Source organism: Pseudophryne corroboree, chromosome 6 (genome assembly GCF_028390025.1).
Source record: "Pseudophryne corroboree isolate aPseCor3 chromosome 6, aPseCor3.hap2, whole genome shotgun sequence".
In the NCBI taxonomy this organism is placed as follows: domain Eukaryota; kingdom Metazoa; phylum Chordata; class Amphibia; order Anura; family Myobatrachidae; genus Pseudophryne; species Pseudophryne corroboree.
In genome coordinates this window covers 279,905,769-280,361,347 of record NC_086449.1, presented here as the reverse complement: position 1 = coordinate 280,361,347, position 455,579 = coordinate 279,905,769, and the positions used below count along the sequence as shown (strand labels likewise).

The window sequence follows — 455,579 nt, the reverse complement described above, 5'->3', positions numbered from 1 at the left end:
CCAGATTCTGTAATAATGAGCTGCCGTAACCGGCTTCCTAGCTCGTACCATGGTTGGTATAACAGACTCAGGAATGCCCTCTCTTCTTAAGATGGCCTTTTCAACAGCCACCCCGTCAAACGCAACCGCGCTAAATCGGGGTAAAGGAACGGACCCTGTTGTAACAGGTCCGGACGTAGTGGGAGTGGCCAAGGATCGTCTGCGAGTAGTCCGAGGAGATCCGAGAACCAAGTTCTCCGAGGCCAATGAGGCGCTATTAGTATGACTGTGACGGACCCTCTCTTGATCCGTTTTAGTAACAGCGAGAGCAGCGGAAACGGTGGAAACAGGTACACGAGGCTGTACGGCCACGCGGCTGTGAGAGCATCCACCGCCACTGCCTTTGGATCTCTCGTTCTGGACACATATCGTGACACTTGATGATTGTGGCGGGATGCCATCAGATCCACCTGAGGGTAACCCCACCTCTGGACCAACATCTGAAACACTTCTGGATTTAATGCCCACTCTCCTGGATGAAAATCCCGACGACTGAGAAAATCTGCCTCCCAGTTGTCCACTCCCGGAATGAACACTGCCGACAATATCACCTGGTGATATTCGGCCCACCTGAGGATCCGAGCCACTTCCCGCATTGCCATGCGGCTTCTCGTTCCTCCTTGTTTGTTTATGTATGCGACCGCCGTCGCATTGTCTGACTGCCCCTGAACAGTCTGAAAATGAAACATGTGCACTGCTTGTCTTAGCGCATTGTAAATCGCCCGGAGTTCCAGGACATTTATAGATAGCAATCTTTCGTGATCTGCCCAGAGGCCCTGGAGCCGATAACTCTGAACTACAGCTCCCCAACCTCTGAGACTCGCGTCTGTTGTAAGAATTATCCAATTCCAGACGCCGAACCGTCTCCCTGCAGATAGATTGTGTATCTTTAGCCACCAGAGAAGAGACACCCTGACCTGTGGCGACAATCTCACCCTGTGGTGAATCTGCAGATGTGAGCCCGACCACTGTGCTAGCACCTCCAGTTGAAAAGGACGTGAGTGAAATCTTCCGAACTGAAGCGCTTCGAAAGCCGCCACCATTGTGCCTAAAAGGCGAATGCACAAATGTACTGAGACTGTGCGTGGCTTGAGCACTAATTGTACCAGATGACGAATGACCTGTACTTTCTGTTGTGGTAGGTACATTTTTTGATTTACTGTATCGAAAATCATCCCTAGGAATTGAAGTCGTTGAGACGGAATTAGATGTGATTTCTTGAAACTGACTATCCAACCGTGCTGAACTAGTACATTGTACGTTAGCAACGCATGCTGGAGAAGCATCTGTTGAGACGGAGCCTTGATGAGTAGATCGTCCAAATACGGAACAATTATTACTCCTAGGGATCTGAGATGAGCTATCATCACGGACATCACCTTGGTGAATACCCGAGGCGCTGATGAGAGGCCAAACGGCAGAGCCTGAAACTGGTAGTGGTCTCGTCTTATTGCAAACCTTAAGAAACTCTGATGAGGTGGCCAAATCGGAATGTGTAAGTACGCATCTTTGAGATCCAGCGCAATCATGAATTCCTGTGGCTCTAAACCTGCAATTACTGACCTGAGAGATTCCATCTTGAATCTGTAGTAAGTGACGTATTGATTGAGACCCTTTAGGTTCAATATTGGCCTGACTGAGCCATCTGGCTTTGGTACCACAAACAGACTGGAATAATAACCCTGCCCCTGTTCTTGCACAGGGACCGGAATCACAACTGCAGCATTCAGCAGAGACTGAATGGCAACCTGCAGAACTGCCTTCTTGTCGTCCGACACAGGCAGTCCTGTCTTGAAAAACCTCCTCGACGGAAGACAATCGAACTCTATTTTGTAACCCTCTAACACTAAATTGCGGATCCACCCATCTGTGGACGTCTGAAGCCACGCCCCCTGAAAGCTCTGAAGGCGTGCTCCCACAATTGGAGATCCGAGATGGGCTGGGAGCCCGTCATGCCACTGGCTTGTTAGTGGTCTTAGCGTCTTGACGACGTGCATTGGATTGTTGGGCACCACGTCCCCGACCTCTTCTACCAAGCGTGACCGCTCCTGTGCCCCGCCCACGAAAGGGCTGAGTTCTAAAGGATTTGAACGCCGGACCAGAATATTTCCGTTTAGGTACAGTTGTAGGCGATGGAAGAAACACAGACTTTCCTCCCGTAGCCTCAGAAATCCATCTGTCCAATTCAGGACCGAAAAGCTTCTCGCCACCGTAAGGTAATGCCTCTATACCTTTTTTAACCTCCGCCTCCGCTTGCCAAGAACGTAGCCAAAGTGCTCGTCGTGCTGTGACTAGCGATGAAGAAAGGCGAGAAGTAAGCTGACAGACGTCAGTAGAAGCTGTACATAGATATTCAGCAGCTTCCCAGATTTGATCCGCGAGAAGTATAAGATGATCATCCTGTAGAGCCGACTTGAGCTCTTTTATCCATACCATTAATGCTTTAGTAACCCAAATGCCAACCAACCCAGGTCTCAGCAGCACTCCTGCTGCTGTATACATGGACTTTAGCATAGATTCTATTTTACGATCTGCAGGGTCTTTAAGCGTAGTAGCAGTTGGTACTGGTATGGTTAACTTCCTTGTAAGTTTAGATACGGACGAATCCACCAAAGGTGGGTTCTCCCATGTAGCTGTCATGGACTCTGGAAACGGGTAACTCGATTTAAATCTACGAGGTATAGAAAACCGTTTATCCGGATTCTTCCGTGTTTCCAGTAACATTTTATTAAGAGATTCCGAAACAGGAAAACACATCGGAGATCTCTGTCGTTTAGTAAAGACTACTTCATCATTCGTCAGAGGCTCCTCAGTTTCCGTAAACTCCAGCGACTGACGCACTGCTCTGATGAGATTATCAATGCCTGGGCTGTCAAAATCGTCACTGTCTGACTGTTGGTCTATTTCGCCCTCCTCATACTCATGTTCAGTGAGGTCTAGCATCGCAGAAACTGGCAAATAATTAGGAAAAGGAAACTTATCCTTTCCACCCAAGGTGGACTTTTGACCAGATTGAGACTCCTCTGGTAACTCAAGCGGTCTCCTCTTAAACTCAGATCTTGCCGCCTCCCGCTCTTCACGAGAGGCGGCCAATTCTGATTGCAAACCAGCTAAGACATTTGCAAGCATAGCCCATGGAGGGTCCGGAGACGAACCTGGCTTTAATTCTGGAGTGGAAATCGTATTTGTATTAATAACACATACTGTACATGTGGTAGATCCATCAGGCAACACACTTTTACAGACATGACAAGAAAATTGTTTCTTAGATTTTGCTGGTGTCTTACTCATTATGAAGACAGACAATACAAACTACACACAGACAGTTTGCACGACTCAGTAATAACACTAAGGTTCTTTGTATATATCAGGCAAGTGCAGTGCACGCCAGCAATAAGAAAACTGATTCCCAAATTCCCCTAACACCCCTCTTAAGTAGAGATGTAATATAGGAACCCTGGAACAGACAGGAGAAACATGAAGTATGTTAAATACCAAGTTTTCCGTATAATACACAGTCAAAGCTTAATACTGCTAATACTGCTAATGTGTCTCCCCCCACCCCCACGAACTCCGTGTACAGCACCGGGTCGGAGGCACCGTGGAACACACAGCATAGGGCCGTGGAGCGGCCTATACCTGTGTAGCCAAGGCAGCGGGGAACTCATCGGCTGCTGCGGCGCTGGGAGCGGCGGTCAGCGGGAGCAGAGAGCGTACTGCATAGAGCCGTGGAGCGGCCTATGCACACGCGCTCCGAGTCGCGGGAGAACACACAGCATAGAGCCGTGGAGTGGCCTATACCTGTGTAGCCAGGCAGCGGGGAACTCATCGGCTGCTGCGGTGCTGGGAGCGGCGGTCAGCGGGAGCAGAGAGCGTCCTGCATAGAGCCGTGGAGCGGCCTATGCACACGCGCTCCGGGCCGCGGGAGAACACACAGCATAGAGCCGTGGAGCGGCCTATACCTGTGTAGCCAGGCAGCGGGGAACTCATCGGCGGCTGAGGTGCTGGGAGCGGCGGTCAGCGGGAGCAGAGAGCGCACTGCATAGAGCCGTGAAGCGGCCTATGCACACGTGCTCCGGGCAATGTATCTAGAATGCGGCGCTGGATAATGTGCTCAGGCTGTCCCCCAATACATTCCCTCAACAGTGGGGCGGCAGCGTAAGCTGACCGCCCCTACCCAACATACCTGGACAGTAACGAGGTCTATGACGGGGCTTCTTATTCAAGCTCCGTCCAGCTTCTAGCAGGCAGCCTGCACGTGGTGTGAGGGAGCTCTTTACAGAGAGGTCCGACACTCACAGCTGCTCTCAGCAGCTTCCACTATCCCTGACCCACGCCTCTCAGAAGGGGGGAAAGGATGTGGCAATTATTGAAAGAAAAAACAAAACTTAGAAAAAAATTCCAATACTTGTGGACAAACTCCACCAGCCTTCTAACTGTGTCGAGCACAGAAAAAACACTGAGGTGCTCGAGGATATGGAGGGGAGGAGTAGTCTCAAAATTAATTTATTCAGTGCCTTCTTCCGGTGGAAGCCGTCCATATCCCAAGAGTACTCCAGTGACCCCTAGTGGATGAAAAAGAAAAAGCTGCAGCATACAGCCAGTTCCCAGGAGCAAAAGTCCTCCCCCGCTTCCTCCAAGTCCACCGCATGACGCTGGGGCTCCACAGGTGGAGCCAGGTACGGTGGGGGCCCGTCTCAAGAACTTCAGCAATCAGTGGGCTCGCTCACGGGTGGATCCCTGGATCCTTCAAACAGTATCTCAGGGGTACAAGCTGGAATTCGAGACGTCTCCCCCCCGCCGTTTCCTCAAATCTGCTTTGCCAACAACTCCCTCAGGCAGGGAGGCAGTGCTAGAGGCAATTCACAAGCTGTATTCCCAGCAGGTGATAGTCAAGGTGCCCCTACTTCAACAAGGACAGGGTTACTATTCCACAATGTTTGTGGTACCGAAACCGGACGGTTCGGTGAGACCCATTTTAAATTTGAAATCCTTGAACACATATATAAAAAAATTCAAGTTCAAGATGGAATCGCTCAGAGCGGTTATTGCAAGCCTGGACGAGGGGGATTACATGGTATCACTGGACATCAAGGATGCTTACCTGCATGTCCCCATTTACCATCCTCACCAGGAGTACCTCAGATTTGTGGTACAGGATTGTCATTACCAATTCCAGACGTTGCCGTTCGGTCTATCCACGGCTCCGAGGGTATTTACCAAGGTAATGGCCGAAATGATGATACTCCTGCGAAAAAAGGGAGTTTTAATTATCCCGTACTTGGACGATCTCCTGATAAAGGCGAGGTCCAGGGAGCAGTTGTTGGTCGGGGTAGCACTATCTCGGGAGGTGCTACAACAGCACGGCTGGATTCTAAATATTCCAAAGTCACAGCTGGTCCCTACGACAAGTCTACTGTTCCTGGGGATGGTTCTGGACACAGAACAGAAAAAAGTGTTTCTCCCGGAGGAGAAGGCCAAGGAGCTGTCATCTCTAGTCAGAGGCCTCCTAAAACCAAAACGGGTGTCGGTGCATCACTGCACGCGAGTCCTGGGAAAAATGGTAGCTTCCTACGAAGCAATTCCATTCGGCAGGTTCCATGCAAGAACCTTTCAGTGGGACCTGTTGGACAAGTGGTCCGGATCGCATCTTCAGATGCATCGGCTGATAACCCTGTCTCCAAGGACCAGGGTGTCTCTGTTGTGGTGGCTGCAAAGTGCTCATCTTCTAGAGGGCCGCAGATTCGGCATACAGGACTGGGTCCTGGTGACCACGGACGCCAGCCTTCGAGGCTGGGGGGCAGTCACACAGGGAAGAAACTTCCAAGGACTATGGTCAAGTCAGGAGACTTCCCTACACATAAATATTCTGGAACTGAGGGCCATTTTCAATGCCCTAAGTCAGGCAAAACCCCTGCTTCAAAACCAGCCGGTACTGATCCAGTCAGACAACATCACGGCAGTCGCCCATGTAAACCGACAGGGCGGCACAAGAAGCAGGACGGCGATGGCAGAAGCCACAAGGATTCTCCGATGGGCGGAAAATCACGTGTTAGCACTGTCAGCAGTGTTCATTCCGGGAGTGGACAACTGGGAAGCAGACTTCCTCAGCAGGCACGACCTCCACCCGGGAGAGTGGGGACTTCATCCAGAAGTCTTCCAACTGATTGTAAACCTTTGGGAAAGGCCACAGGTGGACATGATGGCGTCCCGCCTAAACAAAAAGCTATAAAGATATTGCGCCAGGTCAAGAGACCCACAGGCGATAGCTGTGGACGCTCTAGTGACACCGTGGGTGTACCGGTCGGTTTATGTGTTCCCTCCTCTTCCTCTCATACCAAAGGTACTGAGGATAATATGGAGAAGAGGAGTAAGAACTATACTCATTGTTCCGGATTAGCCAAGAAGAGCTTGGTACCCGGAACTTCAAGAAATGATCTCAGAGGACCCATGGCCTCTGACGCTCAGACAGGACCTGCTGCAGCAGGGGCCCTGTCTGTTCCAAGACTTACCGCGGCTGCGTTTGACGGCATGGCGGTTGAACACCGGATCCTGAAGGAAAAGGGCATTCCGGAGGAAGTCATTCCTACGCTGATTAAAGCTAGGAAAGAAGTGACCGCGAACCATTATCACCGCATTTGGCGAAAATATGTTGCGTGGTGTGAGGCCAGGAAGGCCCCAACGGAGGAATTTCAGCTGGGCCGTTTCCTGCACTTCCTACAGTCAGGGGTGACTATGGGCCTAAAATTGGGTTCCATTAAGGTCCAGATTTCGGCTCTATCGATTTTCTTCCAGAGAGAACTGGCTTCACTGCCTGAAGTTCAGACTTTTGTTAAGGGAGTGCTGCATATTCAGCCCCCTTTTGTGCCTCCAGTGGCACCTTGGGATCTCAACGTGGTGTTGGATTTCCTAAAGTCACATTGGTTTGAGCCACTTAAAACCGTGGAATTGAAATATCTCACGTGGAAAGTGGTCATGTTGTTGGCCTTGGTTTCGGCCAGGCGTGTATCAGAATTGGCGGCTTTGTCATGTAAAAGCTCTTATCTGATTTTTCATATGGATAGGGTAGAATTGAGGACTCGTCCCCAGTTTCTCCCTAAGGTGGTATCAGCGTTTCATTTGAACCAACCTATCGTGGTGCCTGCGGCTGCTAAAGACTTGGAGGCTTCCAGGTTGTTGGACGTAGTCAGGGCCCTGAAAATGTATGTTTCCAGGACAGCTGGAGTCAGAAAGACTGACTCGCTATTTATCCTGCATGCGCCCAACAAGTTGGGTGCACCTGCTTCAAAGCAGACTATTGCTCGCTGGATCTGTAGTACGATTCAGCTTGCACATTCTGCGGCTGGACTGCCGCATCCTAAATCAATGAAAGCCCATTCCACGAGGAAGGTGGGCTCTTCTTGGGCGGCTGCCCGAGGGGTCTCGGCTCTACAACTTTGCCGAGCGGCTACTTGGTCGGGGTCAAACACATTTGCTAAATTCTACAAGTTTGACACCCTGGCTGAGGAGGACCTAGAGTTTGCCCATTCGGTGCTGCAGAGTCATCCGCACTCACCCGCCCGTTTGGGAGCTTTGGTATAATCCCCATGGTCCTTACGGAGTCCCAGCATCCACTTAGGACGTCAGAGAAAATAAGATTTTACTCACCGGTAAAATTATTTCTCGTAGTCCGTAGTGGATGCTGGGCGCCCATCCCACGTGCGGATTGTCTGCAATACTTGTATATAGTTATTGTTTAACTAAAGGGTTATTGTTGAGCCATCTGTTGAGAGGCTCAGTTTTTGTTCATACTGTTAACTGGGTATTGTATCACGAGTTATACGGTGTGATTGGTGTGGCTGGTATGAGTCTTACCCGGGATTCAAAATCCTTCCTTATTGTGTCAGCTCTTCCGGGCACAGTATCCTCACTGAGGTCTGGAGGAGGGTGCACACCAGTTAGACCAAAAGCTTTCTTTTAGTTGTGCCCAGTCTCCTGCGGAGCCGCTATTCCCCATGGTCCTTACGGAGTCCCAGCATCCACTATGGACTACGAGAAATAGATTTACCGGTGAGTAAAATCTTATTTATACTGGCCTGAGGTTAGTGTCTAGCAGCAGTTGAGACCCTGAAAGAGGTAGCGACGAGTGTAAGGGTATTACGCTGGCCCAGGGCGCCCCTCCGGAGCACAGCTTCAGTACTGCGCTCCCACCCTATAGCCGCCATTCACACCGGTTCCCCACTTGTCAGTATGCCGGTGACTAACTCACCACCACGATCTTCTGGCTCTGTTAGGGGGTGGCGGCATGCTGCGGGAGTGAGCGGTCACCTCGGGGGTTAACGATCATCACCCTCAGGAGCTTAATGTCCTGTCAGCGGAGATAGTGGCCATTAACCTCAAAGGGTTGGACACTACTGCCCCCCTAAGTCCCACGAAGCAGGGAGGCTGTTGCCAGCAGCCTCCCTGTGCATAACTCTAATTAAAAAATAATAAAACTACAAAAACTACTATGGAGCTCCCCTAGCTGTGACCGGCTCCTCCGGGCACATTTTCTAAACCGAGTCTGGTAGGAGGGGCATAGAGGGAGGAGCCAGCCCACAATATTAAACTCTTAAAGTGCCCATGGCTCCCAAGGGACCCGTCTATAACCCATGGTAGTAATGTGGACCCCAGCATCCTCTAGGACATAAGAGAAATGTATTCATTATATTTAGCTGAGCATGTCTGCAGTGCCTGAACGGAAGCATACAGTATGATAGGTTCTAGCTCTTCTTCCTCTCCGCATACTCCCTGAAATCCACTCCACTCAGTTGGGCGGCGGAGCACTCTGGGACACATGTATGTGGACAACATGTCATAACAGCCCACCCACTCTGCACCGTGCATTTGCAGTGTGTGACCCAGCATATGCTTCTCCACACACTGCAGACAAGCTCAGCTATTTTTCCCACCTCTTACTTTGCTGGTGCACCTGATTGGTCACAGTCTGAGAAGGGGACGGGGTGATGATGGAGGAGGCGGGGAGAAAGGAGTCTCCACTGCTCTTATCCCTTCAGCAGCCCCCATATGCCATCCTGAGATGGAAATTTTTTTTGGAGAAGCCAAACGGAAATCAGAGCCGTGAATCACTCTCCACATACTACTATATTGGGAAGCGATCCTGACACAGAACAGGGACACTGCTGGGGAAATCTGAGATTTCTCCACAGTAATCCTTTCTGTGAATTGCAGGAAGCAGTGAAAAGCCCTGCTAACACTGATAAAGGTTTTTTTTAATGCTACATGAATAGATTAAATGTGTTATTTTTCTCAATACATCTTAAAGGAGTATTTTTACGTGTTTCATGCTAGATTACGTAATTTGGTTTGATGATTATGATGATTATTAACCTAAAATGCCAGTGTGATCATAATATGCCATTTATTCTCCTTGATGCCCCACCTTTCTGACAGCTTCTTCCTGTTTCTTCCTGGTGGGGTATTACAAGACCCCGTCCTGTGCATCCTTCTCTTTTCCCCCTACACCTTCTCCTTGGTGACCTCATCAGCTCCTTGGGTCTCCATTTTTACCTGTTTCTACTCGCCTGACATTTCCTCCTCCGCCCTCTCCCACATCTCCAACTGCATACCATTTCTCCTTGGCTGTATTGAGCATTACAACTGCCAATACAGTAATGTTTATAAACCATGTCCTTGTCTGGTTGATTCTGTTTCTGCACTTTGAGAATCACTTGTGGTGCCATATAAATAATGGATTATAATAATGTCTCAGCACTACTTTACATATCTAAGACTGAGCTTATTGGTGGCAATTCAGTCGTTTAATGGGTGCCCATAATTGCGTATTGCCCATCACATTAGACAAGGTGGTACAGTACGCAATGGTTTGGGTGCCCATTGCTTTTGCGCAATAAACCCAATTAAAGTACTGGGTGCAATGTGAAAAGTACTGTGTGGGCACCCACACAGGATGCTTTCACTCATTTCTCGCCACCTCGGGAGGCTGCAAGCAACAATGATATTAGTGCGCCCGTCAGCAGAAACAATTGAATAGCTGCTAGCTGGTGCGGGGTGTGGCGAGAACAACTGAATCGCCACCACTGCCTCCCCCTCCCAGTTGGGTCCCTTCTCCATACATCTTTCTATTGCTAATATGATTGTCTCTCTATGGTCCTCAAGTCCACTGCCTAGATGTCATCCTTATCTCCTGTTCCTTCAACTCCTTCGTACATAATATCTTCCAATCCTGCCGCTTTCACCTCTGCAACAACTCCAGAATACGACCCTTCTTCATCATGGAGGCAACCAAATCTCTTATTCATGCCCATGTTATTTCATGCCTGGAGTAATGTAACTTATTACTCTCTGGTATTCCTCTATCCCGCCTCTCTCCTCTTAAATCTATACTCAATGCTGATGCTCTTATCATCTTCCTTTCTTATTGTTCTTTTGCATCTCCTACACTGACTCCCCCTTCCCCAACATAATCCAGTTAGCGCTAAATCATGTTTGACAAGCACTCAACCACTTCCAAGCTCATCTCAGTCCATGCTTCCTATTGTACTCTTTGCTATTCCTGACTGCATGGATAGGTGTGGTGCAGTCACATACAGTAGATAAATGCAACCCAGCATACAGGTGAATATTGGCACTTTGTCCCACACAATGCAGGATTAATTGCGACCAACTTGCATGCAACTCTGAATCGGCCACAAGTTGCTCAGTAATGGTAATATTTTGTCAGTGTTGTGTTTCAGATTAATTTGGATTCACGGACGTTTTTAATAATTAGGCTTAATAAAACACAGACAATGTTTTTCCATGAGATGACAGGGGTTTATTTAACTTATAAAGGTAAAACAATGACTCTTTCCTTCCTATCTACATACTTCATATCTTTAAATTGTCTTCAGAGAAGGCAAAGTTATATGAGAAAGGTGCACATAATGCCATTATAATTTACAATAAAACACACAAAACACTGCAAATAAAATAGGACAAGGATGACAGTTAAATATACAGACAGTAGTCTCGGGTAGCTTATTAACATGTGTTTGTTTACAACAAAGAAAGTACATCCAGAAAAGACAACACTGCCTAGTATTTTACAAGCCAACAATATTGAACTCTGCATAGTTATACAAACGCTGTGGAATAAGTTATCACTTTCAACTATTCACTATCTGGCCACAGGAAGCCTGACATTCATTTTAAAATGTGTTGCTGTGAAATCTATCGGAGCAGTGGTTACAAGATCCAGTTCAATGACGAATGCGCATCCAGCCGAGTATATTCATGTGTGTGCACAAAACCCAAAATGCATTTAAAAACCAAGCATGAATGCAGAGAATTATGCTCATGTTCACTACAGCCAACATATAGGTTTCTATGGAGGAAAAAAAGATGGAAAAGACGGATTTTCATTTGGACTAGTGGCAATGTGCAAAGTAGAGTGCAGTTAAATTATGTGCAAAGTACAATGTTGAACAACAAAAACATTTAAAAAAATAAAACCAATAATAAAAAAAAAAATTATATAAAAAGATACTTGCCAAGGAAAAAAATAATTGCTGCACTCCCACCCTGTAGAAAAATTAAATTAAAAATAAAGGAGTGGCGGCTATTCTGGCCTGGACAGCGAGATAACTTCTGAGTACATTTCATAACAAGTTTTCCTGGCTTTTGTATCGCAAAGTGACAGTACACACATATATTACCTTCACTTAGTATGGACATTTGAGAAAAACATAGACATGCTTTCTATGCTCTCTTAAAGTACAATTGTTAAACCTGGAAGCAAATGTGTAAACGGTTTTAAAATGCTAAACAAGAAAAATAATAATTAAAAAAGAAAAATAATTAAAAAAGAAAAAAAATCAAATCACCTCCCAAGTAACCACAGCAACACTGTGAAATCCTTCCAGTGTATAGTTTGTAAATATGTACTTGGCCCCAGTAATGCTCCTGCGCTGACTACTGCCAATAATCGTGAGCATTTAGAACTTATACCATATGAAAACTGTAAACTTTCAAGAGCACTGAATCCCTTTTTGTTTCTTCGTTCATGAGTCTTACATGTCAGTCTGCTATCTGCAAAGGTTACAACACTAAATGATGTTCTGATCTGCACAAAATAAAACTGTAGCATCTTAATAGGTCTGAATGATGCTAAAGGTTGCAGCGATTTCTGAACTCCTGCCAACAATACTTTCATTTTCTCAGTTTTACTGGACTTGATCTATACGGCAGACATGCATGGCCATTTCAGTCACCAGCACCGGGCTCAGCTAGAAGTAACCTTTATACCTGCTTTCTAAGCAGCTTCTAATTCCTCAGTAACTACATCATCCTACACATTTAGCAGCAGTGGATCACAACTTGGAAGTGGATAGGCCTAAAATTAAAGTGACTAGAGAATATCGAAAATGCCTGATTGGATCTTCAAGGCGGTGGGCAACATCCTCATTTTCAGAGTGCCATCTGCTCCACAGGAGAAAATACGCTTGTTTTCGCCTACTTCAATCTGCATCACACCGGCACCGATATTCCGAAATATGGACTGCTTGGCGTGCTCATTCTTAAAAGAATGAATTAGGCCATGGTCCATTAAGTTCCATACCTAGATCAAAAAATAAAATAAGTAATTCAGAAAAGTTTGTGTAATATTTGATCATACAACACTTTTTAAACAATAAAGCTTTGTATCTGTGTAGACAGTTTCCTATGCTTTGACATAAAGGGGAGCATTTGTTTACCATACCATACCTTCATATTCCCCTCTGCTGAGCCAGTGACAAAATACTCTTCGGAGACATCCAGGGCAAGAGCTTTCACTGCTGAATCATGGGCCTGGAATGTGTGAAGGGTTTGTCTTTGTCTAATGTCAAAGATACAGATGCAGCCTTTTCTGCCACCAGTAACCAAGAGCTGCTGTTTTGGTGCATACTGTAGAACTGTGGCGCCATTATCATGGCAAGTAAAAGCTAAAATAGGCAAAGAGAAAATGGAAAAACAGCTTTTATATCCGGTCCTTTGAAGATAAAAATGCCATACTTCTAAAATTGTACAAGAATTTTCCAGAAAAAGCAAATTCCTATAATAAGGTTATTTTTCATGAGGCTTAAAAATACTTATAGAATAGCGTTTTACTGTTAAACAGTGGAAAACAATAACAATTACCATACCCAACAGAGGAGGAAGAAACCAGTTTGTACATATAATTATAGAGGATATAAGACGTGTCTGTTTTCTAAAGAACTGTGACAAGAATTCTGACTCAATATCAACCTAGCATACAGATACAAACATAGCAAATAGCAGAAGTGTTGCTTACCATGAACTAGACTGTTATTGGGTGATATCAAAGTATCCCACAGGCAGACATTTCTAAAGAGAAGAACATATATAAAGAAGTGAACATGCTCTATAACAGTCATCACTACACAATAGCTTTGTACTTGTAGTTTTGTACAAATGAATAATGGAACAGAGTCTAACTTGAAAATTATTTCTCTTTATTTGTGATGGAAAAAGAAATAAAATATAATTCTGATACTTTTTTTGTAAAAAAAATTAAATATATATATATATGGATATATATATTTTTTTTTCTGTGGGAGGCAATCCTTATCCTTTCTGCTACTTTTACCCTTCCCCCTCATCCCCCCTTTTATCACAGTTAAGTAAGTAAAGTACTCCTATTTTCTGCATAGAATGGGAGTGGTGAACACAGGAGCAGGGAATGTTATACACAGATTTAGGAGGAGGTATTATCTGAAGATGCAGCCACCTTGAAGCACTATCACTGTTGTAGTTTAGAGAGAGAGCCTTTCAGCATGGGCAAATGTGTGTGTGCGTGTGTGTGTGTGTGTGTGGGGGGGGGGGATGTTTCCAGCTGCCCGGAAACCCCGCATCCAGAAAGCCTGCTGTACATGCAGAATAAAGGGCGGAATGAACATGCCCAGTGGCAGCATAATTTCCTACCAAGTGTGCTGTGTCTGTGTATTTCTGCAGATCTGAGTGCTCACTCATTGCACCAAGGAATTTGTTAAGTGGTTACCATATCACTGGGCCTGCATATGTCTGAGGTACTGTATAAACTGCACTTTGTTTGGGGCAGACTACAGCTTGTTACATGCTAATTATGCATCCCTCATGGGCTGGCGACAATCCCTCTAAAATCAAACATTTGGAAACCTCCCTCCAGAAATCCTGCGTTTGCCCTTGTTCTGTATAGATCCTTGTATACATTTCCAGCTGTCCTTTATGAAAAGGAGGTGTTGGACAGGGAGGCGGTCAAGATCCCGCTGAACGGGAACCCGGCGGTCGAAATACCGACGGCGGAATCCCGACCAGCACAATCCCGACATGTTTTCCCTCCGTGGGTGTCCACGACACCCATATAGGGAGAATATAATAGTGTGCCGAGCGTAGCGAGGCACCGTGCCCGCAAGGGGCCGCGTTCCGCTCGCCACCCGTCGGGATTGTGTGGTCGAGATTCCGGCGTCGGTATTTCGACCGCCGGGATCCCGTCCAGCGGGATTTAGTACTGATCCCGTTGGACAGGCTGCAGTGCTATTGATACATCAACCTTTAAGCTGCCACACAGAACAATTGTCTACATACAGTATTATGTGCGGCTCATAGCCATTCAGAATGAAGTCAACCAAACAGCAACTGGTAATGGTCAGTTTGCAATTTCAAATGACTTGTCCCAGTCAAAACTGCTTAGCTGGCAAGCAGAAAGGGTGCCCTGAAATTAGAGCCCTTCAAATGTATGTGCATCTTTAATGCTGATAAGTCATAGTTAGAATGTATCATCATTCAATCTGCATTCTTGGGAGTCTTGGCAAGTTCTTTATCTACTGGGTGCATCAACAAGCTGATAGCAGAAGGAACATCCCATCAGTCCCATATTCCTATCACACATACTCAAGATTGATTTTTTTGTGGTCTATAAACAGGAAATATTTGTCTCTTCCCTACAAGATCATAAGCTGCATTTCTAAAATTGAAATCATTAGAAAAATCTATTAAAACATTTATATATAGCATCATTGTTACTAATAACATCATAAACCATGTTAGTTCTCTGAATTTTACTAAATATTGAGGAGTGTTTGACACCATTGCATTCCCGGACTAGTCTGACAGGTGTTTCACATTAACTCTTGGGGTTGTTGGAGGACCCTACTCCTTCCAGCATATAACTCCCAGCCACTTCTTTGACTCACTCCACTTCTCACATAATGACACAGCCTCCCACAAGATCAGCGCATACTTTGTGAAATAACCACAGGAAAATAATGCAATGATATCAAAAGATACATTAATATAAATATTTGTGTTACATTCTATGCATTTTATATTTCTATATATTATATGCATCAGTCTAAAATTAGTCCCTGCCATAAACTCCTGCTGTTGGAACCGTACTGTAAAACACAAAGCAATAGTGCTTGGCTTTAATCTCAAATCAAACATTGCACTCTGCGACAAGAAATCTACATAATGGTGGTCATTCCGAGTTGATCGCTAGCTGCATTTGTTCGCAGCGATCAGGCTAAAAAAAACGGCAGTTCTGCGTATGCGTATGTGGCGCAATGCGCATGTGCGACGTACGGGCACAACGAACGATGCAGTTTTGCACAGGGTCTAGCGATGCATTTCAGTCGCACTGGTTGCTGCAGAGTGATTGACACGAAATGGGCGTTTCTTGGTGGCAACTGACCGTTTTCAGGGAGTGTTCGGAAAAACGCAGGCGTGTCAGGGAAAACGCAGGCATGGCTTGGCGAACGCTAGGCGGGTGTGTGACGTCAAATCCGGAACTGAATAGTGATCGCTAGCGCTGAGTAGGTTTGAGCTACTCTGAAACTACACAAACATTTTTTGCAGGCGCTCTGCGATAAAAACGTTTGCACTTCTGCTAAGCTAAAATACACTCCCAGTGGGTGGTAGCTGCATAGCAATTGCACGGTTGCTAAAAAGTGCTAGCGAGCTATCAACTCGGAATGACCCCCAATATGCTTTACTATTAGTTTTAATGTATATGATCTTAACACGTTATGGAGAAAAACAAGAAAGAAAAAAAATAATAATCAGGAATACTGTGACTGATCAGCTATTTCCTCACTGTAATGATTACAATACAGAAAAAAAACTAGCTTATTCTTCATAGGAAGCACCAAACAGAGGGAGGAACTAGTCTTGCATTTTCATTTAATCAGCTGTATCTCCAGTGATGCACTGTACTTCAATGCTCGATTAGCTGCACCTTACCGGCTATCACTGGATTGTCCTGATGTAGCAACCAAGCTCGATGAGGTAACAAATGCAAAGTCACTTGTGGTTTTGGTATGACACTGCCAGCTCTGAAAAGCCAAAAAGTAATGAAATTCACATTATGTCCTATTTAATTTTGCACAAACATCATCGACCATGGTGGAATATTTTACTATATGCTGACTAATCTCCATACAAAAGTAGATATATGCCCACATGAAAATCTAAAATGGCAAGCTGGATTTCCCTGCCATATTACCCACCCACTTGTATTTAGCGCAAAAAGACTTTTCAATTTCTTTGCGCACCCCACCTCCCTTTTTTTACTACACACCGAAACCAGTTATATCCGGAAAGAGCTGTCAAGACTCTTATGTACTACCATTTTTTTTTGATCAAGTAAGCTTTAATAAACTACTTTCAGGGAGCGCTCTAGGAGTCCTGATAGAGTAGGTCAGCATTATGGATTTGCCCACTTCCCCAAAGACCTGAGATGTCCTGGAGGTCCATTATGCTATATGCAGTGCTCTGCCCCCTGCTGCAAACTGTGTCATTCTACAATGGGTCCACAATGACACAATGCATGGCACCATACCCCCACACCTCCCCCTCTGACATCCTCTGGGGGACCCGGGTAAAAAAATAAATAAGATTTTATTTACCGGTAAATCTATTTCTCGTAGTCCGTAGTGGATGCTGGGGACTCCGTAAGGACCATGGGGAATAGACGGGCTCCGCAGGAGACATGGGCACTTTAAGAAAGAATTTAGATTCTGGTGTGCTCTGGCTCCTCCCTCTATGTCCCTCCTCCAGACCTCAGTTAGAGAAACTGTGCCCGGAAGAGCTGACAGTACAAGGAAAGGATTTTGGTAATCCAGGGCAAGATTCATACCAGCCACACCAATCACACCGTATAACATGAGTTTATAACAACCAGTCAACAGTATGACAACAACAGAGCATCAGGTCCAACCCTGATGCAACCATAACATAACCCTTATTGAAGCAATAACTATAAACAAGCATTGCAGAATAAGTCCGCACTTGGGACGGGCGCCCAGCATCCACTACGGACTACGAGAAATAGATTTACCGGTAAGTAAAATCTTATTTTCTCTAACGTCCTAGTGGATGCTGGGGACTCCGTAAGGACCATGGGGATTATACCAAAGCTCCCAAACGGGCGGCAGAGTGCGGATGACTCTGCAGCACCGACTGAGCAAACACAAGGTCCTCCTCAGCCAGGGTATCAAACTTGTATAACTTTGCAAAAGTGTTTGAACCTGACCAAGGTAGCCGCTCGGCAAAGCTGTAATGCAGAGACTCCTCGGGCAGCCGCCCAAGAAAAGCCCACACCTTCCTAGTGGAATGGGCCTTAACTGATTTTGGCAGCGGCAATCCAGCCGCAGAATGAGCCTGCTGAATCGTGTTACAGATCCAGCGGGCAATAGTCTGCTTTGAAGCAGGAGCACCAAGCTTGTTGGAAGCATACAGGATAAACAAAGACTCTGTTTTCCTGACCCTAGCCGTTCTGGCTACATAAACCTTCAAAGCCCTGACTACATCAAGCAACTCGGAATCCTCCAAGTCAGTAGTAGCCACAGGCACCACAATAGGTTGGTTTATATGAAAGGATGAAACCACTTTCGGCAGAAATTGTGGACGGGTCCGCAATTCTGCTCTATCCGCATGGAAAACCAGATAGGGGCTTTTATGTGACAAAGCCGCTAACTCTGACACACGCCTAGCCGAAGCCAAGGCTAATAACAAGACCACCTTCCACGTGAGATATTTCAACTCCACCGTTTTGAGTGGTCCAACCCAGTGGGATTTACCACGTTAAAGATCCCCAGGTGCCACTGGAGGCACAAAAGGGGGCTGAATATGCAGCACTCCCTTTACAACAGTCTGAACTTCAGGTAGAGAAGTCAACTCCTTTTGAAAGAAAATGGATAGGGCCAAAATCTGGACCTTAATGGAACCCAATTTTAGGCCCAAATTCACTCCTGACTGTAGGAAGTGAAGGAACGGCCCAGCTGGAATTCCTCCGTCCTTCCTAGTCTTTATCAGCGTAGGAATGACCTCATCCGGAATGCTTTTCTCCGCTAGGATCCGGCGTTCAACCGCCATGCCGTCAAACGCAGCCGCGTTAAGTCTTGGAACAGACAGGGCCCCTGTTGCAACAAGTCCTGTTTTAGAGGAAGAGGCCACGGGTCCTCTGTGAGCCTTTCTTGCAGATCTGGATACCAAGTCCTTCGTGGCCAATCTGGAACAATGAGTATCGTTCGCACTCCTCTTTTTCTTATTATTCTCAGCACCTTGGGTATAAGAGGAAAAGGAGGAAATACATAGACCGACTGGAACACCCACGGTGTCACCAGGGCGTCTACAGCTATCACCTGAGGGTCTCTTGACCTGGCGCAATACCTCTGTAGTTTTTTGTTGAGGCGGGATGCCATCATGTCCACCTGTGGCAGTACCCACCGACTTGCAGTCTGTGCGAAGACTTCTTGATGAAGTCCCCACTCTCCCGGGTGGAGGTCGTGTCTGCTGAGGAAGTCTGCTTCCCAGTTGTCCACTCCCGGGATGAACACTGTTGACAGTGCGCTTACGTGATTTTCCGCCCAGCCAAGAACTCTGGTGGCTTCCGCCATCGCTACCCTGCTCCTTGTGCCGCCTTGTCGGTTCACATGAGCCACTGCAGTGATGGTGTCTGACTGAATCAGAACCGGTTGGTCGCGAAGCAGGGTCTCCGCTTGACGTAGGGCGTTGTATACGGCCCTTAATTCCAGGATGTTGATGTGAAGGCAAGTCTCCTGACTTGACCACAGACCTTGGAAATATCTTCCCTGTGTGACTGCTCCCCACCCTCGGAGGCTTGCATCCATGGTCACCAGGACCCAGTCATGAATGCCGAATCTGCGGCCCTCGAGAAGGTGAGCACTCTGCAGCCACCACAGGAGAGACACCCTGGCCCTGGGGGATAGGGTGATTAACCGATGCATCTGAAGATGTGATCCGGACCACTTGTCCAGTAAGTCCCATTGAAAGGTCCTCGCATGGAACCTGCCGAAAGGAATGGCCTCGTATGATACCACCATCCTTCCCAGGACTCGAGTGCAGTGATGCACTGACACCTGTTTTGGTTTTAATAGGTTCCTGACCAGTGTCATGAGCTCCTGAGCTCTCTCCATCGGGAGAAAAACCCTTTTCTGGTCTGTGTCTAGAATCATGCCTAGGAAAGGCAGACGAGCCGTAGGAACCAACTGCGACTTTGGAATATTTAGAATCCAGCCGTGTTGCCGTTACACTTCCAGAGAAAGTGCTACGCTGATTAGCAACTGCTCTCTTGATCCCGCTTTTATGAGATTGTCCAAGTATGGGATAATTGCGACCCCTTGCTTCCGCAGGAGTACCATCATTTCCGCCATTACCTTGGTAAATATTCTCGGTGCCGTGGAGAGACCAAACGGCAACGTCTGAAATTGGTAATGACAATCCTGTACCACAAATCTGAGGTACGCCTGATGAGGTGGATAAATGGGGACATGAAGGTATGCATCCTTTATGTCCAGAGACACCATAAAATCCCCCCCTTCCAGGCTTGCGACGACCGCTCTTAGCGATTCCATCTTGAACTTGAACCTTTTCAGGTATATGTTCAGGGATTTTAAAATCAATATGGGTCTGACCGAACCGTCCGGTTTCGGGACTACAAGATGGTCGAATAATAACCCCCTCCTTGTTGAAGGAGGGGAACCTTGACCACCACCTGTTGAAGATACAATTTGTGAATTGCAGTTAACACTATTTCCCTCTCGTGGGGGGAAGCCGGCAGGGCCGTCGGTGAGGGGGCATCTCCTCGAAGTCCAGCTTGTATCCCTGAGACACAATATCTATTGCCCAGGGATCCAACAGGGAGTGAACCCACTTGTGGCTGAAATTTCGAAAACGTGCCCCCACCGGGCCTAGCTCCGCCTGTGGAGCCCCAGCGACATGCAGTGGATTTTGTAGAGGCCAGGGAGGACTTCTGTTCCTGGGAACTAGCTGTGTTGTGCAGCTTCTTTCCTCTGCCCCTGCCTCTGGCAAGAAAGGACGCAGCTCGGACTTTCTTATTTCTTTGTGATCGAAAGGACTGCATTTGATAATGTCGTGCTTTCCTAGGCTGTGCAGGAATATAAGGCAAAAGATCAGAATTACCAGCTATAGCTGTGGAGACCAGGTCCGAGATCCCTTCTCCACACAATCCTCAGCCTTGTAAGGTAAACCTTCCATATGCCTCTTAAGTCGGCATCACCTGTCCATTGCTAGTTCCACAGGACACGTCAAGCAGAAATCGACATAGCGTTGACTCTAGAACCCAGTAGACTAATGTCTCTTTGGGCATGTTTTATATATATATATATATATATATATATATATATATATATATGTGTCTAAGACAGCATCTTTTATATATATATCTATATATATATATACATACATATGTATATACATACTAGGGTCCCAATCTCTGTTGACAAGGTATCTGTCCACGCTGCTACAGCGCTATAAACCCATGCCGACACAATCGCCGGTCTGAGTAGATTACCAGAATGTGTGTAAATGGACTTCAAAGTACTTTTACTGCATGCTATCTGCAGGATCCCTGAGGATAGCTGTTAAGTCAGCGCTACCTTTTGGGCAAACGTGACACGCTAGGGGAAGATTCCCACCGCCCTAGTAGGGAAAGGATACTCCCCGAGAATTCTTTGTGGGAAACTGCAGTCTCTTGTCTGGAGATTCCCGCTCTTTTTCTTCATGAGAGGAGGGAAATTTATCTCAGCTTTCTTCCCCTTAAACATGTGTACCCTTGTGTCAGGGACAGATGAGTCATCAGTGATATGCAAAACATTTTTTATTACAATAATCATATATTGAATACTTTCCTGCCATTTTGGCTGTAACTTTGCATTATCGTAGTCGACACTGGAGTCAGACTCCGTGTCGATATCAGTGTCTATTATTTTGGATAGTGAGCATTGAGAGACTCTGAAGGTCTCTGCGACATAGGGACAGACATGGGTAGATTCCCTGTCTGTTCTCTAATCTTTTGTGCAATAAATTTTCCTTAGCACTTAATTTCACATATCCAAACAGGTGTCGGCATTGTCGACGGAGACACCACTCACTCACACATTTGCTCCATCACCTCCTTAGGGGAGCCTTTTACCTCAGACATGTCGACACACACGTACCGACACACCACACACTCAGGGAATGCTCATCTGAAGACAATTCCCCCACAAGGCCCTTTGGAGAGACAGAGAGAGAGTATGCCAGCACACACCCATGTGCTATAAACCCAGGAATAACACAGTAACTTAATGTTAACCCAGTAGCTGCTGTTTATATTGATTTTTGCGCCTAATTATGTGCCCCCCCCCCTCTCTTTTTACCCTTTTCTACCGTGTATCTGCAGGGGAGAGCCTGGGGAGCTTCCTCTCAGCGGAGCTGTGGAGAAAAAATGGCGCAGGTGAGTGCTGAGGAAGAAGCCCCGCCCCCTCGACGGCGGGCTTCTGTCCCGCTTAAATATACATTTTCTTGGCGGGGGCTCATACATATATACAGTGCCCAACTGTATGTGTGTGTACTTTTGCCAAAAGAGGTCCATATGCTGCCCAGGGCGCCCCCCCCCCCTGCGCCCTGCACCCTTACAGTGACCAGAGTATGTGAGGTGTGTGGGAGCAATGGCCCACAGCTGCAGTGCTGTGCGTTACCTCAGTGAAGAACGGAGTCTTCTGCCGCCGATTTCAAAGTCTTCTTGCTTCTCATACTCACCCGGCTTCTGTCTTCCGGCTCTGCGAGGGGGACGGCGGCGCGGCTCTGGGATCGGACGACGAGGGTGAGATCCTGTGTACGATCCCTCTGGAGCTAATGGTGTCCAGTAGCCTAAGAAGCAGGACCTAGCTTCAGAGAGTAGGGCTGCTTCTCTCCCCTCTGTCCCACGATGCAGGGAGTCTGTTGCCAGCAGAGCTCCCTGAAAATAAAAAAACTAACAAAATACTTTCTCACAGCAAGCTCAGGAGAGCTCACTGAACAGCACCCAGCTCGTCCGGGCACAGTCTCAAACTAACGGAGGTCTGGAGGAGGGCATAGAGGGAGGAGCCAGAGCACACCAGAATCTAAATTCTTTCTTAAAGTGCCCATGTCTCCTGCGGAGCCCGTCTATTCCCCATGGTCCTTACGGAGTCCCCAGCATCCACTAGGACGTTAGAGAAATACCAGCAAATATCACTAATTATTATCACCAGAGAGTGTGAATTTATTTATATGGCCTTTTTGTATTTCCCATGTTTTTTTGTTTTGTTTTAAAAGCTTTCATTTCTGATGGGTAGATATAGATTACAGTACAGTATAAACAGTACAACATATAGCTTAAGTGCTTCTCTGTATCAACAGATTAACAATATTATATAACATTTAGAACAAGCGGAAAAGAAAAACGGGGAAAATTAAAGTGTAGCGGATAAAAACACCAGTTCCTTTTCTGCTACTTACTGTAGAATGAGCTCCTGATAAACATATATTAACAATGAAACGCATGTGAGCACAGATGTTATTGCTTACAGAAGACTACTACTCTTTTCTTAAAACTGCCAGAATACACAGATAGCATTTAATTATTTCATTAATCGAGACATATTAGGATTTGTTACGACAGAGCAGTACTGGAAAAAAGCCTTCAGTCTCCAGGTAAGGCAACCCTACATAATATTAGTTGCTCAGGCAATCTTAGGTTGGTACTTTCCGAAATACAAAAGTACAATGCTACAGCTAGTGAAGGTGAAATAGTTTTGGTGTCTTATGTGAGATATCACTTATAATACAGATGATGGCTACAGTGATTTCAGAGCTGAAACAATTCTCAGGAGCAAGAAAAACATTTTCCCTTTTATTCTTCCATATTACTACAGCTGGAATGTGCAACTCTCAGAGTGCTTCAATAAAGCTATACCATTAATGTGCACAAGTAAGGAAGCATATACAACGTGTGGCTATTAACTAAAGGGACGAATATTATAACTAACGTTTAATAAAATTTAGTTCATTTTAACTACATTCCCCTTCTATGTACTCCACATCTGCATTCACACACCACTGCATTCTTATTCTCCATTGGTCAAAGCCATGCTGTATTATCTGTCAGCTGTCTCAACTGCTCCATTGTTTCATCCTTTACATAAGTAACTGATGCAGAATGGGTACAGTTGATTTTAGGTAAAAGAAAGAAACCACAGGGTGCTAGGTCTGGGGAGTAAGAAGAATGTTCTAGAACTGCAATCTGTTTCTCAGAACCAAAACTGCTTCACAGAGAGAGAGAGCTGTGTGGGCTGATGCATTGTCCTGATGGATGATTTTTTCCCCCCACAACTCTGGCCTCTTTTTTTTTCTGATTCTTTTACACAAAGTTTCCAGAACATTTTTGCAGAAATGCTGATTCACTGTTCTGCCTTCTGGTACCCAGTCTGCCAAAATAACACCCTGATATCAAAGAAAACAATTAACATGGCTTTGAATTTGGATTTGCTGTGACGTGCTTTCTTCATTCTTGGTGATGATGGTGTTTTCCAGTGCACAAACTGGTGTTTTGTCTCATACTGGATGGTCAATGTTTCATCACAAGTAATAACCATCTAAAAATGCCAATCTGCTTGAATTTGTTCTAAAATGTCTGTACAAACTTGCTTTTGATTTTCTTTCTGCTCTGCAGTGAGAAGCCTTGGAACCATCTTAGTACAAACGTTTGTCATATTAATATATTGGTGCAAAACTTGCCTACCAGATTCTTTTGTTGATGTTTACCATTTCTGTTATCATTTTAGTGGTCAATTTGACCAATCTTCTAAATATTTTCCACATTTTCGTTTGCTTTTGATGTGCACGGCCTTCCAGGTCATTCATCATTTTCGAAAATGTTACAACCGTTACTAAATATTTTGTGCCACTCAAACACACATTGTACATGACATACAATCTGCAGTGTAAGCCTCATTTAGCGTGTGGAAAGGGGTTGGGTTTGATTTGCCGGCGGTTAAACTATGCAGTTTCTCAGGGGGTACATTACAGTCTCTCCCATTTCTAGAGTCATATACAGTATATGTTATTTGTCAGAGTTATATAAAATGCTAGAAGTGCACTATTCTCTACACACTTTGTAGCCATTGTATTTCCACATTCACTGAATTTATAAGTAAATATAAAGATAGATGGTGCATATACCTTTAACAATCCTACCCTATGGCACATCATTAAAGCAGCACCTATCTTTACTCTCTTTAATTATGTACATATATTTTCACTGGAGTGCAAACCACAATGCTTAGAAAAATAAGAATTTACTTACCGATAATTCTATTTCTCATAGTCCGTAGTGGATGCTGGGACTCCGTAAGGACCATGGGGAATAGCGGCTCCGCAGGAGACTGGGCACAAAAGTAAAAGCTTGAACTAGCTGGTGTGCACTGGCTCCTCCCCCTATGACCCTCCTCCAAGCCTCAGTTAGGATACTGTGCCCGGACGAGCGTACATAATAAGGAAGGATCTTGAATCCCGCGTAAGACTCATACCAGCCACACCAATCACACCGTACAACCTGTGATCTGAACCCAGTTAACAGTATGATAAACGAAGGAGCCTCTGAAAAGATGGCTCACAACAATAATAACCCGAATTTTGTAACAATAACTATATACAAGTATTGCAGACAATCCGCACTTGGGATGGGCGCCCAGCATCCACTACGGACTATGAGAAATAGAATTATCGGTAAGTAAATTCTTATTTTCTCTAACGTCCTAAGTGGATGCTGGGACTCCGTAAGGACCATGGGGATTATACCAAAGCTCCCAAACGGGCGGGAGAGTGCGGATGACTCTGCAGCACCGAATGAGAGAACTCCAGGTCCTCCTCAGCCAGGGTATCAAATTTGTAGAATTTAGCAAACGTGTTTGCCCCTGACCAAGTAGCTGCTCGGCAAAGTTGTAAAGCCGAGACCCCTCGGGCAGCCGCCCAAGATGAGCCCACCTTCCTTGTGGAATGGGCTTTTACAGATTTTGGCTGTGGCAGGCCTGCCACAGAATGCGCAAGCTGAATTGTACTACAAATCCAACGAGCAATCGTCTGCTTAGAAGCAGGAGCACCCAGCTTGCTGGGTGCATACAGGATAAACAGCGAGTCAGATTTCCTGACTCCAGCCATCCTGGAAATATATATTTTGAGGGCCCTGACTACGTCCAGTAACTTGGAGTCCTCCAAGTCCCTAGTAGCCGCAGGCACCACAATAGGCTGGTTCACGTGAAACGCTGAAACCACCTTTGGGAGAAATTGAGGACGAGTCCTCAATTCTGCCCTATCCGTGTGAAAAATCAGGTAAGGGCTTTTATAAGATAAAGCCGCCAATTCTGAGACACGCCTGGCTGAAGCCAGGGCTAACAGCATTACCACCTTCCATGTGAGATATTTTAATTCCACAGTGGTGAGTGGTTCAAACCAATGTGATTTTAGGAACCCCAAAACCACATTGAGATCCCAAGGTGCCACCGGGGGCACAAAAGGAGGCTGTATATGCAGTACCCCTTTGACAAACGTCTGGACTTCAGGCACTGAAGCCAGTTCTTTTTGGAAGAAAATCGACAGGGCCGAAATTTGAACCTTAATGGACCCTAATTTTAGGCCCATAGACAGTCCTGTTTGCAGGAAATGTAGGAAGCGACCCAGTTGAAATTCCTCTGTAGGGGCCTCTTTGGCCTCACACCACGCAACATATTTTCGCCAAATGCGGTGATAATGTTTTGCGGTTACATCCTTCCTGGCCTTTATCAGGGTAGGGATGACTTCTTCTGGAATGCCTTTTTCCTTCAGGATTCCGGCGTTCAACCGCCATGCCGTCAAACGCAGCCGCGGTAAGTCTTGGAACAGACAAGGTCCCTGCTGGAGCAGGTCCTTTCTTAGAGGTAGAGGCCACGGGTCCTCCGTGAGCATCTCTTGAAGTTCCGGGTACCAAGTCCTTCTTGGCCAATCCGGAACCACGAGTATAGTTCTTACTCCTCTCCTTTTTATGATTCTCAGTACTTTTGGTATGAGAGGCAGAGGAGGGAACACATACACTGACTGGTACACCCATGGTGTTACCAGAGCGTCCACCGCTATTGCCTGAGGGTCCCTTGACCTGGCGCAATATCTGTCTAGTTTTTTGTTGAGACGGGACGCCATCATGTCCACCTTTGGTTTTTCCCAGCGGTTTACCATCTCTTGGAAGACTTCTGGATGAAGTCCCCACTCCCCCGGGTGAAGGTCGTGTCTGCTGAGGAAGTCCGCTTCCCAGTTGTCCACTCCCGGAATGAACACTGCTGACAGTGCTATCACATGATTCTCCGCCCAGGGAAGAATCCTTGCAGCTTCTGCCATCGCCCTCCTGCTTCTCGTGCCGCCCTGTCTGTTTACGTGGGCGACTGACGTGATGTTGTCCGATTGGATCAATACCGCCTGACCCTGAAGCAGAGGTTTTGCTTGACTTAGGGCATTGTAAATGGCCCTTAGTTCCAGAATGTTTATATGAAGAGATGTTTCCATGCTTGACCACAAGCCTTGGAAATTTTGTCCCTGTGTGACTGCTCCCCAGCCTCTCAGGCTGGCATCTGTGGTCACCAGGATCCAATCCTGAATGCCGAATCTGCGGCCCTCTAGTAGATGAGCACTCTGCAGCCACCACAGAAGAGACACCCTTGTCCTTGGCGACAGGGTTATCCGTTGATGCATCTGAAGATGCGATCCGGACCATTTGTCCAGAAGATCCCACTGAAACGTTCTTGCATGGAATCTTCCAAATGGAATCGCTTCGTAAGAAGCCACCATTTTTCCCAGGACCCTCGTGCACTGATGCACTGACACCTGGCCTGGTTTTAGGAGATTCCTGACTAGCTCGGATAACTCCCTGGCCTTCTCCTCTGGGAGAAACACCTTTTTCTGGATTGTGTCCAGAATCATTCCTAGGAACAGGAGACGTGTCGTTGGAATCAGCTGCGATTTTGGAATATTTAGGATCCACCCGTGCTGACGTAACACTAACTGAGATAGTGCTACTCCGACTTCTAACTGTTCCCTGGACCATGCCCTTATCAGGAGATCGTCCAAGTAAGGGATAATTAAAACGCCTTTTCTTCGAAGAAGAATCATCATTTCGGCCATTACCTTGGTAAAGACCCGAGGTGCCGTGGACAACCCAAACGGCAGCGTCTGAAACTGATAATGACAGTTTTGTACTACAAACCTGAGGTACCCTTGGTGAGAAGGGTAAATTGGGACGTGGAGATAAGCATCTTTGATGTCCAGAGACACCATATAGTCCCCTTCTTCCAGGTTTGCTATCACTGCTCTGAGTGACTCCATCTTGAATTTGAACCTCTTTATGTAAGTGTTCAAGGATTTTAGATTTAAAATTGGTCTCACCGAGCCGTCCGGCTTCGGTACCACAAACAGCGTGGAATAATACCCCTTTCCCTGTTGTAGGAGAGGTACCTTGATTATCACCTGCTGGGAATACAGCTTGTGAATGGCTTCCAAAACTGCCTCCCTGTCGGAGGGAGACTTTGGTAGAGCAGACTTCAGGAACCGGCGAGGGGGAGACGTCTCGAATTCCAGTTTGTACCCCTGTGATACTACCTGCAGAATCCAGGGGTCCACTTGCGAGTGAGCCCACTGCGCGTTGAAATTTTTGAGACGGGCCCCCACCGTGTCCGAGTCCGCTTGTAAAGCCCCAGCGTCATGCTGAAGACTTGGCAGAAGCAGAGGAGGGCTTCTGCTCCTGGGAAGAGGCTGCCTGGTGCAGTCTTTTTCCTCTTCCTCTGCCCCGGGGCAGAAATGAGTGGCCTTTTGCCCGCCTGTACTTATGGGAACGAAAGGACTGAGTTTGAAAAGACGGTGTCTTTTTCTGCTGAGAGGTGACCTGGGGTAAAAAGGTGGACTTTCCGGCCGTTGCCGTGGCCACCAGGTCCGATAGACCGGCCCCAAATAACTCCTCTCCTTTAAACGGCAATACTTCCATATGTCGTTTGGAATCCGCATCCCCTGACCACTGTCGCGTCCATAACGCTCTTCTGGCCGAAATGGACATAGCACTCACTCTTGATGCCAGGGTGCAAATATCCCTCTGTGCATCACGCATATATAGTAATGCATCCTTCAAATGCTCTATAGTCAGTAATATACTGTCCCTATCCAGGGTATCAATATTTTCAGTCAGGGAATCCGACCACGCCACTCCAGCACTGCACATCCAGGCTGATGCGATTGCTGGTCGCAGTATAACACCAGTATTTGTGTATATACCCTTCAGGATATTTTCCAGCCTTCTATCCGCTGGTTCTTTGAGGGCGGCCGTATCAGGAGACGGTAACGCTACTTGTTTAGATAAACGTGTGAGCGCTTTATCTACTTTAGGGGGTGTTTCCCAACGCGCCCTAACCTCTGGCGGGAAAGGGTATAGTGCCAATAATTTATTAGAAATTAGCACTTTTTTATCGGGGGAAACCCACGCTTTATCACACACCTCATTTAATTCATCTGACTCAGGAAAAGCTACTGGTAGTTTTTTCACTCCCCACATAATACCCTTCTTTGTGGTACTTGTAGTGTCAGAAATGTTCAATGCCTCCTTCATTGCCGTGATCATGTAATGTGTGGCCCTACTGGACATTACGTTTGTCTCCTCACCGTCGACACTGGACTCAGTATCCGTGTCTGGGTCGACCCACTGAGGTAACGGGCGTTTTATCGCCCCTGACGGTGTCTGAGACGCCTGGACAGGCACTAATTGATTTGTCGGCTGTCTCATGTCGTCAACAGTTTTTTGTAAAGTGCTGACATTGTCACATAGTTCTTTAAATACAACCATCCAGTCAGGTGTCGACTCCCTAGGGGGTGACATCACTAATACAGGCAATTGCTCTGCTTCCACATCATTTTCCTCCTCATACATGTCGACACAATCGTACCGACACCCAGCACACACACAGGGAATGCTCTGATAGAGGACAGGACCCCAACTAGCCCTTTGGGGAGATAGAGGGAGAGTTTGCCAGCACACACCAGAGCGCTATATATATATATATAGGGATAACCTTATATAAGTGTTACTCCCTTTTATAGCTGCTGTTTATAATTTAGCTGCCAATAGTGCCCCCCCTCTCTCGTTTTTACCCTGATTCTGTAGGGACTGCAGGGGAGAGTCAGGGAGCCGTCCTTCCAGCGGAACTGTGAGGGAAAATGGCGCTTGTGTGCTGAGGAGATAGGCTCCGCCCCTTCACGACGGCCTTATCTCCCGCTTTTTTCTGGAAAACTGGCAGGGGTTAAATACATCCATATAGCCCAGGAGCTATATGTGATGTATTTCTTTTGCCATCCTAAGGTATTTTTGTTTTTATTGCGTCTCAGGGCGCTCCCCCCCACCGCCCTGCACCCTCAGTGACCGGAGTGTGAAGTGTGCTGAGAGCAATGGCGCACAGCTGCAGTGCTGTGCGCTACCTTAGTTGAAGACAGGAACGTCTTCTGCCGCCGATTTCACCGGACCTCTTCGTTCTTCTGGCTCTGTAAGGGGGCCGGCGGCGCGGCTTCGGGACCCATCCAGGCTGAACCTGTGATCGTCCCTCTGGAGCTAATGTCCAGTAGCCTAAGAAACCCAATCCACTCTGCACGCAGGTGAGTTCGTTTCTTCTCCCCTTAGTCCCACGATGCAGTGAGCCTGTTGCCAGCAGGACTCACTGAAAATAAAAAACCTAAAATAAACTTTTACTCTAAGCAGCTCAGGAGAGCCACCTAGCATGCACCCTTCTCGTTCGGGCACAAAAATCTAACTGAGGCTTGGAGGAGGGTCATAGGGGGAGGAGCCAGTGCACACCAGCTAGTTCAAGCTTTTACTTTTGTGCCCAGTCTCCTGCGGAGCCGCTATTCCCCATGGTCCTTACGGAGTCCCAGCATCCACTTAGGACGTTAGAGAAATATAAATTTTATTTAGAATCCCATACTGCCCCACTCGATTACTGCGCTCTGTAGATGAAGGACTTTTAGCAGTACCTAGAATCTCCCGTAATTCATCTGGGGGTCGAGCTTTTAGTCATGCGGCTCCGACTCTATGGAACTCACTTCCCCGCACAGTGCGAGAGGCCCCAACAATAGAATACATCAAAAGTAGACTCAAGACTTTCCTGTTTACTCAAGCATTTCCATAATGTCCCTTTAGTATCTACATGCTTCTGTATTTTAGGAAAAGCTGTTCTGTACTTCATTGTTTCTGTACTATATTATGCTATGTATCTGTTAAGCACCTTGAGTCCTATTGAAGAAAGAGCGCTATATGAATAAAAATATTTATTATTATTATTATTAGAAGTATGGCTTTTGCAACCAAACAGAAACAGCTGCATAAACCAGTTCTAATTTAGGACTGTAGCTAAAGCGATAGGTCCTGCAATTATCTTTTTACATACACAGTTAATGTTCTGTTAACCTTACATGTGAAGAGCTGATTATCTGTATTTAAAATAAAGAACTTGTTTTATTAAAAAAATATTGAATTATATGCAATTCCATAGAAAATGAATCAACAACAAGGTATAAACAAATGCAACAAGCATAAACAATCCATATAATGATCATTATTCCAAGAGACTCTGCAACTATAAGAACAATGGGCCAATTCAGACTTGTACACTAACCCGATGGTTAGTGTACAAGTCTTCCTTGCGGCTGTGCAATAGCGTACCACTCTGAATCAGGCCCATCTCTTATATATTTGTCCAGATCTGTGACTCTATGACTCATTTGCCAACGCTGGGCATGGCTAGGAGCTCTGAGTCACAGATCTGGATGGGAGAGACTAGGTAAAACACACCCTAATAGTAAGAGCTACACCTAGCAGCAGCCAGCGCCCTGATGACAGCCCCACCCAGGGGTAATGGGGCAATTAGCAGTGACCCTGGGACGATTTACTGAGCTCCGCTATTGCCCAGGTGGGCGCCATGCTGCTGCGGAGGAACTTCTGTCAGTCTGGGATTGGGGAGGAAGAGGAGGGGGGGGAGCCCCGGACACCCGCGTTGGGCTCCCCGTCAGCTGTCAGGCCGTGTGCCGCTGCTGGAGGCGAGGAGGAGGGGGAGGAGGGTGGCGACGGCTGCCCTCCTTGCCCCACTCCACTGCGATCCCCCCGGCGACTTTCCGCCAATCACATCCCAGCCTCATCCGTCGCTGTCGGCTGGCTCCCGGTCGCCATGTTAACACTCAGCAGCCAACGCGCAGCTCTCATTCAGCGGAGAGGCTGCGGGGACTCTAGGAGTTGTAGTTCCTGACCCCGCCGACTGCGCCCCAGGGAGCGTGAGGGGGAGCGGCGGCTGCAGACTTCATCTCCCAGGGACAGGCCCACCTCCCCCTACACGGGGATAGACTTTGGAGAGTGCGCGTCACGGCAGTGCTGTGGGGAGACTACAACTCCCGGCATGCCTTGCGCACACAGGAAGGAACATGGTGGTTGCTATTTCTGGTGCGGGTGCAGAGTGAGAGTCTGTAGTGTGCAGTGTGCGGGGACAATGTAGCTGGTGAGAGAGTAATACCATATACTGTTGTTATGAGGGATAAGTCCCCAGCGCGCACACTGTGTATGTGATGTTATATAGGGAAAGGGGCTCTATAGTGACGACTGGAACCAGGTTGGTTGTCGTCTGTTATTTGCTTCTGAGTGCCACCAACATCGTTTATCTACATGCTCTATGGAGAGGTTGTGCACCAGACTGATACACTATACATAAGCGTGAGTGCCGGATATTTTTGTTTTCTTTATGCAGTAACACTATAGTGCTACTAGTCAGGGCACCTGCTATTCATATATTCCTTTTAATCTGATGTGACACACAAGAGGAAGAATCTGCACTGTACATAGGAGTTGATTGAGTTGATTGAGGATTGATTATGTCTGAACACGCTGAGATACCAGGATTTTTTACTCCAGTTTTACCGGAAGGTGAAACCCTGACTCATACTGATACTGAAGCAGAAGCCATATTGTTCGCCCCTGATTTGATTGCTGCTATAAGTGAAGAATCAGTGGAACACCTAATAGCACAACTTACAAAACTGAAAAAACGCGAAGTTGACTTCTTGTTACATGGGGTAACCTTATCGGACTATTTTAGGGACAAACGCATCCCAAGAGGTTTTAGAATTAGGAATACGCCGACAATAGGTCGGTATAATCCCGATTTCTGCTGGAAGTGGGCTGCAGTATTGAATAGGTGCTCATTTGACCTCATTTTATTAGTGATTGCCGAATCTAGAAGGGAGCTAGATATCACCAAAGAAAAGATAGCTGCCTTTGAAAACCTTCATTTGGTCAAAATACAAACAGAATCATCGCCAGACTGGTTGGAGAAATTAACAGCCCAGATTGATAAATATCAAACGGATCTTATTAATTTTAAGAAATCCAAAAGGGTGACAGTCAATAGAGACTATGATTTAAACCAGGTCTACAATTGGGTTCATAATAAAGGACCCGGGAACCAAAGGAAACCAAGGTTCCAGAGAAAGTCTAGGCGCTTTCAACTGGAGACAGACCAATCTAGCACGGCATTATCTTCAAGTGATACAGAAGGGGCCTCTACTTCGGTACAAAAAACACGGGCCACTGGTGTGAATACTCGGTCAAAAAACGAGGTTGTAAAAGAGCCCAAACCCGCCGCGGGGGCCAAAACAAAAGGGAAGCCACCAAAGCCGGCGCCAAAGAAAACGTAGTTTTCAATCTTTCTGCCCGCTCCCTCACTACAGATGAGATTTCTGTCCTCAACAGGGGTTTGTCATTTGTACCCACAAACAAGCCAGATATCTTCACTAATAAGATCGATTTATTCAAGTTGAATCGACGCATTAAACTGAAGGAACACTTTGCAGATAAACAGGATACCACGGACATAGTTCCGGTTACCAAGAAATCAACTTTTGTTCCAGTATCATATAATAAAAGTATCAAGACGTTTACAAACTGCATGGAATCCTACATTAACGAAAGCACTCCTGATGCTTTTAAAGGTACACACAACCTCTCCTTCAATGAGCGTTTAGCCTTAAAGAACCTTGGAAGTTACAAAGACATCACCATACGGCCTGCTGACAAGGGCGGCGGAGTGGTAGTTCAAGATCTTAGTGCATACAAAACAGAAGCATATCGACAATTGGACAATTCTGAAGTTTATGAATTATTACAAGATGATCCTACCAAGGCCTACAAGGCGGAACTAGATGACATTCTGCAACAAGCTGTTCTTGATAAACATATTACAGCATACATCAAAGAAGCATTAAGTACAGAATGGCCTGCTATTCCAGTATTCTACACTATACCCAAACTTCATAAGGACGCTGTGAACCCTCCCGGTCGTCCTATCATAGCAGCAAGGGACTCGTTATACTACAATCTCTCCCACTATCTGGATCATTATCTTCAACCACTTATTCAAAGATTACCGCTATGTTTAAAAGACACCACCTCATTGATTCTCACGTTACAAGCTCTGTCACCTTTACCATCAAGATATTTGCTTTGCACTATTGATGTCATTAACTTATATACTAGCATCCCACATCATCGGGGCCTACAGGCCATGGAAACTTTTCTCACGAAACATCCCGAGTACAAGGGCCCGGATGTCAAGTTTTTTCTGACTCTTTTGGGTCTTACCCTAAAGAGAAATTATTTTCTCTTTGATAAAAAAATCTACCGCCAGCGAACTGGATGTGCCATGGGATCGTGTGTGGCACCCAGTTTCGCTAACGTATTTATGAGTGAGTTAGAGCAAAATTAATTTTTTTAAACCAGGGATACAGTTAATAACATCAAATTGTTTCGTCGTTATATAGACGATATCCTGATGATTTGGGCCGGCACTCAACAGGAATTTATTTCCATGATGGAAGAAGTCAATTCGAAGGATCCAGCCATTAAATTCACATGTGAATGTAGTTTCGAAAGTATCCATTACTTAGACGTGGCCATCTCTGTGGATATGGCTAATAATATTAACACCAGCATCTATTATAAACCGACTGATCGAAACACGATATTAAGAGCAAATAGTCATCATCCTGAATCACTAAAGTGGAGTTTACCGTACTCACAGTTTCTCAGAATCATACGGATCTGTAATAATGAAGAGGATGCTAAGTTGCAGATCCTTAATATGTCTTTGAAATTTGAAGCACGAGGATACTCAGCAGAATCTTTGCAGAAAGCCAGATCTAAAGCACTGTCGACTTCACGACAGACAGCACTAATGCACAAGGAGGAAAAGTCCATTAAAGATGGGATGATTTGGACGCAGGACTTCACCACGGCAAGTAAACATCTTGTCACCAAAGCCAAAAATATTTGGCCGATTATCACTAGGGACAAAGACTTGCGAGTATTGAAGGATAGCTCGTTGATGGCCTCATATAGGAGGGGCAGGAATATCAAGGACATTGTAGTCCATAATGACATATCAGAAATGGGTCCAGAAAAACCGGCCCATTTCCTTACACGCAAACCCGGCAACTACAGATGCACAGGGTGAACGACCTGTAGTTGTCTGGAGATAGGAGATGAGTTCCAACATCCTAGATCGGGAAAATCCTTCAAGATCAGACATGCACTGACATGCACTAGCAAGTTTATAGTCTATTATATCAAATGTCCTTGTGGTTAGCTGTACGTAGGTAAAAGCATACGGCAATTTAAAGAGCGTATAGCTTTACATAGATCCAGCATTCGTGCAGCGTTAGAAGGTAAGGGTAGTGATTTACCTGTGGCCAGACACTTTAAGAACTTTGGCCATTCATTGGCCACTATACGCTACAGGATGATTGACCATGTTCCAGCCAACAGAAGAGGAGGTGATAGGGGAAAAATTCTTCTCCAGAAAGAGGCATGGTGGATCCATAAACTTCAAACAGTTCAGCCTTATGGATTGAATGAAGCCTTAAGCTTCAATTGCTTTTTATAAAACCTTTTACTTCTGTTTTGGTTTAAACTATCAATTTGTTTAAATTAGAAGGCTCTTGCTATATTATCTGCACTACCTGGACAGATGGAATGTATTTCTCTTTCTGATCTGGGTACTGCGGGTATTAAGCATTTCCGTCAGGATTTCGTTTTTGCTTACCATCAATTTTGAATTTTAAGATATGTCTTATTTTGTTAAATAGTATATATTTCCAGCAGTCAGTATAAGAACGGGACGGACTCAGAGCTTTGTGCTTCGTATGCTTTAAATGTACAATCAGCGGACTTTAGGTTCACTGATATTCTTATTATCTCAGTGTATCACTTGTATTATGTTTTGCTTTGGGGGTTTTTTCACTTGTGTATTTGTTATATCTAGCCATTTCCTCAGTGTCGTGGGGTTGCTAGGCAACTAATCCCTAAGGGTAAGCCGGAGCCTCCTCCCGCACACGACCATAGAGCGTCTGACGTCATGACGCCGGGCCGTGAGTGCGGAAGTGAGAGTCAGTCACGGCGCCAGGGGACCGTTGCCAGGCACCCGTGATACACTTCACTGCAGGGCCGCGCACCTCGTACAGCTGACGGGGATTGCACACACGGGATCGTGTGTGTGACGTCATCACCGGGCGTCCGGGGGGCGCGGACAATGGCGTGATTGGTGTTTGGTAAGTTATTGTATGTATTTATGTAGGTTGTTTTCAGTGGTACTGGTTGTGTCATGATAAAGGGGAGCAGTCCCCGAAACGTCGACTGGAACCAGGTTGGTTGTCGTCTGTTATTTGCTTCTGAGTGCCACCAACATCGTTTATCTATATATCTATATATATATATATATATATTTCTCTGACGTCCTAGTGGATGCTGGGAACTCCGTAAGGATCATGGGGAATAGACGGGCTCCGCAGGAGACTGGGCACTCTAAAAGAAAGATTAGGTACTATCTGGTGTGCACTGGCTCCTCCCACTATGACCCTCCTCCAGACCTCAGTTGGATTTCTGTGTCCGGCCGAGCTGGATGCATACTAGGGGCTCTCCTGAGCTCCTAGAAAGAAAGTTTATTTTAGGTTTTTTATTTTACAGTGAGACCTGCTGGCAACAGGCTCACTGCATCGAGGGACTAAGGGGAGAAGAAGCGAACCTACCTGCTTGCAGCTAGCTTGGGCTTCTTAGGCTACTGGACACCATTAGCTCCAGAGGGATCGACCGCATGGAACTGGCCTTGGTGTTCGTTCCCGGAGCCGCGCCGCCGTCCCCCTTACAGAGCAAGCAAGAAGAGGTCCGGAAAATCGGCGGCAGAAGACATCAGTCTTCACCAAGGTAGCGCACAGCACTGCAGCTGTGCGCCATTGCTCCTCATGCACACTTCACACTCCGGTCACTGAGGGTGCAGGGCGCTGGGGGGGTGCCCTGAGGGCAATATATGACACCTTGGCTGGCAAATCTACATCATATATAGTCCTAGAGGCTATATAGATGTAAAATTACCCCTGCCAGTATTCCAGAAAAAGCGGGAGAAAGTCAGTTGAAAAAGGGGCGGGGCTTCTCCCTCAGCACACTGGCGCCATTTTCTCTTCACAGTGCAGCTGGAAGACAGCTCCCCAGGCTCTTCCCTGTAGTTTTCAGGCTCAAAGGGTTAAAAAGAGAGGGGGGGGGGGGGGGGGGGCGCACAAAATTTAGGCGCAATATTGTATATACAAGCAGCTATTGGGAAAAATTCACTCAATATAGTGTTAATCCCAAAATTATATAGCGCTCTGGTGTGTGCTAGCATACTCTCTCTCTGTCTCCCCAAAGGGCTGTGTGAGCATTCCCTGTGTGTGTGTGCGGTGTGTCGGTACGGCTGTGTCGACACGTTTGATGAGGAGGCTTATGTGATGGCAGAGCAGATGCTGATAAATGTGATGTCGCCCCCTGTGGGGCCGACACCAGAGTGGATGGATAGGTGGAAGGTATAAACCGACAGTGTCAACTCCTTACATAAAAGGCTGGATGACGTAACAGCTATGGGACAGCCGGTTTCTCAGCCCGCGCCTGCCCAGGCATCTCAAAGGCCATCAGGGGCTCAAAAACGCCCGCTCCCTCAGATAGCAGACACAGATGTCGACATGGAGTCTGACTCCAGTGTCGACGAGGTTGAGACATATACACTATCCACTAGGAACATCCGTTACATGATCCCGGCAATAAAAAATGTGTTACACATTTCTGACATTAACCAAAGTACCACTAAAAAAGGGTTTTATGTTTGGGGAGAAAAAGCAGGCAGTGTTTTGTTCCCCCATCAAATGAGTGAATGAAGTGTGAAAAAGCGTGGGTTCCCCCGATAAGAAACTGGTAATTTCTAAAAAGTTACTGATGGCGTACCCTTTCCCGCCAGAGGATAAATTACGCTGGGAGATATCCCCTAGGGTGGATAAGGCGCTCACACGTTTGTCAAAAAAGGTGGCACTGCCGTCTTAGGATACGGCCACTTTGAAGGTACCTGCTGATAAAAAGCAGGAGGCTATCCTGAAGTCTGTATTTACACACTCAGGTACTAGACTGAGACCTGCAGATAGTGCTGCTGCAGCGTGGTCTGTAACCCTGTCAAACAGGGATACTATTTTGCGAACATAAGACATCGTCTTATATATGAGGGATGCACAGAGGGATATTTTGCCGGCTGGCATCCAGAATTAATGCAATGTCTATTCTGTCAGGAGGGTATTAGAGACCCGACACTGGACAGGTGATGCTGACTTTAAAAGGCACATAGAGCCTTATAAGGGTGAGGAATTGTTTGGGGATGGTCTCTGGGACCTCGTATCCACAGCAACAGCTGGGAAGAAATTTTTTTACCTCAGGTTTCCTCACAGCCTAAGAAAGCACTGTATTATCAGGTACAGTCCTTTCGGCTTCAGAAAAGCAAGCGGGTCAAAGGCGCTTCCTTTCTGCACAGAGACGAGGGAAGAGGGAAAAAGCTGCACCAGTCAGCCAGTTCCCAGAATCAAAATTCTTCCCCCGCTTCCTCTGAGTCCACCGCATGACGCGGGGGCTCCACAGGCGTAGCCAGGTACGGTGGGGGGCCGCCTCAAAAATTTCAGCGATCAGTGGGCTCGCTCACAGGTGGATCCCTGGATCCTTCAAGTATTATCTCAGGGGTACAAGCTGGAATTCGAGGCGTCTCCCCCCCGCCGTTTCCTCAAATCTGCCTTGCCGACAACTCCCTCAGGCAGGGAGGCTGTGCTAGAGGCAATTCACAAGCTGTATTCCCAGCAGGTGATAGTCAAGGTGCCCCTACTTCAACAAGGACGGGGTTACTATTCCACACTGTTTGTGGTACCGAAACCGGACGGTTCGGTGAGACCCATTTTAAATTTGAAATCCTTGAACACATACATAAAAAAATTAAAGTACAAGATGGAATCGCTCGGGGCGGTTATTGCAAGCCTGGAGGAGGGGGATTACATGGTATCCCTGGACATCAAGGATGCTTACCTACATGTCCCCATTTACCATCCTCACCAGGAGTACCTCAGATTTGTGGTACAGGATTGCCATTACCAATTCCAAACACTGCCGTTTGGACTGTCCACGGCACCGAGGGTCTTTACCAAGGTAATGGCAGAAATGATGATACTCCTTCGAAAAAAGGGAGTTTAAATTATCCCGTACTTGGACGATCTCCTTATAAAGGCGAGGTCCAAGGAGCAGTTGTTGGTCGGAGTAGCACTATCTCGGGAAGTGCTACAACAGCACGGATGGATTCTATACATTCCAAAGTCACAGCTTGTTCCTACCACACGCCTACTGTTCCTGGGGATGGTTCTGGACACAGAACAGAAAAAAGTGTTTCTCCCGCAGGAGAAAGCCAAGGAGCTGTCATCTCTAGTCAGAGACCTCCTGAAACCAAAACAGGTATCGGTGCATCACTGCACACGAGTCCTGGGAAAAATGGTAGCTTCTTACGAAGCAAAATTCCATTCGGCAGGTTCCATGCAAGAACCTTTCAGTGGGACCTCTTGGACAAGTGGTCGGGATCGCATCTTCAGATGCATCGGCTGATAACCCTGTCTCCAAGGACCCAGGGTATCTCTACTGTGGTGGCTGCAGAGTGCTCATCTTCAAGAGGGCCGCAGATTCGGCATACAGGACTGGGTCCTGGTAACCACGGATGCCAGCCTTCGAGGCTGGGGGGCAGTCACACAGGGAAGAAATTTCCAAGGACTTTGGTCAAGTCAGGAGTCGTCCCTACACATAAATATTCTGGAACTGAGGGCCATTTACAATGCCCTAAGTCTGGCAAGGCCTCTGCTTCAAAACCAGCCGGTACTGATCCAATCAGACAACATCACGGCAGTCGCCCATGTAAACCGACAGGGCGGCACAAGAAGCAGGATGGCGATGGCAGAAGCCACAAGTATTCTCCGATGGGCGGAAAATCACGTCTTAGCACTGTCAGCAGTGTTCATTCCGGGAGTGGACAACTGGGAAGCAGACTTCCTCAGCAGACACGACCTACACCCGGGAGAGTGGGGACTTCATCCAGAAGTCTTCCAACTGTTGGTAAACCGTTGGGAAAGGCCACAGGTGGACATGATGGCGTCCCGCCTAAACAAAAAACTAGATATTGCGCCAGGTCAAGGGACCCTCAGGCAATAGCTGTGGACGCTCTAGTGACACCGTGGGTGTACCAGTCGGTTTATGTATTCCCTCCTCTGCCTCTCATACCAAAGGTACTGAGAATAATAAGAAAACGAGGAGTAAGAACGATACTCGTGGTTCCGGATGGGCCAAGAAGAGCTTGGTACCCAGAACTTCAAGAAATGATATCAGAGGACCCATGGCCTCTACCGCTCAGACAGGATCTGCTACAGCAGGGGCCCTGTCTGTTCCAAGACTTACCGTGGCTGCGTTTGACGGCATGGCGGTTGAATTCCGGATCCTAAAGGAAAAGGGCATTCCGGAAGAAGTCATTCCTACGCTGATAAAAGCCAGGAAAGAAGTAACCGCAAACCATTATCACCGTATTTGGCGAAAATATGTTGCGTAGTGTGAGGCCAGGAAGACAGAGGAATTTCAGCTGGGTCGTTTTCTGCACTTCCTACAGTCAGGGGTGACTATGGGCCTAAAATTGGGTTCCATTAAGGTCCAGATTTCGGCTCTGTCGATTATCTTCCAGAAAGAACTGGCTTCACTGCCTGGAGTTCAGACATTTGTAAAGGGAGTGCTACATATTCAGCCCCCTTTTGTGCCTCCTGTGGCAGCTTGGGATCTCAACGTGGTGTTGAGTTTCTTAAAATCACATTGGTTTGAGCCACTTAAAACTGTGGATTTGAAATATCTCACGTGGAAAGTGGTCATGTTATTGGCCTTGGCTTCGGCCAGGCGTGTGTCAGAATTGGCGGCTTTGTCATGTAAAAGCCCTTATCTGATTTTCCATATGGATAGGGCAGAATTGAGGACTCGTCCCCAGTTTCTCCCTAAGGTGGTATCAGCTTTTCACTTGAACCAACCTATTGTAGTGCCTGCGGCTACTAGGGACTTGGAAGATTCCAAGTTACTGGACGTAGTCAGGGCCTTAAAAATTTATATTTCCAGGACGGCTGGAGTCAGGAAAACTGACTCGCTTTTTATCCTGTAGGCACCCAACAAAATAGGTGCTCCTGCTTCTAAGCAGACTATTGCTCGCTGAATTTGTAGCACAATTCAGCTGGAGCATTCTGCGGCTGGATTGCCGCATCCTAAATCAGTAAAAGCCCATTCCACGAGGAAAGTGGGCTCATCTTGGGCGGCTGCCCGAGGGGTCTCGGCTTTACAATTTTGCCGAGCTGCAACTTGGTCGGGTTCAAACACATTTGCTAAGTTCTACAAGTTTGATACCCTGGCTGAGGAGGACCTTGCCTTTGCTCATTCGGTGCTGCAGAGTCATCCGCACTCTCCCGCCCGTTTGGGAGCTTTGGTATAATCCCCATGGTCCTTACGGAGTTCCCAGCATCCACTAGGACGTCAGAGAAAATAAGATTTTACTCACCGGTAAATCTATTTCTCGTAGTTCGTAGTGGATGCTGGGCGCCCATCCCAAGTGCGGATTGTCTGCAATACTTGTATGTAGTTATTGCCTAACTAAGGGTTATTGTTGAGCCATCTGTTGAGAGGCTCAGTTATATTTCATACTGTTAACTGGGTGTAGTATCACGAGTTATACGGTGTGATTGGTGTGGCTGGTATGAGTCTTACCCGGGATTCAAAATCCTTCCTTATTGTGTCAGCTCTTCCGGGCACAGTATCCTAACTGAGGTCTGGAGGAGGGTCATAGTGGGAGGAGCCAGTGCACACCAGATAGTACCTAATCTTTCTTTTAGAGTGCCCAGTCTCCTGCGGAGCCCGTCTATTCCCCATGGTCCTTACGGAGTTCCCAGCATCCACTACGTACTACGAGAAATAGATTTACCGGTGAGTAAAATTTTATTATATATATATATATATATATATATATATATATATATATATATATAGATATATATATATATAGATATAAACACACACACTGTGTATGTGATATTTACCAAACATTGTCCTTAGACCTAAATTATGTACACATATTATTAACACACTAGGTCATTCATCGTGCTCTGCATCCGCTCTTCACGCCGTCGCAAGGGCCTACGTCCCCTTGACCATCGCACACCCTTTGGCCATAAAATATTTACCCACTAACAAAATTATGCTTGAAGGTAATACTCCATATAATACAAATATTGCCCGCCCAAAGGACGTGCAGGGTTTAAGGGGGCGTAGCCCCTTGCGAAGGTGTGAAGAGCGCAATGAATCACCTAGTTGTTTATATAGGGATCCTACTCATACGTTATTTTATAGACAGCACAATCAAATAAACAGGTTGGGTATGCGTGACCGGCGATCACCATACCGACACTGGGATACCGTCATCGAAATGGCCGATGCGGGGGGTGAGTGCAACAAGCCCCTTACGGGATCTGTTCTATTCTCACTCAGTTGGTGTTGTGGACATCCAGAAGTGGGAATAGTCCCTGCTCGTCGGCATGCCGACTGTCGGGATTCTAAGGGGGCGGGATGTAGGGGGAGGTATTGAGACTGACATAACTACATCCCAAATAAACAGCTATATATATATATATATATATATATATATATATATATATATATACAATAATAAATAATAATAATAAAAATGAATCTGATATTTTGGCTGAAACTAAATTTGCTACTTCAGTTTATAACATGGATGGTGCACAATTTGAACAAGTAACATCCACGTTTCAGGTCCTTCCAGAAGCTTCTAGATACATCCTAGTTAAAATTATCTAGTTAAGACTGCAATCAGGGTGCTTTGGGATGCGTAATGCTAGATTTACCTCGGAAATGGCTAATTGCTTCCAGTTTTAGTGAAGGAAGTAGCTTAATTCCACAGGATACACAAATGGAAACACAAAAATAGAAATTGAGCAATTTTAAGGTTTGCTGGAAACCACAGATTGTAAATGCATTCAGCGCTTCAATGTGAACATAGATTTCAACCAATTATAACGTAAAGGTTTAATCCGGTTATCAGTCTGCCTGCAGCTGTAAACACAAAATTACCCTTGAGGCAGAAATGTTCCTTATTCTGATCATACGGTAGCATTTTGTAGCTACAAGGCAGTGCAAGTACAGTAAATAGCACTGGCTTCTGGCTGAAGGCAGAGATGAAAGTTTACTTATTCACATTAAAAGTCTCAAAATGGAAAAACATGTTGGCTAGGTACTGCTGTAATATGGTAAAGAAAGTCTAAAGAAAATGTTAAGGTCAACTCTTTTCCCCAGCAGAAGTTTCATTGTGAAGTACAACCTTGAGATTAGATAGATAGTCGGATTAGACTGACGGATAGACACATCACTGTGTCACAGTCTGTTCTGCTTCTTTTGCAGGATACAAAGACAGTGGGGGCAATTCAGACCTGATCGCTGCTGTGCGTTTTAGCATAGCAGGGTGTCCAGGTGCTAACAAAAGGCATTGCTGGTCAGCGACGGGATGGTGCAAAAAATCTGACCGCACGGGCGTTTGCTAGGTGATTGCCAGGGGGAAGAGGTTTATGGGTGGTAACTGACCGTTTATTGTGAGTGTCCGGAAAAACGCAGGCGTGCCCAAGTGTTTTCAGGGAGGGTGTCTGACGTTAGTACCGGCACCGATCAGCCTCTTCTCATCACACTGTAGGAATAAGTCCTGGGATGCGTAGAGACTGCACACAGTGGATTTTTTCAGCTTAGCGTATGCATATGATTGCACACTTGCAAATTTCCACTCCCCTTGCAGGTGGCGACTATCTGAACGCAGGACAGCAAAGTTTGCAGCCCAGCGATCAGGTCTAAATCACCCCCAGAGCTCAGTCTCATGTATGATGCTACCTAAAGATTGCATACCTAATATGAACATACAGAAGCCTTTAAAGAACTGCCATCCATGAGCAAGCAACTGTCTTCTACATACCAATAAAATGCACATTAATTATAACAGTTCATATTGCCATTATACTATCCCTGTCCAAGAATTTCTTGTCACATCTTTCCTCAATGTCTGACATTTATGCACTTTCTTGATACTTGTCAAAGAATAAGTGTGAGATGCCTAATGGTCAGCCAATATGCTTAAGACACAGATCTTTTTTGGGGGGAGGGGGGGGGGTGTCAGATTTCAGATCACACCCATTGGGTAATGGGTAGAATCACCCTTTGCCATTGAAGGGAACAGCTGGAATTCTTTGAGGCATTGTTTCAACAATTGAAACAAACAAGGTGCTGGAAACAACCATGCTGACATGATACTGTATCTGCAGATTTCTGCTGCGAATCTCCCATTCCACTGTATCCCAAATGTACTCAATTGGATTGAGACCTGGTGACTGAGTACAACTGAACTAATTGTCAAGCTCGTAGAGCCAGTTTGAGATGATTTGTGACATGGTGTGTGTCCTCGCAGAAGTAACCGTTAGAAGATGGATAGAATGTGGCCACAAAGGCATGCACATGATACGGCATTTAAACAATGCTTAATTGGTATTAAGGCTGTGTGCCTTAATGTGTGCCAAGACAAAATTGCTAAAGCCATTATTATACCACCTACACCAGCCTTAACCATTGAGCCAGAGAGAATGGATCCATGGATACATGCTACGTTTGCTAAATTCTGACACCACACTGTGTGTGTCACAGCAGAAATTCACATTTATCAGATCATGCAACATTTTCCAGTCTTCAACTGTTAAGATTTGTCGAGCCTGTGTCCAATGTAGCCTCAGATTCCTGTTTAGTGCTTTCTGCTGCCGTTGCACACACACACACATATATATATATATATATATATATATATATATATATAGAGAGAGAGAGAGAGAGAGAGAGAGAGAGAGAGAGCGCGCGCGCGAGAGAGACATGACACACAGTTTCAACTTCAATATGCATGAACACAGACATTCAGCCCTCATTATGTTATAATCTCTTGATATCACCTTCAGCAACATATTAGTTTTCTTTTTCACATCTTACCAGGTAAGGTTTAGGATTGGAGACTGTCTGGTTTACTTGCCAAATGCTTAAAAATCCTTCTCCATCAGCTACGCCACACTGTAATTTATAAAGACAGAATACTAACAATCCTGAAATGACAGCACATAGTACTCATCATGAACACAATAAAATAAAGACACTTTAAGAGACCTGTTTGTGGACCAGCTGTTTTAAAATCTGATATTGTGTGTGTTTTAAATTTAAAAGAAAATCACTTATTCTAAAAGCCCAAATATACTGGGATATTTTGGTGAATAAAAGGTGGTTAATTTTCACAATTCCCTGTCTGAATTAAAATAAAATATGTTCTATTAAGCTGAACCAAATAAACTGTGCGATTGATTGGAGTGAAAACGAGATCATTAGAAGACTGAACATTTTCTGTCACAATTAGAAATAACATACTGTACTTTTTAGCCCTAAGACACACTTTCAAGACTTAGGCCGGTATCCAATTAAATCATTGCGGGTAATTGGATACAGGCTTCAATATGGCATAAAGACAACCATTGGGCCGGATATAATGGAGTCCGAGTTCGGCTGATGTGCGGGATGCCGGCCGAACTCGGGCGTTTTCTTAAAGGGTTAATCATTTACAAGTCATAACCATGCTTTGTAAATGATTGCCCCTTTTGAAAAACGTCCGTTTTCATCCGGCATCCCGCACGTTGGTGGAACTTAAACTCGATTGCATCGGCCCAATGGTTTTTTCTTTTTCCTGTCTCCTAAACAGTGATTAGCAGTGTTTTTGTCCAGTATTGCTGTTATAAATTCTGCAGGCAAAAAATTCAGTTTAATAAATAAACCTCAGCGTCTATAAAACCAATAGGCCCCGTCCCCGCCACTGAAAAGGTTCTAGCCAACTGAGCTGCATGAAGGGTGTACTGTCTACCCACAGTCAAGTCACCATAACTGATTTGAAATTAAACAATGGACATACAATTGAAGTGCAGACTTTCAAGGGGTTAAATAAAAATATCTTATGAAGCATTTATGAATTGTAACCATTTTTATATACAGCCCCCTGTTTTTAATACTTTGTCGAGAATCCTTTGCAGGCAAGGACTGCATGAAGTGTGCAAACCATGGATCAAATGCTGGGTTTCCTCCTTTGTTATGGTTTGACAGGCCTTTCATGCACATGTCGTCAACTGTTGTATGTTCATGGGTCTTTCTGCCTTTAGTATTGTCTTCAGGAAGTGAAATGCATGCTCGATCGGGTTGAGATCAGGTGACTGACTTGGCCTTTGCAGAATATACCACTTCTTTGCCTTGAAATTCTCCTGGGTTGCTTTCATAGTAAGCTTTGGGTTAATGTCTGTACTGGGAAGCACCGCTGAATCAACGTAGCAGATTTAGACTGAATCTAAGCAGACAGTATATATTTCTGTACTTCATAATTCAGCTGGCTGCTTCTGTCACATCATTAACACTAGTACCACCGGTAAGCCATACAGCAACATGCCATTGCTGCCTTCGCCGTGTTTTACAAAAGATGTGGTAAGCTTTGGATCATTAGCTAAAGGGGGGTACTCACGGAGCGATCGCTGCTTAAAATCTAAGCAATCTGACTAGATTGCTTAGATTTTAAGCACGATCGCTCCGTGTGTAGCCCCCTTAGCGATAGCGATGCGCAGCCCGCGCATCGCTATCGCTGCTGCTAGATTGGCCTGCATGCAGGCCAATCTAGCGGGTCGCTCACTTCACCCGCTGGGTGAAGTGAGCGGCCCCCCCGTCTCCCCCCGCCCGCTCAGCACAGATCGCGCTGTGCTGAGCGCCGGGAGAGATGTGTGCTGAGCGGTTCGCCTTACTGGGCGAGTGCTGGTGAGTACTGGCCTTAAGTCTTTTCCATACTTGTTTCTTCCCATTCCAAAGAATGTTGTTCCACAACTGGCTGGGGTTTTTGGATTTTTTTTTTCCTCGCAAAGTCTAATCTGGACTTTCTATTCTTGAGCTTTATGAATGGTTTGCACCTTGTGTGAACCCTCTCTATTTGGTTTTGTGTAGTCTTCTCTTTATAGTAGACTTGGATAACACTATTCCTACCTCTTGGATAGTGTTCTTCACTTGACTGGATGCTGTGAAGTGTTTTATTTTACAATGTCAAGGATCCTTTGATCATCCACCACTGTTGTTTTCAGTCGATGTCCTGGCCTTTTTGTGTTGCAGGGCCTACCAGTACGTTCTTTATTTCTCAGAAAGAACCAAACTGTTGATTTGCCCACTCCTAAGGTTCCTGCTATCTCTCTGATGGATTTTTTTTGTTTCTGCAGCCTTAGGATGGCCTTTTTCACTTGCATTGAGAGCTCATTTGACCGTATTTTGTGGTTCGTTATTATTATTACAATTTGTTTATAAGGTGCCACAAGTGTTTTACAGCGCCGTACATACAACACACATTAGGGTTCACAGCAACAGCTTCCAAAAGCAAGTGTAACACTTGGAATCAACTCCAGACTTTGTGCCTGCTTAATTCAGTGGTTCTCAAACTCGGTCCTCAGGACCCCACACGGTTCACGTTTTCCATGTCAGCCACCAGGTGCATTGTGTATCACCAACTGTCACATTTGAAAAAAACAAAAAACTACAGCTGACCTGGAAACATGAACCGTGTGGGTTCCTGAGGAGACAGAGTTTGAGAAACCATGGCTTAATTGATTAAGAAATAACAAAGGAATAGCCCAGCCCTGTCCATGAACTACCTTTTGAGCCAGTGTCTAATTACTCTTGAAAAAGAGGGAGCTACATATTAAATAGCTGTAATTCCTAAACCGTTCTTCCAATTTGAATGTGAATACCCTCACATTAAAGCGGATAGTATGCACTTTAAAACCAAATTCATTATATAACTGTAACTTCGATATGTTTTGGTAAACTGCTAAAATGACACAAATTGAGTCAGTGCCCAAATATATATAGAAATAAATGTAGCTTATTACCATATAGCAAGTATGAAGTAGCTGTTTGTATTTTGAATCTGCTGTCAGCCAGAGTGCTCAAGAATCGCGGAGTAGTGACATAATTTCTCTGCTTCTATCAAATACCTGATTTTAGCAGCTGTTGCCACATACTTGTATTACACTTATTGTGGCCTGACTGAAACAAATCTGGTGCCTGAACTTGTAGTTGTGGAGCAGAAGTCTCTTGCCAATAACATGTCATTAATTACTCAGCTGGTCCTATGCGGGATAACACCAGACAAAATATGTAATAATACACACAGCAGAATAATGTACAAAAAAGAAAATAAACCTTGTTGCCTTGGGAATTAAAGTACAATCTTGTAACCCGGGCATTTCCTGCCTGACGAAAGCAGATTATCTGCTGGGGACGACTCCACTCAAACATACGGACACTGCCATCCTGAGCGCCAGTAAGATCTAGAGTAAACACAGTCAAACGAATGTTGCTGCATTCCGCCCTCGTGTATTTTAAAGCGTATTTGGTTTCAAAGCTATTACTTACAATATTGGTGGACTGGGTGGGAGGCCATTCTCTTAACGTTATGCAGATTCCGTTTTATTAGCTTTCGGGAAAATGTCAAAAAGAAAAATGAATATGTGAGGGAACAATAGTTATTTTGACCAATCAGTAAACAGAGAGACATGTTTCATGCATATGGTGCAGTAACAAAGTTGTACAAAGCAGTGATTTCGGCTTTGCACAATACATTTACTGTAGCGTCATCACTTAAAAACAAATCTGTGTGTAATCCAGCTAAAGAGTATTTCCTGAATTTGTTTTCACTGATGCACGGTGATGCAAAAAACTACAAAAGTCATTGCACCATTTAGCTAATTACTGCAGGTTTCGAAGGAAATAAATGTTTATGGATTCACCAGTGTCCCACTATTATTATATAAAATGAAGGTAATAAAATATGCATACAATGCCAGCTCCAGTGCTGGTCTGCCCACTCCCCAGCCACGGCATGGAAGAAGAGGATTGCATCTGTCCTAGGTTAAAGGAAGCCACGTTTGGCTGATGAATAGCTGTGGTGGAGCCTTTAAAATCAAGTTCATCAGAACTAGGGAAAAGCAAAGTTGAGCACTTATAGATTACTTCTTGACCACAATGTAACATAGGTATTACAACTGGAGACGCAGAGAAACTAACCCCTTAGATTCTCGGTCATACTCTTCCCCAATCCATGTATAAGGTTGAGCAGCCAAGAGACAGGATACATCAAGTTCTTGCACATCATGTGTGGAAGCCAAGACAATTTCATTACCAGTTGCCTAGATATAAATAGTAAATTATCATTAATTTCTAAAGTAAAATAATATACTCATTTAGAAAATTAGTCACTTCTTCCTTTAAGTGGATTTACTGTTTTACTAAGTCTTTTTGTTTTGTTTTAAATCTCTACTATACCCAATATGTTTAGCTGAGGATCCCTCTATTACATAGGTCTGCAAACTCGGTCCTCAGGACCCCACAGTGCATGTTTTGCAGGTAACCCAGCAGGTGCACAGGTGTATTAATTACTCACAGACACATTTTAAAAGGTCCGCAGGTGGTGTTAAGTATTTAACTTGTGATTCTGTGAGGAGACCTGCAAAACATGCACTGTGTGGGGTAACGAGGACCGAGTTTGCAGACCTATGCTCTATTAGAACCACATACAGTTACTTGCTCAGTTCCAAAAAAAGATTGAGTACAGGGCTAGGAATGACTGCCAGTTCTTGACTGGATGGCTATTTCACTCTTACATCAGAAGCTAACTGTAACTTCTAGTCCTGCTAATGGTGCCTCCCTCCTGTGGCACGCACAGAGCTGGAAATCAGGCGAGAAGAACTTGCTGAAATAACAAACGGCATTGCTATTTCAAAATATATAGAAGTATATGTTAACCAGATGAGTGAGTGCACCTAGGGGTAAGATTATTAAGCAGCAGCTTTTATAAACCACCAGTTCTGGCCAGGATTAAGCTCAAAAAATAAAAATGGCTCCAATATTAAACGTGAAACACAGCATGTTTTACCTTAAAATCAGTGACATTTTACATTGCGGGATAAAAGCCACCACTTAATAATTTACCGGTAAATCCTTTTCTTGTAGTCCATAAAGGATATGGGCCCTCATTCCGAGTTGTTCGCTCGCTAGCTGCTTTTAGCAGCATTGCACAAGCTAGGCCGCCACCCTCTGGGAGTGTATCTTAGCTTAGCAGAATAGCGAACGAAAGAGTAGCAGAATTGCGAATAAATAATTCTTAGCAGTTTCTGAGTAGCTCGAGACTTACTCCTACACTGCGATCAGCTCAGGCCGTTTCGTTCCTGGTTTGACGTCACAAACACACCCTGCGTTCGGCCAGCCACTCCCCCGTTTCTCCAGACACTCCCGCGTTTTATCCTGGCACGCCTGCGTTTTTCCGCACACTCCCAGAAAACGGTCAGTTTCCGCCCAGAAACACCCACTTCCTGTCAATCACACTCCGATCACTTCAACGATGAAAATTCTTAGTTCGGACGTGAGTAAATCTACTAAGTTTTGTGCTAAAATATTTAGCGCTGCGTACCATGCGCATGCGCATTTTTGCCTTAATCGCTCCGTTGCGAAAATCAGCAACGAGCGAACAACTCGGAATGACCCCCATTGGGGGAACTTAGTTCGATGGGGTATAGACGGTGTCCAAAGGAGCCAGTGGACTTTAAATTTTCTTCACTGGATGTGCTGGCTCCTCCCCTCTATGTGCCCTCCCACAGGCAGTTATAGGTAAAAATGTGCCCGAAGGAGAAGGACATATATGAGAGAAGGAAATATGAGAACAAAGAGTGGTGAGATTTATACACCAGCACTCCACGAACATATAACAACCCTCAAGCAGCTGGTAACAACAGCTGAACAGGTAACCACATAAAAAAGAACCTGCAGAAAAGTCACCACACTGAGGCACGAGCCCAATATTCCTTATGGACTACGAGAAAAGGATTTACCGATAGGTATTTAAAATCCTATTTTCTCTAGCACCCATAAGGGATATTGGGGGAAACTTAGTACGAGGGGGACGTCCCAAACCATCCAGAACGGGCGGGAACGTGCGGAGACTGCTGCAGCACCGCCTGCCCAAACTGGGTATCCTCTTTAACTAGGGTATCAAACTTGTAAAACTTAACAAAAGTGTTCTTCCCTGACCAGGTAGCAGCTCGGCATAGTTGCAAGGCCAAGACTACACGGGCAGCCGCCCAGGAATACCCCACCGATCTAGCAGAGTGGGCCTTCAGAGACTTAGGAACAGGTAAGGCTGCGGACACATAGGCCTGCTGGATAGTAAGCCTAATCCAACGAGCAATAGACTGCTTTGAAGCAGGGCAACCCTTCTTCTGCGCATCGTAGTGCACGAACAAGGAATCTGTCTTTCTGATCCAAGCCGTCTGATTGACATAGATCTTCAAGGCTCGCACAGCATCCAATGTCTCCAGAGTAGCAGAAGAACCAGAACCAGACGGAACCACAATAGGTTGTGATAATGTCAAATATTACCTTAAAACATAAAGCTATACACTATTACCGTGGAGCCGCTATGTCCGCTAGACTTATTACACACACTACGGACTAAGTACGCTGTTGGCGTACTGAGTACCGTATGGGTACGCACTTAGCGTAGCAGACGCTAAGCCGTGGGCGCGACGCACGAGCGGCACGTACGCTCACGGATTCACGCTTCGTACCAAGCACGCTATTGGCGTACTGAGTACCGTACTGCTACGCTATTAGCGTAGCAGACGCTGCGCCGTCGACGTGAGACACGAGTGGCACGGACGCTCACAGAATGATATACAGTAAACCTTGTTAACAAAACAATGTGTGGATGTGCTTATACTCTAAACCTTAGTAGTCAAATACTGCAACGATGGAACGCCTAAAAACCTTAACAATGCTTATGCTGTTATAGCGATTAAGACGCTAAGAAAGTCCTTTGCAGGAAAGTGAAAACACAACACCAGGTTTTGCTAAAACCACAGGGCTCTAACACCGCAGTGGATTATTCAGAGAAAAGGGGGAAAACAGATACAAGTTATACACTACAAGCTAACAAGGAAATCTAACAGAATAACAGAGAATAATGATGGCTACAGAGAATATACATAAGTGGGAAATCGTTCGCAAGCGCGACCTGGATCCAGTCCTCAGCTATTCAGGTAGAAAGCCTTCAGAGTCTTGAGGCTAGCCAGGCAACAGTGGTCTTTATATACACAACATACATTCACAATACAATGGTCCCTGTAATCTCATTGTTCATTGGACACAGGGATGTGTCTCTACATTACAGCAAAGGTCATAGGTGGATTTGAACAGGTGGGCTGTGTCTTTCCCCAACTGCTCTGGTGGGAGGTATCCTCAGGATTCCCGCCGCATGTGTAATTTACAGCAAATACAGTTAATGTTCATAATCTACTTCTGTACATAACTATATGCAGGAGCGAGCGATCCTTTCCTAACTAACACCGGAATGTTACCCTTAAAATACCCTACAGCTGGATACTAGACACCACCTTTCAACCTTTATCTGACCCTTCCTATGCAAAGAGGAATCTCTCTGTCCAGGAACTGTTTAAACTAATCATACTCGCTGACATGGTCTAGGGGAATATTATCTACAAAATGCACTATTTGGGTTAAATATGCTACGTTCGAGTCGCACGCTACACGCTCACAAACTCCGCCGTAAATACACATCTCATGCGCAAGAGTCGCTGGAGCGTCTCTTACGCAACTTGCGGGTATGTGTACGCACGGGGGACCAGGTGCACGAGCAGCATGCATGTGGGGTTAGTACAAGGGATATGCATCATGATATTTTTCGACTTTGACAGTTGATTCAGGTGAAACGCGGAGACAACCTTCGGCAGGAACTGCTGTCTAGTCTGGAGCTCCGCTCTGTCCTCGTAGAAGACCAAGTAGGGACTTTTACATGATAAGGTCCCCAATTCTGAGACACGCCTAGCAGAAGCCAGGGCCAGTAACATCACCGCCTTCCACGTGAGGTACTTGTCTTCTACCGTCATCAGTTGTTCGAATCAGGAGGACTGTAGAAATTTCAACACGACATTCAAATCCCAGGGTGCCGGAAGCGGCACAAACGGAGGTTGTATGTGGAGTACGCCTTGCAAGGTCTGAACTTCTGGAGAAAGCTGAAATCTGGACCTTAATGGAACCCAGACGTAAGCCCGTATCCACACCAGCCTACAGGAAACAAAAGAAACGTCCCACGAGCAGTATGGATGGTGTAATGGTTAGCATTACTGCCTCACAGCACTGAGGTCATGGTTTCAATTCCCACCATGGCCCTAACTGTGTGGATTTCCTCTGGGTACTCCGGTTTCCTCCCACAATCCAAAAATATACTGGTAGGTTAATTGGCTCCCCAAAAAAATAAAAAAAATATTAACCCTAGCGTGAATGGGTGTGCGTGTATATGTGATAGAGAATATAGATTGTAAGCTCCACTGGGGCAGGGCCTGATGTGAATGGCCAAATATTCTGTGTGAAGCGCTGCGGTAATGTGTGCACTATATAAATAACTGGTAATAAGTGGAACTCTGCAGGCAGATATGTGCGTTCCTCTCACAATAGACAAATCTCCTCTAGATATGGTGATAGTGTTTTGAAGTCACAGGCTTCCGGGCCTGAACAATGGTAGCAATAACATTCTTGGAAAGGCCCTTGTGAGCTAAGATGTTCTGCTCAACCTCCATGCTGTCAAACAAAGACGCCGTAAGTCCGGGTAGATTAACGGTCCTTGTTGAAGAAGGTCGCTTCGTAGTGGCAGAGACCAAGGTTCTTCGACAGACATGTCCAGAAGATCCGCATACCACGCCCTCCGAGGCCAGTCCGGGGCAATTAGAATTGCCTGGACTCCCTGATGTCTGATGCGTTTGAGCACCCTTGGAAGCAATGGAATCGGAAGGAAACAGGCACACCAACCAGTAAGGCCAAGGCGAATCTACTGCCCTTGCCTGAGGGTCCCTGGTGCGTGAGCAATACTGTTGAGACGAGAAACCATCATGTCTATCTGTGGGCAGTCCCACTGGTGGATGATCTGGTGGAACACCTGCTGGTGTAGACCCCACTCCCCGGTGTAGATCGTGACGACTCAGGAAGTCCGCTTCCCAGTTGTCCACTTCCGGAATGAAGATTGCGGATATTGCTCTTGTATTTCTTTCTGCCCAGAGGGGAATTCTTGAGACCTCTCGCATGCAGGCTCTGCTTTTTGTCCCTCCTTGCAGATTGATGTACGCCACTGCAGTGGTGTTGTCCGACTGTACATGGATCGCATGATCCCTGAGTAGAGGAGAGGCTTGAAGCAGAGCATTGTATATCACTTGCAGTTCCAGAATGTTGATCGGAAGGAGGCTTTTGTGGGCTGACCTGGAACTGCGCCCCTTGGGTGACAGCTCCCCATCCTCGGAGACTTGCATCTGTCATGAGGAGGGTCCAATCCTGAATCCCGAAACTCTGGACCTCCCGGAGATTGGAGGACTGCAGCCACGACAGGAGGGAAATCCTGGCCTGAGGCGACAGTCGTATCATCCGGTGTATCAGAAGATATGAACCGGACCATTTGCTGAGGAGATCCAGCTGAAAAGTTCTGGCATTAAACCTGCCGTATTGGGTTGCCTAGTATGAGGCAACCATCTTGCCCAATAATCTTATGCAAAGATGGACGGACACTCGAGTAGGCCGGAGCACCATGCGGACCATCTCCTGAAGTGTTTTTGCCTTGTCCTCTGGTAGGAACACCTTCCGTGCCACTGTATCCAGCAACATCCCCAGGGACAGGAGCCATTGAGTCGGCTCCAGGTGGGACTTCTGTAACTTGGGGATCCACCCATGGTGTGAAAGAAGTTGGATAGTGCGGTCGATATGGAGCAACAAGAGCTCCTTGGATCTTGCTTTTATCAGAAGATCGTCCAGGTAAGGGACAATATTGACCCCTTGGACCCAGAGCTGGATCATCATCTCCACCATTACCTTTGTAAACACACTCGGAGCTGTGGACAGGCTGAAGGGCAGAGCCTGGAACTGGTAATGATTGTTCAGCAGGACAAACCTCAGGTACGCCTTATGAGGTGGCCAAATCGGAATATGGAGGTAGGCGTCCTTGATATCCAAGGATACCATGAATTCCTGTTCTTCCAGGCCCACAATCACAGCTCGCAAGGATTCCATTTTGAACTTGAACACCTTCAGGTAAGGATTCAAGGACTTGAGATTCAAAATTGGCCTTACCGAACCGTCCGGTTTCGACACCACAAACAGGTTGGAGTAATAACCCTTGCCTCGTTGTTGTATTGGTACTGGAACAATGACGTGGGACTGGACCAACTTTTGGATGGCCTGCTGCAATGTAACCCGCATATCCTCCAAAGCTGGTAAGCTTGATTTGAAAAATAGTAGGGGAGGAGCACTGTCGAACTCCAGCTTGTAGCCTTGAGAAACGAGATCCCTGACCCAGGTATCCTTGCAGGAAGCCTCCCAGACACGGCTGAAGTGATGCAGTTGAGCTCCCACCTCAAGATCCCCTCAGGGTGGGTGGGCACCATCATGCTGAGGCCCTAGAGAAAGCAGCACTGGTGGTCTGTTCCTGAGAGCTGGTGCTGGCAGGTTTTCTTGACTTACCTCTGGTGCCTCTTAGCTGCATTGGAGGCACCTCTGGCCTTAGCTCGAAATCTGTGAGAACGAAAGGACTGGACAGACAGCCCCGGGTAGGAATGTCTCGCCAACGGGGCCCCAGAGGGAAGAAACGTGGATTTCCCAGCCATAACTTTGGAAATCCAGGTATCCAATTCAACCCCATAGAGCCATTCCCCAGAAAAGGGGAGGGACTCCACACTTCGTTTGGATTCTGCGTCCGCAATCCACTGACGCAACCACATGGCCTCGTGCGCCGACACTGCCATGGCAGAAGTCCTAGCATTAATGTTCCCCATTCCTTGAGCGAATCACAAAGGACACATGTAGTGTCCTGAAAGTGTTTTAAGTGGGTTACCATAGTAACCAAAGGGATATCCCCCAAGAGGCCCCCCTGAATTTGAATGGCCCAGGAATGAATGGCATGGGTCATCCAGCAACCGCAATGACTGGCCTTTGTGATAGATCAGCTGCTGTGTATATAGACTTTAGTGTAGTCTCTATTTTTCTATCCCCAGGATCCTTCATAGTAAAGGAGCCCGGGGAAGGCAGCACCGCCTTCTTAGACAGGCAAGAGACCGATACATCCACCCCAGGGGGTTCTTCCCAAAATTTTCTACCTTCAGGAGCAAATGGGAAGGTGCGCAAAAACTTTTCGGACACTTGAAATTTTTTATCTGGATGTTTCCAGGCTTGCTTAAATAGGTCATCTAACTCTGCAGAGTCAGGGAAAGTGACATTAGGCTTGTTCTGTATAAAGAAAAATGACAGCTGTGGCGCAGCGTCCTCTAGAGGGAGCTTTAACACGTCCCGTATAGCTAAAATTAGGGGTTCAATACCCTGAGCAGAATCAGGATCCCCACTAACGGGATCCAGGTCATCCCCATCCTCCTGTATATCATCACCTGTATAGTAGAGCAGGTAACCCATGTTTTTGTGGACCTGCATGAGAGAGGGAGAGCGGTGCATCTGCCCTAGAAGCTAAATCTGAAACAGCTTGTTGTAGTAGGCGAGTCTTCTGCACATTAGCAGTGAGCTGGGATGACATATCTGACATCATAGTCTTAACCAGTGGGGCTCTGGATCCTCTCCCCCAGCCCCTTCACTAGCTTGTGAAGATTGACTGCATTTATCACAGGAAACAGAGTCAGTAGATGATAATGGAGAGAATCTGGTGTGACATACACTGCACAGTTTGTGTTTATCTATGTTTTACAGCAAGCACAAACAACATACACATGCACACGGACAGTGACATAGCAACCCTGCCCTACTGTATGTGAGAGGAGACACAGAGATAGAGAGGACACCAGCACACCCTGAGCTGCACAGCCCCAGTGAGGCTGTCAGCTTCCTATAACACTGTAATCACTAATAATTTCTGTCCTATAATGGGATCTAGATAGTGTACACAAGCGGCTCTCCCCCTTTGCTACAACCTGTACCAGATATACAGCTTGGCTGAGGATCAGGAAGCGCTGTGTGCGCTGTCTGTGGCTGCAGTAAGCAGAGGAAGTCGCCAAAAACGCCTAAGGTCCCGCTCTCATGTAGCTCCGCCCCCTCTAATTGCGCCGGAGTTACACCAGTATGTTTATGCTGGCAAAGGCTCCTAACATCACACAAAGTGCTACTCAAGCTGTTTTGTGCCAGTTACAGACGAGGGATCTTAGAGGGACCCCCCCCCGGGAGGGTCCCGTATGCCGCACCCGTGGTCGGCCGCACCTTGAACCAGGGGACCCTCCTAGCGGGGCCCCCGGTGTGTACTCCCTACCGATGTCACCATCAGGCAGCGTTAGGGGTGTGCGGCGTGCTGCAGCTGTGACACCCAAGGCGCAGTGGCCCGCTGAACAACAACCCCTCAGGACGGTGGTTCTGCAGCGGGGAAGCTGCTCTGCACCTCGTAAGGCCGGTGACCGCTCCACCCCTAACTCCACGGTGCAGGTATGCTGTAGCCCAAACAGCATACCGAAAATAACAATCATTTAAAAGAAATTGAAGAAAACTCTCTAGAGCTCAGAGATGTGTATCCTCTCCTGAGGGCAATTTTTTCTAAACTGCCTGTGGGAGAGGGCATAGCGGGGAGGAGCCAGCACACCCAGTGAAGAAAATTTAAAGTGCACTGGCTCCTTTGGATCCAGTCTATACCCCATCATACTAAGTTTCCCCCAATATCCCTTATGGATGCTAGAGAAAAATGAATTCCCTAGTCTCATTAAAAGATTCTTTAAAACAATACAAGGGTTCATAATATGAGGTTGCAAATAAAACAGTGCAGGTTAAGTGTAAAATTAAGACTATAGTTTTGCATTTAAATGTTTAAATTGTCTTACCTTGTTAATGGCAAAAGCCATTATAATATCAGACTCTTTGTGAATTATTTTTGCTTTTCCACCTGGATAACCAAGATCAGCTTCAACCTGCAACAAAATTCCAGGCATTACTACAGCAACTATTTGAAATAATTTTTTTTTTTTTAAAGCACATTTATAAGCAGTTTTAATACATGCAATCAAAGTTCACTTGCTCCAGCACTTTACTTATATTTCCAGATGATGTATTCAGATTGGTATAGCAGTAATAGCAATGTTCCCCAAACCAGCCACCAGAAAAATTATCCACAATTAGTATCAAACATAGAATGTTAATAAGGAATCCACAGAAGACCATAATGTCAGCCAGGCGCTAGGAGATCTTGCTGAAGGTAGGCATATTTAGATGGTGCATTGAATACAATCAGCAATGTAACATAAACATAGGTAGCAGAGAAGAAAACCAGGAAAAGCCAGTGAAGAGAATTAGTACATAAAATGCTGGTACCAGTGAACATGGAGGTGAGTGCTAGAGAAGGAGGAGCCTGTGTAAGCCATACTACCTGGTTTTTCTGAAGATCTGCTAGGGAGTCTACTCTGACACGCTCCACACTGTCTTCTACTGACTACATGACACCACACAATCACAAACACGAAAACACATGCACAAAGAAACACATACAAGAAAAAATAAATATGAGACATTCCAGATCACTATTAAGAAATTAATTTTAACACAACTAATAATATTGCAATGCTTTGCCATGCACAGTGAACATATATCTAAAACAGTCAATAAAAACAGATTATATAATATATATATACATACATATATACAGTAAAAACACTACAAGGCTGAAAAGGTGAACCAACAAGAGTAACAATAGAGTGGAAGGATCATACTTACATAGACCCTTTTCTCTATGTTCCACTACAGGTATTCACCATTCTCTGCATTATTCCCAAACACATCTTAAGGCCCTCAAACATCACTGACGGATTGTCCCAAACCCTCAACGGTCGGGACGAGGAATAGGGAATATTAAATAGGTTTAAAAATCTTGATCTTGACCACAAATGGTCGGTCGCTGAATTGGGGATATTGAACACGTTTTTCCCAACGGAACTCCATTCATCAATGGCCGCCGATTGACTGATCCGAACATCAGTCCAGGTCGGAATTGGGAATTGGCTTCCTGATGTATGGGGGCCATAAGGCAATGCTTTTGTGTTTCATGAAGTTGTTAGACTGAGAAATTTAACCAATTGAGCTGGGTGACCTTCCTCCAACATCACATAAAAACTTAAGCTACTACATTTGTTAACAAAAATAAGGCGGAAAGTAAAACAATGAAACAGACAAAAGCTACGTATTTTACCCAAAAATGTGGCATATGGGTTGCTATAAAACATGTTTGTGTCTCTAAATTTACCTCACTTTGTTTCCTTTTCTTTGTAAAGATGTATCGTATGAAGGTTTCCTGGAGGAGTTCTTGCTTGACTAGAAAATGCCAGATGCGTTTGGCAGGCAGTGCAGAGTAATCCTTGGACCTGTATTACAGTATTATTGTCATATCGTGAGGAAAATAAAACTTTATGATGTCGTCATTTGAGCAACTACTGTAGACATAACAAAGTTTTCTGGACTATGGCTGAAATACAATACCGATAACGGTCACACCGCTATAGATGAGAAAAGTCATACTAAACATTTGACTCTAAGGAGATAATTCACACGTGAACAGGTGAGTTTGCTGTGACCGTGCGCAATTAAAACAAATGTACAGCTAATGTGTGCACATCAAAAGTGTACATCCAAAAGACACTTACAAAAATAGATACATACTTTAGAAATAGCTGTGCACATACAAAAAGCGCTCATATGATAAAACATGCACTTTTAGGAGACAATAATAAAAGGTAATCACCATAAATAAATCCAAAAGATTTTAGGTCTTTGCACTGAATATCCTCTTAGCTTCCTTGGTATCCTTTAGAGCAGGGGTGGGGAACCTTTTTACTACCAAGGGCCATTTGAATATTTATAAAATCCTTCGGGGGCCATACAAAAATGATCAACTTAAAAATTAGCCTGCCCCCAGTCAGTAGTTATGCCCCCAGTCACTTGTTATGCCCAATTAGATTTGTCCCCAGTCAGTTGTTATGCCCCATTAGATATACCCACTGTCAGTTGTTTTGGCCCATTAGATATGCCCCGTCAGGTGTATTGCCCCATTAAATATGCCCCCTGTAGTTATGCCCCATTAAATATGCCCCCTAGCAGTGCCGCTTACACACACACATTAAAAGAAAGAAAAGAAAAAAAAAAACACAATGCTCACGAGCCCTGCTCCTGCTTCCGGACCGCTGCCCTCCCTCTCCTCGGAACTATGGGAGAGATGTCATGACGTCTCTCCCATAGCGCCACACAGCCACACATGTACACTGCCTGAGCCAGAAGCTGGAGCTCAGGAGTAAGCTCCTGCCTCCGGCTGCTGCTGAGGAGTCAGGCGCCCGCTGGTGGTAAAATCTCAGCGGGTGCTCGGCATCTCCTCTCATTTAGGTGAGCCTGGCCGGGCCGGATCAAGTGGCTTTGAGGGCTTTATACAGCCTTCTGATGAAGGACAAAGCTGTGAGAAATTCGTTAAGTGTTCCCCGCACAAGCTTGTTTCCTGAGATCGTACCTGGAGGGACCCCTGTATTCGGAACTGTGGTCTTAACGGTGTCCATTGCATCTTGGACTACCAGGAGGATCGTAAGCTGAGCAGTTTGCCACTGGGGATTAATTACATGCTTTCTTTCTTTTCTATGTTGTAAGTGCAATATGTAAATTAAATCGATTTAAAAAAAAAAAAAGAACTACTACACTATTGTCTGTCTGTCTGCCTCTATGCCCCGACTAACCTGTGCCCTGTAAAGTGCACTGTGGAGAGTGGGGTTATTTTGTTACAGATTCTATAAAGGATACCAAGGAAGCTAAGATGATATTCAATGCAAAGACCTAAAATCTTTTGGATTTATTTATGGTGATCACCTTTTATTATTGTCTCCTAAAAGTGCATGTTTTATCATATGAGCGCTATTTGTATACACACAGCTATTTCTAATGTATGAGATCATTCACTCTGCAGAGATGAGCAGGCACGATTTGTTACAGCACATCAAGACTGCTCATCGCTGCTAACTGAACAGAGATGGGGTACGAGGGAAGATCTGTAAAGCTGGAGAAGGCCAGATGGTGGGTAATTGGATCAGAATACTGGTGACTCGCAAGCATCGCTGCTAACTGAATACCCCAATAAGTGGGAGATCCATCAGTGAGCGATTCTGACCTTATCGCTTGGTTTTTAAGTGATTTACATGGTGATTTGCAAGTCACCTGATATATTAAAGGCAAAATTCTACTTTTTCAAGCCTCCAACGCAAATAAATAAAATATCAGAGTACTGTACATGTCACAATGACAGTAATCTCTGACTTCTGCACTGTGAAGTATACAGAAGGGAGGTAGTAGTAAAGGGCAAGTTGCAAACATTTGCCACAAAACTCCCCTATTACAATCTTACTAGTTTCTCGCATTCAAAATAGCCTGAAAAAATCAGAGATAAGCAAGATTTTCCATTAATTTCAATGGACTTAAAAAAACCATATAAATGTATTGCAATGAATGTGAAAACCTATTATTTTCTAAAATATATAAAGAAATAAAATACTATTGCAGAACTGCAAAGTAGCAGCATGAACAGTCCCATAACAGTATCATACTACTGTTCCACAGATACCATTGTTTTAAATGAGTTTGTCAACACTGCTATTGATTTTGCTTTGGAAAAGTGGTCGCCTACTCTTTGGTTCCACCTCCTGGGGCACATTAAAAATAAGAATTTACTCACCGGTAATTCTATTTCTCGTAGTCCGTAGTGGATGCTGGGGACTCCGTAAGGACCATGGGGATTAGCGGCTCCGCAGGAGACTGGGCACAACTATAAAGAAAGCTTTAGACTACTGGTGTGCACTGGCTCCTCCCACCAAGACCCGCCTCCAGACTTCAGTTAGGATACTGTGCCCGGAAGAGCTGACACAATAAGGAAGGATTTTGAATCCCTGGTAAGACTCATACCAGCCACACCAATCACACCGTATAACTCGTGATACAATACCCAGTTAACAGTATGATAACAACTGAGCCTCTCAACAGATGGCTCAACAATAACCCTTTAGTTAAGCAATAACTATATACAAGTATTGCAGACAATCCGCACTTGGGATGGGCGCCCAGCATCCACTACGGACTACGAGAAATAGAATTACCGGTGAGTAAATTCTTATTTTCTCTAACGTCCTAGTGGATGCTGGGGACTCCGTAAGGACCATGGGGATTATACCAAAGCTCCCAAACGGGCGGGAGAGTGCGGATGACTCTGCAGCACCGAATGGGCAAACTCTAGGTCCTCCTCAGCCAGGGTGTCAAACTTGTAGAATTTAGCAAACGTGTTTGACCCCGACCAAGTAGCTGCTCGGCAAAGTTGAAGAGCCGAGACCCCTCGGGCAGCCGCCCAAGAAGAGCCCACCTTCCTCGTGGAATGGGCTTTTACTGATTTAGGATGTGTCAGTCCAGCCGCAGAATGTGCAAGCTGAATCGTACTACAGATCCAGCGAGCAATAGTCTGCTTTGAAGCAGGTGCACCCAACTTGTTGGGCGCATACAGGATAAAGAGCGAGTCAGTCTTTCTGACTCCAGCTGTCCTGGAAACATAGATTTTCAGGGCCCTGACTACGTCCAACAACTTGGAAGCCTCCAAGTCATTTGTAGCCGCAGGCACCACGATAGGTTGGTTCATATGAAAAGCTGATACCACTTTGGGGAGAAACTGGGGACGAGTCCTCAATTCTGCCCTATCCATATGGAAAATCAGATAAGGGCTTTTACATGACAAAGCCGCCAATTCTGATACACGCCTGGCCAAAGCCAAGGCCAACAACATGACTACTTTCCACGTGAGATATTTCAAATCCACGGTTTTCAGTGGCTCAAACCAATGTGACTTTAGGAAATCCAACACCACGTTGAGATCCCAAGGTGCCACTGGAGGCACAAACGGGGGCTGAATATGCAGCACTCCCTTAACAAAAGTCTGAACTTCAGGTAGTGAAGCCAGTTCTCTCTGGAAGAAAATCGATAGAGCCGAAATCTGGACCTTAATGGAACCCAATTTAAGGCCCATAGTCACCCCTGACTGTAGGAAGTGCAGGAAACGGCCCAGCTGAAATTCCTCCGTTGGGGCCTTCCTGGCCTCACACCACGCAACATATTTTCGCCATATGCGGTGATAATGGTTTGCGGTTACTTCTTTCCTAGCTTTAATGAGCGTAGGAATTACTTCCTCCGGAATGCCCTTTTCCTTCAGGATCCGGTGTTCAACCGCCATGCCGTCAAACGCAGCCGCGGTAAGTCTTGGAACAGACAGGGCCCCTGCTACAGCAGGTCTTGTCTGAGCGGTAGAGGCCATGGGTCCTCTGACATCTATTCTTGAAGTTCCGGGTACCAAGCTCTTCTTGGCCAATCCGGAACAATGAGTATAGTTCTTACTCCTCTTCTCCTTATTATCCTCAGTACCTTTGGTATGAGAGGAAGAGGAGGGAACACATAAACCGATCGGTACACCCACGGTGTCACTAGAGCGTCCACAGCTATCACCTGCGGGTCTCTCGACCTGGCGCAATATTTTTCTAGCTTTTTGTTTAGGCGGGACGCCATCATGTCCACCTGTGGCCTTTTCCAACGGTTTACAATCATTTGAAAGACTTCTGGATGAAGTCCCCACTCTCCCGGGTGGAGGTCGTGCCTGCTGAGGAAGTCTGCTTCCCAGTTGTCCACTCCCGGAATGAACACTGCTGACAGTGCTAACACGTGATTTTCCGCCCATCGGAGAATCCTTGTGGCTTCTTCGATTGCCGTCCTGCTTCTCGTGCCGCCCTGTCGATTTACATGGGCGACCGCCGTGATGTTGTCTGACTGGATCAGTACCGGCTGGTTTTGAAGCAGGGGTTTTGCCTGACTTAGGGCATTGTAAATGGCCCTCAGTTCCAGAATATTTATGTGCAGGGAAGTCTCCTGACTTGACCATAGTCCTTGGAAGTTTCTTCCCTGTGTGACTGCTCCCCAGCCTCGAAGGCTGGCATCCGTGGTCACCAGGACCCAGTCCTGTATGCCGAATCTGCAGCCCTCTTGAAGATGAGCACTCTGCAGCCACCACAGCAGAGACACCCTTGTCCTCGGAGACAGGGTTATCAGACGATGCATCTGAAGATGCGATCCGGACCACTTTTCCAACAGGTCCCACTGAAAGGTTCTTGCATGAAACCTGCCGAATGGAATCGCTTCGTAGGAAGCTACCATTTTTCCCAGGATCCGCGTGCAGTGATGCACCGACACCTGTTTTGGTTTTAGGAGGCCTCTGACTAGAGATGACAGCTCCTTGGCCTTCTCCTCCGGGAGAAACACTTCTCTCTGTTCTGTGTCCAGAACCATCCCCAGGAACAGTAGACGTGTCGTAGGGACCAGCTGTGACTTTGGAATGTTTAGAATCCAGCCGTGCTGTTGTAGCACTTCCCGAGATAGTGCCACCCCGACCAACAACTGCTCTCTGGACCTCGCCTTTATCAGGAGATCGTCCAAGTACGGGATAATTAAAACTCCCTTCTTTCGAAGGAGTATCATCATTTCGGCCATTACCTTGGTAAAGACCCTCGGAGCCGTGGATAGACCGAACGGCAACGTCTGGAATTGGTAATGACAATCCTGTACCACAAATCTGAGGTACTCCTGGTGAGGATGGTAAATGGGGACATGCAGGTAAGCATCCTTGATGTCCAGTGATACCATGTAATCCCCCTCGTCCAGGCTTGCAATAACCGCCCTGAGCGATTCCATCTTGAACTTGAATTTTTTTATATATGTGTTCAAGGATTTCAAATTTAAAATGGGTCTCACCGAACCGTTCGGTTTCGGTACCACAAACATTGTGGAATAGTAACCCCTTCCTTGTTGAAGTAGAGGCACCTTTACTATCACTTGTTGTGAATACAGCTTGTGAATTGCCTGTAACACTGCCTCCCTGCCTGAGGGAGTGGTTGGCAAGGCAGATTTGAGGAAACGGCGGGGGGAGACGTCTCGAATTCCAGCTTGTACCCCTGAGATACTACTTAAAGGATCCAGGGATCCACCCGTGAGCGAGCCCACTGATTGCTGAAATATTTGAGACGGGCCCCCACCGTACCTGGATCCGCCTGTGAAGCCCCAGCGTCATGCTGTGGACTTAGAGGAAGCGGGGGAGGACTTTTGCTCCTGGGAACTGGCTGTATGCTGCAGCTTCTTTCCCCTACCTCTGCCTCTGGGCAGAAAGGACGCGCCTTTAACCCGCTTGCCCCTATTGGGCCGAAAGGACTGTACCTGATAATACGGTGCTTTCTTTGGTTGTGAGGGAACATGGGGTAAAAATGTAGACTTCCCAGCTGTTGCTGTGGAAACGAGGTCCGAGAGACCATCCCCGAACAACTCCTCACCCTTATAAGGCAGAACTTCCATGTGTCGTTTGGAATCTGTATCTCCTGTCCACTGCCGAGTCCATAACCCTCTCCTGGCAGAAATGGACATTGCACTAATTTTGGATGCCAGCCGGCAAATATTCCTCTGTGCATCCCTCATGTATAAAAGTGCGTCTTTTATATGCTCTACGTTTAGCAATATAGTGTCCCTGTCTAGGGTATCTATATTTTCTGACAGGGAATCTGACCACGCAGCAGCAGCACTGCACATCCAGGCTGAAGCAATAGCCGGTCTCAGTATAACACCTGTGTGTGTATATATAGATTTCAGGATAGCCTCCTGCTTTCTATCAGCAGATTCCTTCAGGGCGGCCGTATCCGGAGACGGTAGTGCCACCTTTTTTGACAAGCGTGTGAGCGCTTTATCCACCCTAGGGGATGTTTCCCAGCGTGACCTATCCTCTGGCGGGAAAGGGTACGCCATTAGTAACCTCTTAGAAATTACCAGCTTTTTATCAGGGGAAGCACACGCTTCTTCACACACTTCATTTAACTCTTCAGATGGAGGAAAAGCTACTGGTAGTTTTTTCTCTCCAAACATAATACCCTTTTTTGTGGTACCGGGGGTAACATCAGAAATGTGCAACACATTTTTCATTGCCTCAATCATGTAACGTGTGGCCCTACTGGAAGTTACATTAGTCTCATCGTCGTCGACACTGGAGTCAGTATCCGTGTCGACATCTGTGTCTGTCATCTGAGGTAGCGGGCGTTTTAGAGCACCTGATGACTTTTGAGACGCCTGGGCAGGCACAGGCTGAGAAGCCGGCTGTCCCACATTAGGTATGTCGTCAAACCTTTAATGCAAGGAGTCGACACTGTCGCGTAATTCCTTCCACAGCACCATCCACTCAGTTGTCGACCCCGCAGGGGGTGACATCACGTTTACAGGCATTTGCTCCGCCTCCACATAAGCCTCCTCATCAAACATGTCGACACAGCCGTACCGACACACCGCAAACACACAGGGAATGCTCTGACAGAGGACAGGACCCCAAAAAGCCCTTTGGGGAGACAGAGAGAGAGTATGCCAGCACACACCAGAGCGCTATATAACACAGGGATCCCACTATAAATGAGTGTTTTCCCTTATAGCTGCTTTTTTATATATCATATATATATATCTATACTGCGCCTAAATTTAGTGCTCCCCCTCTCTTCTTTACCCTTCTGTAGTGTTCAGACTGCAGGGGAGAGCCAGGGAGCTTCCTTCCAGCGGAACTGTGAGGGAAAAATGGCGCCAGTGTGCTGAGGGAGATGGCCCCGCCCCTTTTTCGGCGGACTTTCTCCCGCTTTTTCTGGAATACTGGCAGGGGTAATTTTACATCTATATAGCCTCTAGGACTATATATGATGTAGATTTGCCAGCCAAGGTGTCATATATTGCCCTCAGGGCGCCCCCCCCCCCAGCGCCCTGCACCCATCAGTGACCGGAGTGTGAGGTGTACATGAGGAGCAATGGCGCACAGCTGCAGTGCTGTGCGCTACCTTGGTGAAGACCGAAGTCTTCTGCCGCCGATTTTCCGGACCTCTTCGTTGCTTCTGGCTCTGTAAGGGGGACGGCGGCGCGGCTCCGGGAACGAACACCAAGGTCGGGTCCTGCGGTCGATCCCTCTGGAGCTAATGGTGTCCAGTAGCCTAAGAAGCCCAAACTACCACCTGTTAGGTAGGTTCGCTTCTTCTCCCCTTAGTCCCTCGCTGCAGTAAGTCTGTTGCCAGCAGATCTCACTGTAAAATAAAAAACCTAAATATACTTTCTTTCTAGGAGCTCAGGAGAGCCCCTAGTGTGCATCCAGCTCAGCCGGGTACAAGAATCTAACTGAAGTCTGGAGGGGGGTCTTGGTGGGAGGAGCCAGTGCACACCAGTAGTCTAAAGCTTTCTTTATAGTTGTGCCCAGTCTCCTGCGGAGCCGCTAATCCCCATGGTCCTTACGGAGTCCCCAGCATCCACTAGGACGTTAGAGAAAACAAGTTAATCCGCAGGTTAAAATATGTTATTACACACTGGTGACTTTCTTTGATTAAATGCATTATTTTAAGTCTTTACTGAGGTAATATGTCTCTTTTTTCAGTACAACAAAGAATAACAGATTGCCCATCAAGGGCAAGCGAGTAGAGAAACAGCAGACCTCCACTGATAAGAGATAACAAATGCATAAATTCAGGGAGAACATTTTTATTTAGCATCTTATTAATATTTGTTATACTGATCAAAAACATAACCCTAATCTGAAATATTTAGTTCTTAATGATGTCACTTAAATAAAAATGCATGTTTTATGACCGTTAATATACAAAATAAAGGTGACCACAGTTTCTTACTTGAATGGTGTATTTTCAGGGTCCAACATTGCTTTTTGACGTAGAATAGCAGGTCCCGCACCTGCGGCAAGTTCACTGGGATGTGTGTTAATATAATTGGGCGGTGGGCCGTCAAATTGGCCTAATCTTTCATGAAGAATTTGCTCCCAATTTTCTAGGTTTTTGACAACCGCAATGCCAAGTGGAGATGTTACAGGAAGATCTAAGAAAAGCATAATCATGTTTAAATGGATTACCTATACAGCAAAAATTGTTCTGTATTCAAAATATCTGTGCAGTGTCAATTATTTATAAAGGAATCAAAACTCAAAAGAAAGAAATATAGCCTTTAAAAATTATGCTTCCACTTAACTTGCCAGAGGATCTGACAAACATTTACACTTCAACCAATGCTGCAAAATGGATATTTAGAAAAATCCACAAAAGTACAACTATTTCTAACTGGACGTTTAGAAATGTTCAGAGGCTAAATTGAATGCTGTGTCCATCTTAAACAGAACCTAGGTGCTCAGATATTATAAAGTACAGCACCATAACCTTATCCAGGGGAAGGTTAGAGAAGAGGGAAAGAGTCCACTGTCAGATGAGGCAGCTGTAACACTTCAGCTTGCCAGAAAATAGATCTATTAGCAAATACTGTACCTAGTTACTAATAGATCAATTATGGACAGCATCTACTACTGATGGCAACAAGGGAGACCATCTCTCTGCCCTGTTAACTTCTTTATTCGTAAAGGTTTCTTACTTTATAGGTATGCAAAAATGCTAAGCAAACATTTGATATTTCTATGGGTGTAAATTAATTAACAGGACTTAATAAGGTAGAAGAAAACTGACACGATGGGCAATATAATATATAATGAAAAATATAATACATGTTGAACTGTTTAACATTTGGTTTTCTAAGATGAAATATAACCTTTAAATGATGTTGGACTTGTGATAATGCACATGAACAGGCTGGTTTGTGACTGATGTTGTTATGGGATTTGGTATTTAATTAGCTTCTCCATTGTAGATGCTTCCCACTAAAGCATTGGTCAACAACAATACACTGTTATAAGCAAGCTACTATTGTGGTCCTGTGAGTGCCTCTGGTTTGTCATTGCCATCCATATACACATAAATATACATGCATCTAGTAACCAACCTGTTAGTTCTAGTCCGGCAGTCGGAAAGAAATTCTTAAGATTATGGACTGCAAGTTTCACCATTGCCAACCGTATTAGCGTCCAACTGCAAACAGATCAACAGTTAACTCTTGTAACAAAAGAGTAGAGCTCAAATACAAAGTGCACTGAAAGCCCATACTGACCAGAGACTCCTCCACCAAAAAGAGGTGAGCCTAGGTTTATGTGGCGGAAGAATAATATAAAAGGGCAGACTTTGCAAAAGGTTAAATGACATTTCATAGTCCAAACTTGTACTCCAGTAATTCCACCGGTTTCATGAAACCCCCTTTTACGGAAACTCAACTTTTCCATTTGACTCCATTAATGCTGCTCTTTTTAGCCTCATTTATTACGCAAATCATTTCTGTGTGAGAGGGCACGTGATTATAATAAGGGCACCTAGACATATACTTTCCTGCAACCAGCCAAATGTGTCCCAGTAAAGTTATACAGTAAGACAACGCAATCCCTGCCATCTTTCATTAATAAAATACAACCATGCATGTGATTCCTGCTATATTAGCTACTGTGTGATAATCAATACACCATTATTTTACGTACAAGGCTGGTTTTAATGAATAAAGTAACAAGACGTCTCATGTAAGTAATGTTGTCTATTTCATTCTAATTTCCCACCAGGCCAGAGCAGGTAGACCACTGCTTGCCCTCACGGGCATTAGATCGCCTCATATCAGTCATACCGGTGGAACTCAGAAAATTAGAATATCATGCAAAAGTTCATTTATTAAAGTAATTCTACTTAAAAAGGTGAAACTAATATATTATATAGACTCATTACATGCAAAGTGAGATATTTCAAGCTTTTTTCTCATACGTCCTAGAGGATGCTGGGGTCCACTTCATGACCATGGGGTATAGGCGGTTCCGCAGGAGCCATGGGCACTCTTAAGACTTTTCAATGGGTGTGAACTGGCTCCTCCCTCTATGCCCCTCCTCCAGACCTCAGTTTTAGAAATGTGCCCAGGCAGACTGGATGCACTCTAGGGGAGCTCTACTGAGCGTCTCTGAAAAGACTTATGTTATGTTTTCTATTTTCAGGGAGAAGTGCTGGCAACAGTCTCCCTGCTTCGTGGGACTGAGGGGGCAGAAGTAGGAACCAACTTCCTGAATAGTTTCATGGCTCTGCTTCTGGCTGACAGGACACCATTAGCTCCTGAAAGGTACTGAATGCTAGCCGTGTCTAGATGCTCACTCCCACAGCACGCCGTCAACCCCCTCACAGATCCAGAAGTCAGAAGATCCGGTGAGTAGAAGAAGACAGATCTTCTATCAAGTAAAGTGACGGCTGAGGTACAGCGCGGCTGGCGGAGCGCAGCGCGCCATTGCTGGCCACACACACAGGCACAGCAGGGTGTGGGGCGTGGGGGGGCGCCCTGGGCAGCAAAAACACATCTATAAACTGGCAAAAAGGGGGCATAAGATGCCCAGGCACAGCCCTACCCCCGCCCGTATAAATATTATGAAAAGTTTCTGAGGTAAAAACGTGCCATTGTGGGGGCGGAGCTTCTTCCTCAGGCAGCCAGCACACTGCTCAGTGCCATTTTCTCTCTCCTCAGGCTGCAGAGACATCGCTGGTCCTCCTTCACTTCTGACTACAAGTATCAGGGTGCAAAATAGGTGGGCCACAAGCGAATTTGGTGCTTTACAAGTGTGTTTTACTGTGTAAAAAGCGCTGCATGTCAGTGGGCATTCTGTGTTCGCAGGCATTAGATACTGGCGCTGGGGTTATGAACTGGCTGCTCCTAAACTGTGTCCCTCTGACAGATTTTACTGTGGGTCTGTCCCCTATAAGTCCCAGTGTGTCTGTGTGTGTGTTGTACATGTGTGTAAGACATGTCAGAGGCAGGGAGTTCCTACCCGGAGGAACCCATTTTAGGGACACAGAAGTGTAATGTGGTGGCGCTGCCGGCACACCAAGAGCCTGCATGGGTGAAAGAAATACGTGATAGTATGCATCATATCAATAGGAGATTAGATAAATCTGAATCTCATGCTGAGTGCTGGAGAAAATCTGTGGAGGATGTGATTTTTCAGGGCTCTGTTTTTCCATCCGCAGGCAACCCCTCTGGGTCACATAAGAGACCATTTGCGAATATTGTGAATACTGATACCGACACGGACACTGATTCTTGTGTCGACGATAGTGACTCCAGAGAAATAGATCATAAATTGGCAAAAAATATACAATATATGATTGTAGCTATAAGGGAAGTTCTGGAAGTCACGGAAGCCACTCCTGTACCTCAGGAGAAGGCTTATTTCTATAAAGAGAAGAAATCCAAGGTCACTTTCCCTCCTTCCCACGAGCTTAATACTCTCTTTGAAGGGATTTGGGTGAATCCCGAAAATAAATTTCGTATTCCCAAGAGAATTCAGATAGCTTATCCTTTCCCGGTGGAGGACAGGAAAAAATGGGAGTCACCCCCTGTGTTAGACAGTGCACTGTCCAGGTTGACAAAGAAGGTAATTCTCCCTGCACCTGGCACGGCTTCACTAAAAAAGCCGGCAGACCGAAAGATGGAAACTACATTGAAATCCATTTATGTTGCCAATGGTACACTGCTCAGGCCCACAATTGCTTGCGCGTGGGTGAGTCACGCTATTGAAAAATGGTCAGAAAGCGTGTCATCAAAAATTGACACGATTGATAAAGATGAGATACTCCTTAAGTTAGGGAATATCAAAGATGCTGCCGCATACATGCTAGAAACGATGAAAGATATTGGACTCTTGAGTTCAAAGCCGCTACCATGGCAGTATCGGCTCGGCGGCCGTTGTGGATTCCCCAGTGGAACACGGATGCAGATTCCAAAAGAAATATGGAGGCTCTCCCATATGCGTTAGTCTCGGCGGCTACCGCAGGTAAGTCGACATTTTTGCCCTCTTCGCCTGCACCGGCAAAAAAGACATATCACCCGCACATGCAGTCCTTTCGGCCCAATAAATACAAAAAAGCGAGAGGTTCCCCCTTCTTTGCAGGTAGGGAAGGGGAAAGGGAAAGAAGTCCACAGCGGCTTCAGGTTCCCAGGAGCAGAACCTGAAGTCTACCCCTACTTCTGCCAAATCTTCAGCATGACGCTGGGGCTTCTTTGCGGGAGGCCGCTCGGGTGGGGGCACGTCTCAAACTGTTCAGCCAAGGTTGGATTCTGTCTGGCCTGGATCCCTGGGTCTTGCATTGTCCCAGGGATACAAGCTGGAGTTTCAAGACGTTTCCCCATGCCGATTTTTCAAATCGACCTTGCCAGCTTCTCTTCCGGAAAGGGAAGCAGTAACAGCGGCAATCCAAAAATTATGTCAGGATCAGGTCATGGGTGGTCATTCCGAGTTGTTCGCTCGCTAGCTGCTTTTAGCAGCATTGCACACGCTAGGCCGCTGCCCTCTGGGAGTGTATCTTAGCTTAGCAGAATAGCGAACGAAAGAGTAGCAGAATTGCGAATAAATAATTCTTAGCAATTTCTGAGTAGCTCGAGACTTACTCCTACACTGCGATCAGCTCAGCCCGTTTCGTTCCTGGTTTGACGTCACAAACATGCCCTGCGTTCGGCCAGCCACTCCCCCCGTTTCTCCAGACACTCCCGCGTTTTATCCTGGCACGCCTGCGCTTTTCCGCACACTCCCAGAAAACGGTCAGTTTCCGCCCAGAAACACCCACTTCCTGTAAATCACACTCCGATCACTTCAACAATGAAAATTCTTTGTTCGGACGTGAGTAAATCTACTAAGTTTTGTGCTAAAATACTTAGCGCATGCGCGCTGCGTACTATGCGCATTTTTGCCTTAATCACTCCGTTGCGAAAATCGGCAACGAGCGAACTCAGAATGACCCCCATAGTCCTGGTACCTTTGTCACAACAAGGGGAGGGGTTTTATTCAAGCCTTTTTGTAGTACCAAAGCCGGACGGCTCGGTCAGACCGATCCTAAATCTAAAAAATCTGAATATCTACTTGAAACGATTCAAGTTCAAAATGAAATCACTGAGGGCAGTGATTTCCAGTCTGGAGGAGGGGGACTACATGGTGTCTGTAGACATAAAGGATGCTTACCTGCATGGTTCCATTTATCCTCCTCACCAGGCTTATCTGAGATTCGTGGTTCAGGATTGCCATTGCCAATTCCAGACGTTACCTTTCGGTCTCTCCACGGCACCGAGGGTATTCACCAAGGTGATGATGGTTCTCCTGCGTCAAAAAGGAGTCAATACAATTCCTTATCTAGACGACCTCCTGATAAAGGCGAGATCCAGGGAGCAGTTGTTACAAAACATCACACTCTCCCTGTCAATACTCCAACAACACGGTTGGATCATAAATTATTCAAAGTCACAGTTGGAACCGACGACAAGATTGTCTTTTCTCGGGATGATTCTGGACACAGAAGTTCAGAGAGTATTTCTTCCGGTGGAAAAGGCTCTGGAAATCCAGAAAATGGAAAAACAGATATTGAAACCATCAAGTGTGTCGATCCATCAGTGCATTCGGTTGTTGGGGAAGATGGTGGCGGCCTACGAGGCCATACAGTTTGGCAGGTTCCATGCCAGAGTATTCCAGTGGGACCTGATGGACAAGTGGTCGGGATCCCACCTACACATGCACCGGACGATAATCCTATCGTCAAAAGCCAGGATTTCGCTCCTGTGGTGGCTACACAGTTCTCACCTACTAGAGGGACGCAGGTTTGGGATTCAGGACTGGGTCCTGGTAACCACGGATGCAAGTCTCCGAGGCTGGGGAGCTGTCACTCAGGGGGAAAGCTTCCAAGAAAAATGGTCAAGTCAGGAAGCCTGCCTTCACATAAACGTGCTGGAATTGAGAGCCATTTATAACGGCCTTCAACAAGCGGTACATCTTCCTCAAGATCATCCCGTGCAGATCCAGTCGGACAATGTAACAGCAGTCGCGTACATAAACAGGCAGGGCAGAACGAAAAGCAGAGCGGCAATGGCAGAGGTGACGAAGATCCTCCTCTGGGCAGAAAGACATGTAAAGGCTCTATCGGCAATTTTCATTCCGAGAGTAGACAACTGGGAAGCCGACTTCCTCAGCAGACACGATCTCCATCCAAGAGAGTGAGGCCTCCACCAAGAAGTCTTCGCAGAGGTGACAAGTCTTTGGGGAGTTCCTCAAGTAGACATGATGGCATCTCGTCTCAACAAGAAGCTTCAGATATATTGTTCCAGGTCGAGAGACCCTCAAGCAATAGCAGTGGATGCGCTAGTGGCCCAGTAGGTGTTCCGGTCGGTGTATGTCTTCCCTCCACTTACACTGATCCCAAAAGTGCTCAGGATCATAAAAAGAACAAGAGTTCGAGCAATCTTCATTGCCCCGGACTGGCCAAGGAGGGCTTGGTACCCAGATCTTCAGGAGTTGCTCATAAAAGATCCTCGGCCTCTTCCTCTTCGCGAGGACCTCCTGCAGCAGGGGCCGTGCGTGTATCAAGACTTACCGCGGCTACGTTTGACGGCATGGCTGTTGAGCGCCGGATCCTAGCCTGAAAGGGTATTCCCAAGGAAGTCATCCCCACCCTTATTCAGGCCAGGAAAGGAGTAACGTTGAAACATTACCACCGTATTTGGAGAAAATATGTGTCTTGGTGTGAATCCAAGAAGGCTCATACGGAAGAGTTTCAGCTGGGACGTTTTCTCCATTTTCTGAAGGCTGGTGTAAAGGCGGGCCTCCGATTGGGGTCAACCAAGGTCCAGATTTTGGCCTTGTCAGTGTTCTTCCAAAAACAATTGGCCTCTCTTCCAGAGGTTCAGACCTTCGTGAAAGGGGTTCTGCACATCCAGCCTCCATTTGTGCCTCCAGTGGCACCATGGGACCTTAATGTGGTATTGCAGTTCCTTCAATCGGATTGGTTTGAGCCTCTACAAGAGATAGAGTTGAAGTTTCTCACTTGGTAAGTGGTAATGCTTTTGGCATTGGTATCCGCACGGCGGGTGTCTGAATTGGGGGCCTTGTCTCACAAGAGCCCTTACCTGATCTTCCATGAAGATAGGGCAGAGTTGAGAACTCGTCAACATTTTCTTCCAAAGGTGGTTTCATCTTTCCACATAAACCAACCTATTGTGGTGTCAATAGTTACTGACACGTTCACCGAGTCAAAGTCTCTAGATGTGGTTAGGGCTTTGAAGATTTATGTCGCTAGAACAGCTCGAATACGGAAAAATAAGATTTTACTCACCGGTAAATCTATTTCTCGTAGTCCGTAGTGGATGCTGGGGACTCCGTAAGGACCATGGGGAATAGACGGGCTCCGCAGGAGACTGGGCACTCTAAAGAAAGATTTAGGACTATCTGGTGTGCACTGGCTCCTCCCCCTATGACCCTCCTCCAAGCCTCAGTTAGGAACTGTGCCCGGAAGAGCTGACACAATAAGGAAGGATTTTGAATCCCGGGTAAGACTCATACCAGCCACACCAATCACACCATATAACACGTGATAGGAACCCCGGTTAACAGTATGATAACAATTGGAGCCTCTGAAGAGATGGCTCACAACAAAACCCGATTTTTGTAACAATAACTATGTACAAGTATTGCAGACAATCCGCACTTGGGATGGGCGCCCAGCATCCACTACGGACTACGAGAAATAGATTTACCGGTGAGTAAAATCTTATTTTCTCTGACGTCTTAGTGGATGCTGGGGACTCCGTAAGGACCATGGGGATTATACCAAAGCTCCCAAACGGGCGGGAGAGTGCAGATGACTCTGCAGCACCGAATGAGAGAACTCCAGGTCCTCCTCAGCCAGGGAATCAAATTTGTAGAGTTTAGCAAACGTGTTTGCCCCTGACCAAGTAGCTGCTCGGCAAAGTTGTAAAGCCGAGACCCCTCGGGCAGCCGCCCAAGATGAGCCCACCTTCCTTGTGGAATGGGCTTTTATTGATTTAGGCTGCGGTAATCCTACCGCAGAATGCGCCAGCTGAATAGTGCTACAAATCCAGCGCGCAATAGACTGCTTAGAAGCAGGAGCACCCAGCTTGTTGGGTGCATACAGGATAAACAGCGAGTCAGTTTTTCTGACTCCAGCCGTCCTGGAAACATAAATTTTCAGGGCCCTGACTACGTCCAGCAACTTGGAATCCTCCAAGTCCCTAGTAGCCGCAGGCACCACAATAGGTTGGTTCAAGTGAAAAGCTGAGACCACCTTCAGGAGAAACTGAGGACGAGTCCTCAATTCTGCCCTATCCATCTGGAAAATCAGATAAGGGCTTTTTTCAAGACAAAGCCGCCAATTCTGAAACCCGCCTGGCCTAAGCCAGGGCCAACAGTACGACCACTTTCCACGTGAGATATTTTAATTCCACAGTCTTAAGTGGTTCGAACCAATGTGATTTCAGGAATGCCAAAACCACATTGAGATCCCAAGGTGCCACTGGGGGCACAAAAGGAGGCTGAATATGCAGAACTCCTTTGACAAAAGTCTGAACTTCAGGCAGTGAAGCCAGTTCTTTCTGGAAGAAAATCGACAGAGCCGAAATCTGGACCTTGATGGACCCCAATTTGAGGCCCAACGTCACCCCTGCTTGCAGGAAGTGTAGGAATCGACCCAGTTGAAATTCCTCCTTCGGGGCCTTCATAGCCTCACACCAAGCAACATATTTCCGCCAAATGCGGTAATAATGTTTTGCGGTGACATCCTTCCTGGCTTTGATCAGGGTAGGGATGACTTCCTCCGGAATACCCTTTTCCTTTAGGATCCGGTGTTCAACCGCCATGCCGTCAAACGCAGCCGCGGTAAGTCTTGGAACAGACAGGGTCCCTGCTGCAGCAGGTCTTGTCTGAGCGGCAGAGGCCAAGGGTCCTCTGCCAGCATCTCTTGAAGTTCCGGGTACCAAGCTCTTCTTGGCCAATCCGGAACCACGAGTATGGTTTTCACTCCTCGCATTCTTATTATTCTCAGTACCTTGGGTATGAGAGGTAGAGGAGGAAACACATAAACCGACTGGTACACCCACGGTGTCACTAGAGCGTCCACAGCGATCGCCTGAGGGTCCCTTGACCTGGCGCAATATCTTTTCAACTTTTTGTTGAGGCGGGACGCCATCATGTCCACCCGTGGTCATTCCCAACGGTTTACCCGCATTTGGAAAACTTCTGGAAGAAGTCCCCATTCTCCCGGGTGTAGGTCGCCCATCGGAGAATCCTTGTGGCTTCTGCCATCGCCATCCTGCTTCTTGTGCCGCCCTGTCTGTTTACATGGGCGACCGCCGTGATATTGTCTGATTGGATCAGTACCGGCTGGTTCTGAAGCAGGGGCCTTGCTTGGCATAGGGCATTGTAAATGGCCCTTAGCTCCAGAATATTTATGTGAAGCGAAATCTCCTTGGAAATTTCTTCCCTGTGTGACTGCACCCCAGCCCCGAAGGCTGGCCTCCGTGGTCACCAGGACCCAGTCCTGTATTTCGAATCTGCGGCCCTCTAGTAGATGAGCCCTCTGCAGCCACCACAGCAGCGACAACCTGTTTCTTGCCGACAGGGTTATCCGCTGTTGTATCTGTAGATGGGACCCGGACCATTTGTCCCACTGGAACGTCCTTACGTGGAACCTTCCGAATGGAATTATGCTTCGTACGAAGCTACCATTTTTTCCAGGACTCATGTGCTTCCACTGGAAGAAACACTCTTTTCTGGTCTGTGTCCAGAATCATTCCCAGGAACAGAAGACGTGTCGTCGGGACCAGCTGTGACTTTGGAATATTGATAATCCAGTCGTGCTGTTGTAGCACTTCCCGAGAGAGTGCTACCCCCACTACCAACTGTTCTTTGGACCTCGCCTTTATCAGGAGATCGTCCAAGTACGGGATAATAAAAACTTCCTTCTTGCGAAGGAGTATCATCATTTCGGCCATTACCTTGGTAAAGACCTTCGGTGCCGTGGACAACTCCAACGGCAGCGTCTGGAACGGATAGTGACAGTCCTGTACCACACATCTGAGGTACTCCTGGTGAGGAGGGTAAATGGGGACATGCAGGTACGCATCCTTGATGTCCAGGGAGACCCTGTAATCCCCCTCGTCCAGGCTCGTAATAACCGCCCTGAGCGATTCCATCTTGAACTTGAATCTTCTGATATAAAAGTTCAAGTATTTTAATTTTAAGATGGGTCTCACCGAACCGTTCTGTTTCGGTACCACAAGCATTGTGGAATAGTAACCCCTTCCTTGCTGAAGGAGGTTGCACCTTGACAATCACTTGTTGTGATTTTAGTGTTGAATAGCCACCAACACCGCCTCCCTGGCAGAGGGAGGTGCCGGTAAGGCAGATTTTAGGAAACGGCGGGGGGAAGAACGTCTCGAACTCCAGCCTGTACCCCTGAGATACTACTTGAAGGACCCAGGGATCCATGTGAGAGAGCACACTGGGCGCTGAAATTTCTGAGACGGGCCCCCACCGTACCCGGGTCCGCCTGAGCAGCCCCAGCGTCATGCTGTGGACTTACCGGACGCAGGGAGGACTTCTGCTCTTGGGAACTAGCTGTGTGCTGTAGCTTTTTCCTCTACCTTTGCCTCTCGGCAGAAAGGATGAGCCTCTAGCCCTCTTGCTTTTCTGGGGCCGAAAGGACTGTACCTGATGATACGGTGCTTTCTTTTGTTGTGGGGTAGCCTGTGGCAAAAAAGTCGATTTCCCAGCAGTAGCTGTGGAAACGAGGTCTGAAAGACCATCCCCAAACAGTTTTACCCCCTTATAGGGCAAAACTTCCATGTGCCGATTCGAGTCGGCATCGCCTGACCATTGCCGAGTCCATAACCCCCGTCTGGCGGCAATGGACCTAGCGCTTATTTTTGATGCCAGCCGGCAAATATCCCTCTGTGCATCACGCATGTATAAGACCACGTCTTTTATATGCTCTATTGTCAGCAAAATATTGTCCCTATCCATAGTAATTTTCCGACAGGGAATCTGACCACGCAGCGGGAGCACTGCACATCCATGCCGAAGCAATGGCTGGTCGCAATATAATGCCCGAGTGTGTGACTATATCTTTCAGGGTAACCCCCTGCTTTTTATCAGCAGGTTCCTTCAGGGCGGCCGTATCCGGAGACGGTAGTGCCACCTTTTCTGATAAGCGTGTAAGCGCTGTATCTACCCTATGGGGTGTTTCCCAACGTGACCTATCCTCTGGCGGGAAAGGGTACGCTGCCAATTACCGTTTAGAAATTATCAATTTCTTACCGGGGGAAGACCACGCTTCCTCACACACCTCATTTAATTTCTCAGATGCAGGAAAAACTACTGGTAGTTTTCTCTCACCAAACATAATACCCTTTTATGTGGTACCTGGGGTATTATCATAAATGTGTAATACATTTTTCATTGCCTCAATCATGTAACGGGTGGACCTATTTGGAGGGTACACTAGTCTCATCGTCGTCGACACTGGAGTCGGTATCCGTGTCGACATCTGTTTCTGCCATCTGAGGTAGCGGGCGTTTTTAGAGCCCCCCATGACATTTGAGACGCTGGAACAGGCACAAGCTGAGTAGCCGGCTGTTCTGTGTCGTCGACCTTTTGTGTAAGGAGTTGACACTTCCACGTAATCCTTCCATAAGTCCAACCACACCGGTGTCGATCCCGCAGGGGGTGACATCACATTTACAGGCATTCGCTCCGCCTCCACATCATTATCCTCCTAATACATGTCGACACAGCCGTACCGACACACAGCACACACACAGGGAATGCTCTGACAGAGGACAGGACCCCACAAAGCCCTTTGGGGAGACAGAGGGAGAGTATGCCAGCACACACCAGGGCGCTATATATCACATTATAAGAGTGTTTTCCCTTATAGCTGCCTATATATATTGTATACTGCGCCTAAATTGTGCCCCCCCTCTCTTTTTAACCCTTTCTGTAGTATTGACTGCAGGGGAGAGCCAGGGAGCTTCCCTCCAACGGAGCTGTGAGGGAAAAATGGCGCCAGTGTGCTGAAGGAGATAGCTCCGCCCCTTTTTCGCTGACTTTCTCCCGCATTTTTATGGATTCTGGCAGGGGTTAAAAAGCACCTATATAGCCTCTGGGGCTATATATGGTGCCAGTTTGCCAGCCAAGGTGTCAGTATTGCTGCTCAGGGCGCCCCCCCCCCCCCCCCAGCGCCCTGCACCCATCAGTGACCGAAGTGTGTGGTGTGCATGAGGAGCAATGGCGCACAGCTGCAGTGCTGTGCGCTACCTTGGAGAAGACAGAAGTCTTCAGCCGCCGATTTTCCGGACCACCTTCTTGCTTCTGGCTCTGTAAGGGGGACGGCGGCGCGGCTCCGGGAACGGACGACGAGGTCGGGTCCTGTGTTCGATCCCTCTGGAGCTAATGGTGTCCAGTAGCCTAGAAGCCCAAGCTACCACCACTTAGCTAGGTTCGCTTCTTCTCCCCTTAGTCCCTCGATGCAGTGAGCCTGTTGCCAGCAGGTCTCACTGAAAATAAAAAACCTAACAAACACTTTCTTCCTAGGAGCTCAGGAGAGCCCCTAGCGTGCATCCAGCTCAGCCGGGCACAGAAATCGAACTGAGGCTTGGAGGAGGGTCATAGGGGGAGGAGCCAGTGCACACCAGATAGTCCTAAATCTTTCTTTAGAGTGCCCAGTCTCCTGCGGAGCCCGTCTATTCCCCATGGTCCTTACGGAGTCCCCAGCATCCACTAGGACGTCAGAGAAACAGAGTCTTTGTTTGTATGCTCCCAACAAGATTGGGTGTCCTGCTTCGAAGCAGACTATTGCGCGTTGGATCAGAGGTACGACTCAGCACGCTCATACTACGGCTGGATTGCAGTTACCGACGTCGGTGAAGGCCCATTCCACTAGGAAGGTGGGCTTATCCTGGGTGGCTGCCCAGGGGGTCTCGGCATTGCAACTTTGCCGAGCAGCTACTTGGTCGGGGTCAAACACGTTTGCAAAATTCTACAAGTTTGACACCTTGGCCGATGTAGAACTCAAGTTCGGTCAATCGGTGCTGCAGGGTCATCCGCACTCTCCCGCCCGTACTGGAGCTTTGGTATAAACCCCATGGTCAGGAAGTGGACCCCAGCATCCTGTAGGACGTATGAGAAAACAGGATTTTAATACCTACCGGTAAATCCTTTTCTCCTAGTCCGTAGAGGATGCTGGGCGCCCGTCCCAGTGCGTACTTTACCTGCAGTTTTGTTATTAGAGTTACACAAGTTGTGTTATATTAGTTTCAGCATGTTGCTGTAATTGGTTCATGCCTGTTGGCGTGTGTTCTGTTGAATGCCATGTTGTGCGGCATGGTTGAGGTATGAACTGGTATGTATCTCACCACTAGTATTAAAGTAAATCCTTTCCTCGAAATGTCCGTCTCCCTGGGCAAAGTTCCTATATCTGAGGTCTGGAGGAGGGGCATGGAGGGAGGAGCCAGTTCACACACACTGAAAAGTCTTAAGAGTGCCCATGGCTCCAGCAGAACCGTCTATACCCCATGGTCATGAAGTGGACCCCAGCATCCTCTACGGACTAGGAGAAAATAATTTACTGGTAGGTATTAAAATCCTGTTATTTGTTATAATTTTGATGATTGTGGCTTACAGCTTAAGAAAACCCCAAATCCAAAATCTCAGAAAATTTGAATATTCCATAAAATAAAAAATAAAAAAAATAAAAAAAGATTTTACATACAGAAATGTCGGCCCTCTGAAAAGTATAATCATGCATATGTACTCAGTACTTGGTTTGGGCCCCTTTTGCATGAATTACTGCCTCAATGCAGCATGGCATGGATTCTATCAGACTGTGGCACTGTTGAGGTGTTATGGAAGACCAGGATAGAATCCATGCCACGAGGCAGTAATTCATGCAAAAGGTGCCCAAACCAAGTACCAAGTGCTGAGTATTAAAAAACCTTTTTTTTTTTTTTTTGTTATTGATTTTATGGAATATTCTAATTTTCTGAGATTTTGGTGTTATCTTAAGGTATAAGCCACAATCATCAAAATTATAACAAATAAAGGTTTGAAATATCTCACTTTGCATGTAATGATATAATATATTAGTTTCACCTTTTAAGTTGAATTACTGAAATAAAATAAGAATTTACTTACCGATAATTCTATTTCTCATAGTCCGTAGTGGATGCTGGGAACTCCGTAAGGACCATGGGGGATAGCGGCTCCGCAGGAGACTGGGCACAAAAGTAAAGCTTTAGGACTACCTGGTGTGCACTGGCTCCTCCCCCTATGACCCTCCTCCAAGCCTCAGTTAGGATACTGTGCCCGGACGAGCGTACACAATAAGGAAGGATTTATGAATCCCGGGTAAGACTCATACCAGCCACACCGATCACACCGTACAACCTGTGATCTGAATCCAGTTAACAGCATGATAACAGAGGAGCCTCTGGAAAGATGGCTCACAACCACAATAACCCGATTTTTGTAACAATAACTATGTACAAGTATTGCAGACAATCCGCACTTGGGATGGGCGCCCAGCATCCACTACGGACTATGAGAAATAGAATTATCGGTAAGTAAATTCTTATTTTCTCTGACGTCCTAGTGGATGCTGGGAACTCCGTAAGGACCATGGGGATTATACCAAAGCTCCCAAACGGGCGGGAGAGTGCGGATGACTCTGCAGCACCGAATGAGAGAACTCCAGGTCCTCCTCAGCTAGGGTATCAAATTTGTAGAATTTAGCAAACGTGTTTGCCCCTGACCAAGTAGCTGCTCGGCAAAGTTGTAAAGCCGAGACCCCTCGGGCAGTCGCCCAAGATGAGCCCACTTTCCGTGTGGAATGGGCTTTTACAGATTTTGGCTGTGGCAGGCCTGCCACAGAATGTGCAAGCTGAATTGTGCTACAAATCCAACGAGCAATAGTCTGCTTAGAAGCAGGAGCACCCAGCTTGTTGGGTGCATACAGGATAAACAGCGAGTCAGATTTTCTGACTCCAGCCGTCCTGGAAACATATATTTTCAGGGCCCTGACTACGTCCAGCAACTTGGAGTCCTCCAAGTCCCTAGTAGCCGCAGGTACCACAATAGGCTGGTTCACGTGAAACGCTGAAAACAGCTTAGGGAGAAATTGAGGATGAGTCCTCAATTCCGCCCTGTCTGGAAGATCAGATAAGGGCCTTTACAGGATAAAGCCCCCAATTCTGACACGCGCCTGGCCGAGGCCAGGGCCAACAACATGACCACTTTCCATGTGAGATATTTTAACTCCACAGATTCAAGTGGTTCAAAACAATGTGACTTTAGGAACCCCAAAACTACATTGAGATCCCAAGGTGCCACTGGAGACACAAAAGGAGGCTGTATATGCAGTACCCCTTTTACAAAACGTCTGAACTTCAGGAACTGACGTTAGTTCTTTCTGGAAGAAAATTGACAGGGACGAAATTTGAACCTTAATGGACCCCAATTTTAGGCACATAGAAACTCCTGTTTACAGGAAATGCAGGAATCGACCTAGTTGAAAATTCCTCCATCGGGGCCTTACTGGCCTCGCACCCCGCAACATATTTTCGCCAAATGCGGTGATAATGCTTTGCGGTTACATCCTTCCTGGCTTGATCAGGGTAGGGATGACTTCATCCGGAATGCCTTTTTCCTTCAGGATCCGGCGTTCAACCGCCCTGCCTTAAACGCAGCCGCGGTAAGTCTTGGAATAGACAGGGTCCTTGCTGGAGCAGGTCCCTTCTTAGAGGTAGAGGCCACGGGTACCACAACAGTGTGGAGTAATACCCCTTTCCCTGTTGCAGGAGGGGTACCTTAATTATCACCTGCTGGGAATACAGCTTGTGAATGGCTTCCAACACTGCCTCCCTGTCTGCTTGTAAAGCCCCAGCGTCATGCTGAGGGCTTGGCAGAGGCGGGGGAGGGCTTCTGTTCCTGGGAACTGGCTGATTTCTGCAGCCGTTTCCCTCTCTGTCACGGGGCAGAAATGAGGAACCTTTTGCCCACGTGCCCTTATGGGAACGAAAGGACTGCGCCTGATAATACGGCGTCTTCTTATGTTGAGAGGCGACCTGGGGTAAAAACGTGGATTTCCCAGCTGTTGCCGTGGCCACCAGGTCTGAAAGACCGACCCCAAATAACTCCTCCCCTTTATAAGGCAATACTTCCATATGCCATTTGGAATCCGCATCACCTGACCACTGTCGTGTCCATAACCCTCTTCTGGCAGAAATGGACAGCGCACTTACTCTTGATGCCAGTCGGCAAATATCCCGCTGTGCATCACACATATATAGAAATGCATCTTTTAAATGCTCTACAGGCAATAATATACTGTCCCTATCTAGGGTATCAATATTTTCAGTCAGGGAATCCGACCACGCCAACCCAACACTGCACATCCAGGCTGAGGCGATTGCTGGTCGCAGTATAACACCAGTATGTGTGTAAATACATTTTAGGATACCCTCCTGCTTTCTATCAGCAGGATCCTTAAGGGCGACCATCTCAGGAGAGGGTAGAGCCCTTGTTTTGACAAACGTGTGAGCGCTTTATCCCCCCTAGGGGGTGTTTCCCAACGCACCCTAACCTCTGGCGGGAAAGGATATATGCCAATAACTTTTTAGAAATTATCAGTTTTTTATCGGGGGAAACCCACGCTTCATCACACACCTCATTTAATTTCTCAGATTCAGGAAAACTACAGGTAGTTTTTTCTCACTGAACATAATACCCCTATTGGTGGTACTCGTATTATCAGAAATGTGTAAAACATTTTCCATTGCCTCTATCATGTAACGTGTGGCCCTACTGGAAGTCATATTTGTCTCTTCCCCGTCGACACTGGAGTCAGTATCCGTGTCGGCGTCTGTATTTGCCATCTGAGGTAACGGGCGCTTTAGAGCCCCTGACGGCCTATGAGACGTCTGGACAGGCACAAGCTGAGTAGCCGGCTGTCTCATGTCAATCACTGTCTTTTGTAAAGAGCTGACACTGTATGTAATTCCTTCCAGCAGTTTATCCACTCAGGTGTCGACCCCCTAGGGGGTGACATCCCTATTACAGGCAATTTGCTCCGCCTCCACATCATTTTCCTCCTCATACATGTCGACACAAACGTACCGACACACAGCACACACACAGGGAATGCTCTGATAGAGGACAGGACCCCACTAGCCCTTTGGGGAGACAGAGGGAGAGTTTGCCAGCACACACCAGAGCGCTATATATATATACAGGGATAACCTTATATAAGTGTTTTTCCCCTTATAGCTGCTGTATTGTTTATACTGTAGTGTAGTGACTGCAGGGGAGAGCCAGGGAGCTTCCCTCCAACGGAGCTGTGAGGGAAAATGGCGCCAGTGTGCTGAGGAGATAGGCTCCGCCCCTTTCTCGGCGGCCTTTTCTCCCGTTTTTCAGTGTAATCTGGCAGGGGTTAAAATTCATCCATATAGCCCTGGGGGCTATATGTGATGTATTTTCGCCAGCCAAGGTGTTTTTATTGCTGCTCAGGGCGCCCCCCCCTAGCGCCCTGCACCCTCAGTGACCGAAGTGTGAAGTGTGCTGAGGAGCAATGGCGCACAGCTGCAGTGCTGTGCGCTACCTTGGTGAAGACAGGATGTCTTCTGCCGCCGATTTTCCGGACCTCTTCTTGCTTCTGGCTCTGTAAGGGGGCCGGCGGCGCGGCTCTGGGACCGGACTCCATGGCTGGGCCTGTGTTCGATCCCTCTGGAGCTAATGGTGTCCAGTAGCCTAAGAAGCCCAATCCACTCTGCACGCAGGTGAGTTCGCTTCTTCTCCCCTTAGTCCCTCGATGCAGTGAGCCGGTTGCCAGCAGGTCTCACTGAAAATAAAAAACCTAAAACTAAACTTTTCACTAAGCAGCTCAGGAGAGCCCCTAGTGTGCACCCTTCTCGTTCGGGCACAAAAATCTAACTGAGGCTTGGAGGAGGGTCATAGGGGGAGGAGCCAGTGCACACCAGGTAGTCCTAAAGCTTTACTTTTGTGCCCAGTCTCCTGCGGAGCCGCTATCCCCCATGGTCCTTACGGAGTTCCCAGCATCCACTAGGACGTCAGAGAAATTAACTTTTGCATGGTATTCTAATTTTCTGAATTTCACCTGTACTGTCCCAATATCAGCTGTAAGCTGGCAGGGCTGGCGGAAACATGGTCAAACATTGAGGTACACAGTGTGATCGGATTTCTGTGTATAACAGGCAGCTGAAATTCATTGACAACTTGTTGAGGTGTATGGTGATAAGGGTTGGGTATGCGTGATCGGCGGTCAGGAGACCACCGGTCACCATACTGACTGCAGGATCCCGGCGTTGGTATGCTGTGGGAGAGGGGAGGGGGTTGAGCAAGCCGATTGCAGGGATGGTAAGTGGGCGGGATGTAGTGGGAGGTATTGTGACCGCCAGTCACATAACTGCAAACCAGTGATAATGTCATGTACAGTAACAGGTTTGGTGCACTGCCTGTCGTGGACCTGCTTTCCTGACTGGATCCCTGCCCATCTTGAATTTCTGTCTGACATGACGTTATCATCGTACACCTCGACAAGTTGCCGGTGAATTTCAGCTGCTGATGTGCCCGTTGATGGGGCAATTGCTGTGAGGTAAAGCAGCTCTGGCCTAATGGGAAATCAGAATGAAATAGAAAACATTACACATGTGAGAGGTCTTGTTACCTTGCTTACTGAACCACCCTCGTATAGTATTTCTGCCATTTAGTCACTGTTATACAGTATGCAATGAAATTTATATAACTTTTTTATTTCCCTTTACCTGTAAGAAGAAGAATTTGTGTGCTCTTGTATCTGTGTGTCAGAAAGAAATGCATCATCATCATCCTCATCATCATCGTCACTAGGAACACTCTCATCGGAGTCGTAGATAAGGCCACTGTCAGACAGAGGAAGGAATGGCTGCAATAAAAAGCATTGGGAGTGGTCACCAATTTACAAAGAGAAAATAATCAGGCAGAGAATAAAACAACAATGTTGTATGTTGAGCTCATAAATGTAGTAAGTCTCTGTTTTACAGTATGAATCAAACTTTCAATCTAATCAGGACTTTACTGGCAACCTGAATCTTCCTACAAACCCTTAGTATATGGCTGAATCCAGAAATGATATATACTGTACATACACTTTATACTTCCTTTTTGAATTATGCAAGTAGTGATGCCAACAGAATTATTCACAGCAGTATAGTATATAGCAGGTCCTCCTAAATGTTTCAAATAAATCAATAAATCACTTATGGGAGAAACCTGTATCCTTGAGCTATTTCATTAACCCTGAGCTAAGATTTCATGTAACATGTTCCATAAATGACTTATCGCATGTCAGTAGTAAACCCTGAACCATGGCTTTTCTAAGAGCTGGATATTGTGTCTGATGGATAAAAAAAATGAGTCAAAGGGAACAAAGATTCCTAACCTTCAGATATTTTGTCTGTTGAACGGGAGAGACAATGGGAATGGACCTCCGTCACTAAATGTATTAAAGTATGAACTGTCAGCTCTATTCAATTAGCAAGAGAGATTACAAATAACATGCAAGGAAAATCTGAGGGCAACAACCTTTCTTCAACCCTGCTGACTTCTATTCATGTAAGCACAATCCTATTAACTGTAGGTAACGTGCATAGTGCAACATTTACTACATGAAGCAACTGTAAATGATAAAGAAAAAAATATATTTTAAAATACAGGCTATGTGCAACTTTAAAGGAAATCAATATTTTATGGAGGGTTTAAACATACATTTTTTTCAGGTGGTAAATGAGCAAGATAAACCAAATTTTGGGGCTAATTCTGGTTGGATCGCATATCGCGATCCAACCAGAATTTTTATGATGGCCCCGCGGGCGCATGCGCCCATCCTACGCATGCGCCCTTACTTTCTGCGGGGGGAGGAGGGGCCGCAGAAAAAGCGATCGCCTCTGCCTGTCAATCAGGCAGAGGTGGTCGCGGGGCGGGGGCGCAGCAACGCTCAGTTTCCAGGGAGCAGATGGAGCATTGCGGGGCGGCGCGAACGGTGGGCGGATGAACGGGGTTGTGTCGTGGGCGCGATCGCGGCGGCTGTGTGACATCACACGCAGCTGTTGCAATCAGGAAACTGGAGGCGAGTCTCCTGCGGCTGCAGCTAAGCTGCCCCGGCAGGAGGCTCCCACAGTTCCTGCTAACAAGCAGAAATTTCGAACGCTTCGCAATTTCTGCCTGTTGAACTGGGGGAGGCTCCGGTCAGTATGATGGGTGGCCTTGCCCAGCGATGGGTGGCCCCCAGCATGCGATCCAAAGGATAGCAAATTCTGCTAATTATCAGAATTTGCTATCCTTACTGAATTAGCCCCATAACCTCCATCGTAGCTTTATTTCCTATTTGCAACTATAACACTCCAAGAATACTGCACTAACTATCGCGGTCACTAATTTGATCACTGCTAAATCTAAAGGACTTTCATCCCTATAATCTCTTCTGATGCTGTGGCTAGACTGATTTTGCTTTCGAAATGATCTTCGGATGCTGCTATTCTTGGTCAGTCCTTGCACTACTTTCCTGTAGATTACCAAAAACAATGTATGGTACCAGGGCCGTAACTACGTGTGTGCCAAGTGGGCTTGGCACACAGCGCAGTTGCCCTGAAGGCGCAACGGCCAGCAGTATGTAATGAGTCAAATTGACTCATTACATGCCGCCTCTGCTGTGTGCGCCGCGCTGGAGGGAGAAGAGACCAGCGCCGGGCAGCGTTCAAGGAGGAGGAGGGAGGGGGAGCAGGGAGCCGCAGCAGCGCTATTTGATTGGTATTAAGCGCCGCTGCAGCATCCCCCTCTCCAGTGCCGTAACTAGGCATTTTAGCGCTGTGTGCAAGAAACGACAGTGGCGCCCCCCCCCCCCCCAATGTAAGATGGGGGCAGTGCGCGCCGTAGGCGTGCGGAAAATTTATAGGGGCGTGGCTTCACGGGGAAGGGGCGTTGCCACAAAATAATAGCAATTCATACTACGGTGCACAGTAGTCTACATTATTAAAATTACGCTGCACAGTAGCGCCACTACACCAGGTAGAGCCCCTTTTATACATTACAGCAGACAGCGTCCCCCTTTTTACACATTACAGCAGACAGTCCCCCTTTTTACACATTGCGGCAGCCAGTCCCCCTTTTTACACATTGCGGCAGCCAGTCCCCCTCTTTACACATTGCGGCAGCCAGTCCCCCTTTTTACACATTGCGGCAGCCAGGCCCCCTTTTTACCCATTACGGCAGCCAGGCCCCCTCTTTACACATTGCGGCAGCCAGGCCCCCTCTTTACACATTGCGGCAGCCAGTCCCCCTCTTTACACATTGCGGCAGCCAGTCCCCCTCTTTACACATTGCGGCAGCCAGTCCCCCTTTTTACACATTACGGCAGACAGTCCCCCTTTTTACACATTGCGGCAGCCAGGACCCCTTTTTACACATTGCGGCAGCCAGTCCCCCTTTTTACACATTGCGGCAGCCTGGCCCCCTTTTTACACATTGCGGCAGCCAGGACCCCATTTTACACATTGCGGCAGCCAGGACCCCTTTTTACACATTGCGGCAGCCATGACCCCTTTTTACACATTGCGGCAGCCAGGACCCCTTTTTACACATTGCGGCAGACGGTGTCCCCCTGAGAGAGAGAGAGAGAGAGAGAAAGAGAGAAAGAGAGAGAGAGGGATATACTTACCTTCTCCCCGCTGACAGGCTCCTCGTGCTGGCATCTCCCTCTCGGTGCAGGCAGTGAGGTGAGAAGGAGGAGGAGGGAGGGGGATTGGAGCCGCAGCAGCGCTATTTGATTGGTAGTAAGCGCAGCTGCAGCATCCCCCTCTCCTTCCGTATTGGTTGCCTGGCGCTGCTGTGGATGCTGGGATGAAGGAACCGCATCCCAGCATCCACAGCAGCGCCGGGCAGCCAATACAGAAGGAGAGGGGCAGGGCCGTAACTACGTGTGTGCCAAGTGGGCTTGGCACACAGCGCAGTTGCCCTGAGGGCGCAACGGCCAGCGGCATGTAATGAGTCAAATTGACTCATTACATGCCGCCTCTGCTGTGTGCGCCGTGCTGGAGGGAGAAGAGACCAGCGCCGGGCAGCGTTCAAGGAGGAGGAGGGAGGGGGAGCAGGGAGCCGCAGCAGCGCTATTTGATTGGTATTAAGCGCCGCTGCAGCATCCCCCTCTCCTTCTGTATTGGCTGCCCGGCGCTGCTATGGATGCTGGGATGCGGTTCCTTCATCCCAGCATCCACAGCAGCGCCAGGCAACCAATACGGAAGGAGAGGGGGATGCTGCAGCTGCGCTTACTACCAATCAAATAGCGCTGCTGCGGCTCCAATCCCCCTCCCTCCTCCTCCTTCTCACCTCACTGCCTGCACCGAGAGGGAGATGCCAGCACGAGGAGCCTGTCAGCGGGGAGAAGGTAAGTATATCCCTCTCTCTCTTTCTCTCTCTCTCTCTCTCAGGGGGACACCGTCTGCCGCAATGTGTAAAAAGGGGGCCTGGCTGCCGCAATGTGTAAAAATGGGTCCTGGCTGCCGCAATGTATAAAAAGGGGGACTGGCTGCAGCAATGTGTAAAAAGGGGTCCTGGCTGCCGCAATGTGTAAAAAGGGGGCCAGGCTGCCGCAATGTGTAAAAAGGGGGACTGGCTGCCGCAATGTGTAAAAAGGGGGCCTGGCTGCCGCAATGTGTAAAAAGGGGGCCTGGCTGCCGCAATGTGTAAAAAGGGGTCCTGGCTGCCGCAATGTGTAAAAAGGGGGCCTGGCTGCCGCAATGTGTAAAATGGGGTCCTGGCTGCCGCAATGTGTAAAAAGGGGGCCAGGCTGCCGCAATGTGTAAAGAGGCGGCCTGGCTGCCGCAATGTGTAAAAAGGGGGCCTGGCTGCCGCAATGTGTAAAAAGGTGGACTGGCTGCCGCAATGTGTAAAAAGGTGGACTGGCTGCCGCAATGTGTAAAAAGGTGGACTGGCTGCCGCAATGTGTAAAAAGGGGGACTGGCTGCCGCAATGTGTAAAAAGGGGGACTGGCTGCCGCAATGTGTAAAAAGGGGGACTGGCTGCCGCAATGTGTAAAAAGGGGGACTGGCTGCCGCAATGTGTAAAAAGGGGGACTGGCTGCCGCAATGTGTAAAAAGGGGGACTGTCTGCTGTAATGTGTAAAAAGGGGGACGCTGTCTGCTGTAATGTATAAAAGGGGCTCTGCCTGGTGTAGTGGCGCTACTGTGCAGCGTAATTTTAATAATGTAGACTACTGTGCACCGTAGTATGAATTGCTATTATTTTGTGGCCACGCCCCTTCCCCGTGAAGCCACGCCCCTATAAAATGCTAAATGCGCTAAAATGCCTAGTTACGGCACTGGTGTAACAGCAATGCATTCCGTGTAATTTCATCTAGTGCTTGGGTTAAAAAAATATTGTAGAGCTCAGAGCCTAGTTGGCCATATATTGGAGCCAGAACATTATTTAAATGAGTCAGGGAAGATGTACATCCATTGGTATTAATAAAGCTAAATATTTATCTTATAACATTCACTATATGCGGGTAAGAGACTCAGTACGCAATTGGCGTATGGGGTACCGTAAGGGTACGCACTTAGTGTAGCAGACGCTTAGCCGTGGTCGAGACGCACATGCGGCACGCTCGCTCACAGCTTAACACTTGGTGTCGAGCACGCTATAGGCGGCCAACTACCGGACGCTCGTGACCACGAGGGGAACACGAGCGGCGCAGACGCTCACGGGATGACACTCAGTAAACCTTGTATGCAACACAATGAAAGGTTGAGCCTATACTGTAAACCTTGGTTTTGTAATGTGAGCACAATGCAATGCTAATTAACCTCTATTGTATGAAAGCCTCTTGAGCGATTGAGACGCTCTGAATACTCTCAGCAATGTAATAAACACACAATACCTTGCTAAGGTTCCAAAACCTTTACTAACAATATCTAGCTATGTAAAAAAGGGAAAACAGTTAACAGTTCATACACTACAGGCTAACATCAAATATCTAAACATAATAACTACACATATACAATATACAACAGTTTAACAATAACAGAGAGAGGGAGATAGTATGGCACATACAAACAGAGAATAAGTTGGTTACAGAGAATAACTTACACACTGGGGAGTGATCGCTGCGCAGTCCTGGTCACCAGCTCCATAGTTAGTCAGTGATGAAAACCTTTTGTGGAGAGTAGACTAAGCTGGCCCAAACTGGCTGTTCCTTATATACACTGCATACAGTATACTACAAAGGGACCTATATCTCATTGTTCATTGGACACAGGAACCTGTCTTCACATTACAACAAAAGGTCATAGGTTTGTTTGAACAGGTGGACTGTGACTATTCCAGACTGCTCAGGTGGGAGGGAATCTCAGGATTCCCACCACATGGACAATGAACCGCAAATATAGTAAATGTCCAGAAACTACTAATAGACATAACTATACGCAGGAGCGATTAATCTTTACCTAACCAGCACCGGATTGTTTCTAATAAAATGTTCTTTAGTTAGGTACCAAACACCACTGCTCAAACCCTGTCTGACCCTTCGTATCATGCAAAGAGGAATTCCCCTGTCCAGCGACCAGTTACAATAAACAAACTTACAGTTATTATCAAGGGGAACCAGTGATCGCAAAAACGCGCTATAGCGCGTATTTTACCCGATTTTGAGGGAAGGTGACTCACTTTTCTGAAATGGGCGAGTCCCCGGGGACGCGCTCTGCTGCAGCAGCCAATCACTTCCTGTTAAGTGAGTGATTGATGCCTGTGACTGTGGCGGGAGAAGGTAAGCACCGCGGAGGCGCCGATTCATCACATACTTGCTGTTGCCTGAACCCTCCGCTCCGGCGCCCGTGCTCACGGACTGAGCGCACCGCTTCTCTGCAGGTCAGTTTCCCCGCCGCTCCTGACAGCCGCTCTGAGCGCCGGCCAGCGTATGTGTGTGCGGTGTACATCTCCCGCCATCCCGGTCTCCGCGCTGCTGTAAACGGACTTCTGGCTGCCGGCTCTCGCCGTGCCTGCCATGTGGGCTCTGCCAGCGAGGAGGTGCTTGCACTGTTGCTGGGGGCCAGTTAGTGTGTGCGTGCCTGGGGTACAAGGGGAGATGGTCAATCACTGCTTGTGTGTCCGAGTTGTCTGGGAGGGGGGGGGGGGCAATTGCTGGGTGTATGCATGGGGTATAAGGAGAGAAGGTTAAATTACTGCTTGTGTGTCCTGGTTGTATGGGGGTTGGGGGGCAATTACTGGGTGTGTGCACGGGGTATAAAAGGGGGGTGGATTATGAGGTGGGCAGATGTGTGTGTGTGTGTGTGTGTGTGTGTGCGTGCGCCTGGAGTATGAGGTGGTCAGCTGCTGAGTGTGTGTGTGTGCCCGGGGTATGAGGTGGTCAGATGCTGTGTGTGCGCCCGGGGTATGAGGTGGTCAGATGCTGTGTGTGTGCCCGGGGTATGAGGTGGTCAGATGCTGTGTGTGTGCCCGGGGTATGAGGTGGTCAGATGCTGTGTGTGTGTGTGTGTGCCCGGGGTATGAGGTGGTCAGATGCTGTGTGTGTGTGTGCACGGGGTATAAGGTGGTCAGATACTGTGTGTGTGTGTGCGTCCGGGGTATAAGGTGGACAGATGCTGTGTGTGTGTGTGCACGGGGTATAAGGTGGTCAGATGCTGTGTGTGTGTGCGCGTCCGGGGTATAAGGTGGGCAGATGCTGTGTGTGCGTCCGGGGTATAAGGTGGGCAGATGCTGTGTGTGCGTCCGGGGTATAAGGTGGGCAGATGCTGTGTGTGCGTCCGGGGTATAAGGTGGACAGACGCTGTGTGTGTGTGTGCGTCCGAGGTATAAGGTGGTCAGATGCTGTGTGTGTGTGCGTCCGGGGTATAAGGTGGGCAGATGCTGTGTGTGCGTCCGGGGTATACGGTGGACAGACGCTGTGTGTGTGTGTGCGTCCGAGGTATAAGGTGGTCAGATGCTGTGTGTGTGTGTGCGTCCGGGGTATAAGGTGGACAGGTGCTGTGTGTGCGTCCGGGGTATAAGGTGGACAGATGCTGTGTGTGTGTGTGTGTGTGTGTGTGTGTGTGTGTGTGTGTGCGCGCGCGTCCGGAGTATAAGGTGGGCAGATGCTGTGTGTGTGTCCGGGGTATAAGGTGGGCAGATGCTGTGTGTGCGTCCGGGGTATAAGGTGGACAGATGCTGTGTGTGTGTGTGTGTGTGTGTGTGTGTGTGTGCGCGTCCGGAGTATAAGGTGGGCAGATGCTGTGTGTGTGTGTGTGTGTGTGTGTGTGTGGTGGGTAGCTGCTGTGTGTGTGCCCGGGGTATATGTGCTCTACCTGGTGCAATGTATATAACGTGCTCTACCTGGTGCAATGCATATAACGTGCTCTACTGGGTGCAATGTGTATAATAATGCGCTCTAACGTGCACAATGTGTATAAAGTGCTCTACCTGGCGTAATGTGTATAACGGGCTCTGCCTGGCGCAATGTGTATAAAGGGCTCTACCTGGTGCAATGTGTATAATGTGCTCTACTTGGAGCAAAGTGTATAGCGAGCTGTACCTGGTGCAATATGTATAACGTGCTCTACCTGGCGCAGTGTGTATAGGAGGTTCTACCTGGTGCAATCTGTATAAGCGGCACTACTGTGTGATGTAATGTGAATTGGCACTATTATGTGGTCACGCCCCTTCCCCATGAAGCCACGCCCCTCAAATTTCGCGACGCGCCTTCGGCGCGCACTGCCTGTACTTTACGTTCTAGTAAGGTGGAACACCAATTCACTTTCTGCCTAAGGGCACCAAAATGTCTAGATACAGCTCTGGTGCAGGGTGTCCTGCATGCTACACAGCCCAGCAGCACTATCACCCCATCCCTCCACCTTGCAACACTTTTGTAGTGTCCAAATAAGATTAAGATTAATAAGAACCTTCATTTCGATGGGACCCAGAAAAGGACCGGTAGGACCCCAATTTTTGAAAGTGAGGGGTCCCTGGGACCCACTTTTTTTGGGGATTAGCGCGATCACTGGGAACATTACCTATAAAACATACTATTTGGATTTACTATGTAACATTTGAGTCGCCCGCTAGACGCACACAAACTCTACCGTAAATGCACATACCACGCATCAATGCGCACGGCCGTAGAAGCTTCATTACGCAACTGCGAATATGCGCACGCACGGGAGAGAATGTGCACGTGCAGCGGGCAAGCGCATGGGGTGAATATATGGCAACGTGCAGCATGATATTTTTTCGACTTTGACAGTATCAATAGAAAATGCTCATAGACATTAGGCGACAGCAGTGGCTGCTGGAGGATAATTTGACGCTACTCTCCACTGGCTCCAGCTCTGTAATGCTGGTACTGTATGCCAAAACATATCAGATGCCCCCATTGGCATAAAGGAGGAGACACCCTCCCTTTTAACCACCATCTGGTGGTCGCGTCACCGCAGTGTATACCCGGCTGCTGCAGAGATGAGCAGCCACCCGGGAAAATGCAAAGCCGCAATGCTCCAATAATCTAAAGACCGTTTATCAGTTACCGATGTTCTAAAAAAAACTATCGATATTTTAAAAGTGTAAAAATTATTATTCATTTTTGTTTTTATATAAAATAATGCGCGATAAGTTTTAAATAGATGTTCTTAACCTAAGTCAATCATTAAATATTATCCAGTTAAGTGGTTAAGGTAAACCATATGGGCAAATGGTCTTTATATCGAAGCCATGGATCCCATTTCAGCCAGAGCCCTGTGTGGAGTTTGTATGTTCTTCCCTTGTTTGTGTGCATTTCCTCCATGTGCTTCAGAGTCCCCTCACACTCCAAAAATACACTGGTAGATTTAAGTTTGGGAGAGAATACAGATTGTAAGCTCTACTGGTGCAAGGACTGATGTGAATGACTAGATATTGTCTGTATGGTGCTGTGGAATGTGTCTAATATCTGTAATAAACAGTTATGCTGGCCATACATCAGACCAATTCTCCTCCAACCATCCAACTGACCAACTAAAATGCTACCCCACACACCTATCCAACTCTTTCATCAGACCAGTCGACCAGCCACCTTCTCTCCAGCGTGTGATGTCAGTAGTAGACGGACAGTTTCTGCTACTTCTGCATGTTTTGAATAAATATTTGTTTTTAAAGCAATAATGCTTGTCTATTTACACATGGCTCAATGTGGATTTGTGCACATGCATGGGTAAGTGCTGTGAAAGGAGCCTGTCCCTGCTACATGCTGTGCCGGCTGCCGGGGCTTCTGCGCATGCGTGGTCAGCTAAGACTGCACAAGCACAGAGGCCACTTCCGGAGAGGGTTCCAGGAGAACCCTCTGGCAGCTACAAATTTGGTGAGTAGCTCATAGGCTCAATGGGCTACCAGCATCTTCAGATGGCGGCAACTGCGCGGGCCAATATTGGGAATTCATCGCAGGACGATAGAGGTTCCTGCACCGGTAGTTTTGCACAAATATACCCAGAAAGTGTATTATAACATTATAACACTATACAGAGAAGCAACGGTATCTGGACTCCAAGTCGACACCCATTGGTCGACAGTGAATAGGTCAACACTAGAAATAGGTCGACATGCACAAAGGTCGACATGCACAAAGGTCGACATGAGTTTTTCACATTTTTCTTCTTTTTTCTTACTTTGTCATACTTTACGATCCACGTGGACTACAGTTGGGAACGGTAAGCAGCATGGCGAGCGAAGCGAGCCACGTGAGGGGACACGGTGCACTAATTGGGGTTCCTGGTCACTTTACGAAGAAAATGACACACAAAAAACCATGAAAAACTCATGTCGATCTTTTTTCATGTTGACCTTGCTCATGTCGAACTAATGGCCGTGTCGACCTATTTCTAGTGTCGACCAATAGTGGTCAACCCTGAGTCCCATACCCGAAGCAACATCTCCCTAACCAGATACCTGCAGGACAGGTGAGATGTCCACCTCTATATAAATAAAGAGGTTACGAGAGACTGTATTGACTTTGAGTTATTCAGTGACTCTTTTTGGAGATATATGGGAAAGCATTTTCAGTATTGTTGCTAAAATAAACCTCTTAATTTTTTTTTTTTTAATACAATACAGGTTGAGAATCCCATATCCAAATATTCCGAAATACGGAATAGTATATATGTAGTAGGAGCAAACAGTTGCAAGTATTATGGACATTTATTTATAAAAAATAAGAATTTACTTACCGATAATTCTATTTCTCGGAGTCCGTAGTGGATGCTGGGGTTCCTGAAAGGACCATGGGGAATAGCGGCTCCGCAGGAGACAGGGCACAAAAAGTAAAGCTTTAGGATCAGGTGGTGTGCACTGGCTCCTCCCCCTATGACCCTCCTCCAAGCCTCAGTTAGGTACTGTGCCCGGACGAGCGTACACAATAAGGAAGGATTTATGAATCCCGGGTAAGACTCATACCAGCCACACCAATCACACTGTACAACCTGTGATCTGAACCCAGTTAACAGTATGATAACAGCGGAGCCTCTGAAAAGATGGCTCACAACAATAATAACCCGATTTTTGTAACTATGTACAAGTAATGCAGATAATCCGCACTTGGGATGGGCGCCCAGCATCCACTACGGACTCCGAGAAATAGAATTATCGGTAAGTAAATTCTTATTTTCTCTATCGTCCTAGTGGATGCTGGGGTTCCTGAAAGGACCATGGGGATAATACCAAAGCTCCCAAACGGGCGGGAGAGTGCGGATGACTCTGCAGCACCGAATGAGAGAACTCCAGGTCCTCCTTAGCCAGGGTATCAAATTTGTAGGATTTTACAAACGTGTTTGCCCCTGACTAAATAGCCGCTCGGCAAAGTTGTAAAGCCGAGACCCCTCGGGCAGCCGCCCAAGATGAGCCCACCTTCCTTGTGGAATGGGCATTTACATATTTTGGCTGTGGCAGGCCTGCCACAGAATGTGCAAGCTGAATTGTATTACACATCCAACTAGCAAAAGTCTGCTTAAAAGCAAGAGCACCCAGTTTGTTGGGTGCATACAGGATAACAGCAAGTCAGTTTTCCTGACTCCAGCCGTCCTGGAACCTATATTTTCAGGGCCCTGACCACATCTAGCAACTTGGAGTCCTCCAAGTCCCTAGTAGGCGCAAGACACCACAATAAGCTGGTTCAGGTGAAACACTGACACCACCTTAGGGAGAGAACTGGGGACGAGTCCGCAGCTCTGCCCTGTCCGAATGGACAAACAGATATGGGCTTTTTTGAGAAAAAAACCACCAATTTGACACTCGCCTGGTCCAGGCCAGGTCCAAGAGCATGTTCACTTTTCATGTGAGATGCTTCAAATCCACAGATTTGACTGGTTTTAAACCAATGTGTTTTGAGGAATCCCAGAACTACGTTGAGATCCCACAGTGCCACTGGAGGCACAAAAGGGGGTTGTATATGCAATACTCCCTTGACAAACTTCTGGACTTCAGGAACTGAAGCCACTTCTTTCTGGAAGAAAAATCGACATGGCCGAAATTTGAACCTTAATGGACCCCAATTTGAGGTCCATAGACACTCCTGTTTGCAAGAAATGCAGGAATCGACCGAGTTGAAATTTCTTCGTGGGGCCTTCCTGGCCTCACACCACGCAACATATTTTCGCCACATGTGGTGATAATGTTGTGCGGTCACCTCCTTTCTGGCTTTGACCAGGGTAGGAATGACCTCTTCCTGAATGCCTTTTCCCTTAGGATCCGGCGTTCCACCGCCATGCCGTCAAACGCAGCTGCGGTAAGTCTTGGAACAGACATGGTACTTGCTGAAACAAGTCCCTTCTTAGCGGCAGAGGCCATAAGTCCTCTGTGAGCATCTCTTGAAGTTCCGGGTACCAAGTCCTTCTTGGCCAATCCGGAGCCATGAGTATAGTTCTTACTCCTCTACGTCTTATAATTCTCAGTACCTTAGGTATGAAAAGCAGAGGATGGAACACATACACCGACTGGTACACCCACGGTGTTACCAGAACGTCCACAGCTATTGCCTGAGGGTCTCTTAACCTGGCGCAATACCTGTCCCGTTTTTTGTTCAGACGGGACGCCATCATGTCCACCTTTGGTAATTCCCAACGGTTTACAATTATGTGGAAAACTTCCCCATGAAGTTCCCACTCTGCCGGGTGGAGGTCGTGCCTACTGAGGAAGTCTGCTTCCCAGTTTCCATTCCCGGAATGAAACACTGCTGACAGTGCTATCACATGATTTTCCGCCCAGCGAAAAGTCCTTGCAGTTTTTGCCACTGCCCTCCTGCTTCTTGTGCCGTCCTGTCTATTTACGTGGGCGACTGCCGTGATGTTTTATCCCACTGGATCAATACCGGCTGACCTTGAAGCAGAGGTCTTGCTAAGCTTAGAGCATTATAAATTTACCCTTAGCTATATTTATGTGGAGAAAAATCTCCAGACTTGATCACACTCCCTGGAAATTTTTTCCTTGTGTGACTGCTCCCCAGCCTCTCGGGCTGGCCTCCGTGGTCACCAACATCCAAAACTGAATGCCGAATCTGCGGCCCTCTAGAAGATGAGCACTCTGTAACCACCACAGGAGAGACACCCTTGTCCTTGGATATAGGGTTATCCGCTGATGCATCTGAAGATGCGATCCGGACCATTTGTCCAGCAGATCCCACTGAAAAGTTCTTGCATGAAATCTGCCGACTGGAATTGCTTCGAAGGAAGTCACCATTTTTTTACCATGGCCCTTGTGCAATGATGCACTGATTTTAGGAGGTTCCTGACTAGCTCGGATAACTCCCTGGCTTTCTCTTCCGGGAGAAACACCCTTTTTCTGGACTGTGTCCAGAATCATCCCTAAGCACAGGAGACTTGTTGTCGGGATCAGCTGCGATTTTGGAATCTTTAGAATCCACCCCTGCTGTTGTAACAGTATCCGAGATAGTGCTACTCCGACCTCCAACTGTTCCCTGGACTTTGCCCTTATCAGGAGATCGTCCAAGTAAGGGATAATTAAGACGCCTTTTCTTCGAAGAAGAACCATCATTTCGGCCATTACCTTGGTAAAGACCCGGGGTGCCGTAGACAATCCAAACGGCAGCGTCTGAAACTGATAGTGACAGTTCTGTACCACGAACCTGAGGTACCCTTAGTGATAAGGGCAAATTTGGGACATGGAGGTAAACATCCCTGATGTCTCGGGACACCAGATAATCCCCTTCTTCCCGGTTCGTTATCACTGCTCTGAGTGACTCCATCTTGATTTGAACCTTTGTAAGTGTTCAAATTTTTTTAGATTTAGAATAGGTCTCACCTAGCCTTCTGGCTTCAGTACTTTTTACAATATAGTGTGGAATAATACCCCTTTTCGTGTTGTAGGAGGGGTAATTTAATTATCACCTGCTGGGAATACAGCTCGTGAATTTTTTTCCCATACTGCCTCCTTGTCGGAGGGAGACCTTTGGTAAAGCAGCCTTCAGGAGCCTGCGCAGGGGAAACGTCTCGACATTCCAAACTGTACCCCTGGGATACTACTTGTAGGATCCAGGGGTCCTGTACGGTCTCAGCGTCATGCTGAGAGCTTGTCAGAAGGGTTGGAACGCTTCTGTTCCTGGGAATGGGCTGCCTGCTGCAGTCTTCTTCCCTTTCCTCTATCCCTGGGCAGATATGACTCTTATAGGGACGAAAGGACTGAAGCTGAAAAGACGGTGTCTTTTTCTGCAGAGATGTGACTCAGGGTAAAAACGGTGGATTTTCCAGCAGTTGCCGTGACCACCAGGTCCGATGGACCGACCCCAAATAACTCCTCTTCCTTTATACGGCAATACACCTTTGTGCCGTTTGGAATCTGCATCACCTGACCACTGTCGTGTCCATAAACATCTTCTGGCAGATATGGACATCGCACTTACTCTTGATGCCAGAGTGCAAATATCCCTCTGTGCATCTCCCATATATAGAAATACATCCTTTAAATGCTCTATAGTCAATAAAATACTGTCCCTGTCAAGGGTATCAATATTTTTAGTCAGGGAATCCGACCAAGCCACCCCAGCTCTGCACATCCAGGCTGAGGCGATCGCTGGTCGCAGTATAACACCAGTATGTGTGTATATACTTTTTATGATATTTTTCCAGCCTTCTGTCAGCTGGCTCCTTGAGGACGGCCCTATCTATAGACGGTACCGCCACTTGTTCTGATAAGCGTGTGAGCGCCTTATCCACCCTAAGGGGTGTTTTCCAACGCGCCCTAACTTCTGGCGGGAAAGGGTATACCGCCCATATTTTCTATCGGGGGGAACCCATGCATCATCACACACTTCATTTAATTTATCTGATTCAGGAAAAACTACGGTAGTTTTTTCACATCCCACATAATACCCTCTTTTGTGGTACTTGTAGTATCAGAAATATGTAACACCTCCTTCATTGCCCTTAACGTGTGGCCCTAATAAGGAATACGTTTGTTTATTCACCGTCGACACTGGATTCAGTGTCCCTGTCTGTGTCGACCGACTAAAGTAAACGGGCGTTTTAAAACCCCTGACGGTGTTTTTGAGACGTCTGGACCGGTACTAATTGTTTGTCGGCCGTCTCATGTCGTCAACCGACCTTGGCGCGTGTTGACATTATCACGTAATTCCCTAAATAAGCCATCCATTCCGGTGTCGACTCCCTAGAGAGTGACATCACCATTACAGGCAATTGCTCCGCCTCCTCACCAACATCGTCCTCATACATGTCGACACACACGTACCGACACACAGCACACACACAGGGAATGCTCTGATAGAGGACAGGACCTACTAGCCCTTTGGAGAGACAGAGGGAGAGTTTGCCAGCACACACCAAAAACGCTATAATTATATAGGGACAACCTTATATAAGTGTTTTCCCTTATAGCATCTTTTTTATATATTTCTAACGCCAAATTAGTGCCCCCCCTCTCTGTTTTAACCCTGTTTCTGTAGTGCAGTGCAGGGGAGAGCCTGGGAGCCTTCCCTCCAGCCTTTCTGTGAGGGAAAATGGCGCTGTGTGCTGAGGAGATAGGCCCCGCCCCTTTTTCGGCGGCCTCGTCTCCCGCTCTTAACGGATTCTGGCAGGGGTTAAATATCTCCATATAGCCCCCGGAGGCTATATGTGAGGTATTTTTAGCCAAAAAAGGTTTTCATTTGCCTCCCAGGGCGCCCCCCTCCCAGCGCCCTGCACCCTCAGTGACTGCCGTGTGAAGTGTGCTGAGAGGAAAATGGCGCACAGCTGCAGTGCTGTGCGCTACCTTAAGAAGACTGAGGAGTCTTCTGCCGCCGATTCTGGACCTCTTCTCGTTTCAGCATCTGCAAGGGGGCCGGCGGCGAGGCTCCGGTGACCATCCAGACTGTACCTGTGATCGTCCCTCTGGAGCTAATGTCCAGTAGCCAAGAAGCCAATCCATCCTGCACGCAGGTGAGTTCACTTCTTCTCCCCTAAGTCCCTCGTTGCAGTGATCCTGTTGCCAGCAGGACTCACTGTAAAATAAAAAACCTAAGCTAAACTTTTCTAAGCAGCTCTTTAGGAGAGCCATCTAGATTGCACCCTTCTCGGCCGGGCACAAAAATCTAACTGAGGCTTGGAGGAGGGTCATAGGGGGAGGAGCCAGTGCACACCACCTGATCCTAAAGCTTTACTTTTTGTGCCCTGTCTCCTGCGGAGCCGCTATTCCCCATGGTCCTTTCAGGAACCCCAGCATCCACTAGGACGATAGAGAAATATATAAAAAAATAAATAAAAAAAAATCTATATATATGTTTAGTATCACTAATTCATATATCGGACCTCTTGAGTAATAAGCGCAAATACTCAACATTTCTATATCTAGGTCTACACCAGTCTGAGACTGAGATATATACAATATGTGTATGTGCGTGTTAGGCTGAGTGGATTTCATTTAGAGATGTTAGCACCTGATTAGTTTGATCAACATAAAGATCCTGAAAGCCCTATATAAGGGAGAGCAGCCACAATACAAGAGGCTTCCGTTTGTCCAGACGTAATTGAATCCCCCCAAATTCAGATAAATACACAAAGTGTCACATAACTACTGAATTTTGTTAACTACAGAAGGTAGAATTTTTTTCAATTGATTTGTAAGCTTGCGAGCAGGGCCCTCCTACCTCTACGACTGTTTGTTTTTACCCAGTTTTGTCTTCTAATTGTGTCCAGTTGTAAAGCACAAAGGAATTTGCTGCGCTTTATAAGAAACTGTTAATAAATAATAAGAATTTACTTACCGATAATTCTATTTCTCATAGTCCGTAGTGGATGCTGGGACTCCGTAAGGACCATGGGGAATAGCGGCTCCGCAGGAGACTGGGCACAAAAGTAAAAGCTTGAACTAGCTGGTGTGCACTGGCTCCTCCCCCTATGATCCTCCTCCAAGCCTCAGTTAGGATACTGTGCCCGGACGAGCGTACATAATAAGGAAGGATATTGAATCCCGGGTAAGACTCATACCAGCCACACCAATCACACCGTACAACCTGTGATCTGAACCCAGTTAACAGTATGATAAACGAAGGAGCCTCTGAAAAGATGGCTCACAACAATAATAACCCGAATTTTGTAACAATAACTATATACAAGTATTGCAGACAATCCGCACTTGGGATGGGCGCCCAGCATCCACTACGGACTATGAGAAATAGAATTATCGGTAAGTAAATTCTTATTTTCTCTAACGTCCTAAGTGGATGCTGGGACTCCGTAAGGACCGTGGGGATTATACCAAAGCTCCCAAACGGGCGGGAGAGTGCGGATGACTCTGCAGCACCGAATGAGAGAACTCCAGGTCCTCCTCAGCCAGGGTATCAAATTTGTAGAATTTAGCAAACGTGTTTGCCCCTGACCAAGTAGCTGCTCGGCAAAGTTGTAAAGCCGAGACCCCTCGGGCAGCCGCCCAAGATGAGCCCACCTTCCTTGTGGAATGGGCTTTTACAGATTTTGGCTGTGGCAGGCCTGCCACAGAATGTGCAAGCTGAATTGTACTACAAATCCAACGAGCAATCGTCTGCTTAGAAGCAGGAGCACCCAGCTTGTTGGGTGCATACAGGATAAACAGCGAGTCAGATTTCCTGACTCCAGCCGTCCTGGAAATATATATTTTCAGGGCCCTGACTACGTCCAGTAACTTGGAGTCCTCCAAGTCCCTAGTAGCCGCAGGCACCACAATAGGCTGGTTCTCGTGAAACGCTGAAACCACCTTTGGGAGAAATTGAGGACGAGTCCTCAATTCTGCCCTATCCGTGTGAAAAATCAGGTAAGGGCTTTTATAAGATAAAGCCGCCAATTCTGAGACACGCCTGGCTGAAGCCAGGGCTAACAGCATTACCACCTTCCATGTGAGATATTTTAATTCCACAGTGGTGAGTGGTTCAAACCAATGTGATTTTAGGAACCCCAAAACCACATTGAGATCCCAAGGTGCCACCGGGGGCACAAAAGGAGGCTGTATATGCAGTACCCCTTTGACAAACGTCTGGACTTCAGGCACAGAAGCCAGTTCTTTTTGGAAGAAAATCGACAGGGCCGAAATTTGAACCTTAATGGACCCTAATTTTAGGCCCATAGACAGTCCTGTTTGCAGGAAATGTAGGAAGCGACCCAGTTGAAAATCCTCTGTAGGGGCCTCTTTGGCCTCACACCACGCAACATATTTTCGCCAAATGCGGTGATAATGTTTCGCGGTTACATCCTTCCTGGCCTTTATCAGGGTAGGGATGACTTCTTCTGGAATGCCTTTTTCCTTCAGGATCCGGCATTCAACCGCCATGCCGTCAAACGCAGCCGCGGTAAGTCTTGGAACAGACAAGATCCCTGCTGGAGCAGGTCCTTTCTTAGATGTAGAGGCCACGGGTCCTCCGTGAGCATCTCTTGAAGTTCCGGGTACCAAGTCCTTCTTGGCCAATCCGGAACCACGAGTATAGTTCTTACTCCTCTCCTTTTTATGATTCTCAGTACTTTTGGTATGAGAGGCAGAGGAGGGAACACATACACTGACTGGTACACCCATGGTGTTACCAGAGCGTCCACCGCTATTGCCTGAGGGTCCCTTGACCTGGCGCAATATCTGTCTAGTTTTTTGTTGAGACGGGACGCCATCATGTCCACCTTTGGTTTTTCCCAACGGTTTACCATCTCTTGGAAGACTTCTGGATGAAGTCCCCACTCCCCCGGGTGAAGGTCGTGTCTGCTGAGGAAGTCCGCTTCCCAGTTGTCCACTCCCGGAATGAACACTGCTGACAGTGCTATCACATGATTCTCCGCCCAGCGAAGAATCCTTGCAGCTTCTGCCATCGCCCTCCTGCGTCTCGTGCCGCCCTGTCTGTTTACGTGGGCGACTGACGTGATGTTGTCCGATTGGATCAATACCGCCTGACCCTGAAGCAGGGGTTTTGCTTGAGTTAGGGCATTGTAAATGGCCCTTAGTTCCAGAATGTTTATATGAAGAGATGTTTCCATGCTTGACCACAAGCCCTGGAAATTTTGTCCCTGTGTGACTGCTCCCCAGCCTCTCAGGCTGGCATCTGTGGTCACCAGGATCCAATCCTGAATGCCGAATCTGCGGCCCTCTAGTAGATGAGCACTCTGCAGCCACCACAGAAGAGACACCCTTGTCCTTGGCGACAGGGTTATCCGCTGATGCATCTGAAGATGCGATCCGGACCATTTGTCCAGAAGATCCCACTGAAACGTTATTGCATGGAATCTTCCGAATGGAATCGCTTCGTAAGAAGCCACCATTTTTCCCAGGACCCTCGTGCACTGATACCTGTCCTGGTTTTAGGAGATTCCTGACTAGCTCGGATAACTCCCTGGCCTTCTCCTCTGGGAGAAACACCTTTTTCTGGACTGTGTCCAGAATCATTCCTAGGAACAGGAGACGTGTCGTTGGAATCAGCTGCGATTTTGGAATATTTAGAATCCACCCGTGCTGACGTAACACTAACTGAGATAGTGCTACTCTGACTTCTAACTGTTCCCTGGACCTTGCCCTTATCAGGAGATCGTCCAAGTAAGGGATAATTAAAACGCCTTTTCTTCGAAGAAGAATCATAATTTCGGCCATTACCTTGGTAAAGACCCGAGGTGCCGTGGACAATCCGAACGGCAGCATCTGAAACTGATAATGACAGTTTTGTACTACAAACCTGAGGTACCCTTGGTGAGAAGGGTAGATTGGGACGTGGAGATAAGCATCTTTGATGTCCAGAGACACCATATAGTCCCCTTCTTCCAGGTTTGCTATCACTGCTCTGAGTGACTCCATCTTGAATTTGAACCTCTTTATGTAAGTGTTCAAGGATTTTAGATTTAAAATTGGTCTCACCGAGCCGTCCGGCTTCGGTACCACAAACAGCGTGTAATAATACCCCTTTCCCTGTTGTAGGAGAGGTACCTTGATTATCACCTGCTGGGAATACAGCTTGTGAATGGCTTCCAAAACTGCCTCCCTGTCGGAGGGAGACTTTGGTAGAGCAGACTTCAGGAACCGGCGAGGGGGAGACGTCTCGAATTCCAGTTTGTACCCCTGTGAAACTACCTGCAGAATCCAGGGGTCCACTTGCGAGTGAGCCCACTGCGCGTTGAAATTTTTGAGACGGGCCCCCACCGTGTCAGAGTCCGCTTGTAAAGCCCCAGCGTCATGCTGAAGACTTGGCAGAAGCAGAGGAGGGCTTCTGCTCCTGTGAAGAGGTTGCCTGGTGCAGTCTTTTTCCTCTTCCTCTGCCCCGGGGCAGAAATGAGTGGCCTTTTGCCCGCCTGTACTTATGGGGACGAAAGGACTGAGTTTGAAGAGACGGTGTCTTTTTCTGCTGAGAGGTGACCTGGGGTAAAGAGGTGGACTTTCCGGCCGTTGCCGTGGCCACCAGGTCCGATAGACCGGCCCCAAATAACTCCTCCCCTTTAAACGGCAATACTTCCATATGTCGTTTGGAATCCGCATCCCCTGACCACTGTCGCGTCCATAACGCTCTTCTGGCAGAAATGGACATAGCACTCACTCTTGATGCCAGGGTGCAAATATCCCTCTGTGCATCACGCATATATAGTAATGCATCCTTCAAATGCTCTATAGTTAGTAATATACTGTCCCTATCCAGGGTATCAATATTTTCAGTCAGGGAATCCGACCACGCAACTCCAGCACTGCACATCCAGGCTGATGCGATTGCTGGTCGCAGTATAACACCAGTATGTGTGTATATACCCTTCAGGATATTTTCCAGCCTTCTATCCGCTGGTTCTTTGAGGGCGGCCGTATCAGGAGACGGTAACGCTACTTGTTTAGATAAACGTGTGAGCGCTTTATCTACTCTAGGGGGTGTTTCCCAACGCGCCCTAACCTCTGGCGGGAAAGGGTATAGTGCCAATAATTTATTAGAAATTAGCACTTTTTTATCGGGGGAAACCCACGCTTTATCACACACCTCATTTAATTCATCTGACTCAGGAAAAGCTACTGGTAGTTTTTTCACTCCCCACATAATACCCTTCTTTGTGGTACTTGTAGTGTCAGAAATGTTCAATGCCTCCTTCATTGCCGTGATCATGTAACGTGTGGCCCTACTGGACATTACGTTTGTCTCCTCATCGTCGACACTGGACTCAGTATCCGTGTCTGGGTCTGTGTCGACTCACTGAGGTAACGGGCGTTTTATCGCCCCTGACGGTGTCTGAGACGCCTGGACAGGCACTAATTGATTTGTCGGCTGTCTCATGTCGTCAACAGTTTTTTGTAAAGTGCTGACATTGTCACGTAGTTCTTTAAATACAACCATCCAGTCAGGTGTCGACTCCCTAGGGGGTGACATCACTAATACAGGCAATTGCTCTGCTTCAACATCATTTTCCTCCTCATACATGTCGACACAATCGTACCGACACCCAGCACACACACAGGGAATGCTCTGATAGAGGACAGGACCCCACTAGCCCTTTGGGGAGACAGAGGGAGAGTTTGCCAGCACACACCAGAGCGCTATATATATATATATCAATAGGGATAACCTTATATAAGTGTTACTCCCTTTTATAGCTGCTGTTTATAATTTAGCTGCCAATAGTGCCCCCCCTCTCTCGTTTTTACCCTGTGTAGGGACTGCAGGGGAGAGTCAGGGAGCCGTCCTTCCAGCGGAACTGTGAGGGAAAATGGCGCTTGTGTGCTGAGGAGATAGGCTCCGCCCCTTCACGACGGCCTTATCTCCCGCTTTTTTCTGGAAAACTGGCAGGGGTAAAATACATCCATATAGCCCAGGAGCTATATGTGATGTATTTCTTTTGCCATCCTAAGGTATTTCTGTTTTTATTGCGTCTCAGGGCGCTCCCCCCCAGCGCCCTGCACCCTCAGTGACCGGAGTGTGAAGTGTGCTGAGAGCAATGGCGCACAGCTGCAGTGCTGTGCGCTACCTTAGTTGAAGACAGGAACGTCTTCTGCCGCCGATTTCACCGGACCTCTTCGTTCTTCTGGCTCTGTAAGGGGGCCGGCGGCGCGGCTCCGGGACCCATCCAGGCTGAACCTGTGATCGTCCCTCTGGAGCTAATGTCCAGTAGCCTAAGAAACCCAATCCACTCTGCACGCATGTGAGTTCGTTTCTTCTCCCCTTAGTCCCACGATGCAGTGAGCCTGTTGCCAGCAGGTCTCACTGAAAGTAAAAAACCTACTTTAAACTTTTACTCTAAGCAGCTCAGGAGAGCCACCTAGCATGCACCCTTCTCGTTCGGGCACAAAAATCTAACTGAGGCTTGGAGGAGGGTCATAGGGGGAGGAGCCAGTGCACACCAGCTAGTTCAAGCTTTTACTTTTGTGCCCAGTCTCCTGCGGAGCCGCTATTCCCCATGGTCCTTACGGAGTCCCAGCATCCACTTAGGACGTTAGAGAAAAATAAATAATTGATTTGTTTTCCCACTATAACACGGGCAGGTCCCCATTGTTCTGTGGTGGCGCCCCTGTCCCGATCCTCGGCTTCCAAATGCTGGGAGGGTTGCAGTTAGTATAGGGGGGTACACACGGAGCATCTGACTAGATTGCTTAGAAATTAAGAACACATCGCTCCGTGTGACGGGGTGCCAGCGACAGTGATGCACGACCATGCGCGTCGCTATCGCCGGCTCTAGATTTGGCATGCACGCGTACTCCCAAATTGGGGTCTAGTCTATAGAGGAGGGGGTGCGGCTTCATGGGAGTGCCGCGATCGCGAGCCACTCCCCCATTTTCGGCACTGAGGGGGCATGCCCAGCGCTGTGAGCTGCTGGCAGGCCCCAAGTTCTTCTCTGTTCCATGAATAGACTCTGTGCGCATGCGTACAGCGTCTATTCATTTGAGTGACAGTGAGCCTCCCAACTCCCCCCCCCCCCCCCCCACAACGCCACAGGATACTGTGACCCGCGGCTGGGACAGTCCCAAAAAAGTGGACTGTCCCGCGAAAATCGTGACAGTTGGGGGATATGCAAATATTCTCTTTAAAATGCTGCGGAATATGTGTGCGCTAAATAAATAACTGTTAATAAATGAATACAATTTTAAGGTGCTGGAGGTAACAAAAAAGGACAAAAAGGTGCGTTATCATATTTCTGTGTTTCCTGACTTTTGTCCTCAAGGCACATGTCCTGTTTTTAAGGAAATCAATGCTTGTGCACAGGTGACTAGCTCAAGTTCAGAATATGAAGCTCCCTGAGGTCAGCATAACTAAACTGCTTCAAAACATCACTAAACTTATTCTGAATATTAAGTAAACTGTTACATTAGAAGTTTAACGATCGTGGGGATCGAGCTTCATCCGTCGCAGCGCAGTGACACCTGCATTATCGCAAATGCGAATAGTGCAAGGTGAAGAGGAAGGAGAGGGATTCACCAGGACGGGGCTTTATCGCAAGACCTGTCCCTGCGTGCAGATTTTAATACATGCATGCGATAGTTAGAGTTATCGCATTGCGATTAAATGCGTTATTTTCACTGCAGAAACTCAATACAATTTTAGATTTTCATAAATTGGGCCCTAATTATTTAATTAATTTATTTCATGTTCAGAACAAGTTACTGGTGTTTTGAAGCAGTTTAACCTCAGGAGGCCAATGTTCTGAACTTGAACCCAGGTGACTTAATTAGTACCCGTTATTTTTATTTACCATCTGTGCTCAAGCATGCAGATTATTAAAACTGTTGGGTAACACTGTCACATTTAAACTACATGTGCAGATTTGCGGCCATTTTAAGACACGTATGAACCAGCAGCCTGGACAGGAAGCCGTAACATCCTCATCGTCTCTGTGCAGGGATATAACTGGTAGATTAGGAACTGTGAGTGTATTATATCAGCCCAGTACTGGATTTCCCTTATTTACTAATAAATGTAACCGTCCTCTACCTCTTCAGTCCTGTGTCCAGTATAACGAACCCTCGCCCCAAGCTGACATCCCAACACTACAATAACACAATTGTTTTCTCTATCAGAGACACAAGCCTGCAGTCGCACGTTTCAGTTTTATATACAACAAGATACAAACATGGCTATGGTTCTACATGTGCTTATATCCTTCCCTACGTCCATTAGGAGCAGGCAGAGACAACGCTGATACAATAAATTGCTTACAGTTCTTTTTCGTAGCCTCTCCCCAATGCTGCTCTGTCTCTTGTGGTGCAGGCAGGGTATAGCTGCAGACACATAGGAGGGGCTGAGAGAAAGAAATTAAACTTAGGAGGTGTGTTTAACCATCTCACTGCTGATGGTGTTGTTATTTCTTTAATTCACAAAGTCCTTATTTAGCAGTAACTTGCATGTAATGCATCATACAATAGGTAGGAATGATATAGGCAGAAGATAGTTCTCCTCCTGGTATATAGTCAAAATGTCAACATTCAGATTGTTGACACCAGAATATTGACATGATCTGAACATCAAAAGTCAAATGTTAGCATTGATATAATGTCAAAGGTGTGGGAGACATACCCCCTTTACGGTGGTGTCGAGAGAGGGGGGAGAGGGTACAAAGTACCCGGGCCCAGGTCTGATGGAGGGACCCAGTGAGGATCCAGTAGGGGTCCAGGCCACCACCCCCTTACCTGGCAGCAGCAGCTGCAGCTCTTCTCCTCAGCCCAGCACACACTGCTGTGTACTGGGCTGCAGTGTGGCCATGGAGGTGCTTAAATTACTATTTTTTTAAGTATTTTTTTGTAAGAGTACATGAGCACACCTCCTGCGATTAGGCAACGCCCCTTGAAAAGTACCTTTGCCCAGCCCGACTCTCGACTGCCCTGCCCCTTAACACCGAGCTTTTGACCTGGGTTAATCAAGGTTGCGGCTCAGTGTGAAAAGGTTTACCTGGGTCCAGGGACCCGGCTAGCTTGCAGGGTTGTTCCTGAGAAGGACCTGGGTCACAGTGCACTGTAAATGTATATATGCCTGGTTGATGCGACCCGGCACACGTTCACAGAATAGGAAGAGGCGGCGCTTGGAGATCATTTACTCTCCTCCACAAACGTCGGCGGTGACATCACCGACCTGGCATATTGCCGGGATGGGCTGCCTGTCTGAAAGGGGTCTCTGTCGAGTCGCAAATGAGAAGGAGCCACATACTAATCCCCGGTGTGACTCGGCATTTAGGTATAAAAATAGGATTTTAATACCTACCGGTAAATCCTTTTCTCCTAGTCCGTAGAGGATGCTGGGGTCCACTTCAGTACCATGGGGTATAGACGGTTCCGCAGTAGCCATGGGCACTTTAAGACTTTTTCAGAGTGTGAACTGGCTCCTCCCTCTATGCCCCTCCTCCAGACCTCAGTATAGGAACTGTGCCCAGGGAGACGGACAATTCGAGAAAGGATTTACTTAAAAGCTAGTGGTGAGATTCATACCAGCTCACAATACAACCATGTCGCACCACATGGCATTCAACATAACACATGCCAACGAGCATGACCATTTCAGCAACGTCGAAACCAAATTTAACACAACACTTGTGTAGACTATAACAATAACAACTGCAGGTAAAGTACGCACTGGGCTGGGTGCCCAGCATCCTCTACGGACTAGGAGAAAAGGATTTACCGGTAGGTATTAAAATCCTGTTTTCTCATACGTCCTAGAGGATGCTGGGGTCCACTTCAGTACCATGGGGTTATACCAAAGCCCCAGTACGGGCGGGAGAGTGCGAATGTTCCTGCAGAACTGATTGACCAAACGTTAGGTCATCAGCGGCCAAGGTGTCAAACTTGTAAAACTTTGCAAATGTGTTTGCCCCTGACCAAGTAGCAGCTCGGCAGAGCTGCAATGCCGAGACGCCCGGGCAGCCGCCCAAGAGGCGCCCACCATTCTAGTAGAATGGGCATTCACCGAATTCTGTACCGGCAATCCTGCCGTGGAATGAGCGTGCTGAATTGTACATCTGATCCAGCGAGCAATCGTATGCTTAGAAGCAGGACACCCAATCTTGTTGGGAACATACAGGCAGGGCCGTAACTACGTGTGTGCCAAGTGGGCTTGGCACACAGCGCAGTTGCCCTGGGGGCGCACGGCCAGCGGCATGTAATGAGTCAAATTGACTCATTACATGCCGCCTCTGAAGTCCGCGCCGTGCGCCGCAGCCGCGCTGGAGGAGAGAGAAGCGCCGGAGGCAGCTGAGGAGGAGGAGGAGGGAGGGGGACTGGAGCCGCAGCAGCGCTATTTCATTGGTAGTAAGCGCCGCTGCAGCATCCCCCTCTCCTTCCGTATAGGCTGCCCGGCGCTGCTGTGGATGCTGGGATGCGGTTCCTCCATCCCAGCATCCACAGCAGCGCCAGGTAACCAATACGGAAGGAGAGGGGGATGCTGCAGCGGCGCTTACTACCAATGACATAGCGCTGCTGCGGCTCCAGTCCCCCTCATTCCTCCTCCTTGTCCGATGCCTGCACACTGCACAGAGGGAGATGCCAGCACGAGGAGCCTGTCAGCGGGGAGAAGGTAAGTATATCCCTCTCTCTCTCTCTTTCTTTCTCTCTCTCTCTCTCTCTCTTTCTGGGGGACACCGTCTGCCATAATTTGTAAAAAGGGGTACTGGCTGCCGCAATGTGTAAAAAGGGGGCCTGGCTGCCGCAATGTGTAAAAAGGGGGCCTGGCTGCCGCAATGTGTAAAAAGGGGTACTGGCTGCCGCAATGTGTAAAAAGGGGGCCTGGCTGCCGCAATGTGTAAAAAGGAGGCCTGGCTGCCGCAATGGGGCCTGGTTGCCGCAATGTGTAAAAAGGGGGCCTGGCTGCCGCAATGTGTAAAAAGGGGGACTGTCTGCCGCAATGTGTAAAAAGGGGGACTGTCTGCCGCAATGTGTAAAAAGGGGGACTGTCTGCCGCAATGTGTAAAAAGGGGAACTGTCTGCCGCAATGTGTAAAAAGGGGGACTGTCTGCCGCAATGTGTAAAAAGGGGGACTGTCTGCCGCAATGTGTAAAAAGGGGGACTGTCTGCCGCAATGTGTAAAAAGGGGGACTGTCTGCTGTAATGTGTAAAAAGGGGGACGCTGTCTGCTGTAATGTATAAAAGGGGCTCTACCTGGTGTAGTGGCGCTACTGTGCAGCGTAATTTGAATAATGGAGACTACTGTGCACCGCAGTATGAATTGCTATTATTTTGTGGCCACGCCCCTTCCCCATGAAGCCACGCCCCTATATATTTTGCGCGCGCCTACGGCGCGCACTGCCCCTGGCTTGCATGGGGGGGCGCCAATGTCGTTTTTTGCACACAGCGCTAAAATACCTAGTTACGGCACTGTATGGTACTTTTACCAACACACAAAGTTATAAGCAAGGCAACATCAACATATATCTCTCATAATATCTCAAAATTGGAAAGCTCCGCTCAAGTTCTCCTTTTCTCATCCACAGCCACAATCTGCTCCCATTCAGGGGGTATCCGGTTGCGAGATAGACAGTGTCTAGTTAGACAGTCAATAGACAGATGGGATGCAGTCAGTTTACCTCCAATCAAAATCCCGACGTTCAAAATCCCGACACCAATTGACCGATGGTCAAAATCCCGACAAGGTCAAAATCCCGACATGGATAAAATACCGACATTTAAAATACCGACAAGGTCAAAATACTGACATGTAAAATGCCGACAGGTCAGAATACCGACATGAGTTTTTCATGATTTTTTTCATTAAAACCGACTTGTTCATACTTTACCATCCCAGTGGACCTGGAGGGGGAATATAATAGTGTGCCGAGCGAAGCGAGGCACCGTGCCATGCGAGGGGACGCGGTACACTTTATATGGTGTCCATGTTGACTTATGTCGACATTCACACAAAAAAATTGCATGTCGGTATTTTGACCTGTCGGCATTTTACATGTCGGTATTTTGACCTTGTCGGTATTTTAAATGTCGGTATTTTGTCCATGTCGGGATTTTGACCTTGTCGGGATTTTGACCATCGGTCAATTAGTGTCGGGATTTTGAACGTCGGGATTTTGATTGGAGGTATTTCATACCGATCCCAGACAGACACCATATGTTAGACAGACATTAGGTCGAAAGGGTCAAAAGGTCGACATGAAAAAGGTAGACAGTACAAAAGGTCGACAGAGTCAAAAGGTCGACATGAAAATGGTCGACATAAAAAAAGAGACAAATGTTTTTTTTAAATGTAACATGTTTTTGGACTATTTCATACCTTCTCTATCCATGTCGGCATAGAGTTGGTTATAAACATTGTGGCGAGCGCAGCGAGCCACCGATCCCGAAGCGTGGCGAGCAAAGCGAGCCCCGCGAGGGTATGCCTTTCTACAATTGGGGGTCCCAGATGACAAAACTATCCACACAAACTACAAAAAAAATAAGAATTTACTTACCGATAATTCTATTTCTCATAGTCCGTAGTGGATGCTGGGGACTCCGAAAGGACCATGGGGAATAGCGGCTCCGCAGGAGACTGGGCACAAAAGTAAAAGCTTTAGGACTACCTGGTGTGCACTGGCTCCTCCCCCTATGACCCTCCTCCAAGCCTCAGTTAGGATACTGTGCCCGGACGAGCGTACACAATAAGGAAGGATTTTGAATCCCGGGTAAGACTCATACCAGCCACACCAATCACACCGTACAACTTGTGATTTGAACCCAGTTAACAGCATGATAACAGAAGAGCCTCTGAAAAGATGGCTCACAACAATAATAACCCGATTTTTGTAACAATAACTATGTACAAGTATTGCAGACAATCCGCACTTGGGATGGGCACCCAGCATCCACTACGGACTATGAGAAATAGAATTATCGGTAAGTAAATTCTTATTTTCTCTAACGTCCTAGTGGATGCTGGGGACTCCGAAAGGACCATGGGGATTATACCAAAGCTCCCAAACGGGCGGGAGAGTGCGGACTCTGCAGCACCGAATGAGAGAACTCCAGGTCCTCCTCAGCCAGGGTATCAAATTTGTAGAATTTTGCAAACGTGTTTGCCCCTGACCAAGTAGCTGCTCGGCAAAGTTGTAAAGCCGAGACCCCTCGGGCAGCCGCCCAAGATGAGCCCACTTTCCGTGTGGAATGGGCTTTTACAGATTTTGGCTGTGGCAGGCCTGCCACAGAATGTGCAAGCTGAATTGTACTACAAATCCAACGAGCAATCGTCTGCTTAGAAGCAGGAGCACCCAGCTTGTTGGGTGCATACAGGATAAACAGCGAGTCAGATTTTCTGACTCCAGCCGTCCTGGAAACATATATTTTCAGGGCCCTGACTACGTCCAGCAACTTGGAATCCTCCAAGTCCCTAGTAGCCGCAGGCACCACAATAGGCTGGTTTAAGTGAAATGCTGAAACCACCTTCGGGAGAAATTGAGGACGAGTCCTCAATTCTGCCCTGTCCGTATGAAAAATTAGGTAAGGGCTTTTATAGGATAAAGCCGCCAATTCTGATACACGCCTGGCTGAAGCCAAGGCTAACAGCATTACCACTTTCCATGTGAGATATTTTAAGTCCACAGTGGTGAGTGGTTCAAACCAATGTGATTTTAGGAATCCCAAAACTACATTGAGATCCCAAGGTGCCACTGAAGGCACAAAAGGAGGCTGTATATGCAGTACCCCCTTGACAAACGTCTGAACTTCAGGAACTGAAGCTAGTTCTTTTTGGAAGAATATTGACAGGGCCGAAATTTGAACCTTAATGTACCCTAATTTGAGGCCCATAGACAGTCCTGTTTGCAGGAAATGCAGGAATCGACCCAGTTGAAATTCCTCTGTAGGGGCCTTCCTGGCCTCACACCACGCAACATATTTACGCCAAATACGGTGATAATGTTGCACAGTTACATCCTTCCTGGCTTTGATCAGGGTAGGGATGACTTCATCTGGAATGCCTTTTTCCTTCAGAATCCGGCGTTCAACCGCCATGCCGTCAAACGCAGCAGCGGTAAGTCTTGGAACAGACATGGTCCCTGCTGGAGCAGGTCCTATCTTAGAGGTAGAGGCCACAGGTCTTCCGTGAGCATCTCTTGAATTTCCGGGTACCAAGTCCTTCTTGGCCAATCCGGAGCCACGAGTATAGTCTTTACACCTCTCCTTCTTATGATTCTCAGTACCTTGGGTATGAGAGGCAGAGGAGGGAACACATATACTGACTGGTACACCCACGGTGTTACCAGAGCGTCCACAGCTATTGCCTGAGGGTCCCTTGACCTGGCGCAATATCTGTCCAGTTTTTTGTTGAGGCGGGACGCCATCATGTCCACCTTTGGTTTTTCCCAACGGTTCACAATCATGTGGAAGACTTCTGGGTGAAGTCCCCACTCCCCCGGGTGAAGATCGTGTCTGCTGAGGAAGTCTGCTTCCCAGTTGTCCACTCCCGGAATGAACACTGCTGACAGTGCTATCACATGATTTTCCGCCCAGCGAAGAATCCTTGCAACTTCCGTCATTGCCCTCCTGCTTCTTGTGCCGCCCTGTCTGTTTACGTGGGCGACTGCCGTGATGTTGTCCGACTGGATCAACACCGGCTGACCCTGAAGCAGAGGCCTTGCCTGACTTAGGGCATTGTAAATGGCCCTTAGTTCCAGGATATTTATGTGAAGTGACGTTTCCATGCTTGACCACAAGCCCTGGAAATTTTTTCCCTGTGTGACTGCTCTCCAGCCTCTCAGGCTGGCATCCGTGGTCACCAGGACCCAATCCTGAATGCCGAATCTGCGGCCCTCTAGGAGATGAGCACTCTGTAACCACCACAGGAGAGACACCCTTGTCCTTGGAGACAGGGTTATCCGCTGATGCATTTGAAGATGCGATCCGGACCATTTGTCCAGCAGATCCCACTGAAAAGTTCTTGCGTGGAATCTGCCGAATGGAATTGCTTCGTAAGAAGCCACCATCTTTCCCAGGACCCTTGTGCATTGATGCACTGACACTTGGCCTGGTCTTAGGAGGTTCCTGACTAGGTCGGATAACTCTCTGGCTTTCTCCTCCGGGAGAAACACCTTTTTCTGTACTGTGTCCAGAATCATCCCTAGGAACAGCAGACGTGTCGTCGGAATCAGCTGCGATTTTGGAATATTTAGAATCCATCCGTGCTGTCGTAGTACTACTTGAGATAGTGCTACTCCGACATCTAACTGTTCTCTGGACCTTGCCCTTATCAGGAGATCGTCCAAGTAAGGGATAATTAAGACGCCTTTTCTTCGAAGAAGAATCATCATTTCGGCCATTACCTTGGTAAAGACCCGGGGTGCCGTGGACAATCCAAACGGCAGCGTCTGAAACTGATAGTGACAGTTCTGTACCACAAACCTGAGGTACCCTTGGTGAGAAGGGCAAATTGGGACATGGAGGTAAGCATCCTTGATGTCCAGAGACACCATATAGTTCCCTTCTTCCAGGTTCGCTATCACTGCTCTGAGTGACTCCATCTTGAACTTGAACCTTTTTATGTAAGTGTTCAAGGATTTCAGATTTAAAATGGGTCTCACCGAGCCATCCGGCTTTGGTACCACAAACAGCGTGGAATAATACCCCTTTCCCTGTTGTAGGAGGGGTACTTTGATTATCACCTGCTCGGAATACAGCTTGTGAATGGCTTCCAATACCGCCTCCCTGTCGGGGGGAGACGTTGGTAAAGCAGACTTCATGAACCGGCGAGGGGGAGACGTCTCGAATTCCAATTTGTACCCCTGAGATACTACCTGCAGGATCCAGGGGTCCACTTGCGAGTGAGCCCACTGCGCGCTGAAATTCTTGAGACGGGCCCCCACCGTGCCTGAGTCCGCTTGTAAGGCCCCAGCGTCATGCTGAGGACTTGGCAGAAGCGGGGGAGGGCTTCTGTTCGTGGGAAGAGGCTGTCTGCTGCAGTGTTTTTCCCCTTCCTCTGCCCCGGGGCAGATATGAGTGGCCTTTTGCCCGCTTGCCCTTATGGGGACGAAAGGACTGAGCCTGAAAAGACGGTATCTTTTTCTGCTGAGAGGTGACCTGGGGTAAAAAGGTGGATTTCCCAGCCGTTGCCGTGGCCACCAGGTCCGATAGACCGACCCCAAATAACTCCTCCCCTTTATACGGCAATACTTCCATATGCCGTTTGGAATCCGCATCACCTGACCACTGTCGCGTCCATAACCCTCTTCTGGCAGAAATGGACATCGCACTTACTCTTGATGCCAGAGTGCAAATATCCCTCTGTGCATCACGCATATATAGAAATGCATCCTTTAAATGCTCTATAGTCAATAATATATTGTCCCTGTCCAGGGTATCAATATTTTCAGTCAGGTAATCCGACCAAGCCACCCCAGCACTGCACATCCAGGCTGAGGCGATTGCTGGTCGCAGTATAATACCAGTATGTGTGTATATACTTTTTAGGATATTTTCCAGCTTCCTATCAGCTGGTTCCTTGAGGGCGGCCGTATCAGGAGACGGTAACGCCACTTGTTTTGATAAACGTGTGAGCGCCTTATCTACCCTAGGGGGTGTTTCCCAACGTGCCCTAACCTCTGGCCGGAAAGGGTATAATGCCAATAATTTTTTAGAAATTAGCAGTTTTTTATCGGGGGAAACCCACGCTTCATCACACACCTCATTTAATTCATCTGATTCAGGAAAAACTACGGGTAGTTTTTTCACACCCCACATAATACCCTTTTTTGTGGTTCTTGTAGTATCAGAAATGTTCAAAACCTCCTTCATTGCCGTGATCATGTAACGTGTGGCCCTACTGGAAAATACGTTTGTTTCCTCACCGTCGACACTGGAGTCAGTGTCCGTGTCAGTGTCTGTATCGACCTGAGGTAACGGGCGTTTTATAGCCCCTGACGGTGTTTGAGACGCCTGTACAGGTATTAACTGATTTGCCGGCTGTCTCATGTCGTCAACAGTCTTTTGTAAAGTGCTGACACTATCACGTAATTCTTTCCATAAGATCATCCAGTCAGGTGTCGACTCCCTAGGGGGTGACATCACTAACACAGGCAATTGCTCCGCCTCCACACCATTTTCCTCCTCATACATGTCGACACAACGTACCGACACACAGCACACACACAGGGAATGCTCTGATAGAGGACAGGACCCCACTAGCCCTTTGGGGAGACAGAGGGAGAGTTTGCCAGCACACACCAGAGCGCTATATATATATATAGGGATAACCTTATATAAGTGTTTTTCCCTGATATAGCTGCTGTATATATTTATCTGCCAAATTAGTGCCCCCCCTCTCTTGTTTTACCCTGTTTCTGTAGTGCAGGACTGCAGGGGAGAGTCAGGGAGCCTTCCTCCAACGGAGCTGTGAGGAAAAAATGGCGCCAGTGTGCTGAGGAGATAGGCTCCGCCCCCTTCTCGGCGGCCTTTCTCCCGCTTTTTTATGGAAAAATTGGCAGGGGTTAAATGCATCCATATAGCCCAGGAGCTATATGTGATGTATTTTTTGCCAAAAAAGGTATTTTTATTGCGTCTCAGGGCGCCCCCCCCAGCGCCCTGCACCCTCAGTGACCGGAGTGTGAAGTGTGCTGAGAGCAATGGCGCACAGCTGCGGTGCTGTGCGCTACCTCATTGAAGACAGGACGTCTTCTGCCGCCGATTTTCCGGACCTCTTCAGTCTTCTGGCTCTGTAAGGGGGCCGGCGGCGCGGCTCTGGGACCCATCCATGGCTGGGCCTGTGATCGTCCCTCTGGAGCTAATGTCCAGTAGCCTAAGAAGCCCAATCCACTCTGCACGCAGGTGAGTTCGCTTCTTCTCCCCTTAGTCCCTCGGTGCAGTGAGCCTGTTGCCAGCAGGTCTCACTGAAAATAAAAAACCTACTTTAAACTTTTACTCTAAGCAGCTCAGGAGAGCCCCTTAGTATGCACCCTTCTCGTTCGGGCACAAAAATCTAACTGAGGCTTGGAGGAGGGTCATAGGGGGAGGAGCCAGTGCACACCAGGTAGTCCTAAAGCTTTTACTTTTGTGCCCAGTCTCCTGCGGAGCCGCTATTCCCCATGGTCCTTTCGGAGTCCCCAGCATCCACTAGGACGTTAGAGAAAAAAAAAAAACATGGCGTCTACCATTTCCATGTCGACCATTTTCATGTCGACCTTTTGACCCTGTCGACCTTTTGACCCTGTCGACCTAATATCTGTCTAACATATGGTGTCTAACTAGACACTGTCTATCTTTTATACCACACCCCATTCAGGGTTACAGGACATGTTTTCAGGATGTACTCACTCTATGCAATGTCTGCCCTCACACAAACAGCCTCAAATCCTTCACACGTTCCCTAACTTTAACAAGTTATATATATTATTTTTATACCAATTGTGCACTATCATGTTTTAATACTATTAAATTATGTTGATATTATGACTGATCTCTCTCATTAGCGACCTATAGGCGCTACATCTTTGTTTGTATATTTGGTCTAATGGGGTCTGACCAACCCCCTGTGTTTAGCTGCTGTGGTGAACCTCTCCATCTAGCGCCAGGAATAAATCACCCCGGTGGTTTATCTCTCTTTGCATAACACGTTCACTGAAAACCTGTCAAACTCCTGAATTTCACATGCAACCTCTGTAAGCTGTTCTGTCCAATAACCTTCCCACTACACAGCTCGCACAAAACTTACATGTATTCACTTTCTACAGTCACATAATCCTCTAACCCCATACCAATATTGTTGTGTGACTGGATCACATAGCTCACCAAGCACTTATTAACCCTGTAATTTGGCTAGACCAATTTGTAAGATGTGGCACTTAACCCTGTGCATTATATAGACTGTAAACTTGCAAACAGGATCATTCTCATCACTAAGTCTGTTAATATAGTTTTATAATCAATCTCGTTTTATTACGGTTTTATTCCCAACTGTAAAGTAACATGGTATATGATGGTGCTGATAACAATTATCCCTATCCTTTCTGTCTTCTATATATACAGCTCCTGCAGCTTTTGGTGAGCAGCCATACTTACTCACAATCCTCATCAGGTTTAAACTTAGCAGCACCAATGGAATTTTGCTCTTCTCTATTCAGATCTGAGAATGTTGGCAAGCACAGCAAAGGGGTCAGAACATAGACAGAAGACTCCTTAAGATAAGTGCTCTGAAGATGGCCTGAGCTTATCGATAGGTAAGGGCAACATACTGTATTTACATGAGGTGAATATTTTCTGTGTTGGGATGCAGGGCAATGTCTTACAAATTACACTGTTCTCTAACATAGGTTATACATAGGACTGCAGGGGTGGAAGTTCATTTCAGACGTCCGGAGACGAAAAAGGTTATGGTGCCCCCTACGTCCCAGCCCAGTTCACCATTGATCGCTTCTTCACCTCCCCCCTGATCACTACTTCCCACTCCCAACCTCTCAAAAGCTCTCCCAAACTCAGGAGTGAATGTATCATACAGGTACAGTGCTTCCTGCTTTGCCCCTTTACCAAATGCAGACCGTAACATGACAGTTAGAGCTGATTTGCTGGAATTTTTTCTCTCTACACTATATCACTCTACAAAGCTTAGTACATCTGCCCCTATATGAAAGGTAAAAGACAATGAGGGCGGGATGTACTAAACGGAAAATGCAGTAAAATCTCAGTTTTCAGGGACTTTACCGCATTTTCATATGCACTAAGCCCCGTCCACTTGCTTACCGATGCGGAGTGTAACGCCAGCTCTTGCTGGCGTTATCCTATAGAAGCCTATGGGCTTCTTTCCACATCCCGCCGCCGAGCCCCATCGCCTACCGGCTGCAGGAGAGTTGGAGGAGGAGCCCATACACAGAGCCCCCCCCCCCCCTCCGCCCCTGCCCCCCCAAGGCTGCACTGTCCGAGGGCCGGGAATATCTGCAGGGGTGCTGGCAGATGATCGCAAAGGACAGCTCTTATCGAGAGAGCTGTCCTTTGTGATACTAATTGCATATGTAAGTACTTATGCAATTAGTATGTAGGCGAAGCTTGGCAGAATATTCTGCCACACGTTAGTACATCCCGCCCTGAATCAGTGCATTCGCTAAGTATTAGTCCGACATTATTTCAGTAATTAGGTAAACGTCATTAAAATGCCATGAGAAATGTAATGCTGTTCTGCCAGTACGATCACTGCATATAAAAAATAAAAATAAAAAATTAAATAATAAGGACAAAATAAACATCCCCCATCTGTCACCAGTACTTAAGCTTGGGGTGATTATTGCTAAATAAACATGGGTATCTGTTGGGGTAGGAGCCGGGCAACTAAGGTAACAGCATGCGGTAGCCAGAGCAGAGAAGCTGCACTGTCAGGGGTCAAGGGCTAGGGCAGTTGGGGTGACAGCATGTGGTAGCCGGAGCCGGGGCAGCCGCGCGGTCGTGGGGGGGGGGGGGGTAGGGGGCAGGCAGCTGAGATGACAGCATGCGGTAGCCGGAGCCGGGCAGCCGCACTGTCAGGGGGGGCGGGAGCCGGGCAGCTGAGGAGACAGCATGCGGTAGCTGGAACCGGGCAGCCGCACTCAAGGGGGGCGGGAACCAGGCAGCTGAGGCGACAGCATGCAGTAGCCAGGCAGCCGCACTGTCAGGGGGCGGGAGACCGAGCTGGGTAGATACACTTCTTAGGGGGCAGGAGCCGGGCAGTCACCAGAGGCAATGGAGAAGGTGCCCCCCTTCACTGCTGGAGCCCGGCAGCAACCGACTCCATTGCCTCCCGGACTTCTGCCACTGATAAGACTGTACATTAGACAAATCATACTTTCCATAACATCATTCTTTAAGATGACTGCAATATACTAGAAATACAAAACGGTAAACTAATATGCCACCTACCTTGGCCACAAAATAGTCCCACATGCTCAGTTCTGGGGGAATGAATTTCTCTTTATACATTGGTCTCTCGGCAGGAACTGGAGGTGGAACAGCCACATCCTTTACTGACCTTCCAGGCACCAACATTCTCATATTAAATCGACGGCGATGCTTATCTATTTCTTCTGACAGGACAGGGATTGCTATAAAAAGAAAATCACACATATATACGTTATAATTCTTGTTTTTATCTTCCACATATGCATTCAGAAATAAAATGTAACTAAATGATCAGCGAATTACAAGTGATGTAAACAGAGCCTAGTCTTGGAATTCTGGTACTGTACCAGTGTGACGGCATTCATTTTCCCTCATTTTGCAATATGCAGTAATGTCAGTTGTTTATGTCATATTCTAAGCAATGTAATAATCACTGACTGACATGCCCTTGAAAAAGTCCCACTACGGGAGAAAAATGCGTTGAAACACGCCCCCATACACCCTTTTAGTTTATTGTATTTTGATGTGTATCTTGAATTGCACATACTGCACCTGTGCATTCAAGTAACTTGCAATGTATTGGTGTCCTCAGCAGTGATCTGCAACTGCCAGCAGGATTGACAAGCAACTTGTTTTTGATAGAAACTTGATTTAAACGTGTTTATGAAGACAAGGGGCTAGATGTAATAGCCTGCGAGTGGGACTTTGTGCGAGTCTGCCCATAAAGCTAAAGCAGAAATCATTTACAAGGCAAAACCAAGTTGGTTGTGCCTTGTGAATGATTGGCACTTTAAAAATACAGGCAGACTCGCACAAAGTCCTGCTTCTCGGGCAGCTGGTAGGCTATTACCTTTAGCCCAGAGTCTCTGCAATTCTTTCTTGTACCCTGCTCACGCGCATGCACCTGCCGGAAACAACAAATCAACAGAAACACCATAGAGCAATCCGGCAAGTAATGCACGTTACCATACTAGTCTGTATAATTGTGTCCAGTTTAGCCCTGATACCTGCACTTTGTAATATAACAAAGAAAAAAAAAAAGAAAAATGCAGGTACACACATGCTAACTTGCAGAGTTTATTACAATTGTTCTGATTGTCAGGGTTTAGTGTGTGCATCTGCATTTTCTCTGTGGCACTACAAATCAGCATGGTAGCACATCTTATGTTTAGAATTAGGGTGTGCAGTCTGTGCTGTTTATTTTGATATATAACACTTGTATATCTGTGTGTGATCGAGTCTCTGAATCTATACACAAAGTGCTACAATGTAGCAGTTTCCAATACAAGTTCTGCTCTATTCCGTATACAGACTGAGTTACACACAATATACAAGTGTCATATATTATCTTGCGCTGCATGGCATATTGCTGGTAGATGTACGAGGACACATCTGTATCCGCGCTTTGTATTACTATGAGGTGTTGTGACACTAGTGTCAGAAGTAAAGGGAATAATTTTTGATTGTACTGTACCCTACATCAAGGACTTCTACCAATCAGACTATCACATCACTCACATAAAGATCACTCATAAGAAACTCTGCCGGAACACATCCATTGGAATTCTTTTTACTTATTTTTGATTTCACGTACATAAAAGTACAGATTTAGAGATACTTCATGGTAACCTACCCTTAGGGATACAGTGGTTTCTTTGGTTTTATTGGTTATTCATTGACCACCTATTGATTAATTTGTACTATTGTTACACCCTGGCTTTCATATAATCTATCTCTTGGAACATTACCTCAATGTAGGGGTTGTTTGTATATACCTGTAGTCAGTCATTGCAACAATATCAATGCATAGCATGCTATTGGCCACTATCAAATTTTCCCATAAAAATATAACTGCAGCTTTCTAACATTCATTTAATCACTGACGTTTGCCCACATGCTTGAGACCTTTGCCCCATATCAATAGCCACAGCATCACCAATAGTGGTAGCAGCTTGCGTCTCATCTGGCAATGGGAAAGACTATTCTTGCATACTTAAGTTCTTTGGTCTACCAAGAGAAAGTTTTGTATAATTTTGTACATATGAACAACTCTATTAATTATCTATCTCCTATTGCCGGTAGTGCAACGTTCTCAGCACACCAATATCGTACAATTTGTAGAATATGAGAAAGACTAGAAAACACTATCAAACTTTGGGAGTAATTCAGATCTGATCGCTGGGCTGCGTTTTTGCTGCCCTGCGATCAGGTAGTTGCCGCCTACAGGGGGAGGGGAAAATGGCTGTGCAAGTGTGCGATTGCTTCTGTTGCAGAGATGCACAAAAATCAGTTTGTGCAGTCTCTGCGCAGCCCAGGACTTATTTATCCTTTGCGATAGAATGCTGCTGATCGGGGCCGCAGCTGACGTCAGACACCCTCCCTGAAAACACTTGAGCCCGCCTGGGTTTCTCCGATCACTCCCGGAGAAAGGTCAGATGCCACCCACAAATGGCCTCTTCCTGTCAATCTCCTTGCGAATGCCTGTGTGAATGGATCCTTCGCACAATCCCATTGCTGACCAGTGATCCCCGTTGCAGCCGCGCGGCGCGCCAGCGCAGTGAGGTGCATATGCACTTCGGATCTGATCGCCCGCTCTGTGAAAACGCACAGCAACGATCAGGTCTGAATTACCCCCTTGGCCAGCATGAATAGCTTGAGAATGACAGACACAATATAAGCCGATTAATATGTAGGGCAAAGTGTACCTGGAATACTTTCCGGTGGCTTTCTTGGTTTCACAACAAGCTTAACTCCTCCCCCAAACACTGCTGCCCACATTCGGTTGTTTAGCGGATGAGCAGCTAGACGAAACAGTTCTGTGCTGGAGTCAGTAGCAAGGGCGTGGATTAGAAGGCTGACATAGACAGCTACAACAGCTTCACACAGCAGGATATTAAGTTTGGGCTGGTCCTCATCCTGGGCGGTATTTAGCAGATTGATTAGAGAGCTTACACCTGCAAAATGAAAAAAAAAAAAAAAGAAGAAACACTAAGGGGGTTACACAATTCCTAGCAATGTGATGGGAGTCCATACAGAACTGTCAGACGGAGGAACTCCGCAACCAGCCTCTTTGTTCATTGTTTCTTCCACCTCATAGATGAGCACATGAAAAGGAGTGAAGATTGTCTACTGTATTAAATGCTAACATACGTATACTGTACAGACATTTTTACAGTAACATTTGCAACAGTAACAAAATAACAATTACGACTGACATAATAACATAATTAAGCAGCAACTACAGTTTGTAAACAGAGGAACATTGTAAAATATACCAGTGATCAGGACTTGTGTGCAATGGATTACTCCTTTAGAAGTTTAATAACTATAAAACTACTGTTGAACTTCAGTGTCTGAATGATACTATAACACTTGCCTAAAAGAAAATTGGCAAAGCATTCATTTACTATAATTACCATTTATCTTTATTAATTAGTTGTTGTTTTTTTAAGACAAACCCATTTTATCAGAGCCACTGGGAAGGGCAACTACAGTATTGTTTGGTAAGAAAATATATACAGATTTTTTTTAATACTTTTTTGTTTTGATTTTAATGTGACTAATATTGCGCAGTTAGTTCTTTTACAGAATATGTAAGGTTTTCAAGCTTGTCTTTCTGAAGTAATTAACATATTTATAAAAACTGCTAAGAAATATAGTTAAATACAAAATTAGCCATTACTCCCAATAAATTTAACACAAGTTATGTTTCTCCATATAGTGACCTTACCTGGCCACGAGGCAGGTGGTGAATTTGGAGTGGCATGTTCTTCAATGCTTTCTGTCCGAAGCCGCCTACGGTCACTCAGGAGGAGACCTTGGTAAGCCATTCCTGTAAACTGATTTGCTTCTGTTTGACTGCTGCATGAAAGAATTGAAGACAATTAACCAAACTCAGAGAACCACAAACTAATCTGCCCCTTTCATATGCTGTACTGTATGCTGCATAGTTTCTACAGTATTTGCTAGAACAAGCTATTGCTCACTTCCATATCTGTCTCCAGTAAAAGTACAACATGGGATACAGTCATTAGGTCGACAACACTTAGGTCGATAGTCATTAGGTCAACCACTACTGGTCGACATGCATTAGGTCGACATGGTCACTAGGTCGACATGAACTTTTCACATTTTGTTAATTTTGTTTTGAACTTTTTCATACTTTACGATCCATGTGGACTATGATTGGGAATGGTAACCTGTGCCGAGCGCAGCGGTAGGAGTATGAAGCACATGGCGAGCGAACACGGTGCACTAATTGGGGTTCCCCGCCACTTTACAAAGAAAAAGACACCAAAAAAACTCATGTCGACCTTTTTCCATGTCGACCTAGTATATCTCCACCTAATGTATGTCGACCAATAGTGGTCAACCTAATGACTGTCGACTTAAGTGTGGTCGACCAAATAACCCATTCCCTTACAACATTTGTGGCATGTGTGTTCAATGCATGGGTACAGCAAGCAAGCAAATGTTTATGAGGAGGTTTTTTCAAATTCACAAAAGCGCTAATATTACATATTGCAGAACACGCATTCGTTTTTTTAGTTAGCAAAACATGCAGTTATGTGAAGTTCTAGTTAATTTTTCTGAAGGTAAAAGCAACTAATTTTCTAAATTGTAAATCTTGTAATTCCATAGTCCTGTAAGAAAGCCTGTTTTATGCTTCAGCTTTACTTTGTATTTTAAGCTAATGGTTTTGACAAATATAACAAACTCTTTTCACTATGACATTGAAATAAATTTGCTATTTGTCTGATTACAGAAGATGCCAGACATTGAAATCTGTATGCAGCGCAGAGCTGTATTAATTAGCAGTCTTACAATGAGTTGAAAAACAATGACAATAATAAGTTACATTTGAAAGATAATTTTCATTTCATTTTATAGCTCCAACATACTGTCGCACAGTGCTTTACCTATTTCTTTAACAGGAAAAACAAACACACAGACACTGCCACTTTTACCAGAATCCAGTTAACCAACAGGTACAACTTTTGGCTGGTGGGATGAAACAGAAATGAAAGGAAAACCCACATGAAAGCGTGGAGAATATCCAAACTCCAGAAAGAACAGAAATAGCTTGAAACAAAGGCCCAGTGCTATGAGTCAGCAATGTTTGTCCACGCCAGCGTCGTGGTTCATCTCCTTAACCAGCGACCGGAACGCAATTTAATGGCGGGTCCTGCCTGCGGTACCCTCTTACCTCCTCTCTTAGTAGCAGCCACGCGATCCAGGAGAGCGTCTGCGGTGGTGTGCCTAGGAACCGGAGTGCCACCGCCGCAAGTACCCGGGAACAGAGCCAGCGGGAGTATGCGATGCCGCTGGGGAGGTGATGGAGCCGCAGCACAGTATGTCAAACTGACATATGAAGTGCTGCAGCCCTTGAAGTCTTCTAAACAGCTTTTTCAGGGCTGCCTAGCGCAGCCCCCCTGTTAAGTGACCTGCTTTATGCAGGCACCAACTCTAAAACTGAGCTCACAGTGCCTGGAGGCGGGGTTATAGAGGAGGCCCCACAATGCATTCTTGGACAGTCTAAAGCTTTAGCCTGTTGGTGCCTCTGGATCAAGAGCTATCTCTACACCCCAATGTATTCCCTGTGGAACACAGTGTATCCCGCTGCAGAAAGAACAGAAATAGCTTGAAAAAAAGGCCCAGTGCTATGAGTCAGCAATGCTAACCACTTGCCATCATGCCATCCACAATATACTAGTGTGATAAACCTTTTAATAAAACAAAAGTCTATGAAAAGGTTAAACAAAATTATTGATATTTTTATTTTTGGCATTCGATAATGGACACAGCATGTCCTCAAGATTAGTTCTGAAATCTCACACAGTGATGGTTTTCATGCTCTTCAAATATAGATGTGAGAAATGTTTTAAAAATATCATAAACACCAGTACTGTTACTCCATCCTGATGACTAGTTTAAGTAGCCAATGATTTCATAGGTGCATCTGCTGTGCACCTGTAGTATGATGATGAGCATCAACAGTAGCGTAACCAAAGTCTCCCACTCTTCTGTACACTACTATCATATTCTTAACCGTTAGAAGTCTTAAGGCCGGATTCACCTAGCCCTGCTGCTATTTACCGTGGGCTAATCGATCTGCCGGGCCGGCTGCAGTTAATGCCGATTTCTGATCATGTTTGAGAAGGCTTGAACAGAAATACAGAAATCCGCATTAGATGCCATGTTCGCAGATGCAGCGAACCTGTTAACCCATAGCTCTGGAACTTATACCAGATTCTATGGGTTAACACAATTTAGCAGGTAAATTACTGTGCAAAGAAAAGGGGCTGTAATTGAATAGCCCAGGTATTCTAGTCCAAGGCTACCAACATTTTCCCAGCATGTGATTGGATCCGGCCCTTAGAAGAGACAAAAAGGCAGTGATCAGCGGGATCTACCAGGAAAGCATATAACCATTGTTTAAAAATGTACTAAAGTGCATGCATAACCCCCCAAGTCTCATCAGGATGCATGCACACCGTGTGATGGGCTTTGCAGTGGCTCATGTCTTAAAGTAGAAGGGATGGTGGAGGGGTCGATCAATAGGGATGGAACAACCATATTTGTCACACAGAGGGCCTTATCCACATTAGAAAGATGAAAGGAGAGCAATATTGTATGTAACAATAATAGCAAAAGAAAAGCAAATATAACTTCCACTTAATAATAAGAGCATTAGAAAAGCAAATCCAAAATAAACCATTGGGTGATTGTGGGGAAATGCTTCCAAGCACATATACTGTATTCCACATCTATTTTAGCAGGGAGGCCTCATAACACTTCTGTTAATTACATGCAATTTACAAATATCTTTACTAAATGCTTATAAATAGGTTTAACAAAAGTAACCATTGTTTCACGTGCCACCATAGCTACTAACACTGTCACTAGAGTCTGCCAGTGCTGTGGAAGCATTCCAGTTTTCGGAACGCTTCTTGTTTTAGCAACATACCGTATATACTCGAGTATAAGTTGACCCGAATATAAGCCGAGGCACCTAATTTTACCACAAAAACCTTGGAAAACTTATTGACTTGAGTATAAGCCTAGGGTGGGAAATGCAGCAGCTACTGGTAAATTTCAAAAATAAAAATAGATACCAATAAAATTACATTAATTGAGGCATCAGTAGGTTAAATGTTTTTGAATATTTATTTCAAAGAAAAACCGTAAACTAGCTCTGTAAGTGGAAAAGAGGGTCACCAAAAACAATATAACTGTAAAGGCTACGTTATTGGTCACAGCCCTGGAGTAGAGCGGCCGCATCGACATTCATCTGACAAGGATGCGGTGCGCCCCAGGTACCAGCACACAGAAGCAGGCAGGTTCTTGCCCAGTACGGCACGGACAACACAGAGGCTGCAGGACCCGCGGAAGAGACCGGAGAACATACCCTCACTCGAGTATGAGCCGAGGGGGCTTTTTTAGCATAAAAAAAAATGTGCTGAAAAAGTCGGCTTATACTCGAGTATATACGGTACTTTTTAAACTGACACTCAAAGTACATTTGTCCCTTTAAAAAAAAAAAAGTGCATGGCAAAAGAAGCAGAATACAAATACAGAGTACGACCCTGTCTTACCTGTAGCTATGGCTGTCACAAAGGGCCTGATATATTGATGCAGAAAGTGAAGCAGCCAATAAGTGTAGTGTGTACACCTGTAAGAGAAAATAGACAGAACACTGAATCAGACACTGTAGGCAATGTATGAACCTGACCAAATGTGGCCACTTTGTAAAACATGCAGGGATCTAACATGAAAAATATGGCAGCATTTGTGTGCAGAAGCTGTGAGGAGATGGGCAGGTTACGGTGTCACATAACAAATGTGAGCTACATGTCTTATGGACCACATGCAAAAGCAAAATTTTATTTTGATGGACAAGAGTTTTTAAATTAGATACTAGGAATGAAAAAAGACTCATTAGGGGAAGACTAACCAAAGTAGCAGGGAAATGCAGGTCATTGTTTTCCCAGTGAATATTAGTGTAACACATGCTCTTACTGTGTAAACCAGGTCTTGGTCTGGTTTTCACAGGAAATAACAATTCTAGTTGCAGTGACACATATAAGACAGTCCCAATGTTCCTAACTTTTAGGACTCATTTAAAGCTGCGCTGGTCCCCTGGTGTTGCTTCCACCCACCTCAGTGAAGTTCACTTAGCTGCCAGCGGTCCCAGGCTGCTGCGGGGACTGCCGACATAACCAGCTGCCGGCGGCTCCCATAGGATTTTAAAGGGCCACGCATCACATTTTCAATTTTAAAGGGCCATGCAAATTCAAACTTCCTCTCTATTTAAGTTAGTATCTTGGCCCTATTCAGAGCCAGAATATTAGGCTCACTATCTGATCTCCAGCATCTGTTCCTGTTGAACTCCCTGCACACTTTCCGGTGTTCTGAACTAGTTTCCTTGCCTGCTCCCTTGGTACTGCTTCTAGTGACTTCCTGGTTCTAACTTTGGCTATTGTCTTGTCCTGTCTCTGCCTATCCCCTGGTACCTCATTCTGACCCATTCCTGCAGACCAGGCATGTCCAAACTGCAGCCCTCCAGCTGTTGAGAAACTACCCATCCCAGCATGCCCTGACATAGTTTTGCTGTCAGAGAATGCTAAAGCTGTGTCAGGGCATGCTGGGATGTGTAGTTTCTCAACAGCTGGAGGGCCGCAGTTTGGACATGCCTGCTGTAGACTATGCTTCAGTTCGTCTCCTAGCGACCAGTCTCTCAGTTTGCCTTTGTACCCACGAGTCCATACATAGGAACACAGTCATAGACCTGTGACCTGCGTGTTATCAGGAGCAGCGAAGCCCAAATTTTGTTTTTTTGTGACAAAAGAATTCGTATAAAGTCACAGAGCATAACGCAATGTATTATGCAGGCACACTTTTCTCAGTTTTGTGTCTCACGTGCTTACAGTGTGCTAGGCATTTAGGATTAGTATTTTTGGAGAAAAGGATTTAGTATAAAATTGCAGATTAGGCATAACGATGCATTGTGCAGGTCAGATGTATCAAACCTGTCTTTTGCTTTTTTACACTAAGTTGTATTTTTTCTCTTTAATTTAGCATCTTCGTTCACTTAGTGTACTAGATGCTTAGGATTTGCGTTTAGTCGTGGTTAAGCCGCAGATATTTGCAGATAGGTGTGTGTGAGCACATCTGTACACAGTATATATACAGGTACATAGAATTGGAACCAAAGTAAAAGAAATTCCTATATAGAGACACTGATAAGAACAATAGCAAAATGTAATCTTTATTAAGATTACTATATATCCCATAACAAAACACGTTAAAATCTAGAAGTCATAAGTAAACAAATATTAAAGATTAAAAAAAAGAAGAAGTACATTTAAAATCCATGTAATGTGGATCCCCTGCATCCAGCTAGGATTGTTGTTTAGGAAAGTTAGGCAAAAATAAGATTTTAAACCTACCGGTAAATCTTTTTCTCCTAGTCCGTAGAGGATGCTGGGGACTCTGTAAGGACCATGGGGTATAGACGGGCTCTGCAGGAGACATGGGCACTATAAATAACTTTAGAATGGGTGTGCACTGGCTCCTCCCTCTATGCCCCTCCTCCAAACCTCAGTTAGAGAAACTGTGCCCAGAGGAGACGGACAGTACGAGGAAGGATTTTTGTTAATCTAAGGGCAAGATTCATACCAGCCCACACCATCCACACCGTATAACCTGGAATATACGAACCAGTTAACAGTATGAAACAAAACAGCATCAGCCCGAGGCTGATCAAAACTGTAACATAACCCTTATGTAAGCAAAAACTATATACAAGTCTTGCAGAAGATAGTCCGCACTGGGACGGGCGCCCAGCATCCTCTACGGACTAGGAGAAAAAGATTTACCGGTAGGTTTAAAATCTTATTTTCTCTTATGTCCTAGAGGATGCTGGGGACTCAGTAAGGACCATGGGGTTTATACCAAAGCTCCAAACCAGGCGGGAGAGTGCGGATGACTCTGCAGCACCGATTGAGCAAACATGAGGTCCTCATCAGCCAGGGTATCAAACTTGTAGAATTTAGCAAAAGTGTCTGAACCCGACCAAGTCGCCGCTCGGCAAAGCTGTAATGCCGAGACGCCTCGGGCAGCCTCCCAAGAAGAGCCCAGCTTCCTAGTGGAATGGGCCTTAACCGAATTTGGTAACGGCAATCCAGCCGTAGAATGAGCCTGCTGAATCGTGTTACAGATCCAGCGAGCAATAATCTGCTTAGAAGCAGGAGCGCCAACCTTGTTGGCTGCATACAGGACAAACAGAGCCTCTGTTTTTCTAACCCGAGCCGTCCGGCCTACATAAATTTTCAATGCCCTGACTACGTCAAGGGACTTGGAATCCTCCAAGTCCCCCATAGCCACAGGCACCACAATAGGTTGATTCATATGAAACGATGAAACCACCTTAGGCAAAAATTGAGGACAAGTCCTCAATTCTGCTCTATCCACATGGAAAATCAGATAGGGGCTCTTGTGAGACAAGGCCGCCAATTCGGACACCCACCTTGCAGATGCCAAGGCCAACAACATGACCACCTTCCAAGTGAGAAATTTTAATTCTACCGTTTGAAGAGGTTCAAACCAGTGAGATTTTAAGAACTGTAACACCACGTTAAGGTCCCATGGTGCCAATGGAGGCACAAAAGGAGGCTGTATGTGCAGTACCCCCTTTACAAAAGTCTGGACTTCCGGGAGAGAAGCCAATTCTTTCTGAAAGAAAATTGATAGGGCCAAAATCTGTACCTTAATGGAGCCTAATTTCAGACCCATATCCACTCCTGTCTGCAGAAAGTGGAGAAAACGGCCCAGATGGAAATCTTCCGCAGGAGCATTCTTGGCCTCACACCAAGATACACACTTTCTCCAGATACGGTGATAATGCTTCGCCGTCACCTCCTTCCTAGCCCTTATCAGAGTAGGGATGACTTCTTCCGGAATGCCTTTTCCAGCTAGGATTCAGCGTTCAACCGCCATGCCGTCAAACGTAACCGCGGTAAGTCTTGGAACACGCAGGGCCTCTGTTGCAACAGGTCCTCTCTGAGATGAAGAGGTCACGGATCCTCTGTGAGCATTTCCTGAAGATCTGAATACCAGGCCCTTCGAGGCCAATCGGGAACAATGAGTATTGTCCGCACTCTTTTTCGTCTTATGATTCTCAATATCTTTGATATGAGTGAAAGAGGAGGAAACACATAAACCGACCGAAACACCCCCGGTGTCACTAGGGCGTCCACCGCTACTGCCTGAGGGTCCCTTGACCTGGCACAATACCTCCGAAGCTTCTTGTTGAGGCGTGACGCCATCATGTCTATTTGAGGAAGTCCCCAAAGACTTGTTATCTCTGCAAAAACTTCTTGATGAAGTCCCCACTCTCCTGGATGGAGATCGTGTCTGCTGAGGAAGTCTGCCTCCCAGTTGTCCACTCCCGGAATGAAGACTGCTGTCAAAGCGCTTACATGATTTTCCGCCCAGCGAAGAATCCTGGTGGCTTCCGCCATTGCCACCCTGCTCCTTGTTCCGCCTTGTCGGTTTACATGAGCCACGGCTGTGACGTTGTCTGACGGAATCAGAACCGGTAGGCCGCGAAAAAGAGTCTCTGCTTGGCGCAGGCCGTTGTATATGGCCCTCAATTCCAGTACGTTGATGTGTAGACAAGCCTCCTGGCTTGACCATAGTCCCTGACATTTTTTTCCTCGCGTGACTGCTCCCCATCCTCGGAGGCTCGCGTCCGTGGTCACCAGAACCCAGTCCTGAATGCCGAACCTGTGACCCTCTAAGAAGGTGAGCACTCTGCAGCCACCACAGGAGAGACACCCTGGCCCTTGGGGACAGGCTGATTTTCTGATGAATGTGAAGATGGGACCCTGACCATTTGTCCAGAAGATCCCACTGAAAAGTCCTCGCATGAAACCTGCCGAAGGGGATGGCCTCGTAGGACGCCACCATTTTCCCCATCACTCGAGTGCATTGATGAACTGACACCCTTTTCGGTTTCAACAGATTTCTGACCATGATCTGGAGTTCCTGGGCTTTTTCCATCGGGAGAAAAACCCTCTTTTGTTCTGTGTCCAGAATCATGCCCAAGAAAGATAGCCGAGTCGTTGGAAGCAACTGTGACTTCGGCAGATTGAGAATCCAGCCATGCTGATGCAGCACTCTCAAGGAGAGCGACGCGCTTTTCAGCAACTGTTCTCTTGATCTCGCTTTTATCAGGAGATCGTCCAAGTACGGGATAATTGTGACTCCCTGCCGGCGCAGGAGCACCATCATTTCCGCCATTACCTTGGTGAAAATCCTCGGGGCCGTGGGAGCCCAAACGGCAACGTCTGAAACTGGTAATGACATTCCTGTACAGCAAATCACAGGTACGCCTGATGATGGGGATATATGGGGACATGAAGGTATGCATCCTTTATGACTAGTGACACCATAAAATCCCCGCCTTCCAGGCTCGAGATAACTGCCCGAAGTGATTCCATCTTGAATTTGAACTTTTTCAAGTACAGGTTTAGGGATTTTAAATTTAAAATGAGTCTGACCGAGCCATCCGGTTTCGGGACCACAAACAGGGTTGAATAGTACCCCTGCCCCTGTTGAAGTAGGGGAACCTTGACAACCACTTGTTGTTGACACAGCTTTTGAATAGCAGTTAAAACTATCTCCCTTTCTGGGGAAGAAGCTGGTAAGGCCGATTTGAAAAACCGTCGAGGAGGCACGTCTTCGAATTCCAGTTTGTAACCCTGGGACACAATTTCTATTGCCCAAGGATCCACCTCTGACCGAACCCAGACGTGGCTGAAGAGTCGAAGTTGTGCCCCCACCGGCACAGACTCCCTCAGTGGAGCCCCAGCGTCATGCGGTGGATTTAGTAGAAGCCGGGGAGGACTTCTGCTCCTGGGAACTAGCCGTAGCAGGTTGCTTTTTCCCTTTTCCCTTACCTCTGGCGAGGAAGGAAGAGCCCCGACCTCTTCTGGACTTATGCGACAGAAAGGACTGCATCTGATATTGCGGCGTTTTCTTTTGCTGTGTGGAAACATAAGGTAAAAAAGTAGATTTGCCCGCGGTAGCTGTGGAAACCAGGTCCGCGAAACCTTCCCCAAATAAATCCTCACCTTTGTAAGGCAAAACTTCCATATGCTTCTTTGAGTCGACATCACCCAACCATTGGCGGGGCCACAGGGCTCGCCTAGCAGAAATCGCCATGGCGTTGGCTCTCGAACCTAGCAGACCAACGTCTCTGAGCGTCTCTCATATATAAGACTACGTCTTTAATGTGACCTAAGGTCAATAAAATGGTATCCCTATCCAGGGTATCGATGTCAGCTGACAAGGTATCCGTCCAAGCCGCAACAGCGCTACAAACCCAAGCCGACGCTATTGCCGGTCTGAGCAAGGCCCCCGTATGTGTATAAATTGACTTCAAGGTAGTTTCCTGCCTGCGATCAGCAGGATCCTTGAGGGCGGCCGTGTCTGGAGACGGCAGCGCCACCTTTTTGGACAAGCGCGTTAACACCTTGTCCACCCTGGGTGAGGATTCCCACCGTAACCTGTCCTGCGCAGGGAAATGATACGCCATAAGAATTCTTTTGGGAATCTGCAGTTTCTTGTCTGGAGTTTCCCAAGCCTTTTCAAATAACGCGTTCAGCTCATGAGATGGGGGAAAGGTTACCTCAGGTTTCTTTTCCTTAAACATGTGTACCCTCTTGTCAGGGACAGAGGGGTCATCAGTGATATGTAAAACATCCTTTATTGCAATAATCATATAATGAATACTCTTGGCCACCCTTGGGTGTAACCTCGCATCATCGTAGTCGACACTGGAATCAGAATCCGTGTCGGTATCAGTGTCTGCTATTTGGGACAGGGGACGTTTCTGAGACCCTGAAGGGCCCTGTGACACAGCCAAAGCCATGGATTGATTCCCTGTACCATCCCTGGACTCTGCTTTGTCCAACCTCTGATGTAATAAAATAAGATTTTACTCACCGGTAAATCTATTTCTCGTAGTCCGTAGTGGATGCTGGGAACTCCGTAAAGACCATGGGGAATAGACGGGCTCCGCAGGAGACTGGGCACTCTAAAAGAAAGATTAGGTACTATCTGGTGTGCACTGGCTCCTCCCTCTATGCCCCTCCTCCAGACCTCAGTTAGGACACTGTGCCCGGAAGAGCTGACACAATAAGGAAGGATTTTGAATCCCGGGTAAGACTCATACCAGCCACACCAATCAAACCGTATAACTCGTGATACTATACCCAGTTAACAGTATGAAATATAACTGAGCCTCTCAACAGATGGCTCAACAATAACCCTTTAGGTAGGCAATAACTATATACAAGTATTGCAGACAATCCGCACTTGGGATGGGCGCCCAGCATCCACTACGGACTACGAGAAATAGATTTACCGGTGAGTAAAATCTTATTTTCTCTGACGTCCTAGTGGATGCTGGGAACTCCGTAAGGACCATGGGGATTATACCAAAGCTCCCAAATGGGCGGGAGAGTGCGGATGACTCTGCAGCACCGAATGAGAGAACTCAAGGTCCTCCTCAGCCAGGGTATCAAATTTGTAAAATTTAGCAAACGTGTTTGCCCCTGACCAAGTTGCAGCTCGGCAAAGTTGTAAAGCCGAGACCCCTCGGGCAGCCGCCCAAGATGAGCCCACTTTCCTTGTGGAATGGGCTTTTATTGATTTAGGATGCGGCAATCCAGCCGCAGAATGCACCAGCTGAATTGTGCTACAAATCCAGCGAGCAATAGTCTGCTTAGAAGCAGGAGCACCTAGTTTGTTGGGTGCATACAGGATAAAAAGCGAGTCAGTTTTCCTGACTCCAGCCGTCCTGGAAACATAAATTTTCAAGGCCCTGACTACGTCCAGTAACTTGGAATCTTCCAAGTCCCTAGTAGCCGCAGGCACTACAATAGGTTGGTTCAAGTGAAAAGCTGATACCACCTTAGGGAGAAACTGGGGACGAGTCCTCAATTCTGCCCTATCCATATAGAAAATCAGATAAGGGCTTTTACATGACAAAGCAGCCAATTCTGACACACGCCTGGCCGAAGCCAAGGCCAATAACATGACCACTTTCCACGTGAGATATTTCAAATCCACAGTTTTAAGTGGCTCAAACCAATGTGATTTCAGGAAACTCAACACCACGTTGAGATCCCAAGGTGCCACAGGAGGCACAAAAGGGGGCTGAACATGTAGCACTCCCTTTACAAATGTCTGAACTTCAGGCAGTGAAGCCAGTTCTTTCTGGAAGAAAATCGACAGAGCCGAAATCTGGACCTTAATGGAACCCAATTTTAGGCCCATAGTCACTCCCGACTGTAGGAAGTGCAGAAAACGACCCAGCTGAAATTCCTCAGTAGGGGCCTTCCTGGCCTCACATCACGCAACATATTTTCGCCAAATACGGTGATAATGGTTTGCGGTTACTTCTTTCCTAGCTTTTATCAGCGTAGGAATGACTTCCTCCGGAATGCCCTTTTCCTTTAGGATCCGGAATTCAACCGCCATGCCGTCAAACGCAGCCGCGGTAAGTCTTGGAACAGACAGGGCCCCTGCTGTAGCAGATCCTGTCTGAGCGGTAGAGGCCATGGGTCCTCTGATATCATTTCTTGAAGTTCTGGGTACCAAGCTCTTCTTGGCCAATCCGGAACCACGAGTATCGTTCTTACTCCTCGCCTTCTTATTATTCTCAGTACCTTTGGTATGAGAGGCAGAGGAGGGAACACATAAACCGACTGGTACACCCATGGTGTCACTAGAGCGTCCACAGCTATCGCCTGAGGGTCCCTTGACCTGGCGCAATATCTCTTTAGCTTTTTGTTGAGGCGGGATGCCATCATGTCCACCTGTGGCCTTTCCCAACGGTTTACCAACAGTTGGAAGACTTCTGGATGAAGTCCCCACTCTCCCGGGTGTAGGTCGCATCTGCTGAGGAAGTCTGCTTCCCAGTTGTCCACTCCCGGAATGAACACTGCTGACAGTGCTAAGACGTGATTTTCCGCCCATCGGAGAATCCTTGTGGCTTCTGCCATCGCCATCCTGCTTCTTGTGCCGCCCTGTCGGTTTACATGGGCGACTGCCGTGATGTTGTCTGATTGGATCAGTACCGGCTGGTTTTGAAGCAGGGGCATTGCCTGACTTAGGGCATTGTAAATGGCCCTCAGTTCCAGAATATTTATGTGTAGCGACGACTCCTGACTTGACCAAAGTCCTTGGAAATTTCTTCCCTGTGTGACTGCCCCCCAGCCTCGAAGGCTGGCATCCGTGGTCACCAGGACCCAGTCCTGTATGCCGAATCTGCGGCCCTCTAGAAGAAGAGCACTCTGCAGCCACCACAGCAGAGACACCCTGGTCCTTGGAGACAGGGTTATCAGCCGATGCATCTGAAGATGCGATCCCGACCACTTGTCCAAGAGGTCCCACTGAAAGGTTCTTGCATGGAACCTGCCGAATGGAATTGCTTCGTATGAAGCTACCATTTTTCTGAGGATTCGTGTGCAGTGATGCACCGATACCTGTTTTGGTTTCAGGAGGTTTCTGACTAGAGATGACAGCTCCTTGGCTTTCTCCTGCGGGAGAAACACTTTTTTCTGTTCTGTGTCCAGAACCATCCCCAGGAACAGTAGGCGTGTGGAAGGAACCAGCTGTGGAATGTTTAGAATCCATCCGTGCTGTTGTAGCACTTCCCGAGATAGTGCTATTCCGACCAACAACTGCTCCTTGGACCTCGCCCTTATAAGGAGAACGTCCAAGTACGGGATAATTAAAACTCCCTTTTTTCGAAAGAGTATCATCATTTCTGCCATTACCTTGGTAAACACCCTCGGTGCCGTGGACAGTCCAAACGGCAGTGTCTGGAATTGGTAATGGCAATCCTGTACCACAAATCTGAGGTACTCCTGGTGAGGATGGTAAATGGGGACATGCAGGTAAGCATCCTTGATGTCCAGGGATACCATGTAATCCCCCTCGTCCAGGCTTGCAATAACCGCCCTGAGCGATTCCATCTTGAACTTGAATTTTTTTATGTATGTGTTCAAGGATTTCAAATTTAAAATGGGTCTCACCGAACCGTCCGGTTTCGGTACCACAAACAGTGTGGAATAGTAACCCCCTCCTTGTTGAAGTAGGGGCACCTTGACTATCACCTGCTGGGAATACAGCTTGTGAATTGCCTCTAGCACAGCCTCCCAGCCCGAGGGAGTTGTCGGCAAGGCAGATTTGAGGAAAACGGCGGGGGGGAGACATCTCGAATTCCAGCTTGTACCCCTGAGATACTACTTGAAGGATCCAGGGATCCTGTGAGCGAGCCCACTGATCGCTGAAATTTTTGAGGCGGCCCCCCACCGTACTTGGCTACGCCTGTGGAGCCCCCGCGTCATGCGGTGGGCTCAGAGGAAGCGGGGGAAAAATTTTGATTCTGGGAACTGGCTGACTGGAGCAGCTTTTTCCTTCTTCCCTTGTCTCTGTGCAGAAAGGAAGCGCCTTTGACCCGCTTGCTTTTCTGAAGCCGAAAGGACTGTACCTGATAATACAGTGCTTTCTTAGGCTGTGAGGAAACCTGAGGTAAAAAATTTTCTTCCCAGCTGTTGCTGTGGATACGAGGTCCCAGAGACCATCCCCCAAACAATTCCTCACCCTTATAAGGCAGATCTATGTGCCTTTTAAAGTCAGCATCACCTGTCCAGTGTCGGGTCTCTAATACCCTCCTGACAGAATGGATATTACATTAATTCTGGATGCCAGCCGGTAAAATATCCCTCTGTGCATCCTTCATATATAAGACGACGTCTTTAATATGCTCTTATGTTAGCAAACTAGTATCCCTGTTTGACAGGGTCACAGACCACGCTGCAGCAGCACTATCTGCAGATCTCAGTCTAGTACCTGAGTGTGTAAATACAGACTTCAGGATAGCCTCCTGCTTTTTATCAACAGGTACCTTCAAAGTGGCCGTATCCTAAGACAGCAGTGCCACCTTTTTTGACAAACGTGTGAGCGCCTTATCCACCCTATGGGATATCTCCCAGCGTAACTTATCCTCTGGCGGGAAAGGGTACGCCAACAGTAACTTTTTAGAAATTACCAGTTTCTTATCGGGGGAACCCACGCTTTTTCACACTTCATTCACTCATCTGATGGGGGAACAAAACACTGCCTGCTTTTTCTCCCCAAACATAAAACCCTTTTTTAGTGGTACTTGGGTTAATGTCAGAAATGTGTAACACATTTTTTATTGCCGGGATCAAGTCACGGATGTTCCTAGTGGATTGTGTATATGTCTCAACCTCGTCGACACTGGAGTCAGACTCCGTGTCGACATCTGTGTCTGCCATCTGAGGGAGCGGGCGTTTTTGAGCCCCTGATGGCCTTTGAGATGCCTGGGCAGGCGCGGGCTGAGAAGCCGGCTGTCCCATAGCTGTTACGTCATCCAGCCTTTTATGTAAGGAGTTGACACTGTCGGTTAATACCTTCCACCTACCCATCCACTCTGGTGTCAGCCCCACAGGGGGCGACATCACATTTATCGGCATCTGCTCCGTCACCACATAAGCCTCCTCATCAAAACATGTCGACACAGCCGTACCGACACACCGCACACACACAGGGAATGCTCTGACTGAGGACAGGACCCCACAAAGCCCTTTGGGGAGACAGAGAGAGAGTATGCCAGCACACACCAGAGCGCTATATAATGTGGGGATTAACACTATAACTGAGTGAATTTTCCCCAATAGCTGCTTGTATATACAATATTGCGCCTAAATTTAGTGCCCCCCCTCTCTTTTTAACCCTTTGAGCCTGAAAACTACAGGGGAGAGCCTGGGGAGCTGTCTTCCAGCTGCACTGTGAAGAGAAAATGGCGCCAGTGTGCTGAGGGAGATAGCTCCGCGGACTTCTCTCCCGCTTTTTTATGGATTCTGGCAGGGGTATTTATCACATATATAGCCTCTGGGGCTATATATTGTGATTATTTTGCCAGCCAAGGTGTTTATATTGCCCTCAGGGCGCCCCCCTCCACCAGCGCCCTGCACCCATCAGTGACCGGAGTGTGAGGTGTACATGAGGAGCAATGGCGCACAGCTGCAGTGCTGTGCGCTACCTTGGTGAAGACTGAAGTCTTCTGCCGCCGATTTTCTGGACCATCTTCATGCTTCTGGCTCTGTAAGGGGGACGGCAGCGCGGCTCCGGGAACGAACACCAAGGACGGGTCCTGCGGTCGATCCCTCTGGAGCTAATGGTGTCCAGTAGCCTAAGAAGCCCAAGCTAGCTGCAAGCAGGTAGGTTCGCTTCATCTCCCCTTAGTCCCTCGTTGCAGTGAGCCTGTTGCCAGCAGGTCTCACTGTAAAATAAAAAACCTAAAGTATACTTTCTTTCTAGGAGCTCAGGAGAGCCCCTAGTGTGCATCCAGCTCGGCCGAGCACAGAAATCTAACGGAGGTCTGGAGGAGGGGCATAGAGGGAGGAGCCAGTGCACACCAGATAGTACCTAATCTTTCTTTTAGAGTGCCCAGTCTCCTACGGAGCCCGTCTATTCCCCATGGTCCTTACGGAGTTCCCAGCATCCACTAGGACGTCAGAGAAAGACACATTTGCATTTAAAACATTCAGCATATCCATCCAATCATGTGTCGGCGTTGCCAACGGAGACACCACAATCATATGCTACACCTCCTCCTTAGATGAGCCTTCTGCTTCAGACATGCCGACACACGCGTACCGACACCCCCACTGACACTGGAAACAAGATTCCCAGATAAACAGTGCTTTTACATAAATATATGTCTATCTATACACTCACTGCGCCTTACAAGTGCCCCCCCCCCCCTCTTTTTTGCCCTGTGTCACCGTGTTCAGCAGGGGAGAGTCCGGGGAGCAGCTTCTCTGCAGTGTGCTGTGGAGAAAATGGCGCTGGTTAGTGCTGTGGGATTAAGCTCCGCCCCCTCAGCGGCGGGCTTCGGTCCCGCTCAATTTTTCAAAACTGGCGGGGGATTTTAATATCTATTGCCTCCGCAGCCTATATATGCCTGTTAGCCAGCCCTAGAGGTTTATTATTGCTGCCCAAGGCGCCTCCCCCTGCACCCTGTACCCATCAGTGCCTGCAGTGTGTGTTGTGTGTGGGAGCAATGGCGCGCAGCGTTACCTCAGAGAAAATCTGAAGTCTTCTGCCGCCTGTGAAGTCTTCTGTCTTCTTATACTCACCCGGCTTCTATCTTCCGGCTCTGTGAGGAGGACGGCGGCGCGGCTTCGGGACGAACGGCGAGGGTGAGACCTGCGTTCCGACCCTCTGGAGCTAATGGTGTCCAGTAGCCTAAGAATCAGAGCCTATCATTTAAGTAGGTCTGCTTCTCTCCCCTCAGTCCCACGATGCAGGGAGCCTGTTGCCAGCAGTGCTCCCTGAAAATAAAAAACCTATCAAAATTATTTTTTCAGAGAAACTCAGGAGAGCTCCCCTGTAATGCACCCAGTCTCCTCTGGGCACAGGATCTAACTGAGGTCTGGAGGAGGGGCAAAGAGGGAGGAGCCAGTGCACACCCATTCTAAAGTTCTTTATAGTGCCCATGTCTCCTGCGAAGCCCGTCTATACCCCATGGTCCTTACGGAGTCCCCAACATCTTCTAGGACGTAAGAGAAATTGGGGCTTTAATTTTGCTTTCCATTGACACTGCTAGGTTTGAATATGAGAAGAAACCTACATTCTGCAGAAAATAATAAATCTGATGTTAGAGTTGTCCTCTTTGCACTGCGAGCTACAAGTTGCGTTACACATAATGCGTGAGTGCCGTGTGACTTGGTAGCACAGTAATGTAATAGGACGCACATGCAGCTTCTGCTGATTAAAATGATATGCAGCATGCCTATATTCTGTGTGTGACTGCCACTGTATTTGCATACAAAATGCTAAGCTATAGTGTTTTCATGGAAATACTGTAACATGGCATTTTGGATGCAGATAGAGCTGCAATTACACAGACAATATAGGCATGCAGCATATCATTTTAAATTAGCAGAAGCTGCTTGTGCATTATAATACATTACTTTGTATCTAAGATGCATTTTTTGCGGGGAAGAAAGCAAAAAAAGACGCTCTGCGCTACAGAGTCCCACCACGGCATGGTACGACTTCAAGGGCTGTTTAGCAGGACTACAGAAAGGATGTAAAAGAATAATGTACATCTGTACTATGCACTTTTTCATGAGTCAAGATGGGATAATGTGATGGTTAGCATCACTGCCTCTCAGTACTGAGGTAATGGGTTTGATTCCCATTACAGCCCTAACTGTGTGGCGTTTGTATATTCTTCCTGTGATTGCATGGGCTTCCTCTGAGTACTACTGTGTCCTCCCACAATCCCCCAAAAAATATACAGTACTGGTAGGTTATCTGGCTCCAAAAATAAAAAATTAACTGTAGTGTAAATGTGTGTACAGGTACATGTGGTAGGGAATATAGATTGTAAGCTCCAATGAGGAAGGGATTAATGTGAATGGCCAAAAATTCTCTGTAAAGCACTGCAGAATATGTGTGCTCTATAAATAATTGTAATAATAATAATAATAATAATATTACAGACAACATATTAGTAGAGTTAATTATGGACTGTAAAATACATAGAGTTCCCTTTTAGATGGTATGGACTGCATTCATGGGGGTTTTAGAATTACCTTTGGATCCTTGTTGTCTTGGTGCGGGGGATCCTTCATCTGAACAATAGTGTACAGAATATCATGAATGTGATTGTTCAGGTACAGCACAGGGTTAGCGATCACAGTTTTTGTCACAGCAATGCTTGCTGATAATAACGGGAGGGTTGTAGGTAGTGGAAGTGGCGACTGAAGTTGCTTTACTGTTGTTTCCTGTGCGCGAAAATAAGTCAAACATCAATTCATGTATGGGGCATACAAAATAACTAAAAATAAAATCAAAAAATACATGGATCTTTAGTCTACATGAAACCAAACCTAAAGTATAATTTATGTTCTAAACACTGGTGAACACTAACATTTTACCTTTACTTGGGTATTACAATTAACTCTGATACACATGTATGTATTTCTAAGAGGACACTGCCATATTACTATGAAATGAGAATTCACAACTCCAGACTTAAATCGGTTAATAAATCTAACCAGTTAGCTGCAATGTATACAAAAACATTCTAAAAGTATCACCAGAATGAAATAATTATTTTTTTATTTTAGCATAACGTCAATATTGAGATTATGGGGTCTATTCATGAAGCAGTGAAAAGAGTGGAGAAGTGAGCCAGTGGAGAAGTTGTCCATGGCAACCAATCAGCTGCTCTGTATGATTTTGTAGTATGCAAATTATAGATGTTACTTCAGTGCTGATTGGTTCTTCTCAACTGGCTCACTTCTCCACAGTTTTCACTGCTTCATGAATAGACCCCATAGTATCTCATCATTGCAAAAATTTGTAAGTTGTGCTTAAGGTAGAGTCCCAGTGGCCCACACAGGACAGAACTAGCTAGCTACTGGTGTAGTGGGGAGAGAGGACGGGGTGCGCTGACCGACAGAACTCCTCCAGATTACTCCTGTCTCCTGTGAGACCTAAATGGACCAGGGACAGGGCGCGCTCTAGCCCTTTTAGGAGGGTGCCAGGTGGCAGCTCTATTTCGCCGGCTTTTACAGGGGCAGCTCTATCTCAGAAATTGCTTTGTACAAGCAACCCGTTTTGGGGCATACCAAGTGCTTTGGCTTTAGGTCGGTTGGTCTCCAGCTTAGTAATGTTTGTAGTACATCCACTAATTGATAAGATTCGGACGGCTGCTGCACCTGGTTTCTCAGTGCAGAGTCCCTTGGCGATACGGTTCTTCAAGATCTGTCTGATCTGCCTCGGCTTCTTTTTTGAAGATCCTAAGCTGCATGGGACTCTTAAGCGTCTTTCTCCTTCTAGTGCTCAATCAGAAGTTGTGGATACAGAGGTGGAGGAGGGTGCACTTGCGGAGACTGGTGTCATCATGGCGTGGAACACCTCAAAGCTGCTGTGTGCCACTCTCTGGACTGTTTAGATATAGATTCCCAATGAGAGGCTGTGGGTCCTATCAAGCATTGGTGCAAGAAGATTGTTGCTTTCCTTCTTCAAGTCACTCCATTCTAAAGGAGGCTTGGAAGGCGCCAGGTAATAATGTCTCCATTCCTGACAAATTTGCTTCACTTTATCCACTTCCAGAGGATCATGTACCATGTGGGAATTGTCTCCCAAGGTTGGCGCTGCGGTGGCGTATTTAGCTGAACACACAGCTCTTCCTGTTCAGGGCTCATGTTCTTTAGGGGTTCACTAGATAAAAATTGTAAAGTTGTCTCTAATCCATTTTTGTATGCTCCGGGGTCATTATCCAACCTATCATAGCCTCGGCATGGATGTCTCGAACTAGGGAACTTGGGCCGGCAGACTCATCGCAGGGTTTCACAGTGATTTATCCAGGGATTATCTACTGAACTTGAAGGAACAGCTTCGTGGTGCAGCTGATTTTGGGTATGAGGCCGTGCAAGTCAATGCTTAGGTGATTTCCAGGGTTTTCGGATATGGCCAGCTTGGCTCGGAAGGCCCTTTGACTCTGCGCTTGGAATTAGGGGCCACTTGAAATCCCTTCTGTTTGGTGAGGTGGCCTCTTGGGCCAGAACTGGATATGATTTTTGCCCAGTTTACCGATGGGAAAGGCACTTTTCTTCCAGTGGCTACTCCTAAACAGAAAGGTCCACACTTGAGTTTTTCCCTCCTCCTTTCTGGGTGCCGCATCCACTACAGGCCACTCTCCCAGAGGCCGCTTTTTCCTCCAGCACGGGTTTTGGCTTCTAATGGCAGATTTTTTTAGTGCCAACCAGTGCTCAGGGGCAATGATCTGGAAAAGTCTAGCGCCTGACAAGCTCTCTCCACTCGCAAGTTGCGGGTCGGTTGCTCCAGTTTGGAGACTGCTGGGTGGAGTCGTCTTCAGATGCCTGGGTGCTGGTCAGGGGCGATGTAATCGACCTCAGGAGTCTGCCACCAAAGCATTTTTTTGCTACCACTCTTTCCCAAGATGTGGAAAAAAGGGAGGCCAGTAGGCCACACTATCAAGTCTCTCCTCTCAAATGGTGTCTTTGCTCTACTTTCACCGCTGGAACAGAAACTTGGTTTTTACTCCAACTTGTTCCTGGTTCGGAAGCCGAACAGCTCATTCCAGCCGATTTTGAATCTTCGCACCTTGAACACCAGGTTGTGGGTGGATCAAATTCAAATGGGATCTCTCTGATCAGTAATACACAGCATGGTGTCCAACATTTTTTTTTTTTTTAATCATTCTCTTCTTAGTTTTGTATTTGCATCCAGATCACTATCAATTCCAGGCCCTATCAATTGGTATAACCATGGCTCTATGTGTTTCCACCAAGATACTGTCAGTGATTGTGAGTTTGCTACATAAGGACGGTTTATCATGATCATACCTTTTGTAGACTATCAACTACTGAAGGCCAACTCAGCTTTACAGCTATAAAAGCACCTAAATTGCAGGGTTCAAATACTTCAGGATTACGTCTGGATCCTGAATTTCAAGAAATCTCCCCTTATACCTTGTCAGCGCCTTCAGTTTCTAGGGGTGATCACAAACACTTCTCTTCAGCCGGAATCCAAAACACGGACCCTACAAAACTTGGTCACAACAGTACTGGCAGTGCCTCATCAGTCGATCCTGTTGTGCATGAAGTTATTGGACACAATGGTCTCCACCTCTCAGTATTCCAGGTTCCATTTGCAGGGATTTCCAGTGGGAAATTCTCCAAAATTGGATGGGACTGCTCAGCATCCTTCTCTTCTTAGTTTCTCATTCTTCCCGACAGCACTGAATCTCGCCAATGGTGGCTGGTTTCCGATCATCTCCTCCAGGGACGATCCTTGGTTACTCCGAAGTGGATCATTGTGACCACGGATGGATGTCTCCTAAGAAGAAGTGTAGTGACATTACATCTTAGGCTCCAAGGCCTTTGGTCACCGCCGAGCCATCTTTCTGCTCTCTTGGGGACTCAGTCCATCCTAGCCGGCCAATTCGTATTCAGCCAGACAACGGTACGGCGGTGGCAAAAGTAAATCCTCAGGGAGGCACAAAGAGCATGGCAGTGATGGCGGAGGCAGCCCAAATCTTTTCCTGGGCAGAGGCCTGTGTTCCGCCACTCTCAATGGAGTTTATACCAGGAGTAGAAAATTGGGACGCAGACTTCTTCAGCAGAACCAAGATTCTCCCGGGGGAATGGTCTCAATACAGAGGTCTTCCAACAGTTAGTTGGAAGTTAGTTGGAAGTGGGGCCTCCGCAGGTGGACCTCATGAACTTCAAGGTTCCATAGTTTTGTGATAGATCCAGGGACCCACAGTGGATGACAAGACTGTTCCATGGGATTTTCATCTAGTGTATATTTCCTGGCCCCAATGGTACCTTGGGTACTCAAGTACAACAAGGGTCAACAGGTGATGGTAATCCTAGTGGCTCCACACTTTCAGGTCCCAGGTGGCCTCTTCCACTATGACCAGACCTGCTGCAACAAGGTTCGTTTCTACAAGAGGACTTTCCTAGGTTGGCTTTAACGGCCTGGCTTTTAAAACTGAGCTTTTGAAAGCTAAAGGTTTTTCTCTTACCACGCTACAAGCCGAGAAACTCTACATTATGTGGTGTGAACAGAAAATGGGTTGATACCTCCAAGTTTCATCTCTCTCATTCCTTGACCTTCCTTCTGGGCACTTCGGAAGCCGGTTTAAATCTTAGTTTTTTAAAGTACACATTTTGTCCCTGTCAATTTATTTCCCGTGGCGTTTGGCGTTTTAATTTACTGTTGGTTGGGTATCAGATGTAGGCTCAATAGTGGGTATAACATGGGTTAGAAAATGGGTTTTATATGTAGTACAGTGGGCTCTCAACTTTGGCCCTTCTTAGTTCTGGGTAAAGACTTGATTAGGGTGGTCAACTATCATGGAGTACTGAAGCAAACATTTTCAAGATTGGGTATTGTGCCACTTTAAAGTCACTAAACTGTATACCCGAACTACATCATACTCACTATAAGCGCCTAAGCCACACCTCCAAGCACTCCCGCATTTAATTAGCATTAACAAAAAGAGCTTTTGGAGAAGATTCTGAAATAATGTAGAAACAAAAAAAACGCAGCCTGCTGAATGGCAAGCTCTGCAAGTCGACTAGGTTCTTCATCCAAAACGGTCAAAGGAATAGTTAAAAAAATAACAATTAAATGTGTTTAGAGACATTAAAAATAAATGAAGGCTGTAGGATTGAGTAAATTAATATTAAAATATGGGGAGATGGCAAGCCTGGAGCTTATTCGGAGTTGGGAGCAGAACAAAAAAGTAACTTTGGGCCTGATTGAGGTGGATGCAGTGTTGGTGTCGGATGCAGTTGAGCGTGGACTGCTGTGTCTTCTGAATCCATTGTTGACTCAGGCCCTTGGCACAAGCAGCAACTGTGCAAGCACTAACAAAATGGCTACACTAGTGAATTGTTCAAGGACAGCAATTGTTAAAGCGTATACTGAGTGGACCAGCAAGCAAAAACCTGTCTGACCACAAGGCCTGTTGTCATAAGTGGCTACTAGATGCTCCAGCAAAACGGTGAGTGGGCAGACTTGTTCAGTCCCAGATAGGCAATAGTGCATCAAATTACAGATAATCTAAATCAAAGATCAATTCACATGGTCTCCCAACGAACAGCACACCATAAGTTACGTTACATAAAGTTTACGCCTGTAAATCCACTCGTCTCGCTTTACAAATTGAGAAGACCAAGAACTTTATAGATGTACTTTCCTTGTACTGAAAAAAACTGTAATAAAAAAGTTACTCAAGGCTACACATTCAGTATAATCAATGTACTTGTGAGGTCAAACATAAAATAATCCATGGTCATGTAACACTTGACATTAAAACATCATTAAACTGTACAGGACAAACCTGTTCCTTGTCTTCTATGAAATCATTTCAAGAAAATGTAAGAGTGAAGTAAAGATAAAATATCAGCATAAAGAGAGAGAAATATAAAAGGAGCATATGGCTTATTAAGCTGCTCTCATTTTAAAGACACATTTTGGCCTTTGCTATTCATTAAAGAATTACAAGTGCCCTGCTGCAGATTCAAAGACTTCTTTTTATAAAATTGAAAGATCTAAAGTACAAGGCAGACATACAATGTTGCTAACTGGGTCATCCGTGGATTAAATGTAGTAATACATAACAGACAGACAAGATAATACAATGTTCTAGGACATCACAAGTTATTTTGTAAATAGGATGACTAAAGAATTAGGATATACAGACTAATGAGGGTACTATGGCAACCGACCAAAACATTTCTAGGCCTGTCAATTTTAAATGTATTATAAATGGAGATGTAAATTCAAATACCCAACTGAAGAACATTTGGAAACTAATGTTTTGATTAATAATTTATATGAACACTGATATCACTGATATTGTTGGGAGCTTTAAACCAAGTTAATAACAAAGAAGGGAATGTGTGATAATTCTAGCAAAACCCAGTACACACTGAAGGTCAAGAAGTGTAATAACCACTCATAGAAAGAGGACATTATTTAATGGAAATAAGTAGTGGAATATGAAATTACAATATGAGTGAAGGCAAAGGAAAGAAAGGCACTACATGTATATTTCATCACACTGCACAACAGGGATTTATTTTGCAGGAGTTAAGATGGTCATTTGTACCTGGATATCCCAATGCTACCATAAACACTTCAATGTAGATACGCCTATTTCTATCATCCTCATGGTTGACACCACCACACTCTCCTCTGTACCCCAAGCCAACCTCCACAAAGCCATCATTGACACCTCACTCAGTTTCTTTACATAAACCTAGCTTCTTTTCTGTCACCACCTCCTTCATGGTATAGTCAAAATTCTCCCATTTCTCAAGTAGTAACCAATATCATAAGGAAAAGATATATGCCAAATAGGGCAGGCACAGCAATTTATTTGGTATATTAGGTAATATACCAAACAAATTGCTGTGCTTGCCCTATTTTACACTCATTTATTTTTAAAAATTATTTTTTTTATCTGTTGCAACAACCTTTATGTAATAAAGTATAATTGGTTTTACATAACCAGTTTTAAAGCGCTGTATGTATGTATATATATATATATATATATATATCTTTTCCTTGTGTTACTTCTAGGGGCTAACTTCCCCTTTAAACAGCTGCTTAAAGACAAGTATCTCAATTTAACAGCGCCGGGCCTATTACCTTGGTAATATATTCTTTTCACAGTAACCAATATCATGTTGCATTCATTCATTATCCTGGTCAACTAAAATTTCCCTCTGGCCTTCTCATTTTAAGTAGTCCCTAATGCAGCGGGCAGGCAAATCTTCCCCTCCTCTTTGTAAATCTCTTCACTGGCTTCCCATTCCTTCCAGAGGTAACTATAAGCTACTTACTCTTACAAAGGCCTTACAAATGCTTTAGCTTCATATGTTTCTGTCCTTGCTAAGTTGTCACTCAGATTGGGTTGTCAAAACATTTGCCTTACTGTTAAACCTGTAGACATTAACCAAATTTTAAATACTTGCAAATCATCTTTATTTCTGCAGTTCCACTGCTCTTTCATTCAGCCACCACCTGGTGCCACCTTTGTCCTTCTCTCCCAGTCTCCTACACCTCATCCTCTCTCCTCTGTCTCCCATCCCCCCCTCTGCCTCCATTCCCATCCTCTTCTGTTTCCCCATTGCAATCTACTTCTGCCCCCTTCACAGGCTCTCTATCCCACTACTCAACCCTGCTCTCTCCCTCCTCTGCCTGTCCCCTCACCTGTCCTCCACCACTATCATTCTACACTCCCTCCATGCCTCTCTTCCTAGCCAAGGACACAGCACCATCATTACTCCCTCTATATCCCTTCCTTCCAAATTAATCTTAAATCAACACTCCGGCAACCCTGATTCTCTCATTCACATCTATCCCACAAACTCCTACCCCCTAATCTGTGCCCTCTGGAATGCCAGATCTGTTTGCAACAAACTGGCCCCCACTCATGAGGTTTTCATTTCCACTTCCCTGCACCTCCTGGCCACTACAGAAACCTGGACTACTCCCTATGACATCACTTCTCCTGCTGCTCTCTCTGCTGGGGGCCTCACATTCTCACACACATCCCGACCCGGGGGTCGCCATGGTGGTGGTGGTGTTGGGATCCTTTTATCCTCTACCTACACATACCAACTTATAACTCCAGAACCATCCCTTACATTCTCTACATTTGAGGTCCATGCTATATGCCTCTACCAACCTACTAATCTTCGAGTTGCTGTTATTTACCGTCCACATGGCATTTCCTGCAAATTCCTTGACAACTTTGCTTCCAGGCTTTCTCACTTCCCCTCTTCTGACAGTCCCTCCATTATCCTAGATGATTTCAACATCCCTATCGATAACCCCACAAAATCACCTGCCTCTAAACTCCTTAACCTCACCTCTTCACTTGGTCTCTCCCAATGGACCACCTCACCCTCCCATGTGAATGGGAGCTCACTGGATCTGGTTTTCACTCACCACTGCGATATTTAGGACTTCTCCAATTCCCTTTTTCCCCTCTCCACCACCCCACCACCTGATCTCTTTCAACATATCTATCTCTGCTTTCCCATCTCTCCCTCCTAAGGCTACTATCACTGATTGTAACATTGAGGCTATCCCTATCCTCCCTGTTCGACTCGCTTCTCTCTCCAATTGTCTCTCACACATGCCCTGAACAAGCCACATCCCTATACAATGCATCTCTTACTTCTGCTCTGGACTCTGTCGCTCCACCAACCACTATTCACAATCGCTGATCAACATCTCAACCCTGGCACACCAAATGCACCAGATATCTTCAAAAATGCTCAAATACTGCAGAGGCAATCGCGATCTAAGGCAGGCTTCCTCCATTTCATGCGCTCATCCTTCAGTGCTGCCCTTTCCCTCCCTAAACAATCATACTTCAAAATTGTCATCTCTACCCAGTCTTCCAACCCCCGGTGCCTCTTTGCCACTGTTAACTGCCTCCTCTGCCCACTACCACCTCCTCTCCCTTCCTCATTGTCTGCTCTTGACTTTGCCACTTATTTTACAACAAAGATTGACTCCACACGTCAAGACATCACATCCCACCAGACCAGCAACCAGCCACCAACCCTCCCCTTCCCTTCTCACCAACTCGGACATCTTTTTGCCATGTATCTGGTGAGGAACTCCTGGCCCTCATCCCACAAAACCTCCCCACTTGACCCTATCCCCTCCCAGCTCCTCTGCTACCTCTCTCCTTCTGCCTGTTCCCATGTTGCCCACCTTCTTAATCTCTCCCTCTCATCAGGCACTGTCCCCTCTGCCTTCAAGCAGGCACTCGTCTCCCCTATTCTTAAAAAGCCTACCCTTGATCCAAACTCCCTCTCCAACTATCGACCCATCTCTCTCCTCCCTTTTGCCTCCAAACTCCTTGAGAGTATTGTCTATAACTGCCTCACTGTCTTTCTTTCCTCCCACTCACTGCTTGACCCATTCCAGTCTGGTTTCCGTTCTCTCATCTCCACTGAAACTGCCCTCACAAAAGTGTGCAATGACCTCCATGCAGCCAAATCTAAGGGCCACTACTCTCTGCTTATTCTTCTTGACCTCTGCTGCTTTTGACACTGTGGACCACCCTCTACTTCTGCAAATCCTTTACTCTCTTGGTCTGCATGATACTGCCCTCTCCTGGCTGTCCTCCTACCTCTCTGATTGTTCCTTCTCTGTCTCCTCTAATGACACTACCTTCCCCCCACTTCCACTAACTGTTGGTGTCCCCCAAGGTTCTGTTCTTGGTCCTCTCCTCTTTACATCCTCTTTTGGTGAACTCATTAGTTCTTTTAACTTCCAATATCACTTCTATGCTGATGATACTCAAATCTACCTTTCCTACCATGATCTCCTCACTCGTACCTCCAACTGTCTCAGTTGGAGGTACGATGTCCCAGCGCTTTCTTAAACTCAACATGTCCAATACTGAGCTGATCATCTTAAACATAGAAACTTAGAATTTGACGGCAGATAAGAACCACTTGGCCCATCTAGTATGCCCATTTTTTTTATCCTTTAGGTAATCGCAACCCTTTTTGAACCTTAATTCTTTGTAAGGATATTCATATGCCTATCCCAAGCCTGTTTAAATTGCTCTACAGTCATAGCCTCTACCACCTCTGATGGGAGGCTATTCCACTTATCCACTACCCTTTCTGTGAAATAATTTTCCCTTAAATTTCCCCTGAACCTGCCTCCCTCCAGTTTCAGTGTATGTCCTCGAGTTCTAATACTTCTCTTCCTTTGAAGAATGTTTCCCTCCTGAACTTTGTTAAAACCTTTGGTATATTTGAAAGTTTCTATCATGTCTCCCCTTTCCCTTCTCTCCTCCATACTATACATGTTAAGATCTTTTAGCCATTCCGGGTAAGTTTTGTGATGTAGGCCATGCACCATTTTAGTTGCCCTTCTTTGTACACTCTCTAATGTATTTATATCCTTCTGGAGATATGGTCTCCAGAACTGGACACAGTATTCCAGATGAGGCCGCACCAATGACCTATACAGTGGCATTATTACTTCTCTTTTACTGCTACTGATTCCTCTCCCTATGCAACCAAGCATCTGACTTTAAGTCACTTGAAATAGTGACTCCTAAATTCCTTTCCTCCTCAGCAGTTTCCATTATAGTACCCTTGATACTATATTTAGCATTTGGGTTTTTGTTACCCAAGTGCATGATTTTGCATTTTTTAGCATTAAACTGTAGTTGCCATGTTCTTGACCATTTTTCAAGCCTAGCTAGGTCATCAATCATTTGTTTTACCCCTCCTGGTGTGTCTACCCTGTTGCAGATCTTTGTATAATCTGCAAAAAGGCATAATTTCCCTTCAATACCATTTGCAATGTCACCAACAAAGATATTAAAGAGAACTGGTCCGAGTAGAGATCCCTGGAGTACTCCACTGGTAACATTTCCCTCCATAGATTGCACTCCATTTACTACAACTGTCTGTTTCCTATCCTGCAACCAGGTTCTTATCCATTTAACTATTTTATAATCCACCCCCACACTTTCAAGTTTATTTAGCAGTCTGTGATGTGGGACAGTGTCAAATGCCTTACTAAAGTCTAGATATGCTACATCTACAGCTCCCCCTTGATCTATTATTTTCATCACAGAGTCAAAAAAGTCAATAAGATTTGTTTGGCATGATCTCCCACCAGTAAAGCCATGCTGTTTTGGATCCTGCAAGTTGTTTGATTTAAGATATTCCACAACTCTTTATTTTAGTAGTTTTTCCATTACCTTCCCTACTACTGATGTAAGGCTTTCTGGTCTGTAGTTACTTGCTTCTTCCTTGCTTCCACTTTTGGGGGTCATTCAGAGTTGTTCGCTCGTTATTTTTTTCTCGCAACGGAGCGATTAGTCGCTAATGCGCATGCGCAATGTCCGCAGTGCGACTGCGCCAAGTAAATTTGCTATGCAGTTAGGAATTTTACTCACGGCATTACGAGGTTTTTTTCTTCGTTCTGGTGATCGTAATGTGATTGACAGGAAGTGGGTGTTTCTGGGCGGAAACTGGCCGTTTTATGGGAGTGTGTGAAAAAACGCTACCGTTTCTGGGAAAAACGCGGGAGTGGCTGGAGAAACGGAGGAGTGTCTGGGCGAACGCTGGGTGTGTTTGTGACGTCAAACCAGGAACGACAAGCACTGAACTGATCGCACTGGAAGAGTAAGTCTCGAGCTACTCAGAAACTGCACAGAGAAGTCTTTTCGCAATATTGCAAATCTTTCGTTCGCAATTTTGATAAGCTAAGATTCACTCCCAGTAGGCGGCGGCTTAGCGTGTGCAAAGCTGCTAAAAGCAGCTTGCGAGCGAACAACTCGGAATGAGGGCCTTTGTACAGTGGGACTACATTTACTCTTTTCCAGTCCCCTGGAATGGCATCTGTATTCAGTGACTGGTTAAATAATTCTGTTAATGGTGCCACCAGCACATCTTTTAGCTCTTTTAGTATCCTCGGGTGTATCCCATCTGGCCCCATTGATTTATCCACTTTTAGTTTTGAAAGTTCAGTTAGGACCTTCTCCTCCGTAAATGTACTTTCATCTACCTTATTTTTATGAATGTCCTTGCAACATAACTGGGGCCCCTTCCCTTCTCATTCTGTAGTAAATACTGAGCAAAAATAATTATTTAGGTGATCTGCTATTGCCTTGTCTCCCTCCACCAAATGCTCACTCACTGTCTTAAGTCTTATTATTCCTCCATTTGATTTTCTCCTTTCATTTATATACTTAAAAAAAGTTTTGCCCCCTTTATCTACTGACTGGGCCATTTTCTCCTCAGCTTCTGCCTTTGCACGTCTGATCACTTTCTTAGCATCCTTCCGTCTGTCAAGATACACCTCTTCCCACCATCCCGCACAACCTCACCTCCCACAATCTCATTATCCATTGATGGCACGACTATCTCCTCTAGTCCCCAAGTACGCTGTCTTGGCGTAATCCTGGACTCCGCCCTCTCCTTCAAACCACACATTCAGCACCTCTCACAAACTTTTCATTTTCATCTCAAAAACATTTCCAGGATCAGACCCTTTCTCACCCTGGAAGCCACTCACTGATTATTTCCAGATTGGATTATTGTAATCTCCTCCTAACTGGCCTCCCTGACAATTACCTCTCTTCCCTCCAATCTATCCTCAATGCCTCAGCCCGGCTCATCTTCCTCACCAAATGCACTATGTCCACCTCCCCTCTCCTACAAGCCCTTCACTGGCTTCCCTTTCAGAATCCAATTCAAACTTATCACACTCACTTACAAAGCACTCACCCACTCCTCTCCAATCTACATCTCTGACCTTATCTCCCTTTACTCTCCCACCCGTCCTCTTCGCTCTGCTAATGCACGCCAACTCTCCTGTCTTCTGATTACTTCCTCCCACTTCTACCTCCAAGATTTTTCACGTGCTGCTCCCTTCCTCTGGATGGCTCTACCTCTCCCCCTCAGGCTCTCCACAGAACTTCAAACGGGCTCTCAAGACCCACTTCTTTACCAAACCCAGCCAAATCTCATACTAACCCTCTGTCCCACACTCTGTCTACCCCATCTGTGTCACCCCTGTCTGCCCCTCCCCTTTAGAATGTAAGCTCTCACGAGTAGGGCCCTCTTACCTCATGTAATTATCCTTATCTTACTTCAATAATCCTCAACTGCCCAAATCCTGCAGTTCTCGGCCACCCTAATACTTATCTCAGTGTCGTCTGCTGATGAAGTTATGCTTAGTTACCCTGTACTTGTCCGATATTGTCTTCAACTGTAAGTCACTGTTTTCCTGTTTTGATTATGTGCATATGTACTCTGTAATTGGGCGCCATATAAAATAAGATTTTACTCACCAGTAAATCTATTTCTCGTAGTCCGTAGTGGATGCTGGGGACTCCGTAAGGACCATGGGGGAATAGACGGGCTCCGCAGGAGACTGGGCACTCTAAGAAAGAGTTAGGACTACTGGTGTGCACTGGCTCCTCCCTCTAAGCCCCTCCTCCAGACCTCAGTTAAGGAAACTGTGCCCGGAAGAGCTGACATTACAAGGAAAGGATTTTGGAATCCAGGGTAAGACTCATACCAGCCACACCAATCACACCGTATAACTTGTGATAACATACCCAGTTAACAGTATGAACAACAACAGAGCATCAGCCAACCTGATGCCAACATAACATAACCCTTTATTAAGCAATAACCATATACAAGCATTGCAAAAGAAGTCCGCACTTGGGACGGGCGCCCAGCATCCACTACGGACTATGAGAAATAGATTTACCGGTGAGTAAAATCTTATTTTCTCTAACGTCCTAGTGGATGCTGGGGACTCCGTAAGGACCATGGGGATTATACCAAAGCTCCCAAACGGGCGGGAGAGTACGGATGACTCTGCAGCACCGAATGAGCAAACACAAGGTCCTCCTCAGCTAGGGTATCAAACTTGTAGAATTTTGCAAAAGTGTTTGAACCTGACCCAGTTGCTGCTCGGCAAAGCTGTAATGCCGAAACCCCTCGGGCAGCCGCCCAAGAAGAACCCACCTTCCTTGCGGAATGGGCTTTTACTGATTTTGGATGCGGCAATCCAGCCGCAGAATGAGCCTGCTGAATCGTGTTACAGATCCAGCGAGCAATAGTTTGCTTTGAAGCAGGAGCACCCAGCTTGTTGGATGCATACAGAATAAACAGCGAGTCAGTTTCCCTGACTCCAGCCATTCTGGCTACATAAATCTTCAAAGCCCTGACTACATCTAGTAACTTGGAATCCTCCAAGTCACGAGTAGCCGCAGGCACCACAATAGGTTGGTTCAAATGAAAAGATGACACCACCTTTGGCAGAAATTGCGGACGAGTCCGTAATTCTGCCCTGTCCATATGGAAAACCAGATAGGGGCTTTTACATGACAAAGCCGCCAATTCTGACACACGCCTAGCCGAAGCTAAGGCCAATAGCAAGACCACTTTCCACGTGAGATATTTTAACTCCACGGTCTTAAGTGGCTCAAACCAGTGAGATTTCAGGAAACTCAACACCACGTTAAGATCCCAAGGTGCAACTGGTGGCACAAAAGGGGGCTGAATATGCAGCACTCCCTTTACAAAGGTCTGAACTTCAGGAAGAGAAGCCAGTTACCTTTGAAAGAAAATGGATAGGGCCGAAATCTGGACCTTGATGGGCCCTAATTTTAAGCCCATAGTCACACCCGACTGTAGGAAGTGAAGGAAACGGCCCAGCTGGAATTCCTCTGTAGAGGCCTTCCTGGCCTCACACCAAGCAACATATTTTCGCCATATACGGTGATAATGTTTTGCTGTCACGTCTTTCCTAGCCTGTATCAGCGTAGGAATAACTTCATCCGGAATGCCTTTCTCCGCTAGGATCCGGCGTTCAACCGCCATGCCGTAAATCGCAGCCGCGGTAAGTCTTGGAACAGACAGGGCCCCTGTTGCAACAGATCCTGTCTGAGAGGCAGAGGCCATGGGTCCTCTGTGAGCATTTCTTGCAGTTCCGGGTACCAAGTCCTTCTTGGCCAATCTGGAACAATGAGTATTGTTCCCACTCCTCTTTTTCTTACGATTCTCAGCACCCTGGGTATGAGAGGAAGAGGAGGAAACACATAAACCGACTGGAACACCCACGGTGTCACTAGAGCGTCCACAGCTATCGCCTGAGGGTCTCTTGACCTGGCGCAATATTTGTAGCTTTTTGTTTAGGCGGGATGCCATCATGTCCGCCTGTGGCAGTTCCCATCAATTTGTAATCTGTGTGAAGACTTCTTGATGAAGTCCCCACTCTCCCGGGTGGAGGTCGTGCCTGCTGAGGAAGTCTGCTTCCCAGTTGTCCACTCCCGGAATGAACACTGCTGACAGTGCTCTCACGTGATTTTTCGCCAAGCGAAGAATTCTGGTGGCTTCCGCCATCGCCACCCTGCTCCCTGTGCCGCCTTGGCGGTTTACATGAGCCACTGCGGTGATGTTGTCTGATTGAATCAGCACCGATTTGTCGCAAAGCAGTTGTATATGGCCCTTAGTTCTAGGATATTGATGAGAAGGCAAGTCTCCTGACTTGACCACAGACCCTGGAAATTTCTTTCCTGTGTGAGTGCCCCCCACCCTCGGAGGCTTGCATCCGTGGCCACCAGGACCCAGTCCTGAATGCCGAATCTTCGGCCCTCGAGAAGGTGAGCACTCTGCAGCCACCACAGAAGAGACACCCTGGCCCTGGGGGATAGGGTGATCAGCCGATGCATCTGTAGATGTGATCCGGACCACTTGTCCAACAGATCCCATTGAAAGGTTCTCGCATGGAACCTGCTGAAGGGAATGGCCTCGTAAGATGCCACCATCTTTTCCAAGGACTCGCGTGCAGTGATGCACCGACACCCGTTTTGGTGTGAGAGGTCTCTGACCAGTGTCATGAGTTCCTGAGCCTTCTCCGTCGGGAGAAAAACCTTCTTCTGGTCTGTGTCCAGAATCATGCCCCGAAAGGGCAGACGCGCCGTAGGAATCAGCTGCGACTTTGGAATATTCAGAATCCAGCCGTGCTGTTGTAACACTTCCCGAGAGCGTGCTACGCTGATCAGCAACTGCTCTCTGGACCTCACCTTTATGAGGAGATCGTCCAAGTATGGGTTAATTGTGACTCCCTGCTTTCGCAGGAGCACCATCATTTCCGCCATTACCTTGGTAAATATTCTCGGTGCCGTGGAGAGACCAAACAGCAACGTCTGGAATTGGTAATGACAATCCTGTACCAGAAATCTGAGGTACTCCTGATGAGGTGGATAAATGGGGACATGCAGGTAAGCATCCTTTATGTCCAGAGACACCATAAAATCCCCCTCTTCCAGGCTTGCAATGACCGCTCTGAGCGATTCCATCTTGAACTTGAACCTTTTCAGGTAAATGTTCAGGGATTTTAAATTCAAATGGGTCTGACCGAACCGTCCGGTTTCGATACCACAAACATTGTGAAATAGTAACTCCTTCCCTGTTGAAGGAGGGTAACCTGCACCACCATCTGCTGGAGATATAATTTGTGAATTGCCTGTAACACTAATTCCCTCTCTAAGGGGGAAGCTGGCAGGGCCGTCGGTGAGGGGGCATCTCCTCAAAGTCCAGTTTGCATCCCTGAGACACAATATCTATTGCCCAGGGATCTAACAGGGAGTGAACCCACTTGTGGCTGAATTTACGCAGGCGTGCCCCCACCGGGCCTAGCTCCGCCTGTGGAGCCCCAGCGACAGTAGAGGCCGGGGAGTACTTCTGTTCCTGGGACCTAGCTGTGTTGTGCAGCTTCCTTCCTCTGCCCCCGCCCCTGGCAAGAAAGGACGCACCTCGGACTTTCTTGTTTCTTTGTTCGAAAGGCTGCATTCGATAATGTCGTGCTTTCCTAGGCTGTGCAGAAATATACGGCAAAATATCAGAATTACCAGCTATAGCTGTGGAGACCAGGTCCGAGAACCCTTCTCCACACAATCCTCAGCCTTACATATGCTTCTTTAAGTCGGCATCATCTGTCCATTGCATATTCTACAGGAAACGTCAAGCAGAAATCGACATAGCTTTGTCTCTAGGACCCAGTATACTCATGTCTCTTTGGGCATGTTATATATATATATATATATATATATATATATCTCTTAAGACAGCATCTTTAACATATATATATATATCTATATATACACATATATATATATATCTACATACTAGGGTCTCAATCTCTGTTGATAAGGTAACTGTCCACGCTGCCACAGCGCTATAAACCCATACCGACGCCATCGCCGGTCTGAGTAGTGTACCAGAATGTGCACGCTATCTGCAGGATCCCTGAGAATAGCTATTACGACAGGGCTACCTTTTGTGACACCCTAGGGGAAGATTCCCATCGTATCCTGGCCCTAGTGGGGAAAGGATACTGCCTGAGAATTCTTTGTGGGAAACTGCAGTCTCTTGTCTGGAGATTCCCGCTCTTTTTGATCATGAGAGGAGGGAAATTTACCTCAGCTTTCTTCCCCTTAAACATGTGTACCCTTGTGTCAGGGACAGATGAGTCATCAGTGATATGCAAATCATCTTTTATTACAATAATCATATATTGAATACTTTCCTGCCATTTTGGCTGTAACTTTGCATTATCGTAGTCGACACTGGAGTCAACCTCCGTGTCGATATCAGTGTTTATTATTTTGGATAGTGAGCATTGAGAGACTCTGAAGGTCTCTGCGACAGAGGGACAGACATGGCTAGATTTTTTGTCTGTTCTCTAATCTTTTGTGCCATAAATTCACCTTAGCACTTACACATATCCAAACCGGTGTCGGCGTTGTCGACGGAGACACCCTCTCACACACATATTAGCTCCATCTCCTCCTTAGGGGAGCCTTTTACCTCAGACATGTCGACACACACGTACCGACACACCACACACACAGGGGATGCTCTATTTGAAGACAGTTCCCCCACAAGGCCCTTTGGAGAGACAGAGAGAGAGAGTATGCCAGCACAAACCTCCAGCGCTATATGACCCAGGAATCACACAGTAACGTAGTGTTAACCCAGTAGCTGCTGTATATATTGTTTTTACGCCAAATTTATGTGCCCCCCCCCCCCCCCCCTCTCTTTTCACCCCCTTCTATCGTGCTTCTGCAGGGGAGAGCCTGGGGAGCTTCCTCTCAGCTGAGCTGTGGAGAGAAAATGGCGCTGGTGAGTGCTGAGAAAGAAGCCCCGCCCCCTCAGCGGCGGGCTTCTGTCCCGCGATTTTGTGTAAAAATAATGGCGGGGGCTCATGCATATTACAGGGGATCCGGTCTGAAGATCGACAGTGTCTAGGTCGACAATGTTTAGGTCGACCACTATAGGTCGACAGTCACTAGGTCGACATGGATGGAAGGTCGACAGGGTTTCTAGGTCGACATGTGCTAGGTCGACAGGTCTAAAGGTCGGCATGAGTTTTTCAAATTTTTTTTATTTTTTTCATACTTAACGATCCACGTGGACTACGATTGGAACGGTAAAGTGTGCCGAGCGAAGCGGTAGCGGAGCGAAGCCACCATGCGAGGGGGCGCGGTGCACTAATTTGGGATCCCGGTCACTCTACGAAGAAAACTACACCAAAAAAAAATAAAAATCCTCATGTCGACCTTTAGACATGTCGACCTGGCACGTCGACCTAGAAACCCTGTCGACCTAGTGACTGTCGACCTATAGTGGTCGACCTAAACATTGTCGACCTAGACACTGTCGATTTGATGAACCACACCCTATTACAGTGCCCAGCTGTATATATGCCCTATTTTGCCAGGAGGTACTCAATTGCTGCCCAGGGCGCCCCCCCCCCCCCTGCGCCCTGCACCCTACAGTGACCGGAGTGTGTGGGTGTAATGTGGGAGCAATGGCGCACAGCTGCAGTGCTGTGCGCTACCTCATATGAAGACAGGAGCCTCCTGCCGCCGATTTTGACGTCTTCTTGCTTCACCCGCCGGCTTCTGTCTTCTGGCTCTGCGAGAGGGACGGCGGCGCGGCTCCGGGAACGGACGACCAAGGTTAAGTTCCTGTGTTCGATCCCTCTGGAGCTAATGGTGTCCAGTAGCCTAAGAGGGGCAACCTAGCCGCAGTTAGTAGGTTTGCTTCTCTCCCCTCAGTCACACGTAGCAGAGAGTCTGTTGTCAGCAGAAGCTCTCTGAAAATAAAAAACCTAACAAAATACTTTCTTATTAGCAAGCTCAGGAGAGCTCACTAAAATGCACCCAGCTCCGTCCGGGCACAGATTCTAACTGAGGTCTGGAGGAGGGGCATAGAGGGAGGAGCCAGTGCACACCAGTAGTCCTAATTCTGTCTTAGAGTGCCCAGTCTCCTGCGGAGCCCGTCTATTCCCCCATGGTCCTTACGGAGTCCCCAGCATCCACTAGGACGTTAGAGAAATAAAGGATATTAATAATAATAATAATTGACTAATGCAAACTTCTCCTATTTGGTCTACATTTCATCTTAAATGGACTGATCTCTCTCACTGCTCCACATCTGTTGCACCCATTCCTATAGGGCAATACTCCGTGATGCGCTGGACAGCTACACAAATTCAAACGTCATACTTCTCGCAAATACCAAGATTTTGGTCAGTCTCAAGTTATAGGGTAAGGCATTGCTACTAAGCAATTACGTTTTCATATAACAACAATTTCTTAACAGACCAGTTTAAAAAAACAACAAAAAACACATTAAATGCGTGTGAAAGTCGTATTTAAGATTCACTTTCTGGAGAATCGCCCTATATCACATCAACCCAAATGAATTGATTTAGCCTATTGCAAAAGTCAGACATTCTGCAAGGTAAAATAAAAAATGACATTTTAATGATGAACATAAAATATATTTCCATGTTTGCTTACTCTACTTTTCAGACACAAAATTACAAAAGATAAGAAGTGCCAACTTATCGTCTGACATATTACCTGTTGAGACTCTTGTAATAAAAACTTGAGCTCCATTCTTACAGATGCCAAACCGCCACCTTGTGCACCATGTAAACTGCAGTAGCTTAGAAACACTCGCAGAAGTGCCTGATTCTTTTGTAACCACCACTTTCGTTTTTCAGCATGTTCCCGCTTAGCTTGTAATCGTTGGCGTTCTATTTGATGACGTTCGTATGAGTCAATATCTGTTTTCTCTGAAAATTCCTGATGGTCTAAAATATCCCCGGAAGAAGTGATTTCAATTGTGAAATCCTTACTGTCGGCTTCATGGTTAAATATTTTGTGCATCGCAGCAATCTCTTTTTCCAACCAGTTATACAGTTGGAACCTAAGTTTTCCACCATCTACTTCATGCCCTGTAGCCAACGTTCTCAGTTCAGTCATTAGAATCTTTAAGCAGGCTCTGAATTTAAGCTGCTCAGCAATGACATCAACTTTACTATCTGTCGGTTTAGTGTATTTTACAGTTGGTGTTTCAGAACTGGCATCTTGTAGGCTTTGATTTAAGTTCAAACTCTTTAATACTAAACCATCATCATCCTCTTGGTCACTCCCTTTATCATCTCCCCAGTCTAGCTGAAGTGGCTCATCCTCAATCTTCACAAGTGGAGAACCCCAGTCAAAATCAGTTACAGTTTCTTCGAATTGAGATGGTTTTGTTAATGTTGTTGCTGGGATGCTCCATCCCGACTCATTCCCCTCTTCTAAATTGTTTGGTTTGTCTATGGATTGTAAACTGTCTTGTCCAACAGAACCCAAGCTTAACAGATCTTCATCAATGCCCATGGATTTACTGAGCTTTGGAATCTTGGAAAGAACTTCTAAAGCAAGCACTGGACATCCTACTTTGAAGTGAGCATTTGCAGTGGTAAAAAATAATTTCCTTTCAATAAGATTGATTTCATCCACATAGTTTTTCTCAGTCTTTAAACCTACTGTAGCAAGAGTGGATTCTGGAGTGTTAAAATGTCGGCGGATTAGCAGCGGGTGAGTCCGGAGGTAGTTGTAAAAACTAAACACCACAGGATTGCACGACTTGATGAGAACTAAAGAAATAGAACACAGTTAAATCACAAAAAAGTACTGTATCAATGCATGTTTATTTCAGCTTACAGGAAACAATTATTTTCCTTTTTGCCTTTCACGGGACAGCTATTTGGCCTCTACTGTATTTTAGAAGTGGAAAAATACAATAGAAAACAATGGCCACCTTACACTGGGTAAAAACAAGCTCTAGTACAATATACTTTCTGCAGTGGCAAAGTTTGTAAGACTGTTTATGTAGTCAGTGGTTAATTAAAACTGTGCTATGTCAAATAATAGAGATTAAGTTGGTAAATACAGTACCCTATCCATTATATAAAGTGATTCACATGTTACCACAAAAGTCAGCATACATTTTTAGAACTGCTGAGTATATGACCACATTATCTAAATCTTTTTTTTAAAAGAAAATAGCAAATTAGAATAAAAAAAAACCCATATGACTGCCACAGTGACATGGAGAGAGCACTGAACAAGAAAATAATAAGAATTTACTTACCGATAATTCTATTTCTCGTAGTCCGTAGTGGATGCTGGGGACTCCGTCAGGACCATGGGGAATAGCGGCTCCGCAGGAGACAGGGCACAAAAGCAAGCTTTTAGGATCACATGGTGTGTACTGGCTCCTCCCCCTATGACCCTCCTCCAAGCCTCAGTTAGGTACTGTGCCCGGACGAGCGTACACAATAAGGAAGGATCTTGAATCCCGGGTAAGACTCATACCAGCCACACCAATCACACCGTACAACTTGTGATCTGAACCCAGTTAACAGTATGATAACAAAGAAGTAGCCTCTTAAAAAAGATGGCTCACAACAATAATAACCCGATTTTTGTAACAATAACTATGTACAAGTAATGCAGACAATCCGCACTTGGGATGGGCGCCCAGCATCCACTACGGACTACGAGAAATAGAATTATCGGTAAGTAAATTCTTATTTTCTCTAACGTCCTAGTGGATGCTGGGGACTCCGTCAGGACCATGGGGATTATACCAAAGCTCCCAAACGGGCGGGAGAGTGCGGATGACTCTGCAGCACCGAATGAGAGAACTCCAAGTCCTCTTTAGCCAGAGTATCAAATTTGTAAAATTTTACAAACGTGTTCTCCCCTGACCACGTAGCTGCTCGGCAAAGTTGTAATGCCGAGACCCCTCGGGCAGCCGCCCAAGATGAGCCCACCTTCCTTGTGGAGTGGGCTTTTACAGTTTTAGGCTGTGGCAGGCCTGCCACAGAATGTGCAAGTTGAATTGTGCTACAGATCCAACGAGCAATCGTCTGCTTAGACGCAGGAGCACCCATCTTGTTGGGTGCATACAAGATAAACAACGAGTCAGATTTTCTGACTCCAGCTGTCCTTGAAATATATATTTTCAATGCTCTGACAACGCCCAGTAACTTGGAGTCCTCCAAGTCGCTAGTAGCCGCAGGCACCACAATAGGCTGGTTCAAGTGAAAAGCCGAAACCACCTTAGGGAGAAAATGAGGACGTGTCCGCAGTTCTGCCCTGTCCGAATGGAAAATCAGATATGGGCTTTTGTACGATAAAGCCGCCAACTCTGAAACTCTCCTGGCTGAAGCCAGGGCCAATAGCATGGTTACTTTCCATGTAAGATACTTCAAATCTACCGATTTGAGAGGCTCAAACCAATGAGATTTGAGAAATTCCAAAACTACGTTTAGATCCCACGGTGCCACTGGAGGCACAATTGGGGGTTGTATATGTAGTACACCCTTGACAAAAGTTTGTACTTCAGGCACTGAAGCCAATTCTTTCTGAAAGAAGATTGATAAGGCCGAAATTTGAACTTTAATAGACCCCAATTTGAGGCCCATAGACAATCCTGCCTGCAGGAAATGTAGGAATCGACCCAATTGAAATTCTTCCGTTGGGGCCTTCTTGGCCTCACACCACGCAACATATTTTCTCCAAATGCGGTGATAATGTTGTGCGGTCACTTCCTTCCTAGCTTTAATCAAGGTAGGAATAACTTCCTCTGGAATGCCCTTTTCTTTTAGAATCCGGCGTTCAACCGCCATGCCGTCAAACGCAGTCGCGGTAAGTCTTGGAACATACAAGGTCCCTGCTGAAGCAGATCCCTTCTTAGAGGTAGAGGCCACGGATCTTCCGTGAGCATCTCTTGAAGTTCCGGATACCAAGTTCTTCTTGGCCAATCCGGAGCCACTAGTATTGTTCTTACTCCCCTTTTCCGTATAATTCTCAGTACCTTTGGTATGAGAGGCAGAGGAGGAAACACATACACTGACTGGTACACCCACGGTGTTACCAGAGCGTCCACAGCTATTGCCTGAGGGTCTCTTGACCTGGCGCAATATCTGTCCAGTTTTTTGTTGAGGCGAGACGCCATCATGTCCACCTTTGGTTTTTCCCAATGGTTCACAATCATGTGGAAAACTTCCGGATGAAGTCCCCACTCTCCCGGGTGAAGGTCGTGTCTGCTGAGGAAGTCTGCTTCCCAGTTGTCCACTCCCGGGATGAACACTGCTGACAGTGCTATGACATGATTTTCCGCCCAGCGAAGAATCCTTGCAGCTTCTGTCATTGCTCTTCTGCTTCTCGTGCCGCCTTGTCTGTTTACGTGGGCGACTGCCGTGATGTTGTCCGACTGGATCAACACCGGCTGACCCTGAAGCAGCGGTTTCGCCAAGCTTAGAGCATTGTAGATCGCTCTTAGCTCTAGTATATTTATGTGAAGAGATGTCTCCAGGTTTGACCATACACCCTGGAAGTTTCTTCCCTGTGTGACTGCTCCCCAGCCCCGTAGGCTGGCATCCGTAGTCACCAGGACCCAGTCCTGTATGCCGAACCTGCGGCCCTCTAACAGATGGGCACTCTGCAACCACCACAGGAGAGACAACCTTGTCCTTGGTGACAGTGTTATCCGCTGATGCATCTGCAGATGCGATCCGGACCATTTGTCCAGCAGATCCCACTGAAATATTCGTGCATGGAATCTGCCAAATGGAATTGCTTCGTAAGAAGCCACCATCTTTCCCAGGACTCTTGTGCATTGATGTACTGACACATTTCCTGGTTTTAGGAGGTTCCTGACAAGTTCGGATAACTCCCTTGCTTTCTCCTCCGGGAGAAACACCTTTTTCTGAACCGTGTCCAGAATCATTCCCAGGAACAGCAGACGTGTTGTCGGGGACAATTGAGATTTTGGAAGATTCAGAATCCACCCGTGTTGTTGAAGCACTACTTGGGTTAGTGCTACACCGACTTCCAGCTGTTCTCTGGACTTTGCCCTTATCAGGAGATCGTCCAAGTAAGGGATAATTAATACGCCTTTTCTTCGTAGAAGAACCATCATTTCGGTCATTACCTTGGTAAAGACCCGAGGTGCCGTGGACAAACCAAACGGCAGCGTTTGAAACTGATAATGACAGTCTTGTATCACGAACCTGAGATACCCTTGGTGTGAGGGGTAAATTGGGACATGCAGATAAGCATCTTTTATGTCCAGGGACACCATGAAGTCCCCTTCTTCCAGATTCGCTATCACTGCTCTTAGTGACTCCATCTTGAACTTGAATTTCTGTATGTACAGGTTCAAGGATTTCAGATTTAGAATAGGTCTTACCGAACCGTCCGGCTTCGGTACCACAAATAGTGTGGAATAATACCCCTTTCCCTGTTGTAGGAGGGGTACCTTGACTATCACCTGCTGAGAATACAGCTTGTGAATGGCTTCCAATACCGTCGCCCTTTCTGAGGGAGACGTTGGTAAAGCAGACTTTAGGAAACGGCGAGGGGGAGATCTTTCGAATTCCAACATGTAACCCTGAGATACTATCTGCAGGATCCACGGGTCCACCTGTGAGCGAGCCCACTGATTGCTGAAAATCTTTAGTCGACCCCCCACCGCTCCTGAGTCCGCTTGTAAAGCCCCAGCGTCATGCTGATGGCTTTGTAGAACCCGGGGCGGGCTTCTGGTCCTGGGCAGGGGCTGCTTGCTGCCCTCTCTTACCCTTTCCTCTGCCTCGTGGCAGATAAGACTGTCCTTTTGCCCGCTTGTTTTTATAGGAGCGAAAGGACTGCGGCTGAAAAGACGGTGTCTTTTTCTGTTGGGAGGGGGTCTGAGGTAAAAAAGTGGATTTGCCGGCAGTTGCCGTGGCCACCAGATCCGATAGACCAACCCCAAATAATTCCTCTCCTTTATATGGCAATACTTCCATATGCCTTTTGGAATCCGCATCACCTGACCACTGTCGCGTCCATAAACTTCTTCTGGCAGATATGGACATCGCACTTACTCTCGATGCCAGAGTGCAAACATCCCTCTGAGCATCTCGCATATAAAGAAACGCATCCTTTAATTGCTCTAGAGTCAATAAAATACTGTCCCTATCCAGGGTATCAATATTTTCAGTCAGGGAATCCAACCACACTACCCCAGCACTGCACATCCAGGCTGAGGCTATTGCTGGTCGGAGTATAACACCAGTATGCGTGTATATACTCTTCAGGGTAGTTTCCAGCCTCCTATCTGCTGGATCCTTGAGGGCGGCCGTATCTGGAGACGGCAACGCCACTTGTTTTGATAAACGTGTGAGCGCTTTATCCACCCTAGGGGGTGTTTCCCAGCGCACCCTAACCTCTGGTGGGAAAGGGTATAATGCCAATAACTTCTTAGAAATTAGCAGTTTTCTATCTGGGTTAACCCACGCTTCATCACACACGTCATTCAATTCCTCTGATTCTGGAAAAGCTACAGGTAGTTTTTTCACCCCCCACATAATACCCCTTTTTGAGGTACCTGCAGTATCAGAGATCTGCAAAGCCTCCTTCATTGCCGTGATCATATAACGTGTGGCCCTATTGGAAAATACGTTTGTTTCTTCACCGTCGACACTAGATTCATCTGTGTCGGTACCTGTGTCGACTGACTGAGGTAAGGGACGTTTTACAGCCCCTGACGGTGTCTGAGACGCCTGAGCAGGTACTAACTGGTTTTCCGGCCGTCTCATTTCGTCAACTGACTTTTGTAATGTACTAACATTATCACGTAATTCCATAATTAAAGCCATCCATTCCGGTGTCGACTCCCTAGGGGGTGACATCACCATTACCGGCAATTGCTCCGCCTCCACACCAACATCGTCCTCATACATGTCGACACACACGTACCGACACACAGCAGACACACAGGGAATGCTCTTATCGAAGACAGGACCCCACTAGCCCTTTGGGGAGACAGAGGGAGAGTTTGCCAGCACACACCAAAAGCGCTATAAAATGTATATAAACAACCCTAAAAGGTGTTGTTTTTGTTATATGCGCTTTAAATATATAAATATCGCCAAAATATGCCCCCCTTCTCTTTGTTACCCTGTTTCTGTAGTGCAGTGCAGGGGAGAGTCCTGGGAGCCTTCCTCACAGCGGAGCTGAGCAGGAAAATGGCGCTGTGTGCTGAGGAGAATAAGCCCCGCCCCCTTTTCGGCGGGCTTTTCTCCCGGGTTTTGAGATATCTGGCCTGGGTTAAATACATACATATAGCCTCAATGGCTATATGTGATGTATTCTTTGCCATCAAAGGTATTAAATATTGCTGCCCAGGGCGCCCCCAGCAGCGCCCTGCACCCTCCGTGACCGTTCAGTGTGAAGTGTGTAGCAACAATGGCGCACAGCTGCAGTGCTGTGCGCTACCTTCATGAAGGCTGAAGAGCCTTCTGCCGCCTGTTTCCGGACCCTCGATCTTCAGCATCTGTAAGGGGGATCGGCGGCGCGGCTCCGGGACGAACCCCAGGGTGACCTGTGTTCCGACTCCCTCTGAAGCTATGTCCAGTAGCCTAAGACTCCAATCCATCCTGCACGCAGGTGAGTTGAAAATCTCTCCCCTAAGTCCCTCGATGCAGTGAGCCTGTTGCCAGCAGGACTCACTGAAAATAATAAACCTAAAAACTTTTTCTAAGCAGCTCTTTAGGAGAGCCACCTAGATTGCACCCTGCTCGGACGGGCACAAAAACCTAACTGAGGCTTGGAGGAGGGTCATAGGGGGAGGAGCCAGTACACACCATGTGATCCTAAAAGCTTGCTTTTGTGCCCTGTCTCCTGCGGAGCCGCTATTCCCCATGGTCCTGACGGAGTCCCCAGCATCCACTAGGACGTTAGAGAAAACATCAATTTGAAGGTGCAGTTTATGAGGGACACTGATCAAAGCAAGGCTATTTAGCCCAATTATCATTGACAATGAATGGAAAAGTTATATACTTCCCTAGATCAATGTGACCATGGTTAGACAAATACAAAACATTTGATCATCCTAAAAAATTCAAACTATGTACCTAATTAAGACCTGATCGCAGTATCAAAACTGTTCTCTAATGGGCAAAACCATGTGCACTGCAGGTGGGGCAGATATAACGTGCAGAGAGAGAGATATAACAGAGATATAACATGAGTGGGGTGTGTTCAAACTGAAATGCAAATTGCAGTGTAAAAATAATGCAGCCAATATTTACTCTGCACAGAAACAAAATAACCCACCCAAATATAACTCTCTCTGCACATGTTATATCTGCACCACCTGCACTACACATGGTTCTACCCATTAGAAAATAATTTTGCTGCTGCAAGCAGGTCTAATTAGGCCCTCTGTTTTATTGCCTGCATTATGACTTATCACATCTTAAATTTGACACTAATTACTTTATACATTAAAAAACAGATTATCCATTTTCCCCTTCTACTGCAGTATTTATATTCATTTTGGTTTAAACATGTATGTCTCCTTAAGCCTGCACCAAATATACATGACAATGGTCGACACAAGGTTTTTCATACTTTACAATCCATGTGGACTACGATTGTGAATAGTAACCCCGAAGCGAGGGGATGTGGTACACTAATGGGGCTTTTGTCTGTGGCAGAAAAGTGACCAAACAACCTTTTTTTTTTTTTGTGTGTCGACCATTTCTATGTCGACCTAATGTATGTCTACCATTAGTGGTAGACCTATTACCTTTTTAGTGTAGATCTAATAATCCAAACCCGCGCTTACTCCGAGTCACTAACAATTTTTTTCAGTAACTGCTCAGATAAAAGCAACTGAATAATACCCCTTTTACACTCGCAAAAATATCCCGGGATATCACATGAACGCGCATCATCCCGGGATTTTGCTCAGCGTGAAAGGGTACAGGGACAATTTCCCGGGACAAGCATCCCGGGATTTCATCCCAGGTCTCGACCAGGGTTGAATCCGGGACCGTCCCGGGAAGCTGTGTAGTGTGAAAGGGCCCGTCCCGGGATTCACTACCCGGGACTGTGTTTAAGGCCTCGGATTGGAGCTTTCTTGGGCTCAGAAAAGATGATGTCATCTTTCAGATCCCAGGGGAGCGTCCTGGAAGCACGCACTTTACTAAATATACCCCATAGTCTCTGTCCTCCTACACTTCTCTGCAGAAGCTGCAAAGTAGAGAGGTCTGAGTACACGATATAGTATATGACACTGTACTTTTATCAGTACTTCTGTCTCTGCAGTGTTGTGGAACTGCAAATCACAGCATGTGCTGCCAAATTCCAATGTGGTCCTTCTAGTTCCAAAATAGCTGGCATGCCATAGGGTTAAATGGTATACAGTCAGTCACATAATAACTTAAAGTGAAACGGTCTTCTTATTCATAGTACTTAAAACCACCTTACGAAATTCCTAATGACATACATATGCATTTGCAGGGATATCCCGAGATCAGTGTAAATGGGGCTCTCCCGGGTCCATCCCAGGTCTTAGTGCAGTATGAAAGGGGTCAGTCCCGGGAATGCATCCCGGGAGTGACCCGGCTGTGTGAGTGTGAAAGGGGTATTACAGGTCACATTAGTAAATAATTTATATTATCCACATAAACCAGCAAGTGTTATGAATGTATGCTGAAATATACTGTATAGCTTTTTTAGATGAACAAGTACTTGGCATCAACTGTGAAGCTACAGAAAATACCTGAAATGTTATTTAGAAGGAAGATATACCTACCAGGGTTTTCATCATCATCTTTTGGTGTTTGCTCCAGTAAAGTGTCCAAAGCCTTAGTGTAGTCTTTCATTATCCAATAAGCAATGCTCCGCAAGAATGGATCAGGGTGCAGCCTTGAACAGCAGAAGCCAGTGCCATCTTTTAGACATCCCAAAACTCTTTCATAGAGTAGAGACTCGTATGTAGAGGATGTGTCAAATTCAGACTCGTATAAGCGAGCAATTACCATTGCCAGCTGGATGTCTTCCATTTTTTCTAGACATACCTAAAATGAGCAAATGGTTTACTTTTGTTTTCTACTTAAATTGTTGTATGGGTGCAAAATTGTTTAAACCACTGTTTAATAAAAAATAATGATATAACAGCAGTGCCACATCATACCTCAATTGCATCCTTTAGAGAGCCAGCCAGTAAAAAGAATGCTGCTGACTGTTCAAAGCGCTGTTTCCCAAGCAAGGAGAAGGCATTTTTTAGAGCTGCTTTCCTCCATCTATCCTCCTTAAAATTATGGCTAAAAAATTGGGTCATTTTCTCATCATGCTGCGACCTGCAAGAAAAGGAACAGTATCAAACTGGTAAAGTAAAAAAGCAGTTTGCACCAATAAAGATGGATGCCGAAAAAAACTAAAACTTCCAAGGAATTATCATTTTTGCTTAATCATAATAATTGGATTTTTCTACTCATTGTAAAATCCCTTCCTCATAATCCATCTGGGGGACACTGCGGTAACGGACTGTGGGTAGATTAAACGGCCAGGAGTATAGATGCGAAAAGGTTGAGTAAAAGCTCTGCCCCCTCTAACCCCTCCCACTACCATGAGACCTCCGTTTACATCTGACAAAACCACACATAAAACCTTATGCCTTTAAAATGTATAAAACCTATACAATTTGGTGAAGGTACTGTATGCACAGAGGACCAAGTTGCTGCTCTGTAGAGCTGCTCCACTAAAGCACTATAGTAACGCTTAGATGCCGGCCAACATCATTTTGGAGTATCGATCAGTACCACAAGTGAATCCGTACGATTAAGATGTATGGTTGATATAAATCCGTAAAGCAGAGTCCTAAGGATGAAGAGCCAGAGGAAGCAAAATATACTGATTCAAGTGGAACCGAGAAACCAACTCCAGGATAAAAGAAGCATTAGTCCTAAAAATCACTATAGAATGAAAAATGACGAAAGGAGGCAAGGCAACCAATTCAGAGATCCTTTAACAGAAACAATAACTAGAAGCAAAGTGACTTTTTAGGTAAGGAACAGCAAATCTATTGTCTCAAGAGGCTCATAGGAGTCCTGTGAAGGAGGAAGGCATAGGTGAAATGTACGGAGGTTGTATCCAAAGCAACCCCTGAAGAAAAGTCTGCATATCCGGAATGGTGGCTAAACACTTCTAAAAAAAGGACCGACAAAGCAGAAACCTGATCTTTCAGTGCAGAAAGTCTGAGGTCTTACGTCAGACCCCCTGGGAAAAAAAGGCAGCAGTCTAAGGATGGTTGCCACAACTTTCTGACTCTTGCACCATGAAATGTACAGCTACATCTTGGAAGTGACCAGTTTATGAGCCCAGAGCTTATTTTGGACCTTCAGTCCAGAACAATCGCAAGCCCTCAAGATTGGGTCTCAAGGACTACGCTGTCAAAGCCAGACAAGCTTAATCTGGGTGAAGACACGTGTCTTGATGGAGTAAGTCTTGTTGCAGAGGAAGATGGTAAGGAGCCGCCAGCAGCATTACTTGAAAGAGAGCGTTCCACTGCCGACGGGGCCAGCCTGGAGCCACAAGAATGACTGGGAGATCCTCCTATCATACCCGCTGAAGTACTTTGGCCAGCATAGACAATGGCAGGAACAGGTATGGTGTAGATGAAGACTATCTGTGGGTCCCTTGAGCAAGCCCGTACAAGGGAGGCTTTTTGTTTTGTTCAGGATGCAGTCATGTGACTCACGGTCGGGAGACCGCCGTTCACTATACAGATGCTGGAACCCCGTCCGGTGGAAAGCCCGACAGCCAGCATGTCGACTGACAAGGACTATTCCCACTCGTGGGTGTCCACGACATCCATATTGTGGGAATAGAACCGGTGGTGAGCGCAGCAAGCCCGCAAGGGCTTTGTTGCGCTTGCCCCCCCCCTGCCGGCACTCTGAACACCGGGATCTCGGCGTCTGTATGGTGACCGGCGGTATCCCAACCACCGGTCACCCATACCCAACCCTTTTGTTCAATTAAGAGGCCATGAAATCAATGCCCGGCACCTGCCACTAGTCTACAATTAGTTGAAACACCTCCGGGTGAAGTTCCCATTCCGGGATGGACGATGTGGCGACTGAGAAAGTACGCCTCTCAGTTTTCCCCCCCGGGAAGGTGTATGACTGAGATGGCAGGACCCAATCTTCGATACATAGGAGTACGTGAGTCACCTCCTTCATTGCTTGAAGACTCCATTTTCCGCCAGGTTTGTTAATCCAAGCCACTGTGATGCATTGTCCTACTGAGTAGGCTTGCCACATAGTTCCAGCTGAGCCAGAAGCACCGCTCTAGACCACCTTCTCCTCTAGAATGCTAATGGAGAGGGTGGATTCTTTGATGGACCAATGAACTTGAAGTTGGAGGCCCTGGGTGACAGCGCATGAGCCCGTCAGGCTGGCATCTTTTGTGAGTAGCACCCAACCTCAGATCAAGAAGGGGGACCACTCAGAGAGATTTGGAGTGTGGAGCCACCCCAGAAGAAACAGACTTATCTGAAAGGATAGATGGAAGAGTTGTCTGTCAAGACGGCATCCTGTTCTGGACCAACATTGTAAAATGTTACTCTGCAGAGACAGAGCATGAAACCTGGAGTATGGTACCGCTTTGAAAGAAGTTTTCATCTTTCCCAGAAGCTGCATACAGCGGAGAACCGAAACCTGAGGCAGCTGTAGAAGTTACCTCACCAAGGACTGCCAATCCTGAACCTTGTGAGGAGATAATCCTTCTGACATCAAATAAAAGGTCCAAGAAAATAATTCTCTGAAAGAATGAGGTCAGACTTGTGGTAATTCGGAATCCAGCCGTGGTTCACAAAGATGGAAACTGCTCACTGCAGATGTACTTCTGAATGGGCATTTTTCAGAAGGTCGTCCATACAACAAATTATGGTGATTATTTTGGAGCATTAAAGAGATCAGGTGAGCCATAACCAAAAAACCCTGGGGACTGTGGCTAGACCAAAGGGCAGGGCCTGAAACGGAAAATGTAGATGCTCCACTGCCAAGTGGAGAAATCGATGATGGTCTTTCCAAATAAGAAAATGAAGATAAGTATCCTTTATGCCTATGGGCGGTTGAATTCCCCATCATTCCATTGCACGGATGACCAAGCACATCGACTCCATCTTGAATTTTGGTAGAAACATATGGGAATTCAGCTGCTTGATGTTCATTGTCGGTTGGAAGATCCCGTCCGGCTTGCCTATCAAAAAGAGGTAAAACCCCAACCTGTTGTAAAAGAACCAGGACAACAACTCTGGAATCTTGAGAAGTCTGGTACTGACTGGAGCAAGACATCCCGGAAATTTGAATGAACAGGCCCCTGAATGTTATGTGGTCTGCTTCTCTGATGGTCTGGGAGTGGTACGGCGTGAAACTGTGGAACCACGGCTCGAAAATGTACCCTTACGGGAGAAACTGGGCATCCCCCCAATGGAGTGGGATATGCCCCAGCCAGTAAATCCAAAGAAACAAAGACAAGTGCAGAGATAGGAAGATAAGGGATTTTGACTCCCCCCCCCCCCCCCCCCCCGTCATCTGAGTTATACTCTTAGTGAGCTCTGGCCTAAAGAGAAAGCCCCCTACAAAAAGAACCACCTCTAGAGTTTGCTTAGACTATGGGTCAGCTACCCAAGATATGACGCTCCCGCAATAGCGAACACAGACTTGAGTAGGGCCTCACTCTTACTGTTTGTCTGATCCTTCAGAGTTACAAACTACACTGTAGGGATGACCATGGCCTTGGGCCAATCTGGCTATTGGAACATCAACCCAAGCCGAAACCTCCCAAGGAGTGTTGCCATCGTCCGCAAAGGGGTAAGAGAACCACAACTGCCTAGACATCTGAAACTTTTTATGACAACACTCATATCAGAAAAGTGTGACAAAGCTGGAAAAATAGCTAATTGTTTCTTCTTGTTTAAACAAGGAAGAAGAACTAGCCTCAGAATTTTCTTGAATATTAAGTGTTTGCAGATGCCGCTTACTTACAACCTGAAGCATACTCCCAATAAGGGTCAACAAGTTCCCCCTCTTCCTGGGGAAAACCAGCCAGAGCCTGTTGCAACCGTTTCTGTTAGATGTGGGCCTGGTGGATGCTGGTATTTTATCCATGGACGCAAATTCTTTGGAAAGGCACTTTCCAACGTTCTGGGCCCATAAAGGTTCAGTTAAGGAATCAGATGAGAGCTGGCCTCTGTCTTGTTGTGCAAGTTCGTCATTGGCATGAACCATGGACTTAGCCCAATTTAGAATCACAGGTTCGTCAGTTTCACTTCCATATAGTTGGCTCAGAGGATCTGTCACAGACTGCGCAGAGGGCCCCTGGCTCTGTGACCCTTTAATTATTTTGCAACACACTTAGTCACATGGTCACAGGAGACCGCAGGCACCGTGTGCTGGGGAAATTTGTTAGTGCAAGCTGCAGCTCAGTGCTCCAACGGGAGGCTGTGGCTACCATAATCTGATTCAGAAACTCTGGTTTTGCCTTTCTGCCAGTGTTGAGAGTCAAGGCATCGAACACTCTATTGGTAGTAAAGCAGTGACCCCTTCTGGAGCTAAGGCAGAGCAGGATGAGAGCTCACACGCAGCTCCCCAACTACAGATGTGTCCTCATACAGCTTGCCTCAATACACCATGTAGCGACTGATGCCTGGCGTGAGTGAGCTGACAGGTTCTGTGCAACTCCGTTATCTTCAGGCGTCTTTTTCTGTCATAAATGCATCTTATTCGCATCACAGACTCAGCTGATTAAAATTATATCCTGCATGCCTATATTCTCTCTGTGTCTGCGGCTGTACCTGCATACAAAATGGTACGTTACTGTGTTTTCTAGGAAGGGTTAGGGTCAGGATGTAGGAATGGAGGGTTAGGGATTAGGGGTACTATACTTACCAAGTAGGTGTCAGGATCCTAAGTGTTGGAATGCCGCTGTCGGTATTCTGACTGCTGGCATCCCAAGCGCAGGGATCTCAGTACCATCCCGAATGCAAGTATGCAGGTAAAACAAGCATTCTTTGCAGAATTGTCTATTTTACTAACCTTCAACTAGATGGAAAATATATGCTACCTAGAAATACAAAGATGATTTATTTTCTACAGTAATATAGCTATATAGGCACCGAAGTTGATATGCAGATCTTCGGCTTCTCAGGTAAACAACAAAACATGAAAAAAAACATGATTGCCCATCTAACAGCTATTAAAACTTCCAGAAACATAGTCCGACATTCATTTAAAGGATGTAACCATGAATTCTATTTTTAGACACTAACAAGGTTTTAGTATTTGTAGGTAATGGCATTCAAAGCTTAATTATATTAGATGCCACTTACCTGAATAAGCCCCAGAGAACAGCTTTCTTCTTCATTGCAAGGTAGAAAACTGCAGCATCTAATGGTTCATTGTTTCTTTGAAAAGCTGCCTTGGCAACCTGTCAAATATATAAAATATATCTAAATGCTATCCTGCTGATACGATGAAGCAATGTGTCAAGAGGGATGCCAACAACTTTTATCCCCTGCTACCACCCACTAGACATAAGAAAGTATTGTTCCAGAAAGACAAGATTCTCTTATTACAAGACTGATAATGTCTCAATTGGTTCTCAGAAGAATATCCGTGCAGAAGGTGTTAAGGAAGAAGGCCTCTATCTGTGACGTGTACAATATGCTACTTCAGTACAATTCAGAGCATGCTAAAATTTATATGGAACAACTTAGAACATCACTTGACCAGCCATTTCAGCAGACTCTCTCAAATGGCCAGTCTATAAAGGCTCAAGACAGATAACCTAGAGGTCATCCCTTTAGTACTGGATAATAGTGATGATAAATACCAGCCTTCAGGGCTGAAGTACTGTTGCTCTTCAGGTTAATTATCAGGGCCTTTGGTCTCAAGAGACAAAGCTCCCTCTATAAAGTTGCTACAACTGAGAGCATTGTTAAATGGTCTAGTATGACAATATCATCTATTGCATGGGGAGATTGCATGGAGATTCAGTCAGGCAATACCAATGGGGTGGCATACATTAACCATTATCATGGCGCCAAGACTACCCAGGTGATGCACTGTATGTAACAAAATGTTCAAGCAATCTTGGCTGTGTTCATAACATGGGTGGAGAATTCAGACTTTGTGTTTGGTCTTTGTTTTAGCAGGCATGCTCTACATCTTGAAGTGTTCCTAGCAGACTGAAAGTAAATAAGGTCAGGCGGATTTTGACATAATGGCATTAAACTAAAAGGTAGAGCTGGTCTAAATGACCTGTTGTACATGACAACAATGCTATCACAAGCTCTAAAGAATGTAAAGGAGGGTGTGCACATAATACTGTTGGTTCAGAACTGGCCAAAAAGGCCATGAGACAAAGACAGTACCCAAATAACATTTGTATTGCTGACTAATAACTACCTAAAATATAAAGAAAATGAAAAAATAAGATTTTACTTACCGGTAAATCTATTTCTCGTAGTCCGTAGAGGATGCTGGGACTCCGTAAGGACCATGGGGAATAGACGGGCTCCGCAGGAGATAGGGCACTTTAAGAAAGCTTTGGATTCTGGGTGTGCACTGGCTCCTCCCTCTATGACCCTCCTCCAGACCTCAGTTAGGGAAACTGCCCAGAGGAGATCTACAGTACGAGGAAGGATTTTTGTAAATCTAAGGGCGAGATTCATACCAGCCACACCAATCACACCGTATAACTTGTGATAACTTACCCAGTTAACAGTATGAACAACAACATAGCCACGGTATCACCGAAAACTATAACATAACCCTTATGTAAGCAATAACTATATACAAGTCTTGCAGAAGAAGTCCGCACTTGGGACGGGCGCCCAGCATCCTCTACGGACTACGAGAAATAGATTTACCGGTAAGTAAAATCTTATTTTCTCTAACGTCCTTGAGGATGCTGGGACTCCGTAAGGACCATGGGGATTATACCAAAGCTCCCAAACGGGCGGGAGAGTGCGGATGACTCTGCAGCACCGATTGAGCAAACAGAAGGTCCTCCTCAGCCAGGGTATCAAACTTATAGAACTTTGCAAAGGTGTTTGTCCCCGACCAAGTAGCTGCTTGGCACAACTGTAATGCAGAGACCCCTCGGCCAGCCGCCCAAGAAGAGCCCACTTTTCTAGTGGAGTGGGCCTTAACCGATTTCGGTAACGGCAATCCTGCCGTAGAATGCGCCTGCTGAATCGTGTTACAGATCCAGCGAGCAATAGTCTGCTTTGAAGCAGGGGCACCAACCTTGTTGGCCGCATACAGAACAAACAAAGCTTCAGTCTTCCTGATCCGAGCCGTTCTGGTCACATAAATCTTCAAAGCCCTGACTACATCCAGGGACTAAGAATCCTCCAAGTCCCTTGTAGCCACAGTCACGACAATAGGTTGGTTCACATGAAAAGATGAGACCACTTTTGGCAGAAAGTGAGGACGAGTCCTCAACTCTGCCCTATCCACGTGAAAAACCAAGTATGGGCTTTTATGCGTTAAAGCAGCCAATTCTGAAACACGTCTTGCCGAAGCTAACGCCAACAACATGACCACTTTCCATGTGAGGTATTTCAACTCCACAGTTTTAAGTGGTTCAAACCAAGGTGACTTGAGGAAACGTAACACCACGTTAAGATCCCAAGGCGCCACCGGAGGCACAAAGGGAGGCTGAATATGCAGCACCTCCTTCACAAAAGTCTGTACCTCAGGAAGAGAGGCTAATTCTCTTTGAAAGAAAATGGATAAGGCCGAAATCTGGACCTTTATGGACCCTAATTTTAGGCCCAAGGTCACTCCTGTTTGAAGGAAGTGAAGTAGACGGCCCAAATGGAACTCCTCCGTAGGAGCAGCTCTGGCCTCACACCAAGAAACATATTTCCGCCATATACGGTGATAATGTTTTAACGTCACGTCTTTTCTAGCCTTGATCAGGGTAGGAATGACTTCCTCTGGAATTCCTTTTTCCGCTAGGATCCGGCGTTCAACCGCCATGCCGTCAAACGCAGCCGCGGTAAGTAACATAGTATCTGAGGTCGAAAAAAGACAATTGTCCATCGAGTTCAACCTATTTGTGGTCTCCTATGCATGATGGAACAGACAGGGCCCCTGCTGCAGCAGGTCCTGCCTTAGAGGAAGAGGCCACGGATCTTCTGTGAGCAACTCTTGTAGTTCCGGATACCAAGTCCTCCGTGGCCAATCTGGAACAATGAGGATTGTTCTGACCTTGCTTATTCTTACAATTCTCAACACCTTGGGTATGAGAGGAAGAGAAGAAAACACATAGACCGATCTGAACACCCAAGGTGTCACCAGAGCGTCTACCGCTACCGCCTGAGGGTCCCTTGACCTGGCGCAATACCGCTTTAGCTTTTTGTTGAGACGGGACGCCATCATGTCTATTTGAGGCAAGCCCCACCGATCCGCGATCTGTGCAACGACTTCTTGATGAAGTTCCCACTCCCCCGGAGGCAGGTCGTGCCTGCTGAGGAAGTCCGCCTCCCAGTTGTCCACCCCTGGGATGAACACAGCGGACAGCGCGCTTACATGGCCTTCCGCCCAGCGTAGAATCCTGGTCGCTTCTGCCATGGCCACTCTGCTCCTTGTTCCGCCTTGGCGGTTTATATGAGCCACTGCCGTGACATTGTCTGACTGAATCAGAACCGGTCTTCTCTGAAGTAAGTTCTCCGCTTGGCGCAGGGCGTTGTATATGGCCCTCAACTCCAGGACGATGATGTGGAGACAAGTCTCCAGGCTTGACCAGAGACCTTGGAAATATCTTCCCAGTGCCACTGCTCCCCAGCCCCGGAGGCTTGCGTCCGTGGTTACCAGGACCCAGTCCTGAATGCCGAACCTGCGACCCTCTAGAAGGTGAGCACTGTTCAGTCAACACAGGAGAGATACCCTGGTCCTGGGAGACAGGGTGATCCTTTGATGCATTTGTAAATGGGACCTGGACCACTTGTCCAAAAGGTCCCATTGAAAAGTCCTCGCATGGAATCTGCCGAAAGGGATGGCCTCGTATGAAGCCACCATCTTCCCCAGGACCCGCGTGCACTGATGCACTGAAACCTTCTTTGGTTTCAATAGGTTCCTGACCATGGTCATGAGTTCCTGAACCTTTTCGATCGGAAGAAAAACTTTTTTCTGGTCTGTGTCTAGGATCAGGCCCAGAAAGGTCAGACGCGTTGTAGGAACTAGCTGGGACTTCGGTATATTGAGAATCCAGCCGTGTAGCTGCAACGTCTTCATGGACAGAGACACGCTGTCCAGCAACTTCTCCCGAGATCTCGCCTTTATTAGGAGATCGTCCAAGTATGGGATAATTGTGACCCCCTGCCTTCGCAGGAGCACCATCATTTCCGCCATTACCTTGGTGAAAATCCTCGGGGCCGTGGAAAGCCCAAACGGCAACATCTGAAATTGGTAGTGACAGTCCTGCACTGCAAATCTCAGGAATGCCTGATGAGGGGGGAATATTGGAACATGAAGGTATGCATCCTTTATGTCCAGGGACACCATCCAATCCCCCCCCTCCAGGCTGGCGATGACCGCCCGGAGTGATTCCATTTTGAACTTGAACCTTTTCAAGTACGAGTTCAGAGATTTCAGGTTTAAAATGGGCCTGACCGAACCGTCCGGTTTCGGGACCACAAACAGGGTTGAATAAAATCTCTCTCCCTGCTGGAGATGAGGAACTGTGACAATCACCTGTTGAACATACAATTTTTGGATTGCTGTCAACACTTACTCCCTCTCTGACGGGGAAGTCGGCAGAGCCGATTTGAAAAACCGGCGAGGAGGCAAGTCTTCGAATTCCAGCCTGTATCCCTGAGCAACAATCTCTATTGCCCAGGAATCCACCTGCGATTGAACCCAGACGTGGCTGAAAAACCGAAGACGAGCCCCCACCAGATCTGCCTCCCCCCGGGAAGCCCCAGCGTCATGCGGTGGATTTTGCAGACGCAGGGGAGGACTTCTGCTCTTGGGAACTAGCTGTGTGCAGCTTCTTTCCCCTGCCTTTTCCTCTGGTAACAAAGGACGATCCCCGCACCTTCTTGTTTTTATTGGAACGAAAGGACTGCATTTGATAATGAGGTGCCTTCTTAGTATGCTGCGGGGGGACATAAGGTAAGAAATTCGACTTACCAGCCGTAGCCGTAGAGACTAGGTCCGAGAGGCCGTCTCCAAACAACTCCTCCCCCTTGTACGGCAAGGACTCCATGTGCCGCTTAGAATCGGCATCTCCTACTGCCGGGTCCACAGGAGTCGCCTAGCAGAAATAGACATAGCATTTATTCTGGAGCTTAATAAACAAATGTCTCTCTGAGCATCTCTCATATACAAGGCAGCATCTCTGATATGCTCTATGGTCATTTGAATGGCATTCCTATCTAAGGTGTCAATCTCCGCAGATAAGGAATCTGCCCATGCCACAACTGCACTACAAACCCAGGCCGACGCCATAGCCGGTCTAGCAATAGTACCGGAGTGAGTGTAAATGTGCTTCAAGGTAATTTCCTGCCTGCGATCAGCCGGTTCCTTGAGGGAAGCCGTATCCTGAGAAGGCAGTGCCACCTTTTTGGACAAGCGTGTCAGCGCCTTGTCCACTTTTGGTGAAGATTCCCAGCGTATCCTATCAGTTTGTGGAAAGGGATACGCCATAAGAATCCTTTTGGGAACTTGTGGTCTCCTATCTGGAGAGTCCCAAGCCTTTTCGCACAATTCACTTAACTCAAATGATGATGGAAAAGTGACTTCAGGCTTTTTCTCTTTATACATGTGTACCCTCGTGTCAGGGACAGGGGGTTCCTCAGTAATATGCAAAACCTCTTTAATGGCCATAATCATGTACCGTATACCCTTAGCCACCTTCGGCTGTAATTTTGCATCTTCATAGTCGACACTAGAGTCAGAATCTGTGTCGGTATCTGTGTCATCGATCTGGGATATGGTGCGCTTCTGAGACCCCGACGGGCCTGGCGCTACAGGGACAGGCATGGACTGGGTACCTGACTGATCCCTAGCTTCTGCCTTGTCTAACCTTTTATGCAATAGATTTACATTTGCATTCAAGACATTCAGCATATCCACCCATTCCGGTGTCGGCGTTGCCGACGGCGACCTGATATTCAAACACTCCCCCTCCACAGTAAGCGAGCCTTCCTCGTCAAACATGTCGACACACGCGTACCGACACTTCACACACACAGGGAACCCCTTTTCTGAAGACAGTATCCCTGTCAAGGCCCTTTGAGAGAGACAGAGAGAGAGTATGCCAGCACACACCCCAGCGCAATAACCCTGGAGACCAACACAAAATGTTTTTCCCCAACAGCGCTGTGTAATATGTAAACCGCCAATTATGTGCCCCCCCTCTTTTAAGCACCCTTTCACCGTGTGTAAGCAGGGGAGAGTCCGGGGAGCTTTCTCTCAGCAGTGCTGTGGAGAGAAAATGGTGCTGGTGAGTGCTGAGGGAGAAGCCCCGCCCCCTCGGCGGCGGGCTTCTGTCCCGCTCAAACTTAGGAAAATATGTCGGGGGCTCTTTTATTATATACATGTACAGAGCCCACCTGTACATGTATATAGTCTTTTTGCCATGCAGAGGTTTATATTGCTGCCCAGGGCGCCCCCCCCTGCGCCCTGCACCCTTACAGTGACCGGAGTGTGTGAGGTGTATGGGGGCAATGACGCACAGCTGCAGTGCTGTGCGTTACCTCAGTGAAGCTGAAGGCTTCTGCCGCCTGAGACGTCTTCGGACTTCTGTACTTCTGGCTCTGAGGAGAACGGCGGCGCAGCTCCGGGGGTGGACGCCCAGTAAGAACCTGCGTTCACCCCCTCTGGAGCTAATGGTGTCCAGTAGCCGAGGAAGCAGAGCCTATCTTTGAGAAGAAGGTCTGCTCCTCTCTCCCGAGTCCCTCGATGCAGGGAGCCTGTTGCCAGCAGTGCTCCCTGTGAAAAAGTAGTAAAAAGTAGAAGAAAAATCCAAACAAAAATGCTTTCAAGCAGAGAACTCTAGAGAGCTCTCTACAGTGCACCCATCTTGCTCTGGGCACAGTGTAAAACTAAGGTCTGGAGGAGGGTCATAGAGGGAGGAGCCAGTGCACACCCAGAATCCAAAGCTTTCTTAAAGTGCCCTATCTCCTGCGGAGCCCGTCTATTCCCCATGGTCCTTACGGAGTCCCGGCATCCTCAAGGACGTTAAAGAAAAAGTGAAAATACAAAAGCTTATAGTTGTATGTAGGAAATAGGTTTCAGTTATGAGATATAATGGGAATTTACTACCATTTTTGCATAATTCAACACGTTGATTTCCAGTTGCATTGTCCTTTTTATTTTCTCATCAGGTAGGAAGAAACTAATAAACTGTGCATAACAATCAGTAATCAATAAGATGTCGTTATTTTGAGTACCTTACCTTTTCTATGCATCTGCGGAGTGTGTTTATATTCCTCACCCACCAGCCAATTCCCATTGCTCTAAGTTCAGACCACAGTGGATCACCTCTCTGAATAGCAGGGATCATGTTGATTAATTCTTCCTCAGCTTCCGAATGAAATGCCCATGCAAAATGGCACGTGGATAAGCCTAAAGCATTATAGAAAGTGGCTCAATACCTGTGCTGCTAGAAAACAATAGTGCAATGAATAAAATGCTGATACTAGCTGAGAACGTGTATTACCATAAGTCAAAGCTGCTTGGGGGCCCCACAATTCTAGGGGCCTTTCAGCATGGGCGGGACGGGCTGGGGGGCATCTGCCCCTGAGGCTTGTGCCTCTGGAGCTTCTTGGGAGGTAGGTTGAGAATGCTGCCCAGCCACTCCGATTGTGAATTACACACAATCAAAACAGCAAGGCAGCATTTTCTACCTTCCTCTCAGCCTGCAGGACAATGAAAGGCTGTCAAGCATGCTGATTGGCGGATGGATGGTACTATCCACCAAATCAAAGTGCTGACGGCTATTCACTGGATTGATGCATGTGGAGAGACAGTGCTGGACCGCAGGAGGGGTCATTTATGATCATTTGTTTTTCCATTTATTCCTGCGAATGGGTGGATAGGGGCACCAGTACATTGCTTTGCCCAGGGCCTTCAATGCTGTTAAGATGGTCCTACAGAGCAACCATCCTCAGCACATCCAACAATCCACAGGGATGAATGCTATAACACTTCCCAGAAGTCACTGCTACCAACTCCAGTAGTAGATCATGTTATTACTATTATTATTATTATAATAATAGTGTAATTTGAATTGTATTTACATACAGATGGATTATGAGATACATTAAAACCTTTAAAGAGCCCACCAACAACCAGGTTAAAATTGTTTTAAATTGTGTTTTCTAAAAAGTGCACCCATCTTCAACAGACTCTGAATAAAAATGTGTTTAGATGAGGGGGGAGCTCAGTATTAGACTTGCATATTAAAGGTCTCCCAAGATAATAGGGTAAGCTTGTACATCAATTAAGCATGGAAATTATCCCCATTAAGTACTTTCATTTTGTAATACAGCTTTAATATACAAGTTTGTATACAAGGCTCTTCCTTATTTTAACCAATTGTGTTCTATGTAATACCTCTGAACAGCAGTCTGATTACAACCTGGTCTGACTGTTGGTAGAGAACAATCTGGTAATTAGCCAAATGAACCAAATTATTAAATGAAATATAAGTAATTATTTTTGAACCCTTGTAATAAAAACACGTCCATAAAAAATCAGTTGCAATAAGAAACAAGTAAATAAATTAGGAGTGCAATGGATAAGCTTACTGTACTATTAAAAAATTCTCTAACAAAGGAGAAGAAAAACCTTTTACAAGATTCTAAAGCTGGGTGCAAATTAAAACGTCACGTTGGCGGACGCGAGGTCACACAGATGGAGCAGCTGATCCAGTAAGTATATATACTTCCCGATCGGCAGATCGATATGTCGTCCTGTCACAGCTTGATGGGCATTTGAATTTGCCTGCCCAGCTGTGTCGGCAGTCCCTGCAGCAAGTGTACAGGCAGTCAGCTGGCTGTCCGTACACACAGCCAGATGTGACAATATATTGGCCATCAGCTGTGCTGCAGAGCTGACGCGATAGGTCTGTGAACAACGTCGCTCACAAATGTAACGTCTACACACACCCGCCGGCGGGCTCCCAACATATCGTCTTGAACCGCCAATATATCGGCCAGTGTGTACCCAGTTTAACTCTAGCAGTGAAAATAGGATTTTAATATCTATCGGTAAATCCTTTTCTCGTAGTCCATAAGGTATATTGGGGAGAACTAGTACGATAGGGTATAGACGGGGTCCAAAGGAGCCAATGCACTTTAAATTTCTTCACTGGGTGTGCTGGCTCATCCCCTCTATGCCCCCTCCCACAGGCAGTTATAGGTAAAAACGTGCCCGAAGGAGAAAGGACATATATGAGAGAATGAACAAGATAACAAAAGGTGGTGAGATTAAACACCAGCACACCACAACCAGCAATGACTGGTAACAACAGCAGCAAACTGAACAGATAACTACAGAACAAGAACCTGCAGAAAAGTAAACGCACTGAGGCGGGCGCCCAATATCCCTTATGGACTATGAGAAAAGGATTTACCGGGAGGTATTAAAATCCTATTTTCTTTAGCATCCATAAGGGATATTGGGGAGAACTAGTACAATGGGGACGTCCCAAAGCTTCCAGAATGGGCGAGAACGTGCGGAGACTGCTGCAGCACCGCCTGCCCAAACTGTGTATCCTCTTTGGCCAGGGTATCAAATCTGTATAATTTCAAAAAAATGTTCGTCCCCGACCAGGTAGCAGCTCGGCATAGTTGCAGGGCCGAGACTCCACAGGCAGCCGCCCAGGAAAAGCCCACTGATCTTGTAGAATGGGCCTTTAGAGACTGTGGAACAGGTAAGGCTGCCGACACATAGGCCTGATGGATAGTAAGCCTAATCCAACGAGCAATAGACTGCTCTGAAGCAGGACAACCCTTTTTCTGCGCATCATAAAAAGCATGAATAAAGAATTCGTCTTTCTGACCCGAGCTGTGCACCTGACATCGATTTTCAAAGCACGCACAACATCCAAAGTCTCCGGAGGAGTAGAAGCGTCAGAACAGGATGGGACCACAATAGGTTGATTCAGGTGGAATGCGGAGACAACCTTCGGCAAGTACTGCTGTCTAGTCTGGAGCTCCGCTCTGTCCTCATAAAAGACCAAGCAGGGACTTTTACACGATAAGGCCCCCAATTCCGAGACACGGCGAGCAGAAGCCAGGGCCAGTAACATCATCGTTTTTCACGTGAGGTACTTGTCTTCTACTGTCACCAGAAGTTCAAACCAGGAGGACTGTAGAAATTTCAACACCACATCCAAATCCCAGGGTGCCGTGGGTGGCACAAACGGTGGTTGTATGTGATGTACTCCTTGCAAGAAGGTCTGAACTTCTGGCAATGCTGCCAATTTCTTCTGGAAGAAAATGGAGAGGGCTGAAATCTGGACCTTAATAGAACCCAGACTTAAGCCCTTATCCACACCAGCCTGCAGGAAACGTAGGAAACATCCCAAGAGAAACTCAGCAGGCGGATACATGCGTTCCTCGCACCAAGAGACATATCGCCTCCAGATATGATGATAAAGTTTTGACGTCACAGGTTTTCTGGCCTGCACCATGGTTGCAACAACCTTCTCGGAAAGGCCTTTGAGAGCTAGGATGTTCTGCTCAACCTACATGCCGTCAAACGAAGACACTGTAAGTCTGGGTAGACGAACTGTCCTTGTTGAAGAAGATCTCTTCTTAGTGATAAAAGCCAGGGGTCTTGGATGGACATGTCCAGAAGATCCGCAGACTACGCCCTCCGAGGACAATCTGGGGCAAGTAGAACTGCCTGGACACCTTGATTCCCGATTCACTTTAGCACTCATGGAAGCAATGGGATCGAAGGAAACAGGTAAACCAGCTGGTACGGCTAAGGCGACGACAGCGTGTCCCACCACTCGCCTGAGGGTCCCTGGTCCACGTGCAATACCAGGAAAGTTTCTTGTTGAGACGAGAAGACATCAGGTCTATTTGTGGGCAACCCCACCGGTTGATGATCTGCTGGAACACCAGACAGTGGAGCCCCCACTCCCCCGGGTAGAAATCGTGACGACTCAGGAAGTCCGCCTCCCAGTTGTCCACACCCAGAATGAAGATTGCTGACATGGTTCTTACATTTCTTTCCGCCCAGAGACATATCTTTGACACCTCTCGCATGCAGGCTCTGCTTCTTGTCACTACTTGCCGATTGATGTACGCCAGTGCTGTGGCGTTGTCCGACTGCACCTGGATTGCGAGATCTTTGAGCAGAAGAGAGGCTTGAAGTAGAGCATTGTAGATCGCCCGAAGTTCCATAATGTTGATTTCGTGGGCTGAACACCTCCCCTGGAACTGCGACCCTTGGGTGACAACTCCCCATCCTCTCAGACTCGCATCCGTCGTGAGGAGGGTCCAATCTTGAATTCCGAAACTCCTGCCCTCCAGGAGATTGGAGGACTGTAGCCACAACAGGAGGGAAATCCTGGCCTGAGGTGACAGCCGAATCATCCGGTGCATCTTCAGCTGTGATCCGGACCACTTGCTCAGGAGATCCAACTGAAACGTTCTGGTATGGAACCTCCCATATTGGATCGCCTCGTAGGAGGCGACTATCTTTCCCAACAATCTTATGCAAAGATGGATGGACACTCGAGAAGGTCGGAGCACCATGCAGACCATTTCCTGAAGTTTTTTCGCTTTTTCCACTGTTAGAAACACCTTCTGGGCCACAGTATCCAACAACATCCCCAGGAACAGGAGCCTCTGAGTGGGCTCCAGGTGGGCATTCTGTAAGTGGAGGATCCACCCGTGGTCCGACAGAAGATGGATGGTGTGGTCGATATGGAGCAACAAAAGTTCTCTGGATCTTGCCTTTATCAGAAGATCGTCCAGGTAAGGGACCACATTGACCCCCTGGACCCAGAGCTGTAACACCCAGTGGCGTGCGGTGAGGTCAGTGGCTGGTGAGGCACTGCAGCCATAATGTACGCTGAGGCCCACCGATGACCCCTACCACCGCTGAGCTGATGTCTGCTACCGCCCCACAAACCAATACCCACTGCTGCTGCTGCTAATGGCTGCTGCCAATGCCAATCTACTACAAAATCGCCGCCATCAACGGTCCTGGCCCCCCTGCCGCTAATTTGCATCTCAGTCCGATGCAGCCACTGCCAAACTTGTGATGAGCAGGCGGCTAATATATTGTAAATGTTGTAAAATAAAAAATAAATATTAAGGGGGGAGGGTGATGCCAGGGAGAGGGTGACAGCAGTGGGTGACAGAGAGAAGGTGACACTGACAGCATTGGGAGACAGGGAGAGGGTGATGCCAGGGAGAGGATGACGGCAGTGGGTGACAGAGAGAGGGTGACACTGACAGCATTGGGAGACAGGGAAAGGGTGATGCCAGGGAGAGGATGACGGCAGTGGGTGATAGAGTTAAGGTGACACTGACAGCATTGGGAGACAGGGAGAGGGTGACAGAAATGGGTGCCAGGGAGAGGGTGATGCTGTGGAGAGGATGACAGCAGTGGGTTACACGGAGAGGGTGACACTAGGTATAGCACAATATAAAATTCAACATAAACAGTACAGCCCGGGGTCCGTGTAACAGCGCAGGTGAGCTTACACAATGTCACACTGAAAATACACTTAGAAATAAGAAGGCTCTTTTTGGGGGGCACGCTTGAAAATGTCCACAGGGATGTAAATGCACACATTTTTTTCTGGTCCCGCTCTTATCAGCGATCGTGGAGGGCACACGGCAATGCTTTTTAGTATCAGGGTGACCCGTTCCCCCTAACGCAGACAGCAGAAGGGTCCCTCTATCACTATATACTACACTCTCGGTAATTTACCTCACATATTGGCTCAGTATTTTTTCCTATTTTTCAGCACTCTCTCATTGGCGAATTTGTTGTAGTCTCCCTGCACTGTCCTTTGGCATCAGGGTTACGATCAGCATCTAACACCAACAGCAGAAGTGTTCTTTCGGTCTTATTTTTTTTATTTACAGTACATTATACAGTGCAGGTACACAATTATGTATTCCTGTTTTAACTGGAAATACCTGTGCAAATAACTATGATACTGCACAATCTGCTGAATCAAATTGTATCAATCGCTTTCTTTAACAAAAAATTCTAACAATGTGGCAATTACAAAATAACAGTATTACTACCACTTACATTAGTTGGTGAATATAAACTTGTTTTATAGCAACAAAATATTCAGTTGCCGCTTTTGAACTTGTTCTAAAGCAACAAACGTTTTAGCAATTAGAACAAATCAGTGTTTCTGTTATCTTTATCACAAGCTTACAGTATATTGTTGCTCCTGGGACCCTCATGCTTGATCAATTGAGGTGAATACTGTTCTCTCTAATACAAGCCTATACTGTTATTCTTAAGGACCTCGATACTTTACTAATTGAGGTGACAATTGTGTCTTTTCCATATTGGGTTACTCTAACTTTACATTATTTTATATTTATGTGATCTTTTTCAAATATCACAATAATTGGCGGTTAGGGAGCAATATGATTAAGGATCATTAATGCCAATTAACTTGTTTTTTGTATTTATGTTTTTGACCGAGTGTTATGCAGATAATGAATGAGGTCCGCCGTTGGAATTGCTCCTATATTACATGTGCAATTTCAGTCATTTGTAAACATTTCATATCTTTTTGGTGTATAACATTAATTGGTATTGTCATTTATGACTAGAGTAGTGATTATAGGATTATGTGATCAACAAATTGTGTATACATTAAAGGTCACTTTTACGTTTGAATGAATTAAATGTTTGGTATGTCTAAGTATTTTGGGGAACTGTACTCTTTTTAAGATGGAATAATAAAAGTTATGTTTTAATTTTTTCTAAGTGTGCGTTTACAACCCTGCGGACATTTTCAAGTGTGCCCCCCAAAAAAGAGCCTTCTTTTTTCTAAGTGTATTTTCTCTGTTTATTTGGCTCTGGGGAGCACCGCCAACCCGTATTATACATTTGCTCTGTAGGGCTTATAAATTAGGTAGTTGGCTTTGTATCAGTACTTCATGATATTTCCCATCCATTTGCATCTGTTTGAGACATTATCAGATGCTCAGGGTGGGGATCCTGCTGCAGACATTCAATTTGTGTTTTTCTGTCCACAATGTCACACTGACAAGCACTCACACTGTACTGAGGCACACACACTCATACTGAGACATGCACACTGACACTCACACTGAGGCGCACACACTCATACTGAGACACGCACACTGTCACTCACACTGAGGCGCACACACTCATACTGAGACACACACACTGTCACTCACACTGAGGCACGCACACTCATACTGAGACACGCACACTGTCACTCACACTTAGGCACACACGCTCATACTGGGACACACACACTGACACTCACACTGAGGCGCACATACTCATACTGAGACACACACACTGACACTCACACTGAGGCGCACACACTCATACTGAGACACGCACACTGACACTCACACTGAGGCGCACACACTCATACTGAGACACGCACACTGACACTTACACTGAGGCACACACACTCATACTGAGACACACACACTGTCACACTCACACTTTTACTGAGACACACAGACACACTGAGACACACATTCATACCGAGGCACACACACATTACCACAGTAGCTACCTATAGGCTGGAGACTCCAGCTCACACTGCAGGAGCCAGTGTCAGCAAAGTAGGCAAAGCAGAAGTAAGATCAGGAAACTTGGCATAATCGGGGGCGTGGCTTAGTCACAGATATGTGACCACACCCCTTTTTATAAAAATAACCCCTCACCATCAAGCAGCAGACTCCGGAGCCAGCCCAACACTAGCTGGTGTACAGTGCTCCACCCCCTCCCCCCTTAACGCACCACTGCTGCTCCCTGCAGCCCTGTCACCCGGGGGAGTCTCTGGTGATCTGTGGGTGTGAGCTGCCCCCCTTCCCACGTTACTTTCATTCACTCACCCCCCCTCACCTGGGTCCTCGGCATATGTGCCTTCCGCAGAGGTGTCAGAGCTGCTCCCTGGGAGAGAGCAGTGGAGGAAGGGAGTTAGCGCCGCCCGCTGCATAAAGCACTCCCAGCTTCTCTGCACTTGGCTCTCGCGGTGCTGTCTTCCGCTCTCCCCCCCCCCCCCCCTCCTCCATGTACCGCTGCTGCTGCACTGTGTCTTCCGGCACTGCCTGTGTGTGACAGGCGCCGGACTGGCAGCGGCAGCAACAGCAAGGACAGTGCTGTGAGTAAGGAGGCAGGGAGGGGGGAGCCGCTCATAATGAAGTCAGCGCTGCATGCACTCGGTCTCCTGGGCATCCCGGCGCGCTGCCGCTGGAGCAGTGCATGACGTGTCCCGCCGCCGTTTCTCCCAGCCGCATCTATGTGATTGGACCAGCGGATCCAGCACTGGATCCGCTGTCCAATCACAGGTGCCTCGCTAGCAGGGGCGTTCTTTCCCTGCTAGCGAGGCACTTGTATAAGTGCCGCTTTCCACTCTTTTTGTGATGGGCTTTTACAGCCCAGCGCATGGCCCCGCCCCCCGCTTTGTCTCGTTCTCACTGGTTACGGGAGGCACTAGCTGTCAGTGCCGCCCAAACGTATTACAATGGACTACAATGATTATAATAATACACAGAGGGTACATATGACACAGAATATGTGTCTTATGTATCTTCTTTGTATTATTTTAATCATTAGTGACAGGGAGGCACTGCCTCCCCTGACTGCACGTCCCTGGTAACACCATATCCGCCATCACCTTTTTGAATACCCTCGGGTCTGTAGACAGACCGAAGGGTCGGGCCTGGAACTAGAAGTGATCGTTCAGCAGGGCAAATCATAGGTACGCCTGATGAGGCGGCCAAATCGGAATATGGAGGTAGGCGTTCTTGATATCCAAGGAGACCATAAATTCCCGGTCTTCCAGACCCGCAATCACTGCTCGCAGGGATTCCATCTTGAACTTGAACACCCTCAAATACGGATTCAAAGACTTCAGATTCAAAATGGGCCTTACCGAACCGTCCGGTTTTGCTACCACAACTAGGTTTGAGTAAAACCCCTTCAGTGCTGCGGCAGTGGTACTGGAATAATGACGTGAGACTGGACCAACTTTTGGATAGCCAGTTGCAACGCAATTTGCATATCCTCCAAAACTGGTAAGCTTGATTTGAAATATCGTTTGGGGGGGTGGGGTGGGGGGATGGGGGAATACTGTCAAACTCCAGCTTGTAGCCTTGAGAAATGAGCTCCGGGGTGGGCACCGTCATGCTGAGGCCTTAGTGGAGGCAGAAGCGGTGGACTATTCCTGAGAACTGGTGCTTGCAGGTTTTCTGAACTTGCCTCTGACCGCATTGGAGGCACCTCTGGCCTTCAAGTGAAATCTGTGCGACCGAAAGGACTGGACAGACGGCCCCGGATAAGAGCGTCTTGCCGGGTCCCAGAGGGGAGAGACATGGATTTTCAGGAATCCAACTCAACCCTAAACAGCCATTCCCCAGAAAAGGGAAGAGATTCCACACAACGTTTGGATTCTGCGTCCGCAATCCACTGAAGAAACCACAAGGCCCTGTGTACCGACATTGCCATGGCCGGCGTCCTAGCATTAATATTCCCCATCTCCTTGAGGGAATCACAGAGGACCCGCGTAGTGTCCTGAATGTGCTTCAATAGGGTGACCATAGTAACTAAGGGCATATCCCCCGAGAGACCCCCCTGAATTTGAATGGCCCAAGAATGAATAGCATGGGTCATCCAGCAACCCACAATAATCGGTCTTTGAAAAAGGCCGGCCGCAGTGTATATAGACTTTAGGGTAGTTTCTATCTTCTGATCCCCAGGGTTCTTCATGGAAAAGGAGCCCAGGGTAGGTAGCACCGCCTTCTTAGACAGGCGAGAGACTGAGACACCTACCCCAGGGGGTTCCTCCCAAAATTTTCTACCTTCAGGAGGAAATGGGAATGTGCACAAAAACTTTTTGGACACTTGGAATTTTTGGTCTGGATTTTTCCAGGCCTGTTTGAATAAGTCATCTACCTCTAGAGAATCAGGGAAAGTTACATTGGGCTTATTTTGCACAAAGAAAAACGACTGCTGTGATGCTATAAACCTCCTTTATAGCCAAAAATGAGGGGCTCAATTCCCTGGGCAGAATCAGGATTCGGGTCATCACATCATCCGGTATATCATCATCTGTATCAGACAGCAGCGCAGGTAAACCACGCTTCTGGGGACCTGTATGGGAGAGGGGCGGCTGTGCCTCAGCCCTAGCAGCTAAATCTGCCACAGCTTGTTGCAGTAGCTGAGTTTTCTGCACATTTGCAGTGAGCTGAGATGACATATCAGACATCATGGTTTTAAGAGACCCTAACCAGTGGGGCTCCGTACCCTCTCCCCCAACCTCTTCACTGAGTTGGGACGATTGACTACATTGCTCACAGGAGACAGAGTCATTAGATAATGGAGAGAATCTGGTGTGACAGATACTGCACAGTTTGTGCTTACCCTTATTTCACAGTAAACATAACAACATACACACAGACAGTAATAATGCAAGCCTGCCCTACTGTATTTGAGAGGAGACACACAGGAGAGAGGACCTCAGCACACCCTGAGCTGCACAGCCCCAGTGAGGCTGTCAGCTCTGCAATTCACAGTAAAGACTATCAAATACAGTCCTAATTAGACACAGGATAGTGTATACAAGCGACTCTCCCCCTTTTGCTACACCCTGTACCAGTTTCCAGCATGTCTGTGAGGCAGGAAGCGCTGAGTGTGTGCTGCTGATGGTTTCTGTAAGCAGAAGAAGGCGCCAAAAATGCCCTGGTCCCGCTCTGAGGAGGCTCCGCCCCCCAAATGGCGCCAGAGCTAAGCATATTATTTATACTGGCAAAGTCTCCAAACAGTCTAAAACCTCACACAAGTGCTCAGTTCTGCATTTTTGTGCCAGTTTACGCACGGGGGATCCTGTAGAAGGGTTGTTTAGCAAAGAGGCAAAAAAAGGGGGACTCTAGATAATGTCTCTCAGGGGCACACTTATTTCTATATATTAAAGAGATGGAGGGTTAGATCGGATATCATAATTGGTAGGTGAGGTATGATAAAACTTAACTTTTAATCACAGACGAAAAGATGATAAAATTACTGCTGTGCATCAGCAATAAATATTAAAACAAGTATTAAACAACAAAATGATGTTGACGATATAGTAATATGTAACTCACTTATATTAAGAGGGTGACAGAAAGTTTATCTGAAAACCCACTGATTTGTAAGCGAGTATTGATGTTTGACGTTTGTCAGAAGCGAAAATATATAAATGTTCCTATTATCTCTATGAAATTATGATGTTAAGTAGATTGATGTGTTCATAGAAGAGATAATGGAAAACCGGCTTGTGTAAGTATGGACTCCTAAAGAGTGGGTCAGCTGCAATAATGGATTGCAAGATTGAACTGAAATTAAATTTGCTGATCAGCGGAAGGTATATTTCTTGGTGCTACAGTACCCGGTATTCCCAGAGGGTCACCCTTTCTGGTACTGACCTGGCCCAATGCTGCTTGGCTTCCAAGATCAGGCGAGATCGGGCATGTCCAGCATGGTATGACTGTAGAAAGTCGAAAGAATACCTGTCAGCATAGGCAATGGCCACTGATGAGGCAAATTCAAAGAAAGTAATATAATGACTAATGTTGGTCTATAACATGCTGGTTGCCCCCAAAATGACGTAAATGGATGGGGGGATCTGAAAAGAACTGAAGAGATGAATTTATCTCCCCTCACAAGTTTTATTTATACACACTCAAAATGATGTGTTTAGTGGATGGATGGATGGATGGATCTGTAACACACGGGGAGGTTAATTGCTCTCCCCTAAGGGATGTCTCAAAAATGAGATAATAGTGAGAGCACGTGTGAATTGTATCACAAATAGTCCATAATGAGTTCTTTCCAAAAAATGAAATAAGGACTATAGTGAGAACACCTGCTCCAAAGCATCACAATTAATCCATAAATATGCAACCTGAAATGTTGGTGTGAAAATTACAGAGAGATATGGTGACAATAATACGCCTGTGCTGTATAATGCAGAGCGTATGGACTCACAAGTTTACAGCCCACAGGTTGCCTGGATGGTTAATGATAAATAAACGGTTAACCAAGAAATACTGACAGGCAAAAAAGATCCCAAACTTGACCTAGCATCCAGTACGAAAATTAATGAAAGTTCATAGAGGCTGCAGCACAAAAGTTGCAAGAGCAGCTATCCGTCTGTTCTGCAACTTCACACATAATACAATACAATAGTTGATAAGAATCACAGGTTGCCTGGATGGTTAAAGATAAATAAACGGTTAACCAAGAAATACTGACAGGCAATACATACACTAATTTGCAAGAACAGCTGTACATTTATACCAAGAAGACATATTGATATTGCACCAATAGTCTTATGACTAATTATTTGAAAAAACTTATGAAAAATCTGTGCTGACCCATGTGATGGTATTGAAAATGTTTAAATAAGTAAATATAGAATCCAGCAAAAAATGATTAAATTATTATATATGGCAGCTGTGACTATCTCATGTAAGAGAGAGAAAAAAACTGTCTGTGCAGGTAACAATAACAGTGGTGTTACTTTGCAAAGCTCCCCTGCAGTCAAGATACAAATAATAACATAATTACCACAGTAATTGTAGAGATAATATGCGGCTAGTGAGTACTTCCCTACATAGGTAAATATCATAAATAGATTTGGTATGTATATATGGAATTTTAGTGCAGTTCATGAGTGGTTTCCATGTACTAAGTAACTGCTGTGTGTGTATGCTGTTACCATGGAAACCTCTGACACTGCACCGTCGTTGCCGGGGAAACAATACCCTTCTTGTGCCGCTTAAATGAAACAGAAGGCTTCCTTCTGATCCCGTGCTGAGTGCACAGGAGGGTGATCTGAGCAGGGGGCTGAGTCCACCGCATAAAGCGGTGGTATACTTGCTGCGATGCTGGATTGAGGAGTCCGCCCGCCGGAGCCCCGTCGCGGAGGTCCCGGAAGTCGAGTGCCGGACCGGAAGTGACGCGCGTTTCGCTGGGAGGAGCTTGTTCACATGATCGTCTGATCTGTGAGCCCTCTGTGTGTGTCATTTAACAGAAGCTTTAGCCAATGCGCTTGTTAGATGGTTTGACAGACATAGTCAATGGCCAATGGGTAAATAGAAACTGGAGAACCTGGGACTAAAATGAATGAGTTTTGTGGCTTATGATATCATTAGAGAAAATGCAGAAAGGCTGTTGCATAGCAAGGTGATACATTTACTGAAGTTGTTATATTGCAATGGTTTAGACAAATTATAAGAGATATGAACCTAAACAGATACCTATGAATTAATTTAAGGATTGATATGTATAATAGAAATGAATATGTTATTTAAATAAAATAATGATAATAGAAATAATAATAATAAAAATAAAAATAAATATAGATATGAAACAAATGAAATAATAAAAATATTAATATTAAAAAAAAATATATATATATATAAATAAAAATAATAATAAATATAAATATAAATAATAATAAAAATAATAATAATAATAATAAAAATAATAATAATAAAAATAAAAATAAAGATAAAAATAAATAAAAATAATAAAAATAAAAATATAAAAATAATCTAAAAATAAAAATAAATAAAAGTAAAAATAAAAATAAAATAAAAAATAAATAATAAAAAATAATACAAAATAAATAATAAAAAATAAATAATAATAAATGTAAAAATAAACTTATAAGGGTTGGATTATAGACTGATGTGTGTGCAGAAGAATAAGGTGTAATAAAGTGAAAATGAGAAAGCAGCTGGACAGAAATTGTGTATAGAGTAAGTGTCAAGAAAAGGATGAATAATGTGTTATTTAATGCTGGTTGCTTTCTGTGATTTATTAGACAGCCGAATCAGGCTGTAAAGAGTGATAATTGTGATGATGATGTGAGAAAAATATAAATATTATTATACAAAAAGTTAAACAGTAATTAGAAAGTCGGAAGGATGTCGGAGGGATGTGTCGTCATTGTGAAGAAAAAATAAATTTTTATAGAAAAATGGGACTATTTTTGCAGAGTGGAGAAGCACACAAAACACACAAAAAACTAAAAACAACAAGAAACCAGAGTGAATGGGGACAATATGGATTGAGTGGTAAATGCTGTGTGAGTGAGGTGCCGTATGATAAGGATTAAGAGTTTGGAAGAAAGGGGTATGTGGGTGGGGGGAATGGGGGGGTTTGTAGGGGGGGTTTTGTGTGTGGTGGGGAGTAGTTATTAAGTGGGGAGAGGTTTGTATGTGTGAGGGAGGAAAAAGAATTTTGCTGTGTGAAGAGAAAGGAAAAGGGGAGGAATGAAGAGGAGATGGGGAAAAGGAAAAGGTGGAATAAGAAGGTTGGAAGAGGAAAAGCTAGGTGTTTGGGAGGAAATATTAAGTGAAAGGGAATGTTAAAGGTAAGTGAGGAAACAATGGGGGGAGTCGGGAGAATGTGAAGGAAGAAGTTGAGGAATACTGTGAGAAGGGATAATTGCTATACTATTTGGCTAATATCTAAATAAAAATAAAAATAAAAATGTTAGTATCATTTTTCTATGCTGGCTGATTTGACAACCTGGATACGAGAATTATTACATGTAAAAGCTTTGTGCAAGAGTTAAATTAATACAAGTTCTATACATTACTCCAGAAAGACACTGTAATTGATATGTTCATTAAGACCATTGGGGGCTATTGTTCCCAGTTTAAAAGTCCATTCACTTTCTTTTTTTAACAGTGCTCTTGTAATGTTGCCACCTCTGATACCTAATTTGATCTGTTGGAGACCAAATATTTTGAGTTCTTTAGGCGACCCCGCATGGTATTGGAGAAAATGTTTGGCCACTGTGGTTAGTTGTTTGAATTTTTGTTGGTCTGTTTTGGCGTTTCTGACTGATCCAATATGTTCAAGAGCCCTTTGCTTGAGCATGCGGGTTGTCATGCCTACATATTTTTTGTCACATGGGCAAGTGAGGCAGTAGACCACATTGGTACTCTTACAGTTAAAGAAATTTGTAATTTTTATTTTATTGCTGAATTTGTCCACTATTTCTGGGCTTCTAGAGATGTGAGAACAAGCCTTACATTCTCCACAGGGATAGGTCCCCTTAATGGTGGGATTCCTTGTAGGTTGTGATGTGTAATGGCTCTGAACTAAATGATCTGCCAGGTTAGGCGAGCGTTTCCAGCTCATATCGATTGTGCTCTTTAATCTCCTCGCTAAGTCATTGTCCGACAGTAGTACTGACCAGTGTTTTTGAAGGATTCCTTTGATATCTCTCCACTCTTCACAGAATGTGCCCACAAATCTGAGAACATTGTCCTCTTTATTAGGAAGTTTTTGATGAAACAGTAATGACTCTCTTGGGGTTTCTAGAAGAGATAATTTGGATTTCTTGATGAGTCTTGAGCTGTACCCTCGTTCCTTAAGTCTCTTGGTTAAATCTTTACATTTCTCCTGGTAGACTTCTTTGCTAGAGCAATTCCTTTTAAGTCGTAAAAATTCACCTTTAGGGATGTTTTGAATAGTGGGTGGAAAGTGGGAACTTTGTTGATGAAGGAGGGTGTTAGTGGCTGTTTTCTTTCTGTATAATTCTGTAGAGAGCATGTTATCTTTTCCTTTGTATATCTTTAGGTCGAGAAAAGAGATGCTTTCCGTACTCTGTTCATGTGTGAATCTAAGATTCAAGTTGTTGGAATTCAGAAAAATTAAAACCAGGGTGGGTCCCCGTACGCCGCACCCGTGGTCTAATGCACTTTGAAACCGGGGACCCCCTTAGCGGGGCCCCCTGAGTGTACTCACCACCGATGTCACCTTCAGGCAGTGTTAGGGGTGTGCGGCATGCTGCGACTGCGACAGCCAGTGTCCCGCTGAACAAACAGCCCCTCAGGACGGTGATCCTGCAGCGGGGAAGCGGCTCTGCACCTCGTAAGGCTGGTGTCCGTTCGTCCGCTCCCCTAACTCCCACGGCGCAGGTATGCTGTTGCGAGAAAACTAAAAGTTTTAAATGAAATTGAAGAAAACTCTCTGGAGCTGCAGAGATGTGCATCCTCTCCTGAGGGCACTTTTTTCTAAACTGCCTGTGGGAGGGGGCATAGAGGGGAGGAGCTAGAACTCCCAGTTGAAGAAATTTAAAGTGCACTGGCTCCTTTGGACCCCGTCTATACCCCATCGTACTAGTTCTCCCCAATATTCCTTATGGATGCTAGAGAAAATATATCTCAAGTAAGAACAATGACACAACATCAGAAATAAAACAGTACCTTGGTGAAGCAGCTGAATTCGATACAATGGAGGGAGGGATGTTAGAAGACACGTGTGCAAACGCATTGCCAACAAGTACCTCAATCCACATTCATCAAGATTGTCTCCCCCTGTAAATATATAAAAACTATATTAAGTTGCTAACTAAAGAAAACAACGTTATTAGAACCTACATACTGAAAAGCTAGCTTGTGCTCTGTACAATAAACAAAAAATGCCTTTCTTATGAGCTCAGAAGCACCTGACACTACTTTAATAACAATCCACATGAGGATCTGTATTTTAAAGCTAAGGTGTGGGTCATACTGCATTGCAAACCAACAAATTCTTGTAGTAGTGCATTACCTTGCATTACTCTGTCAGATAACATCACAGTTCAGGCTCTCATCAGTTCTATGTAGTGTAAACTTCTTTTACATACTGTACTTTTAAAGTTAATCAGGCAGTAACAATTGGTTACGTTCAGGGACAAGGTTAAAATCTACATTTATGATGTCCACTTACAGTATATTAATTTAATCAAAGAAACCTATTGGTGCTGTGATGCACTATCTACCCTGGAGTAGACTATCCCATTTTGTTTTACCGCTTTAATATCTATTTGTCTTGATCTTTTTGAACTGCTCAAAAAACAATCAGTACAGATGTGTCCTCATACATCTTGCCTCAATAAGCCATGCAGCAGGAGATGCCTGGCGTGAGTGGGCTGACAGGTCCCATGCACCTCTGTTAGTGTCTGGCGTCTTTTTTTTGCAGAAAATGCATCTTATTCACAATGTGAATAGGACACACAAGCAGCTTATGCTGAATAAAATGATATGAGGCATGCCTATATTCTGTGCCTGTCTGCGGCTGCATCTGCATACGAAATGGTAAGTTACAGTGTTTACTAGGAAAGCTCTGTAGCATAGCACTTTGTATGCAGATATAGCCACAGTTGCACACAGAATATAGGCATGCCGCAAATAATTTTAATCAGCATATGCCGCTTGTGCATCCTATTCACATAGCAATGCTAAAAAAGATGCATTATAATGGAAAAAGTTGCACGTAAAGACGCTCTGCACTACCAAGTCACACCACTTCATGGTGTCACTAGAAGGGCTGTTTTAACGTACCACCAGGAAGCTAGATGTAGGTGGACACATCTGTTGATTTTCCTCTATGTTATTTTAATAAACCCCAACACTATCATTCACATAATAAATTGTATTATCGCTATTACCTGAGTAGTTCTTATCTCTGCTTTCCCCAAGTTCCGTGCTGGTTGTGGCCACTGTGTCAGCCAGAGCCACCAGAAACATCTGTTCTAATCGTGTCAGGCCAGGTAAACTGGAATGCATGAGATGGCTTGAAAGTACGCTAGCATGTTCACGACCAAAGTAGGTAGGTCCATACTGGGACAGGTTGATCACTTTTGATCTCCGTTCTCTTTTCTCAGTTTCAAAACCAATAAAGTCATCAGTGGTCACACTTTGTACCTGAAACAAATCCGAATATGGATCATCTGCTGTAGTATCAAAACTTAGTTTAGAAGTCTGAGATATTTTCGTAGCCTCTTCTGGGGCAGAATATGGTGTATCTTGATCAGCAGAGAGTAGTGCATAAAGTGGTAGCGGTGGAATGGAGTCGATTTCTGTGTACTCTCGCGTTCCATCTTTTCCAGTGATAATCATGTCTTTAGCGGTGCTGCCGCTTACGCTTATAGTCCGTGAGAGGTGGCGTTTTGGAGCAGCTTCATCTCCAGCTTCTAAGTCTTTTACGACTGCGACCTCCCCTGCAATGCACTTTACTAAATGTGAAAGGATGGCTTTTGCTCTACTAACTTTTCCTAGGTCCATAAGTTCAAGTAACTGCGTTGGATGATATTGTGGAAGGGTTGGAGAAAGCACGTGGGCAGCCTCAAAAAGACCTCCATCCTGAATTACAGTTGGACTGCCAAATACATCATCAACAATAGCAGCACCATCAATCACACTGGTTTTCTTTGAGATCATCTGAGTTTGAACAGAATCCGACGGTGCGGATTTGTCTTCAAAGGCTGAAGATTCAGCATCACTGAACCTCAGATTGTGTTTCCACTGTGCATAGACATGCATTTCACAATCCATGCCAACAACTAAAATACCATCCCTAACCCAGGACAGAGATACTGGCAGTGAAGGTGTGCCATCCACTGACGACACCAAATCAATTGATCTGAGCAGGACCCATTTGGATTTGATGCCTTGCTTTATACTACCACCTAGTGGTAAAGTAATGACAGCAATTCCATCCTTGCTACTGGTCTGGTCAGTAACAATACCTGACAAACGTCCATACATAAAAATATTAGAACCGACTCCAACAGTAAGTATATGCGAGCCATCTTCTTTTGATACCCAATCTAAGTGTACTAAATGTTTGATATTGGGCATAAGATGTTTGTCTTTGTTTAGAAATACATCTGATTTAAAATACACAAATAAGTTGCTGTCAACGCTTACTTTAGCATCAAGGATGCTCCCAACTCTTATCAAGTCATCAAGGTGAATTGTTTGTTCAAGGACCCATTCTGATCCTCCAGTGGATTCACATTCAAAGAGACATACGTGCATAGAAAACTCTTTGGAGACAAAGCCGTTATGCTGAATGGGCTGCTTGTATGCTACAGCAAGTCTTCCTGTGTAAGAGCAGCTTACTGCAACTGGTTTTCCCGCAACGCTTACGGAACTGGTGCTCTCATCACGCCCTTCATTCATTAAGGACCATTCCTTCCAGCAATAGCTATGCTGCTCCTCACTGCCTTCATTATCTTGTAAGGTTTGCACACTGCATCTCCAGAACCGCACTCTGTTGTCGGAGCATGTAGTAACCACTAGATACGGTGCAAGGCACACGGGGTAAATTGATGAGGAACTAAGATGACCTGCAGGGACACACATACATGTCAAAACCTGGTCTTGTTTTATTCAATTCATTGTTAGAAATAATCCTACTATATGTGTATAACTCTAGTATTGGCAGAAACTATTTCTAAGTCAGTTTGACAGTTTTCTGCAGAGAATGATGAATTAACTGGTTTATACACAATATTTCCTGAATAAAAGGTTGTACAGTGCATATCACCCTAAATTAAGCTGACAAAAAGCAAAGCATTGGAAACATCACTTAGTATTTTATCCTAGGTTTTCAAAATGTACTTTTCTATGTGAACATTTGTGCTATAAGGCAAGTTGAGATAGTCTCACCTGCCGATGGTGTCGCTCTGATCACTTCTACGCCATTTGGGATATCCAGTGGATGGCTATACACTAGCTTGGAGCTCAGAATCAGTTTACTGGCAGTCTGCAGATTAGCAATTGATGCAGAGCGGGTCATTGGGCTTGGGCCAGGAGAGGTTTCCGGGGATGACTCAACATTGGCTTGCCCAGGTATGGTAAGAAAGTTTGTAGATGAGGCTGTGTCTGCGGGTTTTGCTTTAGGAAAAACAAAAAACACAATACTTTAGAAGTGCGGTACAAAATATATAAAGCATTTATATTTCTTTAGTAGAGATAGACGTATCAAACATGTTTTGCCCCTATACATACCCACACATGCTTGCACAGACTTCAGATGAAGATGCCACATGTTTAAGATTGAACGGTTTTGTGCATCTTTCTCTATTACAACAAGGAAAAACTTTTCTGAGAAGGGAGGTGGCCGATAACCTGTTGATTATGAACATATATTACTATAGATCCACAAAAGTACAACAAACCTTACTGATGTTATCAATAGAAAGTTGTAATCAATTAACCAGAGTATCTGCAAAAGTACCTGGTTAGACTGATAGAGCAGTATAGATCTCTTAGATAAAAACTAAAGAAAAACTCTTCAAATTACAATGAAAGTAGTATGAATGAGCTCCAACTCAATAATATACACAAACGTTTCTGCAGTATATATAAATTCAAATATCCAGAAAGGGGATGGAGGAGGAAGGGGGGGTGGGTTGATCCCACATCAGACTATAGGAGGTACGATTGTGCTTTGTAATGTCGTGTGTCCAGCTGTTGTATGTATTTTGGGTGGATTATCCAAATGTACTTGGTCCCACGACTCCCACCCATATAAATGTACTAGATATTGGTGGTTGTGCTCCCAGAGTTAAATAAAAATGTCAACTATCAAGACAGGAGTCCCACGAGTATGCAGAAAAAAAAATAGAATTAACCTCTTTTTGGGGGCACTATTGTTTTATAAAATGTAACTTTTATTTATTATACATTCAAATATTTGTATCTGTTCTCATAGATTTAGAACGCTATCCCCGGGAAAAGAAACACATCATTAACTAAAATACGGGTTAAATATCCGTGAAAATAATAGTTTAACACCATAATTGCTTTCTTAAAGTAAGAACACCATAATAGGTTGATGTGTTCATATAGAAATAATTTATGATACTCAATATGTTGATTCAATATCAATGTTAAAGACCACTGTTTGAATGGAGGGTTATTTCCCCCATTTTAAACTTTAAAGAGATATTTCCCTGGTTTTTACCTCTTTGCAGTGCAAGACAATGTTGGTATCAGGACACATAGACAGCATTTGCATATATACTGTTTACCAACAAATTACCCTTCGAATATTATGATTGCAGTCTTGCCAATTCAACATTAAGGACCTCATTCAGTAAGCATTGCAAAATTAGCATTACGCAATTTGGCTAATTATTGAACAACTGCGCATGCGCAGCGTTCGCATTGTGCCCGTGTGAGTAAAAATAGCGACAGAAACTGCATACACATCGTGATCGCAATGCATCCACTGTTAAACTGACAGGAAGCAGGCGTTTCTGGGCGGAAACCTGACATTTTCTGAGTGTGTCTGAAAAAAAGCAGGTGTGCCCAGGCGTTTTTAAGGAGGGCCTCTGAAGTCTGCAATGACCACTTACAGCCACTTGTGTCGCAAGAATTGCGGATGACCTTGCGTGGCGCAGATAGGAAAAATCTTTAATGTTCCGGGAATTGTGTTTGGTTTTGCGATCAGCCCGCATATTGTATATGGGTGTTTTTTCTCCATTTCTGGGTGGCAACTATTTGATCGCAGCGCAGAAATTGCAATCCTCACTGAATAAGGTCCTAAGTAGGCAAATAAGTATTTCAACCACATAGCATCCCTCAGCCGAGATAAACATAATGGGGCGGATGTAATGAAGCTGCAGTTCGGTGGCAATGCAGGATCTCAGCCGAACGCGAACATTTTTTTAAAAGGGCAATCACATACAAGGCATGGTTTTGCCTTGTAAGTGATTGTTCTTTTAATTAAACATCCAGAGTTCAGCTGGAATCCAGCACGGTCGCCGAACGTGGGCGTCATTACATCCAGCCCAATGTTTAAAAGTAAGGCATATTGTAAGGCTTCAGAACAGGCTCTGATGATGCGCACATGAGACCTGTTCACTAAAGGCATACCACTGAACTGACCATCGCAGAGATATAGGTATCAACCTCTTCTATCTACTAGGCACTCTCCCATTGTGCGGAGGAACATACCCTGCCGTGAAATTTCTTCTTATACCAGGACAGATGTAGCACAGAAAAGCAGAAGGGCCACTGTACTATTTCTGACTATACTCGTCACTCTATATACAAGAAGGGGCAGAAGAAACTCTCTTTATCTGGGGACACTCTTATAGTTATAAAATTTTACTTTTATTACTGTACTTTAAAAAATAAGATTTTACTCACCGGTAAATCTATTTCTCGTAGTCCGTAGTGGATGCTGGGAACTCTGAAAGGACCATGGGGAATAGCGGCTCCGCAGGAGTCTGGGCACAACTAAAAGAAAGCTTTTAGACTACCTGGTGTGCACTGGCTCCTCCCACTATGACCCTCCTCCAAGCCTCAGTTAGGATACTGTGCCCGGAAGAGCTGACACAATAAGGAAGGATTTTGAATCCCGGGTAAGACTCATACCAGCCACACCAATCACACCGTACAACACGTGATACCATATCCAGTTAACAGTATGAAACAAAACTGAGCCTCTCAACAGATGGCTCATAACAATAACCCGGTATTAAACAATAACTATGTACAATTATTGCAGACAATCCGCACTAGGGACGGGCGCCCAGCATCCACTACGGACTACGAGAAATAGATTTACCGGTGAGTAAAATCTTATTTTCTCTAACGTCCTAGTGGATGCTGGGAACTCCGAAAGGACCATGGGGATTATACCAAAGCTCCCAAATGGGCGGGAGAGTGCGGATGACTCTGCAGCACCGAATGAGAGAACTCAAGGTCCTCCTCAGCCAGGGTATCAAATTTGTAGAATTTTGCAAACGTGTTTGCCCCTGACCAAGTAGCAGCTCGGCAAAGTTGTAAAGCCGAGACCCCTCGGGCAGCCGCCCAAGATGAGCCCACCTTCCTTGTAGAATAGGCTTTAACTGATTTAGGACGCGGCAGTCCAACCGCAGAATGCGCCAGCTGAATTGTGCTACAAATCCAGCGAGCAATAGTCTGCTTAGAAGCAGGAGCACCCAGTTTGTTGGGTGCATACAGGATAAATAGCGAGTCAGTTTTCCTGACTCCAGCCGTCCTGGAAACATAAATTTTCAAGGCCCTGACTACGTCCAGCAACTTGGAATCCTCCACGTTACTAGTAGCCGCAGGCACTACAATAGGTTGGTTCAAGTAAAAAGCTGATACCACCTTAGGGAGAAACTGGGGACGAGTCCTCAATTCTGCCCTATCCATATGGAAAATCAGATAAGGGCTTTTGCATGACAAAGCCGCCAATTCTGAAACACGCCTGGCCGAAGCCAAGGCCAATAACATGACCACTTTCCACGTGAGATATTTAAGATCCACGGTCTTCAGTGGTTCAAACCAATGTGATTTTAGGAAATTCAACACCACGTTGAGATCCCAGGGTGCCACTGGAGGCACAAAAGGGGGCTGAATATGCAGCACTCCTTTTACAAATGTCTGAACTTCAGGTAGTGAAGCTAGTTCTTTTTGGAAGAAAATCGACAGAGCCGATATCTGCACCTTAATGGAGCCTAATTTTAGGCCCATAGACACTCCTGCCTGTAGGAAGTGCAGAAATCGACCCAGCTGAAATTCCTCTGTTAGGGCCTTATTGGCCTCACACCAAGCAACATATTTCCGCCATATGCGGTGATAATGTTTTACAGTTACATCTTTCCTGGCTTTAATCAGCGTAGGAATGACATCCTCCGGAATGCCTTTCTCCTTTAGGATCCGGTGTTCAACCGCCATGCCGTCAAACGCAGCCGCGGTAAGTCTTGGAACAGACAGGGCCCCTGCTGCAGCAGGTCCTGTCTGAGCGGCAGAGGCCATGGGTCCTCTGAGATCATCTCTTGAAGTTCCGGGTACCACGCTCTTCTTGGCCAATCCGGAACCACGAGTATTGTCCTTACTCCTCGTTTTCTTATTATTCTCAGTACCTTTGGTATGAGAGGCAGAGGAGGGAACACATAAACCGACTGGTACACCCACGGTGTCACTAGAGCGTCCACCGCTATCGCCTGAGGGTCCCTTGACCTGGCGCAATATCTCTCTAGTTTTTTGTTTAGGCGGGACGCCATCATGTCCACCTGTGGCCGTTACCAACGATTTACAATCAATGTGAAGGCTTCTGGATGAAGTTCCCACTCTCCCGGGTGGAGATCGTGTCTGCTGAGGAAGTCTGCTTCCCAGTTGTCCACTCCCGGAATGAACACTGCTGACAGTGCTAACACGTGATTTTCCGCCCATCGGAGAATCCTTGTGGCTTCTGTCATCGCCGTCCTGCTTCTTGTGCCGCCCTGTCGGTTTACATGGGCGACTGCCGTGATGTTGTCTGATTGGATCAGTACCGGCTGGTTTTGAAGCAGGGATTTTGCCTGACTTAGGGCATTGTAAATGGCCCTCAGTTCTAGAATATTTATGTGTAGGGAAGTCTCCTGACTCGACCATAGTCCTTGGAAGTTTCTTCCCTGTGTGACTGCCCCCCAGCCTCGAAGGCTGGCATCCGTGGTCACCAGGACCCAGTCCTGTATGCCGAATCTGCGGCCCTCTAGAAGATGAGCACTCTGCAGCCACCACAGTAGAGACACCCTGGTTCTTGGAGACAGGGTTATTAGCCGATGCATCTGAAGATGCGATCCGGACCATTGGTCCAACAGGTCCCACTGAAAGATTCTGGCATGGAACCTGCCGAAAGGAATTGCTTCGTAAGAAGCCACCATCTTTCCCAGGACTCGCGTGCAGTGATGCACCGACACCTGTTTTGGTTTCAGGAGGTTTCTGACTAGAGACGACAGCTCCATGGCTTTTTCCTCTGGGAGAAACACTTTTTTCTGGACTGTGTCCAGAATCATTCCCAGGAACAGTAGACGTGTCGTCGGAACCAGCTGTGACTTTGGAATATTTAGAATCCAACCGTGCTGGTGTAGCACCTCCTGACATAGTGCTACTCCTACCAACAACTGCTCCTTGGATCTCGCCTTTATTAGGAGATCGTCCAAGTATGGGATAATTAAAACTCCCTTTTTTCGAAGGAGTATCATCATTTCCGCCATTACCTTGGTAAACACCCTCGGTGCCGTGGACAGACCAAATGGCAGCGTCTGGAATTGGTAATGGCAATTCTGTACCGCAAATCTGAGGTACTCCTGGTGAGGATGGTAAATGGGGACATGCAGGTAAGCATCCTTGATGTCCAGGGATACCATGTAATCCCCCTCGTCTAGACTTGCAATAACCGCCCTGAGCGATTCCATCTTGAACTTGAATTTTTTTATGTATGTGTTCAAGGATTTCAAATTTAAAATGGGTCTCACCGAACCGTCCGGTTTCGGTACCACAAACAGTGTGGAATAGTAACCCCGTCCTTGTTGAAGTAGGGGCACCTTGACTATCACGCGCTGGGAATACAGCTTGTGAATTGCCTCTAGCACAGCCTCCCTGTCCGAGGGAGTTGCTGGCAAGGCTGATTTGAGGAAACGGCGGGGGGGAGACGCCTCGAATTCCAGCTTGTACCCCTGAGATACTACTTGAAAGATCCAGGGATCCACCTGTGAGCGAGCCCACTGATCGCTGAAATTTTTGAGGCGGCCCCCCACCGTACCTGGCTCCGCCTGTGGAGCCCCACCGTCATGCGGCGGACTTGGAAGAAGCGGGGGAGGACTTTTGCTCCTGGTAACTAGCTGTTTGTTGCAGCCTTTTTCCCCTACCTCTGCCTCTGGACAGAAAAGACCCGCCTTTTCCTCGCCTGTTTTTCTGGGTCCGAAAGGACTGTACCTGATAAAACTGCGCTTTTTTAGGCTGTGAGGGAACATGGGGTAAAAATGCTGACTTCCCAGCTGTCGCTGTGGAAACGAGGTCCGAGAGACCATCCCCGAATAACTCCTCACCCTTATAAGGCAAAACTTCCATGTGCCTTTTGGAATCTGCATCCCCTGTCCACTGCCGGGTCCATAAGCCTCTCCTAGCAGAAATGGACAATGCACTTATTTTAGATGCCAGCCGGCAGATCTCCCTCTGTGCATCTCTCATGTATAAGACTGAGTCTTTTATATGCTCTATGGTTAGCAGAATAGTGTCCCTGTCTAGGGTGTCAATATTTTCTGACAGGGAATCTGACCACGCAGCGGCAGCACTGCACATCCATGCTGACGCAATAGCTGGTCTAAGTATAATGCCTGTGTGTGTATATATAGACTTCAGGATTGCCTCCTGTTTTCTATCCGCAGGCTCCTTCAGGGCGGCCGTATCCGGCGACGGAAGTGCCACCTTTTTAGACAAACGTGTGAGCGCTTTATCCACCCTAGGAGATGTTTCCCAACGTGCCCTATCCTCTGGCGGGAAAGGGAACGCCATTAGTAATTTTTTTGAGATTATCAATCTTTTATCAGGGAAAGCCCACGCTTCTTCACACACTTCATTTAATTCTTCAGATGGGGGAAAAACTACGGGTAGTTTTTTCTCCCCAAACATAATACCCTTTTTTGTGGTACCTGGGTTTAAATCTGAAATGTGTAACACCTCTTTCATTGCCTCAATCATGCAGCGAATGGCCTTAGTGGACATTAGATTAGACTCATCGTCGTCGACACTGGTATCAGTATCCGTGTCGACATCTGGGTCTGCCATCTGAGGTAGCGGGCGTTTTAGAGCCCCTGATGGCCTTTGAGACACCTGGGCAGGCACAAGCTGAGAAGCCGGCTGTCCCGCATTTGGCATGTCGTCAAATTTTTTGTGTAAGGAGTCGACACTTGCACGTAATTCCTTCCATAAAACCATCCACTCAGGTGTCTGCCCCGCAGGGGGTGACATCACTTCTACAGGCATCTGCTCCGCCTCCACATAATTTTCCTCCTCAAACATGTCGACACAGCCGTACCGACACACCGCACACACACCGGGAATGCTCTAAACAGAGGACAGGACCCCACAGAAGCCCTTTGGGGAGACAGAGAGAGAGTATGCCAGCACACACCAGAGCGCTATATACTGCAGGGACTAACTGAATTATGTCCCCTATAGCTGCTATAATATTTACTGCGCCTAAATTTAGTGCCCCCCCTCTCTTTTTTACCCTTTTTCTGTAGTGTAGACTGAAGGGGAGAGCCAGGGAGCTTCCTTCCAGCGGAACTGTGAGGGAAAAATGGCGCCAGTGTGCTGAGGGGGATAGCTCCGCCCCTTTTTTGCGGACTTTCTCCCGCTTTTTAAGGATTCTGGCAGGGGTAATTATCACATATTTAGCCTCTGGGGCTATATATTGTGATTGTTTTGCCAGCCAAGGTGTTTTTATTGCTGCTCAGGGCACCCCACCCCCCTGCGCCCTGCACCCTCAGTGACCGGAGTGTGAAGTGTGTATGAGAAGCAATGGCGCACAGCTGCAGTGCTGTGCGCTACCTTGGAGAAGACAGAAGTCTTCATGCCACCGATTTTCCGGACTTCTTCTTGCTTCTGGCTCTGTAAGGGGGACGGCGGCGCGGCTCCGGGACCGAACACCAAGGCCAGTGCCATGCGGTCGGTCCCTCTGGAGCTAATGGTGTCCAGTAGCCTAAGAAGCCCAAGCTAGCTGCAAGCAGGTAGGTTCGCTTCTTCTCCCCTTAGTCCCTCGTTGCAGTGAGCCTGTTGCCAGCAGGTCTCACTGTAAAATAAAAAACCTAAAATATACTTTCTTCTAAGAGCACAGGAGAGCCCCTAGTGTGCATCCAGCTCGGCCGGGCACAAAAATCTAACTGAGGCTTGGAGGAGGGTCATAGTGGGAGGAGCCAGTGCACACCAGGTAGTCTAAAAGCTTTCTTTTAGTTGTGCCCAGACTCCTGCGGAGCCGCTATTCCCCATGGTCCTTTCGGAGTTCCCAGCATCCACTAGGACGTTAGAGAAACAATAAGTATTGTAATCACATACAGATAGACAAGGGAGTCTCACTGAAGAAGCATCACTGCGAAACAGCTGTCTGAGAAGTCGGTGCCCGTGAATGCACTAGCGGGACACCGCACCACCAGTACAGCCGGACTGAACAGAGCAAATTCACCGCTGCTATACTCATACGCCGAACAGGTACCTCCTTGCTTTCAGGGCGCTGTGAGAAGTGCTGCAGGGCATGGTTAGAGACCCTGCAATACCATTAGGCACCAGGGACCGACCAGCCATCAGGGCACGGAACACTGCCGCTGACCTTTCTGCTTTCCATACACACCACAATAGGTTAGAGTATTGCTGCACCAATACCAGTGGCATATACAGGGAAGCAGCATACTCTGAGGGCAGCCCATGTGTCTTTATTCTATATCTTTTCTGATACTCTATCATCTTCTATGTCGGCGCTCTCTCATTGTGGGAAATGATCTACTGAGTGCCCTGCGCTGAATACAACAGGGAACTCAGGTAGTTACACTACAACAGCAGAAGCACCAAATTATCCTCATTCCAAACCCTGTGACACTGTGGGACACGCTCACTCACTATAAATGCACCTGCACACAGTGAGCAGCAGCTGCCCCAATTAGTATCAAAATACAAGGTTGCCTGTTACTACCCCTCCACTCATGCAAGGAGTTTTACCTTTATCCTGCACATTCCCACACATTGCATGTTATTAATCAGCAATATTGACATTAAGGACTGATATCATCAACTATTTGGCAATTTTTGTGAGATATTCTGTGGTGTGGACTCATTGGTGATTGTTGTTTGGAGTCATTATTATTCTTTACCGGCTGTATACAGTAACTGCACTGTGAACTGTGTTACCTACTGTATCAATAGGAATTATCTATGAGACCTTGAAAATATGGTACCAGTTTTGAAAATGAAAAATGATTATTTAGCTCAAGCTTTCTGAATTATCAGTGAACTACACATTGTCTATTTGAAGCATTTATTACAGCAAGAGAATTTATCATCTCTGCTATTATCTACAACTATATGTTATATGTGATGTTTGTCTATCTGTATGTGACTACAATACTTATTGTTTTTAAAGTACAGTAATAAAAGTTACATTTTATAACTATAAGAGTGTCCCCAGAAAAAGAGAGTTTCTTCTGCCCCTTCTTGTATATACGTTCATCATGCTCTCAGGGGAGCACCTCCACCTGAGACATTTCTAAGTGGAATTCCACTGGATAAAACCATGGTACTTATATTACACTGTGGAACAATATATTCTTAGCAATTGATTCACACCCTAATTGATACACCTGTGCTCAGGTCTCCCCCTCCCCATTTCCCTTTAAATATACTCGTCACTCTCTCAACCCCCGATCACTGACATTGACTGTCATAACGGATGGGCAGTAGAAGTGACGGGACAATATAGTCAGTACTTTGCAACTCTCCTCTTATATTACATACTATTCACTGTGTTTTAATAGCATTTTACTATTGATTCTTGACGATATTTGCAACAATGTATTTATTAAGCCACCTTAAACATTGAATGTGGAACTTGGAACCCAGTATCTATTTCAATAAAGAGATACCATTTGTTCTGCTTTAATTGACAACTGTCTGCTTGCTATTGAATTATTAATCTCTGCTTGGTCCTAAAGGGAGTCTCTATGATCATATTGTATGTTCATGGTCTCAGGAGACAACAGACGTATTAAGTGTACAATCCAAAACAACGTATTTATCTTGGCTGAGAGATGCTGTGTACTTGAAATACTGATGTGCCTACTTAATGTTAAATTGGTGAGAATACTTTGAGAAAGTTTTGATTGCAATTTTTGGTAAACAGTATATAAATGTAAAAGCTATCTGTATGCCGTGATAAAGAGGTAAAAACCCATGGAAACACCACAAAGTTTAAAATAAAACAAAACAATAAAAAAAAAACTACTCTCACAGTGGTCACTAACATTGATATTGAATTTGTGTCATAAATTACTTATACAGGTTGAGTATCCCTTATCCAAAATGCTTGGGACCAGAGGTATTTTGGATATCGGATTTTTCCGTATTTTGGAATAATTGCATACCATAATGAGATATCATGGTGATGGGACCTAAATCTAAGCACAGAATGCATTTATGTTCCATCTACACCTTATACACACAGCCTGAAGGTCATTTTAGTCAATATTTTTTATAACTTTGTGTATTAAACAAAGTGTGTCTACATTCACACAATTAATTTATGTTTCATATACACCTTATACACACAGCCTGAAGGTCATTTAATACAATATTTTTAATAACTTTGTGTATTAAACAAAGTTTGTGTACATTGAGCCATCAAAAAACAAAGGTTTCACTATATCACTCTCACTCAAAAAAGTCCGTATTTCGGAATATTCCGTATTTCGGAATATTTGGATATAGGATACTCAACCTGTATACTGTATGAGCACATAGGGGGTATTTAACCCCGTGACTAATTGCTGGCAATAATCCCTGCAGCCCATGGAAAGACTATTTAATTAAATAGCCTTTTTCCCTATGCTGAAAAAACGTGCATGAATCACGAAATCTGCTGAATCATGTCTTATTTTTGTTTTTCTCACGTGCTACCCGATTTTCTGGGTGTTTTTTCACTGACTTTACCTTGCAGCTCCATTAGCTGCAGGGTTCAGTCCGTCTGCGGGACTTGAGCTTGGGACTGTGAGGACTCGTGCGTCGGGTAAACTCTGCTAATTGAATAGGTCTGGCATCAGCAATTAGCGGAGGGATTGAATTCCCCCCCATAAACCTATTATGGTGCTCTGACCTTAAGAAAGGAAATGTGCTAATTGATGTGATTAATTGCAGGACTCCCGACTTGATAAATGAAAATATACAAGATAATAAAGTAATCATGGATAGTGTTCCCGCTAGTATCCAGGCAGGGCACAGAGGTGCGGGGGCAGTATGGCCAGCGTGCTTGGAAAGAGGGGGAGGCTGGCTGGGGAGGGGGCGCAGCCCCACCAGCATGACTATTGTGGGTGGTGTGGCCTCGTCAATGTCACCAATGGGGGAGTGCCCAGCTGTCTGCGTAACTAATGGGGGTGTGTCCAGCTGTTCACATCACTAATGGGGCCGTGCGGAGGTGCTGAACTTCCCCCAGGCTCTCCCCTTAATGTGAATAGATGGTGTGCGCATGCACACTGCATCTATTCACACGGATACAGCGCGGCAATGGGCACAGCCAGGAATAAATATGGACATATAAATGCCATGCACATGCTTTTTTACGTGGGCTAAAAGGTGCAAAATAGACCCAAATAGTCCATTATGCAAACACAACCCTATCCTAATGCTAACTGTTGCTTACATATACTTCCTAGTGAAGTGTGTAAATCACAGTTACCTTATTGATCAGTTTCCTCATCTATGGGGGTAGGCCAGGTCTTTAGTGGCACTTCACAACGCAGGTGTCTTTGGGTTTCAACTCATTACCACAAAAAGTAAGTTAAGACCACGAATATCAACCAGATGACAAAGTGGTTGCACCTTGGTGTGCACAAGAGGCTGTATATGTTCCTTGCCCAAGATCAAGAATATATATATATATATATATATATATATATATAATATAATATATATATACACACACACACATATATATATATATATATATATACACACACACACACTGTTTCTGTGTGTGTGTGTGTGTGTGTGTGTGTGTGTGTATACACACACACATCTATGCATACATACGTATACACACACTAGCTGTTCTACCCGTTCTTCGCACAGGAGGCTCTAATTTGCACGACTGTACAAATAAATGAGTGTTAAAAATTTGGTAAATCTATAGAGATGTAAATTTGACACGTCTTAATGTAAAGAAATATTAATCCATGTTTCTTGCAGTTACCAGAGGAGCACCCGTAGCAGATACTGTAAAAAGTTACAGGACCATTTTTGTAGTTGTAAATTCTACACACTGGAAGTGCAACCCAAATTTTGATCCGATTGTCTGTTTAGGCGTTATCATTCACGCAACGCAAGCCACGCATCGGTAATGACGTATTTATGTCAACCCCCTTTTCATCCACTTAAGGGAGGTTAATTAAAATTCTATTTACGTAGTTTTCCTATTTCCCACCTGCAGAATACCTGTATTAAATTTCAGCTTTCTAACATATAGGGAAGTAAGAAAATGAGTGATGAGTCAGTCAGTGAGGGCTTTCGCATTTATATACAGTATATATAGAATTTATATTTCTTCTGATACCTTGAGATGGCTGGAAAAAAATCTCAGTTTCTTTTACTTTTAATTCATCCTTATGTGGTTTGTATCCCAAAATGAAGTCTTCTTGAAACACATGAAGCAGCTGAGTTCGTGAGCCACACTAGAGTAAAAGGACATCACAATCAATCAACGTCAGAGGACAGCAACATTTACAGCCTGAGTGATTGAACAGTAACATCTGCAAGCTAAAGGCTGGGTTCTATTAAATCGCAGAATGTATTTATGTAATATTTGTTGTATACAATAATACTGGGACTTGCTTTGCAATGATACTTCAGAATTGTTGTGAAAATAAGAATTTAATTACCGATAATTCTATTTCTCATAGTCCGTAGTGGATGCTGGGGACTCCGAAAGGACCATGGGGAATAGCGGCTCCGCAGGAGACTGGGCACAAAAGTAAAAAGCTTTAGGACTACCTGGTGTGCACTGGCTCCTCCCCCTATGACCCTCCTCCAAGCCTCAGTTAGGATACTGTGCCCGGACGAGCGTACACAATAAGGAAGGATTTTGAATCCTGGGTAAGACTCATACCAGCCACACCAATCACACCGTACAACTTGTGATCTGAACCCAGTTAACAGCATGATAACAGAAGGAGCCTCTGAAAAGATGGCTCACAACAACAATAACCCGATTTTTGTAACAATAACTATGTACAAGTAATGCAGACAATCCGCACTTGGGATGGGCGCCCAGCATCCACTACGGACTATGAGAAATAGAATTATCGGTAAGTAAATTCTTATTTTCTCTAACGTCCTAGTGGATGCTGGGGACTCCGAAAGGACCATGGGGATTATACCAAAGCTCCCAAACGGGCGGGAGAGTGCGGATGACTCTGCAGCACCGAATGAGAGAACTCCAGGTCCTCCTCAGCCCGGGTATCAAATTTGTAGAATTTAGCAAACGTGTTTGCCCCTGACCAAGTAGCTGCTCGGCAAAGTTGTAAAGCCGAGACCCCTCTGGCAGCCGCCCAAGATGAGCCCACTTTCCGTGTGGAATGGGCTTTTACAGATTTTGGCTGTGGCAGGCCTGCCACAGAATGTGCAAGCTGAATTGTACTACAAATCCAACGAGCAATCGTCTGCTTAGAAGCAGGAGCACCCAGCTTGTTGGGTGCATACAGGATAAACAGCGAGTCAGATTTTCTGACTCCAGCCGTCCTGGAAACATATATTTTCAGGGCCCTGACTACGTCCAGCAACTTGGAATCCTCCAAGTCCCTAGTAGCCGCAGGCACCACAATAGGCTGGTTTAAGTGAAATGCTGAAACCACCTTAGGGAGAAATTGAGGACGAGTCCTCAATTCTGCCCTGTCCGTATGAAAAATTAGGTAAGGGCTTTTATAGGATAAAGCCGCCAATTCTGAGACACGCCTGGCTGAAGCCAGGGCTAACAGCATTACCACTTTCCATGTGAGATATTTTAAGTCCACAGTGGTGAGTGGTTCAAACCAAGGTGATTTTAGGAAACCCAAAACTACATTGAGATCCCAAGGTGCCACTGGAGGCACAAAAGGAGGCTGTATATGCAGTACTCCCTTGACAAACGTCTGAACTTCAGGAACAGAAGCTAGTTCTTTTTGGAAGAATATTGACAGGGCCGAAATTTGAACCTTAATGGACCCTAATTTGAGGCCCATAGACATTCCTGTTTGCAGGAAATGCAGGAATCGACCCAGTTGAAATTCCTCCGTAGGGGCCTTCCAGGCCTCGCACCACGCAACATATTTAGGCCAAATACAGTGATAATGTTGCACGGTTACATCCTTCCTGGCTTTGATCAGGGTAGGGATGACTTCATCCGGAATGCCTTTTTCCTTCAGGATCCGGCGTTCAACCGCCATGCCGTCAAACGCAGCCGCGGTAAGTCTTGGAACAGACATGGTCCCTGCTGGAGCAGGTCCTTTCTTAGAGGTAGAGGCCACGGGTCTTCCGTGAGCATCTCTTGAATTTCCGGGTACCAAGTCCTTCTTGGCCAATCCGGAGCCACGAGTATAGTCTTTACTCCTCTCCTTCTTATGATTCTCAGTACTCTTGGTATGAGAGGAAGAGGAGGGAACACATACACTGACTGGTACACCCACGGTGTTACCAGAGCGTCCACAGCTATTGCCTGAGGGTCCCTTGACCTGGCGCAATATCTGTCCAGTTTTTTGTTGAGGCGGGACGCCATCATGTCCACCTTTGGTTTTTCCCAACGGTTCACAATCATGTGGAAGACTTCTGGGTGAAGTCCCCACTCCCCCGGGTGAAGATCGTGTCTGCTGAGGAAGTCTGCTTCCCAGTTGTCCACTCCCGGAATGAACACTGCTGACAGTGCTATCACATGATTTTCCGCCCAGCGAAGAATCCTTGTCACTTCCGTCATTGCCCTCCTGCTTCTTGTGCCGCCCTGTCTGTTTACGTGGGCGACTGCCGTGATGTTGTCCGACTGGATCAACACCGGCTGACCCTGAAGCAGAGGTCTTGCCTGACTTAGGGCATTGTAAATGGCCCTTAGTTCCAGGATATTTATGTGAAGTGACGTTTCCATGCTTGACCACAAGCCCTGGAAATTTTTTCCCTGTGTGACTGCTCCCCAGCCTCTCAGGCTGGCATCCGTGGTCACTAGGACCCAATCCTGAATGCCGAATCTGCGGCCCTCTAGGAGATGAGCACTCTGTAACCACCACAGGAGAGACACCCTTGTCCTTGGAGACAGGGTTATCCGCTGATGCATTTGAAGATGCGATCCGGACCATTTGTCCAGCAGATCCCACTGAAAAGTTCTTGCGTGGAATCTGCCGAATGGAATCGCTTCGTAAGAAGCCACCATCTTTCCCAGGACCCTTGTGCATTGATGTACTGACACTTGTCCTGGTCTTAGGAGGTTCCTGACTAGGTCGGATAACTCCCTGGCTTTCTCTTCCGGGAGAAACACCTTTTTCTGTACTGTGTCCAGAATCATTCCTAGGAACAGCAGACGTGTCGTCGGAATCAGCTGCGATTTTGGAATATTAAGAATCCATCCGTGCTGTCGTAATACTACTTGAGATAGTGCTACTCCGACCTCTAACTGTTCTCTGGACCTTGCCCTTATCAGGAGATCGTCCAAGTAAGGGATAATTAAGACGCCTTTTCTTCGAAGAAGAATCATCATTTCGGCCATTACCTTGGTAAAGACCCGGGGTGCCGTGGACAATCCAAACGGCAGCGTCTGAAACTGATAGTGACAGTTCTGTACCACAAACCTGAGGTACCCTTGGTGAGAAGGGCAAATTGGGACATGGAGGTAAGCATCCTTGATGTCCAGAGACACCATATAGTCCCCTTCTTCCAGTTCGCTATCACTGCTCTGAGTGACTCCATCTTGAACTTGAACCTTTTTATGTAAGTGTTCAAGGATTTCAGATTTAAAATGGGTCTCACCGAGCCGTCCGGCTTCGGTACCACAAACAGCGTGGAATAATACCCCTTTCCCTGTTGTAGGAGGGGTACCTTGATTATCACTTGCTGGGAATACAGCTTGTGAATGGCTTCCAATACAGCCTCCCTGTCGGGGGGAGACGTTGGTAAAGCAGACTTCAGGAACCGGCGAGGGGGAGACGTCTCGAATTCCAATTTGTACCCCTGAGATACTACCTGCAGGATCCAGGGGTCCACTTGCGAGTGAGCCCACTGCGCGCTGAAATTCTTGAGACGGGCCCCCACCGTGCCTGAGTCCGCTTGTAAGGCCCCAGCGTCATGCTGAGGACTTGGCAGAAGCGGGGGAGGGCTTCTGTTCGTGGGAAGAGGCTGTCTGCTGCAGTCTTTTTCCCCTTCCTCTGCCCCGGGGCAGATATGAGTGGCCTTTTGCCCGCTTGCCCTTATGGGGACGAAAGGACTGAGCCTGAAAAGACGGTATCTTTTTCTGCTGCGAGGTGACTTGGGGTAAAAAGGTGGATTTCCCAGCCGTTGCCGTGGCCACCAGGTCCGATAGACCGACCCCAAATAACTCCTCCCCTTTATACGGCAATACTTCCATATGCCGTTTGGAATCCGCATCCCCTGACCACTGTCGCGTCCATAATCCTCTTCTGGCAGAAATGGACATCGCACTTACTCTTGATGCCAGAGTGCAAATATCCCTCTGTGCATCTCGCATATATAGAAATGCATCCTTTAAATGCTCTATAGTCAATAATATATTGTCCCTGTCCAGGGTATCAATATTTTCAGTCAGGGAATCCGACCAAGCCACCCCAGCACTGCACATCCAGGCTGAGGCGATTGCTGGTCGCAGTATAATACCAGTATGTGTGTATATACTTTTTAGGATATTTTCCAGCTTCCTATCAGCTGGTTCCTTGAGGGCGGCCGTATCAGGAGACGGTAACGCCACTTGTTTTGATAAGCGTGTGAGCGCCTTATCTACCCTAGGGGGTGTTTCCCAACGTGCCCTAACCTCTGGCGGGAAAGGGTATAATGCCAATAATTTTTTAGAAATTAGCAGTTTTTTATCGGGGGAAACCCACGCTTCATCACACACCTCATTTAATTCATCTGATTCGGGAAAAACTACGGGTAGTTTTTTCACACCCCACATAATACCCTTTTTTGTGGTACTTGTAGTATCAGAAATGTTCAAAACCTCCTTCATTGCCGTGATCATGTAACGTGTGGCCCTACTGGAAAATACGTTTGTTTCCTCACCGTCGACACTGGAGTCAGTGTCCGTGTCTGTATCGACCTGAGGTAACGGGCGCTTTAGAGCCCCTGACGGTGTTTGAGACGCCTGTACAGGTATTAACTGATTAGCCGGCTGTCTCATGTCGTCAACAGTCTTTTGTAAAGTGCTGACACGATCACGTAATTCTTTCCATAAGACCATCCAGTCAGGTGTCGACATCACTAACACAGGCAATTGCTCCGCCTCCACACCATTTTCCTCCTCATACATGTCGACACAACGTACCGACACACAGCACACACACAGGGAATGCTCTGATAGAGGACAGGACCCCACTAGCCCTTTGGGGAGACAGAGGGAGAGTTTGCCAGCACACACCAGAGCGCTATATATATATACAGGGATAACCTTATATAAGTGTTTTTCCCTAATATAGCTGCTGTATATATTTATATGCCAATTTAGTGCCCCATCTCTCTTGTTTTACCCTGTTTCTGTAGTGCAGGACTGCAGGGGAGAGTCAGGGAACCTTCCTCCAACGGAGCTGTGAGGAAATGGCGCCAGTGTGCTGAGGAGATAGGCTCCGCCCCCTTCTCGGCGGCCTTTCTCCCGCTTTTCTATGGAAAAATTGGCTGGGGTTAAATACATCCATATAGCCCAGGAGCTATATGTGATGTATTTTTTGCCAAAAAGGTGTTTTATTGCGTCTCAGGGCGCCCCCCCCAGCGCCCTGCACCCTCAGTGACCGGAGTGTGAAGTGTGCTGAGAGCAATGGCGCACAGCTGCGGTGCTGTGCGCTACCTTATTGAAGACAGGAACGTCTTCTGCCGCCGATTTTTCCGGACCTCTTCACTCTTCTGGCTCTGTAAGGGGGCCGGCGGCGCGGCTCTGGGACCCATCCATGGCTGGGCCTGTGATCGTCCCTCTGGAGCTAATGTCCAGTAGCCTAAGAAGCCCAATCCACTCTGCACGCAGGTGAGTTCGCTTCTTCTCCCCTTAGTCCCTCGGTGCAGTGAACCTGTTGCCAGCAGGTCTCACTGAAAATAAAAAACCTACTTTAAACTTTTACACTAAGCAGCTCAGGAGAGCCCCTTAGCCTGCACCCGTCTCGTTCGGGCACAAAAATCTAACTGAGGCTTGGAGGAGGGTCATAGGGGGAGGAGCCAGTGCACACCAGGTAGTCCTAAAGTTTTTTACTTTTGTGCCCAGTCTCCTGCGGAGCCGCTATTCCCCATGGTCCTTTCGGAGTCCCCAGCATCCACTAGGACGTTAGAGAAAATGGATTTAATGTAATTAACACAAGTCTTAACTCGGCTTTCAGGTTTACTTTTAGCCACATTGCTCTAGTTAAAATATAGTGAGGAATGTTAAAAAAGCTACCATCAGCTACTTGTAAAAATAAGATTTTACTTACCGATAAATCTATTTCTCGTAGTCCGTAGTGGATGCTGGGACTCCTTCAGGACCATGGGGAATAGCGGCTCCGCAGGAGACAGGGCACAAAATTTAAAAGTTTGACCACTAGGTGGTGTGTACTGGCTCCTCCCCCTATGACCCTCCTCCAAGCCTCAGTTAGGATACTGTGCCCGGACGAGCGTACACAATAAGGAAGGATTTTGAATCCCGGGTAAGACTCATACCAGCCACACCAATCACACCGTACAACTTGTGATCTGAACCCAGTTAACAGTATGACAAACGTAGGAGCCTCTGAACAGACGGCTCACAACAATAACAACCCGATTTTTTTGTAACAATAACTATGTACAAGTATTGCAGACAATCCGCACTTGGGATGGGCGCCCAGCATCCACTACGGACTACGAGAAATAGATTTATCGGTAAGTAAAATCTTATTTTCTCTGACGTCTTAGTGGATGCTGGGACTCCGTCAGGACCATGGGGATTATACCAAAGCTCCCAAACGGGCGGGAGAGTGCGGATGACTCTGCAGCACCGAATGAGAGAACTCCAGGTCCTCCTTAGCCAGGGTATCAAATTTGTAGAATTTTACAAACGTGTTCTCCCCTGACCACGTAGCTGCTCGGCAGAGTTGTAATGCCGAGACCCCTCGGGCAGCCGCCCAAGATGAGCCCACCTTCCTAGTGGAATGGGCCTTGACAGATTTAGGCTGTGGCAGGCCTGCCACAGAATGTGCAAGTTGAATTGTGCTACAAATCCAACGAGCAATCGTCTGCTTAGAAGCAGGAGCACCCAGCTTGTTGGGTGCATACAGTATAAACAGCGAGTCAGATTTTCTGACTCCAGCCGTCCTTGAAATATATTTTTTCAATGCTCTGACAACGTCCAGCAACTTGGAATCCTCCAAATCGCTAGTAGCCGCAGGCACCACAATAGGCTGGTTCAGGTGAAACGCTGAAACCACCTTAGGCAGAAAGTGAGGACGCGTCCGCAGTTCTGCCCTGTCCGAATGGAAAATCAGATATGGGCTTTTATACGATAAAGCTGCCAATTCTGACACTCTCCTGGCTGAAGCCAGGGCCAGTAGCATGGTTACTTTCCATGTAAGATATTTCAAATCCACCGATTTGAGTGGCTCAAACCAATGGGATTTGAGAAAATCCAAAACTACATTAAGATCCCACGGTGCCACTGGGGGCACAACCGGGGGCTGTATATGTAGTACTCCTTTTACAAAAGTCTGGACTTCAGGAACTGAAGCCAATTCTTTCTGGAAGAAAATCGACAGGGCCGAAATTTGAACCTTAATGGACCCTAATTTGAGGCCCATAGACAATCCTGTTTGCAGGAAATGTAGGAATCGACCCAGTTGAAATTCCTCCGTGGGGGCCTTCCTGGCCTCACACCACGCAACATATTTTCTCCAAATGCGGTGATAATGTTGTGCAGTCACCTCCTTCCTGGCTTTTACCAGGGTAGGGATGACCTCTTCCGGAATGCCTTTTTCCCTTAGGATTCGGCGTTCAACCGCCATGCCGTCAAACGCAGCCGCGGTAAGTCTTGGAATAGACACGGTCCCTGCTGAAGCAGGTCCCGTCTTAGAGGTAGAGGCCACGGATCTTCCGTGAGCATCTCCTGAAGTTCCGGGTACCAAGTTCTTCTTGGCCAATCCGGAGCCACGAGTATCGTTCTTACTCCCCTTTGCCATATAATTCTCAGTACTTTTGGTATGAGAGGCAGAGGAGGAAACACATACACTGACTGGTACACCCATGGTGTTACCAGAGCGTCTACAGCTATTGCCTGAGGGTCTCTTGACCTGGCGCAATACCTGTCCAGTTTTTTGTTGAGGCGGGACGCCATCATGTCCACCATTGGTCTTTCCCAATGGACCACAATCATGTGGAAGACTTCTGGATGAAGTCCCCACTCTCCCGGGTGCAGATCGTGTCTGCTGAGGAAGTCTGCTTCCCAGTTGTCCACTCCCGGGATGAACACAGCTGACAGTGCTAACACATGATTTTCTGCCCAGCGGAGAATCCTTGCAGCTTCTGCCATTGCCCTCCTGCTTCTTGTGCCGCCCTGTCTGTTTACGTGGGCGACTGCCGTGATGTTGTCCGACTGAATCAACACCGGCTGACCCTGAAGCAGAGGTTTTGCCAGGCTTAGAGCATTGTAGATTGCTCTTAGCTCCAGTATATTTATGTGAAGAGACGTCTCCAGGCTTGACCACGCGCCCTGAAAGTTTCTTCCCTGTGTGACCGCTCCCCAGCCTCTCAGGCTGGCATCCGTGGTCACTAGGACCCAGTTCTGTATGCCGAATCTGCGGCCCTCTAACAGATGAGCACTCTGCAACCACCATAGCAGAGACACTCTTGTCCTTGTGGACAATTTTATCCGCTGATGCATCTGCAGATGCGATCCGGACCATTTGTCCAGCAGATCCCACTGAAAAGTTCGTGCATGGAATCTGCCGAATGGAATCGCTTCGTAAGAAGCTACCATTTTTCCCAGGACTCTTGTGCATTGATGCACAGATACTTTTCCTGGTTTTAGGAGGTTCCTGACTAGATCGGATAACTCCCTGGCTTTCTCCTCCGGAAGAAATACCTTTTTCTGAACAGTGTCCAGAATCATCCCTAGGAACAACAGACGTGTCGTCGGGATCAGTTGGGATTTTGGAAAATTCAGAATCCACCCGTGTTGTTGGAGCACTACTTGGGTTAGTGCTACTCCGACCTCCAGCTGTTCTCTGGATCTTGCCCTTATCAGGAGATCGTCCAAGTAAGGGATAATTAAGACGCCTTCTCTTCGAAGAAGGATCATCATTTCGGCCATTACCTTGGTAAAGACCCGGGGTGCCGTGGACAATCCAAACGTCAGCGTCTGAAACTGATAATGACAGTTTTGGACCACGAACCTGAGGTACCCTTGGTGTAGGAGGGGTACCTTGACTATCACCTGCTGAGAATACAGCTTGTGAATGGCCTCCAATACCGTCGCCCTGTCGGAGGGAGACGTTGGCAAAGCAGACTTTAGGAAACGGCGAGGAGGGGACTTCTCGAATTCCAACCTGTAACCCTGAGATACTACCTGCAGGATCCAGGGGTCCACCTGCGAGTGAGCCCACTGTGCGCTGAAATGTTTGAGGCGACCCCCCACCGCCCCTGAGTCTGCTTGTAAGGTCCCAGCGTCATTCTGACACCTTTGTAGAAGCCGGGGAGGGCTTCTGCTCCTGGGAAGGAGCTGCTTGTTGCAGTCTCTTACCCTTTCCTTTGCCTCGGGGCAAATAGGAATGTCCTTTTGCTCGTTTGTTCTTATAGGAACGAAAGGACTGCGGCTGAAAAGCCTGCGGCTTTTTCTGCTGGGAGGTGACCTGGGGTAAAAAGGTGGATTTTCCGGCCGTTGCCGTGGCCACCAGATCCGATAGAACGACCCCAAATAATTCCTCCCCCTTATACGGCAATACTTCCATATGTCGTTTGGAATCCGCATCACCTGACCACTGGCGCGTCCATAAACTTCTTCTGGCAGAAATGGACATCGCACTTACTCTTGATGCCAGAGTGCAAATATCTCTCTGTGCATCTCGCATATAAAGAAATGCATCCTTTAACTGCTCTATAGTCAGTAAAATACTGTCCCTATCCAGGGTATCAATATTTTCAGACAGTGACTCCGACCAAGCCACGCCAGCACTGCACATCCAGGCTGAGGCGATTGCTGGTCTCAGTATAACACCCGTATGTGTGTATATACTTTTTAATGTATTCTCCAGCCTCCTATCAGCTGGATCCTTGAGGGCGGCCGTATCAGGAGACGGTAACGCCACTTGCTTTGATAAGCGTGTGAGCGCCTTATCCACCCTAGGAGGTGTTTCCCAGCGCGCCCTAACCTCTGGCGGGAAAGGGTATAATGCCAATAACTTCTTTGAAATTAGCAGTTTTCTATCTGGGGTAACCCACGCTTCATCACACACTTCATTCAGTTCCTCTGATTCAGGAAAAACTATCGGTAGTTTTTTCACACCCCACATAATACCCCTTTTTGTGGTACTTGCAGTATCAGAGATATGCAAAGCCTCCTTCATTGCCGTGATCATATAACGTGTGGCCCTACTGGAAAATACGTTTGTTTCTTCACCGTCGACACTGGATTCAGTGTCAGTGTCTGGGTCTGTGTCGACCGACTGAGGTAAAGGGCGTTTTACAGCCCCTGACGGTGTCTGAGACGCCTGGACAGGTACTAACTGGTTTGCCGGCTGTCTCATGTCGTCAACCGACTTTTGTAGCGTGCTGACACTATCCCGTAATTCCATAAACAAAGCCATCCATTCTGGTGTCGACTCCCTAGGGGGTGACATCACCATTACAGGCAATTGCTCCGCCTCCACGCCAACATCGTCCTCATACATGTCGACACACACGTACCGACACACAGCAGACACACAGGGAATGCTCTGATAGAAGACAGGACCCCACTAGCCCTTTGGGGAGACAGAGGGAGAGTTTGCCAACACACACCCAAGCGCTATAAATATATATATAGGGACAACCTTAATAAGTGTGTTCCCTTTATAGCAGCTCAAATATTATAAATATCGCCAATAAGTGCCCCCCCTCTCTGTTTTTACCCTGTTTCTGTAGTGCAGTGCAGGGGAGAGTCCTGGGAGCCTTCCTCGCAGCGGAGCTGGGCAGGAAAATGGCGCTGTGTGCTGAGGAGAATAGGCCCCGCCCCCTTTTCGGCAGGCTTCTTCTCCCGGTTTTTTTGGAACCTGGCAGGGGTTAAATACATCCATATAGGCCCAGGGGCTATATGTGATATATTTTAGCCAGAATAGGTATATTACATTGCTGCCCAGGGCGCCCCCCCCAGCGCCCTGCACCCTCAGTGACCGCTGGTGTGAAGTGTGCGGAGAGCAATGGCGCACAGCTGCAGTGCTGTGCGCTACCTCATGAAGACTGAGACGTCTTCTGCCGCCGGTTTCTGGACCTCTTCTCTATTCGGCATCTGCAAGGGGGTCGGCGGCGCGGCTCCGGTGACCCATCCAGGCTGTACCTGTGATCGTCCCTCTGGAGCTAGTGTCCAGTAGCCTAAGAAGCAAATCCATCCTGCACGCAGGTGAGTTCACTTCTTCTCCCCTAAGTCCCTCGTTGCAGTGAGCCTGTTGCCAGCAGGACTCACTGAAAATAAAAAACCTAACAAACTTTTTCTAAGCAGCTCTTTAGGAGAGCCACCTAGATTGCACCCTGCTCGGACGGGCACAAAAACCTAACTGAGGCTTGGAGGAGGGTCATAGGGGGAGGAGCCAGTACACACCACCTAGTGGTCAAACTTTTAAATTTTGTGCCCTGTCTCCTGCGGAGCCGCTATTCCCCATGGTCCTGACGGAGTCCCAGCATCCACTAGGACGTCAGAGAAAGATGTTTACAGGCGCTTTACTGCACCATAATATGTGTGGTAGAATGCTACTCAAGATTAGTGGGAAGAAAAAAAAAACCTTAAGTCAGAGAGAAAAAGAAATAAATTCACAGAACAAACACAGATCTACATACCTTGCTAGTTATCACATCAAGCTCAATGATACACCCGGGGCGTGCGGTAGACTGCTGGCTGACAATATTAAACACTTCACCAATAAGTTTCTAAAATGAGTGAGCAAGCATTAGCAACACATCACTGAAAAGATGCAAAGAGGGAAAGTGTGGTACAAAAACCATAATGAGAATACTGATGGGGTGATATATTTTCTTTAAAATGAAAATTATGGTTTATTAAGCATTTCAAATAAGCAACTCCACTGCATTCTGGGATCACTATATAAAGGAAAAAAGAAAATATACAGACAGCGCTAGCAGATTTCTTATTAAATAATGATGTATTAATTATCATTTCCTCTATTAATATCTCTGATAAAAAATCCCTTTCTTACCTCTAAAACTTAATTGCAAACAATTATACAAAACTTTTATCTAAAATCATGGCACTAATAGATATACAATCACAACACATTTAATAATATTACTCTGCTCTCTTAGACCACTTAATTTCTCCTTGATACAAGCAGCATACAACTCTAACCAATTACCTCACACTGTTTCACTTCAGTGTTACAAATTCTACCAGCTCTAGATAGATGTTAAATGTCTTTATTCCACTCAAGATGAGGGTGTGCAGTTCATTGACACACATATAAAACAAAAGAATCACTTGTTCAGGGCCAAGTTAAATTATTACTTGCTTCCAGGTGTTCGTTTTAACCTGGGAATATTAAATAGCTTTTTCTCCTCTCTTTTGGGATCCACGCTGATTTCGTGCACAACCGCATTTAGGTAATTATTAATTTGTTGGTTAGACATGCATGTATAGAATAACTTATCTCAAAATAACAGAGTTAGTATAGTGTCATAGCGGACATTTAGACATGGCCATGTTAAAATCCAGTTTTTACCGCAATCTCTCCTGGGTTCCGTTATATTGTGCTCCCGGCTTCTGGTGCCCAAAACCTTTGTAAAAAGCCTTATCCGGAGATCATCAGATTGTTTCCAGCCTGGAGACAGAAGTGCGGTATGGTAATCACAGGTAGAGCGGGTGAATAAAGACGCGTTTCCTCAGTCATATGTTTCAAATTTGCCGCTCCTTTCTTTTATCGCTGAAGTCTCTTATCTGCGCTTGCGTACATTACCTGCGCTTCACGCCTCACTTTCCGTTTATCAGTCGGTCAAATTATCAGCGGCTAGCAATTACGTATGGCTCATTCACAACCACACTTATCAGTGACAGCTACCTATGTAATCTATTAATGACCACACCTGATTGACTTCAGCATGAGATTACAATTTAACTAACCTTATATTCCATATCCATATCGTAACTGCATATTTATACCAGATGGTGGACAGATAGAGAATACCTGGATACCAAATAGACCAGTAGGCTTCCATAAGTGTGGGAGCTCTACATGCAACACCTGCGCACATACAAGTAGAAAAGTAGTTGAATTTTGTTCAAACCAAAATGGTGAGAAATTCCAGATAAAAAGTTTTATTAATTGCAGATCAAAATTTGTGATCTACGTTGTGCAGTGTGGTTGTGGGAAGCAATATGTGGGACGAACAAACCGTATGCTCCATACAAGATTTATGGAGCATCGGAGAAATATTAATAAAAATATAAGAACACATCCCTTGTCCAACCACACTGCACAATGTGATCTATACTCACCTAGCAATATAAAAATTATTGGGATAGAACAGATTAAGACTACTCCACGTGGGGGCGACAGGTTTAATACTCTCTGCAGGAGAGAGGCATTTTGGATATTCAGGCTAGGAACCATGTGCCCTGATGGTCTAAATGATACGGTGGAACTTAACCATATCAGATAAACCATAGGACAAAATGGTAAGTCTAGGTCAAGTGTTGTTTGCTTCTAAAATGGGGTATTAGTCATATCACGTAAAAATTAATATCAAGCTAGTATCTAAACAAATATAAAATCTAATCACGGGGGGGGGGGGGGGGGGGTTTGCTAAGGTTTAAAGGATGAAAACTACAAAATTGATAGATGGGGATGTAGTGGGTAGTTGAAGGTAAATTTTGTTTAGGTCATGTGTTTGTCTCATTATGAAATGTTAGATGTTATTTTTATTTATTGGTGAAAAAAAATTTAACTAGTTAAATGGGATGTGCTAGCATGGTGTTTAATAACACTTTCAAATTGGGTGCGTAGTGTGGCTTTAATTGCTGCCCTGATTGAATACACTAGTGTAAGGTAAATAATAGTTAGAGGTGCAATAGTTTTTAGCTATATGTACACCTAAGTGGAAAATATTAAGAACAAGTCCGTTAGATATTGTGAAATGAGTATATGTTCCATGAGAAAATATTAGTTTTTTAAGTTTCTGTTTCAGGTAAATTCCGCTCTGCTTATTTATAGATAACTGTATATCAATATACCTGGTACATATGGGATCGGATGGTATAAATATGCAGTTACGATATGGATATGGAATATAAGGTTAGTTAAATTGTAATCTCATGCTGAAGTCAATCAGGTGTGGTCATTAATAGATTACATAGGTAGCTGTCACTGATAAGTGTGGTTGTGAATGAGCCATACGTAATTGCTAGCCGCTGATAATTTGACCGACTGATAAACTGAAAGTGAGGCGCGAAGCGCAGGTAATGTACGCAAGCGCAGATGAGAGACTTCAGCGATAAAAGAAAGCGGAGCGGCAAATTTCAAACATCTGACTGAGGAAGCCGCCGATGCCGACAGGCGGAGAAACGCGTCTTTATTCACCCGCTCTACCTGTGATTACCATACCGCACTTCTGTCTCCAGGCTGGGAACAATCTGATGATCTCCGGATAAGGCTTTTTACAAAGGTTTTGGGCACCAGAAGCCGGGAGCACAATATAACGGAACCCAGGAGAGATTGCGGTAAAAACTGGATTTTAACATGGCCATGTCTAAATGTCCGCTGTGACACTATACTAACTCTGTTATCTTGAGATAAGTTATTCTATACATGCATGTCTAACCAACTAATTAATAATTAACCAACTGCGGTTGTGCACGAAATCAGCGTGGATCCCAAAAGAGAGGAGAAAAAGCTATTTAATATTCCCAGGTTAAAACGAACATCTGGAAGCAAGTAATAATTTAACTTGGCCCTGAACAAGTAATTATTTTGTTTTATATGTGTGTCAATGAACTGCACACCCTCATCTTGAGTGGAATAAAGACATTTAACATCTAACTAGAGCTGGTAGAATTTGTAACACTGAAGTGAAACAGTGTGAGGTAATTGGTTAGAGTTGTATGCTGCTTGTATCAAGGAGAAATTAAGTGGTCTAAGAGAGCAGAGTAATATTATTAAATTGTGTTGTGATTGTATATCTATTAGTGCCATGATTTTAGATAAAAGTTTTGTATAATTGTATGCAATTAAGTTTTAGAGGTAAGAAAGGGATTTTTTTATCAGAGATATTAATAGAGGAAATTATAATTAATACATCATTATTTAATAAGAAATCTGCTAGCGCTGTCTGTATATTTTCTTTTTTCTTTTTGTAACTATTGTGGTCAGGGGGTAGAGAGGTCCCCCTGTCTTACAGTGAGCTGCACGCAGATTACTCTTGGGACATATACGTTTAATTTAAACTAATTACTAGCGCCAGTGGGCTACTTTATTGTAGGTCTTTGGTTTTGTGTTTCACTATATACAGCTCTAAATGGAAACTGATACAAAGCGCCACCTACAGATCATTTTACAACTTATGGGGTCATTAGTGTCCCCCTTTTGGTCATTAGTTTAAGTTATTCCCCCCACACGTTTTATAAACGTGTGGGGGGAATTTACTAAATAGCGGTTTTGAAATCCTGGTGGGATAAAGTAAAAAACACTGCAATCCCTCAGAGACACCCACTGAAGAATAGAAAAGACCATCCTGATTTTCCACTGGTATGCGGTTAAAATACCGGCGCTGAAACCTGATAGGGGTACTATCCCACTGCCGGAGTGCCGCCGAGGTAGGTGATTCTACCTCTGTGGGTGTCACCACACACATAGAGTGAGAATAGAATCTGTGGTGAGCGAAGCGAGCCACCATGCCCACATCGTGACAAGCGCAGCGTGTCGTGGACACCCACAGAGGGAGAATATGTCGGGATTGTGCCGGTCGGGATTCCGGTGTCGGTATTCCGACTGCCGGGATTCCGTCCAGCGGGATCTTGACCGCATCCCCTGTATTTTAGGCTTTGAACCCACCATCAATCCATGGCATATACCATCAGGTTTGCAGACCACTGGAAAACTTATGTGCAATAAATGATTTTCTTTCCTTATTATTAAAAACTATTTCCATAATATCTCTCTTATAGTTAGTCAACAGGACTATCCAGTTGTAGATTACAACATGAATCCACTTCTGAGTATATCCCATTCTGGACTATATGGAGTATAAAAACATTTAGATATGTTTAAGTTAATTTTTATTATGTACACAAACACAACTGACATAATAGGTTATGAATAGGTTAGGTCTTGTTATGAAGTCACGTGTTAGTTGGAAATGAGCACAGGAGGTAAAGAGTAAAAACTAACATAGACTATTGGGTGTATTCAATACCTGTCGGAAACTGCCGTCTTGTCAGAAAGACGGCAGTTTCCGACAGGTTTAGGTCGGAAGGGGTTCCGACCTATTCAATGCGGCCTCGTTTTTTCCATCAAGTCGGGAAATCCGACTTGTTGGAAAGCTGTCGGATTGGCTTAACAGCCACCGATCCGCGTGCTTCTGTCGGAAAAGCGACCAAATCAGACAGGTATTGGTCCCGTTTCTGACAATGTCAATCCGACTTTGTATAAAGTCGGATTGACATTGTGGAACCGGGGAGATGAGAGGGGGGAGCGGGGACAGGTAGGAAGGGACAGGGACCATGCATGCCGCACTAGTGATGACACCAGGTCACCCTGTACAACTTGCCCCCATGTACATACACCAGGCACACTGACTACACTCATCATCCGGAGGGAGATAACAGGACCCCCAGCACTGTCAGCACCAGGGCTCACCCGCAGTCACAGTCCCGGCAGTGCTGACCGTGTGCAATCACCCCCCAGCAACAGGTCCCCGGGCCGGCCCCGCACATGCTAGACACCTGCTGACACTCACTGCTGGCTAGCTATGTCGCTGCCCGGGCTGTAACGGTGCTGGGGAAAGCGTAAGCGGACGTTACGTGTCCCGGGGACGAGTGTCCACAGCCGGCCGCTGTGTGCTGAGCCGTCCTCTCCCGCTACACTGCCGCTGCTGTCGGGCTTCCCGGTCCCCCCACAGCTGCCAGACACCCGCCCGCCCTGCACCCCGGCCTCGCCACTTCCATTGCAGTGCAGATCGATGGCCTGCGAGGAGATGAGACAGGTGAGGAGAGGAGCGGGGACGGATGAGGAGGAGCGGGTCAGCAGTCCCTGCCGGTACTTGTGACAGTTGTCGGGAACAGCCAAATCAGACAGTCGGATTTGGCCGCTCATTAAATAGCCCTCGTCGGATCCATTATGACAAATGCATGTTGGAATGGATCCGACTCATATTGAATACACCCCTATAGTGACTTTACTTATAAAAAATATTTTCAATTACTTAACACTGAATTTATACTTCCATCAGAAAATAGTAATTTATTGCAAACATTCATACAAAGAAAATTAATAATATTAATAATCTAAAACTACAGTACGTGTCACAATATTCTTGAGTGGAACTTAAACTATATAAGACTTACAGATGACTCAGGATCTGATAGCTCATCCAGTAGCTTTCGTGCATCAACCACTGCCTGATACAGTCTTAAATCAGTCCCATCAGAGGCTACAAAGCAGGCACTGGCTGAATTACAGTATGTGCCTGAAAAATAAAATGTGTCAGAATAGTTTAAATGTACAAGTTTCACAATTCAACCTGTCTCCTACATGAGTCCTTATAACAAATTACTGAACAATAAGAGCAAGTTATGGGAAGCAGTCAGAATACTGATGCCGGGATCCCGACTCTAGTCTAAATGCCGACACTGGCATTCAGAAGGGGGCAACATCCTGGAGCTGGAGCCCAGACAACTGGGGTCCCGAATGATGAGACACCACAGTGCTGCAGAGGTAATCCGTGGGGTGGGGGGTAAGATAGGTTTATGCTGCATCCCGGGGGGTTAGGGTTAGGCTGCATCTCAGGGGGTTAGGATTAGGGATCGGGGGGGGGGGTAAGGGGTAGAACACCCTTTACTCACCCCTGTCAGTGTTTTAAACTCCGGGATCCTGGTGTCGGTATTTCGACCGCCGGGAACCCATACGCTGGGATCTCATACTGATCCCCAAGCTATAAAATAGTGTTCAACAGTGATTTCGGATTTTTTTTCCCCCCAACATAATCTTTTGCTTTTGATTAGTGCATTTAAAAATAAAGGGTGTTTCTTTTTAATGACGACTGTAGTAAGTGTTTACAAAGTAAGAATTATATAAGAATTATATATTAGCAGAACTCGCCGTTCAGCAGAGTTCCCATTATTTAACTTCCCCATAATGACTTTGCCTCTTTCCTAAACACTTTTGACAATTTAATTCAATTGTGATAGTTCTCTCACAATATAATATATGGGGATGTGGCCTAATTACTTTGCTTTAAGTGCAGTATGGTATAAATGGGGGTGTAGACAAGTTTTAAATTAACCAAAAAGGTTCATTAGGCAGACTGGACTTTAATTTGCTCATAACCTGTACAGAGTGACAGCATCTCTTATATATTCACCTTTCTGCCCTAAAAAGATTAACAAATAAAGGTTTGTGTTTAAAATGCATTTAAAAAATAATAAGAATTTACTTACCGATAATTCTATTTCTCATAGTCCGTAGTGGATGCTGGGGACTCCGAAAGGACCATGGGGGATAGCGGCTCCGCAGGAGACTGGGCACAAAAGTAAAAGCTTTAGGACTACCTGGTGTGCACTGGCTCCTATGACCCTCCTCCAAGCCTCAGTTAGGATACTGTGCCCGGACGAGCGTACACAATAAGGAAGGATTTTGAATCCCGGGTAAGACTCATACCAGCCACACCAATCACACCGTACAACTTGTGATTTGAACCCAGTTAACAGCATGATAACAGAGGAGCCTCTGAAAAGATGGCTCACAACAATAATAACCCGATTTTTGTAACAATAACTATGTACAAGTATTGCAGACAATCCGCACTTGGGATGGGCGCCCAGCATCCACTACGGACTATGAGAAATAGAATTATCGGTAAGTAAATTCTTATTTTCTCTGACGTCCTAGTGGATGCTGGGGACTCCGAAAGGACCATGGGGATTATACCAAAGCTCCCAAACGGGCGGGAGAGTGCGGATGACTCTGCAGCACCGAATGAGAGAACTCCAGGTCCTCCTCAGCCAGGGTATCAAATTTGTAGAATTTAGCAAACGTGTTTGCCCCTGACCAAGTAGCTGCTCGGCAAAGTTGTAAAGCCGAGCCACCTCGGGCAGCCGCCCAAGATGAGCCCACTTTCCGTGTGGAATGGGCTTTTACAGATTTTGGCTGTGGCAGGCCTGCCACAGAATGTGCAAGCTGAATTGTACTACAAATCCAACGAGCAATCGTCTGCTTAGAAGCAGGAGCACCCAGCTTGTTGGGTGCATACAGAATAAACAGCGAGTCAGATTTTCTGACTCCAGCCGTCCTGGAAACATATATTTTCAGGGCCCTGACTACGTCCAGCAACTTGGAATCCTCCAAGTCCCTAGTAGCCGCAGGCACCACAATAGGCTGGTTTAAGTTAAATGCTGAAACCACCTTAGGGAGAAATTGAGGACGAGTCCTCAATTCTGCCCTATCCGTATGAAAAATTAGGTAAGGGCTTTTATAGGATAAAGCCGCCAATTCTGATACACGCCTGGCTGAAGCCAGGGCTAACAGCATTACCACTTTCCATGTGAGATATTTTAAGTCCACAGTGGTGAGTGGTTCAAACCAATGTGATTTTAGGAATCCCAAAACTACATTGAGATCCCAAGGTGCCACTGGAGGCACAAAAGGAGGCTGTATATGCAGTACCCCCTTGACAAACGTCTGAACTTCAGGAACTGAAGCTAGTTCTTTTTGGAAGAATATTGACAGGGCCGAAATTTGAACCTTAATGGACCCTAATTTTAGGCCCATAGACAGTCCTGTTTGCAGGAAATGCAGGAAACGACCCAGTTGAAATTCCTCTGTAGGGGCCTTCCAGGCCTCACACCACGCAACATATTTACGCCAAATACGGTGATAATGTTGCACAGTTACATCCTTCCTGGCTTTGATCAGGGTAGGGATGACTTCATCCGGAATGCCTTTTTCCTTCAGGATCCGGCGTTCAACCGCCATGCCGTCAAACGCAGCCGCGGTAAGTCTTGGAACAGACATGGTCCCTGCTGGAGCAGGTCCTTTCTTAGAAGTAGAGGCCACGGGTCTTCCGTGAGCATCTCTTGAAGTTCCGGGTACCAAGTCCTTCTTGGCCAATCCGGAGCCACGAGTATAGTCTTTACTCCTCTCCTTCTTATGATTCTCAGTACCTTGGGTATGAGAGGCAGAGGAGGGAACACATACACTGACTGGTACACCCACGGTGTTACCAGAGCGTCCACAGCTATTGCCTGAGGATCCCTTGACCTGGCGCAATATCTGTCCAGTTTTTTGTTGAGGCGGGACGCCATCATGTCCACCTTTGGTTTTTCCCAACGGTTAACAATCATGTGGAAGACTTCTGGGTGAAGTCCCCACTCCCCCGGGTGGAGATCGTGTCTGCTGAGGAAGTCTGCTTCCCAGTTGTCCACTCCCGGAATGAACACTGCTGACAGTGCTATCACATGATTTTCCGCCCAGCGAAGAATCCTTGCAACTTCCGTCATTGCCCTCCTGCTTCTTGTGCCGCCCTGTCTGTTTACGTGGGCGACTGCCGTGATGTTGTCCGACTGGATCAACACCGGCTGACCCTGAAACAGAGGCCTTGCCTGACTTAGGGCATTGTAAATGGCCCTTAGTTCCAGGATATTTATGTGAAGTGACGTTTCCATGCTTGACCACAAGCCCTGGAAATTTCTTCCCTGTGTGACTGCTCCCCAGCCTCTCAGGCTGGCATCCGTGGTCACCAGGACCCAATCCTGAATGCCGAATCTGCGGCCCTCTAGGAGATGAGCACTCTGTAACCACCACAGGAGAGACACCCTTGTCCTTGGAGACAGGGTTATCCGCTGATGTATTTGAAGATGCGATCCGGACCATTTGTCCAGCAGATCCCACTGAAAAGTTCTTGCGTGGAATCTGCCGAATGGAATCGCTTTGTAAGAAGCCACCATCTTTCCCAGGACCCTTGTGCATTGATGCACTGACACTTGGCCTGGTCTTAGGAGGTTCCTGACTAGGTCGGATAACTCCCTGGCTTTCTCCTCCGGGAGAGAAACCTTTTTCTGTACTGTGTCCAGAATCATCCCTAGGAACAGCAGACGTGTCGTCGGAATCAGCTGCGATTTTGGAATATTTAGAATCCATCCGTGCTGTCGTAGTACTACTTGAGATAGTGCTACGCCGACCTATAACTGTTCTCTGGACCTTGCCCATATCAGGAGATCGTCCAAGTAAGGGATAATTAAGACGCCTTTTCTTCGAAGAAGAATCATCATTTCGGCCATTACCTTGGTAAAGACCCGGGGTGCCGTGGACAATCCAAACGGCAGCGTCTGAAACTGATAGTGACAGTTCTGTACCACAAACCTGAGGTACCCTTGGTGAGAAGGGCAAATTGGGACATGGAGGTAAGCATCCTTGATGTCCAGAGACACCATATAGTCCCCTTCTTCCAGGTTCGCTATCACTGCTCTGAGTGACTCCATCTTGAACTTGAACCTTTTTATGTAAGTGTTCAAGGATTTCAGATTTAAAATAGGTCTCACCGAGCCGTCCGGCTTCGGTACCACAAACAGCGTGGAATAATACCCCTTTCCCTGTTGTAGGAGGGGTACCTTGATTATCACCTGCTGGGAATACAGCTTGTGAATGGCTTCCAATACCGCCTCCCTGTCGGGGGGAGACGTTGGTAAAGCAGACTTCAGGAACCGGCGAGGGGGAGACGTCTCGAATTCCAATTTGTACCCCTGAGATACTACCTGCAGGATCCAGGGGTCCACTTGCGAGTGAGCCCACTGCGCGCTGAAATTCTTGAGACGGGCCCCCACCGTGCCTGAGTCCGCTTGTAAGGCCCCAGCGTCATGCTGAGGACTTGGCAGAAGCGGGGGAGGGCTTCTGTTCGTGGGAAGAGGCTGTCTGCTGCAGTCTTTTTCCCCTTCCTCTGCCCCGGGGCAGATATGAGTGGCCTTTTGCCCGCTTGCCTTTATGGGGACGAAAGGACTGAGCCTGAAAAGACGGTATCTTTTTCTGCTGAGAGGTGACCTGGGGTAAAAAGGTGGATTTCCCAGCCGTTGCCGTGGCCACCAGGTCCGATAGACCGACCCCAAATAACTCCTCCCCTTTATACGGCAATACTTCCATATGCCGTTTGGAATCCGCATCACCTGACCACTGTCGCGTCCATAACCCTCTTCTGGCAGAAATGGACAGCGCACTTACTCTTGATGCCAGAGTGCAAATATCCCTCTGTGCATCTCGCATATATAGAAATGCATCCTTTAAATGCTCTATAGTCAATAATATACTGTCCCTGTTCAGGGTATCAATATTTTCAGTCAGGGAATCCGACCAAGCCACCCCAGCACTGCACATCCAGGCTGAGGCGATTGCTGGTCGCAGTATAATACCAGTATGTGTGTATATACTTTTTAGGATATTTTCCAGCTTCCTATCAGCTGGTTCCTTGAGGGCGGCCGTATCAGGAGACGGTAACGCCACTTGTTTTGATAAGCGTGTGAGCGCCTTATCTACCCTAGGGGGTGTTTCCCAACGCGCCCTAACCTCTGGCGGGAAAGGGTATAATGCCAATAATTTTTTAGAAATTAGCAGTTTTTTATCGGGGGAAACCCACGCTTCATCACACACCTCATTTAATTCATCTGATTCCGGAAAAACTACGGGTAGTTTTTTCACACCCCACATAATACCCTTTTTTGTGGTACTTGTAGTATCAGAAATGTTCAAAACCTCCTTCATTGCCGTGATCATGTAACGTGTGGCCCTACTGGAAAATACGTTTGTTTCCTCACCGTCGACACTGGAGTCAGTGTCCGTGTCGACCACCTGAGGTAACGGGCGCTTTAGAGCCCCTGACGGTGTTTGAGACGCCTGTACAGGTATTAACTGATTTGCCGGCTGTCTCATGTCGTCAACAGTCTTTTGTAAAGTGTTGACACTATCACGTAATTCTTTCCATAAGACCATCCAGTCAGGTGTCGACTCCCTAGGGGGTGACATCCCTAACACAGGCAATTGCTCCGCCTCCACACCATTTTCCTCCTCATACATGTCGACACAACGTACCGACACACAGCACACACACAGGGAATGCTCTGATAGAGGACAGGACCCCACTAGCCCTTTGGGGAGACAGAGGGAGAGTTTGCCAGCACACACCAGAGCGCTATATATATATATAGGGATAACCTTATATAAGTGTTTTTCCCTGATATAGCTGCTGTATATATTTATCTGCCAAATTAGTGCCCCCCCTCTCTTGTTTTACCCTGTTTCTGTAGTGCAGGACTGCAGGGGAGAGTCAGGGAGCCTTCCTCCAACGGAGCTGTGAGGAAAAAATGGCGCCAGTGTGCTGAGGAGATAGGCTCCGCCCCCTTCTCGGCGGCCTTTCTCCCGCTTTTTTAAGGAAAAATTGGCAGGGGTTAAATGCATCCATATAGCCCAGGAGCTATATGTGATGTATTTTTTGCCAAATAAGGTGTTTTTATTGCGTCTCAGGGCGCCCCCCCCCCCAGCGCCCTGCACCCTCAGTGACCGGAGTGTGAAGTGTGCTGAGAGCAATGGCGCACAGCTGCGGTGCTGTGCGCTACCTTATTGAAGACAGGACGTCTTCTGCCGCCGATTTTCCGGACCTCTTCAGTCTTCTGGCTCTGTAAGGGGGCCGGCGGCGCGGCTCTGGGACCCATCCATGGCTGGGCCTGTGATCGTCCCTCTGGAGCTAATGTCCAGTAGCCTAAGAAGCCCAATCCACTCTGCACGCAGGTGAGTTCGCTTCTTCTCCCCTTAGTCCCTCGGTGCAGTGAGCCTGTTGCCAGCAGGTCTCACTGAAAATAAAAAACCTACTTTAAACTTTTACTCTAAGCAGCTCAGGAGAGCCCCTTAGTATGCACCCTTCTCGTTCGGGCACAAAAATCTAACTGAGGCTTGGAGGAGGGTCATAGGGGGAGGAGCCAGTGCACACCAGGTAGTCCTAAAGCTTTTACTTTTGTGCCCAGTCTCCTGCGGAGCCGCTATCCCCCATGGTCCTTTCGGAGTCCCCAGCATCCACTAGGACGTCAGAGAAATTATGTTTAAAACAAGCACTGTTACGTTAGTACGGTATAGTGGAAAAAACAGACCGGCATCTAAAGTTCAAACTTTCAAAAGGTTTAACAATGTTGATCTAGAGCAGAGATTTTCAACTTTTTAAAACTCGCGGCACAGTGAACAAGATTTAAATATTGTCAAGGCACGCCATTTTTTTTTTAACTCAAATATAATGGTGATGCATGGTGCAGTTGCATGTCCTAGGATGTCATGTTGCAGCTTCTTCATAGGTAACGCCTGAGCCACATCTGAGAAAGCCAGAAGAGCCCAACACTGCCCGAGCCCAAAATTAGAACTGGCTCTGTAACCACAAAACCCTTAAGTATTGATCATTCCAGGGCCTCAGTAGCATAAAAACACTGACGGGCCTGGCTCTGCTTCTATGGCGGCACACCTGGAGACTGCTCAGGGCACACTAGTGTGCCACGGCACAGTGGTTGAAAAACTAGAGGAAGACAAAAAATCTCCAGTGTACAGTAAATCGGGCCAATTTAGCCTGATGGGGCGTGAGCTGGAAGAAAATATTAGATTGTTTTCTCTTAATGGATTGGTAGTTACTAGTCATATGCTAGAGACCCTTCTCTATGACTTTAAAGATATTCAGTATGTTTTGATGTCTTCACTCTCCTACAGTATATCACCTAATCTGCTAGTAACTTTACTGTTCATGCTTTTTAATCATCCATATACAATAAAATAAAAGATAACTAAACCAAGAGAAAAACGTACGATCACTGTAAAACTTTGGTAAACTTTTAAACAAGGGAACTAGAGGTGGGTGCTCAGGGTCTCCCAATGGATTTAAGGTAAAGTATAACAATCCTGTTTTCTTTCATTCATTCACTTGACTATATCTGACCATGCATAAGTCCCTAAACTGCCCCTTTGGGTGTGTGTGAAGAAGAATTGCAATCAAGTTTCCAAAATGGTTAAACTTGTAAAACTTCTGCAAAAGTATGCACCGAGGTTAGAGTGGCTGCCATACACAGTTGCTCAGGCAAAGCTCTGTACCAGACAGCCCACAAGGCAATCACTCTCTTCTCTTTCTTCTTACAGGGTACTTCCACTCCACTGTGTGCTATTCCTGTAATGTGTACCTCCATTGGTAGCACACCCTGCCAGCTGTAACCTACGCAGTGCGCCCCACATGGCTGCCTCGGATGGTTCCTTCGTGGGCAGGGTGTGCCTCATTTGGATCTTTCCATGCAGGGTATAGCATACTCCTACACACGTGTCAGTTTCCCATACATGCATTTGGCCCTTGTATGGCTCATCTCCCACTGTGTAACCTTCGTAGTGCGCCAAACATGGCTGCCTTATCTGGTGCGCTTGTGGATGGGATGAAAAATACATGGACCTGATGGTTTTATTGGAACCCTACTCTGAACTTAAGGACTCTGCAATCTCCCCGTTTTGTGTTCTCTTCTAGGGGTGGACTATTTGTGCGCCTAAGATGGCTGCCACACCTGGTACCTTGTGAGGGTGGTATACACAGCCCCTGGAGGTTATTACCCAAAATGCCTACACCAATCATGCATTATTGTTTCTGTGTGCATTTGTTTTTTGTGTTGTCTGTGTGGTTTATCTTTTGATGTAATACTTAAATCTTCTGTATTATGTGCATTGTTTGAGTTCTAGTTGGCACCGCGGATGGCTGCCTCGGTGCTGCTCTGCCAAGCAGCCTTCGTTTTTAGTCTTACATGTATAATATGTTGAGTCTATTGTACAGTTGCAATGTGCAGTATCAACTCATACGTGTAATGTTTGTAATGTATGCTACATTTTTCCCCCTTCTTATGCTATGTATTCCCCCTTCATGTTGCTGCTTGGCAATGCATTGTGCCATAAATAATTCCTAGTGTACGTGAGTACACCTGGCCAATAAAGCGGATTCTGACTCTGATCTAGCAATAGGCACCATCACACTATAAATATCAGTAATGGAAAAACATATGGGCTGCACTATGACGGCATCAACGTTATAACCCCTGTTCCATAACTTCCACTGGCCACAAATTTAAAGTGGAATACAACCATGCATGACAGTACAGTAGCATATTGGCTGCAGCCACTACTGGAACCAGGTGGACAGATTATATGTCCTCTATAAACAATAGTGTATTGCCTTGTCAATACTGGACCTTCTCCTTTACTGCCAGAATTAAAAGACTGAAACTAATGTCACTAATTCAAACCAAGGCATCATGTTGCTCTGACCACCTTTTCTATTTCCTCCTCGTGTGTGTGGGGGTTTCCTATGGGTACTCTGTTTTGGACCCTCATGCCAAAGACATACTAATAGTTTTACTGGCTCTTGACAAAATTAAGTGTATTTGCACGCTTGGAGGGGTAATGTATATTTTAAGCTACACTAGGATGGGGACTAATGAAAACGATTAAACGTTTTCCATAAAAGGATAGGAGGTGATGGGTGTGTAACCTAGAACTTTTGTTTGAGTTTATACTATTCATCGCAAAGCAACTCCCTATTCTTCCTTTTAAATAGAGTACTGTCAGGCACCTCTGACTCCTTGCTGTCCTGCATGTATAGTGCCTGCCATACTGTCTGCACTGAATCATCTACCCTATGTCAATTAGAGTCTGCATGAAAACATGAAGAATCCTCAGAGTCTGATTCCTCTCTCTTCAAGAACAGAACGCTCAAATCAGAATCACTGCAAGACATAACTCTGAAGTTTACAATACCTAACCAGTGATGAGACCTGTACCGATCCCAAAACGGTTTATCTAGATGTATCACTAAGTTCCCAGCTTGATAATACAGAAGAGTGTGGCGCATAAGTGTCCCCCAAGTGGATGAAAGAGGAACTCTATGTGGACCTACAAAAATAGCAATGAGATACAATATCTGGATCAAACACCACCTCTAAACATTAGATTTAAAGACATGATTTAAAAATGGTATCCAATCCGCTTTAAATTCTGTTGCTGAATTTTCTATCACCACTGCATGTAGTAACGAATTCCAGATTAATCAGCCTCACAATAAAGTAACCCCATCCTATGTACCCAGTTACACCAATTTATTTTTCTATTTAGAACCGATGACACTTATCCAATGTATGATCCTTGGCATGTCCCAAAACCTGCCAATAATGATACTATGCTTTCATGAGGTTTAAACCTCTGCCCATGGAGGTAAGATCCTTGGCACAAAAAAGTTGAACATGTGTTGGAAGCATGTTTTAGTGTCAAGAGGAAATGCACAGACATGTTTTAATAGGATGTAGTTATGTGACCGGCAGTTGCGGGCTTTGTTGCGCTCCCCCCCCCTCCCCCCCAACCCATTTTAATAACACAGTGAAACACACGTTTTTTCGCTATTAGCACCTTTAGCAAATATATATATATATATATATATAGATATATATATATATATATAGATCCAAAGAAAACGGCACTGGAGGCTTGTGTATGCAAAAAGAATTGTATTGGAGGTACCTCCAATACAATTCTTTTTTGCATACACAAGCCTCCAGTGCCGTTTTCTTTGGATCTGCATGCTGTTTGATATCCAGGCACGGGGCGAAGTTGTCATCATTGATGGAGTGCCGGCTGTTATGGACTATATATATATATATATATATATATATATATATATATATATATAGAAAGAAATACAAAAACGTCTTAAGACTTTTTAAGTAATGACATTAAAGGTTGCTTTTAGCCATAACAAAATTCACATTTTCTATATAAACAAAATGTTTGCAATTGGAAGGCTGTTGAAAAATATATAAAGGATCTGCTCACTTGAACTACTAATTAAGAAAATGACCAACACAACTAACTGAGATAAAAATATTTGAAGTACGTTAGTAAACTACGATAAAAGACAAAATTAAAGTAATCCTTGCAATCCCCTTAAAATAAGATTTTACTCACCGGTAAATCTATTTCTCGTAGTCCGTAGTGGATGCTGGGAACTCTGAAAGGACCATGGGGAATAGCGGCTCCGCAGGAGACTGGGCACAACTAAAAGAAAGCTTTTAGACTACCTGGTGTGCACTGGCTCCTCCCACCATGACCCTCCTCCAAGCCTCAGTTAGGATACTGTGCCCGGAAGAGCTGACACAATAAGGAAGGATTTTGAATCCCGGGTAAGACTCATACCAGCCACACCAATCACACCGTATAACTCGTGATACCATATCCAGAAACAGTATGAAACATAACTGAGCCTCTCAACAGATGGCTCATAACAATAACCCTTTAGTTAACAATAACTATATACAAGTATTGCAGACAATCCGCACTTGGGATGGGCGCCCAGCATCCACTACGGACTACGAGAAATAGATTTACCGGTGAGTAAAATCTTATTTTCTCTAACGTCCTAGTGGATGCTGGGAACTCCGAAAGGACCATGGGGATTATACCAAAGCTCCCAAACGGGCGGGAGAGTGCGGATGACTCTGCAGCACCGAATGAGAGAACTCAAGGTCCTCCACAGCCAGGGTATCAAATTTGTAGAATTTAGCAAACGTGTTTGCCCCTGACCAAGTTGCAGCTCGGCAAAGTTGTAAAGCCGAGACCCCTCGGGCAGCCGCCCAAGATGAGCCCACTTTCCTCGTGGAATGGGCTTTTACTTATTTAGGATGCGGCAATCCAGCCGCAGAATGCTCCAGCTGAATTGTGCTACAAATTCAGCGAGCAATAGTCTGCTTAGAAGCAGGAGCACCTATTTTGTTGGGTGCCTACAGGATAAAAGCGAGTCAGTTTTCCTGACTCCAGCCGTCCTGGAAATATAATTTTTAAGGCCCTGACTACGTCCAGTAACTTGGAATCTTCCAAGTCCCTAGTAGCCGCAGGCACTACAATAGGTTGGTTCAAGTGAAAAGCTGATACCACCTTAGGGAGAAACTGGGGACGAGTCCTCAATTCTGCCCTATACATATGGAAAATCAGATAAGGGCTTTTACATGACAAAGCCGCCAATTCTGACACACGCCTGGCCGAAGCCAAGGCCAATAACATGACCACTTTCCACGTGAGATAGTTCAAATCCACAGTTTTAAGTGGCTCAAACCAATGTGATTTTAGGAAACTCAACACCACGTTGAGATCCCAAGGTGCCACAGGAGGCACAAAAGGGGGCTGAATATGTAGCACTCCCTTTACAAATGTCTGAACTCCAGGCAGTGAAGCCAGTTCTTTCTGGAAGAAAATCGACAGAGCCGAAATCTGGACCTTAATGGAACCCAAGTTTAGGCCCATAGTCACTCCTGACTGTAGGAAGTGCAGAAAACGACCCAGCTGAAATTCCTCTGTTGGGGCCTTCCTGGCCTCACACCACGCAACATATTTTCGCCAAATACGGTGATAATGGTTTGCGGTTACTTCTTTCCTGGCATTTATCAGCGTAGGAATGACTTCCTCCGGAATACCCTTTTCCTTTAGGATCCGGAATTCAACCGCCATGCCGTCAAACGCAGCCGCGGTAAGTCTTGGAACAGACAGGGCCCCTGCTGTAGCAGATCCTGTCTGAGCGGTAGAGGCCATGGGTCCTCTGATATAATTTCTTGAAGTTCTGGGTACCAAGCTCTTCTTGGCCCATCCGGAACCACGAGTATCGTTCTTACTCCTCGTTTTCTTATTATTCTCAGTACCTTTGGTATGAGAGGCAGAGGAGGGATACATAAACCGACTGGTACACCCACGGTGTCACTAGAGCGTCCACAGCTATTGCCTGAGGGTCCCTTGACCTGGCGCAATATATAGTTTTTTGTTTAGGCGGGACGCCATCATGTCCACCTCTGGCCTTTCCCAACGGTTTACCAACAGTTGGCAGACTTCTGGATGAAGTCCCCACTCTCCCGGGTGTAGGTCGTGTCTGCTGAGGAAGTCTGCTTCCCAGTTGTCCACTCCCGGAATGAACACTGCTGACAGTGCTAAGACGTGATTTTCCGCCCATCGGAGAATCCTTGTGGCTTCTACCATCGCCATCCTGCTTCTTGTGCCACCCTGTCGGTTTACATGGGCGACTGCCGTGATATTGTCTGATTGGATCAGTACCGGCTGGTTTTGAAGCAGAGGCCTTGCCAGACTTAGGGCATTGTAAATGGCCCTCAGTTCCAGAATATTTATGTGTAGGGACGACTCCTGACTTGACCAAAGTCCTTGGAAATTTCTTCCCTGTGTGACTGCCCCCCAGCCTCGAAGGCTGGCATCCGTGGTTACCAGGACCCAGTCCTGTATGCTGAATCTGCAGCCCTCTTGAAGATGAGCACTCTGCAGCCACAACAGTAGAGATACCCTGGTCCTTGGAGACAGGGTTATCAGCCGATGCATCTGAAGATGCGATCCCGACCACTTGTCCAAGAGGTCCCACTGAAAGGTTCTTGCATGGAACCTGCCGAATGGAATTTTGCTTCGTAAGAAGCTACCATTTTTCCTAGGACTCGTGTGCAGTGATGTACCGATACCTGTTTTGGTTTCAGGAGGTCTCTGACTAGAGATGACAGCTCCTTGGCTTTCTCCTGCGGGAGAAACACTTTTTTCTGTTCTGTGTCCAGAACCATCCCCAGGAACAGTAGGTGTGTGGTAGGAACCAGCTGTGACTTTGGAATGTATAGAATCCATCCGTGCTGTTGTAGCACTTCCCGAGATAGTGCTACTCCGACCAACAACTGCTCCTTGGCCCTCGCCTTTATAAGGAGATCGTCCAAGTACGGGATAATTAAAACTCCCTTTTTCGAAGGAGTATCATCATTTCTGCCATTACCTTGGTAAAGACCCTCGGTGCCGTGGACAGTCCAAACGGCAGTGTTTGGAATTGGTAATGGCAATCCTGTACCACAAATCTGAGGTACTCCTGGTGAGGATGGTAAATGGGGACATGTAGGTAAGCCTCCTTGATGTCCAGGGATACCATGTAATCCCCCTCCTCCAGGCTTGCAATAACCGCCCTGAGCGATTCCATCTTGAACTTGAATTTTTTTATGTATGTGTTCAAGGATTTCAAATTTAAAATGGGTCTCACCGAACCGTCCGGTTTCGGTACCACAAACAGTGTGGAATAGTAACCCTGTCCTTGTTGAAGTAGGGGCACCTTGACTATCACCTGCTGGGAATACAGCTTGTGAATTGCCTCTAGCACAGCCTCACTGCCTGAGGGAGTTGTCGGCAAGGCAGATTTGAGGAAACGGCGGGGGGGAGACGCCTCGAATTCCAGCTTGTACCCCTGAGATACTACTTGAAGGATCCAGGGATCCACCTGTGAGCGAGCCCACTGATCGCTGAAATTTTTGAGGCGGCCCCCCACCGTACCTGGCTACGCCTGTGGAGCCCCCGCATCATGCGGTGGACTCAGAGGAAGCGGGGGAAGAATTTTGATTCTGGGAACTGGCTGACTGGTGCAGCTTTTTCCCTCTTCCCTCGTCTCTGTGCAGAAAGGAAGCGCCTTTTACCCGCTTGCTTTTCTGAAGCCGAAAGGACTGTACCTGATAATACAGTGCTTTCTTAGGCTGTGAGGAAACCTGAGGTAAAAATTTTTTCTTCCCAGCTGTTGCTGTGGATACGAGGTCCCAGAGACCATCCCCAAACAATTCCTCACCCTTATAAGGCTCTATGTGCCTTTTAAAGTCAGCATCACCTGTCCAGTGTCGGGTCTCTAATACCCTCCTGACAGAATGGACATTGCATTAATTCTGGATGCCAGCCGGCAAAATATCCCTCTGTGCATCCCTCATATATAAGACGACGTCTTATGTTCGCAAAATAGTATCCCTGTTTGACAGGGTTACAGACCACGCTGCAGCAGCACTATCTGCAGGTCTCAGTCTAGTACCTGAGTGTGTAAATACAAACTTCAGGATAGCCTCCTGCTTTTCATCAGCAGGTTCCTTCAAAGTGGCCGTATCCTAAGACGGCAGTGCCACCTTTTTTGACAAACGTGTGATCGCCTTATCCACCCTAGGGGATATCTCCCAGCGTAACTTATCCTCTGGCGGGAAAGGGTACGCCATCAGTAACTTTTTAGAAATTACCAGTTTCTTATCGGGGGAACCCACGCTTTTTCACACTTCATTCACTCATTTGATGGGGGAACAAAACACTGCCTGCTTTTTCTCCCCAAACATAAAACCCCTTTTTTTTTTTTTTTTTTTTTTTTTTAGTGGTACTTGGGTTAATGTCAGAAATGTGTAACACATTCTTTATTGCCGGGATCATGTAACGGATGTTCCTAGTGGATTGTGTATATGTCTCAACCTCGTCGACACTGGAGTCAGACTCCGTGTCGTCATCTGTGTCTGCCATCTGAGGGAGCGGGCGTTTTTGAGCCCCTGATGGCCTTTGAGACGCCTGGGCAGGCGCGGGCTGAGAAGCCGGCTGTCCCATAGCTGTTACGTCATCCAGCCTTTTATGTAAGGAGTTGACACTGTCGGTTTATACCTTCCACCTATCCATCCACTCTGGTGTCGGCCCCACAGGGGGCGACATCACATTTATCGGCATCTGCTCTGCCATCACATAAGCCTCCTCATCAAACGTGTCGACACAGCCGTACCGACACACCGCACACACACAGGGAATGCTCTGAGGACAGGACCCCACACAGCCCTTTGGGGAGACAGAGAGAGAGTATGCCAGCACACACCAGAGCGCTATATAATTTAGGGATTAACACTATATTGAGTGAATTTTTCCCAATAGCTGCTTGTTTATACAATATTGCGCCTAAATTTAGTGCACCCCCTCTCTTTTTAACCCTTTGAGCCTGAAAACTACAGGGGAGAGCCTGGGGAGCTGTCTTCCAGCTGCACTGTGAAGAGAAAATGGCGCCAGTGTGCTGAGGGAGATAGCTCCGCCCCTTTTTCGCGGACTTTTCTCCCGCTTTTTTATGGATTCTGGCAGGGGTATTTATCACATATATAGCCTCTGGGGCTATATATTGTGATATATTTGCCAGCCAAGGTGTTTTTATTGCTGCTCAGGGCGCCCCCCCCCAGCGCCCTGCACCCTCAGTGACCGGAGTGTGGTGTGCATGAGGAGCAATGGCGCACAGCTGCAGTGCTGTGCGCTACATTGGTGAAGACTGATGTCTTCTGCCGCCGATTTTCCTGACCTCTTCTTGCTTCTGGCTCTGTAAGGGGGACGGCGGCGCGGCTCCGGGAACGAACACCAAGGCCAGTTCCATGCGGTCGATCCCTCTGGAGCTAATGGTGTCCAGTAGCCTAAGAAGCCCAAGCTAGCTGCAAGCAGGTAGGTTCGCTTCTTCTCCCCTTAGTCCCTCGATGCAGTGAGCCTGTTGCCAGCAGGTCTCACTGTAAAATAAAAAACCTAAAATAAACTTTCTTTCTAGGAGCTCAGGAGAGCCCCTAGTGTGCATCCAGCTCGGCCGGGCACAGAAATCTAACTGAGGCTTGGAGGACGGTCATGGTGGGAGGAGCCAGTGCACACCAGGTAGTCTAAAAGCTTTCTTTTAGTTGTGCCCAGTCTCCTGCGGTGCCGCTATTCCCCATGGTCCTTTCGGAGTTCCCAGCATCCACTAGGACGTTAGAGAAATAACATGACCACGTGGAGGCATCATCCATCCACAGCTGACCTATTTACTACTACAGTATATAGTGTTGCCGATAACTATCCCTATGAAGTTTCTATTTATATGAAAAACATGGACTTAAACAACAATGTTCGGCTTATGAATCGGCATGCAGGAGAAGGAGAGGAGTGCAAATCTTTAGGGGGACACAATGGACTGGAAGACAACTGTGCTGAAAGTTAGAGAATGCTACAGTACATTGGGGCAGACGTATTAAACCTGGACACGGCATAAGAAAGTGATAAAGCAGTGATAAGTGCAAGGTGATAACGCACCAGCCAGTCAGCTCCTAACTGTCAATTTACATATTGGAACTGATTGGCTGGTGCGTTTATCACCTTGCACTACACTGGTTTATGACTTCCTTATGCCTTCTCCAGGTTAATACATCTGCCCCAATATTTTACCTTATTTTAACCAAAAGACATTCAAATCTAAAAGTTGATGAAATTCTTCTTTTAAAATTTTAAGTTCTTACAGTGGGTCATTAAAAATTAATTTTTAATATATTACACAGTTTGATACACTCACCTAAACAATAGCTTGGTATAAGAGTTGGAAGCCAGGCCACATTACAGAAGGCAGAAGTGCGAAGAGAGTTGATGCGGGCAAGTTCTGAAACCCCCCCACTGTATGACAGAGGTCCAATTGGATCAACTCTCCATAAAATAAGCTCACTATAAATTGCATTCGGGTCATGGAACGTCTGTGTTGCTGCATTTCTAAAATGTTGCCTGGGGAAACATTTCACATTTTTCACGGGATCCATTAATTTACTACCATGCTCCATTTCCCATGGATTGTCTTCAGAGTCCGGAGTCATCAGCACATTATGGTGAGAGGAGGTTAGCAGCAAAGGCAGAACAGAGTGGCAAGCCAAATCATTTAGGTGGAATCTGTGGCCACAATAACGAAACTTATGTGACACAGTCAGCACGGATGAAAAGGCAGACTTATCGGCAAAAGTAACGGCCCACTGATTTAACGACCCATCGATGTGCTTGGAAACCATCATCACTGTAGAAACCATACCAGTTCTTTCTAGAAGAGCCTTCGAAGTAGAAACTGTTGCATCTCCAGCCATCATCATCTGCTGCAGGAGACCGATAGCATCTTCCTTGGCGGAGGTAGTGCAAGCATACATCATTATATTTTTGCTAAGTGAGCTGGCGTCTCCTGATGGAAAAGCAACTGGAATCCGAGAAGAAAACGACACCTTAAAAACAATTAAATATATAGTTAATTAATAGTTATAGTTAATTAATAGCTATGCTTAAAAATGTATTGCAGATTTTATTGTCTAAATATGATGAACACTAACTTCTTTATGTTTCATTTATATGTAAAGAATAAGAACAATTCAAAAATTTAAGTCAGTGAGTTTTTAATTTATTTTTAGGAACTTGTATTTATGTGATAACTCCATGTTTGTTTCTTATCCTTTCAAGCTGTGCATAGCAGCATGTACGAGCCAGGAGGCTCTTCAGCAAATCTTCTGTTTTCTTTTCTCAGTGCATAAAATGGAGAATGCCTCCGAGCCCATTACTGTGCACTAGGGACAAGTGAGCATTAAAACGAGTTGCGGCATTAGGAATAAAAGCCTTGATTCTGAGGACTTGGTGTTTTGTTTTGCAGGAATGGAAAGCAAATTGGTGTTAGAAAGGAGCACTATTAAGAACTGACAACTGATCCCCAGGCTCCGAATTTATGCCTTAGCAGACAGCAGAACAAAGCACTTCAATTACTTAATGCCTTTAGTCATGAACAATGTAGAGAATTATACAAGGGGAAGATCCACTGACTGCTGAGAGACCCACTGTCTATGCAGAGTCCAAACACGTGAAAATTGAGTGCTGTAGGGTGGAACAATGGGGACAGCAAAGTGCTTCTAGGTTGTAATAACAAAAGTGTTTGTGACTTCCCGTTTCAAAAGGGGGGCACACACGGAGAGATCAATCTGACTAGATTGCTTAGAAGTTAAGCAGGGATCTCTCCGTGTGTAAGCCCCCCAGCGATAGCGATGCACGGACCCGCACGTCGCTATCGCCGATGCTAGATTTGCCTGCATGCAGGCACAATCTAGCACATCGCGCCCCATCCTCATCACCACCCCCCTTGCTCAGCACACATCGCGCTGCGCTTGACGGGGAGAGAGATGTGTGCTGAACGGTCTGTGATAGATTGCTCAGCACACATCTCTGCCAGTGTGTACTGGCCTTAAGTTTCTGTGCATGCATTTATACAGTCCTGAAAGAAGTAGTATGAAGGAAATAAACAAAAAAAATAAGCTTGTGTTAAATGTAATAATGGGGTTGTGGTTGTAGGACAGAGACTGTATGAGAGAAAAGGAGAGTTATGGTAGACTTACTGTACCATTGTTAAGTCTCTTTCTGCAAAGTACATTGGGTTCCACAGGGAAACATCTAGGTGTAAAGTGGATGTGGATCTGGATCCAGAGGCACGAACAGGTAAAGCTTTAGCTGTCCCAGGATGCATAGGGGCCTCCCCTATAACCCCACCTCCCGGCACTGTGAGCTCAGTTTTGTCAACCAGTCCAATACAGAAGCAGGCAGGAGAAAAGGCAGATGTTAATCACATAAGAACACAATCTCATAACAGGAGAAGATACCAGTGGCTAATGTCATACAAACCCAAAGAAGCTAGGTGCGTCAGGGTGGGCGCCCTGTGGAACCCAATGTACTTCGCAGAAAGAGCGTTAACAATGGTAACTCTACCATAACTCTCCTTTTCTGCAGCAGGGTACATTGGTTTTCACAGGGAAACATCTGGGATGTCCTAACGCAGTTCCCCAAGGGAGGGGATGTGCTTTAGCGGATGTGAGAATCCGGCGTCCAAAGGAAGCATCCTGGGAGGCGAAGGTATCAAAGGCATAGAACCTAAGAAACGTGTTCACAGAGGACCACATAGACGCCTTGCACAATTGTTCTGCAGAAGTGCCATGGCGGGCCGCCCAAGAAGGTCCCAACAGACCGGGTAGAATGGGCCTTAATTGCAGCAGGAGCTGGAAGACCAGCCTGCGCGTAAGCATGTGCAATCACCATTCTAATCCATATGGCCAAGGTTTGCTTATTCGCAGGTCAGCCACGTTTGTAGAATCCAAACAGGACAAATAAGGCATCAGACCGACTAACAGAGGAAGACCTGTCCACATAGATACGGAGAGCCCTAACCACATCTAAAGACCATTCTTTAGCCGAAGAGATAAAGGTCGGGACCACAATCTCTTGGTTCAGGTGAAAAGATGACACCGCCTTAGGCAAGTAACCTGGCCTGGTTCGGAGAACTACCCTGTCACGTTTGAAAATCAGCAAGGGCAGATGACAGGACAAAGTGCCTAAGTCTGAGACCCTCCTTGCAGAGGCAATAGCCAGCAAGAACAGGCCCTTGGCCGTGAAACATTTTTGGTCCACTGCTTCAAGAGGTTCGAAGGGAGACTCTTGAAGGGCTTTCAATACAATAGACAGGACCCATGGAGCCACTGGTGGGACATAGGGAGGCTGAATACGTAGAACACCCTGAGTGAAAGAAGGAACATCAGGTATAGAGGCAATCTTGCACTGAAACCATACCGACAAGGCAAAAATATTAACCTTGAGGGAGGCTAAGACAAAGACCTAAGTCACAGGGGTATATTCAATTCAAGTCGAAAGCTGCCGTCTGTCAAAAAGACGTCGGTTTTTTACTTTTTTAGGTCGGAAGGGGTTCCAACCTATTCAATATAACCCCCAATTTTTCGACAAGTCGAGGAATTCGACTTGTTGAAAAGCACGTGGATCGGCGGAATAGCTGCCGATCCACGTGGTTGTGTCGAAAATGGGGCCAAATCCGACAGGTTTTGGCCCCCTTTTCGACCATCTCAATTCGACTTTACAAAAAGTCGAAGTGAGATGGGGAGAGCCGAGGCAGGGACGGGGTGAGCAGTGCTGGAGGATGTCACAGCCGCCGCTCACAGCAGCGTCCACCCGGCTCCAGCAAGTGAGGTCTCGCTTGCTGGAGCTGGGTGGACGCTGCCGTGAGCGGTGGCTGTGATGCATGGGTTGAGAGAAGGGGGACGGTGAGAGGCAGAGAGACTGGGGGGGGGAGAGCCACGGGCAGAGAAGCGATACAGCAGCGGCAATATAGCCACTGCTGTAGCGCTGCTCTCCCCCATCTGCCCGCTGCGCTCCCCCGTCTCCCCTCCCGCATCTCAATTCAACTTTTTTAAAAGTCGAATTGAGATGTCATTGAATAGCCCAGGTCGGATCCATTTTGACAAATGAATGTCGGAATGGATCAGACTTCAATTGAATATACCCCTGAGCCTCTTTGTAGAAAAGCCAGAATCCTGAAAGTTCTGAATCTACAAGCATCAAAATTCTTATCAGCATACCAGGTGAAGTAAAAATGCCAAACCCGGAAATAAATCCGGACAGAGGCCGGCTTGCGGGCCTTCAGCATAGTCTGAATAACCGCCTCAGTAAATCCTTTGGCCCTCAGGAGTGATGCTCCAAAAGCCACGCCGTCAAAGCCAGTCTGGCCAGGTCCTGGTAGAGACAAGGGCCCTTTACGAGGAGAACTTGACAATGAGTAAGTAGAAGTAGCAACTGGAAATAAATCAACGAGACCTACTATAGAATTTATGTCTAACATAACAAAGAAAATTAATAAAAGAAAGAATCACGTGCGACTCGGAGGGACTAATTTATCTTCTACAATGCCCGTGTGGATATCAATACATTGGGCAGACAAAAAGAAAACTACGAGTAAGGATTTCAGAGCACATATATAATATACAAAGAGGTTTGGAAATGCACAGTGTCTCCAAGCATTATAGAGACTGCCATAATAATGATCCATCCAGCCTCAAATTTATAGGCATACAGAAAGTACAATAAAATTGGAGGAGAGGCAATATATGCCTAGAACTCAGAAAAAAAGAAACTAAATGGATATATTACATGCAGACCTTACAACCTGAAGGATTAAACGTAGAAATTGATGTAAATTAATTTTTATAAGACCATTAAATTTAACCCTTATTTACAGTATTACATTATGAACGCCATACCGAAAAAAATAAAGAAACAATATAAATGTTTTTAGCTCTATATAGATTCCTATGGGCACATGGTTGCCGCTGTTTATTTATAATATCCGTTTTTACATTTCCTGTTTTAAATGAGGAAAAATAAAGTTGTTTAAAGTTTTTAAGTATATAAAGGAGATTAGTTCTGCAATCAAAATCCTAGACAAAGGGCGCAAAGCCCGAAACGCGTTGGAGAAGGTACGGAGGTTAAGGGGAAAGATGCACAATTGACAACAGCACCACGCGCTCTGAAGCTGAGAGCCATACGAGGGAGACCAAGCCGGCGCCGCAGAAAGACGGGAGCCAACAAAGCACGCTACAGCCGGTCAGGCTGATTAACATTAAGCCGCTGATACCACAGGTAGGGAAAGCAGGGATAGTTTACTTGCACCCGCAGACTGTGGATATAAACCGGATCTTGGAAACCCTAAACAAATCTCTTTTTAAATCATCACAAAAGAGCTGTTACATTATTACACTAAACTCCTTTTTATTACGGGTATGGGCGGTTCTTTTGCATAATTAAGCGCTCCAATTTTATCTTTTAAAGTTGCCATTATTTAATACGGAGCTGCTCAAACACATACACAGCGCAGTATTAATTTATTAGAAGGGGACGCTCTGTCGATAGACCCTGCAGGTCTGAGAACCAATGCCGCCTGGGTCACGCAAGAGCGACTAGAATTAGCATTTCTCCTTCTTGCTTGAACTTCCGCAGTACCCTGGGCAGGAGTGACAGTGGAAAGAAAATGTAAGGCAGCTGAAAGTTCTACGGAACTGCCAGTGCGTTCACGAACGCTGCCTGATCCCTGGTTCTTGATCCGAAGATCGGAATCTTGTGATTGTGTCGAGACGCCATGAGGTCTACATCTGTAGGCTCTATCTGTCCACCAGGAGTTGGAAGACTTCCGGATGAAGGCTCCTATCTCCGAAGCGAATGTCCTGGCGACAGAGGAATTCCGCTTCCCAGTTCAGGACGCTTAGAATGAACACTGCCGATATGGCTGGCAGATGGCGTTCCGCCCAATAGAGGATTTTTGACATTTCCAACATTGCCGTGCGGTTTTGAGTGCCACCTTGATGGTTTATGTATGCCACTGTGGTGGCCTACAGGCCTGTTCCGAACCAGAGGCATAGCGAGAGACAGTGCATTGAACACTGCCCTTGGTTCCAGAATGTTGATCGGAAGGAGTGATTCTCCCTCGGTCCAGCGACCTTGAAACGAGTGTTGCTCCAACACCACTCCCATCCCCAAAGACTGGTGTCCGTTGTCAGTAGGACCCATTCGGGGATCCTGTAGGGACTGCCCCTGCACAATTGCTGGTGAGCCACCAGGACAGCAACAGACAAACCTCCGGAGTCAGTAGACCATTTGGTATCTGATCCAATGAGGTAGGCCATACCACTTGGATTGGATCAACCGTTGCAGGGAACGAGTGTGAAATTGAGCGTACTCTACCATGTCGAAGGATGACACAATCAGGCCAAGTACATGCATCGCCGAGTGTATCGGGGCGATGAAGGAAGCGCCGTATCCTGTCCTGAGGTTTCAGGACTTTGTCTGGAGACAGAGACTGTGTGTATCCAAGAGTGCCCCTAGGTGCACCATGCTCTGAGCTGGGACCAGCGAGGACTTTTTCCAATTTATTATCCACCCGTGGGCTTGTAGGAAAGTTGCGGTCAGTTGTAGATGACTGAGGAAGACTTCGTGTGAACAGAATCAGTAGGTCTTCCAAGTATGAAATGATTCTGATTCTCTGGCAACGGAGGTGGGCCGTCAACACGGCCAGGACCTTGGTGAAAATCCAAGGAGCAGTAGCCAGTCCAAATGGCAGCGCCTGGAATTGGTAGTGAAGGTCATCAAAAGCAAACCGCAGGAACTGCTGATGCGAGATGGCATTAGGAATATGCAGATATGCATCCTGTATATCCAGGAATACCACAAAGTCTCCGGGTTCCATAGCCAGCACTATTGAGCGCAACGTTTCCATACGAAACTTGTACTCTCTCACAAACGTATTCATAGATTTGAGGTTGAGTATAGGCCGGTAGGACCCATTGGGTTTTGGGACCAGAAACAGAGTCGAGTAATAACCTCTGCTACTCTGGGGCTGAGGAACCGGCACAACCACTCCAGTACTCAGGAGGGAACTTACAACCGTTTGTAGATCCTGCGCTTTCAACAGATCCAACGGGAGAGCCGTTGTACAGAACTGGTGAGGGGGACATCTCTTGAATGAGACAGCGTACCCGTGATAGACAATTTCCCGTACCCAAGTGTCTCAAATGGTAGTGAGCCAGACCTGGGCGAACTGTAGAAGTTGGAATCCCACCCTCGCGTACCCCAGGGAGAGGCCTGTACCATCATGCAGCAGGCTTGTCATGTTTTGCAACAGGCTGATGGGCTGCCCAAGACTGCTTTGCCTTGGGCTTGGAGGTTTTGGAAACACGAGATTGTCTCGGGTATGTCTGACCTTTCGCTTTCCCTTGAGGACAAAAGAAGCGAAAAGCGGTACTTTTTGCCTTCTGAGAAGGATTAGTGGTGGGGAGAAAAGCTGTCTTAGCAGCTGCCAGTTCAGACACACTTTTATTTAGGTCTTCCCCAAACAAAATGTCCCCAGAAAAGGGGAGGACTTCCAAAGTCTTCTTCGAGTCCAAGACCACTTTCCACCTCAACCAAAGTATGCAGCGCGCCAGGACAGACATAGTCGACGCTTTGGCTGCCAAAACTCCCGCCTCAGAGAACGCCTCTTGAATGTAATAAGAAGCGGTGGTAATATGAAACATGTATTGTCTGGGATTGTCAGTTATCCTCGGGCAGCTCTTCCTCTAACGCCTGACCCCACGCCTCAATACCTTTTGCAGCCCAAGGGGCAGCTATAGTGGGTCTACGGACAGCCCCGGTAAGGGAGTATATAGGTTTCAGGCATCCCTCAACACGCTTATCTGTAGACTCCCTCAGTGAGGTGACAGTGGTGACAGGCAGAGTGGATGATACCACTAGGTGGGTGACATGAGATTCCACCGGCGGCGGAGTCTCCCATTTGTTACACAACTCTGCAGGTAGAGGGTAGGAAGCCAAAGACCGTAGTGCATTCCAAACATATTATCCTTCTACCCTGGAATAAAAAATAAACAAAAAATTCCAAGCAGCAGCAGCAATGGCTGCATATATCACCCCCGCCCACCCCCACCCCCACAATAGAAAAGGGGGGGGGGGGTAATTGCAGGCTCCCACCCATAGCCTACATTAACCTATATCCAGAAAATTGCCACAGCAAGCCAGCAGTCTGATTGTGACTGAGAGACTGCTGGCTGCAGAAAAGTCAGTGTGCAGTCCGGTCGCTGGGTCACTGACTGTGTGAGTGCCGCGGCCTGTCCGTCACTCACAGCCCCTAACACCGCCACAGCCCGCGGCCCGTGATGCAGCCTTCGAAAACCTGCCTGCCTCCAGCTACAGTGAGTGACAGAATCCTCCGCAGGGCCGCCGTTTCTCGTCCTCCACTCCGCTCCGTCAGCCGCCCGAGCCGCTCTGATCCTAACTTAAGTGACACACTTGTCACTTATAAAATGGCGCCCACCCGCTCCTCTGTGGCGTCTAACATTTTATAGTCAAACCCCGGCGTGTGACGTCATGGCGTCAATAAGTCATGACGTCGCGGCGCAAACGCGTCAGAATGCATTACTCCGCCCAGTGAGCGGCGTAAAACGGAGGGGCGGGGGGAGACAGGAGTGTGAAGGCAGCAGCTGCCAGCAGGATCCGCGGCGGACGCCCCGTGCAGATGCACGGCTCGCACGCCTGTAAAAACGGCCCTGCACAGAGCAGATATATGCACACTGTCACATGCAATGCAGAAATTATATTACAATAATGCTACACTGGACTATATATGTATATATATATATATATATATGTATGTATATGTATGTAAATAAAATCATAGCGCGGTCTCAAACCGGAGGATATAGCAGAACACTCGTACATTATTCTATGCAATGTACACTTTTTCTCAACTAACGCTGTCTCTAAGATATTCAAATGACTGTAAAAACACAGCGCTGTACATAGCTGGCTTTACATGGGAGACCTTGCCCAGCAATCCCAGAGACCTGCTGCTGCTGTGAGGTGGCGCCCAGAGTCTCTGTGAGGGAGTGTGAGGCAGCTCCAGGGCAAGAAATCTGGAGGAGATGGCGCCCGGGGCCAGGGGAGGGGCTACAGGTCAAGCGCTGTCTCCCCTATGCTGGTCTTCCACCCCAGGTACTCTGGTGCCTCACTAAAATAAGAATTTACTTACCGATAATTCTATTTCTCATAGTCCGTAGTGGATGCTGGGAACTCCGAAAGGACCATGGGGAATAGCGGCTCCGCAGGAGACTGGGCACAAAAGTAAAAGCTTTAGGACTACCTGGTGTGCACTGGCTCCTCCCCCTATGACCCTCCTCCAAGCCTCAGTTAGGATACTGTGCCCGGACGAGCGTACACAATAAGGAAGGATTTTGGATCCCGGGTAAGACTCATACCAGCCACACCAATCACACCGTACAACTTGTGATCTGAACCCAGTTAACAGCATGATAACAGAGGAGCCTCTGAAAAGATGGCTCACAACAATAATAACCCGATTTTTGTAACAATAACTATGTACAAGTATTGCAGACAATCCGCACTTGGGATGGGCGCCCAGCATCCACTACGGACTATGAGAAATAGAATTATCGGTAAGTAAATTCTTATTTTCTCTGACGTCCTAGTGGATGCTGGGAACTCCGAAAGGACCATGGGGATTATACCAAAGCTCCCAAACGGGCGGGAGAGTGCGGATGACTCTGCAGCACCGAATGAGAGAACTCCAGGTCCTCCTCAGCCAGGGTATCAAATTTGTAGAATTTAGCAAACGTGTTTGCCCCTGACCAAGTAGCTGCTCGGCAAAGTTGTAAAGCCGAGACCCCTCGGGCAGCCGCCCAAGATGAGCCCACTTTCCGTGTGGAATGGGCTTTTACAGATTTTGGCTGTGGCAGGCCTGCCACAGAATGTGCAAGCTGAATTGTACTACAAATCCAACAAGCAATAGTCTGCTTAGAAGCAGGAGCACCCAGCTTGTTGGGTGCATACAGGATAAACAGCCAGTCAGATTTTCTGACTCCAGCCGTCCTGGAAACATATATTTTCAGGGCCCTGACTACGTCCAGCAACTTGGAATCCTCCAAGTCCCTAGTAGCCGCAGGTACCACAATAGGCTGGTTTAAGTGAAACGCTGAAACCACCTTAGGGAGAAATTGAGGACGAGTCCTCAATTCTGCCCTGTCCGTATGAAAAATTAGGTAAGGGCTTTTATAGGATAAAGCCGCCAATTCTGAGACACGCCTGGCTGAAGCCAGGGCTAACAGCATTACCACTTTCCATGTGAGATATTTTAAGTCCACAGTGGTGAGTGGTTCAAACCAATGTGATTTTAGGAACCCCAAAACTACATTGAGATCCCAAGGTGCCACTGGAGGCACAAAAGGAGGCTGTATATGCAGTACCCCCTTGACAAACGTCTGAACTTCAGGAACTGAAGCTAGTTCTTTCTGGAAGAATATCGACAGGGCCGAAATTTGAACCTTAATGGACCCTAATTTTAGGCCCTTAGACAGTCCTGTTTGCAGGAAATGCAGGAAACGACCCAGTTGAAATTCCTCTGTAGGGGCCTTCCTGGCCTCACACCACGCAACATATTTACGCCAAATACGGTGATAATGTTGCACAGTTACATCCTTCCTGGCTTTGATCAGGGTAGGGATGACTTCATCCGGAATGCCTTTTTCCTTCAGGATCCGGCGTTCAACCGCCATGCCGTCAAACGCAGCCGCGGTAAGTCTTGGAACAGACAGGGTCCCTGCTGTAGCAGGTCCTTTCTTAGAGGTAGAGGCCACGGGTCCTCCGTGAGCATCTCTTGAAGTTCCGGGTACCAAGTCCTTCTTGGCCAATCCGGAGCCACGAGTATAGTCCTTACTCCTCTCCTTCTTATGATTCTCAGTACCTTGGGTATGAGAGGCAGAGGAGGGAACACATACACTGACTGGTACACCCACGGTGTTACCAGAGCGTCCACAGCTATTGCCTGAGGGTCCCTTGACCTGGCGCAATATCTGTCCAGTTTTTTGTTGAGGCGGGACGCCATCATGTCCACCTTTGGTTTTTCCCAACGGTTCACGATCATGTGGAAGACTTCTGGGTGAAGTCCCCACTCCCCCGGGTGGAGGTCGTGTCTGCTGAGGAAGTCTGCTTCCCAGTTGTCCACTCCCGGAATGAACACTGCTGACAGTGCTATCACATGATTTTCCGCCCAGCGAAGAATCCTTGCAACTTCCGTCATTGCCCTCCTGCTTCTTGTGCCGCCCTGTCTGTTTACGTGGGCGACTGCCGTGATGTTGTCCGACTGGATCAACACCGGCTGACCCTGAAGCAGGAGGCCTTGCCTGACTTAGGGCATTGTAAATGGCCCTTAGTTCCAGGATATTTATGTGAAGTGACGTTTCCATGCTTGACCACAAGCCCTGGAAATTTCTTCCCTGTATGACTGCTCCCCAGCCTCTCAGGCTGGCATCCGTGGTCACCAGGACCCAGTCCTGAATGCCGAATCTGCGGCCCTCTAGAGGATGAGCACTCTGCAACCACCACAGGAGAGACACCCTTGTCCTTGGAGACAGGGTTATCCGCTGATGCATTTGAAGATGCGATCCGGACCATTTGTCCAGCAGATCCCACTGAAAAGTTCTTGCGTGGAATCTGCCGAATGGAATCGCTTCGTAAGAAGCCACCATTTTTCCCAGGACCCTTGTGCATTGATGTACTGACACTTGGCCTGGTTTTAGGAGGTTTCTGACTAGGTCGGATAACTCCCTGGCTTTCTCCTCCGGGAGAAACACCTTTTTCTGGACTGTGTCCAGAATCATCCCTAGGAACAGCAGACGTGTCGTCGGAATCAGCTGCGATTTTGGAATATTTAGAATCCACCCGTGCTGTCGTAGTACTACTTGAGATAGTGCTACTCCGACCTCTAACTGTTCTCTGGACCTTGCCCTTATCAGGAGATCGTCCAAGTAAGGGATAATTAAGACGCCTTTTCTTCGAAGAAGAATCATCATTTCTCTGACGTCCTAAGTGGATGCTGGGGACTCCGTCAGGACCATGGGGATTAGCGGCTCCGCAGGAGACAGGGCACAAAACTAAAGCTTTAGGATCAGGTGGTGTGTACTGGCTCCTCCCCCTATGACCCTCCTCCAAGCCTCAGTTAGGTTTTTGTGCCCGTCCGAGCAGGGTGCAATCTAGGTGGCTCTCTTAAGGAGCTGCTTAGAAAAAGTTTTTAGGTTTATTATTTTCAGTGAGTCCTGCTGGCAACAGGCTCACTGCATCGAGGGACTTAGGGGAGAGAAGTTCAACTCACCTGCGTGCAGGATGGATTGGCTTCTTAGGCTACTGGACACCATTAGCTCCAGAGGGAGTCGGAACACAGGTCTCGCCCTGGGGTTCGTCCCGGAGCCGCGCCGCCGACCCCCCTTGCAGATGCTGAAGATTGAAGGTCCAGAAACCGGCGGCAGAAGGCTCTTCAGTCTTCTTGAAGGTAGCGCACAGCACTGCAGCTGTGCGCCATTGTTTGTCACACACTTCTCACCAACGGTCACGGAGGGTGCAGGGCGCTGCTGGGGGCGCCCTGGGCAGCAATGTAAATACCTTTTATGGCTAAAAAATACATCACATATAGCCCTTGAGGCTATATGGATGTATTTAACCCCTGCCAGATATTACAAACTACGGGAGAAAAGCCCGCCGGAATAGGGGGCGGGGCTTATTCTCCTCAGCACACAGCGCCATTTTCCTGCTCAGCTCCGCTGTGAGGAAGGCCCCCAGGACTCTCCCCTGCACTGCACTACAGAAACAGGGTAAAACAGAGAGGGGGGGCACTTTTTATGGCGATATTTTATATATTTAAGCTGCTATAAGGATACAACACTTATATAAGGTTGTTCCCATATATATTATAGTGCTTGGGTGTGTGCTGGCATACTCTCCCTCTGTCTCCCCAAAGGGCTAGTGGGGTCCTGTCTTCGATAAGAGCATTCCCTGTGTGTCTGCTGTGTGTCGGTACGTGTGTGTCGACATGTATGAGGACGATGTTGGTGTGGAGGCAGAGCAATTGCCGGTAATGGTGATGTCACCCCCCAGGGAGTCGACACCGGAATGGATGGCTTTGTTTATGGAATTACGTGATAACGTCAGCACATTACAAAAATCAGTTGACGACATGAGACGGCCGGAAAACCAGTTGGTACCTGCCCAGGCGTCTCAGACACCGTCAGGGGCTGTAAAACGCCCTTTACCTCAGTCGGTCGACACAGACCCAGACACGGACACTGAATCTAGTGTCGACGGTGAAGAAACAAACGTATTTTCAAGTAGAGCCACACGTTATATGATCACGGCAATGAAGGAGGCTTTGCATATCTCGGATACTGCAAGTACCACAAAAAGGGGTATTATGTGGGGGGTGAAAAAACTACCTGTAGTTTTTCCTGAATCAGAGGAATTGAATGATGTATGTGATGAATCGTGGGTTAACCCAGATAGAAAAGTGCTAATTTCAAAAAAGTTATTGGCATTATACCCTTTCCCGCCAGAGGTTAGGGCGCGCTGGGAAACACCCCCTAGGGTGGATAAGGCGCTCACACGCTTATCAAAACAAGTGGCGTTACCGTCTCCTGATACGGCCGCCCTCAAGGATCCAGCTGATAGGAGGCTGGAAACTACCCTAAAGAGTATATACACACATACTGGTGTTATACTGCGACCAGCCATCGCCTCAGCCTGGATGTGCAGTGCTGGGGTGGTCTGGTCGGATTCCCTGACTGAAAATATTGATACCCTGGATAGGGACAGTATTTTATTGACTATAGAGCAATTAAAGGATGCTTTTCTTTATATGCGAGATGCTCAGAGGGATATTTGCACTCTGGCATCGAGAGTAAGTGCGATGTCCATATCTGCCAGAAGAAGTTTATGGACGCGACAGTGGTCAGGTGATGCGGATTCCAAACGACATATGGAAGTATTGCCGTATAAAGGGGAAGAATTATTTGGCGTAGGTCTATCGGATCTGGTGGCCACGGCAACTGCCGGAAAATCCACCTTTTTACCTCAGACCCCCTCCCAACAGAAAAAGACACCGTCTTTTCAGCCGCAGTCCTTTCGGTCCTATAAGAACAAGAGGGCAAAAGGACAGTCATATCTGCCCCGGGGCAGAGGAAGGGGTAAGAGAGGGCAGCAAGCAGCCCCTGCCCAGGAACAGAAGCCCTCCCAGGGTTCTGCAAAGCCCTCAGCATGACGCTGGGGCTGTACAAGCGGACTCAGGAGCGGTGGGGGGTCGACTCGGGAATTTCAGCGCACAGTGGGCTTGCTCACAGGTGGACCCTTGGATCCTGCAGGTAGTATCTCAGGGTTACAGGTTGGAATTCGAGAAGTCTCCCCCTCGCCGGTTCCTAAAGTCTGCTTTGCCAACGTCTCCCTCAGACAGGGCGACGGTATTGGAAGCCATTCACAAGCTGTTTTCTCAGCAGGTGATAGTCAAGGTACCCCTCCTACAACAGGGAAAGGGGTATTACTCCACGCTATTTGTGGTACCGAAGCCGGACGGCTCGGTAAGACCTATTCTAAATCTGAAATCTTTGAACCTGTACATACAAAAATTCAAGTTCAAGATGGAATCACTCAGAGCAGTGATAGCGAATCTGGAAGAAGGGGACTTTATGGTGTCCCTGGACATAAAGGATGCTTACCTGCATGTCCCAATTTGCCCTTCACATCAAGGGTACCTCAGGTTTGTGGTGCAAAACTGTCATTATCAGTTTCAGACGCTGCCGTTTGGATTGTCCACGGCACCTCGGGTCTTTACCAAGGTAATGGCCGAAATGATGATTCTTCTGCGAAGAAGAGGCGTATTAATTATCCCTTACTTGGACGATCTCCTGATAAGGGCAAGGTCCAGAGAACAGCTGGAGGACGGAGTAGCACTAACCCAAGTAGTGCTGCAACAACACGGGTGGATTCTGAATTTTCCAAAATCTCAGTTGACCCCGACAACACGTCTGCTGTTCCTGGGAATGATTCTGGACACGGTTCAGAAAAAGGTGTTTCTTCCGGAGGAGAAAGCCAAGGAGTTATCCGAACTTGTCAGGAACCTCCTAAAACCAGGAAAAGTGTCTGTGCATCAATGCACAAGAGTCCTGGGAAAGATGGTGGCTTCTTACGAAGCAATTCCATTCGGCAGATTCCACGCACGAACTTTTCAGTGGGATCTGCTGGACAAATGGTCCGGATCGCATCTGCAGATGCATCAGCGGATAACCTTATCGCCACGGACAAGGGTGTCTCTTCTGTGGTGGTTGCAGAGTGCTCATCTGTTAGAGGGCCGCAGATTCGGCATACAGGATTGGGTCCTGGTGACCACGGATGCCAGTCTGAGAGGCTGGGGAGCGGTCACACAGGGAAGAAACTTCCAGGGAGTATGGTCAAGCCTGGAGATGTCTCTTCATATAAATATACTGGAGCTAAGAGCAATTTACAATGCTCTAAGCCTGGCAAAACCCCTGCTTCAGGGTCAGCCGGTGTTGATCCAGTCGGACAACATCACGGCAGTCGCCCACGTAAACAGACAGGGCGGCACAAGAAGCAGGAGAGCAATGGCAGAAGCTGCAAGGATCCTTCGCTGGGCGGAAGATCATGTGATAGCACTGTCAGCAGTGTTCATTCCGGGAGTAGACAACTGGGAAGCAGACTTCCTCAGCAGACACGATCTACACCCGGGAGAGTGGGGACTTCATCCAGAAGTCTTCCACATGATTGTGAACCGTTGGGAAAAACCAAAGGTGGATATGATGGCGTCTCGCCTCAACAAAAAACTGGACAGGTATTGCGCCAGGTCAAGAGACCCTCAGGCAATAGCTGTGGACGCTCTGGTAACACCGTGGGTGTACCAGTCAGTGTATGTGTTTCCTCCTCTGCCTCTCATACCCAAAGTACTGAGAATTATACGGCAAAGGGGAGTAAGAACGATACTCGTGGCTCCGGATTGGCCAAGAAGAACTTGGTACCCGGAACTTCAGGAGATGCTCACGGAAAATCCGTGGCCTCTACCTCTAAGACGGGACCTGATTCAGCAGGGACCGTGTCTATTCCAAGACTTACCGCGGCTGCGTTTGACGGCATGGCGGTTGAACGCCGAATTCTAAAGGAAAAAGGCATTCCAGAAGAGGTCATTCCTACACTGGTTAAAGCCAGGAAGGAGGTGACTGCACAACATTATCACCGCATTTGGAGAAAATATGTTGCGTGGTGTGAGGCCAGGAAGGCCCCCACGGAGGAATTTCAACTGGGTCGATTCCTACATTTCCTGCAAACAGGATTGTCTATGAGCCTCAAATTGGGGTCCATTAAGGTTCAAATTTCGGCCCTGTCGATTTTCTTCCAGAAAGAATTGGCTTCAGTTCCTGAAGTCCAGACTTTTGTAAAAGGAGTACTACATATACAGCCCCCGGTTGTGCCCCCAGTGGCTCCGTGGGACCTGAATGTAGTTTTGGATTTTCTCAAATCCCATTGGTTTGAGCCACTCAAATCGGTGGATTTGAAATATCTTACATGGAAAGTAACCATGCTACTGGCCCTGGCTTCAGCCAGGAGAGTATCAGAATTGGCGGCTTTATCGTATAAGAGCCCATATCTGATTTTCCATTCGGACAGGGCAGAACTGCGGACGCGTCCTCAGTTTCTGCCTAAGGTGGTGTCAGCGTTTCACCTGAACCAGCCTATTGTGGTGCCTGCGGCTACTAGCGATTTGGAAGATTCCAAGTTGCTGGACGTTGTCAGGGCATTGAAAATATACATTTCAAGGACGGCTGGAGTCAGAAAATCTGACTCGCTGTTTATACTGTATGCACCCAACAAGCTGGGTGCTCCTGCTTCTAAGCAGACGATTGCTCGTTGGATTTGTAGCACAATTCAACTTGCACATTCTGTGGCAGGCCTGCCACAGCCTAAATCTGTCAAGGCCCATTCCACAAGGAAGGTGGGCTCATCCTGGGCGGCTGCCCGAGGGGTCTCGGCATTACAACTCTGCCGAGCAGCTACGTGGTCGGGGGAGAACACGTTTGTAAAATTCTACAAATTTGATACCCTGGCTAAAGAGGACCTGGAGTTCTCTCATTCGGTGCTGCAGAGTCATCCGCACTCTCCCGCCCGTTTGGGAGCTTTGGTATAATCCCCATGGTCCTGACGGAGTCCCCAGCATCCACTTAGGACATCAGAGAAAATAAGATTTTACTTACCGATAAATCTATTTCTCGTAGTCCGTAGTGGATGCTGGGCGTCCATCCCAAGTGCGGATTGTCTGCAATACTTGTACATAGTTATTGTTACAAAAAAATCGGGTTGTTATTTGTTGTGAGCCGTCTGTTCAGAGGCTCCTACGTTTGTCATACTGTTAACTGAGTTTAGATCACAAGTTATACGGTGTGATTGGTGTGGCTGGTATGAGTCTTACCCGGGATTCAATATCCTTCCTTATTGTGTACGCTCGTCCGGGCACAGTATCCTAACTGAGGCTTGGAGGAGGGTCATAGGGGGAGGAGCCAGTACACACCACCTGATCCTAAAGCTTTAGTTTTGTGCCCTGTCTCCTGCGGAGCCGCTAATCTCCATGGTCCTGACGGAGTCCCCAGCATCCACTACGGACTACGAGAAATAGATTTATCGGTAAGTAAAATCTTATTTTCGGCCATTACCTTGGTAAAGACCCGGGGTGCCGTGGACAATCCAAACGGCAGCGTCTGAAACTGATAGTGACAGTTCTGTACCACAAACCTGAGGTACCCTTGGTGAGAAGGGCAAATTGGGACATGGAGGTAAGCATCCTTGATGTCCAGAGACACCATATAGTCCCCTTCTTCCAGGTTCGCTATCACTGCTCCGAGTGACTCCATCTTGAATTTGAACCTTTGAATGTAAGTGTTCAAGGATTTCAGATTTAAAATAGGTCTCACCGAGCCGTCCGGCTTCGGTACCACAAACAGCGTGGAATAATACCCCTTTCCCTGTTGTAGGAGGGGTACCTTGATTATCACCTGCTGGGAATACAGCTTGTGAATGGCTTCCAATACCGCCTCCCTGTCGGAGGGAGACGTTGGTAAAGCAGACTTCAGGAACCGGCGAGGGGGAGACGTCTCGAATTCCAATTTGTACCCCTGAGATACTACCTGCAGGATCCAGGGGTCCACTTGCGAGTGAGCCCACTGCGCGCTGAAATTTTTGAGACGGGCCCCCACCGTGCCTGAGTCCGCTTGTAAGGCCCCAGCGTCATGCTGAGGACTTGGCAGAAGCGGGGGAGGGCTTCTGTTCCTGGGAAGAGGCTGCCTGCTGCAGTCTTTTTCCCCTTCCTCTGCCCCGGGGCAGATATGAGTGGCCTTTTGCCCGCTTGCCCTTATGGGGACGAAAGGACTGAGCCTGAAAAGACGGTGTCTTTTTCTGCTGAGAGGTGACCTGGGGTAAAAAGGTGGATTTCCCAGCCGTTGCCGTGGCCACCAGGTCCGATAGACCGACCCCAAATAACTCCTCCCCTTTATACGGCAATACTTCCATATGCCGTTTGGAATCTGCATCACCTGACCACTGTCGCGTCCATAACCCTCTTCTGGCAGAAATGGACAGCGCACTTACTCTTGATGCCAGAGTGCAAATATCCCTCAGTGCATCTCGCATATATAGAAATGCATCCTTTAAATGCTCTATAGTCAATAATATACTGTCCCTGTCCAGGGTATCAATATTTTCAGTCAGGGAATCCGACCAAGCCACCCCAGCACTGCACATCCAGGCTGAGGCGATTGCTGGTCGCAGTATAATACCAGTATGTGTGTATATACTTTTTAGGATATTTTCCAGCTTCCTATCAGCTGGTTCCTTGAGGGCGGCCGTATCAGGAGACGGTAACGCCACTTGTTTTGATAAGCGTGTGAGCGCCTTATCTACCCTAGGGGGTGTTTCCCAACGCGCCCTAACCTCTGGCGGGAAAGGGTATAATGCCAATAATTTTTTAGAAATTAGCAGTTTTTTATCGGGGGAAACCCACGCTTCATCACACACCTCATTTAATTCATCTGATTCAGGAAAAACTACGGGTAGTTTTTTCACACCCCACATAATACCCTTTTTTGTGGTACTTGTAGTATCAGAAATGTTCAAAACCTCCTTCATTGCCGTGATCATGTAACGTGTGGCCCTACTGGAAAATACGTTTGTTTCCTCACCGTCGACACTGGAGTCAGTGTCCGTGTCTGGGTCTGTGTCGACCATCTGAGGTAATGTGCGCTTTAGAGCCCCTGACGGTGTTTGAGACGCCTGTACAGGTAATAACTGATTTGCCGTCTGTCTCATGTCGTCAACAGTCTTTTGTAAAGTGCTGACACTATCACGTAATTCCTTCCATAAGACCATCCAGTCAGGTGTCGACTCCCTAGGGGGTGACATCACTATTACAGGCAATTGCTCCGCCTCCATACCATTTTCCTTCTCATACATGTCGACACAACGTACCGACACACAGCACACACACAGGGAATGCTCTGATAGAGGACAGGACCCCACTAGCCCTTTGGGGAGACAGAGGGAGAGTTTGCCAGCACACACCAGAGCGCTATATATATACAGGGATAACCTTATATAAGTGTTTTTCCCTTATATAGCTGCTGTATAGATTTATCTGCCAAATTAGTGCCCCCCCTCTCTTGTTTTACCCTGTTTCTGTAGTGCAGAACTGCAGGGGAGAGTCAGGGAGCTTCCCTCCAACGGAGCTGTGAGTAAAAATGGCGCCAGTGTGCTGAGGAGATAGGCTCCGCCCCCTTCTCGGCAGCCTTTCTCCCGCTTTTTTAAGGAAAAATTGGCAGGGGTTAAATGCATCCATATAGCCCAGGAGCTATATGTGATGTATTTTTTGCCAAATAAGGTGTTTTTATTGCGTCTCAGGGCGCCCCCCCCCCCAGCGCCCTGCACCCTCAGTGACCGGAGTGTGAAGTGTGCTGAGAGCAATGGCGCACAGCTGCGGTGCTGTGCGCTACCTTATTGAAGACAGGACGTCTTCTGCCGCCGATTTTCCGGACCTCTTCAGTCTTCTGGCTCTGTAAGGGGGCCGGCGGCGCGGCTCTGGGACCCATCCATGGCTGGGCCTGTGATCGTCCCTCTGGAGCTAATGTCCAGTAGCCTAAGAAGCCCAATCCACTCTGCACGCAGGTGAGTTCGCTTCTTCTCCCCTTAGTCCCTCGGTGCAGTGAACCTGTTGCCAGCAGGATTCACTGAAAATAAAAAACCTATACTTAAACTTTTCACTAAGCAGCTCAGGAGAGCCACCTAGTGTGCACCCTTCTCGTTCGGGCACAAAAATCTAACTGAGGCTTGGAGGAGGGTCATAGGGGGAGGAGCCAGTGCACACCAGGTAGTCCTAAAGCTTTTACTTTTGTGCCCAGTCTCCTGCGGAGCCGCTATTCCCCATGGTCCTTTCGGAGTTCCCAGCATCCACTAGGACGTCAGAGAAACTGGTGTTAGTACACTGGATCTGCGCTCTGAATGCCTTGGTGGTCTAGTGGGGTCCCTACCCAGTGATAGTGTCCACACCAGCATTGCGGTCCGACTCCCCAGACCGTGGAGGGATCGCGGTTTAATGGCGTCTCCTGCCTAGGGGACCCTCTTACCATCTCCCCGTAGAAGCCACGTGATCCCGGAGAGCAGTCTGCAACAGTGCCTAGGTTGGGATGCCTCCACCGCAGGTACCCTGGAACCAGACCAACGTGAGTGTATGGCACCGCTTGGGAGGTGATGGAAATGCAGCACTGAATGTTACACTGACTTACAGTGCTCCCAGCTCAGTTAGCAAGTTGCTTTCAATGAAAAGCTTTCAGGACTGCTCAGTGCAGCTTCCCTGTTCAGTGACCTGCTGCTGCAGGCACAAAGCGAAAACTGAGCTCACACTGTCTGGAGGCGAGGTTATAGAGGAGGCCACTATGCATCATGGAACAGCTAAAGCTTTACCTGTTGGTGCCTCTAGATCCAGATCCACTCTACACCCCAATGTTTCCCTATGGAAATCAATGTACCATGCTGCAGAAAATAAGAATTTACTCACCGGTAATTCTATTTCTCGTAGTCCGTAGTGGATGCTGGGTACTCCGTAAGGACCATGGGGAATAGCGGCTCCGCAGGAGACTGGGCACAACTAAAAGAAAGCTTTAGACTACTGGTGTGCACTGGCTCCTCCCACTATGACCCTCCTCCAGACTTCAGTTAGGATACTATGCCCGGAAGAGCTGACACAATAAGGAAGGATTTTGAATCCCGGGTAAGACTCATACCAGCCACACCAATCACACCGTATAACTCGTGATACAATACCCAGTTAACAGTATGAGAACAACTGAGCCTCTCAACAGATGGCTCAACAATAACCCTTTAGTTAAACAATAACTATATATAAGTATTGCAGACAATCCGCACTTGGGATGGGCGCCCAGCATCCACTACGGACTACGAGAAATAGAATTACCGGTGAGTAAATTCTTATTTTCTCTGACGTCCTAAGTGGATGCTGGTACTCCGTAAGGACCATGGGGATTATACCAAAGCTCCCAAACGGGCGGGAGAGTGCGGATGACTCTGCAGCACCGAATGGGCAAACTCTAGGTCCTCCTCAGCCAGGGTGTCAAACTTGTAGAATTTAGCAAATGTGTTTGACCCCGACCAAGTAGCTGCTCGGCAAAGTTGTATAGCCGAGACCCCTCGGGCAGCCGTCCAAGAAGAGCCCACCTTCCTTGCCGAGAAGGGGGCAGTCCAGCCGCAGAATGTGCAAGCTGAATCGTACTACAGATCCAGCGAGCAATAGTCTGCTTTGAAGCAGGTGCACCCAACTTGTTGGGCGCATACAGGATAAATAGCTGTCCTGGAAACATAAATTTTCAGGGCCCTGACTACGTCCAACAACTTGGAAGCCTCCAAGTCTTTAGTAGCCGCAGGCACCACGATAGGTTGGTTCAGATGAAAGGCTGATACCACCTTAGGGAGAAATTGGGGACGCGTCCTCAATTCTGCCCTATCCATATGGAAAATCAGATAAGGGCTTTTACATGACAAAGCCGCCAATTCTGATACACGCCTGGCCGAAGCCAGGGCCAACAACATGACCACTTTCCACGTGAGATACTTCAATTCCACGGTTTTAAGTGGCTCAAACCAATGTGACTTTAGGAAATCCAACACCACGTTGAGATCCCAAGGTGCCACTGGAGGCACAAAAGGGGGCTGAATATGCAGCACTCCCTTAACAAAAGTTTGAACTTCAGGTAGTGAAGCCAGTTCTCTCTGGAAGAGAATCGATAGAGCCGAAATCTGGACCTTAATGGAACCCAATTTTAGGCCCATAGTCACCCCTGACTGTAGGAAGTGCAGGAAACGGCCCAGCTGAAATTCCTCCGTTGGGGCCTTCCTGGCCTCACACCACGCAACATATTTTCGCCATATGCGGTGATAATGGTTTGCGGTTACTCCTTTCCTAGCTTTAATCAGCGTAGGAATTACTTCCTCCGGAATGCCCTTTTCCTTCAGGATCCAGTGTTCAACCGCCATGCCGTCAAACGCAGCCGCGGTAAGTCTTGGAACAGACAGGGCCCCTGCTGCAGCAGGTCCTGTCTGAGCGGCAGAGGCCATGGGTCCTCTGACATCATTTCTTGAAGTTCCGGGTACCAAGCTCTTCTTGGCCAATCCGGAACGATGAGTATAGTTCTTACTCCTCTTCTCCTTATTATCCTCAGTACCTTTGGTATGAGAGGAAGAGGAGGGACCACATAAACCAACCGGTACACCCACGGTGTCACTAGAGCGTCCACAGCTATCGCCTGAGGGTCTCTCGACCTGGCGCAATATCTTTCTAGCTTTTTGTTTAGGCGGGACGCCATCATGTCCACCTGTGGCCTTTCCCAACGGTTTACAATCAGTTGGAAGACTTCTGGATGAAGTCCCCACTCTCCCGGGTGGAGGTCGTGCCTGCTGAGGAAGTCTGCTTCCCAGTTGTCCACTCCCGGAATGAACACTGCTGACAGTGCTAACACGTGATTTTCCGCCCATCGGAGAATCCTTGTGGCTTCTGCCATCGCCGTCCTGCTTCTCGTGCCGCCCTGTCGGTTTACATGGGCGACCGCCGTGATGTTGTCTGACTGGATCAGTACCGGCTGGTTTTGAAGCAGGGGTTTTGCCTGACTTAGGGCATTGTAAATGGCCCTCAACTCCAGAATATTTATGTGCAGGGAAGTCTCCTGACTTGACCATAGTCCTTGGAAGTTTCTTCCCTGTGTGACTGCCCCCCAGCCTCGAAGGCTGGCATCCGTGGTCACCAGGAACCAGTCCTGTATGCCAAATCTGCGGCCCTCTTGAAGATGAGCACTCTGCAGCCACCACAGCAGAGACACCCTGGGCCTTGGAGACAGGGTTATCAGCCGATGCATCTGAAGATGCGATCCGGACCACTTGTCCAACAGGTCCCACTGAAAGGTTCTTGCATGGAACCTGCCGAATGGATTTGCTTCGTAGGAAGCTACCATCTTTCCCAGGATCCGCGTGCAGTGATGCACCGACACCTGTTTTGGTTTTAGGAGGCCTCTGACTAGAGATGACAGCTCCTTGGCCTTCTCCTCCGGGAGAAACACTTTTTTCTGTTCTGTGTCCAGAACCATCCCCAGGAACAGCAGACGTGTCGTAGGGACCAGCTGTGACTTTGGAATATTTAAAATCCAGCCGTGCTGTTGTAGCACCTCCCGAGATAGTGCTACCCCGACCAACAACTGCTCCCTGGACCTCGCCTTTATCAGGAGATCGTCCAAGTATGGGATAATTAAAACTCCCTTCTTTCGAAGGAGTATCATCATTTCGGCCATTACCTTGGTAAAGACCCTCGGAGCAGTGGATAGACCGAACGGCAACGTCTGGAATTGGTAATGACAATCCTGTACCACAAACCTGAGGTACTCCTGGTGAGGATGGTAAATGGGGACATGCAGGTAAGCATCCTTGATGTCCAGTGATACCATGTAATCCCCCTCGTCCAGGCTTGCAATAACCGCCCTGAGCGATTCCATCTTGAACTTTAATTTTTTTATATACGTGTTCAAGGATTTCAAATTTAAAATGGGTCTCACCGAACCGTCCGGTTTCGGTACCACAAACATTGTGGAATAGTAACCCCGTCCTTGTTGAAGTAGGGGCACCTTTACTATCACCTGCTGGGAATACAGCTTGTGAATTGCCTCTAACACTGCCTCCCTGCCTGAGGGAGTTGTTGGTAAGGCAGATTTGAGGAAACGGCGGGGGGTAGACGTCTCGAATTCCAGCTTGTACCCCTGAGATACTACTTGAAAGATCCAGGGATCCACCCGTGAGCGAGCCCACTGATCGCTGAAATTTTTGAGACGGGCCCCCACCGTACCTGGCTCCGCCTGTGGAGCCCCAGCGTCATGCTGTGGACTTAGAGGAAGCGGGGGAGGACTTTTGCTCCTGGGAACTGGCTGTATGCTGCAGCTTTTTCCCTCTACCTCTGCCTCTGGGCAGAAAGGACGCGCCTTTAACCTGCTTGCCCTTATTGGGCCGAAAGGACTGTACCTGATAATACGGTGCTTTCTTTGGCTGTGAGGGAACATGGGGTAAAAATGTAGATTTCCCAGCTGTTGCTGTGGAAACGAGGTCCGAGAGACCATCCCCGAACAACTGCTCACCCTTATAAGGCAAAACTTCCATGTGCCTTTTAGAATCTGCATCTCCTGTCCACTGCCGAGTCCATAACCCTCTCCTGGCAGAAATGGACATTGCACTTATTTTAGATGCCAGCCGGCAAAATATCCCTCTGTGCATCCCTCATGTATAAGAGTGCGTCTTTAATATGCTCTACGGTTAGCAATATAGTGTCCCTGTCTAGGGTATCAATATTTTCCGACAGGGAATCTGACCACGCAGCTGCAGCACTGCACATCCATGCTGAAGCAATAGCTGGTCTCAGTATAACACCTGTGTGTGTGTATATAGACTTCAGGATAGCCTCCTGTTTTCTATCAGCAGATTTCTTCAGGGCGGCCGTATCCGGAGACGGTACTGCCACCTTCTTTGACAAGCGTGTGAGCGCTTTATCCACTCTAGGGGATGTTTCCCAACGTGACCTATCCTCTGGCGGGAAAGGGTACGCCATTAGTAACCTCTTAGAAATTACCAGTTTCTTATCGGGGGAAGCCCACGCTTCTTCACACACTTCATTTAATTCCTCAGATGGAGAAAAAACAACTGGTAGTTTTTTCTCTCCAAACATAATACCCTTTTTTGTGGTACCCGGGGTAACATCAGAAATATGCAACACATTTTTCATTGCCTCAATCATATAACGTGTGGCCCTATTGAAAGATACATTAGTCTCATCGTCGTCGACACTGGAGTCAGTATCCGTGTCGACATCTGTGTCTGCCATCTGAGGTAGCGGGCGTTTTAGAGCCCCTGATGGCTTTTGAGACGCCTGGGCAGGCACAGGCTGAGAAGCCGGCTGTCCCATATTTGGTATGTCGTCAAACCTTTTATGCAAGGAGTCGACACTGTCGCGTAATTCCTTCCACAGAACCATCCACTCAGGTGTCGACCCCACATTTATCGGCATTTGCTCCGCCTCCACATAAGCCTCCTCATCAAACATGTCGACACAGCCGTACCGACACACCACATACATACAGGGAATGCTCTGACAGAGGACAGGACCCCACAAAGCCCTTTGGGGAGACAGAGAGAGAGTATGCCAGCACACACCAGAGCGCGATATAACACAGGGATCCCACTATAAATGAGTGTTTTTTCCCTTATAGCTGCTTATATTATATATACTGCGCCTAAATTTAGTGCCCCCCCTCTCTTTTTTACCCTTATGTAGCTTGACACTGCAGGGGAGAGCCAGGGAGCGTCCTTCCAGCGGAGCTGTGAGGGAAAAATGGCGCCAGTGTGCTGAGGGAGATAGCCTCGCCCCTTTTCCGGCGGATTTCTCCCGCTTTTTCTGGAATTCTGGCAGGGGTATTTTTACACCTATATAGCCTTCCTGACTATATATAGTGTAGATTTGCCAGCCAAGGTGTATTATATTGCCCTCAGGGCGCCCCCCCCCCCAGCGCCCTGCACCCATCAGTGACCGGAGTGTGAGGTGTGCATGAGGAGCAATGGCGCACAGCTGCAGTGCTGTGCGCTACCTTGTTGAAGACAGAAGTCTTCTGCCGCCGATTTTCCGGAACACTTCTTGCTTCTGGCTCTGTAAGGGGGCCGGCGGCGCGGCTCCGGGACCGAACATCGAGGTCGGGTCCTGTGGTCGATCCCTCTGGAGCTAATGGTGTCCAGTAGCCTAAGAAGCCCAAGCTACCACCAGTTAGGTAGGTTCGCTTCTTCTCCCCTTAGTCCCTCGCTGCAGTGAGTCTGTTGCCAGCAGATCTCACTGTAAAATAAAAAACCTAAAATATACTTTCTTTCTAGGAGCTCAGGAGAGCCCCTAGTGTGCATCCAGCTCAGCCGGGCACAAGTTTCTAACTGAAGTCTGGAGGAGGGTCATAGTGGGAGGAGCCAGTGCACACCAGTAGTCTAAAGCTTTCTTTTAGTTGTGCCCAGTCTCCTGCGGAGCCGCTATTCCCCATGGTCCTTACGGAGTCCCAGCATCCACTTAGGACGTCAGAGAAACTGTAGTTACATCAATGAAGTTAAATCTATTCACATGCCGTGGTAATAAATGTTCAGTGAATTGTACTAGTTGGTAGGAGTGTCCTGCGACAGATGCAGGTACATTTATGGACAACAAATGCAATGCTCAATTACTGCTTAAATAAATAGTAAATGGGGATTATCATATAGTGATTTTTGGCTACACATATACAGCATGTTGGCACAAAGATGAAACCAGTTTAAAAAAAAAAAAAATCAGATTATACAATTACTGGTGCTAGATCTTCTAAACCTTAAAAATAGCACTGGCCTAGTAAAATGCCAGGATTCTACAAAGCTAAGGTATGCTGTGTATGTGGACGTGATATATTTCTAGCAGGGTATATGAGTTTTTTTTAATATATAGTTCCTTTGCAGATTCTGCAAGAAGAGCAACATTCCATTGAAAAATATAACTAAAAATAATACCTTCACTTGTCTAAAAATTCCATGATTGTACTCATCCAAGTAGTTTACATGCCACAATAAAAAAGTGCCATCCACAGGGTGAATAGTAAAAAGCATATCTGCGTTCTTGTTCCATTCCGTAAGAAGGGATTCAATCTTACGGTCTAATAACACTGTGGGTAGAGGTAGGTTAGCACTAGGTGAAGAGGCTTTAGTAATCAAATCACTGTCTGCTTCTTCATGCTCAGGAGAGCCAGCCAAGGATCCTCCACCCTCTGGCCCACCTAGAAGGAAGAATGAGACTAGGCTGTAGTAATCCACTAACTGGCAAGTTGATTGTACTAGCAAAAAAATACATAAAATATTTTTAATGATGTGACATTTAATAATATTAAATCATTATTAGGAATGAAAATTCTGATTACAAAACATGATGATTTAAAAGAAAGGGATTCTTACTTTTTTTATTAGTTCAGTTTCCTACGTATTCGTATTCAATAATAAACACACAGTGACCTTTTCTCACTAAAGCACAATATTATATACTAACCATTATCCAGTTTCATTAACAAACCATCGTCATCCTCTTCCTCTTCCCCGCTGTCTGACTGCTGCTCCACAGCAATTTTCAAATGTTGTATAAATATTTCAATCGACGATGTAAAATGCAATTCCTTATTATTCAGCCAATGAACTACAAAGCCCCCGGACCCTTCATCCAGATTAAAGGCTGCTCCGGTCAACACAGGAGGAATATCTGGAAGGATATACAGTATGGTACATTTATTAGCATTTCTGGTTCACAGCACTGTGGTCATGGATTTGATTTCATTCACGGACCTATCTGTGTAGTGTTTGTATGTTATCCCTTAAGCTTGCCTGGGTGCCCTGAGGTCTACCCACTATCCAACCTACTGGTAGGTTATCTTCTTACAAAATGAACCCTAGTGTAGGTCTGTATTGCTTGCGAGAAATAGACGGTGAGCTCTAATGTGGCAGGGACTCCATGTGCCCTGTCCAGGGCTTCTATATAACAAACAACAACGGGTCAAGCCTTCACAAAATATTAGCCATAGCTAATAGAATGTAACTAGGCAAAAAGTAAAGGATCTAAATATCTAGCACCATAGAAGCCTTCCATGCTCTTCATTTTACCATTTTTGGAGAATTAAATGACACTATTCACCAATACCAGACAATTAGGTTGCACAAACCCAATGATAAGTTGGAACAATATATCAGTGAGCTATGAAATTGCAAATTGCTAGAGAGCAGGGTTGGGGGAAAAAAAGTTTTATTAAAAAACAAACAAACATCAGGGGGAAAAAAAGTTTTATTAAAAAACAAACAAACATCAAAGTTCTTTTTTTTTTTTGCATTAATGTTTTCATAAAAAAATAAAAATTGAATCCTGCTTATTATATTAATACTGTGAAACATTGCTATGTATTGTAAACCTTTATCAACCATGTTTTAGCGTTTTCTAACATTAACAATTTTAACGTTATTAAGCTTTGATAACATTTATGTAACATCTTTCAATAAAACCAATTTGTTACTGCTTATTATTTTTATTACATCTGAATATATATATGTATAGATAGGCTAAACATATTAAAACAAAGTACATTCAGAGATAGATGAAACTGAAAAGAAGAACAAGTTAATGTTAAACATTAGTCCTTCATATTAGTTGTAATTAAATAAATCTGAAAAGTAATACAAAATGGAAAATCCAGAAGCAGTTTTCAGAGAAACGCACATAACCAGGAGGAGTTAAGTATAACTAAGCACTGGGTATGCCATCGCATTAAACATTTTGAATAAAAACACTAGTTCTTAAATATGCTAGATAGTGAAAAAACTTAAGCTCGCCATGTTGCAGCACAATGGTCTACTGAAATCTGTGTATGTTGCTTTGAAGGAACATATCACAAACAGGTCTGCCTAAAAACAGGGCCACACATTCTATTCAATTTCAGAACCTTGGTACTGTTACAATAACTTTATATTCCATGACACCACTTAAGGCCACTTGTTTAAGATTCCCAGACAGGTGCAATACCAAGCTCACCCTCTCTCTTTATCCCCAAAAACAGACTCTGTAATCCTAAGGCTAGGGCCACACATAGCGGCCAAGCGGGTCCTGCAGAACGGGACCCGCTTGGCCTGGAGGGGGGTTTTGTGTTCACACAGACCCTGTTCTGTGGGATGCCGCAGAACAGGATCCGGTCAGTGACACACGGGATTTCATAGAACACAGTGCGGCGCATTGAAATGTACGTGTTCACACTGAAATCCCGTCGTCCTGCTGTCCAGCACAACCGCAAAATGCTGCAGTTGGATCCGGGGGAGGCGGGACTGCCACACGTGTGGACGCCTGACTAGGCGCCCATGTGCACTCTCCTTCCGGCCAAGCGGGTCCCGCTGAACAGGACCTGTTTGGCCGCTATGTGTGGCCCTACACTAAAAGAACCTTTCCTATCCTGTCCATTTCTCCCGTGCTTTTACTACCTCCCATGCAATAAAAAAAAAACACACCAAAAACTAGCACTAATATAATTTTATTAATTATTTCTCATTCTTTATTGAAGCATATTTTGTGCATGTTACTATGCACTATTCAATTAAATTTGTATTTTCTATTCTTATAAATAAAGACTTAAAATAAGTTTAATAGTACTGTGGCTACCAACCCTTCTTCATATTGTGATATACTTGCTGACAAAGAGGCTACATGCTCATTTTTTGTGACACATCATTGTAAACAGAATCTTATGCATTTGAATACATTTATATATACTCCCTATTACCCATAAGTTGTTTTGACATATTCACCGTGAAATTTTAACATACAAATGAGTCCTGACACCTGACACACACAAGCTGGAAACAGTAATAGGGCCGATTTAATAGTACTGCAACAGAATATGTGCTGTAACCGCTAACAAGAATAAGACCGCTAACAAGAATAAGATACATACTGTATGTATTGGTCTAAAATAAACTAGACAGATATATGCAGTTATCTTTATTTGCACAATAAAACCATATTTTCTTCCTGATCGCGCAACAAAAGCACAATGTAGAAAGGCAGTATAGAATATTCTTTAAAACATGGAGAACCAAACATGACAATTGAGCAGAAAGGTTGCATATAAAAACACTAAACCATCACCTGTGTTTGGGTTAATGCTCGCTGCTATGTGAAAGTGGCACAAGGCATTAGCATGATGGGAGATGTGCCTGTGGGACTCCTGCTGGCTAGGCTGACTGGGTAGCAATTCTGTGTGAGCAGCCAGAACAGAGGAACGTCTTCTGCCCCTCCTCAAGTGTTTTAAGTGATGAATTGTCTGAATGATAATGGAAAAAATAACAGTCGTTTTAATGTTTTACAGGTCCCAAAGATAAATTCATGCATAGACAATGAATAGCAGCTGCATTTTCATAGTCTGGATCATACATGCTATTATTAGTTGGAGAGGGGTGGGGGGGTAAACAAGCATAAACAAGCACAAATGTACAGAGGATGTAGTTCTCCTTCAATTGCTGCTTCTCTATTACCTGGACATCCTTTCTCGAAATCTCAGAACAATTTTGTTTTTGTTTCTCCAATACCGAATTTTGTGACAAACTGTTGTAGCATTGCATATAGATGGGAATCCAATAAATGTGGGGTGAATCCTGCGGCTAAATGCTCATCACTGCCAATTCAATTAGCAGGGTTTACCCCATGTGCTAAAGCACAAAGGGGGAGAAAAGGCACTGTCTGGGGGTATAATACACAGAGAAACCCATACATTCCGCATTTTATACAAAATGTATGGGTTTAACCTATTTACCTCGCTGAGAAAAGGCTGTTTATTTTTAATAGATCCAGGCATGAAACCTGGAGCCAATACCCACACAGCTTACTGGATTACCCCCCTAAGAGTTATCAATCACTGGTTTTATAGAGCACCTGTGTGAGTTCGTAGTCGCAGCACTAACCTGATACCCCCATGTCTCTCTATAATAACCTATAGACTGGCTTGAGTGCTATGCCTTTAAAGAGGAGCCCAGGGAGAAGTTGAGGTAAGGGCTTTCCCAGAGGAGCTCAGTTGTAGATATTATTTGTACTGTGTTCCAAGTGTAAATTCAGCAGATATCGATTGATCATATGCTGAGCTGCCCATGCAATATTTCAAGAAGAATTTTCTTACAGTCACAGAATTGCGTAGGTGACATATAGTCCCAAGCCTCCAGTACTACTTATGTTTGTTGTGTAGTGTTTAGAAACAAAGTGCTTCTCTAACAGAGCCCTTATCCCAATATCATCATCCTATACCTTTTGTTTAACGCCATCTTCCTTCCTCTGGTACATGAAGTAATGACAGAGGCTACTATTTTAATCTTTATAATGAAAGGTCCACATCTGTCCACAATTATCTTGCCTGTACATAGGCTGATTAGTAATAGGCTATGCACACCATAAAATGCTACCTGGTAGCAGAGTTTTTTGCTATTTTTCCAGGAGTTTCAACAATTATTTTTTTTCTAACAAGTTATCCAATTAGGTCGTCCGTAAAATAAAAACAAAAACTTTTTTTTGTCGAAAACACCCAGGTTCACTGAAAACCTGTGTGTTTTCGCAGTCACGGTCCCGAAAAGCTGTCGGGAGCAGCAACCGGCGGCTGAAGCAGGTAAAACAAAATCCCACATAAGACGTGGCTTGTGGCGGCTTATTGGGGCTAGTAGGATAGCCCTGGGTGAAGCAATTACTAGCGGTCAATGACCGCAGGTACTGTAATTGGATAACCCCCTTTTTCTAATAGTGGTTAGATTAATATTTTAAGGTTTCATCAAAGACTTCACTGCCTGAGGATGCGGACAGGTGTCATGAAACAAGTCCAGTTTTAATTGAGACTTATGGTTTTAGTTTAGGCTTTATTTTTATGGTTCTTTATTTTGTTTCCATTTATCTTCTGACACTGTTCCATAACATTTTTCACTTTTTTTCATGTAGTTTATTGTCATATTTTTAATTAATTTATCAATGACAATACATTATATGTGTAACATGCCATTAAAACAAATATTTTAAACCTATACATGTGTCAGGGTCACTCCCATTTTGCATTGCAGCTCACTTTGCTTAGTATGAGGTATGACTCACTATATATGAGGTTGTGATGGTTTTCTGAACAAATTCCCACTATTACTATTTACTCTTTTACATTAGGAGTAAGGGATTGTTTAGTTACATCCTACAGCGTCATTGACACTCATATGGTTTATCATCATTCCCCTCTCGGTGCTGAAGATACACTATATGGACAAAAGTATTCAGACACCTGACCATTACACCAACAGGGACTATAATGACATTGTATTCAAATACATATACTTTAATATGGAGTTGGTCCCCCTTTTGCAGCTGTAACAGTTTGCAATCTCTGTTTCAGTTCATCCCAAAGGTGTTTGATGGGGTTGAGGTCAGGGCTCTGTGCAGGCCAGTCAAGTTCTTTCACACCAAACTTATCAAACCATGTCTTGTCTTTATAGTCCTTGCTTTGTGCACTGGGCCTCAGTCATGTTGGATTAGAAAAGGGCATTGCCCAAACTGTTGCTACAAAGTTGGAAGCATAGCATTGTCCAAAATGTCTTGGTATGCTGAATCATTAAGACTGCCCTTCACTGGAGAGAAGGGGCATAGCCTAAACCCTGAAAAACAGCCCCATACCATTATCCCTCCTTCACCAAACTTCACAGTTGGCATAATGCGGTCAGGCAGGTAATGTCTCCTGGCATCCGCCAAACTTAGACTCACCCATCTGACTGCCAAACAGAGAAGCATGACTCATCACTCCACAGAACACGTTTTCACTGCTCCACAGTCCAGTGTTGGTGTACCTTACATCACTCCATCCGATGCTTGGCATTGGACTTGGTGATGTGAGGGTAGCATGCAGCCGCTCAGCCATGGAAACCCATTCCATTAAGCTCCACCCGCCAAGTTTTTGTGCTAACATTAATGAAAGTGGAAGTTCAAAACTCTTCAGCTATGGAATCAGCAGAGCGTTGGCGACTTTTACGAGTTGGTGTTGTTCCCAAATGGTTCTAACAGTTGACCCTGGAATATCCAGCAGGGATGAAATTTCAACCATCTTATTGCAAAGGTGGCATCCTATCACAGTACCACGTTTGAAGTCACTGAGCTCTTCATACACCCGTGACAGCGGGTCAGACTGAAACACCTAAATTCAGTAATTAACAGATGTGGCCAAATACTTTGTCCATATAGTATATCTTCTATTATCTTAGCTCAACTATCCTGTGGTTAACTGGGAAACCCTTATTTCTCCTTAGGCTGCAGAGAGAGGATTACTTCTTGGCGCCACCATATTTACAGTTTTTTTGTTCATGAAAGACTGGCCATGGCTTATAAAATATAATTTTTCTGAAACAGTACTTTTGCACAGCAATTGACATCATTTATGGGGATTTTGGTAAAGTCCCACACACCAGTCTGGAAAATAAGATTTTACTCACCGGTAAATCTATTTCTCGTAGTCCGTAGTGGATGCTGGGTACTCCGTAAGGACCATGGGGAATAGACGGGCTCCGCAGGAGACTGGGCACTTCTTTAAAGAAAAGATTAGGTACTACCTCTGGTGTGCACTGGCTCCTCCCTCTATGCCCCTCCTCCAGACCTCAGTTAGGGAAACTATGCCCGGAAGAGCTGACATTACAAGGAAAGGATTTGGAATCCAGGGTAAGACTCATACCAGCCACACCAATCACACCGTACAACTCGTGATAACTATACCCAGTTAACAGTATGAATAACAACTGAGCCTCATTAAACTGATGGCTCAGAACAAAAAACCCTATAGTTAAGCAATAACTATATACAAGTATTGCAGCATTCCGCACTTGGGACGGGCTCCCAGCATCCACTACGGACTACGAGAAATAGATTTACCGGTGAGTAAAATCTTATTTTCTCTGACGTCCTAGTGGATGCTGGGTACTCCGTAAGGACCATGGGGATTATACCAAAGCTCCCAAACGGGCGGGAAAGTGCGGATGACTCTGCAGCACCGAATGAGCAAACTCAAGGTCCTCCTCAACCAGGGTATCAAACTTGTAGAATTTTGCAAACGTGTTTGATCCCGACCAGGTAGCAGCGCGGCAAAGTTGTAAAGCCTAGACCCCTCGGGCAAATTTTGCAAACGTGTTTGATCCCGACCAGGTAGCAGCTCTGCAAAGTTGTAAAGCCTAGACCCCTCGGGCAGCCGCCCAAGAAGAGCCCACCTTCCTCGTGGAATGGGCTTTTACCGATTTAGGATGCGGCAGTCCAGCCGCAGAATGTGCAAGTTGAATCGTGCTACAGATCCAGCGAGCAATAGTCTGCTTAGAAGCAGGAGCACCCAGCTTGTTGGGTGCATGCAGGATAAACAGCGAGTCAGTTTTTCTGACTCTAGCCGTCCTGGAAACATAGATTTTCAGGGCCCGGACTACATCCAGCAGCTTGGAAGCCTCCAAGTCCCGAGTAGACGCAGGCACCACAATAGGTTGGTTCAAATGAAACGCTGATACCACCTTAGGGAGAAATTGGGGACGAGTCCTCAATTCTGCCCTGTCCATATGGAAGATCAGATAGGGGCTCTTACAGGACAAAGCCGCCAATTCTGACACACGCCTAGCGAAGCCAAGGCCAAAAGCATGACCACTTTCCACGTGAGATATTTCAACTCCACGGTCTGAAGTGGCTCAAATCAATGTGATTTTAGGAAATCCAACACAACGTAGAGATCCCAAGGTGCCACTGGAGGCACAAAAGGGGGCTGAATATGCAGCACTCCCTTAACAAACGTCTGAACTTCAGGCAGTGAAACCAGTTCTTTTTGAAAGAAAATAGACAGGGCCGAAATCTGGACTTTAATGGATCCCAATTTTAGGCCCATAGTCACTCCTGACTGTAGGAAGTGCAGAAATCGACCCAGCTGAAATTCTTCTGTTGGGGCCTTCATAGCCTCACACCAAGCAACATATTTTCGCCATATGCGGTGATAATGTTTAGCTGTCACATCCTTCCTAGCTTTTATCAGCGTAGGAATGACATCAACCGGAATGCCCTTTTCCATCAGGATCCGGCGTTCAACCGCCATGCCGTCAAACGCAGCCGCGGTAAGTATTGGAACAGACAGGGCCCCTGCTGTAGCAGGTCCTGTCGGAGCGGCAGAGGCCAAGGGTCCTCTGAGATCATTTCTTGTAGTTCCGGGTACCAAGTCCTTCTTGGCCAATCCGGAACGATGAGTATAGTTCTTACTCCTCTCTTTCTTATTATCCTCAGTACCTTTGGTATGAGAGGAAGAGGAGGGAACACATAAACCGACTGGTACACCCACGGTGTCACTAGAGCGTCCACAGCTATCGCCTGAGGGTCCCTTGACCTGGCGCAATATCTTTTTAGCTTTTTGTTGAGGCGGGACGCCATCATGTCCACCTGTGGCCTTTCCCAACGATTTACAATCAGCTGGAAGACTTCTGGATGAAGTCCCCACTCTCCCGGGTGGAGGTCGTGCCTGCTGAGGAAGTCTGCTTCCCAGTTGTCCACTCCCGGAATGAACACTGCTGACAGTGCTATCACGTGATTTTCCGCCCATCGGAGAATCCTTGTGGCTTCTGCCATCGCCATCCTGTTTCTTGTGCCGCCCTGTCGGTTTACATGGGCGACCGCCGTGATGTTGTCTGACTGAATCAGCACCAGCTGGTTTTGAAGCAGGGGTTTTGCCCGACTTAGGGCATTGTAAATGGTCCTTAGTTCCAGAATGTTTATGTGTAGGGAGGCTTCCTGACTCGACCATTGTCCTTGGAAGTTTCTTCCCTGAGTGACTGCCCCCCAACCTCGGAGGCTTGCATCCGTGGTCACCAGGACCCAGTCCTGTATGCCGAATCTGCGGCCCTCGAGTAGATGAGCACTCTGCAGCCACCACAGCAGAGACACCCTGGCCCTCGGGGACAGGGTGATCAGCCGATGCATCTGAAGATGCGATCCGGACCACTTGTCTAACAGATCCCACTGAAAGATCCGTGCATGGAACCTGCCGAATGGAATTGCCTCGGAAGAAGCTACCATCTTTCCCAGGACTCGCGTGCAGTGATGCACCGACACCTGTTTTGGTTTTAGGAGGTCTCTGACCAGAGATGACAACTCCTTGGCCTTCTCCTCCGGGAGAAACACCTTCTTCTGTTCTGTGTCCAAAATCATACCCAGGAACAGCAGACGCGTCGTAGGAACCAGCTGCGACTTCGGGATATTCAGAATCCAGCCGTGCTGTTTTAGTACTTCCTGAGATAGTGCTACTCCGACCAACAACTACTCCCTGGACCTCGCCTTTATAAGGAGATCGTCCAAGTACGGGATAATTATAACTGCCTTCTTTCGAAGGAGTATCATCATTTCGGCCATTACTTTGGTAAATACCCTCGGTGCCGTGGCCAGACCAAACGGCAACGTCTGGAATTGGTAATGGCAGTCCTGTACCACAAAACGGAGGTACACCTGGTGAGGTGGGTAAATGGGGAAATGTAGGTAAGCATCCTTGATGTCCAGTGATACCATGTAATCCCCCTCTTCCAGGCTTGCAATAACCGCCCTGAGCGATTCCATTTTGAACTTGAACTTCCTTATATAAGTGTTCAAGGATTTCAAATTTAGAATGGGTCTCACCGAACCGTCTAGTTTCGGTACCACAAACATTGTGGAATAGTAACCCCGTCCCCTGTTGAAGGAGAGGAACTTTGATTATCACCTGCTGGAGGTACAGCTTGTGAATTGCCGCCAGTACTACCTCCCTGTCCTTGGGAGTAGCTGACAAGGCTGATTTGAGGTAACGGCGAGGGGGAGACGTCTCGAACTCCAGCTTGTATCCCTGAGATACCACTTGTAGAACCCAGAGATCCACCTGTGAGCGAACCCACTGGTCGCTGAAGTTCCGGAGACGGGCCTCACCGCACCTGGCTCCACATGTGGAGCCCCAGCGTCATGCGGTGGACTTAGTGGAAGCAGGGGAGGATTTTTGTTCTTGGGAACTGGCTGTATGGTGCAGCTTTTTCCCTCTACCCCTGCCTCTGGGCAGAAAGGACGCGCCTCTAACCCGCTTGCCTTTCTGAGGCCGAAAGGACTGTACTTGATAATACGGTGCTTTCTTAGGCTGTGAGGGAACCTGAGGTAAAAAGTCGACTTCCCAGCTGTTGCTGTGGATACGAGGTCCGGAAGACCGTCCCCAAACAATTCCTCACCCTTATAAGGCAAAATTTCCATGTGCCTTTTAGAATCAGCATCACATGTCCACTGCCGAGTCCATAATACTCTCCTGGCAGAAATGGACATCGCATTAATTCTAGATGCCAGCCGGCAAATGTCCCTCTGTGCATCTCTCATATATAAAAGACTACGTCTTTAATATGCTCTATGGTTAGCAATATAGTGTCCCTGTCTAGGGAATCAATGTTATCAGACAGGGAATCAGACCACGCTGCTGCAGCACTACACATCCATGCTGAAGCAATAGCAGGTCTCAGTATAGTACCTGAGTGTGTATACACAGACTTCAGGATAGCCTCCTGCTTTCTATCTGCAGGCTCCTTTAAGGCGGCCGTATCCTGAGACGGCAGTGCCACCTTTTTTGATAAGCGTGTGAGCGCCTTGTCCACCTCAGGGGATGTCTCCCAGCGTAACCTATCCACTGGCGGGAAAGGGTACGCCATTAGTAACCGCTTAGAATTACTAGTTTCTTATCTGGGGAACCCCACGCTTCTTCACACAATTCATTTAACTCATCAGATGGGGGAAAAGTCACTGGCTGCTTTTTCTCCCCAAACATAATACCCTTTTTTGTGGTATCCGGGTTAATGTCAGAAATGTGCAACACATTTTTCATTGCCGTAATCATGCATCGGATGGCCCTAGTGGATTGTATATTTGTCTCATCCTCGTCGACACTGGAGTCAGACTCCGTATCGACATCTGTGTCTGCCATCTGAGGTAGCGGGCGTTTTTGAGCCCCTGACGGCCTCTGAGATGCCTGGGCAGGCGCGGGCTGAGATGCCGGCTGTCCCAAAGCTGCGTCATTGAACCTTTTATGCAAGAAGTTGACACTGTCGGTTAATACCTTCCACATATCCATCCACTCCGGTGTCGGCCCCGCAGGGGGCGACATCACACTTATCGGCTCCTGCTCCGCCTCCACGTAAGCGTCCTCATCAAACATGTCGACACAGCCGTACCGACACACCGCACGCACACACAGGAATGCTCTGACTGAGGACAGGACCCCACAAAGTCCTTTGGGGAGACAGAGAGAGAGTATGCCAGCACACACCACAGCGCTATATAATCAGGGATTTACACTAACAAAAGCGATTTTCCCTATAGCTGCTTTTATATATAGTTTGCGCCTAAATTTAGTGCCCCCCCTCTCTTTTTTACCCTTGATGTCTGGAAACTGCAGGGGAGAGCCTGGGGAGCTGTCTTCCAGCGGAGCTGTGAAGAGAAAATGGCGCCGGTGTGCTGAGGAAGATAGCCCCGCCCCCTTCTAGGCGGACTTCTCCCGCTTTTTTATCTGTATAATGGCGGGGGATTATGCACATATACAGCTTAAAAGCTGTATTATGTGTCAATTAGCCATGTAAGGTACTCTAATTGCTGCCCAGGGCGCCCCCCCCCCCCAACGCCCTGCACCCATCAGTGACCGGAGTGTGTGGTGTGCATAGGGAGCAATGGCGCACAGCTGCAGTGCTGTGCGCTACCTTAATGAAGACCGAAGTCTTCAGCCGCCGATTACCTCCGGTTTCTTCCGTCTTCTGGCTCTGCAAAGGGGATGGCGGCGCGGCTCCGGGAATGGACGATCGAGGTCGGGCCCTGTGTTCGATCCCTCGCGAGCTAATGGTGTCCAGTAGCCTAGAAGCACAAGCTAGCTGCAAGCAGGTAGGTTTGCTTCTCTCCCCTAAGTCCCACGAAGCAGTGAGTCTGTTGCCAGCAGATCTCACTGAAAATAAAAAACCTAACAAATACTTCTCTTTCTAGGAAGCTCAGGAGAGCCCCTAGAGTGCATCCAGCTCTGGCCGGGCACAGATTCTAACTGAGGTCTGGAGGAGGGGCATAGAGGGAGGAGCCAGTGCACACCAGAGGTAGTACCTAATCTTTTCTTTAAAGAAGTGCCCAGTCTCCTGCGGAGCCCGTCTATTCCCCATGGTCCTTACGGAGTACCCAGCATCCACTAGGACGTCAGAGAAAATAAGATTAGAGTACTAGGTCTAGATTACAAATATGTACATGGATAGGTAACTACTTGAAGAATGACAAAATACAGTAATACACAGAGCTTATTAAACATTGGTAACGTTTTCAATGGTATACAGTCTACTCTGTAAGATGCTAAAACGTATGGTGTCCATATGCTGATGACACAAATCCACCAAGTAGTAACTTGTTACACAAATATTTACCCAAAACAACAAACTGGACACAGCAGGTGGTATAAAACTATGATAACTACACATGACACAACTGGTGAAAACAGAGAACAAAAGATTTAGGACTACTAGTAGACAAAGAGGTGAAAAACAAAACAGAACTTTTGGCAGGGGCTGCAAAAGTGAATAAAATCCTGGGATGCATAAACCGGGGGAGAAAAAATAAGAATTTACTCACCGGTAATTCTATTTCTCGTAGTCCGTAGTGGATGCTGGGTACTCCGTAAGGACCATGGGGAATAGACGGGCTCCGCAGGAGACTGGGCACTCTTTAAAGAAAGATTAGGTACTACATCTGGTGTGCACTGGCTCCTCCCTCTATGCCCCTCCTCCAGACCTCAGTTAGGGAAACTGTGCCCGGAAGAGCTGACATTACTAGGAAAGGATTTGGAATCCAGGGTAAGACTCATACCAGCCACACCAATCACACCGTACAACTTGTGATAAGTATACCCAGTTAACAGTATGAACAATAGCTGAGCCTCATTCAACAGATGGCTCAGAACAATGGCCCTCATTCCAAGTTGATCGCTCGCAAGGCGAATGTAGCAGAGTTACACACGCTAAGCCGCCGCCTACTGGGAGTGAATCTTAGCTTCTTAAAATTGCGACCGACGTACGCGCAATATTGCGATTACAAACGAGTTAGCAGTTTCTGAGTAGCTCCAGACTTACTCTGCCTGTGCGATCATTTCAGTGCTTGTCGTTCCTGGTTGACGTCACAAACACACCCAGCGTTCGCCCAGGCACTCCCACCGTTTCACCGGCCACTCCTGCGTTTTTTCCGGAAACGGTAGCGTTTTCAGCCACACGCCCCTGAAACGCCGTGTTTCCGCCCAGTAACACCCATTTCCTGTCAATCACATTACGATCGCCGGAGCGAAGAAAAAGCCGTGAGTAAAAATACTTTCTTCATAGTAAAGTTACTTGGCGCAGTCGCAGTGCGAACATTGCGCATGCGTACTAAGCGGATTTTCACTGCGATGCGATGAAAAATACCGAGCGAACAACTCGGAATGAGGGCCAATAACCCTATAGTTAAGCAATAACTATATACAAGTATTGCAGAAGTCCGCACTTGGGACGGGCTTCCAGCATCCACTACGGACTACGAGAAATAGAATTACCGGTGAGTAAATTCTTATTTTCTCTGACGTCCTAGTGGATGCTGGGTACTCCGTAAGGACCATGGGGATTATACCAAAGCTCCCAAACGGGCGGGAGAGTGCGGATGACTCTGCAGCACCGAATGAGCAAACTCAAGGTCCTCCTCAGCCAGGGTATCAAACTTGTAGAATTTTGCAAACGTGTTTGACCCCGACCAGGTAGCAGCTCGGCAAAGTTGTAAAGCCGAGACCCCTCGGGCAGCCGCCCAGGAAGAGCCCCCTTTCTCGTGGAATGGGCTTTTACGGATTTAGGATGCGGCAGTCCGGCCGCAGAATGTACAAGTTGAATCGTGCTACAGATCCAGCGAGCAATAGTCTGCTTAGAAGCAGGAGCACCCAGCTTGTTGGGTGCATGCAGGATAAACAGCGAGTCAGTATTTCTGACTCTAGCCGTCCTGGAAACATAGATTTTCAGGGCCCCGACTACGTCCAGCAACTTGGAATCCTCCGAGTCCCGAGTAGCCACAGGCACCACAATAGGTTGGTTCAAATGAAACGCTGATACCACCTTAGGGAGAAATTGGGGACGAATCCTCAATTCTGCCCTGTCCATATGGAAGATCAGATAAGGGCTTTTACATGACAAAGCCGCCAATTCTGACACACGCCTAGCCGAAGCCAAGGCCAAAAACATGACCACTTTCCACGTGAGATACTTCAACTCCACGGTCTGAAGTGGCTCAAAACAATGTGATTTTAGGAAATCCAACACTACGTTGAGATCCCAAGGTGCCACTGGAGGCACAAAAAAGGGGGCTGAATATACAGCACTCCCTTAACAACATCTGAACTTCAGGCAGCGTCTTTCCTAGCCTTTAACAGCGTAGGAATCACTTCATCTGGAACGCCCTTTTCCGTTAGGATCCGGCGTTCAACCGCCAAGCCTTCAAACGCAGCCGCGGTAAGTCTTGGAACAGACAGGGCCCCTGCAGTAACAGGTCCTGTCTGAGAGACAGAGGCCATGGGTCCTCGGATCATTTCTTGTAGTTCTGGGTACCAAGTTCTTCTTGGCCAATCCGGAACTACGAGTATAGTTCTTACTCCTCTCTTATTTACTATCCTCAGTACCTTGGGTATGAGAGGAAGAAACACATAAACCGACTGGTACACCCACGGTGTCACTAGTGCGTTCACAGCTATCGCCTGAGGGTCTCTTGACCTGGCGCAATACTTTTTTAGCTTTTTGTTGAGGCAGGACGCCATCATGTCCACCTGTGGCCGTTCCCAACGGTTCACAATCTGCGTGAAGACTTCTGGATGAAGTCCCCACTCTCCCGGGTGGAGGTCGTGCCTGCTGAGGAAGTCTGCTTCCTAGTTTTCCACACCCGGAATGAACACTGCTGACAGTGTTAGCACGTGATACTCCGCCCATTGGAGAATCCTTGTGGCTACTGCCAACGCCATCCTGCTTCTTGTGCCGCCTTGTCGGTTTACATGGGCGACAGCCGTGATGTTGTCTGACTGAATCAGCACCGGCTGGTTTTGAAGCAGGGGTTCTGCTTGACTTAGGGCATTGTAAATGGCCCTTAGGTCCAGAATATTTATGTGTAGGGAAGTCTCCTGACTCGACCATTGTCCTTGGGAGTTTCTTCCCTGAGTGACTGCTCCCCAACCTCGGAGGCTTGCATCCGTGGTCACCAGGACCCAGTACTGAATGCCGAATCTGCGGCCCTCGAGAAGATGAGCACTCTGCAGCCACCACAGCAGAGACACCCTGGCCCTCGGGGACAGGGTGATCAGCCGATGCATCTGAAGATGCGATCCTCACTTGTCTAACAGGTCCCACTGAAAGTTCCTTGCATGGAACCTGCCGAAGGGAATCGCTTCGTAAGAAGCTACCATCTTTTCCAGGACTCGTGTACAATGATGCACCGACACCTGTTTTGGTTTCAGGAGGTCTCTGACCAGAGATGACAACTCCTTGGCCTTCTCCTCCGGGAGAAACACCTTCTTCTGTTCTGTGTCCAGAAACATGCCCAATATCAGCAGACGCGTCGTAGGAACCCGCTGCGACTTTGGGATATTCAGAATCCAGCCGTGCTGTTGTAGCACTTCCTGAGATAGTGCTACTCCGATCAACGACTGCTCCTTGGACCTCGCCTTTATAAGGAGATCGTCCAAGTACGGGATAATTATAACTCCCTTCTTTCGAAGGAGTATCATCATTTTGGCCATTACCTTGGAACACACCCTCGGTGCCGTGGACAAACCAAACGGCAATGTCTGGAATTGGTAATGGCAGTTCTGTACCACAACCTTGAGGTACTCCTGGTGAGGTGGGTAAATGGGGACATGTAGGTAAGCATCCATGATGTCCAGTGACACCATAATATCCCCCTCTTCCAGGCTTGCAGTAACCGCCCTGAGCGATTCTATTTTGAACTTGAACTTCCTTATATAAGTGTTCAAGGATTTCAAATTTAGAATGGGTCTCACCGAACCGTCTGGTTTCGGTATCACAAACATTGTGGGATAGTAACCTCGTCCCTGTTGAAGGAGAGGAACTTTGATTATCACCTGCAGGAGGTACAGCTTGTGAATTGCCGCCAGTACTACCTCCCTTTCCTTGGGAGTAGCAGGCAAGGCTGATTTGAGGTAACGGCGAGGGGGAGACGTCTCGAACTCCAGCTTGTATCCCTGAGATACCTGTAGAGTCCAGAGATCCACCTGTGAGCGAACCCACTGGTCGCTGAAGTTCCGGAGACGGGCCCCCACCGCACCTGGCTCCACCTGTGGAGCCCCAGCGTCAAGCGGTGGACTTAGTGGAAGCAGGGGAGGATATTTGTTCCTGGGAACTGGCTGTCTGGTGCAGCTTTTTCCCTCTACCCCTGCCTCTGGGCAGAAAGGACGCGCCTCTGACCCGCTTGCCTTTCTGAGGCCGAAAGGACTGTACTTGATAATACGGTGCTTTCTTAGGCTGTGAGGGGACCTGAGGTAAAAAAGTCGACTTCCCAGCTGTTGCTGTGGACACGAGGTCCGAGAGACCGTCCCCAAACAATTCCTCACCCTTATAAGGCAAAACTTCCATGTGCCTTTTAGAATCAGCATCACCTGTCCACTGCCGAGTCCATAATACTCTCCTGGCAGAAATGGACATTGCATTAATTCTAGATGCCAGCCGGCAAATGTCCCTCTGTGCATCTCTCATATATAAGACTACGTCTTTAATATGCTCTATAGTTAGCAAAATAGTATCTCTGTCAAGGGAATCAATGTTATCTGACAGGGAATCAGACCATACTGCTGCAGCACTACACATCCATGCTGAAGCAATAGCAGGTCTCAGTATAGTACCTGAGTGTGTATACACAGACTTCAGGATAGCCTCCTGCTTTCTATCTGCAGGCTCCTTTAAGGCGGCCGTATCCTGAGACGGCAGTGCCACCTTTTTTGATAAGCGTGTGAGCGCCTTGTCCACCCTAGGGGATGTCTCCCAGCGTAACCTATCCGTTGGCGGGAAAGGGTACGCCATTAGTAACCGCTTAGAAATCACTAGTTTCTTATCTGGGGAACACCACGCTTCTTCACACAATTCATTTAACTCATCAGATGGGGGAAAAGTCACTGGCTGCTTTTTCTCCCCAAACATAATACCCTTTTTTGTGGTAACCGGGTTAATGTCAGAAATGTGCAACACATTTTTCATTGCCGTAATCATACATCGGATGGCCCTTGTGGATTGTACATTTGTCTCATCCTCGTCGACACTGGAGTCAGACTCCGTGTCGACATCTGTGTCTGCCATCTGAGGTAGCGGGCGTTTTTGAGCCCCTGATGGCCTCTGAGATGCCTGGGCAGGCGCGGGCTGAGATGCCGGCTGTCCCACAGCTGCGTCATCGAACCTTTTATGCAAGGAGTTGACACTGTCGGTTAATACCTTCCACATATCCATCCACACTGGTGTCGGCCCCGCAGGGGGCGACATCACACTTATCGGCACCTGCTCCGCCTCCACGTAAGCGTCATCAAACATGTCGACACAGCCGTACCGACACACCGCACACACACACAGGGAATGCTCTGACTGAGGACAGGACCCCACAAAGTCCTTTGGGGAGACAGAGAGAGAGTATGCCAGCACACACCAGAGCGCTATACAACAGAGGGATATACACTATACACAAAGTGAATTTTCCCCCAATAGCTGCTTATATCACAATTTGCGCCTAAATTTATGTGCCCCCCCTCTCTTTTTTACCCTTTCTGTAGTGTATACTGCAGGGGAGAGCCTGGGGAGCGTCCTTCCAGCTGAGCTGTGAAGAGAAAATGGCGCTGGCTGTGCTGAGGAAGATAGCCCCGCCCCTTCAGCGGCGGGCTTCTCCCGCTTTTTTAATGAAAATTATGGCGGGGGATTAGGCACATATACAGTTTAGAACTGTATTATGTGCAGTTTTGCCATTAAGGTATACTAATTGCAGCCCAGGGCCCCCCCCCCCCCAGCGCCCTGCACCCACCAGTGACCGGAGCGTGTGGTGTGCTGTGGGAGCAATGGCGCACAGCTGCAGTGCTGTGCGCTACCTTATTGAAGACCAGAGTCTTCAGCCGCCGATTTTCTCCGGTATCTTCCGTCTTCTGGCTCTGCAAGGGGGACGGCAGCGCGGCTCCGGGAACGGACGATCGAGGTCGGGCCCTGTGTTCGATCCCTCTGGAGCTAATGGTGTCCAGTAGCCTTAGAAGCACAAGCTAGCTGCAAGCAGGTAGGTTTGCTTCTCTCCCCTAAGTCCCACGTAGCAGTGAGTCTGTTGCCAGCAGATCTCACTGAAAATAAAAAACCTAACAAATACTTTCTTTATAGTGAACTCAGGAGAGCCCACTAAGTGCATCCAGCTCTGGCCGGGCACAGATTCTAACTGAGGTCTGGAGGAGGGGCATAGAGGGAGGAGCCAGTGCACACCAGATGTAGTACCTAATCTTTCTTTAAAGAGTGCCCAGTCTCCTGCGGAGCCCGTCTATTCCCCATGGTCCTTACGGAGTACCCAGCATCCACTAGGACGTCAGAGAAATATGTGATGCACACACGGTATTAGCACTGTACAAGCCGCTAGTTAGGTCACAACTTGAAAATAGGATACAGTATTGCTGCTTACTGTGACACAGGACAACTTCATACAGTTCACCGAAGGGCAACCTTATTAGAAATTAAATGGAATGATTAAAATATATGGAAAGTTTGTAAAAAAAAAAAAAAAGTTTGCTGACTTTGAAAAAGTCTCTTTAGAAGCAACTTCATTGAAATGAAATTCAGGGTCAATACAAAGATATAGCTGAGAAACCTTTTGTACCAAATTCTATACAGTAGAGAGGTCAGTAAGTCATCAGTAGCTGAAGGAAAGAGACGGTAAAAGCAGTTTTGCTGTGAAAGCCCATACCACGTGAGGAGGTGAATGTACATTCAATAGCAATACAATGTGCACTGGATGCCTTTCTAACAATAGTAACTGTAGCTATAATTAGTGGTGGAAAAAGGATGAATGATCCAGGGAATCTATAATATTGGCAACTGTAATAATAGTTGTATTTTTTTTTCCCCCTCGAACAACACACTAATTTATGAAAGGTTAAACTTGATATATTGTGTCCATCCAACTAAGGGGCTGATGCAGAGTTTGTTGCAAAATGGGCGTCATTTACAATAATCTCAGACAGACATACTGGATATTTTCCTGGTCTGCATGTGTTCGCAAACACCCCCTTACTGCGCTCACCCCCTACATTAGAACAGCCCTTCACTCTCCTGTTACGCCTCTCCAGGGAGGGAGTAAGTGCCACAATCACACAAGTCTGTGTAGGTGCGTGTGTATGTCTGTTTGATGGGCATGTGCAGAGTGATTACAAGTAAGACACAATATACAACTAGCATAGCGCTCACTCTCTATCATCCCCAACATTGTCCGACAAAAATGCTTGTGAATATTTCCAAGTCACACAATCAGAAAAAAAGATGTAAAATGTAAAAGACATCTCACCTCAAGTGCATGCTCAATCTTATCCTTCTGTTTCCCAGCGAAAGATAAGCTGCTGCAGGAGCTGCCATAATCAATTATTTGGCCTCCAAGGAGGCTGTCCTCTGGCAACAGGGTCTCTGCCCACAGGCGACAGATGCCATCCTGACAGGATGTAAGTAAGACATTGCACACAGAGCCCCTGGAAGGAAAGGAGACCTTCATATGATGAATTTATGTAATGTTAGCAGGAAGTTAGTGATCTGGGAACTCAGGAGAGGTTTGTTAGCATGGACAGAACAACACCATATATGTTTTTAATAAAAGCATTCAATCAGAATGATGTAAACGTTCTTAGAAAACTATTTACTGAAAAATAGCATTCGTTCATTTTCTAAACTCAGAATTAAATGATTTAAAATAGGCTGCTTTTAAAGTTAAAATTATACCATTTGTAAACCAACGTTTAACTTCAATAGTTATGTAAATGGAGCCATGTGTAAATATTATACAGATACACTGCTACTCAATGCTACACTTAAGCCTACCACATAATTGGTCATACACCTTTAGATTATCTGTCCAACCATCTATTTGGCTGTCTGGAACAAATATCTTATAATGTAGGGGAGTAAATGACAATACATTTGCTCCCAAATTCCAGAAAACAGACAAAACCGGTCATTAAGACAAATTGGTTAAATCTAGTAATGTATGGGGATCAAATGGTTGATGTCATTTGCTCCCATACATTACTACATTTTTGTTTCAACCAGCCAACAGATAATATTAAGGTGTATGACCATTTCGGCTCTGCAGCCTCTGCAATATCCAAATCTGCTACCTTCTCCTTTTTGTGTGTTCACCCATACTCCCTCTAGAATGCAAATGTACAAGGGCTTCTCTCCTGCAATTTGCAGGATATAATTACGTATATATGTAAAGTGGTGAACTTTACAGTCTGATCATCCATGTACTTTGTAATATTTCTGCTTCTTCCATGCGCTATGTAAGGCTCTTTGGAAACCTAGTGACATCATACAAATAAAGGATAATAATACAGCCTCACTGCAGAAGTGTTATAAGAAATGTAGCGCTGCATCATGGGCACTAAAGGTTAAATGTTAGTACACCGTTCTAATACCTATTTGAAGCATAAATAAATAAGATTGCTTTCATATCAGCAAATGTAGCCAGTTTCATGGCTTAATCCACAGCCTGAAATCACAAGTTCTACATACAGTTTCATGGATGGCAAACAGCTAAACAAACCGTCTTAATCTAAGTAGATATGGCCACGTGGTGTGCCTCAATAATAAGCATGTACAGCATGAAAACATGTACAGATGTGTTCCCAACAGGATTCTTGATCCATCACAGCTCAGGCTTGGTAAATAACTGGGTGGTATGCTGCATTTCTAATGTTATTATGCCTCACAGTTCCAAAGGTATAAAGGGATTAAGCCACCATATGCACCAAACCTCGGTTTGTTGTTTGTTTATACAAACATACCCGTTGAAAAGGGAAATATGAATAAAAATAATTCTGCAAGCATTTAAGTAGTGTTCACTAATCACTTCTACCTCTTTCAGGTTTGGCTGCAAAAAACACCAAAGCAGTTATATGGATTTTATTTATTTATTTATTAACAGTTTCTTATATAGTGCAGCAAATTCCATTCCGCTTTACAGTTGGAAAAAACAAAGATAAACATAACTGGGTGATAACAAACATAGAGGTAGGAAGGCCCTGCTCACAAGCTTCCAATCTGGAAGGAAAATAAGATTTTAAACCTACCGGTAAATCTATTTCTCCTATTCCGTAGAGGATGCTGGGGACTCCGTAAGGACCATGGGGTATAGACGGGCTCCGCAGAAGACATGGGCACCTATAAAGAACTTTTAGTATGGGTGTGCACTGGCTCCTCCCTCTATGCCCCTCCTCCAGACCTCAGCTAGAGAACTGTGCCCAGAGGAGATGGACAATACGAGGAAAGGATTTTGTAAATCTAAGGGCAAGATTCATACCAGCCCACACCAATCATACCATATAACCTGGAATACACATAACCAGTTAACAGTATGAACAAACAACAGCAACGGTCCAAGACCGATTCCAACTGTAACATAACCCTTATGTAAGCAATAACCATATACAAGTCTTGCAGATTTTCCGCACTGGGACGGGCGGCCAGCATCCTCTACGGACTAGTAGAAATAGATTTACCGGTAGGTTTAAAATCTTATTTTCTCTTACGTCCTAGAGGATGCTGGGGACTCCGTAAGGACCATGGGGTTCATACCAAAGCTCCCAATCGGGCGGGAGAGTGCGGATGACTCTGCAACACCGACTGAGCAAATGCTAGGTCCTCATCAGCCAGGGTATCAAACTTGTAGAATTTAGCAAAAGTGTTTGACCCCGACCAAGTCGCTGCTCGGCAAAGCTGTAATGCCGAGACGCCTCGGGCAGCCGCCCAAGAAGAGCCCACCTTCCTAGTGGAATGGGCCTTTACAGAATGTAGTAACGGCAATCCAGCCGTAACATACGCCTGCTGAATCGTGTTACAGATCCAGCGAGCAATAGTCTGCATTGAAGCAGGCGCGCCAATCTTGTTGGCTGCATACAGAACAAACAGAGCCTCTGTTTTCCTAATTCCAGCCGTCCTGGCTACATAAATCCTGGAATCCTCCAAGTCACTCGTAGCCACAGGCACGACAATAGGTTGGTTTATATGGAATGAAGAAACCACCTTAGGTAACAATTGAGGACAAGTCATCAATTCCGCTCTATCAACATGAAAAATCAAGTAGGGGCTCTTGTGAGACAAGGCCGCCAATTCGGACACCCGCCTTGCAGATGCCAAGGCCAATAACATGACCACCTTCCAGGTGAGAAATTTCAACTCAACCGTGTTAAGGCGTGCAAACCAGTGTGATTTTAGGAACTGCAACACCACGTTCAGGTCCCATGGTGCCACTGGGGGCACAAAAAGAGGCTGGATGTGTAGCACTCCCTTTACAAAAGTCTGGACTTCTGGAAGAGAAGCCAATTCCTTCTGAAAGAATATCGACAGAGCCGAAATTTGTACCTTAACAGAGCCTAATTTTAGGCCCATATCCACTCCTGTCTGTAGGAAGTGGAGAAAACGACCCAAATGGAAATCTTCCGTAGTAGCATTCTTGGTTTCACACCAAGAGACATATTTCCGCCAGATACGGTGATAATGTTTTGCCGTCACCTCCTTCCTAGCCTTTATTAGAGTAGGTATGACCTCTTCCGGAATACCCTTCTCAGCTAGGATCCGGCGTTCAACCGCCATGCAGTCAAACTTAACCGCGGGAAGTCTTGGAACATGCAGGGCCCCTGCTGCAACAGGTCCTCCCTTAGAGGAAGAGGCCAAGGATCTTCTGTGAGCATCTCCTGAAGATCTGAGTACCAGGCCCTTCGAGGCCAGTCTGGAACAATGAGTATTGTCTGTACTCTTTTTCGCCTTATGATCCTCAACACCTTTGTGATGAGAGAAAGAGGAGGAAACACGTAGACCGATTGGAACACCCATGGCGTTACCAGAGCACCTACTGCTATTGCCTGAGGGTCTCGGGACCTGGCACAATACCTCCGAAGCTTCTTGTTGGAGGCGTGACGCCATCATGTCTATTTTAGGAGCTCCCCAAAGACCCGTTATCTCTGCAAAGACTTCTTGATGAAGTCCCCACTCTCCTGGATGGAGATCGTGTCTGCTGAGGAAGTCTGCCTCCCAGTTGTCCACAACCGGAATGAAGACAGCTGACAGAGCGCTTACGTGATTTTCCGCCCAGCGAAGAATCCTGGTGGCTTCTGCCATCGCGACTCTGCTCCTTGTCCCGCCTTGGCGGTTCACATGAGCCACTGCTGTGACATTGTCCGATTGAATCAGCACCGATAGGTTTCGAAGAAGACTCTCCGCTTGTCGAAGGCCGTGGTATATGGCCCTTAATTCCAACACGTTGATGTGCAGGCAGGACTCCTGGCTTGTCCATAGTCCTTGAAAATTTCTTCCTTGGGTGACTGCTCCCCATCCTCGGAGGCTCGCGTCCGTGGTTACCAGAACCCAGTCCTGAATGCCGAATCTGCGACCCTCTATGAGGTGAGCACTTTGCAGCCACCATAGAAGAGACACCCTGGCCCTGGGGGACAGCGTTATCTTTTGATGTAATTGTAGATGGGACCTGGACCATTTGTCCAGAAGGTCCCATTGAAACGTCCTCGCATGGAACCTGCCGAAGGGGATGGCCTCGTAGGCTGCCACCATTTTCCCCAGAACACGAGTGCATTGATGAACTGACACTCTTTTTGGCTTTAGCAGGTCTCTGACCATGTTCTGGAGGTCCTGGGCTTTTTCCAACGGGAGAAAAACCTTCTTTTGTTCCGTGTCCAGTATCATACCTAGGAACACTAGTCGAGTTGTTGGAACCAACTGTGACTTCGGTAGATTGAGAATCCAACCTTGTTGCTGGAGTACTCTCAGAGAGAGTGACACGTTTCTCAGCAATTGCTCTTTTGATCTCGCCTTTATCAGGAGATCGTCCAAGTATGGGATAATTGTGACTCCTTGCTTGCGCAGGACCACCATCATTTCCGCCATTATCTTGGTGAAAATCCTCGGGGCCGTGGAAAGCCCAAACGGCAACGTCTGAAACTGGTAATGACAATCCTGTACAGCGAATCTCAGGTACTCCTAATGAGAGGGATATATGGGGACATGAAGGTAAGCATCCTTTATGTCCAATGACACCATAAAATCCCCCCCCCCCCCCCCCCTCCAGGCTGGCTATTACCGCTCGGAGCGATTCCATCCTGAATTTGAATCTTTTCAAGTACAGGTTTAGGGATTTTAGATTTAAAAAGGGTCTGACCGAACCATCCGGCTTCGGGACCACAAAGAGGGTCGAATAGTACCCTTTTCCCTGTTGGTTCAGGGGAACCCTGATAATTACTTGCTGTTGACACAGCGTTTGAATTGCAGCTAACACTACATCCCGCTCTGGGGTAGAAGTTGGTAAGGCCGACTTGAAAAATCGGCGTGGGGGCACCCCTTCGAATTACAGTTTGTAGCCTTGGGAATCTATTTCCAACGCCCAAGGATTCACGTCTGACCTGACCCAGACCTGGCTGAAGAGTCGAAGGCGTGCCCCCACTGGTGCAGACTCCCGCAGGGGAGCCCCAGCGTCATGCAGTGGGTTTTGTAGAAGCCGGGGAGGACTTCTGTTCCTGGGCACCAGCCGAAGCAGGTGTTCTCTTTCCTCTACCCTTACCTCTGGCAAGGAAGGAGGATCCACGACCTCTTCTGGACTTTTGCGACCGAAAGGACTGCATGTGATATTGTGGAGTTTTCTTTTGCTGTTGGGGAATAAAAGGTAAAAAGGTAGATTTTCCCGCGGTAGCTGTGGAAACCAGGTCCGCGAGCCCATCCCCAAACAACACTTTACCCTTATAGGGTAAAACCTCCATATGCTTTTTCGAATCCGCATCACCCATCCATTGGCGGGTCCATAAGGATCGTCTCACTGAAATAGCCATGGCATTGGCTCTGGAACCCAGCAACCCAATGTCCCTTTGAGCGTCTCTCATATACAAGACTGCGTCTTTAATATGGGTTAGAGTTAACAAAATAGCATCCCTATCTAGGGTATCAAGGTCAGCCGACAGGGTATCTGTCCAAGCTGCAACTGCGCTACATACCCATGTCGACGCAATTGCCGGTCTGAGCAAAGCACCAGTATGTGAATAAATAGACTTTAATGTAGTCTCCTGCCTGCGGTCCGCAGGGTCCTTGAGGGCCGCTGTGTCTGGAGACGGCAGCGCCACTTTCTTGGACAGGCGTGTTAAAGCCTTGTCCACAGTGGGAGAGGATTCCCAACTTACCCTGTCCTGTGTAAGGAAAGGGTATGCCATATTAATTCTTTTGGGAATCTGCAGTCTCATATCTGGAGTCTCCCAAGCTTTTTCAAATAACTCGTTAAGTTCATGAGATGGGGGAAAGTTTATTATCTGTTTCTTTCCCTTAAACATGTGTACCCTCATGTCAGGAACAGAGGGTTCATCAGCAATATGCAACACATCTCTTATTGCAATAATCATACACTGAATACTCTTTGTCACCTTAGGGTGCAATCTAGCTTCATCATAGTCGACACTGGAATCAGAGTCCGTGTCAGTATCTGTGTCCACAATTAGTGACAAGGGACGCTTTTGAGACCCCGACGGGCCCTGTGAGTCGGTCCAATCCGAGGATTTACCCCCTGATGCCTCCCTGGATTCAGCTTTATCTAGCCTCTTATGTAAAGATGCCACACTTGCATTCAACATATGCCACATGTCCATCCATTCCTGAGTCGGCACTACCGACGGGGACACACCACTCATCTGCTCCACCTCCTCCTTGGAGAAGCCTTCCGCTTCAGACATGCCAACACCCACGTACCGACACCCCACACACACAGGGATATACCTATAAGGGGACAAAACCCCAACCAGGCCCTTAGGAGAGACAGAGAGAGAGTATGCCAGCACACTCCCAGCGCCAAACTGACACTGGAAAATCCAGACAGCGCTTCTATATTATTATATAATGCCAATCTTCCCACTCACTGCGCTCCAATGTGCCCCCTCCTCTTTTTCAGCCCTCTGAAGTGTTCAGCAGGGGAGAGTCCGGGGAGCCAGTGTTCTCTGCAGCCTCTGTGGAGAAAATGGCGCTGGTTAGTGCTGAGGGATCAAGCTCCGCCCCCTCCAGCAGCGGGCTTCGGTCCCTCTTCAATTTTAATAAAATGGCGGGGGATCATCTATTTGCTGCCTCTGCAGCCTAATGTGACCTTTTATGCCCAAAAACGAGGTTTATTGCTGCCCAGGGCGCCCCTGCGCCCTGCACCCATCAGTGCTTTCTGTGTGTCTGTGTGTGGGAGCAATGGCACCTCATGAAGATCTGAAGTCTTCTGCCACCTTTGACGTCTTCTTGCTTCTCATCCTCACCCGGCTTCTATCTTCCGGCTCTGTGAGGAGGACGGCGGCGCGGCTCCAGGACGAACCCCAGGGTGAGACCTGTGTTCAGACTCCTTCTGGAGCTAATGGTGTCCAGTAGCCTAAGAAGCAGAGCCTATCATTTAAGTAGGTCTGCTCCTCTCCCCTCAGTCCCACGATGCAGGGAGTCTGTTGCCAGCAGTGCTCCCTGAAAATAAAAAACCTAACAAAATTCTTTTTTCCACAGAAAACTCAGTAGAGCTCCCCTGCAGTGCACCCTTCTCCTCTGGGCACAGGATCTAACTGAGGTCTGGAGGAGGGGCATAGAGGGAGGAGCCAGTGCACACCCATACTAAAAGTTCTTTATAGGTGCCCATGTCTCCTGCGGAGCCCGTCTATACCCCATGGTCCTTACGGAGTCCCCAGCATCCTCTAGGACGTAAGAGAAATAGGCATTGATTCACAAGGATAGGAACATGACTGTCCTCCACATTGCAAAGGTTCTTGTGGGCTGCATGATATGGCCACACTGCAATGATGAACCGGGATCAGGAGGAAAGGAAAGTGGAGGAAGAGAAAATATGTGACGATGTGTGTGGACTGTACAGTGGGGAGGTAAATGGATAGGAAAGCTTATGAAGGTTATGTGAGAAGTTCTGGAATTTGATAAGCTTGCCTGAAAAGGTGAATTTTCAGGGAACGCTTGAAGGTTTGGAGACTAGAGGAGAGTCTTATTGTGCATGGCAGGGCATTCCACAGAGTGGGTGCAGCCCGAAGAAAGTCCTGAAATTGTGAATAGGGGTAAATAATGAGTGTGGATGAGAGACGTAGATTGGGAGATATTTTGTGATAAGCGAGGAGATATACATTGGTGTAGTTTGGTTAATGGCCTTGTGTGTGAGTAAAAGTATTTTATATTGAATATGGCAGAATACAGGTAACCAGTGGAGGGACTGACTGAGTGGATCTGCAGACGATGAATTAGCCTTGCAGCTGCATTTAGAATGGAGTCTGAAGACTATTGCAATAATCAATACGGGAGATAATGAGAGCATGGAGTAGAGTTTTTGCAATGTCTTGAGTAAGGTATGGTCGTATTTTGGATATGTTTTTTAGATGTATGTAACATGATTTTGAGACAGATTGATCTTGTGTACAGATGATACTGAAATCCAAAAGTACTGATTCGTTTACCAAGAGATGTGGTATAGATTGAAAAAAGCAGAGGACCTAAGACTGAACCCTGCGGTACTCCAAATGAAAGAGGAAGTGATGGGGAGGAGGATTCAAAAAAGCGGACACTGAAGGAGCGATTAGATAGGTAGGATAGGAATCAAGAAAGGGCTGTGTCTTAAAGACCTAGGGATTGTAGTGTTTGTATGAGAAGAGAGTGGTCAACAGTGTCAAAAGCAGCAGAGAGATCTAGAGGAATATATGGATGCTTACCTTGGCATAAATCTGCTTGTGTTTCTCCACGAAAAACCAATCACTGCCCTCGGATGGGCAAGATACACAAATGAAAAGTTAACATCAACCAAATTTCCTTTTTTCTGCAGACTTTCATGGAGTAAATAAGAGGTTTTCCAACCAGTTAGAGGGTACCAGATCTTTAGCAGACAATCGTCCTGTTGATAGAAAGTTTTCAATGTATGAGTACATAAAAGGAAAAATGCCAATGAGTTATCGTGTCCCTTATCTGGTCATTCATAGCCATCAAAAGCAATGGCCATCGCAGAGAATTGATTTGGCTTGTATAAATGGGCAGATTCCCCAAATCATCATTACCTTGTCTCTCAAGCTCATTTTCCTCCTTTTACAATACCAACGGCACCTCATTACTAAATTAAACTCTCTGCTGAAAGCTGCCCAACAAATGGAGGAAACCAAACTCCTCTCAGAGCAACCCTTTTCAACGAGGTATGTCCATCACATATATACATAACCAGTATTATAAAATACTCTGGCAAGTCCTTTCATAAAGTATGGGGCACATGGCTATTGTTCCATTCCTATAAACCCAATACTTTTTTCATTGCTGACCATCTGGTACACCTGATCTAATCCCTATAGGTTGCCATGACATCCCCCTCCCCCTTAATCAAAATACATTTTAATCTATTTAAAATATACTTTGTTTTGATGTTTTTATTAATATATCCGTTTTGATCCATTCCACATGAATTTCATTTTAAATTTATGGGGGATTAGATAGTCAAGGAAACAAGAAGCAGAATAGTAGGTAAGTAAACAGTTATTTTACCATGCTGGTAAGAAGCTGTCTGCTCACTCGACCAGCTTTGGTTCTCAGGCTAGCTAAAAATAAATAAAAACTCCTTGCCATTATGGTATGGATTAGGGTCATACAGTAAATTGGTAGGATTGAAAGCATTTTTGTGAAGAAGAAAAAAAAAAAAAAACCCTGGAAAAAACTTAGGTGCGCCATAAGAGTTCCTCAGTTTAAAAATGCATGTCTTTTCAATAAGTTAGAAGTTGTCTTGCAGGGTTGGGTATGGGCGTGTGGTCACCATACCGATGCCGTGATCCCAGAGTTGAAAATGCCGGCAAGGTGGGGGATGCACTCACCACAGGTTCTATTCCCACTCTATGGGTATTGTGGACACCCAAGACTGGGAATAGTCCCTGTTAGTCGGGATGCCGACTGTCGGGATTGTAAGGGTGCGGGATGCAGGCATTGGTGTTGTGACCAGCAGTTTCCTGACCGCTGGTCACATAACTACATCCCGTCTTGCACACAAGGCCTGATTCAGTTCATGACACGAGTGTGGCTAAATGTGCAAAGTAACAATGTTTGGTATTTTGCACGTGATGGACCCATACTGCGCAGTACGGTCCTACATTGTTGGACACAGTATGGGCTGCAGATGTTAAGTTATTGACAGTCAGCTACCGTTTTGGGTGGGGAGGTGGTGGAGACAGCAAGGTGAAAAGGTCAGGATTTCAGTCTTCCAAATGAATATTTCCTTGTCTCAACAATGGAGCTGCAGCGACCGGTCTGTGTGACCTCAGGGTTCACTCAGCCGCTCTAAGGTATGGCAAGTGATCTGATGCGTCCTCGGACACAGTAGAGGATCACTTATGCATGCAGGAGGAGTCTATTTATACCAGAGTCCTCCTGCCGCATTACCATAGCTGATCATCGCTGCTGCTTCCAAGTAAGCAGCAGCAATGCACTCTCCACCCACATCTGAATCACCCATACTGTGGTAACCCAGGTAAAGTGCTGGGAGTGGTTGAAAGCACTGTGGTCAGCCTAGCAGCTGCAAATAACTTGACTGCTCCTGACACTTTTGCCGTGTCTACACAGTGCAAAGCAACTATCACCTAATTGAACTGCACCCTTAAAACATATGTTCTTAGATTTATCCTGCGTGCTTAAATGAACACAAAATTGTACACAAACCTTCAGCTATGTGTGCTGGTTTTCAATTTGTAGAAATCAATAACATCACTTTCTGAATAGCGTGGAAAACTCAATTTCTCACATGAGTTGGTGAGTATAAGTTCTAGCCATTTCAGGTAATTTAACATCCAACAATGCCCCTAACAGTGAACTGGTAGCAATCTTATTTATGAACGTATTCCCTCATATTGTTCCTAACCTCCAGCAAATGTCTTCTTCACCTAACATTATTATAAAAGCTTCTCTTCAGAGACAGAAACCTGCGCTGTCTCTGCTATTCCATGGAGAATATTAAACTATTCATTTGCCTGACCTCAACCGCAGAACTTTTATGAATTATGACCAAGCAAAAGTGTGCTGCTGAAGTCAGAGATAAGGAAATTCAGTCTCTAGAAAACACTGCTCTTCACGAATGACTGACAAAAAGAAGTCTAATAAAAAAAAGTCTGGAGGTGAAGATAGAATGTGGCCAATGGCAACATTACTAAAGAGGAAAAGATAACAGTAAATGATGGTTATTAAACTGTATTACATTTTTATTTTGCATACAGTATGCTGCTTTCATTTAAGAAATCAGAAAATTAATATAATTCTATTTTGCAAACACACTTCTGTTGTAAGAGAAAGTAAGAAAGTTACATAAACTTGTTATAATGAAGTCATGAAAAAAATCAAATTACCTGATTCTTTAGCTGAATATTTGAATATTTAAACTAATCGTATGATAATCAGAAGAGGTAGAAAATATAAAAAACGTCTTGCAAACAACAACAACAAAGCTGGCTATTTTTTATCTGATCAAAAATGACTATAGTGCATAAATTCCCCTTATGCAACAAGCTTATGGAGATTTAAACAGCACAGGGGTGATTCCCTAGGTCAGTATGGAAAGGGAGCAAGACAAGTATAGATGAGTCACCCATGATGAAAATGGAAACAAGCTGCCATCTGAAGCGGAGGCAGCAAACCCATTATAGCTGGAAGTCTCTTAATGAAACCATCTGTCACTAAATCATATGGTCGGATAATCGTGGATGCTGCAACATGACTTTAGAGGACAGAGGGAAAACAACCAAATTTGGCACATTAGTCTGCTAAAATATATCCTTGGAACAAAATTAAAAAAAAAAAATATTTTATTTGTTTTATTCTACATGATAATAGTATAATGTGGAATAAAACAAAATAAAATCAAATAGCTCTAAAGTTTTTCCCCAGATGTATTTTTAGCAAAAAAAATTGCTGCTATTTGGGACCTTTGGTGTTTTGCAAACCCTGGAGAAAGGTTGTGCTTCTTGATAATGGTCACATTCTGACTAAAACATGTATACAGATGTAGCCATGCTCCTCTATGCTGCGATGCAGCAAGCCTTACTGCATGGCATGCCAGGCTGCGAATAATCGCAGGCGGCATGCAATGCAACATGCCGTGATACAGCATGCTGCAACACAATAAGATGAGCATTGCTACATCTGTATATACACAGATGCACACTACTACACTGTATATATTTATATAGGATGAAATGCAAATAGACCGTTTCAGAATGTCACACATCAAATGCAAGATACTACTACTCTGCAGGCACTTGTGTCTATAATGCAGTAGCTTAATCAAAAGGATATGCAACAACTGTAATCTTCAAAAGTACATATGAAAAAAAGCATTACAAACTATAAAAATAGGTTTCATATAAAATGAATGTTATCTTTTTTTAAACTACAGATGAATGTAGACAAAAAAGAAAACAAAACTGATGCGATAACTTACCTTCCCTGCAGTAGCAAAGTATTCACCATCTGGGGACCATTTCATCAAAAGCACAGGCACTGCAGTCCTGTTTGCAAAGAAACATGAAATATTAATTGCCATAGCCTGCTGTCTTGCACAGTATGTAAATTAGATTAATAAATAAAGAGAAATGATTTAATACGTATACAGGTTGAGTATCCCTTATCCAAAATGCTTGGGACCAGAGGTATTTTGGATATCGTATTTTTCCGTATTTTGGAATAATTAGATACCATAATGAGATCTTATGATGATGGGACCTAAATCTAAGCACAGAATGCATTTATGTTACATATACACCCTAAACACACAGCCTGAAGGTAATTTTAGCCAATATTTTTTTATAACTTTGTGCATTAAACAAAGTGTGTGTACATTCACACATTTCATTTATGTTTCATATACACCTTATATACACAGCCTGAAGGTCATTTAATACATTATTATTAATAACTTTGTATATTAAACAAAGTTTGTGTACATTGAGCCATCAAAAAACAAAGGTTTCACTTTCTCACTCTCACTCAAAAAAGTCCGTATTTCGGAATATTCCGTATTTCGGAATATTTGGATATGGGATACTCAACCTGTATAGTCAAAATCTTAAGGAAAGTTAGTGCACATCTCAAGGTGTTAGGCAGCTTGCGATACAGATTCGATCCCGATGCACGCTCCCGTGGGGTTGGTATCTTAAGATAGACTGTGCAGGCAAGTCAATCTTGACTATCTAGTGTACAATCTAGTACAAAGTATAGTCAAAATTGGCACTTAGTCAAAATCGTACATAGACAAAATCTCAAGTACAGATAGTCAAAATCTGGGCTCTGGGTGAGTTCAAGGGAAATCACATAGTCAAAATCAGGCATAGCAAGGATCTCACCGTGTGTACACACCTTGAGACAGATGTTTGTGTGAAAGATCATAAAGCATAGACTCAAACTATTTAGCTAGCAAAATAAACATTGTGTAATATAAGGTCAAAATGAATACTATAAACACATACAGTACAGATACAATGATACAATACTGTACTACTGCAGTCATGCCAAACATCCTTTCTATGCGCCCCGGGTCCCATGCAACTCTGCTTGCACCAAGCGTCTATTTCGCAGCCACAAATCCACGTCAGGAGACTGCACTGATTAATTTGATATTATTACATTTTATTTCTAAGGCGCCACAAGTGTTTCGCAGCGCCGTACAAAGGACAGTACAGGGAGACAAAACTTAGCATTACAGTAAATAAATAACAGAAATAGAGTACAGGTAACAAAGAGCACCACAATTCTCAAGACATAATACAGCTAAGATGTAAGTAGTGAGGGAGTGATCATCATACTACTATGGGCTGGTGGCCATGGATGGAGATGAGCCTTTACCAGCAGGAGAAAAAGCGGGTAAAGATGGACGCTGAGTAGGGGAGAGCTGCGAGTGAAATGTGTCGAGGGCTTAGATAACAAAAGGAAAGAGGGCCCAGCTCTAAAGAGCTAACAATCGGGAAGGGTCAACAGACAGATGACATGAGGGGCAAGCAAGTGGGAGGTAGCCCGATGGCAATATGAAAGCAAAGCTGAGATGTTCACGGCATGAGGCAGGGGGGTGGAGGCGGGGCTTCAGCACTGGGTTATGCGTCGGGAGGGTATGCTTTGATGAATAGGTGGGTTTTTAGTGCCCGTTTGAAGCTTTGCAAAGCCGAGGAGAGTCTAATGGAGCGGGGGAGTGCGTTCCACTGAAGGGGTGCAGCACGGGCATAGTCTTGAATTCGGGTATGGGAAGCAGTGACCAGGGCAGTGGAGAGGCGACAGTCATTGGTCGACCGTAGGGGGCGGGAGGGAGTATGAAGGGAGAGGATGTTGGAGATGTAGGGTGCAGCGGAATTAGAGATGGCCTTGTATGTGAGAGTGAGGAGTCTGAAGAGGATTCTGTAGAGGGAATGGGAGCCAGTGTAGATTTTGTCGAAGGGGAGTGGCAGATGTGGAGCAGCGGGAGAGGAAGATAAGCCTAGCTGCGGAGTTGAGGACAGATTGGAGGGGAGTAAGATGAGAGTGAGTGAGGCCAGTGAGAACGTTGCAGTAAGCCATGAGATGACCAGTGAGTGGATGATAAGTTTAGTTGCACTCTGGGAGAGAAATGGCCTGATGCGAGCAATGTTGCGTAGCTGGAACCGACAGGATTGTGCCAGAGCTTGGATGTGGGGTGCGCCACTTGTATATCTGTGTGCACCTAATACTCCATTCAGACATGCGACCCAGTAATTTGCCTGATCTAGCAGTTGGTCTCAGCTCTGTGACCCTGGTCGAGAGCAGAGTCGGGGACCCGGGTTGTGTGCTTTCACACATACAGAAATCCTGGGTTGATGCGTGTTCACATGTATAAACCCAGGATTTAGCTACATGTCTGAAAAGGGTATTGAGTGGTCATACACCTAAAGTTTAAAGATTAATTATACCATATGCTCCAAAATGTCAGAAAACTGACAAAAACGTGTATATATATATATATATATATATATATATATATATATATACCATATGGTCAGATGGCACTCCGGCGGGACTTCACTTAAGAAATAAAGCAGAGACCAGGCTCTTTTTGCTGCGGTAACGTTTCAGTTGTATTCCAACTTTCGTCAGACCCAAATACATACATTTAAAATACAAACTTTTATAGCTTACCCTCCACCACATGTCGTGTCTTCTCCGGCCCGGATGCGCTGGCAGGGAAAGATGACGTCATCCCGCACGCACCGTGCGGCGCGCTCCCGCCCATGTCAGCGTCCCAGTAACCTAGGAGACGCATCAATACAAAAGCATACAGTATAACACATTGTGCTATATAAAGTGCATGTGCAAATACCGGACATTGTTGGCAAGTGTGGCTCGTTATAGCTGATCATCTTACTATAGACCTATATTACAAAAACATGACTGCATACTTAAACAATTATATGGATTAATTTTTACCAGGCTAAATAAAGCAATTTAATAATAATTGCTCATTTAAGCCTCCTGGGGCCAATGTGTTGAGGCGGTGAATCCACCTAGCCTCCCGTTGTAGTAACAACTTATCCCGATTCCCCCCTCGAATATTCTCCGGCTGTTGGTCTATTATTTTGTATTTTAAACAAGAAAGATTATGTTTCATCTTAGCAAAGTGTCTTGCCACAGGTTGTGTTTGACTTTCACCCGCTAGGGCTGCTCTAATGGCTGACCTATGTAAAGCCATACGCTCACGGAATTGTCTCACAGTTTTCCCCACGTAATACAATCCGCAAGGGCAGCGGATAAAATATATAACGTGGGTATGTGTACAAGTTAAGATCTTATCAATTTTGATGTATTTACCTGTGTGTGGATGTGAAAAGCCTTGGCCCACTTCCATATAGCTGCAGGTCGTGCACGACCTGCAGCTATATGGAAGTGGGCCAAGGCTTTTCACATCCACACACAGGTAAATACATCAAAATTGATAAGATCTTAACTTGTACACATACCCACGTTATATATTTTATCCGCTGCCCTTGCGGATTGTATTACGTGGGGAAAACTGTGAGACAATTCCGTGAGCGTATGGCTTTACATAGGTCAGCCATTAGAGCAGCCCTAGCGGGTGAAAGTCAAACACAACCTGTGGCAAGACACTTTGCTAAGATGAAACATAATCTTTCTTGTTTAAAATACAAAATAATAGACCAACAGCCGGAGAATATTCGAGGGGGGAATCGGGATAAGTTGTTACTACAACGGGAGGCTAGGTGGATTCACCGCCTCAACACATTGGCCCCAGGAGGCTTAAATGAGCAATTATTATTAAATTGCTTTATTTAGCCTGGTAAAAATTAATCCATATAATTGTTTAAGTATGCAGTCATGTTTTTGTAATATAGGTCTATAGTAAGATGATCAGCTATAACGAGCCACACTTGCCAACAATGTCCGGTATTTGCACATGCACTTTATATAGCACAATGTGTTATACTGTATGCTTTTGTATTGATGCGTCTCCTAGGTTACTGGGACGCTGACATGGGCGGGAGCGCGCCGCACGGTGCGTGCGGGATGACGTCATCTTTCCCTGCCAGCGCATCCGGGCCGGAGAAGACACGACATGTGGTGGAGGGTAAGCTATAAAAGTTTGTATTTTAAATGTATGTATTTGGGTCTGACGAAAGTTGGAATACAACTGAAACGTTACCGCAGCAAAAAGAGCCTGGTCTCTGCTTTATTTCTTAAGTGAAGTCCCGCCGGAGTGCCATCTGACCATATGGTATATATATATATGTTTGCACAGCAGCAAGGATAGGCACCGGGGGCAGTTGCAGCTGATAACAGAGTGCCGGTTACTAGTGGAGTTATATATATATATATATATATATCTCACACAATCACACACCAGTGTATATACTGTAGGCTTTCTATTTATCCGTCTTCTCACAAGTGTACAGTACACACTACCTTAATAGTAGGATTTTAATACCTACCGGTAAATCCTTTTCTCTTAGTCCGTAGAGGATGCTGGGGACACCAAAAGGACCATGGGGTATAGACGGGATACGCAGGAGACATGGGCACACTATAAGACTTTGAATGGGTGTGAACTGGCTCCTCCCTCTATGCCCCTCCTCCAGACTCCAGTTAGAGAACTGTGCCCAGGGAGAAGAACATTTTTCGAGGAAAGAATTTATTGTTTAAACACAGTGAGTGTCATACCAGCTCACACCTCAAACATGCCGCAGAACGTGGCATTCAATAGAACACCAGCCGATGGCATGAAAAAATATACAGCAATATGCTGACCGAACATGTAACACAACCTGTGTGTAAACACGACCAATAATCGCATAACGCATGCCATGGCATGAATAACGTCAGCAACCAACTTGACTGAAAAGAAACACCACATGAGTGTAACCACCAATAACTGCAGATACAGTACGCACTAGGACGGGCGCCCAGCATCCTCTACGGACTAAGAGAAAAGGATTTACCGGTAGGTATTAAAATCCTATTTTCTCATACGTCCTAGAGGATGCTGGGGACTCCAAAAGGACCATGGGGTTTATACCAAAGCTCCAGACCGGGCGGGAGAGTGCGGACGACTCTGCAGCACCAATTGAGCAAACATGAGGTCCTCATCAGCCAGGGTGTCAAACTTGTAGAACTTAGCAAAAAATGTTTGAACCCGACCAAGCAGCTGCTCGGCAAAGTTGAACCACGAGACTCCACGGGCATCTGCCCAAGAAGAGCCCACCTTCCTGGTAGAATGGGCCTTCACCGACTTCGGCAATGGCAATCCAGCCGTAGAATGAGCCTGCCGAATCGTACCCCAGATCCAGCGCGCAACAGTCTGCTTAGAAGCAGGAGCCCCAATTCTGTTGGGAGCATACAGGACAAACAGAGCCTCTGTTTCCCCAATCTGAGCCGTTCTGGCGACATAAATATTCAAAGCTCTGACTACATCGAGAGACTTCGAATCAGCCAAAGCTTCAGTAGCCACAGGCACCACAATAGGTTGGTTTATGTGAAATGCAAAAACCATTTTCGGCAGAAATTGTTGCCGAAATCTCAATTCCGCTCTATCCACATGGAAGATCAATTAGGGCTCTCGTGAGATAAGGCCGCTAATTCCGACACCCGCCTTGCGGACAGCAAGGCCAACAGCATGACCACTTTCTAAGTGAGAAATGTCAACTCAACCTTTCGTAAAGGTTCCAACCAGTGTGACATAAGAAACTGCAACACCACGTTAAGGTCCCATGGTGCCACTGGGGGCACAATGTGGAGGTTGGATGTACAGCACCCCTTTAACGAAAGTCTGAACTTCTGGAAGGGTGGCCAATCCTTTTTGAAAGAAAAGTGATAAGGCTGAAATCTGCACTTTAATGGAGCCTAACTTTTGGCCTGCATCCACCTCTGCTAGCAAAAAATGGAGAAAACGACCCATCTGAAATTCTTCCGTAGGAGCCTTCTTGGACTCACACCAAGACACATACTTCCTCCAAATACAGTGGTAAAGCTTCGCCGTTACTCCCTTCCTAGCCTGAAGCAATGTGGGAATGACTTTACCGGAAATATCCTTTCGGGCTAGAATATGGCGTTCAACCGCCATGCCGTCAAACGCAGCCGCGGTAAGTCTTGATACACGCACGGTCCTGGCTGTAACAGCTCCTCTCGTAGATGAAGAGGTCAGGAATCTTCTATGAGTAAGTCTTGAAGATCTGGATACCAATCCCTCCTTGATCAGACCGGAACAATGAGTATCGCCTGAACCTTTGTTCTTCTTATGTTTATCACCTTCGGAAAGAGTGACAATGGAGGGGACACATAGACCGACCGAAAACACCCACGGTGTCACGAGGGCGTCCACTGCTATTGCTTGAGTGTCCCTTGACCTGGAACAATAGCTCTGAAGTTGCTTGTTGAGGCGAGACGCCATCATGTCGAATTAAGGAATTCCCCAAAGTCTTGTCACTTCTGTGAACTTCTTGATGAAGACCCCACTCTCCTGGATGGAGATCGTGTCTGCTGAGGAAGTCTAATTCTCTGTTGTCAACACCCGGAACGAAGATCGCTAATAAAGCGTTTACATGCCTTTCCGGCCAGCGGAAAACTTTTGCAGCTTCTGTCATTGCCACTTTGCTCCTCGTTCCGCCCTACGCCACTGCTGTTACGTCGTCCAACAGAATTAAGACGGGCAGATCGCGAAGAAGATGTTCCGTTGTAAATAGCTCTTAACTCAAGAATGCTTATTGCAGACAAGTTACCCGGCTTGACCTTTTCCCCAGGAAATTCTTCCCCTGGAAAGACTGCTCCCCAGCCTCGGAGACTTGTATCCATGGACACCAGGATCTAATCCTGGATCCCGAACCTTTGTCCCTCTAGGAGGTGAGAACTGTGAAGCCACCACAGGAGAGATATCCTAGTCCTGGAAAATAGGAATATTTTCTGGTGTAAGTGCAGGTGAGACCCGGACCACATGTCTAACTGGTCTCGCTAAAACCACTCTGGCATTTAACCTGCTCACCGAATGGCCTCGTAGACCGCAACCATCTTCCTCATCAACGGAACGTATTGATGGGTGTACACTATTGCAAATCTGATCCAACTCTGGATCCTCAGATCTCTTTCCGCAGGATCAAACAACTCTCAACAGTTCAGTATCTAATCTTATTCCCACCTCCGACCTCTGCGTCGTAGGGATCAACAGCGATTCTCTGTTGTAGAACTGTCAGAGAGAAACAACGATTTGTACCACCTGTTTCTTGACCTCGTCGTAGTCAGGAGAGCGTCCCAGTACAGAATAATAATGGCTCTTACTATCGAAGGAAAACCATCATACTGCCATCACTCCGGTGAAATGGCAGTGACAATCCTGAATAGCAAACCCAGGTAAGCTTAATGCGGATGAAACCGCCTTTAAACTCTCTTTTACAGGTTGGAGATCCCTGCCCTGAGAGATTCCATCTTGTAGTTCAACTTCTTAAGTAGAAATCTTTTTTGGAATTTTTCTGACCAAGCTTTCCGGGCTCAGAAGCACGAAAAAGCTTGAATAACAGCTTCTTCTTTTTTTATTTTGACAGGGACAGCCGGACAATGTCCTGATCCTAGCCCAACTCTTGTATGGCGTTGCATACTACCTCCCCGTCCAGAGGAGAATCGGTAAGATTTATTTGAAAAATCAGTGAGGGGAAACATCTGGACACTCCAGTACGTCCCTCTTTGGACTCTATTCTTAACTCCCTGGTCCAAGTCCATTCCAGGACTGACTGAAGAGTATTAGACGAGTTCCCACCGGTGTGGGCTCCAGCAAGATAGACCCAGCGACATGCGGTGGATGTGGTAGAAACAGAGAACGATATCTGCTTCCGCGAACTTGAAAAAAAGTTGCAGAACTCTTACCTTTTTCACCTTCCTCTACCTGCAACAAAGGGGAAAAAACGGTATCCAACCGGTCCAATGACTGCATCCTACAAAAAAATGCGTCACCAACCGTTGTGAGGGACATAGGTCAAGAAGGTAGACTTACCACTGGTACCTGCCGAGATCAACTTAAACCCATTCCCAAATCAGGTTACACCTTCCTAGGTAAGATACTCTAGTATTCCTCGGAGGCAGCCTCAGCAAGCCCTTGGTGAATCCACAACGCCCTCCTAGTCGAGAGGGCCATGGAAGTGGCCCGCGGACCCCAGAGGCCCATACTTCTTGTAGTCGCATGGCAGCATGCTGCAATTTACTAGATAAGACCCAACTTAAGGAATATCCCCACTCTCTCTAGGGTAATTATATCGGATGCCAAGGTAACCGACCATTCCTGAATACAAGCACTCCCCCATGCGTATGTAATGCAAATATTATCAAAGCATATAATTAAAATATCACTTAGCTTCCTGTATACGATCCTTTGTGACAGGGCCCCAGTGCAGACCAGGGGTTGACTCTCACTTTATTCTATCCACGGCGGGAAAAGAATACTCGGACTCCTCGTGAGGATTTGAGACCATCTCGTCAGGCTGACCTACACCTTTATCAACAGAGCGACCAGCACATGAGGAGGAATAACTTTACTTCAGCATTCATTAGAAAACGTAATATGAATATACATATTTAAATACACATATGCACACATATATCTATATATATATACATCATACATATATATATATATATATATATTGTCAGGAACAGCAGGGTCCCTAGTGACCTTAATGTGTTCTGCATGTGTATGAACATGTACTGAATGCCAATGTTATGGATCTAACCAGGAAACATTATGGTCGACATAAGACATAGTATTCGTCGTCAACAGGGAGTAGTAACCGGGCAAAATAATATTCTTGCAACCCCCGAGGGGTCTGAGGGAAATATCAATGCAACCGTACCATACATATATATGTATACAGGTATAGGTTATTACATAATCATGTTAATTTATACCCAGTTATAATAGTTGGTGCCGACAGGGTCACCCACATACGACTGTGTCTCCCATACAGTGTTTACTTTAGAAAAGCATACAATTACTGACATTTCATCTCCTGAATCAAGTACCATCAGGAGTCGGCAATGCCGACAGAGGGATTCCCATAGCTGTTTGCGGCAGAGCACTCACGCATGTCGACACACGTGTACTAAAAGACCCACCAACATCGCTTATATTGGTTAGCTCCCATTATCTGACAAGGAAAACACAGACCTTTCAACAACTCAATAATCACACGCTCATTAACATATATATTTTTATATATATATATATATATATATATATATATATATATATATATATATATATATATAGTGCTGCTGAACCTGTAGTGCACTAAACAACTGTGCCCCCCCCCCCTCGTTTTACACTGTTTGTAGTTCAACAGCGTTTTTGGCGGGGCCAGCGTCTCTGTGAGGAGAAAATGGAGCTGAATAGAGTTTTGAGGGCTAAGCCACGCCCCCTTCTCGGCGCGCTTCAGTCCCGCTATTTTTTTATCTTTTTATACTGGCGGGGGTCAGTATACAGAGTGCCTATGCACTGTGTACCTCTTTGCCAGGCCTTTATATGAGGTATTATTGCTGCCCAGGGCGCCCCCCCTGCGCCCTGCACCCTTGTAGTGCCGCTTGTGTGTGGGTGCAGTGGCACACAGCGCGACCGCTGCGCGGTACCTCTGAGACTCTGAAGTCTTCTGCTGTCACTGAAGTCTTCTGTTCTTCTAATACTCACCTGGCTTCTTTCTACTGGCTCTGTGAGGGAGGTGACGGCGCGGCTCCGGGAACGAGCTGCTAGGCGAACCAAGTGATCAGACCCTCTGGAGCTAATGGTGTCCAGTAGCCTAAGAAGCAGAGCCTTGAAACTCACAGAAGTAGGTCTGTTTCTCTCCCCTCAGTCCCACGATGCATGGAGCCTGTTGCCAGCAGGTCTCCCTGAAAATAACAAACCTAACAAAGTCTTTTAGAGAAACTCAGGAGAGCTCCTCTAGTGTGTGTCCAGTCTCTCTGGGTACAGATTCTAACTGGAGTCTGGAGGAGGGGCATAGAGGGAGGAGCCAGTTCACACCCATTCAAAGTCTTATAGTGTGCCCATGTCTCCTGCAGATCCCGTCTATACCCCATGGTCCTTTTGGAGTCCCCAGCATCCTCTAGGACGTATGAGAAATATAGTGCACCTATTATTACTCTAGTGAACCTACTGTATATTATTACTCTTTTTTTAGTACTATAGTTTTCATCAGGACACACCCCTAAGTGGCAATAAATACCCCCATAGGTGGACCTAGACACGCTTTTGGGCGGAGCATGACACCCCCCAACGGAAAGCGCTGCATATTCTGCTTCTACTGGAATTTCCCTGAGACTAGTTTTCAAAAGTAGGTAAGTATGATTACAATGCAGTAGAAGATGGGGAAAATGAGACTTTGTAAAAACAATGTAGAATGATATATGGTTTCATGTCCAGAGGCGTTTCAGCCCAGCATGACCAGACCATTGATTAAGTGAATGCAATGTGATACAGAGGACAAACAAGCAACATGCTTCCCAAATGCAAATAGAATATATACATTTGTGTGTTACATATCACCCTTGGTGTTCCTTACCACTTTGGACTGAGCTTATATACGTTTCTATATAAATATGCATACCTATATATACACAGTGTGCTTTGTCCTAGCATCTTGTGGAGTGTTGCCTTATAGGTAATTGTCTGCACTTCGTCTAATATTAGGGCAATAGATGTTGTCTGAATCAAAATATAATTCATTATAAATAGGCGATGTTACCATAGTGGACAGTATAGTGGATATATATAGTAAGGAATAGATATGAAATAAGTTTGAATGTATGAGGTAATGTTTAGCTGATTTAAGAAATTAGGTTTGTGTATGTGTTTATATAGATATACTGTATATTTGTGTTTTACAGCAAGATGGTAAAAAATAGTGTAGGGAACAGGTTTATTCTGCTCTAGTCATAAATAAGGCCAGAGAGGTTACAGTAAGATCAAGAGTCATTGTAGAGAAAAGGTATTAGGCCATAAATGATAATAGGTATGTGACAGAGCTCTGTTGGTCATTGGAATTCACAGGTGTGCTTACAGTAGATCAGAATCTACTGGTTTGTCTATTGTCCAGTGAAGGTTAAAAGCTAGGGAGTATAAATTAACTACTATGAAAAGAGATCACATCCATTGATAAAACATTGTGTAACCGACCCCAGGAAAACTTGTCAATACAACAGAACTTTGGATGAAAAGACATTCCAGATTTTACAATACTATACTTGCTTAAGGCAGTGTGGACACCACACTTTTATGACACCATGCCTCCGTGAACAGGACACGACAGCCCAGTTCAATGTTTGTTTTATTACACCTTGGAATCTGACAAACCTATAATTATCTATTCCATTGGAAACTATGAGAATATGATAGTTTGAATTGGTAAAATATGAGATAAAAGGACCAGACTTGTAGTTAGGAGTTAGAAGGAAGAGGGAGAGGGAGAAGAAGAAGGAGAAGGAAGGAAGTCAGTCAGGAGGAGAAGTCATGGAGAACATGCAGAAGGAATGATTCTTGGGATGGCAATCTTTAACTTGCAAGTATAAATACGATAATAATTGAAACTGTTTGTGAAACTTATGTCATGTTGTTTTATGTTATGTAACGAAGGAAACATAGCATAGCTTAATATAATTATAATTAGTATATATATCACTACTGTGTATATCTTATTCTGTACGATTTGATCTGCCTGTAAATAAAGAATCATATAAAAAGAGCGGTAATATTCAAGCTTGAACTCTCTTTAAGGAATCTTAACTTCATAATTTCATAAGTCATATATATATATATATAAGGACTGCATATATTTATCAGCCAATTAATTTGTAAGCCTGACATAATATATTTGCAGATATATATGATAACGCATATTAATTTAAATATATCCATATATTAATAACCATATATGTTATATTGAATATTAATATTCATAAATAAGATTCCATAAATCAATATTGGCGACCACGAATTGGACTTGTTATTACTGAATCTGATTATCTGATTTATAATATTTATGAGGAGTAGCAAATGCTATAAGCTGGCTACCAAATCTGCAGAATCACGGTGGGGATGTATCTATGAAAATTTATTACCATTGTGTAATGTCAATTTTGTATTCTGTATAACCTAGGATAAATGTGTTAGTGCAATATACGTTATTTTAACTAACATAATATCTATTAGGAAGCAGCACCAATGGCTATAAGCCTGCTGGCAAAGTACAAGATCACAGTGGAATAGGTTACAAATGAGAATAAAGAATTTAAAGGCCTAGAATAGAAAATGTGCACAGTGGAAATGAGTATTTCCAAATAAATGAATAAATGTACCAGGTATTAGAGTTTAACCTTAAGACACCGGTCAATCTTAAGGAGAGGATACCTTCAGTACTAAAAACAAAGAATATAAAAATTTAGCATTGTAAATGATTGCAATGTTAAAAATGCAAAAGTTTTCTGTAGCATTAAGAAAAATGCGCAGAACTGCGGCTTTAGAAGCCAAACAGAAATGTAAAGAAGAATCAGGTTCGCGTCTTCGTAAGGCGTGCCTGACCATTAATGCAAAAATGCATTCATTATTTAAGTCCCTTAAACAGAAAAATAAACAGAAAAAGTTTGGGGCAGAAGCAAAAAGCCTGGCAGATTGTAAGCAAACTGTCATGACCTCTCAGGAGGAGATAAAAGGAAGTACAAGGGAGAACATTGTAGATGTAGGTGAGACTCAGGACAGCATTGTCCATGTGCAGCACACAGAGTCTGCTATGGTCACACAGACCACCAGCAGAACAGCCTCTTTGGTAAAGGAAGAAAGTAGCAATGTGCAGGATGTGTCTATCATCAGACAGCACATTAATGTAAAGGAGGTAGCAGCAATAGGAGATGTCCCCTATACTGTGTCTAGTAAGGGGGAAGATTATTGTAACTCAGATTATGAGTATTCTGCTGAATACACTCTCAGAGTTCCCAATGTAAATGAAGAATTTGTTATGCCCTTAGGCAAAGGTGAATTGTCAGCAGATTTAAACACTGATCGCAGCAGTACAGTGCACACAGGGGTGGAGAAGTTCCCCATGGTGAAAACTCCCATGGCAACCAGAGTTGCAAACCTTGAAATGTATTCACCTGGAAACATGTTTAAAGGGGAAATCCATGAAATTAATTCAGGAATGCATGTTTACAAACAAGGTTCCCAAACTTTTGTAACCCCCACACAACACTCAGAGACATCTAGTGATGGTGCAAATGTTTGCATGCTCTCAGAGAGACCACATGCAGAGTGTCATTCTGCAAACCACACACCAATTAACAATGACAAAAAGGATCACCAGGATGAAAATGTTTTTATGCCCTGGTGCCATAACCATTTTATTACAGGTGTGGAAAGACAGAAAGCCCTGGGACCTGCAATACATATTTGGCAAAGTCTAACAAGTTTCTCTCCCCACAAAAGTAGGTTTTTTCAGAAGCTCCAAGATTCTTCCAGACTAAGGAGCCATGCCAAGCAGCAAACGCTATGGTTGAAGACAGTCTGGGCCCAGGCTGCATCACAAGGGAGTATGGTCACAAGTGAATACGGTAGTATCATTCCTTTACTTGTTAGATCCAATGTAGCCATTGTTTGCTTTGATGTTCAAACAGCCACAGTTTCCAAATTAAACCTGCATCATATCTGCAGCGACAATTGTGCTGCCATTGACACACAAGGTGACAGGAAAGATTGGCACAGGCCAGAAACAATTGTTTGTTTGTTATTCAATCTTTAAAGACACATTTGTAAATTCTGTACCTGATAACATGCAGCAGATAGGACAGAATGCATAGCACGGTATGTTAAATCACTGTATAAATATCTGTGATATTCATTGTATGTCTTTTTGTTTGATTCATAGTAATCCTGGCAACCTGTATACAGAATGGTGCAAGACTCCAAAAAAGACTCCAATTTACAAGGGAAAAGGTCTTCATTAACCCTTTCATCGCTGCTATCCAGCAAAATCTACATAGCATCCCTAAAGACTGATATATGGACAAATCCTCAAGGAGTTTTCCAGTTTCACAAGAAAGGGGAAGGTTTTCATTAACCCTTTCATCACAAGTAATCATTACTTGTCTTTCAAACTACATGTACACCCCCACAACAGTGTACAGCACATCTCATCACTGTGATTATAAAGAACTGTCTCATCCCTTCATATACCTTAATCAAATATATGTAAACATTTGTCTGATATATATATATATATATTATGTAATTGTATTATATACCTTGTAAATATTTTATGTTTTTTTTTTATATTACACAGTAGATACTATCTATGCTTCCTTCGTAAAAGCTTCAAAAGTAATTAAATATCTAATACTGGATGGAATTAGATTTAGTTAAAGCCATTCCTAAATGATATTTAATATCTGTTTGAAGCAAAATTATATTCATTTATTGTATTGATAGGATGTTACTATATACACATCAAAAGCATTTTAAATAATTATTAGTCAAAATATAGGTAGGATAGAAAACGCCTTTATATGGGTTAAACTGGTATAAGGTTATGTAAGATTGAGATGTATAAATAGGTACAAGGTAGAATAAGGAGATTTAAGACTGCATGGTAATTTATTCAGTGAGGAAATACAGTAAACAGAGTAGGTGTACTACTCACAGCCATTTGTGGTACTATTGCCCGAAGACAATTAAGACCTACTATTAACAAGCAAGGAAAGAAAGAAAGAAAGAAAGAAAGAAAAAAAAAAAAAGACTTTCATATATGACTGTTCTATTCAAAATCACAACCTGTTTTGTGCAAAGCAATATGGACACTGGTCACAACTGCGGCATTGGATAAACGCAAAGGAAACAGAACTGCTAAAGACTGTATAAAGACTATTACTATTACCGAGGGTCATCACAAGTACTGAGTTGCAAACTCAAGATCATAGTACGCAAAATACACAGCCCTCTGCGTCAAACAGCGAAATGGCAAGCAAAGGAGCAGCTGCTATGAAGAATTCTACTTCAACTGCCTCCATAATGCAGACGCAAGGCGTCTCCAATTGCAAGCAAACCACGCAGATGACAGTCTTATCCCAGTAAATTGCTACAGCCAAGAACAGCAAAAATGTCCAAATGTACTGATCCAGATACAGAAAAAAGGTCTACAATTGGGCTATGGTATTCCAAATGTCTGTAGAAATTAGTTTTCCTCATGAATACTGAATAAAAACCTCAGTCTTGTCTGCTTTAGTTAAAAAGTAGAATAAGGTTAGGTAAGCTAAGAATTTTTATAGATTTTTAAAATCACAATGGTTATTATTATTACACTTATGGTATATATTAGGGTTACAACAAAAGTTATGTTTTGAAGAAATATTTTGAAATGTATTTGGAAGCAATTACGCTAGTTTAATGTGTGGCCAATCAAAATAATTTCTCATGGCCACAAGGGGGCGACTGTTGCCTTATAGGTAATTGTCTGCACTTCGTCTAATATTAGGGCAATAGATGTTGTCTGAATCAAAATATAATTCATTATAAATAGGCGATGTTACCATAGTGGACAGTATAGTGGATATATATAGTAAGGAATAGATATGAAATAAGTTTGAATGTATGAGGTAATGTTTAGCTGATTTAAGAAATTAGGTTTGTGTATGTGTTTATATAGATATACTGTATATTTGTGTTTTACAGCAAGATGGTAAAAAATAGTGTAGGGAACAGGTTTATTCTGCTCTAGTCATAAATAAGGCCAGAGAGGTTACAGTAAGATCAAGAGTCATTGTAGAGAAAAGGTATTAGGCCATAAATGATAATAGGTATGTGACAGAGCTCTGTTGGTCATTGGAATTCACAGGTGTGCTTACAGTAGATCAGAATCTACTGGTTTGTCTATTGTCCAGTGAAGGTTAAAAGCTAGGGAGTATAAATTAACTACTATGAAAAGAGATCACATCCATTGATAAAACATTGTGTAACCGACCCCAGGAAAACTTGTCAATACAACAGAACTTTGGATGAAAAGACATTCCAGATTTTACAATACTATACTTGCTTAAGGCAGTGTGGACACCACACTTTTATGACACCATGCCTCCGTGAACAGGACACGACAGCCCAGTTCAATGTTTGTTTTATTACACCTTGGAATCTGACAAACCTATAATTACCTATTCCATTGGAAACTATGAGAATATGATAGTTTGAATTGGTAAAATATGAGATAAAAGGACCAGACTTGTAGTTAGGAGTTAGAAGGAAGAGGGAGAAGAAGAAGGAGAAGGAAGGAAGTCAGTCAGGAGGAGAAGTCATGGAGAACATGCAGAAGGAATGATTCTTGGGATGGCAATCTTTAACTTGCAAGTATAAATATGATAATAATTGAAACTGTTTGTGAAACTTATGTCATGTTGTTTTATGTTATGTAACGAAGGAAACATAGCATAGCTTAATATAATTATAATTAGTATATATATCACTACTGTGTATATCTTATTCTGTACGATTTGATCTGCCTGTAAATAAAGAATCATATAAAAAGAGCGGTAATATTCAAGCTTGAACTCTCTTTAAGGAATCTTAACTTCATAATTTCATAAGTCATATATATATATATATATAAGGACTGCATATATTTATCAGCCAATTAATTTGTAAGCCTGACATAATATATTTGCAGATATATATGATAACGCATATTAATTTAAATATATCCATATATTAATAACCATATATGTTATATTGAATATTAATATTCATAAATAAGATTCCATAAATCAATAGGAGTATACAAGATACTGGACCTGTGTATAGTCTGCATTGCTGACACACACCTCTCACTAGGATTACTACATCAGAAGTTATAGCTGTAATATTAGAACATGTGCAGAATGGCTTCTGTATGACCAATGTCTCTTCTCAACTTACTTGCATTGCCAGATACAGTTCCAGTCATTCAGAGCAGGTTGAACTTTATCCTCTGTGACGTGTCTGTCAATATCATCCTCATCCTCTTCTAGAATGTCACTTGAAGGTGGCGCCCATAATTGCAAGTAATCAGTGGCTGTCAGCAGTCTGTTCCCTGCAGAATATTCATTATTGTGAACACAAAGCTGGAACTAGTGGCTACTATTAGCGCTGCGATAGGTGAAATGACTTCCGAAACGTACAGACTTCTTTTAACTAAACATATTTTTGAGCTGGTTTTAGAAAAGTTACTTTCTATGTCAAATAAAATGATTTGTCATTTTCGGTTTCCCTGTTGATGCATGAAATGATTTAGATTACCTCAATGTAGAGTAAAATACAGGCTGTATCTTATGGGTTGGGTATGATATGTCAACAGCCATAATCTCAACATTCATCGAGTAGACAGTGCTGAAATGTCGACATGTCAGAAAATCCTCCCGCTATACAGCTGCAGCGACATCATCTGGATCCCATTAGTCATGTGACTGTTACTACCTGGTCAGACCTCCGATCATCTGGTGTTCTAGTAAATATTTTTCCACTATCCTTAACCCCTACACATAACCCTACCTCCTATGTCCAATCCAAATTCCCCCCTCCTCAGCATTCTAAGAATGTTGACACATTACCTGTCGTTGACATTGTGGTGCCAACATTATGATTGTAGATCTTTTCACTACATCCCTTTCCTACAACATCTCAATGATTGCTACAGTAATACATATATAATGCAGAATAGCATTGGTTGTCTATGGTACGTATTTTATTAACAAGAATTTGCAGGCATAAAAGAAAAAGACCAAAACCATCAGTAAGAGAAACACAGAGGGCTCACATGAGGTGCTTACTGGATGTCCGATACACTTCAAAGTTTAATTTCCTTACAAACACATCCTCTAACTACTGATAAGGGTTAGGTATGATATATCCCGGCAGACGGGATGCCAGCTATCAGTACACAGACAGCGGCATCTCGCTACCGGCAGCAAGTCCCCTTGTGTGCTTGCTGCGCTTGTCATGTTGTGGGCCCGGTGGCAAGCTTCACTCACCACAGGTTCTATTCTCACTCGGTTGGTGGCCTGGACAAACCAACCGAGTGGGAATTAGGGGGGACTGTTGGTATGCCGGCCGCTGCAAAATGCCGGCTGTCAGGATTCTGGTGTTGGTCTCCTTGATGTCAGGATCCCGACCACCGGCATTTTGACTGCATCCGTCTGATAACAACTATAGGTACTAAATAATGTTTAACATACAGTGAAACAGTAATACGGCCAACTACGGTTAATTTGCAAAACACTATGCATGCCATTTAAAGGGGGGAATAAAAAAAAAAAGATATAATTTACTTACCTTGAGGATCCCAAGCCAAATTATAAGTCACGGAACTAAGCAAAAACTGGCCTGTCCGAAGCCACTGATATTTAAGTTGCTAGAAAATAAAACAAACATATTATGATGTAAAAGGTCATATCTGACATCTCAGAACAGGAATCAAACTACAGATAGGTCCTCATACACTTATGTCTTTTGCACCATATGGCGATATTCACGTGCTGTATACTTGTTTCTTTTTGCACTTTTCTTTCCTCAATTTTACATTTTAATAATTTTATTTATATAGCGCTCTTTCTCCAACAGGACTCAAGGCGCTTTACATACATCAACATTCCAGCCACGAAAAGCACCTGATGAGGCAGCCGTCTTGGGTGTCCTACACAGGATTACCCTGGGTGGTATAGGTTAAGCCAGGAAAAACTGATACAAATGGTGGTTGCAGTGCACTAATGCTAGGAGTGGGGTCCCAACACAACCATCAGATCCATGTACTTTTCATCCCATACACATACGAACGAGTCAGTCATGCTGGGAACACTATGAAGGTTACAATGTGGGAGATAAGCAATACAAGGACCCAATGCATATCTTGGAATCACTTATGTGTGTAGTGTAATATACACCCTGTATGAATAGGATAAATAGGTTTTTTTTGCGTTGCTAAGTAACTAATATTATCAGAATTATATATATATATATATATATATATATATATATATATATATTTAAATTTGAAATATTATATAGTATTAGACAAGATAATACAGAACCTAAGCTCTCCCTAGAAGCACATATGAAGAGACTGCGCCGTTCCTACTTTGGAGACAGCATGCGAAGAAAAGGATCCCTAGAGAAAGGCATTATGCTTCGAAAGGTTGAAGGCCAGTGAAAAGGGGGAAGACCAGCAACGAGATGGCTTTATACAATAACAAAAACTATAGATTCCACACTATCAACATTGAGCCGCTTGACAGACGATTGAAATTTATTCAGGACAGCTATCCATAGGGTCGCCACAAGTAGGCAGCAACTTGACTGCACTTAACAAGTAACTAGTCCGTGGCTCAACAAAAGGGACTATGTGGCGCGATTTGAGGAGAAGTATATGTGGCATCTGTAGCTCAGATGGCATTCATTAAGCTTGCTGAGACTTGTAGCTTCTCAACTCATCAATTCAACAGACTATGCCTATGTGGATCTAGGGGGTCTACGTACTGAGCCTTGGAGAGAGAGAAAGTACCAGCCAATGAGCTACTAACTGCCATGTTACAGGCTGCGTTTGAAAAATGACAGATAGGAGATGGTTGGTTTGTAGTTTATATCTGTCCAAAGCTTAGTACATAGGCTCCTAGGTATCCAATCCGAGAACAAAAACAATGGGCTGGATGTAATGACGCCCGAGTTCGGCGGCTGTGCAGGATGCCAGCTGAACTCGGATGTTTTTTTAAAGAGGCAATCACTTACAAGGCATGGTTTTGACTTGAAAGTGATTGCCCCTTTAAAAACACTTCCAAGTTAGGCCGGCATTCTGCACGGCCGCTGAACTCGGGCGTTGTTACATCGGGCCCATATGTAACAACTGGCACCAAACGGTTAAAGCTTTTGGGGATTCCAGCATGAATCGGTCCAGCCTCCCTATAACCCCACCTCCTGGCCCAGGGAACTCAGTTTGTTACAAAGCCAAAGTAGGAGCAGGCTTAAAATCGAGAAGGAAGACCTATTCAGGCGAGAACACATACACTTCCATACCAGAAGGAAGGAAGGGATTAGTAAGTGTATAGATTCTCACATCAGGTGCGTCAGGGTGGGTTCCCTGTGTATACTGTGGACCTCGGAGAAACAGAGTTATCAACGGCAAGTCTACCATAAAACCGGTTTTCTCCTTTAGGGTCCACAGTAGTATCCACAGGATAAACATTGGAATGTCCCAAAGCAGTAATTAAGGGAGGGGACGCTCCTGATTGGATAGGAGAAGCCTACACCCAACCGCAGCATCCTGAGAGGCAAAGGTATCCAAGACATAATGTCTAATAAATGTATTTATGGAAGACCATGCGACTGCCTTACAGAGCTGCTAAGCTGAGGCACCACGGTGGGCTGACCATGAAGGACCTACTGAACAAGTTGAATGGGTATAATCTGGGATAGGGAGATTGGCTTGAGAGTATGCTTCTGACATAGTCATCCGAAGCCATCTAGCCAATGTTTGCTTATTGGCAGGCCATCCTCTCTTGTGAAATCCGTATAGAACAAAGAGTCTTTTCTTCTGATGCCACTGGTATAATCCACACAGATGCTTAGTGTACGAACTACGTCCAACGATGCATCTCCCACAGAGAGATCCGGTGATTTGAAAGGCCAGAACTACTATTTCTTTATTAAGATGGAACTGTGATACCACCTTAGGGCGATATCGAGATTTGGTTTGGAGAAAACGCTCTGTCTGGATGAAATACCAGAAATAGAGGCTGACATGATAGTGCCCCTAAATATGATAATCTTCTAGCTGAAGCCAGTGCCAGTGGAAGGAGAACTTTTGCTGTCAACCATTTGAGGCCCACCTTTCCAAAGGTTCAAATAGAGCACCCTGAAAAGCCTTGAGGACTAATCCCAGGTCCAAAGAAGCAGTTGGAGGTACCCGCGGAGGATAAATGTGAAGCATTCCCTGGAAATAGGTGTGAACATCGTGTAGATTTGCAATTTTCCTTTGGAACCATGGGGGTCATTCCGAGTTGATCGCTCACTAGTTAGTTTTAGCAGCTGTGCAAACGCTATGCTGCCGCCCACTGGGGAGTGTATTTTAGCTTTGCAGAAGTACGAACGCATGTGCAGCCGAGCTCTGCAAAAACAGTCTGTGCAGTTTCAGAGTAGCTCTGAACCTACTCAGCGCTTGCGATCACTTCCACCTATTCGTGTCCGGATTTGACGTCATACACCCGCCCACCGAACGCCCAGCCACGCCTGTGGTTTTTCAGACACGCCTGCGTTTTTGCAAACACTCCGTGAAAACGGTCAGTTGACACCCAGAAACGCCCCCTTCCTGTCAATCTTCTTGGCCTTCAGTGCGACTGAAAACTTCGCTAGAACCTGTGCACAACTACAACGGGCTTTGTACCCGTACGACACGCGTGCGCATTGCGGCCCATACGCATGCGCAGAAATGCCGATTTTTAGCCTGATCGCTGCGCTGCTAACAACGGCAGCTAGCGATCAACTCGGAATGACCCCCCCATATGCTGATACTGTTACCTTCAGGGTGGTTATGCGGAGACCTTGGTCCATTGCAGCTTGAAGAAATGCTAAGAATCTTGAAGCTCTGAGGACCTTGGGTCATAGGGGGTAATTCCAAGTTGATCGCAGCAGGAAATTTTTTAGCAGTTGGGCAAAACCATGTGCACTGCAGGGGAGGCAGATATAACATGTGCAGAGAGAATTAGATTTGGGTGGGTTATTTTGTTTCTGTACAGGGTAAATACTGGCTGCTTTATTTTTACACTGCAATTTAGATTGCAGATTGAACACACCCCACCCAAATCTAACTCTCTCTGCACATGTTATATCTGCCCCCCCTGAGGTGCACATGGTTTTGCCCAACTGCTAAAAAATGTCCTGCTGCGATCAACTTGGAATTACCCCCATAGTTTCAGGCAGAGCACAACTGAAAAAATAAGAATTTACTTACCGATAATTCTATTTCTCGTAGTCCGTAGTGGATGCTGGGGACTCCGTCAGGACCATGGGGAATAGCGGCTCCGCAGGAGACAGGGCACAAAAGTAAAAGCTTTAGGATCAGGTGGTGTGCACTGGCTCCTCCCCCCATGACCCTCCTCCAAGCCTCAGTTAGGATACTGTGCCCGGACGAGCGTACACAATAAGGAAGGATTTTGAATCCCGGGTAAGACTCATACCAGCCACACCAATCACACTGTACAACCTGTGATCTGAACCCAGTTAACAGCATGATAACAGCGGAGCCTCTGAAAAGATGGCTCACAACAATAATAACCCGATTTTTGTAACAATAACTATGTACAAGTAATGCAGACAATCCGCACTTGGGATGGGCGCCCAGCATCCACTACGGACTACGAGAAATAGAATTATCGGTAAGTAAATTCTTATTTTCTCTGACGTCCTAAGTGGATGCTGGGGACTCCGTCAGGACCATGGGGATTATACCAAAGCTCCCAAACGGGCGGGAGAGTGCGGATGACTCTGCAGCACCGAGTGAGAGAACTCCAGGTCCTCCTCAGCCAGGGTGTGCCCCTGACCAAGTAGCAGCTCGGCAAAGTTGTAAAGCCGAGACCCCTCGGGCAGCCGCCCAAGATGAGCCCACCTTCCTTGTGGAATGGGCATTTACATATTTTGGCTGTGGCAGGCCTGCCACAGAATGTGCAAGCTGAATTGTACTACACATCCAACTAGCAATCGTCTGCTTAGAAGCAAGAGCACCCAGTTTGTTGGGTGCATACAGGATAACAGCAAGTCAGTTTTCCTGACTCCAGCCGTCCTGGAAACCTATATTTTCAGGGCCCTGACAACATCTAGCAACTTGGAGTCCTCCAAGTCCCTAGTAGCCGCAGGTACCACAATAAGCTGGTTCAGGTGAAACGCTGACACCACCTTATGGAGAAACTGGGGACGAGTCCGCAGCTCTGCCCTGTCCGAATGGACAATCAGATATGGGCTTTTGTGAGACAAAGCCGCCAATTCTGACACTCGCCTGGCCGAGGCCAGGGCCAACATCATGGTCACTTTCCATGTGAAATATTTCAAATCCACAGATTTGAGCGGTTTAAACCAATGTGATTTGAGGAATCCCAGAACTACGTTGAGATCCCACAGTGCCACTGGAGGCACAAAAGGGGGTTGTATATGCAGTACTCCCTTGACAAACTTCTGGACTTCAGGAACTGAAGCCAATTCTTTCTGGAAGAAAATCGACAGGGCCGAAATTTGAACCTTAATGGACCCCAATTTGAGGCCCATAGACACTCCTGTTTGCAGGAAATGCAGGAATCGACCGAGTTGAAATTTCTTCGTGGGGCCTTCCTGGCCTCACACCACGCAACACATTTTTGCCACATGTGGTGATAATGTTGTGCGGTCACCTCCTTCCTGGCTTTGACCAGGGTAGGAATGACCTCTTCCGGAATGCCTTTTTCCCTTAGGATCCGGCGTTCAACCGCCATGCCGTCAAACGCAGCCGCGGTAAGTCTTGGAACAGACATGGTACTTGCTGAAGCAAGTCCCTTCTTAGCGGCAGAGGCCATGAGTCCTCTGTGAGCATCTCTTGAAGTTCCGGGTACCAAATCCTTCTTGGCCAATCCGGAGCCACGAGTATAGTTCTTACTCCTCTACGTCTTATAATTCTCAGTACCTTAGGTATGAGAAGCAGAGGAGGGAACACATACACCGACTGGTACACCCACGGTGTTACCAGAACGTCCACAGTTATTGCCTGAGGGTCTCTTGACCTGGCGCAATACCTGTCCAGTTTTTTGTTCAGGCGGGACGCCATCATGTCCACCTTTGGTCTTTCCCAACGGTTCACAATCATGTGGAAGACTTCCCGATGAAGTCCCCACTCTCCCGGGTGGAGGTCGTGCTGAGGAAGTCTGCTTCCCAGTTGTCCACTCCCGGAATGAACACTGCTGACAGTGCTAACACATGATTTTCCGCCCAGCGAAGAATCCTTGCAGTTTCTGCCATTGCCCTCCTGCTTCTTGTGCCGCCCAGTCTGTTTACGTGGGCGACTGCCGTGATGTTGTCCCACTGGATCAATACCAGCTGACCTTGAAGCAGAGGTCTTGCTAAGCTTAGAGCATTGTAAATTGCTCTTAGCTCCAGTATATTTATGTGGAGAGAAGTCTCCAGACTTGATCACACTCCCTGGAAATTTTTTCCTTGTGTGACTGCTCCCCAGCCGTTCAGGCTGGCATCCGTGGTCACCAGGACCCAGTCCTGAATGCCGAATCTGTGGCCCTTTAGTAGATGAGCACTCTGCAGCCACCACAGAAGAGACACCCTTGTCCTTGGAGACAGGGTTATCCGCTGATGCATCTGAAGATGCGATCCGGACCATTTTTCCAACAGATCCCACTGAAAAGTTCTTGCGTGAAATCTGCCGAATGGAATCGCTTCGTAAGAAGCCACCATTTTTCCCAGGACCCTTGTGCAATGATGCACTGACACTTTTCCTGGTTTTAGGAGGTTCTTGACTAGCTCGGATAACTCCCTGGCTTTCTCCTCCGGGAGAAACACCTTTTTCTGGACTGTGTCCAGAATCATCCCTAGGAACAGCAGACGTGTCGTCGGAGACAGCTGCGATTTTGGAATATTTAGAATCCACCCGTGCTGTCGTAGAACTACTTGAGATAGTGCTACTCTGACCTCCAACTGTTCTCTGGACCTTGCCCTTATCAGGAGATCGTCCAAGTAAGGGATAATTAAGACGCCTTTTCTTTGAAGAAGAATCATCATTTCGGCCATTACCTAGGTAAAGACCCGGGGTGCCGTGGACAATCCAAACGGCAGCGTCTGAAACTGATAGTGACAGTTTTGTACCACGAACCTGAGGTACCCTTGGTGAGAAGGGCAAATTGGGACATGGAGGTAAGCATCCTTGATGTCCAGGGACACCATATAGTCCCCTTCCTGGTTCGCTATCACTGCTCTGAGTGACTCCATCTTGATTTGAACCTTTGTATGTAAGCGTTCAAATATTTCAGATTTAGAATAGGTCTCACCGAGCCGTCTGGCTTCAGTACCACAATATAGTGTGGAATAATACCCCTTTCCTTGTTGTAGGAGGGGTACTTTGATTATCACCTGCTGGGAATACAGCTTGTGAATTGTTTCCAATACTGCCTCCCTGTCGGAGGGAGACGTTGGTAAAACAGACTTCAGGAACCTGCGAGGGGGAGACGTCTCGAACTTCCAATCCGTACCCCTGGGATACTACTTGTAGGATCCAGGGGTCCACTTGCGAGTGAGCCCACTGCGCGCTGAAACTCTTGAGACGACCCCCCACCGCAGCTGTTTGTACGGCCCCAGCGTCATGCTGAGGACTTGGCAAAAGCGGTGGAGGGCTTCTGTTCCTGGGAATGGGCTGCCTGCTGCAGTCTTCTTCCCTTTCCTCTATCCCTGGGCAGATATGACTGGCCTTTTGCCTGCTTGCCCTTATGGGGACGAAAGGACTGAGGCTGAAAAGACGGTGTCTTTTTCTGCTGAGATGTGACTTGGGGTAAAAAAGGTGGATTTTCCAGGTGTTGCCGTGGCCACCAGGTCCGATGGACCGACCCCAAATAACTCCTCCCCTTTATACGGCAATACTTCCATATGCCGTTTGGAATCTGCATCACCTGACCACTGTCGTGTCCATAAACATCTTCTGGCAGATATGGACATCGCACTTACTCTTGATGCCAGAGTGCAAATATCCCTCTGTGCATCTCGCATATATAGAAATGCATCCTTTAAATGCTCTATAGTCAATAAAATACTGTCCCTGTCAAGGGTATCAATATTTTCAGTCAGGGAATCCGACCAAGCCACCCCAGCGCTGCACATCCAGGCTGAGGCGATCGCTGGTCGCAGTATAACACCAGTATGTGTGTATATACTTTTTAGGATATTTTCCAGCCTCCTATCAGCTGGCTCCTTGAGGGCGGCCGTATCTGGAGACGGTAACGCCACTTGTTTTGATAAGCGTGTGAGCGCCTTATCCACCCTAAGGGGTGTTTCCCAACGCGCCCTAACTTCTGGCGGGAAAGGGTATAACGCCAATAATTTTCTATCGGGGAAAACCCACGCATCATCACACACTTCATTTAATTTATCTGATTCAGGAAAAACTACAGGTAGTTTTTTCACACCCCACATAATACCCTCTTTTGTGGTACTTGTAGTATCAGAAATATGTAACACCTCCTTCATTGCCCTTAACATGTAACGTGTGGCCCAAATGGAAAATACGTTTGTTTCTTCACCGTCGACACTGGAGTCAGTGTCCGTGTCTGTGTCGACCGACTGAGGTAAATGGGCGTTTTAAAGCCCCTGACGGTGTTTGAGACGCCTGGACAGGTACTAATTGGTTTGCCGGCCGTCTCATGACGTCAACCGACCTTGCAGCGTGTTGACATTATCACGTAATTCCCTAAATAAGCCATCCATTCCGGTGTCGACTCCCTAGAGAGTGACATCACCATTACAGGCAATTGCTCCGCCTCCTCACCAACATCGTCCTCATACATGTCGATACACACGTACCGACACACAGCACACACACAGGGAATGCTCTGATAGAGGACAGGACCCCACTAGCCCTTTGGGGAGACAGAGGGAGAGTTTGCCAGCACACACCAAAACGCTATAATTATACAGGGACAACCTTTATATAAGTGTTTTTCCCTTATAGCATCTTAATATATATAATCATATCGCCAAATAAGTGCCCCCCCTCTCTGTTTTAACCCTGTTTCTGTAGTGCAGTGCAGGGGAGAGCCTGGGAGCCTTCCCACCAGCATTTCTGTGAGGGAAAATGGCGCTGTGTGCTGAGGAGAATAGGCTCCGCCCCCTTTTCGGCGGGCTTCTTCTCCCGTTTTTCTGAGACCTGGCAGGGGTTAAATACATCCATATAGCCCCAGGGGATATATGTGATGTATCTTTTAGCCAGTATAGGTATTTCATTGCTGCCCAGGGCGCCCCCCCCAGCGCCCTGCACCCTCAGTGACCGCTGGTGTGAAGTGTGCTGACAACAATGGCGCACAGCTGCAGTGCTGTGCGCTACCTCATGAAGACTGAAAAGTCTTCTGCCGCCGGTTTCTGGACCTCTTCACTCTTCGGCATCTGCAAGGGGGTCGGCGGCGCGGCTCTGGGACCGGACTCCATGGCTGGGCCTGTGTTCGATCCCTCTGGAGCTAATGGTGTCCAGTAGCCTAAGAAGCCAATCCATCCTGCACGCAGGTGAGTTCACTTCTTCTCCCCTAAGTCCCTCGTAGCAGTGAGCCTGTTGCCAGCAGGACTCACTGAAAATAAAAAACCTAACAAAACTTTTACTCTAAGCAGCTCTTTAGGAGAGCCACCTAGATTGCACCCTTCTCGGCCGGGCACAAAAATCTAACTGAGGCTTGGAGGAGGGTCATGGGGGGAGGAGCCAGTGCACACCACCTGATCCTAAAGCTTTTACTTTTGTGCCCTGTCTCCTGCGGAGCCGCTAATCCCCATGGTCCTGACGGAGTCCCCAGCATCCACTTAGGACGTCAGAGAAAAAGCATGCCATATTCGGTAATAGATGCGAGCTGAGAATGGTTTCCTTGCTTTAAGCATTGTTTGAATTACCGCCTGTAAAAAGCCTTTTGCTTTTAGGATGGATGTTTCAAGTGCCACGCCATCAAAGACGGCCGATCCATGTGTGCTAGAGAAAGGGACCCTGAATCAGTAAATCTGGTTGTTGAGGCAGCAGGAACGGAGTGTCCCTATATAGCCTCTGCAGAACCGTGTACCAAATTCATCTTTGAATTTTTGAATCACACTGAGCAACAAGGAGAATGGTGAGAAGACATATTTCCATCTCACTGACAGGGCTTTCATGAAGTATCGCTTCGGGATCCCTTGTTTTTGACTCAGATACTGGTACCTTGTTGTTCTGATGTGAAGCCATCAGGTAAACCTCTGGCAGTCCCCATTTGTTTACCTGAATCTGAAAGAGTTCTGGGTGCAAGACCCATTCGCCTGCCTGAATGTCGTGCCATCTGAAGAAGTCCACTTCCCAATTCAGGACTCCGGGTCTGAATACTACAGACATGGCTGGATGATGAAGTTATTCCCATTTTAATGTGCGACTTACTTCCCTCATTGTCATTCGACTGCGAGTGCCTCCTTGGTGATTGAGGCACACTACTGCAGTGGTATTGTCCGACCGAATTTGAATTGGCTTGCCATGACCTTTGCCTGGGTGAGTGCCATCTAGATGGCCCAAAGTTCCAGGACATTGATTGGTAGACAACTTTTCTTCCTTGGTCCAACAGCCCTGGAGAGAGTACTGCCTTGTTATGGCTCCCCAGTCTCGGAGACTGGCGTCCCTTGTCAGAAGTTCCCAGTCTGGATCCAAAAGGGTCGACCTTTGTCTAAGCGAGACGTCTGTAGCCATTAGTCTAATGACTGACGTACTTCCTGAGGAAGAGTCATCTTCTGGCCATGAACTGGGAGGAGAAGCGACCATGAGAGAGCCTTTACTCCCCACTGCTGACATCCACCCCAGGAGTCTGCGGCATTCAAATTTATCCCCAGAGCCTGGGATCCCTGAGGTCTAGCACAGGTGCACTCGGGGTAGACGAGCGCATAAGCGGCTGTCCGGTAGTCTCCAACTCGAGAAAGTAAGACAGCGTTATATGCATCTCAAACCACAAGCGGAAGAGACGCCTTTACTTCTCCCCGGGCTCTAGCCACAGCCTGGGATCATCAGCCTGAATCTGCTAGTACATCCAGCTTGCACGGTCATGAGCCACCACTGTGTTCTGTGTAACAGCAGCCTGTCTCCTGTATGTGTGTTATGTGCAGTTTCTCCTGTCAGATAATTAGGCCATGTGTCTGGTTTTCCAGCTGCAGTTAATCTGTGTTCAGGAGGCTTGTCCTTTTACAGCCATCCTGATTGGGACTTGCTCCCTTTATTACCCAGCCTGCACTGTACCAGACGCGGGATATAGTTTCTTGTTCCTGTTTGTACCTTTGTTCAGTCCCTGTCCTATGGTGGTATATTGAGCCTGTGCAGTTGGTGCTATTACATTACCTGTGTCACCCAGTCCAGTTTGAATCCTGTGTACCCTTGTCCTGCCAGAATCCTGAGTTCATTACCTGTGTCACCCGAGTTTCTGACTGTGTATATGAGACCTAGTATGGAAGTCCATTTGACAAGTTCCAGTTCCAGCCTTACCTTGCCTTTCCTGGAATCCAGGGGACTCCTGCAGCCAAGTTATCTTGTTATCGGTACCTTGCTTTGCTCTGCCCAGTTCCTTAAGGAACTCACTGCTAAGTTATTCATTGTTTGTACTTAGTTACTTATACAACACTATGCATTGTTGCATTCACATAGTTTGTTTAGTTGCTAATACCATCTTGCGCATTGTTGCATTCACATACAGTTTGTGTTTAGTTCTAATACCATCTTGTGCATTGTTGCATTTACATAGTTTATACTCAGTTGCTAATACCACCCAGTGCATTGTTGCACTCACGTACATTGCTACTTATCCCAGCTTGTGACTTGGTCAGCTTAATCAAGGTATTCTTTAGTGAGCGTCTCTCTGCACTTGTTTTTTACTCTTGCCCAGCCTCCTATGGTCGCCTTGTCCATCCATAAGTCCTGGGGGTATCCGAGTACATGATGGACCTAATTCTCCCTGGAAAGGCGGCTGCTAAAGGTGAAGCCTAGCATTACAGGAAGCTAAAAGACTGCTGGGCAAGTGTAACCACGTGAGCACCACCTTGTACTGGTTGCCTTTGTAACACACAGTCATTACAGTTGTTCCACATATCAGGCCAACTCACTATATCCACGAGGGTAACTGTTGTTGCGACACCTGGTGGGAAGTTGTTGGAGCAAATTTATCAATGCGTATTAGACGCATATTAAAGTCACTAACCCCCCACCCCCCAAAAAATAAAATACATTTTATATATATATATATATATATATATATATATATATATATTTTTTTTTTTTTTTTTTTTTTGCTCAAAAAAAAAAAAGGAAACACTAAAATAACACATCCTAGATCTGAATGAATGGAATATTCTTATTAATGCTTTGTTCTTTACAAAGTTGAATGTGCTGACAACAAAATCACACAAAAATTATCAATGGATATCAAATGTATTAACCCATGGAGGTCTGGATTTGGAGTCACACTCAAAATTAAAGTGGAAAAACACACTACAGGCTGATCCAACTTTGATGTAATGTCCTTAAAACAAGTCAAAATGAGGATCAGTAGTGTGTGTGGCCTCCACGTGCCTGTATGACCTCCCTACAATGCCTGGGCATGCTCCTGAGGTGGCGGATGGTCTCCTGAGGGATCTCCTCCCAGACCTGGACTAAAGCATCCGCCAACTCCTGGATAGTCTGTGGTGCAACACATTGATTGGTGGATGGAGCGACACATGATGTCCCAGATGTGCTCAATTGGATTCAGGTCTGGGGAACGGGCGGGCCAGTCCATAGCATCAATGCCTTCGTCTTGCAGGAACTGCTGACACACTCCAGCCACATGAGGTCTAGCATTGTCTTGCATTAGATGGAACCCAGGGCCAACCGCACCAGCATATGGCAGTCAGGCTACCTCTGGCGAGCACATGGAGGGCTGTGCGGCCCCCCAAAGAAATGCCACCCCACACCATTACTGACCCACTGCCAAATCGGTCATGCTGGAGGATGTTGCAGGCAGCAGAACGTTCTCCTTGGCGTCTCCAGACTCTGTCACATGTGCTCAGTGAGAACCTGCTTTCATCTGTGAAGAGCACAGGACGCCAGTGGCGAATTTGCCAATCTTGGTGTTCTCTGGCAAATGCCAAACGTCCTCCACGGTGTTGGGCTGTAAGCACAATCCCCACCTGTGGACGTCGGGCCCTCATACCACCCTCATGGAGTCTGTTTCTGATCGTTTGAGTAGACAAATGCACATTTGTGGCTTGCTGGAGGTCATTTTGCAGGGCTCTGGCAGTGCTCCTCCTGTTCCTCCTTGCACAAAGGCGGAGGTAGCGGTCCTGCTGCTGGGTTGTTGCCCTCCTACGGCCTCCTCCACATCTCCTGATGTACTGGCCTGTCTCCTGGTAGTGCCTCCATGCTCTGGACACTACGCTGACAGACACAGCAAACCTTCTTGCCACAGCTCGCATTGATGTGCCATCATGGATGAGCTGCACTATCTGAGCCACTTGTGTGGGTTGTAGGGAGGTCATACAGGCACGTGGAGGCCGCACACACTACTGATCCTCATTTTGACTTGTTTAAAGGACATTACGTCAAAGTTGGATCAGCCTGTAGTGTGTTTTTCCACTTTAATTTTGAGTGTGGCTTCAAATCCAGACCTCCATGGGTTAATAAATTTGATTTCCATTGATAATTTTTGCGTGCTTTTGTTGTCAGCACATTCAACTATGTAAAGAACAAAGTATTTAATAAGAATATTTCATTCATTCAGATCTAGGATGTGTTATTTTAGTGTTCCCTTTATTTTTTTGAGCAGTGTATATAAGTTATATATGTATATGTATAAGTTTTACAAAACAAAAGCTTTGTGGCTGAAGAACAGCCACACCATTTTCTACAGTGGTCCGGCTCCTGCAGCACCAAACGAAAAACTGAGTTCCCTGGGCCAAGAGGCGGGGTTATAGAGATGCTGGACCGATGCATGCTGGGAGACCCAAAAGCTTTAACCGCTTTAACCGCTTGGTTCCCGAACCTCTGACGCCACCTTCAACCCTATGTATATCCTGTGGATACTACTGTGGACATTGGATGAGAAAAAAAATAAGAATTTACTTACCGATAATTCTATTTCTCGTAGTCCGTAGTGGATGCTGGGAACTCCGTAAGGACCATGGGGAATAGCGGCTCCGTAGGAGACTGGGCACAAAAGTAAAGCTTAAGGACTACCTGGTGTGCACTGTCTCCTCCCCCTATGACCCTCCTCCAAGCCTCAGTTAGGATACTGTGCCCGGACGAGCGTACACAATAAGGAAGGATTTTGAATCCCGGGTAAGACTCATACCAGCCACACCAATCACACCGTACAACCTGTGATCTGAACCCAGTTAACAGCATGATAACAGAGAAGCCTCTGAAAAGATGCCTCACAACAATAATAACCCGATTTTTGTAACAATAACTATGTACAAGTATTGCAGACAATCCGCACTTGGGATGGGCGCCCAGCATCCACTACGGACTACGAGAAATAGAATTATCGGTAAGTAAATTCTTATTTTCTCTGACGTCCTAGTGGATGCTGGGAACTCCGTAAGGACCATGGGGATTATACCAAAGCTCCCAAACGGGCGGGAGAATGCGGATGACTCTGCAGCACCGAATGAGAGAACTCCAGGTCCTCCTCAGCCAGGGTATCAAATTTGTAGAATTTAGCAAACGTGTTTGCCCCTGACCAAGTAGCTGCTCGGCAAAGTTGTAAAGCCGAGACCCCTCGGGCAGCCGCCCAAGATGAGCCCACCTTCCTTGTGGAATGGGCTTTTACAGATTTTGGCTGTGGCAGGCCTGCCACAGAATGTGCAAGCTGAATTGTACTACAAATCCAACAAGCAATAGTCTGCTTAGAAGCAGGAGCACCCAGCTTGTTGGGTGCATACAGGATAAACAGCGAGTCAGATTTTCTGACTCCAGACGTCCTGGAAACATATATTTTCAGGGCCCTGACTACGTCCAGCAACTTGGAGTCCTCCAAGTCCCTAGTAGCCGCAGGTACCACAATAGGCTGGTTCAAGTGAAACGCTGAAACCACCTTAGGGAGAAATTGAGGACGAGTCCTCAATTCTGCCCTGTCCGTATGAAAAATTAGGTAAGGGCTTTTATAGGATAAAGCCGCCAATTCTGAGACAAGCCTGGCTGAAGCCAGGGCCAACAGCATTACCACTTTCCATGTGAGATATTTTAAGTCCACAGTGGTTAGTGGTTCAAACCAATGTGATTTTAGGAACCCCAAAACTACATTGAGATCCCAAGGTGCCACTGGAGGCACGAAAGGAGGCTGTATATGCAGTACCCCCTTGAAAAACGTCTGAACTTCAGGAACTGAAGCCAGTTCTTTCTGGAAGAAAATCGACAGGGCCGAAATTTGAACCTTAATGGACCCTAATTTTAGGCCCATAGACAGTCCTGTTTGCAGGAAATGCAGGAAACGACCCAGTTGAAATTCCTCTGTAGGGGCCTTCCTGGCCTCGCACCACGCAACATATTTACGCCAAATACGGTGATAATGCTGTACGGTTACATCCTTCCTGGCTTTGATCAGGGTAGGGATGACTTCATCCGGAATGCCTTTTTCCTTCAGGATCCGGCGTTCAACCGCCATGCCGTCAAATGCAGCCGCGGTAAGTCTTGGAACAGACAGGGTCCCTGCTGGAGCAGGTCCTTTCTTAGAGGTAGAGGCCACGGGTCCTCTGTGAGCATCTCTTGAAGTTCCGGGTACCAAGTCCTTCTTGGCCAATCCGGAGCCACGAGTATAGTCCTTACTCCTCTCCTTCTTATGATTCTCAGTACCTTGGGTATGAGAGGCAGAGGAGGGAACACATACACTGACTGGTACACCCACGGTGTTACCAGAGCGTCCACAGCTATTGCCTGAGGGTCCCTTGACATGGCGCAATACCTGTCTAGTTTTTTGTTGAGGCAGGACGCCATCATGTCCACCTTTGGTTTTTCCCAACGGTTCACAATCATGTGGAAGATTTCTGGGTGAAGTCCCCACTCTCCCGGGTGGAGGTCGTGTCTGCTGAGGAAGTCTGCTTCCCAGTTGTCCACTCCCGGAATGAACACTGCTGACAGTGCTATCACATGATTTTCCGCCCAGCGAAGAATCCTTGCAACTTCTGCCATTGCCCTCCTGCTTCTTGTGCCGCCCTGTCTGTTTACGTGGGCGACTGCCGTGATGTTGTCTGACTGGATCAGCACCGGCTGACCTTGAAGCAGAGGTCTTGCTAGGCTTAGAGCATTGTAGATGGCCCTTAGCTCCAGGATATTTATGTGAAGTGATGTCTCCAGGCTTGACCACAAGCCCTGGAAATTTCTTCCCTGTGTGACTGCTCCCCAGCCTCTCAGGCTGGCATCCGTGGTCACCAGGACCCAGTCCTGAATGCCGAATCTGCGGCCCTCTAGAAGATGAGCACTCTGCAACCACCACAGGAGAGACACCCTTGTCCTTGGTGACAAGATTATCCGCTGATGCATCTGAAGATGCGACCCGGACCATTTGTCTAGCAGATCCCACTGGAAGGTTCTTGCGTGGAATCTGCCGAATGGGATTGCTTCGTAAGAAGCCACCATCTTTCCCAGGACCCTTGTGCATTGATGCACTGAGACTTGGCCTGGTTTAAGGAGATTTCTGACTAGTTCGGATAACTCCCTGGCTTTCTCCTCCGGGAGAAACACCTTTTTCTGGACTGTGTCCAGGATCATCCCTAGGAATAGAAGTCGTGTCGTCGGGATCAGCTGCGATTTTGGAATATTGAGAATCCAACCGTGCTGGCGCAGCACTATCTGAGATAGTACTACTCCGACTTCCAACTGTTCCCTGGATCTTGCCTTTTTCAGGAGATCGTCCAAGTAAGGGATAACTAAAACTCCCTTCCTTCGAAGGAGTATCATCATTTCGGCCATTACCTTGGTAAAGACCCGGGGTGCCGTGGACAATCCAAACGGCAGCGTCTGAAACTGATAGTGACAGTTCTGTACCACAAACCTGAGGTACCCTTGGTGAGAAGGGTAAATTGGGACATGTAGGTAAGCATCTTTGATGTCCAGAGACACCATATAGTCCCCTTCTTCCAGGTTTGCAATCACTGCTCTGAGTGACTCCATCTTGAATTTGAACCTTTGTATGTAAGTGTTCAAGGATTTTAGGTTTAAAATTGGTCTCACCGAGCCGTCCAGCTTCGGTACCACAAATAGTGTGGAATAGTACCCCTTTCCCTGTTGTAGGAGGGGTACCTTGATTATCACCTGCTGGGAATATAGCTTGTGAATGGCTTCCAATACTGCCTCCCTGTCTGAGGGAGACGTCGGTAAAGCAGACTTTAGAAAACGGCGAGGGGGAGACGTCTCGAATTCCAATTTGTACCCCTGAGATACCACCTGAAGGATCCAGGGGTCCACTTGCGAGTCGGCCCACTGCGCACTGAACTTCTTGAGACGGGCCCCCACCGTGCCTGAGTCCGCTTGTAAAGCCCCAGCGTCATGCTGAGGACTTTGCGGAGGCGGGAGAGGGCTTTTGTTCCTGGGAACTGGCTGTTTGTTGCAGCCTTTCTCCCTCTGCCACGGGGCAGAAATGAGGCGCCTTTTGCCCGCTTGCCCTTATGGGGCCGAAAGGACTGCGCCTGATAATACGGCGTCTTCTTAGGTTGAGAAGCTACCTGGGGTAAAAATGTGGATTTTCCAGCAGTTGCCGTGGCTACCAGGTCTGATAGACCTACCCCAAATAACTCCTCCCCCTTATAAGGCAATACTTCCATGTGCCTTTTAGAATCCGCATCACCTGACCACTGCCGTGTCCATAAACCTCTTCTTGCAGAAATGGACAGCGCGCTAACTCTTGATGCCAGTCGGCAAATATCCCTCTGTGCATCACGCATATATAGAAATGCATCCTTCAAATGTTCTATAGTCAGTAATATACTGTCCCTATCTAGGGTATCAATATTTTCAGTCAGGGAATCCGACCACGCCAGGCCCGCACTGCACATCCAGGCTGAGGCGATTGCTGGTCGCAGTATAACACCCGTGTGAGTGTATATACATTTTAGGATATTCTCCAGCTTTCTATCGGCAGGTTCCTTTAGGGCGGCCGTATCAGGAGAGGGTAGTGCCACCTGTTTAGACAAGCGTGTGAGCGCTTTATCCACCTTAGGAAGTGTTTCCCAACGTGCCCTATCCTCTGGCGGGATAGGGTACGATGCCAATAACCTTTTAGGAATTATCAGTTTTTTATCGGGGGAAACCCACGCCTCATCACACACTTCATTTATTTTCTCGGATACAGGAAAAACTACAGGCAGTTTTTTCTCACCAAACATAATACCCTTTTTAGTGGTACTTGTATTATCAGAGATATGCAATACATTTTTAATTGCTTCAATCATGTAACGTGTGGCCCTAGTGGAAGTCACGTTTGTCTCCTCATCATCGACACTGGAGTCAGTATCCGTGTCTGTGTCTGCCATTTGAGGTAACGGGCGTTTTAAAGCCCCTGATCACGTTTGAGACCCCTGGACAGGCACAAGCTGAGTAGCCGGCTGTCTCATGTCGTCAACTGTCTGTCGTAAAGAGCTGACACTGTCACGCAATTCCTTCCATAAGCTCATCCACTCAGGTGTCGACTCCCTAGGGGGTGACAACTCTATAATAGGCAATTGCTCCGCCTCCATCTCATTTTCCTCCTCAAACATGTCGACACAATCGTACCGACACATGGCACACACACAGGGAATGCTCTGATAGAGGACAGGACCCCACTAGCCCTTTGGGGAGACAGAGGGAGAGTATGCCAGCACACACCAGAGCGCTATATATAGACAGGAATACCACTATAAAATGTGCTTTTCCCTTTATAGCTGCTGTTAGTATCAAAACTGCGCCAAATTAGTGCCCCCCTCTCTTTTTTACCCTTTTCTGTAGTGCAGGACTGCAGGGGAGAGTCAGGGAGACGTCCTTCCAGCGGAGCTGTGATGGAAAATGGCGCCTGTGTGCTGAGGAGATAGGCTCCGTCCCCTTCTCGGCGGCCTTTTCTCCCGCTTTTTGGTGAGTTCTGGCAGGGGTTAAAATACATCCATATAGCCCTGGGGGTTATATGTGGTGTATTTATGCCAGCCAAGGTGTTTACATTGCTGCTCAGGGCGCCCCCCCCTAGCGCCCTGCACCCTCAGTGACCGAAGTGTGAAGTGTGCCTGAGTAACAATGGCGCACAGCTGCAGTGCTGTGCGCTACCTTGTTGAAGACTGATGTCTTCTGCCGCCGATTTTTCCGGACCTCTTCTTGCTTCTGGCTCTGTAAGGGGGCCGGCGGCGCGGCTCTGGGACCGAGCTCCGAGGCTGGGCCTGTGTTCGGTCCCTCTGGAGCTAATGGTGTCCAGTAGCCTAAGAAGCCCAATACACTCTGCACGCAGGTGAGTTCGCTTCTTCTCCCCTTAGTCCCTCGATGCAGTGAGCCTGTTGCCAGCAGGTCTCACTGAAAATAAAAAACCTAAAACTAAACTTTCACTAAGAAGCTCAGGAGAGCCCCTAGTGTGCACCCTTCTCGGCCGGGCACAAAAATCTAACTGAGGCTTGGAGGAGGGTCATAGGGGGAGGAGCCAGTGCACACCAGGTAGTCCTAAAGCTTTACTTTTGTGCCCAGTCTCCTGCGGAGCCGCTATTCCCCATGGTCCTTACGGAGTTCCCAGCATCCACTAGGACGTCAGAGAAACATATAAATTTCTATATATACTGTGGATAGATAGATAGATAGATAGATAGATAGATAGATAGATAGATAGATAGATAGATAGATAGATAGATAGATAGATAGAATACTTCTGGTTTCTAGACCCTGGAGCGCCGATGGCCGCGATCGCTTGAATACTGCACCCAGCGTATTTACAAGGTAGCATTCAACACGTTAGTGTATAGCTGGATATACTGCATTTTTTTTTAAACAATACTGTAACTTTCACTATTGGTTATGCCTAGTGTGATGATGCACCCTGCACACAGGTGAGGTGGGTGGTGCTTGCAATCAACTTCCTTGTGATACTATTGGCCCATGGCAGTATATGAGGAACCTGGGGCATCCAGTAGATATTTTGACAAAGTTCCGCAAGGGGACCGAAAACGTTGATAATCTGTAACTACTTCTATGCCTGAATAAATCTTCACTGCATCTACAAGTCTGGAGAGTGCACCCCCTATGTAGATTTATATATTAGCAGCTGTTCCACCCGTTCTTCGCACGGGCTCTGATTTTCACGGTTGTAAATATAAATAACTGTTAAAAATTTGGTAAATCTATAGAGATGTAAATTTGAGATGTCGTAATGTAAATAAATATTAATCCATGGTCCTTGGCATTACCCAAGGAGCACCTGTAGCAGATACGGTAAAACGGGACAGGACCATTTTTGGAGTTTAGGTGCACTCCAAATTTTGATACAACTGTCCGCTTGGACGTTATCATTCACGCAACGCAAGCCATGCATCGGTGATGACGTCATTATGTCAATGTCCTTTTCATCCCCTTAAGGGAGGTTTATTAAAATTCTAGCTATGTAGTTTTCCTATTTTTCACCTGCAGAATACCTACAGCATGTTAAATTTAAGCTTCCTAACATATCGGGAAGTAAGAGAATTAGTGATGAGGCAGTCGGTCAGTCAGTGAGTGAGTGAGGGCTTTCGTATATATATATATATATATATATATATTTATATATATTTATATTGAGTATCCCTTATCTAAAATGCTTGGGACCAGAGGTATTTTGGATATGGGATTTTTCCGTATTTTGGAATAATTGCATACCATAATGAGATATCATGGCGATGGGACCCAGGTCTAAGCACAGAATGCATTTATGTCTCATATGCACCTTATACACACAGCCTGAAGGTCATTTAATACAATATTTTTAAATAACTTTGTGTATTAAACAAAGTTTGTGTACATTGAGCCATCAGAAAACAAAGGTTTCACTATCTCACTCTCACTCAAAAAAGTCCGTATTTCGTAATATTCCGTATTTCGGAATATTTGGATATGGGATACTCAACCTGTATATATATATATATATATATATATATATATATATATATATATATACACATACACACACACACACAGAGATATATATATATATATATACAGATTAAAATAAGATTTTACTCACCGGTAAATCTATTTCTCGTAGTCCGTAGTGGATGCTGGGAACTCCGAAAGGACCATGGGGAATAGCGGCTCCGCAGGAGACTGGGCACAACTAAAGAAAGCTTTTAGGTCACCTGGTGTGCACTGGCTCCTCCCACCATGACCCTCATCCAAGCCTCAGTTAGGACACTGTGCCCGGACGAGCTGACATAATAAGGAAGGATTTTGAATCCCGGGTAAGACTCTTACCAGCCACACCAATCACACCGTATAACTCGTGATACCATACCCAGTTTAACAGTATGAAAACAACTGAGCCTCTCAACAGATGGCTCAACAATAACCCTTTAGTTAACAATAACTATGTACAAGTATTGAAGACAATCCGCACTTGGGACGGGCGCCCAGCATCCACTACGGACTACGAGAAATAGATTTACCGGTGAGTAAAATCTTATTTTCTCTGACGTCCTAGTGGATGCTGGGAACTCCGAAAGGACCATGGGGATTATACCAAAGCTCCCAAACGGGCGGGAGAGTGCGGATGACTCTGCAGCACCGAATGAGAGAACTCAAGGTCCTCCTCAGCCAGGGTATCAAATTTGTAGAATTTTGCAAACGTGTTTGACCCTGACCAAGTAGCAGCTCGGCAAAGTTGTAAAGCCGAGACCCCTCGGGCAGCCGCCCAAGATGAGCCCACCTTCCTTGAGGAATGGGCTTTTACTGATTTAGGATGCGGCAGTCCAGCCGCAGAATGCGCCAGCTGAATTGTGCTACAAATCCAGCGAGCAATAGTCTGCTTAGAAGCAGGAGCACCCAGCTTGTTGGGTGCATACAGGATAAATAGCGAGTCAGTTTTCCTGACTCTATCCGTCCTGGAAACATAAATTTTCAAGGCCCTGACTACGTCCAGCAACTTGGAATCCTCCAAGTCCCTAGTAGCCGCAGGCACCACAATAGGTTGGTTCAAGTGAAAAGCTGATACCACCTTAGGGAGAAACTGGGGACGAGTCCTCAATTCTGCCCTATCCATATGGAAAATCAGATAAGGGCTTTTACATGACAAAGCCGCCAATTCTGACACACGCCTGGCTGAAGCCAAGGCCAATAACATGACCACTGTCCACGTGAGATATTTTAGATCCACGGTTTTAAGTGGCTCAAACCAATGTGATTTTAAGAAACTCAACACCACGTTGAGATCCCAAGGTGCCACTGGAGGCACAAAAGGGGGCTGAATATGCAGCACTCCCTTAACAAACGTCTGAACTTCAGGTAGTGAAGCTAGTTCTTTCTGGAAGAAAATCGACAGAGCCGAGATCTGTACCTTAATGGAGCCTAATTTCAGGCCATAGTCACTCCTGCTTGTAGGAAATGCAGAAATCGACCCAGTCGAAATTCCTCTGTTGGGGCCTTTTTGGCCTCACACCAAGCAACATACATCCGCCATATGCGGTGATAATGCTTTGCAGTTACATCTTTCCTGGCTTTAATCAGCGTAGGAATGACTTCCTCCGGAATGCCCTTTTCCTTCAGGATCCGGCGTTCAACCGCCATGCCGGCAAACGCAGCCGCGGTAAGTCTTGGAACAGACAGGGCCCCTGCTGCAGCAGGTCCTGTCTGAGCGGCAGAGGCCATGGGTCCTCTGAGATCATCTCTTGAAGTTCCGGGTACCACGCTCGTCTTGGCCAATCCGGAACCACGAGTATTGTTCTTACTCCTCGTTTTCTTATTATTCTCAGTACCCTTGGTATGAGAGGCAGAGGAGGGAACACATAAACTGACTGGTACACCCACGGTGTCACTAGAGCGTCCACAGCTATCGCCTGAGGGTCCCTTGACCTGGCGCAATATCGCTCTAGTTTTTTGTTTAGGCGGGACGCCATCATGTCCACCTGTGGCCTTTCCCAACGGTTTACCAACAGTTGGAAGACTTCTGGATGAAGTCCCCACTCTCCCGGGTGTAGGTCGTGTCCGCTGAGGAAGTCTGCTTCCCAGTTGTCCACTCCCGGAATGAACACTGCTGACAGTGCTAAGACGTGATTTTCCGCCCATCGGAGAATCCTTGTGGCTTCTGCCATCGCCATCCTGCTTCTTGTGCCGCCCTGTCGGTTTACATGGGCGACTGCCGTGATGTTGTCTGATTGGATCAGTACCGGCTGGTTTTGAAGCAGAGGCCTTGCCAGACTTAGGGCATTGTAAATGGCCCTCAGTTTCAGAATATTTATGTGTAGGGACGACTCCTGACTTGACCAAAGTCCTTGGAAATTTCTTCCCTGTGTGACTGCCCCCCAGCCTCGAAGGCTGGCATCCGTGGTTACCAGGACCCAGTCCTGTATGCCTAATCTGCGGCCCTCTTGAAGATGAGCACTCTGCAGCCACCACAGTAGAGATACCCTGGTCCTTGGAGACAGGGTTATCAGCCGATGCATCTGAAGATGCGATCCCGACCACTTGTCCAAGAGGTCCCACTGAAAGGTTCTTGCATGGAACCTGCCGAATGGAATTTTGCTTCGTAAGAAGCTACCATTTTTCCCAGGACTTGTGTGCAGTGATGCACCGATACCTGTTTTGGTTTCAGGAGGTCTCTGACTAGAGATGACAGCTCCTTGGCTTTCTCCTGCGGGAGGAAACACTTTTTTCTTGTGGTAGGAACCAGCTGTGACTTTGGAATGTATAGAATCCATCCGTGCTGTTGTAGCACTTCCCGAGATAGTGCTACTCCGACCAACAACTGCTCCTTGGACCTCGCCTTTATAAGGAGATCGTCCAAGTACGGGATAATTAAAAACTTCCTTTCTCGAAGGAGTATAATCATTTCTGCCATTACCTTGGTAAAGACCCTCGGTGCCGTGGACAGTCCAAACGGAAGTGTTTGGAATTGGTAATGGCAATCCTGTACCACAAATCTGAGGTACTCCTGGTGAGGATGGTAAATGGGGACATGTAGGTAAGCCTCCTTGATGTCCAGGGATACCATGTAATCCCCCTCCTCCAGGCTTGCAATAATCGCCCTGAGCGATTCCATCTTGAACTTGAATTTTTTTATGTATGTGTTCAAGGATTTCAAATATAAAATGGGTCTCACCGAACCGTCCGGTTTCGGTACCACAAACAGTGTGGAATAGTAACCCCGTCCTTGTTGAAGGAGGGGCACCTTGACTATCACCTGCTGGGAATACAGCTTGTGAATTGCCTCTAGCACAGTCTCCCTGCCTGAGGGAGTTGTCGGCAAGGCAGATTTGAGGAAACGGCGGGGGGAAGTCGCCTCGAATTCCAGCTTGTACCCCTGAAATACTACTTGAAGGATCTAGGGATCCACCTGTGAGCGAGCCCACTGATCGCTGAAATTTTTGAGTCGGCCCCCCACCGTACCTGGCTACGCCTGTGGAGCCCCCCCGTCATGCGGTGGACTCAGAGGAAGCGGGGGAAGAATTTTGATTCTGGGAACTGGCTGACTGGTGCAGCTTTTTCCCTCTTCCCTCGTTTTACACGCTTGCATTTCTGAAGCCGAAAGGACTGTACCTGATAATACAGTGCTTTCTGAGGCTGTGAGGAAACCTGAGGTAAAAAAAATTTCTTCCCAGCTGTTGCTGTGGATACGAGGTCCCAGAGACCATCCCCAAACAATTCCTCACCCTTATAAGGCTCTATGTGCCTTTTAAAGTCAGCATCACCTGTCCAGTGTCGGGTCTCTAATAACCTCCTGACCGAATGGACATTGCATTAATTCTGGATGCCAGCCGGCAAAATATCCCTCTGTGCATCCCTCATATATAAGACGACGTCTTATGTTCGCAAAATAGCATCCCTGTTTGACAGGGTTACAGACCACGCTGCAGCAGCACTATCTGCAGGTCTCAGTCTAGTACCTGAGTGTGTAAATACAGACTTCAGGATAGCCTCCTGCTTTTTATCAGCAGGTACCTTCAAAGTGGCCGTATCCTAAGACGGCAGTGCCACCTTTTTTGACAAACGTGTGAGCGCCTTATCCACCCTAGGGGATATCTCCCAGCGTAACTTATCCTCTGGCGGGAAAGGGTACGCCATCAGTAACTTTTTAGAAATTACCAGTTTCTTATCAGGGGAACCCACACTTTTTCACACTTCATTCACTCATTTGATGGGGGAACAAAACACTGCCTGCTTTTTCTCCCCAAACATAAAACCCTTTTTTTTAGTGGTACTTGGGTTAATGTCAGAAATGTGCAACACATTTTTTTTTTGCCGGGATCATGTAACGGATGTTCCTAGTGGATTGTGTATATGTCTCAACCACGTCGACACTGGAGTCAGACTCCGTGTCGATATCTGTGTCTGCCATCTGAGGGAGCGGCCGTTTTTGAGCCCCTGATGGCCTTTGAGACGCCTGGGCAGGCGCAGGCTGAGAAGCCGGCTGTCCCATAGCTGTTACGTCATCCAGCCTTTTATGTAAGGAGTTGACACTGTCGGTTTATACCTTCCACTTATCCATCCACTCTGGTGTCGGCCCCACAGGGGGCGACATCACATTTATCGGCATCTGCTCTGCCATCACATAAGCCTCCTCATCAAACGTGTCGACACAGCCGTACCGACACACCGCACACACACAGGGAATGCTCTGACTGAGGACAGGACCCCACACAGCCCTTTGGGGAGACAGAGAGAGAGTATGCCAGCACACACCACAGCGCTATATAATTTAGGGATTAACACTATATTGAGTGAATTTTTCCCAATAGCTGCTTGTATATACAATATTGCGCCTAAATTTAGTGCCCCCCCCTCTCTTTTTAACCCTTTGAGCCTGAAAACTACAGGGGAGAGCCTGGGGAGCTGTCTTCCAGTTGCACTGTGAAGAGAAAATGGCGTCAGTGTGCTGAGAGATAGCTCCGCCCCTTTTTCGCGGACTTTTCTCCCGCTTTTTTATGGATTCTGGTAGGGGTATTTATCACATATATAGCCTCTGGGGCTATATATTGTGGTATTTTTGCCAGCCAAGGTGTTTTTATTGCTGCTCAGGGCGCCCCCCCCCCCCAGTGCCCTGCACCATCAGTGACCGGAGTGTGAAGTGTGCATGAGGAGCAATGGCACACAGCTGCAGTGCTGTGTGCTACCTTGGTGAAGACTGATGTCTTCTGCCGCCGATTTTCCGGACCTCTTCTTGCTTCTGGCTTTGTAAGGGGGACGGCGGCGCGGCTCCGGAACCGAACACCAAGGCCAGTTCCATGCGGTCGATCCCTCTGGAGCTAATGGTGTCCAGTAGCCTAAGAAGCCCAAGCTAGCTGCAAGCAGGTAGGTTCGCTTCTTCTCCCCTTAGTCCCTCGCTGCAGTGAGCCTGTTGCCAGCAGGTCTCACTGTAAAATAAAAAACCTAATTATATACTTTCTTTCTAGAAGCTCAGGAGAGCCCCTAGTGTGCATCCAACCTCGGCCGGGCACAAAATCTAACTGAGGCTTGGAGGAGGGTCATGGTGGGAGGAGCCAGTGCACACCAGGTGACCTAAAAGCTTTCTTTAGTTGTGCCCAGTCTCCTGCGGAGCCGCTATTCCCCATGGTCCTTTCGGAGTTCCCAGCATCCACTAGGACGTCAGAGAAAATATATATATATATTTTTTTTTTCTTATATAATTATTTTTATGACACAAATATAATTGTACATAGATATATATAACAAGTTAAAAAACTAAAAACTATAAAACGAACAAGGCATATTTATTTAACCAGAGGGTTAACCCCCGATGATTCCTTTTTCACACGGCTACATGCTCCTAAAACTATAGTTCACAAATGCTTTATTTTTTTTTATTTTTTTTAAAGCTAGTCATGTTCTAACAATTACAGGGCTATAGAGATGGACTGTTTTATTTTATTATCTTTAATGATTATATTTGTTATACAAATTTATTACTGGGAATCAACTAGAAACTGGGAGAACATAATTAACACGCAATATTACAGGCTGATATCATTTGCAAGTTCTGACATTAGGCTACTGTGTCAGAAATGACCTGGATTTCACTAAATCCAGATAATCTCTTATATGCAGGGAACACCAGTGAACATGTCAGTGTATTTTCCTGCCTGTTATGAGAGGTGCACACTGCGATGCATAGAGATTCCAGGACACTACTTTCCCTACGTGACTCATTACAGTATCACCCACATCCTGCTTTCGTGGCCCGTAGCTGCTCCCCCCCCCCCCCCCCCCCCCCAACACCCTACCCCCCAAAGGGGGAATTAGTGCATCACCAGCTCACACTGTATATGCCGTACCACTCCCGCCGCCCACACACATTGCAGCTGTGACCTGCTGTGTGCTTAGTTTTACTTAAAACGCCACCGAGCAAAGCCAGGGTGCTTGGCGGCATGGTAGATGATGGTGTGGCTGAGACGCAGGTCGGAGATGACAGTGTAGTTGAGAGACGCAGGTGGGAGACGACGGTGTAGTTTAGAGATGCAGGGGGTACATGATGGTGTAGTTGAGAGACGCAGGGGGTACATGACGGTGTGGCTGAGAGATACAGGTGGGAGATGACAGTGTGGCTGAGAGTAGCAGGGGGGAGAGGACGGTGTGGCTAGGAGACGCAGGGGGGAAGATGAAGGTATGGCTGAGAGACGCAGGGGGTACGATGATGGTTTGGCTAAGAAATGCAGGGGGTAGAAGGTGACACAGGTGGTAGGAGTCTAGTTGAACCTCTGTTGTATGACGACAACTTTGGTTATATTCCTACAATAACAGGCATCTTCCGAACTTTGTAATTTCCTACAAGAAAAGTGAATACCAACTGAAGACGCTGTCTAACCAGGGAGGATACATTTCTTCAGAGGTTCCTCATTGTGAGAAAGCACCGTATAGGTAAGATGCATTTGAAATGGAAAGGAATGTTCCCAAAGTGACGAGAAATGTGTGGCGTGTCATGTTGACATGCCCCCATTTCCAGTGACCACGCCAATTTTTTGGCACACACAGTACCATTAAGATTTTTTTTTCTACTACTGCCCCTCTCTCTGTCTCTACGTCCCTGGTGCCTCTATCTGTTTCCATACATCCCTATTTCCTTTGTTCCTACATTTCTGCTGCCTCTCTATCTCTACCTACATCCCTGCTGCATCTCTCTGTCCCTACTCTCTTTATGTGTCCCTCCCACAACTCTCTGTCCCTGCTGCCCCTCTCTCTGGAGACTTGGGTTGGGAGCCCCTTAAAAATTTTGCTATGGGGCCCACAAACTTTTAGTTACACCCCTGTCCCCACCATTACAGAAGTTTTGGTTTGCATACCCTTGAACTTCACATCAAGTACCCCCTGGGTGTTACTCGTACCCACGTTGAGAACTGTTGAAATATAACATATTGACAGCAGAACAATGCCCTACTGTCCATGTAAACATCTATCATATTACAGTGCTTTTAAAACTATTATAATTAAGATTATATTGTTCTGACCAGATTGAAGAGCTCTTCAAAATATATCCTTTATAACCAAGTAGCAATTTAATATGCTGTAGGATTTGATCCAACCTGTGAAACAGCAGTTGCACAAGCTGTGCATAGATTAGGATATTCCCAGTTTGTTTCTTGTATTAACCACTGAAACCGAACTGGAGAACAAACAAGTTACAATGTGTTACATTTTATTTCAACTATCACTTTTATGTACTTTAAGGGTTTTTGGTGTTTTAATCTAAAAGTTTTATGTTACAGGAGGTTGCTACCAATATAAACATGCGGGGATTGAAGCACAAACATAACGTGAAATGCATATTCCGCTCATCAAAAATGCAGTGCTCTCTGTTGTGGACAGAGGGCCTGATTCTGATTCGTAAGTTATTGAACTGCCGATTTGTAAGGTATTGCACATTCTTCCTGCATGCTTCTGCAAGATCCAAGTGCTATGTCCAAGGATGCAGTGTTGGATCACCATCACGATCATTGGTCTGAGTAAGCCAAAACGTATTCAGACTGGCCATCAGATCCGGTCAGCTGGGTCTAGGAAGCCTGCGTCTGAGAACGCAATGCCTGGGTTCAGCACGCCTAAAATCCAGGAGCGCCGCACCTCGTTTTGTAAAACGGACCTGATCATCGCACCTGCTTTGCCCCCCCCCATACATTGCAGCATGTCAATCATGCTGCAGCTAAGGCAAAGGAGGGAGGGGGGGGGGGGGGGGGGGGGGGGGCTGCAACCAATATTGCAGGAACCATTCTGCACACATGCAGAACAGGTCTTGCGCATGAACAGATCCACAAACATTGTGTTTATATGTAAACTATTGGATTTGCGTACAAATCCAAATCAGGCAGAGAGTGTTCATATTTATGGCCATTCTTCTTCACTTTAAATCCCCAAATCATATACGTCTTTTAAGATGAATGTTTTATGTTTGTCTATCTATCTTCAATAAAATTGCTCTACTAAACATGCTTTGATTCAACAATCTATTAGCACGTAGTCTTGCTTTTTTCTGAATCTATGATATACCACGGGACAACACAGCAATGAACTGCAGTGCACAATACGGTCTTTTATGCCCTCAGAATGAGAGTCTCCATTTTAAACAGATACAAATTTTGATTTTCCCATATGCAAGAGATTTATAGGTGTGTGTGTATATATATATATATATATATATATATATATATATATGTGTGTGTGTGTATATATATGCGCTATATATATATATATATATATATATATGCACACAGGGGGGTGGGGGATATAGCGACCGTCGGTGTCTTAGAATAGTTCAGTAAGTGTGGATCTAAAACATGTATCTAAAAATGAGTAACCAGATCAAAAAAGTGAATTAAAAAAGGGGGATGTTTATTTAGACACTAAAACAAATTGCAATAGCTAAAATTTAAACAGCAATATTTCTTAAAAAATGGGACAAAAAGCAACACACACAATGCTTTAAAATACCAGTTAAAATGTGTTAAAAAATAAGATTTTACTTACCGATAAATCTATTTCTCGTAGTCCGTAGTGGATGCTGGGGACTCCGTCAGGACCATGGGGATATAGCGGCTCCGCAGGAGACAGGGCACAATAATAAAAGCTTTAGGATCAGGTGGTGTGCACTGGCTCCTCCCCCTATGACCCTCCTCCAAGCCTCAGTTAGGATACTGTGCCCGGACGAGCGTGCATAATAAGGAAGGATATTGAATCCCGGGTAAGACTCATACCAGCCACACCAATCACACCGTACAACCTGTGATCTGAACCCAGTTAACAGTATGATAACAACGAAGGAGCCTCTGAAAAGATGGCTCACAACAAGAATAACCCGATTTTTGTAACAATAACTATGTACAAGTATTGCAGACAATCCGCACTTGGGATGGGCGCCCAGCATCCACTACGGACTACGAGAAATAGATTTATCGGTAAGTAAAATCTTATTTTCTCTGACGTCCTAGTGGATGCTGGGGACTCCGTCAGGACCATGGGGATTATACCAAAGCTCCCAAACGGGCGGGAGAGTGCGGATGACCCTGCAGCACCGAATGAGAGAACTCCATGTCCTCCTCAGCCAGGGTATCAAATTTGTAGAATTTAGCAAACGTGTTTGCCCCTGACCAAGTAACTGCTCGGCAAAGTTGTAAAGCCGAGACCCCTCGGGCAGTCGCCCAAGATGAGCCCCCTTCCTTTTGGAATGGGCTTTTACCGATTTTGGCTGTGGCAGGCCTGCCACAGAATGTGTAAACTGAATTGTATTACAAATCCAGCGAGCAATCGTCTGCTTAGAAGCAGGAGCACCCATCTTGTTGGGTGCATACAGGCTAAACAGCGAGTCAGATTTTCTGACTCCAGCCTTCCTGGAAACATATTTTTCAGGGCCCTGACAACGTCAAGTAACTTGGAGTCCTCCAAGTCCCTAGTACCCGCAGGTACCACAATAGGTTGGTTCATGTGAAAAACAGAAAACACCTTAAGGAGAAATTGAGGACGAGTCCTCAATTCTGCCCTGTCAGAATGAAAAATTAAGTAAGGGCTTTATATATGATAAAGCCGCCAATTCTGACACACGCCTGGCTGAAGCCAGGGCTAATAGCATCGTCACCTTCCATGTGAGATATTTTAAGTCCACAGTGGTGAGTGGTTCAAACCAATGTGACTTTAGGAAACTCAAAACAACATTGAGATCCCAAGGTGCCACTGGGGCACAAAAGGAGGCTGTATATGCAGTACCCCTTTTACAAACATCTGAACGTCAGGCACTAAAGCCAGTTCTTTCTGGAAGAAATTCGACAGGGCCGAAATTTGAACCTTAATGGACCCTAATTTTAGGCCCATAGACAGTCCTGTTTTCAGGAAATGTAGGAAACGACCCAGTTGGAATTCCTCTGTAGGGGCCTTCTTGGCCTCACACCACGCAACATATCTTCGCCAAAAGCGGTGAAAATGTTTTGCGGTTACATCCTTCCGGTCTTCGACCAGGGTAGGGATGACTTCATCTGGAATGCCCTTTCAGGATCCGGCGTTCAACCGCCATGCCGTCAAACGCGGCCGCGGTAAGTCTTGGAACAGACAAGGCCCCTGCTGGAGCAGGTCCTTTCTTAAAGGTAGAGGCCACGGGTCTTCCGTGAACATCTCTTGAAGTTTCGGGTACCAAGTCCTTCTTGGCCAATCCGGAACCACGAGTATCATTCTTACTCATCTCCCTCTTATGATTCTCAGTACTTTTTGTATGAGAGGCATAGGAGGGAACACATACTCTGACTGGTACATCCACAGTGTTACCAGAGCGTCCACCGCTATTGCCTGAGGGTCCCTTGACCTGGCGCAATATCTAGTTTTTTGTTCAGGCGGGACGCCATCATGTCCACCTTTGGTTTTTCACAACGGTTTACAATCATGTGGAAGACTTCCCGATGAAGTCCCCACTCTCCCGGGTGGAGGTCATGCCTGCTGAGGAAGTCTGCTTCCCAGTTTTCCACTCCCGGAATGAACACTGCTGAGAGTGTTATCACATGATTTTTCGCCCAGCGAAGAATCCTTGCAGTTTCTGCCATTTCCCTCCTGCTTCTTGTGCCGCCCTGTCTGTTTACGTGGGCGACTGCCGTGATGTTGTCCCACTGGATCAATACCGGCTGACCTTGAAGCAGAGGTCTTGCTAAGCTTAGAGCATTGTAAATTGCCCTTAGCTCCAGTATATTTATGTGGAGAGAAGTCTCCAGACTCGATCACACTCTCTGGAAATTTTTTCCTTGTGTGACTGCTCCCCAGCCACTCAGGCTGGCATCCGTGGTCACCAGGACCCAGTCCTGAATGCCGAATCTGCGGCCCTTTCATAGATGAGCACTCTGCAGCCACCGCAGAAGAAAAACCCTTGTCCTTGGAGACAGGGTTATCCGCTGATGCATCTGAAGATGCGATCCGGACCATTTTTCCAGCAGATCCCACGTAAAGGTTCTTGCGTGAAATCTACCGAATGGGATCGCTTTGTAAGAAACCACCATTTTTCACAGGATCCTTGTGCAATGATGCACTGATACTTTTCCTGGTTTTAGGAGGTTCCTGACTAGCTCGGATAACTCCCTGGCTTTCTTCTCCGGGAGAAAACATCCTTTTCTGGACTGTGTCCAGAATCATCCCTAGGAACAGTAGACGTGTCGTCGGAAAAAACTGCGATTTTGGAATATTTAGAATCCACTCGTGCTGTCGTAGAACTACTTAAGATAGTGCTACTCCGACCTCCAACTGTTCTCTGGACCTTGCCCTTATCAGGAAAGCGTCCATATTTCTTTTAAGAAGAATCATCATTTCGGCCATTACCTTGGTAAAGACCCGGGGTGCCGTGGACAATCCAAACGGCAGCGTCTGAACTGATAGTGACAGTTCTGTACCACGAACCTGAGGTACCCTTGGTGAGAAGGGCAAATTTGGACATGTAGGTAAGCGTCCCTGATATCCAGTGACACCATATCGTCCCCTTCTTCCTGGTTCGCTATCACTGCTCTGAGTGAATCCATCTTGATTTGAACGCTTGTATGTAAGTGTTCAAATATTTCAGATCTCACCTAGCCGTCTGGCTTCAGTACCACAATATAGTGTGGAATAATACCCCTTCCCTTGTTGTAGAAGGGGTACTTTGATTATCACCTGCTGGGAATACAGCCTGTGAATTGTTCCCAATACTGCCTCCCTGTCGGAGGGAGACGTTGGTAAAGCAGACTTCAGGAACTTGTGAGGGGGAGACGTCTCGAATTTCCAATGTACACCTGGGATACTACGTGTAGGATCCAGGAGTCCACTTGTGAGTGAGCCCACTGCGTGCTGAAACTCTTGAGATGACCCCCTACCGCACCTGAGTCCGCTTGTACGGCCCCAGCGTCATGCTGCAGACTTGGCAGAAGCTGTGGAGGGCTTCTGTTCCTGGGAATGGGCTGCCTGCTGCAGTCTTCTTCCCTTTCCTCTACCCCTGGGCAGATATGACTGGCCCTTTTGCCCGCCTGCCCTTATGGGGACGAAAGGACTGAGACTGAAAAGACTGTGTCCTTTTCTGCTGAGATGTGACTTGGGGTAACAAAAGGTGGATTTTTCAGCTGTTGCCATGGCCACCAGGTCCGATGGACCGCCCCTTTATACGGCAATACTTCCATGTGCCGTCTGGAATCTGCATCACCTGACCACTGTCGTCTGGCAGATATGGACATCACATTTACTCTTGATGCCAGAATGCAAATATCCCTCTGCGCATCTCGCATATATAGAAATGCATCCTTAAAATGCTCTATAGTCAATAAAATCTTGTCCCTGTCAAGGGTATCAATATTTTCAGTCAGGAAATCCGACCAAGCCCCCTCAGCGTTGCACATCCAGGCTGAGGCGATTGCTGGTCGTAGTATAACACCAGTATATGTGTATATACTTTTAGGATATTTTTCAGCTTCCTATCAGCTGGCTCCTTGAGGGCTGCCGTATCTGGAGACGGTAACGCCACTTGTTTTCATAAGCGTGTGAGCGCCTTATTCACCCTAAGGTGTGTTTCCCAACTCGCCCTAACTTCTGGCGGGAAAGGGTATACCGCCAATAATTTTCTATCGGAGGAAACCCACGTATCATCACACACTTCATTTAATTTATCTGATTCAGGAAAAACTACAAGTAGTTTATTCACACCCTACATAATACCCTTATTTGTGGTACTTGTAGTATCAGAAATATGTAACACCTCCTTCATTGCCCTTAACATGAAACGTGTGGCCCTAAAGGAAAATACGTTTGTTTCTTCACCGTCGACACTGGAGTCAGTGTCCGTGTCTGTGTCTGTGTCGACCGACTGAGGTAAATGGGCGTTTTTACAAGCCCCTGACGGTGTCTGAGACGCCTGGACAGGTACTAATTTGTTTGCCGGCCGTCTCATGTCGTCAACCGACCTTGCAGCGTGTTGACATTATCACGTAATTCCTAAATAAGCCATCCATTCCAGTGTCGACTCCCTAGAGAGTGACATCACCAATACAGGCAATTTGCTCCGCCTCCTCACCAACATCGTCCTCCTACATGTCGACACACACGTACCGACACACAGCACACACACAGGGAATGCTCTGACAGAGGACAGGACCCCACTAGCCCTTTGGGGAGACAGAGGGAGAGTTTGCCAGCACACACCAAAAACGCTATAATTATACAGGGACAACCCCTTATACAAGTGTTTTCCCTTATAGCATTTTTATATATGTAATCATATCGCCAAATAAGTGCCCCCCCTCTCTGTTTTAACCCTGTTTCTGTAGTGCAGTGCAGGGGAGAGCCTGGGAGCCTTCCTCACAGCAGAGCTGAGCAGGAAAATGGCGCCGTGTGCTGAGGAGAATAGGCCCCGCCCCCTTTTCGACGGGCTCTTCTCCCGGAGTTTGTGAGATCTGGCAGGGGTTAAATACATCCATATAGCCTCAAGGGCTATATGTGATGTATTTTAGCCATAAAAAGGTATTATACATTGCTGCCCAGGGCGCCCCCCCCAGCGCCCTGCACCCTCAGTGACAGTTGGTGACTGTTGGTGAAGTGTGCTGACAACAATGGCGCACAGCTGCAGTGCTGTGCGCTACCTTATGAAGACTGAAAGTCTTCTGCCGCCTGTTTCTGGACCTCTGGACCTCTTCAACTTCGGCATCTGCAAGGGGGGTCGGCGGCACGGCTCCGGGACCGGACTCCATGGCTGGGCCTGTGTTCGATCCCTCTGGAGCTAATGGTGTCCAGTAGCCTAAGAAGCAAATCCATCCTGCACGCAGGTGAGTTTACTTCTCTCCCCTAAGTCCCTCGTAGCAGTGAGCCTGTTGCCAGCAGGACTCACTGAAAATAAAAAACCTAACTTAAACTTTTATTCTAAGCAGCTCAGGAGAGCCACCTAGATTGCACCCTTCTCGTCGGGCACAAAAATCTAACTGAGGCTTGGAGGAGGGTCATAGGGGGAGGAGCCAGTGCACACCACCTGATCCTAAAGCTTTTATTATTGTGCCCTGTCTCCTGCGGAGCCGCTATATCCCCATGGTCCTGACGGAGTCCCCAGCATCCACTAGGACGTCAGAGAAATATGTAAAACAATTTTAACTTAACTTGGTATGAGGTCACTGCCAGGTACTCCTTTTTAGATACATGTTTTAGATCCACACTTACTGAACTATTCTAAGACACCGACGGTCGCTATATCCCCCACCCCCCTGTGTGCATTAGTCGTTGTTTCAGGGAATTACCATCCCTGTGTTTTTGGGGGACAGCTGACGCCCTGTGTTAGTCCCTAGGGAGTGTCATTTATTTTCTATACGTGGATCCTAGATCATTTGGTGTTGTACACAAGTGGCGCAATAATTTTCCCCCCTATTGTGTATGTATGTATATATATATATATATATATATATATATATATATATATATATATATATATCACACACACACACACACACACACACACATATATATATATATATATATATATATATTAAAAAGCAAGAAAAAAATAATAATACAGTAATAAGATGATAGAAATAAGAGCAGCATTAACGGGTATCACTTACACTGTTTCGCTTGTGAGCATTAACAGAAGCAAGTGGTTCAAATATACAAACTGTGTTTCCATACGAAGTAGCAATCTGCAAAGAAAAAAAAGATACAGCTTTCTATTATTGCAAAATTACAGAATTTCATAGCCAACAAACAGTATATTATACAAGAAATCATCTAATAAACAAATATATTTTAATGTAGAAAAGGAAAGAGTGTCTTTGTTAGCTTTTAGAAGTCAATTCAATTAGCCACGGATCGACTCACTCGCAAGTGCGCGCATATGTGGCATTTGCGGTAGCCCCGAGGTGAGATAGCGGCGCGAGTTGGTATGCTGTTCCTGGCTGATCTTCAATAAAGAATAAAACGTGCCATAACTGAATATAGAAGAACAAGAAAAAATATCTATGGGTAACAAGGCCAGAAAATATACAGTTATTGGATCAAATAACTGCCTGAGTGTATATCCTTTTTAGCTTACAGTATGTCACTGGATGTTTTACTGCATGGTCACAACAAGGATTTGCGGAGAAATGATTTATGCTTACAATGCTGATCACACTTAAAACAATACAAGCTGATCGAAATGGTAGGCAGTTTGGCCACAAAGGTGAAGGGCAATATTGAAGATTCAGTCAGACATTAATCATGCAATCCAAATTGTTGCCACAGTCAATGATAGGTTGACAGTGTCTAGGTCGACAGCCAATAGGTTGACACCTTCTGCATGTGGACAGGTACAAAATGTCAACATAATAATGGTTGACCCACACAAATGGTCGACACACATTGTATTATTATTTGGGGGGGGGGGGGGGTTACGTTTCCCTAATTTTTGCTTGATTTACTATTCACATGGACTATGATTGGGAATAATAACCTGTGGTGAGCGCAGCAAGCCACCTTGCCCGAAACGCGGTGAGTAAAGCGAATCTGTGATGAAAGGAAAACTAAAACAAAACTTGTGTCAACCATTTCTGTGCTGGCCATTGTCATGTCGACCTCACCCACTGTCTAACTTTTTGACCCTGTCGACCATATGGGGTTGACCTAATGACTGTCTACCTAGACACTGTAGATCTTCTATGCCACACCCAAAGCCAATAACTTCTGTACAGTTCACAGATGTGCCAATGCAGCAACCCCACCAACCACATACCTTTAAGTTATTCCTCCTACAGAACATATATCTTACCAGTCTGAAGAAGTTTTGTTATTTTTTATTTTCAAACAGGGTGAAGAGCACAGGGAGTTTTGGCCACTTAAAACTAAATTATGTTTTATATATATATATATATATATATATATATATATATATATATATATAGATATAGATATATATATATATATAGATATATATATATATAGATATATATAGATAGATATAGAGAGAGAGAGATCAATAAGCGGGTGGCACTCACGGGTCTTCTCAACGATAAATAATCATGATTATTTATCGTTCCGAAGACCCGTGAGTGCCATCCGCTTATTGATCTCTATTTGTGGTATATTACCTGGGGGAGCACCTGAGCCATATGTTTGTCAGTGGTAGTGCCGACCAAAAAGGGCCATACATACATACATACATATATATATATATATATATATATATATATACACATATACACACACACACACACACACACACACACACACACACACACACACACATACATACACACATACGCATACATACATACATACACACACACATACATACATACATACATACACACATACGCATACATACATACATACATACAGGTTGAGTATCCCATATCCAAAATGCTTGGGACCAGAAGTATTTTGTATAACGGATTTTTCCGTATTTTGGAATAATTGCATACCATAATGAGATATCATGGCAATGGGACCCAAGTCTAAGCACAGAATGTATTTGTGTTTCATATACACCTAATACACACAGCCTGAATGTAGTTTTAGCTAATATTTTTAATAACTCTGCAGTAAACAAAGTTTGTGTACATACACACCTTTTACACACAGCCTGAAGGTCATTTAATGCAATATTTTTAATAACTTTGTGAATTAAACAAAGTTTGTGTACATTGAGCCATCAGAGAACAAAGGTTTCATTGTCTCACTCAAAAAATTCTATATTTCGGAATATTTGGATATGGGATACTCAACCTGTATATATATTGTTCCTCATATACCCACATGGGGATGTTCCAAAGTTAGCATATGCAAAGAGTCCCTTACAAACCCCTATGTTCCTTTATGCATTTCAAGGTCAAACCCGCCATCTAATGGGGGGATACACTTAGGTATCCAATTAGATGCAATGAAACATCAGGAGTGAAAAATTGGAGTTTTTCAAGATTGTTCTCAATGTTTCACCAATATTTTTTTTTAAGGGGTATCCAATTAGATCTCTCTAGTACTTTTTTGTGCAAAAACACATAGGTTCCGTGATACCTTTCATGTGTTTTCACCACCCCAAAAAGCCAGTATTTACTGGGGATTTTGTTTCACCTGGCCAATGTTTGGAAACAGCCCACGAGTGCTGGATACTCTGATAAATGTGCACAGTGAAAACAAACAAAAAAGTCTAAAGGGCCCTAATCACTGGCCGACCCGCCGCCGAGCTGCCCGACGGCGGATACGGCCGACGAGCGACCCGACGGCGGGGGGGCAGTGACGGGGGGAGTGAAGTTTCTTCACTCCCCCCGTCACGCGGCTGCATTGAAGTGCAGGCAAATATGGACGAGATCGTCCATATTGGCCTGCATGCACAGCCGACGGGAGACCAGCGATGAACGAGCGCGGGGCCGCGCATCGTTCATCGCTGGAGTCTCCACACTGAAAGATATGAACGAGTTCTCGTTCATTTATGAACGAGATCGTTCATATCTTTCTGAAAATCGGCCAGTGTGTAGGGCCTATAAGGCCAACTATTTACAACTTAGGCCCTCATTCCGAGTTGTTCGCTCGCTAGCTACTTTTAGCAGCATTGCACACGTTAGGCCGCCGCCCTCTGGGAATGTATCTTAGCATAGCAGAATTGCTAACGAAAGATTAGCAATTCTGCTATTATTAGCAGAATTGCTAACGAAAGCAATTTCCTTGCAGTTTCTGAGTAGCTCCAGACCTACTCCTAGATTGCGATCACATCAGTCCGTTTAGTTCCTGGTTTGACGTCACAAACACGCCCTGCGTTCGGCCAGCCACTCCTCCATTTCTCCAGCCAATCCTGCGTTTTTACCTGGCACGCCTGCGTTTTTTAGCACACTCCCTGAAAACGGCCAGTTTCCGCCCAGAAACACCCACTTCCTGTCAATCACACTACGATCAGCAGAGCGATTGAAAAGCTTTGTTCGCCCGTGAGTAAAATAGCATAGTTTTGTGTAAAATTGCTTAGCGCGTGCGCCCTGCTGTGCATACGCATGCGCAGATCTGCCGGATTTTAGCTTATTAGGAAATCTGCTAAAATTAGCAGCGAGCGAACAACTCGGACTGAGGGCCTTAAAATTGCTGTCTTTGCTCATTTAAACTGTTATCCTAAAACAGTACTAAGTTAAGCCTCAGTTGTGCCTTAACTGAAAAGTGATAGTGAGGAGACATAGGGGGTCATTCCGAGTTGAGCGCTAGCTGCCATTGTTCGCAGTGCAGCGATCAGGCTAAAAATCTGCAATTCGGTGCATGCGTATGCCCCGCAATGCATAGGCGCGTCGTACGGGTACAATGAGTATCGTGGGTTTGCACAAACTCTTACGAAGATTCCAGTCGCACGGCCGAACGCAGGAAGATTTACATAAAGTGGGCGTTTCTGGGTGTCAACTGACCGTTTTCAGGGAGTGCTTAGAAAAACGCAGGCGTGCCAGGAAAAACGCAGGCGTGGCTGGCCGAACGCTGGGCGGGTGTGTGACGTCAAAAGCCGTCCCTCCATCGTTAGAATCAACGCACATGAAGAGTAACTACAGGTCTGGTCTTGTTTTGCACAAAATAATTTTGCAAGCGCTCTGCTGCACATGCGTTTGCACTTCTGCAAAGCAAAAACACACTCTCCAGTGGGCGGCGACAATGCGTTTGCACGGCTGCTAAAAATTGCTAGCGAGCGATCAACTCAGAATGACCCCCATAGTCACCAGATGTGTTTGGAGGTTTTAGTTAAACGGTTAGTAATGTGCTTTCCCCTCCTCAGAAGTGTAAGGACAAGCAGGCTATGCACACTCCTGAAAAGCTGGGAATGTGCATTATTTCCATTAATCTTGTATAAACAACCTTTGTCCCATAAAACAAAAATCTGCTCTTTTCATGTGGGTAGTTATTTCATACTCAAAAGAGGTGCTAATGGGAAGTAAGAAAAAAAACATCAAATGTAAAAAATAAGATTTTACTCACGGTAAATCTATTTCTCGTAGTCCGTAGTGGATGCTGGGGACTCCGTAAGGACCATAGGGAATAGACGGGCTCCGCTGGAGACTGGGCACTCTAAGAAAGAATTAGTACTAATGGTGTGCACTGGCTCCTCCCTCTATGCCCCTCCTCCAGACCTCAGTTAAGGAAACTGTGCCCGGAAGAGCTGACATTACAAGGAAAGGATTTTGGAATCCAGGGTAAGACTCATACCAGCCACACCAATCACACCGTACAACTTGTGATAACACATCCATTTAACAGTATGAACTACAAACGAGCATCACTCAACGGATGCCACATAACATAACCCTTTATTAAGCAATAACTATATACATGTATTGCAGAAAGTCCGCACTTGGGACGGGCGCCCAGCATCCACTACGGACTACGAGAAATAGATTTACCGGTGAGTAAAATCTTATTTTCTCTAACGTCCTAGTGGATGCTGGGGACTCCGTAAGGACCATGGGGATCATACCAAAGCTCCAAAACGGGCGGGAGAGTGCGGATGACTCTGCAGCACCGAATGGGCAAACACAAGGTCCTCCTTAGCCAGGGTATCAAACTTGTAGAATTTTGCAAAGGTGTTTGAACCCGACCAAGTAGCAGCTCGGCAAAGCTGTAATGCCGAGACCCCTTGGGCAGCCGCCCAAGAAGAGCCCATTTTCCTTGTGGAATGGGCTTTTACTGATTTTGGATGCGGCAAGCCAGCCGCAGAATGAGCCTGCTGGATCGTGTTACAAATCCAGCGAGCAATAGTCTGCTTTGAAGCAGGAGCACCAAGCTTGTTGGATGCATACAGGATAAACAGCGAGTCAGTTTTTCTGACTCCAGCCGTTCTGGCTACATAAATCTTCAAAGCCCTGACTACATCAAGCAACTTGGAATCCTCCAAGTCACGAGTAGCCGCAGGCACCACAATAGGTTGGTTCAAATGAAAGGATGACACCACCTTCGGCAGAAACTGCGGACGAGTCCGTAATTCTGCCCTGTCCATATGGAAAACCAGATAGGGGCTTTTACATGACAAAGCCGCCAATTCTGACACACGCCTAGCCGAAGCTAAGGCCAACAGCATGACCACTTTCCACGTGAGATACTTTAGCTCCACGGTCTTAAGAGGCTCAAACCAATGGGATTTCAGGAAACCCAACACCACGTTGAGATCCCAAGGTGCCACTGGTGGCACAAAAGGGGGCTGAATATGTAGCACTCCCTTAACAAACATCTGAACCTCAGGAAGAGAAGCCAGTTCTTTTTGAAAGAAAATGGATAGGGCTGAAATCTGGACCTTTATGGACCCGAATTTTAAGCCCATGGTCACTCCTGACTGTAGGAAGTGCAGGAACCGGCCCAGCTGGAATTCCTCTGTAGTGGCCTTCCTGGCCTTACACCAAGCAACATATTTTCGCCATATACGGTGATAGTGCTTTGCTGTCACGTCCTTCCTAGCCTTTATTAGCGTAGGAATAACTTCATCCGGAATGCCTTTTCCTGCTAGGATCCGGCGTTCAACCGCCATGCCATCAAACGCAGCCGCGGTAAGTCTTGGAACAGACAGTGTCCCTGTTGCAACAGGTCCTGTCTGAGAGGCAGAGGCCATGGGTCCTCTGTGAGCATTTCTTGCAGTTCCGGGTACCAAGTCCTTCTTGGCCAATCCGGAACAATGAGTATTGTTCTCACTCCTCTTTTTCTTACGATTCTCAGCACCTTGGGTATGAGAGGAAGAGGAGGAAACACATAGACCGACTGGAACACCCACGGTGTCACTAGTGCGTCCACAGCTATCGCCTGAGGGTCCCTTGACCTGGCGCAATACTTTTTTAGCTTTTTGTTGAGGCGGGACGCCATCATGTTCACCTGTGGCAGTTCCCATCGATTTGCAATCTGCGTGAAGACTTCTTGATGAAGTCCCCACTCTCCCGGGTGGAGGTCGTGCCTGCTGAGGAAGTCTGCTTCCCAGTTGTCCACTCCCGGAATGAACACTGCTGACAATGCCTGCACGTGATTCTCCGCCCAACGAAGAATCCTGGTGGCTTCTGCCATTGCCACCCTGCTTCTTGTGCCGCCCTGGCGGTTTACATGGGCCACTGCGGTGATGTTGTCTGACTGAATCAGCACCGGTTGGTTCCGAAGCAGAGGCTCCGCTTGACTCAGGGTGTTGTATATGGCCCTTAGTTCCAGGATATTGATGTGCAGACAAGCCTCCTGACTTGACCACAGCCCTTGGAAGTTTCTTCCCTGAGAGACTGCCCCCCATCCTCGGAGGCTTGCATCCGTGGTCACCAGGACCCAGTCCTGTATGCCGAACCTGCGGCCCTCGAGAGCACTCTGCAGCCACCACAGAAGAGACACCCTGGCCCTGGGGGATAGGGTGAGCAGCCGATGCATCTAAAGATGCGATCCGGACCACTTGTCCAACAGATCCCACTGAAAGATCCTCGCATGGAACCTGCCGAAGGGAATGGCTTCGTATGACGCCACCATTTTTCCCAGGACTCGCGTGCAGTGATGCACCGACACCTGTTTTGGTTTTAGGAGGTCTCTGACCAGAGTCACGAGCTCCTGAGCCTTCTCCGCCGGGAGAAACACCTTCTTCTGGTCTGTGTCCAGAATAATGCCCAGGAAGGGCAGACGCGTCGTAGGAATCAGCTGCGACTTTGGAATATTCAGAATCCAGCCGTGCTGTTGCAACACTTCCTGAGAGTGTGCTACGCTGATCAGCAACTGCTCCCTGGACCTCGCCTTTATGAGGAGATCGTCCAAGTATGGGATAATTGTAACTCCTTGCTTTCGAAGGAGCACCATCATTTCCGCCATTACCTTAGTAAATTTTCTCGCGCCGTGGACAGGCCAAACGGCAACGTCTGGAATTGGTAATGACAGTCCTGTACCACAAACCTGAGGTACTCCTGATGAGGTGGATAAATGGGGACATGCAAGTAAGCATCCTTGATGTCCAGAGACACCATAAAATCCCCCTCTTCCAGGCTTGCAATGACCGCTCTGAACGATTCCATTTTGAACTTGAATTTCTTCAGATAAATGTTCAGGGATTTTAAATTCAAAATGGGTCTGACCGAACCGTCCGGTTTCGGTACCACAAACATTGTGGAATAGTAACCCCTTCCCTGTTGCAGGAGGGGAACCTTTACCACCACCTGCTGGAGATATAACTTGTGAATTGACGCTAACACTACCTCCCTTTCCCTGGGGGAAGCTGGCAGGGCCGATTTTAGGTAACGGTGAGGGGGCATCACTTCGAATTCCAGCTTGTATCCCTGAGACACAATCTGTATAGCCCAGGGATCCACCTGTGAACGAACCCACTGGTGGCTGAAATTTCGGAGACGCGCCCCCACCGCTCCCGGCTCCACCTGTGGATCCCCAGCGTCATGCGGTGGATTTAGTGGAAGCCGGGGAGGACTTCTGTTCCTGGGAACTAGCTGTATGGTGCAGCTTCTTTCCTCTACCCCTGCCTCTGGCAAGAAAGGATGCACCTCTGACTTTCTTGCTTTTTTTGTGAACGAAAGGACTGCATTTGGTAATACGGTGCTTTCTTAGGCTGTGAGGGAATATATGGCAAAAAATTTGACTTCCCAGCCGTAGCTGTGGAAACTAGGTCCGAGAGACCGTCCCCAAACAATTCCTCACCCTTATAAGGTAAAACCTCCATGTGTTTTTTTAGAGTCGGCATCACCTGTCCATTGCCGGGTCCACAGGACCCTTCTGGCAGAAATCGACATTGCGTTTATTCTAGAGCCCAGTAGGCAAATGTCCCTCTGGGCATCCCTCATACATAGGACAGCGTCTTTGATATGCCCTAGGGTCAGTAAAATAGTCTCCCTGTCCAGGGTATCTATTTCCACAGACAGAGTATCTGTCCATGCTGCTACAGCACTACACATCCAGGCCGAAGCAATTGCTGGCCTCAGTAGAGTACCGGGATGTGCATAAACAGACTTCAGGATACCTTCCTGCTTCCTATCCGCAGGATCCTTTAGGGCGGCCGTATCCTGTGACGGCAGGGCCACCTTCTTGGATAAGCGCGTCAACGCTTTGTCTACCCTAGGGGAGGATTCCCAGCGTAACCTGTCCGTTGGCGGGAAAGGATACGCCATAAGTAATCTTTTGGAAATCAGCACTTTCCTATCAGGAGAATCCCACGCTTTTTCACATAATTCATTTAATTCATGTGAAGGGGGAAAAGTCACCTCTTGCTTTTTCTCCCCAAACATATAAACCCTCTTGTCAGGGACAGGGTTTTCCTCTGATATATGCAACACATCCTTCATTGCTATAATCATGTAGCGGATGGCTTTAGCCATTTTAGGCTGCAATTTTGCCTCATCGCCATCGACACTGGAGTCAGAATCCTTGTCGATATCTGTGTCAACAATTTGGGATAGTGGGCGCTTTTGAGACCCTGCCGGCCTCTGAGCTGTAGGATCAGGCATGGGTTGAGACCCTGACTGTCCCAAGGCTTCAGCTTTATCCAACCTTTTATGCAAGGAGTTTACATTATCATTTAACACCTTCCACATATCCATCCAATCACGTGTCGGCGCCGTCGGCGGAGACACCACATTCATCTGCACCTGTTCTGCCTCCACGTAGCCTTCCTCGTCAAACATGTCGACACAATCGTACCGACACACTGCACACACACAGGGGATGCTCTAATTGAGGATAGGACCCCCACAAGGCCTTTTGGGGAGACAGAGTATGCCAGCACACACCCCAGCGCTATATAACCCAGGGATTACACAGTAACTTAGTGTTTACCCAGTAGCTGCTGTATAACTGATTTATGCGCCTAAATTTATGTGTCCCCCCTCTCTTTTTACCCTCTTTCTACCTGGAGACTGCAGGGGAGAGCCTGGGGAGCTTCCTCTCAGCGGAGCTGTGGAGAGAAAATGGCGCTGGTGAGTGCTGAGGAAGAAGCCCCGTCCCCTCAGCGGCGGGCTTCTGTCCCGCTTTCTGTGTAAAAATAATGGCGGGGGCTCATACATATATACAGTGCCCAGCTGTATATATGTGACTTTAGCCAAGAGGTATCATAATTGCTGCCCAGGGCGCCCCCCCCCTGCGCCCTGCACCCTACAGTGACCGGAGTGTGTGGGTAGTATGGGAGCAATGGCGCACAGCTGCAGTGCTGTGCGCTACCTCATGTGAAGACAGGAGTCTTCTGCCGCCGATTTCGATGTCTTCTTGCTTCTGCCGGCTTCTGTCTTCTGGCTCTGCGAGGGGGACGGCGGCGCGGCTCCGGGAATGGACGACCAAGGTTAAGATCCTGTGTTCGAACCCTCTGGAGCTAATGGTGTCCAGTAGCCTAACAAGCGCAACCTAGCCGCAGTTAGTAGGTTTGCTTCTCTCCCCTCAGTCCCACGTAGCAGAGAGTCTGTTGCCAGCAGAAGCTCTCTGAAAATAAAAAAAACCTAACAAATACTTTCTTATCAGCAAGCTCAGGAGAGCTCACTAAAAGCACCCAGCTCTGTCCGGGCACAGATTCTAACTGAGATCTGGAGGAGGAGCATAGAGGGAGGAGCCAGTGCACACCATTAGTACTAATTCTTTCTTAGAGTGTCCAGTCTCCTGCGGAGCCCGTCTATTCCCCATGGTCCTTACGGAGTCCCCAGCATCCACTAGGACGTTAGAGAAATTAACAATATTAAACGATAAAATAGATGATAAAATGGAACACTGCACGCACCTCTAAATCAGGAGAGACATTAGGATAAATACAACTGACAACTGATGATTGATCTAACATCATATACTAGTTGACAAGTCCACATACATTATATTTGAAGTGGAATACTAAAGGGGGTCATTATATACCATGTTACAGTTTGTTGAATAAACATTCCCTAGTTTTGTTATAACCAACTGATTTGACACTATTGTACACTTTTTTTTCATATATGTTGGCTGAAGTCCAAGATCTACTGTAAATCCCTGACCCAATGGTGGCAAAATCACTTAAGGAAAGTATTGCTCTATGTATTTTATTATCTAATATTGTTCATTTATACATTTGATGTTTTTTTACCTCCCATTAATGCCCCACAAGGAATGATCATTAGGGAAGAACTAGGGTTGTGAGGCAGCTCATCCTCCCATTGCCCTCAATTTCTACTTTAACTTATTTTATACTCATTCTGAATGTCCCTAATTCACCCAACTGCTCCTATCGGTCAGTACAAATATCACCATAGTCTCCACTATCTTGACCTACCTATTTTAATTATCTTTTATTTATAGGGCGTCCTCAAGTATCCATAATACTGCACAAGGAAAATGATAATAAATGCAAGAAATGCAAAATGATCAAACAGACACTACAAGAAAAAAATAAACAGTGCAATACAAAGACTCTAATGGGTATACTTATTGAATTACAGGTTTTTACTAGTAGAGATATTGCCACAGCAATCAATCAGATTCTAGCTATTATCTTCTAGAAGATAATTGAGAAGTAGAATCTAAAAACCTGCACTTTAGTAAATATATCCCTAAAGGCCCATATAGACGGGCCGATGTGGGAGAGATGTGGGCCGATGTGGAAGAGATGTGTGCTGAGCGAACAGCTCAGCACACATCTCTCCCACCGCTCAGCACAGCGCGATCTGTGCTGAGCGTGCGGGGGGAGACGGGGGGGGGGGGGGGGGGGGGGGGCGCTCATTTCACTCAGCGGGTGAAGTGAGCGACCCGCTAAATTGGCCTGCATGCAGGCCAATCTAGCACCAGCGATAGCGATGCGCGGGGCTGCGCATCGCTATCGCTGTAGGTGGTACACACGGAGCAATAATGCTCAAATTCTAAGCAATCTAGTCAGATTGCTTAGAATATCGCTCCGTGAGTACTACCCTTAAGTGAATAACAGTAAAGAGTAGAACTTGGCAGGGGAGGACAGAAAGGTTCAAAGCCAAGGACTGTGACTGGGAGTGCACTGGAGGACAGTGCAGAGAGAACCAAGAGGGTGGAAGGCCCTGCTGTAAGAGTTAACAGTATAGGGGAGAAGTGGAATTTCTGGGAAGTGAACTGGGAAGAGATGACAGTTGACAGAGAATGTGAGTTAAGCAGGCAAGGAAGATTGGTGGGCTTTATTTAACAGATGCGTTTTCAGGGCACATATGAACCAATGCATGCTGGTAGAGAGTCTGAAACGGCAGAGGAGTGAAGTTCAGGGGAAGGGAGCAGCACGGGAAAAGTCCTGGGTGTCGAAGTGGGAGTAGGTAATCAGTGCGAGGCCAAGCAATAGATGGATGAAGAGCATCTATCTATGCAAATCTTTATATAAACAGGTCCCACCAGCACAAAAACATTCACCTTCTGGAAAAATTTGTCCTGTGAAACAACATTTTTATGGTAAACCTTTGTTTTTCGTTTTTGAAGATCAAATCTCCTGTACCATACGTTAATGAAAATGTATAAAAAAAAACAACAACAACCTGTCAAATGGATTGCAACAGGATGGTACATTACAAATAAAACATCCAATATCAGGAAGAACGCAATTAGGCTGTTTTGATCAGTTCTGGACTGTCATTTAATACCACGGAAACCGACTATGCACAAAAACTAAAAAAAAAAAAAAAGGTTCCAAAAGCAAAATGTAAGGACTCCTATGCTGGCCATACATCAGGTCGATATTGTGTACGAATACACAATATTGACGCGACGATTGACGCATTGTGTGCACATGGTGCGTGTTTTATTCACGATTACGATGCGCGGCCCCGCGGGTCGCACATCTTATCAAAGGATCATACGTGCAGCCCATATTATTCATCCATGTTTGATGTACATACGATGCATCATACGATTTTGAGTGGCATTTCCATGGTTTTTTTTTCTTTTTTATTATTTTTTTTTTTTTTTGTGAAACACACAATCGACCGTTTAACTACCCGTCGTGGGGCCACTGCTGCCAAGGGAATTGGTAGGAAATCGTGCCTGGAATCGGATCAGATGCTGATCATCCTGGTATATGGCCAGCATAACATTATCATGTGTCATAATTATTTTAACTTTCACAACAATGTATTTACCAACAATAAAAAACAAATTAAAAAAAAGTGAAGTCTTACCCGGCCTTGTTGTTGGGAACACTCCACACAGCTAACCTGGATATTTCCATGTTTAGCACCGGGAATTATCTGTACACACTCAAAGTCACGTGCTAGTATGACAATATCACAGCCCGATCCATAAGCCTAAAGAGAAACCAAATTAAAAGGTGTTGAAAGCACAAAGGTATAAGTAATCAATGTATACAAAAGCACAGAAATGATTTGTTCGATGATGCTACATTGTTCATAATTATATACAGTATCTGTCATCAGGCCTTTCGTCCTGAGACTAGGAGCCCTAGCATAGTTGCCATTCCACTTATCGCTTAGAACAGGCATGTCCAAACTGTGGCCCTCCAGCTGTTGTGAAACTACATATCCCAGAATGCCCTGACACAGTTGTGCTGTCAGAGAATGCTAAAGCTGTGTCAAGGCATGCTGGGATGTGTAGTTTCTCAACAGCTGGAGGGCGGCAGTTTGGACATGCCTGGCTTAGACCAAGCAAAACCTGGCTTGCTGCTTTCCATGTTAGCATTTTATTTTGCTACAGCAGTGACCCTTTACTCCAACACAAGTTCTAAGCTTAACTTTTTAATAAGCAGCATCTTTGCTATTTTCCATTTTATTATGGGCATTTGGCAGCTATTCATAGCCTTCCTAGGCACATCAAAAGTGCCGTCTGATATTTTGTTTGGCTTAACCATTTAGACAATGGCACATAGGAATCGGGCATGCTGATCCTTGGAAACATCTTTCATTAAAGTTAAAAAAGAAACGAAGACAGTTTAGATCAATGTGTCTAGCATGTTTTCTGACCTATTACTGTGCTGTATGAGAATATGTTCACAAACAGTCAGTGATACCAGCAGTATCTACTAGAGATGAGCGGGTTCGGTTTCTTTGAATCCGAACCCGCACGAACTTCACTTTTTTTTTCACGGGTCCGAGCGACTCGGATCTTCCCGCCTTGCTCGGTTAACCCGAGCGCGCCCGAACGTCATCATGACGCTGTCGGATTCTCGCGAGACTCGGATTCTATATAAGGAGCCGCGCGTCGCCGCCATTTTCACACGTGCATTGAGATTGATAGGGAGAGGACGTGGCTGGCGTCCTCTCCATTTAGATTAGATTTAGAAGAGAGAGAGAGAGATTGCTGTGATACTGTAGATTAGAAGAGAGTGCAGACAGAGTTTAGTGACTGACGACCACAGTGACCAGTGACCACCAGAGACAGTGCAGTTGTTTGTTTTATTTAATATATCCGTTCTCTGCCTGAAAAAAACGATACACAGTCACACAGTGACTCAGTCTGTGTGCACTGCTCAGCCCAGTGTGCTGCACATCAATGTATTGTATATAAAGCTTATAATTGTGGGGGAGACTGGGGAGCACTGCAGGTTGTTATAGCAGGAGCCAGGAGTACATGATAAATAATATTATATTAAAATTAAACAGTGCACACTTTTGCTGCAGGAGTGCCACTGCCAGTGTGACTAGTGGTGACCAGTGCCTGACCACCAGTATATTAGTAGTATTGTATACTATCTCTTTATCAACCAGTCTATATTAGCAGCAGACACAGTACAGTGCGGTAGTTCACGGCTGTGGCTACCTCTGTGTCGGCACTCGGCAGGCAGTCCGTCCATCCATAATTGTATTATAATATATACCACCTAACCGTGGTTTTTTTTTCATTCTTTATACCGTCGTCATACTAGTTGTTACGAGTATACTACTATCTCTTTATCAACCAGTGTACAGTGCGGTAGTTCACGGCTGTGGCTACCTCTGTGTCGGCACTCGGCAGGCAGTCCGTCCAACCATAATTGTATTATAATATATACCACCTAACCGTGGTTTTTTTTTCATTCTTTATACCGTCGTCATACTAGTTGTTACGAGTATACTACTATCTCTTTATCAACCAGTGTACAGTGCGGTAGTTCACGGCTGTGGCTACCTCTGTGTCGGCACTCGGCAGGCAGTCCGTCCATCCATAATTGTATTATAATATATACCACCTAACCGTGGTTTTTTTTTCATTCTTTATACCGTCGTCATACTAGTTGTTACGAGTATACTACTATCTCTTTATCAACCAGTGTACAGTGCGGTAGTTCACGGCTGTGGCTACCTCTGTGTCGGCACTCGGCAGGCAGTCCGTCCAACCATAATTGTATTATAATATATACCACCTAACCGTGTTTTTTTTTTCATTCTTTATACCGTCGTCATACTAGTTGTTACGAGTATACTACTATCTCTTTATCAACCAGTGTACAGTGCGGTAGTTCACGGCTGTGGCTACCTCTGTGTCGGCACTCGGCAGGCAGTCCGTCCAACCATAATTGTATTATATACCACCTAACCGTGGTTTTTTTTTTCATTCTTTATACCGTCGTCATACTAGTTGTTACGAGTATACTACTATCTCTTTATCAACCAGTGTACAGTGCGGTAGTTCACGGCTGTGGCTACCTCTGTGTCGGCACTCGGCAGGCAGTCCGTCCAACCATAATTGTATTATAATATATACCACCTAACCGTGGTTTTTTTTTCATTCTTTATACCGTCGTCATACTAGTTGTTACGAGTATACTACTATCTCTTTATCAACCAGTGTACAGTGCGGTAGTTCACGGCTGTGGCTACCTCTGTGTCGGCACTCGGCAGGCAGTCCGTCCATCCATAATTGTATTATAATATATACCACCTAACCGTGGTTTTTTTTTCATTCTTTATACCGTCGTCATACTAGTTGTTCCGAGTATACTACTATCTCTTTATCAACCAGTGTACAGTGCGGTAGTTCACGGCTGTGGCTACCTCTGTGTCGGCACTCGGCAGGCAGTCCGTCCAACCATAATTGTATTATAATATATACCACCTAACCGTGGTTTTTTTTTCATTCTTTATACCGTCGTCATACTAGTTGTTACGAGTATACTACTATCTCTTTATCAACCAGTGTACAGTGCGGTAGTTCACGGCTGTGGCTACCTCTGTGTCGGCACTCGGCAGGCAGTCCGTCCAACCATAATTGTATTATAATATATACCACCTAACCGTGGGTTTTTTTTCATTCTTTATACCGTCGTCATACTAGTTGTTACGAGTATACTACTATCTCTTTATCAACCAGTGTACAGTGCGGTAGTTCACGGCTGTGGCTACCTCTGTGTCGGCACTCGGCAGGCAGTCCGTCCATCCATAATTGTATTATAATATATACCACCTAACCGTGGTTTTTTTTTCATTCTTTATACCGTCGTCATACTAGTTGTTACGAGTATACTACTATCTCTTTATCAACCAGTGTACAGTGCGGTAGTTCACGGCTGTGGCTACCTCTGTGTCGGCACTCGGCAGGCAGTCCGTCCATCCATAATTGTATTATAATATATACCACCTAACCGTGGTTTTTTTTTCATTCTTTATACCGTCGTCATACTAGTTGTTACGAGTATACTACTATCTCTTTATCAACCAGTGTACAGTGCGGTAGTTCACGGCTGTGGCTACCTCTGTGTCGGCACTCGGCAGGCAGTCCGTCCATCCATAATTGTATTATAATATATACCACCTAACCGTGGTTTTTTTTTCATTCTTTATACCGTCGTCATACTAGTTGTTACGAGTATACTACTATCTCTTTATCAACCAGTGTACAGTGCGGTAGTTCACGGCTGTGGCTACCTCTGTGTCGGCACTCGGCAGGCAGTCCGTCCATCCATAATTGTATTATAATATATACCACCTAACCGTGGTTTTTTTTTTCATTCTTTATACCGTCGTCATACTAGTTGTTACGAGTATACTACTATCTCTTTATCAACCAGTGTACAGTGCGGTAGTTCACGGCTGTGGCTACCTCTGTGTCGGCACTCGGCAGGCAGTCCGTCCATCCATAATTGTATTATATACCACCTAACCGTGGTTTTTTTATACCACCTAACCGTGGCAGTCCGTCCATAATTGTATACTAGTATCCAATCCATCCATCATAGTTCTGCCTATAAAATATGGAGAACAAAAAAGTTGAGGTTCCAAAATTAGGGAAAGATCAAGATCCACTTCCACCTCGTGCTGAAGCTGCTGCCACTAGTCATGGCCGAGACGATGAAATGCCAGCAACGTCGTCTGCCAAGGCCGATGCCCAATGTCATAGTACAGAGCATGTCAAATCCAAAACACCAAATATCAGAAAAAAAAGGACTCCAAAACCTAAAATAAAATTGTCGGAGGAGAAGCGTAAACTTGCCAATATGCCATTTACCACACGGAGTGGCAAGGAACGGCTGAGGCCCTGGCCTATGTTCATGGCTAGTGGTTCAGCTTCACATGAGGATGGAAGCACTCAGCCTCTCGCTAGAAAACTGAAAAGACTCAAGCTGGCAAAAGCACCGCAAAGAACTGTGCGTTCTTTGAAATCCCAAATCCACAAGGAGAGTCCAATTGTGTCGTTTGCGATGCCTGACCTTCCCAACACTGGACGTGAAGAGCATGCGCCTTCCACTATTTGCATGCCCCCTGCAAGTGCTGGAAGGAGCACCCGCAGTCCAGTTCCTGATAGTCAGATTGAAGATGTCAGTGTTGAAGTACACCAGGATGAGGAGGATATGGGTGTTGCTGGCGCTGGGGAGGAAATTGACCAGGAGGATTCTGATGGTGAGGTGGTTTGTTTAAGTCAGGCACCCGGGGAGACACCTGTTGTCCGTGGGAGGAATATGGCCGTTGACATGCCAGGTGAAAATACCAAAAAAATCAGCTCTTCGGTGTGGAGGTATTTCACCAGAAATGCGGACAACAGGTGTCAAGCCGTGTGTTCCCTTTGTCAAGCTGTAATAAGTAGGGGTAAGGACGTTAACCACCTCGGAACATCCTCCCTTATACGTCACCTGCAGCGCATTCATAATAAGTCAGTGACAAGTTCAAAAACTTTGGGTGACAGCGGAAGCAGTCCACTGACCAGTAAATCCCTTCCTCTTGTAACCAAGCTCACGCAAACCACCCCACCAACTCCCTCAGTGTCAATTTCCTCCTTCCCCAGGAATGCCAATAGTCCTGCAGGCCATGTCACTGGCAAGTCTGACGAGTCCTCTCCTGCCTGGGATTCCTCCGATGCATCCTTGCGTGTAACGCCTACTGCTGCTGGCGCTGCTGTTGTTGCCGCTGGGAGTCGATGGTCATCCCAGAGGGGAAGTCGTAAGCCCACTTGTACTACTTCCAGTAAGCAATTGACTGTTCAACAGTCCTTTGCGAGGAAGATGAAATATCACAGCAGTCATCCTACTGCAAAGCGGATAACTGAGTCCTTGACAACTATGTTGGTGTTAGACGTGCGTCCGGTATCCGCCGTTAGTTCACAGGGAACTAGACAATTTATTGAGGCAGTGTGCCCCCGTTACCAAATACCATCTAGGTTCCACTTCTCTAGGCAGGCGATACCGAGAATGTACACGGACGTCAGAAAAAGACTCACCAGTGTCCTAAAAAATGCAGTTGTACCCAATGTCCACTTAACCACGGACATGTGGACAAGTGGAGCAGGGCAGGGTCAGGACTATATGACTGTGACAGCCCACTGGGTAGATGTATGGACTCCCGCCGCAAGAACAGCAGCGGCGGCACCAGTAGCAGCATCTCGCAAACGCCAACTCTTTCCTAGGCAGGCTACGCTTTGTATCACCGCTTTCCAGAATACGCACACAGCTGAAAACCTCTTACGGCAACTGAGGAAGATCATCGCGGAATGGCTTACCCCAATTGGACTCTCCTGTGGATTTGTGGCATCGGACAACGCCAGCAATATTGTGTGTGCATTAAATATGGGCAAATTCCAGCACGTCCCATGTTTTGCACATACCTTGAATTTGGTGGTGCAGAATTTTTTAAAAAACGACAGGGGCGTGCAAGAGATGCTGTCGGTGGCCAGAAAAATTGCGGGACACTTTCGGCGTACAGGCACCACGTACAGAAGACTGGAGCACCACCAAAAACTACTGAACCTGCCCTGCCATCATCTGAAGCAAGAAGTGGTAACGAGGTGGAATTCAACCCTCTATATGCTTCAGAGGTTGGAGGAGCAGCAAAAGGCCATTCAAGCCTATACAATTGAGCACGATATAGGAGATGGAATGCACCTGTCTCAAGTGCAGTGGAGAATGATTTCAACGTTGTGCAAGGTTCTGATGCCCTTTGAACTTGCCACACGTGAAGTCAGTTCAGACACTGCCAGCCTGAGTCAGGTCATTCCCCTCATCAGGCTTTTGCAGAAGAAGCTGGAGGCACTGAAGAAGGAGCTAACACGGAGCGATTCCGCTAGGCATGTGGTACTTGTGGATGCAGCCCTTAATTCGCTTAACAAGGATTCACGGGTGGTCAATCTGTTGAAATCAGAGCACTACATTTTGGCCACCGTGCTCGATCCTAGATTTAAAGCCTACCTTGGATCTCTCTTTCCGGCAGACACAGGTCTGCTGGGGTTGAAAGACCTGCTGGTGACAAAATTGTCAAGTCAAGCGGAACGCGACCTGTCAACATCTCCTCCTTCACATTCTCCCGCAACTGGGGGTGCGAGGAAAAGGCTCAGAATTCCGAGCCCACCCGCTGGCGGTGATGCAGGGCAGTCTGGAGCGACTGCTGATGCTGACATCTGGTCCGGACTGAAGGACCTGACAACGATTACGGACATGTCGTCTACTGTCACTGCATATGATTCTCTCAACATTGATAGAATGGTGGAGGATTATATGAGTGACCGCATCCAAGTAGGCACGTCACACAGTCCGTACTTATACTGGCAGGAAAAAGAGGCAATTTGGAGGCCCTTGCACAAACTGGCTTTATTCTACCTAAGTTGCCCTCCCACAAGTGTGTACTCCGAAAGAGTGTTTAGTGCCGCCGCTCACCTTGTCAGCAATCGGCGTACGAGGTTACATCCAGAAAATGTGGAGAAGATGATGTTCATTAAAATGAATTATAATCAATTCCTCCGCGGAGACATTGACCAGCAGCAATTGCCTCCACAAAGTACACAGGGAGCTGAGATGGTGGATTCCAGTGGGGACGAATTGATAATCTGTGAGGAGGGGGATGTACACGGTGATATATCGGAGGGTGAAGATGAGGTGGACATCTTGCCTCTGTAGAGCCAGTTTGTGCAAGGAGAGATTAATTGCTTCTTTTTTGGGGGGGGTCCAAACCAACCCGTCATATCAGTCACAGTCGTGTGGCAGACCCTGTCACTGAAATGATGGGTTGGTTAAAGTGTGCATGTCCTGTTTTGTTTATACAACATAAGGGTGGGTGGGAGGGCCCAAGGATAATTCCATCTTGCACCTCTTTTTTCTTTTCTTTTTCTTTGCATCATGTGCTGATTGGGGAGGGTTTTTTGGAAGGGACATCCTGCGTGACACTGCAGTGCCACTCCTAGATGGGCCCGGTGTTTGTGTCGGCCACTAGGGTCGCTAATCTTACTCACACAGCTACCTCATTGCGCCTCTTTTTTTCTTTGCGTCATGTGCTGTTTGGGGAGGGTTTTTTGGAAGGGACATCCTGCGTGACACTGCAGTGCCACTCCTAGATGTGCCCGGTGTTTGTGTCGGCCACTAGGGTCGCTAATCTTACTCACACAGCTACCTCATTGCGCCTCTTTTTTTCTTTGCGTCATGTGCTGTTTGGGGAGGGTTTTTTGGAAGGGCCATCCTGCGTGACACTGCAGTGCCACTCCTAGATGGGCCCGGTGTTTGTGTCGGCCACTAGGGTCGCTAATCTTACTCACACAGCTACCTCATTGCGCCTCTTTTTTTCTTTGCGTCATGTGCTGTTTGGGGAGGGTTTTTTGGAAGGGACATCCTGCGTGACACTGCAGTGCCACTCCTAGATGGGCCCGGTGTTTGTGTCGGCCACTAGGGTCGCTTATCTTACTCACACAGCGACCTCGGTGCAAATTTTAGGACTAAAAATAATATTGTGAGGTGTGAGGTATTCAGAATAGACTGAAAATGAGTGTAAATTATGGTTTTTGAGGTTAATAATACTTTGGGATCAAAATGACCCCCAAATTCTATGATTTAAGCTGTTTTTTAGTGTTTTTGGAAAAAAACACCCGAATCCAAAACACACCCGAATCCGACAAAAATAATTCGGTGAGGTTTTGCCAAAACGCGTTCGAACCCAAAACACGGCCGCGGAACCGAACCCAAAACCAAAACACAAAACCCGAAAAATTTCAGGCGCTCATCTCTAGTATCTACAGTGTCTGGGCTATTAGAAGAGGTTTGTATGCCTACATTTTCTCTGTGATTATTGCCGTTTCAGGAGTGGGATTTTTTTTTTTTTATAAATTCTTTATTTTCAAGTACCTTTTTCATAACAGAAAATCCATATACAGATCATATATAGATAGTGGTACATAATAGAATATTTAAAAAAAAAAAAGGGTGCTATGATTCTTAGGGGTCGATTCTATTCGGCAACTTAAGAATAGCGCCGGGAATTAGCTCCCGACGCTATTCAATTCAGCTCCAGTTAAGTCGGCGATGTCCCGTTCTCGCCGACTTAACAGGTAGTTTTGTCGGGAGAACGGGCATTCTCCGACTTAACTACCCGCGGCGATGCTGATTCCCGACAGAATCAGCCTCGCGCCGGCCGCGAGGCAGCACTTTTGTCGGGTTTCTTCTCTCATCCCCCGGGGATGAGAGAAGAATTCCCGACAATTGCGGGTCACTAGCAGCTGAATTGAATAGCGTCGGGAGCTAATTCCCGGCGCTATTCTTAAGTTGCCGAATAGAATCGACCCCTTAGTCAGTACTTCAGACTAATACCCCTTTCACACTGCAGAAATAATCCGGTATCGATCCGGTATATTGCCGGGTTGACGCGGGGCGCTGTGCGGTGTGAGAGGCGTCACTTACGAATTCCCGTGTCACCTGACCCGGTAATTCAACCCGGGAATAAAGAAGGGTTATTCCCGGGTTATTACCAGGTCCGGTGCAGTGTGAACAGGTTGACGGGTTGATGCGACCCAGCACCCGTTCACAGTATCGGCAGAGGCAGCGCGAGGATGATCTCATCTCCCAGCGCCACCTCAGCACTCGCCCCCAATGCCGCCGCGGTCCCCGCCTCGGCATATTGCCGTGGGTCGGGAAGCCAGTGTGTAGGGTTCCATGCCGGGTCGTACCCGTGAAGAACCAGATGCCAATTCCTGGGTGCGACCCGGCTTTGCAATGTGAAAGAGGTATAACTAACGCCTTATAGAAATTGTTATCAAAAGGCATAACTCTAACAGATATCCAGTAAGAAAGTTACCCTTGAGAAAAGGGAAAAGGGGGAGGATCCACTCAGCATAGGACACCAAACTCGGATATATTTAAAGCCCATATTTTTTTTATTTACTTTTTTTATTGAATAGCCTGATTCAAATAGAAGTAAATTGTAAAAATTGGGAGTCTCATCTTAAACCAATTCCGTGACAATGTCATGTATAGCAATCAATCAGGATCTATAGGTAGTAAGGCCTTATATGAAGAGGACAATTTGAACTCCAACCACCCAGACCAAATAGCCACATAAATACCATGTTTCCCAGGGGTAGAGTAATAGATTTTGTCCATAGCAATATAAAAGTCCATCAGGTCCCAAAGGAACAGGAAAACCCAGTATCTCCGCAGACAGACAAATGGGATGATCAAAGAGCAATCCCACCAAATATGCATTACTGTGCCCTGCTCCTGACCATACCTCCAGCAGGGAGGGGACACACCAGGACATTATTTATGCACAATAGTGGGGAAACTATACCATTCTCGATAATAATTAATTTGACGAATGATACTTACAATTTTTCTGAAAGTCACAGAGCATGAAATTTAATTAAAAACTCTCTTTCTCTAGAATAGATCAGCCATATCATTAAAACCCCAATTTAATTTTCAATGCAAACCAGATAGCCCCATAGACAGCAAGCTGCGATGCACTATGTAGCCACATACCAGTCAGAGTATCCATGCTGACCCCTATCCACCACCAAAAGTACCTACAATGGGTATGAGTCACAATCAGACCATGGCGCAATGGAAGAAAGTACCCTGATCTGATGAATCACCTTTTCTTTTATCATGTGGACAGCTGGTTGCATGCAAGCCATTTACCAGGGGGATAGATGGTACCACGATGTACTGGAAGAAAGCAAGCCGGAAGAGGCAGTGTAATGCTTTGGGCAAAGTTCTGATGGGAAACCTTGGGCCCTGGCATTCATATGGCTGTTACTTTGAAACATACCACCTAGAAAAACATTATTGCAGACCAAGTACACACCCCTTCATGGCAACAGGTTTCCCTGGTGGCAGGGACATATTTTAGCAAAATAATGCGCCCTGCGACACTGCAAAAATTGTTCAGGAATAGTTTGAAGAACATGACAAAGAATTCAAGGTGTTCACCTGGCTTCCAAATTCCTCAGATCTCAATCCAATTGAGAATCTGTGGAAGCCCCACCTCGCAACTTACAGGACCCAAAGGATCTGCTACAAATGTCTTGGTGTCAGATACCACAGAACACCTTTAGAGGTCTTGTGGAGTCCATGCCCCGACGGGCCTGAGCTGGATTTCCTTTTAAAACATGGTTTACAGTCCCTGTGTATTCATTATATACAGTATCTATTAGTATATCTAGCCCCTTCAAATTAAGATGTGGTCCTTACACCCAATTGTAGTAAGACTGGATCTGTGGTCAGCTTTGCACTAATTGGTTACTGTCTTAAGACAAACAAAAATTACATCACATTATGGCCCATTCTTGCTAGTATTCCACACAAACAAGTTAAGTTGGTCAGACGATTTACAACCTTACTGTATTGCTTGAGCACTGTCGATGTGATAGGAATGACAGTACAACTTTTAATTTGACTACACTTGGATGGACAAAAGACACATCTGATTTTTTAGGACTTCAGGCCTATTTCAGACCTGATCGCAGCAGGAAAATTGTTCTCTAATGGGCAAAACCATGTGCACTGCGGGGGAGGGGGGGGGCAGATATAACATGTGCAAAGAAATTTAGATTTGGGTAAGTTATATTGTTTCTGTGCAGGGTAAATACTGGCTGCTTTATATTTACACTGCACTTTAGATTTCAGTTTAAACATACCCCACCCAAATCTAACTCTCTCTGCACATGTTATATTTGCCCCACCTGCAGTGCACATGGTTTTGCCCATTATAGAACAATTTTGCTGCTGCAATCAGGTCTGAATTAGGCCCTTAGTTGTACCATGTGCGCAGAATACTGGAGACCGTTAGTTTGGTTGTAAGATGATCGCACACAGGTAAACAAAGGTAATGCATCATCTTTATTTACAAGTATGTCCAAAGAATTTTAACTGGATAAATTTTAGGCGTCATGATTGTTAGTTATGGAGTAATACTAGAACAACTACCCATATTAACGTAATTGTTATGTGAGTAACCATCTTAGGACCACTGAATGAAGCTGCAAGCCTATCTGTGCCTAAAATTAATGACAACTGTAAAATTGCTTAACGAGAAGTATACTGTCAGCTGCATGGTTTGGGTACGGGATCCCGGCTGACAGAATACTTATGCCGGGATCCCGGCTGACAGAATGTAAGCAGGGGTCAAGCGCAACGAAGCCCTTGCAGGCTCGCTGTGTTCTATTCCCACTCAATAGGTGTCGTGGACACCCAGGAGTGGGAATAGCTGTGGCAGCGCTGCCGGTATTCTTGCGGTCGGGATCCCAGCGTTGGTATTTTAACCGCCGGGATCCTGACTACATCCCAGCTGGATAGGTATCTATTTTAAGAAAATCAATACAATCTGATCCCTGAGCTCGTAGGTAAAAATTCAGCCATCAGAAAACAGTTACTCTAAACATTCCAGTAATGTCTAACTAATGTTTGACTCTTAAAAAAGTAGTTTAGACAAGTTGCAAATACACAATGCAATTACTGAGAAATTAATAACAATTACTTATCTACAATAGCTCTACTTTACATACACTCAAATTATATAGATTTTCTTTAATCAAAATATGAAGTAAAGCCCTACTGTTTATCGTGGTGAGTGCAGAGCCTCTGTGATTATTATTTAAACACCTCATGCACCCATATCTATCAATATATATATATATATATATATATATATATATATATATATATATATATATAAATAAAACACTCTCCAGCATATAGACGAGTGAAAGAGAAAGAACAGATTGCAGACTCCAAAGTAGAAAGCTATCCCTGACGATACTTTAGAACAAACCGCGTAGGCGGCTGAACCAGATGACATCCAATGTCGGGTTTGCTCTTTGTGGTAAGTGCTCAGTCTGGTGTGACTAGCTACAGAAAATGACTACCACTGCAAACAATTTGTTGCTTCCAGAATAGTTTTTCATAATCCTTGATATGTATAGCCACAGACTGTTTAGGTGATTTACTATTTTATATTGTAAACATAATTATCACTGCAGGAACAAACTGACATAGTACTTAAACTGCCATATATCCATTTTTTACTCTGCATCCAATATGTGGATCTTTTGTTGTAAATGAACTGTGAATAAAGCAGCATATTCATAAAGGTAATTTAATAGTAGCACTAATCAATGCTTTTTACAAGGAAATAAGTACACCTTGATCTTGGAGTCAAGCTCTCACACTAAATAGCTGATGCTGCTGACTGACAGTTAAGCTGGGTACACACTTGCGTAATCCTCGGCAGTACAAATTGTCAGTTCCGCACTAGCAGTGCACTATAAAGCCACACATATATATAATTGAATCAATAATAAAATAAGAATTTACTTACCGATAATTCTATTTCTCGGAGTCCGTAGTGGATGCTGGGGTTCCTGAAAGGACCATGGGGAATAGCGGCTCCGCAGGAGACAGGGCACAAAAGTAAAGCTTTCCGATCAGGTGGTGTGCACTGGCTCCTCCCCCTATGACCCTCCTCCAAGCCAGTTAGGTACTGTGCCCGGACGAGCGTACACAATAAGGGAGGAATTTTTGAATCCCGGGTAAGACTCATACCAGCCACACCAATCACACCGTACAACTTGTGATCTAAACCCAGTTAACAGTATGATAACAGCGGAGCCTCTGAAAAGATGGCTCACAACAATAATAACCCGATTTTTGTAACTATGTACAAGTATTGCAGATAATCCGCACTTGGGATGGGCGCCCAGCATCCACTACGGACTCCGAGAAATAGAATTATCGGTAAGTAAATTCTTATTTTCTCTATCGTCCTAGTGGATGCTGGGGTTCCTGAAAGGACCATGGGGATTATACCAAAGCTCCCAAACGGGCGGGAGAGTGCGGATGACTCTGCAGCACCGAATGAGAGAACTCCAGGTCCTCCTTAGCCAGGGTATCAAATTTGTAGAATTTAGCAAACGTGTTTGCCCCTGACCAAGTAGCTGCTCGGCAAAGTTGTAAAGCCGAGACCCCTCGGGCAGCCGCCCAAGATGAGCCCACCTTCCTTGTGGAATGGGCATTTACATATTTTGGCTGTGGCAGGCCTGCCACAGAATGTGCAAGCTGAATTGTATTACACATCCAACTAGCAATAGTCTGCTTAGAAGCAAGAGCACCCAGTTTGTTGGGTGCATACAGGATAACAGCAAGTCAGTTTTCCTGACTCCAGCCGTCCTGGAACATATTTTCAGGGCCCTGACAACATCTAGCAACTTGGAGTCCTCCAAGTCCCTAGTAGGTGCAAGGCACCACAATAAGCTGGTTCAGGTGAAACACTGACACCACCTTAGGGAGAGAACTGGGGACGAGTCCGCAGCTCTGCCCTGTCCGAATGGACAAACAGATATGGGCTTTTTTGAGAAAAAACCACCAATTTTGACACTCGCCTGGTCCAGGCCAGGGCCAAGAGCACGGTCACTTTTCATGTGTGATGCTTCAAATCCACAGATTTGACTGGTTTTAAACCAATGTGATTTGAGGAATCCCAGAACTACGTTGAGATCCCACAGTGCCACTGGAGGCACAAAAAGGGGGTTGTATATGCAATACTCCCTTGACAAACTTCTGGACTTCAGGAACTGAAGCCAATTCTTTCTGGAAGAAAATCGACAGGGCCGAAATTTGAACCTTAAGGGACCCCAATTTGAGGTCCATAGACACTCCTGTTTGCAGGAAATGCAGGAAACGACCGAGTTGAAATTTCTTTGTGGGGCCTTCCTGGCCTCACACCACGCAACATATTTTCGCCACATGTGGTGATAATGTTGTGCGGTCACCTCCTTTCTGGCTTTGACCAGGGTAGGAATGACCTCTTCCGGAATGCCTTTTTCCCTTAGGATCCGGCCTTCCACCGCCATGCCGACAAACGCAGCTGCGGTAAGTCTTGGAACAGACATGGTACTTGCTGAAGCAAGTCCCTTCTTAGCGGCAGAGGCCATAAGACCTCTGTAAGCATCTCTTGAAGTTCCGGGTACCAAGTCCTTCTTGGCCAATCCGGAGCCATGAGTATAGTTCTTACTCCTCTACGTCTTATAATTCTCAGCACCTTAGGTATGAGAAACAGAGGAGGGAACACATACACCGACTGGTACACCCACGGTGTTACCAGAACGTCCACAGCTATTGCCTGAGGGTCTCTTGACCTGGCGCAATACCTGTCCCGTTTTTTGTTCAGACGGGACGCCATCATGTCCACCTTTGGTATTTCCCAACGGTTTACAATCATGTGGAAAAAAACTTCCCGATGAAGTTTCCACTCTCCCGGGTGGAGGTCGTGCCTGCTGAGGAAGTCTGCTTTCCAGTTTCCATTCCCGGGATGAAAAACTGCTGACAGTGCTATCACATGATTTTCCGCCCAGCGAAAAGTCCTTGCAGTTTTTGCCATTGCCCTCCTGCTTCTTGTGTCGCCCTGTCTGTTTACGTGGGCGACTGCCGTGATGTTTTTTCCACTGGATCAATACCGGCTGACCTTGAAGCAGAGGTCTTGCTAAGCTTAGAGCATTATAAATTTACCCTTAGCTCCAGTATATTTATGTGGAGAAAAGTCTCCAGACTTGATCACACTCCCTGGAAATTTTTTCCTTGTGTGACTGCTCCCCAGCCTCTCGGGCTGGGCTCCGTGGTTACCAGCATCCAATCCTGAATGCCGAATCTGCGGCCCTCTAGAAGATGAGCACTCTATAACCACCACAGGAGAGACACCCTTGTCCTTGGATATAGGGTTATCCGCTGATGCATCTGAAGATGCGATCCGGACCATTTGTCCAGCAGATCCCACTGAAAAGTTCTTGCGTGAAATCTGCCGAATGGAATTTGCTTCGTAGGAAGCCACCATTTTTACCAGGACTCTTGTGCAATGCTGCACTGTTTTTAGGAGGTTCCTGACTAGCTCGGATAACTCCCTGGCTTTCTCTTCCGGGAGAAACACCTTTTTCTGGACTGTGTCCAGAATCATCCCTAGGCACAGCAGACGTGTCGTCGGGATCAGCTGCGATTTTGGAATATTTAGAATCCACCCGTGCTGTTGTAGCAGTATCCGAGATAGTGCTACTCCGAGCTCCAACTGTTCCCTGGACTATGCCCTTATCAGGAGATCGTCCAAGTAAGGGATAATTAAGACGCCTTTTCTTCGAAGAAGAATCATCATTTCGGCCATTACCTTGGTAAAGACCCGGGGTGCCGTGGACAATCCAAACGGCAGCGTCTGAAACTGATAGTGACAGTTCTGCACCACGAACCTGAGGTACCCTTAGTGAGGAGGACCAATTTGGGACATAGAGGTAAGCATCCCTGATGTCCCGGGACACTATATAGTCCCCTTCTTCCTGGTTCGTTATCACTGCTCTGAGTGACTCCATCTTGATTTGAACCTTTGTAAGTGTTCAAAAAAATTTTTTAGAATAAATCTCACCTAGCCTTCTGGCTTCAGTACCACAATATAGTGTGGAATAATACCCCTTTTCTTGTAGTAGGAGGGGTAATTTAATTATCACCTGCTGGGAATACAGCTTGTGAATTTTTTCCCATACTGCCTCCTTGTCGGAGGGAGACCTTGGTAAAGCAGACTTCAGGAGCCTGCGAAGGGGAAACGTCTCGACATTCCAATCTGTACCCCTGGGATACTACTTGTAGGATCCAGGGGTCCTGTACGGTCTCAGCGCCATGCTGAGAACTTGTCAGAAGCGGTGGAACGCTTCTGTTCCTGAGAATGGGCTGCCTGCTGCAGTCTTCTTCCCTTTCCTCTATCCCTGGGCAGATATGATCTTATAGGGACGAAAGGACTGAGGCTGAAAAGACGGTGTCTTTTTCTGCAGAGATGTGACTTAGGGTAAAAAACGGTGGATTTTCCAGCAGTTGCCGTGGCCACCAGGTCCGATGGACCGACCCCAAATAACTCCTCTTCCTTTATACGGCAATACACCTTTGTGCCGTTTGGAATCTGCATCACCTGACCACTGTCGTGTCCATAACATCTTCTGGCAGATATGGACATCGCACTTACTCTTGATGCCAGAGTGCTAATATCCCTCTGTGCATCTCGCATATATAGAAATGCATCCTTTAAATGCTCTATAGTCAATAAAATACTGTCCCTGTCAAGGGTATCAATATTTTTAGTCAGGGAATCCGACCAAGCCACCCCAGCTCTGCACATCCAGGCTGAGGCGATCGCTGGTCGCAGTATAACACCAGTATGTGTGTATATACTTTTTATGATATTTTCCAGCCTCCTGTCAGCTGGTCCTTGAGGACGGCCCTATCTATAGACGGTACCGCCACTTGTTTTGATAAGCGTGTGAGCGCCTTATCCACCCTAAGGGGTGTTTCCCAACGCGCCCTAACTTCTGGCGGGAAAGGGTATACCGCCCATAATTTTCTATCGGGGGGAACCCACGCATCATCACACACTTTATTTAATTTATCTGATTCAGGAAAAACTATGGTAGTTTTTTCACATCCCACATAATACCCTCTTTTGTGGTACTTGTAGTATCAGAAATATGTAACACCTCCTTCATTGCCTTTAACGTGTGGCCCTAATAAGGAATACGTTTGTTTATTCACCGTCGACACTGGATTCAGTGTCCCTGTCTGTGTCTGTGTCGACCGACTAAAGTAAACGGGCGTTTTAAAACCCCTGACGGTGTTTTTGAGACGTCTGGACCGGTACTAATTGTTTGTCGGCCGTCTCATGTCGTCAACCGACCTTGCAGCGTGTTGACATTATCACGTAATTCCCTAAATAAGCCATCCATTCCGGTGTCGACTCCCTAGAGAGTGACATCACCATTACAGGCAATTGCTCCGCCTCCTCACCAACATCGTCCTCCTACATGTCGACACACACGTACCGACACACAGCACACACACAGGGAATGCTCTGATAGAGGACAGGACCCACTAGCCCTTTGGAGAGACAGAGGGAGAGTTTGCCAGCACACACCAAAAACGCTATAATTAAATAGGGACAACCTTATATAAGTGTTTTCCCTTATAGCATCTTTTTTATATATTTCTAACGCCAAATTAGTGCCCCCCCTCTCTGTTTTAACCCTGTTTCTGTAGTGCAGTGCAGGGGAGAGCCTGGGAGCCTTCCCTCCAGCCTTTCTGTGAGGGAAAATGGCGCTGTGTGCTGAGGAGATAGGCCCCGCCCCTTTATCGGCGGCCTCGTCTCCCGCTCTTAACGGATTCTGGCAGGGGTTAAATATCTCCATATAGCCTCCGGAGGCTATATGTGAGGTATTTTTAGCCAAAATAGGTATTCATTTGCCTCCCAGGGCGCCCCCCTCCCAGCGCCCTGCACCCTCAGTGACTGCCGTGTGAAGTGTGCTGAGAGGAAAATGGCGCACAGCTGCAGTGCTGTGCGCTACCTTTAGAAGACTGAGGAGTCTTCTGCCGCCGATTCTGGACCTCTTCTTACTTCAGCATCTGCAAGGGGGCCGGCGGCAAGGCTCCGGTGACCATCCAGGCTGTACCTGTGATCGTCCCTCTGGAGCTGGTGTCCAGTAGCCAAGAAGCCAATCCATCCTGCACGCAGGTGAGTTCACTTCTTCTCCCCTAAGTCCCTCGTTGCAGTGATCCTGTTGCCAGCAGGACTCACTGTAAAATAAAAAACCTAAGCTAAACTTTTCTAAGCAGCTCTTTAGGAGAGCCACCTAGATTGCACCCTTCTCGGCCGGGCACAAAAATCTAACTGGCTTGGAGGAGGGTCATAGGGGGAGGAGCCAGTGCACACCACCTGATCGGAAAGCTTTACTTTTGTGCCCTGTCTCCTGCGGAGCCGCTATTCCCCATGGTCCTTTCAGGAACCCCAGCATCCACTAGGACGATAGAGAAATATAAATAATGCTAATATCTAAACCTTTAGACAGCACTTTATTATTGGTGGTGCTCCCAAAAAAACTGCTGTCAGCCAGATGAGAGAGTGATAGAAAGATATAAAGTAACACACACTGATTGGAATTACTTTTTAAGATAGTTGAAGCTTGCTGGCTTAATTAATCCAATTCATTTCTTGGCAGAATAAAGGACATCCTGATTTCATACATAGCTAGGCACCTCAAGATTTGACAATTAAACATGCACAATAGACAGCAATGGGTAGAGCAAGAGCAAGAGCCTCGCCCTTTTCAGCGTACAATTTGCTGTCACAACAGTAAGCAGAAGTGTCCTCTTTCTTTCTTCTCATACCGAAAGTGGAATACTATTTCAATATACAGTTAACCTTAAATAACACTGGTTATGGCTCTCCCTTCCAACACTCTCTCATCTGGAAAAGCCTGGGGCCCATTCACCCATTGACACGTAGCATGCAGAGTACAGACAGCAGAAGTGGGTTCTCTCTTCCTTCATATATCATCTTCATTGTCCAAGGTTAGACTATCCTGAAAATAGCCCGATCTTCAATCTCGGAAGCTGATAGGATGGGCCTGGTCAGTACTTTGAGGGGAGACCACTTTATAGTGTTCACTCTAGGAGTGAAAAGGGGCAGGGCGCCGGACTCCGGGGGTACATGTGCGCGTGCGTGGCGAAGCCTCGCGCGCGTCCGAAACGGGGGCGTGGCCACGCCTACATCATTTTAGGGGGCGGTGCGGCCCACAGACGCTACTATAGAGAGCGTCTGTGGCCGGCGATGTCACTGTTGGGGGCGTGCCCAGCACCTCCGTCGGTGCTGGGCTTCCCCCAGCCCTCTCCCAATGCGTGAATGGATGCCGCGCGCATGCGCACGGCATCTGTACACGCCGGGAGGGCAGGAAGCAGGCGGCTGTTCTAGCAGGGCACCGCAAAAGGGGCAGGGCGGGTTTTGCCTGCTAAAAAACGGGTCAGGGCGCGGCGCCCTGCTAAAACAGCCTAGAGTGAACACTAGGAATACTAGGTACTGTGGATATCACCGAGATGATTACTTGTATTTTCACCTAAGACACTGGTGGAGCAACTAATGTTGCTCACTCTCACAACTTTAATCTATATTTCACCTTTTTACCTCTTCTTTTGAATTTAAATCAATTAATAAGACAGAGATATCAAAAAAAAAAATTTGACCGCACAGGTCTATATTTTAAAGGAACAGAATAAATGTTACGTAATCCTCGGCAGATCAGACTCCAGGTTTATACAATCCTACAGCAGACCTGCTCGCAGATTCTACATTCCCTGCCTACACACTTGTCCAGTTTTGCAGCAGACCACCAATCTGCGTCTGCTGGGAAAAAAAAATCGGCTTTCGGAGAAGAGGGATTTATTAATGATTATGTGGTGGGAAAGAGAGGAATTTAATTAATAAAAGGTAAGAGGGGGGAGGTTGAGAATTATTAACATCACGGAGGATAGAGACTGAGGATTTTAATGTTTTCTATATTAAAAAATAAAATATGACCAGCCTTGGACCACTCAGCCTGATTTGGTGATGGAAATGAGGGGGAGGAAAAAACAGCGTAGGGTTCCCCCTATTTTCCAACAACCAGCACCGAGGAATAATGCCATAGCAGGGGGACACTCAGTAAGAGGCCCCCCTACCATCATATCAACAAACCCCAAACTGGTCAGCCCAGGGATGGAATTCCTTGGAAAGTGGATAAATAAAATGGGGTCCACCCACCCATAACAGCCAGCCCCAGTGCTATGCCCCGTGCCCCTGATGGCGGTGGGTGTGGGGTTTATGGTATGTTAATATTGTTCTTTACAGGCAGCCTACAAGTCCCAGCAAGGCAGCATCGGCATGCCTGCACATGGAGAATGACAAGTGCCAGTATGCTCTGACATAAAAGGCACGCTGTCACCTGCAGTCCACCTGTGAAGAAAATATCAAAATAAAGTAAGCTCTTTTGCATGACCATCATCCCTCCCAGCACTTCTAGTATCTTCATCTGGAGGGCGGCTTTTAAGCTCTTTTGTGGCGCCATTTGTTCTTTACAGGTGACCTAGAGGTCCCAGCAAGGCAGCCTCAGCTTGGCGAATGACAAGTGCGAGTATGCTCTGACACTAAAGACACGCTGCCACCTGCAGTCCATCTATGAAGAAAATATTGCAATAAAGACAAGACACCTTATGTTGTATCCTTGGGGGGTGGTGAGGCCTTTAAACTGTTTTTCTGACCACCATCTCCCCAGGGCTTGCGGCACCGGCTATGTCCTCTTCTCCCATCTTCACTTTCGAGGGACGGTGGTGGCCTATAAGCTCTTTTGCATGGCTGCTACCACCTCCTCAGTGCTTGCGGCAGTGGGATCTTCTTCTTTAATTTTCACCTGGGGCAGCGGCCTGTAAGCTCTTTTGCATGCACGTCATCCCTCCCAGCACTTCTGGACTCTTTATCTGGAGGGTGGCTTTTCAGCCTCTTTTGTGGCGCCATTCTTAAAATGGAAAATGCTGTCATAGTACACCCACTGCTGAATTCTGCAGCACTGAAAGACGGGACCAGATATTGCTGAATCCAGACCCATCACCATGCCCGCCATGGTCATAGCGTGCAGAGCTGCTGGGACTGGAGATTAGCTGTATGCTCCGGTCTTCGTAAACTACACACTAGAATATCGGTCAGCAGGTGAGGTCTCCTAAGTTTTGAGCATGTTTAAAAACCTGGAGGTATGACAGGCGACCAGGATCGGGGGAGCAGGTCAGTCGGCGGAGGGTATATACTTGTCCGATGTTGGACAAACCGGTTGGTCGGTAGTTGGATATCCCGAGGATTGGACAAGTGTGTACCCAGTTTACTCATGGCAGCATGTATCACTGTAGCAGGTGACATTGCCATTGGGGTGGCTATGTGCAGTGGACAGGCACTATGCATCTATATGAATCCAGGTTAGAAACCCTGCATTGCCTCAGATAGGTATGTTAGGTTTCTGCAAGTGCAGATTCTTATAACTCTATTGCTTTTTGGCCCTGCTTGTATAGACCATGGATTTTGATTTGGATTACTCTTTTTTGTAACACTGTTCCGATACTGCCTTGCAGAGCCTGATCTAAAGTCATGGACACACTGTTCAATTATGGGGCCGATCAACCCATAATTGCAAAATCACCCTACAATTGGTCAGATCAGAAGGTCAGTATATGGTTTGTTGCACATGCTATCAAGCTCCTGAAATACAGATACCGTTCTGAAGAAGTAACACACTGAAGTAGAATTGCTCATGAGGGTACAGGTGCACACTGATCTGATAATTGCTCAGTCGGTACAGAGTGTTTACAGAATCGGCAGAAATTATCTGATAGTGTGTACCCAGTATAACACAAACCTTGCTATTGGCTTCTGATTTGGTACTGGACCTGTTTTGACTATCCAGGACTCTAACCATAGAGCCTGTTTTATCCCTGTGGTTTTCTAGGTCTAAAACTTTGGTTCCCAGTGGATAAAGGCATTGACAGACAGCATGGCACCTATTCATGCAGTGGCAGCCCGGCAAAAGGGAATCTATCCACAGCAAAGAGAGTGTTTGGGGAGCGGGGCACGACCCCATCACTGATGCTGACTACTCTGGCACGGTAAACACTCTGTACCGGCTGAGCAATTTTATATATTATATCTATATATACACACACACACACACACCTTTGTGGGTAGTCTAGCACTCCCAATAAGCAACAATAGTGCCTGGGTGCCCTTCATGGAAATAGAACAGCAAAACAAACAGACAGCGGTACTCCAGGAATTTTGTGAAAATAAGCTTGTATTAGAGTGTAACACTAACAATACACATCGGCTCAAAACTCCCTTCTGCCTGTGCTATGGGGTACGTACCCTGTCCAGACTACTTATCCAGAGTCTATGTCATTAGAATCCCCCTCGTCATCTAGCTCATTCTCCTCCATCTGCTGGGCCTGGGGCAGAACCCAAATCTTAGCACTGGATGCCATGATGCTTGCTGTTTTCTGCGTTTATGGGACAGCAGAGGCACAACAAATCTATCACAAAGAAGTGGATAGAGAGGAAACCTATGCTGCTGGAGAGAAAAAATAAGATTTTACTTACCGATAAATCTATTTCTCATAGTCCGTAGTGGATGCTGGGGACTCCGTCAGGACCATGGGGAATAGCGGCTCCGCAGGAGACAGGGCACAAAAGCAAGCTTTTAGGATCACATGGTGTGTACTGGCTCCTCCCCCTATGACCCTCCTCCAAGCCTCAGTTAGGTACTGTGCCCGGACGAGCGTACACAATAAGGAAGGATCTTGAATCCCGGGTAAGACTCATACCAGCCACACCAATCACACCGTACAACTTGTGATTTGAACCCAGTTAACAGTATGATAACAATGAAGTAGCCTCTAAAAAAGATGGCTCACAACAATAATAACCCGATTTTTTTTGTAACAATAACTATGTACAAGTAATGCAGACAATCCGCACTTGGGATGGGCGCCCAGCATCCACTACGGACTATGAGAAATAGATTTATCGGTAAGTAAAATCTTATTTTCTCTAACGTCCTAGTGGATGCTGGGGACTCCGTCAGGACCATGGGGATTATACCAAAGCTCCCAAACGGGCGGGAGAGTGCGGATGACTCTGCAGCACCGAATGAGAGAACTCCAGGTCCTCCTCAGCCAGGGTATCAAATTTGTAGAATTTAGCAAACGTGTTTGCCCCTGACCAAGTAGCTGCTCGGCAAAGTTGTAAAGCCGAGACCCCTCGGGCAGCCGCCCAAGATGAGCCCACCTTCCTTGTGGAATGGGCATTTACAGATTTTGGCTGTGACAGGCCTGCCACAGAATGTGCAAGCTGAATTGTACTACAAATCCAACGAGCAATAGTCTGCTTAGAAGCAGGAGCACCCAGCTTTTTGGGTGCCTACAATATAAACAGCAAGTCAGACTTTCTGACTCCAGCCGTCCTGGAATTATATATATATATATATATATATATATATATATATATATATATATATATATATATATATATATATATATATATTTTCAGGGCCCTGACAACGTCTAGCAACTTGGAGTCCTCCAAGTCCCTAGTAGCCGCAGGCACCACAATAGGTTGTTTCAGGTGAAACGCTGACACCACCTTAGGAAGAAACTGGGGACGAGTCCGCAGTTCTGCCCTGTCCGAATGGAAAATCAAATATGGGCTTTTGTAAGACAAAGCCGCCAATTTTGACAATCGCCTGGCCGAGGCCAGGGCCAACAGCATGGTCACTTTCCATGTGAGATATTTCAAATCCACAGATTTGAGTGGTTCAAACCAATATGATTTGAGGAATCCCAACACTACGTTGAGATCCCACGGTGCCACTGGAGGCACACAAGGGCTGTATATGCAATACTCCCTTGACAAACGTCTGGACTTCAGGAACTGAAGCCAATTTTTTCTGGAAGAAAATCTATAGGGCCGAAACTTGAACCTTAATGGACCCCAATTTGAGGCTCATAGACACTCCTGTTTGCAGGAAGTGCAGAAATCGACCTAGTTGAAATTTTTTCGTGGGGCCTTCCTGGCCTCACCCACGCAACATATTTTTACCACATGTGGTGATAACGTTGTGCGGTCACCTCCTTCCTGGCTTTGACCAGGGTAGGTATGACCTCTTCCGGAATGCCTTTTCCCTTAGGATCCGGCGTTCAAACCGCCATGCCGTCAAACGCAGTCGCGGTAAGTCTTGGAACAGACAAGGTCCCTGCTGGAGCAGGTCCTTTCTTAAAGGCCGATGCCACGGTTCCTCTTGGAACAGACATGGTACTTGCTGAAAGCAAATCCCTTCTTAGCTCCCGAGGCCATTAGTCCTCTGTGAGCATCTCTTGAAGTTCCGGTTACCAAGTCCCTCTTGGCCAATCCGGAGCCACGAGTATAGTTCTTACTCCTCTATGTCTTATAATTCTCAATACCTTGGTTATGAGAAGCAGAGAAGGGAACACATACACCGACTGTTACACCCACGGTGTTACCAGGACGTCCACAGCTATCGCCTGAAGGTCTCGTGACCTGGCGCAATACCTGTCCCATTTTTTTGTTCGGGCGGGACGCCATCATGTCCACCTTTGGTCTTTCCCAACGGTTCACAATCATGCGGAAAACTTCCCGATGAAGTTCCCACTCTCCCGGGTGGAGGTCGTGCCTGCTGAGGAAGTCTGCTTCCCAGTCGTCCACTCCCGGAATGAACACTGCTGACAGTGCTATCACATGATTTTCCGCCTAGCGAAAAATCCTTGCAGTTTTGCCACTGCCCTCCTGCTTCTTGTGCCGCCCTTTCTGTTTACGTGGGCGACTGCCGTGATGTTATCCCACTGGATCAATACCGGCTGACCTTGAAGCAGAGGTCTTGCTAAGCTTAGAGCATTATAAATTTGCTCTTAGCTCCAGTATATTTATGTGGAGAGAATTCTCCAGACTTGATCACACTCCTTGTGTGACTGCTCCCCAGCCTCTCAGGCTGGCCTCCGTGGTCACGAGCATCCAATCCTGAATGCCGAATCTGCGGCCCTCTAGAAGATGAGCACTCTGTAATCACCACAGGAGAGACACCCTTGTCCTTGGATATAGGGTTATCCGCTGATGCATCTGAAGATGCTATCCGGACCATTTGTCCAGCAGATCCCACTGAAGAGTTCTTGCGTGAAATCTGCCGAATGGAAGCGCTTCGTAATAAGCCACCATTTTTACCAGGACTCTTGTGCAATGATGCACTGACACTTTTCCTGGTTTTAGGAGGATCCCGATTAGCTCGGATAACTCCCTGGCTTTCTCCTCTGGGAGAAACACCTTTTTCTGGACTGTGTCCAGAATCATCCCTAGGACCAGCAGACGTGTCGTCGGAACAACTGCGGTTTTGGAATATTTAGAATCCACCCGTGCTGTCGTAGAACTACTTGAGATAGTGCTACTCCGACCTCCAACTGTTCTCTGGACCTTGTTCTTATCAGGAGGTCGTCCATTTTCTTTGAAGACGAATCCTCCTTTCGGTCATTACCTTGGTAAGGACCCGGGGTGCCTTGGACAATCCAACGGCATCGTCTTGAAACTGATAGTGACAGTTCTGTACCACGAACCTGAGGTACCCTTGGTGAGAAAAGGCAAATTTTGGGACATGGAGGTAAGCATCCCTGATGTCCCGGAACACCATATAGTCCCCTTGTTCTTTGCTATCACTGCTCTGAGTGACTCCATCTGGATTTGAACCCTTGTAAGTGTTCAAATTTTTCAGATTTAGAATAGGTCTCACCTAGCCTTCAGTACCACCATATAGTGTGGAGTAATACCCCTTTCCTTGTTGTCGGAGGGGTAAATTTATTATCACCTGCTGGGAATACAGCTTGTGAATTGTTTTCAATACTGCCTCCCTGTCGGAGGGAGACATTGGTACAGCAGACTACAGGAACCTGCGAGGGGGGAAACCTCTCGACATTCCAATCTGTACCCCTTGGATACTACTTGTAGGATCCAGGGGTCCTGTACGGTCCCAGCGTCATGCTGAGAACTTGGTAGAAGCGGTGGAGGGCTTCTGTTCCTGGGAATGGGCTGCCTGCTGCAGTCTTCTTCCCTTTCCTCTATCCCTGGGCAGATATGACTCTTATAGGGACGAAAGGACTGAGGCTGAAAAGACGGTGTCTTTTTCTGCAGAGATGTGACTTAGGGTAAAAAACGGTGGATTTTCCAGCAGTTGCCCTGGCCACCAGGTCCCATGGACCGACCCCAAATAACTCCTCCCCTTTATACGGCAATACATCTTTGTGCCGTTTGGAATCTGCATCACCTGACCACTGTCGTGTCCATAAACATCTTCTTGCAGATATGGACATCGCATTTACTCTTGATGCCAGAGTGCAAATATCCCTCTGCGCATCTCGCATATATAGAAATGCATCCTTTAAATGCTCTATAGTCAATAAAATACTGTCCCTGTCAAAGGTATCAATATTTTTAGTCAGGGAATCCGACCAAGCCACCTCAGCTCTGCACATCCAGGCTGAGGCGATCGCTGGTCGCAGTATAACACCAGCATGTGTGTGTATACTTTTTAGGATATTTTTCAGCCTCCTATCAGCTGGCTCCTTAAGTACGGCCCTATCCGTAGATGGTACCGACACTTGTTCTGATAAGCGTGTGAGCGCCTTATCCACCCTGAGGGGTGTTTCCCACCGCGCCTTAACTTCTGGCGGGAAAGGGTATACCGCCAATAATTTTCTATCGGGGGAAACCCACGCATCATCACACACTTCATTTAATTTATCTGATTCAGGAAAAACTACAGGTAGTTTTTTCACCTCACACATAATACCCTTTTTTGTGGTACTTGGAGTATCAGAAATATGTAACACCTCCTTCATTGCCCTTAACGTGTGGCCCTAAAAGAAAATACGTTTGTTTCTTCACCGTCGACACTGAAATCAGTGTCCGTGTCTGGGTCTGTGTCGACCGACTGAGGTAAATGGGCATTTTACAGCCCCTGACGGTGTTTGAGACGCCTGGACAGATACTAATTTGTTCGCCGGCCCTCTCATGTCGTCAACCGGCTTGCAGCGTGTTGACATTGTCACGTAATTTCCATAAATAAGCCATCCATTCCGGTGTCGACTCCCTAGAGAGTGACATCACCATTACAGGCAATTTGCTCCGCCTCCTCACCAATATTTTCCTCATACATGTCGACACACACGTACCGACATACAGCACACACATAGGGAATGCTCTGATAGAGGACAGGACCCACTAGCCCTTTGGGGAGACAGAGGGAGAGTTTGCCAGCACACACCAAAACGCTATAATTATCCAGGGACAACCTTTATATAAGTGTTCCTACCTTATAGCATTTTAATATATATACATATCGCCAAATCAGTGCCCCCCCTCTCTGTTTTAACCCTGTTTCTGTAGTGCAGTGCAGGGGAGAGCATGGGAGCCTTCCCACCAGCCTTTCTGTGAGGGAAAATGGCGCTGTGTGCTGAGGAGAATAGGCCCCGCCCCCTTTTCGGCGGGCTTCTTCTCCGGAGTTTTAGATATCTGGCAGGGGTTAAATACATCCATATAGCCTCAAGGGCTATATGTGATGTATTTTTCGCCATACAGGTATTATACATTGCTGCCCAGGGCGCCCCCCCCCAGCGCCCTGCACCCTCCGTGACCGCTGTGTGAAGTGTGCTGACAACAATGGCGCACAGCTGCAGTGCTGTGCGCTACCTGATGAAGACTGAGAGTCTTCTGCCGCCTGGTTCCGGACCTCTTCATCTTCAGCGTCTGCAAGGGGGGTCGGCGGCGCGGCTCCGGGACGAACCCCAGGGCGAGCCCTGTGTTCCGACTCCCTCTGGAGCTATGTCCAGTAGCCTAAGAATCCAATCCATCCTGCACGCAGGTGAGTTGAAAATCTCTCCCCTAAGTCCCTCGATGCAGTGAGCCTGTTGCCAGCAGGACTCACTGAAAATAAAGAACCTAAAAACTTTTTCTAAGTAACTCTTTAAGAGAGCCACCTAGATTGCACCCTTCTCGGCCGGGCACAAAAACCTAACTAAGGCTTGGAGGAGGGTCATAGGGGGAGGAGCCAGTACACACCATGTGATCCTAAAAGCTTGCTTTTGTGCCCTGTCTCCTGCGGAGCCGCTATTCCCCATGGTCCTGACGGAGTCCCCAGCATCCACTAGGACGTTAGAGAAACATCAAGTACACTATACTGACTGAGCCGCATAAAATCATTTTACCTCAACTTCACATTAAGTTGGACCTAATGAAGAATTTCATGAAAGTTCTGCATACAGAAGGCCAGGCTTTCAGTTATCTGAAGTAAAAGATTCCACGCACAGCAGCCTTGAAGAAGGACCAAGCAGCAGACTCAAATTCCGTTGATTTAGGGTTATTTATATATATGCGGTTTCCTTATTTGGGGCCAACAAATACGTCTTCTTTTAGCTTTGCTTAAATTCTGTTCTTAGTGAATAGAAGAAAGCCAACTACATATTGATCTTCACTGAACTATTGGACAACTGCAAGAATATGGGTTGTAAAATGTCACATAAAATTCACTTTACATTCCCATCTACAATTTTGTCCTGACAACCTGGGTAGTGTAAGTGATGAACAGAGGGAACGTTTTCACCAAGACATTTTGACAATAAACCAAGGATGCTGGGAGCCTGCAATGATGGGGGACTACAGTACCAGTGGTTCCTTTATAGACAGACCAATGAGAAACTGTGTCAACTTCCTATTTCCTAAAGCAAAGTGACTTTACATTTTATTCTTTACAATGTTACGTTTCCGAAGTTTAAATTTCTGCAGTTTTATTAGTATTTTATAAATGAATACAATGAAAATATTTCAGTTCTATAGATTAATTAAAATTTTCACTTATCTTACTTTTTCAGATATAGCCATTACTGCTTTGTTATTTGTGTATCCAATAAATGTGATGCGATAGAGAAAATCAGATTTTTCCACTGAATTCCGCATCCCTAAATTAGGCAAAAACACATTCACATGCCAGATTCAGAGAATTTTTTTTAAATATGTTGAGTAGTGCTATTATAGGACTTCTTGATTAGTACAAATTTGTCATATAATTCAATGGACCTCTTCAGGATTGGTCTCAAGTGCTGATGATATTCAGGTCAATCAGTGGTATGAGACATAACAACGGGCCCATTTAACACATTGTAAACTCGCTAAAAACATTATTTAGAGTAGAATTTTTTTTTTTAAGACAAAAGCAATCTGGTGCTGCCTTAGAGTAAAATTGCTGGTTTAATCCTTGTGGCTAAATTGACTAAGGGGGTCATTCCGAGTTGATCGCAGCCAGCAACTTTTTGCTGCTGGTGCGATCAACTAATCTCCGCCTATGGGGGAGTGTATTTTAGCTTAGCAGCGCTGCGTTCGCTTGTGCAGCCCTGCCTAGCTAAGAAAGTTTTGTGCAGTGGAAGAGTAACCCTGGAGCTACTTACTCTGTGCGACGGATCCAGCGATGTTCCTCCCGGCTTTGACGTCAGACATCCACCCTCCGTTTGCCTGGACACGCCTGCGTTCGGACGATCACTCCTCGAAAACGGCATCCAACTGTGAGTATCCACCCCGGAATGCCTCTCCGCTGTCAATCTTCTTGCGATCGGCGCTGCGTCTTCTGTTTTCGTTGTGCGCTTCATTGCCCGGTGACCCGCGTCGCCGGGCAACGATGCACGTGCGCAATGCGCACGCCGCACATGCGCAGTTCCGACCCGTTCGCACCGCAGCGAAGAACCGCTGCGTGCGAATGGGTCGGAATGACCCCCTAAATCTCGGAGGCTACTGCCTATTACATTTGGCCCCTGGGGCGGAAGAATACTCTGTACATTTAAAAATCTGATGTACAACTGAGTGTATTAAGTACAAACATCAATCTAACCAGATAAACAAACACAACCAGGCATACAGTATAAGTCCTAGCTTACCACCTTCTGGCACTGTGCAGGACTTCATGCACAAATTGTCATGGGGAACAGAGTTTTCCGCTGGCTCTGATGCAGCTCATGTTTTTGGTCATTTAAATTGAACCTGAACAAGTATCCACATTAGTCCGGGTAACCATATCAAAGAATTTGCTATTTAGTTGTCCTCACCAGTGAAAGCTTCATTTACTTAACTCATGGATTATATTCAACAGATGAACGTATATATAAATTACTGTGGCCATCTGCCAACTACATTTTTGTTTTTCCAAGTGTCCCTGAAACTTAAATAACATATACTGTAATATTGAAAGTGTAATGAGAAATTCAAATGAAATAAGGTATTAATGAACAAATGTAATTAAGTACCCTAATGAAGTGTAAAGTTTCTAGTAAATTGATAGGTCACCTGCCTGCTTGTAAATGGTAGTTGAACTCAGTAATGGCTGTTTCCACTGTGTGTAGGTAACAGGTGTCCTTTAAGTCAGACTGTCAACAGAGAGACAGTGGTTGGAGAGCCTTTTACGGTTCCCTTACTTATTATTACAGTGATCGTGCTGAGCGAAAAAGATTGTGTGTCCCAGGGACCACTCACTTTAAAAAATTGGCGTCCTACTCAGCTATTTCTTGGGGTAAGTGCAGACAACAGTTGGGGTAAAGGGGTCAAGGGAAAGCAGCAATTGGGGTAGAGGCTGGGAGAAGTTTGGGTAGAGTTGAGGGCAGAGGGGAATAAGGGCAGGCAGTGTTGGGGGTAGGGAGGAGATAAGGGCAGGCAGCAGTTGGGACAGTGATGGAGGGCAAGGAGGGGGTTAGGGGCAGGCAGTGATGAGGTAAGGGTAGATAGCAGCTGGGGCAGTGTTGGGGGCAAGGAAGGGGATATGGGAAGACTTTTGTGCACAACAGAAAAGCATTTGCCAAGACAGCCTGCTACATTAATATGCCCGATGGTCTGCTTGGGAAAGCAAAAAAAAAATTCCCACGACACAGATTAGAAGCTCCCACCAATGTAACAGCAAATCTAAAAGAAACTTTGTAGTCATCATAAGGACAGTCCTCAGTCTTATCTACATGATGAGAGCTTTATTGTTTATTACAACTTTAATAAAAACACTTATGTTACAGGAGGGGAATTGGTGAATGTGGGATATCGGACGTTATATCCAATATCCCAGAGGGAGGAATACACGGAGCATGCACCTTATGGTAGTATTCACGCTAGGCTGTTTTAGCAGGGCGCCATGCCCTGCCCGATTTTTTAAGGGCAAAATCCGCTCTGCCCTTTCTGCGGTACCCTGCTAAAACGGCCGGCCGCTTCCTGAACTCCCAGCGTGTAAAGCGCATGGCATCCATTCACGCTGTGGGAGAGAGCTTGGGGGAAGCCCAGCACCGCACGTCCCCAACAGTGACGCCGCCGGCCGCCCACACCCCCTGTAATAACGGCTGCGGGCCGCACCGCCCACCTAAATTACGTTTCATGGCCATGCCGCCTTTCCATAAAGGGAAGTTCCCCAAAGGGAGGGCAGCACACCCCCCCCCCCCCCCCACACACACACACACACACTGCATGTGCCCGGGACTAGGTCACATATTACGGAGTAATACATGTCAAAGTCCAAACAACAGATAGCACTAACCACCCGATACCTCTGTACTGCCAGACATTAACACACACAGTGCTAAGCTGGAGATCCCGCCTTTTCCAACTCCAGACATAGGAGATCCGTGTACAGCCAGGGGAAGGCAAAGGCGAGGCTGCCCAGGCTGCAACAGGTAATAAGCAGCATACAGCATGTCAGCAGCACTCACTTACCAAGTTTTAGCTAGCTGCGGCCAGTGCTGGGCTGATCCCCGTCTCTAGTCTAGCATCCCACTCACCCAGCGCCCACATTTGTCCTCCTAGGGAGAGCTCTGGGTTAAAGCTGCACGAAAGCTTGAGAGAGGAGAGCTGGGCACATACACACCTGCTGCTGCACACATCCGCTCCCCAGCACAATTCATTCTAGGAAATGCGTATGAATAGGTATGGGAAAGGAACCCATTGACTCCAATGACCCCGTACAATTCATTAAGTGCGTTTACGATTGGAAGCATTTCCATTTCCGTTTTTTTTGGAACTGCATGGTCTTTTTACAGATGTGTCCACTTACATCTAGCCTCCTTGCACATTAAAAAGCCCTTCTAGCCACACCATGCGGTGGTGTGACTCGGTAGCGCCAAGCTTCTTTACGTATCACTTTTTCTATTAAAATGTGTCTTATTCGCAAAACGATGGAATAGGACGCACAAGCAGCTTATGTTGATTAAAATTATGTGTGGCATGCCTATATTCTGTGTGTAATTGTGGCTGTACCTGCATACGAAATGTTAGATTACTGTGATTTCCTAGTAAACACTATAACGTACCATTTCATATACAGTTGCAGACGCGCAGAGAATATAGGCATGTCTCATCATTTTAATCAAGAGTCTGCTAGTGCGTCCTATTCATATCGTGATGTAAATAAGATGCGTTTTCGGCAAAAAAAAAAAGATGCCCGGTGCTAACAGAATTGCACAGGACCGGTCTGCACACTGACGCCAGGCATCTCCCATTACATGGCGTACTGAAGCAAAATGTATGAGGACACATCTAAAGTTATGTATAAAAAATAAAAATAAAATCGGAGTAAAGACTTTGCAATATTTGTAAAATTGAGCATATACTATTTTTGCATGTCAAAAAAGGTAAATTGAGTTTCAGACTTTAATTCAAAAAAATATTTTTCCTTTTAGATTAGAAGTATATATGAATGTAACATTGCTACAGATTTTCTTTAGCACATGTAAAATAAACATTATTATGTAACATGCTTTGAAACATTTAGCCAGACCTTTCTTAAATAACTTTAATCCACATTACTGCATTTACAGATATACATTATATATGCTGTGGTGTCTGCAGTACTGCAGTGCATCAAGCAGAGGTCCAGGCTGCAGAATACGCTTCCTATAACATTGTAACAGTAAGATCGGAAAAGCAGTATATTGTAAAATAATGGATGCTGTATCTATAATGGACAGTGCCACCACTCTGCAAAATATAAACGTAAACCTGTCAACATAAAAAGAAACCTCTGTGGCATACCTTAAAAACCAGCCACTAATCATGTGCATTTGCGACAAAGGCAGTTAAATTGAATGCCATTTATGAAATACACAGTGCATACCTCAATATGCCCTGTTGTGGTAGTGGAGCACCTGGATGCCTCCGCAAATTGGAAGTGTAAACATCACTTCAAAGTCAAACCGCCTATCACTATATAACCGCCACTTTCATTTGATTAATCATTAGAGGGAGGGGACTTCAAAATTGTTCTTATTATACATGTCATTTTTGGGAGCTTGCAGTGCGTGTTTTATCTTTTGTAAGGCAAACTGAACCTAAAAATGTGTTCCCTTCTCCCAAAGTGCAGCTGGAAGGTGCAAAATAAAAGTATAGGCATATACTTATAGTGGACTTATACCTCCACTAGGGAATAGCTACTTCAAGAGTAAAGTGACAATGGCAGAATAATCAGCCCTCTCCACACATTTTGTTTGTGATCTATTTATTTTTTTATAATTATTTTTAAGGAACAAAATTGTGCCCGTTAGAAGTCAGGCAAAGAAATATCAGATCAGGTTTATTTTGCTAAGACTGTTCTTTTTAACCTACTGCTCCCGTAAGCCTTGCCCATTTCTGCACGTCTGCGTAAACCAAAACAGAGTTAAGCGAATCGAGCACTGCAGTGGTTGCAGATCTGATTTTATAATGGCAGCATACATTTTGCTATTCTACTGACCAGGTTTCAAAGGGAGTGATGTATTTGTATATTTAATTCTTCATTGTCTTTCTAATCTTTTTTCCCCAGAAATATTGTTGATATTACATAGTACACCACTTATCTATTATTTTGTGAAAAATCTAAGTAGATATCTGTGGTGAACTCTTCATTTTTGAACTGCAAAACCAGTCCATATAGGGTTCTATAGGAGATGCTGAACTATTGATGAACTTGACCCTGGCAGCTAATGCCATCTGAAGATGGCATTGGCCCACAGTAGCTTATGGACTACTCCATTGCAAATTTTACTGGAGAGGGATGCTCTGGACCCCTACCCGTTGGCCCACACTAACACATGTGATTGTGCAGCCCAACAGCCGTGCATGCGCAGTATGTGCGTGTTCTGAAATCGGTAGCTTAAGGGACAGAGCTTCTTCATGACTGCATTGCAAGTTGGGGGGGACATTTCCACACCACAACCACATATGTAATTATTGGTAAATATGTCCCTTAACTTTATTCCAAAATATACAAATTCTATAGGGAGCTATTGTGCTATTGTCAACCTTGCTCCTCAAGGCACACTTACAGTGCAGGTTTTAGTGATACCCATGCTTGAGTACAGGTGTTTAAATAAAAAATAACGGAGGTGCTAGTTAATTCACCTGTGCTCAAGTCTGGATATCACTAAATGGTGTGCCCTGAGGACCATGGCTGGGAACCCCTGATGTACCTGGTGCATGTAGTACTACTAATGCCTCTGCAGATCTCATTATGCTGCCCTGCCCCCTCCCCAGCCATCCTCTACCCATGACTGAGCAGCACCTCCATGACCCCCTTCTATGCAGCAGCCCCGAGCCGCCGCGTCCCCGGCCGCTCTACCATATACCGGCTATTATACTGCCAGCGCCCGGTATAACGGGGGCAGGGCGCAGCCAGGTGATGCCAGGCCAGCGCACAGGGAGAGAATGAAAATAAGCAGCCCTTCGGGAACATGCATCTTCCGGGAGTCTCTCACCGTGAAGGGGACGTCACTGACGCTGCCCACCGAGTAGCAGTTATCTCCGGGGTTGACGGCGCCGGTCAGCACCTGGTGCAGATGCATGGTGGTGGTCAGGGCCGGGGGAAGGTGCTAGTGATGACAGACTCTTCCTCGCTCCATGTAACGCAGGGAGACCGCCTCTCTTCGCCCCGCAGCACCCGGCCTCCGGCCGCCCTCACCCTGGCAGCTGGTGGAGCCTCTCAGGTGTTCGGCAGGAAGCCTCCTCTCTCCATGACCAGGGCCGAGGGTGATCGTCCCAGCTCACTGAGTGGCCGGATCCCGGTCCCGCTGTGCGGAGTGGGTGACTGTGTCACTGTGGGGGATTCCGGCGAATGGGCAGGGTGTACGCGGCACGCGCACGGCTACACGCGCGGCCCCGATTACACGGGCTCGCGCGCCTGCTCATCACCGGCATCTCTGCTGCTCCCTCATCCCCCTCCTGTACGGTATCCCCCTCCGTCCTCACCCTGCCCAGTGTCCTCCCCACAGCAAAGTGTGAGTCATTGCGGGTGAGTGGAATCTCCCCCTGTACACCGGATTACTGATGTAACATCGGAATAACTACTGTTCTACAGCTGATTCCCTCTCTGCAGAAACACTTGACCTGTTTTTGTTGACTATTGATAGGATTTGTTTTGAAACAGGAATTATATGTACTGTTTGCTATATTGTATATACAATGTATCCTAGTTGGAGAGAGATGAAGTGGAGAAGTTTCCCAAAGTAAGCAAACTGCATCTGTCATTTCAAAACCTATGCTAGGTAAATGACAGTGCTAAGTGGTCCTGGAGACGTGTTGGAACTCTAACTCCGCCACCTGGCCAACTTTATCTCTCTGCAAGGCTTGTTACACCTCCTCCACATTTTTAATTATACAGGCACCGTCATGGGCTTCAGAAAGTTTTTCGTCCGGGGGCACCAAGCTATACGGCCTGATTCTGAGTTGCATGCGAGAGCGATATTCAAGTAAATGGACAAAGTTTTTAATTGTGTATGTGTCTAAATAGTAAAAATTTGCACAGCACAAGCATCCCACAGTGTGTACGTACCGAGGCGCAGTTGTGATTGAGACGCACGGCGACAGAAATGTATTACAAATATTCTGGGCATTACTGGGAGGTGGATATTCATATGCATGAAGATGGGCTGTCTTATTGGAAGTGGTTGCAAACTCGGGGTAATTCAGAGTTGATCGCAGCAGCAAATTTGTTAGCATTGGGGCAAAACTATGGTGGTCCTGCAGACCACGCTAGGATTTTTCACTGCGCTGCGGTCAGGGGAGAACTACGTATGCACCGCAGTGCGCAGGCGCGTCGTACGGGTTCAAAGCGGATCGTTGCTGTGCGATGGATTTAACAAAGAATCATTTTGCACAGCCGATCACAAGGAGCTTGACAGGAAGACGGCATTTGTGGGTGTCAACTGACCGTTTTCTGGGAGTGGTTGGAAAAACGCAGGCGTGTCCAAGGGTTTGCAGGGCAGGTGTCTGACGTCAATTCCGGGCCCGGACAGGCAGAAGTGATTGCAGAGGCTGCGTATGTTCTGGGCAACTCAGAAACTGCACAAAACTTTTTTGTACCGCTCGGCTGCACATGCGTTCGCACCCTTGCAAAGCAAAAATACACTCCCCTATTGGCGGCGACTGTCTGATCACAGCGCTGCAAAAAATAGCTAGCGAGCGATCATGTCTGAATTACCCCCCATGGGGGTAATTCCAAGTTGATCGCAGCAGGAAATTTTTTAGCAGTTGGGCAAAACCATGTGCACTGCAGGGGGGGCAGATATAACATGTGCAGAGAGAGTTAGATTTTGGGTGTGGTAAATTCAATCTGCAATCTAAATTGCAGTGTAAAAATAAAGCAGCCAGTATTTACCCTGCACAGAAACAAAATAACCCACCCAAATCTAACTCTCTCTGCAAATGTTATATCTGTCCCCCCCTGCAGTGCACATGGTTTTGCCCAACTGCTAAAAAATTTCCTGCTGCGATCAACTTGGAATTACCCCCCATGTGCACTGCAGGTGTGGCAGAGATAACATTTGCAGAGAGAGTTAGATTTGGATGGGTTATTTTGTTAATGTGCAGGGTAAATACTGGCTGCTTTATTTCTACACTGCAATTTAGATTTTAGTTTGAACATACCCCACCCAAATCTAACTCTCTGTGCACATGTTATATCTGCCCCCCCCCTGCAGTGCACATAGGAGGTAATTCCAAGTTGGTCGCAGCAGGAATTTTGTTAGCAGTTGGGCAAAACCATGTGCACTGCAGGGGAGGCAGATTTAACATGTGCAGAGAGAATTAGATTTGGGTGGGTTATTTTGTTTCTGTACAGGGTAAATACTGGCTGCTTTATTTTTACACTGCAATTTAGATTGCAGATTGAACACACCCCACCCAAATCTAACTCTCTCTGCACATGTTATATCTGCCCCCCCTGAGGTGCACATGGATTTGCCCAACTGCTAAAAAATTTCCTGCTGCGATCAACTTGGAATTACCCCCATAGTTTCAGGCAGAGCACAACTGAAAAAAAGCATGCCATATTCAGTAATAGATGCGAGCTGAGAATGGTTTCCTTGCTTTAAGCATTGTTTGAATTACCGCCTGTAAAAAGCCTTTTGCTTTTAGGATGGATGTTTCTAGTGCCACGCCATCAATGTTATATCTGCCTCCCCTGCAGTGCACATGGTTTTGCCCAACTGCTAACAAAATTCCTGCTGCGATCAACTTGGAATTACCCCCCATGGTTTTGCCCAACTGCTAACAAATGTGCTGCTGCGATCAACTCTGAATTAGGCCTTCAGACTCTTAGGTCCTCATTCAGCTTCAGTTGCAGGTTTTGCTAAAATTGCAAAACTGCAACTGGCTGCAATCACATGATGAAGGCCGCCCACAATGCATATACCTTGCAATGACGCGTGCGATCACATTGCTAATTTGTGGTAGAGACCCCTTGTCTCCACAGCCAGGCTGTGAAGGCAGGTGCAGGGCAGCTATTTTTTGGGACACTGTGGCCGTGTGTGACGTCATGCAGCCGCACTGAACCCGCCCCCGTTTCCAATGACACCCCTGCCCAACGCTGATTTGACGCTGCCATGCGAATGCTTTTGCCTGTCAATCAGGCAGAGGCGTTCGCATAACTGAGATGCGATTGCATCTCCCTGCATGCGAAGAGCAGGGCGTGAGCACTATGGGGGCAGACAGGGAGATGCGATCACATCTCAAATCTATCTGAACCTGATTATCCTCCTTAACTGCTTACATTGGAGGAAATACTCTAACAGGAATACAGTGGGGCAAAAAAGTATTTGGGCAGCCACCGATTGTGCAAGTTGACCCACTTAAAAAGATGAGAGAGATCTGTAATTTCCATCATAGGTACACTTCAACTGTGAGAGACAGAATCTGGGAAAAAAGAACAGGAGATTTTTAAACAATTTATTTGTATATTCTTGCAGAAAATAAATATTTGGACAATCAAAAAGTTTAACTCAATACTTTGTAATGTAACCTCGGTTGGCAATTACAGAGGTCAAACGTTTCCTGTAGTTCTTGACCAGGTTTGCACACACTGTAGTTTTTATATTAACACACATGGATCGAGGATGTCTACATTAATCTTTGGAATATAGGTGAATAAAAAATGGTGTTGGTGTGATGTTGCTTTTTTCAATATGTTCTTTTACAGATGGATTGCAGGTGCCAGAGGGCTCTTCTAAGTGTTGTGGGACAGAACCCTACTGCTATCAGCACAGGTCTGGTTTCTCCTGAGGGTTCCATATTTTTTTGTGGAAGCAACCATCTGTCCCCACCCCCTAGTGAATACAGTCCTATGGGCACTTTGACAAGGGCACCCTATGCTGTGAATCTCTACTTATAAAGCAATTTATATTTATGCATTTTAACTCCTTTATCAGTACAATATAAACTAAATCAAGCATTTAGTATCTGTGCAGATTCATTTCCAAAGACATTTTATTTTATCTGGGGCACTGAGAGTGAAATTGCCGTTATGGAAGCTGCTACCGAAAAAGACAGCACCATCATTTTTTAAACTGTTTGATCACAGAAATACACTGAGAACCCGAAATACAATCATTGTTGGAAAAAAAAAATATTTCCCATGTGCTGGCCAAAAGACACAAGAATGTTTATTTGGAAAGAAAAAATTGACCCCGTATATTTGAAAGTCTCACCTTAAAGTGAAGGACAAGAGTCTAAACTAGAGATGTGCGTGGGCCCTCGTGTTTTGGTTTTCCCAAAACCACCCTCAGTGATTTGTTTTTGGGTTTTGGCAAATCCACCCTCAAGTGTAAGAGTTTGCTGGGTTTGATGAAGAAGTGGGTCTTGAGAGTCCATTTAAAGCTTTATAGAGAGGTGGAGAGTCTGAGATGGGAGAGGTAGAGAAATCAAGAGAGAGGGAGCAGCACATGCAAAATCTTTGAGGTGAGGAGGTAATCAGTAGACAGGAGAGGCAGGGAGATAAGGTCAGAGATATCAATAAGAGAGGAGTGGATAAGGGTTTTGCAAGTGAGTGAGTGAGAAGCTTGAATTGGTAGGGGTGCCAGTGAAGGGCTTGTAAGAGAGGGCATAATATGTTTAGGGAGGAAGATGAGTGGGACAGCAGTATTTGTCGTCAGGGATGCCAGATAGTAGAAGATTACATTAGTCCAGTCTGAAGATGACCAGTGAGTAGATAAGGGTCTTAGTGGCATCCTGAGTGAGAGAGGGTCTGATCTTGAAAATACTTTTGAGATAAAAACGTCAGGATTGTGAGAGGTACTGAATGTGGGGTTTAAAGGAGAGGGAGGAGTTAAAAAATTACTTCAAGGGGGCGTGGCCTGGCTGGCAATGGGAGAGGAAGCACTTCCTAGGAGCTCCTGCAAACTGGCCGACATAAATAAATAAAACAATTTTATTTGGTACCCTGGTGCCCCCTGCACTTACCCCACTGCCTCTGCCCACATCAACCCGACCGGGGGAAGCGTGCTGCGGAGTTGGAGGGTGGCCTTGGCTGCCCTTGCGGATTGTGGCCTTCCCCCTCCTGTGAAGCCGGGGCCTCGATTTCACCGCCTCGTGGGGCTGGGCTCCGGAGCTACCCGCGGGACCTGGGACCCTAATCTCCACCCCTCCGGACCGTTGGCAGCGGCTTGTGGTGGCCTTATCCCCCCTGCGGACCCCTCCAGCGGAGTTGTGCAGCTGCTGAAGCGGATCCGCGGCCCCCCTGCTACCTCCGGCCGCCGCGGCCTACCACGCGCCCAAAAGCCAGGACCTCGAGTTCGGGGACGACCCGGCCGTGAGCTCCGGGATCGGAGCGCGGCCGCGACGGGCTCCCCGAGTCCCCGGATCGCCCCCACATACGAGGCTAGACACTCCTAAGCACCCCCAAAGAGCCTCTGTGCCACAAGCAGCCCCACAAGGGATAAAAGAGGGGAAAGAAGCAGCCCTACAAGTGCTGCGGCGGCCATCTTGGATTCCTGGAGATTTAGCTGGAGAAGGCTGAGCACACCTGCAGATATAGAAATCTCTACAGCACACCCAAAAAGGCTGCATTGCCTTCAGCACCCAGCCATCCTGGAATATTGTGAGTACCTGCTGCTGCCACAGCACTCATTTCTTATTTGCACCCCTGCTCCATAGAATCCCACGACAGGAGCCCAGAGTCACCATTTTACTTTCTGGCACCCAGCCAGGGTAAAGATAACCCGCACTATACCACACACTCCTCACCCCCGCAGGAGTACAGATTCTATTTACACTACCGCCAGCATCGGCGACGGCTATGGAAGTGCTTTAATACCACCCAAGTGCACCCGGGCCACTGAATAGGGGATTGGACCGCGATCTGCCCCGACGGCGGAGTTGGCGCCTGGAAGAGTCACGGCCTCAGCGTTATGACATTCGGATCCACACATCCCAGACCTACCCTTAAGATGACTCTCAAGATGATTTAACGCAAAATAATAAAATACTACATGTGCCATAGCTAAATGGTTAGACCCCATATATAATACTCTGGCACCCTACCCCCCAGCTCCGCGGTTGGAGGATCGGATCTGACCGGACTACCTGTTCACTAAACGGACTCGGGCCTGTGTCCCCCCAGCAATAATTTTTCTTTCCATTTTCTTTTTCACCCCCACTCCTACCCTACCTCTTTTGGATATATGCCACTATGTCCAAAAACAAAAAAGCATCGCAAGCTCCGACTAACTTCTTTGGCTCAAAGTCCAAGGGCTCACAGAACCCCACCATGGCCGCAAGCTCCCCCCCCTCTCCGTGTTCGTCGGAAGCGGGTATCGATCCCCAGATACAGGCGGTCATGTCGAGCCTATTGGAGGGAGTGCAGTCCGCGTTCAAGCAGGAACTCTCGAACGCCATAGCCGGATTTAAATCGGACCTTACAGATCTCGGTAACCGGACGGATGCACTGGAAACAAAGACGGACGATCTCTGCCGCTCCCAACACCGCATTGACAGTGAACTCGCTAGATTGCACGAGGAAATGGAGACCCTCAAGGAGAGACAAGAGGACCAAGAAAATCGCTCGCGTAGAAATAATCTGCGCATACGTGGCGTTCCAGAAACGGTCCTCGGCCCATCACTACCAACATTCTTGAGAGAATTCTTCATACACTTGGTACCAGACCTCACAGTCGAAGAATGCCTTTGTGATAGGGCACATAGAGCACTCCGGGCAAAACCATCTCCCGCCCAACCGCCCAGGGATGTTATTGTCCGTTTCCATTATTTCCGCTCGAAGGAGAAAATTATGTCCTCCGTCCGAGACACATCGGAGATCCTGTTTAAAGGCACGCAGCTGCAGATCTTTCTGGACCTGGCACCCTCCACTATCCAAAAACGGCGAGACCTCCAACCGGTCACCCGGATCCTGCGACAACACCAGATCAGATACAGATGGGGATTCCCCTTCCACTTACACGTATCGGTCAATAACTCTGTTCACTCGGTCAAGACCTTAACCCAAGGACAGGAACTGCTGGCAAAGCTAGATCTCCTCCCAGCATCAGTTGTAGATGACATAGCGGCCTCATCATCCCAACCGCCACATCCTCAGCCCCCTCTTCCCGACTGGAAACGGGTGACCCGACAGCGCAATGTGTACAAGGATCCTCCCTGACCTGGGGAAACCCCCCGTTGGGTATAGTGCGTGAACTGTCGGTGCAACGCCTCCACGACTCGAAACGAGTGTGAACAGTGGAAGATTCGACCTCAGTTCAACTACCAGTATCGTAACTATCCTCGGTTAATGCTGTTATAATCAAGTTATAATTGTTTGAATCCCCGTGGTATTCCCCCCCCCCCCTCCTCCCTCCCTCTCCTTCAACCCCCCCTCCCCTCCTTTCCCCCTCCCCATTTTTTTTTCCTCTTTTTTTTTTTCTTTTTCTTCTTTTTTCCTTTTTGTCTTTTTGTTTGCATTTTTGTTGTATGGACACAGTTCTCAATGTCCTATATTATATTATGTTTGCTATAAATGTAAAAAGGTCATAGCCATTCCCAGCCTTCATGGCCCGGGTGACTCACACCCTCTCACATGGTAGCTCAGTTACCCCCCTATAATCCCTTACTGTTGTTTATAATGTTACTAATTCGATGCTTTTTCCTAGTGGCCCCTAAATGGGACCCACAACCTCAGGGATGTTTCCCCGTTTGGGGTACTTCTTCTTCTTCTTTTCTATGTTCTTTCTTTTCTCTCTTTTCTTGTGGCCTCTGCTTGACCTCCCTGCTCCTTCTCTTGCTTGGCCCGGAAGGGTGGCCTTCGCCTGGCACAAATTGTACCTCGCTGGACTATACCTGGCAACATGCCGTACTCCCCCACGTACATAATCATGTCTCTTAAAATATTCTCGGTCAATGTAAATGGCCTGAACACCCCTAGGAAGCGTACCGTATTCCTGAGTGCTTGCAGACGTGAGAAAGTTGACATAGCATTCCTGCAGGAAACACATCTCACCGGTCCCCACACTCGGCTTAAGGGCAAATGGTTCTCCTAGTCCTATTTTGCCTCAGCAGACTGCAAAAAACGGGGTGTGGCCATCTTAGTTCATCGTACTATCCCGTTTATCCATTCCAGGACGGTGACAGACCCAGACGGACGGTTCCTTATGGTAATGGGTACCCTCCGCTCTAAGGCTTTCACTCTGGTCTCCGCCTACGCCCCCAACCAAGACCAATCTTTGTTTTTTGATTCTCTCTCCAAACGCCTATCACGAGAAGCACAGGGAAGCATTATCATGGGTGGTGACTTTAATACCATAATCGACCCCTTGCTGGATAGATCTGGTCCTCCGCCTCATGCTTCCATGACGACCCTCCCTCGGGCTTCCCGCACACTTACCGCCACCATGAAACTCCACGGTCTCTGTGACACTTGGCGTTCCCAACACCCCCACACCAAAGATTTTACGCACTTCTCAGCTCCACATCAACACTATTCCAGGATTGACATGATCCACATCTCCACTGCCCTAGTGCCACTGATCGCGGATACGGGCATTACACCACTGACCTGGACGGACCACGCTGGGGTCTACCTCCTCATAGATATATACCGCACGCCTCATAGGAAATTTAAATGGCGTCTTGATGACTCGCTTCTACAACACCCCTCTGCACTAGAGGAAACTAGACTAGCGATCACACACTACTTCACTGAAAATATATCTCCCGACATTCCACTTAATATCCTTTGGGAAGCCCACAAAGCCACGATTCGCGGCACCTTATTAGCAAAATCCTCGGCAATCAAGAAAAAAGCCACACAGGAAATAGCCTCCCTCGAATCAGAAATAGCCACCTTACTACCCAAACACAAAGCATCCCCCGACCCCTCTTTGCTCACTCAGATAGACTCCCTCCGAGGACAACTCAACACTCTCCTATCCAACCGCGCGGCAACAATTCTTCGGAAATTGCAACAACGCTTTTACGACAAAATGGATAAAATAGATACCCTACTAGCCAACAAACTACGTCGTAAGCAGGCGCTGGGTGCAATAGATAAACTGTACTCTTCACAAAGGGGAACCTATACATATGACCCTGAATTGATGGCTGAAGATTTCCGCCTGTTTTATAGCTCCCTCTATAACTTACCTGACCCGTCCCTGCTGTCTCCTGACGGACCCGGGGGAGTGCGCTCATATTTATCCGATACCCCCCTCCCAACCCTATCCGACAACCAATTGGAAGCCCTAAATAGTCGAATCTCAGAGGAGGAGACAATAGCTGCCATACGATCGATGCGCTCGTCGGCTGCTCCGGGTCCGGACGGTTTCACAGCCCAATATTATAAACTCTTCGCGAAGGAACTGGCCCCACACCTAGCCTCCCTATTTAACGGTATCCTCGAGGGAGCCTCCTTCCTGCCGGAGACGACTCGGGCCGATATAGTGGTAATCCCAAAGCCTGACAAAGATCCGACTAGCTGCTTAAATTACAGACCAATCTCATTATTAAATGTTGACTTGAAAATATACGCGAAAATACTAGCTAACCGTCTGGGTCCCCTGATGCCCGGCCTGGTTCACCCGGACCAGGTCGGCTTCATTCCTGGACGCCAGGCGTCTGACAACACCAGAAGGGCAATAGATCTAATATACTCAATCCAAAAACGGAAACCTCCCTCTCTCATTTTGGCTCTCGACGCGGAGAAGGCCTTCGACCGCATATCGTGGTCTTTTGCCTTTGCAGTCCTTGACAAAATGGGATTCTCCAGAAACTTTCTAGAGGGAATTAAAGCACTCTACCGCTCTCCGTCGGCCCAGGTTATGGTTAACGGTGTCTCCTCCTCCAGTTTCGGGATCACCAATGGTACCAGGCAGGGATGCCCCCTCTCCCCTTTAATCTTTGCACTAGTCATGGAGCCCCTAGCAGCAAGGATCCGTAATAACAGTGCTATCCATGGAATATCCACAGGCCTATCCGAACACAAGATAGCGTTATATGCCGACGACGTCCTGATTTCCCTCACTGACCCAGCCCAATCTCTCCCCGCGCTTTTATCTGAGATCAGCTCATACTCACAGCTCTCTGGCTATAAAATAAACGTGAACAAAACAGAGGTCCTCAACTTTTATATCCCGGCAGCTCTCAAACAAGACCTTCAAACTATCCTCCCCTGTAACTGGCATACCAAGAAAATTAAATACCTTGGTGTGTACTTGACCCACCATCACCACCAACTTTTCCAAGCAAATTATCCCCGTTTATTACAGACAATTAAGGAGGACTTGGTGGACTGGTCCAGTTATTTTATATCATGGATAGGCAGAATTAACTCTGTCAAGATGAGCGTGCTCCCCCGACTCCTGTACTTATTTCAGACCCTCCAGATCTACGTCCCTACCTACGTCTTCAAGACCCTACAACGCCAATCCTCCCTCTTTATTTGGAATCATAAACGTCCTCGAGTCAGACTTAAACTGCTTCAATGCCCCTCCAGAGGCGGCGGCCTGGGTATCCCGGATTTTAAGAAATACTTCTATGCCGCGCAACTCGCTCAATGTGCACAATGGTGCAACGAAGGCGGGACACGGAAGGTCTGGGTGGGGATAGAGGCGGAGGAGACGGGCCTAGCTACACTATCCTCTCTACTGTGGCTTCACCGGAACCAGCGTCCCCGTGTGGCCCTATTGCACCCGGTAGTAAGTCGCTCCCTGGCAACATGGGACCTGACAAATAGACGGTTCAGTTTGGCCCCATACCCGTCCCCGCTAATTCCGTTATTTAACAACCCAGCCTTCCCACCAGGTATGAGTAAAGCCACGCACACATCTTGGCGCATGAGTGGTATTCTATATGTTAATGATATCACCTCCACAGCTACTTTCCCACAATTCGCAGATATCCGTGAAGGAACAGTAATCCCCTCATCGGACTTCTTCCGCTATCTACAAATTAGACATTTCCACTCCACCATCACCACTACCCTTCTCCACAGACATTTATCCCCCTTCGAATACATTAGCTGGAAAAGCACCAACACTAAAGGCCTCATATCAGACATCTACACCCTCCTGGACGACCTCCCCACAACATCCCGGGCCCCTCATGAATTGGCATGGGAAAAGGAATTGGGATTCACTATAGACAATGAGGACTGGGTAGATATATGGGACAATGCGGCTTCCAGCTCCATCTGTGTGAGAATTAAAGAAAATATCTATAAATTACTCTACCGATGGTACTATGTCCCTTCCCGTCTGCATACTATGTTCCCCGACACTCCAGATAGATGCTGGAGGGGCTGTACGGACATTGGTTCATTCTTACACATATGGTGGGCCTGCCCTAAAATCTACACAATATGGGGTGAACTCATCACCATGCTTTCGCGCTTATTCGACACCTCCATCCCCCCGACCCCCAATACTTCTTGCTCCCCATGACTCTTCCTACCCTCAATAGACACCAAAACAAACTATTCCGACATATAGTCTCGGCAATGACATGCCAAATTGCCACAGACTGGAAGAGCCCGACCCCCTCACCAATGCAGGGGATAATTTCTCGGATATGGTATGTCCACAAAATGGAATACATGACCGCAGTTATTCGTAATACTTCGAAGCAATTCGATAAAGTATGGTCCCCATGGCTAAACCTACAACAGGCTTCCTCCCCATTCATAATCTGACACGGCGTGCCAAGGCCCTATCCATCTCTTGCCCCCGAAGGCTACCCCTCCACCTCTCCTCCCTCTCTCTACTCCCCCCCCTCTTTTCTTCAACCGGAGGTGCCCAGCCTCCTATGCTTTTCTGTCCCCTTCTGTTCGCTCTCTGAGCACTCTCTTTCTCTCATTTCCTTTGCTGACTCTCTATGACGGAAGGCCACTCCGTTGCCGAGAGTTTCCCACTTTTTATGCTCTAACTTGAATCTCTAAACACGGGAAAACACAAAAACAAATAAGGATCCATGCTGTTGTAGCAACAATTTACTGTACCTACATTTGTATTTTAAGCACCCAAAATGTTCGGGTGCTCTGTCATGTTATCATTGTACCTATTTCATGATCCATCCAATAAAATGTGTTTAAAAAAAAAAAAAAAAATTACTCCAAGACTGCGCATTTGGGGGTTAGAAGAGATAGTCATGCCAACGATAATAAAATTGTAGGAGGTGAGGTTGTGCGTGGGGGTGGGAAGATGACCAGCTTAGTCTTAGACATGGTAAGTTTAAAAAAGCACTGGGACATCTAAGAGGAGATAGCAGAGAAACAGTTGGAGATATGAGTGGGGGAGAGGTAAGGGGAGGAAAAGTAGATATGAGTATCATCAGCATAGAGATGATATTGTAAGATAAGAGCTAATTAGTTGCCTGCCCTCTCTTAATGTAATAAATATGTTCATAGAGTCTTATCTTTGCCCAATATATTATAGCCCACATGGGCATTCGAGTAAATAAATTACCGCTTTTGTATTAGGTTTGTTTGGGTGTGCTTGCTATTGCGTCCATATTTTTACAAGCTGTACAGTCAAGACACTGATAGAACCCCTTTGTTCCCTTTGTTTGTGATGTCCCTTCTAAAGGAAATCTAAACTCTATCTCCAAAGAACAATTTTTCTTTTTCAGGTGCCACTTCTAGTTTAATCACACACATTATATTTGCATAAAGCGTTCATTAACATGTGACTGATCAAAACAGAAGCAGCTGTGATTCATTTCCTTTTGAAGGCATGGTGGGTACAGTATGTCGCTTGCCTGTCAGTCTAGGAGGGGGTGGAGGAGTCTAAAGTATAAAAGGCTATCTGGGACATTTAACTGTATTACAGGTTGAGTCTCCCTTATCCAAAATGCTTGGGACCAGAGGTATTTTGGATATCAGATTTTTCCGTATTTTGGAATAATTGCATACCATAATGAGATATCATGGTAATGGGACCCAAGTCTAAGCACAGAAGGCATTTATGTTGCATATACACCTTATACACACAGCCTTAAGGTCATTTTAGCCAATATTTTTTACAAATTTGTGCATTAAACAAAGTGTGTCTATATTCACACAATTAATTTATGTTTCATATACACCTTATACACACAGCCTGAAGGTCATTTGATACAATATTTTTTAATAACTTGTGTTTTAAAATAAGTGTGTGTACATTGAGCCATCAAAAAACAAAGGTTTCACTATCTCACTCTCACTCTAAAAAGTCCGTATTTCGGAATATTCCGTATTTCGGAATATTTGGATATGGGATACTCAACCTGTACTGATGACAGGAAAGTTGGACGGTGACTAGGGAGTACTACTCAGTTATGCCCCTTTTACACTGACAATTTTATCCCAGGATTTTGCACATGAAGGCGCATCATCCCGGGATTTTTGTTAGTGTAAAAGGGTACACTTACAATTTCCCGGGACGAGCATCCCGGGATTTCAACTAAGGTCTCGACATCCCGGGAAGCTGTGCAGTGTGACCGGGTATAGCGGGTCAAGGCGACCCAGCACCCGTTCTCTGCATAGGAGGAAGCGGTGCTTGGAGAAGATTATCTCCAAGCACCGCCTCCAGTAGAGTCAGCGGTGACGTCACCGACCCGGCAATATGCCGGGTCGGGACGCTAATGTAAAAGGGTCATTCCCGGGAATGTGTCCCGGGAAATATCCCGGGACACATTCCCGAGAATGACCCGAGCCTGCGAGTGTAAAAGGGGTATTAGTGACAGGCAGGGCCGGCAACAGAGATCTTGGTGCCCGGTACACAGATCTCTCTGGGCCCACCACCACCTTCAGCCCTCCTTGCCACACACACAGGACACAACTTTAAATGCATACCATAATGAGATATCAGGGCGATGTTACCCAAGTCTAAGCACAGAATGCATTTATGTTTCATATACACCTTATACACACAGCCTGAAGGTCATTTTAGCCAATATAATTAATGACGTTGTGCATTAAACAAAGTGTGTCTACATTCACACAATTAATTTATGTTTCATATACACCTTATACACACAGCCTGAAGGTCATTTAATTCAATATTTTTAATAACTGTGTATTTAACAAAATTTGTTTACATTGTGCTATCAGAAAACAAAGGTTTCACTATCTCACTCTCACTCACAAAATTCCGTATTTCGGAATATTACGTATTTCGGAATTTTTGGATATGGGATACTCAACCTGTATTTGTATGTATGTATGCTTCTACTACATAGCTTCTTTGAAACGCTATACCTTTTACTAGTTGTTGGTCCTAGATGTCCAACCACACGGATAGATCTATGACACAGAGAGTATGTTCTCTAATATCTATTTCCTAATGCTCAGGTGTAGAACATATACATTCAAGACCTTCATGAGAGTTGAAGGTAAATTTATTCTACTGCTCTTTAGCCTGTAACTTTCTGTTTATTTTTTAAGTGTGCTTGAGTGTCTTTTGCCCCGACAACTCGGCAGCAATTTGAACTTACAACTCCCTTCACCATAGAGGCCAGGGATGTGGGCTGGAGGGTGTATTGATGCAAACTGTTTGGGTGATGCGTTTGTTGTGTGTCATCTTTATTAAAAAGATAATACAGTGCAATTAATGCAAGCATCTTCACAATTTAATTAATGGCCAACAGAGACTCATCTGATGTTAATACCAGGGCCGAAACTAGGATTTCTGTCACCCGGGGCAAGGCAGTAATTTGGCGCCCCCCACCCCACCCCACCAAAAGAAAAATTAAATAAAAACATAAATAAATAAAATAATAAATACAAAACACAGAAAACCCCACAACTGTACACTTTGCCCTTTCAGACATCTTTCAACCATGAACGATGGCCCTTCTGACATAAATGTAATATCCATCCTTTAAAAATATTGAGTGAGGTTTCTTAAATAACACCATCAAATATCCAAATTGTTTTATTCAAATTACAATTATTGAAATAACATAATATTTATAATCAGTGGCGGTTGCAGTGCCGACCATATAGTGCACGGGGAACTGCTTAGCAGAAGTAAACATACATTCAGCCACTACTGGTTACAATATAAAACAAAGATGCACACAAAAATCAATTAAAGCTGTACTCTCCTAGCTTTTTTCGCAGCAAATATTTTTATAATGTCTTCATAGCAAAGAGTGGAGGCTCTCTTGTGTTCAATTGAAATTATGCTGAGGTTTGTCAGCCTTTCCTGACCCATGGTATTCCTTAGGTAGGTTTTAATAAGTTTTAATTCACTAAAACTCCTTTCCCCGGAGGCGACAGAGACTGGAAGTGTTAGAAAATTTCGAAGTGCTGTAGTGATATTAGGATATGCCTCTTCAAGCCTATGTTTGTAGATAAGGGTCAAGATGGTCGCTGGAGGGGATGATTTCATCTTTTCGTCGACTTCCAATGCATGAAATTTAAAACTCTCGATTTCATGGAGGAACTCTTCTTAATTTATATCTTCCTTGTAAATTTGTGCCAGTTCCTTTGCTTGTGTTTTCAGATGCTTTGTTTCCGATTTCTGTAGTTACATTCCATGTAGGAATCCAAATTTTTCATTGATTTTTTCTAGTGCTAGAAATCTCTTATTAAGTTCACTTATTATTCGATCAATAATTTCCAATAGTGAGATCCTAAACAATTTTTCCTGTGAGATGTTAGATGCATCATCACCAGGAGTTTCACTTTCATCAAACATCCTCTTTTTCTTTCTTCTTCTTGTTTCTTTAAAATCAGTTGTAAGATTGTTAGTGTGTGCTATATCTTTAGCCTCAGTTATAGCTTTGGGCACAGCACTCTCTCTTGCTGACTGAATCAGGTTTATCAGCCCACGTATATTTCTTACTGCCTTGTCAACTGTTACATCATCTCTCTGTAGATACTGACTCACACGGTCAATCTTTCTTAGGATTCCATACCAGAAACAAGTGATGATGATAAATTCAAACTTGCTTATGTGTTTTGTGTTTTAACAGAGAGTTTGCCTCTGACTTAGTTTCTGGAGAAGACAGAGGGTTGGTCCCCAATTCTTCCAGGGCCTTCATAACTTTATCTAAATGTTTGTATACTGCCTCAATGTCAGGTCCGGGTGTTTTTGTGAATCCGTTAACCCGGGACCAACCACAGGTGTAGGTGCTGGGGTATGAAGAAAGCAGGGAGGACGAAGAAAGTTCCGTTCTATATATTTATTGAAATTAACAATTCCAGTAAAGAGTTAAATGACAAGTTTGTTAATCATCATATCATACTGAAGTATTGCAGGAATGGCAGAAATAATATGCAGGATAAATCTCAAAGACAAATAAAAGAAATGTTCATGGTACTGTATGCAAAAACAAGCTGATGAATAAATGTTGAATTGTCCAAATATAAACAAGCTTTGATGCTGAACTGCAGAATGTGATTAACTGGATAATGCAGACATGAAGAAATAACTGTAAGGATTTGCAATGGAGTTTTGAGAGTTAACTGAGAGACTGTGAAGAATTATCCTTGTTATGACAACATAGCAAATATAAAGTACTGAATTGGGTTACTTGCGGGTTCCGGAGATCACTGTGAAACTGTAGTAGATGACAAGGTGATGAATGGGTTAAATGCAGAGTTGAACAAACGAACAGCTGAGGGAAATGGAATCCTCCAAACTTTGAATGGTAGGCCGACAAGGTAACCTCATGCAAGACTCTGGGAATTCAACTGTTTCCAGTAGGTGAGCAATTAACTGACAGCACAGCGGAGAGCCGGTGGATCTTTCAGCAGTGAAGGCTGCAGACGGACCTCTGGGAACGGAGGCGATATCTGGACCACGGGAATCACACAGGAATGCACGGAGAGAGCTCAGAGCTAGAGCACAGCGTTGATACAACAAAGCACTGGCCCAGAGTAACATGATCCCAGCCTACTTAAAGGCAGCACAAGCACGGAATTGGCTTACACCTGCCCACAGGTGTTTTCACAAGTGCTCTGTATTACCTATTTGGTCTCCAACATGGCCACCTCCTATACAGCAGACACACCGCAGTGCCTGAGGCCATTTGGTCCCCGCACTCCCAGTTCCCAGACTCTGCATTACCTGTGCCACTGATCACGCCGCGTCCCCACACGGGCGCACAGCACAGCGAGCAACCGCACTGGCAACGGATGAATCCCAGAACCCGCAGAGGTGAGAAACCGGTTCGTGACAGTACCCCCTCTTCTAAGGGTGGTCTCCGAACACCTTTGAACCTTATCAGGATTTTTGGAGAAGTATTTCTGTACCAGTCTTGGAGCATGAACATCTTCAGAGAAAACCCAGGATCTCTCCTCCGGACCGTAACCCTTCCAGTCGACCAGAAACTGTAAACGTCCATATCGGGAACGTGAGTCCACAATCTCTTTAACTTCAAATTCCTCATTCTGCAAAGAGTGAACTTTAGGAGATTTGGACTGGGTAGTACGGAACTTATTGAGAATCAAAGGCTTCAGTAAAGATGTATGAAAGGCGTTAGGAATTCTCAAAGACGGTGGCAACTTGACTTTGTATGACACAGGGTTGAGTACTTTTACAATGGGAAATGGACCAATAAACTTGGGAGCAAATTTCTTAGAAGGAACTTTGAACCTGAGATTGCGCGTAGAAATCCAAACTTGGTCTCCCACCTTGTAATTCGGTACAGCTTTACGTTTTCTATCTGCAAAAGATTTCTAACGAGCGGAAGTTTTGACCAACGACTTACGCACACAACTCCAGATTCTTGATAGACGTTGAAGCTCTTGATCTGCTGCTGGAACCTCTAGGGCTGGCAATGGATGGAACTCCGGCACACGAGGATGAAAGCCGAAGTTAACATAAAAGGGCGTAGATTCTGAAGACAAATGTAAGAGATTATTATGAGCAAATTCTGCCAATGGAAGGTAGTCAACCCAGTCATCCTGTGAGGACGATATATATAGCCGGAGAAATGTTTCAAGGTCTTGGTTTACTCTCTCAGTTTGTCCATCTGTCTGAGGATGATATGCAGAAGAAAAGTTCAACTTGACATTTAAAGATGAACAAAGCGACCTCCAAAACTTGGCCACAAACTGTGTTCCCCGATCAGAGATGATCTCTCGAGGAAGGCCATGCAACTTGAAGATTTCAGAGATGAACAATTTGGCTAGTAAAGGGGCTGATGGTAATCCAGTTAATGGAATGAAATGTGCCATTTTTGAAAATCGAACCACTATCATCAAAATGGTATTTCGCCCTTTTGATGGAGGTAGATCGGTCACGAAATCCATTGAGATATGAGTCCATGGTTGCTTGGGTATGGATAATGGATGTAATAAACCTGGTGGAGAACTTCTTGGACTCTTATGTGGGGCACATTTAGGACATGCTGCAATAAACTCTTGGACATCGGCTTTGAGACGTGGCCACCAATAAGACTGTTGAATAAACTTGAGAGTCTTTAGAACCCCAGGATGACCCATGAAGGAAGAGGAGTGAGCCCAGGTAAGCAGCCGTTTTCGAAGATTTGTGGCGACAAAGGTCTTACCAGGCGGAGGAACTGGAGAGGTTCGAGTCATTAAAAAGGACGTAGAATTCACAATGGCTTGATTCGTGGTAGCATCATTTGATTCAGAAGAAGCAAAGGACCGAGAAAGGGCATCTGCCTTTTTGTTCTGAGATCCTGGACGATAGGTGAGCTTGAAATTAAATCGTGTGAAGAAAAGCGCCCATCGAGCTTGTCGTGGATTTAAGCACTGAGCTGACTGCAGATATAGAAGATTCTTATGATCAGTATATACTGTAATGCGATGTTGTGCTCCTTCTAGAAGGTATCTCCACTCCTCGAATGCCAACTTGATGGCAAGTAATTCTTGCTCGCCGATTGCATAATTACGCTCGGCCGGGAGGAACTTTCGGGAGAAATATCCGCAGGGATGGACTTTTTTATCTTCAAAGACTTGTGACAACACAGCTCCTACTGCTTCTGTAGATGCATCCACCTCTAGTAGAAAGGGACGATTCAAATCAGGCTGTCGAAGAATGGGGGCTGACACAAAGGTTTGCTTTAAATCAGAGAAGGCTTTGATTGCTTCAGAAGACCAGTTCGTAGGATTTGCTCCCTTGCGAGTTAGGGCTGTGATGGGAGCAGCTAACGTAGAATAATTCTTAATGAATCTCCTAAGGAAATTAGCAAAGCCAAGAAATCGCTGAATCCCCTTGAGAGTTGTAGGAGTGGACCAATCTCGGATAGCTTGCGTTTCTGGGATGGATAGCGGATAAATTTGTCCCCTAGGAGGGGTTTTGCCCGGAACCAGGACGACTGGGCAGTCCCATTCGCGATGAGGAGGTAGAGAGTCTGCTGCTTGTTTACTGGAAACATCCGCAAAGGATTGATACACCGGAGGTAGATCGAGAAGGCTAATTGACCAGAGAGGTACAATTGAAGCTACACAGTCCTTGGTACAAGATTTACCCCACGAAAGGACTTCCATGGTTTGCCAATTAAGTTGAGGATTATGTTTCTGCAGCCAAGGTAAACCAAGTATCACATCTTGAGAGGCTTTGGGAATCACGTAGAAGGAGAGGTATTCGGAATGGAGCACACCAACTTTCATCTTGAGACATACGGTTCGATGAGTAATTATACCATCTGGAATTCGACTTCCATCCACTGCTGTAACAGCAACTGCTGCTTCCAGAGGCATGGTTTGAACTTTAGACCGTATGACAAAGGCTGAGGAGATGAAGTTCTCGGCTGCCCCGGAATCTAGGAGAGCTGAAACTTTCACTGTAGAACTTGGAACTTCTAATTTAATGGACAAGGTTGGCTCTTTCCCAGAACGTGATTCTAAAGTAACTCCTAGCTTAACCTCTCTTGAATAAGCTAGGAGGCGAGAGTTTCCCGGTCGGAGTTTGCAGAATTTAACTAAATGTTCGGAGGACCCACAGTACATGCAGAGGTTACCCTGTCGACGACGAAGTCGTTCCTCCTCTGTGAGGCGAGAGCGCCCAATCTGCATAGGTTCTTCTGTCGTTACCGGAGACTGTGATGAAGAATCTTGTCGAGGCCAAGGATGATAACGTGGACTGGATCGCTCTGCCCTGGATTTCTCTAAACTTCGCTCCCTGTAACGTAGGTCAAGTTTGTTACAGAGAGAAATCAATTCATCCAGTTTAGTTGGCACATCCCGGATAGTTAAATCATCCTTGATTCTCTCTGAAAGTCCATTCCAAAACGCGGCGATCAGGGCCTCCTCATTCCAGTTTAACTCTGAAGACAACGTGCGAAACTGAATAATATATTGACTGACAGGACGTAAACTTTGACGTAGACGGAGAATCTCCAAAGATGCTGAGGTGGTCCTGCCTGGTTCGTCAAAGATTCTCCGGAAGGATGATACGAACTCCTTGTAATTAGAGAGGATAGGATCACCTCTTTCCCATAATGGTGATGCCCACTCCAGAGCCTGACCGGAGAGGAGGGCAATAATATATGCAACCTTAGAACGAGCTGATGGGAAACTAGCGGATAACAGTTCGAACTGGATCTCGCATTGATTCAGGAATCCTCTGCAAAGTTTTGGGGTTCCGTCAAACTTACTCGGAGAGGGTAACTGCAAGCGGGACGTAGGCAGCGTCACAGGAGAAGCTGTAGTAGTTACTGGGACAACCAGAGTTGGAATCTGGACTTGAGACGTTTTAATAGCCGTATGAAGAGTCTCTAAACGGTCTGCCAAAGTTTGCATAAACTGCACTATTTGTGTTTGTATAGACTCCTGGTTTTCCAGACGGGAAAGGATATCTGACGTAGCACCGCCTCCTGCGAATTGGTCACTTGACGGATCCATGTGGCCAGTGCTTACTGTCAGGTCCGGGTGTTTTTGTGAATCCGTTAACCCGGGACCAACCACAGGTGTAGGTGCTGGGGTATGAAGAAAGCAGGGAGGACGAAGAAAGTTCCGTTCTATATATTTATTGAAATTAACAATTCCAGTAAAGAGTTAAATGACAAGTTTGTTAATCATCATATCATACTGAAGTATTGCAGGAATGGCAGAAATAATATGCAGGATAAATCTCAAAGACAAATAAAAATAAGAATTTACTTACCGATAATTCTATTTCTCAAAGTCCGTAGTGGATGCTGGGGACTCCGTAAGGACCATGGGGAATAGCGGCTCCGCAGGAGACTGGGCACATCTAAAGAAAGCTTTAGGACTATCTGGTGTGCACTGGCTCCTCCCCCTATGACCCTCCTCCAAGCCTCAGTTAGGATACTGTGCCCGGTCGAGCGTACACAATAAGGAAGGATTTTGAATCCCGGGTAAGACTCATACCAGCCACACCAATCACACCGTACAACTTGTGATCTGAACCCAGTTAACAGCATGATAACAGAGGAGCCTCTAGAAAAGATGGCTCACTACAGCAATAACCCGATTTTTTGGTAACAATAACTATGTACCAGTATTGCAGACAATCCGCACTTGGGATGGGCGCCCAGCATCCACTACGGACTATGAGAAATAGAATTATCGGTAAGTAAATTCTTATTTTCTCTAACGTCCTAAGTGGATGCTGGGGACTCCGTAAGGACCATGGGGATTATACCAAAGCTCTTAAACGGGCGGGAGAGTGCGGATGACTCTGCAGCACCAAATGAGAGAACTCCAGGTCCTCCTCGGCCAGGATATCAATTTTGTAGAATTTTACAAACGTATTTGCTCCTGACCAAGTAGCTGCTCGGCAAAGTTGTAAAGCCGAGACCCCTCGGGCAGCCGCCCAAGATGAGCCCACCTTCCTTGTGGAGTGGGCATTTACAGATTTTTGGCTGTGGCAGGCCTGCCACAGAATGTGCAAGCTGAATTGTACTACAAATCCAACGAGCAATAGTCTGCTTAGAAGCAGGAGCACCCAGCTTGTTGGGTGCATACAGGATAAACAGCGAGTCAGATTTCCTGACTCCAGCCGTCCTGGAAACATATATTTTCAGGGCCCTGACAACGTCTAGCAACTTGGAGTCCTCCAAGTCCCTAGTAGCCTCAGGCACCACAAATAGATTGGTTCAGGTGAAACGCTGAAACCACCTTAGGGAGAAACTGAGGACGAGTCCTCAATTCCGCCCTGTCCGAATGGAAAATCAGATAAGGGCTTTTTCAGGATTAAGCCACCAATTCTGACACGCGCCTGGCCCAGGCCAGGGCCAACAGCATGACCACTTTCCATGTGAGATATTTTAACTCCACAGATTTAAGTGGTTCAAACCAATGTGACTTTTGGAACCCAAAACTACATTGAGATCCCAAAGTGCCACTGGAGGCACAAAAGGAGGCTGTATATGCAGTACCCCTTTTACAAACGTCTGAACTTCAGGGACTGAAGCTAGTTCTTTTTGGAAGAAAATTGACAGGGCCGAAATTTGAACCTTAATGGACCCCAATTTCAGGCCCATAGACACTCCTGTTTGCAGGAAATGTAGGAATCGACCCAGTTGAATTTCCTCCGTCGGGCCTTACTGGCCTCGCACCACGCAACATATTTTCGCCAATTGCGGTGATAATGTTTTTGCGGTTACATCCTTCCTGGCTTTGATCAGGATAGGAATGACTTCATCCGGAATGCCTTTTTTCCTTCAGGATCCGGCGTTCAACCGCCATGCCGTCAAACGCAGCCGCGGTAAGTCTTGGAAGAGACAGGGTCCTTGCTGGAGCAGGTCCCTTCTTAGAGGTAGAGGCCACGGATCCTCCGTGAGCATCTCTTGAAGTTCCGGTTACCAAGTCCTTCTTGGCCAATCCGGAGCCACGAATATAGTGCTTACTCCTCTCCATCTTATCAATCTCAGTACCTTGGGTATGAGAGGCAGAGGAGGGAACACATACCCTGACTGGTACACCCACGGTGTTACCAGAGCGTCTACAGCTATTGCCTGAGGGTCCCTGGACCTGGCGCAATACCTGTCGAGTTTTTCCCAACGGTTTATAATCATGTGGAAGACTTCTGGGTGAAGTCCCCACTCTCCCGGGTGGAGGTCGTGCTGAGGAAGTCTGCTTCCCAGTTGTCCACTCCCGGAATGAATACTGCCGACAGTGCTATCACATGATTTTCCGCCCAGCGAAGAATACTTGCAGCTTCTGCCATTGTACTCCTGCTTCTTGTGCCACCCTGTCTGTTTACGTGGGTGACTGCCGTGATGTTGTCCGACTGGATCAACACCGGCTGACCTTGAAGCAGAGGTCTTGCTAAGCTTAGAGCATTGTAAATGTCCCTTAGCTTCAGGATATTTATGTGAAGTGATGTCTCCAGGCTTGACCATAAGCCCTGGATATTCCTTCCCTGTGTGACTGCTCCCCAGCCTCGCAGGCTGGCATCAGTGGTCACCAGGACCCAGTCCTGAATGCCGAATCTGCGGCCCTCTAGAAGATGAGCACTCTGCAACCACCACAGGAGGGACACCCTTGTCCTTGGTGACAGGGTTATCCGCTGATGCATCTGAAGATGCGACCCGGACCATTTGTCCAGCAGGTCCCACTGGAAAGTTCTTGTGTGGAATCTGCCGAATGGGATTGCTTCGTAGGAAGCCACCATTTTACCCAGAACCCTTGTGCATTGATGCACTGAGACTTGGCTCGGTTTTAGGAGGTTCCTGACTAGCTCGGATAACTCCCTGGCTTTCTCCTCCGGGAGAAACACCTTTTTCTGGACTGTGTCCAGGATCATCCCTAGGAACAGAAGACAAGTCGTCGGAACCAGCTGCGATTTTGGAATATTGAGAATCCAATCGTGCTGCCGCAACACTACCTGAGATAGTGCTACACCGACCTCCAACTGTTCCCTGGATCTTACCCTTATCAGGGAATTGTCCAAGTAAGGGATAACTAAAATTCCCTTCCTTCGAAGGAATATCATCATTTCGGCCATTACCTTGGTAAAGACCCGGGGTGCCGTGGACCATCCATACGGCAGCGTCTGAACTGATAGTGACAGTTCTGTACCATAAACCTGAGGTACCCTTGGTGAGAAGGGTAAATTTTGACATGAAGGTAAGCATCCTTGATGTCCCGAGACATCATGTAGTCCCCTTCTTCCAGGTTCGCAATCACTGCTATGAGTGACTCAATCTTGAATTTGAACCTCTGTATGTAAGTGTTCAAAGATTTTAGATTTAGAATCGGTCTCACCGAGCCGTCCGGCTTCGGTACCACAACAGTGTGGAATAATACCCCGTTCCCTGTTGCAGGAGGGGTATCTTGATTATCACCTGCTGGGAATACAGCTTGTGAATGGCTTCCAAAACTGTCTCCCTGTCAGAAGGAGACATCGGTAAAGCCGACTTTAGGAAACGGCGAGGGGGAGACGTCTCGAATTCTAATTTGTACCCCTGAGATATCACCTGAAGGATCCAGGGGTCTACTTGCGAGTGAGCCCACTGCGCGCTGAAATTCATTGAGACGGGCCCCCCACCGTGCCTGATTCTGCTTGTAAAGCCCCAGCGTATACTGAGGGCTTGGCAGAGGCGGGAGAGGGTTTCTGTTCCTGGGAACTGGCTGATTTCTGCAGCCTTTTTCCTCTCCCTCTGTCACGGGGCAGAAATGAGGAACCTTTTGCCCGCTTGTCCATGAAAAGACTGCGCCTGATAATACGGCGTCTTCTCATGTTGAGAGGCGACCTGGGGTACAAACGTGGATTTCCCAGCTGTTGCCGTGGCCACCAGGTCTGAAAGACCGACCCCAAATAACTCCTCCCCTTAATAAGGCAATACTTCCAAATGCCGTTTGGAATACGCATCACCTGACCACTGACGTGTCCATAACCCTCTACTGGTAGAAATGGACAACGCACTTAGACTTGATGTCAGTCGGCAAATATTCCGCTGTGCATCACGCATATATAGAAATGCATCTTTTAAATGCTCTATAGGCAAAAATATACTGCCCCTATCTTGGGTATCAATATTTTCAGTCAGGGAATCCGACCACGCCAACCCAGCACTGCACATCCAGGCTGAGGCGATTGCTGGTCGCAGTATAACACCAGTATGTGTGTAAATACATTTTAGGATACCCTCCTGCTTTCTATCGGCAGGATCCTTAAGGGCGGCCATCTCAGAAGAGGGTAGAGCCCTTATAAGCGTGTGAGCGCTTTATCCACCCTAGGGGGTGTTTCCCAACGCACCCTAACCTCTGGCGGGAAAGGATATAATGCCAATAACATTTTAGAAATTATCAGTTGTTATCGGGGGAAACCCACACATCATCACACACCTCATTTAATTTCTCAGATTCAGGAAAACTACAGGTAGTTTTTCCTCACCGAACATAATACCCCTTTTTGGTGGTACTCGTATTATCAGAAATGTGTAAAACATTTTTCATTGCCTCAATCATGTAACGTGTGGCCCTACTGGAAGTCACATTTGTCTCTTCACCGTCGACACTGGAGTCAGTATCCGTGTCGGCGTCTATATCTGCCATCTGAGGTAACGGGCGCTTTAGAGCCCCTGACGGCCTATGAGACTTCTGGACAGGCACAAGCTGAGTAGCCGGCTGTCTCATGTCAACCACTGTCTTTTATACAGAGCTGACACTGTCACGTAATTTCTTCCAACAGTTCATCCACTCAGGTGTGGACCCCCTAGGGGGTGACATCGCTATTACAGGCAATCTGCTCCATCTCCACATCATTTTTCTCCTCATACATGTCGACACAAAAGTACCGACATACAGCACACACACAGGGAATGCTCTGATAGAGGACAGGACCCCACTAGCCCTTTGGGGAGACAGAGGGAGAGTTTGCCAGCACACACCAGAGCGCTATATATATACAGGGATAACCTTATATAAGTGTTTTTCCCCTTATAGCTGCTGTATAGTTAATACTGCGCCTAATTAGTGCCCCCCTCTCTTTTTTTAACCCTTTCTGTAGTGTAGTGACTGCAGGGGAGAGCCAGGGAGCTTCCCTCCAACGGAGCTGTGAGGGAAAATGGCGCCAGTGTGCTGAGGAGATAGGCTCCGCCCCCTTATCGGCGGCCTTATCTCCCGTTTTTCTATGTATTCTGGCAGGGGTTAAATGCATCCATATAGCCCAGGAGCTATATGTGATGCATTTTTTTGCCATCCAAGGTGTTTTTATTGCGTCTCAGGGCGCCCCCCCCAGCGCCCTGCACCCTCAGTGACCGGAGTGTGAAGTGTGCTGAGAGCAATGGCGCACAGCTGCAGTGCTGTGCGCTACCTTGTTGAAGACAGGACGTCTTCTGCCGCCGATTTTCCGGACCTCTTCTGCCTTCTGGCTCTGTAAGGGGGCCGGCGGCGCGGCTCTGGGACCCATCCAAGCTGGGCCTGTGATCGTCCCTCTGGAGCTAATGTCCAGTAGCCTAAGAAGCCCAGTCCACTCTGCACGCAGGTGAGTTCACTTCTTCTCCCCTTAGTCTCTCGATGCAGTGAGCCTGTTGCCAGCAGGTCTCTCTGAAAATAAAAAACCTAAACTAAAACTTTCACTAAGAAGCTCAGGAGAGCCCCTAGTGTGCACCCTTCTTGTTCGGGCACAGAGATCTAACTGAGGCTTGGAGGAGGGTCATAGGGGGAGGAGCCAGTGCACACCAGATAGTCCTAAAGCTTTCTTTAGATGTGCCCAGTCTCCTGCGGAGCCGCTATTCCCCATGGTCCTTACGGAGTCCCCAGCATCCACTTAGGACATTAGAGAAAGAAATGTTCATGGTACTGTATGCAAAAACAAGCTGATGAATAAATGTTGAATTGTCCAAATATAAACAAGCTTTGATGCTGAACTGCAGAATGTGATTAACTGGATAATGCAGACATGAAGAAAAAATAACTGTAAGGATTTGCAATGGAGTTTTGAGAGTTAACTAAGAGACTGTGAAGAATTATCCTTGTTATGACAACATAGCAAATATAAAGTACTGAATTGGGTTACTTGCGGGTTCCGGAGATCACTGTGAAACTGTAGTAGATGACAAGGTGATGAATGGGTTAAATGCAGAGTTGAACAAACGAACAGCTGAGGGAAATGGAATCCTCCAAACTTTGAATGGTAGGCCGACAAGATAACCTCATGCAAGACTCTAGGAATTCAACTGTTTCCAGTAGGTGAGCAATTAACTGACAGCACAGCGGAGAGCCGGTGGATCTTTCAGCAGTGAAGGCTGCAGACGGACCTCTGGGAACGGAGGCGATATCTGGACCACGGGAATCACACAGGAATGCACGGAGAGAGCTCAGAGCTAGAGCACAGTGTTGATACAACAAAGCACTGGCCCAGAGTAACATGATCCCAGCCTACTTAAAGGCAGCACAAGCACGGGATTGGCTTACACCTGCCCCCAGGTGTTTTCACAAGTGCTCTGTATTACCTATTTGGTCTCCAACATGGCCACCTCCTATACAGCAGACACACCGCAGTGCCTTAGGCCATTTGGTCCCCGCACTCCCAGTTCCCAGACTCTGCATTATCTGTGCCACTGATCACGCCGCGTCCCCACACGGGCGCACAGCACCGCGAGCAACCGCACTGGCAACGGATGAATCCCAGAACCCGCAGAGGTGAGAAACCGGTTCGTGACACTCAACAGCTTCCACCTTCGCTGACCATCTCGTCTTACTTTGTGATCTTAGTGAGGTTGGGACATGTTTCTTCAAAATTTCCCATCTTGAAGTTGATGCTGCAAAGTACAGATAGAGAGAGTGAAGTGTCCCAAAGAAGGTCTGTGCTTCAGGAGATATATCAGCAGCATGTACTCCTACTAAATTTAGTGAGTGTGCCGCACAAGGCACAAAATATGCCAATTCGTTTTCTTGGAGTATTCTTGCCTGGATGCCTTTATAAACTCCAGCCATGTTTGCTCCATTATCATATGACTGACCTCTGCAAAACTTCATGTCTAAACCATCATTTTGGACTTTCTTGAGGATTTCTTCACTCAGACCAAGTCCTGTCTTGTCAGAAACTACAAAAAAGTCAATAAAACTTTCTAAAATTTCTGGGCCATTTTCACTTACTTTGACATATCTAATTACCTCTGTCATTTGTTCAAGTTTGCTCACATCTGGAGTGCAATCAAACATGAGCGCAAAATATCTAGCTTCTTTTATTTCATTCAGTATATCTTGTCTTACTTTTCCTGCAATTATTTTAAGGAATTCATCTTGAATCGCTGAAGAAAAGTAGCTCACTTGGCCTTTCTTGTGCCGTTCTATGTGTTCACGCAAAGGAGCGTGGTAGTGTGATATAAGGTCTATGGTGTTTAGAAATTTGCCACTGTTGGGATTCCCAAAATCACTACTTTCTTGAGATCCTTTCAAGGGACTCCCCTGCTTGGCCAAGAACATAATAGCATCTATAATACAATGCAAGACTACTCGCCAATATTTTTCTTCCTTAGCTATCTGGAGTTGCAGTTCTCTGTCTATACCACAAATTCCGAGGGAAGGTTTCAAGAGTTTTCCAATTACAAAAACGTGATTTGTGATGTAGTGAGTTCTCGTGGTCTGGGATTTTGTCACTGAGCTTTCGCCACTGAGTTAAACCTTCCTCTTTAGCCAAATAGGGCAGTGTTGTCTCTGATGAAGCTTGTGAAAATAGCCTACATGGAATGCAGAACAAAGCATTTTTTGTTTGGCTATAACCTAGCCATGATCTGTTTACTTTTTGACCATTTGGTAGTTGTTTGAAAAACCACTCCTTTGTGAGTTGTCTTCCGTCTCTCAAGCTTCTGCTTAGATCAGGATTATGTTGGGTCCCTGCTCTCATTCTTGTGATGAAACATCTCTCAGGATCAGAAATTCTACTTGGCCATGTACCTGGGTCATTGAAATCAAAAGCAAAATCCATGCAACTAACACCTTGTGTGCCTGCTGAGGTTCCAGAAATGGTGTCCTGGTTGTGAATGTCTGTAGAAATGGTACTGCTTGAAATATCTTCCTGCTGATCCCTAATCTTCTCTTGTGTCTTATCTGCCTCCAAATCACAGCTCTTTTCCATTTCACCTGAAAAAAAACAAATAATATAAAAATATAATATTTTACAACTTACTACTTCACCTGAAGCATTTTAATGTAGTCTTATTATAAATGCATATTTTTAATGTATCTTTGTTGGAGCTTTTGTCACTCAGCCATGATGACATCAAGGACGATGATCGTTGTGCTGCTTGTTCTCTTTCCTTTGCCTTCTTCCGGTACTCTGCTCCCGATGGTTTCTTTGACCTTTTTGCAACCTTTTTTCAGTTTATGCAAATTAAAGTCCCTAATTTTTGTTTAAACCCACCCCCCATTCCTCCCTGCTAGGTACAGAGCAGGAGTATTTTCTTACCTAATGTATACGGTGGTTTCTCTGCAATGGGGAACCTGCGAATAAATGGATCCACAATAACTTCAGTCAGTATCCACTCATAAAGGTGATCACATGGTTTAGAAGAAGTCTGTTTATGTAGGAATATAACCAATGTCACCATCATACAACAGAAGTAATGTTTGTTTGTTTTTTTTCTTAATTTTATTTGAATTGGTGTCTTAATAAATATTATTGTGCCCCATCCCCTTCTACACTGTCTCTCCCCAACAGTCTCATCCCACTGCATCTCTCCGTAACCTTAGCTTCCTCCCACCCAGTGTCTCTCCAGCAGCCTCAGCTTGCCTCCCCATCCTATGTCTCTCCATAGTCTCAGCACCAGAAGGCTAATCAAACATTGTTCTACTAAGCAGGACTGAAGTTTAACGGGAATGGGATTGCCCTGCACAATCTGTACTGCACGTTTAAATAAAAAAGGACACTGTCTCCCCTCATTCACTGACTGCATTAAATATTAGTGTCCTCCCCTCACTGAATGCACCATTTCCCCCCATCCCCTGAGGGGAATGAGGCAGGGGTGTACTGTGTATTAGAGGGGATGGAGTGATCCATCTATCTATCTATCTATCTATCTATCTATCTATCTATCTATCTATCTATCTAGTTGTAAATTATCCAGGCACTCATCCTCTTTGTGGTCAAGCAAGGATCGTTATATGTAGGTATACTCAGATGCTTGTGGCATGAAGTGCTTTACTGAGCAGCTGCCTCATCCTCTATGTGGTATCTTACGTGCTAAGGTGCAGTCTCTACGGTATTGCGGCTGTACATGTGTTTGTAAATGAGGCGGAACTCACAAGTCTTTCAATACAAACATAAACATATATATATATATATATATATATATATATATAATAGATTGCAAGCTCGCAAGAGCAGGGCCTTCTTTTCTCATGTGCCTTTCCTTTTCTTACTTACACTATCTTATACTCCATACTCCCTTTGATGGCAACTAATCGCTGGTTTTCCATACCTGTCCAATATTGTCTTGAACTGTAAGTGCTGTTTTCTTGTTTGTTCATTTGATTATTTACTGTGTAATGGGCGCCGCGGATCTTGTGGCGCCATATAAATAAAGCATAATAATAATAATAATAATAAAATAATAATAATTTTAAATATATATATATATATATATATATATATATATATATATGTATGGGGAATAGTGGAAAATAGCGCCTACGTATACCTGGTCAGGCACCCTGGTATGAAAATACAAAAGGATTGATTTCTGATAATCCTTTTTAGTGAACACGACACACCTCATACATAAGTGAGTGGCAGCTCTAAAACAGTATATAGGTAAAATTTAAGAAAATGGAGTAAAAAAAGCGCCTAATAGTGTCAGTCAGAGAAAACTTTGTGGGTTCAAACGTAGTGATAAATTTAAACAATAAGTCGTTGCTTATTGTTTAAATTGTCACTACGTTTGAACCCACAAAGGTTTTTCTCACCGACACTATTAGGCGCTTTTTTTACTCCATTTTCTTATATATATATATATATATATATATACACACAGAGGAAAAACCACAGCACTCACCACACCAGAAGCGGGGCACAGCTATGCACTTACCACTCACAGGGTGGGGTGCATGTAACACTGCACTCTCCACCACAGAAGCGGGGTACACAGCTGTACTTACCACTCACAGGGTGGGGTGCATGTAGCCCATGACCACATCGCTCTAATAAATACAAAGAGAGAACCCAGCGCTCACCAAAGTAAACTCACTTATCCTCAACAATTCAATAAATAAATGATGGGGGTTTAGTTGGTGGATTGGCCAATACACGGAAGCCTGCATACCGATTTTCAAGGTACCCCACCTTCATGCAGATCCTACACTATCACAGAGTCTTAAAACCTGACTACTTCACTGCTGCATCATCTGCCTGCTAGATGTAATGTGTACCTGCCACAGACTTTATGGCTTTTAAAGGCACACTAGTCACCTATTGCACTGGCTCAAAGATGATTGCTAAAGAACAGCTGAGACAGGTTCAGGATAATAAAGTCCACACAGGGGTGCATGAGAAAGCTAGTGGCCACGGTTAATAAGAGCTAACCATAGATTAACCCCTTCATATACACACAGAGGAAAAACCACAGCACTCACCACACCAGAAGCGGGGCACAGCTATGCACTTACCACTCACAGGGTGGGGTGCATGTAACACTGCACTCTCCACCACAGAAGCGGGGTACACAGCTGTACTTACCACTCACAGGGTGGGGTGCATGTAGCCCATGACCACATCGCTCTAATAAATACAAACAGAGAACCCAGCACTCACCAAAGTAAACTCACTTATCCTCAACAATTCAATAAATAAATGATGGGGGTTTAGTTGGTGGATTGGCCAATGCACGGAAGCCTGCATGAAGGTGGGGTACCTTGAAAATCGGTATGCAGGCTTCCGTGCATTGGCCAATGTGACTAGTGTGCCTTTAAAAGCCATAAAGTCTGTGGCAGGTACACATTACATCTAGCAGGCAGATGATGCAGCAGTGAAGTAGTCAGGTTTTAAGACTCTGTGATAGTGTAGGACCTGCATGAAGGTGGGGTACCTTGAAAATCGGTATGCAGGCTTCCGTGCATTGGCCAATCCACCAACTAAACCCCCATCATTTATTTATTGAATTGTTGAGGATAAGTGAGTTTACTTTGGTGAGTGCTGGGTTCTCTGTTTGTATATATATATATATATATATATATATATGTAACAAACAGCAGTAGGCGGCACTCACGGCTCGAAGAAGAAATAAAGGATTCCCTTTGAACGTGTCAACGTTTCAATGTTTATAATAAAACATTTTCGTCATTATAAACATTGAAATGTTGACACGTTCAAAGGGAATCCTGTATTTCTTCTTCGAGCCGTGAGTGCAGCTTACTGCTGTTTGTTGTATTTTTGGAGACTTTGCCTCCAATGGAAGGCACCGTCCATAACTGGATGTCTATTTCTACACTATATGGAGTGCCGCTGACTATGTATTGCTATATATATATATATATATATTAGGGCTGGGCAAGTTAACGCGATAATATCGCGTTAACGCATTAGCTAATTAACGGGCGACAATTATTTTAACACGCACCGGCAGCTGCCTTGGAAGGACAGAGGCTAAGCCGCGGCGCTATTCTAACTACAATGCCGTCCGTGAGCCAATCGGAGGTCACGGACCGGCAGCCAATCAGGAGCTGCCATTTGGCAGCTACTGATTGGCTGCCAGCCCGTGACCTCCGATTGGCTCACGGACGGCATTGTAGTTAGAATAGCATTGCAGCTCTGTTCCTCCTTGCCGTGGCTGCCTGGCGGTTCGCAGGCAGCTGGCCCTGTCCCGATCTTTGCTGCTGCCTCCCGGGTCCCCTCAAAATGTAAGTTTTGTAGAATGCAGGGGGGAGGAATGGGCAGCAGTGCAAGTATGCGGGAACTTAGATATCTGGCACTGGGGGGGGGGATGTATACCTGGCACTGGGAGCATATCTGGCACTGGGGGAACTTGTGTACCTGGCACTGGGGTATAACTGGCACTGGGGGCATATCTGGCCCTGAGGGGCATGTATACCTGGCACTGGGGGCTTACCTGGCACTGGGGGCATATCTGGCCCTGGGGGGCATGTATACCTGGCACTGGGGGCTTATCTGGTACTGGGGGATATCTGGCACTGGGGGCATATCTGGCACTGGGAGGACATGTGTACCTGGCACTGGGGGCATATCTGGCACTGGGAGGACATGTTTACCTGGCACTAGGGGTATATCTGTCACTGGGGGGCATGTATACCTGGCACTGGGGGAACATCTGTCACTGGGGGGGCATGTATACCTGGCACTGGGGGCTTATCTGGCACTGGGGGATATCTGGCACTGGTAGGACATGTGTGGTGCATACAGTAGTTAGCTGCAGGCAGCCATGGAGACCGTGACAGCGCCGGTGCCATTTCAAGTGTATTGCTGGCCACCAGCGAGCCAATAGGAACTTGAGTACTGGCAGCCAACCAGGAGCGCAATACACTACTTTTGAATTCATTATTGAATCTTGCGCATAACAATGCGATTATTTGCGATTAATCTATGAAAATCATGCGATTAATCGCGATTAGAAATTTTAATCGTTGCCCACCACATAGTCCTTGGTGTTCGGCACCCCTAAACAATGGTAGCAATGGCCCACGTGCCCTCTGTACTAAATAGTATATTGTCAGGTGTCACATCATATAAGCCAATGTTACGAGTCCCGTAGCCCAAAGGGGCAAAGGAGAGGCTACGGGCCCCGGAACATTGCTTGTTTGATGTGACACCTGACAATATACTTGTAACACTTCAAAAGACCTGCTTGAGTGCCGATATATTTATATATCTATATGTGTATAATATATATTTATATAAATATTATATATATATATATATATATATATATCTATCACATAAAGAAGGCGGCACTCAGAGACTTGAAAGATATCAACAAATTCTTTAGTGAACAAACTGCATGGTTACATCAACGTTTCGGGGCATGTAGCCCCTTCATCAGGATAACCCCCACTGCAAACCAACAAACATTTATAAGTGCACTCACCCCTCAAAGCTGTCCCCCACTGGTTGCCGCTGCCGCCGTGTCCCAGGCCCGGCGTCCGTCCCCACGAGCAGAGCACTTCCGCCGGAAGTGACGTCGCGGGTCCCGGCCACGTTGCCTCGGCAACCTAACAAACAAAACATACATATGAGAGATCAGACCTGTCAGACACCACACATGCTTAAATGAAACTGTGCCCTACTACATATCTCCAATCTATTAGACATGCATGAAGTGCAAAGTGCATATAATGATCATTCCGGAATTTATTTAAAAATTCCTCGAGCAATGTAAACAATGCGGGCAGTGAAGCAACACCGCCGTCAGTGCCTAATACATACATGGCCATGTTCCATCCTCCTAACAAATAAAACATAAAAAACATGACCTAAGGTGGTAAAAACATGCTCTAGTATAGCAAAAATATGAATTTAAAGTGCATAAAAATAATTTAAGACAAGAATGTGAAAACCATATTATTATGTGTCAAAAAATGATATGATAAAACGCCTAGCTCAGTTTCAATATTCCCATGTGTGAGTCTTAATACAGTTCGCACTCTCAATTAACTTTATAGCCAGCATTCATATTGGCATATCATCAAATTTAAAATACATAATTGTGTGTGAATATATCACCTATATAAAAACATATAATAAAACGGAACACATGTAAACTCCACACAGTTGTAGGCAGCGTCTTATAAATGAACTTCCCAAGGCCCTATATCCATAATCATACTTAGTTATTAACAATGCAAACACATGACTTATCTTAATATCAAATCATCAGCCAACCAGGCTCATTTATTCAACCCTCAGACTGAGACCAGGAAACCCCTTTACAAGAAATTACTCAGGCCCAGAGATTCATTAAGACCTCTAGGTCTAATGGTGTCAAGTGTAAAAATCCAACGGGTCTCCAGCTGGAGTAATTTTAATGCTCTGTTGCCCCCTCTGATGGATTCAGGCACATGGTCGATAATACGGTATTTCAAAGTCGCCATACCGTGTTTCAATTTTCGCGAAATGACGTGCCACCGGCTGGTCACTATTGCCTGAGCCCAACGCAGCCCTAATGGCCTGTCTGTGTTGGGCCATCCTTATTTTAAATAAACATTCTGTTTTGCCCACATAATACAGGCCACAAGGGCACATGATTACATATATTACAAATTTGGAATTACAGGACAACGGCCAATTGATGGTATACTTTTTAGCAGAGTGTGGATGTACAATGCCTGACCCTACAGACATATAGCTACAGGTGGTACAGCCAATACACCTATAACAGCCATTTGGTCTACTCAAGAAATGTTGGGGAGCTGGTTTTTTAAATTTACTAAGATCAGTTTTCACTAAAAGATCTTTAATATTCCTTCCTCTCCTGTAACTGGGCATGATTTGTCTGTTTTTTAGTGTCTTGAGTTCAGGGTCTGTGGTAATGATAGGCCACAGAGCCTTAGCCCTTTTGTTAGTATAACGGCTGTTAGTGTCATATGTGTTAACCCAGGGTAACTTATTCTGTTTCTTATGCGACATTGTTTTAGTCAGTAGGTCCACTCTATTTAGAGCACATGCTTTTGCTCTAGCTTGTTTCAATAAAGATACAGGATACCCCCTATCCACAAATTTCTCTTCCATGATATCTAGTTGTTTGTCAAGATTTGCGGCAGTATTTGTGATCCTACAAACACGCAAAAATTGGGAGTAGGGTAAACCATGTATGGTAGGGGCAGGATGGAAACTATTGTATCTCAATAGCATGTTTCTGTCAGTGGGTTTAGAGAATAAATCAGTGTCAATCTTCCCTTCATTGATTCGGATAGAAATGTCCAAAAAATCAATGTGGGTGTGGCTGCATTGCATAGTGAGCTTGATGGTACTATCAGAGCTGTTGTGTTTTGCTATAATGTCACATAGAGACTGCTCATCTCCTGTCCAGAAGATGAGCAAGTCATCTATATAACGATAATAAAGAAAAAAATTTCTCAGCAACAAGTGGATTTTCATAAAACAGCCCCTTCTCAGTCTCCCACATGAACGTGTTCGCGAAGGCCGTAGCCACTGCCGACCCCATCGCACACCCCGTTGTCTGCCTGAAGAACTTGTCCTCAAACAAAAAATAGTTGTGCTTGAGGGTAAACTCAAGCAATTCAATATAGACATCCACATCTGGACCTGTGTATGCCGTGTTGCCTGTAATTAACCTTCTTACCGGTTGTACGCCTCCTGCATGCGGAATGCATGTATACAGGCTAGTTGCATCTATTGTGGCCATCAGCAGATTCGGTGGTACCTGGTCAAACTGTAAAAATTTCTCCAATAACACATTAGAATCTTTCAAGTGTGTGAAAGTTTGTTGAATGCATGGTTGTAAATAGGAATCAAGGAAAATAGCCAGTGGTTCGCACAGAGATCCCCGGGCCGACACAATCAGTCTCCCAGGAGGTCTCTGCGCGTGCTTGTGTATTTTCGGAAGTGTGTAAAACACCGGTACTACCGGATGTGTGTTCAATAATTTCTGAATCATGATTTTAGACAGCATCCCCTGTTCACATGCTCTATTCAAAATACCAGCTAGTTCTTCCACATAAGCCCCTGTAGGATCCCTCTCTAAAGGGCAATAGGTATCCGTGTCACTCAGTAAACGATGACATTCAGCAACATAATCACTAGTATTAAGAATAACTATAGAACCCCCTTTATCCGCCCCCCTTATGATGATATCCTGCCTCTTACTGAGAGCCTTAAGGGCCACTTTTTCCTCTCTAGACAAATTACTATACACCGGGGGACTGGGGCCACTACCCGCTGCCTCCAATAACCTGCTAAAGGTTTTCACCGATGAATTGTTTGACACCGGGTCAAATTTAGACGGAGGACCCAATGTTTTTCACATTCTTGTCTTAAATTATTTTTATGCACTTTAAATTCATATTTTTGCTATACTAGAGCATGTTTTTACCACCTTAGGTCATGTTTTTTATGTTTTTTATTATTTATTTGTTAGGAGGATGGAACATGGCCATGTATGTATTAGGCACTGACGGCGGTGTTGCTTCACTGCCCGCATTGTTTACATTGCTCGAGGAATTTTTAAATAAATTCCGGAATGATCATTATATGCACTTTGCACTTCATGCATGTCTAATAGATTGGAGATATGTAGTAGGGCACAGTTTCATTTAAGCATGTGTGGTGTCTGACAGGTCTGATCTCTCATATGTATGTTTTGTTTGTTAGGTTGCCGCGGCAACGTGGCCGGGACCCGCGACGTCACTTCCGGCGGAAGTGCTCTGCTCGTGGGGACGGACGCCGGGCCTGGGACACGGCGGCAGCGGCAACCAGTGGGGGACAGCTTTGAGGGGTGAGTGCACTTATAAATGTTTGTTGGTTTGCAGTGGGGGTTATCCTGATGAAGGGGCTACATGCCCCGAAACGTTGATGTAACCATGCAGTTTGTTCACTAAAGAATTTGTTGATATCTTTCAAGTCTCTGAGTGCCGCCTTCTTTATGGGATATGGATGGAGGTGAAACCTCATAGGATGGCACCTGAGCCAGAAAGCCCACGGAGGCCTTCCGAGTGCCGGCCATTGTATGGGTATCTATTTACTGCTGTGCCTCTACCTGCAAAGTGGTGAGCAGAGGCAAGGCACCGGATATAACTTTTACTTGGTGTTCTGGACTTCCTCAGGAACTTTTCTGTCTTTTTTACATTTATTTTTATTTTTAAATCATTGTCTGTCACTGGGTGGCACGGTGTATGCACAGCACTTTTTCCACGTGGTTGGGCCTGTATAAATAGGTTCGCAGCAACTTTAAATGGCTACTCCACAAAGAAGGGAAGATGAGGTTTCCTCATTCCTATTACAATGCGATACTCATGATACCCTAAGTTTCTCAGATTTATTTTGGAGGCTGAAGGCATCTTACATAAAGAATCTGCTTTTGATGATGCACCTATCACTACAAATGAGGACGCGTTCAAGGAATTATTTAAATTAAAGAAAAGAGCAGTGGACTTTCTATATCACAGCCGGACGCTGTCCGACTACTACCGAGCGAAACAGATCCCCAGGGGGTTTCGCATTCATAATGCCCCCACTATTGGGAGATTCAACATCAACTTCTGCAAAAGATGGATTGCAGTGTTGAATAAATGCTCCATGGACCTTCTCTTATTGGTCATAGAGGAGACAACCCGGGAACATAGTGTCACTATGGAGAAGATTAACCACTATGAATTGGAACATCATGACCTTCTCACAACGGAAGCAGCCAAATTGTCCACATTGGCTGATCAAGTGGAGAAGTACCGCAGTGATTTGCTTAAATTCAAACATGAGAAATTACTCAAGGTCCAGCAGGATTACGCCCAACACCGTGTATATCCCTGGCTGGGCAATATGGGTAACAACGGATCCTCATATAATGTACCTAGGTTTCGACGCAGAAGACCGTTAGCACGCAGCGGTACTACATCAGCTAGTGATTCGGATGATCAAGTTAGATCGAGAAGAAAAGGGCCGACTGATGTGACCCCTTTAGGGGTAAAGACTCGGGCAATTCCAGCAGCCCGAGAATCAGACCCACCAGACGGGGTGGGCAAACAAGAAGGCAAGCGAAGAGGACGTCCTCCCAGGGCAAAAAGGACGTGATCTTTAATCTATCCTCAAGCCTGCTGTCACCCGCAGAGGTAAGCGTGTTGGAAAAAGGCCTTACGTTTGTCCCAACGAATAGACCGAATAGGTTCCAATGGAAACTTGATTCATTTAGACTGCACCGCATTTTAAAACTAAAAGAACATTTTGCTAAAGACTCTGGTCCACCTGTGCTGAGTGATGTTCCTGCTAGAGTGTTGAAATTGGGTCCTCCGTCTAAATTTGACCCGGTGTCAAACAATTCATCGGTGAAAACCTTTAGCAGGTTATTGGAGGCAGCGGGTAGTGGCCCCAGTCCCCCGGTGTATAGTAATTTGTCTAGAGAGGAAAAAGTGGCCCTTAAGGCTCTCAGTAAGAGTCAGGATATCATCATAATGGGGGAGGGTAAAGGGGGTTCTATAGTTATTCTTAATACTAGTGATTATGTTGCTGAATGTCATCGTTTACTGAGTGACACGGATACCTATTGCCCTTTAGAGAGGGATCCTACAGGGGCTTATGTGGAAGAACTAGCTGGTATTTTGAATAGAGCATGTGAACAGGGGATGCTGTCTAAAATCATGATTCAGAAATTATTGAACACACATCCGGTAGTACCGGTGTTTTACACACTTCCGAAAATACACAAGCACGCGCAGAGACCTCCTGGGAGACTAATTGTGTCGGCCCGGGGATCTCTGTGCGAACCACTGGCTATTTTCCTTGATTCCTATTTACAACCATGCATTCAACAAACTTTCACACACTTGAAAGATTCTAATGTGTTATTGGAGAAATTTTTACAGTTTGACCAGGTACCACCGAATCTGCTGATGGCCACAATAGATGCAACTAGCCTGTATACATGCATTCCGCATGCAGGAGGCGTACAGGCGGTAAGAAGGTTAATTACAGGCAACACGGCATACACAGGTCCAGATGTGGATGTCTATATTGAATTGCTTGAGTTTACCCTCAAGCACAACTATTTTTTGTTTGAGGACAAGTTCTTCAGGCAGACAACGGGGTGTGCGATGGGGTCGGCAGTGGCTCCGGCCTTCGCGAACACGTTCATGTGGGAGACTGAGAAGGGGCTGTTTTATGAAAATCCACTTGTTGCTGAGCAAATTTTTCTGTATTATCGTTATATAGATGACTTGCTCATCTTCTGGACAGGAGATGAGCAGTCTCTATGTGACATTATAGCAAAACACAACAGCTCTGATAGTACGTACCATCAAGCTCACTATGCAATGCAGCCACACCCACATTGATTTTTTGGACTTTCTATCCGAATCAATGAAGGGAAGATTGACACTGATTTATTCTCTAAACCCACTGACAGAAACATGCTATTGAGATACAATAGTTTCCATCCTGCCCCTACCATACATGGTTTACCCTACTCCCAATTTTTGCGTGTTTGTAGGATCACAAATACTGCTGCAAATCTTGACAAACAACTAGATATCATGGAAGAGAAATTTGTGGATAGGGGGTATCCTGTATCTTTATTGAAACAAGCTAGAGCGAAAGCATGTGCTCTAAATAGAGTGGACCTACTGACTAAAACAATGTCGCATAAGAAACAGAATAAGTTACCCTGGGTCAACGCATATGACACTAACAGCCGTTATACTAACAAAAGGGCTAAGGCTCTGTGGCCTATCATTACCACAGACCCTGAACTCAAGACACTAAAAAACATACAAATCATGCCCAGTTACAGGAGAGGAAGGAATATTAAAGATCTTTTAGTGAAAACTGATCTTAGTATATTTAAAAAACCAGCTCCCCAACATTTCTTGAGTAGACCAAATGGCTGTTATAGGTGTATTGGCTGTACCACCTGTAGCTATATGTCTGTAGGGTCAGGCATTGTACATCCACACTCTGCTAAAAAGTATACCATCAATTGGCCGTTGTCCTGTAATTCCAAATTTGTAATATATGTAATCATGTGCTCTTGTGGCCTGTATTATGTGGGCAAAACAGAATGTTTATTTAAAATAAAGATGGCCCAACACAGACAGGCCATTAGGGCTGCGTTGGGCTCAGGCAATAGTGACCAGCCGGTGGCACGTCATTTCGCGAAATTGAAACACGGTATGGCGACTTTGAAATACCGTATTATCGACCATGTGCCTGAATCCATCAGAGGGGGCAACAGAGCATTAAAATTACTCCAGCTGGAGACCCGTTGGATTTTTACACTTGACACCATTAGACCTAGAGGTCTTAATGAATCTCTGGGCCTGAGTAATTTCTTGTAAAGGGGTTTCCTGGTCTCAGTCTGAGGGTTGAATAAATGAGCCTGGTTGGCTGATGATTTGATATTAAGATAAGTCATGTGTTTGCATTGTTAATAACTAAGTATGATTATGGATATAGGGCCTTGGGAAGTTCATTTATAAGATGCTGCCTACAACTGTGTGGAGTTTACATGTGTTCCATTTTATTATATGTTTTTATATAGGTGATATATTCACACACAATTATGTATTTTAAATTTGATGATATGCCAATATGAATGCTGGCTATAAAGTTAATTGAGAGTGCGATCTGTATTAAGACTCACACATGGGAATATTGAAACTGAGCTAGGCGTTTTATCATATCGTTTTTTGACACATAATAATATATTTTTCACATTCTTGTCTTAAATTATTTTTATGCACTTTAAATTCATATTTTTGCTATACTAGAGCATGTTTTTACCACCTTAGGTCATGTTTTTTATGTTTTTTATTATTTATTTGTTAGGAGGATGGAACATGGCCATGTATGTATTAGGCACTGACGGCGGTGTTGCTTCACTGCCCGCATTGTTTACATTGCTCGAGGAATTTTTAAATAAATTCCGGAATGATCATTATATGCACTTTGCACTTCATGCATGTCTAATAGATTGGAGATATGTAGTAGGGCACAGTTTCATTTAAGCATGTGTGGTGTCTGACAGGTCTGATCTCTCATATGTATGTTTTGTTTGTTAGGTTGCCGCGGCAACGTGGCCGGGACCCGCGATGTCACTTCCGGCGGAAGTGCTCTGCTCGTGGGGACGGACGCCGGGCCTGGGACACGGCGGCAGCGGCAACCAGTGGGGGACAGCTTTGAGGGGTGAGTGCACTTATAAATGTTTGTTGGTTTGCAGTGGGGGTTATCCTGATGAAGGGGCTACATGCCCCGAAACGTTGATGTAACCATGCAGTTTGTTCACTAAAGAATTTGTTGATATCTTTCAAGTCTCTGAGTGCCGCCATCTTTATGGGATATGGATGGAGGTGAAACCTCATAGGATGGCACCTGAGCCAGAAAGCCCACGGAGGCCTTCCGAGTACCGGCCATTGTATGGGTATCTATATATATAGATATATATATATAGCAAGCGGATGGAGGCAGCACTCAGAGACTTTTCAATATTAAACGTGAACAAGTTTAATGGTGCATGTACGTTTCGGAGCCGTAGCCCAAAGAACAAAGTACAAAGAAGAGCTGCTAAAAACATAGTACATTCTGATAGCTCAGTAGGTACAGTTTGGACTTACACTATCAATATAAACCTACCATAGGTTTTACAATCATGATAGCTCCCCAGAGCCCGCTCCCGGCGCCGGCCACTTAACAGCGGCGCCACTGGACGCTTGCAGGGGGAGCCAGCGAGCAGTCTCCGGTTCTAAAGCCGCAGGGATGCTCGCCGCTCCCTGCCTCTCCGGCGCCCACACGTACACTTCCTTCCTCCCACGGCTCACTGACAGGCGGCCCTGGAGGAAAGAAAAGCCCTACCTCTGTATGAACGGCGCCGAGCCGTTCCGACACCGGCCGCTTCCGGTCCCTGCTCGCGATCAGCGCCTCGCTCTGGCCAGCGCGGCTCCGATGGAGCTCAAGAGGGGGTGAGTGCCGTTTAGATCCGACGGTGCATAGGAGAGGGAGGGAAAAAGGCCGCAGATAGGGCCCATTAACTAAGCTGCGGTTAAGCAGCAGACATCTCAGGTTTTTAAGCCTGTGAGAGGTCACAATTAGTTTCAGACTACTAAGAATTATTATACCTCTGAATCAGGATATATCTGGATATGTGTATATGGGTATATAATATGTAAATGTGTGTATATATATATATATATATATGTGTATGTATGTGTGTATGTATGCATATATGAAATATATATATATATATTTATAGAGGTCTGAGTATGTGTGAATATACATTTTTGTATATATGTATATATATATATATATATATATATATATATATATCTATATAATATGCTGACATTAAAAGTCTATTTTGCAATAAGCAAGCAGGTGGCTCTGTAACCAGGTGGTCAGGCTTCCCGCCCACAGTGAACATTGTGATTGCATGGACACTGGTTCAGATCCTGGTTTAACCGGTGTTTAAAAAAAAAAAAAAAAAACATGGTAGGACACCATTTTTAACGTTACTTCCTGGTTCTTTCCCGGAGGTTGCTGCCCTAAAACACTCAGTCTCTGGAGGAGCGGGGTGTTGTTAGGAATTTAATTTATTATTTGTTTTTGTACAGCATGACTCTACAGGAAGATTCACTATTGCTGGTAACCACATGTACGGTAAATGCAGGTTTTACACACGTTACTTCCGTGGTGTACTTACTGGTCGGTGTACATGATCACTAAGTCTAATGCATAGTCAAACAAGCAGCTTCGCTGCAAAGTCGGTCACACAGTGTGTCGGACAAATACGACTGCACAGACAGACCCTTACCGGTCCTCTTTGGGGGGAATGCGGGCGCATGTACTGCCTGAGAGGAAAAATTGACTGTTTCAGCTAGATTGTTGCGGTCGATTCGCCGCCAGCCCTCATAGCACCAGGCCAGTACGTCAGGTTCTCAGCGAAGGCTGAACAATTTCCAATGAGAGACAATTGCAATTAGGGCGTTTAACTAACTATCAGAGTGTACCCTACACAGCAGTAGGGCTGTTGATTCGCCCTGCTTTGGTAGGGGTTTGAGGTAACAAGGCTGTAGTGGCAGGGCACTCCAGTTCAGGTTTGCCCTACACAAAGACCACCTTACACTTCTTGCTGCCTACAGCTTCTGTGGACGTTGGCCAGTTGGTTTTTGCGTTTTCAGCTTCGCTAGTGGCGCACAACGTCCACTTTGGCTACGTTCCTAACAGGCGGAGTCGGATTCCAAGTGAGAATAGATTGCAGACCAAGTGGGGGGGAAAATCTGATTTCCTACCATTGTCTACGCGAATTCCTGAATGAGGACTACTCAGAATATTGTCTTTACACCTCAGTCCATTCGGCGCCGTGGTCTGCCTGCAATGCATGCACTCCAGGATTCGATACCCAATGTGGCAAACAATTATTATACCTCCGATCGTCAGTTGTGGACATCCACAGTTAGGTGGAACCACAACTTTGAATTCACAGATTATGAAAATACGGTCGACGGTTTCTTATCATT

At 46.2% G+C, this 455,579-nt stretch overlaps 1 protein-coding gene and 1 pseudogene across 2 annotated transcripts; both read right to left on the bottom strand.

The window, feature by feature from the left end:
* Positions 1-10,832: 10,832 nt before the first annotated feature.
* On the bottom strand, positions 10,833-412,071 carry DMXL2 (Dmx like 2). Of its 2 annotated transcripts, XM_063926075.1 has the most exons (44): positions 411,589-412,071; positions 376,931-377,056; positions 364,469-364,543; positions 328,862-328,940; positions 327,470-327,623; positions 310,487-310,553; positions 306,741-306,919; positions 298,322-298,499; positions 281,843-282,017; positions 279,215-279,421; positions 278,686-278,948; positions 251,867-252,551; positions 235,023-235,144; positions 229,292-229,381; positions 217,644-217,761; positions 205,556-205,675; positions 205,214-205,441; positions 203,209-204,891; positions 201,983-202,093; positions 185,968-186,137; positions 178,886-178,983; positions 173,687-173,852; positions 173,306-173,570; positions 164,242-165,308; positions 144,842-145,033; positions 130,730-130,806; positions 126,865-126,995; positions 125,840-126,088; positions 123,156-123,337; positions 86,687-86,826; positions 68,948-69,033; positions 67,798-67,999; positions 59,301-59,418; positions 58,431-58,493; positions 57,889-57,975; positions 49,040-49,161; positions 48,812-48,950; positions 48,389-48,449; positions 48,176-48,303; positions 44,903-44,980; positions 16,297-16,388; positions 13,352-13,404; positions 12,784-13,001; positions 10,833-12,637 (listed from the first exon to the last, which is right to left on the bottom strand). In XM_063926075.1, the coding sequence occupies exons 1-44, from the start codon at positions 411,673-411,675 to the stop codon at positions 12,428-12,430; spliced, it is 9,141 nt and encodes a 3,046-aa protein (XP_063782145.1). In that variant the 5' UTR covers positions 411,676-412,071; the 3' UTR covers positions 10,833-12,427. The 2 variants fall into 2 exon arrangements, with proteins under 2 accessions (XP_063782145.1, XP_063782146.1); XM_063926076.1 differs by lacking the exon at positions 58,431-58,493 and having other exon boundaries at positions 411,589-412,070.
* On the bottom strand, positions 197,131-197,249 carry LOC134937334 (5S ribosomal RNA; annotated as a pseudogene).
* Positions 412,072-455,579: the final 43,508 nt, after the last annotated feature.

Coding starts and splice junctions, on each gene's coding strand:
- DMXL2 (XM_063926075.1), bottom strand. CDS start 411,675: ATGCATCTGCACCAGGTGCTGACCGGCGCCGTCAACCCCGGAGATAAC. Junction 173,571..173,686: donor CTCTAAAGGATGCAATTGAG/GTATGATGTGGC, acceptor TGCTCATTTTAG/GTATGTCTAGAAAAAATGGA. Junction 130,807..144,841: donor AAGACAACAAGGATCCAAAG/GTAATTCTAAAA, acceptor TTTCTCTTACAG/GTGTACACACTACACTTATT.